Genomic DNA, 541,959 nt, shown 5'->3' with positions numbered 1-541,959 from the left:
CATAAAGCTTACCCTGCAGACAGAGGGTGACACTGAAGGGCTGTAAGCAGTGGAGACCTTTTGTTTGGTCGGTTGGTTTGGTTGTTTTTGTTTAAGAAGAGTTCTCTGGGTCCAGTGCGGAAGACAGACTGGTGAGTCTGACCAAAGTTTGGAAGACCAGTCATGTAAAAGTTGTTATGATCATCTGGCTGAGTCTTAGTCCCACACAAAGTTTGACAGTAGCAGAAACGATGGGTTGGAGAGAAAGGAATCTGTGAGGGGGATAGTGAGAGCTCTACGAGTCTATGATGCAAAGAATGTCGTGATTACTGGGATTGTACGGGAGCAAGGGACAGCAGGGGTCAAGGATGACTTTCAGGCTTCTGACTGAGCAACTGAGCTCAAGGAAGAAAAGCCTGTTGACAGGGAAATGAGGTGTTTGGGACAAGTGGCATTTGAGCTATCTGATCAGAGATATTCAGGAAGCAGTTGAATGGGAGGGTTTAAAACTCAGAGACACTTCCCTCTGGAGATGCAGATTTAGAAGCCATGAAGAAACTGATGATCATCACAGCAAGGGAATGGATGATACCCTGTAAAGCCTACTCAGCGTGAGAAGAGGGTTGAAGTCAGAAGCCTGAGGGACCTGGCACTTGTGGGGTTAAAGGAGGTAGTCAGGGACTAAGCTGAGCAAACATGGTCACTGGGGTGGGCAGGAAGCAGAACAGTAGCCAAGGTCGGACTTCTCAGCCAAGCCTACTTCCTGCTGCTATGCACCTAACAGAACTAATGTCCCCCGCACCTTCTACAGGGCACTTATTAGTCTCAAGGGTGTGTCTGTGTGTATGCATGCGTCTATGTGAGCATGCACCTCCTCCCCCAAAACCCTGCCACCTCCTGAGGGCATCACGGATCACTTCCTTCTCTACTTCTCTTGGATCCCTCATAGATAGGTTACCTGGAAAGAGTTTTGCTCAAAACAAGTGCATGTTGCTACAAATGTAAACAAACGTAAATCAATAAACCCCCATTAAACCCGTATCTAGTGCTTATCGTGGATAAGACTATCTAACAGCAGCCTAATACAGGGCCCCAAATCAAACAAGGCCTCACTAAATGTTGATGGAAGAAAAGCAGAAAGAGGTGGGGAGGGGAGGCAACCAGCTAGCAGTCAGCAATACTGAAAATAACAATAGTAAGAGGCTCCATTGGAGCCATGTGGTGGAGACCATGGGAAGACCCGGGCTCTGGGAGTAAGGACACCTAGATCCTAATTCCCCTCTCTCCGGAACTCAGTTTTCTGGGCACAGTGTGCTAGACTATCAAGTTGGGAATTTAGGCTAAAATTTTTTATAAGGTCATCGGTCTCTGTGAAACTAGATTCCAAATTAAACATCATCAAAGTCAGAGACGATATAGAGAGGAAAGATAAGCTCTATTTGATTGCTACAAGTACACCCAGCAATATCTATATTTTCTCATGTAATCATGATCTCTGTCTCACAGAGGAGGAAACTGAGGCCCAGAGCAGTATGATTTGCCCATCGGCTGTAAGGGGGCAGGAGCTGGAGCAGAGGGAGTCCCAGAGAGCACCCTGGAGGTGGCGGAGAGGCAGCCACGCCACTTAATTAGAAACATGGCCTCTGGAGCCAGGGCGCCAGGGGTGAATCCTGATTCAGGCAAAAACATGTCCCACGCAGTTTTGAATTATTTGGGGCTTGGAGGTGTTCCAACAGCAGCTAAAGGCATTGGCTCAGGAAGGAAGGCCTTTTCTGCAGCTTCTCAAAAAGTAGTCTCAGATGTCTGGGTTAGTGGGGAAATGACAGCATCATAACCGTAGCGGGCAGGGCTCAGAGGGCACATTCTCCCTGGCATCAGCCTCTTTATCCTTAAGTGCTTTGTCAGTGAGCGGTAAGGTCCCTTTCCACTCTGACACGCTGTAAAACCTCTGGTTCTGAGTTCCGGGAGCCCAGGGGTGATCCACGCGGCACCGTTACACACTTCATGCTTGTGTGTGGCTACAGCAGTGCTCTGGAAGACTCTAATTAAAACAGCGGCTTCCAGATGCAGGTCCCTGCAGCAAGCTGCATCAAAATTACCTGTGGGGCTTTTTAGTAACGTGTATGCCTGGGCCCTCACCAAATGCATGGTATTCAAGATCTCAGGTCAGGGCCTGGGCATCTGTTGTCAGAAATCTCCCAGGTGATTCCGGAGCCACCAGCAGAACCTGTTGTGCATGCAGCTGCCTCACCTACATTTCAGATGCAGCACCTGCCACCTGGTGCACGCAGAAGGTACTGCAAGGACCACACATGCCCACAAAGCTCATGCAGAGGGTCAAATGGGACTCTAGGATTTCTCATCTGGGTAATAAGCCCTCAGACAGAGCTGGGCTTCACTACTCACTCTGATACCCTCCAGCAGTGTAACCAGAGGTATACTTAGAAAATCTTGGCAGAAATCCAGTGTCAAATATGGGTTCTTTCCAGGAATAACAAAAAAAGTTCCCCTTCTTTTTCTTGTGAGTGGAGAAAGTGGTTTTGCTACATAATGTTTCTTGGGGTGGTAATAAAGATAGGGTAAAGTGAGAGGAGACAGAGAAGAGATGGAGGAAAAAAGCAATGCATATGTTTGGGCTTGTTCAGACTTTCGCTTTCACTAGTAGAAGGGAGCTTACCAGTAATAGAGGGCAGATGATAATAATACTGGCTAACACTTAGGTAGAACAAGCCCCATGACAGATACTTACTGGTCAAGGGCTTTATCTATACTAACACTTTGTTCTTCACAATTATAAAATAGGTACTACAGCGTGTCCATAAAGTCATGGTGCACTTTTGACCGGTCACAGGAAAGCAACAAAAGACGATAGAAATGTGAAATCTGCACCAAGTAAAATGAAAACTCTCCCAGTTTCTGTAGGATGGTGTGGCAGCATGTGCGCATGCGCAGATGAGCATGTGCGCATGCGCAGATGATGACGTAACACCGTGTATACAGCGGAGCAGCCCACGGCCATGCCAGTTGAGATGTGGACGGTACAGAGGAAAGTTTAGTGTGTTCTGTGACTCGCTAAATTCGAATCTGTGACCAAAGTGCAACGTGAATATCGGCGCATTTATAATAAAGCACCACCACATAGGAATAACATTACTCTGTGGGATAAGCAGTTGAAGGAAACCAGCAGTTTGGTGGAGAAACTCTGTTCTGGTAGGCCATTAGTCAGTGACGAGTCTGTAGAGGCTATGCGGGATAGCTACCTAAGGAGCCCTAAATAATCTGTGCGTGAGCCCACATTGAACTGCACTGAATAGGTATGAAACTGGGAGAGTTTTCCTTTTATTTGGTACAGATTTCACATTTCTATCATCCTTTGTTGCTTTCCTGTGACCAGTCAAAAGTGCACCATGACTTTACGGACCCACTGTATTACTGTTACGGTCTACATGTTTGTGTCCCCCCAAATTCATATGCTGAAATTTTAACCCCTAAAGATGATTGTTTGGGGAAGTGATCAGGTCATGAGGATGGAGTCTTCATAAATGGGGTCAGTGCTCTTATAATAGAGGCTGGAACGGTCCCTACCCCTTCTACCACGCAAATGGATACAACAAGAAGTCTGGTCTAGAGGACAGTACTTGCCCAAATACTTTGGCACCCTGGTTTCCATTGTTTATAAGCTTTGCAGTGTGTGGTATTTTGTTATAGCAGCCTGAATGGACTAAGACAATTATTATCTCCATTTTTACGTATAAGGAAACTAAAGCACAAAAAGTGGCTGGTCCAAGACGACACACCTATTTGATGCTCTTCACTCATAGATGGTTCCATGCATGCTGATCTAACATTTCACCTGCTTAAAATTAATTTTCCTATAATGTCCCTTTTCCTCATGGACAGTTAAGCTGTCCTGGTCTCACCAGGAGATGAATTGACAGGAAATAGCCTAGAGAAATGGAATAAACTCTGAAGATAGGCAACATGTTTGTGGAAAATGTTACCAGTAAGAGAGCAATAAAGTTAATTGAAATGAGTTTATCCTGGACCAAACTGATACATGTAAAATTACTAGAAGCAGTATTTCAGATCTCAAATTTCTACATTCCACATTTAGGAAAGACAACTGTGCCTCGGTTTATCTCATCTGTGAAAAAGAGGAAATAAAATGGTAACTATCAGAGCAAATGAGGTAACTTATATACAGCACTCAGCACATTGCTTGTCTCAATATTTGGTAGCTATTATTAGCACATCAGATGTAAGCATTTGATTGAGAAACCTCAATTCATTGGAGGTATTAATAAAGATCAATGTATTTTCCCCATGCACTGCTGTTAACCATGCTGTGAGCGGGCTAACTGTCCTGGGCAAATTCCATCGATTTCCTATCAAGTCAGTTGCTCCAAGTCCAGTGTAGTCCAGTTCACAACTTCAATGTCATATCTGATTTTTCATATCCAATTCTTCTTCCTTCAATGTTTGTGAGGTTTATCGCTCAAGTTGCAAGAGTGCGGAGGGGACTTTATCTTGTCTTTCACTACTCTCTTATCTTTCTGGGGTCTAGTGCCTCTCATGTAGAGGGAAGGAGTGAGACTAGGAGGAATAGCAGAAATCACATTAAATAAGTGGCTATGTGCCACTGGTGGAAAGAAGTCCCTGTTCTCACATTGGCTTGATCCATCTCCCTCTGTTGCTGGTGGCCTCTGCCACTATGCTGATCTATTAGATAATGTGGGACATGGAGTTACATGTTTTGGGAGGGAGATGTTCATCTTTCTGCCAGTTTGTTCCATCACTGAGAACAGCACAGAGAGGGGTAGCCAGGTCTGTATTGGATATCTGCTTTTAACCGACAAGCAATCTTTACCCCCAATTCCTCCCAGTTTGGATGTCATCTTACTTGGTTCATGGCCATCAGAGCTCCTACCTTCTCCTTCACTTTCCATTTTTTTCTGGAGCCCTGAGAAATGTGGAGGTCTTCTTTCTGTGCCCCCCCCCCAAGAGATGAATGGAAGCTGGTAAGGTGGGCACAGAGCAAAGCATTTTCTTGTTCCCAGAAAAATGTCAGTCACTAGAGTACTTATTCTCCCCTCAGGATTAAGGTAATCTGCCAAGCTTTTGGATATCAAAAATCTGTAGTGAAAATCTGTTATGAGATTTCTACTTTTGCCCAAGATAAAGATATAGGGATTGAATTTACCCTCTTGTCTAAAAAAAGAAAAGAAAAGAAACAGATGAAGTATAAGAAACAACAGTTTTCAAGACACTTGGCAACAAAGGATGGTGATGCCTGAGAGACAAGTGAGGTAAGCCTTATGATGGCTCCAGCAAGCTGTCTTGAGAGCGTTTCCAGGCTGTGGTGCAGGGAAAGAAATCTCAGGGAAGGAGATGAAGCTGAGAGTCGGGGACCAAGTGGGCTGGAGTTCACAGGACCCCGTAACAGAGAGGAAGAGCCTTGCAGAGAGAGCAGCCCAAAGACCTGCAGGGGAATCCTCCCTCTCTAACATTCAGGAAAGTGCCAGTGGATGAATTTGTGTAAAGAAACCCTGGAGTCCAGGGGGAAAAATAATATGAAAAGATTAGAGAACAATGTCCAGCACTCACCCGGGGCTGATAATATTGCATTTTTCCCCCAGCCAGACTGAATGAAATAATAATTTTTAGGTCTTATCTAGAGTGATCAAAGAGATTTTGTTCAGTAGTGGGAAATAACTAGCCATAGACTGCTACAGATATGCCAAACAATCTTAAAACAAGACCCAAAAAAGATCAAATTGTTTTCAAGTAACAACATCTCAGAACGAAGTACAAGAAGATTTACTATAGGAACATAAACTATCCACCACTCAACAAAGTAAAAGTCACAATTTCTGGCACCTAATCAAAGATTACCACACAAGCAAAGAAGCAGGAAAATATAGTCTCTAATGAGGAAAATAATCTATCAAAACAGTCAAAGAATTGAGACTAATATTAAAATAAGCTGACTAGGATATCAAAATAATTGTTATAACTGTAGTCTATATATGCAAGTTAAGTAGAAACATGAAAATATCAAAAAGACTCAAATAGAACTTCTAAAGATGAAACTACAATGTTTTTGATAAAAAAAATACTCTGACTAGGATTAAGGGTAGATTAAATATAGGAAAAGAAAAGAATAGTTAACTTGATGATACAATAGTGAAAAAAAATGAATAAGAGCAACTCAAACATAAAATTAAAAAAAAGTATCATGTGGAAATCAATAAAATAGAAAACAACAAAACAATATTAAAAAATCAGTGAAGCCAAGATCTGATTCTTTGAGATTAATAAAATTAATTATTCTCTTGGACAGCTTGATAAAGAAAAAAGAAAGACACAAAGCATAAAATTAGGAATGAGAGAAGTGACATCACCACAGATTTCATAGACATTTAAAAAATAAGAAAATATTATGAGTAACTGTACACCTATAAATTTGACAACTCAAGTGAAATGGACCAGTTCCTTAAATGATACAAAATACCAAAGCTTAGTCAAGAAGAAATAGATTACCCTAATAGTTCTCTGTCTATTTTAAAAATCGAATTTGTAGTCTAAAAACTTTCCACAAGAAAAACTATGGGCCAGATGGTTTCATTAGTGACTTCTTCCAAGCATTTTGAAAAGAAACAATATTAATTCTCCACAAATCTTCCCAGAAAATCAAAGAGAAGAAAGTGCTCTGCAACTCATTATTTGATGCTGGCACTACCACGATACTGACACCAGATAATGACATTACCAGAAAAGAAAAGTACAAACCATCATTTTTCAAAAACACAGCTGCAAAATTCCAAACAAAATTTTAGCACATCAAATCTAACAATATATAAGAAAAGATAATACATCATGGTTAAGTGGAATTTCTCCAAGGAATTCAGAGTGTATGTGTCTAACATTAAAAAATCAGTGCAAATCAATCTGTTGCACAGCAATGTTGAATACACTTAACACCTTAAAATGGTAAATTTCATGGTTATTTTGGGGGTTTTCTTTCCATAATATTAAAAATAAAATTTTTAATCAACACAATTCACTATATAAACAAAGCAAAAGATAAAGACCACTCAATTATCTTAATAGATTCTAAAAAGCATTTAACAAAATCCAACAGCCTTATAAAATGCAATCAATCTAGATAAAGACTCTCAACAAACTAGAAATAGAAGGGAACTCCTTCCTTAATCTGAAAAGGAGTATCTACAAAAAAAAAAAAAAAAAAGTCCTATAGCTAACAGTTTATTTACTTATAAGAATATTTTTCTCTCTTTCTTTTATTATTTTTCATTTTAATGGGGTGACATTGATAAATCAGGGTACATATGTTCAGTGACAACATCTCCAGGTTATTTTGACATTTGATTATGCTGCATACCCGTCACCCAAAGTCCAATTGTCTTCTATCACTTTCTATCTGGTTTTCTTTGTGCTCCTCCCCTTCCCCCCTAACCACCACCCTCTTGTCCATGTCTCTGAGTCTCATTTTTATGTCCCATCTCTGTATGGAATCATATAATTCTTAGTTTTTTGTGATTTACTTATTTCACTCAGTATAATGTTATCAAGGTCCATCCATGTTGTTGTAAATGATCCAATGTCATCATTTCTTATGGCTGACTAGTATTTCATAGTATTATGAAAGCTTTTTAATCCACTCGTCCACTGACGGACACTTGGGCTGTTTCCAGATCTTCGCTATTGTGAACAATGCTGCCATAAACATGGGGGTGCATTTCTCCTTATGGAACAGTTCTATGGTGTTCTTAGGGTATATTCCTAAAAGTAGGATAGCTGGGTCAAAAGGCAGTTCAATTTTTAATTTTTTGAGGAATCTCTATACTGTTTTCCAAGTGCTGCACCAGTCTACATTCCCACCAGCAGTGCAGGAGGGTTCCTTTTTCTCCACGTCCTTGCCAGCACTTATTCTGTGTTGTTTTGTTGATGAGCTCCATTCTGACTGGTGTGAGGTGGTATCTCATTGTGGTTTTAATTTGCATTTCTCTAATGATTAGTGATGTTGAGCATTTTTTCATATGCCTATTGGCCATCTGTATGTCCTTTTTGGAGAAGTGTCTATTCATTTCTTTGGCCCATTTTTTTCTATTGGATTTTTTGTCTTCCTGGTGTTGAGTTTTACAAGTTCTTTATAAATTTTGGTTATTAACCCCTTATCAGATGTATTATCAAATATGTTCTCCCATTGTGTAGTTTGTCTTTTTATTCTGTTCTTATTGTCTTTAGCTGTGCAAAAGCTTTTTAGTTTGATAAAGTCCCATTTGTTTATCCTGTCTTTTATTTCACTTGCCCATGGAGATAAATCAGCAAATATATTGCTGCAAGAGATGTCAGAAAGCTTACTGCCTATGTTTTCTTCTGAGATGTTTAGGGTTTCACGGCTTACATTTAAGTCTTTTACCCATTTTGAGTTTATTTTTGTGAATTGTGTTAAGTTGGTGGCATCAGGAAGTATGATGCCTTCCACTTTATTCTTCCTTTTGAAGATTGCTGAGGCTATTCGTGTTCTTTTTTGGTTCCATATAAATTTTTGGGATATGAGTTCTATATCTTTGAAGTATGTCATTGGTATTTTAATTGGTATTGCATTAAATTTATAAATTGCTTTGGGTAATATAGACATTTTAGTGATTTTTATTCTTCCTAACCATGAGCATGGTATATGCTTCCACTTGTTTATATCTTCCTTGATTTCATTTATCAATGTTTTATAATTTTCCAAGTACAAGTCTTTAATCTCCTTGGTTAAATTTACTTCTAGGTACTTTATTTTTTGGTTGCAATAGTGAAGGGGATTGTTTCCTTAATGTCTCTTTCTGAGAGAAATTAAATTTTTCATTGTTGCTGTATAAAAATGTCTCTGATTTCTGAGTATTAATTTTATATCCTGCGACCTTGCTAAAGTTATTTATCAGGTCCAGTAGTTTTTTGATTAAGACTTTAGTGTTTTCTATATACAATGTCATATCATCTGAAAATAATGATAGTTTTACTTCTTCTTTTCCAATTTGGATGCCTTTTATTTCTTTTTCTTGTCTGATTGCTGTGGCTAGGACTTCCAGAACTATGTTAAATAAGAGTGGTGAAAGGGGGCACCCCTGCCTTGTTCCTGATCTTAAGGGGATGCTTTTAATTTTGCCCATTGAGTATGATGTTAGCTGCAGGTTTGTCATAGATGGCCTTTATCATGTTGAGGTATGTTCCCTGTATTCCCACTTTTCTGAGAGTTTTGATCATGAATGGGTGCTGGATTTTATCAAATGCTTTTTCTGCATCTATTGAAATTATCATGTGGTTTTCCTCCTTCCTTTTGTTTATGTGATGAATCACATTGATTGATTTGCGAATATTGTACCAGTCTTGCCTCCCCAGAATAAATCCCACTTGATCATGATGTATGATTTTTTTCATATATTGCTGGATCTGGTTTGCTAATATTTTGTTGAGGATTTTAGCATCTAAATTCATCAAGGATATTGGCCTATAATGTTCTTTCTTTGTATTGTCTTGGCCTGGTTTTGGAATCAGAATTATGCTCGTCTCATAAAAGGAGCTTGGAAGTCTTCCTTACTCTTGAATTTTTTGAAATAGCTTCAGAAGGATAGGAGTTAGTTCTTCTTTGAATATTTGGTAGAATTCACTTGTGAAGCCATTAGGCCCAGGACTCTTCTTTGTTAGGAGTTTTGATAACTGTTTTGATCTCATTTGATGTAATCAGTCTGCTTAGGTTTTCTGATTCTTCCAGATTAATTTTTGGAACATAATTATATGTTTCAAAGAATTTGTCCATTTCATCTAGATGGTCTAATTTTTTGGCAAACAGTTCTTTGTAAATAGTATTTGCTTACAATATTTTGTATTTCTGTTGTGTCAGTTATTTCTCCACTCTTATTTTTAATTTTATTTATTTGAGTCCTCTCTCTTTTTTTCTTGGTGAGTCTCATTAAAGGTTCATCGATCTTGTTTACCTTTTCAAAGAACCAGCTCCTTGTTTCATTGATCCTCTATATTGTTTCTTTAGCCTCTATGTCATTTATTTCTGCTCTGATCTTTATTATTTCCTTCCTTCTACAATCCCTGGGCTTTACTTGTTGTTATTTATCTAGTTCTTTTATTTTATTTTATTTTATTTTAATTTTTTTATTCATTTTTTTAGAGAGGAGAAAGAGAGGGAGAGAGAGAGACAGAGAGAGAGAAGGGGGAGGAACTGGAAGCATCAACTCCCATATGTGCCTTGACCAGGCAAGCCCAGGGTTTTGAACCGGCGACCTCAGCATTTCCAGGTCAACGCTTTATCCACTGCTCCACCACAGGTCTTCTAGTTCTTTTAGATGCAGAGTCAAGTTGTTTATTTGCGCTTTTTCTAGCTTCTTAAGATATGCCTGTAATGCTATAAACTTCCCTCTCAAGACTGCTTTTGCTGTGTCCCATAAATTTTGAATTGATGTATGCTCATTATCATTCGTTTCTAGGAATTTTTTTATTTCTTATTTGATCTCATTGTTATCCCATTTGTTATATAATAACATGCTATTTTAGTTTCCAAATGTTTGAATATTTTTTAGTTTTTCTGTTTTGGTTCATTTCTAGTTTCATGCCATTGTGATCAGAGAAAGTGCTTGATATGATTTCAATCTTCTTAAATTTGTTGAGACTGCTTTTGTGCCCTAACCTGTGGTCTATCCTAGAGAATATACCATAAGCACTTGAAAAGAATGTACATTCTGCTGCTTTAGAGTGAAAGGTTCTGAAGATATCTATTAAATCAAGTTGATCTAGTGTGTCCTTTAAGTCTGCTGTTTCTTTGTTAATTTTCTTTCTTGAGGATCTATCTAGTGATGTTAGTGGGGTATTGAAATCCCCTACTATTATAGTATTGCTGTTGATCTTTCCCTTTATATTCATCAAAGTCTGCTTTATATATTTAGGTGCTACTATATTAGGTGCATAGATATTTATAATGGTTATATCTTGCTGTTGGATTGCTCCCTTTATCATTATGTAGTGACTTTCTTTATCTCTTACTATAGCCTTTGTTTTGAAGTCCATTTTGTCTGATATAAGTATTGCTACCTCAGATTTTTTTCATTTCCATTTGCATGAAATATTTTTTTCCATCCTTTTACCTTCAGTCTATGTGCATATTTTGTTTTAAGGTGTGTCTCTTGTAGACAGCATATGTATGGATCCTGTTTTCTTATTCATGCAGCTACCCTATATCTTTTGATCAGATCATTTAATCCATTTACATTTAAGGTTATTATTGATATATAGTTGTTTATTGCCATTTTACTCTTTAAAGCTGTATTTTTCTTTTGCTATATCTTATTCCCCTTTGATTTGTTTACAACAGACCCCTTAACATTTCTTGTAGCATTGGTTTGGTTGTAGTGAATCCCTTGAGGTTTTTTTTTGTTGTTGTTTTGTTTTGTTTTTTTTGGTCTGGAAAGCTTTTTATTTCTCCTTCAATTTTAAATGATAGCCTTGCTGGATAAAGTAGTCTTGGTTGTAGGTTCTTGTTCTGCATTACTTTATATATGTCTTGCCATTCCCTTCTGGCCTCAAGTGTTTCTGTTGAGAAGTCAAATGTCATCCTTATGGGGGCTCCTTTGTAGGTAATAGCCTTTTTCTTCTCTAGCAGCTTTTAATATTTTCTCTTTATCACTTAGCTTTGGTATTTTAATTATGATGTGTCTTGTTGTAGGTTTCTTTGGGTTTCTCTTTAATGGAGTTCTCTGTGCTTCTTGAACTTGTGAGAGTTTTTCCTGCATTAATTTAGGGAAGTTTTCAGCTAGGATATGATTGAACAATGTTTCTATCCCTTGTTCTTTATCTTCTTCAGGAACTGCTATGATGAGGATGTTATTTCTCTTCATGTTGTCACAGAGCTCTCTTAGAGTTTCCTCAGACTTTTTGAGTCTCTTTTTTTTCTGCTCTGCTTCTGTGCCTTCCTTTATCATGTCCTCTAACTTGCTGTTTCAATCCTCAGCTTCATCTATTCTGCTTTTAATTTCTTTCATTGTGGTCTTTATTTCTGATATTGTATTTGTCATTTCTGACTGATTCTTTTTTATTATTTCAATGTCTTTTTTTTATATTTGCTATTTCTTTATTTAGGTGTTCATAATGACCATCTATTTTTCTAAGATCTTTGAGCATCCTTAACGATTATTATTTTAAACTCTGCACGTGGTAATTTGGTTACTCATTCAGTTCCTTTTCTGGAGATTTCTCTTGATTCATTTGTGTTGCATTTCTCTGCCTTCCCATTTTGTCTGTGTATAAGAAGGTTTTGGCCTCTGGAGTCCAATGGGTGTGGCCTCGGTGTTCCTAGGTGTGGTCTGTCTGCAGGCCCACCACCCCCTCTGCCACTGCTGCCTAGGGCATTCTGGTATGGGTGTTGCCACGGTTTCCACCTCTCCTCTATGGGAGGGGCTGCGATCATGTGCCTGGATCTATAAGCCTCAGTGGCCTCGGCCTTCGCCCGCTACCACAGGTGGGGTTATGCACTGTGCCCAGTCCACAAGCCTCAGCACTGCAAGCAGGGGTGAGCACCTTTGCTCAGCTGTGGGGCTCTGCCTGTTTCTGGGTTTCCGCCCCACCCCTGCAGGAGGAACCCACTTGGGTCAACTGCAAGCCTCGGCTCCACTGGCGGGGCGGGGCTGCGTACCTGTGCTCAGTTGCTGGACTCCACCTGTTCTGGGCTTTCGCCCCACCCCCGTGGGAGGAACCGGCTCATGTGTTGGGCAGCAAGCTTTGGTTCCACAGGCAGGGGAGGCTGCACAGTGCCTGCGCTCTTGCTCAGCAGCAGGTCTCCACCCTTTCCGGGGCTCCTGCCCTTCCCCCACAGGCGGGATTGCAGGTGCCTGGCAACTGGGTCTGACCACTTTTGGGAGTCCCCTCCACCCCTGCTGGGCAAGACTGAGCTCATGCCCAGGCCTCAGTCATGGCCAGCCAGACTGCCCTTGCCAACAGAACCACACTTCCATGTTCCATCACTACCTGCCCTTGTGGGAGCCCTCAGTCGTGTGGGTGGGGGTGCTGCAGCTCAGACTCTAATGCTCCATACTGTAGTCTCAAAAGCTCCTTCCTTCTATGTGACTCTGCTCTGAGTGCCGCAGGAGAGCTTGTTTGGCTGGTGTCCTGCTTCCCTTTGCTGGTATTGCTGTTTCCAGGGGAAATATTCGCTTCAGATTTGGGGAGTGACTCAGCCCAGGGATTAGGGTTGCTGTCCCTCAAAGTGTCTCTCCCTGTGCCTCCTAGATTACACTCTCTTTCTGCTACTCCAGTCCTCTCCTCTCTCCCCATCCTCTGGAACCTCAGGTGGGTGATTTTGAAAGAGGTTTTCTGCACGGTCATTTTAAGAAAAATCCTGGGTCTGAGAAATATGTCTCTTTCTCACAAACAGTATCCTGACTTATTTCACAGCTAAATACTGTCCATACGGCTCTTCTACGCTCTGGGGCTGCAGGCTGGGGCTTTGTTTCTGTGGCTCAGGACCCTCCCCTCTCCACTAAACTCACTTCCCACCAGGTGAGTCTCACCCGGCTGCCGTTTGCTCTGGGGAGCTGGGCAGCCCTTTCCGAGTTTCCGCTTTTCATACCAGTCTCAGTGTGGCATCTCCAGTGTTCCTTGGTTGAAGAGTCCTCTTAGTTTAGTCCAAAGTTGGTTTTTCCAGATGATGGGTCTTAAAATTAAGTTGTAATCCACTTTGGTTCTGGAAGGTGGAAGTTGGTACGTCCACCTACTTCATTGCCATCTTGCCGCTCTGCAACGGCTGCACTCAGGCTTCCACTCAGCTGGCTCCACCGGCAGCTCTCACAGCCCTTCTGCACTGGCACCATCTGCCTCCTCGCCTAGGTCCACCGCCACGGGCGCTGTGCCGCTTTCTCGCTGCCCCCACTCGTTCAGCGTCTGAGACTTCCCATTATAAGAATCTTTAAAAGTGTCCTTCTAATATTAGAAACAAAAAAAAAAGAATGTTCACTCTCACCACTTTTTTCAACATTGCACTAAATGTTTTGATTAATACAATCATTAAAGAAGAAGAATAAGGCTCTGGCCGGTTGGCTCAGTGGTAGAGCGTCGGCCTGGCGTGCGGAAGTCCCGGATTTGTTTCCCGGCCAGGGCACACAGGAGAAGCGCCCATCTGCTTCTCCACCCCTCCCCCTCTCCTTCCTCTCTGTCTCTCTCTTCCCCTCCCACAGCTGAGGCTCCATTGGAGCAAAGATGGCCCGGGCACTGGGGATGGCTCCTTGGCCTCTGCCCCAGGCGCTAGAGTGGCTCTGGTCGCAACAGAGCACTGCCCCAGAGGGGCAGAGCATTGCCTCCTGGTGGGCAGAGCGTCGCCCCCTGGTGGGCGTGCCGGGTGGATCCCGGTTGAGCGCATGCAGGAGTCTGTCTGACTGTCTCTCCCCATTTCCAGCTTCAGAAAAAAAATAATAATAAAATAAAATAAAAGAAGAAGAATAAAAAGAATCATAGACAACAGTGTGGGGATTACAGAAGGGAAAGGTGGTTGGGGAGGTGAAGGAAGGGAAAGAGAAATAGATGGTTGTGGAGGGAGACTTGACTTGGGGTGGTGAATGCACAGTACAATGTACAGATGATATATTATAAAATTGTGCACCTGAAATCTCTATAACTTAGTAACCAATGTCACCCCAATAAATTCAATAAAAAAATTTAGAGAATAAAAGGAATCCAAATCAAAAAATAATAGCCCTGGCTGGTTGGCTCAGTGGTAGAGCATCGGCCTAACTTGCAGGAGTCCCGGGTTTGATTCCTGGCCAGGGCACACGGGAGAAGCGCCCATCTGCTTCTCCACCCTTCCCCCTCTCCTTCCTCTCTGTCTCTCTCTTCCCTTCCCGCAGCCAAGGCTCCATTGGAGCAAGGTTACCCAGGCGCTGAGGATGGCTCCATGGCCTCTGCCTCAGGCGCTAGAATGACCCTGGTTGCAACAGAGCAACGCCCCAGATGGGCAGAGCATCGCCCCCTGGTGGGCATGCCGGGTAGATCCCGGTCAGGAGCATGCGGGAGTCTGTCTAACTGCCTCCTCATTTCCAACTTCAGAAAAATACAAATAATAATAATAATGATAATAATAAATAAAATTGTTCTTATTCTCAGGCAGTATGAGTATCTGTGTAAAAAATCTAATGGAATATACAAAAAATTAACTAGAACTAGTAAGTACATTTTGCAAGATTGCAGGTTTTAGATCAATATATAAAAATCAATTGTATTTCTAGAGGTTACTAACGAATAATCCAAAATAAAAATTTTCAAAAACATTTACAAAAGTATCAGAAATAAATAATTCAGTATAAGCCTGACAAAAGATATAATAAAAGACATTAAAACTGCAATGCTTCACTGAAAGAAAGGTTAGACAACCTAAAAAAAACCCACAGATATACCTTATTCGTGGATCAGAAAACTGAATCATATACTCTCAATCAAACCTCAGGAGACTTTTTTCATAAACTGACAAGTTGATTCTAAAATTCCCATGAAAATGCCAAGGACTTAGATAACCAAAACAACTTTGAGAAAAAAGCATTGGTGAGCTAAGGTTAACAAATGCATTATAGTCCTAAATGTAGATCATAAGATTATATTTTTAGAAAAAAATACAGGAGAAAAATCTTTGTTACCTAAGGATGAACAAAGGTTTTTTAGACTTAATATTATAGTAAAAGACAATTCTGATAAATTAGACTTTTAAAAAATTTAAAACTTCTACACCTCAAAAGACACTCTTAAGGGCATAAAAAGACCAGCTACAGACTAGGTGAAAATATTTATGGAGCATATATATGAAAAGCACTTGTATCTAAAATCTACAAAGAACATTTAAAACTTAATAAAAAGAAAACAAGCAACTCAATAAAAAATGGACAAAATATTTGAAAATATTTGAACAGAAAAGCTCCTAACGGACTGAACTGGGGTTGGGTTGCATTCGCAGGGATTTGGAATGGTGTTGGTGCCAACTTGGACTTGGTGAACATGTTAAGGACACTACTCTTTTATGGATTCTTGTTGTATTGGCCAAGAGTTTGCTTAAAGGATTTAATCACAGTAAAATATATATATATATATATATATATATATATATATGTATATATATATATATATATATACATATATATATGTATATATATGACTATATATATATATATGACTGGATAAAGAAGATGTGACACATATACACTATGGTATACTACTCAGCTATAAGAAATGATGACATCAGCCCTGACCGGTTGGCTCAGCGGTAGAGCGTCGGCCTGGCGTGCAGGGGACCCGGGTTCGATTCCCGGCCAGGGCACATAGGAGAAGCGCCCATTTGCTTCTCCACCCCCCCTCCTTCCTCTCTGTCTCTCTCTTCCCCTCCCGCAGCCAAGGCTCCATTGGAGCAAAGATGGCCCGGGCGCTGGGGATGGCTCCTTGGCCTCTGCCCCAGGCGCTAGAGTGGCTCTGGTCCCGGCAGAGCCATGCCCCAGAAGGGCAGAGCATCGCCCCCTGGTGGGCAGAGCATCGCCCCTGGTAGGTGTGCCGGGTGGATCCTGGTCGGGCGCATGCGGGAGTCTGTCTGACTGTCTCTCCCCGTTTCCAGCTTCAGAAAAATACAAAAAAAAAAAAAAAAAGAAATGATGACATCAGATCATCTACAACAAAATGGTGGGATCTTGATAACATTATACGGAGTGGAATAAGTAAATCAGAAAAAAAACAAGAACTGCATGATTCCATACATTGGTGGGACATAAAAACGAGACTAAGAGATATGGAAAAGAGTGTGGTGGTTATGGGGGGGGGCAGGGAAGGAGGGGGAGGGGCACAAAGAAAACTAGATAGAAGGTGACGGAGGACAATCTGACTTTGGGTGATGGGTATGCAACATAATTGAATGACAAGATAACCTAGACATGTTTTCTTTGACTATATGTACCCTGATTTATTGATGTCACCCCATTAAAATTAATAAAACTTTATGTATAAAAAAAAGAAAAAGAAAAAAAAAGCTATTTGGATGGCAAATAAACACATGAAAAGGTGGTCATCATCATTAGTAATTTTAAAGCCATGAATTTAAATTGTTTTATTTTCCATTTAGGCTAAACAATTGTGTGTTAAAAAGAATACATAGTGGGAAAACATGAGCATAAGAGTTGTCTAATCTCCCTACTCAGCAATCCTGCATGCTGGAAGGAGGAGCGAAAGAAGGAGGATGGATGTGGGGGAAATGCTATAAAAATGGCCATGTTTTAAAGACTGATTATGCCAAGTGTTGGCAAAGATGTGGAGGAACTGGAACTCTCTTACACTGTTGGTGGGAATGTAAATTGGTAGGACCAATTCAGAAAACAGTTTGGTAGTTTCTTAAAATGTACAGCTACCATCGGATTTAACTATTTTACCGAAGATATATGAAAGAATGTGTCTATTAAAGACTTGTACATGAGGGAACCTAGTAGTTTTATTTGTAATAATGAAAAACTGAAAACAATCCAAGGATCCACTGACTGGTGAATGGGAGATAAATTGTCTTATATACATATAATGGAATGCTGTTTGGCAACAAAAAGGAATGAGCCAGTGATATACTCTGTAACATGGATGAATCTCAAAATATTTAGGGTGAGTGGAGGAAGCCAGACAAAAAGAGTAGGTACTGTATGATTCCACTTATACAAAGCCCTAGCAATTATGAACTAATTCTATAGCAACAGAAATCAGATCAATGGTTGCCTGGGGAGACTAGGTGTGGGATGAGATGGGAGTAATTTACAAAGGAGCACACTTTTACAAAGGAAAGCTGGAGATGATGGATCTAGTCACTTCATTGTATCTTCTTCTAAAATCTTCATTGTGGTAATGATTTTATGAATATATTCATATGTCAACCATGAAATTCTACACTTTACATATTTATTCTTAATCTTTTTACATTGATTTATTGGGGTGACTCTGGTTAACATAATTACACAGGTTTCAGGTGCCCAATTTTACAACATATCTCTGTACACCTATTGTGTGTTCGCTACCACCCCCAAGTCAATCACCATTTATCTCCCCACACCTTCCTCTACTTCCCTGTCCCACCTCACCCCCACTAGCATTCACCACGCTGTTATTCGTGTCCATGGGGTATTTTTTTTTGTCCTGAAATTCTATATAGTATTTTAAATATATACAGTAGATCAATTATTCCTCAATAAAGCTATTTTTTAAAGAAGCAAGTATCAATCTCTGGTTCCTGTGTACTCTCAAATTCCAACGGACAGGGGTCAAGCTGTTCCTAGAACTCTCTTGTTCTGCTGTGCTCTAATAGCAGGCCTGGGATGGGCCTGCAGATTCAGCACCTCAGCAAGCATCTCACCAATGAGCGAACCGCCAGCCCCCTCTTCCTATAGACACTCCCAATCTCTAGGGGTCTCTCTCTTGAAAACTCCTCTCTCACTCAGATTAAGTTAGGGGAGAAGTCAAGCAGAGGGAGTATCCTCTGTATGAACATTGCACTTTCCACTATAATTATAACAAATTTCCCTCTCTCTCCTGACCTGTCTTCTTGTGCTGGTGTGGGGGTGGGGTGCTTCGAAGTTGCAGTGAAGATTGGATTTGGCTGGATGTTTATTTACCTGGGAAGGGAGTATCTGATCCCAATTGTTAGCAGCTGCAGGGCAATCTCTTATTCAGATAGAAAAGTCCAGCAGAGAAGCTGGATGGGGAAAGCCCTGTATTCAGCCCAGACCATAGGGAGTGGGCAAGAGGTTTATAAATGGGGAGTGGGTAGATGCAGCCATGGGCCCAGAAAGCTTCAGGCTACATATTGAGCTAAGTCAACAAGTCTTTAATGAAGCCTCTCTTGGGGGGATTAAGACTTGGGTCAGCCAGATCTTGGAGTCAGCAGAGTTTTGTCTCAGGCACTTCCCCCACATCCATCCTCCCTCTTTCACTCCTCCTTCCAGCATGCAGGATTGCTGAGTAGGGAGATTAGACAACTCTTATGCCTCATGTTTTCCCACTATGTATTCTTTTTAACACACAATTGTTTAGCCTAAATGGAAAATAAAACAATTTAAATATTTAAATCACATACCTGTCATGTCAATTCAAGTAGGTTTGAAGGATGCCTGCTGTATGCTAAGTTCGGTTCTGGATGTTCTGAAAGGAGAATGAGGGGGAAATCCTTGTAAGGCTCCCACAGGAAGTTCCAGAAGGTTCTCTCTCTGAGTCGTATCTGGAGTCTGTCTGTCCTTTCCTCTCCATGCTCACAGTCTGACCTCTCACTTCTCACCTGATCTGGAATTCTCTGCCTTTTCTTTGTGATTCTTGAGCAGATCTTGCAAGGATATCTGAGGCCCTGGCTCCCAGGCAGGGTGGGGTTAATGTGAAACATTACAAGCAGATCTGCCAGGGAGCATTCTTCTGAGCTCCCAATTTTGTCCGAATGGGCCACATCAATCACTACTGAAACTTCATTCTGAGGATGTGAGCATAAGGGCCTAAGGTTATTTATGACAACCTCCTGAGGACTTCCCTCTGCCAACTGGGTTCCCCAGGAGGAAAGATGGTCATTAAACTACCCACTTCTCTTTATAAACAAGACTCTTTATGTGGATATGAATACCAAGAATAGGGTGAGCTTAGTGGGGAAGGGGACCTAGAGAGAGAAATACAAGAGGCAGATGAGCTTACATTGAGCCTTAGGGATAAAAGGAAAGTCACCTTGCCCACTGTTTAACAAGAACCATAGGGTCTGGAGGGACGGTGTCCAAGGCTACACAGGTCAAGGGGCAGGACTGAAACTACAAGTCATGTGCCCCATCTCTCAGTCAAGGGTCGTTGTTGGGCAGATAAAATATATTATGCTCACTTTGTTAAAGATGGCGTTGCCCAGGTGAAATTAATGTGTGTCTCTGTGGGCAGGCAGGATCTTTGTAGCCTGGGGCTTGGTTTTGGGCTTAAGCCTTTCCCACCCTTTTTGATGTGGGGTGGTACAATACAATCATGCCTCAGAGAAGTGACTTTGTATTAGAGACTTCCCTATTTTGTATATTGGATTAAAGGTTGTGAAGCTACACTATAAAATAGGGGCAGAATAGGAGCTTGCTCTCTTGGTTCCTGGGATGATTAGCATGAGAGAGCAGAGGGAGCAGAGCAGAGAGCAGAAAGAGGCCATGTGGCCAGGAGAAGCAGCCAAGATGGCGGAGTGCTGAGTGAGATGCCAGTTTGTGCAGTTTGTATCTGGGATAAGGAAGGGGAACTGAGGAGAATAAGGCTGGTGAGCTAGAAACCTTTGATTCTAGGAAATTCAGATAAGTCAGTAGCTTTGTGAGCACTGAATATGAGTGGGTTTTGGAGCCCAGTGTTGTTGGGCAGATAAAATGTATTATGCTCACTTTGTTAAAGATAACACGAGGAGGCCCTCGCCCAGGTGATATTAATGTGTGTTGGGGTCGGCTAAAGGCAGGCAGAATCCTTGTAGCCTGGGGCTTGGTTTTGGGATTAAGCCTTTCCTATCCCTTTTTTTTTTTTTTTTTTTTTTTTTAATTTTTCTGAAGCTGGAAACAGGGAGAGACAGTCAGACAGACTCCCGCATGCGCCCGACCGGGATACACCCGGCATGCCCACCAGGGGGCGATGCTCTGCCCATCCTGGGCATCGCCATGCTGCGACCAGAGCCACTCTAGCGCCTGAGGCAGAGGCCACAGAGCCATCCCCAGCGCCCGGGGCCATCTTTGCTCCAATGGAGCCTTGGCTGCGGGAGGGGAAGAGAGAGACAGAGAGGAAAGCACGGCGGAGGGGTGGAGAAGCAAATGGGCGCTTCTCCTGTGTGCCCTGGCCGGGAATCAACCTATCCTTTTTGATGTGGGGCGGTACAATCCAATCATGCCTCAGAAAGTGACTTTGTATTAGAGACTTCCCTATTTTGTATATTGGATTAAGGGTTTGGATTTCTACACTATAAAATGGGGACGAAGCGGGAGCCTGCGCTCTTGGTTCCTGAGATTATCATTAGAGGAGAGCAGAAGGAGGCCACGTGGAGTAGGCCAGGAGAAGCAGCCAAGATGACGGAGTACTGAGTGAGATGCCAGTTTGTGTAGAGTTTGTATCTGGGATAAGGAAGGAGATCGGGAACTGAGGAGAATAAGGCTGGTGAGCTAGAGACCTTTGATTCTAGGAAACTCGGATAAGTCAGTAGCTTTGTGAGCACTGAATGTGAGTGGGTTTTGGAGCCCAGTGCATGTTTTTTACTTGCCCGCCAGGTGCAAGCTAGAATTAAAGAAAATGGCCTATCAGTTTTTGGCTCCATTGTTTCTTTACCAACTGTCTGAATCCAATGCGAACCTGCCTGGGCCGGGCTGCTTTGATAGTGGTGGTCCTGGCTGTGCCTCCTGGCTTTACAAGTGTGTATTTTTTACTTGCCCGCCAGGTGCAAGCTAGGATTAAAAATGATGGCCCACCAGTTTGTGGCTCCGTTGTTTCTTTACCGACTGTCTGAATCCAATGCAAACCTGCATGGGTCAGGCGGCTGCTGCGATGGTAGCCCTGGCCGTGGCTTCTGACTTTACAGTCATTTTCATTTTCAAAGGAAATTTCTGAATAATTGAGAGAGATCTCAGAATCCTGCCCTGGATATCAAAACTTCTTGCAAACTTCTTTCTCCTCTCTTGTGATCAGGATGAAATTTTATTTTCTGAAAGAGGTTACCTCAGGATTTTCTTCAGAGTGTAAAAAGGAGGGGTCACTTCTCAAAATTTAGGTAAAGATAGAACAAGAGAAACCCTCCCAGCCACCTCTGTGAGGTTATTTTTATTACTTCCATGTTGTAGATTAGCAAAAAAGGGACCAAAGTGTTAGAACAGTGTTCCTTAGTATTTGAATCCATGATTAGTTTGATCTAAATTGTTTAAGAAATAAAAGAGAATAAAGAGGTCAAAATAGTATCTTTATTGGTTAGAGTTAGAGACAAATGTGTCTCATGACAGGTGCTGTTCAGCAAACTTGATTACTCTTCTTTCTGGCCATCATTTGGACTACATTTTCCAGCATTGCTCACTGTTAGATGTGGTCATGTGACTTAGTTCTGGCCAATGGACTGTGGGCAAAAATGTTGTACACCACTTTCAGGCAAGACCCATCAACACCTCCCATGTATAATTCTCTATTCCCCTCTCTTTCTTCATTGGCTGGTAGCATGTCCCAAGAAGTCCCTTGAGCAGGATTTTTCAAGTTCAGCACTATTGGCATTTGGGCCAGATAATTCTTTGTTGTAGGGGCTCTCCTATGCATTGTAAAGTATTTAGAAGCATCTCTGGTCTCTACCCACTAGATGCCAATAGCATCCTTATTTGCCAATGTGACAACTAAAATGTCTAGAGACACATCCAAATGTTCCCTGGTGGTGGTGGTGGCAGTGGTGGTGGTGGTGGTGGTGTGTGGTGTGTGTGTGTGTGTGTGTGTGTGTGTGTGTGGCGGGGGCAGAGGGTTGCAAAATCATCCCCGGTTGAGAAGGACTAATTTTGGAGATGTGAAAGCTACACAGTGGAAGGAACTTGGATCCTGAATGAATACATAAAGCAGTGCACCCTTCCCACACCTATCAATAACATGACCAAAAAAATAAGCTTTACTACACAATGACACTGCAATTTGGGAGCTGTTGATTCAAAAGTTAGCTTCGCCTTACTTATACACTACTGCTAAGTGATCCTTATTTATAGACAGACTTGCCCAACCAAGCAGAATACACTAGACTAGGGAGCATCCCCCCAGCCTACAAGGGCCAAGACCAAAAGCAACCGCAAAGAGTCACTTCCTGTAGGTAAACACCTCTCAAGATAAGAAAAATAGTAGTGCTGAGCTCCACATGCACAGAACTTCTACCCAGATTCACTAATCAGATAAGTCATCTCTCATCCCCAGGGCCAGAGGAATCTGCAGTGTGCGTGGTGGGAGAGCTTTCGTCTTGGAAACCCCCTACTCAGGAAGCCAGGAAGCTCTTTGCTGGGGAACTCCTGAGCCTACTGTCTTGCCCCATCGCTAGAAAGTCTGCTCAGTAGAGAAAATGCCTTGTGTTCCACTCAGTGCAAAACATGACCTGTGTTCTCATGTTCTCATTAAATGTTTTATCTTATTTTGTTAGTGGAGTCAAGGCTCAGGCTTTTGCCAATGTAAAGGGTTGGTCTGTGACCGGACTGGGGCCTTGCTTTAGTACAATGGTCCGGGTTCAGCCTATCAAGAACAGGCGCTGGTCTGTGACCGAAGAAGATGGGCCACAGATGGGTCAAACCCACACACATGCCCTGATTCATTGGTGGATTTTGTTCAGAGCTCCCATCACGCTATCCATTCTTTTCTCTGTTATCTTTTATATTTCCACTTACTAAATAGCCCAGTGATATACTAACTGCTTCCCATAAAGCTGTCAAAGGAATAAAATAAGTGACCTCAGTTCAGGAAAGGCAGACCAGTAGAAGGGAAATAACTGGCTGGAAGTCAAACAACATGGACCCGTGTCCAAATCTGATCTGTCACTAAGTGATTGTTCCAAACTGGACAAATCACTTTCCTTCTCAAGACCCCTGTCTGAGGTTTCCTCAGCACAAAGTGAGAACACTGGGTTGGGCATCTCTTTTCATTTGAATGTTAACTGCACTGGAAGCATGAACCTGAGACTCTGTTTCTACGTCCGTGGCCAATGGTCACCGTGTGATGCTGCTTTGCCCTCCCTCATCTCTCACTATGCCCAGCTCAAGCCTTGCAGGTAGTGACACCCAACTAAAGTTGTCATAGCTTCCAACGGGTCTTTGTTAGACCAGACTCTCCAAAAGGAACAGAATTATATATATCCTCAGGGCCCTTCAAGCTATGATATCCTAGAATCCTAGGATTCTATGATTCTAGTAATCTAATACCCTAGATTCTAGCCTAAATAAATATCTGGGAGCCTAAAATTCTGAAAGTCTAAGAGTATTATATTCTAAAGCCATAAGAGTATAGAATTCTAAGTATAACTTGAATTGCTCCAGGAAATGAATGAGGTTACATAACAATAATAACTCAAATTTGTACTAGTTCCTATCCCATGTGGCCCAGATTTCTAACAGATATCTTACATGTCCTCCTGAACACATTTGTTCAGCTGGAAGGTAGAATCTTCTGTGCTTCTCACTGGGCCATTTAATACATAAAAACATAAAAGGTGGTGAAGAAAGGAAAAGGATTGCCCCTCTCACTTTCCTGCCAGGTCTACCTGTCTAATATGAGCATCACTAGGTCAACTCATCTGACTCCCACACACCGATTAGCAAGATCAACTTTGTCTAAACCTCCATGGTAGAGAGAGGCCTGAACTTAAGCCGAGGTCCTTCCTTCTTAATACTCTTCTCATTGAATGTTTCAGTATTCCATATTTCTAAGTTTCAGAATTCTGAGTGTCTCAAAATTTACAGTCTGAATATTCTCGAATTTTAATAGAGTAGGCTTTAAATTTTTCTAGATTTGGAACACTATGATTCTAAGCTAGTAGAAGGTGCTAGAGCATCCCCTAGCCCCCAGGAAGGAGAAGGCAGGAAGGCCCTGGTCAGTTCTGAGCAAGGCTGCTGGGGGGAGTGACAGGCCTCAGGTGTGAACACAGCCGCACGGGAAGAGTGCCGCAGATCCGAAAGGAAGGGAGAGCCATCAAGCTTCTTCACAGAACGCTCGAAGTGGTCCCCCCCCAGCAGGCTTCCCGGACCCTTGGCAGGAGGCAAGAACCAATGTAACAGCCTCCAATCCAATGTGTTATTTACATATTTTACAAGGAACTATAAATAGCAAAATAAAACAGAGAGTTGATGTCTGTGAGCAGGCCCCAGAGTGGTTAAAGCTGCTTGCGGCCGCGCATTTGGAAAGTTCTCTACCAGGAGGTGAGGAGCCCTGGGCTCCTGCAGGCCTGGTCCAAGCCCCACATCTTCCAGGGCTGGAGTTCGGAGGCTGGGTCCTTCCTCACTTGGTTGCAGACCCCTCTGGCTGTGGTGAGTGGTGGGAAGATGAGGTAGGCTTCGGAGCAGTGGAAGTGACTTAGTGTCAGGAAACTTGGGTTCGGCCTGAATCTCAGATTTCATAAGAAGCCCAGGGGCTGGCAGACACTCTTGGCCCAACACATCCCAGAGCCAGGGGCACGATCTGCAGCCAGAGCAGTGAGGTCCCAGCTTGACGGAAACTGAGGACAGAACGAAAATGTTCTCTGTTGTGGAAGGACTGGGCCTCCAACAGAAACAGCCCCCATATTTTATCTGGTGCTATGGAGAAGGTTTGACAAATACTTTTATCAATCAATCAGCTAGTTTTACTAAGCACCCTCTAGGTGCTAGTTGACATGAGAACAGTAAGTTTTTTATTCTTGAAGGCTGATGCCTCCAAGATAAAGCCCCAGTCCATTGCCTGGCCTTCCAGTCTTTTATGACCTGACCCCAGTCCCTTTCCAGTCTCACATCTGTTCCTCTTCATGGTGAACCCCACTGGTTCCCCTATATCCCAGATGGCGCCAGCACATCATTCTGCAGGCCCTGTTCCCCAGTGGGAAGGTCCTCACCCCCTTCTGGTGTTCACTTAACTTCAGGACCGGCTCAAACATCTCCGCCTCCTCCGCAGACCTGCTCTGACTCCTCACACACTCACGTTGCATTTCTCTCAATGTCTTAAAGCACATTCTCCTAATGTTTCATTTCAATATCAGTCTGCTGATTAGACTGTACCTTTCCCCCTATCTGTATCTCCAGCTCTGAGTACAGAGTCTAGAGCAATATTTTTGCTTAAAGTATTGCAGACACAGAAAAGTGGGGAATGTGGTCAAAGCATGTCTGAATAAAATGGAAGAACCTGGCGTGTTCAATGAAAACTAAGTGGCATCTAAATGGACAGCAGGAGCAAGGCAACAGTGAGACATGAGGACAGATGGGGTCTGGTGTCAACCCCAAAGAGATGTCTGGGCATTTATAGCTGGTTTCTCCCTGTACTAAGAAGATGGTCATGAGCAGATCATTTAACCTTACTGACGTCCTTTATAAAATGGGGGTGGTTATGCCTGACTGGGCAGTGGCTTAGTGGATAAAGTGTCACCTTGGGACATAGAGGACCCAGATTCAAAACCCCAAGGTCACCAGCTTGAGCACAGGCTCACCAGCTTGAGCACAGGGTAACTGGCTTGAGCGTGGGATCAGATACATGACCCCACGGTCACTGGCTTGAAGCCCAAGGTTGCTGGCTTGAGCAAGGGATCACTGTTACTGGCTCAGTTGTAGCCACCTGGTCAAGGCACATATGAAAAAGTAATCAATGAACAACAAAGGTATTGCAACAAAAAAATTGATGCTTCTCATCTCTCTACCTTCCTGTCTGTCTGTCCCTATCTGTCCCTCTCTCTGCTCTCTCTTGGTCTCTCTCTCACTACAAAAAAAAAGAAAAGAAAAGAAATGGGGTGGTTATGAGGATTGACTGAGTTAATACATGTAAACTACTTAGGACAGTGCCTGGCATATCATAAGCATTCAAAAAATATTAAACCTTTGTAGTAGTAGCAGCAGCGTTAGGGAGCACAGTGGTGGTAACAGTAGCACCACTGTGTAGGTTCTAAGGAAAACACAGTTCTTGCTAGCCAGGCTGAAGTAGGCAATGTGGGTTGGTTTCTGATGGAAGGTGAATCTTTCTTACCCCCACCAGTGTGACTCTATCCTGTGACCCCATGGACAAAGGACAAGTGCACAACAGAGCCCCAGAGCCAGGGGAGGGCTCACAGCATGCGGAAGAAGCACTCAGGTTGTCGGTCATGTGACACAGTCTGTTTGGGATTTATTTCCTTGTCAGTCCCAGTCTCTCTCTCTCTCTCTCTCTCTCTCTCTCTCTCTCTCTTAACTTGAGCAGAAACATTTTCTTTTTCTTAGCTCTTTTCTTAGTTTTGTCTTTTACTTGGTTTTCTGCCTCTTGCTTCTGCCTTAAAAAGACGACTAACAGCTTAATGTACTCCAAAGAACCCCAGAAGGGAAATCAGAGGCCAGGGTTCCAGCCCCAGCTCTCCCTTTAACTTCTGGCAGATCCTGGGCAGCTCTCTACTCCTCTCTGAAACTAAGGGCTTCTTCTCAACAGTGCAAACTTCGAGATGCGTATTGTTCTAAAGTCCTTTCACTCTGCACATCTGTACATCCCTGCAGCAATGTTCTTTTGTGTTGTTTTTTTTTTGTTTGTTTGTTTGTTTTTTGTTTTTGTTGTTGTTGTTGTATTTTTCTGAAGCTGGAAACGGGGAGAGACAGTCAGACAGACTCCCGCATGCGCCCGACCAGGATCCACCCGGCACGCCCACCAGGGGCGATGCTCTGCCCCTCCGGGGCATCGCTCTGCCGCGACCAGAGCCACTCTAGCGCCTGGGGCAGAGGCCAAGGAGCCATCCCCAGCACCCGGGCCATCTTTGCTCCAATGGAGCCTTGGCTGCGGGAGGGAAGAGAGAGACAGAGAGGAAGGAGGGGGGGTGGAGAAGCAAATAGGCGCTTCTCCTATGTGCCCTGGCCGGGAAGCGAACCCAGGTCCCCTGCACACCAGGCCGACACTCTACCACTGAGCCAACCAGCCAGGGCCGCAATGTTCTTTTGTAATAAAACTCCTCCCTGCCCACAGGAATCATACAAACAACTTGGTTTCATTCATCATTCAGCCAATGTTTATTGAGCACAGATAATATGCCAGGCACTATACCAGATGCTGGGGTGACCGAGACAGACAAACTACCTACCCTCAAGGAGCTCACATTTGAGAGGGTCTAGAGCAGGCATGGCCAACATACAGCCCACCGCCGGATCTGGCCCGTGTAATGAGTTTATGCTGCCCATGATTAAATTCTCCGCTTTTAATATTCTCCGCTACTGTAAAATCTCAGCTACTCAGAAGCAGAAGCATCTTTGATTATTGGAAATCAACATATTTAAAGAAGATAGTGATACGTGGAAAAGAATTCCACGTGTGACTAATCTAGGGTTAACTTCCAATAATTGGTCGAATGGATTCACGATACTTCTTTATCTTTTAAAAAATTCCATTATAAAGATTTATAGCTTTTGTACTCGTCTATACTCAATATGAACTGTTTGACGTTTAACGGCGATGTGAAACCCACATTCTTTTAGGCGGAGTTTGCCAGTGCGCACCCAAGGTCAAACAATTCGTTATCTTTGTGGTCAAGTGTGCTGAATCAAGTGGCATTGTAGCATAGACAATAGCTGCAGCTGATAACTGAACACGTGTCCAGGCTGTTCGTAAAATGAAATAATTGTTTTATTTGCAATATAACCCCTTCAAGCTCATTCTATTAATTAAATATTGTTTCGATTGATTGCAATACAGTGGATACTTATACAGTATGTAATTGTATTTTTATTAAAATATATTTTTATTAAAATAATATTGTATATTAAAATTTTTTTCACTCACATTTATTCATAAACAAATTACATAATAAAATTTTGTTTACTTAAACAAATCATTTTTGTATATAACATTTTTTAATTTTAATATTTCATCTGGCCAGTGAAAAAAGTTTTCTTTCTAATCTGGCCCGGGGGCAAAAACTATTGGCCACGCCTGGTCTAGAGGAAGATCAGATGAACCCATTACTTCACAACCGTGGACCTCTAAAAGGAGGAGAGAACTGATGTGTAGTGAATGTCTCGTGCTAGCCAGGCAGTACGCCAGACAGCTTGGCATAGGTCTTTTTGGTGGGTCCTCACAATCCCTTTGGGAAGTAGTTATTGTCATTTTCATTTTAAAAGAGAGTGACACAGGCTAAGAGACCTTCAATAGCTTGGTCCACGTCACCCAGCGAGATGTGATGGAGATGAGTCCAGCACCATGCCGGGTGTCCTCTCCAGGCGAGTGCCACTTGGTCCATTTTGCTACCGAACTGTGAGGTATGGGCACAGCAAGAGAGTGAAGCCCGATCCCACTCTCCAGGAAGGGCACCAGGCAACCCCTCTGGCCTGGCTGAAGCTTCTTGGGGCATCTATGCTTTGGACCACAGCAGCTCACTCCCTGTGTCCCACTGTCTCAGCAGAGAGAGCGGGGAGATTTGTAGCTACATTCTGCCCTCCTGGCCTGTAACCCTATAAAATACCAAGCAGCCTCTATGGTAGAAAAAAAAAGGGGGGGGGGGCCACAACTGAAAAAATAAACACTGACGAAGATTAAAAATGACTAGTGGGTCTTGGGAATTTACGTCTCATAAAATAAGATGGCCAAGGAGGCCAGACAGGGAGCAGACAGCCCCGACGCCTCTGCCTTGTGGATAATTTATCCCAGAAAGTAGAGGCCTCTGTTTGAGACTCACAAAGGCCACAGTGGTTCTCTGGGTCCTCCCAGCCCACTGTTTGAGCGGCCTGGCTTGTCAGGCTGAGTCAGAAGCTTTGTTTTCCCAGACCAAACCCATAAATTTGATACTTTTTCATTCCTTTTCACATCTCTGATCTCCTCCGAGGTTCATCTTACACTCCCCATGAGGCCGACAGGACAGGGACCCTTATCCCTGTTGGTCAGATGAGAAAATTAAAGCTGACAGAGGATGACTCATCCAGGATATCCCAGGGTGAGTCAGGACTTAGGGATGAGCCATTGTCGGTTGATGTGCCAGCCCCCATTAGATACACATTTTCCTTCCTTCTCATCCTTTTCCCTTAACTCCTAACCCAATCTCAAATGAAATGTGTTCAGCCAAGGAATTCAACTAGCCTCTACTGAGTAGCAGTATTGGCTAAGCTCTGTTGCACATCAGATGAACAAGAGTAAAAGACTATACTAATGAACAAAGTAACACTTTTTAAATATATAGTGGTGGTGATGATAAAGACCATATTAATGGAGGTCTCTCTCCAATATAATAATTAAAAGAACTAAAAATAAAAAAGAAAGAAAGAAAGAAAAGGAAAAATAAAGAAATAAAAGATTTGGAGAGGATCTAGGAAGAAGTGATCAATGTAGGGGCTAGGTACAAGAGACTCTGTCTAGTTGCTAGTTTCTTCCAATGCGATTCCCTGAGCATCAGGAAAGGTTTTGTAGTGGGTGACTTTTCATCCAAAGAGTTTATGGGTAAGAACATGTTTTAAGATTAATGAGTAGCTGACAATCACCCTGGACTTTTATGCGGATGCCCTAGCTCACAGGCTTGCTGACTGTACGGTGGGCTCTCAAACGTTATGCTGTCCCCCAACTGCTGCAAAGGAAAAAGCTTCATTCTCCAAGTGTAGAAATCTGATTAACCTGGTTTTTGATCCCAACTATTTGCATGCCTTTGAGCCAGTTTTTCAGCCTTTCTGAACTTGTTTTATCATCTCTTAAATGGAGATAGCAATATCTACCTCAAAGTTTTGACTTGAAAAAAATTTTTTTTAATGGAAAGAGAATCTTAGAGTTTAACTATGTTAGTTTGGACTTCATGGGAGGCCCCAAGATAATGGATAACACGTCGCCAAGTAAAATGCAAGACCACCATGCAAGGGCTGCAACAGTTAGTTGGTGTTGAAAAACCGCTTTTGTAGTTCTTTGCTGACCACCCACCTCTGGCATATGAGAGAGGGGAGAGGCCAAGCACCGGGCCAGAATTACATAGGGGATTTCTGGAAAGAGCTGTAAGTACATTGCACATCTTCGTCCACTCCCTACTTCACTCAAACCCAGGAAAAGTGATCTTAATGGGATAGTTGGAGAGGTTGGTGTTTTCCCACATTTTGGGGCCACACTAGACTGATATTTGATTCCCACTGTTAAATCTAAAGGGCAAGAGGCGGGCTGACCAGCTATCCTAACAGCAGAGTAAAGGGAGGTGACTGTACTGAGGTATCCACATTCTCAGGGCTTAGCACATGGAAGTTACAGAAGAGTTTTCCCTGAACCAGACCTGGACCACACGATAGGATAGGTCATCCTAGACTTTGTCAGACGGCCACATAAGAAGAGGAAAGAGCTCAGGAGAAAGAGGCTGGTGGTGCTGGCAGAGGCCTAAGGACTGGGGAGGAGTCAGAAGCAGCCAGTTGGAGTAGAAATGCATTTATATATTTATCCACATCAAGGGGTCACCTGTATGGGGAGGAGAATAGATTTTTTCCAAAGAACCCACAAAAACACCCCCGAGAAAAAAGCAAGGTTACATTTCTACCAAGCTCAGAGAACCCTGACCTTGGATCTTCAAATCTATACTAGTCAGGTAAGGACTCTCCTGTCTTCCTCTCCTTCTCTCCCTCCTATTTCTGGCAATGGAGAGATCAGGAATCCACAAGGCTTAGCAAGAGGAAGAAGGTGAGTTGATGCTCTAGATAGAAAAAGAAAGGAGAAACTGAGCTTTATTCTCACTACAGGAGACTGGTCAGCAGCAGTCCCAGTTTCAAGTAGGTAGTAAGAAAAAAGTTACTTTTAAATGAAGTTTATTACTACTATTATTGTTAACAGTAGTAAGAGTACTACACTGGACAAGACATGTTAATTATTGAGCAGAGACAATGTTTTCTGAGTTCAAATAAATGGGTAACTTCTTACTACTTAAGAGAAAACAGAAGAGTCATTGAATAAGTTCAAGTTTTGTCGAATAGGATAGCAGAGATTCTGCCCTGTGGAGCAATTGGTGAAAATTTTTTCTTGATTATACTCCCATGTGTCTCTCTTATTCAATGCAACAGATACATGATATGACACATGTCATCCTTTGCACACTGCTAGACTTGAGTATATCTGAGTTTGCTTCCACCATTTCTCTGGGACTGGTTGAACAGGGTCAACAAGGTCAATCAGTTGAGGTATCTTTGAATAGCTATGTGTATCTGACCTATGCTCCATTCCAGAGGTAGAGATAAGAGAAGATCCAGTCTTTACTGTTAATGAACACAGAGTTCACAAGGCTGGGAACCTCTAGATATATCCAGATGGGGTGACAGAAACCCAGAAGGGGCTAGAATTTCCCAACTCCATTATAGAGCTAGCAATGGAACCTGGCACTCCTCTTTCCCTCTTCCACACCTGTCCCATCGCTTCATATAACTTCCTCCTAGAAATCTAAGACAGAGTGGAGTCAAGTGCCAGGTTGGCTAATTTGATGATATCTACTCATTTCTTGAGTACCTGGTTGTGTGTCAGGTCCCTTATGTATGTTGGTCTTGATTCTCACAACCACCTGCCAACTCAGGAATATTCAATATCCTTTGCACAGATCAGAAAACTGAGACCCATGAGGTTAAGTGACTTGTCCAAAGTCATATGGACCATAAGGGACAGAGTTGGTATTCAAACTGGTCATTCTGACTCCAAAATTAGTGGTCTTGTGATACAACCTTATCACTAAGAATGGCTGGGTTCAGGAAAGAGAGGTGCCAGCAAGACTACAGCTGGGCCGGGGTCCCCAGACCCCACATGGAGTCCCTAGCTATCCTACAGTGAGAAAGAACCAGTCCAGGCTGACCCGTGGACTCACCAGTCATCCCCAAGCCAAGACAACTGGAGTGTGCACTTTATCAGTTTCTTCCAAGGGACAAAAGGAACAAAAAATGAGGCAAATTTCTTAAAATCATAAAACAGTATGAATAATTTTTAAATTAGTTAGCAAATTACGTGGCCAGGGGCCTTACTCTGTTCTCTGAAGTAGAAACCTACTTTATTAACTTTTTGTTTCCTTTTGCACTTGGTTCTTTGTGAAGGTGGGTTCATGCAGACGTGGTAAGTTCTCATTACACGTGGCAGAAATCTTGGCTGGGGTTTACAGGAAAGGACTTTTAGATTTTATTCCTGACAGTGAACTTGGCCTCTATCACCCTGTTGAAACCCAACTCTTTGCAGGCGGAAACAGGGAATAAAAAAAATAAAGATAAAGAAAGAAATAAATTAGAGGGGGGAAAAGAACTAAAGAATAAATAATCCTCTTAAAACAGTCACTGAGAGAGTCAATAGCAAGAGTCTTGGACGGGGGTAGTGAGGGTTCTGGTGGGTGATTCACTTACTGGCTGGTTTTCTGACCTTGGCAAATGTCTCCTTTCTCCAGGCCTCTGTCTCCTCTGCTGAGAGAATTGACTGGGATATCATCTGATAAAGTGATTTGACTTCTACAAAGCACTCTCCACATAGAAAGCTATGAAGTATCCCCGGCTTCTGGACCGTGGTCCTTAAGTGTCTTTGGAGCCAAACCTTCAGGGTGACATGTAAGAAAAGGATCCCTTGTAGCTGAGGAAGGGGCCCAGCAGCTCTACAGTGTGGGCATGTGGGTGGGAGTGAGTATGCTGGGCAGGTCAGCATGTACCCTGTCCCTGAATGTGCACATCTGATTGCTTGGGGGGGGGGGTGTAAATCCCTGCATCAGTACTGGAGGGTTGCGGGTATGTTTATTTGTTCATTAATTCCCTGGATGAGCTGTGAAGATTTGCTAGGTGCTCTGCGCTAAGTGCTGGTGAGTCAGTGGTGAACAAGACAGACTAGATTCTGCATGTATGAGAGTGTGTTTAAGCAAGTATGAGTCCTAAGGCGCATGAGAGAGTATTTAAATGTATGGGTGAGGATGTGTGTGTGTATAAAAACACATGTCTGTGCATATGAGGGAGTGTGCGCTTGTATGAGAGTCTGAATGCAAACAGTTAGAAATCTGTGACTTTGTGTGTTATGTCTGTGTGGTGAGAGAGGAAAAGTGAAAAAGAATTCTTGGCAACCCTAGAGACCATCATATTTTGTAAAAATGCCTTATGTCCTAAAAGGCCCTGAGATAGCTTATCCAGTACTGATGTTTCAGACAGAAGACCAGGGGCCTGGAGAAAGGAAGCCATGTGTAGAAGCCAGCCAGCAGCACGACAAAGCTCAGGATCCACATCTGTTGATTCAGAGCCCAAGGGTCTTTGCCTAAAGAAGATGTGTGAACATGCAGATGTAAATTAATTGAGGGGCTGTAGCTAACAAGCAGGGTGGCAGAGTAGAAACATAGGCCAGGCCCAGGTACAGGGGGTCCTGTATGCTGGGACAAAGAAGAGAAACCCATTGTGAGGAGCACATGGTGGATTGGAGCAGGAGCATAGAGTGGAGAACATCAACGGAAGAAAGGGAGAGACCCATAAAGAGGCAGGTGTGACCATCCAGGTGAGAGGGAATGAGGCCTGAATTTGGGACTAGTGAGGAAAGGAGGGAACAGACTGAAGGATGTCTCTAACCTAGAATCAGAGGCCATTGCATCCTTGAGAAGCTGTAGGGCAAGCTCCCATTTTTCTAATCATTTACATGATGAGGCGTTTTCCCCTAAACCTGGGAACTAGTTGGAACTTGGGAGTTTATACAAGCATTTCATTAAACCCTTACGAAAGCCCTGTGAGGTAGGCATTATTTTTCTCCATGTCACTGATAAGACAACTATCCTTCCAGGTGGAGATGTAGCTGCCCAAGGACACCCAGGCTGACTTAGCAAATCCAAAACCAGAACTCAGGTCTCCATTGCTTCAAAGTAAACAATAAGCCAATAATCACTTATTGGACAGCTACCTAGTTCCAGGAACTGGACTTGCCAGTTTATGCACATTGCTTCATTTCAGCCTTCCAATGACCAATTCTTTCTCTCTCAGATGAGGAAAATGAGACCCAGAGATGTTAAGTAATTAGTCCAAGATATATAGTTGGCTCAACCTGAACCCAAGTCATCTGATTCCAATGCCCATAGTCCTTCAACCATCCTGCATTTCCTTTCAAAATCAGAACAAATGCATTTGCACCATAGCTTAGGAAGAACTGATTTTAAGAATTCCCATCTCTGGAGAGCATACAAGCTCAGAATGTAGGCCAGTTCAAGAGTTTTAACCCCTAGGTGATAGGTCCGTGCTTGGGACTGAAGAGTCCAGCTTCAAAAACCACATAAAAGAATTCAGCCTGGGCCTCCAAAGTCCTATTTTTGCCTTCTTAGAGACAGAACACTTGTGATCTCCACTGGGTTCCCAAGGACGACGCCCTGGGCTGTGGGCAGGAAGTCAGTACACGTGGGACACATGGCCCCAATGGCCTCACTGTGAAGGTCAGAGAAGACCTTCCATGGGTTCTTTCTACACCCCAACACCCATCAGAGACACAGTGTGCTTTACCTTAAGTGACAGAGATGCTGGACCTTTGTATCAGTGTCAGCCTGGCTTCCTCACCCCAGGCAAGCAAGGCGCTCAGATCCACAACATTGCTGAGACCATTCTGTCCCATGCAGACAGGATAATGAAACCTCCTAACAAAGGGTGAAATCTAGAATTTGCCTAGTTGCCTAAGCCTGATATCAGGTTTATCTTCCCTGAGACTCTCTGACCCTGCCACCATTTCTAGATATTTCCTGCCCTTACTGCCATTCCCATTTCCTCAAATAGCTGACTAAAGTCCTACTATAAACTAGGAAAGACATCCACAGTCTGACCTTCAGGACCACCAAATACTTCCTTGAGATTCCCACTGTTTGGCATCATTGCAATGGGGCCAGATACCTCACCCCTCCTGAACATTGAGTTCCAACATGGGTCATTTTGCTGACCTGAGGCCATGCCAGCTCCAACACTGTCCTTACCTCCAACACTTTTTTACCTCCAACACTATCCTTACCTCCAATACTTCCTTACCTCCAACACTTCCTTACCTCCAACACTATCCTTACCTCCAATACTTCCTTACCTCCAACACTTCCTTACCTCCAACACTATCCTTACCTCCAACACTATCCTTACCTACACTTTCTTACCTCCAACACTTCCTCACCTCCAACACTATCCTTACCTACAACACTTCCTCACCTCCAACACTATCCTTACCTTCAATACTTCCTTACCTACAACACTGTCCTTACCTACAATACTTTCTTACTTCCAACACTATCCTTATCTCCAACACTGTCCTTACCTCCATCCAACACTTTTTTACCTTCAACACTATTCTTTTTTTTTTTTTAACTTTTTTTTAAATTTTTTTTTAAATTTTTTACTTTATTTATTCATTTTTTAGAGAGGAGAGAGACAGAGGAGAGAGAGACAGAGAGAGAGAATGGGGGAGGAGCTGGAAGCATCAACTCCCATATGTGCCTTGACCAGGCAAGCCCAGGGTTTCAAACCGGCGACCTCAGCATTTCCAGGTCGACGCTTTATCCACTGCGCCACCACAGGTCAGGCTTCAACACTATTCTTACCTCCAACACTTCCTTACCTTCAATACTATCCTTACCTCCAACATTTCCTCACCTCCAACACTATCCTTACCTCCAACACTTCCAAACCTTCAATTCTATCCTTACCTACAACACTTCCTTACCTCCAACACTGTCTTTACCTCCAACACTTCCTTACCTTCAATACTATCCTTACCTCCAACACTTCCTTACCTCCAACACTGTCTTTACCTCCAACACTTCCTTACCTTCAATATATCCTTACCTCCAACACTTCCTTACCTTCAACACTTTTTTACCTTCAACACTATCCTTACCTCCAACATTCTCTTACCTCCAACACTTCCTTACCTCCAACACTTTCTTACCTCAAACACTTCCTTACCTCCAACACTATTCTTACCTTCAATGCTTCCTTACCTCCAACACCATCCTTATCTCTAACACTTCCTTACCTCCAACACTTCCTTACTTCCAACACTTTCTTACCTCCAACACTATCCTTACCTCCAACACTGTCTTTACCTCCAACACTATCCTTACCTCCAACACTGTCCTTACCTCCAACACTTCCTTACTTCCAACACTTTCTTACCTCCAACACTATCCTTACCTCCAACACTGTCTTTACCTCCAACACTATCCTTACCTCCAACACTTCCTTACCTCCAACACTATCCTTACCTCCAACACTATCCTTACCTCCAACACTATCCTTACCTCCAACACTGTCCTTACCTCCAACACTATCCTTACCTTCGCTACCAGCTTAGCTGCCAAGACTGCACTGTGCCTTTGGCCAAGCTTACCCGATTTATCACACTTGAGCTGATTTCTTCTGACTTTTTAGTTCCCAGAGTTTCTAACCTCACTCACTTCTAATCCCTGAAATGAATTCTTGGCCCCACTTGAAAGGCCTTTCAAACTGAGTGAAAATAATCTTCTGCCCCAAGTGTGTTGACATCAAGACACCATGGGTACTTCCTTCCTGACCAGAAATGCCATCAGAGAGTCCAGTAAGAGCTTGGCTCCCTGCCCTGGCCAAGGTCTCCCCAACATCCGCTCCAGAAAAACATAGTCGTCAGAAAACACACCCAAGAAAGTGTCAGGAAGCAACTAGTTATCTGAATTACTTACTGTCCCCTGAAACATAGCCAAATTAGATGCTGGCCATACAGATGCTGGGAAAATAGTTATGTGGGTCCTGATGTATGCTTGGCCAGAAAAGATCGCACACTGTCATCTTTTCTTCCCACTGATAAGGCAAAGCTACACATGTCAGACTGCTCTGAGAAGGGCCTGGCGGCGGCGGCCTCACATCTGATTGGAGCGAGGTCAATGGCTGCAGCTCTTGGTTCTATTCCTGTCTCTGCCACCAGCTAATTCTGCCCCTCCCACCACCTCAGAATCTCTATCTGTAGCATCGTGGAGTATACCAGATGACCTCAATGTCTCTGTGATCCTGTGCGATTGTGGCTCAGACAGAATCAGATCTATTTTCCAGATCTGCCATCGTGATGCCATTGGATCATCCTAGAGCTATTTTTCTTGGCATCTTGGAAACATTCCTGAAATTCCAACATCCCAGAGTTGCTCTTTCCACTGCTCCAGTTTCTGTTACCAGATGGGAGAACTCCATCTGGAGGAGAAAGATCTGAGCACAGAATAAAAAAGAGTAAAACAGAAGAGGGAAATTGAGGATAAGCAGTGTTTATCATGCATCCAATATTTGCAAAGCTCGATGCTGACCTCATAGGGGTGCCCCCCTGTCCTGTCCTTTAGGCCACACTGAGCCAAGCCCTATCTTCTAAGAACTCACAATAAGTGGGGAGAGTGTCTCAGAAGACTCATCCTATCCCTGAATGGACCCTTGTCCTTGTGTTTCTTCCTACCCATAATCCCCAGGACCTCTGCCTGCCACCCTCTCCAGTTCTGCAATTCTGTCCCTGTCGTGGTCGTCTTGGGCTCCTCGCTGCAAGGAGTTTCAGCCTCCTCAGCTCCCCACTCCTTGTGAATGATTTGATCTCATGAGTCTTTCTCCATTTCAGAGTTTACAGCTGCTCCTTTCAAAGACTCACCCAGAGTAACAAAGATACAGACACAGGACGAAGGTTCAGTTTTTTCACTGCTTCTGCTCAGAGGGTGCTACTTTCTTCTCCGAGAAGCTCATTGATGTCTCAGCATCTCCTGCCTATCTCAGTTTCCCCCAGCCTTCCTTTCCTTCAGATCCACCCTTCTCTCTAGGAAGGTTCCATATGCCGGTCTGAAGGTGCGATCTGGAGGCTGCAGCGGCCAATGAGAATTTGGGATGTGGAAACCTTCCAGGTTGGGTGAGCGCAATCGGATGCCTCTGTAAGAGAGTAATGGGACAGGTAGCAGTGTTTGGGCCCAGCATCACTTCAGTTACCTGGTCTGAGGGACCATTCACTGTGGGCTCTTCTTTTCTCAATTCCACAGACTCACTTCACTCCTGTTGGGTGCTGGACACTGTGCAGGCATGAGTGCGAGGATGTGCAAAAGGCAGACAGAGCCCAGCTCTCTCCACCAGCCTGTCGGATTTTCAAACCAGGGTCATGACCAGGCCAGCCTCAGAGCCTCTTCTACCTCACTCCCTCGCCACGACTCTTCCCCTGTGACCTGCCTCACTCCCAGCCTCACACACGGTCAGAGCCAGAAGCACCACTTGAAACCAAGCTAAGATCTATGAAATCAATAAGAAAGGACTGTGTGGTAAAGAATGGCCCCCACCCAGGAGGCCACGCCCTGTATGATACGGCCATATGACCAAGGATCATAGCTTGCAAAATTCTAATGGAATCACATTCTACTACAGACAGGGAAACAGAGAGCCGGGGAGAGGCCAAGCTGGACCTAGGTAGTAACAGTCCTGAGTCGGGGCACGATGCTCTCCTACTCAGTGCAGACATTTCTCATCATCCTCACAAGAACCCTAAGAGGTGGGCTTTGTTAAACGCCCCCGTTGTTCAAACAAAGAAACAGACTGAGAAAGACAGAAGAGCATCCCAGGTGATGAAGCTTTGAAGTGGTTGAGAATAGATTCAGATCCATGCCTCTTCGATTCTAGAGTCATTTTCTCTAGAAGCCGGGTCCTCAGCTGTTAAAAACACATTATGCTGAGGAACCAATGACCAATATTGTGGCAGTTGGCTAGGAAAAGGCCAGTCCTCCTGGGAAGATGCATCTTAATATTCTTTCCTCATTCAAGAAGAAAAACAACTAAAACTCAAACAATCTACCAAGGCTCCATGGCAGTGAGAGTACAACATGAAACTCGGGAGACTGGCAGCCAGTGTCACCAGAGGTTTGTCTTAGGGACTTAGGAAGGTTTCTCAGCAGATGAGACAGTTAAGCAGGGCCTTCAAAGAGGAGTAGAGCCCTGACTGGATAGCTTGGTTGGTTAGAGCATCGCCAGGAAGTGCAAAGGTTGCTGGTTCAATCCCCGGTCAGGGCACAAACAGGAACAGAACTATGTTCCTATCTCTCTCTCTTTCTTTCTCTCTTTAAAATAAATAATAAAAACAACTTAATAAAAAGAAAAATGAGTGGAAATTCACCAAGAGAAAAGGAATGAGGTGCTCAGATGTGTCAAGCTCAGCAGGTATCAAAGGTCAACTTTGTGCACTTGGGAGGCAGTTGCTAGGTGGGGAGAGGCGGGAGCTGCTGCCGAGGAGGAAGGCATCAGCTACTGGCTGAAGGGTCTTGCGTGTGAGGCAGGGGCGTCCTGATTCCCTGTTAAAGGCCCCAGGGATCTATAAGTTTTCCAGCAGAGAAGGAACCCCATGTCCGTGGAAGAAGACTCTGGGGATAAAGAATCAATACCTCTCTGGGATAGGAGCTCATGTTGTTAGCAAAGATTATGACAGCTCACATGTGAATATTATTCACAAATCCCAAAATAAAACATTCCAGCCAACTCATTTATTCCTAACATCCGCCCTGAGAGTAGGGTAACCTTATCCCATTTTTATAGAAAGGAAAAGCAAGGCTCAAAGTCACACAGAACAGATCCGTCCTGTCCCCTCTAAGTCCGGGCCTGTCATCAAGACGTGCCTCCCCAGATAATCTGTCAGAGGGGAGCGTGCAAACTGAGCCTGGGTCCCTGCCCCCGCTGACAGCCTGGACTAGCTGCCCTCCGAGTCTCAGCTAACTCTGAGACTGTAGAACGCTGAGATGCAGCGGCAGGCAGGCTGGCTGCCTCATGGGGCTGCCGGTCTGAGCAGTGGGTGGTCAGGAATGTTTCAGGACTTCCTGGGCCCAGTGTTCCAGGTCGGAGTGTCTGGATTAATGATCCATCTCCAGACAGAGGGAGCCGAGGTCCTGACGCCAGGCGCAGGGCATCGATTAGACTTTACACTCAGAGCTTGCTTTCATCTGAAGCTCTCCGGGTGGGCTGGGGCCTAATAATTAACATTCTCTGAGCCCCACAACATGAGTGAGCTCAAGGAGGAGAGAATCTCTGAGCAGGTCCCCGTCAGCAGTGGAAGTGCCCTGCTTCCCCCCTCACCCCCAAAAAGGAAAAAAGCCTGGGTCTGGCAACCTGGCAGACAACCACATTTTCCCAGCTGACATTTCAATCCTGCTTGGAGTCTATGCAGTAAGTGGCTGGGGGCTCCTCTTTGAGCTTCACAACATTTGTATGGAAAAGTATCTTCGCTGGACACATGGGGAAACTGGGCCCCAAAGAAGGAGAGGGGATCGCCCCAGAGCATAGGGACCAGAATTAGACCCCAGGTCTTCTGCTTCCCAGCCTGGCATCTTTCTAATGAAGAAGGCTGACTCTAGCAGGGATGTATAGATCCTCCTGGATCCTCAAGGGGAAGGAAGGTAAAAGCGTGGTGTGATTTTTCATTTTATAACAGAAAACATGACAGAGGTGCCCTGTTATTTATTTATTGGTTAAGCAAATAATTACTGAATACCTAGTATGTTCCAACCTCTGTGCCAGGTGCAAAGTATAGCAGAAAGCGGTCCCTGACATTGAGGAGCTTATAGCCAGGCGAGAGTGGGCAGTGGGATGTGGGGCACAACAGAGGTAGAGATACAAATACTAAGTTCAGTGAGGTGCCATGAAGCGTTACTAGTAAATCTTTCTAATAGTACAGAGCACATTGGGCACAAGGTCCCAGGGAGGGCATGACCAAGTTCACTCAGGGGAGCGAAGGACAGGTGGGAGTGGAGATGTGATCAGAAAGGCTTCAGAGGGAAGATAACACAGAAATTAAACCTTAAAAGGAGGGCTCGGTGTTAATCAGGCAAATGGGAGGTAGAGGGAGGGTGGGGGAGTGGGATTGTCCCCAGGCAAGGGAAGAGGTAATCAGGCAAGGAGAGAGAGAGAGAAGCATGAAGCAGTTCAGTTAACTGAGCGCAATGGAATTGGCTGCAGAGTAGGGTTTGAGTAAGAGATCCTGGGAGATGAGATTGGGGAAATCAACAAGGAACAGATCAAAAATTCCTCCTAAGCCAGTGTGAGGGACTGACTGCTGCTGTGAAGGATCCGAGCAAAGGGGCAGCGTGGTCAGAACTGCATTGTGGAAGGCTCCCTCCCTCTGTGGTGTTGATGCACTGAAGGGAAGAGATGGAAGTAGACACACCTGGGGGATGAGGACCACTTTGTTTGGCCGGTGGCCACAGAGGACACCTAAGTCTGACCTATAAAAGCCTATGTCCTAGGAACTTTGTTGTACTAAAAAGGACTCCCCATGGTTGTGAACTTCCACCCAAGTCCACTGGTCTGGACCCATTCCATGCTGAGAAGGATGGTCTGCGAAAAAACCGTAGCATTTCTTTCTCTCTGCGTATGGATTCTCCGTACCCTTTACCCACTTCTGCACGCACACATTTTCCCACAGTGGCTTCCCCACTCCCCAGTCACTGCCACCAATGCATGGCAGTAAAGCACCACACCTTCACAACCCCCTGCTTCAGCTCTTAGCCGACTCCACATTATCTGACCATCCTCATTTACTTGATATCAGGTATAGATTAAGTGAGCACCTAATATGTGCCAGGCACTGCTAGGGTCTGTGCATGTGTCCTCTGCTCTTGCCTCGATGGACCCCTATGGATAAAATCTAAACTCCATAGCCCAGCGTTTCAGGATCTTCCTAGACTGACCTCGGCTGACCTCACCAGCCTCATATTCCCCTTCTCTTGCTCCAACACTCTGCACAGGAGCCACCTGAGGTCCCTTCAATACTCTATGCAATTGTTTTTCCAAATAGCAATATCTTTTTAAATTCAAATTCAAATAGATCCACACTCTAATTCAAATAACACCAAAGGTGGGAAGTAGATAGTAAAAATTAGTCCCTGTTCCCTTCTCACTCACTACCCTGCAAATCCCATTCCCCAGAGATAAACTGTTAACATTTGGGTAAATATCCTTCCAGATTCTTTGAAGGATTCCTTTTGCTCTCACATATCATCACCTTTTGCAAACTTTTTCCTGCCCTACAAGACTCACTACAATGTCTTATTCTTTTCTCTGAAAAAGTTCTCTATGGCCCCACAGGCAGAATTAGGGGTCCAATGCTTATTATAACAAACAGCACTTGCCATCCTGTTACTGAAATCACCTGCTCACCTGGTGTGCCTCCATCAGGCTGAATGCGAGAATGCAATTAGAGATGACAATCTCTATGAGGACAGGACAGTGGCAGTCTTGGTTCCTCCTGTATTCACAGTGCCTTCCTTACATGTAGTAGGTGCTCAGTAAGTATCTGTAGAGTATATGGTGGATGGATGGATTGATAGCAGGTGGGAGAACCTATGACATGTTCTGCAGGATACAGGTAAGGGTATCAAATGGGCACTGAGTAGTGGGAATGACCCCAGGTACGGGTTACGGATCCAGATTCCTCTTCTCATCCTGCCTTCTACCAGCTACGTAGCCTTATATAAGTTCCTTGCCTCCTCTAAGCTTTAATATCCCTACCTGGAACTGAATAGTGGGGCTGGGTAGTTCCCCAGCATCCTCCCCAACGGATGCTCCAGAATGCTCAGCTGGCTGTGGCCCAGCACCCCTATTTTACACCTCTGTAATTACCCACCTGCATGCCTTTTATTATAGAGATTGGAGTGGGGGCAGGAGCTCATTAAATAAAGGGCAAAAGGAAATTGCTGGCTTGCTGAAATGACATTGTTGGCACTAACTAGATTAACTTCTGAAATGAAAAGCCCACAAAAGCAAAACCAAAACAGAAAAGGAGCCACGGCTTCCGCTGGGGGCTTCATGGTTCCCTGCTTCAGCCTGCCTGACTCCCAACCCAGCCTCCCAATCCATCCTTCCTGGGGAGGTCATAGGAACCACTTTCCTGCCTTTCCACAGGGATCTCAGTGATCCCAGGAATGTGGCAGTGGGTACTGAGCCCCACAGCAAGACTTGGGAGGGAGCTTCTCCTGAGCTCAGTGCTGGTGCCAGCTGGTGCTGAGACGCAACACAGAGGCGAGGGGCCGTGAGGGACACAGACCAAGGCGCTTTCTCAGCTCACAGTGTTCGCCATCTCAGAAGAGGTAGGCAGATCCTGAGGGAGGCAGACCAAGCCCTGCTGGGTTCCAGTGCCTTGAGAAGAAGGGAATGACGGAGCCCTGATGCCTGGCCAGCTCTCTGGTCTCACGGAGAGCCAGTCCTTGTAAGCATCTCCGGGCATGTGAGAAAAGTCCTCCTTCTCAGATGAACCTGGAATCTTCTCTACCTCTCTGTGGAGGGTCAGCTAAGGTGAGAGAGTCAGAGAAGGGAGAACACTCAGGAAAAAAACATCATCTATTCTGAGCCTCCTCTAGACCAGAGGCTTCACGTGCACTGTCTCTCTTATCTTCAAAAGAGTCTGGAGGTATCCTGTTCTTCACTTGGGAGACAACAAACCGAGGCTGAAAGAGGCTTACCCATGTTCTCACTGCTGGGGACTATTGGAGGTAGACTTTGCCCTTTGGTTTGGCCAGCTCCAAATCTCACAGTTCTCTGCCCCATGTCTCTGCTTTCCAGACCCTGTCCTTGCCCATAAGAAGTTTACGCTCTGGCTGTGCCATGGATCCAGTGATAAATGCCACACTAGATTGTTAACCTTGGACTAAAAATTACAAATCCTATCATTTCTCTGAGCTGTTGGATCCCAGAAATATCAAATTAATAGTCCAATGAGGATTTTAAACATCACTTATATTCTTAGCTCCCTTGACCAAGTGTTTTGTGATGTCCTACTTTTGAGGAGTGATATCTAACAACAGAATTCCAGGCACTGGACAGAAAAGATTCTTTTATGTAGGAGAATATTCCAGCACCCCTCAAACGTCATCTAGTGGCGTATGAGCCCATACCCGGGCCTGGAGACCACTCTCATGGGTCAGCCTGGTCAGGATCACCAGGTGCCAGACTAGGTCACTGGGTATTAATCATTGCCAGGGGGTAGGTTAAACTGAAAGCCAGTTCATTAAAGATTAAGCTCCATCTCCGTAGCCCTCAGGGAAAGGGAGCTTTGGGTGGAGAGCAAGGTCCTGTTCCAGGAGGTCACCTACTGTGAAAGTCTCCCAGGGAGCCTATGGTGAGAAGGCAGGGGGCCTGGGTTCTAGTCCTGACTTGTCTCTTCTTGTCTCTTAAACTGCTGGGGACTTGAAAGGGAGCTTCCCATTCTGAGCTCCCATTTCCTTCTCTGATAGTAGAGAACATTCTTTTGGGTCCCTGTGATACTCTGGCATATGTTCCCCAGATAATAGTCCATACATGCTTGCTTTTCTCAGTCCTGTGTTAGCTCTGTACATGCAGGTTGTGCAGTGCAAGTTCACATACTGTTCTTCTTCAGGTTCACAACTGTCAACCAATCAGAGCTGCACTATGAGACTCGGAGCTCAGGGGCTCACATCTCGTCTCCTTGCTTTCTACACTAGCCAGATGCATCTCTGACCCCAGAATATGCCTTCTTTGCAATCTGGACACTGGCTCACGTTGTATCTGGAAAAAGCTCCTCTCAGCCCACTGATCCACAGAAACAAAAATTCCCCATTTGACTAACTCCTGGTACCTCCCTTTGAATCATTCTATCTGAGCGGCATCTGCTACGCTGAAGCTTTGCCCAGGACCCTTTCAAATTTTGATCCAATACCAAAGCAACCCCAAATTATAGAATGACCAATTAATGAACAGATACCTAATCATTTTGTACCCTTATACAAGGCAGTGTGATGGTGTTGAGGCCCCTATCGTGGTTCCAAATGGAAATGGCACCATTTGCATCCTGCCATACAGCCAGAAGTTTATATTAAGGTGGGACATCTGAAGACCACAGTGGTGAACAATGGTAGGTTTTAAATATCATGGTAATAAGATGATGGAAGCAGCTGGAGTTGCCAACTAATTCTCTCCTCTCTTTTTCAGCAACTCTTAAACAGACTCTTCCATAAATAAACTGAATCACTTTTCTGTCTGTAGGTGGCAGCACTGATTACTTTCACTCCCCAAGGGGAACCACGATTTTCACTTGAGAACAAGTGTCCCGAGAACAGGGTAGTGCACGGATAAAATAAGAGAAACTGGCTTGAGAACACATATTCTCACACATTGCAGATGTGAGCACATCTGGTGGATTTACAAAATATCCAAAGCCTCATTCCACTTGTAAAGAGCCTTTTCAGGATTCTAGCGAGATATCACAGATCACCAATAACTTTCTAAGGAACCGTTGCAAAGAGTCCATAAAACTCAAGGAAGATTCCCCAGAAGTCCACTAGGGTTCACAGAACCCTGGTGGAAAACTCTGTGACTGGGAGGAACAACAGACAGACAGCCAGCAGACAACACACTGCACCCTCAGCCTGTTCTGGATCAGCCTGGAGAGTCTCCCCCGGCGGCGGCTGTCTTCAGGCATTGCCCCGAACTCCTATTTGTTGAGTGCACACTGTCTGCTGGGCAGGTTGCTAAGCTGGTTACATGCATCGTGCCATTTACTCCTTCATAGGAGTGACAGGCACCGCTAACCACCCCACTTTACAAAGAGGAAACAGTGAATGCAAGAGGTTAACTTCCCAGAATATCCAACCACCACCTTGCACCAATGGAGACACTAAAGTGAGGGGAAGATTCATGTTCAATGTCAAATGGCAGAGCCCTGACAGAACAGGACGAGGACCCTATGCACACTTTCGAATGAAGAGCTGACCGAAGCAGTATGATGGCGCAGGACTGATATGGGGGTGGGGGGACAGAATTGGGGACCCTGGGACACAGCCCACACTTTCTCGAAAGTCAGGAACCCTCTCAGACCTAGTGCCAGCTCTGCTCTGAACCATGTGTGGCCTCGGGCAAGCTCCTTCAGCTTTCTGAGCACTTACCCTCCCCCAAACGGGTGGCAAGTCTCTAAGGAGATAGTGGCAAGAAAAAAATTTTAAAAAAGCTTTTAAAAAGTATAAAAGCTCTCTTGGAGGTATTGTTATTAATTATTATTATTACTATCATCATTATCTTTCATGGTTATTAATGACCTGTTACCTGCAAGGGATCTGTCATCTGGGAATTTCTGTAAGCCCTTCTTGAACCTGTTTATACTTCCAGTCAGCAGCACCTCCCTTGCTTTTGATCCTCTGCTCCCAGCCCAGGGAGTTGCAGGCAAACTCCTCTGCCTAAGGGGCTTGGGTTTGAAGGCCTTTTTCAGCTTCCTTTGAGGGTTCCATCATGGCCAGTTGAGTGGAGGGCAGTATAGCCTCACTTCCTCCTCCAGACCCCATTTGTAATCCCAGGTCTGTGTTAGGGATCTCAGGAGAAAGGAGAGGAAGATACAGGCTTCTGGACCCTGGATAGAGTGGGGATATTGGAACCCCCTCTTAAATGGCTATATCATTGCTGAGAACAAGGTCCACACCTCACAGTCCCAGAGACTCTCCAAGGACCAAGGGCACCACCTTCTCTTCAAGTCCATTTTCCTCTTCACAGCAGAGGCAAAGGGCTGGGAGCCCTTTCTCAAAGATTGCATAAGCCGAAAACAAAGCAAGCTCAATTATCTTTGCTACCGACTCTTGGATGAGGAGCAGATTTCAGCTTGAATCAGACATGGTATGGACCAGCCTTCAAGAAGTTCACAGTCTGATAATAGATGAGACCAAGGCATAAACAGTCATCTTGGAAGGGAAGATTAGCTGAAAGTCTGAATAGAGGATTCAAGAAAAGCGGTTTAGAGGAGGGCCTAATGAGCCCCTCCTGGGGCAATCAGGAAAGGCTTAACAAAGAAGGAACATTTGAATTGGGTGCTAAAGGATGCATAGGAGTTTGCCAGGTAAGTGAAGAGCAGAAGAGAGGACTTTCTAGAGCAAAGAGAGCATGAACACATAGTTTTTAGCAAACAGAGATGAACTGCTGGGAGGACATCAGGGTCCACTGGGTGAGAAATACTAGGTGTATACCTCTGCCTGTCACTGAGACTGACAAATGACCTCATTTTCTGACCTTCAGAGGAGAGCCCATTGACAACTGAACTTTGTCTTCCTTTAGGTAAGGCCTTTGAATTTGTGTGTGTGTGTGTGTGTGTGTGTGTGTGTGTGTGTGTGTGTGTGTGTGTGTGTGTGTGTCTTTTTTCTGAAGTGAGAAGCAGGAGGCAAAGAGAAAGACACCCGCATGTGACCAACAGGGGTCCACCCAGCATGCCCACCAGGGGGCGATGCTCTGCCCATCTGGGGTGTTGCTCTGTTACAACTGAAGCCATACTAGCAACTGAGGTGGAGGCCATGGAGCCATCTTCAGCACCTGGGCCAACTTTGCTCCAATGGAGCCTTGGCTGTTGGAGAGGAAGAGAGAGGTAGAGAGAAAGGAGAGGGGGAAGGGTGGAGAAGCAGATGGGCACTTCTCCTGTGTGCCCTGGCCGGGAATCAAACATGGGACTTTCACACACTGAGCCGACGCTTTACCAATGAGCCAACAGGCCAAGGCTTCTTTGAATTTCTTGAATTGTGAAGAATGCAGAAGAAGCTGGGCATCAGTATATCCCCAACCTCATGCCAGGGTTAAGTTTTGCCAACATTCTGAGTCACAGAATGTCCAGAGGATAAGGGTTTCTCAAACACATCCCACCCCTCTCCCTGAGCCAAATGACCTCATTTCCTGACCTTCAGAGGAGAGAACTTTGTCTTCCCTTCTTTGCAGGTAAGGAAAGTGGAGAAACCCCTCCCTTACCAGTCAGGAATGGGGGGGTAAGCAGAACCCAGGCCCTCTGCCTCCCCTGTCCCTTCTGCTCATGAAATGGGGTAAAGCTCACTCAATCCAGCTGGAGGAAAGCTCCAGGCACATTTGAGGTGATTATAACAGTAGCAAATTATACTCCATGAGCTAATTAGGAAGGGATTGGGGCCCTCAGTCTTAATTAATATCTAGTCCCTAACAACTTAATCCTGGGTGAGATCATAGCAGGGATCTCCCTCGAACGCTGAAATTCTTTCCTCCAACAAATCACCTATATAAATACATATATTTAATAGCAACAATTATAAAGCTCTCTGCCAACTTATGGGGCTGTTTAACATTCCTGGGTTGAGGCCACAGCCCCCCCCCCACCTCCTCCCTCCCCACAAGCAAAACCTAATGAATAGTAACTCTTTTGTGGCTCTGCGTTCTATTTAACCAATATCTCCTACCCAATGGGTCTTCGCAGGGAGTTAATAAGCAGTCTGGGAGGACTGCCTGAGGAGGTCCACAAACCTGATCATTAACTGTAAGGCCTAATCAGCATCTGCTTCCCACCCAGAGGCCCCCACAGCTACACAGCCCTGGTCCCCCCAGTAACAGATGGAAAATCGACGATTTCCTGACAGTTAGCAACCAATTTTCTACCACTTAGAAGAAAGATGGTGGTCCCTGGAGGAAGCTGGATGGCCCCACTGCACAGTGCTGGGAGGAAGACAGATGATCCTAGATGCACCAGGGGCTCAAAACCTAGGGAATTGAGGGGGCGGGGACTGGGCTCCCCCTTTCCCCTTGCTCCACAGCCTTAGCTTGTATCAGTGGAAGACAACTTCTGGGGACAGAGGCTGCACTGCTACCTCCATCGGAACCCTTCTCCCTCAGTGGCCCTGGATCACAATAAACCTGCCCCCTCCTCTCCTCCAGGACCAGCCAACATGGGCCGCTCCTCCTGGCTCTCTGTGCCCAGGACAGCTGAGAAATTCCTCCAAGGCGCTTGGTGTGGAGGCTTAATGAGAGCATCAGCTCTGGAGTTGGACCCTTGTGCCTTGAAATCCTCAGTTCAATTCTTGTCAGTTGTGTGTGACCTTGGGCCAAACGTCTAAATGCTCTGTGCCTCAGTTTTCTCATTTGTGAAATGGGGCTAGTTCATAGCACCTTCCTGATGGGAGAGTTACGAGGATTCAATGAGAGAAGGTGGGCAAAGCACTTGACGTTACATACTGTACTGTTCAATAAATATATAGGTGCTCTTCTTATTCTTACCATTATCGCTTTCATAATGAATGATACTATTGTTAATCAATGTTAATCACAATGTGTGTCAGGCATTTGCTGAGCACTGTGAGAACCACGACCTTAGACATCTTTGGGCGTTTGAACCTAGAGTTGGCTGGCCGTGCCCCTCATTACTAGCCCCCTGGATTAATTACAGCCACAGCCATCTCCCATCAGGCCTCACTCCACGGATCATCCCCCATACCAGCGCCAAAGCGAGCTTTCTAAACTACAGATTTGACTCTGCCCATACCCCTGACTGGATGAAGACTCTGCAGTGGCTTTGACAGCACAAACGCCCAACCTCGTAAATCCTGAGCCGTCTCCTCCCTGCAGTCCCCTCATCTTCACCTCTCACCTGTCCCAGTCCTGTTCTCGTCGCCCTAAACAGGGCTGCTCAGGGTGGCCACCGTCCTTTAGCATCAGACCCACCTCTCAGGATGAATGTGAGGATTCAGTCAATTACATCTCAATACAACTAGAAAAAGAAAAAGCTTTGCCCCTAGTAGGTACACAGGAAATGTGGCTCTCCCTGCTCCCAGGCCAAAGGACAGGGCCAAGAGGAAGTGTCGTGATGTTGCTGACCGGCTTGTGAGTCATAAAGAAAGACAGTCACCCTCAACCTTACTTTAGCATTTACTGGACTGGATTGTCCTCCAAATTCTCAGATAATTGGTCATTATCTGGTAATTGTGACTGAATCAGACACTATGTCTCCTTTCTCAGGGAGCTCAGTCTGTGGTGAACAACATAACGAGCGGATATTTAATGAGTACTTGCTCTACGCCAGGCACTCTGCTGAGAAACTTCATGTGGATTAGCTCATGGGATTTTCTAATTTGATCTTCATAAGAGCTTCAGGAGTAAGGTGAACATATAATTTATCACACAAACCAACACACTTCAGGGAGTGTAAGGGGACACTGTTAATAATTACATGGGGACAATAGGCATAATAAACCCGGCTGTCCCTGGCACACCAGGACAGGTGGATGCCCTGTCTCAAAGGCACAGACTCTTTATTTTGGAAACAAGGAAAGGAGGCATTGGGAGGTTAAGAACCATGCCTACAGTTACATCCCTCCTAAGAGCAGGGGTTCAAACCAGGACCTCTGACTCCACTCACATGCCCACAAATAGTTAAGATACGGGTGGAACAGAAGGTTTCCCAGGAGAAGAAGGGAGAGATATGACTCCAGGCTGGAAGGTGAAGCAGGAAGAGGGGTCAGCAAAGCGGAAGGGCTGCCAGCCTGAGGCACTTGAGCGGAAGGCAGTGGGCATTGCAAGGCAGACTGGAAAGGTGCAGGGGAGGGGGCACAGCGCGCTAATAGGTGGAGGCGGAGAGGGAGGGAAGTGCTTGAAGAAGAGTGAAGAGCTGGAGTCTAGGTAGCCATGGGGGTGAGAGGGAGCTAAGTGAGACATGGCCATGGATGTAAGCCAGGATGATCCCAGAGGGATGTGAATGCCAGGCTATAGGAAGTCAGAAAGACAGAATGGCTGCCTGGCCTCAGCCCCTGCCTTCTTCACACACTCGGTGCCCCATCCTCACCCACAGGACACATTACCCTGCAGCCCCCTGGGAGCTTCAGATTCTCTCCTTTTCCAAACATACCTTCCATCCACTTGCCTCTTCCAAAGCAGGAGAGAAAGCCCTGGGCCTCAAGTCCCCAGTAGGGAAGTGAACTTCCTCCTTCCTTGGACTGATGTTCCGTGAACTGTCTGGATTTGAGCAGGATGGGTGGTGACCTGGCCACAGTGGCTTAGCTTGGCTTCTTTCTTAGACCGACAGAGCCCCTGCTCTCCACCACTGTTAGTGTTACCCTGCTGAGCTGCCACCTCCTCTTGCACGGATCCCAGCAGTCATGACGTTGCTTTCACAGAAGTTTCCAAGGGAAGAGGCAAGAGGTGGGGTCCAGAGCTGCTCATTTGGCAACTCAGATGGTCCCTGGATTCCAAGTTCTGGAACTGAGAGGAAGGTTGCCTCATGTCCACCCTGGGAGAGACTCCAGGTGCTAATTCTGACCTACAGACTCAGGTCTAGGGAGGGGACACTTGCTGGAACAAAAGGAGCCCCACACTCACAAGGGCCAGGCTGGAGGAGCACCTGGGTATGCCTCTGCCTCCCATCCCTCTTCCAGCTGCACAGGCCACTCCGTGTCCAGGCAGCTCTGCCTTCCTCACCCCGGGAGGTCCCTGTACCAGTCTGCCTGGCCCCACTCACTCAGCCCAAGCTCAGGGCTCACTGCAGAGCAATGACAGCACATGTGGCTGATAGCAGCCCTGCTCTAGTCTTGCCCTTCTGAGTCACCTCCACAGTTTTGCCAGAGGGATGATTCTAACAAGTCTAACCATGCCATTCAATAGTTCTCCATCACCCACAAGAGAATGTTTGAGCACCTTCACATGTAGCTTAAGGGGGCCCTCCAGATCCAGGCCCTGCCCACTTCCCCAGCTTTGCCTCCCTCCAGTCCCCCCATGATCACCCATGCGCCTTCATTCCATCACTTATTCATTCCTCTTCACTTTCAGCCCTTTGCTGGGTGCTGAGAATCATTCCTAAAATGATTCTATCACCCAATTCCAATGCGTGTGCGCAGTGGGAGAAGGGAGGATCCCAGAGCACCAAGCAGTGCTCCGACCCCAGCTGGGGGCCTAGAATTCAACTCCGTTCTGATACTGTCTACCTGGAGACGGCATCAGATTCCACAGGTTAAGGGCTCAGTCCCACAAGACTGCCTCCTGACCCCAACTTCAGCCGCTCATCCCAAGCTCAGGTAGTTCCTGTGCTTCTGACCCACTGGCTGTACATCAGAGGTTCCCATAACCCCCTCCTTGGGCTCAATTAATTTGCAAAAGTGGCTCACAAAACTCAGGAAACCTGATCACTCACTCGATTACCCGTATGTTACAAAGAGTGTTTAAGGATATGGATCAAGAGGCCAGCTGAAGGGATACACAGGGTGAGGTCTGGGGGAAAGGAAGCGGAGCTTCCACGCCCTCTGCAGGTGCATGACCCTGCCAGCACCTCCACGTGTTCACCAACCCGAAGGCTCTCAAAACATCATCCTTTCGGGTTTTTATGGAGGGTTCATAACCTAGGCATGAGTGACTAAATCATTGGCTCTTGGTGATGATTCAACCTGCAGCCCCTGGCTCTTCCAGGGAAATCAGGGGGTGGGACTAAAAGTACCCACCCCCCTTTCTTGGTTCATTCCCCAGTCAACCAGACCCCTCCTTCCAGGCTTTCTACAAGGCGCCTCATTAACATTAATAGTTGTGGTGGAAAGGAGCTTGTTACGAATAACCAGACTTCCACTTCACCTTAACGTCTCTGAAATGGTTTCAGGAACTGAGGACAAGTGACCAAAACACTATAAGGACAGCTGCTCCCATTGCTCTTACTGCCCGGGAAATCCCAGGTGTTTGGGGAGCTCTGCGCCAGCCCCCGTGATTGCCAAATGCGTATTTCTTATAAATCACGGTACTGTATTCCCATTCTCCAGCATCGCCAGGCTGAGTGGGCCTCCTCTTCCAGCCCCTCCTACCTGGTGTACTCCTGCTCAGCCTCCTGGACCCAGAGCTGGAGGCCACATCCCCACCTCCCTCCAGGCTCCCATGGCCTCTCCATTGCCTGGCTGTCCTGAATTAGACGAGAGTTCCTCAGGAAAAGAGGTTGGTTTGAGTCAGTTCTGTGCCTCTCTCTGCAAAATAAATTTGTCACTTTTCCCAGTTTCCATATCCCTGGGCCTACACTTTCATTATCTCGTCACCCACTCCACCACCCCCTTGCCTGCTGCTAGACCTTAGGACACTCACTGCTTGTGCATTAGAAAACGGTGCTTCCTCCTCTGGTTGGAAGCAGCGCCATATGCTGGAGTGTTTTTCTTACGAGCAGAGCACTGGCTGGATCTCAGCCCTAACTTGCCCCTTGGCCGGGCACTCTTGTGCAGGACACACCCAGACATCATTCCCAAACCTCCACCAAGATGCTCAGCCAGTGATATTTGGGAAAATACCTTCAACTCTCAGTCACATTAGCATCAGGGGCTAATAGGCCTCCTACCTGCAAACTGTTTGCTTCTTCTAAAAGGAAATGGGTGGTGTGGGAGAATTATGAAACCATCACAGGCATGTTGGATATTCTGCACGCCAGTTTGAAGGTACAGAAGACAGGGGGGCTTTCCAGCCTGCTGTGGGGGCATCATTTCAGTGGATGCCACTCACAGCGAGGGCCAGGTCAGTCTCCCATTGGAAGGACTTTCAGTCATCTTGCTGCCTTTCTTTTTCCTCTTTGCTTTTTGTGTCCTTAACTTCTGAGATCCAGCCTCAATCTCCCTTCCCAACCTTCTACACATTTTCACACACACGCACGTGCACACATATGCACACACACCATCAATCCCATAATTATTCGCTGAAATGGACTCTGGGAATTAAGCTCACCAGAAGTTGACCTGCCAGAGAAAGTATCGTTCTGGACTAAGTTAAAAAGACAAGGGAGGATGACAGAAGTCCCTCGGAGCCCTGTGTGGTTGGTCAGACTAACCTGGTATTTACTCTGGGACATGAGGTGGGGGGGCATAGTTAGACCAAGGTAGCCCACCAGTGATACCATGGGAAGCCTTGTTCTATAAGAAAGTAGCTTAAAGAGCAGGTGCAGGGCAGACCAGATATCCACATCACTCCCAGTCTATCAGGGCTCTCATGGGAGGAGGAAGCAGACACACCCTGGGGGCCCAGAGAGAAGAGCTAGGACCAAAGGGGGCTGACTAAAGGGGGCAGGTCTGTACTCAGTGTTAGCGTCCCAGGTGGGAGCAGACGCTGGACAGCCAGCGTCAGGTGGGCTTTGAAGATCATGTGAATATCATTTTGTTTCATAGTCTAGGTGTTCTGTGAGTCTAAGACTCCACATGCTAATTATTACTTTACTTCATTAGTACATGATCTTAAGATTGCTTAAACGTAGTGACTAAAATGGCTAAGGTTTTATTCCCTGACTCTGAAACTGGAGAAACTTAGAATTATGAGATTACCTGTGAGACACGGTCATTTGTGTGGATTTCTTTTAAAGATGTGTTGAGCAAATGCTTTGCACCAGCTACTCTTTTAGGCACTTTACATATATTATTTTCTTCAACAGTACATAATTTACAGGTACATTATGTAATGTACTGTTATTATCTCTATTTTTCAGAAGAGAAACTGAGGCTAGGGAGGTTAAATGATTTCCCTAAGATCGCATAAGTAGTATGTAGTGGTCCCATGGAAACTTAAAGTCCATACTGTAACTGTATCCTAGGCTTACTCCCTCTGTTATAAAAGGAATATATCCATTAGGATGGAGAAGCTCAGCCCAATTCCACCAGCCCATCTGAGGCCTAGCCCTTGAGCTGGGGGAGCTGCCTCTCCCTCCCCCTTCCCACCTTTCCAGGGAGTGTTCCCTCCACAATCTCAGGTCCTGAATTCCCCAGGCAAAGCCAGCCACGTTCTACAGGCTGGGGTCCAAGTTTACTTAAGAAGAGGAAAATGTTATTATGGAAATTATAACAGCATTAAGAAACAGAGCGTCGCTGTATCAATCCAGGACCACAAGAATGCTCATCAACTTAATAGCTTCCTGTTGGGAACCTTTTAAGCTACGCCTGAAGCTGGCAGGCATCAGGGCATGGGAGTGAGGCCAAACAACTGGGTGACACTGTCCCCCCATCCCCTGCCCTCGGGATGAGTAGTGGAGCCCGCAGAGGGGATCACAGAGAACCCCTCCCTGCTTCTTCATGCCCTGCAACCCTGAACAAGACAGCAGCTCAGGTTTCCTGTTCTCCAAAGTGGAGCTGTGGTGGCGGCGGCGGTGGCGGTGGCGGTGGTGTTGTGTGTGGGAGTGCGCGCGTGCACGTCTTTGTCGGCGCGCTGGCAGGGGAGGGCTGGGGCTCCTCCTCCCGCCTACCCGTTCCACACCTTCAGCCTGACTCAAGTACAAACACGGCTGCTGATCCTTAGACCTTCTCCCCAGACCCAATGCGGAGGGTCTAACTCTAAGTCCCTGATAAGCAGAGGGCTTTAAGAAAGTAACTGCTTTCTTTACCTCCTACGGCTAAGGAGAGAGAAAGCCAGGCTTTAACTCTCTCTCTCTCTCTCTCTCTCTCTCTCTCTTTCTCTTTCTCTCTCTCTCTAAAGTAAGAAGTAAAAAAAACCATTAAAGTAAAAATTCCTAGAGCTGGGAGCAGCCAGGAGTCTGGCGCGTGTCTCCTCCTGGGTAATTATCTGGCATTTAGCACCCCTCTTCCCAGCACTTGTAATTAGCAGGGAAATTAGGATGCTGTCATCCTGCCTCCCAGCCTCTCTCTGCTATGCCCAGAGACCTGGAGAGAGGGCCACAGGGGGTGGGGGAGGGGATCGTTGCATCAAGAATTTGAAACTGGACACAGCAAGGGCATTCAGCAGAGAAAGGGCATTTGACAGGAGAGCAATGGAGGGTCCTCCGGGGAGCACTTGTTGCCTCCAGCCTCAGTCATCTCTCCTCTCTCTGAATTCCTGGAGTATGTGCAGGCTGGATCACACCTTGTCCCATGGAGTGATGTCCTGGCTTTGAGGAAACAGCCGTGTTCCAGCGGAGTCTCACTGCAGTCACCAAATTAGCCACAGAGACCTCTTGGGTGCCTGCTCTGTGCTGGATCCTGAAGACAGAGATGAGTTAAAGCCACTCCACTCTCCAAGAAGAAAAGCATTTGGGGGTACAATTACAATTCAAGGTTAAATGTGACAAGAGTTGAGGGGGGGCAGGGCCAGCTACATGATGCCAAGGGAAAAATAAAAATTATCAAAATTATGAATAATTTCAAGACAGTAGCAACAGAAGATTAAACCCACTGTGGTGTCCTGTATGACTATACAGGCTGCACACACCCATGGAGGGAGGGCAGATAGGTTTTGACAATTAAGGAGGAAGCAGCATTTGAATTGGGCTGGTTCAAGACATCAGTATTATTTAACAGGTAAAGTCTCCATTGCCTCTCTGGCCAGCTTTCTAATCTGTCAGGACCCTGCTCAATGCCCATTTTCCCAGGAAGCCTTCTCTACTTAGCGCAAGCTGTATTAGGACCCTATGGATTCTCACAGCCTTACTCCTCCACCCCCTTTACCATGTGCTTCTCTAGAACACCCATTTCACTGAATTACAGATGCTCTGCTTATGAAGCTGCCTTTCCCACTAGCCCACGTGCTCCCTAAGGACAAAGTCTGTGTCTTCTTCCCGCCGGCATTCTGAGTGTCCCGTGGAAGCCCCGCACAAGGGAGGTATTCAACAGTGGCTGACGGAGGAATGGACACCTCCAGAAAGAGCAGCTTGGGCAAAGGCCTTCTTTGGTTGAGTTTAGGGAACACACGGGTGAATCTTTGCCTGTGAGGCGAAAAGGCTAAAAAGTTAAACGGGGATTGGACCAGGAAGACCCTGAATGGCAAGCCAAGGTCAGGGTACTCTCTGGGAAGGTTTTACAGATTGATCTGGCTGCTCTGTGATTGGATGGGTTGGGTTGATGATGGGGGTGGTGCGGAAGAAGCAGTTAGCCTAGCAGGTAGAACTGTGATGAAACAAAGGTTAGGGTGTCCTGGGCCAGACAACACTCATGGGAATGGAGAGAGAGAAAGAGCTGGATGTGAGCTTTGAAGCCTCAACCACCCTGGTGGCAGCAACACCAGGTCACCAGCCAGCTATTCCAATTATTCATAGAAATCAATCTCATTCATGGAGGCTCAGATAAAACTCGTGCGCAGTAATGGATGGGGAGCTTAGAGCGAGGAGATAAAAGGAGGCCCAGAGTGCAGGGTGATCTGGTGGGGGCTTTGCAGGAGGGGGAGGCAAGGTAAGAGGTTATCAAAACATCCCTCAAATAGCAAAGGCTCAAAGCTGGTCTGTCCAGCTGTGACTGTGAAGGGATATGCAGGCTCATCCCCAAGCCTGGGGAGACCCAGAACAAGGGGTCCTTGGGCATTATTCTGAGCAGCGGGGTAAACTGGGTCACTCTTGCTGCCCTGAGACTTACATTGGGGGTCTAGTAGGTTCTATTAGGGCGGGGGGAGCAAGGGGCAAGGGCAAGGGACAGAGGGACACCCTCTGAGGTCCCTTTCCTCCCTGGCTTTCTGGGATCCTGAGTCCATGAATCACCACAGTGGCATTTTGTCCATAAGACCAGGAAAACGCTGGTCTGTTCTCCAGCACCGGGCAGGTGATGTGGGAGCCCGAAGGGTGTTGCCTAGTCATTCTAGGCTGAGCCAGAAAAGCTGTGTCCTTACCAGCCTTGCTGGGAAGGGACCCACTGAGCATCCCTCCTCCCAAGATGTAAGAGAGAAGGTGGGTGTGAGAGGTTTGCCCAGGGGCAGAGAAAGAGTGTTAGAGACACCGGGGCTTCCCAGAATCAAAAGGACTAGGAAGGGGAGACTGGGATCCCCAGCTTGGTGATTGGAGGGTAAATTAGAAAGTGGCATTAATAATAAACAACTAATTCTTCCACAGCACCTGCCACTGTCCAGGCACTGTCCTGGGTGCTTTATCTGAATGATCTATCCTCATTTTATGCAAGAGAAAACCAATACACTGAGTTGAAGTAAACCTTTTCAAAGCCATACAGCTGGAGGAGGAGGAGGAGGAGGAGGAGGAGGAGGAGGAAGAACTGGCATCTGAACCCATGCGATCTGGCTCCATTTTATCACTACAATGAAAATCTTGTTTATATGCCAAGGGCTTGCTGTGTGCTGATTTCACTTAACCCCTAGGAGGGGTTGTCACTCCCATTTTACAGATGAAAAAGCTGAGGCTCAAAGAAGAGGCAAAGCTAGGATGTGAACGTGTACTTGTCCCAGCCTTGCACACACACACTCTACTGGACAGGGGCTGTGCTGAACGGACTTGTAGAAAGCAAGTGATGGCGTGTCTCCAGAGGAAGGCAAAACCTGGAGGCCCTTCCCTCCCCCCCACCCCTTCAGCCAGCTTCTCCTTACAGCTGCCGGTGGAGGCAGCCGGAGGTTGGCCGGAGAGGCCCCATCTGCCGACACTCAGGGCTGGGAGGAGATAGCACCTTTTATCTCTGCAGAGAGTTCAAGAGTTTATTCCCACCCAGGGCAGTGGGGAGCCTGGTGCCCATTCTTGGAGGGTGTTCAGTGACATGACAGATGGGGGGACACTTCCTCCCCTTCCTCTCCATCACACTCTCCTCCACGCCCCACCATCACCAGAGGACAGCAGGAAACATCTTGGCCGGAGTCCTCTGACCGGGCACTGGCTCTGGTAGAAAGAACGGGCTCAGAGCTCAGGGCCGGGTGCCAAGCACTCAGGGGTATCAGTGGAGAGCACAGCTCTGGAGTCAGTCCCAGCGACCAGGATGTGGGTTTGGTCACCACCTTTGGGCTCTGTGACCTCAGACATGGCCCTTCCCATCTCTGAGCCTCAGTTTCCTCCTGTGAACAGCTGAATGATCATTCTTATCATGGACAGTTGTTGTCACGTTGTCAGGGTTACAACAGGACACTGTGTTGCAGTGACCTGGCTCACAGCCTGGCCTATAGCTGGGACTCTAAATGAACCCCTCCTTTCCCATAGGCACCATATAAATTTGGCTCTAGTCAATGGAGCAAAGTTCACTCCAGTGTCCCAGAGACAGAGTGAAGGAGCTCACCCTCTCCTCAAGACTCCTCTGCCCTCCCCAGGCCTCCCGCCTGGCATTCAGGGCCTCCGAGGTTTGGGTGGCTACTTGTCTCCGGACCCATTTCCTGCCTCCAGCGCCCCAGGTGACTCATTCTCCCTGAACAAAGCAGGCCCTATCTTCATCCCCCAGAGAACCCTTCAAGGCCCAGATCGTAGGCTGCCTCCTCTCTGAAGCCGCCCCCAGGCCCCTGAGGGAGAATGAATCACTTGCCTTACTGTGCTCCCACAGCTCTGAGCTCCTTCTGCTGTGTCCTGTGGATAGATTCGTGCATCTGCCTCCTCAGCAGACTGTGAACTCCTGCAGGGCGGCAGCGGGGGCTCCATCTTCGGACAGAACGCCTGGCACAAAATCTGTGCTCAGTAGACAGTGTGTAATCGATTAACCAATCAAACAGAATGTACTAGAATTGAAGCATCTCAAAGCCAGTAGAGCCATAAAGATCACCCTAGTCCACATGCCTCATTAGAAGAAGAGGCCTCCAAGTGGGGGAGAGTTGGGGTAGGGGCAGAAAGGACATGCCCAAGGTCTCACAATGAGATAGCAGCAGAGGACATACTAGAATGCAGTCCTCTGTGGCAGGATGCAGTCAAGGGGTCTTAGTTTCAATTCACAGTTGGGTAGATAAGGACCGATCAGTGGCTCTCCACTGCCCTTCAGATAAAGTTGAAATCTGTTACCCTGGCTCCCTATGTCCCTCTGTGATGTGGTCCCAGATGACCTGCCCACCCCACCTCTGGATAGTCCACACACTCAGGCTACACAGCACTACTCTAGCACCTGGGGCGGGTCCTTCTCTTAGCTTCCAGGTCTCACTTGCTGTTCTTCCTGCCTGGAACACCCACCCCTTTGCACAGGTCACTTGCCGCTCTTTTGTCTGACCAAATCCTATAATCCTGCAGATGTAAGCTTCGATGTTACTCAAGGCTGCAACTGCCTGTTTACAGATCTTTAAGTCAGAGACTGTTCATTTTGCACCCAGAGTGCCCAGCCCAAGAAAAATTAATATGAATGAATGAATAAAAGAAAAAAATATAAATGAGTAAAGTGTAAAAACTGGAACCCCAGACCACAGGCCCACAGGTAGAGATGCTATTGATCCCAAATTAACTTTAGGACCTATGCAAGGGGACAAGCACTGAGCTGAGAAAAAACAATAACTAGTTGAATGGCCTGAGCCTCCCTCCTTCCCTTCCTACCTTCCTTCCTTCCTTCCTTCCTTCCTTCCTTCCTTCCTTCCTTCCTTCCTTCCTTCCTTCCTTCCTTCCTCTTTCTTTCTTTCTTTTTTTCTCTTTCTTTCTCTTTCTTTCTTTCTTTCTTTCCCTTTCTTTCTTTCATTCTTTTTTTTTTTTTTTTTACTTTTTTTGCCAGTGACCTTTGTTATTTCTGGCAAACTTTTGAATCACTGAGGAAGCATCTAGGAGGAAGAAAAACGTTGGAAAAAATCAGTCAGCCCCACAGCCGAGTGCCTTCGGCCCCAGCTTCCTGTCCCTCAGCCAGCCTGGTGGAGCCTGCTCTGTAAGGCAGAAGGAAGCATGTGGGCAAAGGCTTGGTGGCCAGACAAAGTGTGGCTGTTCAGGTAACAGTGAAGAGTCTTGCATGAGCCCAGAAATGAGCAGGAGTTTGTGGGAAAAGACCCTGGACTCCACCACAAGTTCAGCCCCTTTGCCCCATGCCATGGCACTCCTCCCTCCCAGCCCCCGCCTCAGAGAGTGTACAGTCTGCTAGGTGAGAGGAGAAAGGAAGAGACACTCAGAATCCAGGGTGGACAGCGGTCATACCAGGGGACACACAGGGGCCTCTAATCCAGCCTGTCTGAAAAGGACTTGGTTACTAGGCAGACATTTGAATAACAAATGGGACTTTTTTCCTTCTTCCTTTCTTGCTTGTCTTCTTTCAGTACTTCTTCTTTTATCCTTCCTTTCCTCCCTTCTTCCTCCCTCCCTTCTTCCTTCCTCCCTTCTTCCTTCCTCCCTTCCTTCCTCCCTTCCTCCCTTCCTTCCTTCTTTCCTTCCTTCCTTTCTTATCCTGTCTGCTTTTCTTTCTTTTTCCCCCTTTGTCTGCTCATTCTTTCTCTTAATTATTAAATAAAGGATCACTGGAGAACTGCTAAATGTCTACCACTGTGCTAGGCAGAGCTGTATGAGGTGAATCAGCAAGCGGTGGCTCCTGCCTGCGTGTACAGACGCCTGGGAAACAGACATAAAACATGAAACATGACTACATCATATACACAGGCAAACACAAAACCCCCACAAACAAGTCAAGATCTCCAAAATAAGAAATACCTCGTGTCTTGAGAAAAAACATAACGGACCTGTGATCTGCAGGGCGAGCGAGAGCTGGTCAGACAGAGAGTGTGAAGTGTAGCATCCAGGAAGAAGGCACCCTGCACGTCAAGGCTCAGGAGCGGGAAGGGGTGTCACAGGGACAAGAGAACAGCAAACATGTGGACAAAAGGCCAGGCAGCGGGCATGTAGTGAGGACAGGGGCGATAAGCACAAGGGAATCAGGGCAGACCATTGGTCAGGGTTCAGTCAGAGAGACAGAATGGTGAGGAGTGAGAATATGGGGTTCATTACAGGGAGCTGAACTGCAGTTGTGGGCATTGGTTTAACAGTTTATCTGAGCCGATTGTACTTAAAAGACTGATGCTGGGGCCTGAAGTCACCAGGGCTGAGAGTTGAAGAGGAAAGATGTGAATATGGAATCCTGAAGGTCTAACTCTTCCGGAGCTCCTCCTTGTGAGTTGCACTGCTGGCTGCAGGAGAAATGGGCCATTCACCATGGAGCTCAACATGGCCTGCCCTGGCCCGGCAGAAGAAGAAACCAAAGGACCGCATAGCAGATGGAGGTACTGCAGACTGGCCCTGCCCCATGCCGACACGGTGACTGCCCCAGTGCCTGGGGTCCCACACTGCCCTTCTGGGTGTTTCACTTCCTCCTCCCAAACCTGCAAGCCCTGTCTGGGCCCCTTGCGCACCTAGAATATTCAGCAAAGAGAATTCTGGCAACTGGTTTCAGCATAACTAACTTGGCATACTACAAATCCACAGTCGGTAAGCAGGGGCCAGATCATTCCAGTCCTTGTTAAGTTTGGATGATATTTTAAGAGCAGTGGGAAGCGCTGCTGGATTTTCAGCAGGAAGGTGTGGGGGGGAAATGACATGATCCATTTTATATTTTAAAAGGTGCCCCTTGCTGCTGTAAGGAGAATGGCTTAGAGAGAAGGAAGATGGAAACAAGGATTCCAGATAGGAGGTTCCTGAAAGGATCCCAGCAAACAAGCACGGGGTCTAGATTAGGGGGAGGCATGCACGGCAGAATTGGGAAGAGCAGGTAAATCAGAACAACATGGTAACGGGTTGAATGTGAGGGAAAGAGAGAAGGACGAGAATTACCAAGGATGAGCACCACATGGCTGGGGAAAGCGTTTACTAAGCTGGGAGGAATGAGAAGAGGCGGTGATTGGGAGATGGGAGGTCCTCAGCCAACAGTTCCATTTTGGACAGCTTGAGTTTGTAGCATCAGCCAGGCATCCAGGTTGGGGTTAGCAGGTAAGATTTGAGGTCTGAAGATCAGGAGAGCATTCCAACTGTGAGGTATTTTTGAGCCTAAGTAGCATACGGGTGGTATCCGTGGGTGTGGCTGAAGTTCACTGAGGGTCCTGAGAGAGAAGAGAGAGAAACCCTGGAGCTACCAAGGAATTTTAAAGCATGATCCAATTTTCATTTTAGAGAGACCTCTCTGACTGTAGGGTGGGCAGCTCTTTGTAGGGTGAAGCCAGAGGCAGAGAGATCAGGTCCTGGTGACCGTCTATATTCTTTAGGTAACTAAAACATCAAGTATTGCAGCTATAGGCTAGGACTACATTGACTAAGCAAGACAAAATTATTTAGCTCCTGACAACCCAAAGTTCTGATCGCTTATTATGACATGGTAGGTGTTGGGTGGATAAGCTACATGAGTGAAGCCCACCCAGTTTTATACTATTTCCTTTATTATTACTATTTTAATGGATGTAATAAATGGGGTTGCTTAAAAGTTGCAGTGAATTTGGGGAAAAAAATCATTCAGAATTCACGGTTCATAGAAAACCAAGGTCCTGTGGATTCCACCTCCTCAAAATCTTCCATATCCACCCATTTACCTCCATTCCTGTTTCTACTACGTACTCTCCCTCACCTGGTTCTCTGAGCCAGCCTCCCGGCTTGTCTCCAGGCTGCCCCCTTCAGTCCACCTTTCACATGGCGTCGCTGGCAGCCTCGATAAGCACAAATCCGACCACGTCACTCCAGCTACAACCCCTCACTGGCTTCCATTGCTTTCATAACAGTATTCGGTTTTTCCACATGGTTCCATGTCCTGCCTGATCCTGGCCTGATGCTGTCTCTGGCATTTGTTCCATTGCCTGCCCCACACTCCCCTCCCCAACTCCTCCTGCCCCTCGCTCTTCATCAGCCATTCATACACACCCAGGAAACAGCCGTTGCGGGTTTCAGAATGAGTCTTGCCCTTTTCCCAGTTCTGCAGGCATTGCACCTTGTCCCTAGAACATGCAAGTTTTCTCTCTACATTCCCTTGGTCTAACAAATTCCTACTGAGACTTCAGAATCCTTGTCTGGTGCCTCATATCTGAGTACCAGTCCCCTCACCCCCACCATGTTCCCGTAGCCCTTGTGAATTCCTGTCAGAGAATGTACCACCCTATCCCATAATGCCGTCTCTTTCTCCTTCAATAACACAGTCCTTTCTCCCTTCCTTCCTTTTTTTTTCCTTCCTTCCTTCCTTCCTTCCTTCCTTCCTTCCTTCCTTCCTTCCTTCCTTCTTCCTTCCTTCCTCCCTTCCTTCCTTCCTTCCTTCCTTCCTTCCTTCCTTCCTTCCTTCCTTCCTTCCTTCCTTCCTTCCTTTTTTCCTTTTCCCAGTTTCCAAAGGTTTTATTGGTAAATATGCTTTAGGAAAGAAAGCATGATTCTATTGCTTCTAAGTCCGTGCAATGAAGCCCTGTGTCCAGGGACACATCAAATGCTGCTGAAGAGGATTGCTGCTTTGTTCCCCTGTCATTCATAGATCCAGTTAAAGGCACAAGACTTGTAGTCAACAATTCTTTGGGCTTAAATCATAGGCTGTTTCTTTCTTAGGACATTTTACTGAATCACTGCCATGAATGATGTTCCTGACAACCTGAATGCAGAAGCCCCCTCCAATGGTGCCCAGCTGAGATGGGATTGGTCTCCCCAAGCGTCATTGGTTCCATCTTCACCACATGGAGCAGCTCCCAGACATGGAGCCTTGGGTTCACGTATTTCTCCAGATGGGGAAAGAATAACCAGTCTTTCACATCAACATAGTGCTGCCTCAGGTGTCCCTCAACGGCCCAAAGGAACTTCAAGACTACAAGGCATAATCCCGTCTGCTCGAAGCTGTTGATGACCATCCGCCAGGCCACCCTGCATGCTCTCTGGCTCGATGGCCATGAAGGTACGCTGAAAGTTGGCCATGGTCCCGGAAGCTGGCGGGAAAGGAGCAGTGGGTGTGCTACGGGGCTGCAGCTGCCCATTTCTTTCTTATTCTGCTATATCTCAGTGCCCAGCACAAAACCTGGCATGCGGCAGTTGATAGAAAAAAAAAATGTTTACTGATAATTAAAAGGATCTTTGGAGACTTTAGATGGGAAAGATTTTGGAATATTTGGACCAATCTCAGTGAGAACCAGAGAGCCATGCTTTCCCATATCCTCCCGTGGAGCCTGCATTGCGAGAGGAGGACAGACAGGAGTGGGCTCCATACCCCCGTCCCGTCACAAGAGCAGAGCTTTCCTTTCCCACCCTGAGCAGCACAGGGATGAAGAGATGCCCCCTACCCCCACTCCCACCCTGAGCAGCACAGGGATGAAGAGATGCCCCCTACCCCCACTCCCACCCTGAGCAGCACAGGGATGAAGAGATGCCTCCTACCCCCACTCCCACCCCGCTCCGGGCCGCTGACATCCTCTGTCTCCACAGGCTGCCTGGCTGGGCCCGCTCCATACAGGATGCCCAGCGTCTGCTTCACTTTCTCCAGACCAGAGCAGGGTCCTGGACACCCGCCCCCCTCCGCTGTAGCCAGATGAAGTTCCACTGGGCCTGAAACCAGACAGATAAGAAGGTCTAGTCACTCTCAATTACCCACCAACTTGACATTCAGTTCCGGTTGCAGAAAAAGCAAATCACCTTCCACTTTTGAGATAGCAGGAAATCACGGTATCTCAGAGCTGCTGGGACTCAAAGAGAGCAGCCAGTCTGCCCTTCCTATCCTCTGCTCCACACCATCGTTCAAAAGGGGAGGCTGGGCTACAGAGACAGGTGGGGACTTGACCAGGCTCACTCTCAGAGTCAGTAAGGTTATTGGGGCCATATACCTAGGTCTCCTGCTCCCTGGCTTCACATCCTTTCCAACCCCAAAATTGAATAATTACCTGAGACCTCCAATCTGCACCTCCAGGGGATCATCTGCAACCTCCCTCTGCTGGCACACCTCCGATGACGGGGAGCTCAGCGCCTGCAAGCAGTCCAGATAGCTCTCAGTGTTAGCAAGGCCTTCTCTGCCCCGAGTCTCAGCCTAACTCACTACCCTCGGGGAACTTGTCTGGGAACTCACAGAACCTAGGGAGGTTTTTGTGGAAAGAAAAACAAAAAAGCAGAAGATATTGTATTCCTTAGAATTCTCCAGGACAGAAGGAGGCAGGTTGCCAACCTGCCTCCCTGTGAGTAAAGCCGTGAATTGGGGCAGAAAAAGAATTGCGGGCAGCCGTGAATTGCGGAGATACTCCCTGGACCACATTTCCCAGACAGCCAGGGAGGAGCCACGGTTCAAAAACTTGGAGTCTGGAGTGTTGGGAGTTCTATGGAGCACTTGTAAAGTTGGAAAAACCTGTGATTTCTCCCCTGTGACACCCTCAAATCTTCAGTAAAGTGACAGAGCATGGCAAAATTCCCAGGGCGATTAGATCGTTGTAGAAAAAGGAGAGGGCACCGTTTTGTGTGGGGGCTCTGATGACTTGACATGTAGGGAGGAGGCTGGACTCTCATGAGCCGGGAAAGAGAAGTATGAGAAATAACTGTGGAACAGCCTGAGCTTCAGTCCCAGTTTCCCCCAAATCTCCAAGAGCATGGAAGTCCCATGGGGCACACCAATAACATACAAAGATAGTCTGTGCATTCATTCATCTCTTTATTTCTTCATTTGATAGGTATTTACCGAGTGCTGACAATGTGCATTAGGCATTGGGGATACTATTATGAACAGATCAGACTTGGTGTCTTGGATGCTCTATCTTATATTTTTACCTAAGAGCTCTTCAATGGGTGTCCCACCTCCCCAAAGAGTTTGCAAGTTTCTCAATGGCTGGAGCTAGTGTCTGCTTCCTTCCCTTCACACTGAGTCTTTAGTGATTAGTTTAGAGATTCATGGGTAGGTTCAGTTTCATCAGCCACATTTGTTGGTCAGTCATTTAATCAGTTAAACACAGCGGTGGCCCAGTTCCTATGTGCTCTCAATCCCTGATACTGTACAGGCTCAACCCAAGCTCATCAAGTCTAACTACCTCCAGAACAGGGGAAAACCGAGGCTGGGCCAATGGGAGGGGCTAGCACAGAGTAAGAACGAGAGCCCTGGAGGCAGGAGACCAGGGTTTGAGCTGCATTCTCCCGCTAGCCCACTGTGTGCTTAGCAAGAATGGTGATGTCCACTGGCAGCAAGTTAGAAACACTTTCATTTGATCTTCTCCGCAAATTGAGAGTTAGTCAAGGTAGACTCTGTGATCCCCACTTTATAGAGGAGGACACTGAGGCTTGAGGAAGTTGAGTAGTTTACCCAAGGTCACAAAACTGGTGAGTGGTGGCGCCAGGATTCAAGGCCAGGTCTGTCTGGTCCTGGTGGCCTCCTTCTCTCCGTAACACCACGCCCCTGGGGCACATACTCCAAGTGCCGCTGTGTTGTCTCCAACTGACAGGAGCGCCAGAGCTGAGCTGATTCATGAACTGATGGCTCGAGCCTCCCTGCATCCCCGCCTAATGAATCTGCTGGCTCTCCCAGTTCAGCACCACTGGCCACTGACCAAGGAGAGGACAAGAAGGCAGCATGAGAGCTGGGAGGGAGTTGGGCAGGGGAGACAGAGCAGAGGCAGACGGGAAGGTCTCAGAGCATCCATCACCAAGGCCAGTTCCCCCTGGGATCTGAGTTGCTGTCTGATCTGCCCATGATCCAAGTTCCCATCCAAAAGTCGGCCTGTCTGACAACCTGTCAGTCACTCCCCCGGGTGAGTTCCTTCCCAGGCTCTCACGGCCTCAGGCCTGCTGGGACCCAAGCAAATGGGCCAAGCATAGCTGGGCTCTGACAGGGGAGAGAAGCAGCCATCCAGACGCCAACAACAGATGGACCCACGGCTGAGGAATCAGCCAGACTTGCCTCCTGCTTTTTGGGTTGATGCTCTGAGCCCTTTGTCCCAAAACTAAATTCCTTAAGCTCCTTTGCAAAAGCCTTACTGGGTTTTCCTGGGTTTATGAGGTGTGACTTCTTGTTGAACATGTCTCCCTCCCCTGGCCTTCATCCTCACCTCAGCGTGAGTCAGGAGCTCAGGCCCGCGCTGTAGGATCAGGTTTAATTCTGCAGGCCGGACATGTGGTCACCTTATTTCCTTCCCTGTCACACCCTGTTGGCCCCAGAGCACCTGGGAACAAGAAGAAAGGAGGGTGGGAGGGACCTGGGCCAACCAGGCAGGGTCACACTGCAGAAGTGGGATCCAGCGAGAAGGGTGACCATTCCAATTATAGACTTTGCTCAGTTGAAGTGGGGGGTGGGGGTTGGTCAGGGCAACTGTTGTGATAAACTTTTAAACTGGTTTCATCTCAGCTAACATTCATTGAGACCTATTTTGTGTGGGTCTCATCCTGGGCCCCCAGTCATAGGGAGGGTTCAGATCCAGTCCCCCCAGATGCTGAAAGCTTCCTGGATGGGTGGACAACAGCTTAGTAAACAAATAATTAAAAACCAGGTAATAATTGCTCTGAGAGGGACTGAGTGGGCTCAAGGTTGAAGAAAGGACTCAGGAAGAGGCAAATGAGCTTTGTTGAAAGAGCTCAGACCCTGAACTCAGAGCTGAATTTAGATGACATCCTGCCATTGTTCACTGACTTCTCTAAGTCCTGGTGAGTTATCTGTAAACCAAGGTAATAATATCACCCACATCACAGAATTGGTCCAAGGATTGGACTGTAAAGTGTTTAGTATAATGCTTTGTGGGAGATTGGGTGGAAGCCTGGATGGCTTCCTGGAGGAGGCAGTGCTTAAAGGATGAATGGAAACTGCCCAACTACTCAGGCAACAGGAGGGCATCTGACTATTAAGGAAATGTTAGCTGAGGATACTTTAGAATCAGTCCAGGCAACACCTTTTCCGAGAAGCCTGATTTGTTCCCAGGTTCTGTGTAGCATTACCCTTGTCTATCTGTCTCTGCCACTAGGCTGTAAGTTGTCCGAGGGCTAGGACCCACCTCATTCACCATGGAATCCACGGGGCTACTGCCAATGGCATTCAGCGAATAAGAGTGGTTTCTCAGAGTGAAATATAGGAGAAAGTGAATATAAAGAGAAGAAACAGGAGGGAATTGACATTTTAGGCTTCATTGTGTATGTATGTGCTCAGGGTCAGTTCTCCTGAAAGATTGCTCAGTCTTTTCTTCTCTCCCTTTTGCAGATAAGGCAATGAAAAGCTCACAGAGTCCCTGAGACTTGCTGAAGATCAGGCAGCTGGAAGTAGCAGCCCCAGGACTCTGCGCCCCATTCATGGATCTGCAGGGCCCTTTCATCATTCTGGGCTAACGCCAGTTGGCCTAAGGATATCTGGCCTGAGCCTCAGCAGCCAGAGGGCAGCCCCACCCCACCCACCCTCTACCCCCGCCCCAGCTGTGCAAACAGACTGCAGCTGGCAGGTTCTAAGGAGGGAGGGTCTGGCAGGTCTGACAGGTCAGGGTGAGCTGAGCTTTCCTGAGAGCAGCTCCCACCCCAAGGTCGCCTAGACCAGTGGTCCCCAACCCCCCGGGACGCGGACCGGTACCAGTCCGTGGGCCATTTGGTACTAGTCCGCAGAGAAAGAATAAATAACTTACATTATTTCCGTTTTATTTACATTTAAGTCGGAACAATGTTTTATTTTTTTAAAATGACCAGATTCCCTCTGTTACATCCGTCTAAGACTCACTCTTGACGCTTGTCTCGGTCACGTGATACATTTATCCGTCCCACCCTAAAGGCCGTTCCGTGAAAATATTTTCTGACATTAAACCGGTCCGTGGCCCCAAAAAGGTTGGGGACCACTGGCCTAGAGTACATCCTTCTGCAGGCTTGGGAAAAGGGCTGAGAGCCTGCCTGGCTGACTCCAGGTGCTCTGAGCTCAGCCAACAGGCCGACTCTAAAAATAACTCCACCCCACCTGCCTGCTCCAAGTGCAACAGGGCCCCTCCCTGGTCAGCTCTGCACTTACTGGACTCGGTGCAGACCTCTGCGTCTGGCAGCAGGACCCCGGTGTGGGTGACATCAGAGGCCCTGTGCCTCCAACCGCACCATCATGCCCCTGGGTGCCATGGGAGGGACAGATGCTGGGGAGCCCCACTGGCTCTCTTCCTCTACCCGACTGTGCCTTTTCTTCCTATCCTCTTTCTGCCTTGAGTCTTACTTTTCACAGAATTAGCTTCCTCTCCCACTTTCCTCCCTCCAGGTGTTATTCTAAGGGTCCTGTCGCCGATTCTGCAGCCATCCTAGGCAGGCCGTGAGAACTAGAGCGAAGATCCCCATACAAAGAGCACTGTGCAAGGTACCTATGTCTGACACCCACATCAGAACTTCCTCCCACCTGACGCTGCACAATGTGAGTTCCCTTAGTGAGTGGTTTTGTTTCTGAAAGATCAAACCATCCACTTTGTGGAGGAAACTGGCACAAAGATGGATTTGTTCACACGAAGGCAAATCCAGACCGCTCCGGACACTCAGCAGTGGGAGGCACGTCACTTCCCCCCACCTTGGCTCAGTCTTACACCTACCCTCCAGAGGGTCAGGAACCGCCCTGCCCACGGTCTGACCCCTGCATAAAGGGGAGCACGACCTTGTTTGGGGATCCCTCCCACCACGTCCCCGAGGCTGCCTGTAAACTCTAGATTTTGAGATCAGGCCCCCTTGAGTCAGAGAATCAGAGTCCACAGCGGGAACCGTCCCAGCTCAAGAAAACACACCTATTCCTCTGATGAGTGGAGTCTGGGGAGGGAGCCAGTCCAAGGCACAGCCTGGGATTCACAAAGATTTCGTCAATTACTTAATAGATATTTAAGGCTCACCTTCTATGTGCCAGACCTTTGGGATGGGGGATGGGGCGGTGGATGAACCAGAGTCTGGAGTCAGAAAGCACTGGCTCTCGTGTCAGACCAAGAGTCACAAACGTTTTTTGCACACCAGCTGTGCTAGGCACAGGAGTGATTTTATTTAGCTCAATTCCCTATAGGATAGATGTGAAAAATGAGACCCCAAAAGTGTATCATTTGTTCGAGGTGACAACTACTGCCTCCATTTGCTCCCAGGTAAAATGGGTTCATAGCAGTGCTCGCCACATTGGGTTGTTGAGAGGATAAATGAATGAACTTATGTAAAGTTCTTAGAACAGTGCCTGGAGCAAAGGAAGTGGTCAACAACTGTGACTCAGAGTTGAAGTACTTGTCCTATATTCTGTCCATAGGAAAGCAGAAATTGAACTCTAACCTCATTTTTTTACTCCTACCATATCAGGCTTCTTTTGCATTTTGTTTCTTTATAAATATCTCCAAGAAGAAGCTGGGGGTGCGAGCTCTCTACTAGGGGCATTGGGAAGTGGAAGCAGCTCGGGCCTGGTGTCCACAGCCTCCCGTAAACTGGACGTTGGGCCCTTGCTCACCTCCTCTCCCTCTTCTCCCTTCAGCAAAGGTTTTGCTTGGACCAGTAACTACTTCTCCACTGAGCTGATTCCAGTTCTCCTGCTAGCAGGTTTTGTCCAAATTTAAGATTTTGAATCTCTGTTTCTGTGAGCTCTGAACTCCTAGGACTTGCACCTAGGGGCCTTTCAGCTGAGATAAATCTTAAGATCCGTGTGATAGAAGAGAGATCAGTTGGCTTTCAAGTCAAATCTCTAGCACCAGATTCTAACCTGTCCCTTTGGCTGTGTGACCTTGAATGAGTTTCTTGACCTTTCTGAACCCAAGTGTTCTTATCTGAAAAGTGTGTGTAGATTGTATTAAATGAAAGCCTGTAGAGAGAGTACTCTTCTTCTTCCAGTTCTCAATTCACACACACAAACTACATTAAGGGATACTGTTTTCTCAATTTTACTTCTCTTGTATAAGCGTTTTATGAACCTTTATGACCACAATATATTAACCAGACTGAAATTGAGTTTAAGAAGGCATAAAGTTAACAACATCAAGACATTTGGTCATTCTGAATTTCATCTCAAAGTGGTTGATGACATGTTTAGAGAGTCTCAAATCCCAGGGAAATGACCCCTGAGCCTTACTGGAAATTCTGCTCAAGCTTGTCTTCAGCATGTAGCCCACAACCCTCTCTATCTCTCCAAGCCCGTCTTCAAGTTGTCTCACAACTGTGCTGTCATCCTGCGTGCATATTGTGAGTTCCTTGGAGACAGAGGCTGGGTCTGGTTTATCAGAGTCTAAAGGAAGCATCCCGTTAAATCCTTGAATGACTGCACCACCATGCATTTCGGCCATCCATCTTTCCAGCCATCCAACGGTCCACTCATCAAGTGTGAGTTAAGGACACTGTCTTACATAGGGAATTCCCCCTTTAAAGAAGAAAGACTCCACCTTCTTTGTTCTCTAGCATTTTTTTGTCTCTTGGGGCCCTTCTAGCCATGTCCATCACTCTCACTGAGATCCCTGCCTTCCCCATTTGATTTCTAGTATACCCTCTCCTATTCCTATCCAAGCAGGGACTCATACCTTCATGCAGGTGGAAGTGGGGGCTGGCACCTCAGAAGGAACAATGTCCTGTGGTCCACAGCTGGAGGCCTTTAAGGACATCTGGATGAAACATCAGTTGCTCTCTCAGCCTTTCAAGCCCCAGGATGCCGAATCTGAGCCCAGGCAGATAAGGAAGCTAGATTTTCATGTGCACATTTGGTATGGGGGGAGGGGAAGCTGGGGAAGGGACCGAATCTCACTTAGCCCAGAAGCCCTTTCTTATCTACGAGTTCTTTGAAGTTAGGGAACTCTCTGAGACTGGCAGCCGGAGGGGAGCCTCTTCTCTACACCCAGGTTCCCATCAGTTCTCAGCTGGAGAAGCTGTGCCCAGTCCTGGAGTCATTCTGCGTTTCAGACGCTCACAAGTCTTTCAATCTGCAGCGCTTCTGAACCTAGCAAGTGCTGGGCTCTCTGCTAAAAGCCAAGGAGGCTCAGCTGAATCAGACCCACATGCTTATTTGCAACCACAAAAGCTCTCAAATTGCTCTCTGCCCCAAAAGGGGTGCAGAAACAGAAACAGAGACAGTGCATTGAGTGCTTACAATCTTAGGTTTGCTCTGGAATTTGCTGCCTGTATTTGATGCCTAAGCAAGCAACGAGGTCTCAAACCCCTGCTTATACACTTCCCAAGCTGAGGGAAACCATTTCCTGTCCCTCTTTCCTTCCTCCACCCCAGCAGCCTGTCACAGCACTGGACTGTTTGGCTGGCAGACTGCTATTCCCCCAAAGTTGAAACAACCTGTCCCATGTGCTCCTCTTACTTGTCCTAACCTTGCCTCCGGGGCTGCTGGAACCACTGTGGCTGCACCTGTCCCGTGATAGACCTGAAGAGAATTGGAGGCAATGTCAGGTTCCCACAAAGCTCAGTTCCTAAAGACTGTTTGGGTGTAGAAAGGCCACTCTAGCAGCAGTGAGCAGGGGCCATGAGATGACTGTGGGCTGGACCTGGAGCCCAGGAACCTGCCACATAAGCAATGATCCACCCAAGCCAGGCAGGAGCCAGGCTGGAACAAACCAGAGGCTGCTGGCAAGAAGACTCAATGGGCAGTTGTGCTGGGTGCTGGGTGAAGGAAGTCTGACTTAGGGATTTAGGGAGTTCCCCAGCCAATGAGAAACCTCAATTCCTCTCTTGGGTCAACAGGGGAGATGACACCAGTGAAAAGAAGAAAGGAGAAAACAGGAGTAGCTTTCCAGCTCCCAGCACCCAGCCTGATTCCCACTCCAGCCAGATGTGCTCCTCTCCCCCAGCTCCTCCTTCCAGAGCATCTATTATTCCCAGGCTGCTAAAGTCCCTGCCCTAACAGCTGGAGGACAAGGGTGGTACCTGGTTCATCTCTGTCCCATCCCAGCTTCGCCAACTCCAGTGCCTTGCTCAGGACCAGCATATGGCAAAGTCTTGGTACATGTGCCCTGAACAAAACATCACACCGCTTTATACTGGGTGTAGCTGGTGCGAAAGCTGTGTGTCTAAGGAGTAGGGGTCAGCCAACTTTAGGGTCTTAGCCCTGGCTCTGCCATTGACTTAGTTTGCTCAAGAATGACCTTGAGCAGGTATTTTCTGTCATGAAACTTCATTCCTCTGTCTAGAAAGACTATACAGCGCTAAGGCTTATGCAGCCATCACATACCCCGCGATGATCTGGGAGGGCCTCCCCATTTATTTGGCACATCATATCGGGGACACCTGAGAAGACCACCGACTCCTTTCTCCCAGGGCACCTCCATCCCCCACCAGACTATTTCTGAGCCCTGGGAACCAAAGGAGGAATGTGTCCAACTGTAAGCTCAGCCAAATCCAGCCAAGTCACCTTTGCTATTTAAAATCTTTCTCTCCGCAGCAGTCTGTTGAAGCTGGGAGGAGAAGCAAATCCTACTCGTTTAAGAGTCCACTTTGTGGTGGCTTTAAATTCCCCAGGATTAAGAGACCTCAACACCAGCCTCCCACTGCCCTTTTCTCTAAATTCTTCCCTGAGGCCACATGGCTGATTGGAATGTTCAGCCATGTTCAGCCCACCCCCCTCGGTGACTAGGCAGGATAAGCACCCTCTCCGGGGACATTGCTAGCTGTTGTTTCCCAGAACTAATCCACATTGACAATCCCTGGCCCAGGTGTTTCCAAGGGGCCCGAGTTCTGCAGCCCAGAAGGCCTGGATCCTCCAGGGGTCAGGGTAGCCGGGATAAAGTCAGTCAAGACTGGAGCCAGCTGAGGATGCAGGGTGTGTCTAGTGTTGCAAGTTCTTGAGTCCTCTCATGTTTAAGCTAGAGGAGACCTCCAGGAGGGTGTGCCATGCACCCCTGTTGTACAAATGGAGAAGTGAGGCACAGAGAGAGCATGGCACTCGTCCAAAGTCACATGATCCGAGGCTGACCATGGTATACTGAGATATATTTGGATTTGTTTAGCAAACATATAGTTTCAAACTGACTATGTGACAGCCATTGTTCTAAGCACTTTGTAAAGAATATTTTAGTTAATTCTCTTAAGAACCCTGAAAGTAAGTCTTATTCTCTCCAATTTACAAGCGACAAGGCTGAAACTCCAAGAGATGAAATAACTTTCCCAGGGTCACACAGCTGATGTGACTCGTTCAGATCTGAAGCCAGGCGTGTCCCATATGCTCCTCTACTCCACAGTGTTTGTTCAGTTGGAGGACAGAGGAGTTAAGTTCCGCGGCTGTGCGATGGTGGCGGCGGGGCATCCAGGCCAGAGAGCGTACGGGCCAGCGGGCCACCTTTCAGGGCACAGGCTCTCACACAGCTGGGAGATGGCCCGGCCACAGGCCCGCCCTCCAGACTCACCCCTGCCCCAGCATGGCCACGATGCACAGCTCCAGAGAACACCATTCACTTCGCATTTAATGTGAACTGTGTCCCTGAGCAGCAGCCCAGGCCTCACCTACACAGGTGGCCGTCAGCCAGGTATGAGCCTCAGCCATTCAGCCAGGGCTGCTGTCTCAGGGTGAGGACTTCTCAGCTCAGAAGGGAGGCCCTGCCAGCCTCAGAGGTAACATGCGCCAGCTGCTGCTACAGCCCTCACCAGTTCTGCAAGACCACGTGGAGGGCGGCCTCGGTCATATGTCTAGACAGTCTGAGAATGGGGCTCGGCATCATGGGAGAAGTTTCCTGAATTCCTTCCACCTTTGGGAATGGAAACTGAGCTAACAGGGAATTTGTTTTAATTATAGGGAAATAAGGAGAATTGAACAAGAGCTCCTCAAGGTTGAAGTCTTCTGGGGGGGTTCCTACAACACTCTCCCATTATTCATCTCTCCCATGAGAAAGCCCAGAGCGCTGACTCTGTGCCTGCTTCTGGCTGGGCTTTGGGCACGGAGAGGGTTAGACTGGGGCCACACCCTGTCCACAGGAGGGCCTATCTAGTGGAGCAGTGAACAGGGAACCCACGAGCTCAGCCCACAATAGTACAGGGGCCATCAGCAAGGAAGCGTGGGGATGGAGGGTGGCCACAGAGCACGAGTGTCCCCAAGCTCAGCCTGGAGGTCAGGGGAACCTTCCAGACAAAGTGCCAGTTAAGGGCTTCTTCCCTCTCTTCTCCCCCCACTGCAGGGCCTAGCTGAAATGGCACCTCCTTCAGGAAATTTGATTTCTTCAGGACCCTCTGATGGTCACCCAACACTTATCCATTCAACAAATTCTGATTGAGGATAGAATTGTGAGCAAGAGCAATGAGCCACACACTTGTGGAGGTTATGGCTGCTCCCTTCTGTGAGAAGTTGTTGCACATATTTCACCCAGTAAACCATCTCATAGGGGGTGTACCTGCGTGTGCACACATGTGCAGGTGCGTGCTCTTAAGGTTTCTTTCAAAAAGTAGTCAAGCGTTAATGATTAAGAACCTAGCCTCTGCAGGTATGACATGCACATTTGAATCCTGAATGGTCCCTATGTAATCTTGAACAAACTACTCAGCCTCTTTGAGTCTTCGTCTGTTGTCAAATTAATACAATGAATAGCAACTCGAGAAGGCTCTGTGGATTAAATAAAGTAATCCGTGTTAATTGCTTAGGCTAGCACTTGGCTCTTAGTATCCTTATGAACAAGGAAAGTCTCTACTGCCAGTCCCACAGCATGTGACAGTCTCTGCACTTAGTAGGCTCTTGACAAATGCCTGGTGCTCAACTACTTTTTGGCAGAAAATGGAAAGTAGTTACATATGATCTTCCAAAAAAATTTTTTTATTGTGGTAAAACATAGGTAATAAAATTTGCCATTTTAGCCATTTTTTAAGTTAAAAGCAACGTTGTATTCACAACTATCACCACTATTCATCTTTAGAACTTCTACATCATTCCAAACAGAAACACATGAACCAATAACTCCCCTTTTATCCCTCTTCCCAGTCCCTGGTAACTTTTATTCTACTTTCTGTCTCCATGCCTAATCTAGGCACCTCATATAAGTGGAATCATATGATATTTGTTCTTTTCATCTGACTTATTTCACTTAGCATACTGTTTTCACGGGTTATCATGTTGTAGCATGCGTCAGAATTTTGTTACTTTTTAAGACTGAATAATATCCCATTGTATGTGCACATCACGTTTTGTTTATCCATTCATCTGTTGATGGATATTTGAGTTGCTTCCACCTTTTGGTTATTATAAATAGTGCTGCAATGAGCATAGGTATACAAGTGTTTGCTCAAGTCCTTGCGTTCAGTGCTTTTGGGTATATTCTGACAAGTGAAATTGCTGGATCATATAGTAATTCTACATTTAACGTTTTGAGGAACCGCCAAACTATTTCCCACAGCAACCGCACCATTTTACATTCCCACCAGCAACGCCATATGGTGTTAAAGTAGAAGTTAAAAGGGTATAAGATGGGCTTGCAGGGTACCTGGCACCCTTTTGTAGAGATCTTTTTCCAAAGCAATGGAAGCAGAGTGGTGACAAACCAGGGCAAGCTCAAAGGAGGTGCTTAGTGTGGGGAGAGGACAGAAGCTACACTGAGGAGAGGGTGGAAGGGCCCAGAGTGTGGGGTCTGGCAGTGTGATGGCTGCTCTGTGTGTCCACCATGTACCTGAGGGCAGCACGGGCAGCCCCAGAGTCACACAGTGAATCCCAGAGTGATCCAGGGAGACTAGATTATCACAATATGAGGAAGACTGCCAGAGATCAGAGCTTTCCAGCAACGTGAGTGGGGAACGCTCTGTCAATGGAGGAGTGCAAGGAGTGACGAATGTTCTTTTGATGGGACTCTAAAGGCCACTGAAGTTTGGACTTGATAGCCTCTGTGAGTACGTTCTGAAAGTTTGTGATTTAAAAATTTTGTGGCCAGATTTCATCTGAGCCCATTTGAAAACTGTAACTTGCTACCCTGCTCATCCAGGTGAATTCTACTCCGACTGCTCTAGTATTGGTACAGACACTGTTCAACCCAACCAGTGGTGAGCTTCGCTTCTACCTGCCAATGAGGATATTATGTGATCCCTTAAGTTCCTGTGGCTCCTGGCTACCTTTCCTATTAGAAATAATACCATGTGCATGCAAAGAAAGGTAGCAAGGAATGGCCTTGGAAATAGTGCGCAGAGTGAAGGAAAAGGACTCTCCTGACTGGCCCGTAGGGCCTCCAGTCTGCCCCCCTCCCATCTCGTGATGTCTCCTCTCAGCCTCCTGCTGAGGCACAGAGCTGACCTCGTCCCCTTCTCTGCTCAGCACTCAGCCTCCCTGCTCCAGCCATTCTCTCCCTTTCCAACCACTCAGTGTGCGCTCTTGGCTGCACCTGCTTCCTGGGACACCCTCTCTGATTCACTCCACCTATGCACACACCCTGCCACCGTTTTATGGCTCATCCGGGTTTCCCTTTCTATAGAAAGTCCACAAAGACCCCCTTCCATAAGGCTTTGTGCGCTGGGGCACCATTTAAGGCAGTCATTCACAGAGGTGTATGTATTTATTGAGTACTGACTTGACCTCTGGACCGTGTTATACCCTGGGGATATACATCAATAAAGAAAGGCGACATCTCTGCTATTAGTGAACTCATTTTGCAACAGGAGACATGAAAAACCAACATGGAAACAAATAAATACAATCACTTGTAGAGGCATGATTGCTGCAAAGATAATAAAAATGGAAGTAAAATGGGTGCTACTTTAGGAAGCCCTCTCCACGAAGTGATATTTGAGCAGAGACCTGAATTGTGAAAAGCGCCAACCATGACAGGATCTAGGAAGGTAGGGTAGGGGGAGATGTCCAGGGACATCTGAAGGTAACAGTCCCGGAATAAGTTTGGTTTGTTCAAGAAACAAGAAGGTGGTCCCTGTGGCTGGAACACAGAAAACAAGGCAGAGAATGGACGATGTGACACTAGATACAGGCAGGGGGAGGTGATACACAGCATGAGGAGGCTTGCAATGCAAAGCTTCTGAAGGTTTTAAGCCCGGGAGTGATAGGATCTGATTTATGATGTACAAAACATCACCATGGCTGCTGCGTAGAGAATGGCTTGTAACAGGAAAAGTTGGAAAGCAGGGGGACTGATTTGGAGCTGACTGGAGTAGGTCAGGCAAGAGAAGACAGAGGCAGACAGTGAAAAGGTCACATTTGAGATATTCTTCGGAGGTCATACTACCTAAGGATTAAGAGAAGGAAGACCTGTGCAAGAAGGTGACACTTCTCTGGGTTGTTGGGTTGTAGGGAAAGATGAGGAGTCCTCCAGACAGAAAAAGAGAAAAGAACATTCAAGGCAGTTGTTTTTTTTTAAAGTTCCAGAGGCAAAAACATGGATGGCGTTTTCAGCAGGAATGGCGTGTAGCAATGGGTTTTCAGAGGTGACAAGAGAGAGGTTGGACAGGTAAGTACATAAAGGTGTTAAGCATCACGGGAAGGGTTTGGTCTCTATTTCTTGTAAGGAACGGGAGACATTAAAGGTGCTAGCACATACGAGCTGTATCTCAACATATTTATATAAGGGACCACCCATAGGAGCCCGAAAATGCTTTCACATGCATTTCACGGGACCCTGTTGAAACAGCCTGATGTTTAGCAACTGTAGATGGTCCTCACCCCATGCCAAAGGCAACTTGGTGCCCACGTTGAGCTCTGTTCTAAGATGTAGTCTATGAGCTCTCTGGGCATCTAGATACTTGAGAAGACAGCCAGGTGGCCACGGGCTGGTAGACAAGCATACGGCTAAGGACCCCAACCACCCTTCATCGACCACCGTGGCAGCTGATACCCAGCCTTATCCACAGACAGGATGAGCCGAATCCCATATACCTTTTGTATTTTTACCAGCTAGTACAGACAGAAGCTTCCGGGCACAATTCCTCATGGCATTTTATCACTAGCTTTTCCAAGATTTTAGAGAGAGAGTGATGTGTCCACTCTAGCCATGGCTCAGTCTCCATGGAGCTGTTTGTGCGCAAACACCTTGCTCTGGGGCTCAGTTTCCATGTCTGGGAAGCGAAAAGATCAACGTTAAAGATGAAAAGTGTTTTCTAGCTCTGGAAACCTCCAACCTGTTCACTTTGCTCTCTTTCTGCTCAAAACCCATTTGCCTTTCTGTTCTTCACATAGGGGAACAAAGCCATAGTGTCTGGATGGAGCCTGTTCCATGACAGGCCTCAGTCGCCCAGGGCTCAGAGGCCCCGTCCGATTCCACTGACGGGAAAAGCAGAGTGCGACGAGGGTCTGCTCTGCCCTGTGCGTTCTGGAAAGCTCTTGCAAAGCCTGAACTCCCAGCCCACACACTACAGCAAGCCGTCCTCCCTTTGAAACCTAAGAAAGTTGCAGGAACAGCCATTTACCTGTCACATGTTTTTCATAATTTCCCTGGCACCTTCGCTAATCACTGAAGCGGGTTTTGGCGGGCGGCGGGCGAGCTCCAGGTCTGGCGCAGACGTGCTGGACCGCAGCTCGTGGGGAGGAAGAGAATTGGAGCCGAGATCAGGCAGGGCCCCTCCTGAGGGTGTCCAGCCACAGGGGTCTGCTCATAAATATCTGGGGGTCCTGCTGAAATCTAGGATAGAACAGATGTCATATTGGAAAGTTGAGTCAGTGAGGACCTGTGAAGCCAGCCAGCCCTGTGTGGTATAAGGAAGAGTGAAAAATTACATAGGGGTTAGGACAGGGGTCCCCAAACTACGGCCCACGGGCCGCATGCGGCCCCCTGAGGCCATTTATCCGGCCCCCGTGGCACTTCTGGAAGGGTACCTCTTTCATTGGTGGTCAGTGAGAGGAGCATAGTTCCCATTGAAATACTGGTCAGTTTGTTGATTTAAATTTACTTGTTCTTTATTTTAAATATTGTATTTGTTCCCGTTTTGTTTTTTTACTTTAAAATAAGATATGTGCAGTGTGCATAGGGATTTGTTCATAGTTTTTTTTATAGTCCGGCCCTCCAACGGTCTGAGAGACAGTGAACTGGCCCCGTGTGTAAAAAGTTTGGGGACCCCTGGGTTAGGAGATACTAAGCAACTCGGGACTGGCGGGGGATGCAAAGCACCTTATATGATATGTCTCTGCAGTCATGAAAATCATACATTATCTCTTCTCCCAACAGAGATGAATGTGTGTGTTGTGACAGGCACAAGGGGTACAGAGGAAGATGTCGACCCAGTCCTTTCCTTCCCGGAAATACAGACTAAGGGGACCTGTGCATTGTGGTTCCAATTGTACATGCTCAGGAGAAAAGATAAGCATGGCCTCAGATGACGACTCGGAAGGCTCTCTGGAGGTGGTGACATACCAGCAAACCAGGAAAGACACATAGGGGGATAAATGGCTCTACAGTGCAAAGAGCTTGGTCTTTGAACCAAATGGGCGTGGGTTTCAAGCTGCTTTGTTTCTCGTCAGTGAAATGAGAAATGAGCTAATGAGGAAACATACCCGTTTCAAAGTGGGGTCTCCTGAAACAGCTGGTTGGGAGGGTAGGGCGTAGGGATAAGGAAGAGTCCAGGGGAAGGAATCTACAGTACGGCTTTCTCCCCAGCCGCCTTGGAGCCGGCCGCCACCATGGCCAAGGCTGGAGCAGGTGGGGTCTGGGCCAGCACCCCAGGTGCTGGTGGCTTGTTTGCCCTGAGCTTCTTGAGGCATCAGGACATACAGCAGGCTTCTGTGGGTCGAGAAAATTTCCACAAGCCAGGAGGGCCCCACCCGAAGGCTCACACCTCTGGAACTTGAGATGTTGGCCAAGTTCAGGCCGTGGGAGGGGAAGGCAGTGCTGCGTCGGCTGGATTCGATGGGGAAATGGGCCTCCAGGGTGGAAAAGGAAAATAAAGAGAAGGATTCCTGCTGTAGCTTGCTCACAGAGAGCTGCAGGTCTCCAAGCTTCCTCCACCCATCTCCCTGCCCCAGGTTTCTGCTGGAGAACTAGCTTCAGGAGCTGACCTAGCAAAGACATCTTTCCTCCAGAAAGCCTGCTTGTTTGGCCTGGGACCTTATGAGCTCTCCCCCCTCCAATCCTGTGTGTCTGAGTGTGTCTTCACCTTCATATGCCAAGTGCAGTAAGCCCTCACTTAACACTATTTAATAGGTTCTTAAACAATGCGACTTGAAGCAAAGCAGTGTGTAACAAATCCAATTTTACCATAGGCTACTAATTGATATAAACAAGAGTTAAGTTCCTATATCCTGTTTCTTGTCACAAAGACATCATCAAATTCTAAATAAATGAAGTCCCAAAACAGTTCTAATATTAAAATCGAAATAAATGTGAGCTATCCATACATTTAAGAAAGATGAATAAAAATAAGTAAGATGATTCTTCCCTAGTCCACTCACTCCAGTTCAGGATTGAGGGTTGCTGGAGCCCATTCTGGCTGGTCAGGGCACAAGGCAGGAGCCCACCCTGGATAGGACCCCCTTCCAGCAAAGGAACACTCACACACCCAACCACACCCACACAGTCCAGTACAGTTTAGACACACAATTCACCCAAAGTGCACATTTTTAGGATGTAGGAGGAAACCAGGAGTATCAGGAGAAAACTCACAGAGACATGGGGAGAAGGTGTCAGCTCCACACACACAGTGTCCCTGGCTAGGAATCCTTTCTTTCTTTCTTTCTTTCTTCTTTCTTTCTTTCTTTCTTTCTTTCTTTCTTTCTTTCTTTCTTTCTTTCTTTCTTTCTTTCTTTCTTTATTGCACACGTGAGAAAGGTAGACAGACAGACAGGAAGGGAGAGAAATGAGAAGCACCAACTCATAGTTGTGGCACTTTGGTAGTTCATTGATTACTTCTCATACATGCCTTGACTGGGGGGGGGGGGGGGCTCCAGCTGAGCCAGTGACACCTTGCATTCAAGCCAGGGACCTCGGGCTCAAACCAGTGACTTTGAGCTTCATGCCAGTGACCTTGGGCTTCAAACCAACGACCATGGGGTCATGTCTATGATCCCACTCTCAAGCCAGCCACCCCGTGCTCAAGCTGGTGAGCCTGTGTTCAAGCTAGATGAGCCAGTGCTCAAGATGGCGATGCTGGGGTTTTGAACCTGAATCCTCAGCATCCTTGGTTATGTTCTGTTGGTTGTACTACCACCAGTCAGGCAGGAAGTAATTTTTTCCAATCAATATAACAATAATAAGATTTTGAGAGAAAAGATGTTATTTGAGGACCTGCTATATTTGCAGCACTCTCTGTTTGGTACGTTGTATTTTTTACTCATATTGTAAGCTTTTACCAGAAAAGGCAAAAGGAAAAGGAGGAAATACATGCTTATTGAGCCTTGTATACCTTGTTGTGGGCTAAGCCCCTCTCACTGAAACCCTGCAGTCGCCCTCCAAGGTAAGAACCACTATCTCCATTTTACAGATGAAGAGACTGAGGCTTAAAGAAATGCAAGTTCCAGGATTGGAACCTTAATCTGCTGGACTCTGGAGCTAATTTGGCTCCTATATATGAAAGCAAGATCCTCTGTGGAAAAAATGTATATGTTCTGTGGTGAAATAAGTTTGGAAAATGCTTCATGTCAAGCATTCCCCTTAAGTCCCCCAACCCACAGTAGTATATTCGAGACTCTAAGAGGTCCTGTCAAGGAGATTCCTGACCTACTTTACTTAGTCCAGCACTCCCCAAAGGACAGCTCAGTCACACTGTAGCTGCTGACATCCCCAGGGCCCCCGGGCACGCACTTTGGAATATGCTGTCTGTAATGTGGAGACCGTGGAGATCACCAAAGCAAGAGTGCTCAGGATCCGGCTCTCTGAGGAACTTCAGGTGCACAGTGGGGGCTAAATTAGCTGTGAATGAGGTGGGGTAGGAAGAAGGACAGATGTGGTGGGGGTGAACGTGATGAGGGGTCTGGACAGGGAGGCAACAGCCCCAGCAGAAACCCAGCATCCTAAGTACCTGAACTGTAAACATCTCTGACTGCAAAAGGCTGCCTTTAAAGCCAGAAGCAGAGTGATTCTGGTTATGCTATCAGGCATTGCAAGCAGGAGGCAGTAGTGGAAATGAATGCCTGTCTTTGTTGCCTAAGGAAACAGGCAAAATGCATCATCAGGGATTTTAGTTAGACTGTAGTTAGGCCATCAGTAGAGAAGCAACAGCCCTTCACAAACCACATGCATTATCCTACCATCATCACCACCCCTTTGCTCATGCCCCCCACCATGAAATGACCTCCTTTCTGCACTTCTCCACCTTGCCAGCCTCCACCATGCAGTACATCCGTCAAGAAGACTGAGGACTCCATGCTCCCTGCCGTCTATGAATTTGGGAAGTGCTGAGCCACTTCCCTCCCAAAGGAAATGTTGGAGACTTATGATATCAACATCAGGACCTGGAATAATCATCGTATCAGGATGAGGCAAAGACATGGTTCTGCCAAATTCTGCCCAGGACTGTGCACACCTGGCGTGGTATACACTGGTATGCCCCTACACAGTGACAAACACTGCGGTGTCCAAGTAGCCAACATGGAAGGCTCCTGGAAGCTGTCAGATGAGTCACAGGTAAAGGAAAGACTGGGGGGGGAGGCATTTATAGATGAGAGTGCAATCAAAATCTTCAAGTTATACTTCACACTTATCTATAGGGGTGTGTCTCAAAAATGTGGTCCCCTGAAGTAGCATCAGCATCACCTGGGAACAAATTAGAAATGTAAAATTTGCATGCTGCTCCCTTTTCCCCCACCAACAACCCGGGCCCAGACCAACTAAGTCAGAAACTTCAGTGGAGCCCAGTCAAGCATTTTAATAAAGCCACCTGGTGATTCTGAAGCATGCTGGAGTTTGAGAACCACTGACCTGGAATCATTCTTGTTATGATAATTGCTCCTCAGGAGAAATAGCATTCAGCTCCCCTGCTGTGGACAGTGGCTCGGAGAGAACATTTGTTCCAGGCTCCGACTCACAGCGGATAAGCTGCAGAGCGGGGGCTCCCAGCCCGTCCTTCTCAAGCTTCCCGGCAGGCAGTCGGGCAAAGCAGGGTGCCCGACGTACTAAGAGAGCTGCTTGCCTCGGCCCCAGAGAAAGCATTAATTGGCTCATTAATAGCCATGATTAGAGAGAATGGAGAAGCCTTTATCTTTGAAGTGTCGGGCTGCGGTAGAAGCTCATGCAGGGAGCTTGCTGTGGCTAATTAAAGCTGAGCTGTGTTTCCTGTCAAGAGCCCAGAGTGTTAAGGTCTTCAAGCGAGAGAAATTAAACTTCCATTTTCATTCAGGGTTAATGGATAGAACCAGTAGAACAGAGATGAGAAGAAGGGGCCTTTTCAAGGGGCAGGGCCCCTGGGCTGCAGGCAGAGCACTGGGTCTCTTCTGAAGTATGTGACCAAAGAGAGGCTGCTGGCTTTGGGGTGATAGGTGACGCTCACATTCCCACAGTGGTAACCCTCAGTCCAACATTGTCTTCATTTTCACTTTTTGTGATTTTTTTAGCATTTCAGTGTCCAGTCTCTGATTGCACCTGCTCAGTTCAGGTGTGTGAATCGGAAATGGTAAGGGTTGCCTGGATGATATTCTTGATGGTACCAAGATTTCAGGGGCTGTAAAATTCTAGTCCCCAAAGTCATAATCACAGCCGGCTCTCAGTACTATGACTACTGCTTTAGCAGCCGCCTTTCCTAGCATCCTTACCGAGTGCCAGAGATGGGACTGAGTGTTTCACATTATCTCCTATGATGCCGCCAGCAGTCCTCGAGAAAATGCACAAGGTACAGCTGTTAGTTAATTGACTTGTCCAGAGACATGTGTATCTGAGCGAAGGCTCAGACCCAGGTATAACTGAATCAAAGTCTTTTGTTCTTAACACCTGATATTACCAGACTTGCCTGATCCTTGAACTTTCTTTCTTGGGGCCTAGGTCATTTCAAGTTGAGAACACTAATGCCACCCCACCCTTCCACCTGGTTAGGGGACCTGGGACCTCTCATCTTTTCTTATCCTTCCCCCATCATCACACCATTCCACTTCAGGGGGGTGACTGAGGACAGAACCTGTTTTGAAGACACACTGTGTTTGGGTTAAAGGGTCAAACCATACCCCAGCTATATGGTTAGAAGTAGAGATATTTCTGAACCAAGATATTTTTTGATTCAGAAATCGAGACATGTGGTCTAAAAAAAAAGACTTATTCTTATTTGATTAATTCATTTCTCTGAAAAGTTTGATCAAATCAACCAAACATAGAAAGTTTTTGAGGACATATAACCTTGAATAGAAAGGAGATTACATAAAAGTAAGTATAAAAATTAGCTCAAAATTGATATTTCAGTTCAAATAAGACCCAGATAGTTTAAATGACCACTATCCCAGGACACCCTGGGCACGTCTTTGTGTCTCTGAGTAGTCAAAGGCTTTCCCTTCTTCAAGGACTTGGTGAAATGTCCCCTCCTCCAGGCGGGTGCCTGCTGCCCCCACCCCCTCAATTCCCTGCCCCTTTCTCCTTAATGGCCTCTGTCAGAGGTGAATGTGGGCCTGCCCATCCCCACCCCCAGCCAGTTCTGAGATTCTCAGAAACAGTCCCAGTTGTCCCGCCCTCCCCAGGGCCCAGGCTGAGTGAACACGTGAATGAATGACCTTTCTGGCCGAGAGAAGATATTTTGTTTCTTGGGCTAGAATTCATCTCGTGCTCCCTGCACCTCTCGGGGCTCTGCGTCTTTCCTCAGGCCCTTAGCACAGCCGTGATTATGGGGCTCCGCTACTGCTCTCCAACCCAGAGGCAATGAGCGTGTCCAGGGCAGGGACTAGGTCTGACTTGCCCATTCATCCCCAGCGCTTTGGGTGCAGAACTGGGGAACGGGGAACGGTGCCCATGAGGAGAGAAGGGCTTGTGGAAAGAATGAATGATCAAAAGAGCAATAACTTGCTTCTAACCAAATTGCCTCAGAAAGCCTCATTCCTTGGCAGGCAAAGGGTTCAGCTGTATGTGTGAGCCCGCCCCTCCACCGCCCTGCCCCCTCCCCAGCAACCTAAGTCAAGTTAGAATGGGTCTAGGCTCTGCTGAGCCTACAAGGGACAGCCGGGCCAGGGTCAGGCTGGGAGCTCTGGCAGGGCAGAGGGTGCAGGGCCAAATGGCTACTATCACCACGGATGCCGTCACATGGCAGCGGGGGAAACAGCCCAGCTCCCTAACCTGCTCAGCAGCTCACAGCTCACCTTGGCATGCTGGCTTCCTCAGGGGTCTGCGTGTCCTCGTCCTAGCATGGCAGCGAGGATAAAACAGAGGATCCCTGACTCCACTGAGACTGCTGCCCCTTCCACATGCCCCACCCCATGAAAAGTGGTCATAAGAATGATACCACCTGCACAGTGCAGTTGAGATCTAGAACAGTGGTCCCCAACCTTTATTGGGCCACGGACTGATTTAATGTCAGAAAATATTTTCATGGACTGGCCTTTAGGGTGGGATGGATAAATGTATCATGTGACCAAGACAAGCGTCAAGAGTGAGTCTTAGATGGATGTAACAGAGGGAATCTGGTCATTTTTAAAAAATAAAACATCGTTCAAGCTTAAATATAAATAAAACAGAAATAATGTAAGTTATTTATTCTTTCTCTGCGGACCGGTACCAAATGGCCCACGGACCGGTACTGGTCTGTGGCCCGGGGGTTGGGGACCACTTATCTAGAGCACAATAGTCAACGGGATGGGCAGTGAAGATCGTTATGGCAGAGCTTTGGATGGCACCTCGCCCATAATGGCTTCCATTAAGTGGTGTATATGGAGAGGAAAACAGACCAAGTCTTGCTTGCATGCCCTTACCACCTGGCTTTCTTCCTTTTCCTGGAGTTGATGGAAGCAGCCTGGTGCTGGAGAGGGTCTACCCATCAGCAGGGGCGACACGGGACTCACGTCCTGTGCACATAGTCCACACCAAACCCTGGGCTGCTAGACACACCCACACACATTACTTTATTAATTTTCACAGCCAGTATTCAGAAGGATTAAGCCCCTGGAAAAGATGGGAAAAATGAGACCAGAGAGACTCAAAGAGGTAAAGCCAAGTGCCTTTTGTTGGTCTCAAATTTCAAGGCCTAGCCAGACTCGAAACCCAGGCCTTGCCGACCCCACACTCTCATGCTGCCTCTCCCAAAGGTCAGACAGATATCCATTCAGCCTCATCTCAGCCATGCACTTGCTCTGTTTCACCAGGCAAGTGCTTCCTGCTGTGCCTGCTGAAGTCTGACCCACCCTTCAAGGGGCGACTCAGCGATAGTCTGCTCAGTCATGGGCCCACCGCTTGCCACGACCCCCTCAAATGGTGCTTGTGATTCCTGTTTTAGATGGAATCAAGGTAGTAGCATGGATTGCAGCCTGCCTTCCATTGGAAAGGACTGCATGAGCCCAGGCCTCTCTTTCCACATTGGGACCCTTGGGGAAACAGAGCCTATAGTCTCTTCATCTCTGTGCTCCTCTACACCACCCAGCAACAGAGCCTTATTCAGAACCCTGTGAAAAAGAGGAACACAGAGCAGACATATCTACTAAAGTGTCCTTTCTCTAGACCTGTTTCCTCAGTGGATGGTGGGTGAGTTGGAATAAATCAATGATTCAAAAAGGCCAGAGTATAAACCCTACATAACCCACAGCCCCATTGCCTCCCTGACTTCATCTCTTATGTTCCAGCAGCACTGGTTTCCTTGTTCTTCTTTTAAGACCTCAGTGAGCCCTGCTTCAGGGCCTTTGCACCTACTGTCTTCTCTACCAAGAATGGTCTTTCTCTCCAGATTTCCCTATGACTCCCTCCTTCCCTCCTTTAGGTCTTCTCGTTCCTGACCACACTATTTAAAACCATGCCACTTCCTCCCTCAGCATTCTTTGCCTCCTTCTGTGTTATCTGTCTCCATTGCATTTATCAGCATCTCACATTTTAAAGAAATACTAGGCTGCCAGCTCGCTACCTCGGACTTACCTAGGGAGCTGATTAAAAAACATGCAGATAGGCCCTGGCCGGTTGGCTCAGTGGTAGAGCGTCGGCCTGGCGTGCGGGGACCCGGGTTCGATTCCTGGCCAGGGCACATAGGAGAAGCGCCCATTTGCTTCTCCACCCCCCCCCCCTCCTTCCTCTCTGTCTCTCTCTTCCCCTCCCGCAACCAAGGCTCCATTGGAGCAAAGATAGCCCGGGCACTGGGGATGGCTCCTTGACCTCTGCTCCAGGCGCTAGAGTGGCTCTGGTCATGGTAGAGCGACGCCCCGGAGGGGCAGAGCATCGCCCCCTGGTGGGCAGAGCGTAGCCCCTGGTGGGCGTACCAGGTGGATCCCGGTCTGGCGCATGCGGGAGTCTGTCTGACTGTCTCTCCCCGTTTCCAGCTTCAGAAAAATATAAAAAAAACACACAAAAAAACCATGCAGATACCTGGCTCCCAGGAGGCCAGCTAAGTCAGGATCTCAGGAGTGGAAACTCTTTGTATTTTATAAAATCTCTCCAGGTGTTTGTGATGCATAGGCAGGGTTGGGAACTGCTGTGAAAAACCACTGGAACAAACTAAAACTAAAGCCCCCCCCCCCAAGCCCCAGCTTCAACTCAGGCCTTCACTCCCCCCCCCCCACACACACACCTTGTCCCTCAAACTACACAGAACTCTGCTGCTCTCAGACCACAGCATCCATTTCATACTTCTGCTCAGCCTTTGCTCATATTCCCTTCTCCACTCTAACTGACCTGTCCAGGACTTTCAGCTTCTTCTCTAAGGCGCTGGCAGATGCCATCTTCTCTGAGAAACCAGTCTGTCCCCTCAACCCCCCATCCCTCACCCAAGTCAGAGCCGCTAACTTCCCCCTCTGTCCTCAGAGGGGGGTCTTGCACATATCTTTGGTAAAGGACTTATTACCGTATCTTATCATCAACTTTTCCAATGTATGTCCTTTTCTGTAGATCATGATTTTGAATAAGCCAATGATGGAGTCAGACTCATTGATACTCCTAGTGCCTAGTACAGAACCCCACACCGCCAGTGCTCCATAAATGCTGTGTCTGAGTGAATGTCCCAGGGAGTGCATGGGTGGCTAGGCACATGCATGCTTGGTGGTTAGAAGTTGTGAGGTTGGTATAATTTGTCTTCAAACTGAGCCAGTGTTTTCCAAGTTCATCTTAGCACAGATGACCATGGATTATAGCTCAAGTCTGTTCTGAGGACAGACCCTGATGAGCAGCCTCCTACCCCATCAGTGAGTGACCCCATTTAGTTGGACAGCACTCCTCTCTTGGAAGGCCTTGCTTTCTCCCAAGCAGACCTAGGAATCCAATCCTGCTATAAAGGTTCTAGACATCAAAGCAGCCCTTGAGAGATCATTTTTTCATCGGGCGGACTTCTCTTATCTCCCCATGTCTGGTGACAGATACTCAGCCCACTGCATCATAGGATATAAAGATATGTATCCCTGATGGTGTTCAAAGCAGAAAGGAAAAACATCACACACATATGCGCGCACACGCGTGCACGCAACAGGAAGCTCTACAGTTTGGCGTGAAATATCAGAGATCATTGGATTCAGCCTCTTTACTCTTCAGATGGATGGAGAGGGCCAGAGAGATCAGACACTTGCTGAGGTCACTGGGCCCTTGCAGGACTCAACCCCTTTTAGTGGGAGTTCTCTCCCCTGCCATCCTTCCCCAACTCTCACCCCTCGCCTGCCAGAGAACGGCTGGACTTCCTCTTAACGAGAGCCATGATTTATGTCGGCTGGGCCCAATTAACGCCGAGCCCTCTCTGGCCGCCAAGTGCCCCGCCGGCCAGCAGCTGAGGCCTGTCTGGCAGGACATATTTGGATGATGAAGCTATGCTGCGTGCTAAGCTCGGCACAGGAAAGAGCAGCTCGACTTGGATGCCCACCAAAGGCTGCCAGGCTTGGCTCCTTCCCACGAGTTGGGCAACACGGCTTTTCTGGCAGCAGATAAGGGGAGTGCTTCCTGGGCCAGAGGGGCGAGGCTGGCCTGGGAAAGCACCACTCCAGGGCACAATGCCCTTTCCAGGGCTTGGCGGGACCCAGCCAGTGTAGGCGGTAAGAGAACCCTGAGCTGGGCGCCAGAAGACCTGGACTCAGACCCAGCTCCTCCACCAACTCCTTATTGGGTGACCCTACGCACACTGTTTATCTTCCTTTCTACACCTCAACATCTCCCCGATGAGTGGGAAGGATTTCCTTGCCGGCCGCAGGAATCATATGAAGAACATCTGAGATCTCAACGAAAAGTGCCCACTCAGTTTCCTCATCCATGAAATGGAACAAGCATGGCACCTCCCTCCCAGAGCTGGTCTGAAGATTACCACACAGCGCCTGGCATGCGGTGAGGGCCCAACCCACCATGCCCTACCCTCATGTGATCGGCATCACAGCGAGGCGGTCATGCTTCCTCTTTTATTCTTCATTTTTTAAAGACGCCTTCTTCACATGGCTTGGTGAGAAATTCAAATTCAGAAACTGAGGCTCAGAGAGTAGCTTGTGTGAGCTGGTACAACTGAGAGTGGACAGAACTGGGTTCTCAGTTTAGCTCTGATTCTGCAGTCCGCGTTCCACTCACAGCACCAGGAGCCGCTCACCGCCCGCTGGCTTTCAGATCCTGCTGTTAGTGATGGGCATGCAGCTTGGCCGGCCTGCGGAGCTCAGATACAGCAACGGACACAGCCCCCCGCTGCTACTCCAGCTCAACCCTCTTCTGTGGATGGTTGTACTTCTGAAAGCCCAACCTTCTCGGAGAAGAGACGAAGTCAGAAAGCAAGGAAGAACGGGCATGAATGCCCCGTGAGTGATGTGCAGGTCCCGAAAGGATGACCACAGGCGCCAGGCTCTGTCCTGGCCTGCCCAGGCGCATGCCCGGCCATGACGGGCTCCTCGTCCTTCTCCATAGGCTGTCCTAAGAGGCTCGGGCTAGGAAAAAGAACACGTGGCTGTTCACCCCAATCCTATCACTGACTTTCTACAAGACTTGGGCAAGTGCTTTCAAACTTGGGGGCCTGGATGTGCCATCTGGAAAACGGAAGTGCTGTACAAACTGATCAGTGCAGGTTCCTTTCTCACAACAGGACATTTTGCTCCTATAAACTTTTGGGCAGTAGGACGACTGACTCCTCTTGGCTTTGTGCTTCATTCTGTTTCTTCAATATCTCTTAAAAAAACAAACAAATAAACAAATAAAAAAAAACAAAACAAGCCATTCCCCTTGCATCTATTAATGTCTCTGGGTAGATAAAGAAGGCAGGGAAGATGGCTATGGGGCCCAGATCAATCTGCAGCTCCTCGTCTCCACTTGGAGGAGGACAGACCCAGGCCCCGGCCAGGCCCTGTGAACATGAGAGCCTGCAACTCCCTGAGAAATAAACACTCTTCAGAGCGAGATGGGAGCCAGCGGAAGTCAATAAGCTCGCAGGGACTCGAGACGTTTTTGGATCTTCAGGCAGAGAATTAATTCATTTGGGGGAAGTTGTGAGTTGCTAGATGATAATCTGATCTAGATAAATAATGAGCTGCCCGTGAAATGCCTTAAGTTTCTATCCCAAACCTGTCATCATCCCCTGCTGTCCTCTTTCCTTCTGAGGAGGGAGGACCCAGGTCTCTCAATTTATTCTAATCTACCACACCTCCCACCCCCACCTAGTACTGAGCATGCAGAAGGTGCTCAGTAGAAGCTCCATTCATGATCCTCGCCCCTCGTTGAACAGGGCCCCAAGTGGACTTTCTGAAGACGTGATCACCAGAAGCCAGTCCTGTTCTGAGTTGGTGGCAGGTGTCCACTTTGGCTAAACTCACATATGTTGCAGCCCATGAATTCCAGGAAAAAATGGTCAGCTCAGATGTGATTCATCCCAGCCACAGAGCCTCTGTGTGTGACCTTAGATAAGCAAGTATGTGGTGGAATGTATGAACACACAGAGCAGGGACATCAAGAGACACCCTGATCCAATCAAACTTACAAATGAATACGTGTCTGTTTATTAATCAGCAGATGGTGTCTTTCTGATCTCCCAACTGCTGGATGTGGGGAACCCAAAGGAGTTGAGACAGAAGGAAGAGATATGTGAGAATGGAATGAACACTAGTTTACAAAAAAAAAAGTTAGTCACTGAATGGGAAACAAAATGGTCAAAAACGGAAAAAAAATTTAACCCTTGATATTATTATAAAAAATGATAACAGTAAGATTTCCTTATACTATAGAAATGTCTTACTTGCCTAGAACTGAATTTCACATTCAGCATAGCCTCATCAAATAAGCTTTATTATGTCTGTTTTATAGTTGATGAAACTGAGGCAATGAGCAATAAAGTAACTTGCTCCAATATCTTGTTAATAAAAATCATTAATAATCTGTGTTATACTTCTGAAATCATAGGTCATCAATTCAACCAGTTTTATTCCAGAATGAGGGTGATGTGAAAAGGATTCTAAAAGATTAATTATAAGTCAGTAAACTTCCTCCAAAAGTGCCTTCCCAGGAGATGAAAGACTTTTGCCTTATAAAAGTAACCTATGGCAGATTTCCTCTGAAATACCTTTTTCTCTCTCTAAATTTACTTTGAATGGCTTGGTCCTTGGGTTCTATTCTTAATCCTCTTCTTATTTTATACACTTTTTTTTAAAGTGGTCTCATTCACATCTGTGACTTTAGGTGTATCTCTCAGCTAGTCCTAGCTCTAGTATGGAGTCTGCCTCAGGGTCGCACCTGCGTGTCCCACTGTGGGCATCTGGCACGACTGTCCCCACAGTACTGTCACCTACACAGACCAGTTTCCCTTCCTCAGGAAGCACTGTTCTTCCTTTCACACAGTCATGGAACAAAGAAAGAAAGACAGAAAGAAGAAAAGAAGGAAAAGAAAGAGGAAAGAAGGAAGGGAAGGAAGGAGGGAAGAAAGGAGAGAAGGATAGAGGGAGGGAGGGAGGGAGGGAGGGAGGGAGGGAGGGAGGGAGGGAGGGGAGAAGAAGGAAAGAGAGAGAAGTAAAGGAAGGAAGGAAGGAAGGAAGGAAGGAAGGAAGGAAGGAAGGAAGGAAGGAAGGAAGGAAGGAAGGAAGGAAGGAAGAAACCAAAGAAAGATGTGTGATGCTGGGAGAGTCCTAAAACATTGTCTAGTCAACCCTTCATTCTTCAGATGAACAAACTGGCCAGACAAAATCACATCTAGGACTGGAAATCTGTTTGCTGACATCTGGTCAGGATCTTCATAAGAGCAGTGACACTGAGCACTGAGGAATGACGTAGGGAAGGCAGAGGGCCAGGGGGAAAGCTGGGCCTTCGCTTCAGCACACTCTTCACAATGTGTGGTCATATGTTTGTCTGTTTACATGTCTGTCTTTGCAGTGTCAGCTCTGTGAGAACAGGGACCAGGCTATGTTCACTACTGTATTTCTAGCACCAAACACAAGGCCTGCACCATTCATAGTGGCAGCAACAAAGAAAGTATCTAAAAATTAATTAACCAAAGAATACAACAGACCTCTGTGTAAAAGAATATAACACTATATAGGACATAGAAGATGATCTGAATAAGTAGAGAGCCATTCCTGCTCATGAATGGGCTGACTTAATATTAAAAACATGCCCTTTCTCTGAAATCAATATAAATATTTAATAACAGGCCAATCAAAATTCCAGTTGATTTTTTGAGAACTCAATTCCTTTACTCTAAAATATACATGGAGGAAGGAATACAAATGCATTTGAACTAAAGACTTTAAACATTAAAAAAGAAAGATGAAGAGATGAGAACTCACCTTTCCAGATACTGACATGCTACAAAACCATGGTAATAAACACATTGTAGTACTGGCACGAGAACAGATAGACCAATACGCCATTGGTATAGAACAGAGAGCCCGGAGACACAGACAGTCACATTCACACATGTGTTGCACTGGATATTCTCTGTTTGCCCTTCCAGATCCTTTCTCCACCCTTCTCTACTCTACTCTTGTTCCAAGAGGCTGGCCTCCCACATTGCATTAACCATACTCCCCTGCCCTGTGAGTTCCAGCTGAGCTTGGCTATTCAGAGGCACTGAAGGGAGATTGCAGGGGCAAAAAAAAAAAAAAAAAAAGACAGCAAATAGTTATGCCCTAGCTCTCTCCCTGCCAGGCTGCAGGTAGGTCCAGGTGGCATTCCTTTTTCAAAGACCAGAATACCAGGTACAGTTTTCTCTGGGTTTGGATAATCACTCCCTTCCATTGCCCCTTTATGACTGAGGGGTGGAGGCTAGGGAGTGAAGGATAAGAGCTTCCCCATTTTTGCTATCTGAGTGTCCCCTACCTTACCCTTATTGGTCTCCTTAACCTGCTGGTCTTTCACTGAACTCTCCTCAGTTACTCCATTGGGGCTTCATAAATAGACAGACAGAAAGACCAACAGACAGACAGATTATATGTGTATAACCTTAACATACAATAGAAGTAACTTGATCTATCAGTTCAATGCAGATTGTTAAGTAAGTTATGTTTAGAAAACTAGCTCCTCACATGTGGAAGAGGAAAACTGAATTCATTCTTAAAACCACACAGAGAAGTGATATTGTGTAGATTAAAATGACTCATGTGAAAGATAAAAATATAAAGGTAATAGAAAGTGTAGAAGAATATGACTTAGAAATGGGAAGACTTTCTCAACAGAATTTAAAAAATACAAGCAATAGGAGCAAAAAATAAATGTGATTCCATTATCACAAATTAAAGTTCAGTTCAATGAAGGGCGCTACAGAAAAAAAATAAATAAGAGGCAGGAGAGAAGATATTTACAGTATCTAAACTGACAAAAGACAGACATCCAGGAGATACAAGGCACTCCTGCAAATCAACAAGAAAAAGAGAAAACTCAAGAGAAAGGTGAACAAAGGATACACATAGGCAATTTCAGAAGAGGAAATCCAAAGAAGACAAAAAGCACAGAGAGAGTTGCTCAAAATCATTCGTAATCAGAGATCAAATTCAAGTTAAACCCCAGGGAGATGTCACCTTATATCATTTACACCAATAACAATGAGAAAACTGGATAGTGGCAATACATTGTGGAGATATAGGATTGCCTACACCCGTTAGGCTGGAAGATTGAGAAGTGGCAGAGCCAGTCTGGAGAACAGTCCCATCACTTAGCCATATTATGTACATGCATATTTTATAATTCAGCTGTTGAGCTCCTGGGTGTGTTGTCCCCCAAAAGCAAAACTAGGTTTAAAGACAATATGTACAAGGATGTTCATTGTAGCATTATTTGTTAAGTCAGGGAGCTAGAGGCATCTTGGAAGATTACCACTCAGAAAGTGAACAGATAAAACGAATGGTATACCACCATTGCACATTACGCAGGAGTCATAAGAAATATGAATTGATTATAAGAGCATACTCTTTGGTGTTAAAACAAGAACAGAATCAGACTAATAATACGACAATACTTGTATAAATTAAAGATGCGTGTATACAACAGAACAACATATATTTGTATGAGCATATACAAACAAAAAAATACACTAAATTGCTAATAAGAATAAAAATGGGGATATCATTACATATCTGTATGGTCATCTCAATAGATATAAAAAATGCATGGTTGTGGGAAACAAGAATGATGTACAAAATTTAACTGTATACACTTGCCAAATATAGTCATAAATTGAAAAAATTTTAATGTTATTTATAAATGCATCAAAAATGACAAAGTACTTTATGGGATAAATTTTACAAAAGATGTACCAATTACATACACTGAAAACCTCAAAATATTGCTGGGGGAAGTTAAGGAAAATGTAAAGAGAGATAAGCAATAACTATGGATCATGAGTCAATATTATTAAGATGTAAATTTTCCCCTGATTGATTTAGAGATTCATTGCAATTTCAATAAAAGTTTCAGCAGGATTTGTGAAAAGATTAACAAATTTATTCTAAAATTTGTATGAAAATACAAATGATTTAAGGGAGCTCAACAAATTTGGAATAATGACCAAAGTTGGAAGACTTATATGGATAATTTCATGACTAAATGATAAGGCTATAACAATAAAGACAGTGTGGTGTTGATGTAAATATAGATATATATTTATATATATCAATACAACAGAATATAGAGTCTAAATATAGGCCCATACATAAAACACATAAAAAAATGATTTTTTATAATGATGCAAAGACAATCCAATACAAAAGTGATAATTTTTTCAACAAATGGTACTGGCACAATAGATGTCCATCTCCAAAAAAGAGGAAGGGAGGAAGAAGGGAGGAAGGGAGGAAGGGAGGAAGGGAGGAAGGAAGGAAGGAAGGAAGGAAGGAAGGAAGGAAGGAAGGAAGGAAGGAAGGAAGGAAGGAAGGAAGGAAGGAAGGAAGGAAGGTCTTGATTTTTACTTCACACCTTATATAAAATTCAACTAAAAGTAGATTACTGACTTAAGTGTTAAATCTAATATTATAAAACTTCTAGGAGAAAACAAAAAAGAGAAAATCTAAGTGACATGTAGTAGGCCAACACTTTTTTTTTTTTTAATTCTGAAACTGAAAACGGGGAGAGACAGCCAGACAGACTCCCGCATGCGCCCGACCGGGATACACCCGGCACGCCCACCAAGGGCGACGCTCTGCCCACCAGGCTGCCTCGGCTGCGGGAGGGGAAGAGAGAGAGAGACAGAGAGGAAGGAGGGGATGGGGGGGTGGAGAAGCAAATGGGCGCTTTTCCTATGTGCCCTGGCCGGGAATCGAACCCGGGTCCCCGGCACGCCAGGCCGACGCTCTACCGCTGAGCCAACCAGCCAGGGCTGCCAACACTTTTTAAATAAGACTATTAAGACTTCTTGAATAAGCCAAAATTATATTTAAAAAATAGTAGTAAGTTGGATTTCTTCAAAATGAAAACATTTGCTCTTCAAAAGACACTAATAAGAAAATGAAGACTTAAGCTATGTACCTGGAGAAAATATCTGCAATATTTGACGAAAGAGCTGTAAACAGAATATTGAAAAATTATCACTCAATAAAAAGCCAATTAGCCTAGTAAAAACGAGCAAAAGATTTAAACAAAGGCTTCACTAAAGAAAATTTATGAATGTCAAATAAGCACATGAAAAGATACTCAACATCATTAGTCATTAGAGAACTGCAAATCAAACCCACAATGAGATATTACTTCACATCCACAAAGAGGACTGAAGTCAGCTCTTACGCAAGGGTTTCACATCCGCAGATTCAACAATTACTGATAGAAAATACTTGAGAGAGAAAGTGACATGTTTGCTGACATGTACCATGTGGTTAGCCCTACATTGGTTGCATCTGTATGAACATGTACAGACATTTTTTCTTGTCATTATTCCATAAACAATATGGTACAGCAACTATTTTCTTAGTATTTACATTATATTAGTTCTTTTTTTTTTTTGTATTTTTCTGAAGCTGAAAATGGGGAGAGACAGTCAGACAGACTCCCGCATGCGCCCGACCGGGATCCACCCGGCTCGCCCACCAGGGGGCGACGCTCTGCCCACCACGGGGCGATGCTCTGCCCCTCTGGGGCATCGCTCTGTCGCGACCAGAGCCATTCCAGCGCCTGGGGCAGAGGCCAAGGAGCCATCCCCAGTGCCCGGGCCATCTTTGCTTCAGTGGAGCCTCGCTGCGGGAGGGGAAGAGAGAGACAGAGAGGAAGGAGAGGGGGAGGGGTGGAGAAGCAGATGGACGCTTCTCCTGTGTGCCCTGGCCGGGAATCGAACCCAGGACTTCCGCACGCCAGGCCGACGCTCTACCACTGAGCCAACCGGCCAGGGCTGTATTAGTTCTTATAAGTAATCTAGAGGTGATAGTAAGTATATGAGAGGATGTGCTTTGGTTATAGGCAATCACTGTGCTATTTCATATAAGGGACTTGAGCATTCGCAGATTTTGACGTTTACATGAGTCTTGGAACCAACATCCTGTGGGTACTGAGGGATGACTATAATTACAAAAATAGGTAAAACCAAGTGTTGATAAAGCCATAACTGAAACTCTCCTAACCCTCACACATTGCTAAATGCCTGACACATGAGTGTTCCAATGGTATCAATTAGCCATAGCAACTATTTTAATTATGATCAAACCAGTCTTTCCCTGTATCTGTGACAATCCTTTGAATTTACTCTCTTAGGAGCTCCTTCCCTAGTCCTGAGCTAATGCTTTATGTGATAGCTAGAAATGATGATCACCCCACCTGTAGCAGAGTCTCGAGGAGAAAGGTTCTAGAACGGAGGAAGCAGTGGACACGGCAGTGGCTAGACTGCAGGCATGATCGGATGATGAGAGAGGAAGACAGAGATGGGGCTGCTCACCGCTCTGGACAGGTTAAGAAAAAGTTTAGCGGCAAAAATTCAACCAGAGGCGGGGGAAGCCTCTGCCACTTTAGAGGCTGACTGGGCTCCAAGGCCACTGCTTCTGTAGTGAGGCAGCGGTGGTGTTGTGAAAGAACATGACCTAGAGTCAAAAGAAAGCTGAGCAGCTGTAAGATCCTGGGCAAATCATTTCATCTGTCCTAGCCGCCAATTCCTCACCTCGACGACTGCCCTAGTGCCCTTACTGGACCCCCCTGAATGCTTCACTGCCATCTCACCAGCCTCGACACCAAAGTCTGAACCATGTTTTAAAAATGTAAATCAGATCATGTTCATCTTCTTTAAAAACTTCCTATAGCTTCTCAGTAAAGCTGGAATTCAGACTCCTTACTTTGAGCTATGAAGTCTTACTTATCCCCTCCATCTCCCTAATTTAATCTCTTAGATTTTTCTTCCTGGTATTCTTTGTGTCTGGCTTTGCTGGACGTCTGTTTCCTGAACGCACCAGGGTGGCTCGCTCTCTTGGCTTTGCCCAGGCTGGTGCCTCTGCTGGGAGGACGCATCCCCCTACCTTCTCCTGGTAGACTCCTTCTCATCGTCTGCCAGACACCCTCTATCACTTTCGGAAGCTCCACTGGCATTGGTTACTTCTTTATTATTTTTCTTCATTAACTGGAAAGTAAGGTCTGTGTGAGCAAAGACCCTACCTATCTTGTTCACCAATTCTTCAGCACCAGGCATTGATCAAACTCTCAATACATACACGTCTTGCAATCATGAATGGCTAAATGGATGAATGAATCCTCTGCCTCTCTTTACAGAAGTCACCATCACTACCACGTGCCACACACTGAAGAGGCCTTGCTAAGCATGAACTTGTCTGCTATGTGGAAGGCTCTGGAGCCATACTACCTGTGTTCAGACCCTGGCTCCACCACTAATGGCTGTGTGACTTCGGGGAAGGTTTGGGGCCTCAGTTTCCTCATCTTTAAAATAAGGAAAAGAATAGTACCTCCCTCATCCAGGGAGCTAAGAATTAACACATCTAACTGAAGTGATCAAACAGTGCTGGGCACATAGTAAATGTTCAATAAAAGTTAGTACTGATTATATCCTTGAAACAAACTACTTTATAGGACAGGATTTCCCAACCTCAGTACACTTGGTATTTTGGGTTGGACAATTCTTTGTTGTGGGAACTATTCTATGCATGTAGAATGTGTGACAGCATCCCAGCCTCTACCCGCGACAGGCCGGTAGCACCTTTCTAGTTATGATAATCAAAAATGTCTTTAGATATTGCCAAATATCCCTGCAGGGGACCAGAATGTCCCTTCCTGCTATAAGGCATTAATTTTTACTCCTGTAGACCGATATGAATTTGGAAGTTCACAGAGTTTAAATAACTTGCCCAAGGTCAGAGGGGTACAAAGTGGGGAGCAAAGATTCAAACCCCTGTCTTCCTGGCCCCACAGCCCATGCTCCTTTCTCTAGGGCTCGCTGGGCCTGAGGCCCAAGGCCCCCTTTGCTCACCCTGATCGGCTCGCACACTCACAGATGCGTGCTAATTACACAGCAATGTAAAACGTTATATGTGGTTTGTTATTCTATATCCAGGAACACGGTCCACAGCCTTCATTACATAAAGCAGCTGTGTGTATACTTGGGGTCTAAGTGCTATTTAGTGGTCAGCTCGACGGGGTATTTTGTTTCAAGCATCACATTTCTTTTTCCCCCTTTCCATACATCTATTGAATCCTACATAGAGGATTGGAGCCTCGCACAGCTTGGGCTGAAGTAAAAGGCAAAAGTCCCTTTAATGACAATCGTCCCACTGTCCTAATTAGATTGGGAGAAACAGTCAAGTATGTGCCATATGCGATATAAATGTGCCCCCCAGGAATTGTGTGCATACGTGCTTGTGTATGTGCATGCGCATGCGAGCGCGCCTGTGTTCACCAGCCACACCCAGAGAGACTCATACAAACTGTACTACATTGCCATTGGTGTCTTAAAAGAAGCAAGTGGTTGAGTAGAAAGAGCCAGACAGTCCAAACCTTCTAATTATCAGCTGCATGGCTTAACTATGTCATGTATCCCCTCTGCAACTTAGTTTCCTTATTTTTAAAATGGAGGTAAAAATATCAGTCTCATTGTGTTGCTGCGATCATTTAGATAGAGGGTCTGGCACAGAACTGGTCTACAGTGACTCCCAGCTCCTTCTAGCTTCTTCACTTGCCAATATCCCAGCCATGTCACCCCAGCCTCCACTCTAGCCCATTCTCAATACCACCCCCTCCTCTCTAGCCAGAATGTTCTATTCCATGCCACACCTCCGTTCCTTGGCTTTCATCATTCCCCTTATCTGGGATGCACCCCAGGCTCTTTCCCTGTATTTAAGTCCTTCATGGTCTAATTCAAATCCCACTCCTCCCAGATGTCTTTGACACTCCAGCTCTCACTGACTTCTCCTGGGTTACTCACCTGGCACTAAAATGAATTTTACCTGGTCACCGAATATTTTTCTGTCTTGTAAAAAAGTTGCAAGTAGCCAGAGGTCAGGACTGTTTTCCTTCCTGCCTAACACACTACAGTTCATACACATGGGGACCCAATAAGTGTTTGTGAGTGAACGGAGTCGGTGCATGTCGCTGTTGTCCTACCACTGAGGGCTGCACACAGGATCTGAACGCATCTTATCTGGATCCTGATGTGCAGCCACTCTCAAGCAGCCCCTGCAATTCATACAGAGCAAGCTAGGATCATATCCTCTGAATGGCAAGGGAGCGCTCTTTCCAAGACCATGCAAGGCCCTTCCTGGCGTCGTCTTATATCTGACCCTCCCCAATTGTTCTCGAATTCTATGCTTCATCATCCTTTACAGTTCCCCAAATATGCCAAACATACCTCCATGCCCTTTACATGTTGTTTTCTTCTTTTCCTCATTCTCCCCGTCTAAACCTTGCTCATCCTTAGAGATCAACCCAAAGATCACCTTCTTGGCAAAGACGTTCTCTCCTAAGGTTGCTTCGCCCCCTCCTCCTCAATTTGTTTTTCAAAACACCATATATGTTTGCATCGCTGTTACCCTCCTTTGGTTGCAAGATCCCTGAGGACAAAACCTAGGGTGGATTCTTCTGCGCTCTCCACTCCCTCACTGGGCTGGACCACAGTAGGGCTTGCTGTTTTTAATGATGCCATCTTGTATAGCAACCCTAATATTTACTGTGCTTCTATGATCCTGGATCTATTTCCCCACTCCCGTGAGGGAATGCCTTTTTCTGAATCATCTCAGTGTCTACCTTTCTCCTGGTTCTTTCTATCACTCTAGACTGTCTTAAGCACGGCTGACTTCTGCATGGTCCTGGACTCTACTTCCCTTCTTCCTCTACTCCCCGAGACAATCCTGTCTTTCAATCTAGGGTTTATTTCCAACCAACTAAAGCTGTGGTGGAGAGGACAGAGCCTGGGGGTGGGTGGAGTTGGGCACAGCTGGGACAGGAGTTGGAGCTGGACGGCAGGCCAGGCCAGGTCCATCTGAAAGCACTAGTGTGGTCAGAGAGCCAGGCAATGGCTAGCCCAGAGGCCGGTCCTCAGGCCCAGAGCAAAGCCTCTCCTTTGAGTCGGCGGAGCAGGAAAAAAGCCTCATTGCTCACCCTGAGAGGCCCTTCGGCAGGACCCAGGGCTCCTGGATCTGCTCAGGTGGCAGACTTTGTTGGTTTAGTTCCACTACAAGGCTTCTGTTCCTGCCGGAGCTGTTACAGCCTGCAGGTTCCTGGTACCCATCTGATTGAACAACTTAATTAAAATGCAATAAAAGGAAAGTGGGCCAGCTGTGCCCGGGGAAGAGGAGGCAGACATCTTGAGTCCACTGCCTGCCTTCTGAGCCCTGGGCCTTTCCCATTCTGCCGAAAGGTTCCTGGGCAGGCAGACCAGGGAACTCTGAACTCCAATCAGGTAAGAAAACTCGAAAGGTTATCTACTCTGTGAGCTTGTTCATACTAATGATAGGGAAACTGAGGTCCAGCCAGGATAACTGAGCCACCCAAAGCTGCTCAATGAGACCTTAGTAGAAGCACGATAAATCTCTAGGACTTTAGGACCATCCTGGGCTTCTCTTACAAACCAGGCGGGAGAAAAAAAATCGTTTAAAAACACTAGACCCTTGTTCTCGTAGAGCACTCTCTCCTGAGCCCCCAATTTTTTTTTAGTAACAAAGCTCGATGGAAATATAATTCATATACCATACAATTCACCCTTTTAAGAAGTACAATTCAATGGTTTTAATATATTCACAGAGTCGTGCAACCATCACAACAATTTTAGAATATTTCATTACTCCCCAAAGAAATTCAATACCCTTTAGCTATGGTCTTCTAATCTCCCCTTTCCTCCTACCCCCAAGGAACCATTAATCTACTCTCTAGTTCTATATGTTTGCCGATTTTGGACACTGCATATAAATGGAATAATATTATATATGTCCTTTTGTGACCAGCTTCTTATGTTTAGCGTAGTGCTTTTGAGATCAATCCATATTGTATCAGTACTTCATCCCTTTTTATGGCCAAATAATACTCCACCACATCCATCAGTTGATGGACATATGGGTTGTTTCTCCCTCTTGAGCTATTTTGAATAATGCTACTAACAATATTTGTGCAGTTTTTGCATGGACAGCTGTTTTTAATTGTCTTGAATATGTCCCTAGGAGTAGAAAAACCTGTTTGTTCTCGCATCTCATTAACAATTTCAGCAACAATACCAGTGGAAATCCTCAAGCATTGTTGCACACATTGACGCAGAAAACTAGTTAGGACAGGAAGCTGAGTGGAGAGAGACACAGAGAGGTTAATTATTTTGGCTCTGATCACAGCCAGAAGATAGGACCAAAGAGGAGATATCATAGCTTTAACTCATGACAACTCTCCAACAAAACTTTTATTATTGTGGGGAATAAAAGACCTGGTACATTTTAAAAATCACACACATATTCACATCGGACCATCACTCTAATTCTATAGATCAGTTTTTAACTTGGTCAGGTCCTTTTCTGTCTATCCGCCTTGCGTGTCGTAGTCACCCACAGAGACCATCACTCTCCCTCTCAGTGGAATTGAATTCTCCTACCACTTTCCAACTGTTTCACCTTATCCTCGCCAAGCAGGGTGCTGGTATTGCAGGGAGTTTTGGAGCATGGGTGAGTGAAAGGTCTTTAAAGGACTCTCTTTTGTCACAGCTGCAGTTCTCAGAGCTCTGTGTGTGGGAAACGGGGCCACGCTGTTCTCCCACCCTGTCTGGGCACGGGGGCCTGCTCTCCATCTGTCACCAGGCGTGTGCATGGCTACGAGACTGACGTTGCTCTGGACACGTAGCCAGTTGAACTATATAAAATTGTCAACATTTATTACTATCTGATGGACAGAAATGGCGATCTCACGCCGTTCAAACTGCCAGTGTCTGGTGTCCCCCTGTGTTCCTCTCGAAGGCCCAGCTCTTATGCCCTGGATGTCATTTTGCCCCTCCATCCCAGCTGGTGTTCCTTTCCCAAACTTTAGAATAGCCATTCTTCAGCTTCTCAATCTTGTGCCCAAAGGCGTGAGTGGGAGTACTGGGAGAGCAGCGGGCTGGGAGTCAGGAGATGTCTCCATTCCCTGCCTGTCTCCCCACAAGTCACCCTTCCGCGAGTTTCTCCTCTAATCCATGCCACTTAAAAGTGCAGATCTGCTCCAGCCACACTTTACTTCAAATCTTGCAATGACTCCCCATCACCTGGTATATATATAAAGCACTAACTCTGCAGTCTGGCCAGGAGACACAACCTCAGCTCCTACCACGGTTTTTTGTTTTAGCCATGCCTAACTGCTTGCAGACCCCTGAAGGTACCTGTGCTCTCCCACCTCTGTGCCTTTCACCAAGAGGAACTTGTGCACCTCCTTCACTCAGCTTCCTGTGACTTATTCTTCAAGACCACATCCAGGAGTCTTCCCTGAGCCTCCGGGCTGTTAGGAGCCCTTCCTCTCTGTTTCCATTTCCCTGTGCGTACATCTCTTCTGGCACTCATCATCTGTATTTTAATTATTTTTGTGTGTGTATCTGTTCTTGCCTATCTCCCTCTCAAGCCTGTGGGCTCCTGACAATTCTTCCTAATTCATACTTCAGTCTCCGTTGTCGGGATAGGGGAGTCAGCCAACTCTTATTTAAGCAGTGGGGACCGTGACTCGGTTTTCCCATTTGCTGGAAATGTCCACAGGCTTGGGAGCCCGTTGGCCTTATCTAAGCTTCATTTGCTTCTCAGGAGCAGAAGGGGTCTTTCAATTCTTGTGGTCAAAGTAACTGCAATACGAATCCTTAATTCCCAAGCCCATCACAGGATCCCGCGTGGGTCCAAAGCAACTGACGGGACAGGATTGTTTACATGGAAAAGTTCGAAGGCATTTTGAGGAAGATTATTTCATTGTTCTAATTCAGCTCGTTTTTGCAGAGCACTCACCAGGCGCATGCCAGTTAGTCAGAAAAGTGGCAGGATACAAAGTTGTACCTACCAGCTTCCCTGGATTCTTTTGAGTGCTGCCTTCCCAGCCAGTCTAGGATAGCCTGCCCACTTCTGACCCTTTCGCTGTTCACTCCCGCCAGGATCTGCGCATCAGATGCATTAGGATAAGCTGGTCCAGTCCCCAAATCTGTCGCTGCCCGCCCTCTCCGCGTACACACGGAACCCACGGAGGTTGGCGAAGCGGCGCCTCGGCCCGGGCGCCCTCTGGTGGCCGTGTGCGGAAGCTACGGCTCGGCGGGGAACAGGCGAAGGGAAAGGGGAGGGATGGGGGAGGAGGAGGCGCAGGCAGGGGAGGAGAGGAAAAAGTTGCGCTGGGAAGTTTGGAAAGTTGGGAAGTGGCTGCTGCGGGCTTCGCCTCCCTCCGCGCGTGTGTGAGGGAGCGACCGAGGGAGCAAGAGAGGAGCAAGCGAGCGCCTGCCATGCCCATCAGACCCCGCCTCGCTGCGCCCGGGCGCGGAGCTCGCCCGGACTCCCTGCGGCCCGGCCCGGCCCGGCGCGGCCCCCCGCCCCCCGCGTCCCGCGCCGGGTCCTCCCCTCCCCCCGCCCCGGCGGCCCCAGCCCCCCGCCCGGCCCGGCTCCGCGCCGCTCTCCCGCCCTCTTCTCTCCCTCCCTCCCGGCCGCGGAGCAGCATGGCGGAGCCCGGGCAGCGGCCGCGCGGCCGTCCGCCGCCCCTCTGAGCCGGGCTCAGGGGCAGCCGGGCACACAGATCCGACCCCCGCCCCCACCACGCCCGCCGCCGCACTTGTCCCACTGCACGCCCCCTGAAGCGCGGCGCACCCCTGGGACCTTGCGTGCCCGGGTCCCCAGCATAACCCCGGGACCCCGCGCGCCGCGAAATCCCCGTACTGCCCCAGGAGACCCGCGCGCCCCTGCACCGCGACGGAGCTCCGGGACCTCCGCGCGCCCCGGGACCCCCGCGCGCTCTCAAAACCCCGGGGCTCGGCCGACGGGGCTGCACGTCCTGGTGAGGGGCCCCTCCCGAAAGGGTACCCCTTTTCCAACTGACGGAGCCCCGCCCCCGAGGGACCCCCAGGTTCCGCAGGGACATCCAGCCACGCCCCAGAGGGCTCCCAGCATCCCGCAGCTGGAGCCCCGCGCTCCAGAGGAACCTCGGTGCCCAGCTGGGGGCTCCCCGCCCCGCTGAGGGGGCGCCGCCCAAGAGGGTCCCCCGCGCCCCGCGGGCCCCGGCAGGATGCACGCCGCCCTGGCGGGGCCGCTGCTCGCCGCCCTACTTGCCACCGCTCGCGCCCGCCCGCAGCCCCTGGACGGAGGACAGTGCCGGCCGCCCGGATCGGTGAGCGAGCGCCTGCCCGGCCACTTTCCCGGCCGCCCGAGCACTGCAGCCCCGTGCGAACCATAGTTTGGGGTCCTGCCTTTCGCACCCACCTCAGCCCACCCGCCCCACCTCCGCCCGCTGGATGCTGCCCCGGGCGCTCTTCTCTAGCTTCTGCCGCCCCGGCGCCAGCTCCGTGCCGGGAGCCGAGATGGGCGCTCCCTCGGCCGCTGCTTCAGCACACGCTGACGCTCTGGACTCTCTTCAACTTTCGGTCCTGCTCGGACGGTTTCTCTCTGTGCCCCTTTGACTCACTTCTTTCTTGCTTACTTTTATCTTGTCATTACGCTCCTGCTTTCTCTCTGCCCACTCTGACTCTGTTTCTGCCATTCCTTGCCCTCTTTTCTCTGATTTCCATCACACCCTTCTCTCTCATTCACACACTGCCCCCTCCCAGGCTTCCCCGTCTCCCCTGCCCTGCCTCTTTGACCTAAGGAAAAACTTTCTTCCTAGTGCAGTGTTTCACTTCTCTCTCCCTCTCCAACCTTGGCCCCGGCACCCACTCTTCCAAATACCCCTATTTCACAAAAAGGGGGATGACTGCAGAGGAGAGGAAAAGCAGTGCCAGGGAATACGGGCTGCCCTGATATTTCTTCGGGGTCGAGTAATTACTGGCTTCTTAATTTTCCTTCCAAACCAAGGAATCTCTTGATCTCCCTCAGAACCCCCCCCCCCTCAAAGTGTAAATTAATACACTGAAAATAACGCTGGAGACCAGGGGACCAGGAGATAACTTGGCAAGGTCCTCACTTGCTGCCCTGTTAGCAGAGAGGTAGTTGACCTTGGGCAAGGTGCACCTCTGGCGTCCTGACTCCTGCTGAAACCGGCAGCTATGTGACCGGCAAGAAGCTCGGAACCAGACTGTATCTCCAGTATGCTGGCATTTACAATTGCTGGTTGTTAGTGAAGTAAGGTACCAGTCCCTCCACCCACACCCAAACATACTTTTCATTGTGCTAAAATCAGGTAGAAAAATGTTATGGGTTGACCTAAAACTTACAGGTCCTACGTACAGAGAACAGTCGAGGGGTTCTTCTGAATGGAAAATGACTTGGCCTTGTGAGAAATGACAGTTGCTTTCTCATGCTCCTTAACCCCTGACCCTAAACTGGAGCTGGAAAAACGACCCTTGTTTTTATGCCCCTCTGTGTTTATCCCCCACATACACCCTTGTCAGAGCTTAGGTCCTAGATGACAAGAATTGGGGTTGGAAACCAGGAGCACTTATTTAGGGGAGCAGCTTGGGAAGCGCCCAGAGTATGTACATTTTGGGGGACTGATTCTATGGCATCCTCCTCCTCTCTGTTGCCAGGACGTGAGACTTCACTTAGCCTGCAGCTTTTAGAGCACTTTCTCATCTGTGGTTTCAGCTGGTCGAGCAGGGTAGCTGATACCCAGATCTGCCCTCCAAAAAGAAAACTGTATCCACCCTGATGAATGGGAAGTCACTGTTTAAATAGGTGTGCTATTTTTAATAGGTGTTCTGCTTTCAAAGTGCTCTTGGCAAGTATCTTCTAATGGTTGGATTTAAGTTATATGACTTCCTCCCTTCTTACCAGAGCAGGACTCTTGCTCGCCCTCTCCCCACCCTCCCCATGAAACACCACTGGTAAAGGTTTGGCTTGGCCAAGCATGAATAGTCTCAGGTGGTGTGGCAGGCCTTGGCACAAAAAGCTAATCATAACGAGAGCTTCCTTCATTGCCCCTTCCTCTGTGCCTGGCACTGCTCTGAGGGCTTATTTAGATATACTGTGTGTTTTTATTCTCCCATTAACCCTTGAGGTAGCTGCTTTCACCCCACCCCCATTTTAAAAATGGGAAAACTGAGTCTGTGGGAAGTGAAACAGTGTGCTCAAGACTATAGAGCTAAGACAAGGCAAAACCAAGATTTGCCTGTGGATCGTTCAGCTTTCAAAGCCCTTGCTCTTGCCCATGGCCCCGTGCAGGTGTCTGCCTTCCATCGGTCCTCACCTCTCCCTGCCCCCTCTGTGTTAACCTTGGTTTGTGCTGCTGCCATTAGCCTCACTGCCTTCCTTGTCCTCTCTCCCTGCAGCAAAGGGACCTCAACTCCTTCCTGTGGACTATTCGGCGCAACCCCCCGGCCTATCTGTTTGGCACCATCCACGTCCCTTACACCCGTGTCTGGGACTTCATCCCAGACAACTCAAAGGCAGCCTTCCAGGCCAGCACCCGCGTCTACTTTGAGCTGGACCTGACAGACCCTTACACCATCTCAGCGCTGGCCAGCTGCCAGCTGCTGCCCCACGGGGAGAACCTGCAGGACGTGCTGCCCCGTGAGCTCTACTGGCGCCTGAAGCGCCACCTGGACTACGTGAAGCTGATGATGCCCTCCTGGATGACGCCTGCGCAGCGGGGCAAAGGGCTGTACGCCGACTACCTGTTCAACGCCATCGCCGGCAACTGGGAGCGCAAGAGGCCCGTGTGGGTGATGTTGATGGTGAACTCACTCACGGAGACCGACGTGCGTTCCCGGGGCGTGCCCGTGCTCGACCTTTACCTGGCCCAGCAGGCCGAGAAGATGAAGAAGAGCACGGGGGCCGTGGAGCGGGTGGAGGAGCAGTGCCATCCGCTCAATGGGCTCAACTTTTCCCAGGTAGGCACGTGGCCCCTGGCCACCTGAGCTGGGCAGCCCTTCTGCTCCCTGGTGCTCTTCTCTGCTTGTCTTCCTTCTCTGGTACCTGGAGCCCAATCCTTCTCTCAAAGGGGTAGGGGTCTTTGGGGCTGTGCAGCAGCTCTCCGGCTGCTTTTGCGGTGGTATGAGGGCAAACTCGTATGTGCTGGATTAGGGGTAAGAGTTTGGGTGTTTGCTTCCCTCTCAGTGGTGTACCTGTTGGGGATATACAGCTCCCCCCCCACACATCAACTCCCCCGCCGTGCTTGCCTGAGCAGAAAGAATTTCCCTGGGAGCATCAGAGTGATGAAAAACAAAAAGAGGGAGCTGAAAGTTTGCATTCGAGGCCCTGGATCTCAAGATTGGGAGGCTGTCCTGAGGCTGTTGTGTGGGCACATCCAGGCAGCAGTGTGTAAACAGAGGACACAGAGACAGAGGATACGGTGGCTGGGCCTGGGGGCAGGGCAGGTGTAGAGAGTGGACCTGGTGTCTGTGGCTTGCTGTTTGAAAGTTTAGCACCGTAGAATTTCCCATACTTTTTGCAAAGCTCCAGGCGACCCTCGGACTGCCTCCCTAAGCTGGGAGAGAGCCAGCCAGGATAGTGTTGGGGTTAATAATTTCAGAGAAATGTGTTCACTTAAAGGTTGACAGTTCTGATTTCTGAACCCTAAGAGTGGGGGCAGGGAGAAGGAAGAAGTTTGGGGAGGTTTAAAGTCTCTGGCTGCCAGAGACCTGATCCAGCCCCTGTCATTAAAAGCCCCGTCTCCATGGGCAGAGGTCACTCACCACTCACTGGCCCCAAACTCAACTCTGAGGCCCTGGGAACAATGAGCTCACATCTGTGCCTTGAGAATAAGCTGTCTATCGGGGGCGGGGGTTCACATCAGTGCTGGTGGGTTCTGCTAAGAGGCCCCAAGATGGGGTTTGGGCCAATGCCCCAGTGAAGAGTGAGGCGTGGCCCCCAAGCTATGTTCCTCTGTTACGGAGACAGCCCCCTTCTATTGGCCAGACTAGAAACTACCACTGGGACCAGAACGGCTCGCTGCTCCCGAGATGTTGCGGACTCTTCACCAGGGAAATAGCAGCAGAAACTGATCCCCCTTCAGAGATCTCTGGCCTTTGTTTTTCCAGGGGAAATGCAATATTGTCCCCAGGGAGGTAAGAAGCCAGATTGATTTGCCGGCCAAATGAAAGGCGGGTTTGTCGGTTCTCCTGCTGGCTCTCCCATAATTGTGGAGTCCTTACCCAGAGGGCCCTGATGGCAGGAATATTGGGGCAGTTAGTCACGCCCCGCAGGGTTCTGACTACGCCTGACTCCTTCTCCACGGGGGAAAATCCTGTGCATTCTCTGGCCCGGCACTGATTCCTCTGAACCCACCGGCTTCCTTCCTCTGAAGTGACTTTTTCCTTGCCAGTCTCCAGAACTGACATTATCTGTGCTGGGCTCCCCTGTGCTCACCGCCCATGTCATTTTGGAGGCAGGCTTGTGGGAGGCCTCTCTGCTCTGAGGTTTCACGTCTGGCCTCTAGATCTTTTTCAGGCTGAGGAGGTGGGGGATCCACCATCACTCTCAACACCCTCTTTGTACCAACCACAGAGGAATCCACGAGAGCCGAAGAGAGCACACAAACCCTCTGGTTAAACAGCCTCTGGCTTTAATCTGTCTCTCTTAAAACAACAAAACTATCTTTCTTCGGGGTCTGGAAACACTGCTGTTCAACCAAATGACGGCTTCAGTAGGTTGAAAACATTTGCCGGAAAGCGTGTGAGGTTATGTTTTAGGAAAAGTTCCTGAGAGCCATTCATCGGCTAGCGAGGAGCCCGCTGACAGTCTCCAAAGTCCATGTTGAAGATCAAACGGACTCGAATCTCTGGTTTCAAAAACGCACCCACCACATCACCAGCCCGGGCCCACGCTTAAAACTGTTCCTGGGTCCAGCTCATCAAGGGAGCTGCAGGAAGCAAGTCCCAAACAAAAGAAAACGGGGCTCCTCTCGGTTCCCTAATCTCCACACCCTTCACCACCTGCCAGAGGGTCCGACCCCACCAATTTGTCCTGTTATCATTTCGGAGCGAGGTGATGAAATCTCTCATTCATCCCCATGGGCAGCCCGTGGGCTAACTGGGAAGGGAGGGATTCCAGAGTGGGGTGGATGGGACTGTTAGGGATCCCCCCCACCCCAAAGTCAGAAATGCAACAGCCTTCTCAGTAAAATTGTATGTGCGCGTGCACGGTTTGATATGAACATCTGTGATGCATTATTGTACCAAAATATCTGTTAAGTGCATCAGATTTTTATTTTTTCTTTCCTCTCAGCATTACTGTTATTGCAAAATATTTGGGGGGGGGGTAAGTAATGAGAGAGGAAGGTGGGAAATAGAAGCCTTAAAGGAGAGTGCCTTTTTGTTAAGACCTGGGATTTTAGTTTTAATTTGAGTATTTCTCAAATTTTTATATATTCTCCTGGACAGAAACACCACATTTTTCTCTTGTTAAGTGTAGAAAAGGAAGCTTATATTTTGGCACTCCATAGATTGGGGAGCCACTGGAAAAGTTTCTTCCATCTTTGCACAGCTTGGAAGATTGGGCTCATTGGCCTCAGTCTGATTTTAATATAAACTGAATGTGCTAAACCCAACATGAACATGAGTTTACTGTGTGACCTTGGGCAAGTCAGTTCCCCTCTCTGGGTCTTGTTCTTCTCATCTGTGAAATGAGACACCAGGATTAGGTCATCACCCAAGTCCCTTCCAGCCCTGACATTCCATGGGACGGTTATAATCAATTCCACGTGCCTGGTACTCTTCAGGAAGCTCTGTATGCTTTTCCATTTTTGCTGAATTTCTCACAACCCTGTGGTTTTCTAAGGTGGGCAGTCAGAAAGGTTGGGTGACTTGCCCAAGGTCATATGGCTAATAAGGAACAGAGCCAGTCTGGCTGACTCTAAATGAAGGCTGCACTCTTCCTGCCGCCCCATAGGACTAGGTAATTCATGTCCTCTTGCAGTTTTTCCTCTAATCCTTTCTTGTTTCTTTCTGCCCTTTTGGACGTGAGGGCTTAGAAGTTTACTTCTTGGAAAATTGATACCTGTAGCAAAATTACTTCCTTTGGCCATGGGGTTGAAGCGGGGATGGTAAAAGCAGGTCCTCTGAAGAGTTCCCTGCTGTGTTAGGGACTGCTTAGCTTGGCAGGCTGAGAGATGGGAGATTTGCCTCTAGATGTCAGTCCCAGCTCCGGCTCTAAAACCAATGATTTGTGTGTAACTTTGGTGTTCCTAGCTATCAAGCGGGGCAGTAGTGACCAGCCTTTCGCATTGATCTGGGTTTGGGAGACAAACATTGATCTGAGAAAACATTGTTTGACCTGAGAAGACATTGCATGTAGAACGTCATGGAGAAGGTAAAATGACTACCTAGATGTAGTTCCGGTGCTTGAAAAAGAGTCTGGGCTGGCTCTAAGACGGAGACAGAGAGAGGAGGGTGCCTCACCTCTGCCCTGTTAGCCCCTTCTCCTAGCAGCCGTGTCTACTGCCCATCTTTGGTTGAACAGAGTAAAGCTGGAGTAATAAGGATGATGGTGGCCCCTTTTCTTCAGGGGCCTGTGGGTACCTGAGCCTTGAGTCCAGATCTTGTGAGAGTCTTGGGACCTGCAGATATCAATCAGCTTTGTCAGCTGCCTCCAGGGACTGGTACCAACTGCCACTAACTTGCTAGGCTGATTAGGAGACCTCCTTCTCCCTCTAGGGGGCCTCAGTCCTCCCCCACCCATAGGTGGAGGAGCTGCACGAGAGGACCTCTAAGCTCTGTGGTTCTCTGAGGCATAGTGAGAAAACGAGGACCCTGCCATTCTGCAGTTGGCTTGTTTTAACAAGCATGTGATGTCACCCACCCAATGTGTGCAGAGGCTAAACACTGGCCCCAAACTTGGGCATGGGACCCAAGGCTATCCAAAATGCTTGTGAAGTTCTACAGCCCCCTCACCAAGGAGTTAGAAGGGTGCTACATTAGACCTTGTAAGTACATCATCGCTAAACCGCACCAGAGCTGTGACAAGACATACCGTCATCTGTCCTTCACAGACAATAAATTGAAGTGTAAAAAGGTTAAGTCATTTGGCTGTGATTACACAGCCAGGCCAGGCGGACTCAGGGTTCAAACTCTGTTGTGTCTGATGCTTAGAGTTCATGCTTTTTAGGCATGTGAGAGCTGACATGATTTTTTTTGTCAGAAGACGTTATCTGGTGATGTTAAGTGTGTGTGTGTTTGAGTAGTGGGAGATCATCATATCTTGCTTCATATATATATATATATATAAAGAGATAATTAAAAAGTGTTCACACTGATTTTCTCCTGGCTTACAAATTGGATCTAAAGGTGATTCTAAGATTAGAATTCCCAGACATCCCCAGCTTTTCAAGGGACTGTTGTGAAGATGGCACCCCTAACACAGGCTAAGCAGGCACAGTTAAATAAAGGAGAGTCTTTGGTGTAGTCAGAGTTTCTGTATCTACACCCTGCAGAAACATATTATTAGGTGCTTCATAAGTATTTAGAGATTGAATGAATGACTGTCTCTGCTTCCCTTCTTCTACCTTCCAGCACTATTGAATGAATGAATGAATGAATGAAGACTACATAAGTGAGGAGCTCCCTCTTTGAACTTTAATAGCTCTATGCCTTCCTATGAGGGTGCAAAATGTGAAAAACCATTAAGTGGACTATTCAAATGCAAAGCAGGCTCCAGCCCTGACCCTATATCTGCTTTACCTGTAACTCTGGGCTAGTCCTTTTCCCTTTTGGGGCTTAGGTTACCCCCTTTGTCCCACGAGAGTGTTGGCTAGATGACTTCCAGGGCTATCCCAGTTGTGACTTCTGCAGTCTTTGGCCTCCGTATCTTGTAGACCCTGAGCCACCCTGAGATATTGAGCCTGAGTTCTCCGCAGCTGGGAGAGGCTGGAAGTCTTTGGCGGACTGCTGCCGACACCTGTTTGTCTGGAAACCTGTGGTTTCCAGTGGGTGATCCTGCTGCCTCTCCTTGCAGTCTGCAGAGCAAGGAGAGCCCCAGCCTATCGTAGGACAGTCTGCTGGACACCAGCCCTGCCTTGGAACCCTTTCCTCCATTAGGACTCCTCTCCCTCCCTTTCTCACTCATTCAGCATGAGCACCTTAGTGTCAGGCCAGTGCCACGTTGGGAGCAGAGACCTGGGAACAGCCTAGTTTTTCCTGCAGAGAGTTCACTGACTGGCTCGAGAGAGTGGGTATCATTAATCCTTTTATACAGTTGTGGAAAGCAAAGCACGGAGCGCCTGTGCCCCAGGCTCTCCTGTGTCCCGGTTCTCCACACTTCACATGGAGACCCCTTTTCCCTTTCTCTTCCTGTCATCTGTCTCTCATTTCTCAGGTTCTGAAAGAACCTGTCTCTCATTTCCTGTTCTCCAAGAATGGCCATTCCTGAGTCCTCTGTCCTGTCTGAGCCTCCATGGCAGTCACAGCAGCGCAGACCAGTGGCCCCTCAAGTCCATAGCGCTAGTCCCCGTCAGCTCTGTGTGCCCTCCCAAGTGATGGATCAAACCCGTCCCAAGGCAGCTGGGCACTCCTACAGACGTCAGACCATGCTGAAGCCTCTTCTCTCCTATGGAGTGAGAGCCCCTCAGTCAGCCTCGGATCAAAACACTGGCTGGCCTAGGATGTGCTGAAAAACTCCAGCCCTGGGACTGGGAACCGGGCTTCTTCCGGCCCCACCTCCACCCCCCCATCCCCACCCCCCACGCTGTAACCTGCCACACCAGCTGTGTCCCCCACTCCGAGCCCTGAGCCCTATAGTTGGGAGCTGTTCAGCAACTGTCTGTCATTGCCATACCTGCCTGCACCGACTCCTAGGCATGTGTAACCTCAGGTTTTTTTTGTGCCCAAAGAGCTGTTTGCAAGGCGCCCCCGCTGGCATGGCTGGCTCTACCTGCTCTCTCTAACCTGGTTAACTCAGACTTGAACATTTAATAGATTAACACAATGAGGAGAAAAAAAAACGAACTCGGAAAAAGGAGATGCACAAGATGGCTTAGGTGCCTCTGTTGAAGGAGACTGAGAAAGCGAGAGGTGACCAAGATGTCACGAAATAGTCTAGTCTCAAATTTAGAAGGTTTACAGGATGAAACCTTCCAGAATTATAGATTCTCAGCATCCCAAGCCGGGACTCAGAGGCTCAGGGAATCTAAGAATGGTGAAATTTAAGAACTTTAGCCTCAGAGGCATTTTTGGACTCGAAGAATCTTCATGTTGTGAAACCCTGGCGTCTCAGCTTTGAAGAATTTTCAGCTCATAGCCACAGACAGACTTCTAACATTTTAGAGTGGGAAGGGACCCATTCTCAAGAATTCCAAGAAGCCCCATCCGAAAAAGCCCGTTGGTCTCCTTCCCGCAGCACACCCGCCAACCAATCCCAAACCCAAGACGAAAAGCCTGCGCGGTGAAGCATTTTGTGACGGAGATAAAAATGGGAGCGTGCCTTTGTTAATAGTTCCCATTTGGACATCTCTGAGAGCCAGGAAGAGGTCGCCTGGTAATGCAGCTTTTCCGAGGGAGGAAACAAGAATGCGACCAGCGCTGCAGCCTGCCAGCCAAGCTGCCGACGTCCTTTCCCCCTCGAGTTTACTTCTAAATATTATCCACTTCACTCCCTTTTATCTCCCATCACTGGCTCTCTGTCCGCCCACTTAATCCACAGGCAGCCGGTGGCCCAGCCTTCAGCCCTGCTCGGCGGCTGCCAAGCCGTCTCGCCGAGCAGCTCCTCCAGGATCCTCAGGCTTTTAAATCCGCGCCATGTAGCTGCTGGAACACAGGACTGCTGCCCCAAGCTTGGAAGCGCCGTTGCTTATGCTGGGCCCCCTCCCTCTCCAGGAATTTCCTCCTTTTCTCTTCCGCTTCTGAATCCTGTGAGATTTTCAAGGCTCAGCTCAAAGCTGTACCTTCTCCAGGAAGCCTTCCCAGAATGCTCTTATATCCAATCGGCTTGGGAAGACTTGATCCAAAGCTTTGTTTGATGCCCCAACCACATAGAGTCTTCCCCTCTGTGGAATATTTTATGACATTTTACGATATTCTTTCAGCACTTATATATTTTACTTTATATTGTAATGATTACTGAAGCAGTCTTTTTTTTTTCCCCCCCGAATAGACCAGATTTGAAACCTAGTTTAAAATATGCTTACAATTGACTACAAAATTAGATTGAAGGTGCTCCAGGTCTGAAGTTGGGGCTTTGTGGTGCATTCTGTGGTTGGGGTGTTGGCAGCTTCGGACGCTAAAAACGGACTGCATCTTGGCCTCCATATGCATAGAGAGCCTCTAACTTCCCACCTGAGCCCTGCAGATGAGTTCTGTACTGAAGCTGGCCCGTTTTATCGGGACTCTGTAGCATCTATGGGTCCCTGTTGGATTGATCTCTCTCTAGTTTGGAGCACTTTGTTGTTTTCTCTTCCTCCTCTCTTAACTTGCAAACAAAGGCTTCTTTTTTCCCCCTCTTCACTCCCCAGAGCACACATGAGCCTCTCCAGGCTCACCCCACCCTCCCACTTTGTTTTCATTTTTAAGTGTTTAATTTGACCCACTATTCACAGCTCTGGTTTGGGGCTCTTATGATGCTGGCCTATTCTGGTTCTCCCTCCCTCCGTGCCCCTCATACACAAACCTTGGTCATGCCTCCGTATATTTGCTTATACTGTTCCCTCTACCTTCCCAGTTTTTATTGTCTGGCTAATTCTTACTCCTCTGAAGTGGCAAGGGTTCCTGAGGGAAGTCCACTTTAAAAGTCTACATTCTTCAAACAAATGCCTTTTATAGCCACACTTTTATTCATAGTCATAAGATTGTACTGTCCCCATGGGCTGATGCCACCTGATCATAACCCAACAGTTTGAGTTTAGGTGCAATGATGGGATTGATTTTTAGCATTGTGGTTTTTTTTTCTTTTTTGTTCTTAATTTTTATAGATCTATAATTGACATAACATTAGTTTCAGATGTACAGTGTAATGACTGTATATTTATATATGTTGCAAGCTAGCATTGTTTTTAAGAGGATTGGTGGGTGTCTTAGTCTGCATGACTGCCGTAACAAAAGACCGTAGACGAGTGGCTTAAACACCAGAACTGCCCTTTCTCACAATTCTGGAGGCTAGAAGTCTGCAATAGGGGGCCAGCATGGTAGGGTTCTGTGAGAGCTCTGTTTGTGGCTTGCGAACAACTGCTTTCTCACTGTGTTCTCACATGGTAGGGATGGAGAGATAGAGACAGAGACAGAAACAGAGGAATAGAGTATGAATTGAGATTGAGAGAGTAAGCTCACTGGTGTCTCTTCTTATAAAGGCTCTAATCCCATCACAAGGGCCCCACCTTTATGACCTCCTCTAAACCTATTTACCTCACAAAGTCTCCATCTCCAAATAGCATTGTATTGGTGGCTAGGGCTTTGACATATGAATGGGAGAGCACAGACATTCAGTCCTCAACAGTAGGTGAGTTGTACTTGGGTCACCCTGAATGCCTGTTTACCTTTGAAAAGAACCAGAGAGTCACCAGTGACAGTCTATACTAGTCAGAGCCTTGAGGCCATCTCTGGATGACAGCCTGGGGTCTTAGGACATGTGCAGTCTCTGCAGGGGCACCTGGTGCTGGGGACTGATCCTCCCCTGACCAGGAAAGATGGCTTCCTCGAGGGACTCTACAGGCTCTCAGACTATCATTCTTTTCCCTTGTAGGCACTGAAAATATTCCCTGCTGACACCCTTTTCTTCCCATTGGATCAAGAAGGGCAGGGGGAAATGTTAAAATTTGCTACTCATTTGCTCTTACCTTCTAAGCCTGTGTTCTCTGCATAAAGCTCCCACCCCAAGTCCCTCATTCAGAAGAACATCCTGGTCTGATCCTACCATTGAACCATGATCTAGTCTTAAGTAAATTTACACAGCCTAGTGCCAACTCAGCTGGGGGATAGGGCCCTTCCACAGCCCAGTGCTCCTTCAGTGTCCAGAATCATGCCACTTATTAGAAACATAAGTAACCTTGAGCTAGTTACATAACCTTTCCCTGCCTCAGTTTCCCCATTAGTCAACCTCATCTGATCGCTGTGAGGACTGGTTAGTATCAAGCGCTGTGATCAGTGCCAGATATACAAGGAGCACTCAGTAAACACTAGCTCATAGTTATTAGTGTATTTTTAAATTAGCATGCTTGTACTGCAATTTAAAGAATGCTTTTTTAGTTCTGACTGTGTGTCAGACATTGGGATATAGGCTGGAGAAAGAAAAGTGAACAGGGATGGTGATGCTTTTCCCCAGGTGCACTCCTTCTAGGTGGGGAGAGGACCAGGCCAGGGTGCCTTACACTGTAGCATGTTGAGGGTGGCCATGACGGGGGGTGGGGGTATAAAGTGATGTGTTGTGGGAGCACAGAAGATGGCACACCTCTCAGTCCTGGAGAGATCTGGGAGGGCTTCCTGGAGGAAACTCAGGTGAAGCCAAGAACTAAAGAAGGATTAAAACTCAGTAAAATGCTGAGGGGTTCTAGGCCCAGGGAGACTGGAGGTGCTCCACCAGAGCCAGGAGCAGAGTGGTGCAGACTGTCCGAAGTTCAGCTTGGCCCGTCTGCATGGGCCAAGGCTGAATGAAACCACCTGCCCAACAGCCCTCTGGGCAGAGCGTTGAGACATGCCAGGCCTGTCTGCCAGCCCCCGCTGCTTTGCTCAGGCCGCATGGCTGCTGTCCGGCTCCCTGGATTGATCTGGGTTCTGTGAGTACAAGCACTCTTCTCCTGAAGGAGCAGCATGCCTCCCTGGCCACCTTTCCTCTCCACCAGGCTGGCGGCCTCCCTGGGGACCTCACCGGGGGGCCCCGGAGTGGCACCTGGTGTCCTGCCAAGCCTGCGTCTACAGCCAGCCCTGCCCCAGGAAGGTACAGTCCAAAGATAAAAGGCAAGGCCTTTTTTCCCTTGTCTGTTTAAAGGGCTTACCTGTTTCCTTCCTATTGAGGCTATTTAAAAATTTCCAGCCAGTTTTATCTCCTGGGGACTTAATGCGCCTTCTAGGCAGTTTGCAAATTAAGCCTCAAGTCCCAACTGAAAGCTCTTTATAGAAAGGAAGATTCCGGTGGAAAAAGCCTTTTGGAAATCTCTCTGGCTCATCCTTTAGCCTTAGTTCACAAGGCTTCCCTTTCTTGAGCTGCTCAGCCCTGAGTGAGAGAGGACGAAAGCCTAACTGACAATGATAATCCCAACCATTTGCATCTCAGTTTCCAATGTGCAGTTTTTCAAACGCACTGCTGCACTGCCGCCCTGTGGCTCCTCCTCCCCACCCCTTGGGGACACATAGAAAGGGCAAGGCCGGTTCCTTTCCCTGCAACACCCTTTCTCCCCCTGTGTTAGGACTCCTGGTGGTCTCTGTGGATTTCTCCAGCTGAGTGGCTATAGCATCTATTGGTTTATGGGACATTTTTGAGCACCAGACCCTCTGTGGGACTGAGGTGCAGGTCATGGACTGAGGATGCGTAAATGAGACCGTTTGGGCCATCAGTGATCATAATACTTGGTCACTGTGCTTGACCTTGACTAGGATGATTAGTCGACCCAGGACTATATAACCCTCATGCCACAGCCTGCTGGTGGCCCAACAGGTGATTTTATATTATTATCTTTCCATCATTGTAGTTTAGTGTAGAGCAGGGGTCCCCAAACTACGGGCCCGCGGGCCCCATGCGGCCCCCTGAGGCCATTTATCCGGCCCCCGCCGCACTTCCGGAAGGGTCACCTCTTTCATTGGTGGTCAGCGAGAGGAGCATAGTTCCCATTAAAATACTGGTCAGTTTGTTGATTTAAATTTACTTGTTCTTTATTTTAAATATTGTATTTGTTCCCGTTTTGTTTTTTTACTTTAAAATAAGATATGTGCAGTGTGCATAGGGATTTGTTCATAGTTTTTTTTATAGTCTGGTTTTCCAATGGTCTGAGGGACAGTGAACTGGCCCCCTGTGAAAAAAGTTTGGGGACCCCTGGTGTAGAGGGTGGTGAGAAAAAAAGCAGGATTCTTGGTGGAGACCTTGCGGTTGAAGAGGATCAGGGCTCCTGTAGATGGGCTGGGAAGGTCATGCTGGGGGGAACGGAGACTGTTCAGCAGAAGCACCAGGATGGGAAATTGCAGAGAGCATGCAAAAAAAAAAAAATGTTTCTACTCCTCCCTCTATTGGGTTTATTCTTTCCTTTCCCAAGAGAGCCATTGCTAGTTAGTGCCTGTTATGTGCTATGGGTTTATCATAGTAAATTCCTAAAACAATCCTGAAAGGTAAGTATTATTTTCCCCATTTTGAGGAAATTGAGGCTAAGTATCTTGTGCAAAATGATGGAGCCAGGATTTCTACTTGGCTCTGTTGATGCCTGAAGAGAGAGACTGGGCTAGAGTTGGAATTCCGGCTTCACCACTTTGGCTGGATGACAGAAGGTCTGTTTCCACATCTGAGTAAATGGGGCTCACAATAGTCTTTGCCCCCTGGTGTGTTGTGAGGAGTGAGTGAGGTAATGCCTATAAACCACATAGCTGGGTGCCTGGCACGTGGTAAGAGGTAATGAATGGTAATTGTGGTGGTTTAAGTCACGGTTATTTTAATTATTGTTATCGGCCCATTTTTCACACTGTGATTTGAGGTGAAGCTCCTCCCGTAGAGAAGACAGTTCTAGATCCTTTTGTGTCTCGCACACTGAGCCTCGTCCAGAGTGGGGATGGTGGTTGGTTAACCTGATGGGAACCGTGTAGTCTGATAATTGAAAGTGTGGTCAGTTTTTTCTCACCATCTGCAGCATGTATTGCTGGATCCTGTGACTTCTGGTTCAGCTCCTCTGTGGTCTCCTACTGCTACCTGGAGTGAGGACACTTCAAAAGGAGGGATCAAAGAGTTCAGGTTGGAGGCCTGGTTTGAGCCCTGTGACCTGGGGGGAGTCCCTCTCTGAGGGTCCTTTTCCTCTTCTGCACAGTTGGACCAGATGTCAACAGCAGTGACTCAGTTATGGGGAGAATCAAGGGACGAAACCTGGGAAGGACTTTATTAGCTCTCGAGTGCGGTGCTCTGGGCGCTTGGTGTGAAGGAGTTCTTCCTTCTCTGTTTTTCCCAAAGAGAAATGCCGACCCAGTAAATACTTAGGGAATTGGATTTGTTATGAAGACACTGTTCATCCACCCATTTGTTTTAACAAGCAGTGCTGAGAGCTATACCGTGCCAGGCTTAGTTCCAAGTTGTGAATATGGGGCTGGCGAGGAGGGAGGAGTTGAAGAGACCCCAAAGTTAGGTGCTTCACAGCAGAGTGCCAAGAATAGGGCTGAGTCCTTTACACCCACTGGCCCACCTAATCCTCACCCCAGTCTCTCAGGTACATGCTACTATTCATATTCAGCCTCATTTTACAGGTGAAGAAACTGAGGCACAGATAGGTTAATTCACCTACCTGAGGTCACACAGACAATGAGTGGAGGATCTAGATTCTAGAATTCGAACCCAGAAAGTCTGGCAGCAGAGCCTGTGCCCTCACCCTCTCTGTAGCTAAAGAAAAGGGACTGGGAGCGGGTGGTTGGGGAAGCCGCACCGCTCCTTCCCCGAGACCGGGAGTGTGAAAGCTTGGGAGGGCAGGGAGTCCATAGACCTCTGATGTTCCCTCCTGAGGAGGGCGGCCGCTTTGAGAAGGAGAGAGCGAGGTGGTCTCTTTGCCAGGACCTCAGGTGAGGGAGGTTGTGAGGAGAGAGGCTGCGGTGGGGACTGAGCACAGAAGCTGACCTTGGAGGTGAGGGGACGCTGGGCAGACGGAGGGCCCAGCGGAAGTGGAGGCTGCCTGTGTGTGTAACAGCACCAGCCTGGGTGGCTGGGGTGCTTCTCCACAGAGCTCGCTAGCGTGGGTGCCAGAGTGGAGGAAGGTGACAGAGAGCCACTCCCAGACCTCCAGGCTTGAGGAGTCTCTGTTAAATTTGCCACAGTAGCTAGATAGCCTATCAGTTCACATCTGTGTGTCATTGTTGAGCCCTGACCCTGAGACCCCACCCCCATGGTGGCTGGGGCTTTATAGGGACTCAGTCGGTCCTCTGGAGGCCATATGGAAGCTACCATGATGGATGAGACTAAATTCTTGATGTCCAGTTTTCTTTGCTGGTGAAGATGCTCAATTTCTATACAGTAGGCAGACCTTTCCTTATAAATAGCTGGTGTGGCTAGGTGCTCATACCTATACTCACGCTATGCTTGGCAGTTTGATGCCACCTGAGCTCAGTATTGAGGGACAAAGAGGTGCTCCCTGGGTTCAAAAGGAGTACCATATTTGGGGGCAGAGGTTCATGTTGGTATTGATCCAGGTGGAGGGACTATCCTTACAGTGGAGAATGCTTGCGGGAGGCACAGGAGATTACAGAATCGGGCCATATGGAGGAAGCCTCATAAGCCATGGTAAGAAGTTTGGGCTTGATCCTGGGTGCACTGGGGGACCCGCTCCTGTGTTCTGTAATACAGTCATTCATCGGACTAGAGCATCTCACCAGGCTTGCGTGGAGATCTCAAGCCCCTGGGCTGGAGGAAGGAGCTACTGTATAAGGGTATTTATTTACTGTCACCAGATCCAGGATACTCTCACTGCTGGGCAAGAAGAGATGAACTCTCCTCTGCCTGAGCAGGATCTTGATGTCCAGGGTGAGGGAGTGGGGTTCTCTTGAATTAAAACTAGATCATAAAAGTGGCCTGGTGGTTGAATGAGACCATCTGTAGTTATATATATTACAGGGCCTCTTGTGAGGGAGCCTGAGAACCCGATCGCCATTTCTAAAATAGCTACCGAAGGATAACATGTCCCTGCGTTTCACGTGACCCCTTTGAGGGCAGATTTGGGGGATTCCACCTGTTCAAAGTGGGAGCAGGGTGAGGCAGGTTGTTTCTGAATGTTCTCCAAGTGGAAGTGGAAGGTGGGAGGATCTGTGGTCTGTAAACGGTCTGTAAATTATGTGAGCACTGAATTGGAGTCAGCAGCGTGAGCCCGGCAAGTTCCTCCCAGCTCTGAGCCCCCTTAGCGGGTGTGAGAGTGCTCGGTAAACCAGAAACCACACCCCACTGCTGCAAAACCACTTTCTCAGCTGGCTCTGACCTTACTGGAAAAGGGCATTTTTAAAATTTTATTTTATTGTCTTTTATATGTTTACATGTCTGTCTTCTCCATAGTCTGAAGTTCTTTGAGGGCAGGAACCTCATCTAATGACTCTGAGTTTGCCTCGGGCCTGGCTCCAAGTGCACACTCAGGGACGCTGTGGGTAGCTGTAAAATTACCGGCTATATCTACACATCATCGCCTGAGTATCTGGGTGGGAAATAGTCCCCAACCGCACCTCTGCATTGTTCCCAGATTTCCAGATGTTTTGCTTTGATGGCTCTGACCACTGAGGCACCCAGGTGTTTGGTTTTGGTGGCTGTGACCATTGGGCACCTTCTCTCCATCATGCTTGGACCGTCTCCTGGTGGAACTGTGTTTTCCTGCTCATCCTTCATTTCTACAGGGGCCCTCAGGGCCTCCACTGGGCCCCCTCCTGTGGGTGAAAAGACGACTCCTAGGACTGAAAGCATCTTCCCAACCCTCCTCCTTGACCCTCTTCCTCACGCTTCTGTATTTTTTTCAGGGCACAGATCAGAGCTTCTGTTTGCTGGTCATTCCGTGATCCACAGACAATGTAAATGAAAGCTGCTAAAACCAATAAATTCAAACCATGTGTGGGCACTGGGGATGAGCAGGGACGTCAGAAGGCCTGGTTGTGAGGTGGCGTCAGTGCTGACGGCCCAGGAGCTGATTTGTATATGAGAAGAGTAAATACCCAAAGTGGTAAACAGCCTTGGGTCTCTCATCATCGCAGGGATTCAAAGGCATTTAATAGGAACACCCACTCTCTGTCTTTTGTAAACAAAGAGAGATTCTGTGTGTGAGCTGACCTACATTCTACATTTTCATCTTTGGGAAAGCCAGCCAGTCATTTTATCCAGGAGACCACAGGCAGTCTGGGCCGCCGGGTTGGGTTGCCTTCTTTCTGGTTTTGGCACTTCGGCCGTGCGAAAGGCTACCTTTACATCACTCTTTGGCCTTAGAGCAAATGGGATGGCTGGCCAGTCTCACTCCTGTCTCGAGGGGGAACGTAGATCCCAAGATGGATATCAATTTGCCAGAAATCACACATGAGATCTGGGCTGAGCTCTTGTCTTCTCCTTTAGAATCTCCAGTTTTCTCTTCCTTTCAGTGAATGATACTTCTGTCCTCCCTGACTTAGCACCCCAGAGATAGCCTGATCCCCTCCTCTCTCACTTCCTCTCCCTTCCAATGTCTCCTGCAGTCTGGCCTTCCTGTGGGTCCCTGCTTCCTCTTCGTTTTATTTTATTATTTTATTTTATTTTGGTCATTCTTTTATATATATATATTTTGTATTTTTCTGAAGCTGGAAACGGGAAGAGACAGTCAGACAGACTCCCGCATGTGCCCGACCGGGATCCACCCGGCACGCCCACCAGGGGGCAGGCGATGCTCTGCCCACCAGGGGGCGATGCTCTGCCCCTCCGGGGCGTCGCTCTGCCGCGACCAGAGCCACTCTAGCGCCTGGGACAGAGGCCAAGGAGCCATCCCCAGCGCCTGGGCCATCTTTGCTCCAATGGAGCCTCGCTGCGGGAGGGGAAGAGAGAGACAGAGAGGAAGGGAGGGTGGAGAAGCAGATGGGCGCTTCTCCCATGTGCCCTGGCTGGGAATCGAACACTGGTCCCCTGCACGCCAGGCCGACGCTCTACCACTGAGCCAACCGGCCAGGGCCTTGGTCATTCTTGTGTTCAGGAAAGAGTCCCATGGAAGGAACCAGACAGTCCTGGGTTTGGGTTCTGGTTTCTCTGCCCTTCAACTGTGTGGTTTCCAACAAATTTCTTCTGTGAGCCCCGCAGTTTTCACACATGGAAAATGGGGATAAGGTGCCTACTTTCTTGGGAGAGTTGTGAGGATTAATGGAGCTCACCTATGTGAAAATGTGAACTGTGTTTTCCTGCTCATCCTCCTTCAGCCTGCTCAAGGACTTTTCAGGTGGCCTCCTACTTAAAAATGGATTAACCCTTTAAATGGCATAAAAGTAAATACACTATGCGCGCACACACACATGAGTACAGGTACAACTGGTGAAGTCTGAATCGCATCAGTGATTGTGTTGCTGTCAAGTTCCTGGTGTTGATACGATTTTACCGTAGTTATGGAAGGTGTTACTGATCTGGGAGGGGGGGGAAGCTGGGTGAAGGGTGTTATTTCTGACAACTGTATTTAAATCTACAGTTATCTCAAAATAAAAAGTTGAATTAAAAAAATGAATAAGCCTTCCCAATACACTCATTCTGCTGTGCCAGCTGCATGCCAGGTGCTGTTCTATCTGAGTACTAGGCATGTATCCATGAACACAAAAGAAAAAATTTCTTGCCCCAACCTTCTTTCAGGTCTTTGCTCAAAGGTGGTTTCCCCCACTCCATCATGATTATCCTATTTAAAATCACAAATCACTCCCTTCTCTCTTTCCTCCATATACCTGTCACCAATTCATATTCCATATACTTTTTTTTTTTTTTTTGTATTTTTCTGAAGCTGGAAACGGGGAGAGACAGTCAGACAGACTTCCGCATGCGCCCAACTGGGATCCACCCAGCACGCCTACAAGGGGCGAAGCTCTGCCCACCAGGGGGCGATGCTCTGCCCATCCGGGGCATCGCTCTGTTGAGACCAGAGCCACTCTAGCACCTGGGGCAGAGGCCAATGAGCCATCCCCAGCGCCCGGGTCATCTTTGCTCCAATGGAGCCTCAGCTGCGGGAGGGGAAGAGAGAGACAGAGAGGAAGGAGAGGGGGAGGGGTGGAGAAGCAGATGGGCGCTTCTCCTGTGTGCTCTGGCCGGGAATCAAACCCGGGACTTCTGCACGCCAGGTGGACGCTCTACCACTGAGCCAACCGGCCAGGGCCCATATTCCATATACTTTATTTATCATGTTTATTGAACTTCACCGCATCACTAGAATGTCACCTCCAAGACAGTATATAGATTTTTGTCTGTCACCTTTATCCTTAGCACCTTGAACATGCCTGGCACATAGCAGGCATTCAGGTAGCATTCGTTGAATGACTGAGAGGTGACAGACAAGAAATAAAGCAGAGGAAGGGGTTGGTGAGGTGATGGAGGAAATATCATCATACTGACCAATCCTAGATTTTTCTGCAAGCCTTGCAGGCCTCCCGTGGTGTGAAAGGTAGAGCCATGGTTTCTTGGTTTATAATGCACTCAACTACCTCCTCCCTGTGTTCATTCACGAGATTTTTCTTTGGGCCATTACTAGAGCAGGCTGGGATGAGATGGGGAAAGGATCTTGCCCCCAGGAGGCTTATGTGTGGGTGGGAGAGATGGGACAGGAATGCAAGCAGCATACAACAAGGAAGAGGGGAGCCAGAAGTGAGCGAAGCCGGAGTGCTGGCGAGGGACCCAGAGTAGGGAGGGCTCCCTGTGGCCAAGGCATCTGGGGAAGCCTCCATGGAGGAGGTGTTGGTTCTTTGCCTCAGAATCCTGGGAGGATCTTAAAGCCACTTCTGGTTTGGCCCCAGCTCAACCTACCGAATTCCTCTTCCCCGGCTGCCCTAAGGCATGCTGTAGCTCTAATTAGGCTGCGCCCCACAGGCAGCCCTGGACGCACTGGCTCTGCTCATGCTGTGATCTTTGCCTCCAGTCCCTTCTCTTATTCCTCTTCTTTCTCTAAACCCTGTTCCAGTTTCAAATCCAGCCTGGCCCTTCCTGCAGGAAGGATTCCTCGATTGTCCCATCTCCTTTGATCAGTCTTTTCTGTCCATCTGTGCCATATGTCGTCTGTACTGCTGCATTTGACCCCTCGGAAGAGAATCTGAGGTTGGACCAGCTTCACCGTAAGCGGGACTTGAGCCCCCATCTAGGACAGGAGCTGCCTGCTAAACCAAACTTAGGCTTGAGTGTGCAGGAGGTCCTCAGCAGAGCTGGTGACTGGCTGGACGTGGGAGCAGGGAGAAAATGGGATTCTTCCTCAAAGAGGGCAGGATTTGTTATTTTTGTCTTTGACCCAAATGGCTCTCTTCATTTCAGACCACTGGCAGCTCACTTAGGGGAGGGCTGCCTTTACAGTGCTTCAGAATGTGCTGTTAACAAAATAAAGCTGCAGACAGAGTGGCCCAAACATGCTAAATGGTAGAAATTGGTCTCAGGGATTTGTTGGTGTTGTAGCCTCGTGCTGGAGTCTGTGCTCACTCAGTACATCTTACAGAAAACCCGAGGCTCTCTCTGCAGCATTTACAGCAGTATATTCACTCACTTAACCAGTGTGTTTTTAAAATAGATTTTTAAATTTTAGAATAGACAGAATCATTGAGAAGATGGCTAAAGAGGTCCCCATACTCCATTTCCCCTATTTGGGCACTTACAGTAATATAATACATTTGTCACAATGAATGAACCGATATTGATCCACTATTATAAGCTAAAATCCTTACCTGGTTCAGATGTCCTCATGTTTCCCCTAATGTCCTTTCTATGTTCCAGGATACCGTATTATATGTGCTTGTCATCCCTCCTTTGACTCCTCTTGGCTGTGACAGTTTTTCTGACTTTCCTTGGATTTGATCATCTTGACATGGAGTCCTGATCAGATAATTGGTCCTCATTTGGGATTTGTCAGTGTTTTTCTTATGATTAGACTGGGATTATGTGTTTGGGAGACGAAAATGATAAATGATGTGCCTTTCTCCTCATATTATGTCACCGGCACATACTATCAACATGACTTAGCACTGTTGATATTAATTTTGATCACCAGCTGAGGCACTGTTGTCAGGTTTCTCCACAGCAAAGTTACCCTTTTTCTCATCTTTCCCTGCGGAGCACTTTGGAAAGATGTCACTGTGAGCAGCTCACACCTGAGGAACGGGGAGTTCTGTTCCCTCTCGGACAGTGTACTTTGAATGCTCGCTGTGTACTGGGTGCTGTTACAGATACTGAACATACAGTGGTGAACGAGACAGCAAAGATCCTTTTCCTGCGTGGAACTTTCATTTGAGTAAGGGTTTATTTAACAGTGAATAAATAGATCAATAATTTTAAAGTGTGATAGGAGTATAAAGGAAAAAAGGCAATAGACTAGAGATGGACAAGGTGCTGTGGGGTAGAGTGGGGGAGGGGCAGCTTTCAGGCGGAGATGCCTTTCCAGCTCAATCCAGAGGGCGAGGAGGAGCCAGCCGGGAGCACCCGCGGAAAGCGCATCCTGGGCAGAGGAACGGCAGGTGCCAAGGCCCTGAGGTCCACTTAAGGAACAGAAAGGATATTGTGACTGGAGCTCGTGTGCATGGGACTGTGTCAGGAGATGGAGCAGAGAGGAGGTGGGGTGAAATCTTGGTAGTCCAGCAGATAACAGAAGGCGTTTGGATTTTATTCTAACAGTGGAAGCCATTGGTTTAAAGTGGGGGAAGATCTAATTTACTTTTATGTATAAAAGATGGCTTTGGCTGTGGTGCACAGAATGTGCTCCCCCAGGGACAAGAGCAGAGGAAACCAGGAGACCAGCATGGCTGCAGTTGGATTAGTCCAGGTGAAGAGCAATGGTGGCTTGGGCCTGGAGGAGCAGGGCCAGGTGGGCTTTGGAGGCAGAGCTGACAACTCTGATGAGTTGCTTGCAGAGAGATCAGAAAACTACTGCGACACTTGCATGTGGTGGTCCCTTCAATGAAATCAGGGGATCTGAGGTAAGAGCAAGTTTGAAAGGGAAAAATAGAGATGCTGGGGGTTCATGAGGAGAGCTCCACCCACATCCTGCTGTTGGCACCATCCTTAGCAGCCCCTGTGGGATGCATCACTTACTGGGAAGGACCGGAATAGGGTTCTGTTTGTTGATTCCAATGCCCCTTTTCTCCTTATATATAGTGCACACTGTTGAAGTATGAGATGCAGAGGCAGATGTCCATGGCAGGCGGCAGGGTCGTGATGAGAGGGCCAGTATTGAGGGGCTCCCTCAGAGCATTCTCCAGGCACTGAGTGGGACACCTTCCTGTCCAGCGCCCAGCTTATAAGAATTATTATTTTTTCTGTCCCAGCTGCCATTAAGTAAGCACATACTGGTTTGTGTTGCATTATGTCTACAAGAAAGTCGGTCAACAGGTGTTTATTGAACACCAGCTACTGTGTAATGCTATCTTAGGCATGAACGTGATCCCCAGCTAGGCAGGTAGGTGACAAGCAGCCTGTTCATACATGTGCAGTTGGCCACAAGGGGGAGAACTCATGTCCCCAGGGGTGCCTAAAAACATCAGCGAGGGCTCCCTGGAGGAGGTGGAAACAGCTGTAAATGGAAAGGGCATCGAAGGCACTGGGCCATGTGGCCAGGATATCCATGAGGGAATTAGAGGGAGAAAGGGTTGGAGAAGTAAAACTATGGGCCACAGATCAGCATAGGGTCAGAACAGGTGCTCACAAACTATTTGCTTGGTGAGTGAGTGATTGGAAAGTAAGTTGATAATCGCTGTCAAGAGGACCTCTGACACAAGGTCGGCGTCTCCTGTGGGCCGTGAAGAACTACCGCTGAACAGAGCTCGTGTCTAAGAAAACTGGAAGGGATCAGATCGTGAAGAAAGACTTTTGAATTCCTAGCCAGTATTTAATTTATTGTAATAATAATGATACTACTAATAATAACAATAATTTTTTATATCTAGTTAATGAGCATTCTTTTTGCTGGGAAGGCACTGTGACATGCACGGCCCCGTCTGTGTGTGATTAGAGGTCCCTGACTGAGACGAAGAGGGCCTTTTTTATTTGAGGATTTGGTTGTTTTCCTTCCTGGTTGGTCTCCGTTGTGAGTCCATCTCACTGTTGGCTCTTCAGTCTATCTGTGTTCCAGGAGATACCGCAAAAGCACAGTCTTTGACAAGGTAAATATGCCAAATCCTTATTATAACATTTAATCACTTAGGGAGGTTTCGCTCTGGGGTAGGGTTGGAGGGGTGGTGGGAATGGCAAGAGAAGTCCAGATTGCTTTGATTAACTGCATTTTTCTTTCTGGGTGAATGGGAAGGCTTCGGTGGAAATCTCAGTCGCCGAGGCTGTTTCCAGGAAAGAGTGAGAAACACAATTGAGGAGGCACTGGAGTCCGGGTTGGCGGCGGGTGGGTGCACCTCCTGTGGGCGTGGCGTGGGGCTGGGTGTGACAGAATACGCTGGAGGAGGCACCATCTTCCCTGTTAGAAGGTGTGGCTGGGAGGCAGGGAATTGGGGCTGCCTGACACAAGGTGGATCTCAGTTCTTCATGATTCATAATTCGCTAGCCTGGTCGTCATGGAAAAAACGGTGTGTGATAGTGGCCTTTCTCCCACTTCGCCCTGCATGCAGGTAAGCCAGCCTCCTGTGCTTGTCTCCTGAATTGTGAGGTTGTTTCTCCGCACTTTGTGGGTGAGAGAGCTGGCCCTTAAGAGGTTCCTCTGCACCACCAGGAAATCAAGGCCACCCCTGATTTATTCGCCAGCCTGGCTCAGGGTCTGCCATGGTGTTCCTACACAGAGTAGGTTCTCAGTGCATATGTTCTCAATGAGTGAAGCATTTTAGGAGCATACTGTGTTGGAGGCCCTGAGCCATGGTACAAACCCAAGCCTCCCATTTCTGACACCTGATTTCTTTTCCTGTACTGTCCAATTTCATTATGGCAGAGATGGGATTTTTGATTAGGTCATTGTATTCGCTCCCTGCTTTCCACTTCCCCAAGTCTGCAGGAGAGAAGGCTTGGCCACATGACTTGCTTTGGCTTTATGTTGGGCAAAGTATACTTCTGGCTCCTGGACTTTGGGCTTTGTCACGTGACATACTTTGGCCAATGAGACATGAGGGGATCAGAACCTTAATGTGTTGCTCAATTGGCCTTGCACTTTTGATAGGAAGATGCCCTCATGTAGCGGCTGCTCTTCCAAATGAACGCAGGAGACCAGAGCCCAACCCACAATGAAGGGCCAGGCTGAGATGGACACACAGCTTAAACCCAGCCAATCCAGATCAACTGATCCTCAGATGGCCTACAGTAAAAATAAGTGAATTACTGCTTTCAGCCACCAAGCCTTGGGGTGGTTTGTCACCCAACAGTAGCTGACTGGTACAGATGAAAAGGGCATTTCAGGCAGGGGCTTGCCCATAACTTATATAATGGAGGAAAAGAGAGATGAGGGACAGGAGATGAGGCTGGGACTGTAGGTTTCAGCTCAGTCTCAGAAGGTCTTGAATGTCAGTGTAAGGAACTTGATCATTTTCCAATAGGTAGTAGGAGGCATTGAAAGTTGGTGAGAACAAAAGGATGAGACCCAAACTAGCTATCAAAGGGCAGATTCAAAAACAAGTGCAGAATGCCTGACCAGTGGTAATACAGTGGATAGAGCACCGACCGGGGTGCTGAGGTCTCAGGTTTGAAACTCGAGGTCACTGGCTTGAGTGTGGGCTCATCCAGCTTGAGTGCGAGGTTGCCAGCTTGAGCGTGGGATCATAGACATGACCCCATGATCGCTGGCGTGAGCCCAAAGGTCACTGGCTTGAAGCCCAGAGTCACTGGCTTGAGCAAGGGGTCACTGGCTCAGCTGGAGCCTCCTGGTTAAGGCACATATGAAAACCAATCGGTGAACAACAAAATGACGCAACTGTGAATCAACGCTTCCCATCTCTGACTCAAAAAAAATAAAAGTGCAGAAGGTTAACATGAGAGGAGACTAAGGCGAAAGGCCCTACTGAAAAGCAGCTATTATTTTGCTCCCTACTGCACCCCAGAGCCTAGCACCATGCCCTTCAGCATTAGGTACTTAAAGATATGTTCAATAAATAAACGTATCACAAACTTATCCATGGGGTTGATTATGAGGACTTCAAGGACAGAAGTCTCTGATAATTCAACTATTTTCCCATTCGTTCATTCACCAATGTTTGCTGAGGTCTTAAAATTCATAATTACTTGAAGCTGGACAGATACTCAGGAGAGGTCAGTGTGCGCCTTCCCCACAGGAAGGGCTGGAATGTGAGAGAGGGACAGTGGGAGAGGGGGAAGGTGGGCAGTGGAAGGGGCCACCTTCAGGGAGGCCAGGCTCCCTGTCTTGGCCATGAGGACACAGTGTGGGTGAGTGTCCGCTCTGCCGGCCTCACCTGGGACCTGGACAGCATTGCTCGTTCTGCAGCTGAAACCCACAGCTGGTTCTGTGGGAGCTCAGATTTGAGAATTCCAGTTATGTTTGAACTTTCCTTTACGCTAGGCTGTCCAGCTTTTTAGGCTTTGTGTTCATACCTTCATTCATTCTGCTTTGGGCCAGGCTCTAGACTGGGTGACAAGGAGACACTGATGTCCAAGAAGCAGTCCCTTGCTTAAAGGAGTACCTAGTCCAGGAATTCGTAAATCCCTAAAGTGTGACTTTTGGCAAATCTTGGACCTCTCCCAGCCTACTTCCTCATCAGTGAAATGGCCACTGAGAGGCCTTGTTTCAAATACTAAGTCTGCCCCTTGCTGGCTGTATGATCTTGAGCAAGTTTCTACTGAGTTCCTGAAAGGTGGCCATGCCCTGTCTGGTATGGGCTGCATTCTGGAGACTACCTGGGTGAGCAGACCCACATGGGGAGCATTTATCTGAACTTGCTCCAGGTTAGGAGACATCACTGCCCTTTCCCCTAAAATTTCGGTTTGAGAATGATTCTGAAGCTCCAGTGGACTTACAGGGACCCAAGACTGTGATGGATTAGTGACGGACACAGGGTAACCTGCTGGTGGCACGCCTGTGCCAAGCGTTTGCCAGGGCCAGTGATCTTCAGGTGGCAGGATCAGCCACCCATTCATTTACCATTCATTCAACAAACTAGTACTGAGCACTGCTATGTGTAGGGAGTGTCCTGGGTGCCGGAATTGTAGCTCCAAAACAAAAGTGTTCTGGGCCCCAGAGTAGCTTACATTCTAGTGTGGACAGACAGACAGCAAATAATAAACATAGTGAGTCAATCAAATAGCAGGCTGGAAAGTCATGAGTGCTATGAGAATAAGAATAGGACAGGGTAAATGGGCTCTGAAATACCCCTACCCTGCCCCCCAGAGAGAGTCTTGTCTAATGTAGAGCAGGATATGACCCTAACTGTGGCTGATACTTCTGCCCTTGGGGCTCATACATGCTGAGTGGTTGAGGTGATTGATTCCAAGGGCTGTTGTCTTGGTGTGAGTGTGTGTGTGTGTGTACACACCTGAGTGTGATCCTGTGTTCCTGAATGAAGATGAATGACTTCAGATTAACCATTGTTTAGCTTTAGCTGTATTTCCTCCAGCTGCTCTAACAACTACGAGTTATTGTCCCTTCTTGGCCAGTCATGTCCAAGGTCCTGACCTTCTGGCAACTCGCTTGGGAGCTTAGGAACTCCGGTGGTAGAGGGAGTAAAACCACAATTATTGTTATTGGAAAGAGCGGATTGCAGTTTACCTTCCTAGGCTCTGTAGGTACAGGATTTACTGAGCAAATTAGAATTGGAAATAAATATTCATGAGAAAATGTGCATCTGGGTCATGAATGCCTAGTTATCATAAAGCTGGGATGTTATTTGTTTTGAACAAATATTAGTATGCTAATTTCAGCAGTTCTTATCGCTACGAAAGCAGGTAATGTAAGTATCTCTTCTAGGCAATACTTTCGTGCCTTGTTCTGGTAACCATGGGAATCAGTCAACCAGGGCGGTGCCCACCACATGCCCATCACTGCATCAGTCATTGTAATCGTTGGTATTATTTGTTCTTGAAAACCACATTGTACACTGTGAGATAACACACAGTAACATTTAATTTAAGCAACATAAGTTTAGAGTGAGCACTTCTACCAAAAATGAATTAACTAGATAATAAAGTTATACCCTCAGGTATCATGATGTAAGCTAACATACGACTTTTGATGGGAAGTTTTTAAAAGTATGTTTGTCACACAACAGCCAACTTCAGTCGGTCTACCTTTTTCTTGGAGACTTGGGGTCATTCCCAGTGAAACTGGAAACACACACAGGTGTGCACTTGGGGTTGCCCTTTCTCGGATGACCCTAGGCTGCTATCATTTTCTAGTTTCTGGGAGTCTGGGTGACTGTTTCTCCACCTCCCCCATCAGTCAGGCTGAAGATCTGGACTGCTTACTGGAGCCAGTATCCTTTGCATTGTATTGTCTGCTTTTAATCTTTTGTGAACTCAGAAGCCAGAGAATCAGATTTATTAAAAGTAAGTCCAAAGCTAAACTAAATAAACTCGTATGAAGATGCAGAGGCATTCTTCTAGGAGTTAAGCGAGGAACGTGTTGTAGTGTCAATTTTGTTGTTTGAACATGTGTTCTAGACATGGGAAGTTACTAGATAGGGGACTTCTGGATACATGAAGTGTTACTCTGTGTGTCTGTGTGTGTGTGCGCGCGCGCACGCGTTTGTGTGTTCACTTTTATTCACATATACTCATGAGTCTGGAGGGGGGCTTGGTAATTCAGTTAATTCCATTTCTGAGTGGCTCTCTCTCTTGGCACCAGGATCCAACATGTTCTTTTTGGCCCACATTAGTAGATAAAAGCTTCTAGGAGGCCAGTTTCAACTCAGTAGGGAAAGCATCAGCTCCTAGTTGGAGAGGTCCAGTGGGGGAATGGCTGCCTTGGGGTCCATGACTCCCCATCCCAGGGGCTCTTCTAACGGAGGCCAGGCAAATATCTGCTCAGCTACGCTCATGGCTGAGGGGATTTAAACATTTGTCAAATGATTGACCTGGGTTTTACATTTTTGAAATTGTGTTAACTTTATTAAAGTATAATTGATGTATACTAAACCATATATATATTTGGAGTATTGACCTGATTGACTTTTAAAGTCTGTTCCTAAGATTAGGCAAAGCCACGTTGTTGAAATATAAATCTGTATACTCCCTGCAACCAGCAGTTCCAGTGAGCAACTGTCGTGGACTGGACGTTTGTGTCCCCGCAACATTCACATGTTGAAAATTCTGAATCCTCATTGTGAAGGTGTTTAGAGAGAGAGCCTGTGGGAAGTAATTAGGGTTAGATGAGGCCATGAAGGTGGAGTCCTCATGATGGGATTAGTTTCCTTATATGAAGAGACACCATGCCATGTGAGGACAGAGCCAGAGGTGGCCATCTGCAAGCCGGGAAGAGGGGCCTCGCCAGAACCCAACCTTGCAGGCTCCCTGGTCTTGGCCTTCCAGCCTCCAGAACTGCGAGACAGCACGCTTCTGTTGTTCACTGTGAGACAGCACGCTTCTGTTGTTCAAACTCCCAGTCTGTGATGCTGTGTTTTGGCAGCCCGGGCTGAGACTCCCCTTCCCAGGTAGGTCTCAGTTCCCAAGGTAGCTGTCACGTTCATCAGACAGTCTAGGAAGCACCAACTTTTGTCATTCACATTGAAAACTCAGTGCTGTGTCCCTCCCTGGCTCCTGAGGTGAGACTTTCATTTTATGCAACTAGAAGTGGGTGACATTTCCTTTGGTGTCAGATGACAGCCAGGCAAGTGAAGAGCCCAGCTGTAAGCCAGCATGGGCCATTGCCTTTCAGAAGGGATGTGGAAGGGGCGGGACTGCAGGCGTCCACATTGGGAGCGGCCTCCTGGGTTCCCATGGCCTGGCTGGTGCTGCCAGATGTCAAAGTGTGCAGGCCTGCCACCTCCCTGCTGTTTAATAGGCCTCTTTGGAAACCGCACCCAACTGTTGTTCAAGTAACACGTGTCACTCTGTGTGGCTGTGAGGCTGAGGACGGCTTAGGCTTTTTATTTGTTTGGGTTTGTTTCCCTCTTTGTAAACAGTGAGGAGTGTCTGCTTGGGAAACTGTCTTCTTGGCTGGACAGGGAGGGTAGAGAGAGGGGAGGTCTTCCTTCCTTGCTCTGTTCTTCATGGCTCAGGGACTGCCACAAGTTTCCAGAACCGGTTTTGAGTCCCTCAGCTTTCTCTGACCGGGAATACCCAGCGGTTCCAGAGGGAGGGACTCACGCTGACTCAAGCCAGCCCCAGAGCATAACACATCAAGAGGGAAGGAGGGACCTCATTTTTCTGTGAACTGAAGTGGAAAGAGGATATGAAGTCACGTTTAGAAAATGGGTTCCTTGTCACAGGCCCAGTGGAAACAGACATCCTGACAGGTTAGTTTCTTTCCTAGGTTGGGGAGGAGGCAGGGCTCAGGTCAGCTAGGTAGCCATCCTCCGGACGTGGGAGGGAGAGAGAGTCAGACGGCAGACGCTCCCAGGCAAGCCAGGGGGCATCTGGCTGGTTCTCCCTCTGCCCCGACATCCTCCACAGGAGTTCACTAGACTCTCTGGCCCCAAAGGGGATTTTTTTTTTTTTACAAGGAAAGGGATGTTTAATTGCAAGTCCAGATCTATAACCTGGTCCTGGACCCTACCAGATATCCCGATCACTTTGTAATGCAGAGGGGGCAGCCCCACGTTTCCGGGACAGTCAGGCTGTGCCTCTGTGGGAAATCCTTTCATCCTTCCACTTAACAGGGGCATCCCCCTCTGCCCAGAGACTTTGGGTTGTAATGACAAGCTGGCCTTGATGCTGGAGTTGAACCCGCTTGATCAAGTCCTGGAAGAAAAATCAAAGACTATCAAGGAAGAATCATGTGCAGTGCTTAAAAACCCTGACTACATCTCGGAACAAAAAAGGTTTATTCTTTGAAGATCCAGTCAGATGGCTCGGTGCCATGAGTGGAGGGAAGAGGCTCTAAAGTGTTAGGTAGAACCTGGGGTGAGGAGAGATGGCGTCCGGCCGTGCTGGGGGAGGGGCCAGCGCCCTTCCCGGCCTGCGCGTAGCTGACTGGTGTGTTGTCTTCCTCCCCTTCGCGTCCATCTCATGCAACCTGAGAGAAGCCGGGCGAAGTGACCAATCCCAGCCTGGGCCCCCAGTTCCCCGGCCAAGTAGAAAGCACTTGTTGAAATCCCAAGGCTGTTCAACATTAAACATACAAGGAACTAAAGGACTATTATATTTATTGGAAGCAAAATTGCAAAGATAACGCAAATGGCAAGTTTTTAGCCCCTGAACACATCAATATCCGCGGCTCCAACTCTTTTATCTCCTTCCTGGTCAGAAGCCTGGACTGGCATTGTGACAGAATCATTTGGGACAGAGTTGCAGTGTATAAGGGAAAATATTTCAAAACATGACTCTCAACAGGCCCTGGGTGGGAAGGTCTTTGCTCAGTAAAAGTTCAGAAACCATGTTTTCAGCATTTCAGAATTCTTTTTTTTTTTTTTTTTTAGATTCTATTTATTCATTTTAGAGAGAGGAGACAGACAGAGAAAGAAAGAGAGAGAGAAACAGAAAGACAAAGAGAGAGAAAGGGGGGAGGAGCAGAAAGCATCAACTCCCATATGTGCCTTGACCAGGCAAGCCCAGGGTTTTGAACTGGTGACCTCAGCATTCCAGGTTGACACTTTACCCACTGTGCCACCACAGGTCAGGCCATTTCAGAATTCTTAATGAAGGTTATGTCCTTCCCTCAACAAGACTATGAGTGATCTTTGCCACTTTTCCAACCCTAAAATTGCAGCATGACCAAGCTTTGGTTCTGGAAAGTGGTAAGCCTGCTCACGGGGAGCTCCAAGATATCCCCACCCCCATCCCACGCTCACTCAGGTAGTGATTCTGTGTGTAATGTACCCAGAACGTTCCCTTTTCATCTCCGTTAATTTCCAAATTGGCTCGTTAAATCCATACATTCCAGAGACTCAGTCCAACATTCCAGGGAACCTTTCCATGGACAATCAGAGCAGGAGTTCTTTTTGGCAGAGTTTGTTTAAGCAGAGGGAATGTGAAAAAAGAAATCACCAGAACAAATTATCTTCATTTTGCAGAGGGGAGGTCAGACGGCAGCCTCAGGGTTACAAAGTCTCTCTCTGATGCTCCGTCTTCCATTTTTTGCTCACAAGGCATCTCGGTGAGTCCAGCCTTGGGCCTGGCCCAAGTCCACTTCCTCCCGTGCTGTTGCACCCCCACTGCAGACAGGACGTTAACTAGCAGTCCCGCCGGAGAGAGTCAGCACAGTAAACTCTGGGTGTTCTTTCCCATGGTAGTGCTGTTGGGAGGCAAACACGTAAGTGTGTTTGAAACTTCAGAGCACGGTTGCCAGGGGAGGTGTCTGTCTGCTGCCAGATGGGTACAGAATGTGCCGCACATGTGAGCAGGGCAGAGTTGAGCTGGAATTAGCAACCGCACAAGAACTGGATGCAAATAAATAAATAACCCAAGTGTTCAAAGGCCAGTTATCAGCTCAGTTCATCTCCACTACAAAATGCCAACTTTTTTTTCCTGACTTACCTTTTCCATTCCTCTGACCTTCAGAATTTTTTCCACATTCAGGCAACTGAAGTTGCTCTCATGGTTCTTTGAGCCCTTCTCTAAAGAGATGGCCTGCTCTTTTCTCTGAAGGGCTTTGGTGGGGAGATGACTTTCCTTTTCCCCAAAGGGCAGCTCCAGGAAGTGGAGAGTCAAGAGGGATGGGTTCTGGTCCCTATCTTTCTGGTATGTTTGCCACCTGTCACCTGAGGGCGGAGGTAGTAAAGGACAGCCAAGCTTCGCCCAAATGTCACCTGCTGTTTGTCACTATCTTCAACAAGCATGTTTTGAACACCCAGTGAATGCATGTTGCCGGTCACCTGTTTGTAGGTGGTCCCTGTTCTCAGAAACCTGCTAATTCCTGTTTGGGAGCGGGTCCATCAGATAAATGCAAATGACTGTTTAAGTCACTTTATGCTCATTGCCGAGGGACAGACAGTACCTAGCAGTGGCAGGCATATAATCAATATTTATCGAATATGAAGGAAGAGATTCCAGAATTATAGAAATTTAGACTGAACTCATAGGGGAACCAGCAGCCAGGCCACTTTGTTTCGCATCTGGGCAGCAGGCTCACCTGCAGGGGCCTTTCTGTGATATAGAAGCAGACACCTGTGAGCATGTGCAGGCCTGCGCTGGGTGCACGGCTTGTCCTCAGCAGGGGTCAGACTGCACCTCAAATCAAGGATTTCATGAAACCCTGCCTCAAGTCATTAGTGTCTAATGTCTCCTAGCATTTGGGTCAGTGTGAACGGGGGCCCTGTGTGTGGGATAGGGTCTGGGGGGAATCAGCGGGGTGAAGAGCACACATTCTCCGAAGGTAGAGTGCTTAGGCTCATGCTGGTGTCTCCATTTAGTGTAATGCTTCAGTCTCCTCACCTATAAAGTGCAGGTATAACAGACCCTACTGCAAAGGTTGCTGTCAAGCCTCCGTGACTCACTATATTAAAGTGCTTAGAATAGTGCCTGGCATGTACTAAGTACTAATTAAGTATCAGATCCTCACATTGTTATTATTATTATGAGGAAAGGCCAGGTGTCAGGATCTGAGGGTTCAGGGAACTCTTTCTAGAGGGTTGAAGAGCTGGGAGGAGAGGAAGCTGAAGTAGACTGATCAGTGGGCTGTGGTCAGTATGAGTTGAGTTCTTAGTCTCTGTAGCTCTCAGGTCTTATCTGGTGGGAAGGTGTCTACAGCGGTAGAGGCAGGAGGTCATAGCTGAAATCAGGTGGCCAACAGCTTTCTCCTGATTCTGGTTCTGGTTCTGAGCAACAAACACCTACACATACTCTCTCTCTCTCTCTCTCTTTTACTAAATGGCAGGGAGTTTGACAAACAGCATCCAGGAAATGGACAAGATCAGGTAGGGTGGTCCAGAGCCAACGTGGTAAGCCAGGGACTTACCTGTTTGCCTAGGAGGGAAACTGAGGCAGAAGCCTGATGGATAGAAGTTGACCAGTGTTCTTCACAGGCATAACTGAAATCAGGTCTATAATTGGCAGACCATTAATCTCTGCTACTGGCGTTGCTGATCAGTGGACTCCTGTCCTGGTGGGGCTTAGCCTAGGGCCCACAAGAGCAGAGTGAAGAATGACCCTCATCTTGAACAGGAGGGAGGTAGAGAGAGGGCTAGGAGACATTAGACACTAATGGCTTGAGGCAGGAAGGGTTTCATGAAATCCTGATTTGAGATGGAAGGGTGGTCAAGACTTGCAGGGAGAGAATCGAGTGAAGATTCAGGTGGGATTGTATACGATGAGATCCAGAGATATGAACAGATAGATGTACCTGAAACGGAGTGATGATGGCCCACGTGTGTAGGGGAGAAGCCTAGGATTGGACTGGGAAGAGAAGACCAGGGCAAGGGACCCTTGAAAGCCAGTTAAGGATGCAAAGCCACTGGCCACTCTTTGAGGAGTATGTTTATAAAGAATCAGAGGTAACATAGAGTCTGCTATTCTACATGTCTGTGTTGCAGACAGATGAATCATAAAGGAGAGGCAGGACTAAGGTGGAAGGAGCAAGAGATGGAGGGATGAGATGACTACAAGCAGTCGGAGCAGGTTCTTAATTGTTGTAATCAACAGCTTGGAAGGTGCAAAGGCCTGGGTGGAGGCAATAGAAACGGTGAGGACAGGAGATCCTGGCTGGGAGAATTATCATGAAGGAAGAAACCCTAGAGCCTAGTGGCTGATGAGACACAGGAGACATGTATGGGGGTGGGGCCCTGTTTAGGAGGGGAGATGAATTCGAAGGGTCCCTGTGGACAGACTGTCAGGCAGTGGGGCTCCAGATAGTGGAGGCTGCGCTAAAGATGAGGATTCAAGAGGCCTTGGGATGGGACTGAAGCCATGGGTAGGGAAGGGATGGAGCACAGAGAGAAAGAGAGGAGACCAGCGATGAGCATCCGGGACAACTTGGGGCCAGGAGGAAGGAGAGGAGATTTAGCCGCCTCAGGAGGAGGGGCCGTAGTGGCCAGAGACGAGGGAAGCAGACCCGAGAGCACAGCTCCCCCCTGTGCCCCGCCTCCAGGAACTTCTCCAGGAACGTTATTGCCCAGGCTGAAATTCATGCCGCCCTGGCAGGCATGTGGGTCTACACGCAACACACACACACATGCTTGCAAGCACCACAGCTCAACCCCATGATCTTCGGCAAGTGTCAGCTCAAGTCTTACCTCCTCGGGGAAACTCTGGGCAGCTCCATTTTAGTTATTCCCTTCTGTCACCCCCAGAGCCCCTCTCTCACCTTCTCCACAGCACTTATGAGATGATACTGCAGTTACCTTCTCCCACCACCAGACTGTGAGCTTTGCAAGGCTGCTCCCTCGATGGGGCTGCAGCCCTGGGCCATGCTCTGTGGACAGGTGTCAGCTAACTGAGGAGAATTTCTGTGGAAAGGGAGGTGCGGCAAATAGAGGCCTGCAGAAGCACTTGGGTGTTCAGCCCGGCCTTGGAGGCTGCAGCCTGTGTGGAAGGTAGTAGGGGAGACAGTGTGATGGAGAGAACACACCCCATGGTTCCACCTGCCGGGAGTCCCTCATCTCCGTGGTGCCCATCACGTCCTCTCCTCCTGTGCTCCAGTTTGACCTGGCTGTGACCCTCACTCGCCTTTCTTTGTAACTTGGCATCTCTTGTTTCTGCAACCCTTTGAAGCTGTGACCTGAACCTCTCCTATAACTGGGCACGTAGTAGGCCCTGGGGAATTGTTTGTTTGTATGAATTGTAGCTATCTGTAAAATGAGAACTGATGAAAGACGAGAAACTGACCACCACTCGGGGAGAATGGAGTTCAGAGTGTTGCCAAAGTCGTTGGAACACCTACGGGGAGGCAGAGGCAGCTACTGGAAAGAGCACCGGAGTGGGAGGTGGACGCCCCCACTCAGCCCCTGACCCCACGCTGGGGAAGCGGGAGAGAGGCCGCGTTCTCTCAGCGCCTCCTGAAGCCAGGCAGGTAGCCGCACATGTTCACTGTCAGCATTTTATCTATAAACCCACAGAGCATCCTTGGGATACCGGTTCATATACTGATTCGTTGTCTTCATTTTATTTAAGAACATCGGGCAGCTCAAAGAGGTGAAGAGGCGCCTCAAGGACACAGAGCTGGTAGGTGACGGTGGCCCGGTTGCACGATCCTTGTGTGTCACTAACACGGGTTCTTTCCTCAGTACAGAGCTGTGCTAGGTCTCTGATGCCCGGTGGTCCCACAGCCCTGGGGTCTCTGGATGTAGCAGAGGTTTCCTTTTGTCCGAGAAGGGACAGGAAGGCAGAGCAGGAGGGGATGCCCTGTGGCCTGTAGAGCCCTGGCATTCTAAGAGCAAAAAAAAAAAAAAACCCTGTGACTTGAATACAGTGTTTAGGGCCAAACTTTGTCTCAGATGCCTGGAAACAGTTGACATGATGTCATGAAAAGCTATGAAAGTGTCTCTGCAAAGCTCCAAGGGAGGAATTAAGCCTTTGCACGTACGTATGTGTTTAATTTTCGGCTGTCCTGATTTCTCTCAGAAATCCGTTGGTTCTTCCAGAGCTGGTCCCGGCCCCTGAGCTTCGTCGGCACTGGGACGGTCCTGCATGCCCAGCTGGCTGCTCTTGGCCCATTTTTCTGGGGCATTTGAGCTGTCCCCCTGTGGCATTTTTCAATCACGTGCTGCCAGGAGCTCAGAAAATTAAAACAAAGAAAGCATTCCCCTCAACCCGAGCAGCCAGTGGGTTGAGCTGGAACCTGGGGTTGGGGGTGCAGGCTGGGCAGAGTCCCTCTTCTGTCACAGCACAATAAGTCTGTGAGAGGGGACCCAGGCGTCCCCCATGGGAGCTGACAGGAGGAAAGGCCCAAAAGAGAAAGACTGGACCTGCCCTTGGGAAGGTCACGGTGTCCCCAGGCAGGAGACAGGTCATGTGGGAGAGCAGTTATGTAAGAGCAGGGTAACTCCTCCGACTCATTCGGAGCCCAGCACGTACTGAATGAATGGAGGTCGGTCCAGGCTGAAGGAGCCGTGGAAATGGCTCCTCTGCTTTCTGTACTGGGTGCCCCTCTCTGGAGGGGCACAGCATGCATGCGGTAGGGGTGACAGGTGTGCACATGCTAGCTTCATAGTGGGCGACAGGTGTTGAGATAGAAGGGCATGCTCAAAGACTGAGGAGGAGTTTGAGTTAAAAGGAAGTTGGGTCTTGGATACGGGAAACGACAGCTACTGGGTAGGTCAGAGGCCTAGGTTAGTGGAGGCAGGAGTGAGTTGGGGAGACTTCCTGGAGGAGGAGGTATACCTGCAGCCTCGATAAGGGAGAGAGTTAGAATAAGTAGGAAGGAAAGCAGGGTAGGAGCCCTATAAGTGCATAGAACCAGGGGCTACATGGGAGCATGACATGGTGGGGACCCCAGACTGAGGGGTACCTTGCAGGGGCACACGACACAAAGTCTGGCACCTTCAGACGAGGCTGAAACTCACTTTTTTGAGAGGCAGTGAATGCCAAGGAGGAATCCTGGTGGCAGGGGAAGGCTCCTGCAGTAGGAATGGCCACTCCCTGGTCCGGCCAGTGAGGATGCTGAGTGTTTGAGTCAGGGTGTCAGATGACCTGGTTCGTTTGGCATCAGGTCATGTCCTCGACCACTTCATGCCTTAGTTTGACTACCTGGAAAACAAGGGCATTGGAGGAGTCCTCTGGCATCTTGTGATCAATCACCTTGCCTGGTAACCTTGAGCAAAGCATGTCACTTCTGAGACTCGCTGCCCAGTTTGTAAAGGGAAGAGAAGGAAACCCCACTGCTCTGCCACCTCACTGAGGCAGAGGCACCTCACTGGGAGGACGAGGCAGAAGATGCCAGGGCAATCATCCCCGAGTCCACTGCCAGTCAAACGTGCAGGGTCAGAACGCAGTGGGACCGTTTCTGACTGGGCGCCTGCAGGGCTGCAGCCTGCTTCCAGCAGCCAGGTCCCCTCTCTGCTGTGCTTCCCCAGCCTCCGCCGTTCGGTCTCTTGGGGTTGAAGACAGTACAGTCTGAGCAGTCCCGCCCTACATCTGGAAGGACTTCCTCAGGCCACATGGCCTGTAGCCGTCACCCCCCCACACACACACACACACACACCCACACACCTGGCAGCAGGCGTGCAGGCAGGCCCACCTGGCACTGGAGCCTACTAGCCCGGGGTGGATGCGTCCAGTCTGCTCTGGGCCCAGGGTCCTGGCTCCGGCACTCTCAGCTCACCAAGGTTTATTTATTTATCATTTGTTTGGGGTGAAATAGGAGAGAATCAGATCCAGTGGGCTGTTTTAGCAGCAGTTGGAAAGAAAGGCATGTCTGTTTTTCCCGAAAGAATCCCCTGCATTGTGGCCCTGGCCCCTTGGTTGGGTTTTGACAGACAATGCCCTTCTTTCTCCCTGTGCCCGCCGGCTCGCCCCCGCCTGCCCGCCCGCCTGTCTGCCCTGGGTCCGTGGGCCTGCCGCTGCCCGCTTGACTTGGCTGCTGGGAAGGAAGAGAAGGAGACGCCTGAGGCCTTGGCTGTTTGTCCAGCCTGGCCGACCAGGCCCTGCAGGACTTCTGGGGCTGCCACACCCCTGCGGCCCCCAGATCTCTGTGTCTGGAGCCTGACTCTGTAGAAATGTGCTGAGGGCCTGCCCTGTGCAGGCGTTGTGCCCACAGAAGTGAAGCTCTCCCCCCTCCTGGAGTGAGGCCCAGGGTTCAGGTCTCAGGTGAGCCCTTGTGTCCCTCCCACTACTGCCAGCTGAATTTTCATTGCCATCTTACAGATAGACAGATGGAGACTCTCAGGGGGTCAGCGACGTGTCAAGCTCACACAGTAAAGTATTGATGGCTGAATTTGGGAACCCATCTTTCAACCACCCTGGGCAGAGGCGAAGGTCAGTAGGTCAGCAGAGGCTGAGGGTGACCAAGGCAGCCTCTGCAGGTGACCGCTGTGTTCCCAGCCTGTTTGTCTGCAGCCCTTTGCCTCACCCTTTCTGTAACCTGGCCGAAGCCTTTTGTTATGTGCAGAATAGAGTCAGAGTCGTAGCCTGGCCCCTGGCAGTCTCCCTGTTTGCCTCTCCAGCTCCACCAAACGTGTCTCCTTTTCCTTTTCTTTCTCCAGTCTCTTTCTGTTGTTGCTCTTTCTTGAGCACGCCAAACTCAATTCTGTCTCAGAGTCTTCACATTTGCAGCTTAGCTGCTTGCCGCTCTTTTCTCCTGAGGTTGGCATGGCTGGCCCTTGCCCAATAAGGGGGCCATTTGATTTAAATGGTCTCCTCCCTACTCACACTGTTTGACTCCTTACCTTTCTCTCCTTTTGTTTGTATCTTGTGTCACTTCCTGAAATCATAATGCTTACATGCTTACGCATTATATTTCTATCTCCCCCACTAAGATGTAAGGTCCTTGCCTGGCCCATTCTAGGGGCTTGGTAAATTTGTGAATGAATGAATTGAATTAATGAATGAATGAATGAAATGTTATGTCTTGATTTTCAGGGACTTTTTCTCAGAATAGTTATTGTTTCCTCCAGGAAGTTTCTGGGCCCTGAGGACACAGAGCTGAAGAACCATGGCCTAAAAAGTTATAGTCACAGGACAGATGATGGGAAGACACCAGCAGAATTAGGCAGAGAAGTTAGGTGGCCAGCTTCAGAGTCAAGCATATTGTGGGACCTGGGGCAATTTTCTTAGCTCTTTGTGCCTTGGTTTCTTCATCTGTAAAATAGGAATAATAATAGTACTTCCTCCAAGGAAGGTTTTGAGGAGTGAGTTAATAGATAAAAAGCACTTAGAATAATGCCTGGCCTATAGTAAGCGCTGTCTTAGTGTTATCTACGATTACTGCTATTATAATATATTTATTAGCTGTTTTTACAATTAGTACTGCTAGTAGTACTGTTATTATTTCAACTCAGTACTGACATTTACAACCCATGTATCCATATGTTGGTCATGTAAGCTTCCTGTGCCTCAGTTTTCTTACCTATGGTTATTGGTGGTAGACTAGTCTCATAGATTTGTCATGGGATGTATTGAAAAAATAAACATCAAATACTTAGCAAAGTCATGGGAGCGGACGACCTGTGGACAGAGGAGAGAGACTCGGGGTAAGAGAGAAGGGGGTGAGGGGGCTGGGTTGGAAGTGGGGTGCGGCCAGTGAGAGGGGGTGATTCAGGGGCAGAGAAATGAGGAATGTAAAGAACTAAGAGAAGGGAAACATCTTGGAATTTCGAGGGATAAAAAAGAAGGGGAGGTAGAAAGGCCATCTTGTTCTGTCACTTGGGAGGGTCCTGGGACCTTGTGGAGGAGGAAAGATTGTGCATTCCTCTCCCCAACTAGCCAAGTTCCAGGAAAAGGATTTGGGGTGAGATCTTTGAGCTGGGTTTCTTCTCCATCACCCTCCTAAAAATACAAATATTGTCCTCTTCGAAACATCTGAAGAGTGGAGAGAAGCACATTTGGGGTTCACATCTGAAGGCTGTCCTTTCTGCCCCACTCTCATCTCCTTGGCCTGGGGTCAGGGGCATCAGGAGGTGAAATGTTAGTAGCCTGAGATGTGTATTTACCACCAGGAACTCCAGGGACCACAGGTTGGCTGGGGTGACAGATTTGAAAGTTTGACGTTGGATTTGACCCCTTTTATCTTTTATGATTCCATTTTGCTCATGAGCCTTTATCTGGTCTGTCTGTTACCCCCAAGCAATGCCCTTAGGATGACAGGACCTTCCTTTCCACTATCCCAAAGCCCAACTCACTATCATAGTCTTTGGCCCCAGGATTGTAAAGCCTGTGCCATCAGGATTTCAGAACTTGCAACCTCAGGATCACAAAGCCAATGGCCCGCAAATTCCAGAATTATCACTGCCTTGATTTTTAGAGCCACGTCCACAAAGTCCCGGAGCCCTTTCAGGTGTTTATCTGACTTCAGATCCGTGCTATCTGGTCTGCTCTGTCCCTGCCTTTCTGCCCCTGGCAGAATCGTGGACCCAGGAATCAGGTCTGGTCCTGGGGCTTCTGGCAGGCGGCGCTGAATCACCAACAAGCCGTGCACCTGGCTGAGCCTTGGTTTCCTCACCGCTAAGATTCAGGTAACAAACAACCCAGACGGTGCTTGTGAGGATCGAGAAGAGAATGTGGTGGAAAGTGCTGCACAGATGTGAGCCGTTCCCGTTTTAGTGCCTGTCAGCCCTGCTCAGCGTCAGCATCGTGACACTGGAAAATCCAGCTACGTGCCCTGCTTGTCTTGGCTTTCATTTGCTCCATGGGCCGTGTCCACCCTTTGCTATTTGCCCAGATTTTTAACTCAATCCACTTTCCGGCTCCTCCAGCCCTCTCGTCTGGTTTCACTGTTTCCCAGCTTCCCTGTGCATTTTCCAGGGGTGTCCAAGTCCCAGTGGATTCCTCTCCTCCCCTCACCCCCTCCCTCCGTTTATGCTTCAGCTGTAGCCCTCTACACAGCTGCTTTGGATATAGGTGATATGTCAATGTGTTAATTATGTTATGCTCATTACCTCCTGTGCCCTGTCCCTCTGAGTCTTTGGTGTCTAAAACCATTGCCTGACCCTGAGTGAGGCCCTGCCTTTCTGAATCTTAATTAACCCGGGGAAAGTAACACATACCTCGGGAAATTGCAGGGATCCACAATGCGCAGAACACTAGCCTTAAAGCATTCAGAGTAGCTTGCACTTAGTAGGTGCTCATAAATAGTAAGAGAAATGACAAAACAAGGTTAGGAAGAGCATAGGCTCTGAACTCAGGTTCACACCACACCTCTGCTCCGTGAGAACTCTGTGATTTTAGGCAGTCTACTCAACTCTCCTAAGCCTTAACTTTCTCATCCTCAAAATCCTTTGAAATGGCAAAGCAGGATTGCAGTAAGGTTTGGTGCTAATATCAAGGAAAATGCATGGAAAAGAGCAGGTGTCTATTATTATTGTTTATCTTTCCCTTTGTGGAAGAAACCTAGTCTTAGCTACCTTTTTGCACCCCCTTGGGCTGTTGTATGTAGCACAACTTAGTCTCTGAAGTCAGGTGACATAGCAAACAGGTAATGCTAAGGGAAGAGACTGCAAAGCAGTGACGGGGGAATAGAAATCTCTGAGCAGATTCAGGGGAACACTTCCCAGCCCACTTCCCAGCTGGTGAGGTCAGCGTCACCTTGAGACCAAAACCAGAAAAGACATCGCAAGAAAGAAAACTATAGGCAAATCATAGTCTTAGGTCATGAACATGGGTCGATGCAAAAATCCTCAACAAAATATTAGCCAGTCAGATTCAGGAATATATAAAAAGGATAATACATCATGACCAAGGGGGGTTATCCTGGGACAACAAGCCTGGCTTAATGTCCAAAAATCAATCAGTGTTTAACTTATATTGACGGAACTCATATGATCATCTCATTAAATACAGAAAATCCTTTGGCAGGATTCAGCACTGTTCATGATAAAAAAAACTCTCAGTAAGCTGGGATCAGAAGGAAACTTTTTTGATCGGATAAAGGACATCTACGGAATACCTACAACTAACATCAAACATAATGATGAAAATTAAATACCTTTTCCCTAGGCTCAGGAACAAGATAAATCACCTATATAAAAAATGACTCCTGTACAGAATAAAAAGCCCTCAAAACTCAAGAATAAGAAAAGAAATGCAGTTTTAAAATGAGGAATAGATTTGAACATTTCTCAGAGGAAGATATATAAATGGCCAATAAACACATTAAAAATGCTTAGTATCTTTTGTCTTTAGGAAAATGCAAAATAAAACTGCAACGAGAATTACTAGAATTGCCATGATATTAGCATTGCTACAATCAAAACTGACAATGCCAAATGTTGACGAGATCGTGGAGCAGCTACTGCTCTCAGCAGTGCAGCTGGAAATGCAACATGGAACAAACACTCTGTAAAAACAGTTTTGTAGTTTATTATAAAGTTAAACATACAGCTAGCATACCTGGAAATCCCACTCCTAGGTATTTACCCACATGAAATAAAAGCCTATGTTCACACAGAAACTGTACACAAATATTTATGATGGCTTTATTTGTAATCACCCAACACTGGAAACAACCCAAATGGCCCTAAACTGGGAACTTGATAAATTGTGATATGTTCCTACAATGGGATACTGTTAAAGAAAAGGAAAGAACTACTGATATAGATGACACAGATGAATTTCAAATTCATTTTGGTAAGTGAAAGAAGTCAGACTCAAAAGCCCACATAATGTGTGATTGATTTATATGACATTCTTGAAAAGGCAAAACTAGAGACTAGTCTCTCTGACTAGTTTTAGAGCTATTGCTACATTGCTGTCCAATCAAAAACTTATTCTGGAGGCTTATTATCTCCTGGGAATATGACAACAACCTCCTCCTTGCTCTCTTTGCCTACCTGCCTTCTGCCCCCTGCACATGCTGTCCCACAGAGCTCGTGTACACAGCCCCTTCTTTCAAAGGCTTCCATTGCTTCTGCTGTGAATTCTGAATCCATCCCATAGCCCACCACAACTTCCCCAGCCCCTCCTAAGTTCCAGGAATACTGAACTACTTTGTATTTGCTGTCAACGTCAAACTCAGTCCTGCCTTGGTGCCTTTGTGGCACGCTTCCTTATTCCAAGAATTCCAGCACCTTTTATTTTTTTCTGTCTTCTCAAACTCCAAAGCTGCCTTGAGATACTTCCTCCTGGAGAGTCCCCGAAGGACAGAGCTGCATACTTCCTCTTCATTGTTCCTGAATCAGTCTGCTTGTTGCATCTCTGACTGTGGAGGCCATATCCGTCATCACAGTCCGACAACTACCCCTGCTCTGCTCCCCATCCCCCTGATCTTTTGCAAGCATTACCCCCACCAAGTATCTTGCACATCTATCTCTTGAATTCTGCTTCCAGAAGGATGTCTCGTCTGTTTATTCCTTTTTCCCGCATTGGTCTTTACTTCTTCTTCCACTGGCTCTTAATTATGTATTTATCAATTTGTTCAACAGACCCACCATTCACAGTGCCTACAGCTCAGTGTCAAGGTTGCTGTCTTCCCACTGCACCCAGCTGGATCTAACTTATCTGTCTTTGCCTAACACACATAAGAATTCCCTGGCCGGTGGTCCCTTCTTTCCTGGGCTTATACATTCCTGGGTTTTGCAATGCCATCTCTTATTCCCTCGTTAGCTTCCTCCTTTAAGACCCTCTATAAGTCTCAGGTGATGGCACCTGGCTTGATGACTGCTCAACACAGTGCTTAGCATGTATCAGGATGCAGAAACTACAAATTGACTGACTGAATGACCTTCACATGACTGTTGTCAGGGTTGATTAGAAGAGATAATGTGGATAATGTGACAAACATGCAGCCTGGCAGGCAGTAGGTGCACAGTAAATGCACATGGTTTATTTCCAGTAAATTCCATTGGATGGCCTATCTCACATATTAGAGCTGACGTTCTCTTCTATTGTAGTGTTGTGTTTTGTTTTGTTGGTTTTTGTTTTTTTTTATATACTTCTCATGTACAGTTGGGAAAGAGACAATGAAACCTTCTACATTGTGTTATATTTCTGTCCTGAGATACAGGACACAAATGTGCACGCCTTGTGGGGTGGCGCCTCACCAGGATGGAGTCAGGAGGCCTCCGTGCCAGCCTGGGTGGCTGTGCCAATAGCTTGTTTTATGATCCTGCCCTCCTTTGGGTCCCACTTTCACCAACTACAATAGAGAATCAGGCTCTGAATTCCACAATCCTTGCAGAACTAAGACTCTGCACAATGACCCAGAACCAAAAGAAAGGAACGTGGATATGTTTCTTGTGTTAGAGATTGTGCTTTTTCCTCTCTCCACCGCCTTTCTCCATGAAGGCCGAGAGTTCATCATAGTGACTTGCAATAACAGAAAGTTATAAAGATGCTCAGTAAACACTTTAGAACTTGATATTAATGATGCTTTACAGTTTATCTGTGGGGAAAATAGGTATCTTTCACCTACATTTAAAATTTCTTGCCAGAAGTGAGGGAAGAAAATGATCATTTTTCATGTTAGCTGTGTGCTAGTGTCCTAGAGTAGAGGTTCAGTGTGCGTGTCCTCATTGAACATTCAAAACCCCACACTGGGGTAGCCACTGTTACTCTTATGGTTTTGAATGGGAAACCAAGACTCAGAGAGAAGAAGAAATTTCCCTAAAGACTTGGGACCACCAAGTGATTGGGTTTTGAATCACTGCTCCCTGATTCCAAAATTTGGGCTCTTCTGTTGAGGTTAAGTGCTTTTTGCATTTAGGCATTCAAAAAAGAAAAATAAAAAACAAATAGGTCCTAGCCAGGTGGCTCAGCAGTTGAGTGTTGGCCTGGTGTGTGGAAGTCCCTGGTTTGATTCCTGGTCAGGGCACACAGGAGAAGCGCCCATCTGCTTCTCCAGCCCTCCCCCTCTCCTTTCTCTCTGTCTCTCTCTTCCCCTCCTGCAGCCGAGGTTCCATTGGAGCAAAGTTTGCCCGGGCGCTGAGGATGGCTCTGTGGCCTCCACCTCAGGCGCTAGAATGGCTCTGGTTGGAACAGAGCAACGCCCCTGATGGGCAGAGCATCGCCCCCTGGTGGGCATGCCTGGTGGATCCTGGTCAGGCAAGTGCGGGAGTCTGTCTCTCTGCCCCCTCTTCTCACTTTAGAAAAATACAAAACAAACAAACAAACAAAAATACCTTTAAACTATTTAGAAATGACAGGTCAGTGGATGCATGGGCATAGAATATAAGAAGCTTGTGCTCTTAAGTAGCCAGCCTTATTTAAATCTCAACTCTGTTCCCTACAGGCCTTGGGTCTTGGACAAGTTCCTCTACTTCCTCTGCTTCCCTTTCTTCATCTGTACACTAGTAGAATAATAGTATCTACCTTTTAAGTTGTTACATGCATTAAATCAGTTAATATGCACTTAGTAAATATGCATTAAGTGTTAAGAATTATCTTTAACATTATTATTATTGTGGTCATAGTCATTGTTATTTTGATCCAAGCCTGGGGTCTGGCGAATTTCTGCAGGCTCTTCTGTTCTGGAGCACGCTACGTGGGTGGCAAAGGGAGTCAGTTCTTCTGGGGAATGTCGTTGCAGCTGTTAAGCTGCAGTCCAGCCCATTTACTTACTCATGGAGGGGAACCACACAGCGCCTGAGCCCCACTTGGCCTGGGAAACGATAGCTTCCTGGAGTCTTGCTTACTGGTTCCTGGAGCAGGACCCTGAACATGTGTAAACACCCCAGTTATGGAGATGCTGCCTCTCCCTGCTCTGGGCCCTTCTCCCAACCCACCTGCTCCCAGCCCTGGGCCTGCTCTGTCTTAAGGGCTTAAAGTGCTCTGGGCTGATGAGCCCAGGAGCTGCTCTGCTTATACTCCAGGGGAGCAAGAGGGTTTGTTCCCCTGTAGGTAGAGAACTCCATAACAGCAAGAGCATACTAAGAGCTCTTGGCATCCCTGGTGAGTCAGGGGATCTAAGAACAAAAGGGGCTTGAGGAAGTCATTTCAGAGCAGTTCTCCAACACCAGGTGGGAGTAAATCTGACCGCATCACTCCCTCCCCTAATTATGTTCATTCATTCATTGGACAGACATTTCTTGAGCTCCCATGTTGCAGAACAAAGTTGACAAGCTTTAATTCGCCAATGGTGTATGTACTATTGAGTAACATTTATTGAACCCATAAAATTCCAGGCATTGTTCTAAGAACTTCACAACTATGGATTCACTTAATGCTCACATTAAAACCCAGTGGGCAAGTTCTATGATCATCCCTATTTTGTAAATGAGGAAACTGAGATACAGAAAGGTGAGTGACTTGCCCAGGGTCACATAGCTGGTGCAGGCAGAGAAGGGACTCAAATCTAAGTAGCTGGGCTTCAGCCTCTCAAGAGATGAAGGCAGGTCACACAGTTCATCAGCACCTTCTCATGCCTTCTTTCAGCCTCACGATGATCCTGCGAGGTGGGCAAGGATTGTTAGCCTGATTTATAAATGAGAGGACCAGAGCTGTGAAATGACATGGCCAGGTTCACACAGCAAGTCAGTGGCCAGATTAAATTGAAACTGGTGGCGCAGTGGATAAAGTGTTGAACTGGAATGCTGAGGTTGCTGGTTCGAAACCCTGGGCTTGCCTGGTCAAGGCACATATGGGAGTTGATGCTTCCTGCTCCTCCTCCTCTTATTCTCTCTCTCTCTCTCTTTCTCTCTCTCCTCTTTCTAAAATGAATAAATAAAAATATATATTTTTTAAACAAAAAAGGCCTGACCTGTGGTAGTGCAGTGGGTAAAGCATCAACCTGGAATGCTGAGGTTACTGGTTCGAAACCCTGGGCTTGCCTGGTCAAGGCACATATGGGAGTTGATGCTTCCTGCTCCTCCTCCTCTTATTCTCTCTCTCTCTCTCTTTCTCTCTCTCCTCTTTCTAAAATGAATAAATAAAAATATATATTTTTTAAACAAAAAAGGCCTGACCTGTGGTAGTGCAGTGGGTAAAGCATCAACCTGGAATGCTGAGGTTACTGGTTCCAAACCCTGGGCTTGCCTGGTCATGGCACATGTGAGAAGCAACTACCTATGAGCTGATGCTTCCTTTTCCTCCCCACACCGCCTTTCTCTCTCTCTCTCTCTTTCTCTCTCTCTAAAATTAATAAATAAAAAAAATCTTAAAAACTTAGGTTTCCTGACTCTTAATGTAGTAATTCAGTGTTTTTTACACTGGGCTTCGTGTGTGTGTGTAAGTGTGTACTGTGTTTGTGTATGTGTGCACAGATATTTGCATGTGTATTTGTGTGTGCTCACAGGCACGCACCTCTATGTGTGACATGTATATGCGTGTGTGTTCACAGGCTTGCTGCATGCATTGTGTGCGCGTGTTTGGAGGGGCGGGTGAGTTGGGGACGGCACTGAGACACAGTGTGGACGGTCTGAGGGATTCTAGCCTAAAGAGGTCAGTATGCATCTGTGCCCCGAGGTCCTGGGTCTCCACTGGGTCTCTTCCTTCTCCTGAGTCTCTGTGATAGGGTGAGAGGAGGACAAGGAGGGTCTCAGCGGTCCCGTTCATCTCTGTCCTCCGCTGCTGCTGAGGGGCTGCAGTGAGCAGAGAGGAGGTGTGCGGAGAGCAAGATGTTTGGGACTGAGACAGAGAGCTGGGAGTGGGTAAGTGTGGGCAGAGAGTGTCATTCATACGCCCCTTCTGCTCTTCTGGGCTGGCGTCCAGGAATAGCTGTGGTGAGAACTACATTTTTAAAGTGGGTCTTAATGTTTTTCACTGCTGGAAAATATGCCATTATGGGCATTTTCCCCCTCCAAATTCCTGGACTGCCATGCCCCCCCCCCCAACAAGCTCCTGCCCACACTGCTCACTTTATTTTCTCTCTGACTGAAGCTTGTCTATCTTTCTTCCCACATGCCGCCTCTGTCCCTTGCTTGCACACAGAAGAGCAGGCTCACGTCTTGTTGCTGTCCGTGTCTGTGTGCCAGGAACACGTGACCGGGGAGATGTGACTAGGTTCACGGCTGGGCAGCAAGGTCCTGCCCAGGAAGCCAGCCTGGCGGATGGGGGCAGAGCACGGAGGCAGGGCGTGGGAGACTTCCACTGCTCTTCAGTTCACTAGAGGAAATGTGTAGTGGTCTTCGCTCCGGGAGACAGTGGTGACACAGTGGTTGGCGTGCGGCCTCTGTATCCGATAGCCACAGTCATTCCCGTTCAGTCCTTTCCAGGGAATGGGAACCGAGATAATAATAGTCGTGAGATCATAAGTGGGGTGATAATAGTACCTGTCTGTAATAACCCCCAGCACAGTCCATCATCCCCTTGATTGCCTTTGAGATGGTCACCGTCTGATGGTGGAGACTGCTGCTGACATGAGGAGAGTGAGATTCTGCTGCAACAGGGTCTGCTAGTGCCCGTGAGCACCTGCGAGCCGAGAGAGGCTTTCCAAGGTTGTTCCTTGAAAAGAGGTCTATGAGAGTGTGAGCAGAGTTACCCAGGGAGAGTGCATGGCACTTGGGACCAGGGGGGAGCTGGGGATGAAGAGGGTATCAATGGTGATGTGAGACCACAGGCTGGAAGGTCAGGTTGAGGCCAGACTGTGATGGACCTTCAGTAGCAGAGTTTTTACTGGGGCATTGAAGCCCTGCACGGTTTTTAACCTTGCTTGGATTTCAGAAGACCACTCTGGGTGCAGTGTGGCAGACAGACCAGAGAGGAGGGGCTGGAAGCAGGCCGGCCAGGGAGGAGGCTCAGGGATGGTCCAGAAGAGGGGCCCTGAAGGCCTGGGCTCGGGCAGGCTCTGACACAGGGGGAGTTCTGCATAGATGTCGGAATGAATAACTAGGAAAGAGGAGGCAGACTTGCTGTGTCACCTTGAGTTATTTACTTGTCCTCTGGGGGCTTCAGATTGTTCACAGGTGACAATGACACGGAAATAGTCCCGTGATTAATACCAGTTACACGCCTGGCCCGGTACCTCATGACTTGGGTGACTCTGGGTGAGTTAACCTGTCAAAGCCACTGTGATTTTTATCCCCAAAAGGGGGTTAACCATAGTTCCTTCTTTAAAGGGTTTTTGAGAGGATTAACAGAGAGATCCGTACAGAACACGCAACACAGTGCCTGGTAGACAACCCGCATAACTGTTATCTCTCATCATTGTTATTTATTGCTACCTTATTTATTATTACTGCTATCATTCACAATCGTTTCTCAACTACTTCGTGATAGCAAAATATCTAAATAGTGAATTGCAGCGTCCACCCTTGCATACTGTCTACAGTGCCGGACTACTCACTGAGCGTCTTTTTTTTTCATGGTCATATTGGCTTTTATTGGACTTCAACTTGCAAAACTTTAAAACTCTGCCTCCTCTTTCAATCCCACCGGTTCACACCAAACCCCTGTCCGAAGTGGAGCTGACTAAGGAACAGGGATTACAGAATCCTGGTAGGCATTAGGAATTCAAGGCTCACACAGTGTGATTTCAGGGGTCTTGGTCTCCGTTCTCTTCCTCAGCACTGTTACCCCAGGCACTGAGGCTGGGAAGCTCTCCCCTGCCTCCAGATCTTTCTCTAAGCTGGTTCTTCCTCCTGACCCCCTGTGTCCATCCGCCTGACTCTCTCCTCTCTCTCGCACCCATGCACAAATGCATATACTCTTACTTTTCTGTGGGATTCTGAACCCATCAAAGTCAACCTCTCATCCCACTTCTTCCAGGAAGCCTTCTCAGATCTCTGCTTCCAGGAGTGGATCTCGTCCCCAGCACTCTCACTGAGCCCTGTGTGTCTGTTATAAGTACTCTGCAGAGTAGCCAGGCCTTCTCTCTGACTGTGCACGTCGCCTCCACCCCACAGGTCCCAAGTGCTGTGTGCGTCGTGCTGAAGTCGAACTGAATCCAGCCTAGCTCCATTGTTTTATAGAGAGCCGCATGAGATTCCACCAGAAAGCTCCCTCTGCCCTCTTCCTAGCCACACTCCCAGAATAGAATTCCTCTGGATCCTGCAGTTATCAGTAAGCTAAGTTCACAGAAAACACATTATTCCTCAGCTAAAGTCACAGAAAACACACTGCTCCTGGAGTCAGGAGAGAAAAATGCCTTTTCCCAGAGGTTCCAGGAAGAAGACAGACGGAAGCACATGTCTTCTGGCACCCCTCCCCCCCCCCACCCCGCAAGCCCACCATTCACATTTAGCTAAGGACTTGAGACAGATAAACAGACAGGAAAGTGAAAAGGTTTATGGAAGGCCATATTGCAGAGACGGAGTGGGCTGAGACTAGAAAGAACAGTTTCAGAGGCTTTGTGAGACTGTGGTCCTGAGTTCCCCCTTCCTTGTCCCCCTGTTCTCTCCTCCTGCCCCGCCCTCTGCACACCTGTAGCCTGAACCCCACTCACCCCAAAGAGAGGTCCTGTGAGTGGACCGTACAGCCTTCCTGTGTGGCTTCTGGTCTCTTCCACGCCCGAGTTCCCTTGGTCTTACCTAATTTCCCTCAAGCCCTGCTCTGTGGGCCTGTGCCCGAGGTTTGGTAGCTGTGATATGTAATTTAGGCCCCGTTTGTGGCTGGCAAAATATGTAATGAGGACTAGAGCTGGAGAATGATAATGTTGTTGGAGACCACTGTGGGAATGGTGTGGGAGCTGAGCCGGGGGGGGGGGGGGGGGCGTTTCCTCTTGGGACAAGGAAGTCATGACAGATGTGTGCCCCACCCCTCCTCCTACCCTGCACTAAGTCTGGGGCCTTTGCTTCCTCTCCCTGGTGTCTGGGTGTGGGATGTTGAGGCTCAGCGAACAGAGTAACTTGTCTGAGAGGGCATCGCTAATGAGCGACGAAGTGGATCTGCGCGTGGGTCTGCCCGCCTGTAAAGTTGGCGTTCTGTCCTTCTGTGGCTTTGTTTCCCAAACTGAACATCATAAGCCATGGTGGGCCCTTTGGGATACCTCTTCTGGGCAAGAGAAAGAATTTAGGTGATTCAGTTTAGATACCTAACTATCGGTATTTTTAGGCCGTTCTGATGACATCAGTGGCTCGTGGGATGTGGCATTTGAAATTAGGACTAACCTAGAACACTCAGGTCTTTCAGTCCCTGTTGAGATGTGGCACTTGTCTCTGCAATTATGTCTTGCTTGCTCACTAAGCATTCATTCGCTGCTAGTAATAATGGACGACCTTGATTCTGTCACCTACTTTGTGCCGTGGTGCTGTCTCGCGGCGGCCCAGTTCTGAGCTCCCGTCTTGTGTGGGGTCTGACCGGCCCGCGGCCTGGAGCTCCATGCTGGTGAAGTGAGAGGTCACTGCAGCACAGTGACGACAGGTGTGCACAGCGCTTGCTGCGAGGGGAAGCTTTGAGTTAGAATCTCCTGAATTCAAATCCGGCTCCACTGTTGGGTAGCTCTTTAACCGTAGGCAAGTCACTCACCCTCTCTGAGCTTTTGTTCCCTCATCTGTAAACTGAGGATAAGGTTAGTGCCTCCCCAACAGGGTTGGGATGAGGAGTAGATGAGGTAAATTGCATCCTGGACTCAGCACAGCGCCTGCTGAAGAGGAGAGCCTCGATACATAGATAACGTTATATACTGTTAGAAGTGGTTGACAGAGAGCAGAGACTGACTGCCTGGAGTGAGGATGGGGCGTCCAAGGAGGCCTCTTGCAGGAGGTGGCACCAAAGCTACTCCGGAGGAATGAGTACGAATTTGGCAGGTGGAGAAGGAGAAGGGCGTTCGCAGGTTTGAGCTGCGTTGTTCAGAGGCCCCTTTCACTGTGAGCTGTATTGTCTGCAGCTTCTGACTTAGCCTCTGCCTTCTGTTTGGAGAGGAGAGGAGCAAACTCACTCCAGTGCCATCACAAAGGTTCTTTAGGATGCAGGAGGTTCTCGCTGCAACGCTTATTGGAATTCCAGGCCACCAAATTCGTCCTCTTACAGCCCCTCCCAGAGCCCTGTGTCAGACCCTGCTCTCCCTCCACCCCTACCTCCCATGGAAATGTGGCCCATGATGAACAGGAGGCATGGGTCCTGTTTGTAGCTCCATCAACTTTGGAAGCAGATCATGAGAATTTTCTGAATCTGGGCCCCCAGCCAGAAGGTATTTATAATCAGACATGGAGCAATCATTAGAGCAGAAACAATAAATTACAACAGCACAAGAGAACTCCCCAAGCCGCTCACGCAAGTGGGAATCCAGTGCTAGCAGGCTCGGGGAGGGCCCTCCTGCCCCGCCCACCCTCCCCCAGGCACCCTAGGGCCCTCATGCCCCGCCCACCCTCCCCCAGACACCCTGGGGCCCTCCTGCCCCGGCCACCCTCCCCCAGACACCCTGGGCCCTCCTGCCCCGCCCACCCTCCCCCAGGCACCCTGGGGCCTCCTGCCCCGCCCACCATCCCCCAGGCACCCTGGGCCCTCCTGCCCCGCCCACCCTCCCCCAGGCACCCTGGGCCCTCCTGCCCCGCCCACCCTCCCCCAGGCACCCTGGGCCCTCCTGCCCTGCTACACTCAGGCCCTGTCCCCGGACATCTCCCAGCAGCTACAGCTGTGCTGCCGGACCCATGTGCACTCTGGGGACTGAGGGAGGTGGGCCTCAGAGTGGGAATGGATGTGCCACTAAAGCACCTTCAGGGTCAGACCCTGGAAAGGTGTGGGGTCAGCCTAGTGTGGTGGAAGGAACCAAAGATCTGGGAATCAGAAGACCTGTGTGCAGGATTCAAGCTGAAGGACCACAGCACCGCTTTTCTCCAAGACTCAGCTTCCTTGTTCTTGAAATGGGAATCAGAGTATCTCCCATTTCACAGGATCACTGTGAAGATGGACCCGCTAAACAGAATGAATGCTTGGCGCATACTAAGTGCTTCGTAACATCAGCCCTCCCCCGCTTTCCTTCTACCCTTTGTCTGTGCTGTCCAATAGATCAATCATGAGCCATCTGTAACTATTGAAATTTAATTTAAACTCAATCACATTAAAATGTCATTGTCTCAATTTCACCAGCACATTTCAAGTGCTCCATAACCCCACGTGTCGAGTGGTCGCTGTTCTGGGCAGCACAGGTCCAGAACATGCCCTTTATTGCAGAAAGTTCTGTTGGACAGCACCCTTCCTCCTCCGATTCTTCTGCTACCAGGGAGAAGTTTGGTCCAGCAGCACTGGGCCAGGCCATAGGATTACAAAGATGATTGAAACTTGGTTCTGTCCGCCAAGGAGCACACAGTCTACCAGCAGTGATGGGCAAATGATGTGAGAAATGCTGGGATGGTAGCACAGAGGAAGGGACCTAACAGGGCCGAACCGGTTTCAACAGGCTTGAAAAAGGCCCTCTGGAAGGAGAATGTCTGAGCTAATGTGTAAAGGATGTAAGGTAGAGAATGACATTCTGGGTAGAGCAACAGAGGAGATGGCACTTCTAAAGATATGAAACTGAAAAAACAGAGCTTGTGTCTGTGCATGTAAGACCTCCAGTAGGTTGTTACTACCAGCGTATGAAGTATGAAGTGGACAATGACAGGGACAGGCGCCCCATCAAGGAGGACCCTGCATGCCCAGGAGGGTTCGACACTCCTGGTCTGCTAATTGCCCCACCTCCACCCATACTGGTGCTGAACCACAAATCTTCGACCCAGAGAAGTTTGCTGTATGACCCAGGCCTGAACTGTTAGAGCCACTGTCTTTTGAACTAGTCACTTGACAGCTGATAGCTTATGTAATTCTCCCAGCATCCCTGTGAGATAAGAGTTATTAATCCTCCTGTGAAGATGAGGAAACAATGACTTGTCCAGAGTCAGCCATGCAGTGGTGAGGCTGGAACTGGCCAGCTGGGCTCTTTCCAATCTGAGCATCATAGGCTCTGCCATGTTATAACCACTGTGGTGGTTAAACTGTATCTCCCTGGTCACATGGTTCCTTGTGCAGATTCCTTCACCTGCCGCGTGGGTTTTTGCTCCCGTGCTCATCCCTTTCCTTCCTGCATTGACTCCCCCTCCCTGCTGGGCATTTGGCTCACAGAGAAGCTGCAGTGTCTCCCGTCTAGAAACACTTGCCTTGTCTCAACCTCCCCATCCAGCTCCTGACGCATTTCTCAGCTTCCCATTATACCCGTGCTTCTCTGGTGACTTGTGTGTCCTCACTGTCCCCTTCCTTGTTTCCCGTTCTCTTCCCTGCTCAGCTGTATCACTAGTCATCCTCACTGTTGCTCTGACACTGCTTTTGTTCAGGTCACTACACGACTTTCGTTTTATCGCATCCAGTTGTCCGTCATTTTTGTCATCTCCTGGATGGACCTTGCTGTCTGAGCTCCAGGTAATCCCACTCAACTCCGTGCCTTGTGTTGGCACTCTACTTACACTATCCGTTTATATTATGGACACATGTAAGAGTGTTAGAACTGGGACCAGGATTTATAAGGACTCAATAAGTAGGAGTCAGCTAACAACATGATGATTACTCCTAAGCTTCTATTTATGGAGCTGAGCTCTGGACATGTATCTCCAGCTGTCTCCTCAGCGGCTCTTCTGGGATGCCTGTCAGGACTCTCAGGACTCTTCACGTCAGGAGCCCCTCGTGCACTTCCCCAAGCTGCTCCTCCCCAAGGCTTCCTCCTGGCGAATGGCTCAGATCCAAAACCCAGGGGCCCTCTTTGACTCCTCTCTTTTTCTCTCCACCCCCAGATCCAAGCCATCAGAAAGTCCCGGCTGTGCCCCTTCACTCTAAATTCCGAACCCTGCCTCTTGTCACTTTCCCCATTGCCACCATCCTCATCCATGCCACCTGTGTGAGTTGCAGCACCCTGTCTATGGGTGCCCCTATTACAGTGCTGTTCCCTTCCCACAAAAGCCAGAGGAATCCGTATTTGACTAGAGCATACTGCTCCCCTGCTTAACCCTGCCCTGCCGTCTCCCCTTTGCACTTAGAAGAAGTATCACGTTCCCAAAGAGGCACAATCTCAGATAGTAACATCCCTGTTACTCTACACCCCATTATTCTACTTTATTTTCTTCATGATACTCATCACTACTTGACCTTTGGTTTATCTGTCGCCACGTAACACACCGTCCCAGACTTGCTAACTTGACAGTCCCTTTATTATGCCCATAACCTGCGGGTCAGGGATCGGGGCAGGGAGCAGCTGGGCCGCTGTGCTCCTGACAGCACCCTGTGAGAGCACACGGGGTATTCCGCTGGCAGCTGCGCTGGGGTGGGGGTTCAGGAGGGCTCCCCTCTGAGAGGCAGGTACAGCAGAAGGCTGGGCCCTGCCGGGCGCTCACCCTCTCCATGTCGGCTCAGGGCTCTCCATGTGGCATCTCCAGAAACATAGCTGCACCTCTCACATGGCAACTCCAGACTCCAAGAGCTGGTATCTCAAGAGGCCCAAGTGGAAACTGCCAGTGTCCTTGAGTCCTGGGCCAGAAGGCTGGCCCCGCGTCACTTCCACCCTGTGGCTTGGTCAGAGTCGTCACAGTGCCCACCAGGACTCACGCAGCGGGGACACAGACCTCACTTCTTGCGCAGGGGCCATGCTAATCTTCTCTGTATCGTTCCAATTTTAGTATATGTGCTGCCGAAGCGAGCACACAGACCTCACTTCTTGATGGGAATGATGTCAAAGACTTTGTGGCCTCTTTCAATGTGCTACATTGACGTTCTAGCCTGTACACTGAAATTCACCTGTGCAGTCCACCTGTGCAGCTTCATATATCCTGTATCGTCCACCAGAATGCAGACTGTGAGCACCGAGGCCTTTTCTGTCTTACTCACTGCTTTATCTCCTGCAACTACAATAGTGCTGGAACCTAGGAGGGATCACAACAACTGATGGATGGATGGATGGATGGTTATGTGTAGAACAAGCTACTTCTCTTGTGCAGGTTTTGATTTCTTATCTGTTAAGTGGAGATGATCATTCTTGCCTTGCCTTCTTTTTGTGGCATCCTTGAGAGTTCTAGAATGGGAGGAACTTTTGGGAGCATCCACCTCAGCCCCTGAAGGTTTGGCCAGACCTCTCTCTTCCCCCACTGGCAGCCACAGCCACCTGTGTTTCCTCCACCTGGGCAGGTGTGCTGAGAAGACCCTTGGGGTGTGGTTTCTGGGGACACCTCAGTCAACAGATGTAAAGTCTTATGCCCGCTCTGCTCACAAGCTGCTGTGGGACCCTGGGTTGCCTTTTTCCACTCTAGGCCTCAGGTTTCTTATCTGTAAAGTGAGGAGCTCGAGCCTAGCTCACATTGTAGCCACCCAGGGCCCTGGAGATGAGGGCTGCTTGGTGAGAGAGAGGACTTGTATGACTTGAAGCCTCAAGATTTTTTTTTTCTGAGAATAAAGGATGCTGGGAGGGGAGACCATTAGTTTCCGTGGACACTAGTTTCTATCTGTGTTCTGTCAGCTCACAAGGAAAGATGTCTGTGTCCCCTGTCACGCAACTGGTTTAGGGTCTCCTCTGTCCACCAGAAGCCTCTGAGGAGCAGGGTGTGTGTGTGGGAGGGAGGGGAATGGGACACACAGGCCTGGTTTAACAGTCTCTGATACTATGGCTCCTTTTCTTCACGACCTCCCAAACTGCCAGTGGCTTTGTTCTGTCTAGAATGCAGACCCAGGGACTTGCTGGAATCAGCCAGGAGCTCAGCAATGATCCAGAAGGATCAAGGTGAAGATACCCAGAGAAACCCCCCGCCCCTCAGGAACGCGCCGCGCACTTTGCCCCCGCCCGCCCTAATCTCGAGGGCTCAGGCTTTGTCGGAGCCCCACTTCCCTCATCAATCACCTGGCCTCCTGGTCTTTCTCTTCCTTAGCATCTTTTGTCAGACACTAAAGCCGTTCAGGAAATCAAACCCTAAAGCTCTGTTGACTGTGGCTCAGGGTCCACCTTCTGGGAGGAGGGACGGGAATGTCACAGTGTGATTTCCAGGGAGCTGGGAGGGTATGCAGTGCAACCTGCCTCCACTCCGCACCTGAGCACTCACCTGGGCGGGGTGCTAGGGAACCGGAGACACGGGAGAGCTGGCTGCACTGAGCGCTGCAGTGCGATAGTCAGTGAACAGGAGGAGAGATGAGGCGGGGGTGATGAGGTCTGTGCCACAACTAGCTGCTTTCGTACTGGAGTCAGTGCAGTGGAATCCTGGGAGAGGGCTTTTGACTCAGAGAAACTGAAGGATGAGGCAGGTTTGAAAAGCAGCAGGAAGAGTGTACAAGCAGAGGGAACAGCAGATGCAAAAGCCCAGAGATAAAAGAGGAGTGTGCCAGGGACGACTCCCTGGAAGCAGGTGCCCACTGGGAGTCTGAAAGGGAGACCTAGGGAGAGGGCATTCCAGCCAGAAGGGTTAAAGTGGGCAAGGGCACTCGTGTATGCAATGTCACAGGTGTGTGGGGAGGGGGAAGGGAGTGGAGGGGCAAGGAGCAGAAAGGGGCGAGCAGTTAGGGGTTGGCCAGCCAGTGGTGAAGGCACCCCGACAGGAAGGGGCAGAGGGTGTGAAGAAGGCCTCATGGAGGGCCTGGGAGGCCTTGTTTGAGGAGTTTGGACTCAGAGAACTGGAAGTTGATTACAAAATTTGAAGCATCGGGGAGCTACAGACAGGTAAGTATTCCAAGGGACTCTCTTGCTGGAGGAGAGCTAGACAGGGAGAGACTGAGGTGAGGACACAGGTGAGCACACTGTGGCAGTTGTCCAGACTGGGTCCAGCCCCAGCTGCTCACAGTGTCCAGAATGCCCCTACTCAAGCATCACTGAAGTAACATAACCCGTCCAGGCAATGGGTGTGAGCACCCCTTGATAGCGGGCCCTGGGCTGGGTCCTGGGCACACAGAGGTGAAGACCAGCCCCCAAGGAGTGCTGTCCAATGGTTCCAGTGTCTTTATGGAGCAGAAGGCAGAGGGTGCTGCCTGCGGTGACACTGGTGCCTTCAGGGAGATGTGAGAGGACAGAAGGGAGACCAAGCTCCCCTGTCTATTCGGCAAACGTTGGCTCAGCACCTGCTGTGTGCCAGGCTTTAGGAATAAAGTGGTGAGCAAGCTGGAAGTGGTCCTGGCTGTGGAGCTTCCAGTCCAGGGGGACTGATAGACACCCAAGGCCGGGACAGGACTCTGCAGGAAAGCTTGCGATGAGGGTAAAGTGCAGAATGGAAGCTTGGAAATAGTTGGAGGTTGGTGGAAACAGCGAGGGTACTAGGATGAGGTGCCGGAGGCACCTAAGACTCGGAATTTAAGGGGATTCATTTTCTCAGAGTCATGCAAGTGCACAGGCAGCTCTGAGAGCCAAGGCTTCCATCACCTTTTTGCTCTAAGGACCTTGCTTACCTCACCCTAGTCGTGGCTTTACAGGAAAAAAATGTGTCTATACTAACACACGGGCTAAGACATAAAGGTTGAGTAAGAGTTAGATGGGGGGGGGGGGGATTTGTGGGAAGAGGTTTCCTGACAAAGGGAACAACATATGCAAAGGACTTGAGGCCACAGTTACCTGTATCCAGGGACCTGTAAGGCATCTGGTTTAGCCAAGAGGGTCAAAAGGTGAGGCTGAGAGGTGGACAGTCTTGTACATTATGTTAAAGCAGTCAGGGTTTTGCTGTGGAGGGATCATTTCACAGCATCTTCCAAGGCTCTTTGAGGGGACTCCCCCACCCCCACCTTCATCTCTCCATTCTGTGAACTTGTCCTGTGTCATTCAATCCCCACTGGTGTGTCCTGTATGTACCCCCATGCAGTGAACATGGGGCTTTGTGTACCAATATTTTCAAGTTTTGGGGTCGATACCCAATAGAGAAATTGCTGGGTCATATAGGAGTTCTATTCTTAATTATTATTATTATTAAATGAGAAGTGGGGAGGCAGGGAGGCAGAGAGACAGACTTTCAGTATGGACTTTCTGGAGCAGATGATGTTTGAGTTGAGCCCTGAAAGATGAGTGGAGTCCAGGCACATGGAAGCGGGGGACGTGGGAATGCCCAAGCTCAGTGTGAGGGCCTGGAGACCCGTCAGTCGCTCTCTTGGGTCCTAGTCCTCTATTAATGATGGGGCACCTTTCTGCTAGAGGATTCAATTGGAACCCTTTCAGAATTTAAAGGCTAAGGTGATCTAAACTTTAAGGGCCTTGCTGCCCCTCTTAGTTCAGCAGCTGTGCCCTGCATTGTTGGAGGTAGAAATGCAGTCCTTTCAGACTCCGGGGACCAGTAGTCAAGGGGTGTGGAATTCAGAGGCAGTGCGGTGTAGGGAAGGCAAAACTTGTGAACACCAGGGATAAGGCCTACTCTGTGTAGGGGACCAGATATGTCATCTCATGTGAATCCTCACCACAATCATAGGAGGTAGCTGTTATTATACCCACTTTACAAATGGTGAAACTCAGAGACATTAGCTAGCTTCTCCCCAGATCACAGAGCATGTTATGGCAGAGGCAGACCTGAACCCAGGTCGCTCTGCTTTTGGAGACTGTAATCCTTCCTCTGTGCCACCTTGCTACTGGGGCTCGGGTATCCCACTTATTAACTCTCTGGCCTCCTGCAAGTAACTTATTCCCATTTAGCCTCAGCTTCTTCAATGGTAAAGCGAAGGGATTGGTCTGACTTGATGGACTAGATACAGTGGTCAGCAAACCGCGGCTCGCAAGCCACATGCGGCTCTTTGGTCCCTTGAGTGAGGACGCAAAGGCCAGCTTAGGAGTACCCTAATTAAGTTAATAACATTGTACCTACCTATATAGTTTAAGTTTAAAAAATCTGGCTCTCAAAAGAAATTTCAGTCATTTCAGTCAGGAAAACCCTTTGACGCAGGCACCATGGTCATTCCCACTTTACAACGAAAACATCAAGCTCTCATACCCAAGGAGAGAAGAGTAGCAGGCCAGTGTCTCAGAGGTGTTTGAGCTTCCCGGGAGAGAACTGCTCAGGAAGCCGAAGCCTGTCTGTTTGTTCCCAGGTGCCTTTGCACCCATTCATCTCCTGTTATCTAAGGAAGAATTTTTCCTCCAGGTTCTTCACCCCACCCAGAAGCCTCCTCAGCACCTCTTTACCTATTTAAATCCTCCTATTCTTCCTGGTCCAGCACCAGTAAGCCCTCCTCCAGGAAGCCCTTTGTGATATCTCCCCTTCCTGAGCTTCCCCAGTTCTTGAGAGTCATTTGCACACGGTGACACATGCTGTCACTCACATGCTGCACTGGAAGGACTGATGACATGAGCTGACTGAGGAGTGACCCAGCTCTGGCACTGGGGCTGACTCGGAGATGTGAGCTCTGTTGATATTTGGCTCTGTTGACTAATGAGTTTGCCGACCACTGGACTAGAACAATGCTTCTCAAACTTTATTGTGCCCATGCATCATCTGGGGATCTTGTTAAAATGCAGATTCTAATTCAGAAGGTCTTTCTGACAAGCTCTCAGGTGCTGCTGCTGCTTCCGGTCCGCAGGTCGCCCTTTACCTTGCAATGGCTGGGCCACCTCCACTCGCCCATCTGTCCGAGAAGATGGACTCTTGCTGGTCGCCCTTTGCGTTGCAAGGGCTGGGCCACCTCCACTCGCCCACCTGTCCATGAAGATGGACTCTTGCTGGGGAGAGGAGCAGAGACACTACTCAGACCAAGGTCTCTCTTCCCATTCCTTTTTATTCCATTCAGTGCCTGGGCAGAGGTGAGGGCAAGGAGGATGTCTCCCCATTCTGAAAGAAAAGCCAGAGGCTCAGAGAAGGCCTGGGGCTTGCCCACTCCTGGCGATGCCTGGCCGGTGTTCTTTGGGAGCCTCTTTGCCCTTCCGCAGCTACTTCTTCTAGGCACCCTGGGCCAGCATCTTCAGTAGGCACCTCTCATCATCAATGAATAGTCCTACATTTTTCCTAATGGGGAGGCTCCTCGTGATAAAAGAGAGGCACCCTTTGTAGCAACTGGAGCATTGGCCTACTCCTTCCCTGAAGCCTGCTTGGCCTGGGGGGGCATGGCTGTAGGGAGGGAGGAGCTCAGGAGCAGGAGAGCCTGCTCCTCACACCCACCGTGACTCCACAGTGCTTGGCACTGCCCTGCTCACACTCTCTGGGATGGATTTGGGCTTGTTAACTTGGAAGGGAGAAGGTGCCTGAACAGTAGATGTTTGCGGATGGATTTAGAGGCCTCATATTTACCCATATTGTTAGGGAAACAGGACTACAGGTCTGAGTCACTCAGGGTGGGAAGCTGCACCTGGCACCTCTGGTGGTCTGAACCCACCCAGCCCTCGGGGCCCCCGTCCCATGCACGGGCCTCTGCCCTCACCTTAGCTCATGCTGACCCCCCTTCCAAGCATGCCCTTCCAACTTGCCATTCTCAATCTCACCCCTCCCCGAACTTCCAAGGCCCTTTGAGGGGACTCCTCCCCCCCCCCCCGCTTCATCTCTCCATTCTGTGAACTTGGCCTGTGTCATTCAGTCCCCACTGCTGTGCCCTGTGTGTACCGGGGCTGCATGGACTTGTCTGCAAGTAGCTCTTGGTTTCCATCCCCTTCTTGAACTTGGAACTAGGATTTATCCTGGATCTGCGTCTCTCAGGCGAATCCAGTCAGCACTAGAAAAGGCTGTTAGGGTGGGTGCCCTGAGGCACGGAGGCTGGAGGGGGAGGGTGGGCTGCTGAGGTGGGCACCAGCCCGCGATGCTGCGTGCCCCAGGGAGGTCTCCTCGGCCTCCTTCCTTGTTGAACATGTTTGGAAGATTTGTCTACCTTCTATCCCCTCATCTTCTTCAACCCCTCTGTACACATGGCCACTGGGTAGCAATGGCTGTGCCTCTCAACAGGAAAGGGACCTGCCAGCCTCCTTGTAGCACAGGCAGCAGCCTCATATCAGAATCATGAGGTGATCTGGGTGGTGTGCTGGGAGGGTTATAGGAGGACAGGGTGGCCCAGGGCTGCTGGGACCAGCAGTTCTGCACAGCAAGAGAGCCCTGATAGATCAGGTAGGGCCAAGGCCAAGCACCCTTTATTGGGAGCAAGAGCCACCAATCCCACCTACACACACACAAGCCTGTGCTCCTCTCTAGCGGCAGAACACCTCTTCATGGCTCCAGCAGCCCTGAGGCACCGTGACGGGCCCGGTAGGAATTGCAGCAAGGGAGAGCAAATGCACTCTCGGTGCCGTGATGCTATGTGGCATGAAATGTTACCTCCCCAGTGTCATCCTGGGCCTGCGTTCCTCTCCCCTGTAACACGGTGATCTGAAAGGACAGAGACCCAGCCTCCTTGTTAGTCCCTTTTCTGTGCATCATGGCAAGCTTAGATTTTTTTTGGGGGGAGGGCATTTGCTTCTCCTCTCTATAAGAAAGAATAATAATACTTTTCATAGAACTTGATCCAAGGGTAGAGAAATTAGTGCATGCAGACAGCATAGCATGTGTTTGCCATATAGTCAACACTCAAAGAAGTATTAACTCCATCTCTTACACCACCAGAAAAGGCCTCACTCCACGGAACAGAGTGAATGGCTCTGAGATTTTCTATGCCCTCTGAGATGGAATCTAAACTAAACCTGACCATGAAGCTCTAGCTTCCTTTGCACTGGGTACGGTGGAGATAATATTGGTCACTACCTCTCTGAGCTGTGTTCAGTGAGGATTAAATGAAAGAACTCATATAAATAGAACTTGATAAGTTATAGGTTCTCAGTAAATGTGAGTTGGTGCTGCCACTTAGAGTACAGATATTTTTCCCATTTATTCGAAGATCGGTTCTTAAATCTCATGAAGTGAAGTAGTAACCAGAATTAGTCTCAACATAAAATATAAAACTTTTCTTGCAAATCTCTGTTACTTCTCTCTTCTTTTTTTCTAGTTTAATATCCTGGTGCTTTTTTAATTCTTCATCATTTAAAAGGGAGGGGGGGAGCCTCTGTGAAGTGCTAATATGTCTTTAAAGTCTATTTTCAATACCATCCTCATGAAATGTGTAAGGAAACCAGGGAATAGGATAAGGATATTTTGAAGGAAAGGGACAAGAAGGGAACCAGAAGTAGGACTAATCAAAACTAGAAGCATGAGAGGTTTCTGTCCCATATTTTGATGTAAAGAGCTGAAATTTCTGGACTGGGTTCCAAAAAGACTAGATCAGTTGGCTGGAAATGTCAGGGGAATGATTCAGTTACTTTCTGGGCTGGATGACCTCTCAGGAATCAGCGCCGGCTGGTGTTCCACCCTGACGCTCGTCTCTGGCCCAAATGGAACCCGAGCCCCGTCTCTGGCCCAAACGGAACCTAAGCCCTCTCTGTGGTCACAGACTGAGCCTTGCCCTTTTCACACCTACAGGCTCTTAGTCACTAGAGGACCATGACTCACAGCGGGTGGGATGGCTCCTTGCACCCTCCCACCACCGGCAGTGGAGCACTGGTCCTCCGCCGTGACCCAGAAGAACCTTCTGTCATCAAAGGAAGCAGCTGTGAAAGCTGAACGGTGGGCTGAGGTTTTGAGTTGATGTATTCTGTGCTTGGTCTCTTCCGTTCCTCTTTCTGGCTGAGGGCAAAATGACCGCTTTGAAAATACCCCACCATGTGTCCGGCAGCCCATCTAGGGTTCCAATAGGACCTACTCCGGCTGGGGTCAAGCAGGATAAGGTGGGTGTTAAAGGGAGGATGGAAGGGTTAAGGACATCAGTCCAGGTGGACAGGATTATCTTTTCTCATTGGATGCCACCCAGGCACTCCTCCTCCTGTTCTGAGAGAGGGCTGGCTTGGCTAGAGTTTCTTAGCGGACTGTGGTCCGGGGCAGGAGTCCACATTCTGAACGGCGGGTGTCGGCTGTTACTCTCAGCTCACAAAGCACTGCTGTGTCATATTCTGCTTTGATCCTGTGTCACAGTCACTGTGGAGCGAGTAAGCAGGGTGGGTGTCACTGGGACCCCTTTCACCTGGTGCAGGGGAGACCACCTACTGGGATTATGCCCTGGTCCCAACCAAGTACTGATTCCCACCTGGCCCTCGACCAGGCCCCGACCCTGATCACTCACTCAGTTCTGTTCCTGGCCCCTGGTGGAGTCCCACTCAAGGCCCCTTGATTCTCTTACCCTTCATACAAATAGCAAGCAGCTGCTTTGTGCCTGGCACTGAGCTAGACACAGACCGCCTACAGCCCAGGCCCCAGCCCTCTGGACAGCTCATCCAGCTGCCTATTTAGGGAACAAGAAGGAGTGTAGATGCTAATCATCCCACAGGTTAAATGGAGACCTGAGGGGCTGCAGCAGCAGAGTTAGTGGAAAACATGAGGCTTTACGGAGGAACAGGCCGTGTCTAAACCCCAGCTCAGCCACTGATTAGCTGTGTGGCCACGGGCTGCTAACCTAACCTCTCTGAACATGTTTTCTTACTGTCACCTGGGGATCAGTTGAGGTTTGTACAGAATCTAGCACATAGTAGGTACTCAGTAAATATAAGCTCTTTTAACCTTCTTCACAGTCATTTATTGAAGTAAATGGATGTGAGGTCTTTTGTTAGATGCTGGGGATACCGAGGTGACAGGCAGGGTCTCAGAATTTTTAGCACACATTTGCTTTGCAAATAAAAAAATCATGGGACCAACGAGCAATTCAGTGGCTTTGCTGAGTCTCACACTGTCAGACTATCCAAGCATCTTTGCAACATACAACAAAAACTCAATCAGTTTTTAAATGGAGCAGAGATACCTCCATGTAGGTGGTCAGGGGAGAGGAGCCCCCAGCACTGAGATGTCAGTCTGGGCCTCCTGGAGGGAGACAGTGACTGTGTGTTTTCTCCCCTGTGATGAAGGCTGTGTGTGTGAGACTGAAGAGTGCTGGGAGGAATCCAAGAAGGGCTTAGGCAGCTTCTGCTCGGCCTGCCAGCCCCACCACGGGCTTGTTTTCCTAGACTGCTTCCCTGGCATCAGAGGGAACGTGCGTTTTTGCATATTCAGAGTTCATCATCTACAGCCCAGAAATATGGAAATTCACTGGTCAGCCCAACCCAGCCATCGGACCACCCTGACCTGTCATACCTGGGGGATCTAAAGACAGGGAGAGACACCACCAAGGGAGAGGTTTCGCAAGCTCCAAGCACAGAGGAAATGCTGAGGTCTAGTTTGACGAGCACTGAGTGAGCATGTGGCTGGCCAAGTGTGGTGCAGTATGCTGAGGATGCAAACCTCAAAGGCATTGCTCGACCCTGTGCTAAAAGGAGTAGTCTTCGTAGTCAGGGTGGCCTTTGCAGTGGAAGGAGCACTATACTCGGAGTCTGAGAGGATGAATTATGGTTCTGCGTACCCCGCTGACTCTGAGTGACCTTGCAAAGCCTCGTTTCTTTGCTAAACCATCATAAAAGAGAACAGAGAACTGAGAGGTCCTCCAGACCACCCACAGTGTCGTTCGTTCGTTCATTCATTCATTCTGAAGCACCTGTTAGTCAGCACTGAAGAAAAGCCCAGGACAGGGGAGGCACTCCCAGGAAACTGCACAGGGAACCGTGTGACTAAATTCTATTTCACTCTGAACTTTGACTACAGGAGTCTTGGATGCTTCTAGAAGACTCGGAAAATCAAACTTTACCCTCTCCAGAGCAACCCTGAGGAATGTTTGAAGCTTTCAAATTGGCTTCCAAAGGGGCAGCACCCACCTCAGAGCAGGGCAGGGGAGTAGCTCCCAGGGGAGTCAGCCCACTTCGTCAGGGGCCACCTTGAACAGACAGCACTCTTCTTGGGTAAAAATGCTCAGTCACGTGGTCTAGGTCATGCATCATTCTGAAGACAGAGGAGTCTAGTATCTCAAACCTCTGATTTTCTGGGGATTATTTTTCCTAGGGGTGGAAAGTCCAGAGCCCTAGGCCTGCCTTGCTGTGTGACCATGGATACCTTCCCCTCTCTGAGTCTAACTGCCCTCACTGTACAGCAGTATAAACACACCTGCCTCGCCCTGCCTCCTGGAGAGGCTCAGCTCTTCCTGTGGGCCTGGTACTGGGCAGGCCTTCCCTCATCTTGTTCTCAGGAAAACCCTTTGACGCAGGCACCATGGTCATCCCCACTTTACAACGAAAACATCAAGCTCTCCTACCCAAGGAGAGAAGAGTAGCAGGCCAGTGTCCCAGAGATGTTTGAGCTTCCCGGGAAAGGACTGCTCAGGAAGCCGAAACCTGTCTGTTTGTTCCCAGGTGCCTTTGCACCCATTCATCTCCTGTTATCTAAGGAAGAATTCTTCCTCCAGGTTCTTCACCCCACCCAGAAGCCTCCTCAGCATCTCTTTTTTTTAATTTATTTTATTTTATTTATTCATTTTTAGAGAGGACAGAGAGAGGGAGAGAGACAGAGAGAGAGAAGGGGGAGGAGCTGGAAGCATCATCTCCCATATGTGCCTTGACCAGGCAAGCCCAGGGTTTCGAACCGGCGACCTCAGCATTTCCAGGTTGACGCTTTATCCACTGCACCACCACAGGTCAGGCCTTAGCACCTCTTTACCTATTTAAATCCTCCTATTCTTCCTGGCCCAGCACCAGTAACCCCTCCTCCAGGAAGCCCTTTGTGATATCTCCCCTTCCTGAGCTTCCCCAGTTCTTTTTTTTTTTTTTTTTTTTTTACAGAGACAGAGTCAGAGAGAGGGATAGACAGGAACAGACAGACAGGAATGGAGAGATGAGAAGCATCAATCATTAGTTTTTCGTTGCGCATTGCGACGAACAATTGAACCTTAGTTGTTCATTGATTGCTTTTCTCATATGTGCCTTGACTGCTGGCCTTCAGCAGACCGAGTAACTCCTCGCTTGAGCCAGGGACCTTCTTGCTTGAGCCAGGGACCTTGGGTCCAAGCTAGTGAGCTTTTTGCTCAAACCAGATGAGCCCACACTCAAGCTGGTGACCTCGGGGTCTCGAACCTGGGTCCTCGGCATCCCAGTCCGACGCTCTATCCACTGTGCCACCGCCTAGTCAGGCAACTTCCCCAGTTCCTGAGAGTCATTTGCACATGGTGACCCATGCTGTCACTCACATGCTGCACTAGAAGGACTGATGACATGAGCTGACTAAGGAGTGACCCAGCTCTGGCACAGGGGCTGACTCGGAGATGTGAGCTCTGTTCCGTTGGGTGGCATCCTCTCTAGAAGTCTTTCCCTGTGCGTTGTCCCACAGACGGGCTGTAGGAACTGTCTAGTCCAGTCCAGTGCCCTTAGTTTACCGTTGAGGAGCCTCAGGCCCATACAGAGGCACTGGTTTCCCGAGGTCACCTGGCAGGTGAGGGCAGAGTGTACCAGCAGCCCAGCTGCTCTCCCCAGCTCTCCTGGGAGGGGTTTAAGGAAGCTCCTCTCTGCCTGTTGCTGCCTCCCAGGACAGGACGGCAGCCTCAGGCTCCCTCAGGGGCCTCTGCTGTTAGGCTCACCATAGATCTTGAGCTCCCTGTGGCTGGAGAGACTTTTCTTTCTCCAGGACAGCTTGTTAGGGAGAAGGCCGAGGGCATGTCATCCATTACTCACCCAACCTGCCGGCTGTGCACTCCTCATTCTCTTATTCGTCTACTTATTGATTTACTTCATTTTTTCACTTATTTATTTAATCATTTATTTACTCACTTATTCACCGACCCACTTATTTGTTTATTGCCCCATTCATTTAACAAGCAAACACAGAGCATCAGGCGGAGGCTTACTGGAGAGACTGATCAAGCAGTGGGCTCCAGGGAGACACCCCAGCAGAGGTGGTATCCAAACAGGCCTCCAAGGAGAAGAAGGAGTTCTCCAGTGAGAGAGAACAGAATGTCCCTTACGTCCTCATGAGGTTCTCTGAAGCCACTTAGACCTGAGCTACCGAACTCACTGGGCAGAAGGACTTGAGCTCCTGGATCTGTTCACTTCTTGGCCTGACTCAGTGGCTGTGGTCACTGGTTTCTCCCAGGCTGTTGGGGGGATGCGGGAGGCAGGGAGTCTGGTGGGGCACAAAGAGCTTGATCTTCTCTTTACAGCCCCATCTTGGCTTACGGCCAGTTTTCCAGATGATTACTGGGGTGCATGCTTCCACATGGCCCCCTCTACCACTGCTTGTCTGCCTCAGGGGAAAGGAAGAAAGGGAAGGTGGGAGGATTAGTAAAGTCAACAAAAATGTCTTTATCCAGTAGAATAGCAGTTAAAGCCACTGTGTTTGGAATCAGACAGACCTGGATTCAAATTCTACTCTGCTACTCACTAGCTAGGTGACCTTGGCCATGTCTCTCTGGGCCATTTTGCTTTTCTGCATAATGCAATAGCATTGAACTGACAAGACCCACTCTGACACACCATAGATTCTCAAAATGTGGCGGCTGATGTTTTATTATGCATCCACTTGCTACGTGATTGTCAAGCTCTTCCTGCGTGTTATACTGCCCTAAAGGAGCTGGGGATCCAGATACATAAAACATTCACAGCCCAGCCACAAAGACAGACAGGTGCACCTGTGCTTACCCTGTGGGTGCCTGGGTCTGAGGTCCACCTGGGACACTCTGAAATGCCCCAAAAGGCTCAAGAGAAGGTAACACTCTAACTGAGCCTTGAAAGTTGAGTAAGTGGAGGCTTTTTCTGAGTTCAAGGTGCACCTCTGATTGTGTTCTCTTAGCACATTTTGACTCTCAGTTCTTTCAACTGCAAAACGGGAATAATGATAACAGTTATGAGAACAAGGCAGAACAATGCATGTTAATGAGCTGTGTAATGGGAAAAAACTACTCTTCACAAAACAAATCAAGCCTTTCCCAGGCATCCTGACTCTGAAGCGCTTCCCCACTGCCTACAGTCACACGTGCCAGCCTGTAAGTCACAGATCATCCCAGGTATCCAGGAGGATTTGCCTGGGAAAGACCAGGAGGGAAGCAGTCGCACTGGTTTCTAACCCATTAGTGCTTGGATAGAATGCTCCGTGAGTAGTGGAGGCAGCAGCTTGTCCTGCTGCATCCCAGCCTCCCCCAGACACGAGAGAGTGCATCTTCAGTGTGGCCGGAAAGAGAGGCTGGAACCTCAGAGGAACATCCTAGACAACACATCTAGCATCTCAGACTCACCACCTAGTGGTTTCTGGAATTCCTGTCCTATCTGGACTGCCAGCCCCAGTGTCCCTACCTCCTGGAAGCCCTCCCTGACCTTCCCCAACCCCTTCTCAGAGCTCCTTAATGGAAGCTTATGCTCTAGCAATCTCACCTGGGCCATGCGCTATTTTAGGACCCCCTTTTTCCTTTGCAGGGTATGGGCATGCTTGGGGAGCATTGTCGCTGGGTCTTCTCCTGTGTGGCCCCACATGGGCTCCTCTCAGGAGCAGGCTCAGGGCCCATGGAACTCTCTTGTCCCCTCTGTGGCCCACAGTCTTCAAGGGCAGTCTTTGGGACTGGTCTGCTGCATGCTGGAGTCAGTCTGTGACACCTGAGCTTGTGGCTTCTGGATGCAACCCCCTGGCTTTACTCTGCAGGAGCTGTGAAGTGATCTGGTCAAATTACTTAACCTCGTGGAGCTTGTTTCATCATCTGTAAAACAGGAAAATAGTATGCACTTCATAAAACCGGTTTAAGTGCAATCATTAAACCGTGTAAAGTGCTTCAGCCAGTGCCTGAGGCATAGTAGGGGCTTTCAAGGTGTGACTCTTATTGTCACAGCTGGGATAGGTAAGAAAGAGGATTGAAAAGTAAGAATGGAGAGATGAATGAAAGGGAAGTGGGTTTGTCTAGGGGAGCAGGACAGGTGGGAGGGCACTAAAGGAGGGGCTAAAGGCCCTGGCCCAGCCCCCTCCTGATTCCAGCCCCAGGTCCTGCTGCTTCCCTAGAACTCTCTTCTCCAGCCATATGGAATTTCTTGCCATATGTTTTTCACTTGCGTTCCCTCAGCCATTATTCTTCACACTGTGTGAGATGTCATTTTCTCCTTTTCCACCTTGAAAGCTCTGTAAAGTACACCCTCCTCCTGAAAGCCTTCCTTGACTGACCCTGTACGTAGTAGTTAGGGCCTCCATGCTGCATGACCCTCCCAGCCTCTTCTGCTGTTACCCTCCGTCACAGCACTCATCACGAGGCTGGTCAGTCTGTATAGTCTCCCCCACACCAGATTGTGAGCCACTTGAGGCTGGGGAGGGGAGGGGAATGTTTGATTCCTCTTTGTGGCTCCAGCACTCAGTGACTGTTAGAATGATGCATGCATGCATGAATGAATGAACGAACAAACAAACGACTTTGAGGGGAGACAGTGAAGCAGGGAGGGTTATTTAAGGGCCTGTCCTCAGGGGTTTGGTCTCCTTCTGTTGCTCACTGTGTTCCTCCCGCCCCCCCCCCCCTCCAGGCTCGGCCTCTCCTCTGTGAGTGAGAGAGCGGGAGGGGCAGCAGTGCCAAGCCAGCGTCTCCGCACCAGGGATCCCTTCGCCACACTCGTTTCCTCCAGGGCTGTCTGTGGCCTCCTCAGGAACCCCAGGTCCTTGCAGACCGACAGAAACAGCTTCCCTCTCCCACCCTGCACACCCCCTCCCCCCGCCTCAAACACAAACACAGCCCCTGCCAGAGAGCCACAGAGGCTCGCAATGAAAAACAGGTGTCTCCCAGAGACCTGTCAGCCCGGGCTGCAAGGCAGCTGGGGGTCACCACCTCAGGGGCAGGGGAGGGGTGGGGGCACAGCAGGGCTCACCCCCATGTCCAGCTCCCAGGGCCGCACTGGCTGCAGCAGCCACCTCATGCCCTGTTACGGGAGATGGTGACTGACAGGACACCCCATCCCCCGGCCAGGAGAGCCAGAGTGCTTTGGGTCTGGCTGGACCCTCCCTGGGGCCAGTCCTCAGAGAGCAGCTGGGCATGCAGAAAGACCTGGCCCTCGTTCCTGCCCCACTGTCTCAGGCTTCCGCTTCACTCTGGAGAGGGAAAGAGCCTGGGTGTTCTGATCGCCTGCCTTTCTTTCCTACTTAGCCCCTCCAAGCTGTGTGAGCTCAGGGACCTTGTTGTTCCTCTTGGAGTCTTAGTTTACTCATCTGTAAAATGGGTTCGTGAAGATGCTTTCCGTGGATCATGGGATGGGACTGGGTGAGGCAGCTTGTACATGCACATGTGTAAATGACTCAGCATAGGGCCTGGGGTGTAATCTACATTTATTAAATGTGAACCCCCATGCCTGTGGCTCTGGAATCCATTACTGAAGGACTGTGTGTGTGACCTCGAATTGATATTTTCAAATGTCAAGCGTCTTTAAGAAGGGTCTGTGGCCTCCACCTGCTCCCCAACCTCCTGAGGCCCAGTTTTAGGGAGCTGCTTCCAGTCTCCTACAGGGGTCACTTTCTCTTGTTCCTCTCAACTTTTATGTGTGAAGTCCCTCTGCCTGCTGCCTTTGCCCAGTTGTCTCGCTCCTTCCGGTCACAGACACCCTCACTGAGCACCTGCTATATGTCAGGTACTATTGTAAGTGCTTGGAAGACCTGGGTGAGCAAGCCCTGCCCGCCCTCCGGCTCCGGCTCCAGCTCCGGCTCCCAGGCGCCCCTAGGGAAATCTACCTCATTGTCCTGGAGTGGGCTGTTTTTGTGTCTGTCCCCTACGACTGAGCTCTGGGAGGGCAGGCACCATGTCTAACCAGGACAGTACCCACAGCATTGGGCACAGAGGGCCACGTCTATCTGACTTACTGTGGGCTCCCAGCATTCGTCTTGTTGGCTGAATAAGTGAAGGGTCCCAGCAAGCTGGGCTTCCGCAGGACCCACTAGAAGCGTAATGCTATCTCCATGGCCAATTTCAGACTCTGCTGACTGGGCCTCCTCAACACTGCCAATGCACGGGCTCTTTCTCTCCATGGGGGGCTGGGCCCAGACACCCTGGAAGGTGTGGTGATGGAGGGAGAGAGAGGCCCAGGGGGTGCCGGAGTCATCTTTTATATTTGTATTGGAAGCCAGCTCCTTGCATACCAGCACTCAGCCCTGACTTCAATTATCCAATTGCAGACTGCTGCTGAAATTGCCGAGGGCAAACGAGCTGGCGCGGGCCCCTTTCTTCATTAATTCCAACAGTCCATCACGCTGCGCCCAGCCCCGTGGCCTTCCCCGGGGGGTCCTGCTCTCCCCTCCACGGGTTCAACAGAATCTGGCCAGGTCACCGAGATGGGAACCTGAGAGAAAGAGCTGAGGGGAGGAAGTTCCCTAAGGAAAACATAGGCGTGTGTGAGAGGTTTTAGGTCAGATCCCACCCTCTTCCTGATGCCCTGGGGTCTGCCTCATGCTCGCACTCTGGGGACTGGCTCTGGGCTTCCAGGGCTGGGCCAGGAGAGTCATTTTGCCAAGGTGACTGAGAAGGAAGGTGTCTATGGTCATTGGCCTGCCCTTCAGGGACACCGGCAGGGTTCAGGCCTCCCAGCCTCATCTCTTAGGTGCCGGGAGGTTTTTCAAAGGTGAATGGTTGCCCTTGTTTCCCGTTATCCAGGCTCTGCCGTGGTTGTATCTGGAAACACGGAAAGTCTACAGGGAATCTACCAGCCTGAAACAGTCAAGAGCTGGAGCTAGATTCCCTGTAGACTTTCCAAAGGGGGCGGCCACGTAGGGCTGTGGACGTGACACAGGGAATGGAGATAGGCTGGCCTGTGTTCTCCGTCTGGGGGGGTCTCAGTCGCTGAGCTTGAGCAAATCGATCAACCATGCCTAGTTTCTTCGCATCTAAAATGGCAGCAGTGATACCCCTCATGAGAGTTGATGTGATGACTGAAAGAGATATTTGCCTGTATGCGACACGGTAAGTAGGTTCTTTCCCCTCCTCTCCGTACGTTCCTGTATTGCTTATTGCCGTTCCGATATTTTCAAGAAGACATGTCTGCTCTTCTCCTGAAGCCGAGTGATTGGACGGTGTGGCAGGCAGGAGATGCAAGAAGGGAAGTGAGGACTCTACACTACACTTTGATAGGTGTTCACATTCATGGGGTGCTGGTCACCCCACGAGTTCCCACCCAGGGTCTGTGCTGGGGCCTCAAAGGACAAAAAAGCAGCCGCCTCGAGTGTCATCTATTAAAGTCTGGTGGGGGGAGGGTGGGCATCTGATTTAAGGATGAAGGGTTAATAGGTACCAGATAAGCCACCAGAACCAAAGGGGTCATTCAGGTCACTCCCAGGTGTCCCTCTTCTGCAGGTTAACCACTCGGAACCGGGCCTACTCCAGCCAAACCCTGCTCCCAGCCCACACAGAGCGGTTGGACCACAGGCTGCTCCTTCCGCGCAGGACTCGTGGATGCTGGCGACGGAGTGGCTCTGTGTCTGGAGGAGGGGGTGGGAGTGAGGCAGGAGGCCTCCGAGGACCTAAAAGAACCGGGGGTCAGTGTGAAGCAGCGGCGCTTGGGGAGGAGGAAGTCACTCTCCCCAGATATCCGAGGGAGAAGACCATTTCCCAGAGAGCAAGCTGGGCCTGCTGGGGAAACAGTTGGTGAAGGGAAAAGTACTTTCTCAGAGTCCAGCTGCCCAGCCACGCGGGAAATTAGTCAGCAACCTGCTGCGGAGGGGTGTGTCCGTGGGACTGGGCACGCTGCCTGCTCAGCCTGGGCTCTTCCCAGCTTTGAGGCCACAGACGGGTCATTTCCTCCCAGAGACCCCCAGGTCTTCTTCCCTGCCCCGTGGGGCAAGTAATGGCTAAGATGTGTGAAATTCATCCTTGCCAGCCCCCAGGACACGGCGCACCCGGGAGGAGGGAGTTCTGTGGTACACGGCTGGGCACACAAGGAGCCACCTTGGAAAGCCCCCGCGCAGCCTGAAGTGGCCAGATGGGGCCCAGTGTCCATCTCCCCAGGTGTGAGCTGCCCTGTCGGCCCTCCCAGCAGATCTAAATACCCTCCGAATGAGCTGGAACCTGACTGCTCCAGGAAATGTTGTTACAAATTGCTTTTCCACCAGAGCACATACTGGATTTTCCATGCCACCTCCAGCACATTTTCGGGAAATCCCAGGTGGTGATGATGGGGGCTGAGACCCTCCAGAAAGGCCAAGGCCCCGGCAAACCAAAATACGGCTGGGTTTTATTTAATCATAAGTGCACATACGTCTCAACCTTTGAATACTGGAAAGGAAAAAAAAAAAAAAAACAGCCCAGCAAACCAAAAAAACACACACATCGCTTTGCTTTGGAGGGTAATTACTCTGAATTCAGTTAAACCAACTTGCTCTAGCTAACTAGATTAGTTTACATCTTGTGGTAGAAAAAGAAATACAAATTACTTAGATTGCAATAAACCATGTTTTTCTAACTAAATAGATTAGTTTATGTCTTGTGGCAAGAAACAAGAAGGCGAACGGCTCAGAAGCGCCTGTTGCTCGCTGCTGCCCACTCACTCATTCAGGGCAATGTGTTTTCTGTGTGGCCTCTAGCCCCTGACCTTCTGCCTCCTTCTGCCTCCTCCTCCAAGAGATGCAAAGAATTGAGACTGGGAAAAAGAAAAACAAAACCACCTCCAGCCCCACGGCTTTGATGAGGAGGCCGGAAGGCTGAGGGTTGCATGATCCACACAGATTCTGTCTACTTTCACAAACACGTGCCTGCAGACTACCTGCCGACTGTGTGGAGGGCACAGGACTGGGCACTGAAAGGGCAGGCCCGCTCCATCAGTGAGAGACCCATGTGGTCCCACAGGGTCCCATGTTTGATTGAATGAATGCTCTGCTGTCACCATTGTGAAATTCCTCATAATTTCATTTTGTACTGGGCCCTGCAAGTTATGCAGCTGGTCCTAGAAAAAAAACAAGGGATAGAGGAGGTAAGGGCTTTCCCTCTGGAAACACGTGGTGTCCTAGGGGACCCATGGCTCTCACAAGAACTCCTGATCTCTTCCTGAGGCAGGGACCATGTTGGACCCACGGCCTCACCCACATGTGGCTGTGACTGATTCCAGAAGTTTCAGTGACTCGGGGATTCTTTGTCTTTTTTTCCCCCTGAGAATAAAAGACATTTGCTTTCCAATGTCTGCGTCTTTCTATCCTAACATGGCCCCAGGAAGAAAAAGGTAACTGTGATCGGCAGTTTCTGAAGAAATTCAGCTAGGTAGACATCCCAGCCCAGCCTCTCCAGAGGGGATCTGCAAGGTCACTGCAGTGGAGAAAACCATCACCCTGACCCAGGATGGGGAGTCAGGAAGGCCTTCTGTGCTTTCAGGAAGTTAGTCTTGGAGGATGAATTACTTATTTCCTAGCCCTGTTCCTCCTAACCTCAGTTTCCTCATCTGTAAAATGGGACTAGTAAGAGTACCCACCTCACACAGTTAAAATGACAATTATAACATGTAGCCATAAGTATTTAATAGGCATCAGTTATTATTATTTTTTTCAGTGAGAGAGACAGAGACAGAGAGAGGGACAGATAGGGACAGACAGACAGGAAGGGAAAGAGATGAGAAGCATCAATTTTTCGCTGTTGCATCTCAGTCTTTCATTGATTGCTTTCTCATGTGTGCCTTGACCAGGGGGCTGCAGACGAGCCAGTGATCGCAAGCTCAAGCTGATGAGCCCACACTCAAGCCAGCAACCTCAGGATTTCGAACCTGGGTCCTTTGAGTCCCAGGCTGACACTCTGTCCACTGTATCACCACCTGGTCAGGCAGACATCAGTTATTACTGAGAGCAGACCAAGCAGAAGGAATGGCAAGAGCAAAGACAAAGGTTGACCAATGCACAGTCCACTCAGAAGGCTAGAGTGGGAGGTAGGGAGTGGGGGCAGCTGGAGATGAGGCAAGGGGTCAGGAGGTCCTTCCTTACATGCAGCCCCTCTCTTCCAGCCTCGATTTGTACCCCAAAGCTCCATAAAGTGGGTCTGCTCCTCCTGTCGGGAAGCTGCAGTCACAGAGCCACCCGAGGGCTGGCTGAGGGTTGGCCTTTTTGCAGAGCAGACACAGCAAAGGGCAGTGAGAGGCAGGTGTTCCAGAATGCTGGGACTGCTGTTTCCAAAACCGTCTGGGTAAGTAAAGAGAGGTTTGTGGTGACTATGCCGGGCCTGCTGCAGCCCAACTGAGAAATCGGTGGCTTTTGTGCAGCTGACTAGGCTCTCAGCCAACACGGATGGAGCAAAGGCCAGAGAGGCTTGGAGGAGTGGACGTTGCAGACACGATGGAGGGGGGAAGAAGGACAGAGGACAAAGCAATAGACTGGAAACGGAAGACAGGGAGAATCCAGGAGCCCCACAGTAGGAGGCAGGACAGACTGAGCACCCATTAACTTATCTACAGGACAGCAAGAACCCTGGAGATAGTGGGTGTGAGCCCCATTTACAGATGAGGAAGCTGAGGCTCAGAAAACTTTGCAACTTACCTGAGTTCACCCAATTAATGATCTGATTCCAAATTTTTCTTTTTCTCTTCCTCAAATCATAGTAGTATGTATTATAGGATGCACAATCTTTATGAAGGACATAAATAAAGAATTGTAAAATTCTACCCTCTGGGGAATAACACTGTTAACATTCTCTGTGGATGCACCCAGCATTTCCCCAGGCAAATCCACGTCTACATATGTGGACGTAGATGAATGCATATTTATTAAAATGGGTTCATCACTGTACATATTGTCCTTGATTCAATCCGCAATAGATTGTGCACATCTCTCCACTACAGTGTAAATGTGTCCGCTGTGTCATTTCTAGTCATCACAGAGCATACTTACATCATTCCCAAGTTTCCATAGCCACACAGCAGAGAACACTTAGCAAGGTGACTTTCCAAGGAGAAAGGAAAAGAAATCCAAATGATTTGTAGAGAAAGAGGGGGCGGAAACCCTAACCTAAACAGCATCAGGCCCTAAAGTCAAGTTCAAATCCTGGTGTCCCCCTCCCATATTTATGGGCCAACCTCAGGCCCTGATTCATGTCTAGGCCTTGGTTGCCTCATCTATTAAGTAGAAGTGATACAGGGAAAGTGAAGAGTGGTTGTGGGGATACGACACCAAATAGGATAGTGCTCAATAAATGATTTTTGAAATTAAATTAGTTTCTATTCTCGTAATTTTCTTTAAAAGGTGGGTGTGCCCATTCTTGGTTAAATATCCTCTTTCCGGGGACCACAGACTCCCTTGTAAAAAGCCATGTGAGTGGCCCAGCCAATGAATGAACAAATCCCTTATCATGAAAGAAAGTGTTTCCAGTAAGTATGAGTGTGTTTGCCAAGGCAGCCCGGGCCCTGCAGCCCCAGCTGCTGGAGGTTATGGCATCCCTGCCTGAATAGCCACATTTTTTGTGCCTGGAACATGTGTGTTATTAGAGTCCGACTCCCCTCCCTTCACCCCCCCCCCCCGCCCGTCCCAATCAGCGCAGCCCGTGTTCACATGAGCTGCCTGTCATGTGCAGGCAGGAGACTGCCAAGCCTATTCCAGGGACAGGCCCTAATTGCCCGTGGAAGGGGCTGAACCTGGGTAGGCTGTGTGTGTTTCTAGGGCATATCGCGCCTGTCACCAGATGAGGACAGACAGCACACGGGATTGGCACTGGCAGGACCCCCTGCCAAGCTTCTGGCTGCCCTAGAGAGCCAGGCCGAGGGACGGGCATTTCTTTTTCTACATTATTAAGCTGTCTTTTGCTTTTAAGGTTGCTGGACCTGTCATTATATAAGCCATCCTCGCTAAGATTCTAGGCCCCTGTTCCTTTGAAGTGCAGGGGTAGCTGTGAAGAAATCCTGCTTGCCCTGCAGGGTGATTGACAGCCTCCAGCCAGGCTGCCACTAAGCGGGTTTGCTGCCCAGCAGGCCCAGACTTGGAGTCCGTGGGAAGTTTTGGTGGAGCCCTGCCATGCTCATACCCTATCATGGGAGACTAGAGCTGAGAGCAGGGGAAGAAGGACACCTCGAGACTGCCATCAGAAAACCTGAGCTCTCAGAAAGGCAGTATTGGTGCGCCTCGGCAAGGGGCATGGAGCTTGGCGCTAGGTGGCCTGGGCCCAACCCAGCTCCACCACTGCTGACCTTTAGCAAGTTCCTTCACCCCTCTGAGCCTAAGGTCCCTCATCTGTAAGTGGGGGAAATAAAAGTAACCGCCTCATAAGCTTGTTTTCAAGATGACATGAATTATGAGTTTCTTTGATGAGTCACGCAGCCACTGAGCCCAAGGCCTGGTGCATGGCAACACCACAGACGGAGCTGTTCTTTCTCTTTTGTGGGGCCTCGGTGCTGCAGGTGGAGTGTTTGGGTGGGGAGCGCTCCGAGCTGGGGGGTCAGGAAACCTGGCTTCTGATCCCAGCTCCGCCATGGGCCTGTGGTATGACCTCGGTCAAGTCTGTGCCGCTCTCTGAGCCATCTTTAACTCGTGTCTGGGCACAGAAAATTGAGAGGCAGCAGGAGAGCAGTGCAGGCTTCTAATTCAGTGATTGACTGCGAGCTCCTTAGAGGGCCAGCTCTGTCTCTGTCCTCTCAGCCCTCGGCCCCAGCTTCAGAATGTTGGCTGGTTTCTGTTGAATTATGTTGAATTAAATCTAATTCATCTGAAGGGATGTTTAATGAGATTTAATTTATGTTATTTACAGCATTAGGAGTCAGTTATATTGAAAGAGAGGAGGGAGGAATTCATATTTTGAAAACAGAGTATATAGTATCTTCAGAGTATATATAATACTATCTCTGGCCCGGAGGCAGGTTTATGATGGGAGGACGTTCCAGGGCATTCTGGCTGAGGGAAGGGTAGTGGTGAGTGTTGGAAGAGAGTCCTCCACGGGGTGGTGGGTTGACAAGACTTTTTGGGAGCCTTGTCCCTCCTGCGTTGGGTTGTCTGGGAGGAGACAGAGGTGGTGACATATCCTAGGCACTTGGTTAGAGGAGTTTGGAGGCAGCGGGACTTTCCTGTTCCATCGCTGTAACTACAGGGACATGGTTTCCTAGAGGGGCTGGGCATTACTCCCATAAGAATTTGCTCAGAATGGGAAAGGCTTTGTTATATCCGTGTCTCCACCTACAGAATCTAGTCTAAACTCCCCCGCCATGTGCCCCCCATGGGGGCCCTGCTGACTACACAACCCTTATTTCCTCCCCCCTTTCCCTCCCCCCCATGCTTCGTACACTCCTCGTTGCTTCTTCCACACCCTGCACTTCCCCCACCCCAGCCTTTGGTCACCCTGTCTCATCTCTTGTAATAGCCTCCCTGATCCTGACCCATTAGCACATCCTGCCTCCCTATTCTTCAAGGTCAGGCTCAGAATCCACCTCCTCCAGGAAGCCTTCCCTCCTTTCCCCAGTGCAAGCATCCATCTCCCTTCAGTGCCTCGTTGCAGCTTGTTCTGCATGCTTCATGCTATTTTATGCTCAAATTAGGTTTGGAGGAGTATTCCCATCTCTCTCCTTCCCCACTGTAGGCTCCTGAGGGAGCTCTGAATCATGGGGTCTGGCCCAGAGATTGTGTTCAATGTGTATAGGCAAGGGAGAACAACCCGAGGAGGCAGGCAGGTCCTGTATCCTGGTCTGTTGGAACTTCTGGGGCAGTGGGGGTTAACTAGAGGTACATGTGATTAATAATATTTACTGGGTGTTAAGTTTTCAGCCTAATGGGGGATTTAGCAGCCATCTCATTTATGGTAACGGGAGGCATGTGCAACCCTGGGGGATTTGGGGAGGGAACTCCCTCCACCTGCCTTCAGACTAGTTTCAGAGCCCTGCCCCCCACCAAACTCTAACTGCCTTGGCCAGGAAGCCCCAGGAGACCCTGTCAAGGTAGACCTTTGCTTGCTCTGATTTTCTTGGGCTCTCAAGTCCTAACTCCACTGCAGGTCCCTCCCTCCCTCTGTCATTCCTCACAGAATCTTCATCCCGTCATTGTGCTTGGCTCTGTGCTGGGCACTGGGGACACAGACATGAAGCAGACGCGGCTCCTTCACCCTGAGGAGCCCCTCATTACACACTGCTGCCCTGAGAAATGATCCCCAGCACATCAATGCTGGGCCACGGCCACCGAGGGCTTGAGGCTCAGCTGGGGGAGAGGAGAGGCACAGACATATCTCAAGGAAGAGCAGGGCACGGGAAGTGTGTAGAAAAGCCTTCGGAGTAAGGATGCAAACGTCCCAGGAGTAGGGGTGTACAGAAGCCCTGAGTATAGGAAGTATGCAGAAGCGCCAGGTAGGGAGTGTGCAGAAGCGCCAGGGAGAGGTGTGCAGAAACCCCAGGTATAGGGTGAACAAAACACCCAAGTGTAGGGATGTATAGAAGCCGCAAGACTGTGTGCATGGTGGGAGGGGGGAGGGTGCAAAACACCCAGGCGTAGGGATATGCAGGATAAACACCCAGAAGATATGACAGACGCCCCTGAGGGTACTCTCCTGAAGGTGTCACTGGGCTAGACGCTGAGATGGACAAACAAACAGGCAACATTACACACAGTGGGTGCTGTGACCACAGAAAGCTCATCGGGGGGCTGTGGGCACTAGAAAGGGCATCTCACTCAGCCTGGGAAGCTTTTTCCAAGAATGTGATCTCGGGTTGCATTGTGAAACTACACCGAAGAGAGGGAAAATGACATTTTTATATAGCAGAGGGAACAATATACACCAAGGCCCAGAAGCATAGAAAAAAAAATTTGGCATGTTTGAGAGACCATGGTTAATTTGTGACCACTAGCACCATGTGGCTATTTAAATTTAAATTCATTAAAATTAGGCAAAATTGAAATTCAATTTTTTAGTTACACTAAGCACATTTCAAGTACTCAACAGCCAGTCTGGTTAGTGGTGCAGAGGTATTACCAAATGCCCACCATCAGAGGAAGCTGGGTCGTCCAGCACTGTACATAGAGGAGAGAGTGGCAGGGGACCCGCAGCGAAGAGCCTGCAGACAGACTGCTGAGCGCCTGGCGTGACCTGTGAGGGACTCTAGGCTCCTTCCTAGGGGAGGCAGCATGTCTGCTCTTCCCTGGACCTCTGTTTGCTGGAACACAGAGGCTGCTCATTCGTTCCACAACCACTTCATGAACTCTTATTCTATGCCTCACATCCCTAGTCTACAAGAGAAGCACATACCTGAGAACCTGGCCTCTGGAGAAGGGTCAGAAGCCTCCTCAGGAATGTCCAGGCGAGGAGATCACAAGCGTCCTTTGAGAATGCAGCAAGCACAATGTCTGTCCATCACATCCCCCCCCCACCCCCATAAACATTTGGTAAAGCCTGGCCGGGCCAACACGGGACGATGCAACTTGTGGGAGGCTTGGTCTAAGTCATCCGGCAGTTCATGAACAACAAATACCAGGGTCAATGTGCGGAGCTGGTGAAGAGCAGGGCAGGTTGGGGAGTGGGAGTGTTTGGAGGTGGTCAGGGGGGAGGAGGCTTAGTGTAGGAGAGCGGCTGCCTGTTCCTGGGTGCCCGTGCCTCCTTGCTCCACAAATCAGTTTCTCCTTCTTCCATGCTCAGCTCCAGGGTCACCTCCTCTATGAAGCCTGCTCTGATTGGTCAAGGAGCCCCAACCACCCCTCCTCCTGGATTTTCACATGGCACTGTCCCACAGACTGCAGACATGCCCATTTTCCTAACTCAGCTCTGGGTGCTTTGAGGGCCCAAATCTGCCTTCATTGCACTCCTCCCCTGGCCGGAACCACGTTCCCCTCTCTTCTCCGTGAGTCTTCCCACACGCATATCATATCCCTCTGCATCGGAATTACCAGGTTGTACCTCTGTCTCCACCTATAGACTATGAACTCCTGGGGTGCAGGGGCTGTTTCGTTCAGCCCCTGAATGAGTGAAGGCAGGCAGAATGGAGGTTGCTCTCTGGCAGAGGACTTGCGGGCAGACAGAACCAGGAAGGGGCCTGGGAGTGCTGGGGGAGCAGAGAGAGGAGGCTGGCCAAGTGGCCTGGGTCCTGCTCCCTGCGGCCGAGCAGTGCTGGGTCTCTCTAGTCAGACCCGGGCAGACTCCTGGAGGAGAGACACCCTGTCTGCTTCGCGTGGGCTCCAGATTTTCTCTGTGCGATGGCCCCTCTCCTCCCCCGCTGATTGACTGCTGCAGAGAAGATAATGGCAGATCCCTTTATTTCTTAGGCCGGCCTCTAGGCAGAAGGGCTTGTTCAAAGTGCCACTTGGTGACTCGTGCAAATTGTTCCTGACAGCCCCGCAGAAGGCCAGGCCATCTGCCTTGCCCTTTCTCTGGGTGGAAGGGGCTGGGAGGAGAGATATTAGGTTTCCACTTCAGTCAATACTTTGATGTTCAAAGCTGTTTAATATTCATTAAAGCAGTCCTTCAGTTGTAATTGCGGTCATTACCCTCCCTTTTATGATTGTCTGTAAATGTTATAGGACAGACGGCCCAGCGATCCTAATGACGGAGGAGGGTTTTGATGATGGATAAAAGGTTGAATAGGACCCCTTCAAATCTGTCTCCTTACTCTTTGGTGCCCATTCCCACTCCTGTCTGCTTTCTTTCTCTTTTAAAAGATGGTGTTCGGTTGAGAGAGCAGGATGGCTCCAGTAGGGTCACGGTTAGTTAATTTTACAGAGACAAAAACACCGTCAGGTTGTCTGTTACTGAACCCAAACGCCCCCAGACACCTGACCCCAGCCGCAGCCGCAGCCTTGACCCTGGCCATCGTTGAGATTTTAGCACGAAGAGAAGAAAACTAGGTTTTCACTTGCGCCAGTTCGAGAACACGGCCTGTTAGGCCAGGTTTGAGTCTGAGAGACCACCATGCTTTTGCTCTACGGAGGGGCGGAGGCCACCTTTGGGGAAATTTACCGACTTTGAAATCAGACGTGCATTCATTTCCAGCCTCTACCACTTTTATTATTATTATTATTTTTACAAAGACAGAGAGAGAGTTAGAGAGAGGGATAGATAGGGACAGACAGACAGGAACAGAGAGAGATGAGAAGCATCAATCATCAGTTTTTCGTTGCGACACCTTAGTAGTTCATTGATGGCTTTCTCATATGTGCCTTGACCGTGGGCCTTCAGCAGACCAAGTAACCCTTTGCTTGAGCCAGCAACCTTGGGTCCAAGCTGGTGAGCTTTGCTTAAACCAGATGAGCTCGCACTCAAGCTGGTGACCTTGGGGTCTCGAACCTGGGTCCTCCGCATCCCAGTCCGTCGCTCCATCCGCTGCGCCACGGCGTGGTCAGGCCAGGCTCTACCACTTTTAAGTGGCATGGTTTGGGCAGTTGCTGAACCTCTCCAGTGTTCAGGTTTTTTATTTGTTTGTTTATCTATTAGGAATAAGGAGTTAGCATACCCACTAGCGGTGCTGTTATGAAGACCCCATTAAATAACAGGTATACATTGCCTGGCAAATATCATATGCTTGGCTGATGCCATTTCGCAGCTTTACACTGGCCCCTGAGCCCTTGTGAGAGCAGGCAGGCCCTGTGCTGAGAATCCCGAGTCTGCTGGGAGAAGGAAGCATTAACAGATTGCAGGGCAGGGTGCCTTATGCCTGCCTTTTCAGCTTTGTGTTTCAACAGTCCCCTCATATTCCCTCTTTTGAAATTCCCAATGTTACAGGTTGAGGTCTCTGGGAAGCAGATTCTGAGACAGTTTTGTGTGCCTAGGGTTTATTAGGCAAGCCCTTGGTATCAACACATTTGCTTGAGAAAGGGGTTGGGGAGGAAGCACATAGGGCCGGAGAGATGCAGGTGTGAGCGCCTTTCCATGGGGAAGTGTGGGACTTTGTATACTTGTCCCCATCCATCACTGGATGTGGGGTGCTCCTGGAAGGGCAGGACCCTGACCTATGGCTGAGGCAGGCCCCGAGTGGCTGGCAATTGAAGGCTGCGTTCTGAGAGCAGCACTTCCGGCAGCTGGGCAACAAGTCCTTCATTGAAGCAGGATCTGAGGGCTGCATCACCCTGTCTTCCACTACCAGGATTCGCCATTGTTCCCAAGTATCTCTCTTGGAATATTATATTTACCCAACATACACACACACACACACACACACACACACACACACACACACTACATAGAGACATACACAACACACACACAGGACCACAGGACCACTGCACACACAGGGCTTATCAAAATTACCTTCTTTCTCAAAATTCTGTAATGCCACCTCCCCCAGGAAGCCTTCTTGGATTTCTCTCTCATAAGAACAAAGTGCATCTCTCACTGCTCCTGAGATTCATGAGTAGAATGCCAGGAAAGAGGATTTCCTCTTACCAGATAACAGAGTATTTTGTAACTGGCCTGGTGTGTAATGGAGTGGGTCTTAGTGGTATCCAAGTGACCTTGGCACAGTCTCGACTAAGGAGACCAAAGCATTGGAAGGGACTGTACCAGAACTGTTGGCAGGCCCTTTCTGCCCTACTGGTCGATAATGCCTCCAAGGCCCCATTCTGGGTGACCTGCTCCTCCAGGTATGCATGAGTACCTTAGTGAGCAGGGTCTGGGCCTTCTCCATATCTGTAAGATGGCCTCTGGGCACGTGATTTGCTGAGATCCATGTGCATGCCATGGGCAGAGCGGAAGAAGATTCAGCCCTGCACGCATGGGACCCCTGGCCTGGAATGGAAGTCAGATGGAAACAGCGGACCGGAGCTCAGTGAAACAAGTTCCCTAACAGAGAGCTGTGTAAGATGAGTCCCTCTAGGCCCAGCTCAGGGTCTCACATCCAGCAGAGTTCAGTGGGTGCTTGCTAGTGAATAAGTGCATGTTCAGGACCTTCTTCTCTAACAGCAAAAGGATAAAAGTACATGGTGAAGGCAGTGAAGACTTCCTGAATGAATGAATGAATGAATGAGTAAGCAGTTACTCTACAACCGAGATATGGCGGTCCCCCTTGCCTAAAAAGAGAAGAGCTATTTCTTCCTCAGATGCCATTTCCCCTTAAGCAAAATGTACACAGGAGCTGGACGCAGACGAGACACAGGAGGCTGGAGCACCCCAGCCTCCCTCAGGAACTTCCCCTTGTGAAGAGTCTGTTCTCTAGGCGTCCTGCTGCCTGGTTCGGGGTACTCCTCCTCACCCTTCAAGGGCCATTCTGCAGGCGACTCCTCCATGGTGACCTGAGAAATAGCTGTACAGTGGCCTGCAACAAAATGCTCAGCTGGGCCCTGGCCGGTTGGCTCATTGGTAGAGTGTCGGCCTGGCGTGCAGGAGTCCTGGGTTCGATTCCCGGCCAGGGCACACAGGAGAAGCGCCCATCTGCTTCTCCACCCTTCCCCTCTCCTTCCTCTCTGTCTCTCTCTTCCTCTCCCGCAGCCAAGGCTCCATTGGAGCAAAGTTGTCCAGGCGCTGAGGATGGCTCTGGTTGCAACAGATGGGCAGAGCATCGCCCCCTGGTGGGCATGCTGGGTGGATCCTGGTCGGGCACATGCAGGAGTCTGCCTGACTGCCTCCCCATTTCCAACTTCAGAAAAATACAAAAAAAAAAAAAAAATGCTCAGCTGCCCCAGCTCTCTTTCTCTCCGGTCCTCTCCCACGTCTCGCCCTCCGGCTCCACCTCACCCAAGCTGGCCTCCCCACTGCTTCTTGTTCATTCTGGTCCTCGAGCTTGCCTTCGGGCCTCTGCTCTGCCTGTCCCCCTGGCTTCGAGTGCACTTGAATCTGGGGTGCTCTCGAATGCCCTCAGGAAGGGGCATCTCCTGCAGGTCTTTGTTCAAGTGTTACTTTCTCAAAGACCACTCTCTTTAAAACTGCAGCTCCCCCTGCTCGGGTCCCCCCATTCCTGCGCCCTTTCCTGTTTCCATAGTACTTCCCCCTGTCTAACATGATATATAATTTACTCATCATGTCTTTTGTTTATGGTTGGTCTCACCCCCTGACACAGAGATAGACTGTGAGGTCCATGAGAGCAAGGATTTTGTTCTATTGTGTGCCAAAGACCCAGAACAGTTCTTGGCATGTGGAAGGGACTAGTGTGTATTTGTTAAATTAATGTGTAATACCTCTCCTGACACCTCAAAACTTAGTGCCTTCCTCTCCTCTGTGGCTTACAGTGAAATATATATATATACACATATCTTTTACATTTTCTTTTCAACCTTGCTAACTAGTTTGTTAAGTAGCTTACTCACTAGCTCCAGGCTGGGAGCTCTGGACACCGAGTTCAGTATTTCAGCTTATTTAAAATCCTGATGCGCAGTAGAACATGAGGAAAGAGCAGCGCGGAGAGCACTGCCTGTACTGGCCCGCTCTTGTTTAACCTGCACGATAAAGCTGTTGAATTAATTGTCGTGGTCCTCACATTTCAGATGAGGAAACTGGTGCCAGGGAAGATGGAATCTCTTGCCCAAGAAGAGACCGTCCCAGAATCGGAACCCAGGTCACTCTGAGCCTAGAGTTGCATTTCCGCACTTGAGGGGTGGAGGGGCCTCAGAGAGAGTGAACTCAGCCCACAGGCAGGACACAGACAGGCCGGCCAGCCCAGGCTGCCCAATCCCGCCTGATTTCTGTGGACCCACAGACTGATCTTCTATGCCCACTCTTCTACAGGTTCTAGGGGAAGCAGGTTCTAGCATCTGCGATGTCTTCCACCCCCACCTCCCTGCCGGGATCCTTGATTGCATTCCAGGAGAGACGTTTAGGCATGCAGACCATGGCATGAAGGACCAGGCTGGAAACAGCCATGCCCAGGGTTGCACTCAGAGGGGGCCCTGGCCGCCCCATCAGCTGGGAGTGGCCTGTACCGCCTGGTTGAACCCAGAGTTTCTTTGTTAGCCTTGAGCCTCCACAGCTCCCATCCCTGCCTCCCCTCGCCCTCCTGTCTGTAACCCCAGAGCCCCAAGCTCCCCATCCTCTCTTCCCTCTGGGCCCTGGGCCAAGCCTCCACCAGCTTCCCTCTACCAGCCTGTGAATGTCCCTTTGTGCGGCAACCCTGACGTGAGGTCCTTCCTGGGGAGGTGTTATTTTAATATATGAAGGGTAGTCATTTCATTTCATAAAGATAGCTTGTTTGGAGGGGCCGGCAGGGGACCAGGAGGGATCACACTTGACACATGCAGGGACGGCCTGTGGTTTGGGACTGGAGATCACAGTGCGCCCCTCTGCAGCCCAGAGCTGGGCGCTGTGCCCCTGGCGGCGTGGCTGGGACGAGGCCTGCCACCTGGGGCTGGAGCACCAGGTAGCTTTTCTCCTTCTGCTCATGGGAAAAGTCCCAGCAATGGGGATGTGGGGAGGCCTGGGAGAAAGGTAAACACTGTTAGCAGCAGGTAGGGGGAGCATAGGTTCTTCTCCAGCTCCATCCCTGCCAGGGAGGTCCCCTCCCTGGCAGTGGCACCTGAGGCAGTGGGACCAGAGCAGGGATGTCCCCTCCCTGGCAGTGGCACCTGAGGCAGTGGGACCTGAGCAGGGATGTCCCCTCCCTGGCAGTGGCACCTGAGGCAGTGGGACCGGAGCAGGGAGGTCCCCTCCCTGGCAGTGGCACCTGAGGCAGTGGGACCTGAGCAGGGATGTCCCCTCCCTGGCAGTGGCACCTGAGGCAGTGGGACCTGAGCAGGGAGGTCCCCTCCCTGGCAGTGGGACCTGAGGCAGTGGCACCTGAGGCAGTGGGACCTGAGCAGGGATGTCCCCTCCCTGGCAGTAGGACCTGAGGCAGTGGCACCTGAGGCAGTCTTTGCCCTCTAGGTCCCCATCAACAGAGAAGATCAGCCGAGGGCTTTCTGGCACTGTCATTCCAGGAGACTCTTACTCCAGCCTGCCCAGAGGGGAGTGCTGAAAATAGATGAGGAGTGAGCTCCGTCTCCTGGCACCTTGGGCCCTGCAGCCAAGCCAGGGTGATGGACGGGGTGACGGCATCTGAACAAGGTTGGCTCCAGGACAGCTCTGGTTTGCTGTGGAACAGCACACCTGGTCTGGGGGGAGCGAGACATGGAGACTGCCTTACCAGGTCCTCTCCTCAACAAGGAGCCTTTCTTTAACTGTGGTGGGAGGGGGCGGCACGGTCCAGGGCTGGGCGGTCCCAGGGCGCCCACTACCAGGCTGCAAGGTTATCGAACTTGGAAATGTGTGTGCTTCCTTCTGCTCAACTGAGCAACCCGTAGCCCACTGCAGCACTCACACAGAGTGACCAGATACAGGCTGTGCTTTGTGGTAAACAGTGAGAAGTGGGCGTTGGGCTGGGGGGGGGGGCGGTGAGAGGAGTGGATGGTGTGAGACCATCTGCTCTCCGTGGGCTCATCCTCTGACGAGCTGTGATGAGGATTGTGCGTTGAAACTCAAGTCTCCCTCTCCCGGGAATTCCCTGGAGAGTGTCCATTCTACATCCTTGGGATGGGATGAGGGCTGTAGTATTTGATTTTGTCCTGAGAGTTCTTTGAGTATCTGCCAGCCTCTTCGATGCACGTTTAGAAACCTTATAAAACAAGACAAACCTGAACTAGAACAGGGTGGTGAGTAACAAGGCAGGAGGTCAGGGGCCTTGTTCCAGCCCTTTCATTGACTCAGCTCTTTCCCCTGACGCCTTCCTGCCTGGTTTTCTGGTTCTTTGTGCTCATGCCTGACCATTGCCCTGAGCTCAAGTCCCATCTGAACCCTGTTTGTGCAGTTAGCACACAACACAGAGCAGGCATCCAGGCAGTGCCCCAAATTCTTTGCAGAACAAGTGACACGTCATGCTCACTTCTACATTCAGATATTTTGACCCTGTTTTGTTCTTTCTCTAACTAGAACTGTCCTCCCTCACACCCGGAGCCTTTCCCTACTGTGGTTAGGTGCACACTGATGGAGCCACTTTGTCAGGATCTGCTGAAACCGAGCATAAGTGTGCTTCCCAACCTGGGGTCTCCCCAGGTTGAAAAAAGACACATATATTTACCGAAAATAATGCAAGAATATTCTTAACACCACTGTGCATAACAGCTAATAACGGAAACTACCCAATGCCTATCAATAACAGAATGGATAAATAAGGGATATAGTGTATGTTCACAATGGATATGATACTCCAATGAGAACAAATGAACCACAGTTACATACAATAATATAAATAAATCACAAACATAATATCGAGTTGTTTTTTTTCAAGACAACCCTAATACAAAAGAATATCTACTGCATAATTCCATTCATAGACAGTTTAAAGACAGGAACAACTCATCGGTGGCTTTAGAAGTCAGGGTAGTGGTCATGCTTACGGAAACCTGTGACTGATAACATTCTGTGTCTTGATCTGGGAACTGGTTTAATGTCATTGTCCAGCCGTCTCCTACGGCATCTGCGTATTTCTTATGTATTGTTTAGGTCAATAAAAGGTTCTAAAATGTGGCAGGTTTAAGAGAGAAACCACAAATAATAAACAAATGGAGTCTGAGCTTGCCCTTACCCTGAAACTAAGCTGGGTTACTGAAGGACAGTATAGCAGCCCTACCCACCCCCCCTTTTGTTTAAATTCACCACATTCTACCTTCCTTTCCTGCAGAAGCGTCTTGTCTGAGAAGGCAGCCAGTGTGCCTCAGTGCTCCTTCTGCCTGCCCAGGTGCTCCTGTCTGCGGGCAAAATTGATCACATGTCCCGTGCAAAACCAGCTTGACACTGAACTTCAAATAGCCCCCAGAGCCTAATTCTTGACAAGGAACTTCCCCACATCCCACGGGCACTGTGCTGTGTTGGTAAGCCTCAGGTCTCAGCACTCCACAACAAACGGTGCAGCCCCTGTCATCCCTGGTGGCCAGTTACATCACATGGTCTACTACTACAGGAAGAAGAGCGCTAACCTGCCTGGCTTTACCCACACATTTCTCAGTTAATCTTTACGGCAGCCCCAAGCGCCCATGTTACTGCTGCTAAAATTCAGACCCAGATAGAATGTGACCTACCCAAGAACACACAGCTAGCAGATGATAGGGCTGGATCCAGAACTGAAATCTCTGACCTCAGAGTCATGTTATGCAAAAATACTCATTTGGTCCAAGTGGCTTTTGAAGTTCACACAGAGCTGTCACATTTGCGGCACATGTAAACAATATCGCTCCTATAATTGCTCAGCCCTCCATTCCTTGAGGGAGAATGAGCAGGAATTATCGTTGCTTTAATTTTTCAGATGGGAACAGTGAGGCCCACGGCGGGGGGGGGGGTGTCACTACCAGATGCTCACACTGAGTAAGTGGTGGAGCTGGGATTCAAACTCATGACCATGAAGTCCTGCCTTCCCATCTGGAGACATGACAGAAACCCCCTTTTCTCCTGGTCCTCTGAGACCCCACCAGCCCTGGCACTCTTAGACACGTTAGGTGCTGAACAAAAACTTATAAAAACCAGCCAGCTTGTCCCCAAGCTCCCTGACTGTGAGGCTCTCCATGATGTAGTTTGTGCCCAGAGCCTTTCTCCTCCGTGTGAAGTTTGCCAGGTGATATGGCCAGTGATGGGGCTTAGAAGCCCTCTCCCATTGTTTCCTCCTGTCCCAGGCGCTGTATGGAAGGACAGCGCAAGTGATGTGCCCTTCATGGAATTCACTCACTGTGCTTAAGGTTCATTGCGTGCCCGCTTCCCAGACCAACCTGGAGATCACAGAACCATAAGTCCTCTCCCCTTACAGGTGGGATAAATAGGCCTAGCAGAGGCCCAAGGGTCTGCCGTGCCCAACCGGGATGAGACCTCCTGGGGCTTGGGGGGAGGATGAGGTTGGGGAGGAAGCCGGAGAAGAGAGCCGTGAGAGGATAGGGGAGCTGAAATAGCAGGTATTTCTGAACTCCCACCCGCCACCCCAGAGCTCCACAGAGCTGGACAAAGTGAGTGTAGAGGAAATAAACAGAAAAGCATGTTCCTTCCTGTGGACAGGCTCACGGGGTGGGGAGGGTGGGGGGCTGGGTACCTGCCCCTGCACTTCCCGTTCCCTCTGCCTAGAAGAAGCCTCATTGCCCTGACAGCCTTCATGACCACTGTGTCTCCAACAGCACATGCTGGTCACATTCTGTTCCCTTATCCTGCCCTGTTGGTCTTTGTTGCTATCAGGTATTAGGTAGCTCTGTATTATGTGCCTGTTCCCCTTAGAATGTAAGCTCTGTGAGGACAGGGACTTTGTCGTGTTCACTGCTGTGAGAACGGCCAGTACTTGCTGAGCACATGCTATGTGTCAGGCTCTGTTCAAAGCACTGTCTATGTCTGACTCATTTATTCCTCCCGAACCCAATAAGGGCATTACTACTATATCTCCATTATACAGATCTGGAAATGTGGGCACAGAGAAGTTAAGTAACTTGCTTGAGGTCATATTCCTAAATGTTAGAACCAGGATGTCCACATGGACCCAGCAGTTTGACTTTCAAATATAGTCTCAAGTATTCTTTCTATGTTTCCACAACACCCCCACCCCATACTGCTTGTCACTGTACTTCCAGCACACAGAGCAGTGCACCACTGTACTAATACACTGAGTAAGAGTATTTGAATTATTGAAGAAAAGAAAGAATATGAATGAATGAATGAGTGAATGAATACAGGCTGAGAATATAAGCAAGTTCAAGGAGGAAGCACTCTTAACTCTTAGGGGGTGAATCTACAGCAGGTTCTTTGAGAGGGTTTAGGTATGAGGGACCTGTCCTCAACTATGAAGATAGTGCCAGGCCTGGAAGACCACTGTCTCCCCAAAGTCACTTTCAGAGACGCCATCACTAAAGACAGGATCAAGGGACAGCCAGAGCAGCTGAACCCTCAGAGAACCCAACAGTTCCTCCTTCTGATCAATCCAGGAGTTCATGAACGTTGCTGAGCCCCAGCTCTGCTGCATCAAGGACAGGGACTTTCTCAGACCTTCCCTCCATCAGTCCCTGGAGCAACCCTCTGAAGGTCACAGCTGTCCATTTCTTCAGCAACTGTGTATTTAGTGACTCCTTTGCACAGTGTACACAGTGACAGATCAAACACAGGTGCTCACCTCAAGAAGCTTACAGTCAAGCTATCAGGCAAGTAAAAAGCAAAGCAGCCTGACCTGTGGTGGAGCAGTGGGTAAAGCATTGGCCTGGAATGCCGAGGTTGCTGGTTCAAAGTCCCAGGCTTGCACATATGAGAAGCAATGAGTTGATACTTCTCGCGCCTCCTCCCCACGCTCCACCCAGCCTTTCTCTCTCTCTCTTTTCCCTCTGTAAAATCAATGAATAACAATAACATCTTTAAAAAAGCAGGGCCAGATGTGATAGGAGCAAGGTAGTAACGGGAATGTGCACCAGGCTGGGGAAGGGTGGGCATAAACTGAGCTTTGCTGAGAAGGTGACGCCTAGGAAACCCCAGTTCCGGGAGGCTGGCCCTTGCCCACCACCACCCGGCCAGCAAGTGACGGGGCAGGAATGCACCCCCAACTCTGACTTTTGCATGCTGGCCACTCCCTCTGGCTGGCCCTCTAGGAAGTCCCTGGGAAAGCAGTCTGTCCTGTGTACAGCCAGGTGTTGGAATGAGGAGAATTCCTAGAAAACAAATTTTTTTTTTTTAGATACTTGAAAATTGTATATATGATCAACTGAATTGAATTGTGAAACCAAACATGATGAAGAAGTCAGTCACTGTAGCCACTCCTCTTGGTGGCCCTGAAGAAGCGACAAGTGTCCACAGGCTGAGGAGCCATCTGGCCAGACAGGGTTCCATGTGGACTGTGTGGAATGAGTTCCATCGCTGACCTCACAGTGGCTTTTGCAAGGTGCCCGGAACCCCTGGCATCTTTTATGTAGTTCCATGGTGAGCATAAATCAGTCCCCACCAGCTTACCTTTTTTCCCCTTCCTATTCCTCTGGATGCCCTCATAAAATTTTAAAAGCTTTGCATGTCAGACTGCATTTCCCAGGGCCCTAAAGCTGGAGACTTGGTTCCTACCCGCTGTTTCACTGCGCTGGCCTCCAGGAGTCCCTGAGATGGCCTGCGTTCCCATTGTGGCTTCTGTTTGCTCCAGACAGGCCATCCCTCTTCCGCTGTTATCACCTCTTTGCCAGGCACTCCCACTGATAAATCTGGTGGCCACTTTTCAGCCCTGTCTTACTCAACCTATTGACACACCTTTCTTCCCGAAACACTTCCTTTCTCTCGGCTCTCCTACCTCACAGGGTGCTCTTTTCTCAGTCTTCTTGGCTGGTTTCTCCTCCTCCTGACCTGACTTTGGAGGGTCTCAGCGCCCAGTTCTTAGTGCTCCTCTCTGCTTTAGCTGCACATTTCCATTCTTATTTCTACACCGAGGTCTACAATTTATAGCTTCAGCTCGAATTGTCCATTCATACAACTTCCCAGAATTCATCTATCCAGCCAGCTGATAAAATCTCCACTTGGATGGCAAACACACATCTCAGACTTCACAGCGTTAGGACCAAACAGTTGATTTCTCCCTGTCAGTGTGTCCCAGTCCTGCTTCTCATCCAGGCTTCTCAACTCAATAGATGGCAGCTCCGTTCTGCCAGTTGTTCAGGCTGAAAGCTTTAGAGTCATCTTGAATGCTTCCCTTCTTTCACATCCTACAGCCAGTCAGCCAACTTCTTTACATTCTGAATATACCTGGGATCCCCTGCTTCTCACCACCTCTCCCACTTAGTACCACGGCCCAAGCCACCATCCGTGGTTGCATGTAGTAAGTGTTCTCCTAACTGGTCCCCTACTGTTGCCCTTCTATCACCCCAGAGTCTACACGCCACACAGCAGCAGGCGTGATTCTTTGAAACATTAAGTCTGATTGATTCATACTTCTTTGTTCAACACTCTACTGGCTCCCAATTTTACTCCTAGGAAAAGCCAACTCTTACTGTGACCTGAAAACTTCTGCATTGTCTGACCCCCAACTACCTCATTGGCTTCATTGCTACCGCCCTCGCTTACTCACTTCCAGTTCTTCCTAAAACACACAAAGCATATTTCTGCCTCAGGACCTTTGCACTTGCCATTCCCTGTGCCTGAAACCCTTTTCCCTCAGGGAGTCACAAGGTTCACACCTCATTTTATCCAAGCCTTTGTTTAAAAGTCACATTCTCAGAGAAACTCTCCCTACCTACATAGCAGTTCTGCGACTTTTTCTGTAGTGTCGCTATGGCACCTCACACCCTTTTTACCCGAAATAAATATTTATGTGTTTGTAATCTGTTCCCTTACTAAAACATAAAAACTCTGTGAGAGCTGGAACATTGTTTTACTCACTGTTTTGTGGCCAAAGCCTTGCATGATAATACCTGGAACATTAAAAAAAAATTTTTTAAATTTTTATTTATTGATTTTAGCGAGAGAAGGGAAAAAAAGAGAGGGGAACATAGATCTGTTCCTGTATGTGCTCTGACCAGGGATCAAACTGGCAACCTTTGCACTTCAAGACAATGCTCTAACCAACTGAGCTATTCGGCCTGGCACATTTTTATAGCTAACCCTTCTATAGAATTACTATGTGCACTAAGCGTTATTCTAAATACTTATAAAATACCTAATTTAGTCCTCATAATAATCCTGCAAAATAGACACTCCAGTACCCCCATTTTGTAGTTGAAGAAACTGGGGCAGAGAGTAAGAAAGTTACCCACAGTCACAGAGAAGATTGAGACCAGGCAGTGGCTCTTAACAACCACTCCCTCTGCCTCTCCGTGGTAGTTGTTCCAAAATACCTTGGAGGGAAGAAATCCAGCAACTGAGTGCTGCTCTGTACCCGACTCGAGGAATGCTGAGGACAGCTGTGCAAACATCCCCAAAACAGCAGCCCACTTCCCAGGCAGATGCACGTGAGAGCCCGCCTTAGGCTATACCCTTCCTGAAACTGGCTGCAACCAGTTTGTTCTTCTCTAGGGCCATGGCAGGTCCCCAGGGAATATTTATGGAGTGGACCCACGAGTGCTAAGGGACAGTGAAGAAAGAACACCTAAGTTTGCTTGGGGATTTTCAGAGGCTCGTAGAAGAGGTATCTTTTGGATGAACATCTCAGGAAGCCTTAGGCACATCGGGGGCCCGAGTGCCAGGCCTGTGGATCTATGGCCCACCCCTCAGTGCCCAGTCACCTGTGGACACCTGGGCTCCCCCAGCAGCAGGAGCCTGAAGGAAATGCTCTCACCGCCTGGTCACACTGTAGATGGTTGACCCTTAGGAAGGGCCACAGTGACACAGGCATTTCTCAGGAAAACGGGCTGCGAGGGGCCTGGCAACAGAAAGAGGCAAATACAGTGACCACCTCTGTCAACTCTTCTGCCACTAACCCGTTACTGCCACCACGCCTACTGTAACCACCGCCATTCCCCCGTGACACAATGGCCGCACTGCCACCCACTTCCGGGGCTCCACAACTCAGCCCCTCTCTGTCCCCCTCGCTGTGGTTCAGCATCACAGCCACTGCTGTGGGTGCTCCTGTGACCCAGCTCTGTTGCAGTTCTTTACACCGCTTCCAGCCGCAGCTGCTGATATTATTGTTACCACTAACTATGATTGTTGTTAACCGCTAATGTAGGTTGCCTGCAGAGTGACACCATCATGCTTGGGGGGCAGGGGCTGTCACAGTGGGTCGGTGAGGCCAACAGGGTGTTCTGTACAGATGAGGTAAAGGAAGCTCAGGCAGAGACATTCAGCACCTTAGACAATGCCTTCCAGGAAATAAAAGGCTCAGAGACCAGAGAGAGCTAGTAAGTGAATTTACAGAGGATTTTCTGGTCAGAGACTGCACCAGGCACATTCACAAATTTTAGCCCACCTAATCTACACAACAACTTTAAGATGTAAATAGCATCGCCCCCCCATTTCTAGCACAGGGAAGCTGAAACTCAGAGAGGGTAAAGGTCATGCCTGCGGTGGCCCAGCTGGTCAGTGGCAGAGTGCTACCTGACTCCAGAGCCCAGGCCTCAAGGGTCAAGGAAGGTGAGTGGAGGTGGAAGCTCCCTGGTCCAGGATTCCCAAGACCTCCAGAGCAATTCTCCCACTAAATCTATGCTCACTAGTTCTCAGCAACTGCAGATCTTTGACCTGGAGCTAGAGGCTTCTCTGGGTCTTACTTTGATTGTCTGCTGATAACATCTGCCTTACATTCTGCATAGTTTATAATAGACTGGGTCACCTCCACCCTGGCATTCTAAGATTGCCAGGTACCGGCCACTGATGTGATTTGAGCCACACATTGTGCTTGGCAGTTCCACACACTCTCCATCCTTTATTCTGTCCCACTTGTACCCAGTTAACAGATAAGGAAAACTGAGGCTTAGAGAAGTGATGTGAGATGACCAGACTCTCAGCTCCTGCATGGCAGGGCTCCTGGCTTCACGCTCTGGGAAGCTTCCACCAATACTTCCACTCCAAAACCAAGGAGCATTGTGGGTCTTGGGAAGATTCCCATCTCCCAGTCAGTTAGCCCATCTTACAGCTGTTCACGGGTTCTTGCAATATGCCAGGTGCTGTGTTGAGCCCACATCTTCAATGATGCAGGAGAGACAGTTTCCACTCTCACTGTCTAGTGGGAGATGTAGACATTGCATGAATTCTCTAGAGAATAAAATACCAAGGTGTTGAGCAAAATCAAGAAGCACAGGGGACTTGGGGGAGGGGGGGTTGTAATGCCTCAGGGACCAAACCTAGAGCAACACTAACAGTTGTGACAACAAAGCTCAACTTTCAGTGGCTTCACAGCCCCAGTGTGAGTATTCATGTGGGTCAAGGGAAAACTTGAGGACCCAGGTGGACACAGGCTCTGCACTGAAAAGGACACCCAGGCAGCATTTGTAGGAAGGGACAACAGGGGTCACACAGGGGAGGGTTTTAGGGCCAGGCCAGCAAGTGGCCCTGTGTTCCATTGGCTAGAATCAGCTGCACGACCTTGCCCACCAGTAAGGTAGGCTGGAGACGCAGTCTAGCCCGATGCCAGGAGGAAAAGGGCCTGGGTCTGGTGAGCAGGTGGCCCAGGGTGGAAGTAGTCAGGAGCAATTTTCCTAAAGAAGTGCCGCTTCAGAGGAGACCCCGGGACCAGGCTCAGCCTGTGTCCAGGCAGCACCCAGCTCAGGAGGTGGGGGGAGTAGCCCAACCCCCACTCTCTTGGGGTCCCAGGGACTGAGGCCTACAGGTGAGAATGGCGCCTTCAGGCCCCAGGTGGGGCTTGTCCCGGGCAGAATGACCCCTTGCTCTATTTTCAGCCTGTCCGAGGGGGTCCTGCGGGGCTTTCTCTGGAGAGAGCCCAAATGATTCTCTCCGAGGGCATGAAGGCTCCTTTGCTGCTAGAAGTTGCCTTTCAGACCCGTCAGGCTAAAGATTTTAACCCGAGATTTAAAAGGACCAGAGATCAAAAGCAGATGCTCCTGGAAGACACTTCAGCCTGCCCAGTCGTCTGGGGACACGGCTACGGAGAAGACAATTCATCACGGAACCATGCGAGCCCCCGTTCAATAATAAACAGATGTATTATGGGGGGAAAAGAAAGGGATGGGTGTCAGCCCCTTGATTCATTTGTCTCCCTCTCAAAATCACCGCCATGCTGGGCTCCGGAGGGCAGGCGCGGGCACTTTGAAGCGGAGACATCATGTCAGGGAAATGGAAACATTTCACGTTGTAAATCCTTGGGGTTGTCAGAGAAATCCTAATGAGAGAGGAAGCTGCTGGGGGTGGTGGGGAGCACCCAGGACTGAAAGGAAATTCTGGGAGATAAGAACCTGGCCGCATCCCCACCACCACCCCACCCCGACTGACCATCTCTGCGCCTTTCCTCAGCCTTGAAATGAAGCAGACCCGCTTCCCCAGGGTACTCCTGTCTGCAGTGGCACCACCATTTGGCACTTTTTGCCTTTAGCAAGATCCACCTGCTTTGCTTAGGTTAAGTCTGTTTTATTGGCTTTATCTTCTAATCATCCCCTGGGGTTTTCACAACTTTCACTTATGGTGAGGCATCTGAAAGCACTTTGACAGGCCATCGATCCAAGTGTGATTGCCTCCTAAGCCAGGGTGTCTCTTGGTCCCTATTTAGGGGAAACTTAGTCATGACTTACAAACCCCACCCTGCTAGAAGCGCAGATAAAGCCCTTAGCCATAGTAAGGATACCCTCACAGACTGAGCGAGCTAGGAAAACCTCAAAGTTAAGACCTGGGCCTCTGGGGTAATCAGTGCCGGGTACGGAATTCTAGTGTTACCACTTTGAGCTATGTGACCTGGGCCAAGCCATTTAACCTCTCTGAGCCTCAATTTCCATGTTGCCAAATGCGAATAGTCGTGATAGGAGCTGCTGCCCACCTCTCATTGTCAGGAGGATTGAGTTCATTCGTGTAATGTGCTTGACCTATTCAGTAAATTGCTCCTGTTATTTCTTCCAGAGCTGCCTCAAAGGTAAACCCGCACGAAGGTATGGATTATGAACCCCCTTCACATTTGTAAACTGAAGCTTCAAGAGGGAAGGGCTTAGCTAGGTTGGCACAGGGAGCCGGGAGCCAGCCCCCACAAGCCCTCCCTCAGTGCCTTCTCTTCCCCACCCCACTCCTCCTTCCATGCTCTCGAAACTGTTGACCAGGTGTGATGATGAAGGTGTGGAGGCACAAAGACTGCAAGCAAGGGACTGGTTAGAAGCTGATTAGAGATGAAGAGGTCCAGATCAAGGCAGTGGCCTTGGGAATGTAGAGGAGGAAAACCATCTGAACAAATAGAAGGTTAAAATCCCACTAGACCATCTCTGGCTAACTCACCACAGTCTGTCCCTTGCTCCTAATATATGCTTGGCAGTTAGTAAGCACATAATACCTCTTTTTGTTGCTGTTGAAGGAATGAAAGAATGAATGAATGAATGAACGAATGAATGAATGAATGAATGAACGAACTAACGAATGGTTAAAAGAAGCAGAGGGAGGACTCACAAATGACTTCTAGGTGTCTAGCTTGACATATTCACTGAAATAGGGAGCACAGAGAAAAGAGCAAAATTCAAGGAGTGATTTATAATAGAATTAGATAACTTTAAACCTGCCTTGTGTGCAAGATCCAAAGACTATAAATTCAATCCTGTCCAATCAAATAGACTCTCACTAACACCGGTAGGTGTCCAACAATAAGATGAGGTGAAGAGGGACAATAAGCAAACCATAGCAAGGTGGGGTGGCCAGGAATTCCAAGGGTAAAGTTCAGCCATCACGGCACATGCATGTGTGGTGGGCAGGGAGCAAGCTGAGCTTAGAGAACAAGATCTCCATGGGGACTAGGTTGGTCATGGAAGGCTCTCTGGAGGAGGTGGGTCTTCCCTGATGGGTCAGATGATGAATTGGGTTTGGGAGAGGATAGGATTACCAGAGGGCTAAGGTTTGGACCTGAGGATGGGTCCTTGGCATGAACAAACTAGTTTGTATCCATCCTGGCACCTCTGGCAACAGTGAACTTCAAAGTTTCTTTATCTCATTTCCTATTTCTTGACCAGTAGCTACAAAACAATGATTCTCTTCGGCCATATGCCTGAAGATTGAAGGCATTCCAGACCCATAAATATTATTTCCAAAACCAACTGATGCATGAAACTAGACTTTGATTAAATATTACAACCAGCACTTGGTAATGGAGCATGAGACTGTCATTTATCAGCAAGAAATGTGGACATAATAATTCATTAAGCCCTTTTGAGCTCTCTCTGAGCTGAGCGCTCAGGACAGAGGGGCCTGGGGAGGTTATGTTTTGTTTTGGCTGGTTGTGTGACTTGTTTCCAAACTGCTCCTGAAAACCATTAACTCCCCAGGAGGCCCCAGGCTGCTGCCCTCCAAGTGTCCCGGCCACTGAGTCACTTGGAAGGTCTCCATTTATCATCACAGACTCCCTGCCTTCTCCCTTCAAGCCAGAGATTTGAGATTTGGGGGGAGGTGTATATGGAAGCTTCCCCTGCTTCATTAAACCGATGACCACTTCCACAGTTAGAGGACCTGTGTGTGGAGGGACTCATCGTCCATTCATTTAACAGTGCTTGATAGTTACCAAGTGGCCGACAGTATCACAGGCACTGGGGATAACATAAACAACAGAACACAGCCCTTGCCTTCAATGAATTCACAGTGCAAAGGGGGTCTGCAAGGAAGTAGACAGTACTCAGTGATACCCACGATCAGAGTGGAAGCACCTAGCCCGGCCTGGGAGTCCAAGAGGCCTTCCTTGAGGAGATGAGAGCTAAATGGAGGCCCTATGTATGTGTAGGAGTTAACTGCGGGGACAAAGAAGAGTACTTAAGTGTAAGGAACAGCATGCACAAAGCCCTGGGGTTGAGAGAAAGTGTGACATCTTTGAAAGAGCAGAACAGTTTTGGACTGAATAGGGCTTTGAGTATGAAGCAAGAGATGACGAGAGCTGTGACTGGAGAGCTGAGCTAAGCCAGGTCCATGAAGTCCTTGAACTTGATCCTGTTTGGGGGGTTTAGAGTGGTCTGGAGAGTGGGGGTGCCCTGCTGCGATCAGCTTTGTGGCTCTAAAAGATGATTCTGGCTGCCATGTGGAAACCGGACAGCAGGGGTGGAGAGTGGACACCATCAGAGGGATTGGGATGAACCAGATGTCTTTCACCCCGAGCCTCTGTGGATGAGTAGGTGTGTAGGTTGTGGGAGGATAGAGTCAGGACAGGTAGGGTTTGCTACAGAAACGAGCAACCATAAAACTCTGAGTAGCTTCACCGATGCTACATGACTATCACAAATTAGCTGGGGACTTCCAGACAGCCGCTACCTGGGACATGGAGCTAGAACAAGGACAGTGGCAGGTCTCACGTGGGCTTTAACGCTTCCACCCAGAGGAGACGAACACCATTTCCATTCACTTTTTGTTGGCCAAAGCAGTGGCCACGGCTGTTTCAAAGAGGGCAAGAAAGTGCCGCTCCACTCTGGGAAGACCCGAGAAGCAGACCTATTTATGGACATGAAGCTGGGGGCTCTGCGGCTTTCCCATTGCGTAACTACCACAAACTTGTGTCTGCTGCTTTTAGAATTTATTTTCATGCACCTGGTCACATTTCATCCTCCCACCAGCCCTGGGAGGAAGGCACAGTCACCTCTCCCAATCCACTAGGCTCAGCTTCCTAAAATCCCCGCAGAGACAGAAGTAAGGGTTCAGGAACTACCAAGCTTCTGGGAAAGTTGGGGTAGGCATAGACCTCCCAGATACTTTTCACATATTTTTTCTTTTACTTTCACTAAAATAAGAAATAAAAGCAACTTGCTAAAAAAAAAAAAAAAAAAAAAAAGGAGGGAGAGGGAGAGAAAGCTGGTGGCATTTACACGTCTAAGGGAGACATGGTGGAGACTGAGCGATGGCTTTGCACTCGCCATCCCTCTGTCAGAGACTCTGAGCAGCTGCCGCCTGGTAGTTGGAACAAAATGATTGTAAATGTGTTTTGCTTTGGTGCAGACATTACATATGCCCTGGAGCCTTTTATTTATTCTGGATCTGGTTCACCAACCAGATATCCTGATTTTGTGACACAGCCGAGGGCTTTAGTCTTCTGGTTCCTCCAGAATCTCAGAGCAGCAGCCCCAAGACATGGCCACCTCTCTCTCGCTTAGGCTCCCGGATTGGGGACCATGCTTGCTCCATCACTGAGTCTCCTCCGCTCTGTCTTCTCTCAGCCTGCCTCTTCTACTCCCCACCACTAGTTCTAGCTCTGTCCTGTTGCCAATAAGTCTGAGTTTCCGTGGAACTAAACATCAGGCTTGAAATATGAGCATTTTGACCTAGAGAATTTAGGCAGTGTGAAAGCAAGGGCTCTGGGAGAGCCCGACTTGGGATTGAATTCTAACTCTGCTGCCTCACTGGGGTGTGGCCTTGGACTAGCGAGTTGACATCCTGGACCTCCATGCCCTCCCTTACAGCCTGGGCTGGGGCATGGAGGCAGAGAGCGGGAGGATGCTGCGAAGAGCGAGTGAGCGGAGACGTGGAAAGCGCAAGCACTGCGTCTTAGGAAGTGAAAGCTCCCGGAATACGAATGACCATCTGTCAGTGTGTAACAGCACGCTCACGCTTGGGAAAAGATGCCGAGGTCAGACTGTTAGCACCAGTGGAGCAGGACCCGCGGGGTGTCCCGGGAGGGAGCAGCTTCTTCTCCGAGACTATCTGCTCTATCCCTGGGTCTCTGACTCCCGTTGGGACCCTCGCCTGCCTCCTCCCTGATAGCCACCTCTACTTTGGCCCCCAGGGGCCTCTTTCCTCACTCCCACCTTCCTCAAAAGAAAATCCACCTCACTACCCACTGCGGCTGTCTCCACGTGACCTGGTTTGGAGGTCTGCACAGCTCCCCACATTCCTTACGTTTATTGCACAGTAGTGCTGACAGAGCTCATCCCTGCGGGAGCCAGCACTGGGACGCAGGCCCTCTGTCTGCTTCTCCTCACGGTCGCGCTCTGTGACACACTGGATGACTGTCACACAGGCAGACTCTCCTTTGCCTGTCAAAATCAACAGACTGCCAAACATCAGACATGTCAGCCTTTTAAAAGCTTGGTCCCTCCTCCTTCGTCCCTATAAGGAGGTTCAACTACTGGAGGGTATTGAGAACAGAGAGCCTCTTCCGCACTTCCTGAGACTTTTGCAGGAGTGCCTCAGAGAGCTGGTGACACCTGAGCCGGGGAGATGCCCGGGCCTAGGGTGAAGCAGGGAGTGAGGAGATTGTCTTGGCAGCAAATTCTGCGAGACATGGTGGCAGAATGGAGGAGGACATTCCAGTGGGCACGCAGACACACATGTGCGGTCACCACAGTGACGTCCCTGCACGTGGTAGCAACCACAGGGTGTGCAAGATGGGCATGTTTCTGCCTTTGGAGCCCTGTGTTTGCTGGTGTTTACAAAGGGAGTGGAATTAATTAAATGCCGCAGGGCCTCCTCAGTTGCTAACAATAAACCCAGCCACGCCCCCAGCAGCATGCCCACCTGCTCGCCTCGCTGTGCGGAGCAGGCGTCTGTCGGATCCTTCCAGGCCGCACAGGGCAGGAGGCGCACACGGCTCACATGACCGGGGTTATGTGGCCGCCACTCTCTCCCCACGGCACCGTGTCAGGGTCAGATGTGGTTCTGAGCCCTGCCTGACTCCCACGGGTGTGCAAACGCACAAGCACACACAGACCGCCAGAGGCACATGGAAACATGCGGATTCATTCAAATAAGCACAGGACCACTGGGACACACACCTATACACAGACGCACATGGGCACAAAGACAGATGCCAGGAGCATACGTGGACACCTGGGTGCTTAAGGGGACACAGAGAAACAAGCATAGTCTCTGGTCACATATTCAGATAAACCTGGCATATGTGCCATTTAGGACCATGGCTCATGGTCACACACCCACAGACTCATTGGGACCCGCTTGGACATGGCTGCAGTTTCAGAAAACCTCTGTCTGCTCCTGGATGTACCTTTTGCTAGAAGCGTGACCTTGGGTTTGTTTCTTAACCTCTTTGTGCCTCTGTTTTCCTCTACTGTCAAGTGGATGATAACAGTACCAATCTCACGGTGTCATTATGAGGATCAAACTGAGACGTGAACATAAAGCTCTCAGCAGAGCTCCTGGTGCTTACCGAGCACTCTAGGCACATTAGCTGACCTCACTCTCTCTCAACAGCCTCACCAGTCATGGGTTCACGTGGAAACATGGGTCACAAATATATTCAGACACGCAAAGGCACCTCTGGACCAAATGACGCGGGGGTGGGGGGGACAGAGAGGGATCTCAGATCCTTACACATCAGGGCTTACAAACAAACCTGCCTAGACCTGCCCCCATGTAGCCCCGTGCTCACACGCGCTCCCTTTTTCCACCAGCACCCCCGAGAGCCATGCTGGTTGTAGGCGTATGACCGAACCACACAGAGCAGAGGCAAACCGAAGGCCTTCTTGGCCAAGAAGGCACATGCTGTGTGAGGTATGGCTTCTAGCCGCTAAAACGCACACACTTTTCTGTGGCCCCCCCACGACCTACAAGCCAAGATCCAGTCTCCTGAGCCCGACCTTCATGGACTTCTGTGCTCTGCCTCTGCCTCCCCCTCTCCTCCATTGCATCCCCCTTTGCTCTGACTCTCCCAGTAAACAGGGCCTCTCAACTTCTAAACAACTGAGAAATGAAAGGAAGCGATGGCAAATGGGGGCCAAATATAATCTTTATTGCTGAGAAGGTGCAGGTTGGGGCTCCTAGCTTATTGTGAGAGGTACAGAGGCCTTCTCATGGGGTCCCAGCATGGGGCAGACTTCCCCACACAGTGCCGGAGGGGGACAGGCGCCTCCTGGAGGGGTAGAGAGCTTGTGTGTGTGTGCTGTGCCTCCATGTCCTTTCCCCGGGCACTGCCCGGCTCTGCACTCTGTGGCTCCAGCTCTGACCTCCGTCAGCGCCCCGTGCTGTGTAACAGGAGAGCCACAGCATAGCGGCTGAACGCTACACAGATTAACCACAGTGTCTGTGCACTTATTGTTCACCTACTGAAAAATAAAAACCTTCACTTACAAGGAATTTTTTGATTGGTCGATGGGTTGATAGGTCTATTTATTTCTTTATTCCCAACTTTAAGGAGGCTTCTCTTCTAGATGCTGAGAGGAGGGGAAGGAGTGATACAGCCAGACATGGAATTAGGCACTGATGCTTGAAACAGAAGAGAAAGCGTGCGAAAACGGGGTGCCTCTCATGGTTCTCTAGCCACATCTCAGTTCCAATCTCCACTCCTCATCAACCTCTGCACCTTGGGTTGGTCTCCCACCCCCATGCTTGCTTTTTGGGGCTCCCTGAGAAATAATAGCTAGTATCTGAATTAGCCATCTCTCTTTAAAACTAGTTACAAAATACAGGGTGGGGCAAAGGTAGGTTTACCATTGTGAGTGCACAAAATTCAGAGTTTATTCCTGTACTCTTATTTATTAATTATTGTATTATTTTACAAACTGGGAAAACTATAAACCTACCTTTGCCCCACCCTGTATAAATTTATTGTAGAAATAGAAAAGTACAGGTACTGTTAAAGTCACTCTGAAATAATTATTACCATTTTGATGTATTTACTTTCCATCCATTTCCAGTAGGTATACATTTAACCTTTGAAAGACACGGGCTTGAACTGCGCGGGTCCACTTATATGCAGGTTTTTTTTTTTTCAACTGACCTGTGCAGTTCGAATCCATGTTGTTCAGGGGTTAACCTCGCAGTTGAGAATCCTCATAGGTGGAGGCCTGACTAGTTCTATTGGGATTTAAGACTGCACAGTCTTAATATATATATTAACCTCCGCGTGGTTCGAGAGTCAACTATATATCTATGTCTATGTGCATTTTAATTGATTTTTATTCTAATGCTTGCTATACAGCACACTACCACCGCTGACCTAAACAATGGTCTTGTTTTGTTTCTCTTTTTTTTTATCATTTATAAATAATGTAATAAACAACTATGAACTTACCACTCAGCCCCCAAACTAAAATCATGACTAGTAACTCACATCAGCCTATGTGCTCCTTCTTTCCTGGCCTGTATCCCCAAAGATAACTCACACCTAAATTTTTTATTTCTCATTTCTTTCATTTTAAAAATATATCTGTATTATATATATATCCTATTTATTGTTTGATTTTTTTTTTCCCCTTAAAAAAAAACTCATTAAAAAGGGAAAGGTCGCCCTGGCCAGTTGGCTCAGTGGTAGAGCATCGGCCTGGCGTGCAGGAGTCCCGGGTTCGATTTCCGGCCAGGGCACACAGGAGAAGGGCCCATCTGCTTCTCCACCCCTCCCCCTCTCCTTCCTCTCTGTCTCTCTCTTCCCCTCCCGCAGCCAAGGCTCCATTGGAGCAAAGTTGGCCCGGGCACTGAGGATGGCTCTATGGCCTCTGCCTCAGGCGCTAGAGTGGCTCTGGTTGCAACAGAGCGACGCCCCAGATGGGCAGAGCATTGCCCCCTGGTGGGCATGCTGGGTGGATCCCTGTCGGGCGCATGCGGGAGTCTGACTGCCTCCCCGTTTCCAACTTCAAAAAAATACAAAAAAATACAAAAAATACAAAAAAATTTAAAAAATAAAAAGGGAAAGGTGCTATGCATAGGCTTCTAAGCCTTGCTCCTTCACTCCCTGTCGCCAGCTGTCGCCTCTGTCAGCAGCTCAACCATCTGGGGCTATGTGTCTGTGTTACTGCCACGTGGCACTGCATGGTGTGGACTCACCACAGTTTAATCTCTGCTCCTATTTGTGCACATTTAATTATTTCATTATAACCTACTCACATAAAGCATTTCAAAAGGTGTTCTTAATAAGCTGCACACTGCTTTATTTATGGAAGTTTTTTTTTATCACTTCTCTGTTACTGACTCTTAGATCATGCATCCTTTTATAAATGATACAACCGCAGACTTCCCTGCGCATGCCTCCTGAGTGTTTTTCTCAGGGAGAGTGCCGAGCTGTGAAGCTGCTGGTTCAGAAAGCATGCAGACTTTTGATAGGGTTGACAATACTCTCCAGGAAGTTTCTAATCGTCCTGATCGCTGCTGCACCTGCCAACCCAAAATACCATCGCTTATTAGAAATAGGGGAGCAGGAAAGGAGGGAGGGCCACAAATGTGTCTGTGTCTTTTGAAGCCTTTGTCATCTGAAGCTGGGCGAATGGAGCGTCCACCCGGAGCCCGCCTGCCCTCACTCGGCCATTTTCCCCTTCTCTCTGTATCAGGGCGCTGCTCTCTCCAGCTCCTGCAGCACGCCACGCTCTCTCCTCCCACTGGCCTTCACCATGTGTTTCCTCTGCTTCAAACTCTTCCGGCCCCACCCACCCCCTGTCACCGCTATTGCTACAACATGTACACAGCTGAGTTCTGCCAGACCTATGGGCCTTTGCTCACAGTTCACCATCTCAAAAGAGTCCTTTTCAGGTGTCCAAGCCAGTGCCTCTTGCCTGTCACCCACATTACACGACCCCAGTTTGGTCCCTTTGTGATATGTGCCACAATTGTAACATCTGCTACTAGTCTTCGCTCCCCTGCTCAACTGTGATCATAATGTGAGCAGAGGCCACGTGTGATTCAGCCACTACTAGATACACAGTGCCTAGCTTCATGCCTGGCACACAGAACTCAACCGACACTCGTTATTGAAGGGATGGTAGATGAAGGAGTGAATGACCGAACATGGAGTCCTGTGATGCACATAGTTGGTGCTTTGTGTGTGCATATTCAATGAGCAAGCAGAAAAATGACACCAGTGCCACCATCAGTGGTCTCTGGATAGGGGGAGCACCACCGACCCCCAGGACCCTCCCAGCCTTGGTGGGTGCCATGGGCCAGTAGCTGGGCCGGGGGTGGGGGGAGTCTGGCATGTGCGTACGTAGCTTTCTGGGAAACACGACTACGGGTTCTTGCTGCGTGAACCTGTGGCTCGTTCTCCAGAGATCTGTGAATCCTGGAGACCCAGGCATCCCCACCTCCATTGCCCCACCACACACATGGCTGCCATGAAGTTAGCCCGTCTCCCACACAGGGACCTCTTGACCCTCTGACATAATGATTGAGTGCTCTAGAGATAGGAGTGTCTGTGCGGTGGGTAAGGAGTCAGGAATAGTTATGGTGCCAAGGTCACCCGGGCTGGGGTCGCCCTCCCTGGCCCTCTCTGCTTTGTACTCTCACACATGGCAATAGTGACATTGCATTGTTCTGTGTTAGGGTTCGCAAGGCTCCCTGAGAGTCATTCTGTCTGAGTTTTTTTTTTTTTTTTCAGCAGCCTTCAGCTCTCAGGGCTGTCCTTCCCAGCTGAGGCTTAGGGAGGGCAGCTGGCTTGTTCAAGGTATACAGCTACTAAGTGCCAAAACCAGGCTTGTCTGGCTGCAGACTCTTCCTTCCATTACTGAGACTGCAGGAGCCGTGAAGCGGGTGACCTCGGTTCCTGCTGACCTCTGGGAGGCAGGGCAACCTGCTCCTCCGGAAGGAGCCTCGTTTCCTTTGGGTGTCCGTCAGTTGTAGGGAAGACCTCTCTGCCTTGGATCTGATCTGTGCCGTTATTCTCTCACACGTTCATCGCATGGCTATATCCTGAGTGTCTGTGCGGAGCACGGCACGGTGGACGGTTCAGAGGGAAACAGACACGAGCAGAACTGAGTGTGTGGAGGCCGAGACTGGTCGGAGTCACCACTAGTCTGTGACTGGGTGCACATCTCAGCTAGAGACGCTGAGGAAGTATAGTGACCTCTCCAGGGATGGAATCAGTCAGACTGGCCTTCCTTAGCTGAAGAGAAAACTTGGTGGTATTCAAACTGTAAACTGTAGGTTTAATAGGTAAACATTAAACATTTAATAGGTTTAATGTATTTTGGAGCCATGTTTGTGTGCACGAGAGGGGGAGAGAGAGAGAGAGAGAGAGAGAGAGAGAGAGAGAGAGAGAGAGAATACAACAGAGCACTCCCCATCATCATAATAGGAAAATGTCAGGCTTTCATGGACTCAGGAGGAGGTCTCAGTGGAGTGCTAACATGCTTTAACACCTTGCAGCGAGGCTGTTTCCACAGGGTGGGAGGGGGGCTGATCTCCGTTTAACACCTCAGCCTCAGCCCACCCTAGAGACATATTTTAAACCGCTTAGTCTGAACCCGTGAGCCACACAACACGGCTTCCCTCAGTGTGCAGAGCTCTGGTGACAGCACTGAATGTGTCACCACAATCCCTTGAGGACCTGCAGGTCAGTGTGAGCAGATGTGTAAGGGGACACTGGACTGAGGAGCTCTTGGGTTCAGAAGCAGTGAGTGGGGAGATGAGGGTAACCACTTCTCATTTTGGGACCTCAGCCTTCTCATCTCTGAATGGAAAAGTGCAGAGGACTGAACTTACTCTGTCTCCCTCATCCCTGCCGGCTCTGGTTTTCAATTACTCCATGTCTCACTGGACTCCAGATAGCCGGGCAAGCAGAAGGATTGCCATGACCTCCGTTAGCCCTTGATGTTTCTGTCTCCTCTTATTTTTTCTGCAAAAGGCCCTTAGGAGCTGTATTTACTGTGTAGGGGTGACAAGGACTACAGGACAGAACTTTTATTCTGATTTATGGTTGGGAAAACTGAGGCTCTGCCCGGGACCCCGCAGCACCTCGGACAGGCCTCTGGACCATTCCCGCACTCTATGCTCTGACAGGCTACGTGGGCACCGTTGGAAGCATCCAGAAGGCAGGTGCCTGCGGAGAGGATTTGTGGTTTTGTCTCCGTCCAGCCAAGCGTGAAGCCTATGAGCTTCTCAGTTAGGTGCATGCTGATTTGCAAACAGTCTAGTCCCCTCCATCTCGTTATCTGCTGGTAAATACCTTTTGTCTTTTAAAGTCCAGTTCACTAGTCCACTTCCTCTGACCTTCTTTGACTGAATGAGTGGTGGAATGGATCACTCATTACCCACATTGCCCGGTGGGAATTCACCGCGGGAGCCACCCTCCAGCACCAGACAGGGCTCTCCGGGCAAGTTTCCAGTTGTCCAAGTTGTGCACTCTCTCCTGACCCCTGTCAGGCAGGCAGCCTCCTTTCTCTCAGACAAGGTCGCAGCCTGCTCTGGGACAAATGGCAGCAAGTTCTCCCGTCACACTTCTGCCCCTTTGGATCAGCATCTTCTTATAGCCCATATTCTTATGCAGAAAGCCAGGTTTTTTCTTTAAAAGGAAAAAATAAAAGGCAAAGACCAACTTTATTTAACATCAGAATGTCTCCCAAGCACACTTCCGAAGTTCTGCCCTTTGTCTGTATTCCTGGCAGAGTAAAATAACATTATTTTACCAGGCTCCCGGGGCCTGGCACACAGTAGGGGTTTGGTGTGGCGTTCTCTCCTGCTTCCCGGGCCACGGAGGCCCTGTGTTGTTCCAAACGCACTCAGACCTTCTCCATAGTTCTCCACTGGGAGTGGGAAGTCAGTCGCAGAGTCTAGACAGGAAAATCTGGTGGTGTAGACACATCTGGAAGGCTATGCTATGTTTCGAATCACAGCCGACGCTGCTTCCTTCATTGTTCTGGCCCTGTGGGCTTGCTCCTGGAGCACAGTCCCCTCGCCCCAGCCACACGCTGACTGCTGCCCCAGCTCCTCTTGGTTGTAAAGAGTGTGTGTTTGCAGCTTTTTAGACAGTGAGCTAGAAATGGATGTGTCTACCAATAAATCTGGTGAAAAGTAGCAAATAAAGACTGAGCCTGGCAACGGCATCACAGACACTTCAGGAAAGCTCCCTTTGTGACATTCGGGCAAGCCACACACAGCCCTCTTCCCCTTCCCGGGACCTGGGCTCACACATGGGAGACATACATCCTGGTCCGGCAGGGACAGGAGCCCTGAGCCGCCCCACTGGGGGCAGCCACGCCCAGCCTGGCCACCTCAGACCCCAGCCCTCCACTCCCCTCCTGTGACCTTCCTTGCTCTAGTCGTCAGGCTCCTCAAGGGGTTCTCTACCCCCCAAGGGAACCAGATTCTCCCCAACTCTTCTTTTGATATGAAAAGAACTTCTAAGGGTCAGTCTGCATGGGACCTCTTCTGTGATGCTTTCCTGGGCCCTTCAAAACCGCACTGAAGAACTACTCCCCTCTACCGGGCCTTTAGGGCTCTGCTGCCCTCGAACAAGCTGTGTGAGCTCTCAGAGCCTCATTTTCTTCTTGTGTAAAATGACATGTCCTACCCATCTCGTGGAGTTGTTGAGAAGCAAGTGAGTTCTGCGCGTGCCCGTGGTGTTACGTGTATGCCGGAGTCGACAGGTGTGCGCAGCCTCGGCATCCACCAGACCAGTTGGTCGCAAACGCTGCCAGGGCTCCCAGATGCATGCCAGGAATGGTGCACAAAGCCAGCGTGGTTCCTCCGGAGAGCAGTCCATAGGGCAGGCTCCGGGGAAAGACAAGGCTGGGGTGGTGGGTAGCACCTGGCCAGCACAGAGAAATACCAGCTGTGGGCTGAGGTCTTATGTATTCACCCCCTTCGTGCCTCTCAAGCATGCCATTTGATGCTCAGCTTTTTGTAATTAATGGGAGTGAATGTCTGTATGTCACAGTGTGCCAATCTCCATCTCAAGTACGTCAGTACGTCAGTATTTTTAAATATATCTACAGATTTAACCTCATCAAACCTCCGTCAGGGAGATGGAGATGTTACTCCCAATTTACAAGTGAATGGAGGCACCCAGAGTCAGATAACTTGGTGATCAGCAACCAGTAAGTGGATCTGGGCAGTCTGGCTACTTAGTCAGCCAGTAATGCTACAACAGTGGCTTTACCAAGAACATACAGTCCTTCTCTGACACTCTCGTTTTGCTTGACCCTTTGTATTACCCCTCCCTCACCTCATTTTCCGTTCTCTCACCCCACCTACCTCTGCCCAGCTGCCTCCTGGAGCATGTGGAAGTGGAAGCAAGTGCCTGGTCTGGGAGTTGGGACCCTTGGGTTCTAGCTCTGTCTTCTGTGCTCTTAGTGAGACCTTGGACCTGTCATTTATCTCTCCATTCATTCATCCATCCATCCATCCATCCATACATACATACATTATTTTTACCAAATCTTCCTGCGGTGGCAAGGAGTGTGGCAGCTGGTAGCTACGAGGCCAAGGGACGGAGCAGCTGGCCCAGCTCACCTGGAACTGCAGCAGCCTGAGTCATGTCCCTCCTGGAAAGGAAGTAGTAAGCCATCTCAGGATACCAGACGTAGGTCCAGCTGAACTAAACTAGCCAGGGAGTATGTGGTAAAGTCGACATGAGCAGATGGAGATAGGGTGTCCCAGAGAGGATGGAAACAGCAATGGTGACTCTGTGTTCAGGGTGCATCGGGTGACACACCTGGTGTGTCACAGGTGTGACCTGCCCCTGAACACAGGGCTGCCTTCTCTTCTAGGAGTCCACAGTCAGTGGGTCATGAGTAGCACTTATTCCCATGGGGACAAGTATAGAATGACTCATGTCCCAGATGGCCCTGGGAGCAGAGCCGTGCACAGAGGCAGAGGTGCCCGTTGGCCCTCTGGACCCCTCCCCTCCCCAGAGAAGCCCCTGCAGAGGACATTTGCCTTTGTTTGTACTAAGACCCAGGACTTGTTGCTGACAAGAGCTAATGACTTCCAGGGAGCTGGGAGGGAATGGATGAATGAGGTAAAGAAAGAGCATGAAGTGGAGGTCAAGAGCCTTGCGCAGGCTCTGCCACCAACCTGCTCGGGCCCCCAGGGAGCCCCTACCTTCTCTGGGCCTCCCTGTCCCCATCTGTGAAGCAGTGAGCAAGGGGCAGGACCAGCCCCTCCGACACATTTTCCCACCTGTCCTGACCTTCTCCCCTCCAAGTGTGTGAGCAGCACACGTGAACCCTGCAGGACCAGGCCACCAGCGGTGAGAGGTCCTCATTGTGGGAGGCCAACAGGTCCACTCAGGGCCCCAGCTACTCAATGAGGTGGAAGGAGTTTTCCTTTTCTTTTCTCTTTCTTTTTAAACAACAATGTGATTTTCTTGGAAGTGAATGTATTTTCTTGCTGACTCCAAGCCATCTTGACTCTTATCAGATTTCAAGCCGGATCCAGGTCTGGTCCTGGTTAGAGCAGGGAGAGCGGGCAGGGGGGCTGGGAGGAGCCCGTCTGATCAGCAGGTGTGCCTGGGTTTCCCAGGTCCTGCTGCTGTCACCCCCAGCCCACCCCCAATCCTGCCTACCTCTCCAGCTTCAGCCCCAGTGACTCTCAGCTTCTGACCCTTGGTGCGTCCTTGGGCAAGCAACTGTGCCTCAGTTTCCTTAACTGTAAAAGGGAAATAACAGTACCACCTTATAGACTTGCCTGTGAGAATGAAAAGAGTGAGGCACTTAGAACCTCGTCTGGCATATCAAAAACAATAATGAAAACTGATGAGCGTAGCTGTCATTATGATTATGCATATGCTGTGTGCTCTAACCCTAAGAAACACTATCTTGCTGTTCTGATACTTCCTGAAATTCAGTGTCTCCACCTCTTTCCCAGGCTGCCTGCTCTGCCTAGCAAACCTATATTCATCCTCCACGATCCAGTCCGGGCTGACCCGTCCTCCCTGACCCGCTGAGTGGACCAGTTGATCACACCTTGATTGTGCTTCCTGCTGCACTTGGATCACACTTAGTGCCATATCGTGCTGTTGCTACTTTATCCCCTCACATTTTGTCTCCACTACTGGGCTCTGAGCTACTTGAGTGCAGGGACCATAAGCGACTCCTCACTCTCTGTGTCCCTAATATAAGCACAAGGCCTAGGGCAGCGGATGAAAGTGCTGGTCATTTCTCTCCTAAGTGTGTGCTGCAAGACAGAAGGAGACATGGACACAAGAGGTTCCCATGCATGGTGACGATGACCACACTGGAGGGACAGGCGGGGGTGGAGACTCATGGGAGGGATTCCTTCTGACTGAGGCTGGGGAGGGCAGAGGTAGGAATGTGGGGAAGACGAGGTGAGGCTGTGGGATTTCAGTTATCTATGAAAGTGCTTTAAAGGTATGGATTGCTCCACAAATACCGGTACAGAATTCCCATCACTGTGCCGCTTATCACCAGCTCAGATTACCACGTGGCTTGTGTCGTAGGCAGTTTGGGATGCTATGACAAACTACTACAGCCTAGGTGGCTCGTAAACAACAAACATTTATTTCTCACAGTTCTGGAAGTCCAAGATCAAGGCGTTAGCAGGTTTGGTGTCTGATGAGGGCCTGCTTCCTGAGTCATACACGGTAGTCATCTCCCTGTGTCCTCAAGTGGTGGAAGGGATGAGGGAGCTCTCTGGGGTCTCCTCCGTAAGGGTACTAACCCCATTCATGTGGGTTCTGTCCTCATGACCTAGTCACCTGCAAACAGCCCCACCTCCAAATATCATCAGTTCAGCGATTAAGTTTCAACATATGAACACAGACGTTCAATCCTTACAGTTTCTGACTACTGAGCGGACCCTGGCTAATACACTTGGGCCCCCAGTTTCTCGGTAGTACGGTAGAGTAAGTGTGAAAGGAATCTCCCCCCTACCCCTGCCCTCCTTCCCTAGAACAGCCGCTGAGACCCAGGCCTGGTTGCCTCCGTGCCTCCAAGTGCTCGCTGTTTGCCTTATTATTTTAAACCGTGTGTGACTGAGAGGGAATGTGTGCCATGTGCTTCTGATTCAGCTCCCCCGTGCTCAAGGGCAGTCTGATTCTGAGTAATATCTGATGGCCTTTGAGCCTCAGAAATATGTTCTTCAAGCCTCCTTTTCCTGCCCTCTGCCTGCCTTCTCCCTTGATAAAGAAGAAGCAGTTGTGCCAAGAATTGGTCAACTTGACAGCCCCAAGACCTGGCAAAAACGTTTCCTGCCACCCCTTGCTGGATATCTGAGCCTAGCAGGCTGGGGACATCCAGAATGGAGACCGGGTTGCACACCATCACAGTGTCACTTCCTTTTGGAGACCAAGATGGGACACATCTGCCTACACAGAGGAGCACATCTGCCTTGGTGGTTATGAGTGCACTCTCCGATGCATAATGGGTCTGTGGCCCAACATTAGAATATGTTTTAATGTGGTTTTTTTTCTTTCTTCTGCCTATCATAGCAGTATCTGCCCACTCACTTAGAAAACTTTTATTGAAAACCAATTAATTTCTAAGCAATGGAAATATGAATATGTATGAAACAGCTCCTGTCCTCAAGGTAGGGGAAATGGACCCCGGCTTAAGAGATGATTCCATGATGTGGGGTTCTTTGGGGGAAGCAGAAAGAGGATGAACCTACATCATTTGGGGGAAGGAGAGGAGGGAAGAGGAAGAGGGGCCAACTGGAGGCTCTTCAGAGAAGCACGGAATCTTTCCCTGACTGTTGCGTGAGGCCCGTGGGCAGGGTTCAGAGCAAAGCCTCGGGGAGAAGGGAGGCTTGGGACTAAGAGTCTCCCGTTTACCAACAAATGAGAACAGACATCTCTAGTTTTGCAGAAATGACTGGGGACACCCTCCAAGCTGGGGAAAGTGAAGAGGCCTCGCAGTTCAAGATCCCCATCTGTTTCTAGGCTGATTGCAGCTGAGCAGAGTAATGTCCCCAAGTTGGACCACGCTTTTGAGTTTAAAAAGCAGAGTCCCACCGATGATCTCATTCAGTGCTCCTTCTCTCTATCCTTCCTTCCCTCATTCAAACTGTTCACTGAGCACCAGCTGTGTGTCAGGTGCTGTTAGACTCTGGGAATAGTCACGTGCAAGGTCAACAGGCCTTGGCTTCAGAAAACAGCTAGTTCAGGAATGTATGTTATTTTAGAACTAAAGAATGATACAGTCTTTCTCTAGATAGTAAATATCAATGAGTTTGGGCACTGCTGAGTTTCCTCACATTGGTGTTTTCTGGAAAATAACTTCCCTTCCGTATTTCACATTAGGAAGGAATTCGAGAGAAAAGAACAAGAAGATGGTGTTTTTGGGTAAGCCTCCTACCCCCATCCGATAAAAGCATTTCCTTTTCCTGCCCTTGAGGTACTGAAGGAAGTCCAGACTCCACTTAAGGCCTCCAGAATTGGAGCTTCCCAAGCATTTGCCCCTGATAAAGCATCACTTGCGATGGTTCAGCTCCAAAAACTTTGTTATTGATTCCAGCCACATTTCGCTACAGTCTCGTTGGTTGCTCCTATTTAAAAACGAAATAGTTCATGTTAACTGTTGTTTTTTGTGTGTGTTTTTTTTAGCCCACTTCTCATTGTTTCCCACATATTTCCAATGAATGAAGAGATTAGTGAATGCATCATTTTTTTCATGAAGGATGAAAGTTAAACATCCTGTTCTGACTGCAGAGAAAATTTTAAGGTTTCTGGAATCCATTAAAACCCAAAATGTCACAGGAAAGTTATTCTGGAGCCTGCAAAAACACAATTTTACACTTCTGATGTCCGCTGGGCATGTCTGCCTGTCCTTGGAAGAGATCACCATTTTCTTTCTTCACTCCCTCTGTCCTTTTCTCCTTCTTTCCAGAAAAATGGAAAGAAGCCAACGTATGTAATGCTAAGTACTTTACAAACATTGTATTATTTAATCCTTGTCACAGACCCCTCCGAGGCTCAGACAAGTCGATGAACTTGACCCAGGTCGACCAGCTAGGAAGCACCGTATGCTGCCTTCCTCTGCTTGTATCATCCCTTTGCTCTTTCCCCACCGCCAGCCACTCCTCGCTTTACACCCTGATGCCACACCATCCTGCCTCCCTCTGCTTTGTAGAAAAAGATGTAAGTACAGAAGCCTGGGCGTGGGTGCCAGCCAGGGAAGCACTGACAGCTTCCCCTTCCCGCTAAAGACCATGTTTTCTCATTTGTAAGCGGATGTGCCACTGCGCACACTACAGCCAAGAATGATTTCAGAGCATCTGGGTCCACAATCCAAGGCAGCGCTGCAAACGCAGTTGTCATTACACATTTTACCTCCTTGCGGAGACAGGCAGGTGGCTCTGATGTCTGACTGTAGAGCTGAGGGTAGGGAAATCTCTTTACCAGCTAGTGAGGGGCAGATTGGCTATGACAGGGCCTGAGAATGAGGGTCTAGCTGGCTGCAGCTTTGCAGTCAAATCTGGGCCTTTGAAATCCACTAATAGGCCATTCCTGGACGTAGAGGCCCCTGGGGCCTTTCAGCCTGCCTTCATTTGGGCGCTTGTTAGGAAGTCAGGGAATAACAGGCTTGGACGGGAAGGGTGAGGTAGAGAGGGGTCCGTTGAATTGCATCACAGGCACAGCCAAGTTCTAAAGCATAGAAGGAACACAGCCAAGGGGCCTCCTGCCTTATCCTTCACCTTCCTCACAGCATATGCCTTGGGAATTTTCCAAGACTCTCCTGGACTAGGACAGGTTTTAGGAAGGTCTGCGCTGGTGATAATGGGGTTGGCAAACGGGGAGTGCTGTCCTGGTGAGGCCATTCACTGGTTCAGAAGCCTCAAGGAGACCGAGCCAACATCTTTCCCCCAGAGTGTGAGCCTTTGTCTTCATGACGTAGGCAGGGTGAACCCCCTTTTGCTCCCAGGGCCCCGGAAGGAAGTGGGGCGTAGAGAAACAGTCAGGACTTCCAAAGTCAAATTACAGCTCTTGAGAATTCCTCATCTCCTAGGAATCAGAAGTCTCCTTTTGGGACTTACACGGAAATGTGTTCTCTTTGCTCTTGCTGATATCAGCCCTGAGCTGAGAAGGCTGGCCCGCGTCGGCCACCCTCTGATTGTGACCTCCTGAGGAACAGAGCGCCTCAGATGTCGCTGTTAGAACTTGGACCTGCACGGTCTTGCCTGTTCCCTGGTGTTTTATATGTCAGGGCTGATCTATAGGACTGGGAGCTCCCTAGCACACAGACAGGGTTCACCGTCCTGCTTGCACAGAGGGCCAAGCACCAAGTGAATGCAAGGAAGTTCCCTGACCTGTGATGATTAACAGTCATCATAGTGATAACAACTTGTACACTGTGTTAAGGCCCTTTATATTCAGACCTCAATTAACTTTTAGTCCTTACAGAACTCCTTAGTTTTTCCCTTACAAATGAGACCAAAGCACAGAGGAATGAAGAAAACTGTCTAAATAATAGTAAGTGGAAAGTCGAGGTTTGAGCCCAAGGGCCGACTAATTCCCAATCTGCTGTGTGCACAATAATGTCCTTCCACCTCCCAGAAGCCTCTGCCTCTCTCACTGATTTGCATGTTTAACTCAAAGCTTTGGTCTGGCCAGAATTAGGACCACCATTCCCGGGAAGTGACAGGAGCCCAGGATGCAAGCTTGGAGAGTCATTAGAAATGAACTGGTCCAAATCGTTACTTTGCAAAAGAGAAAGTGAGGCTCAGAATGAGGATGGGAACCAGAGCTGGGCAGAGAACCAGTGTCTTGACTTCTCTTCTGAATGTCACGATCATATTTCTTGGACTTTCGGGGACAATGCCCATACCATGAAATTTTATTCTTCTCCATAAGGTGAACCATCAAATGTCTAACAAAATTCCATTTAGTTGTTTAACCTTGGGTGAGATTTTGCATAAGCATTGGTCAGGGAGGTATATAGAGCCTTCCAGCCCTTCCTGAATGCCATGTTTGGATAGATGTTCAGTCCCTATAAACCTGTACTTCAGGGAGGATCAGTTTATAGAAGGAGAGAGTGAGCAAAGACAGGCCTGGCAGTGGTGGGAAGGCCACTGGTGAGGAGGAAGCCGAGCCTCATTGCCCACTTCTGGTTTCCTGGTCCCTGTTGCAGGCCTGGGATGACCACCTGGAGAGGAGGCCTGGGATGGAGCGTGATGCCGAGGGCAGGCTGTCACCTCACAGAAGGAGAGTGCTTCCCAGAAAGGGAGCGGATTGCTAGGTGTCGTGCCCAGGACCCGCTTCTCCCCTCTCCCACCAGCAGTGAAACCTTCCTGCTGGCCCACCTGCCCCACCATGGTCTGAGAACAGCAGAGGCTCAGGCCAGATGTTCAGCCTGAGGTGGGATACATGGAGCAGAGGGCAGTCAGGGACATGTACATCTGGGGATGGGGTCTAGGCGTGGCTGTCTGATGGGAAAGGGGAGGCCTGGCCGCTGCTGAGAGAACTGAGCCTCACTTACCCATCCAGCCCACGCAGAAGGAGAAGGGCCGGGGCCCCAGGCAGACAGCATACACACATTTCCCCAGAGCAACATGCCTCACTCTGGCGAAGGCCACCTTGGAACAAGTCTGTGACATCCTTTGCCTGGAGCTGGCCAAGCAGCGAGGTGGAAAGGGCAGTTTGCCTTGACCCCAGCCCCAGTTCCACCTGCTGTGCCATGCCGGGCATGTCTCGTTCCCCCTCTGGTGTGTAAAATGGAGACAGCAATCCCCATCTTCCAGGATCATCGTGTGGATGGACGAGATGGTGCAGGAGTCTGGCTCAGAGGAAGGGGCTCCCGCTGGCTCTGCGGCTGTCACTAGCGAGCTGACGCCAGGCCTTAGTGCCACGCTGCCTCCTGGGCGGTTGCGTTTCAGGGCCCTTGTGATATGAAAGCCTGCACCGCTCCTGATAGCTGGGAATGGCTCCAGCTGCCCCCTCCCCACCCGGTGCAGTTTCTGTAAGAGAAGCTCCTCATGGGACTCTCATGAGGGTTCAAAGAGAACGGACAGAGGTGACTTTCTCTGCCGGACAGCCTGTACCTCGTGGGCTCACTTCCTCACTCACACCACTCACTGGCATTTATTTATTCAGCCTGCTCTGTACTGTGTTCCGGATGGTTCCCAAACATGTCCACGACACAGCCCCTGCCCTCGAGAAGCTCGCAGTCCAGGCCCATCGGGACACTGAGTGGTCACTGTGAGGAATGTGTCTCCTGGTGGGCCTGGCGGGGTCGGGGGGCTGACAGCAACCATGACCCTGGCACCGGACTGTGGGGGTGGACGCAGTAGGCAGGGGTGCCTGTTCACACTGCTGGGGAGACTGCTGGCTGCAGTCACGTGCGTCTGAGGGCAGGGCCGATGCGAGCAAAATGAGAAGGGCAGGGTCTCCGTTCCAGGCGGAGCACTCGGACTTGGCCCTGTGGGCACTGAGACCAGCCAGCAAAGGCTCTCGACAGAGCAGGGTGGGAGCTCAGTTTGGGAAAGATGAATCTGCCGTCAGGGTGTGGCCTGATTACACGGGGGTGGGGAGGACGACCTGCCAATCAAATCAGGAGGGAGAGTGTGATGGCCAGGGGCAGGCCAGGCGGCTGACAGGACAGTGGTGGTGGGACATGAGAGGGGAGACTGACCGCACAGAGCCTTTCTGGGGCGGGGGGAACAAGTCCTCAGAACTGGCAGAGATGGAGAAGGAGAAGAGACAGATAAAGATGATCTTCCGTTCCCACCTTTTGTACATTCTCTACTCAGGCCCTAGATGGCAGTGGGCAGTGTACAGGCGTGGGAAGTGATAAGTGGGGGCGGCATCAGGAGAGGGGAGGTCCGAGATCGACACCTTTCACGGGAGTCTGCTGTGTGCCAGGCCTGGCCACATGCTCCACACCACTCCACCCCCGTTTCTCACTTGACCTTACCACTAACCCCACGTGTCAGGCATTAGCATCCCCAACTTGCAGACAAGGAAGCCAAGGCTCAGAGAGAGTGAGGGTTTACTCAAGGACACACAGCCAAGAGTGAGAAAGCTAGGATTTCAATATAGGTCCAGGGCTCCTCACTGCCTTTGTGAGGTGCCTTCCGCCCCCACAGGGCTAGTTCCACCAGTCCTGGGCCCTCCTTGGAGGGAGCAGAAGCCTGGGGCCGCACTTCCAGACAGCATGTCCCCAGGAGACCCTACCTCGGAGACAATGCCGTATGGATTTTAGATGAGGCTCCTGGGAAGCCTGATACAAGGGATGGAAGTCAACCAAGAGGAAAACTCAGAGAGACGTCCTCTGCCCCTAAGAAGGTAATGGGCAAAAGCAACACAAACAAGAAGGAGGACATTTTTGAGAAAATCATGCAATTTTCCTTAGCGTAGCTGAGGGCTTCTCCGCTTTGGCCCTACTGACATTTTAGGCTGGATCCTTCTTTGTTGTGGGACCTGCCCTGTGCTCTGTGGGGTATTTCACAGCATCTCTGGCCTCTGCCCAGGGACTCCATGCAAGCAAAACTCGTTCTCCATTGTTGCAACCAGAAACTCCCTGGTCATTGTTGAATGTCTCCCGAGGAGGCACAAAACTTCCCTCAGGTTGAGGACTGCTGCTGTAGATAATTAACCCTGGAAGGGGTGGTTGAGGTCACTTAGGCCAGACCGGGTATAGTCCTGGTTCTTCCAGGAGCCAACGAGCATCTCTGGAACTTGTCCCCTTCGCTGCAGCACTTGCGGCTGAACAGGATGCTCACCAGGACTTAGATTCCCTTGGACTATGAGACCATCGTTTCACTAATAAGACACTGGGATCCAGGGGAGAAAAGGAAGGTGCCTGCTGTCTCTTAGGAACCCAGGGCTCATTAGTGCTCTGTGTCATTTGTAACAAAGATTTCAGCTGCTGGGGTCATTTCCCACAGACTTGAGCCCCAGGCTAGTCTGTAAGGCATTCTTTTTGGGTTCCCAGCCCTGTGACACATGCCAGAGGAGCTGGTTAAGAAGCAAGGAAGGAGGAGTCGGGGCTGGTGCGGGAGGTTCAGCTCAGTGGATCTCAAGGCTGGCTGCATGCAACAGGGAGAGCCTGTGTAGCTTAGCTGACCCGCAGTGGAACATGGGTCTCTGCGAAAAGACTTCTTGGAGAAAGGAGACTTAAGCTGAGCCTTTGGGAGTTTGAAGGAGAATTTAAGGAGAAGGGAAAGAGCAAGAACTTAAGGGTTGGAAGCAATGATGTGAGTCTGTCTACATCACCCAGCACTGAGCTCTCCTGGACAATGAGAGGCACAGGCTGTCAAGGACTAGGGCCTGTCTTATTCACCGTCAGGGCCCCAGCACTGAGCCGGCACATGGCAGGCGCTCAGGGAGATGCCCTCTGACCGGGAGGATTCACATCTTCGTTCCACTCTGTCCCCAGCTGGGCCTCACCTTCCTGAGCTGCGTTTCCACATCTGTCAACAGGCCGGGGTTGTGGTGAGGGCTGAGTGAGCTCATGAGCGCCTGAGGGTTTGGTGAACAGTGGAGAGTTGCCTGGTGAGAGGAATGATCATTATCATACCAAGTGGGATGAGGTCAGCACTGAAATAGAGGGTGCTGAGGACTTCACCCTTGAGGGGGCAGCTGGGCAGAGCTTTGTCCCATTTGGTCAGGTGGAAAGGTGGGGAATGGACCGTTTTTGTGCAGTGGTGAGACACTTGCGTCTCTCACCAATATGGGCAGTGGCTAAGGCAGGCCCCCACCTGGGCTCTGCCCAAGGGCCTGCGGGTGCATGCGCAAGCCTCCCCGGACTCCAGGGCCAGGCCAGAAAGGGGCTGCTGCAAGAAGACTTCTGAATTCCATGGCCAGAGCTTTGCCAGTCAAAACCAAGGCAGGTAATGCCCAGGGGTTCATGCGCCTACTCTCAGACGCGGTTGTTGAAATGGAAGGTAGGGGTGGAAGGGGGAAAGGGCTGGAAGTAGAGGCTGGGGTCCAGCTGGAGCTCACAGGGGCCAGCTGGGCCGGGTGGGCTCCTGGTTAGCCACATCCATGTCTCAGTCATGGCTCTGGGTAACCACTGGACCACAGCATTGGCAGAGGACAGCCAGAGGTGGGCGGGACAGGCCAGATGGAGAAGAGAGGGCAGGAGGAGAAAAAAGAAAGGAGAGATGAGGAACAAAAGAGTCAGGCCCGCTAAGCCAGGCTATGCTGGAATGAAGCACAGTGCCAGCAATAGGACGGGCAGCCCCATGTCTTGAAAAAAAGGGCGAACTTCCAGCGGAAGCCCCTCTGCTCCTCTCCAAGCTGAGCAAGGCTTAGCTGCATTTGCTTTAGGGCAGTGGTCCCCAACCCCCGGGGCCGTGGACCGGTACCGGTCCGTGGGCCATTTGGTACTGGTCCACAGAGAAAGAATAAATAACTTACATTATTTTCATTTTATTCATATTTAAGTCTGAATGATGTTTTATTTTTTAAAAAATGACCAGATTCCCTCTGTTACATTCGTCTAAGACTCACTCTTGATGCTTGTCTCGGTCACGTGATACATTTATCCGTCCCACCCTAAAGGCTGGTCCGTGAAAATATTTTCTGACATTAAACCGGTCCGTGGCCCAAGAAAGGTTGGGGACCACTGCTTTAGGGAGCACACAGGGCCACAACCCTGACCAAGCCAACACAGTCCCCATGCCGAAACAGGAGCTCTCCATGACACCCGGACCACACCCCCTTCTAGCCACCGTCAGGCCCTTCTCGGGGGCTGTGCAGGCTCAGCCACTCAGGAGGGCAGAAGCAAGCCCCTTATGCCTGGCAGCCTGTCACAAGAGGCAGCAGCCCTGCTGTTCACCAGGTCTGATGAAGCAGAATGGAAACGCCAGGTTTCAGGGGCAAGGCCGTCATGTTCGGATCTGACTCTGCACTTACAAGCTGTGTGAACCAGAGCTCGCTTTCCCCTGCTCAGGCTTACCTTCCTTGTCTGACACCAGGGATAATAAGGCTTACTGCACAGACCATTAAGTGTATGAAATAAGATACAAAGTGCGTGGCACGGCGCCTAGCACTGAGACGCTATTAGCAGTACTCACCATATATTGACCATTTACTACGCAACCAGAACAACGCTAAGAGAAGTAAAGGACCGTCCCCATATCCAGGGAGCTGACCTCTGAGGTAGGGCAGAGTCCCAGGGAGAGTTCTCCCTCTCCCTCAATGCCTTTATTCATTATCGGAAGCCTTCTCTGTGCAAGTGCCGTGCAGGGCCCTGGAACACTGATGTGGATCAGACCCAAGACCCAGGGGGTTACCAGGAGAGATGGGCAGGTGAGCAGTCAGGCCTCAGGCAGAGTCTTCAGGGGGAATTTGAGGGCTACCCAGAAGTAGGTACTGAGAAGGGGACCCTAAATTTCCCCAAGGACAGGGGTTTGGGCCTGTGGAAGGTTAGGTAGGAGGGTGCCAGGTAGGTGCACACAGTAGGGCAGGGCCAACGCTGAAATTGTGGTGGGGCCACGGGCGGAAAGGGCCTGAGCCGGGCAGGGCACCCACGCAGCGTGCTGGCTAAGAGATGAGCACTCCAGCAGCAACCGCTGGGAGTGGCTTCAGGGAGGAGACAGGCTCAGGACACAGAGAGGTCCTTGATTAGGGAGCACCTACCGAAGACCCAGGGCTGAGAGGAGGAGAGGCCACTTCAGAAAAATCCTCGCCTTGCCCCAAAACTGACGAGTTGGATGGAGAAGGTGCCTGCATGGCAGTTGAGTCCAGAGCAGCAAAGGGTGCGGATGAAGACAGCAGTCTCACTGTGGTCACCCAGCAAGTTGTTGGAGCTTTGCCCAAATGATCCAGAAACCTCTGTAGGTGCCATCTCCAGCCCTGGAGGAACCCTGAGTGACAGCTCCCCCTGCGCATCAGTGGCCTCTGGTATTTTTTCCTTTTCCTTCTCCTTTCCAGGCTCACAGCTCCCCGCCCACCTCTCTCTCTGCCCGCGGGGCCCAGGCCTCATCATTTATCAAGATAAAATCCATCCAAGTCTTTGGGAAGGAAGAGGATAAAAAGAGTTCGTGGGGTAATAAATCTCCTTTACCATAGGTGGTGAGCAAGGAATTCATCCCAGACTGTGCTCTTGAAAAATGAGAGGCCATGTGTGGACAGTGTGCAACCCGGGCATGGGGGCGGGTGTGTGGGAGCAGGGAGGCGGCCCTCCCATTGCTCAGAACCTCAAGCATCACTGCTGGGAAGACTCCGGAGCTTTTGAGCATGTGCTGCGCTGGGGGAGCCTGGGCTGTCAGCGGCAGAGCAGAGCAGAGCTGAGAATTGAAGATGGGAATCCCAGCCTGCTCCAAGCTGCTTCCCAAAGTCAAGGGAGATGGCTCTCTAAGCCCAAAATTACATTCTCCAGCTGATTGCATTGATCCACTAAGTCCTTTCATCATTCATGCACTCATTCATTTTTGCTTCACTCTCTTGTGCACCCATCACTAATATTTACGGAGCACCTACGGAGCCTGGGTCCATGGCAAACACGGGAGGCAGATAGTCCCGCTAAGCAGGGGTGGCAGGCACTGCAGAGAGTGTGTAGAGGGGGTGTGCGTGGAAGTGGACAGGGATCCTGCCTCGTCTCTCTCCCCCAGCAGAGAACACAGCAGCCTCTGCTCACAAGGGAGGAGAAACTGGGCTGTCGGCACCGCGCACCCAGGCTGATGGGCATTTCAGCAGCATCTCTTTGTTTGAGTCCAGCCTCGTGAGAAGTGGCTTGTCCAAGCTGCAGGGAAAGTGGCTTTTCTTCCCCCACCTCTCTTCTTTCTGATTGTTTAGTGAAAACAGCATGAGCACAGCACGGCTAGGGAGTTGTCCATTAAATGACTAAACAAAACATAGTGTATTCGTGCAATGGGAACAATAGACGGCAGTTAGCATGAATGACCTACATGTGTCATCACGGGAAATCTCATAATATCGGGTTAAAAAGGCAAATCATAGAACAATATGCGCAGCCTTCAACCACGTATGCAAATTTAAAAAATAGAATAATATTCCATATTGTTTATGTGCACATAGCATATAATAAAGAATAGAAATGCAGATGAAAAGGGCACGCCCCAACCTCAGAAGTAATTACCTCCAGAAGGGAAGAGAAATGGGTGAGTGGGATCGAAGAGAGGGCAAGGGGACTTCTGACTCTATAATTTTATTTCTTTTACAAAATATGTAAGCAAACGTCATAAAGGTCAATGTTAAATCTCATTGGTAAATACATAAGTATTTATTAGATTTCTCTGTACTTTTCTGTTTGTTTGAAATATTTCATTTTAAGTAAAAAAAAAAAATGTATAAACAAAACCCAGCCAGTCTGACTTGAAAACCTACATGAACCCCAAGTCTGAGGGACTTAAAGTCCCAGCCCTGGGCAAGGTTTTTACTGAAACTTTTTACATTTAATCTTCCCACCATTCCAAGAAAGAGGCTTATTACCCTTGTTTCACAAAGGAGGAAACAGGCTCAGAGGTGACAAGCAACTTGCCTAAAGTCACACAGCTAATTAGGTGAAAGATCTGAGCTTCAGACTCTGGGGAACGGAGGAAGCCACACTCTCTCCACCTCTCAGCACCTACATAAGGGGCCTTTCTTCATAAATTTTTATAAACTCAAACAAAATGAAAACCAGCTCGGATGAGAGGTCAGAGCCCAACCTCGAATTTTGCCTCTTGCTGTGACCTTTGGTGAATTACTTTCCCTCTCTGAACTTCACTTGCCCTCACTGCAAAATGCAAATTGTGATATGGCTACCCTCGCATGGCCTAAGGCACTCTTCCTGAGTGGTTAATACCAGCTATTTGTTTTGTTTGTTTGTTTGTTTGATTTTTTATTTATTCATTATAGAGAGGGGAGAGAGAGAGAGAGAAGGGGGGAGGAGCAGAAAGCATCAACTCCCATATGTGCCTTGACCAGGCAAGCCCAGGGTTTTGAACTGGCAACCTCAGCATTTCCAGTTTGACACTTTATCCACTGCGTCACCACAGGTCAGGCATTAAAATGCGGCTCCTTACACTCAGAGCTGAGACTCTCACCACCAAATCATAGAGGGCTATGGCTTATTCTAGGCAAGGAGCTCAGTGACTCGATTTCACTGGCTGGATGAAACATTTCTGCTTTGGTTGCATCTTGGTCATACGACCTCAAAAGGAAGAAATCTTAGTTCAGACCCCAATGCATCATCCCCAGTACTTTCCTTCCCTGATCAAAACCGAACAAGAATCTCTGGAGTGGAGAGATCAGAGGAGGGAAGAGAACCAAGCCGTGAAGTCCCCTGAGAAGCTGAGAGAATGTGCGGCATTCACTCACCTCCATGAGGCCCCTTCCAGTTCTGTAGGTCATAGCATAACGCATCTTGCGAATGCTGCAGGTGGCAGGCATTGTGCTAAGGATTTGAAATACATTTCCTTAGTTTTAAACCCGAGAGCCCACCTCCATTTTACAGAGGTTCAGAAATTTAAGTGACTTGCCAGAAAGGACATAGCTTGTAAGTGGCAGAGTTGAAAGCCTTGACTTTCTGAGTCCAAAGCCCTGCACACAACTATTACATCATAATACTGATGGGGGAGGCCAGAGGCAGAAGGAAACAGTGATGAAATCATTAAAGTCTCTGCAGACATTTGAGGAGCTGGGTTCGGTTCTACAGGTATGAGAGCCATCACAGGGTTTAGGCAGGGAGAGACATGATCATCTTTGTGGTTTAGAAAAGTCCTCTGGCTGCAGCCTGTAGAACAAGTTGTAGGCTTTTGTTACAGGAGGCTGTTACAGTTATTTAGGCAAGAGAGGCCTGGGCTCGGCAGGGCCAGTGTCAGTTGAGACGAAACAAACTTTCAAAGCTACTGAGAGCCTAACAAATATTGGAAGGATGGATAGATGGATGGATGGACAGACAAGTGGGTGGACAGAGAGTGGGATTTGGAAGGAGAGAAGAAGAATCAAGGATGACTGCCAGAATAGCCTATATGAACTAAATTGGTCTGCAAGCAGGCCCTCTGCTGGGCTGGCCCGGACCCTTCCTTGCCAGTTCTGAAACGACTTCCCTGGTTCTGAAATATGTGACAGGTTAGAGGTCAGACACAATGGGAAATCCCACCAAAGCCATCCCCAACCCTGGGGCTCCAAGTCGAAAGAGATGCTGGGGAGTGGGAGGCAGGGTTGTCCAAACACAGATGCTGCTGGAGGTGGGACCCAATATGTACCAGCAAATATTGATCCTGCCCCTCTGCCCGAATTGGGCCACCACCAGACAATGCCAGGGCACATTGGTAGGTCCGGGCCCTAGGCTGCAGACCAAGGAATGTGGACTCCACAGGGATTTGTTTGCTCATCTCTTGGAGCTTGACATTTCCCGCCCTGACCACTCCCCAGTGAGTGGCCCTGGGGCTCAGCACCAACCAAGCCCCGTTCAGGGTGTTTGCACAGGGGTTGCTTTGCTTAGCTAACATTCATTAGAAAAGGCTTTTTCCTCCTAGGCCTGTTTCCAGGGTGTATGGAGGGTTTTCCCACCCTCCTCTCTTTACCTGCCCCTCCAGGTTATGGCTGCTTTTGAGAAACCATGGAAGTGAAACTCTTAAACATCAAAAGAGAGTATGAGAACTCAGCCTGGCCTTCGGGGAGGTGTTAGTCCCCATCACCCCCGTTTTAGAGATGGCCAAGAAAAACACACTTTGAGTCACTCAAGCTTTGGGCCAGATTTTATGGCTGTTAAGAGCTTTTGAGTCAAAGACTTGGAAAAGTGAAGTTGGACAAATTACCCAGCCCATCTCCTCATCCCCGGAGTGGAGATAATAATAGTACCACCTCCTCCTCCAAGATTAAGTGAGATAATGTTCAAGTGCTGGAACATAGTTGGTGCAGGATTAGCAGAAATGGATCGACTCAGCAGGAACTGAGGGCAATCACAGCATGCTTAGAGACTTGACTGGTTCCCGGAGAGTTCTGGCCAGACCTGCCCAGCAGTGGTGGCCCTGGTGGGCTGCAGGGAGGCTCAGATTCTTGGCGTTGTGTGGCCACACGGGGCCTGTTTTTGGCTCTCTCCATCTTGCACCATTCAAAGGCGAACGTGAAAATGAATCCTGTATTGGGTCGGGAGGTGGGAGGGGGGTTGGAGAAGAAAACTCAATTCTGTTCATGGTTGGTTAGATGACTTTGGCCTGGAATTCCTAGTCTCCAACAGCAACAAAGACAGCCTTAGAGTCCTCAGGAGAGGGGCTCCTTGGGACAGGGAGCCCCGCAGGCCTCCCCAGCAGCTCTGCCCCGAGTCTCTCTCTTCCTTGTCTGTCTCAGCGTTTCTTGGAAGCCCAGGGGCCACGTTGTGGCTTGTGGTGTTTGGGTTGGAGGTATATTTTGGACAGTTTCTGTCTTTCTGTTTTACTTTCCCCGCTTAGCCCTCAGTGCAGAGCTCTGAAACGGCTCTTGACAGCTTCCCCTGCTTTGGCTCGAGCTGCCTTCTGGCTGCTCCTTCATCATTCCAAGGACCTACTGCGTTAAAACCGTGTTGATGAAGAGCACAGATCTTGAGGACACATGGCCTGGGCTCAAATCCCACCTCCATCACATATTAGCTTAGTTATCTTGGGGTCTAGACTCAACTTCTCTGAGCCTCAGCTTCTTTACCAATAAAATGGTAATTCTGAGAGTTCCTGCCCTGTAGGGTCAAAATGGGAAGGTTCGGGAAAGTGATGCGGGGGGGACGATTTGCTCTTGTCGAGTACGTAGGAAGTCAGCACCTCTCTCTTTCTCTCTCACTCATCTTATTTAATTCTGGCCATGGCCCCGTGAAGTCGGGATCATCACTCTCATTGTAGTTGGGGAGACTGAGTACCATTTGCCAAAAAGTCACTCACCTGGCAAGTGACAGAAGGAATTGAACAGAAGCCTCCGACTCTAGAAAACTATCTGACATTTCTTCAGCTTCAGTTTAACTCAAAAGAAAACCTAGATTTCTTGTTGAACATAATGGTCAAAAGTAAACCTCTCTCTCTCTCTCATCTCTCATTTCTCTCTCTCTCATATCTCTCTCATCTCTCTGCCGCCCCCCCCCTTCTCTCCTACCCCACGCCCTACTCTGTAACTGCAAACTCTGCACACATTCTGCAGGTGTAGGATTGGCTCAGGCTGAAGGACAAGGTTATCACCCCAAAAGGCCTCAATATTTAAGAGGCCAGGATCCTACTTCAAGGGTTCATTATCCATTATTTTTTAGGTGCTGACAAGCTACTTCAGGTCTTGAGGACTGGGGCGGGCTCTGGAGTGTGATGTCGGAAGAGGGAGAGTAAGTAAGGAACACAGGGCAGCCTGAGACACAGACAATGGGATCTGTCAACCAGTGGGTCCTCAGAGGGCAGGCCCCTCTGTCATGCTCCGATAGACCGTGCACACAGAGGACATGGAATGAGCCAGGGGAGACTGAGAAGGATCAGGGTCAACCTGCAGCACTTCTTCATCCCCCCCCCCCCAACCCTGCTGCAGTTCCTCAGTCAGCCAGCCAGCACTCACTCACCACCCGGTCTGAGGCAGTTCTCACCGCAGGCACTGGCGCACGGAAATGGCAGGAAGCAGCTCGTCCTGGGGAGTCTGATAGGAGCTGGGGTGGCATCCCAGCCCTTCTGCATCCACACAGTGAGCCCGCAGGGCAGAGGGGGACACGCAGAAGAGGGACAAAGTGAGAGTGTGGGATGAGAAAGTGGCCAAGGGAGACTTCCCCGAAGGAGGGGGAAGAAAAGCTGGGCTGAGATGTGGGTAGAGGAGGGCCAGGAGTGGATACCAAAGGCAGAGAGAGGGAAGAGGGCCCTGGGTGGTGAGGGGTGGGCCTCGGGGTGCTGCGCAGCCTTCTCTAGACTGGTTGAGCAGGAGGCCGCACTGGCCCAACCTCGCCTCCCCTCCTGCCTTCTGCACTGTCTGTGCTGTTCCTGTCTTCCACACACTGTCGTCTGTGCCGTTGCCCTTGTCTACCCGGACAGCTCCCTTCTTTTCTGGGAAGAGCTCAAGGATCTGTTCTGGGGGTGTACCCTGGACACAACCCCCCACCTACTTTATGTGGGATCAGGATAGCCTCCATTTGCCTTAGATCAGGGGTCCCCAAACTTTTTACACAGGGGGGTCAGTTCACTGTCCCTCAGACCACTGGAGGGCCAGACTATAAAAAAAAACTATGAACAAATCCCTATGCACACTGCACATATCTTATTTTAAAGTAAAAAAACAAAATGAGAGCAAATACAATATTTAAAATAAAGAACAAGTAAATTTAAATCAACAAACTGACCAGTATTTCAATGGGAACTATGGGCCTGGCTTTTGGCTAATGAGATGGTCAATGTGCTCCTCTCACTGACCACCAATGTAAGAGGTGCCCCTTCCGGAAGTGTGGCGGGGGCTGGATAAATGGCCTCAGGGGGCCGCATGCAGCCCACGGGCCGTAGTTTGGGGACCCCTGCCTTAGATTGTGTTTCCCCAGAAGCGGACCATGAGCAAAGGATTTGAGTACAAGTAGTGTATGGAGACTTGAACCCAGAGGGTGGTAGGAGTGAGCTGGCAGAGGGAGCTCCATTTGCTGGGATACCTGGAAACGGTGTAAACACACACCTCAGAATCACCGCCTCCCTTCCCCTGTGGCTGGGGGCTGAGACTGGGACACCCCAGTTCCTGCCTCTTGTTGGTCCAGGAGGGAACATTCATTCCATGGTACTGGCTTGCTCAGGCAGAATGGGACCTGGTGGTCCGAGAAGGCCTCAGGCAAAGAAATGCAGGTGCTGATGGTTGAAAATTGGCCATGAGTGTTGAAGGGGGTGTGGGGCAGGGGCAGTGTCTGCCACAGACACATCCTAGACATCCATCTGTCACAGCATATGTGATTCTGAACTGGAATTATCCATTTCTCTCTCTCCCCACCAGCTGCTTTGGGCAGAGTCTCATTCGTCACAACACAGGGATCATAAGTACTCCATAAATGTTAAATGAGTAGATGAATCTAGATTCTAAACTCCTACTTTCCAAGGCGGGAAGCGGCCTTTGGGGTCATTTTGGCCAAACTTTCATATAATGTTTAGGTTCTTTCCTGACCTTCCATACCATAGTGGCTTGCATACCAGCCCTGCCAGCGAGCCCAGCACTGCTAGGGACAGCCCACTCCATCAGCTCCGACTGTGAGAAGGGCCTTCATCACTGTCATCTGCATCCCTGAGTCTATGTCCCGGCCTTTGTCCCTGCCCTGGCTGAGGGTGCCTGGGCTGGCTCCTGGGAGAAGTCTCCGCATCCTCTGGAGACTTATGGCTGATAGAAGCGTCCCTTGCAAGCCACACTTTCCATGCCGTGCCCCAATGACACAGTTGTCTGTGTCCAGCCTCCTCCCCGCCGGGGGGTGGGAAATAGATTCTCTTCTGTATAAACAAGTAGCTCAAAGACCCACGGCGGGGGAATTTGATCCGGGGTGAACGCCTTGGTTTTGCAATTCTCCTGTGAGTTTGTGGGCCAGCGCTGGCCGGATCTGCAGCTTCTTCTGGAAGGAACAGGCCTGTGAAATCCCAGGTTGTGCCAAATATCCCATCAGGGGATTCCGCTTTCGGCTGCAGGGGGTGGGGACAGAGCAGGAAGGCAGTTGTGTAACCCCGGGTGCTGACCTCAGCTGTCAGAAAGGCAAAAGCACCCAGTGGGGGCCAAGTGTGCCTTATCCTCCCTCCCCTCCTCATCCCTCCCCTCACCCAGCAAACCAACCTCATAAGCTCACACGTGGTTCAACAAAACAGCGAAGACGCACAAGCCTGCTGCCTGCCAAGCCTTGCATTGGTAATGCAACTTCTGTCATCTCTGAATGTACAGTCCAGCTATCTGGGGCCTTGAGAGATGCCCACTTGTCAGTGGGAGAAGACTCGGGACTGGCAGTCAAGTCTCATTTTGGTTATAATCTTGGATAAACTAACATCTTAGTCAGCCCAAGTGGCCATAACAAATTTCACAGACTGAGGGCTTTAACAACGGACATCTGTGCATGGTTCTGGAGGCTGGGAGTTTGAGATCAGGGTGCCAGCAGGGTTGGCTTCCTCTGAGGCCTCTCTCTCTGGCTTGCAGACAGCCACCTTCTCGCTGCCTCTGTAGGTGGCTGTCTGTCCCTGTGCGCATGCGTGGTGCCTCTCTGTGACCCCCTAACCTCCTCTGCTTATGGACACAACAGTCATGTTGGGTTAGTGCCCACCATAAAGGCCTCATTTTAACTTAACTACTCCTTTAAGGGTCCTACCACCAAATACAGTCACATGTGAGGAACTAGGGTCAGTTTTAACATATGAAGTTGGGGAAGACACAGTTCAGCCCATAACAGCCACCCAACTACTCTACCCATCAAATTTGTCATCTATAACCAGGCTGGGGGGGCTGCTGTGCACCTCAGATGAGGCCCCATGCACAAAACCTGTAAAGGCCACACACAGGTGAGAAGGGTTGCTAATTGTGGACCCAAAGGGACAAAGACAGTTGAGGCATTTCAAGAAGTTGAGGCCACAGGGGAGATGTTTTGGGGCATGCGCTCATCTGGGAAGAGAGACAAGCTCTCCCTTTTCCTTTTAGATGCAGGAGCTGGGACCATGACCCAGCTGTGACTGGTAATTTCCCATCAATCTTTGCGGCAGAAGTGTGGGCATCCGAGAATTCACCCATGGTGGGGGGGATGGCTGGGCTCACTGTCCCCACCCCTCCAGGTCACTATGCTGGCATTCAGGGAATATTTGTGGGCCCTCAGCCTTCTTATTTGTATCATGAGTAAAGAGAGGATCTAACCTAAAAGACCTCTAAGTTGTGTAACTCTGGGTGCTGACTGCAGCTGTAACAAAGGCGAACTACAGGCAAGGAGCCAAGTTGGTTTGCCTAACTGTTCTCTGACGTTCTGACTGTCACTCTGTGTTCTTGGATCCTCTATGGGCCTGTGACAGGGCCCAGTCCTTCCCACTTGGAATAGCTGGAATCCTGATCCTGGTCACAGACGGACTCTGAGGCGTGTGGGTGGCAGAGCGCATACCACTCCCATTATAGGAATTACACCTAAACTCTGGAATATGCAATTCCCCCATCCTCAGCACTCTCTCTCCCATTAAGGGGTTGGTTTATTAAACATTTCAGGTGGAGCCCTCATCAGACCTCTATCCCCCGTCCCAAATTGTGTTTTTGTGGTGTGAAGGCTGAGGGGCTTGGGTAGGGGTTGGTTGTCTTCCCTTGTCTTGCTTCCTTTGGGTGCAGTTGGTGGGGGTGTAGGGGTTGAGGGACAGTGTAGCCTTGAGAGATATGTCACTCAAAAGTATTTATCCCAAGCTCCGGGGCCCTCAGGTAGCTGGAATTTATGGTATCAGCCCCGCCCCATGTCATTAATAAAGGAAAATTAGCCCTCTCGGGTGAGGACATTTTTCACTGGAGTCTAAGAGCTATAATGAGGCGCTATCAAAGCCCCAACGTGCTGTATGAATTTTATATGCCCTGTTTCCTACAAGTTCTGAACAGCTCGGCCGATTTATAAGGTAATGATTTTTCCATCCATAATTTCTTTCGTATGATTTTTGTAATGTGGCTATTTCCCCCTCCTGGCTGGGGTGTGCACAGCCTAGTCGGCCGATTAAGGCAGGGCGGGGAGGGAGAACTTTCTCCTGAAGCCCACATCAGCATGCAAGAGCCGCCCTGCACTGCAGTGGGCGTGAGGGAATCCTGAGCTCTGTCTGGCATGGGCTGCTGACTCCTGGCAGCCACCTCGGGCAATCCTGGACCTTCATCTCCCCATCTTCCTGGTGAGAAGGCACTGTTTAGACCCATCTCCATAATGATGTCAAGAATGAGTTCCCTCATGGCAACACCATGCTCATTTCAGGCACTGTGCTAGGCATTGCGGGTGCGTTACATACGGGCCCTCCTTCCTGGAGGAGATCTATGCAAGGTGTTTTGCACATTTTGAGAACACAGAGAGACCTGCTCTTTCTGAGGGGACCAGGGAAGACTTTATGGGGAAGGGGCTTTCAAAGAGCACCATGAAGGAGCAGTCATTTTGTCTGGCCAGGATGGACCCTATTCAGACTGTCAGTCGGGGTGATGCTCCCCTTGGGCCCAGCTTACCTGAGTGCAGGGATGCCTCAGGGTACCAGTGATACTCCAGAGAAGGCACTGGCTTCAGGAAAGGCCCTTTTCTTTCTGCCTTTCCAAGGCCAATGCCTCCTCTCCAGATGCTGCGCACGGGGGGGGGGGAGGACAGAAACACCTGGGAGGAGCCCCTGCACACCCATAAATCTGCTTCTTCTTTGTTCTTTGATGTGGACACTCCTATCTCCTAGGATCGCTGCCCGGGAGGTAGCTATTGAACCGGGGTCAGAGGGCAGGCGGCCCTCATTTCTGTGTGAGTGCGTCTACTTTAACCCAACCTGGCCTGCATTATGTTAAGTCAGAATGTCTTACAGGATGTGAATCACTCTCGGGCTAGGCAGGCAGTGCAGCTCATATGGTCACCCATTGCCCGTGTACCAGCTCATCACAGTTCGAGCTACAGAAAACCCAGTGAGCCCACAGATGATTGGTCTGTAGTACCTAATGAGCCCCTACAGGGAGGTGGGTTTTGTTTTTGTTTTTTGTTTTTGTTTTATTCCCTGAACTGACCAGATGCACTGGTGTTCCTGAGACCCAGCCTCCATATCTCACGGGCCTCACTGTCTCACCCAACTTCCCAGGCGCCTCAGAGACAGGGGTAGTTATCACTCCTTTCAGCAGGTGAGGACACCAAGCCCAGGACAGTTGCATCTCCTGCTGTGTTCATGCAGCAATTTGGAGCAATGGGATCAGAAACCCAGGCCATCTGATTTCAAGATAGGCACGCATCATTTCCACCAGGTCAGCGTCTCCTCGCAGCTCAAGTGCAAGCCGAGCCGTTTCATAGATGAGCTCGACGGGACGGGCAGTTGGGCAGGCGACAACAGACCCAGAGAGAGTGGGGTGGAAATGATGGAGCAGCTCTTGGCATCCCTTGTTCCCACTTCTCAGAAGTTGGTACGTTTCCCTTGGAAAGAAAAGCCACTTTGACTTTCCTGTAATAAAGTTTTCTAATTAACTGGAGGGGGAAGCATGCTGAATGTATTAACCACATCTTAGCTATATATTGGCTCTTTTTTTTTTTAAGCTTCTGCATGGAAAGGCTTTAGGAATCTTTGCACAGCAGATGTTAAAGTATTGCCATAAAGCCAGACACGGGATGTTCGCATGCCTGGCCGTTCCCCCAGACCCCCTTTGCAAATGCCTCCACTCACTGACATGCCCAGCTCACAGGGCAGCCTAGGAGAAAAGAGGCCCACTATGTGAGTCTGGGAGGAAGCTCAGTTTATTTGGCAAGCATCCACTAAGTACCTACTGTGTGCCAGGCATTATTCTGGGGATTTCAAGTTGAATAAAACATATACATTTCCTGGTAGAAGCCCACAGTTTTTAATGAGGACCAAACACATTAGGAGGAAATTGCTCAGATTATAAAAACGTATTTCTTACTAAAAAAAAAAAAATAATATATATATATATATATATATATATATATATATGACAATTTCTCAGCAGCCACACTGCCTCAGGCCATATACTCATATACTTGATATCTAGAGCTCCTAAAGACAGACTTTAAACATCCCCTGATAAAGTAAAATTGCTGCATATACTCCTAGAAAAAGATAGTTTGTTGTTATCATCATCATCATCATCAACATTGTCATTAAGAGCAGGCTCTGGAGTAAGATTTCTTGTTCCATATTCCAGCTCCATCATTTACTAGCTGGTTGACTATGAGCAAATCAATTTACCTCTCTGTACCTTGTTTTCCCAACATGAAAGAGAAGAATAATAGTGTCTGCATCATAGATTGCTTAGCAGAGAGCATGCCTGTGAAGCTCTTAACTCAGTGCTAGACCCTTAGTAAGAGCAAGATAATTGCTCACTATTGTTGTTTTTATCCTAACATTAAGAGGAAACTGGGGCTTAGGTGAAATATATTAGGGTAGGATTAGGCCAGAGTCTAAGCTCCAAGCAAGATCCTTTGCTGTTATCAATCACAAGCACAATAATGGATCCAGCCCTGGTCTCTGACCTGCAGCAGAAACACCAGCCCTGCCGGGAAAGGAAGTGTCTGTCTTGGGAGGAAGGGACGGACAGAAGCGTCAGAACACAGGGGAACAAAGCCGGTCGCGGTGCGCACCTGGTCAGTGTCTGAAGATTGATGGATGAAGACAAAAGATGCTGAGCGGATGCCCGTGTGGGATGGAATCCTCGGCGGGTCTCCACCCCTCTTGGAATGTGTCACCTGTTGGTGACTGGTAGCAGGATCTTCTGCCCTGGGGGGAGAGATATGACCAGGTGCACCTCTATATTGCTCAGTGGGCTGAAATTCTTGTGTTCTAGGGTCCCGCAACCTGAGAGTCTGATTCTAAGAGTCTGAGTCAAGGAGTCTAAATTTCTGCAAGCACCCAGCTGTGGACTGCAGCGAGTCCCTGGGCCTTTGCTCATGCTGCTTTCACTGCCTGGAATTTCTTTATCCCTGAATCCTGTCTGTTGAAATATTATCCTTGTAGGCCTTGTAGGAACAGATGTTCCAGAATCTATCATCCTTCCCCAGTGCTCACATCACTTTATGCTCTTGCTTTTTGTGAATCACTTAGTTCATCTTACCTTCCTCCAGGAGCAGAGTTTCTGTCCATCCCTTATATCTGCCTGAAGGGCAGAACTTTGGCAGATATAGGTTCTAAGCTCTCAGCACCCGGCCAGGCGCGGTAGGTGAACTGATACGGTTATGAGCTGGGCAGTGTCTGGGTGGTGAGAGTAGCACGTCACAATGACGTGAGCAGAAGATACAAAAGATGGACTTCTCCCACCTCCTGGCTGGGCTGCCAGCCAGCCCTGGACTGTTCCCAAGTCATATGGACCTTGTCTAAGAAGGTGACCCCCATGAGCCACCCTCCCGGCCCACCGCTGAGTGGGCGTGGGCACACACGACTCCTGTGGGCTCTGGGAGAAAGAGGCTCATTCAAAGGGTGGCCTATAAAACCTCTTAGCCTGCACTCAGAGGCTTATATCACCCTTAACAGTGTGGTCAGCTTGGTGTTATTGCACTGCGGCTACAGGGGACGGTGACATGATTTACTTGAGTAATTAACTGGTTGCTGCACCCAAACTCTAAGCAAACACAGTGCACTTGGCTGGAATTACCTGCTTCCGAGCTCCCACTTTTCCTTGTGGGGTTCAAAGACATTCCAGGAGTTAGGGCTAACATCTGCCTCCCTCTATCGGGGCTTTCTTCCACAGGTTATGGCCCTAGGGCTGGGAGCCCATCTAGAGGAATTTGACAGCCCTGGCCATTCAGTTTCCAGAAAGACCAGTTCTGAGGTGACGTCTCTGGAGAGGGTGGTCAATGACCTTGTGTTTGGTTCCCTCCCCTTTTTAGTTCCACACACCTCTCATCTGTTGTCTCCTGCAAGGGTGTCTAATTGTCAGCAACCTTGACTCAGCTAGTAATTTCCTTTCCTTAAAACCATTTGTACTTGCACTTCAGGCTACTCCGCTCCCTTCACCCCTTGCCTGACTGGCTGCTGCTTTGCAGTGTCCTGGCTGGCTCTTCTTCATGTCCTTGACTTCTAAACGTGGAGTGTTCCAAGTTTCCATCGACAAAGCTCTGGTCCATCAGAACTCCGTTTAAAAGCCATTTCCCAAATTTCTGTTTCCGTCCTGGGTTTCTGTCCTCAATCCCAAAATTCTCTGTCTGGTTGTCTCCTGACGTCTCTCCGATTGTCCAGCAGGTGCACTCCCCAAAGCAGACTCTGAGCCTCCTGATAAGCCCCAAACCTGCTCTTCGTCTCAGGCAATGGAGCATCCATCCCAACAGGTGCTCAGACCCAAACGACTGGCCTTATTCTCGACGCCTCCTTTTCCGTTTTATCTATGTCTGAGTCATGACCACAGCCTATGGGCTCTACGTCATGCTGGACCCAGGGCATCAGTGGCTCACCATCTCTCCTCTCTCTCCCTGGCCCACAGCTCACCCCAGCCCCCCATTACCCAGGTAGCCTCTCTCCTGGCCTCCCTGCGTCCTCCCTTGTCCCCTTTCATTCCACTTTCCACACAGCAGTCAGGGGTAGTTTCTAAAATACATATCACTGTCCATGGCTTAAAGCCCTCCAGTGGCTCCCCCAACACTGAGGAAAAGCCTAAGGACCTTCATGATGATCATCCCACCCCACCCCCATTCTGTTACCACAGTAACCTCATCTAACAATGCTCCCTCCTCCCCCCCCCCCCCACACACACACACTGTGCTTCAGCCCACTGGTCTCCTTCTGTTCCTCAGATATGCCAGCCACGCTCCTTCCTTCTGTTGGAGACGTCCTCTGTCTAGAATGGTCTTTGATATTCCCCATGGCTGCTCTCACATCCCCTTTAGGGGATGTGCTCAAATGTCCCCTTTTCTGAGAAGCCTTCCCTGACCCCACTAAATAAAATAGCACCTCCACCCGCACCCTCTGATCCTCCTTACCCAGCCTTATGTCTTTTCTAGTGGTTATCGCCACCTAGGACACAGTATATTCACTCAATTATCAACTCCTGTCTCTTGCACTAGAACATAATCCCAACATGTTGGAGAGTTTGTTTTGTTTGCTGCCTTATCCCCGAAATCTATAACAATTTCTGAATGGAGTAGACTCGTTCATATCAATGAAAAACTCAGTGAACCATTTGTGTTGAGTAGGAGGATGAAGCTCAGAGATGTAAAGCACTTGCCCAGGGTCCACAGCAAGCACCCGGCCACGCTGGCTGCCTATGGCACCTGCCTTTTCCTTCCTGGAGTTCGGTTTTCCAAACTGTATCACCTGACAGCTCTCCACAGGGACTGGAGCTGAGTGAGAGGAAGTAGGACAATCCCCTTCCTCTGGACAGTCACAGCCCCAATGGGGGACCAGACAGAGTCGGGAAAACACGACAGGAGGTTGAGAGATCTCCTGGGGAGGCAGCCTGGGTGTGAGTACAGTGCCCTGAGCCAGACTCAGACCCCTGAGCACTAGGGGTGCTTGTGCAAGGTCAGGGGTGACCGGAGCCCCTGTCTTGCATCCCAATGTGCCCTGCTAATATTGTGATTTTCCACATGAGTCTAGAAGGAAAAAATCTTGGAAAGAGAACCTAATATCAAAGAGCTGCATTGTACCAAGCACATTCTACAGGCTTTTCTGTATAATTTTCCCAACAAGTCGCTGTGTTATTAAGGCAGAGGAGAGTTGGGGGGGGGGGGGGGAGTCCTGCAGGATCTTTCTAGGAAGACTGGCTCAGCTCAGGCCTGTGGCTGTGGAGAACCCCCTTTCCCTCTGCCTTGCCCCCCCCCCCAATCTGAACTGATTGCCCCTAGCCTGTGCCTCCTGTGGCCGCTCTGTCCACACTTTCCCTCTCGGCTCTGAGCTCCGTGAGCCAGCTACAGCTCCCCTCCATCCCCGCAGCCAGACCCTCTCAGAGAGCCAGCCAAGGACCAGCCTTCAGTGGTGCTGAGCAAATGAGGGCCTGAATGAGTGGGAGACGGGTTGCGTGACATGTGCAAAGTATTAACTAAGGAGGTGACGGTTCCAGGATTCAGACGCTAGCCTGGGCACCCCTGCAGTGTCCAGGCAAGCAGGGTGTCTTGTCTTGTTGCTGCGGCATCTGGTTTGTGTGTATCGGACCGGGGAGGGACTGGGCCTACCTGGGGAGAGGAGATGGGTGAGAGTCAGGGTGCTGGGGGGATCAGCAGAGAGCTCCAAAAGCTCACCTGTCAAACCCAGTACGGCTGTTTTACTGTCACGTGGTGCAGCAGCCAGGAAAGTCTCTCTGGGCTGGGGGAGATGGGCTGGAGAAGTGATTCACAGCCACAGCACTAGAGGAAGAGCCCCATCCTTTCAGTGGAGCAGCGGTTTATTCCCCCTGCTTTGCAGTCCTGGAGAAATGTCATCGAGCCCCAAGTTGATTCCTCCTCCCTGGGCCCCGATTCAGGCAGAAGCTCGGGACTGCCAACAGGGAGTTTGGAGCTCGTAACTCAACTGTGGGCAGGGCGTAGGGGGCCTGATTCCAATTAAAGATGTCAAATGTATTTATGGATTATGCAATCAACAGGTATGCAGCCGCCGCGATAGCCGACGGGGCCACCCTGAAGATAGGCCTGTAATTAATTAATCCCAGTGGGTCTGCCAAATTCTGCTTCCAACATGAGTGGTCTGGGCGATGCTGGGGACCAAGTCTGAGGCCTGCTTTAGGCTTTGCCTTGCTTCAGGGAGGGCCAAGGTGCTGGGCATATGGGCTCTGTCTGAGAGGAGAAAAGAAGGTTAGACTCAGGACCTGGGTTTGAATGATGGCTCTACCACTTACAAGCTTGACTGGTGTGACCTCGAGCGTGTCACTGATACTCAGAATCTCAGTCTCCACTTCTGAAAATGGAGAGGATGTGTTGAGGACTAATTGAGACCATACACGTGAAAGGGCTCAGCACATGGTGGGTGCCATTCAAGTGCTGACTAAGTGAAAGGACACCCCTGGAGGGGGCATGCCTAGCTTCCTCATCCTCGGTGTTACAGCACCCACATACAGAAAAACAAGCAGGCTCTCCCTACCCGGGTACAGTGCTGTGGAAAGCGCACCCTGGACCTAGGGTGTATCCGAGCCTCAGTTTGATAGTCTGTGAAATGGACTTGCCAATCCTGCGCTCTGGTCCCTTTCTGCCCCGTTAAGATCTTATGAGCTGACAGAGACTCAGACAAGATGATCAAATCATTCACCAGCCAGCTCGGACTATGATCAGGTCCAGAACTGAATGTGAGGAGGCAAACCCCTCCAGGAGCTCTCAGTTTACAGGAGGTGCCCACACCGACCCGATTCGCAGCAAGGGTTGATGACAGTGATGGCCACAAGCTCAGCCGCGGTGGGAGTGCCAGATGCTGGGCTCCTCAGTGCCCACAAGTGGCTCATCGTCCTTCCTTTATTCTGCTCGGTGGGCAGGGGCTCTCTTCAGCTGGGCAGAGCCTTGGCGAGATGCAGCAGTGCAGCAGATGTGAAGCACACGACCCTGCTCGGCAAGGTGTCCTGTCGCTGGCAGCTGCGGTAACGGGCCGGGCGGGAGGGCAGGGGGAACACCGTCAGCATTGCCCAGAGTCTCCTCGCACTTCACTCAGGAGGAGCCTGTTCTAGAGCTGTCGGGTCTGAACACCCATCCTCACTTCACTCTCTCTTTCCTTCCCCTCAGAGATGAGACTTGTGTTTCATAAAACTCCCTCTAGGGCCAGGCTGGAGCATGGGTTGAAGGAATCCAGTGAGGCTAGTCCAGGTGGGGGACATTGCGGTCTGGAGTCAGGTGGTGTCGCTGAGGAAAGGAAAAGTTGTGGTGTCTGGAGACTTTTAAGCGTCAGGTTCAGCCCGACTGGGAGACTGGTTAGGTGTAAGTGAGTGTGCGTGCACATGTGTATGTGTGTATGTGTGAGTGCATGAAGTGTGAGTGTGTGTGTGATTGCATATGAATATGAGCGTGCTAGCATATACTCTATATGAACACGTGTGGGGGCGCATGCATGCATGCATGCGTGTGAGCATGTGTGCGTCTGCATGTGGTGGGGACCAAGGGATGAGATTAGAGGAGATGCCAGGCTTCTGGCACTTAAAGTGGGGAATGTCCCAAGTAAAGCTGATCCTATGTGTCCCCTGCCAGCTGGGACATGGCCGTGTCAGTCTTCTTCTTTATGCAGTGGGCTTTTCATTTAGAATAGATTCTGGTGGCGTTGTGACCTCTCAGGTAACACCTGTTACATTGTGTAGCATATCCTGTCAGCAGAGCACTGCGCATCTGTGATCTCAGGCCCCACACCAGCCTGTGAGCGGACATTCCCAGACTGTTCTATGCGGCCTGAAGCCCTGGGTGGCCTCTGCCAGCAGAGGGTGAGGCAGGACTGCCAGCCTCCATGCCCTGCCAGCATCTCCCCCACCCGGTATCAGAGGATCAGGGCTGACGGGCCTGCTCGGGCAGCGGGTTATTGTGCACTTCTAGCTATACCCCTGGTTTGAAACCCCCCTACGCTGTTTCCTTTGGGGCATCATTGAAGGTCAGTCTTGACACTCTAGCTGAGCCACTCATTCCCCCACATCCTTGCCCACACTTGCTCAGGGTCCCAACAGGCTGAATCTGCCGCACGGCCCTCAGTTAGTCCCTTGTCCCCTGGGCCTGTGTCAGTCTGCTGGCTGTGGGGTGCAACAGTGCCAAGGGTCTGTGGTTTACACTGTGTCTCTTTAAAAGTACCATCAAATGGGCACTTAGTCTTCCCCAGAGGGTAACTTGGGGTGAACACCTGAGCCTGCCTGGTCTAACTGACCCTAGAAAGCATCATTCAGCACCCCTGTGTTACCGAACAGGAAGCATGAGATTCAGAGAGGTGAGTGAATTGCCCAAGGACACTAAGCGAGCAAGCTACAGGACAGCCGGGAGACTCAGAGAGCCAGCAGGAACCCCGGAAGCAGTCTGCAGCCTTGTGACTCCACCAACTCCCTCCAGAGACAGGGTGCTCCCCCCCTCCTTGGTGAGGCCCGCAGAGGCCTCAGCCTTCCCTGTACTTGCCCATCACCCAAGCAGAACAATTTACATTCTTTCTTGCTAGGACATCTCCAGGTCCCTGGGAGAATGACTTCTAGGAAGATTAGTCTGGCTCAGAACCCTGCCATGGATGTCTGACAAGGGAAGCCTGCCTCCCTGGGGTGGCGGCAGGGTGGGAAGGGAGGTCTGTGGCCAAGTCTGATTGCAAACAAATTGCACCCTCTCCTCTTCTCTCACTCTGCTTTCTCCTGGTGTTGCTTTCATTTGAAGCTGATTGTTTTCCTGAAACCCAACTCCAGGTTCTGAAATTAGCCCTAATTTAAGCAAAGACCGGGGCTCCGCTGCCCTCCCTGGCCTGCCCGGGTGGGCCTCGAGAGGCTAAGTGCATTCTGGTGCCGAGCGTGACCTTGCTCTTAGACTGCTTGAATGCCAGTGACAGACCCTCTCCCCATCCCACCCCCCCCACACACACACACTCTGTGACTGGAACACTCTAAGCACCCTATGCCTCAGTTTTCTCATGAGGTAAAGTGGGGATCATAATCGTATCTGCCTCCACAGGCAGCCGTGAGGACTAAATGGGGAAACCCATGCACAGGGCCTAAAAAAGGCATTACTCACAGTGGGCAGCTCAATTCCTGCTTCCTGCTCGTTTGCCCACAAAGCAAGCCTTGGGCGGTAATTGCCCTCTGGGGTTATTTTTAATTCATCACTCTTAGAGCTTGCAGCCGGACCTAGGCCAGGGAAGCTGCATGCCCAGAAACCCAACTGGCCTCTCCTGGCCCTGCAAGGCCTAATGGTACAGGCCATACAGTCAGCCAAGCACTGGGCTTAGCAGGTTCATTCAGGAGGAGGATCTTGGAGACCTCAGCCAGAGCCCTAAGGGGAAGAAGGCAGAGTGGCGGGGGCGGGGGAGGGGAGGTGGCAGGTGAGGACTATCAGGAAGGTAGGCTGTGAAGGAGAGCAGGGTTGTGCAGGCCCAAGGGTGGATGTATGGTCTCTTTAAGAGATTTGAAAAAGGCCTAGTCACCCTTGAACCCCAAATCTCTTTCAGGGCCAAGAACCCATTCTTAGCAAGATGTCCTAATGTGGGAAACACGCAAACCCGCCCCCTCTTGGTGCTGAGGTTATGACATTTGCTTCTACGGAGTTCACCCACTGTACTTCTGGGCCTAGCTGGGGACTTCCAGGCCCAGCAGGGGACAGAGATAGATCCTACCAATGACTTTTCTCTCCTAATTCCAGCCCTGGCCTCCTGAGTCCCCAGTCCTCTCCCCTGTGGTGTGAACTTCACAGGATTTTAGACTTCATCTAAAATGACAAAAGGCATAGCAAATTGCAGTTCAGTTTAACAAACACTCCATCTACTGGGCAGCTGCTCTATGCCAGCCTCTGGGAACCCAGAGATGATTAAGAGGGCATCCCTGCCCTTGGGTTGCTCACAGTTAAGAATAATCAGGCACGTATTGGATACCTACTATATGTACACTCTGCCAAATGAAGACAAGCACATGCCCCATTTAATTGCACGTGGGCTGTTGTTTTGCCATTGTGCAGAAGAAGAAAATGAGGCTCTGAGAAACTGAATAAGTTAGTTGCCCAGTGTCGAACAATTAAGATGGCAAGATTCACAACCAGGGCCTGCCACCGTCCAGTGGAAGGGGTCAGTTTCCTCCCATCAACATGCCCAGCACATTCATTCTCTTATTGGAGGATGAATCACCCTGTGGATTAATTATAGCCATTTGTCCGATGAGGAAACTAAGACTCAAAAATTGGAAGGAGCTTGCCCAAGGTCCTCTGACAGTGAAATATCAGCCCTGTCATATGAATCCAGGTCTATGACTGCTTACATTTTTAGTTCTTTTCTTACTGGTTTCCCCGAGGACCATAATTAACATCTTAATTTATAACGGTCTAGTACAGGTTAATACCAATGTAATTATAATAGTTTATAAAACTTTGTTCCTACAAAGTTTCTCTTCCTCCTCCCCCTTTTTTGTGTGGTTGTCTTGCAAATTACATCCTTAGGTATCATAAATCCCATCAACAGAGATTTTTAGTTATTGCTTTATACAGTTGCCTTTTAAATCAGTAGAAAAAAATGAGTTACAAGCCAAAATAAATATTTTTATTGTCTTTTATAGTCACCTATAAAGTTACCTTTATAATTGTTCTTAATTTCATTGTGTGGATTCAAATTACTGTCTAACACATTTTCACTTCAGCCTGAAGGATTCCATTTAGAATTTCTTATAGAGCAGGTCTGCTGGCAACAGATTTTTAGTTTTTCTGTTTGTTTGCTTTTTGTTATTGTTGTTTTAATCTGAGAATATCTTAATTTCTCCTTCGTTTTTAAAGGATAGTTTTACTGGATATAGAAAATCTTCATTGACATTCTTTTCCTTTCAGAACTTTAAATATGTCATCCAACTGCCTCTGGTGTCTATGATTTCTGATAAGAAGTCAGTTATTAATCTTATTCTGAAGTGTACTGAGTCATTTCTTTCTTGCTGCTTTCATGGTTCTCTCTTTATCTTTGGCTTTGAATAATTTGATTCTGGCATGTTTAAGTTTGAATCTTCTTAAATTTATCCCACTTGGAGTTCATTGAACATCTTGGATGTGTAAATTAATGGTTTCCATCAAATTTAGGGAAATTTAGCTATTATTTCTTCAGTATTTTCTCTGCTCACTTCTCTCTGCTTCTGGGACTCTCACAATGAATATGTCAGTATGCTTAATGGTGTCCCACAGAACTCTGTTCCTTTTTTTAAAAAAAATTTGTTTTTTTCTGTTTTTAAGACCGAAGAATCTCAACTGACCTTTCTTCAAGTTTGCAGATTCTTTTTTCTGCCTGCTCAGATATAACATTGAGGCACTCCAGTGACTTTATTTCATTTATTGTACTTTTCATCTATACAATATATGAATATCAATTTGGTTCTTTAAAAAATACTTTCTATGTACTTTTGAGAGTCTATATTAGGTGAGACGCTATTCTTACACTTTCCTTTAGTTCTTCAGACATAATTTCCTTAAGTCTTTGAACAGACTTGAAATAGATGATTTCAAGTCTTTGTCTACTTGTAAGTACAACTTCTGGACTTCCACAGGGACACTTCCTATTGATTGCTTTGCTTTTCCTGTTTATGGGCCATACTTTCTTGTTTCTGTGCATGTCATATAATTTTTTTATTGAAAACTGGACATTTAAAATCATACAATGTGACAGCTCTAGAAATCAGATTCATCCTCCTCTTCAGGTCAGGATATGTTGTTTCTATTTGTTGAAATCACTGCTTGCTAAGTGACTTTCCTGCAACAATTCTGTATACTGTGTATGTTCTTTGTCATGTGTGGCCACTAAAGTCTCTGCTCAGCTCATTTAATGGTCAGCTAATCCATTGTTTCTCTCAACTGTTGTCCACTGCCTTGGGCTGCTTAAACAATTGCTTCTGATTGTTTTCCAACAAACAACCCTGAGGAAAAGGCTGTTAGTACCGAGGAGCTCCAAGATCGGTCAAATGCAGATCGCCTTGAGAGTAAGGTCTTCCAGGGGCTCATCGGACAAGTCACAGAGTGAGAGCTGTCTAGGAATGAGGCTCTGAAGGGGCTTCCACACTGCTCGGTACCCTCTAGTGGCTGCCAGGTTCCTGATTTCCACTGTGATTGCAGGTGTTAGTTTTCAAGGCTACTGCCAAGGGAGGGATGGGAATAGGGAAAGTTAAAATGCCACAACATTTGCTATTCTTACTGAAATTAAGCTGTTTTTCTTGAATAAATGTTCCCTGGATTGCTGCAACTCTTTGTTTAATTTCCAGAGTTCTGAGAAAAGTTGATTCTGACGTGTGTGTGTGTGTGTGTGTGTGTGTGTGTGTGTGTGTGTGTATTCTTATTGCTTTTAAGGGAGGGAGAATCTTTGGAAGTCCTTTCTCCACCAAGTGGCTCATTGATGTCCAACTTCTTGCACTTTTGACTGGAGGCAGAATACATGGCATGAAGGAGGGAATTGGGTTTAGGATAATCCATAAAGCAGTATTCTAAAAGCCTGTTAGGTCCCAAAAGGCATGGTTATTATAATAAGGGTCATATGAGTCCTCAGAAGGGTATGATCAAGGAAGACTGAAGTACAGGTGAATGTTACTGGGGGAGGGGAGATCCTGGTTTGCTATGACTGCCAAGGGGAAAGCTTCCTTCACCCATCCCAGCATCTCTGTCACCTGACAGCCTTTTCTGCCAGTGCTCATTCACTGGCAGACCTTTGAGCAGGACCTTGGTTACCTGAACTCAACTAAATGCCACCGCTCCATCTGCAGAAATCATTTTAGTTTTTAAATTTTTACTTCTCTTCTAGGCTGTACCTTTTGACCTGCTCAGTTAGGTAGGGCCTGAGACTTTATATCAATATTAAAACCTACCACCATGTTTCCTCGACTGTGGTGTGTGCTTTTTCCTGCTGATCCATTCTCAGGAAGAGTTAAATCTGGATTCAGATTAGGATTCCAGTCTTGGAGCCTCTCTGCCACCATCTCCCATGGCCTCTGGAATTCCGCCATCATCACTAAAGCATTGTCTTGTCCAAACATTTGTATTTAAATAAATTCAGATTTCCTGAAATACAAGTTTCAAGGGGTTAATAGCCTAAAAGTCATACTTGATAGATTCTACCACTTATGTTACCATGTGTATGTCCTAAGAACACAACATATATGGTCCTAATTTCTAAACATGTTAAACAAGGGGGAGGGTCCTTAAGAATGCTTGAGACTAGGAGCCTATGACTGTGACAATTGGGTAGGGTTTATTTTTTCAAGAAGTCGCCAAGTCTTCCTAGATACTCAAAGCAGGGCTAGATGCCTCTCTGGGATCCCATGAGCTCCAATGCTTCCCTCTGTCCCACACACCCCAAATAGTTTGAGATTGTTTTCAGCTGTGTATCTCCAATTACACAATATAACAAGTGTCAGGAATCTCCCAGATTCATCTCCCTGGCCCCAGCACCCAGCACCAGGTCAATATATACCAGGTACTCAATCCCCACTCTAAAGTTCTTGGGAGTTGCTAGGGTTTTTTGACAGTCTCACTACAACTCATACACATGAAATCTTAATATATGTGCAGAAGACTATGAAAGGAAGAGAGGGAAGGATTACAGTCCTTTAGAGTTTACAAATGTTTTTACTCTTATTAATCATTCACTAACAACTATTTATTAAGCCCTTGCTAATGTTGTGCATTTAACCATTCCAGAAAAGAAAAAAAAAAGGATTACTATTATTAACCCATTTTGTAGATTGGTAAACCAAGGTTCAGAGAGATAATGTGCCTCCTTCCTGGTCACAGTAAATGTCAGTCTGACTGGACTCGAGATTTGGGGCTCCCAGTCTCTGCTCCCACCTCCAGCCTCTTCATTTAGCATCTGACTCACCTGACCCCCGGACAGGCAGATGCCGATAATCATAAAATGTGTGCTCCGGGAGTCAGGAGTTTTTGACTGTATTTGAGCCTAGAACAGCATGTGGCACATAGTAGGTATGAAGTAAATATTGGTCGAATCGAATGACTGAATCTTCTAAAATGCAGGCAAAGGATGAGTGGTGAGTCTCTGAAAGAAACAGCTGGGCATGAGGAGACAGAACCACCTGTCCTGAGCCCCTCAGTGTGCCAGGCCCCACAGCAGCCCTGGAAGGTGAGAGCTACACCCCAAGGCCAAGGGGAAGGAACCAAGTTGCCCAAAGTTGCCTAACCAGTCCCAGAACCAGCTGAGGACTGAAAACTGGCACCCAGGTTGCTGCAGTGCCGGCGCCAGGGCCTTCCTATCCTCCACAGCTTTGCAGACGCCCTCAGGACCAGCTAACTCACTTGCCTCACTTTACAGAGAGAGGGGAGTGATTGTTCTGGCACACAGCAGCTCAGCCACTGAGCTGCCACACTTGGCACTCAAAAGTTGCCCAGAGCACACACCCCGTGAGGCTGAAATCTCCAGCAAAGCTCCCTGGGAGCTGACAAAAGTCTTGAGAACCCAGAGGTGTGCACACATGCCCGCAGACACACAAAGATGCTCATGCTGTGCCCACCACAGCAAAGGAGCCCCAGGCTCCTCTGAGTGTATTTTAAATCCATTCTGACTCCCCAGAAAGTCTGTTTTTGTTATTCACGCTGACCTTTTAAACTCCATGCAGTCCTGCATTTTTCCCGAGGCCTCAGTAGGACCTATTAATAATTCCGCTCTCCCACCGAGGCTCTGGACTGCAGCCGGCTCTCTTACGTGCTATAAAAGCCAGTCCCCCCACTGCTGGCGAGTTCGCCCTCCTCTCCAGACAATTAGAGGGGAAAGCAGAGGCGCCCCCCCCCAGCCTTGGGGAGAGGAGGCCATGCACACGCCTATGCTCTTCAAAGGTGAGGACAGGTGGTCCAGTGTGACCAAGGACAGGATCGGGGCACTCGATGGCCCGGGGAATGTGGCTGAGTCAGGCTCCCTGCCTCCAGCCGCTTTCTCTTTTCTCTGAGCAAACATCTCTGCAAATAAATCTCCTCTTTCTTCCTTTCTCTCTCTCTGCTGGGTAACTGCTTCAGTTTCATTAAAGACTCTGGAAACATTCTTCAGACTCAGCCGAGATATATAATACGGAGAACAGAGATTTGCTTCATAACCCACAAACTATTAAAAATATTAGTGTCCCCCAGAGAGTCTCTCTTAAAGATTCCTTCTCCCTCTCTGCCTCCCTCAGCCCCTGGCGCACAGTGCCAACAATAATGCAGGCGGGCTGGGCTGAGCCATTGCCTTGAAAGAAAATAAAGAAGAGATAACAGGCCCTGGAGAAACCTCTCTTTGTGCCTGAATAATATCTGTCATCCTATACGTCTAGCTAGAGCTTTGTACTGCTCAAAGCCCCTTTCACCACCGTTATCTTGTCTGATCCTCAAAGACGTGTAAAGTGGGGTCATGTCTCCTTTTTTAGGAGAGGAAACTGAGGCCCTGGAAAAGGGTGGTGATATGGCTTGGAGGCAGAGCCGGGACTGGAAGCTAGCTCTTTCTGTTTGCCAGTCTGGGGATTTTCTCATTCAAGTGGTTGTGGTAAGTCGCTTCCTTTCTCAGCAGCAGATGCCTGGTGTCTATGAAACCCCGGAACTCCTTTTGTCCCGACTGTCTCCCAAGGGACTAGTATTAGATGTCACTGCGGGTGATCTGCCTTTCATTTGTTCATCTGAGATGTGTTGAGGACGTCCTCTGAGCCAGGCTCATCTTTAGGTCTGGGAAGAAGGCCAGAGTGAATGAGGGTGGCGTTCTGCCGCTCCTAGGCAGGTGCTGTCCAGCGAGAGCGCCATCCCAGGGCAGGGCAGTGAGGCCCCGGAAAAACCTGTCTGAGTGCCGGGAACACTCCTGACCAGGCAGGAAAGAGCCTCAGGAGTGATGGACAGAAATGAAGCAGAGAGTGTGTGCAAGAGAAAAGCAACTTCAAGGCCCAGAGCCAGAGAAAGCCTGCCATTTGGGAAAAGCAGCCAGGGTATAACCATGGATGAGCTGTGACGAGTGGGAGGGAGGGGCCAGAGGCCCTGACACTGGGTGACAACCTGACGGTGTCCTAGGAACAACTGGGTGCACCAAAGGCCTTTTTCTCATTAATGGCTTCCAGGGGTTTCTTAAATGTCACGAGTGAATTTATCCCGGGAATATTCACTGAATGTGCCATGAGTGCTTGTGTTTTGATTTGGATCTTAGAACTAATGGAGAATGAAGTGAAGGACAGAGCTGTGGGAGGGAGGACCAGAGCGGTGGCCTGACCAGGAGAGTGGGAGCAGAGAGGAGTGGTGAGTTGAAAAGTCGGGAGGTGGCCTTGAGGACCAGGAGGGGGTGGTGACTGTGAGGGTGGAGTCCAGGCTGACCCCCTGACCAGGACATCCACTACTGCAGGTTGATTAGAATTACTGTATCTCCCCATGTAAAAGACACACACTTTTTAAAAAAAAAATTTGGGGTCTGAAAACTAGGTGCATCTTATACAGTGGTTGTGGCATTTCAAATGCCATAGATGGAACTGAGGACGAGGCAATATATGAAGACAGTGATTTATCATCAGACACAGAAGACAAGCTAATGGATGAGAGTTTTGACAGTGATAAGGAATTGTATGATTTATTTGATGAATACAACTTGAGTTCAACAACTTTATATAATACTGGTTTTTTCAAATTTCGAGCGGCCAAATTAGGTCCTCCTTGGGAGCATCTTATACATGGGGAAATATGGAATACGCTTTATGTGACAGCTGAGGAAGCTGAGGCACAGAGCACTGACATGCCAGCATCCGCCAAGGAGTCTGAATCTGTACAGGAGTTGAGTTTCAGCCCCCAGTCCCTTGAGCTCTGAGTTTGTCTCACGCCTCCGCCCCCCCCCCCCCATTCTGCCCAACCTAGGCCCCTCTCCCTGGGCGGTTGAGCACGCCTGGGGCTCCTGCAGGAATTGCCAGGAGCCTTCTCCTCAAGGCCAAATAGGGCTCTGTGGGCAGCCTCCCAGGTCTGAGCAGCCAGCACATTTTTTGTGTCTTGCCCCTGGGATATTTAAAATTAGCTTCTTAGAAGAATTTGAAAATCCAAGACCAGGCCAGTCCTGATGTGCAAGCATAGGACAGGCTGCCACAGGCCCTCTCTGGGTCACCGCGGGCCGGTCGTTCTCCTCTCAGGCCTTCATTCCCTTGGCTGTAATTACCCTCCCTGTCCTAGGTGGGTGTCGGATGAGAGCTTAGTCTTCCAACCATAGTGATGGTAACAGCATGTCACCAACAAGACACGCAGTAGGCATGCATAAGACAAAGGCAGCCCGTTGTAGCGGAAGAGCCAGCCGTGAAGGGGAGTGGGCTTTGGCCCTGCCTCACCACCTGTGTGCTGTGAAACCAGACTAGGCCACACCTCTCCTGGGAGGTAGCAAACTCCCTGATCTTGCAAGGTCCTCCTTTCTAGGACACAAGGTCTGGATGTGGAAACTCACTTTGTAAGTGGGTTAAATTGAGCCTATCTGGAATAGGAAAGGCCGCGGGCAGCTCCTGGGAGAGGCCTGAAGGCAGGAGTTCCTCTGGAGCCACATCCTAGCAAGGGCCACCTAGAAAGAGGCCCCGAGGCAGGGGGCTTGCATCTCTGACCTCTGGGAGCTTGTCCACAAAAGGGAACCATTCTACGAGTGTTCTTTATTACTGGTTCTGTGAACTTAGGCCCTATGTCCCCTCAAAGGCTGCAGCAGCTTCTGGCCTGGCCTGGTGGCCTTCCATTCACAGACACCGTCTCACACAGGGGTGAGAGGGCAGGAGGGACAGCGACTTGGCCCACCCACCCTGCCTACAGTGCCCCTCCCTTGCTGTGGGAACCAAATTATAGATTGAGACCCCCACCACCACCACCACCACCACCAGCAGCCTTGGTGGGGGAATTTTCAGTTCAGGGTCCCGTTTGTGAGGAAGGAGGGGAATCTGGAAGACTTCAGAATTGCTGGGGACCAGCCAGCAAGGTGGAAAGTGCCGCCTCCTTGGGGTGGGGACCCGGGTAAAAGCTGAGCCTTGGAGAAAGGAGGGAGAGGCATCTACCATTTGCGCTGCCTACTGTGTGGGGTCTTGAGCTGCAAGCCTGTGGGGAAATCGAGGCTCCCAGCCTAGGGTCCCTGGCCTGAGGTCCCTACACCAGTCTGACCCAGCTGGGTCTCCCACTTCCCAGCCCCCAGCATTCCAGCTCTCTTGACCAGCCTTGAAGTGGCACCTTTGAAGTGGCTGTCCCGAGGTGGTAACAGCCTCAGCTTGAGTCAATCACTTGTTTAAATGCCTCCTATTAAAATAGGAGGGGTCTCACTGTGAGCCAAAGTGTTGGTGACCGTTCCCCTGCTGGGGCCTCAGCGCCCATTCTGAGCAGTGCTAAGTAGCTCTGGGGGTGAGTTTCCCTAATAGGCCCCTTCTCAATTTGCCCTTTGTTTTCTCCTGCTATGAGGCCTTGACCTCACTACCACAGGGCAAGTCAGGTACCCTTGGAGCCTGAGGAGAGCGTCTTCCAGGCTCCAAACCCTCTGGGGACTCCTGATCATTCTCCACTCCATGCTTCCCAGCAACTTAAGGGCCACACATGCAGAGCAGAGTCCAAGGGATTTGCCACTGGCCACACAGACAGAGGAGGTGACAAGGCATTTTAACCCAGGTGGCCTGGCTACAGAGCACATGCAGATGCTCTAAACCAGGCGTCGGGAACCTTTTTGGCTGAGAGAGCCATGAACGCCACACATTTTAAAATGTAATTCCGTGAGAGCCACACAACAACCTGTGTACGTTACACATTATCCAATAAAAATTTGATGTTGTCCTGGGGGACAGCTGTGATTGGCTCCAGCAACCCGCAACCATGAACATGAGCAGTAGGAAATGAATAAATTGTAATACATGAGAATGTTTTATATTTTTAACGTTATTATTTTTTTATTAAAGATTTGTCTGCGAGCCAGATGCAGCCATCAAATGAGCCACATCTGGCTCGCGAGCCATAGGTTCCCCACCCCTGCTCCAAACGCACCTGTTGATATGAGAAGTTAAGCAACCTGCTTGCAGATTTTCTTTATCGTTCATGTTTCCGAGTCCTGAGCTAGTGGGCTGAGCACTTCCCTGGCTGCCTCCTGTACCACACGCCTCCCAGTTCTCGGGGTCTGGAGGACTCTGGGGAGCTGGCTGCGGTGGATGGCGTTCAGGGGTCAAGGAAGTCTGAGCAGCACCTGCACAGCCCCAGCATGGGCCCTGGAGCACCCTCCCTGTCATTACCCCATAGTCACACACTGATCCCCCCAATCCTGTGTGGAGCCTGGACCATGAGTGAGCAGGACAGTTAAGCCCCAAGATTTTTTCATGTTTGCCCACGACCTTGCAGCATACAATGAGCCATTACCAAAACAGAACTCAGGGACCCTGGTTCTTCCTTAACACCATCGTCACTAGAAAGTCTTCCTCAAAGCACCCCTTCACCCAGCACTATGTCTCTCCCCTCTTTGTATTTTGAACCCCATGGCTTCTTCTAACCCCACATGAACATCTCAGACCTTCTTTTATTTACTTAACATAAATATATACTTTGAAATAAGTTGCATATGTAAAACACATTAGTTAACAAGAGTTAAATATATTTTATATTAAATAAAATTATATATCACGAGTTAAACCACAACCAAAAGCTATGGCAAAATTAGAAATGTCCTTTCATCTAGATGGATAGGTATTTCTCCTTCAACCACAGTCAAGTCTGTGGGCTCAACTCCAAGCCGCCCTTCTGCGCTGGCCCATGTGTGATGGAGGGAGCCCACCACTGGCCTCTTCAAGCCAGGTGGCATGCTTTATTTTCAGAATACAGGTAACCTTCCAAACAACCCTCGGCAAGAGCCTGACACCCCACCCTCCCCACTGATAATCCGTGCTGGTGGGCTAACAGGTGCTTCCTGAGCGTCTGCCATCTGCCAGGCCCCGAGCATGTGCTGATGAGCATGCAGAACTGGTCTCTATCCTGTTGGAGCCTCCAACCTCTGCCTGTTGAACAGATGAGGAAGCCAAGACCCAGTAAGGGCTGGGCACTTGCCCAGTACCATACAGCAAGTCAGTGGTATAGGCAGAACAAGAAACAGGCTCCTGACCCCCAGCCAAGTCCCACCAACACACACACATACCATTACAGCCTCAGAGAGAGGTCTTCCTTGAGGGTTGGAGCTACCTTCTGGGGACTCAGCAGTTTCCTCCCACTTAGTGGCCCACAGAGGGCTCCCTGAGCCTCTAGGAATTCCTGTCATGGGGGTGATAAGGGGGTCCCTCCTGTGAGGACGGACCGTGCTCACGGAAATGAGTTTTCTGTGCACCTGCTCTGCACCAGGCTGGGTGCTGGGTGCAGTGTGACCAGAGCCCCTGTGTGCATGCCCTTGCAGAGTTTAGCACCCAATCCCAGAGAGACAAGAGTTCTTCAGCGCAAACCCATAAAGGATGGTTGCCCAGTCCGGGTGGAGGAGAAGCAGGAGAATCTTCCAGTGAAAAAGCAGAGCTTAAGCAAAAGCATGGAGATGTGAAAAAGAATAGTGTCCCGGGGGATTCCTGAGTAGTTCATTGATTTTTGGAACTCGAATGTGGGAAAGTAAGAGGGGACTCTAGAAACAGTGGCATCAGGGAGGAATTTAAGGGGGCAGTGGGAGCCACAATGGCCTTCGGAGCAAGACAGGGTGGACAGATTTTTGCTGTGGGAAGGTCATTTCAGCACTGGGACTGGTGATGGACTACGGCTTTCTCTCCTCTGAGCCTCACTTTCTGCATTTCCAAGACAGCCTTTGTATGGAGTTATGAGAACTCAGCTTTGGAAGTGCTTTAGGAATACTGTAAGGTCAGCCTTTATTCTTGCTCATCTTGTTCTTTGAAGTCAAAACGTTGGGTCCCTATTTCACCCATAGCCTGCCCTGTGGCCTTGGAAAAGTCACCCCATTTCTCTGAGCCTGAGATCCTCCAAGGGAAAATGCGGGCTGGCTGTCCTTCTCCCTCCCAGGGGCTTGTGACTGGGGTGGAGACGCAGCAAGCTTGGGCTGTGCTGGCCAGGCCGCCCTCTTCCTTTGGACAGCTGTGAGTGCATGTGTGTGTGCAAGTGTGTGAATGTGTATAAACACATTTATGTGAATGTGTATGCACGTGTGTACAGTGCACCGTGTGTTCATGTGTGTGCACGTGCACATATAGATATATGCATGTATGTGGGCGGGGTACTGTCTCGCTCTGTGCAGTACACGCTGAGCTCCCGGGCCTTTTACAGACTGTTTATGATGTGCCGCTGCGGTAACTGCCCGTGATTAGCTGCTCCACAGGCTCCAGGGCCTGGGAACAATGGAGCGAAGTAGAAGGAAAGAAACTATGAAAAGGCCCAGGAGCCTCCAGTGTCACCCTCGGTAATTCATCCTGTCACTTGCACCTGTGCTGTCCCTCTTAGTCTCAGGGATGTCTCTCCCACACAGCCTTTCTTTGCCATGCGCCCACTGCTTTCAGCAAGTGTGAGGAGCCCACTGAACAGGCAAGGACGTGGCCAGCAGACTTGAGTTAAGCGCCACTTTCTCTACCTGTTGGGTGAGCTCTACGCCTGGGCAACTGGCTGTGCTTCTATGGGCCTCAGCTTCCTCATCTGTGAAATGGGGAGGCCACCCTCATCCACCCACAGGGTCGTGCAGTGACCAGTGAGATCACGGGGTGGAGAGCACATGCCGCACGAGGTGAGTGTCGGGAGGTGGTCGCCAGAGTCCAGCACTGCATACGCGGAACAGTGAGGGGAGCTGATCGCTCCCGTGGCTGAAGGCTGTCCCATCGCTGGCCTTGCCTCTGCAGGGCTGACAGGAATGGGCACCTCATCTGTTCCCTAAAGAGGCTAGCTTGCCAGACAGGTGAAAAAAGAAGAGTGAGGGAAGAAGACAAGGAATGACACGTGGCCATGAGCTCACGGGGCCCCAGAGTCCCTCCTCCATTGACAGCAGACTTTGTGGGGCTGCCCCTCCCTCCCTCGCGGTCTTTGATCCCACACCCAGCAGGGCAAGTTCAACCTGAGTCCTGTGCCTGTCAGTCCCTGTCTGTGCCCGGTGATTTCCATATGTGTCACTGACCCTTACAGTGACCCTATGAGGTGGAGGTTAACAAGCTCTACTTTACAGACCAGGAAATTTAGGCACAAGAAGGATGAGAGAGTTGCCAACCTCCCTTCCAGGGAGAGCGCCAAGGACTAGGCCCACAGGACAGATGGTACGGAGCCCAGGGAGCTGCCCAAATTAGCAGACACTTGCAATCCTCAGAGAGGGAGCACTGTGCCACTCAGTCAGACTCCAGGGGAGCCCTCCTGCCCGGGGCGGGGGTAATTTCTGGAGCCCCTCAAATTGCACCCCTTACATAGTTTCTCAGCACAAGGCGCTCTGACAGGACCTCCCAGGCTTCGGTCCTCAGCCTGGCGCCCCCCTGTGGAAGCCCAGGGGGTCACATCAGAGGAAGACCTTGGTGGGCCCCTGCTGCCTTGACAGTGACCTTCCATGACAAAGCCCCTGCTTTCCTGCCCAGCCCAGCGGACGGCCTGTCTCCCACCCTGGTCTCGGGCTGCAGTGGGGCCTCCTGCACTCCTCCCGGACAAGCAGCACCCCTGCCCCCTGCTCTTGCTGCATCTGCAGACTTTCATTCCCAAGAACCAGGCATGCCTGCTCCAGAGCTATCTTCCCTGAAGCCCCAGCTCTTAGTGAGCTTCCATCATGGGGAATGCCAGCAGAGGCTGGTGTTCCGGGTCAGAGAGGTGAGGAGGGGCATCCGAGGGCTCCCTCCTGCCCCCAGAGCCTCCAGCTCCGGGCAGTGATCTGGCCACCACCCTACTGGGACAGCAAGACCCTCATTCCCACTTGGAAGTGAAGTCAGAGGACGAGATTTTCAGAGCATTTGCTCCAAAAATGTGCTGACATTGCCCCAATGGTGCAAGCTTTCTGCCACCTGCCGTGTGTGTGCATTGTTCTTGCCCTCTGGCTGGCACAGGGTCTCCAGATGGCAGTCCCCAGGGACAACCCCAGCAGCGCAGGGAGGGAGGGGCAGCCCCACAAGGTCTGCTGTGGGTGTGTGGGGGGCTCCAGGGCCCCGTGAGCTCATGGCACGTGTCATTCCTTGTCTTCTTCCCTCACTCTTCTTTTTTTACCTGTCTGGCAAGCTAGCCTCTTTAGGGAACAGATAAGATGCCCATTCCTGTCAGCCCTGCAGAGGCAAGGCCAGCGGTGGGACAGCCTTCAGCCACGGGAGCAGCTCGTCACCGTTGCTTGTCCACCACCAGCCCAGCCCTGATTGCCGTCTCACGGCCCTGGTACCAGCATAGGACAGTGAAGCGGCACCCACACCAGGGTCACCAGGAGCCACGTGACTCCAGGACCTATGACTATGGCCCAGGGTGGTGCTCTCTCTGTATGACATGCTCAAGGGGGCCACAGCCTACTCCTACAAGGCCACCTGGATCAGGAGTATATAGCGCTTGTAAGAATGTCTTATCATTGGTCTGCTGACCTTGGGGTGCTAAAACAAAACTCTGCAGGCCTTTGGGAAGGGGTAACGCTAAGATAATGATCTCAGCCATGTTTGCTGTTCAACCCCAACATGCCTCAGTGTCCTTATCTTCAAAATGGTGATACTAGCACCCCTCTTGTAAGGTTGTTAAAGGCCTTAAAAGAGTTAAGAATGAAAAGGATAGCATGGACATTCTTTCTAACCTTCTCAGCAACCCTGCAAGAAAAATGTTCCCATTTTACAGATGAGGAAATACCCTGGAGAGATCTGGGGACCAGCCCAAGGTTATTGAGTAGAATAGGATTCCACAGCCAGCGCTTGTCTGGGCCCTGCCCCCCGCTGCCTGTGATGGGAAAGCTCTGTGGGGGTGCACCGAAAGGGGCCCATTTGAACCCGAGATAGCTGAGGTGGGTCTGCACTTCACACCGGAACGGAAAGACCTAAGCAGTGGCCTCGTCTCTGGGATTCATGCACACCCAGAGTAGAAGGCTGGGAAGCTCTCTCCATAGAGTGAGCCCACAGTGTGAAAGGGAGGGAGGGAGCAGCCCACAGCAACACGTAGTAGACGGGTCAGGCATAGGGATGAGCAGGATCTCCACTAGAGGAGTGTGTGTGTGTGTGTGTGTGTGTGTGTGTGTGTGTGTGTGTGTGTGTGTGTGTGTGACTCTGTGAGTGTGATTATGTGTGTGTGTCTGCATGGGTCTCTGTGCCCATCTAGTCTGCAGGAGACTGTGCAGGATCTCAGTGGTGTGCAAGTGAGTGTGCACATGCACGTGTTTGTGCGTGTCTGTGTGGGAAAGTTTGAGAGAGAGTATTAGCCAGTGCTTGGGGTTGGGCAGTGAGGTAAATTACATTCTCTGGTTGGCTGAGAGTTCATCAGTAGCACCGCATCGCTCCAACCCCTGTAGAATGTTTTCTACCTCCAGTGTCTGCATCTGTCTTGAAGAGGGATGATGACAGCCTGAAGGGTACACAAAGAGAGTGACCAGGGCTGGGGGCCTGGAGTCCATGCCGGTGCAGAGAGAACTGACTCTCAAGGTGAGGCGTCCACCTGGAGAAGGGCTGACCCACACAGGGACAGTTCCTGCCCCAAACCTCCATAGCCCCTCTGGGCTCACAGCACAGACGAGTTCTGGGGGGCCGGTAGGCTGACCTGAGATGGGCCACAGAGGTCAGTTCTATGTGAAAACACTTTCTAGAAGCTGGAGTGGTGGTGGGGCCACTCAAGAGCTTGGCACAACCCCAAGGCCGGCCAGGTGAGGACATTGCCAGGATACCTCTGGGCCTGGGGCCACAGGCACATTCCTTCCAGTCCTGAGACCTGGAGCTGTGATTCCTGCTCCCAAAGCCAAGTCCTGGAGCCGAGTCAGGTTCTTCCAGTCCCCGTGGCTCCTGCAACAGCACTGGCATTCTTAGATCCATTTCTCAAATGACTGGCTTGCTGCCTCCAATAAGCACCCGTGTGTGAAAGTGACACGCTGGAGATTCTCACACACCGAGGGCCCTGTCAGCTCAGGGTGACAACCTGTGCTCATCAAGGGGGCGCAATGGCAGAGGGGAAGGAATGCCAAGCAGGGAACCACCACACACAGCACAACATACCATAGCACAGAAACCGACGTGAGGGGGCACAAACACCCTGGAGGAAGCAGAGGACACGCTGAGACCAGAACTTTCCCCACCACCTCGTGACTTTAGCAAGTCGTGTGACTTCCCTGAGCTTTAGTTTTGTCATTGTTTTCAAATGGAAATATAATTACCGTAGGATTTGGGGGAAGACTAAATGAGACTTGGTACATGTGTGCTTGTACAAAGTTCTTAGCATGTAATAAGGGACATCTGTTGAGTTATTGTTGATTAGTCCCACATGGGAAAGGAGGGTAGGAAGTGAGACTGGCAGGGTAGGATGGGGTGGGCAAGATGGCCCAGCAGCCAGGGCCCCAGCCTGGCCCGCCACTGCTGGCCTCACTGACAGTTCCTGGTCCCCCTTGCATACAGGACTTCTTCCCTGGCTCCCCAGCGAGCTTGAAATGCTCCTCTGGAAGCAGACAGATCCACAGGCACATGCTTAAGGTCTGTCCAACCATGTGCTCCTGTGCTGTGTGACCTTGGACGGGCCCCTGGCCCTCTCTGAATTCTGCCTGTCAAGTGAGCAGTTGACCTGGTGGTATGTAAGTACCACCATCTCCTTTCCCTGAGTACCAGCTCCCTGCTGCTAAAAGAACAGACTCTCAGGGAACCCAGCAATAGGAATTGGTTCATTCATTCATTCGTGTGGCAAATATTTACTGAGTACATTTTATGTGCTGAGGCTGGAGAGAGATTAGTGAACCAAATACCACTGCTTTTAGGGAGTGTCTTACCTTCGGGCAGGAGATGAGATAAACAAGTCACTAACATGGTGTGTTAGAACGTGGTACGGGGAGAAGAGTCCGACAGAGTAAATGGGGATGGGAGTGGCCAGGGTGAATGGTCACCATTTTAAGTCAGGGGGTCAGAGTGGACCTCACTGAGAAAGTGAGGATTCGTGGGGAAGGCGTCAGCCTCAGTTGCTCCCTCCTGTGTGCTCCTGGGGCCCTGGCTCCCTCCTGTTAAGAAATTTACCACAGTCTCTGGTCTGCTTCCTAGAGGAGAGCAACTATGTCCTATTCCACCTCTGCTTCTCCAGATCCCGGCTGGGGTTCACCCCATATGGATGATAGCAGTCCTGTATCCAAAGGTCTGGAGCAGCAGCCTTGATCACGGAGAGCAGGGGCCCTGTCACCCTAGTTCCTTTTAGCTGGAAATTCTTCCTGGCACCACCTACCCTCAGAGGAGTATCAGCCCGTTCAGCCCCAGCCCGTGCGCGGACATACCCAGGGGCGACAGACCCTGCTGTGTTCATCGCCCAGCGCCGCGTCCACACCAGGCCCAGAATTCCATCTGCTGCCAAATTCCAGGGCTGGAAATAATGAGGCAAATTGTCCCTCACCGCTGATTGACTTTCAAGTTGCTCTGCTAAACTGGGTGCAGTTGAAGTTTTAGCAAGTCTCCCGGGGACCCCAGGCGGCTTCAGTTTCAGCCTTGTAAAGAACTGTTAAGATCCAATCAAAATAAATAAAATCAGATCCAGGAAAGCGATGTGTTTGTGACTGCAGACGAAACACTCAGGATATTCATGCTGAAGCCCAGCACCCCGTTTTCTGGGGGATTCCTTACACCAGCCTGGCACAGACCCGTGATCTCACCAGCATCTGCTCTCAGAGGCTGGGGCCGCCGTGCACCTCCTGCCCCTGTGCGACTGGAGAGGAAAGTACAAGCCAGCCTGGAGCAGCGACCCTGCGACTCTGCGGATGGTCCCGTACCAGGGCTACCGGCGAGAACCCCGCCCTGCAGGTTCACGGGGCCTTCCTGGCCTCAGGCATGCCTCGCTCTGGGGAACTACAGGCTCCAGAAACACAGTGTCTAACCATGAAATCAGAAATTCCAAACCATGAGATGCCAAAGCCATCGTATGCAAGGGATGGGCTTTTTGACCGCCAAGGTCATAGGTCAAGTCAGAGGACGTTCTATCCCAGCTCTGAAAATCACTGGGCTGGATAACCAAGAGAATGTCTTTCGCGAGGCTCTGAGCCCAGCATTTGCTCTTCTGGGCAGAGTGCTGACGCCAATAAAAGCCAGGACAAGGCTGAGGAGAGAAGTGCCCGCCTGTCTCCCTGCTGAGCAGACCGCTCCTTGTCCAGCCAGCCAGCCACCACTGGTGCCTCATGTGCTCCTCCCCTTGGCCGTAATGACATCCTGCGCTTGATGCTTTCGCTGGAATATTGTATCAAACCCTGGAAGAAAAATCAAAGGTTTTGAGGGAGAAACCCTGTGCAATGCCAAGAGCCACCTCCCTCCTCCTAAGGTTCAGCAACACCAGCAGGGACGCCACGAAGGCCTTCCTGCGTCAGAGAAACGCTCGAGGAGCCCTGAGAGACCGTCGTGAGCAACGTCTTCCTGTTAGAGATGGGAAAGCAGGTCCCCAGAAGAAGAAGTGATTCAGGGTCACTCTGGGGAACTGGTCAGAGGCAGGTTTGGAGGCCGGGCCTCCAGTCCCCACACCCACTCCCCAACCACCTGCCCCTTCCAAGAGCTGTATTCATCACTGGCTGGGTGGTGCCATGTCCCCCCCCCCTCACTGAGCTGCACCCGGTCTGAGCCAGGGGGTCAGACGGGGCCTCCCTGCGTCCTGCCGTCCTGCCGGTGCCAGGCCATGCTCGCAGGCGGGCGGACCTGGGGCACAGCCTGTCCTTCCCGGGCTTGGCTGCCCCCCACGCTCGGCGTGCTGAAAGGCCCCCTTGTACGGTGGCCCTGCCTCCCGGCCGCAGCGCACGGCCCTGTTCTCTTACCTCATAAACGGCTAATTTGTTACATATTTTCTGACGCTGTAAATGGGAGAACAAAGACCTTTTCTCTCTCATATTTTTGTTCAATTATGTTTGTGGGGGAACTTGATCCCCTTCAAAGGGGGGCTGAGGAGCTGAGGGGGAGCCTCCCAGGCTTGCTGACCTCCCAAGACCAGTCTCTGGCTGCCTGGGCCTTGGGTGCGACCAAGAGGGAAGGTGGCGAGGGGCCCCTTCATTTCCCATGAAGGCACCAGGCCCTCGTGTCCCGAGGAGCAGACGCCCGTCTCAGAAACAGGTCGGCTCTTCCAGGGGGCGATGAGGTTTCCAGGAGGCGGTTATCGGAACAGAATAATGAAGGTCCTTCCCACGGTCCACATCTGTGCCCCACCCTGGCGTGGGCCTGCCTGTCTCCCTGTCACTGTGGCGCGTCCCCCAAGGAGATGTGGCAGAAACCCGGAATAGAGTGACTTTGAAAAGAAATGCCTAGGCCGAGAGCCCCTGGACTGCACAGTGTCTGCGGCCCCTCCTGAGACCGAGGCTGTGCCCACATCTGGGCTTTTGCCCAGCTCTGGCCCCACGTCTGGATTTCCAGAGCGCTCCTTCCATCCACTGTGGAAAAGCACACTTAACTGGCTTTGAACATTGGCTCTCCCAATTGCAGAAGCTCACAGAAGGAGACAAACACAGACTGGAGCTAAAGGGAGGCCCTCTTAGAGGAGGTGAGCTTCCAGGCAGGGCAGGATGGATGCGTGGGTGTGGACAAGTGCAGGTTAGCAAGGACCCCTGCCTCAGTCTGGCAGGGCCCTGGTGGCTAGTCCAGGCAGGGTAGCAGAATGCCAGCGTGGGCCTGAGGCCCCATGAGAAGCTTGCACGTAGACAGTGGGCTAGAACAGCTCTTCCTCTGGCCATGATGGATCCTAGAAGCAAACTGGCCCTTTAGCCAGCACTTTTGGAGATCCTTCTGTGTTCCCGTCGGCTCATACTCTTAGCCAGCCCTCCCGGGTCAGACCCTGCACAACAAGGGGCATTAGATAGCCCTGGGTATTTCCTATCTGCAGTGTAAGCAGATCTTTGCTCATCCCGAATGTGTCTGACCTCTCTGTGTTCTTCTCCAAGACCCAGGGCTCAGATTTCAATTCTACATTCTTTTGCCTCGGGTCCAAAACCATTTTCCCTTTCTGTGGCGGGGGAAAGGAAGGGATAAGAGGGCACAGGAGACCCGAGGAATGAGACGCCTCATTCCTGTGTTAGTCTGCATCCCCCAGCTTGCTCTGTGGCTGCAGGCACCTTCCTGCCCTCTCTGAGCCTCAGTGTCCTCTAAGGACGCTCCCTCACCTGAGTTCCCTTGGCAGTCAATATCTCCAACTCTCCCATCCTGCTGCCAGAAAGTGTCTCCTGGGACTTTGAGCAGGCAAAAAGCTGGAGAAGTCAGGACTGTATTTCAGTGTTGTCTGTGAGGTCAAGATCTATGCAGCTGTCTCCTTTGATGTATTCTAGCAAAAGCATCCGTCCCCTGGCTACTAAGGCCATGGGTCCCATGTCAGACCCACACAGTTTTCTTTCCTTCCTGCTGTCCTGGCCCTGCTCCTCCTCTATCCAGCTGCTCCTCTGAGTGAGGGTCAAGCCTTCCCGAAGTGGAGGCAAAGAGGGTGAGGAGTCCAGTCCTGAAATTCGAGGCAGGGGGAGGGGACAGTGTATGCAAGGAGAGAGACTCGGAACCCTGAGAGGGTTCTGGAACATCCAAGCCAGGAAGGACTCGGAAGTCTAGCCTGCTTTTACTTCCCCTATGCATCCCAGAAGCCCTCAGGCCCAGGGCGGGGGGCCTCCTCCCCTTTCCCGGCCTGGAGAGGGCAACACTGTCTCCTGCCAGCAATCTCTGCACCTCTAATCCTTTGTCCACGCAGTAGCCAGAGGGCAGCTTCTAAACCGAAAGCCTGACTGATCAATCCCTGCTTCCTAACTCCCGTGGCTCCCCGTGGTCCCTCAGATAAGTCTGAGCTCTGGGTCCCACTTCTGCTCCCTGCTGCAGTCCCATCAGATGCCCTCCACCAGCCGCACACTGCCCTCCAGCCCACGGGAGTCATGGCATCTTCCAGAACTTGTCAGCTTCTCCCAGCCTTTGCATGGACGTTGACACTCCCTGGAATTCCTTTCCATGCCCCTCTGCGTGATGAGTGCGTGCTCCTACCAGGCGTCCCTGCGGCATCGCCTCCTCCAGGAATCCAGTATGTGGTCCTCCCCCGGCAGCATGAGCCTGTCCTTCTGCTGTGTCCATCCCTGAGCCCAGATTTCACATCTGAGTGACGAGTGACGTGAGTGATGTTAGTATCTTGTTGCAGTTCTTGCTTGGGTACCTCCTCCCTTGCTCTACTCCACCCCTGACCTTGAATTCCTTGAGGATAGAAATGGTGCTGATTTGGTTCCATGGCCCTGGCACTCAACACAGGCAGGGCCTGAAACTGATACATATGGAACACTGAGGCATGAATGAGAATCCAGTGCACACATGCTGACTCCTCAGAGCCGCCCCACTGCTGCTTAGGGAACAGATGTTTCTTAATACCCTAAGCAAGGAGAGTAATGCCTTACAAGCTTTTTGAATGCAAGCTCACTAGGCGGGGACGGCAATTATTATTCTCCCCACTTGGCAGATGGGTGAACTGAGGCCCAGAGAGCAGAAGGACCTGTCCCGTGTTCTCATAGCAGCATATCATCCAAAGATCCGGAACAGGAGCTTCTCACAGACTGCATGTAGCAGGACCCAGGTTGGAACCTGGGTCAGAGCCCTGCCCTTTCTGTTGCTATGCACCATTTAACTCTGAAGCATTGGTAGCCCTGTGGCATAGCAGACAAGTGATTTCACTCACTAGCCTGGAGTGCTCGTGCTCACAGAGCCAGCCACTCGCTTCCCACCCCAGGCCACCTGGACGTGCATGCTCCAATCCCATCCTCCCTGGCTGCTGCCCAGGACCAAGGCAAAGCAGAGGTCTCCACATTACTGGAAGGCCTGTGAGACACACACACACACACCCTCCACCCTGCAAATTGGTAATTGCTGTGTGGTCAGACCAGAAGGAATTAGACAAGCCCTCTAGGAATTTCATACTGATTTTGCAAATGAAAATGGAGACTTGTCTTTTGAAGTCGAGGCAGCTGTGTCAGCAGGCAAGTCTAAGACAGCCGGGAAAATAAAACTACACACCTTCAGTTAGTGGATGCAGCCGCTTAATAATAACGATGACAATGGTAACTAGCACCACTGCAGACAGATCGCCTACCATATAGACCAGTGGTAGTCAACCTGGTCCCTACCACCCACTAGTAGGCGTTCCAGCTTTCATTGTGGGTGGTAGTAGAGCAACCAAAGTATAAATAAAAAGATAGATTTAACTATAGTAAGTTGTTTTATAAAGATTTTTCTGCCAAACAGCAAAAATCCGACATAAAGTACTTGATAAGTAATTTATTATTACATGTTTTAACTTGCTGTAACTCTGCTTTATAAATTTTATAAAGTTACTTCCCTACTTTATAAATCACCATTACTGTGGAACTGGTGGGTGGTTAGAAAATTTTACTACTAACAGAGATACAAAAGTGGGCGGTAGATATAAAAAGGTTGACTGTCCCTGGTGTAGACCATTATCCCTCCATATGTCTTTTAGTTCCATCTGTGGGTCCGCATCTATTTCAGCCTCCACAGGTGACTAGCCCACTGTCTGGAGGTCACATAGAAGGGCCAAGTACGCCTGCTGGGTAGAATGCAGAGCCTGTGGCCTGAAATCCAAGGCCCTTCACCCTGGATCTACCCCTGGCCTGACTCCTCTTTAAACACACCACCCATTTCCGTGTCCCTCTACCTTGGGTATGCATCCCTCTCCAACCCACTCATCTTGCCTAGCTCAGCTTAAAGCCTGATTTTGTCAGCCCTGGCTGGTTTGCTCAGTGAATAGAGCATTGGCCTGGCATAAGGACATCCTGGGTTCGATCCGTGGTCAGGAAGCAACCATTTGCTTCTCTTCCCCTCTTTCTCCCGCTTCTCTCTCTCTCTCTCTTGCCCTCTTACAGCCAGTGGCTCAGTTGGTCCAAGCATTGGCCTCAGGTGCTGAGGATAGCTCAGTTGATTCAAGCATCGGCCCTAGACAGGGGTTGCCAGGTGGATCCCAGTCAGGGCACATGCGGGGACTGCCTCACTACCTCCCCTCCTGTCCCTTAAAAAAAATGCCTGACTTTGTCACCAACTCTCAGACTGCATCAGAAGCCCCCTCTGAGGCCCCAAAGCTGCTGACTTTTTTATTTTATCAGTAATTTATCGCTTGGTTTTATACTCCCCGGTTTCTCTGTTCATCTACTCTAGCACCTTGAAGTACCTCAAAGTTTTATAACTGAAAATAGCTCAGCCTAGATCAGGGGTCTCAAACTCGTGGCCCGCGGGCCGCATGCGGCCTGCCGAACAATTTTGTGCGGCCCGCAGACTAATCCACGAAGTTCAAAATATTTTGGATAAAATTAAGTAAGCCTAGGGACCTACTTGTATTTTTCATTTCTCTAGCATCCTAGCTAGATACTAGCTTAGTTAACAGCAGTTGTGATGCGAACTACAGTTTTTGGTCGTTTTGTGACACTGAAAAGTGTCGCGTAACAGTTGCCTTTTGTAGACCTAGTGCGGCCTGCCAAACGGCTGTGATCTTGCTCTGCCGCCCACATGCTGAGTTGAGTTTGAGACCCCTGGCCTAGATGATTCTTTGGAACTTTCTGATGCATTTTGTCCTTTTACCTTCATGCCCAGCATGTATTCAGTTTAGAAGATCAGAGGTGGTTATTGGGGAGCAAAAAAGATTCATGGAAGTGTCAGCTATTTAACACCAGGGGCAGAGGAGGCTTGGTGCATTCAGCCTGGGCAGGGCTAACACCCTGGGCCACAGAGCCCCAACAATGGGAGAGAATCGGATGTCACTTCCTTCTCTGAGCCTCGGTTTCCCTGTCTGTAAAATGGGGTCTGGAAGGTTGACCACACCGGGCTGTTATAAAAAATAAATGAGCTTCCCTATGCAAAGTGCCTGGAACCACTAACTGTTTAAATCGTGAGATGTTGGGATGCCACTGGCAAATGTTGGGTTCATAAAACATGACTCCCATAGCTGAGAGGCTTCTCACATCCTCCTGTTTCAGAGGGGATCCTGTGGCCTGGAGAGCGGCTCTCACAGCTGGACTGGGTCCGAGTCTGCAGCACCGGAATCTGGGTCTCCGGCCTCCCTCGGGCTTTTCTGCACATAACACTGAAAACCAATGCCCTCCAACGGGACGGATTGCACACAGTCTCCTTTCCTGGAGACCCCAAGCTTCTGGGCCTGCCATTCCCACCCAGACCCAGCCTGGCTATCAGCCTCCCGACCCAGCAGAATGCTAATCTCCTCATGTGGGTGGCTGTGGATTTATGACCGTTTCCTGGCATGACTTGAAGGACAGAAGAGGAAAGCTGGGATCTGTAAGGGTGGTCTTTGGGTGGAGAAACTAGGCGTTCAGAGAAAAGGAGGAAAGAAAGCTTGGGTGAGTCACACTTACTGCCCGCCCAGGAAAGCACAGAGGGCTCAGCCAGCCCGCACGGCAGGGCAGAGGGAGGATGTGGCCAGCACCGCCGGGTCCAGCGGGTGGGCGTCCACCGGGCAGGGAACATCTGCGCTAGAGGCCAAGTCATTGGCTCTTTGGGTTGTGGCTGAAGGTTTGGGATAGAGTCTGGTGAGGGAAAGGAGGAGGGTGCTCAGTTCCGCCCCCTGTAGGAGGAAGACAGAGCTTCCTTCATCCTCCATCTGAACCCCGTGCTTCACTCTCACCTCCCTGGGTTCCACATCAACACAGCTACCACAGCAGTCCTCTGCTCACCCTTCCAGACTCCCCATCTCACTTGGGCAAAGCCAGAGGCCTCCAAGCCCACTGGTCTTGGGGTATGCCCCCACTTCCCACCCTGCCATGCCTCTCTGTGCCCCAGAACTCTCACTGCCTCTCCAGATAGAACCTCTGTTCTCCCTGCTGTAAGCCCTGAACTGATGTGACATCACTTGGACTCCCTTATCCTGGTTGCAGTGGGAGGCACTGGCAGAAGTGGAAGGAAGTTAGGACATTTCTTGCCCCCACCCTCCCTCGCCCTCCTTGCAGGTCCCACCGTGGTCCGGGCCAGGGAGCAATAGCTGTGCTGCCCTCCCAAGGCTGTGGTTCTAGTTGGGTTCAGGTCCCTGACCACCTGCCCCTTTCTCTTTAAAGTTAGGGACAGGAAAGCTTCCTGCTGCTGCTACTCTTCGTGCTCCACTGTCCCCAGTCTACACCTCTTGTGAATATTCCCATCATTCAACACGCTTCGATTTCTTTCAGCTAAAGTTACTTCGTTGGCACTCACATCACTGGCAATGCACCATCTGTTTTCCTTGGGTTCCAGCCTGAGACAGACCTCCTCTACTAGTTCCCCTAGCTCACTTCTCAAGCCACACAGGCCTCCTTCCTGCTCGTCACACCCATCAGGCTTGCTCTGCCTCAGGGCCTTTGCACTTGATTTTCCCTCTGCCCAGAACACTCTTCTCTCAGACATCCACATGACCACCTCCTTCATCTCCACCAGATCTCTTCTCAAATGTTACTTCTCACGATGCCTTTCCTGGATCTCATACCTCCCCCCCCCCCCACACACACACACACTTATACTTTTTGCCTTATTTCCTCCTTAGCAATGATCACCCTCTAACATCGATGTTTTACTAGTGGTTTTTGTTTACTGCCAGCTCCCTCCAACTGTACCGAAAGTTCCATTAGAGCAGGGATCTTTATCTGTTGTGTTTACTGCTGTACCTCCAGGGCCTGGAACAGGGTCTGGTACCTAAGTGCTCAATAATCGTTTGTTCACTGGATATGTGAAGCGATCCTCTTCATGGGTGGGCCACACAAGACCTGGGGAAGAAAAGGGACTTGCCCAGGGCTTCCCAGTGGAGATTCCGAGGGTGACTAGATCCTGGTCCTGTCTCCCGGCCCAGGGCCAGTCCGAGCTCCAGGAAACCTGTGTTTACTTGGATGTGTGCTGCTTAGTAGCCCAGGGTCTGGAGACAGGATTCTGTGCCACAGGCTCAGGGGACTCAGGATACTGAGCAGGAAGCAGGGAAGTTGTCGGCAGGGCTTTGGTGCTGCCGATGGGGCAAGGAGAATAAATAAATAAAGCTCAGCCGGAGCCCCGGAGCCTGGTGGGCTCTAACCTTTGAGGAAATGTTCCCCCGGCTAGGGCAGGCTTCCCGCCAGGCAGAGGAGCCCTCCTCTCCAACCCAGAGAGCTGACACACTGATGTGGCCCAGGGTCCAAGGGACTCGAGTCTACCAGCTTTGTGCCCTAGGGGCACTGGGTCCCGGCAGGGAGCCGCTTGGGATAGGATCTGGGAAGGATGACTTTCATTCATTCATTCGAAATATTTTTGAAGCCTTTACTACGTAGGTCAGTCACTGTGCTCTCTGCTGGAGAAACAGCACAAAGACAAATGGTTATTTGCCTGCCTTTTGAGTGTCACCTCCGAGCAAGAAGTATGAGCATGGACAGCAATGGATGCAGTAGTCCGGGAAGTGTCAGGTGCTCTGGCGTCATTAAGCAGAGGACCTGCCCAGTCCATGGTCCGGGGCAGTCCTCTTGAGGAGGGCACCTCTGCAGCCAGCTGAAATGGGAATGTGAACCAGTGGGTAGAAAGTGGGTTCCAGGCAGAGTGGGAGCAAGGGAAAGTGGGGCTGGAAAGAAGAGCTCGGCGCCGATGAGGATCTGAACGAGGTTCCGTCAGAATGAGGCAAAGAGTGAGAACAGCACAGGAAGGAGGCCATGTTCCAGCGGGGGTGGGGGTGGGGGTGTGGCTACCTTGGCAAAGATGACCTCTTTCCTCTCCTCAGATGTCAGCTCTGACCAGGACCCAGAGCTAAGGTTTTAGTACCCCCTCTCCTTCCCAGCTGACTGCTCAGAATTTGGGCCTTGCACACTGGCTCCTACTTTCTATTTATGTGTCTTGCCTACCAGTGATTGGGTGGAGGTGGCTTAGAGGGTCGTGCGTAGGGGGATCAGAAAGAGCCCAGGGCTTGTCAGTGGGACCTATGTTTGAATCCCTGCTCCAGTTCTTCAATGTGAGACCTTGTGCAAATGACTTGACCATCTCGAGGCCTCAGTTCCCGCATTCGCCCCATGGTAATAACAACCCCTTCTTCAGAAGGATTACAGGATGCGCTGGTTTCTCGACATCCTTACAGTGGCTCATGGAACCTGGCGTGCTAATCAGCTGACCTTATCTCCCATTACTCACCTCCTTACGTACAGAGCCCAGCCGTCCTGGCCTCTCCTCCTCACACAGGCCCAGGGCCTTGACCTGCTGTCCTTCCTTCCCTCATCACTCCCTACCCTTTTCTGCCTCGTTTTCTCTATGTCAGGGGTCCCCAAACTACGGCCCGCGGGCCACATGCGGCCCCTTGAGGCCATTTATTCGGCCCCCGCCACACTTCTAGAAGGGGCACCTCTTTTATTGGTGGTCAGTGAGAGGAGCATAGTTCCCATTGAAATACTGGTCAGTTTGTTGATTTAAATTTACTTGATCTTTATTTTAAATATTGTATTTGTTCCCGTTTTGTTTTTTTACTTTAAAATAAGATATGTGCAGTGTGCATAGAGATTTGTTCATAGTTTTTTTATAGTCCGGCCCTCCAACGGTCTGAGGGACAGTGAACTGGCCCCCTGTGTAAAAAGTTTGGGGACCCCTGCTCTATGTAATTCATATACTGTATCTGTCAGGATTCCCTAGAGAAACAAAACCAATAGGATGGATGGATACATAAATAGATGATAAATACTTAAATACATATTTATTCTAAGGAATTGACTCACACATTGTGGAAGTTGGCAAGTTTAAGATCTGCAGGGCAGGCTGGAAACCTAGAGAAAAGGAGTTAATACTGCAGTTCAAGTCCAAAGACAGTCGACAGGCAGAATTCCCTTCCTTAAGGGAAGTTGGTCTTTTTCTATTAAGACCTTCAATTTATTAGTTGAGGCCCACCCTCGTCCAATTTTAATGGAGCATAATCAGCTTAACCCAAGGTCTACTGATTTAAGTGCTAATCTCACCTAGTAAGTATCTTCACAGAAACAGCTAGAACAATGCTTCATCAAATATCTGGATACCATCGCCTGGCCAAGTTGACAAATAAAATTAACATCACAGGTTTACCCCTTGTCCACTTGGCACCCGTATGTATCTCCTTGCCACATTTAATCTCTAAATGAAGAAAATGGCAAGGTCATAATTCCACCCCACATAATATAATAACCATCCCACATGCAACCGAAACGTGCCAATGCCTTCCCCGGAACATTCTTGTGTGATGTTTTACTCTTCTTCTTGCTATCCTGTAACTTCACTATATATGCAAAGTTAACAATACTTAAATACTATGACATAAAGTCAATATATCTTATGTTACACCATGGGGGAGGAGAGCGGAAAGAGAAGAAAACCAAAATTTTAAATACACCACACAACACATATACATGCTTGACAAAATAAAGAAGAAATAGAAGAAATAGTCCTGATAACAAAAGTCCTTGCTTCTGTCTTAACAGGTCACAGGGTCAGAGCTGGTATTTATAACCACCTTCTTCCATTCCCGCTGCCATATTTCCTTTGCCTTCTGCAAGAAGCGTGGCTAGTTTCGGTTCTTTGCCTGGCAAGGTGACCCAAAGCTTCAGTCCTGAAGGTTCTGAGCCCTTAGTGGTTCTGCCTGGATTGGATTGTAGTTTTCCGTTGATGTGAGTTAAACACAGGTGTGGTTAACTCACTGAGACGTCCTAAGGGGTCTGCTGCACGACACTTATGCTCCTCCTCACCTCCATTGTGGAGTAGTGGTCCTGTTCCCTGGGTAGTCGAGACCAGTCACCCAGCCAGCACAGTAGCTCCTCTCTTTGCCTTTTGATGCAGAAGCATGAGGAACTCAGTGTGGCCAGGGGCAGACTTAGCTCCAGTTCAAAGAAATCATTGCTGTGTCTCTAACATTCAAAATATTAATATTTTACTAATTATGTATTCTCTATTCCTTCTGCCCTCCCTCCGGCAGGTAAGCTAAATGAGAGCAAGGTTTGGGTCTATTTCGTCCCTAACTTCTCAGCACCTAGAATGGGGTCTGGCACCTGGCAGGTGCTCAGTAAGCATCGCTGAGTGGGTTGGGGCCTTTGCTGTGACTTCCCGGTGAGAAGTACTTATCGTCCACCGCGGCACCCCAGCCCGAGAGCCCAGCCTGTCTAAAGGGGCCCTGCGTCCTAGCCTCTGTCCTGACAAAGGGGCCCTGCGTCCCAGCATCCGTCCTGACAAAGGGGCCCTGCTGTCTTCCTCTCATAATGATGTTACTGAGCCGTCAAGTGAACACAAGGCCTCAGTGTTCACCATTCCAGCCCATTTAGGACTGTTTACTAGACTAATCTGGAACAATAAACCCGTCCGCACCCTCCTGGCGCCTGTCTCACTCCATCCTAGGCCCGTGTTTGAAGATGTGTTTAAATTCCAGGCCTACATTCAGCAGACGCCGCAGGCCAGCTCCTGGCCGGCAAGCGCTCGTGAGGGGGGCCGCCGGGATGTTCAGGGGCTCTTGGTGGCAGGACTTTAGCGCACAGACATCCAGGGAGACCGAGGCGGCTCTAGCCTTCACCTGGTGTTTGTTATTCCATGTCAAAGCCTTATCATAAACATTATCCTAGAGTGGGCCACCGAAGCTACGGGCGAGGAGGGTCTGTTATTCAAAAGCAGCCGGGAGCAGAAGGCATCAGGCCCCGGAGTCCGTGAGCAGTGCCGGCTTGGGAATTCAGGGTGGACGGGAGGGGCAGGGGCAGGGCAAGGCACTTCTCCCGCGCAGGACCCAAAGGCCCCACCTAACCACCGTCTGCTATCATGGCCAGTTGGCAAATCTGCCTTTAAAATGAGGTCCAGGTGGGTGAAAACCAAGCCCAATTAATCCACCAATCCCAGATCCCTACAGAGAATCAACAGAGGGTAAATGTTTGTCGAATGAATAATGAGTGTAGCTTCCTTATGTCTATTGGAAGCACCAAAAATGCTCACGACAGAGCACATTTTACTTTGAAGTCCTCGGCGTGGGTGGGGACCTATTCTGGAACCAGGCAGACATGACTTCAAATCCTGGCTCTGTCCTTACAAGCTATCCGTCCTTCCCCTCTGCTTCTTTGGTTTCCTGTCTGTCGTAGGGACACTATCCCTGTTGGCCATCTCCCAGGGAGAGCAGAGGGAGGCTCTGGTGAACAGTGGTGGGCCAAGGGGATGGTTCCACGGCTGGACTGCCCACGGTCAAGTGCACATCCCACTCACCTCTAGTTTTGTCACCTTCAATGAGTTAATGTCTCTTTGTTGTTCATTTGGTTTTTAAAAATCTGTTAAATAAGGCTAATACTAGACCTACCTCAGTTGTAAAGATTAACTAAATTAATGAGCTTAAAGGGTTCCTGACACATAGTAAGTGTTCAATAAACACAGTGATCCCAGTATTGACTGAGTGAAGACTGCTTTGTGTTCCAAAAGATGCTACGAGGTGGGAGGTGCAGGGGAAAGGGCCCATGATTCAGGCCCAGCTTTCTTCTTTCTGAAGCAGTTTTTTAATGTCTGTGCCGCAACAGTGAACAGAGAGGCAGGCTTCCTGCCCTTGTTGAGCTCTCAGTGTAGACAGGCAGAGCATAGGGAATTACCGGAAATGGACACTTCCGTGGAACAAGTGCCAAGACCAAGGGACCCACCAGGGTCTGTGGGAGGCACCAAACCCCACCCAGAGGTCAGGGACATCCCAGATGACAGGCTTGGGTTTCAGCCCCAGCCCGCCACGCTCTGCTGTGCCACAGTGGATATGCTTCTTCAGTGGTCTAGCCTCAGTTTTCTATCTGTAACAAGCTCATAATAAATACTCCCTGGCTATTTCTGGATATTTCACAATGTTCCAGAAAGAAAATGGGCATGGCTATGTGTGGGATGGATGTGGACCGTGCCAGTGGAGAGCCAGAAACCCATCCCAAGAGGTCCAGGGCACTACAAAGCATCCTGGGCTGGGTGTCAGAAGACTTGGGTGTGAGCCCACTCTACCCCCAGCTCACAGTCTGGCTGTGGGTGGACCCCATCCTGCCCATTCTGGGCCCCTATCTCCTTTTCTGTGTCTTAAAGGCACAGGATGAGATCGGCGGTTCTCAGATGGCTCCAGGGCACCCGTGGGTACCACGAGAAGCTTTGGGAGTCTCTGCTGCAGGGACAGTGAACTAGCAGGACTTCAGGCTGCAGCTTGCATCCCTTCTGTCAGTCAAAGAAGTTTCCATTTTTATAGGCTCCACGGTTTGAATTCCAAATAAGATTCCTCTGGAAAACAATGACAAAAAAGAAAGGATTCCATGGTTTTAAAAGGTTTGAAAAACCACTCGACCTGATGACCTCCAGGGGCCCTTCCAACTCCAAATGAGAAAAGTTCATGTCTAACCATTTTCTTCCAAGTGTCATATAGCAGACACGTATCCAGCACTTTCTGCATGCCAGAATTGTTCTTAGCACCCTACAGATTGTAACGTGTTTAATTCATCAGAACACCTCCCAGCTCTGTGAGGGCCACATGACTGAGGAAATGACTTTGTGTGACTAAGAAGGTCCAAGGGAGCCATTTCTTTTCCAGGCTTGTCTTCTGGGTGCCTGGGCAGATGACCTCATCACAGGCCAGGTGGTGCTTGGCCAGGCTTACTCTGAGAAGCATCAGGGCAGGTGTGCCCTGCGGCAGGGTGTGGTCACAGGAGGCCTGTGTGTCTCAGCCCCAGAGGAGGGAAGCAGAGTGTTCCAGCTTGACACGGATGCTTTCATCCAAGGCATGTACCATGGGGGAGGAAGTGCCTGTTGCCTTAGCAATGTCTCCAGCAACAGAGGTCCACTGCCTCCTGTGATCCGTCCTCAGCCACCATGCTGCCATCAACACCCTGCACCAGGTGGCTGCAGATTGGATTTCAGGAGTAGTGGCCAGAGCCGGGAGAAGGCCCAGAGGTGGGCTGGTGGGGTCTGACCTCATCTCCAGCCAGCTCGTTAGGACGAGCGGCCTGGGTTGCTGCATCCAAGCTCAGTCCAGCTCTCCGGACCGCCAGAAACAAAAGGAGGAGGCGATGGGCGGAGGTGCTCTAACAAACACAGCTTGTCCCTGGCGTCCGTAACTATATGTTGGGTCAGATTTTGTTACCTATTGGGTGAGTTTTTCTGTTCATGTTATGTGTTCTGGAACCAGGTAGTTGATGCCACTTGGTGGGAACTTTTGCCATGTGGTGGTGGTATGCGCGAAATGCAGAGTACCAAAATTTTAGGGGCTAGTCTGAGGGATCACTGAGCAGCCTTGAACTATGAGGTGACCATAGCAGGTGTCAAAGTGCTAAGGAAAAGATAGGGTAACACGCTGTTTTTACCAGGTCCCCAGCTGAGTACTGCAGATACAGAATGAGTAAGGGGCACCTCCTCTTGTCTTTATGAAGCTCATAGCCTAATGGGAGAGACAGTTAGCTAACAGCAGTTACAAACTAATGTTCACATGATGGTGAAGGGAAACATGGCGGAGAGTGTTGCTACAGTTGTGCTGTGTGGGGCTGTGAGTGTTTGTTCATCTGTCTGGGCTCAGTTGCAAGTGGGCTTTTCTGGGCTTGCTTGCATCCTGGAAGCTGGCTGGCTACTGGCTGGACCAGGATGGCCTTGGTGGGACAGCAGATGCAATATGGCTCAGCCTACTTATCCCCCAGCCTGGCTGATTTCAGGGCAATGGTGGAGGTGCAAGAGGCAGCAGCAGCACAGCCGAGCCTTTCAGGCCGCTATCTGAAGTGTTGACTAACATCCCATTGGCTATTAAGCAAGTCTAGAATCAGAATGAGAGGGAGCTACCAAGTTCCACGGCCAAAGGCACGAATACAGGGAGACCTGGGGAGTCCCAGGAGTCAGAGAAGTTTAGAGAGAGAATCATCCAAGCTGAGCCTCAGCGGCCAAGTCTAAATCTGCAAGTGGAGGATGGAGATGGGATGCACACGGAACAGCAGGTACGAGGCGCAGAGACTGCTGAGTAGTTGAAAATTTAGGGACACAAGAACTTGATAGGAAACAGGGCCATTGACCACAGCAGGGTCCAGGTCACAGCCTTGCAGACTGTCTTGAAGAATTAGACCTTTATCCTTGAGGACAGGAGGCACCCATGGCAGTTTTGAGCAAAAAGGGAAAGAAACCATCAGATTTGTGCTTTTAAAAGATGACTGTGGCAGAATATAAGCCAGGGGTCCCCAAACTTTTTACACAGGGGGCCAGTTCACTGTCCCTCAGACCGTTGGAGGGCCGGACTATAAAAAAAAACTATGAACAAATCCCTATGCACACTGCACATATCTTATTTTAAAGTAAAAAAACAAAATGGGAACAAATACAATATTGAAAATAAAGAATAAGTAAATTTAAATCAACAATCTGACCAGTATTTCAACGGGAACTATGCTCCTCTCACTGACCACCAATGAAACAGGTGCCTCTTCTGGAAGTGCTGCGGGGGGTGGATAAACGGCCTCAGGGGGCCGCATGCGGCCCACGGGCCGGGCCGTAGTTTGGGGACCCCTGATATAAGCTATGTGGGAGGGGAGGGAGTTTGTAGGGACGGCATGGGAGGGTCTAATGCAGCAGACCCGGTGAAAACTGCTTGGGCTTGAATTGGTGTGGATCAAAGGACTGGGGACTGTCATCCAAGACAGTGTGCAAACAATAAACGGGGCTGAGGCCTGATGGGACAGGTGGCCTGAGGCCAACGCCTGATGTTTTGCACAGGAATTGCAATAAGTTTTTCCCTTTACCTGTGCTTACTAACTCAAACAACGCCAGGCTCTTCATTTTGTTGGCCAAGGGAGTCTGGGATATAATCACTGTGTGAAATTGAGCAAGTCCCTTTCTCCCATGGGCCTCAGTTTCCCATCTAAAATGGGGCATTTGAGATTATCTCTAAGAGCCCTCGTACCTTGGGCAGGCTGTGTTCCATTAGACCAAACAGCAGGGGCAGTCGGGCTATAGAGAAGTTCCCAGGGAGCCTGTTAAATACACATCCTGAGCTGCACCTCAGAGATTCCAGTTCCAGGGTGGGACCTGGGCGTCTGATACTCCATGTAGCGCTCCAAGTGATCTTGATGCCTGGCAGGTCTGCCCGGGACACAGCTGTGTCCCTAGGGCACAGCACCGTGGCCCAGAGCAGGGAGGCCTTTCAGGAGATGTGTGCTGAAAATGAGCATGGGTCTGACGCGGGGGTCCCCAGGTCTCAGGCCTGGTGTGAGGACGGCTTCTGGAGCAGGTGGCATTTGGGTTGAGCCTTGACATCTAAGCTTGTTTTGGTCATTTGTTTGTTTGCTTTGTTTAGGGGTGTTCTTGATTACAAAAATGAGTCTGTGCTTATACTAGAACTCTCCTAAACACAGGGAAAGAAAGGAGTCCAAAGAAAAACTTACCCATCGTTCCAACACCCAGACACAGCTAAGGTTCTCACTGTGTCACACCATTAGATCAGATGTTAATACTCAGAGCAGGAGCGGGGCCCCGGGGGCAGAGGGCTGCACGTGTTCGGAGGCTGGTGAGTTAGGAGAGGGAAGTACGGAAATGTTCCGACTGCACCAGCCGCTGCCAGCCCCACACACACCTCCTCTGTTTCAGGGCCTGTAGCCCCGACGGCCAGAGGGAGGAGAGCCAGTCCTGGAGGTGTCAGGGACCTCAGCCAGGTCCCCTCGCACAGCCTGATTTCTCTTTTTCTTCCCTCTGCCCAGGTGCTGTTCGCCCTGAACCAGACCCTGCTGCAGCACGAGAGCGTGCGGGCGGGGAGCCTGCAGGCCCCCTACACCACGGAGGACCTCATCAAGCACTACAACTGTGGGGACCTCAACGCCGTCATCTTCAACCACGACACGTCCCAGGTGAGGCTCCCCTCCTCCACCCGGACAGCCTCGGGGTCGCACGTTCCCAAAGCCAGCCCCAACCATGACACGTCCCAGGTGAGGCTCCCCTCTTCCAGCCAGACAGCCTCGAGGTCACGCGTTCCCAAAGCCGGCCCCAACCATGACACGTCCCAGGTGAGGCTCCCCTCCTCCACCCGGACAGCCTCGGGGTCGCGTGTTCCCAAAGCCAGCCCCAACCATGACACATCCCAGGTGAGGCTCCCCTCCTCCAGCCGGACAGCCTCGAGGTCACGCGTTCCCAAAGCCGGCCCCAACCATGACACATCCCGGGTGAGGCTCCCCTCCTCCGCCCCGGACAGCCTCAGGGTCACGCGTTCCCAAAGCCGGCCCCAACCATGACACGTCCCGGGTGAGGCTCCCCTCCTCCGCCCCGGACAGCCTCGGGGTCACGTGTTCCCAAAGCCGGCCCCATCAGAACCCACCTGTTATTCACTAGATATTTACTGTGTGCCCAGCATGGGCAATCTTCTCTCCAGCCATGGTAAGGAGGAGCTATTGGAATCCTCACTTTAAAGATGGGGAAAGTGAGGCTCAGAGAAGGAAAGAGACTTCCCCAAGGCCACATCACTCTTTAGTTGTTGGCTTATCAAGTTATCAAGAGCACTACTTGAGTCTGATCTGTGTAAACCCTAGGCGCTTTACTGAGAAGAACAGGGAGTCCTCCAGGAGGCTCAGTTCAGCATCTGAGGAAATTAAAGCCCAGGGAAAGAAAAGCCCACAGTTACTCAGAGCAGAGACTGGAGTCTACCCCAGCACGTTCAGCCCTGATTCAAGGCCTAGAGGAAAAGATGCCCACAAACTGGACCGACAGTGAGTGGAGCTCCGAGAAGCTAAGCATAGCTCCACCAGCCCAACCCATTGCCCTTGGGATAAACTCCAAGATACTTCATCCAGTATCCGAGGCCCTCCGTGTCCTGCCCTCTGCTGACCTTGTCGCAGCCTAGCTGCCCCACTGCACAGAGCTTGTTCTGCTGACCTGTGCCACATGCAGCTCTTCCCCTGTGCAGTTTGCCCTTTCAGACTGCTCTGCCTGTCTGTGTTCAGCTCCTCTGTCCTGGTCAAATGTCACCTCCTCTGAGAAGCCCTCCCAGACTCCCAGGATAGAGTTAGATATTCTCCTAGGGAACTCTAGGCCTGCTGTGCTTTCTGTACTGTGGTACTTGAATCTCCATTCATTGGAGAAGCAGTTACATTTGTTAGAATAGGCTACTTGCCTGCTCAGGACCTAGCCGCCTCCTCAGGGGAAATGCCAGTCTCTGCAATGGCCTGTGTAACCCTGTGCCCACCCCCAACCCCCGTCCTTTTGCCTCCCTTCACACCCACCACTCCAGCTGCACGGGCTTTCCTTGCTGATCCGTGAGACCACCTGGCATGCTTCACCTGGGGACTGGCTGTTCCTTCTGCCAGGAATGCCCTTGCCCGGGTGTCATAATGGCTCAGCCTCGCTCTGCCTTCAAGACTGAATGCAAACATCTTCTTCTCAGTGAGGCGGACCCCAGCCCCACAACCTGGAATGCAGCCTGACCCTCCCTCCCAGGCTCTCACCCCCTTGCTCTGCTTTCCCCCATGCCCTTATCGTTCTCTTGTACACTTATACATCCTGATTCGCTGATTAGTGATTATTTAGTGTCTCTGCTTCCACACTAGGGCAGAAGCTCCCTGAGGGCAGCTTGGGTCGGCTCTATTCATCGATATATCTCAGCTGGCTAGCGCATGCCTGGCACAGAGCAGGACAGGCACAGTGTTATGAGAAGGGGGATGGGGAAGCCCAGAAGAGCTGCCCTCATGGGCAGGCTCAGAGGAGAGATGGGGAGATTCGACCAGCAATCGCACCGAACTACGGTCCTGGCTGGGAGGGCAAGTAGAGGACGAGTTGGAGCCTGTGGCAGAGCAGGAATTTAGCTGGGCTTGGGGGTATGGGCTGGGGCTGTGGAAAAGAGGAAAGATTCCTGCAAGATGAGAGGTCAGAGAAGAACGTGAACTGGCCACAGACAGGAAGAGAAAGAGCATTCCAGCAGAGGAAACTGCATGCGCACAAGCTAGAGGCAAGAGAGAGCAGGAACAGGGTGAGAGTTTGGGTTGGAGGCACGGCCGGGGCCCAGGTCATGTCATTCTGTCCGTGAGCTGCCCCACTGGACCTGGAGCTCCTTGAGGGCAAGGGTGTGGTGCCCATCCCTGGGCCCCAGTGCCAGCACAAAGCATGGCAGAGAGCGTGTGGGCGACCATGGCATGAATGAGTGAGGGTAGTAAGGTACATGTGCATGGCTCCATGCAGAGAGTGAAAGAAGAAGGATCCAGAGGCCCGGCCGCAGGAGGCCCAGGATTCTGAGAGCTCTGGCTCTCGGCGGTGGAGGAGGGAGGAAAGAACTCTGACTCCATGAGGCTCGTAGGCGATTCACCAGCCAATTGCTGTGTAATAGAGCCCTGCCCTGTGTCATCTGTTGGGGAGAAGCTGGTGAGCCCTGAGCAGACAGAGAGCTGTGCTGCAGAAGGGACCTAGGGACCACTGCGTATGTCCAGGCCATGGTGTGGCCAGGCTGGAGGGAAGGGTGTACAGGACAGGGCCCTGCTAGACTCTGGGGGACACTAAAGCTGAGGAAGGGGGGAATGGCTGAGCTCAGGGGATGACAAGCTCAGATTTTCTTTGAGCCTGTGTCCAGAACCACTGGTTTGCATCTGGCACATGTCTCTGGCACTGAATATGTTGTTGTAGGGATTAAGCAAGATCAGTTTTGGACAGTGCCTAGCATAGTACATGGCACAAAAGAAGTCTTAACTGACCATCAGCTTTGTACAACTGGCCTTGGGGATGGAGCTGGCTTCATCACTCTTCCCCTGTAACGGCAGGAGGCTGCCTTAAAGAGTGGCTTTGGGCAAGGGACAGAGACGGAAATGACAAAGACATGGCCTTCAGAGCCATCAGAGCCATGCAGGCAGCGTTCTGCTCCTGTTCCCTCTCGAGGGTGCAGGCGGAGGCCTCCCCATCGGCTTCCTCACGAAGAGGGTGCATTTGTGGAAAGGTGACTCCCCATTCATTCCTTAGGGAGCTAAACAATTTTAACAAGGACAAGAACCATAAAGTTTAACATCAAAGCTACAAAGGAGTTGGGTTAGACACTCGGGTTCCTGGGCAGCCCAGTGACTGGCTGACATTCTCTACCGTTTCATGCTGATGGGCCTTTGCTCCATGCCAATCATGGGGCCTGAACTTGGGCCTGGCCGGTTATAGGAGCAAATTAATGATGCCATTCGACTTGTTGGCAGCCTTAAGTCTTATGTGACGAGTTTAAGTGTGGGACGCATGATAAGATTTTGATTTCAAGAGGACGCATCAAGTCCCCAGGGCCCTAGAGTGATGGGTCTGAGATGAGAAGACAGGCAGAGCTGGCATGAGGCTGTGGGTATGACTTCAAAGGCGTTTCCTGCCAGTCAGGACTGGTCTGGCAATGAACTTGTCAGTCTGTACGCATCACCGACTTCAATGGCCTCATCCCTTTTCATTACCGTCTTCATCCAACAGACACCCTCTGAGAACTTCTACTGGCCCAGCCCTGTATCGAGCTAGGGGACCACAGAGCACCCTCAAATTGAGTTTGCGGCCATGAATGGAACTCACAGCCCAGTGGGGAGTCAGATCTGCACATGAGAACACTGTGGGGTCTGTGCTCGGAGAGGGCGCCAGGGAGTTGGGGAGGCAGCGGAGGTACCCAACAAGGTGAACGTGTGTCTTGGCTTGTCAAGGACATTCCACGTTCATGGTTAGAGGAGACTGCCCCATGCCTAGTAATTATTTTGACTCAATTTCCTGTGAGCTTTCACTCTCAATAGTGTCTGAGTATGGACAGTAAACCTATTACCCCCATATTACCAATTTCTAAACTGATTCCCAAAGAGGCCAAGTCACTTGCTAGTGAAGGAGACCACCCAGTGGGTACGCAGGGAAAGAAGGTATCCAGCCCTGCTTGTCCTGGCTGTCGGACTGCAGGACCCGTATTCATGCCACCATAACTCTACTGCCTCTCGGCTCATTCATTCATTCATTCATTCATTCATCCACTCACTCGCTGGCTGAACAAATATTTATTTGTTGGTACAACATCATCTCACATTCTTTCCCATGTTCAAAGAACAGAGGGAAGCCTGTTGGGCCATGCTTCGAGAAATAACCCTTCTGAGTCCCAGCTTTCTGCGTTCCCCCTCCGCTCAGAAGCCTGCAGGGTTGCTTTTCTTAGAGCTGCCTCAAATCTAAGTGTGGCCTGTGTTGTCAGGGCTGCCGATCATCCCTTCCACAGTTGGGGGGGGAAAGGAACAACTCCATTTATTTATCCATTTGCCAAAAAAACCCCTGGGCACCAGCTTTGTGCCAGCCCCATTGGGCACTGGCATGGCTGCTGCATACAACTATACAAGTTGTGCAACGCACAAATTTAAGACCATCAGTCATTGTCCTGCTCAACCTAGAACAACAAGTCAGGCCTTTCTGGCAGAAAAACTCCTCCTCCCCCTTCACTCCGGGGAACGCACTGGTCCTTGGCCAGCAGATATCAGAGACAGATGTCCTGGCCTTCTCCAAGTCCCTCAGGGCTCAACCTCCATTGACGCCTTCATTTTCCTCAGAAAGAGTGTTGACAACTCGTCAGTGGCTCTAGAAGCCATATGGCTGGGCCCCATGACTCTTTTGGGGGCTAAAACCTGTAGGAAATTAGTCTCTTCATGCCAGACTCTCCATCTAGCTGGACCATTAGTCAGCTAGGCTTCATGTTCTGTGCTTTATGCCTGGGTTGGTGAAGACAAAGGAATGGAAGAGGGACACCAAGAGGAAGACATCTTGTGAGCAAGAGCTTGGAGGTTGCAGTGACATTGACAGGTATGGGAAAGAGAAGGTAGGTTCTCTTTCCTCAGTGGCCCATGGCTTCCTCCAAAGCCACACCAACAAGTCATAGGCCACAGAGCAGGACACCTGGACCCACCACCCAAGTTGGAAAGACAATATTTTGGAAATAGAAGAACACAGGAGGAGCTAATGTAGTGAGGAAGAACAGTGCAACTTCAGGTCAAAGTTCCAGGAACCTTTATTGGATATCTGTTCTTTTCCAGGCATTGATAAAGGCTCTGTCCCTGAACTCAAGTTGCTCTCTGCCTAGTTCAAGAACATGTTAGTGATGCTGAACCCCGGTCACATGGTATTGACAATGGGCCCAGAACTGAGAAATCTGGACAATTCCAGGCCAGGTTACTGAACAAGCCATCAATATAGGAGAAAACCATTGTCCATCTTGGAACTGAAGTTTCTAAGAAAGATGGAGGAATTAGGTTATATCCCAGGAAGTAGAGGACCTGGGGATGAAGAAATAGTGGTGGCAACTGATGGTGGCCAGCCAGGTCTCAGGCACTGGAAAAACCAAAGGTTAGGGCCCTTGCTCTCATCTTTGTTGGATGGAGTGGACTGAATACATACAGCTCATAACAGCACCCATTATCTCATGTAATCCCCCCAAATATTGTCAGCCCCATCTTACAAATGAGAAAGCTGAGGTTCAGAAAAGTTAAGTAACTTGGCCAAAGTCACACAGGGTCAGAACAGAGTCTGAAGCCCAGGTCAGCCTGAGCCTGTATCCCACGGCCATTTTGCTACACCAGGCAGCTCAGCTGACCATTCGCACCTGCTTGCTGAACAGAATCCGGTACGCACCAATGCCCGGCTACTGAAGTGAAAGCAGGGAAGCAGCTGAGCTCTGTTCCAGCTCCCAGGACCTGAGCATCTAGAAGCTGAGGTTCGACAAGGCAGAGACTCAGGAGTGAAGGATTTTGGAATCGATGAACCTGACCTGGGTGGTACAGTGAATAAAGCATCAACCTGGAACACTGAGGTTATCGGTTCAAAATCCCGGGCTTGCCTGGTCAAGGCACATATGGGAGTTGATGCTTCCTGCTCCTCCCCCTCTTCTCTCTTTCCTTCTCTTTCTGTCTCCCCCTTCACTCTCTAAAATAAATAAATAAATAAATAAATAAATAAATAAATAAATAAATAAATAAATATCTTAAAAGAAGGAATGGATGAAAAACATATACAAGACATATAGCCCAGTGTAGGGACATATGAAAGGTAAGTTGGTCGCCCACCTGGGCTGTAAGTTTTTATTTGTTGCCCACCTTGCTCCAGAAAGAACTGAAGGCAGACTCTGTCTTACCTTTACAGCTGCCCAACTTTATCAACACCACCCTCCCGCCGCATGAGCAAGTGACTGCCCAGGAAATTGACAGCTACTTCCGCCAGGAGCTCATCTACAAGAGGAATGAGCGGATGGGGAAGAGGGTCATGGCACTTCTTCAGGAGAATGAAGACAAGATCTGTTTCTTTGCCTTCGGAGCAGGTTTGGACCCGAGTGGGGAAGGGATTACTTGCAGAATTCTTAAGGTTGGGAGATTTGCTAAATTTTTTCCGAACCTCTTCTTCATAAAGGGAAAAGTTAAGGCCCCAAATGAGGCAGGAGAAGCTACAAAGTGCTCAGCAAGGCTGGGACCCAAAGGGGTTCTCTTGCTTCTAGTCAAGAGTTCTTTCATAATAGTCCCTATGGGCAAAGGGAGTAACCCCTGTCAAGGACAAATTCTGTGACCCCTTTGTGTCCCAGGAGGCTATAATGAGAGCCCAGAACGGAACCAGCTCCCACTACTCAGCCAAGCCTTGCCTCCTGCCCCTAGCAGAGCCAGTGCCGTGAGACCCAGTGACGGGAAGGTGGGCTCTGACACCCACAGTCCTGCCTGCAGATCTCAGCCCCAGCCCCGTCCAGGCTGCATGGCCTCGATGTCGTACCTTCTCAAAGGCTCGAGTCCCTCTGAGTTACAGCAATAACTTTGATGAATCTAAAATATCTACCTTGGAGAACAGTTGTAGAAATTATGACAACATTTAAATACCCTATCAGAGTAAGAACTCACAATGGCGGCTACCATTATCATGGTCATCATGACAGTTAATATAGGTTGTATTATCTCAGTGTAGACCATGAACTTGAGGCTTCTCCTGGGGGCTCTGCCTCTTCATGTGAAGGGAAGTCCAGATGTCCAGGTGCAGGGCTTGCTCAGCATCCCTCATTGTTCCTTCCCTTTCTCTCGCCCTCTTCTTCTCCAAAATTTTTTCTTTCTTTCTCTATGGCTGGCATTGCTAATGACAGCAACGTCCATGCTGAGACCAGGACATAGCATTTGCCTTCTTCATTAGTCAACTTTTGCTCCAGAGCCACAGCACAAACGTGTTACCGTAATTTGTGTAGACTGTTACCGCAATTTGTATAGACTGAATTTACCTCTTGTTTTCTGAGAATTAAGCAAGACGAACGTGCTCAGTTCAGGCCTGGTGGGCACTCACAGCCACTGCCCTCTCACCCCTCCCTTCCCTGGACCAGGCCCCACACATGGTCTGCCCCGTCAGGCTGAGTTAGATCAAGTTGAATAGTCAATCTAACCTGGCAGGGTCCTGATTTCGTTATGGGACACATCCATTGTTTGAGAAGTCTGCCTACCCCCGCCCCCGCTCCCTGCCATTCAACCCAATATACTTCAAGGGCAAGAAGCAGAGTTTCTCTGTCTGTGCCTGTCTTTCCTCTTCTGGAGCCCTCAGCGCAAGAGAGGCGCATGGGATGGCCTCAGAATCACAGGCCCTCTGGGGAAGCCTCTTTAAGGCCACACTTGAAGCTGAACAGTAAGAGCTCTGGGCTCATGGTGGAGCTGGGCTACAGCCTCTTGTGGCCTCTGGCAAGTCCCTTCCCCTCTCACAGCCTCGGTTTGCTCATCTGAACAGTAGCCATTACTTGGGCCATCGAAGATTCCAAGAGCTACTCAAACAGTTTTCAGAAAGGAAGGCACTCCTGCAGTGGGGCCTGCAGCAGTCAGCAAGAGAGGCACCTTGACTAACACATAGAGAGGGCAAGGCTACTCTCCTGCTGCAGAACACCTGCTGGGGACCTGGCCTGAGTCAGGACAGCTTTGGGGACTGCAGGGAAAGAAGTGCTCCCCAACACACCCTTTCACACCATCCGGCTGCCTCCCGGATCCTCCCGCCATGAGCATGCGGTTAGGGTGTCTGCTCTGGGATGGCCTCCAGCCGACCACAACGGGAGAGCCACTCTAATCTCAACCAGCTCCCAGGCTCCTAGTGACCGTGGCCATTGAAGGAGGCCAGTCAATGATCCAGCATTCTACATGCTCCACTTGAGTGGTAGGACCTTCTATCCTACCTGCCCAGGTCCCAGGACCAGAGTAGCCCAGGGGGGCTGGTGGTAGCTAACACCGGTTCTTTCCTATGCGCAAGGAACCAGGAGAGCCTAGAAGTTAAAATCACAATAGTACGTGTAGCCTTGGACACTGATTTCTTTTCCTGCAATCCAGGTTCATACGTGGGATACACATGTCCATTCAGGAGCCAGGCCAGCATGCAGGCACCGTGTCCAACTCCAGTTTCTTCCCCATCTCTGACATGCAGCTGGTTCCTCGTGGGTCCTGTTGGCTCTATGGCTCTAACGCACTTGGGAGGGACCATGCCAGCTAAGGCAGGAGAGAGAGAGGGCGCTCATGCTTCCACCTGCCTGCCCCCCACCCCCCGTGCCTATCCAGACCCTTCCCAACCACCCCTACTCCAGAATGCTGCCCTGAAAGCCCACAGCACACACTGGGATTTCCAGTGCTGATGGCAGACTGGCCCTACCTCTGTTCGGCTCCACAGCGGCGTTCGGGGCAAAGGATCAGAGCTTTGGAGTCAGGATGCTTGGGGGTAAAGTGTGGCTCTACTACTGTGAGCTAAATGAGCCTGGGAAAGCCATCCCACCTCCAAGGGCCTCAGCCTTTCCTCTATAAAATGGGGATAATATGCCTGCCTCATCAGGTAGTGCTAGAGATACTCATTTAGATCACAGGGTTAAAACTCTCCACCAGGATGGAGGGATCCTTATAATAAAACTCCTAAGTGTGCCAGCCACTGGTCCAGCCTCTTGGCTTACATCACCTCTGATCTTTACAGTAACATCACGAGATGGGGTTTTTTTTTGTTTTGTTTTGTTTTTGTATTTTTCTGAAGCTGGAAATGGGGAGAGACAGTCAGACAGACTCCCGCATGCGCCCGACCGGGATCCACCCGGCATGCCCACCAGGGGCGACGCTCTGCCCACCAGGGGGCAATGCTCTGCCCCTCCAGGGGGTCACTCTGCCGTGACCAGAGCCACTCTAGCGCCTGGGACAGAGGCCAAGGAGCCATCCTTAGCGCCCGGGCCATCTTTGCTCCAATGGAGCCTTGGCTGCGGGAGGGGAAGAGAGAGACAGAGAGGAAGGAGGGGGTGGTGGAGAAGCAAATGGGCGCTTCTCCTATGTGCCCTGGCAGGGAATCGAACCCGGGTCCCCCGCACTCCAGGCCAACGCTCTACCGCTGAGCCAACCGGCCAGGGCCGAGATGGGTTTTAATACACATATTTTTTCTAGATGGAAGCCAAGGCCTGGCGAGGGTGAATGGCCTCCACAAAACCACGCGGGCAGGCCTTTGAATCCCGGACTCTTGGGTACGGGTACGGGTACGGGCCACTTCTCCTGTGTGTGGCACCATTGCTGTGTAATTCTGGAAATGTTAATGATTCCGTGGGGAGGCTGTCTTTTCAGCTGGACCATCTCACAAAAGAACACTTAGCTAGCGTCTTGATGTTTCCGCAGCGAGGTGCCGTGTGGCCTTGTCTAAAGGCCAGCGGAAGAGCCTCTGCAGCGGGTTCAGGGACGGTTGGGGTGCAGATGTGTGAAAACTCTGAGCAGGCCTGGGGAACGTCGGGGTCTTGGACGGAAGCACTGCCTCTCCTGGAGGTGGCTGTGACCAGTGTGCAAAACAAGATTCCAGAAGGAACCAGGCCACTGCCAGGAGGAGCGAGCCAGCCCGGGGGGAGGGGAGGTCTGATTCCCGACGGCCAGGATAGTGCAGATGGACAAGCTGACCTTGAAGGGCCCCCAGAGATTTTATGTGGGTTTTTGAATTTCCTCTGGTCTACAAATAAATGAGAAAAATAACTACAAGGTGAGGAATTTTTATTAGCTAATTTTATGTACTTTGCTGGCTTATCTTTTAGTCTGAAATTATCTTTTTTTTTTCTACTGTGTTTGAAGTTAAGTATCCTTTTTTAAAAAAATAATGATGATATAAGACAAATGGGGCTTTTAAAACCCTTACTTGGTAAAATAAAAAATTAGTAACTGGACTATTTCCACCCACTTTTTCTAAAGATAGGAGAGACTTGAGCATGCTTAACGCATGATGTAGATACTAGAGGAGGGTGATAGGAAAGGGAGAATGGGAAAGAAAGTCTAACCCAGGGTTTGAGAAGGCAGGGAGGGGAGTGTCCAGAGCTCAGGAAGAGGATTTAGCCTTGGGTACAGGAGGACACCTTCACACCTGTAGTAAAAGGGAAGGAGGGAGGAGGCCAGCAGGCAGGCAGTTTGGTGGTGGGAAGTCAAGAGAGTTCTCAACTGATGGCTTCTAATAAAAGCTCCACTCTGTAAAATAAAATGGAGGTCACTGGCAGAGAAAGAAGAGAAAGGTGGGAGGGCTCTTAGTTTGAAGAGAAGAGAACATTTGAGGTAATTTTGAGAGAGATTGGCCACAAGAACTGACATGGAGAGGAAGTTAAATAGATTTCATATCATGAGCCAACTACGATTGATTGGTAGTGGCTTCCTGGAGTGGGCTGGTATAAAGGGTGATAATGCCACAGGAGAGCTCAGCAAAGAGGTCCTGATTGATTAGTGATGTCTGCTGTGGATCAGGATTAGGGCACATGTTTGCCATGTATCTGCTGTGTCTTCTAGAAACACAAACAATGCTAACTGGCAGTGAGGGCCCTTGAACACACGTTAATCTCAAGGCACAGATTGAAAGATTTCCTACAGCAACAATGAACAACTAGGGTGCAAATGTGGGTGTTGCCCTCCAGGAGTTTCCTGATTCTATCCTAGTGACCCTTGCTCAGTGAGCATCCCGCTGTGTGGAACTACACCAAGGCAGACACAAACCTCCTCAAAATCGTCAACACATAGGAATGTTCTATAAAGATATACTGGACCAAATCACCCAAGTTTTTCTATTATTTCTATTATTCTATTCAGTCACATGGCATCTTCTGGACCCCAGGCTTCAGGGAGGTCTCAGTCCCAGGCACCAGAAGAAAATGAAAATTTTGTCCCTAGCTCCAGGGAACTGGGGCTTTTTCAGGGTATGTTTACTTGTTCAACCACCCTGCAGCCTGGAATAGAATGAGCAATGTAGGAACTGGCAGAGCTGGGTTGGAAACATAGCCAGACTTAAGGGAGACCTCTAGGGCCCATTCATTTCAAAATCTGAGAGCCAGAAGTCATCACAATCACAGGTTATCACACATTCTATAACCCTTGTGTGCTATAATCTGAAAAGAATTCTAACTTCTGACATTGCAAAGTCCTTTGACCCTAACATCCTATTTTAGGGCTGTGTGGTTCTAATATCTCAACAGCTATCATCATAGCATTCTAACATTTTGGCATTCTAATAGTTTGCCTCAATCCCTCTTGGATTTCTTGGGAAGAGTGCGGAGCTAAGAACTTTCCAGGACCTGGAACTTCCTCTGTGTCTGGCTACTGCCACCTGCCTCCACCAGAAGCAGGGGTCCAGGCAGGAAGCAGGATTTCAAGGGTTAAAAGGCAGGCTGTGTAAGCATGAGAGACAGAGGGCTGTAGCTGTTCCCCTGAGCATGCGCACAGTCAGCACACCCAGCCTCCAGGCCAGTGCCAGCCTCTGTCTTACCCCAGCTGCAGTGGAGTGCAGCAGACCCACAATCAGAGACAGGCTTGTGGGCCTGGGACACAGAGGCCTCTTGATAGTGAAGTGTTAGGTTTAAGAGACGGGAAAGATCGAGGCCACCATACCAAACACCTTTAACATCTTTTTTTTTTTTTTAAGTTTAAGCTAACAACCACGTTATTTGTTCATGAATCTGTAACTGGGTCAGGGCTCAAAGGGGTGCTTCTGGCATCACCTGGGACATGTGACCGGACTGGAAGATCCATTTCCAGGAGCACATCTTTTTTATTAATAACAGCAGCCAGTTGCTCTCTGAGAATGGACACCATCTTGCTTAATACCCAGACCCATCAGCACATGTGACCTCTAGGTCCTCAAGTCCCCTTGGAGGAAGACAGGATGGTATTTATTATCCCATTTGGCAGATGGGTAAAATAAAGTGCAGATGGGAAAGAGAATATCTTTGAGTTGGAGAGGAATGATGGTCAGGACTGACTAGGTGGCTCCCCCTGATGGCCAGTCTTCCTAAAAAACTCATCCAGCTGCTGTTTGGGCCCTCCATTTTGCTGAGAATGCCCTTCCTGTCCTTGGCTGGGTCACCATGACCTCCTCTCTGGCTGCCACAGCCCCACAGGATTGCCTTACCACAGCCTGGCTCATGCTGAGCACGTTTTCCATTTATCAATTTAGGCTGTCCACTCCCTAAGTACTGAGGAGGCTGTATGAATGAATGAGTGAATGAATGAATGAACAAACAAATGAATGAGTGAATGAATGACAGAACCTATCCACACTGAGGCCTATGAGTAGAAGTGCCACCTGCCCTATGTTACCCAGTAAAAGCTGGACTAGAACCCACATCTGTTGCCTCCACGGTGTTAAGCCCAGGGGTTCAGCAATTTCATACCTGCTCTTTGGAAGGTGAAACTAGGTTGACAAGTGAAAATCCTTTAAAACCAACTATAAATAGAGTCCCAGGTACTGTTGTTGGTCCAGTCATGCAGTCAGAGGCTGGCGGAGGAGGGTATTTAGTGCTGAGCAAGGGGAGAAGGTTGGGAAGGGAAGGCAGCAGGACGGTTAGGAGGGAATCAGAGAGAAGGGAAAGAAAGGGCAAGGTGAGGGCACAGTCAAGGACATGAGGGTGGGCAGCAGAAGCAGGCTGGTGTTGTGGACACTTGTTGCTTTCTGTGACCTTCCATATTGCCTTTTCAGAAACTTTCCTCTCTCAGCTGCATAGACAGGGGTGTAGACAGAGCCAACGTCCCTCTAGCCCCAGCAATTCTATGTGTACCTGGCAAGAGTTTGAGTGATGGCACTGAATGGAGGCAGAGAGAATGAGAGAAGGCTTCCTGGAGGAGGTGAGGCCAGTTGAAATTTCCAGTGCAGGTCCAGCTGCTTCTGATTTCTCACATCATCCCGTAGTCAGTCCTCAGGGCAAGACTCACACCCACTTCCCTGCCCTGCCTTGTACTCCACTCGGTGGCCTCAGGACCAGAAGGAAGCCCCTCAGAGCTCATGACTGGGCACAGAAGAGTGGCCATGGCCCCTGTAGAGCTTTTTCAACCTAAGAAACAAGAAGCCCAACAAACAGGCAGCACACGCCCAGCTGCTCTCTCCCCTCCCGGGCAAACGCCCACGGCAGCCACACTCCCCATGCCGCAGCACAAGGCCGCAGTGTCCGGAAGTGTTTCAGAATTTCCGACCGTGCTTCAAAGGACCCTGCTACCCCACCATGTACACATCTGGCAGCTGGCAGGCCTGCTCTGGGCTGCAATCCTTGGCCAGTGTCCCTGTTCCTGTTTCAGCGCCTCCAGCCAGCCAGAGGAGCATCCCATCCGCTAGTCTGTCCCTAACGGGAGCCAACCCTGCCCTCTGGAGCAGGGAAGAGTCCAGCAGAATGGAGGGCCCTTAACCCAGGCCGGAGCACCAAGGCTGCTCCGTCAGTGAGCAAGGACTTGTGGTGTGTCAGCTATGGCTCCAGTGCTCCATCTGGCCAGTGTGGGGAAGGCAGGAGGAGAAAGTGTCCTCGACTTAGAGCCTGGGCTTCAGCACTGGGCTGCCTGGGTTGGAAATCCAGCACTTATAGGAAGTAACCTGGATGGTCCAGCTTTTATCGGCTGCAGATTTCTGCTCTGCAAAATGAACCTGAGAGCTATGGGCTGGCATTGTACAGCTCAGGGCCTGGTTATAGCGCCACCACTCAGTAAATGTGAGCCCTTGAGTTGTTGTTATTGTTTCAGGGTCCTGGCCCCTCAGAGCCCATGTTCCTCCAAGAACAAGACCCACACTGGAGAAAGTAGGCCATCCCAGGGAGGAGCAGGAGTGCTCTGTGATCTCTGAGGACTCATCTGGGACACTTGCAGGGAAACCTCAAGAGCCGGGTCTCGGTTCCAAGTGACAGTGAGACTCAGGAGCGGGTAGGCCCCATTCCTGTCTACATGGTTGGTCAACAGGGAGCTCCCCTGGAGACCTGGGTGCTGTAATTCTAGAAAAGAAGCTTCTGGATGTTATAGAGTATTACCATGGCCATAGTGAGCCCTGGGCTGGGCACTGCCCCCTGCAGGTCACAAAACCCATCACAAGCTCTGTCTCTTTGCTGACCTTGAACCACATTGCACAGTCATGCCTGGGTCTAGCAACATCTTAGACACCATGCCTGACCCATGTTGGGGTTTGCAGGACCTGGCATATGCCTGACGTGGGAGAGGTCCAGTGAAGGCTTGTGGAGAAGGGAGAAAGCACTGTTGGCTCCAGGCCTTGGGGGAGCAGGTTGGTCAAATCCCCAGGGTTTATGTCCTAATCTCAAAACCAAATACTGATTGCGGGAGGATCTGGTCCAAAAGAAATGAAAGGCTCAAACCCTGGGGGTTTTCACCAAGCGTGTTGGCTTGAAGGGTGGGCTCAAGGTGGAGGGCATACTTTTTAGAGGAAGTACACAGTTAGGAGAGGTCCTGAAAGGAACCCCCGAGCTGGGCAACTGTCAAGCAGGTGTCAGAGGCCCAGAAGCAGCTCCAGCCCGAGAGGGAGCCTGCCCTCTGCCCAGGAGCCCTGGCTTGAGCAGCTGCCTGCAAGAAATACCCTTTAAGTGGACACACTCTGCGTGTGCGTGGGCTTAGGCTAACCCGGCTCCGCCCTTTCTGCCTCCATGACAGTGGGCCAGTTCTGCTGGCCTCAGCGGAACTGTTGTTAGATCAAGTGAGAAAATGATTCAAAGTTGTTTGGTACAGTGTAAAGTGCTGGGAAAATGGTAGGTGGGGTTGTTTTTCTCAGTATTTGTATCCATCTTTGCCTCAGGGCTCTTTAGTTTCTGACGCCCTGAGTTCTAGCAGCCTCCAGAGAGGAGCAGACAGTAAAGTGGGCAGAATGGGGCTCCACCCAGCAAGGCCCAGCTCCCTGCGGCGTGTCCGAAGCCTCTCTGCACAGACCTGACAAGCACTCGCTGACCCCCTGTTTGCACACCTCCAGAGAGGGGGCACCCACTCCCCTACAGGGCTGCATAGTGGCCTGGGAGAGTGTTCTTTGGGTCCAGCCAAAAACCGCCCCCTTTACTTAACCTTATCCTGCCTCATTCAGAATGCCACCACTCAGACCTCCTGCCCCAACCCTTCACCCAGAACCACTGTGGGTGGCCAACACACGCCACACTCTTTTTCCCTTTTGTGCCCGTGTACGTGCAACACCCTTGGTCAAGAAGGCCTTTCTTTCTTCCCTTCCTCCGACTCACCTGGGGCCCCTCCTCGCTGACCCCTAGTCTGGGCCCCACCCCTTCCCCTTCAGCTGTGCAGCTCCTGTAGTCCCTCCCTTGCTGCACGGCTCATGCTGCCTGTCTCCTCGCCATCCTGTGATCTCTTGGGAGGTGGGGACATGCGTCTCAGGTCCTGGCATAAGACTGGGTCCAGGAGGCGTCCTCTCGGCCCAGGCCCCCAGCCCGCCCTGGGCTGGCCCACAGAAAAGGAGCAAAGAGGCTCAGCTGACTGAGAAGCCCCGTCGGAACCCCCAACTGCCAGTCCTTCCCCTGGTCCCTCCGTCCAGCCCTCCTGCCACACTTCCCCACGAAAACAAACACCGCTGTCGCTTGATATCCGGCTGCTGCTCCTGGCAGCTAGATTAGCATTTGAAAGTTTTCCCTTGCATTAATTTCAGACGGAACATAAATATGGGCTTGGGATCCCTCTTCCAGGAGGAGAAAACTGGAAACCCAGCGGACTCACGGGAGAGAAAACATGTGTGCTGGCCGAGGGGAGCCCGTGTTACTTTGGAGCTTTTGTGGGAACATCTGGTCCTCCCCCTCCTCCCCTCTGCCTGGCCCCCCAACACTGTCTTGAAATTACCCTGTTAATTGGCGGTTGTTCTTGCTGAGTACTCACACACTTTCCCTCCGATCTGGTGAACCTTGGAAGGTACACATGTTTCTGACAATTTCCTGCCCCCAAAACATGAACTCAGGATCTCCTGCAGCCGCCAGGACTGCAGAGTGGGTGTGCAAGGACGTGCAGTGAGTGAGGACATCTCTTCGCCTTTTACCAGCTGTGTGACCTGGGCGAGTCCTCTCCCTCACTGAGCTCCATTTCCCTCATAAACTGGGGGACGTCGAAAGCTGCTGTGAGGATGAAGTGCAACAATGTTAGGGAAGCATGTGTACCTGGGAGGCTCCCTAAGTAGGAGTGTATGTTCAGGTCATCAGGTGATGAAATCATAGAAGTGGGAGGACCTCTGGGGAAACTGAGGCACAGAGCAGGCAAGGAAACTGCCCAGGGTCACACAGCCAGGTGGGTATGAGGCAGAATTTCTGTCTTAACCCCAGCATAGAACTCTCCTTCTGTCCCACCCTGCCTTTCCGTGTCAGAGGGTAAATTGGGGCTGTCCGGCTGTGCCCAGCCTGTCTGTGCTCTGTTCATTGAGCCATGTGCCTTGCATGACACAGGTCTGTGTAGGTCCGGAGAACAGGAGCCTTTTCTCTGCACTAAAACATGGTGGCGCTGTGCTCACTCAGAGCAGGACACCTTCCCTGTCTGTATCTGAATGCCGTCTGGAAGTGGCACTCTGGCTTGCAGAGTCAAATGAGATGACACCATACCAGCCCCACCATTCTCAAGACATAGAATCTTCCCCCAGGCCCTTGTTCTTTGCATCTCCCTCTGAACCCACCACACCCTGGGAGTCTGGCTGCCTGGGTCCCTCTTCTAGGAAGCCATCCCTGATGTTCTCAGTGGGTTAGTCTATCCTCCACCCTTGTTTCCATTTTGGGGTCCTCTTTCTCCTCTCTCTTTTAACCTCTTTCTCTTTTCCTCTCTGTCTCTTTGTATCTCGTTGCACCATCCTTGTCTCTCTCTCTCTCTCTCTCTTTTTATTTTAGAGAGAAAGAGAGAGAGAAACATTGATTTGTTGTTCCATTTATTTATACATTTATTAGTTGATTCTTGTATGTGCCCTGATCAGGACTCGAACCTGCAACCTTGGCATGTCAGGATGATGCTTTAAGCAACTAAGCTACCTGGTCAGGGCCTCATCTTTGTCTCTTTCAGTCTCTTTCTCTCTTTGTCTAGATGTGTCTTTCTTTCCTTCTCTCCTTACCATTGTCTCTGTGTCTCTGTATGTTTCTAGTGCCTGACTCTGGGCCCCCTTCTTCTCCTCTCCACTGTTTCCTCGTGGCCTGGAACTCCGTGTCTTCCTGTTAGTACCCGCCTTCTCCCTGCTCCCTGTGAGTCTCTACCACTCTGTCTGCGACTCTGAGTGCCCCATCCCCCACTGTCCTCCCTCTCTTTCCTCTTTTCCTCATCCACGTGGCCTCAGCAGATGAAATGGAACGTGCCTTTTTTCAGAGAGCTGGCCAGAGCACAGCTGTCAGTGCTGGAAGGAGCTGCTGAGCGGTGGCCAGGAGACCCCGGGAGCCTGGGCAATCCACGCAGGCTCAACCCCAGCACCGGGGCCCCTTTGGAAACTTTCCACACCTTCCCGCAGGTTCCAGGATGGGTGTGGTGCCGGTTTCAGGATTCCTGATCTTGGAGGGAAGCCTAGGCCCTGTCCGCCAGCCCCCGGGGACAGTGTGCACTGGGCCCTGACTCAGAGGCGGGTCCAAGAGCCAAGCTCTTGGGATTGGTGGAATCTGCGTGAGCAACAACACCAAAGGGCCGGCCAGGGCTACGAGGGGAGGGGATCATGAGCTCAGGGCTCCTGGGGATTGGATGAGATCATAGAAAGGATATGAAGTAGCAAGTTTTGTCATTCATTCATTCAACAATCATGGAGCCACCACTATAGGCCAGGGTTGGGCTCAGCCCTGGGTCAAAGATGAATCAGACATGTCCGCTGTATTTGAAAAGCTTACAGTGTCCCATCAAGCAGCTTGTTGGGAACATGCTCTGACAGAGGCAGCTCCAGGGTGTGGGAGGATCATCCTAGCTGCAGCGAGGAGGGTGACCTGGAGGAGACAAAGGAAGATGGTGTTGGCAGTGATTTCAGCAGAAGGTGATGGTAACCCGGGCTGGAGTCAAGCATGGTTAGGAAGTAAAACCAGGGGCATCCTGATGCCTGAATGGATGAGAATGATGAGGGGAAATAGAAGAGTCAAGACAGGGTTCATCTGACTTGGAGAGCTCAGCTGAGAGACATCCTAGGAGGAGAGGCTCCATTGGATTTTGTAGGCTCTGGGGGACGTTAGATGCAGATGTCCAATAGGCCGTTGGTCAGACAGGTCTGAGCTAGGGCTGCAGTTCCAGAGTGGTCAGTGCTGTATGCTAATTGGAACCATATGGAGGATGATTTGTCCACAGACTGAGTAGAGTGAGAAAAAAATGAGGACCATGGACAGGTTCTCAGGGGTCCTCACATTTCTTGGGAGCAAGAGAAAGAGGATCTCACCAAGAGGACAGACAGAGCAGTGAGAGGAGGGTGGACTGGGACAGAGCAGTGTTGTGTGGCCCCTTGAAACCAAGCCCCCACGTGGGTGAGGTGCTGGGCTTGAGGGCGATGGGAACACGGACTCAGGAGTGAGCAGATTGCCTGGTACAGTCCCGGGGCACGACCTGACGGGAAGGCCGCCTCCTGGAGTCGGCCAGGGAGCAGCAGGAGGGCCCCGTTCTCCCTGTCCTGTAAGGAGGGAGGTGAGGGTGAGTGTGGCTTAGAGAAAAAAGTCTTTTCTGATTGCTGTTAGAATTCATGGGATAACAATTGCTTCCAACTTCTCACAGTGTCTCGGGTATTCTCTTCAGGGTCTTAAGCAGCACAGTAAGAGCCCGAAATTGCTCAGGTGGAGGGTGTGGACGGGATGCTAACCAGACCCTGAAACATTGCCGGGAAATGCTCAGAATCTGGTGGCGTCCTGTAAGGCCTGGCTCCTCCAAGTGCCCCCTCTGCCAGCCCCAGGAAGGCTGCTGCAGCACTCACAGGCCTTCAGAAAATACTCACTGCTGCTCCTGTGCAGCCTGAGGCGGGCTCTTTTCCCTGGCGGCTCCTGGAATCCTCTAGGCGGACCACTGTTGGGCCTAGAAGCCCTCATCTTTAAATGGGTCTCCATGGAGGCAGGGAAGGAATTGGCTTTGCTGCCAGGAGTGGATTCCAAGAGCTGCTGGCAAGGAGCTCCTGCAGCCTGTGCCCCGGAGGCTGCCACACCCGGTCCCTCTTCCAGCCCAGTCACGCTCGGGGACAAGCAAGAGTGGGGATGCCTGTGGATTCAGCCAGGGGCCGGCTTAGCCCTCAGTCAGGAGTGCATGCTGGGCTCTTGCAAACAACATTAATTCCTCTTGCTTCATTAGGGCTTTGCAGCTGCCCAAACTGTGGGCCAAAGGGAGGCACGCCTGTGACACACAGGAAAGCAGGCTGGGGGCAGAGAAGCCACTTGCTCAGGATTACATAGCAGAGACTCACAGCCTTGGCGAGAACCTGGGTCTGCTGTCCTCAGCAGCACTGGGTGAGGGCCAGAGCCTGGGAGCACCTGTCATACCTGCGCTGTCCGTGTGTCTGCTGCAGCTGGTTGCCCAGAAGTGCCTCACTTATCTCCAAGCCTGTACACATGCTGTTCCCCCTACCTGCAGCACCCTCCTTTGGTACCTCTCTGTCTCATCCTTGCCAAGCTCTTGTCCCATCCTTCAGCTAGCAACACCTCCTCCAGGAAGTCTGCCCTAATTCCATGTTGGATTACGTACCTCCTGTGCTCTTCCTTTAGCTTAGTATTAGTGCCTAGATCAAAAGAGCCTGATTCTTGAGACTGTGGGTGCCTGAAACAGTCCCCCACCTGTGCCCACTGTCCAGCACTAGATATGCTCTCACTCCTTGCTTGTCAGATGGACAGATGGAGAAAGGGAGGGAGAGAGGGAAAGAAGGTAAAGAGGGAGAACACACTTTGATAAAGGTCTCTGGAGTCAAACAAAGCCTTCCCACAGAACCTGAGAGCTCAGGGAGCCCGTAGGTATTATTATGCAGCCCACTGTGTTGTACGCAGACAGAAACAGGGCATTCTGGAGCCATGGGTTTGCCCACGGTCTCAGAGTGAGTACGGGAGGGAGGGGTCCAGGACTAGATCCCATCTCCCGTTCCCAGGCCAGAGGTGGATCTCAGGAACGGTGGCAGGCTGGTGAGAGAGACTGCTGGGTGGGGGACTTGCTGGGAAGTGGAGAAGCTAGGCAGGAGGTGGGGGTAGGGCTGGCCAGTAAAGGGCTGCAGGCTTCACCCCTGCTCCAGCCGCCACGCTGCCCCAGCCCGGCTTCCTCTGTGCCGGGGCTTCTCCGTTCCCTTACAGCCTGTCCACTCTCTGTGCTCAGAACCTCCCTGGGGCTGTCAACATGCTGACCTTCCGGCTTCCACCTGTCACCACCCATCACAGGCAATCAGAGTAGCAGTACAGGGATTTCCCCCAGGTTCCCGGATGAATGGTGAGCAGGAGGAGCTGCCCATGGGGGTGAGCCGTAGGGTAGGCACGTCTTCATGTCGGAGGGTGCCAGCGGCCACTGCCTCTCTGCCCCGCTGACCAGGTGGGGAGGCTGAGGACCAGGGAGCAGCAGAGGCTCCACAGGTTGCTGACTCCCCGTAGCTACTGACTCCCCATAGCTACTGTCTCCGCAGTTGCTTGGCCTCCCGAGGATTCTTTCTAACCTCGCTAACTGGGAACCTTCACCATGTTCTCTGACCTTGGGCCGGCACCCTGCCGAAGGAGGTTGACTCCTGCTCTCATCTGCGACTGTGGGTTATACGAGTTAGAGTTACATTCTCAGTGTCTAGCACAAGGCTGACCACAGAGCCAGTGCGTCATAAATGTACCCCCCACCGAAAGAGTGCTGAAGGCTGTCTCTACGTGGACAGCCCAGGCCTGGGTCACCTGCAGGGAATGAGGCACAGTGGGGCCTCTCTACGTGGACAGCCCAGGCCTGGGTCACCTGCAGGGAATGAGGCACAGTGGGGCCTCTCTACGTGGACAGCCCAGGCCTGGGTCACCTGCAGGGAATGAGGCACAGTGGGGCCTCTCTACGTGGACAGCCCAGGCCTGGGTCACCTGCAGGGAATGAGGCACAGTGGGGCCTCTCTACGTGGACAGCCCAGGCCTGGGTCACCTGCAGGGAATGAGGCACAGTGGGGCCACGGGAAACCTGGCAGCCTTCACTACGTGCCAGCCACTGCCCCTGTGGTCCTCGCAGCCACTGTGGAGGTGGCTGTGACAATCGTTCCTCCCTTACAGAGCGGGAGCTGAGGCCTAGGAAGGTACACTCAGTGAGCAGCAGAGCCAGGGTTTGGAGCCCGGCAGGGTGGCCGCAGAACGTTCTCCCGACATGCCGTACTGCCTCGCAGGGAGCCTGGGGCCTCAGTTTTGGTGTCGGTCACTGGCCTAAGGCTGTCCCCCAGTTGCTGGTGTCTTGGCATCTGGCTGAGCCCACTTTGTGTCTTGTGTTCCAGGTCACTTTCTGGGGAACAATACAGTCATTGACGTTCTGCGGCAGGCAGGGCTGGAGGTGGAACACACGCCCGCAGGGCAGACCATCCACAGGTAAGAAGCCGAGATGTCTGCGGGCGTGGGACTTGCTGGCTGCTACCGCCCATCCGTGGGCCATGCCTGACCACGGGCTTCGTGTCTGGCTACACCCTGCCTTCCCGCTCAGGCCTTGGGTGAGCGTTGTCGAGAAGCCTCTGGTGAAATGGGACCTTGCAGGGGCTGGCTTTGCCCACGCACCCGGAGTGGAAAAGCTGGGCTCGAGGTGGGAGACTGGGAAGGAGGCTGGAGCACAGCCTCGGCAGGAGGGGAGGTGGGGGCCTGGGCAGTGCTGGTGGGAACGGGAGGAGAATCAAGTCTTGAGAGATGGTCAAGGTTTAGACACCTGGTGATCGGGTGGGGTAGAAGGACCCAGTAGGATTCTTGGGTGCCTGCCGAGAGGACTTGGCGGAGCTGGAGCCCTGAACTGAGATGGGGCATGGCTGGAATGAGCAGTGGCTTCGTTTCTTTCCTGTGTCCCAGCCCCATCCACGCCTGGTCCTCACCTTCCTCTGAACTCACTTTCCTCGCTGCTGCCCATTGGCTGTGCCCATCCACCTCAACTCTCCTGCTAGAGCACACCCACTCCACTCATGTAATGGTCACCTCCTCTTCCTGTGGGAGTCTCCTTCCAGGATCCGAACACAGGGGTCATCTGGGTCCATGAGTGGCCACATTGCCAGCACCAGGCCAGGAACAGCGGAGGTGTCCTCAAGATTGGCAGCTCCGTGAATCAGTCACAGGGTCCTCAGGCTCAGCTGTCCCATGTGCCCGTGGTCTGTCCAACTTTTATGGATGGGCTTTCCTCAGCCACCCTCAAAGGTGACCATAGTCTGTTTCAGGCCCCTGTCCCTGATGTTACAAGACCCAGAGTCCAAAAGAAACCTGACTAATTATAGTTAACATTTGTTAATAGCTCACGGTGTACCAGGCTCTAAGTGCTTTTAGCTCATTGAGTTCTCATGACAATTGTGCAGCAGGAACTATGAGTACCCTCATCTTAAAATTGAGGAACCTGAGGCCCAGAGGGGTGAAGTCACCTGCAGAAGGATACACAGCTCATATAAATGGCAGTCAGGGCCTCCCTACGCTCCTAACCACTCCCTGGGCCCAGTCTGGGGGTCTGGGTGGGCTCTGAGGGGGAGTGCTCAGAGGTGGCCGAGGCCTGCTCTGCACCGTGCTCAGAAGTGGCCGAGGCCTGCTCTGCACCGTGCAGAGAAGTGGCCGAGGCCCGCTCTGCACCGTGCGGAGAAGTGGCTGAGGCCCGCTCTGCACCGTGCGGAGAAGTGGCCGAGGCCTGCTCTGCACCGTGCTCAGAAGTGGCTGAGGCCTGCTCTGCACCGTGCGGAGAAGTGGCTGAGGCCCGCTCTGCACCGTGCGGAGAAGTGGCTGAGGCCCGCTCTGCACCGTGCGGAGAAGTGGCCGAGGCCTGCTCTGCACCGTGCTCAGAAGTGGCTGAGGCCTGCTCTGCACCGTGCTCAGAAGTGGCTGAGGCCTGCTCTGCACCGTGCTCAGAAGTGGCCGAGGCCTGCTCTGCACCGTGCTCAGAAGTGGCTGAGGCCTGCTCTGCACTGTGCAGAGACAAGCCTGGGCTGCCTGCTGTCCTCGTGTGGGGCCGCTGTTTCCCCGTCTCCATGGCACTTCAAGAGGACCTTCGGGATTTTCTCAGGCTGGACTCTTACCTCTTCTCGTCTTCTGAGCCAACCTGACAAGCCTGCTCTTTCTGAATATTTGAGCACAATACAAATCAGATGATACTAAGCCTAGGCAGGCATGTTTGAGGGGTATGGGACAAGGTAGCCTTGGGGACAAACCATTCGTCAAGCTCCCCCACACAGCCCCAAGGACCTTTGCCTTGAAGCCCATTGTACCTGCCCAGGCCAGGGTAGGGGTGGGAGTGGGGGGGGGCGGCTGCAGGGGCTGCAGAGGCTCCTATTCGTCTAGAGCCCGGGCATTAAAGGAGGGCCCCCCACCCCAGACCCTGCTCCGAGGGCTCTCAGCCGGAGTCTCCTAGCACACGCTGAAATCCTGCGGGTGGGGTGAAGAAGCAGAGATGCTGAGGAAGCCCCGACAATAAAAGCCATCATCGGCCACAGGTGCTTCCTGGATCCATCTTTTTGTCTGCCTGTTTTGAATGATCTCCCCAGCATCTGCGGCATCTCCCAGACCCTGGGAATCTGGAGTTGCCATGGGGGCTGGGGGTGGATAGGCTGACATGACAGCCTTCTCTCCTTCAAGAAGAGAGAAGCCCCTCACCCATCGTGCCTGTGGGAGTGGAGGGCCCCCTGACCTTTGCAGTTCCCAGAACTGTGGCTCACCTTCTCCCAGGGATGCGTGGTCGGAAAAGGAATTCCACTTGGGCCACAGAAGGAATGAAAGGGAGAGGGGCAGAGGATGTTCCTAGACTAAGGAGTCTCTGTGTACACCTGTATGGAATGTGAATCACACACACACACACACACCCTCTGATGGACGCTTTAGCGCCTACTGCAGCCAGGCCCATTAGCTTGCTGGCCAACATTACAGACAGGCTTGTCATGTGCCCAGGCATCTCATCCATCCTCATGAAGTAAGTAGCTTTCGTACGCCCATTCTACAGCTGCTCCTTGAGACCATTGCCTCGCCTGTCCTTGGTCACACAGCCTGTGAGGTGCAGGCAGGATGTTCACCTGTGTCTACCCACCTCCAGCTCGAGCTCGAGTCTGCCTCACTCTGTCCTGCCTCCCTGAAAAGGTGCTCAGTAAATGTGCATGACATACATGAACAGGTAGTTGGCTGAGTGACACAAACAACCATGTTAATATTTCATTAATAATATTAATTACTAAAATGTTTCGGTTGTTTACTATTTGCCAAGCACTGTTCTAAGGGCTTTGCCCATATTAACGTACATAATGCTGATAATTCTCCTATGAGGTACAGGCTGGAATTTTACAGAGCAGGAGACTGAGGCCCAGCAAAGTTAGGTAACTCACCCAAAGTCCCTCAGCTAGAGCTTGTCGAATGAATGAGACCCAGAGCCAGAGACCTGCGGGTGGCTCAGCCCCTCACCTCCTCGTAGTCAGGGCTCAGATGTCACCCAGCAGCACCCGGCAGTAACCAGACCACTCTCCCTGCCCAGCGCCCCGCCCCCACTCTCTCTCCTGTCTCTGCTTTGCCTCTCCGGCAGCCATCACCGTCTGACATCCTGCATGTCTTACTCTCCATTTTCTGCTTCAGAATGTGAACTCGAAGAGGGCAGGACTTTGTTTTGGTTACTGCTTCTGCTCAATTTCTAGAGAAGTGCCTGGTGCAAGGTAGACACTCAGTATTTATTGAATCAGTAAATGAAAGAAAGAGTCAAATCTCTTTCTTTCAGCACCAGATCGTGGTTTCCCTGGGTTATCCATCCCGGGCCCAGCGGGGGCACCCTGGCATCTTCTCCTACCATGACAACCTCCCCACTGAGGCACACCCTCGTCACACGTGAATGACACGCTGCAACACGTGTGCCTCACGAGCTGTCGCCCTTTCCAGCCCTTCCGCCAGGAGCCCTGCTCCCCCACCTGAGGGGACCTCGGCGAGCCCAGCCCCCATGACCCCAGCTGCTGCCGTCCCCGCAGTGCCCTCGGTGACCCCCACTGCCCCGCCCGAGGAGGAGGACCCAGCCCTGTCCCCACATCTCCTGCTCCCGGACAGCCTCAGCCAGCTGGAGGAGTTCGGGCGGCAGAAGAAGTGGCACAAGAGGCAGAATAAACACCAGCGGCCGCGGCAGTTCAATGACCTCTGGGTCCGCATCGAGGACAGGTGAGCTGGGGAGAGGCAGGTGTGCGTGCGGGAGCTGGGCTGCTCTCCCAGACGGCCTCCCTCGGGCCCCCGGGGCCGGGCACACTCTGTCATCTGCTCTGAGGAAGCTCGGCAGGGGAGTGCCCCCGCACAAACCTCGGGGCTGGCTTGTACCCATTCACGAGGGTCCTCCTGTTTGTTCATCTGCCAGGGCTTATAGAGCACACTTGCACCCGATATCTCATTATTATTCTCAAAATGAGACAAGTCTAGTTTTCTCAGTTATAAAGGTGAAGGGATGGAAGCTTTCTTCAAGTGCAGTGGACAAAAGTCTGCTTTGCCCTCCATTTCCTGGGACAGTCCTGGTGGGCAAAGCAGGCTGCATTTGAGCCGGGAGGAAATGGAGCAGGCCAGAAGGTCTGCGTGATTGACACCCCAGCAGGGAGGCTGCAGAGGGGTCCTGCCGTACGCTGTACAGAGAGATGCAGAGGACCTCCGAAGCCCTAATGCTGTGGGCTCAGTCTCAGCGGGGGATGGGGAATTCCGGATAAACCTCTTTGAAAAATGGGCAGCTGCAGCTACTGTATTTATACCTCCCTGCCCTCTGCCCATGTGACCTTCCTGCCACCCTGCACCATCCCCTGGGCCTTCTGTCCCCAAAGCTCCTGCTGTCCACCCAGATGCCGTCTTCCAACCTCTGCATGCAGGCTCAGGACAGAGCAGTCTCCCTAGATTCCATTTTTGGGGCAAGAATCTTGATATTTGGTGAATAGCCTCACCAGAGCATGCAGGATGTCCCAGGGAGTGACCATCAGTGAAACACGGAGCCCTTGCTGCTTGTGCTCGCTTCGTGCCCCAGCAGTAGGCCCTGGGGCACTTGCCATCTCCATCTGTACCCTGCAGGTCGCCATCCGAGATTCCCTGGGCATCCCCGGAAAGAATCGCCCTTGTGAAACAAATCCCCCACTGCAGACGGTCTGAAAGCCAGCACCTGCAGGGGCCTGGGAGGCTGTGTGTTGAATGCGCACTGGATGTTCTTCTGAGCAGCTTTGGAAAGCGCAGACTCAGCTCTGCACTTCCAGATGTTGAACCAAGGCCCAGGGCGGGGGTTGTGTCGGGGGTCACAGGAGCTGCCTCCTGCGCTATTCAGACATGATCCTCCTGCAGCCAGGTCTCTGAGTCCTCGACAAAAAGTTAACATAGTCCAGTCCACTCTCTTAAAAGTGCAGGGTGTTCACGATCTTAAAGAGACTTCCAGCGAATAAGAGTCAAGTCCATTGCTCCTTTGGCTGTGTGTGACTGCAAGTTCCTGGACTTGGGTTCCTGGGAAACATACTTCTGCAGAGCCCTCACCAGCCGGGCCTGCCTGAGGCAGAGGCGCTACTGCGATTGTATTGACTGCAACACCTTCGGCTCAAGTGCCCAGCATGGGCCGCGCCCTCTGAACCTGGAACAAGGGCACGGGGTTACTGAGCTGCTTCCTGCAGCCCTGGGGAAGGCCATGGCCACCCCGGAGGTGCTGACACCCTTTACCTGCTTCCGCGCTTCCATCAAGCAGGTCACTCAGCCCCAGTCAGCCCTTCGGGTGACCAGGAGACCTGACCAGTGGCAGGTCCGGCCCCCAGGGTGGACGGAGGCTGGGCTGTCAGCTCCAGCAATGAACCCCCCATGCCCTAACTATGTCTGAAAGGTAAATTTGGGCAAATGACTCCAAAAACAGTTTCCTATTCACAACATGTAGCCCCGAAATACAGAGCCTGGTTTCAGGAGAAGAAAACAGCTTTTCTTTGGCAAGAGAGAGTCCTTCTTGGTCCCAACACGTAAATTATGATTGGATAACTTTCTCCCATCTGGTTGGGTTGGAGAAGGAAGTTTCCACCACCAGGCAGCCTGACTGTTAAAAGTTTCCCCTCCGCTTCTCAGGGAAGTAGCTCTGGGCTCTGGGAGAGGCCAGGGTGCAGACACAGCTCTGTCACTCCCGGGTCTCAGTCTGTCCTTCCTCTGTAGCCCTGTTAACCAAACCATTCTCCTTAGAGTTTGCATTTCATTCAGAGTTTTCTTATTTTCTTCCTCCTAAATCCTCCTGGAGCCATCCCCTGCTCTCCATCCCTCCTCTCCGTCCCTCCTCTCCATCCCTCCTCTCCATCCCTCCTCTCCGTCCCTCCTCTCCGTCCCCTCCCCTCCGTCCCTCCTCTCCGTCCCCTCCTCTCCGTCCCCTCCTCTCCATCCCTCCTCTCCGTCCCTCCTCTCCGTCCCTCCTCTCTATCCCTCCATCCCCTCCTCTCCGTCCCTCCTCTCCATCCCTCCTCTCCATCCCTCCTCTCCGTCCCTCCTCTCCGTCCCTCCTCTCCATCCCCTCCTCTCCGTCCCTCCTCTCCGTCCCCTCCTCTCCATCCCTCCTCTCCGTCCCTCCTCTCCGTCCCTCCTCTCCATCCCTCCTCTCCATCCCCTCCTCTCCGTCCCTCCTCTCCGTCCCTTCTCTCTGTCCCTCCTCTCCGTCCCTCCTCTCCATCCCCTCCTCTCCATCCCTCCTCTCCATCCCCTCCTCTCCATCCCCTCCTCTCCATCCCTCCTCTCCATCCCCTCCTCTCCGTCCCTCCTCTCCGTCCCTCCTCTCCGTCCCTCCTCTCCATCCCCTCCTCTCCGTCCCTCCTCTCCGTCCCTCCTCTCCGTCCCTCCTCTCTGTCCCTCCTCTCCGTCCCTCCTCTCCATCCCTCCTCTCCATCCCGCCTCCCCAGCTCATCTTCTTCCTGGGATCACACAGCAGGGTCCTAACGGGTCTCCTGATCCCAGTACATTGCTTCTCCTCAGCTTCAGAGTCTTTGCAGCTCCCACCACCACCAGGCTAACTTCCACAGCTCTGCCCAGACTCAGAGCCTGCCACCTCCTTTCCTGCTGAGGGATACTGAGGGCCCTGTCCTTGCCAGGCTTTGGGCTGCCTCTCAGCAGGCTGTGCCCTCCCCCCTCCATGCCTTCATTCTTATATCTCTCTCTTCTGGAGTGGGTGCCATCTTTTGAGCTCCAGCTCTGTGCCAGGCACTTACTTCCACCATGTCCCATCAGGAGTCCAAGAAAGGCTCAGCCAGGTCAAGTAACTTGCCCAAGACCACACAGCAAGGCAGGTGTGGAGTCAGAATTCGCACATTGGTTTTTCTAATGCTAAGGGTCACGGTCATTCATCCACCATGCCTACGTCCCTCCATCCTCACCTGGCAGGTGTGTCCCCGTGCTAGTCTGGATGAAGTTTCCTTTCCTGCCACAGCTGTCCCTGCTCCTCGCTCCCTGAGTTCCCGCAGCCGCCCATGGGTGCCCTGTCCTGGCACAGTCACACAGACTGTAACTCCTCACTGGTGTTTCTGGTCCGGGAGCCTCTGGGGGCAGAGCTGGGTGGACTTCCGTGGGTCACTAGAGAGCTCACGGAGGGCGTGTTGAATGAGCAGAGGGAGAGAGTCGGGTGGGGGCTGCTAGCGCCTGGGCAGGACAGCACCTGGAGCAGGCTGGGCTCCCCTCGCCCCTCATTACCCGAGATGTAAACACACGGGAGGAAGTTTAGAGAAGCAGCAGCCCGTGGCAGGATGATTTATGCGGACCCGTGGAAAGGGCTGAGCTGTGTCCGCTGATGGCTGCACAGCGGCGGCGGAGGGCTCCGCAGCTGAGAGCCCAGAGGGCCGAACCAGGGACCCCTCCCCCGGGGCTGTGTGCAGGGTGCCGCCCCCACGAAGGAGGACCTGTGAGGATCCTCAGGGTCTCCTTCTGTGCAGTTACGGCTTTGACTGGTCTGGGAAGGTCAGGCCAGCTCTGTTGTTCTCTGAGTCCATGGGGTGTGTGTGCATGCAGGGTGCTGGGTCACCAGCATTGGAAGGACAATCAGGATGAGGCAGGTGCAGGAAAGAGCCGGGCGTGGCCTGAGGCAAGTCACAGGCACAGAGGGGACAGCAGTATAGAAAGACACAGTCTTGTGGGTACCGCGATCGAGGGCAGTGCGTGTTGGCTGCATGTGTACAAGGGGGTCAGTGCCTTCTGGGCCCCATTTTCCTCTGAAGTCTGAACTGAAGAGTTCTGAGGCCCGTGGGCTCCAGGGCAGGCGGTGCACCGTCCTGCTGGCCGGCCCGTTCTGCCTTGGAGTTCTCCAGCTTCGCTTCTCCCAGCACATCCCTCTCCCCGGTCCAGGGCGGTGAGCATCTCCGTGGGAGGCCAGGACCGCATCTGATTAGAGGTAGAAGATGCCCTCATGAGAAATGGGAAACAAGACCCCTCAGTAAATAAAAGCACAGGCTAATTCAGGCAGAACAGGATTCCAACCCCTGCCCCACATACTTGCTTTGAAGCGTAGCGGAAAAATGAGATGATGCTTGTAAAGGGGTGAGCTGGCATCACAGCACCAGCGACACTCAGTGACAGCTGTCTGCAGTGTTGGTGGCGAGGCGGTGAGCCTTTGACAGGAGCTGCTTGTGGGCCTTTAGCACATTGTAGGCTCACAGCCTGAAATGAGCCACTGGGCAGGTGCTGCAAGATATCCCCCACTCCACCCCACTGAACAAGAACGTGGTGGCCACGTGCCGGATCCACAGCCCTGTGTTCCGTGCTGGTGGGGACCAGAGTAGGAAGAGTCTCAAGTCATGGCTGGGCAGGGACAACTCCCCACTCTCTTGCAGCTAAAAGAGCCCTGAAGCCACAGCCCATCTGCCCTTGCCTGCACAGGAATTCAGTCAGTGAGGGCGGAGGGTCGTGGCCCAGAGGGCAGGAAGTGATCCTGGAGGCGGAGGGGCGGGAGAAGGAGCCTCCAACAGAGAAAGCCACATGGCCGAGGGGTGGAGGCCGGCGTGGATCTGAGATAGCAGGATGCTCAGCTGCTGGCAAACCCAGCACTTTATTTATTTTTTAATATTTCAGTTATAGTTGACATTCAACATTAGTTTATATTAGTTTTAGGTGTACAGCATAGTGCTGACAGTTATATAATTTATGAAGTAATCCCTCAATAATTCTAGTACCCATCTGGCACTATACAATTATTACAGTATGGCTGACTATGTCCCCTATGCTGTACTTGGCATCCCCGTGACTATTCTGTAACTGCCAGTTTGTATTTTTAATCCCTTCCCCTTTTTCACCCAGACCCCCTCAGTTTGTTCTCTGTGTCTATGAGTCAGTTTCTGGTTTGTTTGTTTGTTTATTTTTTCTTTAGATTCCACATATAACTGAAGTCCTATGGTTTTTGTCTCTCTTTGTCTGACTTATTTCACTTAGCATAATACCCTCTAGGTCCACCCATGTTGTTGTAAGTGGTAAGATTTCATTCTCTTTTTATGGCTGAGTAATATTCCACTGTAGATATGTACCACCTCTTCTTTATCCATTGGGTTGCTTCCATGTCTTGGCTATTGTAAATAATGCTGCAGTGAACATAAAGGCACTTGTATCTTTTAGAAATAGTGTTCTGGGTTTCTTTGGATAGCTATCTTCAGATAGAACTGGAATTGCTGGATTATACGGCAGTTCTATTTTCAAATTTTTCAGGAATCTCCATACTGTTTCCAATAGTGGCTGCACCAGTCTGCGTTCCCAACAGTGCATGAGGGTTCCCTTTTCTCCACACCCTTGCCAACACTTGTTGTTTGCTGATCTATCGATGACAGCCATTCTGACAAGTGTGAGGTGATATCTCACTGTGGTTTTACTTTGCATTTTTCTGATAATTAGTGATGTTGAGCCTCTTTCCATATGTCTATTGGCCATCTGCATGGCCCCTTTGCAGAAGTGTCTATTCAGGTCCTCTGTTTGTTTTTTATTGGATTGTTTGGGGTTCTGTTTGGTGTCAAGTTGTATGAGTTCTTTATAAATTTTAGATATTAACCCTTTATTAGATGTATCATTAGTGAATATGTTCTCCCATTCAGTGGGTTGTCTTTTCATTTTGTTGATGGTTTCCTTTGCTGTGCAAAAACTTTTTAGTTTGGCGCAGTCCCATTTGTTTATTTTTTCTTTTGTTTCCCTTGCCGGAGGAGATAGATCAGAAAAAAATATATATATTACTAAGAGAAAAATGTCAGAGAGTTTGCTGCTCATGTTTTCTTCTAGGAGTTTTATAGTCACTTAGATCTCTGCTTGTGTCTGGTGTGCTTGGCCCAGGGACGCCAGAACCAAAGTCCCCTCTGGCAGGAGCATGCTGGGAACTCCACCCCCCAGGCGGCAGGGCCCCCCATCCCCCAGGCCCTGCTGTCCCGGCTCCATCTCCCCTGTGTCTCCTCGGAGCCTGCTCAGAGGCCCCCCCGGGCACTGCCCAGCAGCCCCTTGCCTCGGCAAGCAAGCCACAGCCCCGAGACTCCCGGAACCCAGCCCTGGATGAGCCGCAGGCCCGAGACTCCCAGAACCCAGCCCTGGATAAGCCGCAGCCCCGAGACTCCCAGAACCCAGCCCTGGATGAGCCGCAGGCCCGAGACTCCCAGAACCCAGCCCTGGATGAGCCACAGCCCCGAGACTCCCAGAACCCAGCCCTGGATGGCTCTGGGAGACTCTCTCGTGCCAAGATTGGCCCCTGCTCCAGGAAGCCCTCCGGAGGGGCCTCAGGAGACAGGAACTGACACTGTCTCAAGGGCCAGCCTGCTTTTCTGTGCTTTATACTTTGGGCTTCTACCTAAGATCTCACTTCAGGCTTCTACTGCTAGAAAACATTTTAAATCCATAGGTTGCTCCTGCTCTCATGTACACATGGGGAAACTGAGGCCAAGAGGACCAGACTTGCCCAAAGTCACACAGCAAGCAGGAACATAGGGCAAGCTAAAATGAGGCATCTTCCTTCCCCTCAGGAGGAAGGGTTCTCTTCCCCACTCGGGAGGCCCTGTCGGCTCAGAGCAGACTGGGCCCCTCGGTGCCCGCCGTCTGCGGAGCCTGGGAACACACAGAGTATTTGGTTTGGCTTCGAGGCCACTTTGCCATGAGACACTTTTCCCAGCATGGGTGGGGGGGGGCATGGGGGAATCTGGATGGGGGTCCAAGCTTTGTGAGCAGAGGAGGTGGGACCTTTCTGTCCCTGCCTGCCACCTCCCCCCATTTCCCTGGGACTCCTTCCAAGCAATAAACCCCACTCAGGCTCCAAGCATTGGGGCGGGTTTTCAAAGTGTAAAAAACAAATGCCTTCAGGCGCCTTGTAAGACATAGTTTTCATAGCTCCTGCTTGGTCTTCTTTCTGACAGCCTGAGGGGCTGGCTGCGGCCAGTTTAGGCCGCCTGCTCTGGGCGCCCCAAGCGGCACCCCCAGCACCTCTCCTAAGGCAGCCCTTCTAGCCTTCCTGCCACTCAGGCGGAAAGCACAGGGCAGCAGCTGGGAGGAACTTCCATGGACTTTTGTGTTGTGTGCAGGGATAGGGGTCTTTTTATTAGAAAAGGAAGGGAGGGAAGGGGCTGAGGTAGTGACCCCGCTGGGCATGGGTTTTCAAGGTCTCAGCAGGAAGCAGCACACCTCACCCTCACCCTCCCATCCCCAAGCCTCCACCGCCCACCCCCCAAGCCCCCCATCATGCACTTGCTCATCCAAGCACCCAGGCCCAGTCAAACTGCAGAGCCAGACTCCCCGGGGCACATCTGTATCCTAACCTCCTTCGGGCTCAGTGTCCTGGTCTTGGAAATGAGAGTAATAACAGATGGCACACACCTAGCATCAAGCACCGTGTCTGCCAGCCCGTAGAAAGGGCTCTGTAATGGAGGATGTTATTAGTGGGGAAGACACATGCAAACCTACTAGTAACGATGATAAAAACATCTAACACCGTGTAGTACCGTGTGCCTGGCATCAATCAAAGTACTTTACAGAAACCCATTCAAACCTCGTGTGCCCAAATGGGTGCCCGTGACGTAATGTGATCAGTGAGAATCGTAGAAGGATTTGTGGGAACCTGAACTCTCCCAGCTGGCATTGGGAGATGTAGGACAAAGAGGCCTCTAGGGGAGGAGACACTGAGTCAGCGTTCAAAGGTGAGAAGGTAACTGACCACAGGACATTAGATGTGACCAGAGAAGGTTCTGTGTACTAAGAGAGCCAGGAAAAGTGAGGTCAGCTGACACCAGACAGACCATGACAGCTTTCCAGTGGCCTGAACCGTGGGATGGAGGGCGTAACAAGCCAGATTTTGTGGGTTATAAGGGGCATCCAAAGCCACCAGGTCTGCCTCCTCCCCTCCCATTCCAAACTCACATTCTACTCAAGAATTTGTTCCCTCTGTCCCCTGTGCATGACAAGAGTTTGCTCCCTCCTCTCCTGATCGGTCCTCTGAGAATTTCTGAAGACAGCAGAGCACAGACCCCCAGGTTGAGAAGAACCTCAGGCAAGGACTCAGGGGGTGCTAGTGGTCAAACATGGCCAGTGGCAGAGCAGAGCGGGAAGGACCAGTCAGGGAATGAGCACTTTGCTTTGACCAAGTGGCTGGACCTCAGTCCCAAAGGAGAGGTCCCAGCCCATGTGGAGACAGGGCTGTGCCTGGTGACCCCAGGCTGCTCTGCCCACCGACCCCTGGACACAGGCTGGACCAGGCTGTGTAAAAGGCACCCAGCCACGTGGTTGCGCTGGGCTGTGGCAGAGGTGACAGGCCTTATCCAGGTGATTAGGGCTAATTGCTGGGCCCTTGTACCCAGCACATGGAACTCCCAGAAGACCCAAGGAGTGAGCAGCCTGTCTGGGAGGGAGGGCAAGCCCTAGAAAACCAAACAGTGTCTCATATGGAAGCAGCTTCCCACAGTACAGACATCAGAGAGGGGTGAGCTTCCTCCCTACCCAGCGAATGCAGCAAACACCTATGGTGTGCCCCCTGCCCTGTGTGCTGGAGCAAGTTACTTAACCCATTTATGCCCCAGTTTCTTCATAAGTAAAATGGGGATAATAGTTGTACCTGCCTCGTGGTGTTGTCACGAGGAGTAGAGGTCACTGCATGTTCAGTTGTCCGCACGAGCCAGCTCTGCCCATCTCTGTAAGCCCTCCATCCCGCTGGGGGCGCCCTCCGTCATGTGCAAGCTAGACTTGCTGCCTTCACGGAGAGACTCACCTCTTCAGGGCCCCACACTGGACCAGGGCCCCCGGGCTGACCCATCTATCCTTGCTCCTCTGGTGTCGCTGGGGCATGTTGGCTCCTCTGTCTGTATGTCTATCTGCCACCCTCTGCCTGAGGCTCCACAGGGTGAGTTTGCCCAGAGCTTCTAGAGCCCCGCCCTTTCCTTAATCCCAGTCTTCTCCCCCTGGGGCCTTTGTTAAGTCTCTGTCAGTGTCCCCCTCCCTTCCCAGTCCCTGTCCCTCTCTTCATAATTTCTTACCTCTCTTGCCGGGGCCTGAGCTGGTGATGTGGTCTGCACGTGCCTGCTGCCTCGCCCTCCACTTCCTGCTGCCGCAGCGCTGGCCTTGGCCTGCCCGCTCCTCTGCTCTCAGTCTCCTCCCCTTTCTGTCTCTCTCTGTCTCTCTGTCTCTTTCTTCCTTCTTCTCTTTCACTCATGCTGTCTTGAGCAAGATCCTTAACCATTCATTACCTCCAAGACTGGATTCTCTTTTTATAAGTTCATGAAGGGCTGTACCTTTGGAGAAACTCCCTGTGGCTGTGCTGACCCCAGGCTTCCTGCCCCGTAGCGGGGTTGCCTCTACTTTATTTGTGACCTGGTCACCACGTAGCCTCTCTAAGTCTCAGTTTTCTCATCTGGGGAATGGGGTGAAGGTTTGTTTAGAGGACCAGAGATCCTCTCAGTAAATGATAGCTGGGATAATGAAATGGGAGAAGGGCTATTTGTGTGTTTTGTTTCCTGTTTATCTCAGAGAGGGGAGCAGAGGGCAGTAGGAGGGCTTGGGCATTTGTGCACATAGGTGTGGAGGCTGATGGCACCACTGTGACCCCAAAAGGCTCCCTCCATCACACTTTAATTCTTTCTTCCTGGGACCCAGTTCTTTGAGTGGCCCCACTTGAGCCCGGTGCCCCCAGTGCCTCGCCTGGCCCCCGGGAGCCTGGCATAGCAGGGCGTGTGCCGCTCAGCCGGCCTGCTGTGTGACTCTGGGCTGCTCACTTTCCCTGTCTTGAGCCCTTTCTTTTCTTTTCCATTTTATAAGAAGAAAAAAAAAACAGTAAATCTAACAAAGTCAGACCTGAATCCTAAGCCACAGTCTCTCAGAGGTCCGCGTGTTCTCTCCTTCCAGCACCACGGCCTCGCCACCCCCGCTGCCCCTGCAGCCCACGCACAGCTCCGGCACCGCCGGGCCCCCCTTCCAGCTCTCCGACCAGCTCCAGCAGCGGGAGGAGCTGGGGTCCGCCAGCAGCGCAGCACCTGCCTGCCCACAGCCGGCCCGGGGCCTCCTCCACGCCGCCGTTGCTGCCAGCATTGCAGCGCCCTTCCTGCTGCACACCCTCCGGCCCTCCTGACCTCGCCTGCCCCGTGTGGAGAAGCCAGAGGAACCAGAGGAGGGTCTGTGACCACACCCCACTGCCCCTGCCGCCACCTCCAGAGGTGCCCGACACCTCATGGGCAGTCCAGACGGGATCCGTTAGAACACTAGAGCTTTATTGTACCCAAGTTACATCTTCTTTTTTGTAGAAGGATCTTAATTTCCCATAGTGCTATGGGGTTCTTTTGTAAAATATGTGTCCATATTAAAAAAGAAAAAATGTATTTATTCCACTGATAAAACTATTTTTATGTGGCCTATGTTGATAACCCCTTAATTAACCCCACCGCCAACCCAGGAGGTGAAACCCAGGTTGTCAGGACATCTGTGACCTCATGCAGACCATGGCTTTGAACCGGCTTGTCCCTGGATCAGTGGCAGCCTCCAGTGCCTGGGTTTGGCTTCTCCCACCATGGGGACCTCAGAGGGAGGGGCAGGCAGACAGGCTTAGCTTTTGTGAAGCTGGATTTGGGAGCCAGAGATGTGAACGCTGACGGTCTTTCCCTTCCCTGGATGCATCCTAGGGCTGGGAAGATACTTTCGGAAAGAGAATGCTGCTATTTTGTAAACCCTGGGTGTCTATGAATGGGCCTCCAGAGCTCTTGGTAAGTGTTTTGACCGAAGCACTGGGGTGGAAGAGGGATGTTGGTGCTGAGGGAAGTGGTTTCCCAGCCTCATGTGACTGATGGTTAAACTGAGATGCGAAGAGAGGAAGGTGGTTGCCCAAGGTCACACAGTAAATGGGAGACCCAGGATATGAGTCCAGACCTGTTCTGATAGCGTTAATCCAGCTTGGGTTTCAGGAGATGTTACTAAAGTCATGGCCAAATAGAATGAGCTGGGCTGAAGGACAGGTGTGGGCACAGAAGGACGATTTTAGGAACAGGGGCTCTAAGAGTTACATGGTAATAATAATTGGAATGAGAGCCACCATTTGTCCAAAACCTACCATGTGGCCGGCATTTTGCACACCCACTTTAATCACTAATCCTCACACCAGTTCTATGAGGTGTAATTATCCCCATTTCACACATGAGGAAACTGAACCACCTTAAGAGGAAAGAGGACTTGCTCAAGGTCACCCAGCCAGGACACGGCTCCAGATCAATGTGTCTCAAAAGCTATATTTATCTTAGGTCCTATCCTGCCACGTTCTGTCTGCACAGGGAAGTTCCAAGGGAGGCAGGTCTCACCCCAAGGGGCCAGCACGAGCTTCTGACCCCTGCCAGAGCTGTGTGGCCACAGCTCCTCATGTTGGTCACTCTTGCCAAAGGGCTCTTTGTGTGTGCCCCATGACCCATGCCCCAACTTGTCTTATCTTGAAGCTAATGAGAGGCTTTTCTGCCAAATCAGAGGCTGGGGAGTGGGGGCGGGCTGTGAGGAGCTGGAGGCAGCAGGCAGGCAGCCAGATGGGGGCAGCCGGACCATTATGATTCAGAAAGACTGACCTACCGTAGTTCCTCTGCCCCCAAGTTGGTGGTCGAGATGACAGAGGACTCAGTTCGGCTTCCTTCCAGCCTTGAACTCTCATTGGGCTGATGGCTTGTCAGTTATAGGATCTTGGAACCCAACAACGGAAAGAAGCCTCCATATGACAGATAATAATAACTGTAAGAGTAATAATAAAGCCCGGAGAGGAGGCCGAGGGTATTTCCCCAAAGCCGCACAGCTGAATGTCTGCTGACCCCAGACCGGAGCTCTCCGGCAACACTGCCCCTGAGTTTCCCTGGCAGGTCTGGTAGAGACTGGTCAACCCCAGCACCACGGTACTCAGCCAGGCAGCCCACTCCCTTCTGAGGTAGTAGAGTTCAGGACAGCTCATTGGATGGTCAGAGGTCCCACTGGCATATTGGCAGGCTGCTAGGTTCTTTTCAGCTCAGCCCCAGATGAATGTGTTTGAGCTTGAGACCTGGCTTCAGCCCCTGAGCTCTACTTCGGAGGGTCCAGCCAGCCCCAAGGGCACCATGCTGTAAACTGAACTTGACCTCAGCCAGGCTTTATCCTTGGCAGAAATGTGACTTCCTATTTCTGAGCGGGAAGGGGCTTAGCTGACTTAGAAGGCAGGCTCAGAAAGCCTGGGGGACATCAAACACATCGTGCAGTGCACTGTTTGGATGAGATAAGTGTAAAGGAATTAGAAACATACAGGCCAGATTTCCCTCTGTTCAGGGCAGAGTGTGGCATGCGATGTATTGAGATGGGACTTGAGGTTAATTAAAGATGAAGCATTTGGGTAAACAGTCCAGGCACCTGACTGCGTGCCCAGATCTGTGCCAGGCACGGGGCCAAAGAGGTAAATTAACGCAGCGTGTGATTATCAAATACACGCAGTGCCAGTCTCCGTGTCGGGCCTGAATCTAGCCACCTTTCCCGACCTAGAGGAACTCAGCCTCGAGATGGACAAAGGGTGTGTGGTCCTAGGTTCCCAGAAGGAACTTAGAGGTTATCCTGTCCAGTTCCCTGACCGAGCAGATTCAGCCCTAGTCTTCACCAGAGCCCGCCTCTGGTCATACTGGGGGATTCCAAAGTCTCCCTCCAATAAGCACTCAAGCATGTAGAGAAAGATACACGGGCTAACTGATTAGGTGAACACGTGCCAGCGGGACGGGTCAGACATCTGCAGCTGCTTCCATCCCAGAGGACCTGAGGCACGGCGACAGAAATCTGAATGGCTGGAGCACGTGAATCTGTCATCCTGGGCCAGAGAGCCTCCATTCCATATGCAGCCACTCACACACTTGGAAATGATCTATCCAACATTGCTGATGGGTTTTTTTTTTCCGGCATGTTCATGCGCTTAGCTTCATCAGATGCCCCTGCTGTTCTGAGAGCACCATGTACACTCCTTCGGACTTTCGCATTGGACCTTGAGGCAGGCAGAGAAGACGGATGGACTGAGACCCACTAGGTTAAGTGACCTGCCTAAGGTTCGGCAGCAGGTTAGTGGTGGCCCTAGATCCTCTGTCTCTCAGGAGACCTGCCTGAATGGCCAAGGAGCTTTCTAGGGCTGGTCAGCATAGTCACATCTTCTAGTCTTCCTCTGTCTAGGCTGTTCGGACACACCAGGTGAAGGGAGAACCGTGAAGTTGTGTGAGTCAAGCCGGAAGGAGCTGCAGAGGGCCATTGAGGGTCCCTTCCATCTCTGAGATTCAGAGATCTGGAGTCTAGGAAGCGTGGAAACTTGGACTGACCAGCAAGTTTGCATTTGCTCTGAAAGGCCATTGGTGAATTTTGCTCATGCTTGAATTCTCTGTCGTCTGCTTTCTGGCCTCAACCAGACTTGGGAAAACCTAGAGGCTCAGGACCCTTGTCCCACCTGCCCCATCTCTAGTCTGGTGCCATTGCCACACAAATCCCAAGAAAAGGTCTTCCACTGAAAGGAAAGCTTTTGAAAAACACCACGAAGGACAGGAGAAGTCCCACCTGGGAACTGCAGCTTTGGTGATATCCTAAGTGGCAGAAACAGAAGAGGAGCTGGCGGCAGTGTTTCCCTGGCTAGGGGATAAGACCGAAGTCCTCAGCCTAGCACTCTAAACTCTCCATGGTTGGGCCCTGCCGACCTTCCAGCCATACCTCTCATCTTTCCCACTCTGTGCCTGACCAGACAGAACCATATTTGCCACTTTTAGAATAGAGAAGATGTATCACACATGCTGTTTCCTAAGCCTGGAAACTCCCTTCTCTTAACCCTAACTGCTCATGTTTTGAAGATCAACTCAGATGGCATTTCCTTCAGGAAGCCCCCATGATTCCTTTGTGTTTTCTTAGCATCTATCATAACATCTATCATAACAATCTCCTATGGGACTGTGAGCTCCTCGCTGGCAAGAGTCATATAAACTCATCTTTGTATTTTCAGCTGACACGAAGGTGGCACTCAATAGCTGTGTAGAGTGGGAAGAAGAGAGAAAAGATTGAGGGAAAGAAAGAGGAGAGGCAGACATTAGCTTCGTTCGTGGAATAGATTCTACAAAGCCAAAGTTGTCTGAGGACAGACAGGTGCCCCTACAGGTGGTGAGTTTCCTGTCAGGAGAGGTGTATGAGCAGGGACATAGGCTCTGGCTGGAGATATGGCAGAGAGTTGAAGTCCTGGCAAGGGACTGGGGTAGATGACATCGAGAGTTCTTCCTGGCTCTGTAATGCTCAGGTTCTTTGAACATTGTTATTTTTCCAAAAATTCATCTTAAGCAGCCAAAAAAAAAAAAAAGAAATCCCCCGGTTGGCTGTCTAAACCAATATGGTTCAGGAACCAGTCCAGCCTCACACCATAATTCTTCAACAGCCCAGCGGCCTGACGTTGAATGGGCAGGCTTGCCAGTGGCCCTGGGGCAGGGGCACTTCTGGGCTGTGGGAGCGGGCTGGACTGGCACCCAGCTCATTGCCTCCCTGCCCTCAACCCGGGGGAGGGAATGAGGGGTCATGAGAGCCGATTGAGCCTTACCTGGCCCCACCCTGGGAGCATCAGCACCCCCTCAACCTCCCCCACCTTGAGGGGTCATGAGAGCCGATTGAGCCTTACCTGGCCCCGTCCCGGGAGCATCAGCACCCCCTCAGCCTCCCCCACCTTTTCTCTGACTGTGGCTTTTCCTTTCCAGAGATACTCTGAGAGTCCTTCACTTTGCTGGGTGACCTTGGGCAAGCTCCTGCCCCTCTCTAAGCCTCCATTTCCTCATCCATCAAATGGAGACCTTGTTTCCTTCCTGGGATGTTCTGCAGGGTTGGACAAATGCCATGTGCAATCGTGGGGCTCCATGAAGATGAGGGCCACCCTTCCCCGGAACCAGTGCTCAGCTTTCCTCCAAGAACTCACAGGCCACCCTGGCATTGAGAGACTGTGGCGGGCAGGAGAGGTGACAGAGTAGCACGCTTCAAAGCCCCCTTCCACCGCACAGCCCACTAGGGAGAAAGTGGGCTTTGAATGAGGCCTGAGTCTAAGAAGTTTCCTTGTGGGACTTTCAGACATCTTGGACCCCCTAGCTGGGATAGCAGAGCCTAACTGTTGGCCAAGGAAGGTTCTAGCCCAGAACAGATGAAGCCAGGGCCCCTGTCCCATTTTGGGGCCTCAAAGAGATTGCAGAAGTTTCCCACCTGACTCTCACTGTATGACACATGCTTCATATCTTAATGTATAATATATTTGAAAGTATTCATGATGCTGTTTTTTCAATCACCTCTTCCCCTCACCTCTGTGAATTATCATGAAGAGTTCTTTAAGAATATAATAGAAGACAAAGAAAGATGCTATTAATGTTATTTTGCCAAAAATATTTTTGTAGCATAATATATTAATAAAAGACATCATGAGTTCAACAGTACGGCGTCTCTGTGTGCTGATGGCTTCCTCCTCCTGCCAGAGAATATTTGGGGAAATTGCCTTTGTTGGGAGGGCCAAGACCTGAGGCAGTGGCGTGGAGGAACTGGGATGGGCCCATTTTCTGTGCAAAAACTCGGGCAGGTTCTGGGAGGGTGGTTTGGGCAGGGGTCCAGTGGCTCCAGAGGCCTCGTACCAACTGGGGTCCAGGTAGCCCTCTCCAGCCAGAATGAGCTGCCCACAGCCCTAGGTAGGAGTGAAGCCCCTGAGACGCATACCTCATTCTGGGTTCCCCCTCAGGGCCTTCCTTTCTCTCAAGCCTTTATTCTCCAAAACCAGCTGATTCTTTTTTAATTTTTTTTTTTTTATAATTTTTTTGTATTTTTCTGAAGCTGGAAACGGGGAGAGACAGTCAGACAGACTCCCGCATGCGCCAGACCGGGATCCACCCGGCACACCCACCAGGGGCGACGCTCTGCCCACCAGGGGGCGATGCTCTGCCCCTCCAGGGTATCGCTCTGTTGCGACCAGAGCCACTCTAGCGCCTAGGGCAGAGGCCAAGGAGCCATCCCCAGCGCCCGGGCCATCTTTGCTCCAATGGAGCCTTGGCTGCAGGAGGGGAAGAGAGAGACATAGAGGAAGGAGGGGGGGGTGGAGAAGCAAATGGGCGCTTCTCCTATGTGCCCTGGCCGGGAATCGAACCCGGGTCCCCCGCACGCCAGGCCGATGCTCTACTGCTGAGCCAACTGGCCAGGGCCTGATTCTTTATTCATCCTTCCTCCTGTCTCCCTTCTCCATTGCTCCAGCCCAGCTCAGATGTCCTCACCTTCCTCTGAATCACTGCCACCTGCAGCGATGTCCCCTCTGGTCCAGTCTCCCCTCTGTGGCCAAAGTGAGCTCTATAAACTGCAAAAATGACCACATACCTCTATTGCTTTTGAAATATTCATGAGAGGGCCCCAGCATCTCTGAGGAGCCCCGTGACGGTTGCCCTCCCTGGGGCTTGTGGAGAGGGGAAAGGCCACCGAGGAGTTTAGAGTGGGAGATGTCTCCGTGTTCGGAGACCCCACAGCCTTCACCAGAGGTAAGTCTTTGGCCTTGGTTAGTGAGTCCCTGCTGGTTTCTGCTAAGAATAGAGTGGACTGCGCATTTGTGGAGGGCCCACCGCACAGATAAAGGTAATAATGCAACTGAAGCTAAAATTTATTGAGCATTTATTTATTATGTACCAGTGTTCTAAGCATTTATAAGTCTTAAATCATCTCACTCTCACACCTACTCTTGCTATCTCTGTTCTACAGATAAAGTAAGACACAGAGAGGTCAAGTAATATGACCATATCACACTCATACCTTGTAAATGCTGTAGCCAGGATTGGGATCTAAGTAGTCAAGCTCCAAACCAATTCTCATGATTTCACCACAGCTGTGCTGTGCTGTGCTGCCCTGTGTGGCATCTGGCCTCTGAGGTGGGTCGGGAGGCAGCCACATCCCCATGTCATGGACTAAGTAGGTGAGATCAGGACCCTCCCAAGACCCAAAGCAGCAAGCCTCCCTAAGGTCCTGAAGACATCCCAGACCTTTGCCTCACCAACTCCTGATAGAGGGAGTTGCAGGGAGCCCAGCCATAATGTTCTTTAAGTATGAAAACTCCTGCTGTAGCCTGTGACCACTGAGTTCTCTGCCCCTCACACACCGGCTACTCTCAGGAAAGGAGGCTTCTGTCATCCACCCACCTGTGCCTGACCAAGCGGTGGTGCAGTGGATAGAGTGTCGGACTGGGATGAGGAAAGATCCAGGTTCGAGACCCCGAGGTCGCCAGTTTGAGCGCGGGCTCATCTGGTTTGAGCAAAAGCTCACCAGCATGGACCCAAGGTCACTGGCTTGAGCAAGGGGTTACTCGGTCTGCTGAAGGCCCGCGGTCAAGGCACATATGAGAAAGCAATCAATGAACAATTAAGGTGTCACAACAAAAAACTGATGATTGATGCTTCTCATCTCTCTCTGTTCCTGTCTGTCTGACTCTCTCTGTCTCTGTAAAAAAAAAAAAAAAAAAAAAAAAAAAAAAGATATCATCCACCCACCTGCAAGCTCAATGGGAGAGTGAGACTTGGTCCTTCTTTGGAAGAGTGAGACTTGGTCCTTCTTTGGGGTAAAAAGTCCTCGGCTCAAGTGCCCCTTGGAACTTGACCTGTGGTGGCTCAGTGGATAAAGCATCGACCCGGAATACTAATGTCACGGTTGGAAGCCACAAGCACGCTGGATATGAGCACAGGCTCGTCAGCACGGGGTCGCTGGCTTGAGCAGGGGATCATCCACACAATCTCAAAGCTTGCCAGCTTGAGCCCAAAGGTCGCTGGCATGAAAAGCCCAAGGTCGCTGGCTTGAGTAAGGAGACACTGGCTGGGTCCACCCTCTCTCTCCTTCTTGTTTCTCTCTCTCTCTCTCTCAAAATAAAATAAAATAAAATAAAACTTAAATTAAAATTAAATTGAAAAGAAAAGACTATAATTGTATTTTTTTAAAAGTGCCCTCTGGAGAAGCGATGGCCCAGGAATGGCGTCTCAGACAGGATGGAATGGTTGTTTGAGGGGACCAGGGATCCTCAGAGCCCCTGACACACTACTCTGCATATGGCACTGGGTAGCAAGAGGGAGACTCAAGTGTCCATACCTCTGCACCTAGTACCCTCGAGTGTCTGCACCGCCTCACCTGGGATCTCGGCCCACCCCTCTGACCCTGAACTCTGAGCTGGCTCCCTCTGAAGTGCTCTTCTGGGGACAAACCAGATGCCCCATCTGACATCACTAGATCATTAGACTCAGGGGGACCCCATCTTAGCCCCAAATCTCTGTGGGGCTGCCCCTGATGGGACACTTCTCAATATAGCTACAAAGCTCCAAGCTAGGCCCATGCAGGAAGCTTCAGGGAGGTTGGGAAGAGCTTCTCAGAACCAGCACATGCTGCTGAGGAAGTAGTGAGCTCTCCATTCTGGGAGTTGTGTAACGGAGGAACTCTCGATGGGGAGGGATACCCTCCCCAGGGCAGAGGCTGGCTGGCCTGCCCTCTCTGTCTCCCTCTGTCTTCGTCTCTCTCACCTCCGGGACCTCTGTTCTTCTCTAGACCTCAGTCTCCCCATTTGCATGAAAGGAGATGAGAAAAATTGTATTCATTACAATTCCTTTGAAAAAGAGCAACACCTCTGTGTGGAAGGATTACCTCCACTGGGGGCTTGAAGCAGGAAGAAAAACCACCTTCTCCTTCCTCAGAGGAGGTAGAGGGCAGATAACTCTCTGACTAGGGACAGGAATTTTGTCATTTTGCTTCTGAAAAGAAGAGTAAGAGACAAAGAATCAAGAGAAGGAAAAAAGAGAAGTGAGGAGGTAGGAGACGGCGAGAAACTGAAGGAGGTGTGGACACTACCTGCCCCACGAGGAGAAAACCTGCAGTCAGTAGTCATGTTCCCGGCGCCCTGACAGACCTCACCCCACCTGCTCTCCCGGTTGCCGGTAAGTCTCCGTTGCTCGAGATAATTTGGAACAAGGGATGCCCATGAGAGGGGCTGATTTTCATGGCCAAGTGCACAGGGGGTGAAGCAGAGGGGTCAAGTTCAATGACAGGACAGGAAGATCACAAGAGTGTTAAGGCCCGGGGGATCACGAGCTCTGGAAGGGCTTGGACTCCAGCCACAGAGCTGGGTGTCTAAGATGATCTTAATGAGGTACTGGAGCAGGAATGTCCTGGACATCTGAGCTGTAGATGGACAGAGATAACAAGCAAATACCTCCAGCCTTGGGTTTCTGTGAGCTAAGGGATACAGGAGCTCCAGAGCTCACTGGGTCTGCAGGAAGTCCTCCCACCTTGCCATGACATTCCAGGGCTGTGACAGCAGAGGAAACGTCCTGGCCTGGCTGAGTGGCAGGACCCATGCTGGGGCAGGCGGGGTGGGGCAAGGGTGGGGGCCTCCAGCTGCTGCTCGTGGCAGCCAGCAAGCCACCCAGACTAAGCTGGACATGGTTACAGCACCATAAAAAGAAATTATTTTCAGAAAATATTCGTAACTCCCTGTTTTATGTCAGTTCTGGGCTTGCAAAAACAATTCCTATGTTTTCTTTTTTTGTACTTTCCATTTCTTCCTCCCTGATCAGTCACTAAAGAGGAAAGATAAAAATTTCCAACCTGAAGACACAAGTCCCCAGGCAAGGACTGGAGACTCCCAGGCTTCCCAGAAGCTCCCTTCCTGGCTCTCACCACTTCCTCTTCCCTGAGACTCCGGGAGGGAGGGCGGGGCTGCGCAGGAAGGTAACACGGGTTGGGGAGAAGGGCGCAGGAGGAGATTGATGGAATAGAATAGAAAAACACACAGAAGGATGGAGTAGGAATCCAGGCAAGGATTCCTACTGAGTGATCACCAGAGAGAAAGAAACAAAGACAGACGGAGAGACAGACAGACAGACAGTTCTAGAGAGAGGTGAAGAGAAGAACGAAAGAGAATAGTTGGAAGAGGCCTCAGTGGAGAGAAAGAAAAACACAGACGGACGGTCAAGGTGGAGGGTCAGGCCCACAGGGAGCCGGAACACAGCAGAGTCTGTGGAGAGTAAGAAGGACCCAGCATGGCTTCACCAAGCAGGCGTGGCCGGGGATCAGGGCCAAGATAGATGGGCTTTCAGGGACAGGTGGGGGAGCAGACAGTGTCCTCCTCCCAGGAAATCTTAAAAACATGAGTTGCTTCCAAGGCCTGTCTGGTTCCCCAAGTTCAGTTTGCCAGCCCCCCTGCCCTCCCCCCCACCCCATCACACACACAACGGTTCTCCAGGCTCAGCCAGGTCATAGGCTGGTGGCCACCGGGCCTGGGGCCTCAGCCTTATTTTCCTCATCTCCTTAAGAGGGATAATAAAAATATGTCTGACAGCTTGCAATGAGGTTTTAATGAGATAGTGAATGTAAAACTCCATGGAAACCAAGGCCCAGCACATGTGTTGGTGGTTATTGCCCAGGCGAAGAGGTGTGAGACAGCCCGGTGGCTGGAGGCTGCAAGTGTCTGAGCATGGCGGAGCGCAGCCCTCACAGCCAGGGCAAGGCGGCTGGCATGGTGGGCAGGGGCAGGCCTGGACCCCTCTGCTGTGCACATGCGCAAGTTGGTACTTTATTAGGAAGGCAGTGGGAACCCCTGAGTGGTTGGAACCAACTGGGTGTCCCTGAGCACATCATTCATGTTCTCCGTTCCTCAGTCACCCTAGGATTACATGAAGGTCACCGTGCACGATGCTGAGAGCGATGTCCTCAGCATAGAAGTCAGACCCTGCGGGCATTGTGGTATCTGATGGATCTGTCACTGTGCAAATCCCACTGGCTGCCTTGTGGAGGTGCGTTAGGTGTGGGTACACCCTGGACTAGGGCAGGAAAGGAGGAGATGCCGAGGAGGGGCAAAGCTGGCTCGGGGTGGGAGCTTGTTTGCTCACTTTGGAGTTTGTGCAAAGAGGTGGGGGTAGGGAAGATGTGCCCACGCTCACAGGGCACAGGGTGTCCCTGGGGACCTAACTGAGGAAAGCTAAACTGATTTTGACCTGGAGGATGGGATGCAGGGGAGGTTGCAGCAGGGTCTGGGCTCTGACCGTGGGCGAGAGTCGGGTGTGAGGACTGCAACCTGCCTGCCGAGGCACTGGGATTTTGCTCTGCAGGCATGATGAAGTGGAAAAGCCTGATGTGAGAGCCCAGCCTCTTCCTCCCAGCGCGTCTCAGTGTTTCCATCAGCAAAATGGGAGAGGTTAGCCCAACCTCCACAAAGTACTGTACCATGAGGTCCTGGAATAAAGAGGAGGCGTCTGCGCTTTGCTCTGAGTCCTTCGCAGTGGCAATGTTGACAACGAAGATAATGAGGGAGTACAACTTCCCCCCATGTCGTGCCTGGTTCCAGCGACACAACACATGAAGTCACACGGTCCCAGGACTTTCCCCGCAGGGATGGTTGGGGCGGGGGGCAGGCATGAGCAGCACCCCTGGGAGTGCCCTGACCACAAGCGACTGCAATGTTCTCCTTTATCATCATCTCTGAGGTGCCCATCTGAGCCGACCCCAGGGCACACAGGCACCAGAACCTCCTCCCCCATCCTCCACCTAGGCAGGAATTTGGACTTGGAGGGTGTCATCTGGCAGCTGCCACCAGGGGGTACTGCTGCTCAGGCTGTGACCTCAGGCTCCAAACAGATGACTTGAAGGAGGGAGGAGTGATGTGGAAGTTGAAGAGGAGAGGACCTGGCTGGCCTTTGGGCTCCGCCCCTCATGGAACAGGTAGGGGACCACCAAAGGGAAACTGTCCCAAGGCATCTTGGCAGGTGTGAGGCGGAGGCAGAGCCCTGACTTCCTGACTCACAGGTGCCTTCTCCGGCCTCTGCTCACTGAGGCTCACCTGGATACAGGGCGTTGGACCGGAGGGCTCAGTTCACCTCAGCTTTCAAAACCTTCCCCTCCCCAAGCCTCAGAAGGCAGGAGACCAAGCCCTGCGCTCAGAACTGGGCATATGTAGATTTGTTCCCCTCCCCCCAAAAAATTCATTCATTCAACAAAAATTTCCTGTGCCCTGCATTGAGCTCCCAACTGGAAACTGAGTTTTCCCTTTATGTCCAAGCCTGCTGCTACGTAGGGGAGGCAGGCCCCAAGCAGCAGCAATACAGTGTGTGATGGTTCTCGCGAGGGTCTGGACCTTCCTCAAGGGGTCAGTGTTGACACAGGACGCACCTCTGGCTCCTTCTTCTATTTCTTCCCCTTAGTCCAGCTTCCCAGGTCCTCTGTAGTTCTCCCGGGGGGGATCTTTCCAGCCTCCTGTCCCCTTCAGTCCCCCAAACTCATGCTCCAGCCACAAAGAACTATTCAGGGCTCCCCAAATAGACCCCTCATTTACTGACTCCAGCTATCAGCCCCACTATCCCCTCCAGAGCTAATTGCTCATTCTCCTTATGTTTAGCTGAAAATTGTCTTTCTCTTCTTCGAGGCCTAGTTTAATTCTACCTCCTCATGGAAGTCGCCCTGGTCCCCCAGCCTGACACTTGACGTCTCCTCTGAAGCCCAGGCTACGCCGCATACACGTGCAGCCTTAGATGATGGTTTCCTTACATCTGTTTGTGTGACACGCTGCTCTCTTGGTTCCGATTCCTGGCAAGCCTGTGGATGAGCGAGGTTCACAGTGTCCTGTCCTCAACAGCCCCGCTCAGCTCCTGGAAACGCGTGCCTACGGCCTCTTTTGCGGAGTCCATTCGTCTCGTACTTGGCCTCTTTCCTTGCTCCCCTCTGTTTTTCCTGGCATTATTGTCTTTTCCGGAGAACCCTGCCTTCTTGTTCTGTGCTCGAATTCAGACACTTCCAGCCATGCTTCAGGCTTAATTTGCTCTAGGAGCCACTCATTCATCTTTCTGGGGGCCCAGGGTAAGCATAGAGCTTTCTTCTAACTCTGTATTTCAAATAAATCAATGTGTTTTTTTTTTCCTACCAGCCTTCTTCACTGTCCAACTTTTGCATCCATACATAGTAACTGGAAATATGACGGTGTGATGTGTCTTATCACCCTTAAAAAAATAAACTAAGAAACAGGTGGAGCCTGCATGGGCAGAGACCAGGCCTTGACTCACCTTTGCATCCCCCGGGCGAGCAGTCTTTAAAACAGAGAACGTGTGACTAACATTTAGTTTATTAACTTCATGTCTAAAGACTGAGCATTGCCCAAGATTAGTATTAAATTTTGTTCTGGGTACAACATAGGTCTGAGTCTTCCCTTTTATATGCGTAATTTCTCAGAGAAAACCTCCAAATCCACGATTTTCAACAGGGGCAGGACCACGCCCCACAGGGTGTTTTGGAAATCAAGAGTGGCGGTTAATTTCCATACATTTGTTAGGAGGGGGGCACAATCATCTTTAAGGGTGTAAAGAGCCCCACACAAAGAATTAGCTCTCATTCCGCACAGTTTTTGTATGTCTTGCCGGACATTTATTAGGGGGGAAAGCATTTGTAATTATTTAGCCTAAAACCATTTTATGTAAACACAAAGGTTTTTATGTTTTGTTTTGTTTTGCAAAGTTTCAGTAGTACACTGCATCTTACAGGAAGGATGAACTTTTGTTTTGCATCAAACTTTACCAAGAGCTGTCCGCTCCTTCTGAAAGCCACTTTACAGGCAATGCTGCCTGTATCCGTAAGGCATCAAGACAGCGAACCTGTACCCCCTCTGTGTTCTCGCTGTTATATTCGGGGTGATTTGACAGCTTGGTGCCTTTTTCACTACAGCATCATCCCTGCTATCATTGTCATAGAGCACTGTCATACAAAAAATGGATATTGTTTTATCACCAACTATTGCCCTTTTATTTCCTTTTCCTTATAGTTAGGACATTAAATAATTTTTAAAGTATTTAAGTAGATATATTATAGTCTTCATAAATTCCATTTTAGCACAGAACGGGGCATTATACAATATTAGTGATAAAATGGGACTATGGACTTGAAAGGGTGGAGAGCCCCTACTCCATGTGTTTTTTTTCAGTTATAAAAAATGAAGATGTTGTACCAATTCCGATGGTCTTGAGTGAAAATTCTTTTATCCTGTTTTCTATCCTAGCCTTTTCTGCATGATTTTCCAAAAGAGTGCAGCATCTTCCGGGGGATAGGGAGGTCATGTGATATATTGTGAAGACCAACAGGCCTAGGCCCAAGACTCTGTTTGGTTCTCTTTCCTTGGGCATGTCACTTAACCTCAGTCTTGTCTGCCTCATCTGGGCAATGGGGATAGAGATAACTTCCTTCTATGGGTTGTAATGATGACTAACTGAGACAACTGATCAAATGTGCTTCATATCTGTGAAGCCAACATCAATGCCCGTTATTGTCATTTTTGAAAGAGTAAAGGAGCATGTGCCTTGAATTTTCACAATCCCCGAACCTTCATCAGGTACCCCAAACAGTGGAAGTGGAAGATTAGGGCTAATTCAAGCCCCAAACTGGGTTCCAGTCTTGCTTTTCTACTGACTACATGGATAACACTCAGCCCATGACATCTCCTTTCTGTGATTTCAGTTTCCCATTTGGGAAAAAAAAAATGTGGGAATTAGAACAAGTGATCGATCTTTAAAGAATTTTGACAGGCTGGAATATCAAGGTCTCTCTCTACCCTCCAACCTCTTAAGTCAGCTTCCAAGCTTTAAAACCACCCCCTCTAAAAAGTTAGTTTGCATCAAATTCACAGCTCACCAACTTGCTGCTGCCTTGAGCCCAGCAGCTTGGCTGTCTTTGAAAGGGGTCACTTGTTGTCTCCAGCACATAATGAGAAGCTCCCGCTCCATAACAGAAGTGCTCCAAACACATTCAAGCAGAGCTCGTCTTTAAACAAAGATCCAAAGGCACACCCAGAGGACCTGGTTGTGGCATGAGAACAGGCTAAGGGAGTGTTTGGAATGGGAGGCAGGAGAAGCAGCCATGGGAATGGGGGATGTGGACCAGATGGGTAAGAGGGAGCCACCAGGAGGACTTACCCGAAGAGGTGGGTACGTACTTCCAGAGGCTTTGTACATGTCAGGCAAGGGCACTCAGAGACACATGTTAGAGGAGGCATCTGGGACCAGGCAAAGGACATTAACTAAGAGGTGGTCTTAGGGAACAAAGGACTGAAGGGAAGTAAGTGACCGCAGCAGGACTTGGAAATCCAAGATTGTGGATTTTAGATTTGATCGATGACTGTCACTAAAGTCTTTAATTCACAAAGATGGAAAAAATCTTGTCTCTCTGGGATACTGAGGCTCCTAAGGAATGCAGGGGATGGTAGCTGGGCCAGGGAATTCAGGAGGCACGGAGGGCTGAGCCAACTCTCACAGCGGGCTGGGGCGCGGCTGCCAGAGCAGGAAAGAGCAACAAACACAGGCAGGATGGATCCGGATCAGGGCATGAAGCCCTGGCTGAAGGACCCCGAGTCTCCATGCTGGACCTCGGCACCCTCGCAGGCCGCCTGCTAGTGGACACACAGGTTACCAGCTCAGACCCTTGTTAGAAATTCCTCCAGGGAACTAATCACCCACCATCACCCCTTCAAGCACTCTGGGTCCCATGCTTCACAGGGACGCTGGCCAATGAGAGAGGTGCTTGCCTGCTGTGGTTTATGCTCCGTGAGGCCGCTCCCTCCTTCTCCGCTCCCTCTTTCTCTGAGACAGCTGCCCAGCCTGCTGCTCTGGCTCCAATATAGCATTTCCCTTTCAGCTTTTGAATTTCAAAGCAAACCTGAGGCTGACTGCAAACAGATGGATGGGGTCATAAAAATCCCCCAAGCAGGGAGCAAAGAGGCTCATGGTTTTAAAAGAGAGGCTCCTTTGGAAGAACACATTCCTGCACCCATGCTGGGCTTCTGCCTCTCTGGGCACCTCCTCGTTCCTTGCCGCAAACATACCAAACATGTCTCCTTCACCTCCACCTCTCTGAATTCTACCCGGTCTTCAAGGCTCAGCATCAGCCCCAGATTTTCCAGGCAGCCTTCTGTGACTTCCTCTCCCAGGCCTTACCCTCCTGACCCACTCAGCCACCAGACTGCTCTCACTTTGGGGCTCCTGGAGTACTAATTCCCTGCCCCCTTTCAGGGATGTCTACCATATATATCTTGGCATTGCTGGCAATTTTTCTAATTATCTTATCATTCAATATATATATATATATATATATATATATATAGATTCTAGGTTTAAGTTGAGAAAACACCCTCCCCTTCATGACTAACATGATGTTGGACACCAGGTAGATGCTGAATCAAGACTAACTGGATGGATGTTTTTCATAAAAATGCAACTTTATATAACCTAAATAATAGTGGACAGAAAGTGGATGAAGTCCATATTACTTCTTAGCAGCTGCCATGGGGATTGGTTATTACGCAACACAGGAAGTGTCATTCTGCAGAGCACTAGGGGATCCATTTCCAGGGTCCACTCCGAACAGGAAGTGACTTCACTCAAAGAGTTGCTCTGTTACATCCACAGAATGCAGGGGAGCTCTTGTCAGAGGGAACAAAGAGACAGGACAAAATAGAGGTTAGGGGAGTAAAATGAGTGGTAGAACAGGTGCAAGCTTTGGAATCAGATAGATGGGGTCGAATCTCAGTTCTGCAGTTTACAGGTTATTTGACACTGTGAAAGAGACTCAGTTATCTATAAATGGCAATGACAATAATATCTATTTTTCAGGATCGCTGTGAGTTGTAAATGAGGTAATGATGCTCAAGATATGCTAAGTGTTATTAAAAAGAAAAAAATCACCGTAGGCCTGGCAAATGGCAGGAGAGAGCCACTCCTGGATTAGCAAGAGCAGGACACCAGTCTGGGTTGGAGCAAGTGAGGACCCCTCAGTAATGCACAGATAATTGCTTCCATTTACTGAGGGCTTGCTGTGTGCCCCCAGATATATCTTTATATTTTTACAACATCCTTGAGACTAAAGATTATTGTCCTTGCTTTTCATTGAGGAAACTGAGATTCCGAGACATTAGATGAGTTGCCCATGGTCACCAGCCAATGCCAAACTCCAGAATTTGCACATTTAATCACTTTTCTATACTTCAGGTAAAAGTTGAACTTTTGAGACAGAGGAACTAAAGTGTAACACAATATTGTTACTTGGAACTTTTCCTAGTGTCTTCAAGTCACAGCTGAGGCCCCAAAGCTAAAGAAAATGTAGCCTAAAATTCAGAAGAAGGAAACTAGACCATCCCTGCAAGACTTGCTGAGGGATAGCATAGCTGGCTCAATACCCCATATACTCCCCAACTTGTAGGGAGGACTGAGGCCAGAGGACCCTCAGGCAGGAGACACAACTGGGGACGGACTATCAGAGCAGGCGCTGTGGGGAAGTTGGAAGATGGCGGCCGCAGAGGGTTTTGCCATGTCAGGGAGAAGCTTAGTGGCTCAAAAACAAACACCAAAAACCACGTAAGTTCTCAACCAGAGAAGAGAAAGTGCCAGCACTTGGACAGCTGCCACACGGGGAGCACTGGTGTCCTCTTTCCATCCATCTCACCTACCCCCCCCCCTGCCGTGCAGGGGTCATTAGCAGCCTCTAGTGAGGGGAAGAGGTGGGAGGGAAAACCAACAGTTTGAATTTGATGAGAAATTTTTTATTGATTTTGATCAGATGAAAGGTTTTAATGTAAACCAAAAAAAAACTGAGACTCTTTTAATTCCTGATAGTGACAGGGAAAGCCATTAGATCTACACAAGAGGTCATCCAGGCATGGTGAGGGGCCATATATTCATTTGGCAGGAGTGGTTGGGAATAAAATTAAACTTGTGTCGTCTTAGTACCCCACTGAATCCAACCAGATCAATCAAGTTACATTTGGAAACCAGGCCAGCGGAACCAGCCACACAAGCCGCATCAGGCAGGACAAGGTGAAAAAATTCAAACTGGACTGCCATAAGGATTCTGCCCTTGCTGCCCTGGTAATCCTCGCCAGTCGTTTGTAAAGGGTATGCGGAACCCGTTTCAGATGTCACTGATCTGCACCTTCAGAACCATTCAATCAATTTATGGTGTGTTAAGAACGTAGTCAGCTGTGCAAGATTTTCATTCTGGGGTTTGGTTCAAACATTTCCAAAATGAAAGTCCAAGACTTTATTGTGTGGATATTCCTGAACTGGGTAGATCACTAGTGTCCAGATTCTGAAGTCCAGAGAGAACTGAGTCATCACATGGAAAAGGCCAGTATTGACCATCCATTGTTGCCCACTTTCTTAGGACTCTCATTTTCCTGGCATTTCTGTGCAGGGTGTTGGGTGTAATTCTCTCACACACTCCCACCAATGGTGCTGAGAAGTCAGTGCTACTGGCCCTGTTTTATAGACACAGACACTGAGGTTTGGAAAGATGAGGGACCTTCCCTGGGACCTCAAGATAGTGGGGAAGTAGGTGCAAAAATGAGAATTAAGATCCATAAGACTTTAAGACCCATAAGACAACCAAAAAGAATAACAGTCAAAAAGTTGATTTTATGACTACTCTAAGCCAGAGGCTGCCCCAACCCCTGCCTTTTTTTTTTTTCCAGGGAGGCAGACAGACTCCCGCATGTACCCGACCAGGATCCACCCAGCATGTCCACTAGGGGGTGATGCTCTGCCCATCTGGAGCATTGCTTCTTTGCAACCAGAGCCATTCTAGCACCTGAGGCGAAGGCCATGGAGCCATCCTCAGTGCCCAGGGCCAACTTTGCTCCAATGGAGCCTTGGCTGTGAGAAGGGAAGAGAGAGATAGAGAAAGGAGAGGGGGAGGGGTGGAGAAGCAGATGGGCTCTTCTATGTGCCCTGGCCGAAAATCAAACCCAAGACTTCCACACGCCGGGCTGATGCTCTACTGCTGAACCAACCAGCCAGGGCCAACCCCTGCCTTTTAAAGCCTACAGCTCTGCCTTGTCTGGATCTACTCATTCCCCGCCCCCAGCTTGACTCCAGGAAGCTAGACCACCCCTGTTTCAGTGAAGCTTCTGGGATTGCCAGGCAGAGTCCTCCTCCCCCTGAAACCTCTCCATGATACTGCACTACCTGCCCACTTACAGCTCACGTCAGTCTGACTTATGTTATCACATTTATAAGCACCCAGATTTTTCTTTTCTTAATGGCTCTCTTAGTCCGGGGTCTCTTCTCTATCCACACACACTCCCGTGGTTACCTTGGCCAGTTGCATGGCTTTCAGTAATCTGTGATGAGTCCCAAAGCTACATACCAGCCCACCTTCTACCCCAACATCCAGCTGCAACCAGGATCTCTGCCCTTGGAAGTCAGAAAGCATCTCCAGGGACCATATTCAAAACCTAATCCCTCAGAGCAGACACCATGGAGTCAATCTTGATTATTCTCCCCTCATCTCCTATAGCCTTTCCATCCCTTTCCTTCCACCACCGAGATATCCACAGGAATGGACCACTCTCTCTGCGCCCCACCCCAGCTGCTACTACCTGGGCATACCACCCTCATCTCTCCAGCCTCCCTGTTGCTACAAACCCCAGTCTACACTTCATAAGATCACGTGATCGTTTTAAATATAAATTAGATCAGGGCAGTCGCCTGCTCAGAACCCCCAGTGCTTTCCCATCTGACTTAGAATGAAGTCCCCATTGCTGGCTGCAGCCTTCCCCTGTCCCAGTGTCCTTCTGATGTCAGCCCCTACCCTCTTCTGCATGCTTAGTCTGTGACAACCAGGTTGGTCTCCTTATCATCCCTGAGCATACCTACTATCTTAAGTGTTAGGACTTCGCATTTTTTGTTTCTTCCACCCAGAATGATCATCCCCTAGATTTTACTGACTTTCTCTCACCCTCTTCAACTCCCTCCTCAGACGTCACCTTCTCAGAGGTATCCCCTGGTCCTCCTGTATAAAAAGACTGCCGCAGAACTTTCTGGATCCCTTACCCTATATTCCTTTTGTTCATATCACTATTGACAACCCAACATTATCATGCAGATTTCTTCATGTGCCTGATGTCTCTACTCGCCAACTCCACCCACACGGGGACGCCAGCGCCGCCTAGCTCACGCCTTCCCTGCACACTGACTGCTCCGGCTCCACTGACTGGCTCCGAGCCCACTCTCGAAAAATATTTGTGGTGTGAATGTTGAAAAGTTCTGTTTGTGGTGAAATTAGGGTTACATATTTTAACAAGATGTGCATAATTACAGGCAATTTGGAATCCTGGCCCCCAGGCCCCAAATCAGGGATTGACCCATTGGCCAGATCTCAGAGGCATGTTGTGTCTGCCCCTGTTGGGACCCTGAGGACTCAAAGATAAATAATACATGCTCCTTAGAATATAACTGGGATCTGAAGAAAAGCATTTTCTGGCCCTGTGTGAAGCTCTCAGATGAAAGTTTCCTCAACTTCCAGCTTCCAAACTCACATTCTCACCTACCATCCTGCCCCTATTCCCCGTTGCTCCATTTGAGGCTCTGCCTCACCCCCCCCCACGCAAGCCATTCCTGCACCTTGACCTCAGACCCTCTCCCCTCCCACCTTTGCAGAAATTCACTTTTCTTTTTTTTTCAATAGCTCTCTCTCAGCGGGATGATGACCATCAATGTTCAAGCGTGTTTAAATCGTTTACATCTTAAAAATAAAATCCTTTCCTTGACACAACATCCCCTTCCAGCTAATTCCCTTTCTCCCCTTCTGTTGTAGTCAGATTTCTTTGCTAGCGAGAGAAACCAGCTTTTGCTGGTTTAAAAAAAAAAAGGAATTGATTAAACAGATATTGATACATATGTCCACAAAAAGACCTGTACACAAATGTTCACAGTGGCCTTACTTATAGTAGCCTTATTCATCATAGCCAAACACAGACACAACTTGAACATTCATCAAGAGGTGAGTGGATGAACACATTGCAGTATATTAAGTAAAGTAGAACACTACTCAGCGGGGAAGAAGAATGAACTACTGCTAAATATTCATCAACATGGATAAGTATGAAAAAGATTCAGCTGAAGGAAAGAAGCCAGACACAGAAATATTGATTGAATTCATATAGAGTTCTGGAACAGGTATAGACATAGGAACAGATCAGGGGCTCCTTGGGTCAGAGGGGGTGGAGCACCAAGGGGCGCAGGAGACCTTTCGGGTGATTATGGCGTCCTATAGCTTGATTGGACCAGTGGTTACAGAGGCATGTACGTTTTCAAAACTCATTGAATGGTACCACAAGTTCATTCTGAGTACCTAGACTGTGCCCAAAGTTAATTTTCAAAGTTACATATATGTAGATAGATAGATAAAAAGATAGAGATAGCGATAGATAGATAGATAGATAGATGATAGATAGATAGATAGATAGATAGATAGATAGATAGATAGATAGATAGATTACATAGATAGATGGATGAATAAATGATAACTAGTTAGCCAGCTAGGTAGATAGGTAGCTATTTGGTTGGCTTACAGAATTACCAGGAAGACAAAGAGATCAGTTTGAGTATGCTTTCATAACATCACCATAGCCACGGGCCTTTCTTTTGGGGCCATGGTGAGCCCCACTCACAGCACCATCACAGCCCTGCTGGCCCTGCCGGCCCAGGAACTCTTCCTTTTACAACCAACATGCTCTCAGAAAACATCCCTCCGTGTCCTTTTTCTTGTGCTTCACTAACTCCTCATTTCAGGTGATACTTGTGATTGGCAGGCGCTATCCTGTGCTCATCCCAGCTCAAGGCTAGCTGGGAAGATAAGTGTCTGGTACCTTCCCATATGTAATGGGAGGTAGGCTCTGCCTTTTGGCAAGATGCCTAGGTAGGGAATTCCCCAAACATAGGGAGCTAGGCAATTCCTGGGCAACCAAAAAGAATGACAGGTGTCTATGCCTATACTGCCCACAAACTTATCAAAAGAGTTGTCTACACCAGCTACCTCTGTTCCACTTCACATGGTAATCTAGCTTATACAGCCCCTATCACCCTCCCAAACATGGCTTGTCACTAAAGTCACCAACAGCCTCCCTGCCACTAAAAGTAACAGACGCATGCCCCTATTGGCCACTCCCTCGTTCTTGAAGCACACTTTTTCATAGGCTTCCATGTCACTCTTCCCCTGACTCCTTCTATCTTCTCATGTTGTCTGCTTTGCAAGATCATCCTCCTTTTCAGTCTTTAAATGCCGGTGTTCTTCAATACTCAGACTCGAGGCCTTTCTTTCCTCCATTCTGATCGCTTGGCTGATGACTTATATTTATCTCTCCAGCCCAGACCTCTTTCTCCAAGCTTCAGATACATTAAATGTCTCTAAAGCAACAAGTCAACCCCCTTTCTTCCATTCTGAACCAACTGAAAGAAAGGCATGTGTATAAAATAGATGCAGATAAAAATAGCAGCTTGAGTACTGGTGACTCTGGATTAAAAATTCTGCTGGAACATGTAGCCACAATCCTTCCTGAAACATACCCCAACTCAAGTCCTTGGGGTGATCCACCCAGCTGAGCAAACACAATTCTGCAGAATCATATCTTTACAGCCACTGAGCCATAAAGTAGGGACAAAAGAGAATCCAACCTCCAGATGGCCTCTAGAAACAGGCAGACCCCTCCCCATGTGCTTCCCACATGAAGGAACAGTGTAGAACTTTCCATTCCTGTAGATAGGCAGAGTCCACCAAGAAAGAGAAGGTGGCAGAGTCACGCCTGATCCTTCTTTATGAGAAAGGAGGCAAAAAAAGAGGAAGTGTCTCATCCTGACTCTTCTGAAAGGGTGGGGGTGCTGATTTCATGAGTGGAGGCAGGAACATCAAGGAGAGAGAACGACTATCCGTACAAATGTGTCCAAAGTCAAAATAAAAATCCCCCCCCCCCATACTGGGTCATCTTCCAAGATTCACAGTCTCAACGATGGCATCAATATCCCTCCAGGTGCCAACGTCAGAAGTCTAACAGTAAGGGTCATTTTTCTCACTGACCATGTGTTTTCAACTTTATCCCTCAACATTTGAACATGTGTATTCCTCTCTATTTTTATGGTCACTACCTAGCTGAAGCAACTCAATTCATTATTGAATGGTCTCTCAATAGGTTTTTCTGTATCTACTTAACCCTTCAAACCGTTTCCACACTTGAACTACAGTAATGCCTAAAATGCATGCCCCCTACCTTGCATTACACCCTTCAGCCCCCTTCCCAGCTCTTAGGATGAAGACCAAAATCTCCAGTGTGAATAAGGTACTGTTTGGACAGGACCTGTCTTCTAGCTTCCTCTCCGACCCTGGTTCTTCTTCGACCCTGTCTCCCTCTCTCTGGTTTGGCCTTGGTTCTTCTTTCAGTTCCTCAAATATGCCCCATCTCTCCTCACCACAGCCTTGTGCACATATTCTTTCTGCCCAGAATGACCCTCTTTCTTCTGTCTCCCTTCGCTACCTTCAAATCTCACCTGCAGTAGCTTCCACTGAGCAATCACCTCTGACAATTCTCCCCTCCCTTCAAAACCAGGTTGCCTCCTAACTGACGGACATCATAGGTCCTCATTACTTTCTTCAGGGCCCATCTCAAGTGTGCCAGTATTTCCTCATGTGTGGTTATTTAATGCTGGTCACTTTCATTTTTTATATGTAACATGACCTTGGGAATGAAGCTGCTCAGCCCACCATTTTATCTCCATTATCTACCACAATAACAGGCTTAGGATGAATTTTGGCAAATGCTTGTTGAATGAATGAATGAGCCCTCAACTAATTTTCTCTCTTCTGGACCAAGCACACACTGGGGCACCTCTCTTTCACCTTTTTCTCTGTTATTCTCTCTCTCTCTCTCTCTCATTCTCTCCCCATTGCTTTCCTTCTCTCCAGTCAACTATTCCTGTTTTGTTTTTCCTTCTCTCCTCTCCTTTCAACCTCTCACAGTCCTGACAGCTTTGCCAAAATTCTTCAGCCCAAAACTTTTGCAGCCACAGCGCCACCTAGAGTTCATCTGTGAGATGAGCCAACCCTACAGCAGTGGACCGCTGTCCAGCGCAGCCCCTATCTGCCTTGGCCAACGCTACCCAGTGTTCCCGGCACATGTTTGAGTCCTCACATCTCGTTTTCATGGCTTTGAGACATCAGCATTTTCCCAACATTTATGTGCCTAGTGGAGGCTTTAAGATAGAAAACTACAGCATACAGGAGAGCTATGGATGTGATTCAAAGTGGTATCTTTCCCTAACATTTGATCTCACTGTCTTTCCTTTCCCTTCTCTGGCTCTGTTCCGCTCTACTCAACGTTGGCTCCCCTATGACATTACAACACTGCGGGGAGTTATTGAGCAACAACAATATTTAAAGCCCATGCTGGGTTCTTCTACCAGAGGAGCTTGAAGCACCATTGAGGAACCAATGGGAATGAAAGCAAGTCTTTTACTTATTCTCAGCTGCCGTGTCTCCTTCTCTAGAAACACAAGCCTCAGTCTGGAAGTTTGGACCAGGTTTCTTAAAATCTGTCTCAATAATTTAATCATGTATACAGAGCTTTGTACACGGGCTTCTCAGAGCATCATTGTATATGATAACAAAATGTAGAAACAACCTATCTGCCCAACAATAGAAGGCAGCTTACATAAATAACAGCACATCCTCCTATCTGAATAGTCTACAGCCCTAAAAACAATGTGTATCAATGCTTTATTATAGTGTGAGCACATACTTGTAAGCTACTTGGAGATAGAAAAATAGGTTGCAGCTGGTGTAGGTAGTATTTCAACCATGTAAAATAAAAATGCATGTGGGTGCAGCCCATGTTTATTGCAGCATTGTTCACAGTGGCCAGGACATGGAAACAACCAAAAAACCCGTCAATAGATGACTGGATAAAGAAGATGTGGCACATATACACTATGGAATACTACTCAGCCATAAGAAATGATGACATCGGATCATTTACAGCAAAATGGTGGGATCTTGATAACATTATACGAAGTGAATTAAGTAAATCAGAAAAAAAACAGGAACTGCATTATTCCATACATAGGTGGGACATAAAAGTGAGACTAAGAGACATTGATAAGAGTGTGGTGGTTACGGGGGGAGGGGGGAGAGGGAAAGGGGAAGGGGAGGGGGAGGGGTACAAAGAAAACTAGATAGAAGGTGACAGAGGACAATTTGACTTTGGGTGATGGGTATGCAACATAATTGAATGACAAGATAACCTGGACATGTTATCTTTGAATATATGTATCCTGATTCATTGATGTCGCCCCATTAAAAAAATAAAATTATTAAAAAAAATGCATGTGGGGAAGGATTATGAGAGAAGACTCAGCCTGACCACGTGGTGGTGCAGTGGATAGAGCGTAGGACTGGGATGCGGAAGACCCAGGTTCGAGACCCTGAGGTTCCCAGCTTGAGCGCGGGCTCATCTGGTTTGAGCAAAACTCACCAGCTTGGACCCAAGGTCACTGGCTCGAGCAAAGGGGTTACTCAGTCTGCTGTAGCCCCACGTCAAGGCACATATGAGAAAGCAATCAATGAACAACTAAGGTGTCTCAACGAGAGAAGACTCAGATATTCTCAGTGGTCGTTATTGGGGATTTCTACCTCTTTTTAAAAAAATACTTTCTCTATTTCTTAGAACCTTTGCAAAAAGCTTGGTTTTTTATTTATAATAAACCTGAGTATTACTAGAACAATCTGAGAGAAAAGAAAAATGAAAAATAAAAAAGAGTAAACCTAAAAAAAATAGTTGTCTGAATGGTCTATAAAACTCCGCATCAAGACTGTGGTGTCTTCTGGACTATTTCTTCTCCATAGACAGAGGGTCCTGAGGTTCTCTGAGACCCACCAGGTTTAAGGGTGAGAAACACGATCCAGTCTGCCTATTGCCCAAGGGCTCAGCCAGTAGCCCCTGAGCGCTTAGTGGCAGGAAACAACACATCTCAGCCCTGTGCCTGCTGCAGAGCACCATAGTCTACTAGGGAGCAAGGTAGACATAGGAGAAAATAGGGTGGGAGCTGTTATCCCAAATAAGTTTCAAATGGCTCAAAGATTTGAATGCAACAACTAAAAGTATTATAAGAAGCATAGAGAGGAATGATTTTATTTTCTTGTAATTTATTGGATTTATTGGAGTGATAAAATTATATAGGTTTCAAGTGTACAAGTCTATACTACATCCTCTGTATATTGCATTGTGTGTTCACCACTCAAAGTCAAGTCTCCTTCCATGACCGTCTATCCCTCTTTTACCCTCTCCTACTGCCCTCACCCCCTCACCCTCCGGTAATCACTATGCTGTTGTCTGTGTCTATGAGGTTCTTTTTCTTTTATTTAATCCCCTCACCTTTTTCACCCAGCCCTCAACACCCCTCCTCTCTGACAGCTGTCAGTCTGTTCTCTGTATCTATGAGTCTGTTTCTATTTTATTTGTTAGTTTATTTTGTTCATTAGGTTCCATATATAAGTGAAACATATGATATTTGTCTTTCTCTGACTGGCTTATTTCATAGAAGGGGAATGATTTTATAATCTCAGAACAAGGATGGTCAAATGTAATAAAACTGAGAAGGCATAAATGAAGGAAATTGACAAATGTGGCTCTACAGAAATATATATTTTATGCATGGTAAAAATACTCAATGGATGTATCAATAAGATCTTTTCTGAAACTATACAAACTCAAGTTCATATGGAAAAGTAAACATGCAAAAATAGTAATAATATTGTAGATCAAATAATGAACTGAAAAAAGTACTTTCAAGTCAACTCATATCATAGGCAAAAGTAAATTTCCTTTAAAATATAATATAAGTTCATCAAATCAATTATAGAGATCAGCATGCCACCACCCTCTAAAGTGAGCAAAGATATAAAACAAATAATTTCTGAAAAGGAAATACATAGATAGCTCTGAAACCTATGAAAAATACTCGATTATAATTAAAGAAATTCAAATTAAGATTTTCCTAAGATCTTTTTTCCACCTATCAGACTGGTCTTGATCAAAAAGTCTAATAACACACCCTGCTGACAAAGATGTATGGAAGCCAGACACCCACATTGCTGGGGGAGGTGTGGATGTAAATTGACCCAGCTCCACTGAGGACAGCTTGGCAACATCAGAGTCTTGCACATACTCTGTATCCCTGCAACTCCACCTCTGGGAGTTTATTCTGAAGATGAAATTATACACATGTATTACGGAAATTAATTGTAACTGTTGTTTGTAATAGTAAAGACCTAGAAACAAACTAAATGTTAATCAATAGGGGATGGTTAAACAGTTAAACATACTGAGGTGTACTCATCAATGTTATCCTCTGGGATGGAAAAGAATAAGAAAGTTTTTGTAAGATATTATGAAATGATCTGCAAGATATATTGTTAGTTTAAAAAGATGAGGTGCAGCCCTGGCCGGGTAGTTCAGTTGGTTAGAGTGTCATCTTGAGACACCGGGGTTGCAGGTTCAATCCCCAGTCAGGGCACATACAAGAATCAACCAATGAATGCATAAATAAGTAGAACAACAAATCAATTTCTCTCTTTCTCTCCCTCTTCTTCTCTCTCTCTCTTTCTCAAATCAATTTTAATTTTTAAAAAAGAAGTGAGGTGTAGAACAATGTAGTGTTTTTTAAAGGAGTGGGGGATGACCAGGTATGCACACTCATTTGAAAATACATAAACTATCTCTGTGAAGGGACATAAGAAAGTGATGACATTGGATCTTCTGGGCAGAGGTGGTCGGGTGGCTGGAGACAAGGGTAGAAAGGAAACTTTTCATTGTATTTGCTTTTGTAACTTCTAAAGTTGGTATCGTGAGAATACATTACATATTTTAAATCTACATATGATTCTGCCTTTGGAAACCATAAGAACTGGCCACTTAGTGACATCTTATAATGCAAGCACCCCCCAATTCTTTTTTGGAAAACATCTAAGTAGCTTGAAGTAGATATTTGCTCACGTAAATTGTCACATGTGGTTGTGGTGAATGCTGTGTTTCTGTAGATTTTCTTTTTCTTTTTTTTAAACAAAAAGTAGAAAAAATGATAAATATTTCCTTGATTTGTGTGAGTTAGACTTTATCATGCTTGTGTATGTGTGCATTGTTATGTAATAACAGTTCCCCGGGTAGTTTAAGCTGAGAATTTAGAAAGGTGCAGCCATGATACTTGCAGGACCAGTGTTACCATTAACTGAACTGGGTTGGATGTAGCTCACACTAAGCTCAACTGTGGATGTCCTGCTAGGCTATGATGCTAAATGACCCAGACTGTGGGGAATGTGCTAATTGTCATTGAAGCACTTAGGACTAAGCCTTGTCCTTCTGAGGAAGGATAGGGAAGTGGACATACCTGCTGTCCACCATCCAGGCAGCCATCCATCCTCATACTGACAAGAGTGGACTTTACACTGGGAATGAGAGAAAACTCCTTCTCATCAGGCCTTCTGGTGGCTGGTCTAAAATTCTACTGTCGACATCCTCAGAGGAGTCCTGGCTAGGGGCAGGGATGGGTGGGTGTGAACTAACTTCTCCCTAGCAGAGATGGACTGGGAGGTAGTCAGGAAATGCTTTGAAAGTAATTAAAATGTATGTAGGCTCATGCTCTAAGGCAGGGGTAGTCAACCTTTTTATACCTACTGCCCACTTTTGTATCTCTGTTAGTAGTAAAATTTTCTAACGACCCACCAGTTCCACAGTAATGGTGATTTATAAAGTAGGGAAGTAACTTTATAAAATTTATAAAGCAGAGTTACAGCAAGTTAAAGCATATAATAATAATTATTTACCAAGTACTTTATGTCGGATTTTCACTAAGTTTGGCAGAATAAATCTTTATAAAACAACTTACTATAGTTAAATCTATCTTTTATTTATACTTTGGTTGCTCCGCTACCGCCCACCATGAAAACTGGAACGCCCTCTAGTGGGCGGTAGGGACCAGGTTGACTACCACTGGCTTAGAGGATATCAGTGTGTGTTAAGGACAAAAGGCAGCTTATGGCGCCTTACAGTGGCAAAGTTGTGATCAAAAGAAGGAAGACAATGAGGGAGAGAAGAAGAAATACGGTTTATTAAAACAAGCTAAGTTAATGAATGGCTGTGAATTAATGACACTAAAAAAGGTCAATATAAAATATACAAAGAAGAAGTTGTAATTAAGAGGTGAATGTAATAAGATTTATTCACTTTTATTTCAGTAAGTTGAAGAATGCTTAGGTGTCAATAGTTCGTTTTTTTCTAGTAAATGTATGTCGTTATAAAGCATTGTCATGTATCTGTTTCTGGCTACATAAATTGGAAAGAAATCACAGGGAACCATGAGTAAGCCAAGAAATAATAGAAAAGAAAAAATCTCTGTTGAGAACCCAAATGGCCGGTCTTACTAACAAACAGGTAGAAGACAAGCCCTATGATGAGCCAACCCCTAAGGCACGGTGGACCCAATAACAAAGCAGATGAATTAGCTGACTACCTTAGGGAAGAGAAAAAGCGCACAGACCCAATCATTCATCTCCTATTAAATCTCTAGATGGCCTCACTAATTATAAGATAATAAAAGTTATCTAGAAGTCCTAAATAATGCTCAGAGACTATATCCATATGTCATAGTGACAGGACCGTGCGTTAAGAAACAATGACCAAGTAAGACTTGCAGTGTACAAAATTTGGGGTAGAAACACCAGGTTGCAATAAAACTGAATATTATGTGAAAGAAAGGCCCAGACTTGCACACGTTACTGATGTAACAAGTGAAGATTAAGCCAAAAAGAGGCAGCCCAGTCTGTTGACCAGCACCTCTTGATCAAAGCGCTTGGGGCATGCAACCACATCCATGCACAATCAAGAATCAAATGACTGCCCTGGCCGGTTGGCTCAGCGGTAGAGCGTCGGCCTGGCGTGCGGGATACCCAGGTTCGATTCCCAGCCAGGGCACATAGGAGAAGCTCCCATTTGCTTCTCCACCCCCACCTCCTTCCTCTCTGTCTCTCTCTTCCCCTCCCGCAGCCGAGGCTCCATTGGAGCAAAGATGGTCCGGGCGCTGGGGATGGCTCCTTGGCCTCTGCCCTAGGCGCTAGAGTGGCTCTGGTTGCGGCAGAGCGTCGCCCCTGGTGGACGTGCCGGGTGGATCCCGGTTGGGCGCATGCGGGAGTCTGTCTGACTGTCTCTCCCCATTTCCAGCTTCCGAAAAATACAAAAACAAACAAACAAACAAACAAACAAAAAAGAATCAAATGACTGACCACTCATCTACTGACTGTTTCCAGATCTTGCTATTGTAAATAACTCTGCAATAAACACAGAGGTGCATATATTCTTTCAAATTAGTGTTTTGGGATTCTTGGGGTATATTCCTAGAAGTAGGATGGCTGGATCAAAAGGCAGTTCTATTTTTAATTTTTTCAGATAACTACATACTGCTTTGGTAACTCGGATCCTGATCTGTCTGAGTTAGTATTACTTTTCTTTTCAATTTGGGACGTTATTGCAACCCTGGCTAGGTATCAAAACAAATACATCTAAGAAAATAAGGAGGTTATAAAATTATGTATAGTAATAATAAAGAAATAAATTAACCTATGGAACTGATGCTTTTAAAGTGTTTATTTTATTGATTTTAGAGAGAGAAAGGGAGAGAGCAGGAGAGAGACAGAACATCTGCTGCTGTGTGTGCCCTGACCGGGGATCAAACCAGCAACCTCTGTGCTTCCGGATGATGTTCTAACCAACCGAGCTATCCAACCAGGGCTGGAACTGATGTTTTTAGGATAAATTTAAATGTGAACATAGTCATAAGTTTGAATGACTGTTTTTTTGAAACATATTATCTGTTTGTTTCATGAGTTTAGAAGATTCAAAAATGTATTATTAAGGTTGTAATTGCAGCTTAAACAATACAAAGCAGTACTCAACCTTATAATGTTTAAATATTTAAGACATTTAATAATATATTTAAAAATATTTTTAAATACTGATAGTAGCCAGTCTTTCTCCGCAGCCCACATGCCCCCGGTCACTGTTTCAGTTATCTAACGTTATGTACAAACTATTCCCAAATGTGGTGGCTTAACCCAGCAATCATTTTATTACGCTCTTGATCTTGTAGTCAGGAATTGTGCGCAGGGCTGGGCGGGCAGTTCTTTTGCTCTGCAGAAGGTTGACTAGGACCACTCAGTAGTTTTCAGCTAGCGATGGGGCTGGGACGGAGGGGCCAGGACACACTCACTCTGATGCGTAGTGTCTGAGGAGACGGCTGCAGAGTGCACTGCGCTGGGCCTCGTCCATGAGCTCTCAGGGTCCCCCTGGGTGATCTCTGCGGTAGGCTTGTCAGAGTTACTACATGGTGGGTCAAGGCTCCCAGAGACCAGGCAGAAGCTGCCCGTTCTTTTAAAGGCAGTGCTGGCACTGGCAATGCTAGTGTCACGTATGCTACTGGTCTGAGCTGTCACAGGTCACATTACATTTAAGGAGAAGGGACACAGACCCTATCTCTTTAAAGAAGCAGGATGAAAGAATGTAGAGCCGTTCTGAATCTGCTTCAGTTATTAAATAACCTTTCCCGGGAGACTGTGAGACAGCTGCATGAGTTAGAAGAACAGCATGTGGTGTGATACAGGAGAACTGTAGTGTAAGTGGATGATGACAGTTAATCCTGATTGTCTTGCTGAGCCTTATTACACGATAGGCAATGTGATAAGTAGGCAATGTGATAAGTACTTTATTTTTTTTAATTGGGGGGGGGGTTGGTCATCAGATCTTTGTGGCAACCTTATGCAGAAGGTTCTATTATTATCTCTGGTTTACAGATTTACAGGTTGAGTCACTTGACCAAGATCATACTGCTCATAGTAGTGAAGCTGAAGCTCTAATCCAGGTGACACCCTATATTCGAAAGAATCAAAAGAGAGAGAAATCTAAAGAGGTCAGTAGATGTAGAGAAGGAGGCAACTTTAACCGTAGAAGGGCCCTGAAGGGCTCTCGGTTGGACATTGCTCACATGTGCATGCAGAAGATAAAGGAGGGGAGAGTGAGGGCCTGGAGCCCAGTGAGGGCACTTGTGCCCTAACCTGGATATTAAATAGTGAGGCCTGAGTGAAGGCGGAGCTTTAGGGAAATGAAGGGAGGAGGATTAGGGAATAATTAAGGAGGAAGGTAGGCAGGATCTGGGGACCTTTGGTGTGACAGAGTGGAGACAGAAAGAGTTTCAGGACAGAAGTTCCCACAATCTCAGGCAGAGCCTGTAATAGACACTGTCAGGGAGATTGAGACAGAACCCTGCCCGCGCACATGGCCCTGTTGGAGGGGCAGCGGGGCCCTTTCCCGGCCTCTCACACACCTTGTAGAACTCGGGTTGAGTGAGGATGGTTGGGAGAGAGGCGTAGGCAGCAGGGGAGCCTCCTCATGGGGTATTCCCCTCAGAAATGGTTCACGGGACCCTGGGCTGCCCAGGACTGACAAAGACCGCCTAAGGTTGGAGGTGATGCTGAGTTGCCAGGCGTAAGAGAAGCCCTGTATCTTTGATCAACTTGGGGCATTGAAACTAGGAGTGAGACTGGAGTAAGCAGGAGGAGTGGTTTGTTAGCACAGCCAACCTTCCTCCTGCCTCCCAGCCTCCAAACCCACAGATCCCATGTGGCCTTCATTCTTAAGTAGTCACTGTGGTCATTTAAGGCCCAACTCCAACGTAATGTGACACTGATTAAAAGCAAAACCTTTGAAGTCAGATAGACCTAGGTTTAACTCATGGCTCCAGAATTTACTAGCTAGGACTTTGGGTAAACCACTTAACCTCTCTGAGCCTTAGTTCATCTATATATCAACCTCACGATTATTGTGAGGTTTCTTTATGATAATGTCCATCACATATTTAGTACAGTGTCTAGTACGTAGTAATTACTTAATAACTAGTCGGGGGGGAAAGTCCCACCTCTGTTTTTACTCTTTCACAGCCCATACTGGCCTTTCCCATATTCCCCACCCCATTTTGCATCTAACAATGGAGTGACATTCCCTGTGACATTTATATTTCTTGGACTGACTTAACATCTCTGCACTCCTCGCCAGAGGAGAGTTAAGCAGCTCCCAGCCCGGGACTGAGTTTTCTGCTCCCCCATCCTCTCCATGGGGCACAGGCTTATACTGGTTGGGTGCCTGTAGGAGCGCAATAAAGACTGATTGGGCTAAATGGCCAATTTATGACTTCTCTTTGAACAGGCCTTAGATGATTACCTTTTATGAGGCTTACACATCAGACTTAAGATGTAAAACAGAAGCTCAGGTTAAGAGGCAAATAATGGGATATTTTTATGTGCTATTCTAGAGCAAAAGTCCACAGCTTTATTGCGGTGGCTATAAAAGAACACTATTGGAAAAGTGTTGGTTGAGAAACCCACAATGGAAAGAAGGTTGGGCCGGGAGATGAGAAGCCGAGATTTCCCACCCTGCCCTTCACTGCCCAGCCAGGTGCCTGCCTGTCTGACCTCATGTGCAAAAGGAGAGACCCCCAAGGACCCTCCCAGTCCTAACCATCCACATCTCCTGAGCCCAAAAGATTAGATGTCCTCTTCTCGGTAGTTCATGATTCCAAAATCTTGAGATTCTCCAACTCAGAGATTCTAATCTCCTACAATTCTATACTACTAAAACTTTGAACTTTTAGCTTATACTATCTTAAGGTTCTATAGTAAAGTAGGCTGGTTAACAGCACAGGTTCTGTAGTCTGAGACCTGGGGTTCACATTTCAACCCATTGCTTATCATAGCATGATTGTGGACAAACTGCTTCCCAAGATTCCGTTTTCTTACCTATACAATGGGATGAAACAGTAGCCATGTGCTGATATTGCAGAAAGGATTAAAGAAGCAGCTCTCAAATAGCATTACTATAGTTTCCCCACACAGAGAAAGCTCTCAAGGAATGTTAGTTATTGTTGTTCTAAAGTCCATACACACAATATCTCAAGAATCTAAAATTATCTGATTCTAAGAGCATACTATCTTGTGATTCTAAGAGTCTGTGACTCTTCAAGTGTCAAAAATGACTCTAAATTCCCAGGGACTAGGACTCCTCCTCCTCATCATCCCGTTTTAGGAGTAGAGCAGTCAGCATGGCCATGGCCACCAGATGGCGGGCTCGAATTACTGGTCCCTCAGTAACCAGTAACCAGCTGGGCCAGAACTCAGTCATGGGACCAGCCTCCAAGCCTTTCTGGGGCTCTCATTTAAAAGTTCCTTTCTCTGATGGGAACAGAATGAAGGAGGAGGGAGAGGAAATTGCAATTACTATGTTTTCCTTATCAATCCAAAGATCAACAATGCAAGAATGAAAGGGAACCCGAGCAGGGAGGTGGTTTTATTGTCCAAAGAGCTTGATATGATGCCATATAAGCACTGGATAGCTGCAGCCTGAGAAGGCCTAACTGGAGCCAGGAAGCCACACCCCAGGGCGTCACCACATTCCCCACTCCTTGGGAAGGTTACCTACTACCTGCAGTGCCATCTGAGAGCCCTGTGACCCTCAGTGCCCCCAGCTCAGACACTCACTTGTCTGGGAGAGCAGGAATTACATTGCCACGTTTACAGAAGAGGAAGCACAGGATCTAAGGGGTCAAGGATGTATCTTGGGTTCTTCTGTGGTGAGGCCAGGATTCAGATGGAGAACCTTCCAGAATCTGTGTTGTATCCATGACAAGTTGATGCTGGCAGCAGCAGGCATAACAGTGTCCTGATGAAGAAAAACAGGCAGTAGACAGGCACTATATGAGGGACGTAGGTGGGGCCAACTCCTTCCTACCTCATTCACGGTACAGAAGCTGCTCTCTAAAATGCCCTGTGCGTTTGTGCTGGGCACCTGCCCCACACTATTTCTACTGTGATCCTTTCAAAAACCCTTCCAAGACCGTGTTAAAAAATGCTGTCCTGCCTGACCAGGTGATGGCGCAGTGAATAGAGCGTCAGACTGGGATGTGGAGGACCCAGGTTCGAGATCCCAGCTTGAACGCGGGCTCATCTGGTTTGAGCAAGACTCACCAGCTTGAGCCCAAGGTCACTGGCTCGAGCAAGGGGTCACTCGGTCTACTGTAGCGCCCCCCTACCTCGCCCCCGTCAAGGCACATATGACAAATCAATGAACAACTAAGGAACCGCAACGAAGAATTGATGTTTCTCATCTCTCTCCCTTCCTGTCTGTCTGTCCCTCTCTCTGACTCTCTCTGTCTCTGCCACAAAAAAAAGAAAAAAGAAAAATGCTGTCCTCAGGTCTCAGATGAGTGAAGGGACCTGTCCACATCCGGTTCTCTCTTCCCACCGCAGACTCTGCTCGGAGCCCGGGGCGACTTTGGGTGCCCCGCTTGGGTCTGCAGGCTCGTTCCTTCACAGGGCATGGGGCAGTCGGGACACCAAGGGTAAGGCCTTGGCAGCCCTGGTGCGGCCCTAGCAGAGGAGGCCAGTGGGGGCTCTCGGTGCCCCCGGCGGCTGCCGCCGCCAATATTGACTTTGGTAAACACCATTTTGCACTGATCGTGGGGCGAGGGCGGGGGCGCCCTGACCCGGGGGGCGGAGGCAGCGGCTCCGCATTTAGACGAGGCCATTAGCGGCGATCGATGGCTGCGCCGCGCTCTCCGGCCGCTGGGCGCTCCCAAATGAAGGTTAAGTTTGCTCTGCGCCCCGGCGCGGCCGGCCATGCGGCCGCATAATGGCCCCGGCCCCCGCGCTCCGCGCGCCCAGGTTAGCGAAGCCGAGTGCCGCCCTGGCGACGGGGGAGGAGTGCGGCTGGGAGGACGGACTGGGTGCTGGCGGCTGTGCGTTGTGTTTGGGCCCCGTGCATGGCAGACTCCGTGTCCCCCGGAGGGCTCCTGTGCACTTCTGGCTGGTTATGTATTTTGTTCTGTGCCTGGTCCTTTGCCTTCCGCCTCCCGGCTCCACTTGAAAGCATGGTCCACTCGAGGGGATGCGAGAGTGCTAGCTGTGCACCCTCACCCTTTGTACAGCTGAGTGGGCCACAGCAGGCAGCCTGGCAGGCTGGAGCCAGCTAGTCTCAGAAGCAGGAGCTCATTTCAGCTCGGGTTCTGCCATTGCCCTCTCTCCTGCTGCCCTGCCGCAAGCCCTTTCCCCTGTCAGCCTCAGCCTCATCCCTGGAACTGACAGAGGAGCTGGTCCTGGAAAAGGCAGGGACGTGTTCACACTGTGTTTGTGGGTAGCTAGACAGTGTGAGGAAGCACGTGGACTGGGTGCATGGACGCAGGTGTGGCTGTGGCCAAGGGGTGACTACGCCATGTACTCTGGCCCTGGCAGCAGCAGGTCTGAGTAGTTCCTTGCTGGGAATCGCCTGGGTCCTGTGGAGAGCTCTGCAGCCCAGGCAGCCCCGCCCCTCAGGCCACCCCCAACGGGATGCATGGCTGTTTTCATCCATCAGCTCCACCCTCACAAGGACAGTTGTCCCAGTGAATGTTTAATGAATGTCAGGAAATGCCCAGCACTGCAATGTTATCACATTCATCATCACACCTGTTCTTTTCTCTGCTTGTTACAAATGAGGAAACTGAGGCTCAGAAAGGTGTTGCATCCGGCTAAAAACCATAAATCTCAGCAAGTGGAGGAACTGGTTTTCAATCCGCGCTGTCCCTGATGCACCCCACTGCCGCTACTGCTGCTAGCAGTAAGTCTGGGGACAGGTGGTATAAAATGCCACATCCTCGGCAGAGAGAGGGAAATGTGTGCGCTCATAGTTGGTTAGATAATATATTCTGGACTCCTTCAAGATCCTGCTTATCTCTCATGTCGCAGCTGAGTAAACTGAGGCTCAGAGAGGGAAAGGCAGTTCCTCAACTCATTCATCAAGTTAGCCATCAGAGCAGGGACTAAACCCCTGATGGGCTGGGTTTCAGCAGTATTCTGCTTGCCTGTCCTGGCTGCCTCTGGTGTGTGTGCTACTGGAGGGGACTCTGGTTCTGGATGGCAGCTGTCAGCATGAGTGAGACGGTCACAGGGGTGGGAGCATTGAGAGGTGGAGGGGAAAGATACCCAGTGAGTCCCTGGCTGGGAAATGCACGCCTTGCTCTCCCTTGAACAAACTCTCCTCATGTACTGACATGATCTGTTCCTGCCTGTTTCTTCTGTCCAACCCTGGCAGGGTTCCACTTCAGCATCACAGTGCCAGGCACAGAATTTGGCATCTAATAAGTGCGCACTGAAATGAGAGTGAAGAGAGTGAAAAGCTTGGGAGGAGGGGCAGGAGTGTTCAGGGGAGGCTTCCTGCAGGAGAAGGAGCTGGAGCCAAACCCATTGGGTTCGTTTCCCCTTCTTCAGCAGTGTGGTGGGAGGGACCAGGGAAGGGGAAGGGGGACAGAGGACAGCCTGTCAGGAGGGGGGAACAGCTTGAACACATTTTTTCCAGCCATGGGGGCTGGGAACAACTTCCCAGCTGAACTGCGACCTCTGAGCCACATATCCTCTTTGAACTTCAGGCAGCCCCCAGCCCTGTCACTCCTCATCTGAGCCGGGTAAGAAGTGAAACTCAAGCCCTACCCTTGAGCCTTACCCAGTGAGCCCCAGGCCCGGCCCCTTGCCTGGGTTTATTTGTGTGGGACTAGCTGAATCTCACAGCTAGGCCTGCCCTCCCTGCTCTGCGCCGGCCTGGGCGGTGCAGAGCCGGTGGTCTTCAACCTGAGGGCCCTAGTGGCCTCCCCTCCAGCCTGGGCAGGGCCCCCCATCGTGGACAGAGCTCAGACTCCAGAGCTGGGCTGGAATCCTGCTCCCATACCACATGCAGTGGGGACGTTTGGAGAACTTGAGAAGTTTCTTCACCTCTCTGGGCCTCAGTTTACCTGCAAAATGGGGAAATCTACCAGGCTGATCACTGTAAGAATTCAGTTCTCATTAATTAAAGTTCATCATTCACAGAAGGGGCTTAATGGATGTTAGCCTCCTTTTCTTACCTCTGAATGTGGCCCAGAGAGGAAATGTGGAAATGTTTACACTGGTTGCACTCCCAGGTGTGGGATGCCATCACACCCTCTCCCCTCACACTCAACCCTGGCCCAGCAGACAGTCTACCCGAGGTTTTTTGTGAGAAAACTAGGGATGAGCAGGAAGCTGTTTAAGAACAAGTGATGTAGCTCATGAGCAGCAGAGCCAAGGTTCAAACGAAGGGCCATCTGGCCTTCAGGCCCACAGCAGCACTTTGCAGCGGGCACAGCACAGTTCTAGGAGCTGGTTATCCCAGCTTTTTACCTAGTGCCACCCACTCTGCCAGCAAGGACAAAGCTTGCTGGCCTCTGGCAGGTTACTGCCCCTCGAGCCTCCTCAGTAAGCTTTCTTGTTGGGCCTCCAGAGCATTCGTGAGGCATGAGCTAAAACCCAGAGACCATTGCTGAGCATCTAGTGGGGGGCTGGTGCCAGGAGGTTTGTTGAGTGATTAAATAAATGAATTCCCAACACTTTCTAGAACATCTGTGAGGCTGATAGATAGTGAGATAAGTAGGAGTAAACAGGGAAGACTGAGGTTAAGTAAATGTGACAGATTCGTTTAGTTACTAATATATTTTACTCCATCATCTTTAACGTATCATTTTCCCTTCTTTTCGTATATAAACATTTATTGGGCGCCTACCATGGACCAGGCTTGTGAGGGCTCTACAGATACAAGGGTGATAATACTTAATATTCATTTAGCGCTATTATGTGACTAGCAGCATCCTGAGCATTTTACATGGATTTTCTCACTGAATACAACAACCCTAAGAAGTACAAACTATTGTTTTTATTCCCATTTTACAGATCAGGAAACAGAGACAGATAAAATAAGTACCTTAGTCAAAGTAACTTAGAAAGTGATAGAACTCAGATTTATACCAATTTTTATGCTTATACCCATGTATATCAAATTTCAGGGACAAGGGGAAAATGTTTTCTGCCCCAGGTAGTTCACTGGCTGATTGAATAAGGTGTGCTCATGGTTTAAATAAGATAGGGGACTGAGATGAAGTCTGTAGCATGGCGCTTGCACAGAGAACATTCTTTCTAAATGTGATTATTATAAGCACTAATTTTATTGTTTAAGCATTACTAGGAAAACAGTAATTTTGTTATCAGCACTTCTTCTCTTTCCTTTGGTGTCTAATGAGATTTAAAAAAAAAAAAAAAGGAAAAGAAAAAGGCTTTTAGATGGTAGATAAGGCAGCCCGAATTTGACTAAGAAGGAAACTGAGGCGCAGAAAGAGGTAGGAATCCCTTCCCCGCAGTCCACCAAAGCTAAAGCATCGGTTGGTGTGTTGGTAAATGTTTCACACCAACTCTCTGGATCGGATGAAGCCTGATTCATAGCTTTTGTCAATTTCTATCGTGTAAAGGCTGTCACCGTGGCTGCCAATTTCAAGCTAACAAAGTGAGATCGTTGGGTAGTGGAGCTGGACAGAAATACTTACTCAGCTCCCCGGAGCTGAGACTGCTGGGTGGAGCCCGGTCCGTCTGACAAGCCTGGAGATCTTTACATGTTACATGCCCCAGGGGCCACAGAGATGGAGGCAGAGGTAATGGGCATAGGCAGAAAGGAGGATGGACACAACCTGGAACCCTGGAGACCCCCTGAAGAGTTCTTTTTTCTCCACATGTTCAGGCAATCACAGTCCTTTACCAGCAAGCACGGTGGGGCTTTGGCGTTGTTGGCCTATATATATATATCTTTCTCTGGAGCAAAGACTGTTCATTCTGTGCACTATCTGATGAATTCTGAAGTTCAGACTTGGTGAGGCGGGGAGGGAAACAGTTTGATTCCTAATAACCTCCTTGATCATTAGCGAGACACTGCAGTGTTAGTCCAGCTCCGCTTGCTTTGCAGTTCCCGAGGGAAGAAGGTTGTGGCTGGGTTCCACTGTTCCTTCCATCCAGACAGGGAGCCTAGGTTCCTGCATGTATTTACTTATTGAACATTGGGTCCTTTTCACATCTTGTTTTCCTCTGCCTGTGGCCTGGTCCCCCAGCACTTCCAGTTGACTAAGCCGAGATCCAGACTCCAACACAGGCAGAGCTGGCCTTCCCTGCAGAGCAGCCTCCATATCGTGGTGCTCTCACTTCCATGATTAACTCTTCCTCTGGGTCACGTCGGCGTCTTCTACTCAAATTATCCCACTGTTACTGAGTGTAGTTAAAAAAAAAAAAATGACAGCTTCACTGAGTCTAATACCTATCACCTGGTTACCTTATATTAGCTCATTGCTATTCCAAACAAATAAAAGAAATACTATCAGGCATGTAATAAGTATTATATTTAATCTTCCAAGGAACTGAACAGGCAAATTATTATCTTCATATTTTATTGATGAATAAAGTTCTACTTAGAAGGGTTACATAACTGAGTGAAAGTCATGTGGCTAGGAGGTGTCTGAGCCAGAATTGGAACCCAGGTGTAACTGTGCCCAATATGCTAATATTCCCATTCAACAATAATTAATTCTTTGGATCACTTGGGAAAAACAATCAAGGTAATTGTGAGAGAGGGGGGATAGAATAGGCATATCAGTTTTCCATTGCAATGTAACCAATTACCACAAATTTAGCAACTGAAAGCAACGCCTATTCATTATGGCACAGTCTGTAGACCAGAAATCCTGGTGGGTGCATCTGGGCCCTCTGCTGAGGGCCTCACAAGGCTGAAATTGAGGCTTGGATTTTATGGGGAGTCTCTGAAAGAATGCACTTCCAGATTCATTCAGGTTGCTGGCTAAATCCAGTTTCTTGCAGCTATGAGGTCCCTGTCTCCCTGCTGATGGTCAGCTACTGAAGGTCATACACATTCCTTTTCACGTGATCTGCCCCATTCTCTGAGCCAGCAACTGCAAGGCAAGTCCTTCTCATGCTTCCAATACCTTTAACTTCCCTCCACTGCATTTCTCGGACTCCCCTTTCTGCCCGCAGCTAAAGAAAGCTCGCTGCCTTTAAAGGCTCATGTAATTACAGCACAGCCACCCAGCTAATCCAGAATAACCTCCCTGTCTTAATGAATGTCAACTGGGCTACACAACATAGTGTAGTCACAATGATATCTCATCATATTCACAGGTTCCAGGCCAGGACATCTTTGGAAAGCCATTTTAGAAAGTCTGCCTACTGGCCCTGGCCGGTTGGCTCAGTGGTAGAGCGTTGGCCTGGCGTGCAGGGGTCCCGGGTTCGATTCCCGGCCAGGGCACACAGGAGAGGCACCCATCTGCTTCTCCACCCCTCCCCATCTCCTTCCTCTCTGTCTCTCTCTTCCCCTCCCGCAGCGAGGCTCCATTGGGGCAAGGATGTCCCGGGCGCTGGGGATGGCTCCTTGGCCTCTGCCCCAAGCGCTGGAGTGGCTCTGGTCGCAAGGGAGCGACGCCCCGGAGGGGCAGAGCATCGCCCCCTGGTGGGCAGAGCATCGCCTCCTGGTGGGCGTGCCGGGTGGATCCCGGTCGGGCGCATGCGGGAGTCTGTCTGACTGTCTCTCCCCGTTTCCAGCTTCAGAAAAAAAAAAAAAAGTCTGCCTACTACAATGGGGAGGCTTTACAGAAGCGGATGTTCTAGAAGCGTCCTCTAGGAAGCAGAGGCTGGAATAGAGCAGGCCTCCTCTGAAGGCCTTGAGCAGCCAGAAGGCACTGCAGGGGCAATGGGGGTGGGGGCAAGGGGAATGGATGTGGATAAGGACGTGGACAAGCAGGGGAAGGGCAGGGAGAAACAGGAGAGAGGCAGGCAGAAAAATGCTAACAAAAGAAAACAGCTTGACATGTCAAGAAATTTAAGTTCACTTTGCTCCCTTATAGTAGCTCGCAGAAGACACTCAGTACATATGTGTGGAATTGAATGGGCTGTGCTGCTCGGTTTACATAAAACAGGTTGAACTGAGAGTCACTGGGTGGGATCATACAGGTTGAGTTGGCATGTTTAGATTGAGAGAGTTGGCATAGGCTGGTTAAGATGGGTTGCATGGAGTTTAGATGGCTGAGGTGGGGAGAGGCTGGTTGGGGCTGAGTTTAGCCGGACTACATCGGTTAGGGTCAGCCTAGATGGCACAGACTTGGATGGGGCAGAATGGTTTGGAGAGAGATTGGTTTGGGGCAGGTTAGACTGAGTTGAGGATAGGATATTTTGGCAATTGGCCAGCATTTAGTTGTAGAGACAGAATCCACTCTGGATCGTTTTAAGCAGAAATAAATGTATGAATGGGTATTTAATGGCTTACAGAAATATTTGGAGAGCTGAAGAAACAGATTGTAGGCTGCATCTTCAGGACCAACTCCCCAAGCTGTGCTGCAGAACTGGACCACCAAGGCGGCTGCTCCGTCTGCAACCATCAGGAAGCCAGCTGCTGAATCAGGAAGCCACCAGCCGAGCTTCCAGCTCCAGAAACATGTTGCTCTGTCCACACCAGCTCAATGCACACCTCAGTATGAGAGCACAGACAGGTTCTGGCTGCAGAAAAAATAAATGTGATGAAGAGATTCTCTGCATAGATAACACAGGAGTGGGAAAACGTTAATACTTGTTGAAGCTGGGTGACGGAGACAGAAAGGTAGGTACACCATGCCGTTCTCTCTAGTTTTGCTTGTTTATATTTGCAAGTATTGTTTTGAATGGGTATCTCATTCCCAGCCTTTCAGTCCATTTAATTCACTTCTGAATGAATTGCTTTGCTCGAGTGTATGGTATGTAGTGAAACCAACATCACATCAAAACTCTAACTGTAGGGCAGTCTGGAAAATGATTTTTAGCTTTTCAGCCTCTGTAGGATAAAAAAGCACAACAGAAGGAGAGAGGAATAGAGACTGCATGAGCCAGTCCCCAGTCTCTCCCACCACTGAGCTAAGTGCGGAGGGTTGGAATGAGGTGAGATGGAGGAGGTGGGTCTGGGTTGGGTAAAGAGGGGTTGGGATGGGTTGGGTTGGGTTGCGTTGGAAGGTCTGAGATGTGTGTGGTTGGGCTGGACTGAGCCAGGCTGGGTGGTGTTGGAAAAGATTGGATAGGATGGATGACTTGTCCTGGGAACCACTGTAGAGTTGCTACCTGGACACTGGGGTCAAGCTCTTTGATTGCACGGAGTGTGAGGGTTTCACTCAGCCAGAATCAGAAAAGGATGACTTGGAGGGTGACAATAATGCTGAAAGTGGCAGCTTTGCCATTGCTCCATTATTGGGCTTCCTCTCCACTGCCTGGGACTGGACTTATGTCCCCTCAGCCAAGCCAGCTTTGTCTCCAGTTTAGGGAAGTTCAGTGTTCAGCTCAACCTTCTCTGCTCTCCTTAAAATGGAACCTATTAGAGCAAGAGGCTTTGGAAATAAGTTCTAAGCAGAGTAACTTGCAAGATGTGTTGTCTCGGGGCAAAACCAAACCCAAAGTCAGGATATCAGAGCCATATGGTTTCCTCCCTACATTTCTAATGGGAGGAGTTGTGGATTTTATGGAATTTGCGACCAGTTCCGGAGTCCCACAGGTGCTATGTTCACTGAGCCAAGGAAAACGGGCGCTGGCAAGCACACGTGTTTACACACACCAGAGCAATGCACACGAGCACGAGGGTTTCCAGTTTGCAATATATTTTCAGTTTATATACATTCTCAGAATTGCACTGTGAAGCAGGAGTCATTATGTAATATCCCAAATGGAGACGCCCATGCTCAGAGAGGCTAAATGGCTTGCCCGCAGACACAGCACAGCTAGAATTCATTGTTTTTATTTTGTTGTTGTTTTGTTCGGTGTTATTTGTTACATAAACATTTTTTTTTATCTCCTTGACTCAGCTTGGAAAATCCAGCTTCCATGAGGTTTGCCATTTTGTCCATCTGTTCACAGTTGTAGTCCCAGCATCTAGAACAGTTCAACCCCATAGAAGTGTTCAATATACATTTACACAATATACATATACATTTACTAAATAAATGAGGAAAGAAACCCAAGCCTCAGAAACCCCTGTTCTTACCACAGTGATAGGCGTGCCCCTTGTTGCAAGTCTTTGAAGTCTTATCCCATCTCCGCTCCCTAGGGTTGCCTGGATCTGGTCATAGATTCATACACTTCTTGCCTCACCGGCTCAGTGTCAAGAGGAGAGAAGCCTCTGAACTTAGACTTCCGAACATGTCTGGCACAGTGCTGGCGCAGACAACAACTGTCCAACCCCTTCATAATCTGCCTACACTTGGACTCTCTTTGGGGATACACACCAGAGAAGGTATCAGGTAATTCCATTTTCCATTTGGCAGTCAGCCTGCCCTTCCAAGAGAGGACACAGTGGGGTCCCAGACTGTGCTCAGCTCAAGTGGACCAGCCTGATACTCTGTGTTCAGAAGAAGGTCCCCTTCAGTTTGCACACACAACCCTTCCAAGGAGGGATCACTCTCCCCATTTTGCACACAAGGAAACTGAGGCTCTTAGATAGAAACTAACTAAACCCCCCAAGGTCACTTAGCTAGTGAGTGAAAAACCTAGATCAGAATCTAAGTCTTGTGACTCTATGGTCCATGATCATCAGGGACAGTAACCCCCAGGCCACCTCTGGGTGGGTGAATCTCTTCCTCACCCCTGGGCTCTGTGAAGGGCAGGCCCATGTCCCCTCTTCCCTGCTTCCTACCTCTGCACTCAGCCTGGGTCAGCATGGGTGGGGGTTGCAGGTGGGGATACACATTTCTCGCTGCCTCCGATGGATATTGATGGACAGAGTGACTATTGTAAATGCTACGGTGTTGTGTAATCAGTAGGAAAATGTGACTCTGTCCCCAGAGATGCCAATGGCATTTTGGAGAAAATCCTATCCCTGATTTTCTGGGCCTATTCAGTTGAAATGTCTAGGTGATAGGAACAGGCTGGGGGTTCTGATGCACAGAGCCTGAGCAGGTGTCTTGCTGCTCCAGCCCCTGCCTAGGAGAGTAAGGGCTGGGAGAGTGCACATAGTGGATAGGCAGAGCACTGGGTGTGAATCTGGGTGTGAGTCTGTGTGGAAGCAGGATAGCGCAGGTGCCAGAGCTCTGGGCTCAGGTCTCAACTCTGTCACATAGCCTCTCTGCTCTCATTTCTATATATACTATAAAATGGGGATGGATAAAGTGCCCAGCTCATGTCTGTCGTGAGTATTAGGTGAGAAGTTGGAGTAAAGCTGCTAGCATCTTGCAGAGTCTGGCCCATGGTGGATGCACAATAAAATTTATTGGGTGAATGAATGGATGAATAAATGAACAAATGAATGTGCATGAGTGCATGGAAGAAGGAGCATAGAACAACAGAAAGAGAACAGCATTTGGAACCAAAAGACCCAACTCAGAGCCATGCCTATCATTTACTAGCTGAGTGACCTTGGGCAAGTCACTTAACCTCTCTGAGCCTCAGTTAATAATAGCAATAATCCTTGCCTCTCAGGTTGTTGTGAGGATAAAACGAAAGTTCAGAATGGAACTACTCTGTCGATGACAGGTCACTGTGCAAATGTTAGTTCTAATTATTCCCCACAATTATGACTGCTCTGCGGGAGGCATGTGTGTGAGTGAGAATAGGGGAAGGGCTGTGCGTGAGGGTGGGCCTGTGACCAGGTTGTGTGTGCATGTGTACTGTGTGTGGATGTGTTTGGAGAACAGGGGCCATTAGAAAAACCATCATCCCTCTAAGTTGTTCTTTCTTTTGCTAAACTCAACCTGCCAGGCTGACATCGGAAGCAGGAATTAGTGGGAAGTCTGGGGGGACAGGATTAGTGGTTGAACTTTCTGTTCCTGGAGACCCTCTTTTCTCAGGAGGTCAAAGCAATTTCCATATATTATCCTGCTGGCAGCTTGGGAAGGTCAGGGAAACAGCAGACACATGACACGCATTCCTCAGATGGAGAAACCAAGGCAGGAGGGGTGGCCACTGAGGCCGCCCCTGCCCTGCCCCTGTCGGAACCAGCTGAATGACTCTGCAGCCACCAGGGCCAGCTCCAGTCACAGCAGCTTGCAACAGTTCATTTGTTTGTGTGCTTTTTGCAGTCTCCCTTTCCCCTGTTCCCAGCCTTGGGCTGTGTGTGTTTCAGGGGGAGCATTAGAGCCGAGTCCCATGTCCCTGCCACATCACACACAACCATCAGAAATTCTTACTCTGTCTCAATCTCTACCTTTCAGCCTCTAGCCAGCTGTTCCCCTAACACCCCTCTAACAGTGCTTCAAGTTTAGTCCACTTCTTCGAGAAAGCCTACCTGACTGCCCTGTCTGGCAGGTGGAGAAGATATTCTTCATCAGGCCGTTGGAGAAAGGACCAGGTGGAAGAAGGTTGGAGGCCCAGTCACATTCACCGCAGATGTTGAGGACAAGGACAGGAAAGGAAGCTGATCAGAATAAGAAAGGTGTGCTATGAATGTGGGGCTGGAAAGCCTTGGAGCCCCAGGGCTCCAACCAAGTTCTCTGAAGGGCCAGAGCAGTGAATCTCCAAGTGTGGACCAGCAGCATCAGCAGCACCTGGGAACTTATTAGAAATGCCAACTAACACCAACCCAGAATCAGAAACCCCAGGGGGCTGGGCAACAATATGTGTTTTAGCAAGCCTTCCCTCCAAATGATTCTGTGCTTCAGAAGTTTGAGAACCACTGTATTCGAACTGCTCTACCCCCTGCACCAGCACCCAGGCACCTGTCTTCCCAGCCAGATCTCAGGAAGTCCCACCTTCCCCACACTGGTTTTGATTCATCCTGAGGAGGGCTCCTAACCCAGACCCCAAGTCTTGCAGAGAGGGAGGGGTTAGAGCTCCACAGTCCTTTCCATTCTTATTACCCGGCTCCAAAGATGTCTCCTGCTCTCAGCCCTTCTATTGTGTCACCACTAGGTTCCCATGAGACCCCGCTATACAAAGCGCATCCCTGTGTCATTTCATGTGACCCGTTCCCCAATCAACCCTCTCCTACAAAATTGAAAATTGAAGTAGAGGAATGAGGCAAGACCGAAAGGGCGGGCCAGACAAGGAGCAGGGTGCGACTCTGGCCACGAGCGCAAGGGGGCGCCATGGGCCCACAACGAGCCAGTGCAGAGGGACCCACAAACAGCGACAGCCCTTAGCAATGTGCACTCCTGCTCGCAGCTCCCAGGCTTCACAGAGCTGGGAGGTGCCTGGGGTTCCAGGGGCGTCCCGGAGGGGTGGAGTAGAGTTGAGCAGAATCTGAAATTTAAATCTGAAGTACGGAAAACCAGCTGCCTCTCTCCGCTGTGTGACCTCTAATGACACGTTTGACCTCTCTGAGCTTCACCTACAAATATAGAAATAGGAAAACCTTACTCCGCCATCACCCCAACCCAACACGACAAGGGCTCCCGAAACGACAAAATTAGATCGCTGATTCAGGCTAGCAGAGCAAAGTGTATACGTAAGGAATCCGCGCCTTTCTCCTTCCCCTTGGACTCCGCATCTCAAAGGAGGCATGCACTAACCCTGCGTTCCCATTTTATGGGCGTGCAAACGAACGCTCAGGAAAGTCACGCTTTCGGGGATTGTGTGGCTCATCCAGGCGGAGATGAACTGATCACCCGAAACCAGCACCAGCCTCTGTCCCTTCCTCGTCCGGTGGCCTCAGCTCCAGGCAGGCATTCCTTGGGATCGCCGACCTCGGACGACAGGAGAGCCGCCGCGAATCTTCGGTAGAGACGGGGAGACTCAGGCCGAGGTTATAGGCGCCTACAGAACTCAGTGTTCGAGCCCACGCCTCCTGGGCACGCTCAGCACAAGGCCAAGGGGTGTTCGAACCAAGTTCTGGTCCTAGTTCCTAACCCAACAGCGACCAGCCATCCCGGGGCTGTCGGACCACAGCTAGTGTTGTCATCGCGGGGGACGCTCTGGAGATGGCGGGCTCACCCCAATCCGTGGGTCTCGAAGGCTCTCTGCTTGCCCGCCCCCCGCGCTCGGCCCCAGCTGCTCCAACAAAACCCCTTTGCTAGGGCGGGATGGCGGGGTCAGGCGGGGGGAGGGGCGGCCCGCCCGCGCCCTCCGCGGCGACTGTTTGCACACATGTAATTAGCTCTAATTATCCTGGGCTTTCAGTTCTCCGACTCCGGGCCTGAGAGCCGCGCCCGTGGAGCCGCTGCTGCTCTGCGAGAGCCCTCTCCGCCGGGGCGGGGACCGCTCTACCCGCCTCCACCAGACCTCGCAGCGTGTGTTTGTGTTTGCCCGCATGTCTACACGACCACCACGTGCTGACACGGGGACATCTTGGTGTGTCAGCGGCTGTGTGTCTACACTCGCCACTGGGGCAGGTTCGTGAGAACCTAGCACAGATAAGGAGAGGCGGGGTCGCGGGGCGGGGGGAGGACGGCATGGTTCTCAGCTGCGGAGGAAGACGCGCTAGCACCCGGCTCTGCGCTCCGCTCGAGTCCTGCCCTGACGGGAGCCGGGGACAGCGGTCCGAGCCGAAAAGCCCCGGGATTTCTGCTGTAACTGCCAAGCCGAGGTGTCTTCGAGCGAGCTCGGTCTCCACGGCCCCCAGCCGTTTGGCCCCTGCGTCACCGCATGTTTGCGCTCCTCCGCTTCTCTAGCTGGCAGAGCCAGGGCTCAGAGAGGTTAGGGCGCTCTCCCCAGGCGGCGCAGGAGGCCGGGGGCGCCACTCTCCAGAGCCACGGCGCGGGCTTAGGGCTCCGCTCAGAAATGGGAGGTGTGCGGGGACCGGGGAAGGAATCTGACTCCCAGTTCCTCCTTTCTTGTCTGATCTCAGATCCCTAGTCCTGGGTACTCCGTCCTTGGCACGCGGCGTCCTTCCAGCCCTCTCCCTGAGGCCAGTTCAGCCTCGTCTACGCTGGAGGGAACCAAAGAACAGAGGAAAGCCAGTTCAGCCCCAGGGACTTAGTCAGAGTGTGTGTGTGGGGGGGGGGGGGGATCCACTGGGATCCCCTGGAGCAGGATTTCTTAGCACACTCTCCCTGCCCCTAGGGCCGTGAGTCCCTCCCTTAGCCTCCCAGGGTTCTCTGTGTCTGTCTTCTCTCCTGTGCATCTCTCTTCCTGTCTGTTTCTTGCTCTCTGATCCTGTTCACTTATTCCCGAGTGTCTCGCTGTGTCTTTGTCTCTGTCTCTCGTCGGATCTCTGCCGGTGAAGAACACCCCCCGCCGCCCCCGCGGAGGAACACACACCAGCAGAATCCGCCTTTTCAATATAAAACGACAACTGGGAAACAGAGTGAATTAAAAAGCATTAACTTAAAAACAATCCATGTGTCTGCAAATGCTTTCCAAATGGCAGCCCTTCGGCAGGGGTGGGAGGGAGCGGGGGCGTGTCGGCCACATGTTCTGGAGCCTCAGACACCAAGTGTAGGGGGTTCAGTGCCTGGCTATGGACCCCTCCCACTAGCCACCTGGGATGGCAGGGTATGGGGAGGGGACTCAGTCTATGCCCTCACCTTCGTGGACTCCCATCTGGTTCCCTGGACCCTTTAGGGGTCTGGCATCTGCTGGTACCTCTTACGCCCCCAGTGCCTCCAAACTTTCCCCAACTCCTCTTCTGCACCCGTCCTCCCCTCTCCAGACACAGATTTCACCCTGGCCAGTCTTCTACCCCTTACTTCTTCCGGCCCTGCCCCGCCTCGCCCCCATTCTGCCCTCCTGCCCCTAGACCACCCAGCAGCCCTGGTTCAGGGAGAAATGGTTAGAACAAAGCTTTCCTTGGCCTGAAGAGACTATCCAGGGAACTGCATGCAGAAAAGGTGCTCCCAGTCGGGTACCTGCAACTGCTCTGTCCTGACAGATGTCAGTCAGAAATTGTGTCTCTGAAAGGGCCTGTCCCAGGTAGTAGAATTAGGCGGCTGTCCTTTGAAGCCTCGCACGGAGACGAAGCTCCCCCCCCCCCCCCGAAAAAGTTCATCCTGCTGCCTTCCTTACCACTCCCTGCAAACCTCCTTCGCCTTTTTCCCTGGAAGTGGAAGGACTGGATACATCAGGTCATAATTAGAGAAGACGGGACTGAGCTGGTGCCCAGATTGCTACTGCCCCACAGTGTCTTCTCACCTGGGAAGGAAATCCTGAGTCCATAAACCAGATGCGAGGAAGATCTGGGGTCTTAGCCTTCTCTGCTAATGATAATGACTTATGATTAGAAGAACAACAGTAACAATAATCATAATACAGCAGCTAACACTTATTGAGCTCCTACTGTGTGCTCTCCACACATAACTCACAGAAATTATTAATAGCTATGTGACTTTGAGCAATGGCTTGCCCTGTGTGGGCCTCAGTTTCCCTATCTGCAGCAGGAAGAAGTGGGACCTTCCAGTTTAGACAGGGCTCTGAAACATCTGGGTTTGAATCACAATCTGGAAAAGTTGTATTTATTGTCACTGTTCTTCTCTGCTTAACGAAGACTTAAAGAAGCCAACTAGTAAAAAGTTGGCTCTGAGTTCATTTATGTTCCTGAAACAATAAAACAAAAAAGCCACCATTTAAAGAAATCCTAATGGTTCTAACCCAATCAAATTGTTCTTTCTCCTGTTAGCAGTGAGCCATTTAATTTTATTTTTAATGACAAAAGTGTTCTGTGTTCATTATACAAGGCAATTCTTCCCAAATTCACCTGGCTACCACTATCTCACAAGCTCACCTCATGGCTTATCCAATTCTGAGGAGCCCAATAGGAGTACTTGGTGATTCTGATAAGAGAATTCTGATCTGCATATGATATCAGATACCTGATATCTTCTCATATGACTTATATCTGGTTTTAATATCTGATTCTGACCTGAGAGTTTGGTTGAGAATCACCCAAGGTTGTGTTCTGAGAAGTTTTGTCTATAGATTTCTTTAAGCAGCTTCTCTGTCTTGCGTGTGCTCTCACACCTGTTCCAGGGAGCCTGTGAAGGTGTATCTACTTGTATCTGTCTAAGTCTAGATATATGTCTGTGCACACACACGGCATGTATGTGTTTCCTTGTGTATGTGAGGGAGGAATGTAGGTCTCAGGCTGTGTATTTGTGTGAGTGGCTGTGCTGGTTGAGGTCCTGCATCTCTCTCTGCATTTGTTTGTCAACAGCAGTGGGTGCCTGTGCCTCTGGGCAAATGCATGGCTGTGCCTTTGTGTCACATTTATCTAAGTGGGGATATATTTGTGCCTCTGAGTGGATAGGTCCTGTGTACCTGCACTGATGAGCCTGCCATTTTCTGAGGCCTCCAACAAGGCAGAAGTTTTTACAAAGAGGTAGCTCCATTCAGGCCCCTGAAATGCCAGGTGAACCATCTCCAGGCTCCAGAGCCAGCAGTCGGAACTCCCCTCCTGGCTGGGGATGAGGGAGGTCAGATTTTGAGCATAAAGACAGATCTCTGTGCTGAGCATTCTAATTCTGCAAGTCAAGTAGACAGCCGGGGCAGCTGCCTGCTAATTAGCCACCCTGGGGAAAAAATTGCCTGTGTTGGAGTGGATAATGTGTTTGCCTGTTTCTGTGGGATCCTTGACCAACTGAATGCCCCCCACCTCTCTCCTATCCTCTCCCATGGGCCTGTCTCCCTGCACCTCCAGCTCAGAAAAATGGTACAGCATTTGCATGCCTTGGTTCAAATACATCAGCTTTTCCAAACAGGCCAACTGCTAAGCAAATGTCATTTGGGCTGAAGCTTGGAAGGCTTTAAATGAGGTAAAATGATCCATTTGAATAGATGAAGATGGGTCCCATGTTGGATGACAATGGGCTAATAAAGTTCCCCACAAGGTCGAGGACCGGCTTTATGTCTCCTCCCCACACAAATTGTGCTCTCAGAGACGGGGGTTCTTCCACAGCACAGAACAAATCCTCAGGTACCTGCAGCTGAGGATCTTGGGCTTGACAGATCCCCAGTCCCAGAGAGGTTCTTTCAGCAGCTGCTATTGGCTGGTGGGAGCAGGAGCCCAGCCAGTTTGGGTTGAGGGGCAGCTGCCCACTGTGGTCTGGGTCATGCCTTTCTCATGCTTGCATACACACACGTGTATACATGCTGCAATTGATACACTCTCACTTGCAGCCTGAGCCCAGGACTTAAACCTATGCTAAGCTTTCAGGTGCACAAAAATCTAGACGTAGGCATTCATAAAAACACATAAACCCCATACCATCATTGTACTTTTTAACTTATAACACGTAAATAGACATTAACACACCACATAGGTTCATAAGAAGATACAGATATAAACTATACAAATATCACAAACAGATTTTGTTATGGATTGAATATTTGTATCCCCTCCCCCAAAATTCATATGTTGGAACCCTATCCCTCAAAGTGATGGTATTAAGAGATGGGGACTTTGGAAGGTGAGGTCATGAGGGTGGAGACCCCATGATGGGATTAATGTCCTTATAAGAAGAAGGGAGACCAGAGTCTCTTCCTCTGCCATGTGAGGACACAGTGGGAGGGTAGCCATGTACAAGTGGCACACCCACCCAGAGAAAATAAATGTCTATTGTTTAGGCCACCTAGTCTATGAATTTTGTTATAGCAGCCCAAGCAGACTAATACAGATCTGAACTAGGAGTTATATACTTGCACACATTTGCAAACAGCGATTTACATATTAATAAGAAATTACTGACAAACTCCTAAAGAGAATACCGTTGTGTGCATCACTCCTACCATTACTGCTGGTTATCGTTTGTGAATTTCTGTGCTAAGTATTTCTGACTTTACCTTACTTTATTCTCAAGACAGCCCCAAGAGGGAGACATTTATTAGCTCCATTTTATCAAAGAAATTAAATCTTGAATAAAGTTCTCAGGGTTGGTTGCACAGTTGTTAAGTGGTGCAGCAGGATTTGAACCCAGGTCTTCCGACTCCCAGGCACACACTCTGTAAGGATTTTAAGTGATCTAGCATTGTAGTTGAGGGGAGGACCTCACCAAGTTCAGAAAAGAACAATCTGCCACACCCACAAGGCCAAAGGCTCCATTCCCTAGGGCTACCTGACTTGTTCAACCTCACACCTTATAATTCAATTACCATAATTGGGGACAGCTGTCTCCCAAGGCTCAGCCAGAGAGCGTGGCAGGTCTTCCCCGGCTACAGATCCACAGGTATCCCTGAAATCATTAAAGAATCAACTTGCAACTTTTGTTCAAAATAATGACCATGATATGAGTAATGATATAAACTGATTTTAATATATGTATAGCTTACCTGATAGGCTCAATTTTATTCTCAGTACAAAGTCACTTCTCAGATTAAAACAGCTATGTGTTTTTAATTAATAATGATATTACTTAGTGGTGTGTTTGGATTCTGTCTCTAACTGTAGCCCTCACACCCCCACGTGAATTCTCTCATTTACAGTTTAACAGGGTCTGAGGCATGTTCTGGTTGCACAGGCCCCGCCCACCTCTCTGGGATCCTCGTCCATCCCTCCTGAAGCCCCTCACGCCCTTCCAGAGCTGTCCTGGGGATATTCTGGAGTCTCCATCAACACTGGACTAAAGAAAGGCCTGGAGCAGCCTCACAGACATGTCACACTCCGTCAGCCCTGGCCCCGGACCCTGGCTGGCTCCCCCCAGAAGAAAAATGAAGGTCCTCCTGTCAGGCAAGCATAAATATTTTCTTTCCCAGCCTGGTTCAGATGGGGATATTTGCTGTTAATAAAGTGGCAGCTGGCTATCTGGGAGTGTCGGAACGTGGCCTTCCCTGGCAGGGAGCGCGTCATCCATCTCTGTCCTCGTGCCATCAGATGACAAGACTTTGATGGCCTGCTTCTTTTTCAAATGTGCTTCAGAGGGCAGAAGGCAGGCAGCGAGCATTTGGGTCACAGCAGTTTCATCTTTTATCTCTTGAGGGGCTGGGAGGGGTGGCCTCAGTTTGCTGTTCTTGGCAAGCAGGCCTATGGGGAGTGTGGCCATCAGGTGCCCAGCAAGGCTATTTGTTTAAGCCCCACATCAGGCGGTGGAACTTTGTTTATGGGGGCAGTAGGAGGAGTGTTGGAGCAGGCCGGGTCTTCCCACTTTGAAAGGTGCTCAGACCAGAAAGGCCAACACGACGTAATGGGAAATCGTGCTTTTCTTTGCGGCATGTGGCCTGGAAATGGAGCTGCAAGGCCCGGAAAGGTTTTGAAATAACATTTGGGGCTGGAGCCCTCCCTGCCCCCACCTGGAAATAGGTGTTGGGATGGAAAACAGGGCACCTCTCCTCACCACTCGTCACCAGCCAGGGTTGTTTGAAATGAAAACAAAATATTCTTCCTTAGAAGAAAACGTGTTTTCCAAAGTACTATGAATTCACTTCTTTACTTCCAAGTCCATGAACCGCTGTGTGAGGACTTGATTCACAGCCTGAGCTGTGGAGGCTGCCCTAGGAACCAGGGAGGGGCTGCAGCTGGGGTTGAATATCACCAGCCTCCAGACTGTTGGGGTTGCTCTCTGGCAAATCTTGCATTCGATCAACAAACACTTGATGAGTGCTAGGCCTCTGGGTAAGAAAAAGATACAAAGATTTCAGGTCTCCTAGGACTGGTTCAAAGTTCTGGAAAACTTATTCAACCTGAGATTCTACACATTAAAGCCTTCAATCCTTTCTAAGCCTGACTATTAGTTCTAATGGCAATGGTGCTGACCTTGGGACGCAGAGGGCCCAGCTCCCTGACCTTGGGACCCGTTTCTGCCTAGCCTGACACCCTGTCCCCAGGGAAGCAGGAGTGGGGATGGCTGTGGGCAGCTCCGGCTTCTAGGCCTTGTGTCTATGAAAGCACAGGAAGCACAGGTTCTTTCCCTTGTAACTGATTAATCTTCATCCATCATTCCTTCATACCTTCATTTATTCTCCGTAATTTTCACTTATATATTCCTTCCCTCCCTCATTTTATTTGCTTGTTCCTGTCTTCACTCACTCCTCGCTTATTCACTTCTTTACTGACTCATTTTCCTCTCTTGTAGCATTTGTCACAAGAGTAACTAAAGTGGTAATGGCTTGTTCAGTTCTGTGTAAGCCTGACTTCTCAGCTTAAACATGAGGGCATGAGAACAGAAAGCACGTCTTACAGCTGCAGCACCAGCATCTGGCCCTTGGCTGGCCCGTAGGATGTGTTCTGTAATAAATTCTGTATCCATTCACTCACTGCACCCTCATTCATTCCTTCGGGTGTTGGTCAAACCTCTGCATGTGCCTGAATCTGAGCCTGGTACATTTTAGAAGAGGGATAGAAAAGAAGAAAATATAGAGATAACTTATCTGAGCCCATGTCATTCATCCAGTTCCATTCATCCATTCATTTATTCATTCTTCAATGAACATTCGCTCGTGTCACTTGGAACTAAATCCTGAGCTGGAAATTCCTTCACTCAGGATAATCAGAGGAAGGCTGAGGGTGAGGCTGGAGCTGGGTCTTAAATAAGGGGTAAAATTTCAGGAACAATGGGGATGAAATGTGATCAGGGAGAGGGAAGAGCATGAACAGAGTCTGCAAGAACATCACAGCCAGGGGGTTCTGACTCTACAAATAGCCTTACCTGGTAGGATGCTAGGGGAAGCCTGCAATCAAGATAGCTTGGGACAGGGGGTAAAAAATTTGCGGTCCATTTATACAATGAAATATTGCTCAGCCATAAAAAGAATGAAATCTTACCATTTGCAACAGCATGGATGGACCTAGAGGGTATTAAGCTCAGTGAAATAAGTCAGTCAGAGAAAGACAAATACCACATGATTTCACTTGTATGTGGAATCTAAAGAACAAAATAAATGAACAAACAAAATAGAAACACTCATAGAAACAGAGAGCAGACTGATGGTGACCAGAGGGGTGGGGGGCGAGGGGACTGGGTGAAAAAGTGAAGGGATTAAGAAGTTCAAGTTGGTAGTTACAAAATAGTCACGGGATGTAAAGTACAATGTATAGAATATAGTCAATAATATTGTAATAAGTATGAAGGGTGCCAGGTGGGTACCAGAAATATCCAAGGGACCACTTTGTAAAATATATCATTGTCTAACCACTGTGCTGTACACCTGAAATTAATACCAAATAATATTGAATGTAACCTGTAATTGAAAAATAAAATTTTAATTTAAAAAGAAAAAGATAGCTTGGGGCAAATTAGGGAGGATTTTAATAGCCAGACATAAATGTTTGGTGAGCTCCGAGGAGGACTGACTGGGACCACTCATCTCCAATTGTGAGGAGGCTGGCGGGGGCGAGCCACGGGGCGGGTGTCAGGTTGGTGCTCCTGGGGCTGTGTGACTTCCTGTCTTCCCTGAGAGGAGGAAAAGGCCTGAGGTGGCTAAGGTTCCCCGTGGGGCACAAGCCCACATGGCTCTCACAGAGCTGTGTGATTGATGGCTTTCCTGCAAGTGAGTTAATAGTGTGTAGATTACATTGCCCTTTTCAAACCCATGAGCTGGGGGACACCAAAGGAGAGCATTTAAGGGTAGGCACCTGAGTGTCCAGGACCCACTAGAGCAGGGGTCCCCAAACTTTTTACACAGGGGGCCAGTTCACTGTCCCTCAGACAGTTGGAGGGCCGGACTATAACAAAAACTAAGAAACAAATCCCTATGCACACTGCACATATCTTATTTTAAAGTAAAAAAACAAAAGGGGAACAAATACAATATTAAAATAAAGAACAAGTAAATTTAAATCAAGAAACTGACCAGTATTTCAATGGGAACTATGCTCCTCTCACTGACCACCAACGAAAGAGGTGCCCCTTCCGGAAGTGCGGCGGGGGCCGGATAAATGGCCTCAGGGGGCCGCATGCCTGTGGGCTGTAGTTTGGGGACCCCTGCACTAGAGTCTCTGGGGCCTCTCAGACAGACAGTAGGGGTTTCTTTGGGACCATGGGGAAGCAGGACCCAAGCCTGGGCACCCCGGTCCCTTGAGCTTATTTGTGAGCCTGTCTGAGCACCAAATGATGCACAAAGAGATGGCAGCCGTGTGGGTGCCACAGTTTCAGCCCACAGGCTTGGTCCTAAACAAGGATAAAGGTGTTCTCATTCTGGGGCTCTGACGCCTCCTGGGCCCTGCGGGAGCCCTGCCACAGCTCCCGGCCTCTTCTTGGCCCCTTTGACTGGCAGAATTCGCTCCTAGGCCTAGGTCTCTGAAGGACATCAGATCCTCTGATTAGTTAGGAAGAAGAGTAAACATCAAATAATGACAAAAACAATAGGAGTAATTTCAATGATTATTCTCTTCTATGTAAACACATTCCACTATCAAAGCAGCTTCCTAATTAGTATCTCATTTAACCCTCATCAGAAGCCAAAGGGGATAGGCTGTGGAGGAATATATTGTAGTTCCTGTTTTGCAGGTGAGGAAACTGATGCCTAGAAACGTCAAGTGACTTTTCCCAAAGTCACTCCTCTGCTCCAGTATTCTGAAGGGCTCCTTGCATCAAGCTTCCTAACCAGTAAGAACACAGCGTCCTGGTTCCATGAAAATGGTGTCCTGGATGTAAATAGTAGTTAGTGTTCCTGCAGTTGAGAAGGGCCATAGGAGGCTGTGATCTTTCCCCCACATTCATGACCTGTGGGTTAAGGATAAGGCAACAGTCTGCAGTGCAGGGGAGGAGGAGTTCAGAACTGAGTGGTGAGGGGGATCAGTGCTCAGTGTGTGACCAGGTCTGGGCTCAGCCAAGACAAGAGCCAGAGTCCAGGCCTCCTGAACCCAGCCCAGTGTTACTGCCACTACACCTGCCCGATGGGGCCAAGGCCCTCCCCATTATTGCAGTCTCCCTACCTGCCAAGAGAGGGTGTGAGAGAGAAGGCCTCTGAGCCCCCTTCAGACTCCGGGCTGTTGGGCTGTTGATGTGATCAGACCTGAGCTCAGGATGTGCAGGTGGAGAGTGAGAAAGCCGGAAGTCCTGGGGCTCCCAGGGGTGGGGCAGGCCAGCCTCGGGGAAGGCAGAGGGCACTAAAGCCATCCTGGACCTACCCACCCTCATGCCTCCCACCACCACCCCCTCTCCAGCCTGGGGTCTCCCTCACTTCCACATCTTATTGACTTTCGAATTTACAAGGTGTGCTGATTGCCAAGGTCCTGGGACAAGGACACACCTGGACCCACCTTAGGAAAGCATCCTCCTTATCCCAGCGCCCCCAGCAGACTGGAGGGAGGGGGTGGAGCACAGGATGGATCTCTCTGGTGTGAAAAATTTAAAGAGGAAAATAAAAGAATCAAAGGCAAGTCTCACTCTAGAAAGGAAAGGGGGAGGATTCATGTTCAACTTCAGGGCCGCGTTCTGCAACCCTTGCCTCTGTACTCCGGGTCTGACTCCAACCATCAAGGCTCAGTCTGGGGTCAGGAGCTTTATGGTATTTGCTTGGTTTATTGGCTCCCCCGAAGAGGATATGAGGGCCCAAGCAGTTCTCTGGAGACAGGACCCCTCAAGAAAAAGCCAAGATTTATGGTTTCTGGAAACCCTCAAGGTTACTAGGTTGGGCAGAGCTGGCTTTCCTCGGCGCCCAGTTTAAAAGAAGGAGGGCCTAGAAGTCAAGAAACCCTGGAAGTGTGGTGGGGACTATTCCGCAGAAAGCTTTCTCTTCTGTCGTTTCCCATGATTCTCAGTAACAACCCATGATGCCGGCACTCCCTCCATCGCTGTGATGATGGGAACTGGGGCTCGGAGAGCTGGTGGGCAGCCATGTCAAGCAGAGTCAGTGTCAGAGGGGAACTCAAGCCCAGCCCCCTGCTGGTGGCTCTCCCTCTCAGAGCCATTACCATTGGAGTGACCTTTGAGGCCCAGTCATGAAATACCTGAGTAAAAGGAAAACAATATTGAGATGGCGAGGGTCTCAGGTCACTTCTGTGTCACCCCATGCAGACTGAGACAACAACAGTCTCTGAGACAATAGCCACCCACCAGGGCTCTGTGGGGTGGCTTAGACTCAGGACTCCTCCTACACCAAATGTGACCACACTGAGTGCACTTGACCTTGAATGCCCACCCCCACCACTCCTGTGGATACTGGCCCTGGCCAAGTGGCTCTGGATACAAATGTTTTGTTGACAACCCTACTCCACAGGCACAAGAGGCTAGTTCCTGTCATTGCCTTGCAGTCTTCCGTGGCCCCTGTGTTCAGGGTAAATTTTATTTCTGGGCTTAATTAGGGGACATGCCATAAATATTCATGCAGCAAAATGAGCCCTGGCTCACAAGTGCAGCTGCTTCCCGCTTGGGGGAAATTAACATTGTTTTTCAGCCGGTGAGTAATGAGGCTCTGCTGCTGGAGAGAGGAGCCTTTTCAACAGGCTCTCTAGGACAGAATGAGAGAGTCACACTCAGAGGCACCCACACCCAGGAAGCCACCTCAGCCATCCCAGGGCCCTCTGCCTCTCCAAAGTGGGGCAGAGCTGGGTCTCCTTAAGGCTCAGCTCTGAAGAGAGCCTCCAGCAAGTGTACAGCAGAGCAAAAGATGCCTGAGCTATGTGGCAAGAACACTGGTCAAAACTATAGCCTTCGGGCCAAGTTCACCTGCTACCTATCTTTGTGAATAAAGTTTTATTGGCACACAGCCATGTCCATTCAATTAGCTATTGGCTATAATAGCAGAATTGGGTAGTTGTGACAGAGACCTTATGGCCTGCAAAGTCTACACTATTTACTACATATTTGGCCCTTCACTGAAAAAAATTTGCCAACTTCTAGAACAGGGGTCCCCAAACTACGGCCCACAGGCATGCGGCCCCCTGAGGCCATTTATCCGGCCCCCGCCGCACTTCCGGAAGGGGCACCTCTTTCGTTGGTGGTCAGTGAGAGGAGCATAGTTCCCATTGAAATACTGGTCAGTTTCTTGATTTAAATTTACTTGTTCTTTATTTTAATATTGTATTTGTTCCCGTTTTGTTTTTTTACTTTAAAATAAGATATGTGCAGTGTGCATAGGAATTTGTTCATAGTTTTTTTTATAGTCCGGTCCTCCAACGGTCTGAGGGACAGTGAACTGGCCCCCTGTATAAAAAGTTTGGGGACCCCTGTTCTAGAACATTCTCATCCTTTAATAAAAGTTTCATACAATTAAATTCTCTGGATTCTTAGAAAGATGTTGCAGTTTTAGAATCTTCTGGTCTTCGCATCTTAGGCCACAGGGTCCAATCTCCAGCTCCACCACTTCTTTAGCTGTGTGACTGTGGGCAGGTTCCACCACTTTCTCTGTGCCTCGGTTTCTTCATCTGGATGAGACCAAAATTGCCCTAGTAAGAGACTTGTTAAAATAACCCTAGGGCTCTCTAACCCTTGTATTCTTCCTGCTTGATTTCAAAGCCTTTTGTGATCTAGCCTCTCCCACAGGGCTGTGGCATTGCCGTGCTCATCAAGTGCTTGTGGCATTGCATTTATCCTCATACCGTTCTCCACCTGGAGGGTCATTCCCATTCCCATTTGTAACATGATGCTCCTGAGAACCGGGTGTGTGGGGTGGGGTGGAGGCTGAATGGGAAGAAAGAAGAAAGAAGAAAACTACTACTGGAGAATCTTCTGTGTGCCTGGCATGTGCTGATCCCTTCTCTCATTTAATCCCCACGATGTAGGCAGTAACCCCACTTCACAAAGGAGGAAACTGAGGCTCCGAGAGGAGCTTAGACTTGCTCTAGGTTATGTAGGTAGTAAAGAAAGAAGGCAATTAATTAAGCATCTACTATATGCTAATTGCTTTCACACGTATGCCTTATTGCACCATCAAGAACACACAAAAGAAAATTCTAAGGGAGGTAGGGAGGTATTTTTATTACTATTTTCCAGGTATGTAAACCAGGGCTCAGAGAGCCAGGTTTCTTGTCCCGGGGGGGGGGGGGGGGGGGGGCGGAACCAGGCCTCGCTGGCCGTCCGTAAGGCACTCTCACCCAACGCCGGCCGTCCTCACGAGGCTCAGCAAGCATCCTTTCGAGGAGTGGAAAAGGAAACACTGGGCCCTTTTACAGAGTTTCTGCGTGCATGATGGGGAGCCCCTGAGGATGGTCAGCCTGCCACGGATGGGAGAAACGGTTTATTTTTTCTGTAGGTCACTCTGGAGCCTTTCAAAGGTGTGAGGTTCCGTGGCCTGCAAAGGCTGATTCTACTGGCTGTCCAGAGCAGGCCTGCCTGGGCCCCAGACCCCTCGGCCCAGCCTCTTCATGTGCCGCCTGCGGGAACTCCCTCCTGCCCACCTGGCCTCTCACTCGCTGAAAGGCTGCAGAGTGACAAGCCAGAAACTTGACTCCAATGTTTATTCACCAAACACAGAGACAGCCCTCTGGGCTCTCCTCCACCATCCAGACCCTCTGCCACCTCAGGGAAGAGGGGCTTCCAGCCCACTCCCAGTCTCCACATACTCACCTCCAGAGACTGGCCACAAGGAGGAGGAGCATCCAGCCTGGCCGAGCAGCAAGAGAGAGTGTGGTTAGACACAAAGAAGAACTTTCTGCCACTGAGGGACACTCAGCTCAGAGAAAGGAAAATCTTCGGAAGCACTGTGCTTTCTTGGTAAGGACTCTGGGCTCTTCTGTCCAAGCTTCCTCTCCTCACCCCGATGATAAGTCTACATGATTCCCAGGCCTCACTCCCATCAGGTCTAACAATGTTGTACCTGTGAGATTGACCGGTGTTACAAGCATCGGGAGACCCAGGCCGTATCCCAGCTCCACCATCAACTTGACTGTAGGAACATGAGCAAAGTTACTTTGCTGCTCTGGACCTTGGTTTCCCCGTCTCTAAGATGAGCATAATTATCAAAGGGCAGGATTCGAAATGCACTGTACGGCACGTTCTGACTGTAATGCGCTCCGCGTGCACTAAATGAATTTATTATTGCCACTATTCCTTCCCAATTTCTTCCTCCTTTCTTCTCCCCCTGCTTCTTTTGATCCTCCCTTTCTTTCCTTACTTCCCCTACGAGGGAAAGTTAGCATGTCCCCTTTTCTACCTAGCTGACTATTCTTTATAGATTTGAGAAATGTTGTTTATAGATTGAGAGGCTTTTGTTTTGTTTGAATTCTTTTTTTTATTAATGCAGTAAATTCAGGAAGGTAGTGGGGCCACAGGAAAATGCCCATGAAGGCTTTACGTCCCCCAGACAGCTCTCCAGAAGAATCAGGACTAGTCCCTTGCTGGGGAACAGTCTGGCTGGGTCTCTGGGAGGGTAGGGCAGTGGGAAGTCCATGGCCAAAACCTTGCTGGACTGAACAGCAGGACCGTTTCTCAGTGTTTCCACTTTCAGACCTGTCAAGTCATCGAGCATCTGGACAACACTGAGCAGTTGTGTCAGTGAAACAATTGGTTGTTTCCTTACATAATAGCCAAGAGGTCGCATGATTATTTTTTACAACTAAACTGATATTGTTGTTGTTTATCTGTTGTTCCCCACCCCCACCTCGAGCATTTTTAGAACTGAACTGAACTGTTTGTTTGGACTGACCTGTTGTTTGTCTAAACTGACCCATTCTTGGAGAAACTGACTGGCCGTTTGTCTACAGTGACCAGCTGTGGGACCACGGTGGTGGGCTGGGGGCTGTCCTGATAGGGTATTCTGGCCAAATGGATTGGTCTGGGGCCTGCAGTCAAACCGCTGATATCAACCCCACCCTCTACCTTAGCCTCAACACTGGCCTTTCCAGAGAGATGCAGTCTCAAATGTCCCCACCGCCAATCCCACCCCAATTCATCATCAGAGGATGTACAGTATTGTCACGTGTTAAAAACCGGGCTTCACATCAAGAAAGAAGAAAGCTTGCCTGAGAACCACCTAGCTGCCTGACCCCTTAGCCTGGCTGGGCAGCCCTGCCCACCCAGCTGTCCAGATGGCCTGAGCCCTCTAGTCACGTCTGGTGTCTATTAGGGGACTGTCAAGCCCCCAGCACAGCCCTCTCACTTGCCTGTTTAACTCACTTCCTTTCATTGCTGACCAGCCTGTGGACTTTCAATGGGGCCACAGCAAGAAGGACCCACCCCCTCGGCCCCATTCACCCTCCCTACCCTCTCCCTGGCCTTTCAGGCTCCCAGTGAAAGGGACTTAGCCACCAATTGGGGATTTGCCATTGTCCCCTTTATAAAGGCCCTTCATTTCCCTCAGCCCCACCCCTTCCATCACTGTGATCAGTCGGGGTGGTCTCAGGGGGGCTGCAATGGAACAGGGCACCCTGTCCCCGACAGCCTTGCTTAAAATCAGAGCTGGGGCCTCAGAAACTCGGACGTGGCTCCAGAGCAGGAAGGTTTTTCTCCCTGCCTCCATCCCCTCCCCATTTTACAGGTGGGGAAACTGAGTCACACCATGAGAACCATTGACACCCAATTTGCCATCCCATTAGCTCATTTCCACTGTTTCTTTCAGAATTGGAAAGGCCACTGCATTAGTCATTTGTTTTAACCCAATATGCCAGTCCACTGAAAATAATGTACCATAGCCACAGTCCATAGTCGAGCGAGTCTGGGTTGGGGTTTCATTGTTTAGCATCTGAAATCCAAAGCTAGAGCCATAAAAACAGCAATTCTTCGTCACACTGCCTCAGAAATAAATAGAAACACTGGCCTGACTAATTTGAAATTCAACTCGCAGAAAGGAAGCAAAACCAAATTGTTCTTTTCCTGTTTCTAATATTTCTGCTCCCTCATTTACATTATTTAATCCTATTTGTAGGTGGGCCTGCTGGGGCCCAGAGAGGAGGTCTACTTGCCTAACGGCACACAGCATCACAGACAGGGCTTGGCTGTGTGGCAGAAGCCCACATGTTCTCTTCTCAGGCAGACAGTTCAGTTTGGGAAAAATCTCAGCTCCATCAAAATGGTGTTGCCAGAACCCACTGGGCACTGCAGTTTGGTTTGGGTGCTTTTCAGTTTCTAAAATGAATGGCTTTTACTAAAAGATTTGAAATTGGTGAAAGGGGTTGTCTACAAAGTTTCACCTATGGGAAGAATCTCACTGATCTCTCAGCATTTCTAACCCGAACGGCTCCTTCCCTAAGGAGGCTTGGGGTGCTTTAGGTAGACATGGGACTGGGAGATTCCGTGTCTGAGCTGAGCCAAGAGAAAAGATCTCTGGAGGACAGCTGCCTATTTAAGTGGCCGCTGCATAGACCCTGTCTTTATGGTGCTGAATAAAAAGCAGCAGAGTCCATATTTAAATTGTTTATCTCTGGCTAGTCCTTTTGCAGAGTTCAGGATGAATTCACTAGGAAGTGAACATTTTCCAAAGGAAGAGGGTGACTCTGAAGTGGGCTGTTTTGTTTTTGGTTTATTCCTAAACATTGCAATAGAATCAAAGTGTTACCATCCAATCACACGCATATGTATACTGTTCCCCTAGGGGATTTATGGCGGGTGATGAACCCCCACATCTCTCTGAACCCCAAAGAGAATATACTAACATCGTCAACTCATCACTAACCCATCCTCATCAATCCTGCTTCTATCACCCCAAGATTGATAACTACCAGAGACTGTTAATTCCTAGCAAATTATCTAATCCACATGTTGTCCAACTTGTGTAAACCCCAGCCCATGAGGATAATATAAATAAGCATAAAATGGCTCATAGTTTCCAATCTCCTCTCGCCTACACAGGCCAGGCTGCTTGGTCTCGGTCTCGGCCTCAGCCGTTGCTCCCACGTCCTTCAGAAGGAATGGGCAGCATAGGTTCATTTCTGGACCTGTTTGCTGCTGTTTCTGAGGCAGAAATCATAGATACACTCACACACAGAGATGCACAAGTCTGCCGTCTCTCCTGCTCCCCCTCCCATGCTTCAAAGGGGCCAACGCTTCATTCCACTTATATGTCAATCTTGTCCTGCAAGGCACAGGCCTGGGGAATTAAGATGCTGGGTAACTTGCAGAAAGAAAAGCAAATTGTCCCTTCAAATAACAGAGGGTGGTAGGAATTTGTGATGAGAGGGGAGCAGAAAAGGAGGTCAGCAGCTCCAGGAGATATAGGGAATGATCAAATTAAACCCTCCTACTTAGACATAAGGACAGGTTTGCCAAAGCAGTGTGTGTGTGTGTGTGTGTGTGTGTGTGTGTGTGTGTGTGTGTGTAAAGGTTTAGGCGAAGATTCTGGTTGGGCCAGAAGTGGGGCCTAACAACCACCAAATCCCTTTTTGCCTCTGAAATTCTTGAAGGTTGTGTCCAAAAGCCTATAATTCCAAAATTCTGTGATTTGTAGATCCTATAACTTCTCTAACAAAACAGACACTCTCTGATTCTAATGTTCCGTGATTCTAAGCATTTGTAATCCAGTGCGTCTGTAATTATAAACTGCTATGATTGTAAAAGTCTATGGTTCTCTAATTCTACCATTCCATGATCCTATGAGTCTAAGATTATATCATTCAACATTTCCTTAATTTAATATTCTAACATTCCACCATTCTTGCATTCTATGATGCTGAGAGACCACAATTCTGGATTTCTATACATTTATTTTTCTAGATTTCTAATGCTCTACAATTCTATTGTCTGAGAATTCTGATTCCATAATCCTAAAATTCTATCATTATCTTACATGCTATTAAGAATCAAAAGCCTCAGTGGTAGAGCATCAGCTCAGCGTGTGGAAGTCCTGGGTTTGATTTCTGGCCAGGGCACACAAGGAGAAGCACCCATCTGCTCTGTACCCTTCCCTCTCTCCTTTCTCTCTATCTCTCTCTTCCCCTCCCGCAGCCAAGGCTCCACTGGAGCAAAACTTGGTGCAGGCACTGAGGATGGCTTCATGGCCTTTGCCTCAGGCACTAGAATGGCTCCAGTTGCAGAGGAGCAACACCCCAGATGGGCAGAGCATCGCCCCCTGGTGGGTGTGCCAGGTGGATCCCAGTCGGGCGCATGCGGGAGTCTGTCTGACTGCCTCCCCGTTTCTCACTTCAGAAAAAATACAACAACAAAAAAGAATCGAAAGCATTTCTGGGATTCTCTAAATCATTTTTTGGAGAATTCTAACAGTCTATGGTTCTAATAATCTGAGTTTCTAACATCCTACAATGCAAAGGTAATTTTTTTATTCTAAGTTCTATATTTTGAAGCATCTGTATTTCTAAGCTTCTCCATTTTGTGATTTTAACATCATATGCTCTTATAATTCCAACATTTCTGATATTCTATGATTTTGTTATGATAGACTGTTGCTCCATCTACAAAGTACAGGAGTTTAGCTTTAACTGGCGAAGAAACAAGTAACGACCACAGCTGTCCTCCGAACCAAGTTGTAGCGCGTCCCAGGGCCACTGATCTTTCCTCCTGGGCTCCAGGAGCTGCCGTGAGACAAAGGGCGGGGGCCTGGTCAGGGTCAGGCGGGGAAGCTGGCCCCCACACCTCCGGGAGGCCCTTCCTCAAACAGCCAGGTTTCCAAACATCTGCCAGCATTTGGGTCCCGATTGCTGTCCTTTAAAAGTATCCCTCTCCCTTTCTTGTTCTCCATCAAGAGCTCCCATGACAATCATTTCAAGCAGCTAATGAGTTTCAGATGGCCTTCAGGAGCCCGGGATGGCTGGAAGCGGGGGGATGAGGGTTCTTAGGCAGAGATTCGTGGGCAGGGGGAGGAGTGGGGAGGGGGGTCAGAAAGAAAAATCTTTTGTAGTTGAAGTCTGACAGCTACCCCCCTTCTTCCCAGGCCTGGAGAGGGACCCTGGATGGAGCCCCGTGGTCACTCTGCCGCCCGCGCTTCTCCCTCAACACGCAGACCAGCGCCGGCTCTCTAACTCCTCACGCACTGCTTTGAACTTGGACAAAGTAAAGACCCAGAAGCATTATAGGAGAGCACCAAGGTCGGCTCAAGGCCCAGATGTCATTACTCACCTGCTAATAGAAGCGTCTTTGCAAAAGACCATTTTCTGTGACTGTCACCATGAACGGGAGTCAAGTCCAGAGGCTTGCTCCGGTGCCATCTGGCTCTGATATGGGCCACACTGCCTGGCCCAGAGGGGGGTTGCCTGTGAGGTCCTGGGGACACTGTCCCTGGGCCCCCAGGCACTGTGCAGGGACAGCTCTGCAAGCCTGCCACTTCCTCGCGGTGGCTGCTCACTCCGGTGGAGAATTCCTTCTGCCCCTCAATTGGCCTGGGACCCCTGCAAGGGGCTCCTAGTGACCTTTTTCTTCCAGCAGAAGGGGACACAGGGAGACCAGAGGCTCAGGAGAAGGCGTCTCAGCCTTCATTTCCATGGCATTGGAGAGCCAGAAAGCAGCCGTGCCCAGACCTGGCCGGGATCACACAGTGGGTTCTGCGGCGTTCTCCCTCCCTGCTGCCTGGGAACTTCCGCTGCTTTCAAGGTCTAATTTAGGGATGACTTAAGCGAGCAGCACATTGGGAAAGGCACACCAGTGCCTTTCAGAGGGGCTCAGGCATCCCCGGCCCACTGAGGCCACTCCTGTCCAGGATAGGTGGGGACAGTCCGGCAACAGGATGTGTACAGTTTCGGATTTGGAAGGGGGTCCCTTCTGGCAAGGGAGTTCCAACCTTATAATTAAGTAACTCGCCGTTTCCTTTAAGATATCAACAACAATAACCACGCTCTCTCCGTTGCCTAAACAGGACAAACCCTGGGTTAAGCAGTTCCTGGTGGTCCGCTCTCACACATGTGCAGAGAGAGAGAAAAAAAAAAAAACGCCTGGAAGCCGGCCTCCCTGCTTCCCAGCAGCCGCCGCCTCCCTCGCCCTGCACGGCTCCCTTCCCCCCTCGCAATTAGGGGTAATCTTTTGTTGCCTGGAAAGTGTAAAAATCGCCGCTTTTCTTTTTGCATGCATAATATCCATTTCCCCTCCAAGTGCGTTATTTGGTTTGGGAATTACATCTATTTACAAGAGTAGATGTTGCACAAAGGTTGTGTTTATGTGGAAAATTATATCGGTGACACGGGCTGATTGGCGTGTGGAGGCTGGGAGAGGCAGGCCGAAGAGGCCTTCTCATCAGCTTGGAATAACAAAATGATTGTATTTTCAGCAAAGCTAATTGATCACATACCTCACTGGGCTATCTGTTTACACAAAGGCCATCCAGGCCCTGGGAAGGTGGAGAGGAGAGGGCCCGGGGGCTGTGGTCACTGACAGACCAAGCCAGCTCTCCAAGGCACTGGGGGTGCAGGCGGAGACAAGGGGACAGGAAGGGTCATCAGGTCGTGCGGTGGCACAGAGATGAGCTGACTCTCCCCGGAGACCAGGCCCGGACCCGACGCTGGTGGATTGTGCCCTATCTCCACAACCCTGGAGGTCAGTAAAGGACACAGAAGGTGTGAGAAAGGCAAATTAGAGTAGGATCAGGGGCCACAGTAAGGAAAAAAAATGAGCTAATTCATTTCCTCTCTTTCATTTGAAAAGCCAACCCAAGAACGAGCTTTTAAGCCAGCGCTGGGCTGGCTACACTGGGCCTGCAGGAGCACAAGTGCTGGGAGTCTGGCTCCTTGTTCCTGTCTCGACAGAGTGGCCCTGTGGGTTTCGGGCTGGCTCGACCCTTCTCTGGGAGCTCTCCATCAGAGGTCTGGTCTGAGAGGTTGGATGGGAGAGAGGACCGTGAGGGGTTTGGGGATGTGGATGAGGACTGCATTCAGCTTTGAAATCTGCCAAGGAGGAAACCTTAGCCCAACCCTCTCTGACACCCTCCTGAAGCAAAGGCCCTGCCCCTTGCCCCTGGGGAAATAAGGGTTTTCTCTTTAGCTTTATGATCACCGTTCTGGGTCCCTAAGGTACATGAGAAATCACGTAAGGAGATGTGGACTCCCCCAAACTGAGACACAGGGGCCAATCCTTGGTAGGTTGAGGGGACAACTTCCCAAGTCACCTAAAAAGCATCATATTAGAATTGTATTTTTTTACCAGCGTTAAAACCTCCATTTGTGTGGGGGCAAAAATAAAACAGCTGGATATAGTTCAGTGCTTAAATGGAAAATAACCAGTTATTCTAAAAGCAACTTGTCAGAAATTAGTCAAGGAACTGATTAATAGTCACTTTGCAAAATGAAGTTTCTTTGAAAACCATCCATTAAAAATGATGTGACGTCCCCGTTCCCTGTGTTATGAAGATGACGAGCTATTTTGCAAACTTCCCGTTGCAGTCAAACTACTAGTTACTCTTTACAAAACAACTAGGCACAAGCAACAGCCCCTGGTTTGACAGGTCCCAAATGTGGTTTGGTCTCCTCATGGCTAATCAATTTCAGATTTAGTTCACATTTCCTAACAAAAGAATTAAGAAAACTTTGGGGATAATTAATAAGGGTTCCCCTGGAGAAATGCTGAAGTCCTCAGAGACCACTAAACCCAACAGCCTTATTTTACAAATGGAGAAACTGAGGCCTAGCATACTTCAGTCTTTGGTGATCCCTGCTGATGACATGCAAGCCAGGTTCATGTATTATTTTGGGGTCCTTGGATCAGGTGATACTGAATACACTTCAGGTGCTTTCTCTAAGCCCAGTCATGAAGCTTTTCACCTCTCTCCAGGTCTGAGCTATACAAGCCCCAGTTTGGAATATGTCAGATGTTGTAATAACCTCCTGGTAGCACTGTGTATGTATGCGTGTGTACTTGTCCACCATTACGTTTCAAAATCTCTGGCCCTTCCGAAAGACAAGCAGTTTATTAATGTGGCGGCTCACTGAATTGTTTTTTAATTGGAAACATTTTGCAATGAAAGAACGTTAATAAAACCTGAATCCAAATCAAACTTCTCTGTGTATGTTATTTTTACTCTACAGTCAAATGCTTTTATTAGATTTAAAACTTTCACTGTGCTTTTTATCTCTGGCTATATAATGTTCTACAATAAAAAATAAAAAAAGTCCAATGACTCCAAAGTCTGGCAAAATAATATACTTTCTTGGATGTCTCTGTGTGTTGCCAATTAGCTTTGCCGTGAACGCAGGCCCCCATCCATCACCCGCCTCTGGGTGGCTGTAACAGAGACCTAATTTGTTTCATATGCCCCGTGCTCTCTGAGCCATTCACCAGCACCTCCAACCTGCTGAGGAGCAGCCGGGCCAAAGAAGAGATGAATGACAAGAAAAACCCCAGGCAAGCCAAAGGGACCCCTTATCAGAACTAGGCTCAGCTCTGCTTGCCCAGTGGGAAAATCTCAGCAGTCTTGCCTCCAATTCCTTCCTCCCAAGTCCCCTCACCCACCCTCCCCTGTCTCCTCCACCTCCTCTCCCCTTTCATGACCCCAAAGACCCGGAGCTCACAGACAGCAAGGCCGGGCTGGAGCATGGAAGACGTCTCCTCTTTCTCCAGTTTCCCAGAGCTGGCTGCTGTCTTCTGGACTCTCTGCCCAGTTCCCACCCCCTCCCACCAACTCTTTTTACTAGCCCGACTTTTAAACCTCCAGTTCCCTAGGAATTTTATGAATGCTCAGCATAAGCCAAAATAAACTAGGAAAGAAAAAGTTTCTAAAGGAGGTCATAGACCCGAACAGCAAGTGTTAAACGGTAAATACAAAAGTTCTTCAGGTCACTGGGAGCTAAGGTCTGGGTGGTGGAGGGTGGGGGTCATTGGAAGCGAAGGGGGGCGAAGGAGGGATAAGGAGTGAAATCTCCTCTTTCTCTCCTGAAAGGAGATTTCCAAATCCCAGACCCAACAAGTCTTTTTTATTTTTCCATTTTTCCATTGATTTGAGAGGAGGGGGCAGAGAGAGGAACATCAACTCATTGTTCCACTTAGTTGTTCTATTCTTAGTTGTGCACTCATTGGTTGCTTCTCATATATTCCCTGACCAGGGGTTGAACCCATGACTTTGGTGCATTAGGATGACACTCTACCCACTTAGCAACCCAGCCAGGGCCACACTGAGGTATTTTATTTTAAGCCCTATTATGTAGTTTGACTTCCCATGTTATTGAAGCTGTAGCCCAAAGAGGTGAAGGATTTATCCAAAATCACAGGGCAAGCTGGCCCGCCCAGTGCTGAAGCTAGGTGCTCTGATTCCCAGTCTGGAGCCTTCCCTTTCTGTGTTGCTGACACATTGAGGGGAGGGAAGGAAGGGTCCTCAGGTAGAGGCATCTTCTGGGCTTCGGGGTCATGGAGATGCCTATTGTAACTCTCTGGAGGAGTGCCATCCAGGAGAATTTTCTGCAATGATGTGCATGTTCCGTATCTGTGGTGGCCAGTACAGTAGGCACTCACCACATATGGCCATCAAAATTAAAGAATAATTTCAGTCTCCTAGTCACGTTTCAAAGGCTACCATGGTGGATAGCCCAAGTATAAAATGTTTTCATCATCATAGAGAACTGCGCTTGAGGTCAACATCCTTGGCCTTTGAAGACATAACTGTGGTCATGGTACAACGTGTTTCCTTCCTCTGGGCTGTCACAGCCCCTAGGACCTCTACTACCTCCCATAATGACACATGCCCTCGGCAGCTGAGGCCCTGTCTCTCTTCTCACCCTTATAATATCTGGTACAAGATAGTTTCTGAATGAAGATTTAGTCTCAGAAGCAAAGGGTTGTATTGAAAAGGGCCTTACAGGGAGTTTAACTGAACCACTCCCCGGGCAAGAATCTGCCCCACAGCCTCCCAGAGGGTGGCCTATCTACCCACTGTGTGTATACCTTTAGGCACAGAGACCTCACTATCTCACTAGGCAGCCTAGTTCATTTCTGAAGAGTTGGGATTATTAGAGTGTACTCTCTAAATTCTAGCTGAAATCTCCCCACTCTCATCCCCCACCCTGGCTCTTCCCTCTAGGGTCTCACAATATTAACTTCATTTTTTTTAGACTTTATTCATTTTAGAGGGAGAGAGAAAGATAGAGAAAAGGGAAAAGGAGCAGGAAGCATCAACTCCCATATGTGCTTTGGCCAGGCAAGCTGAGGGATTTAAGCATTCCAGATCGACGCTTTATCCACTGCGCCACCACAGGTCAGGCTCACAATATTAATTTTGCTTCCCCCTCCCCCATGTAATGACTAAATAGCTAAACATAGTCCAATTCCTCCTGTTCTTCTTCAAACACGGAGCCCCTCTCTGGACACCTAATTCTAGATGTAGACCTCCCTTCATCTAGAAACCATCTTTTTTTTTTCTTTGAGAGAGAGAAAGAGAAAGAGAAGAAGGAGAGAGAGGGAAGGTGAGAGTGGGAAACATCAACTTGTAGTTGCTTCCTCTTTAGTTGTACATTGATTGCTTCTCATACATGCCTTGACTGGGGATCAGACCTTGGGCTTAAGCCGAGCCAGCAGCCCCTTGCTCAACCTAGCAAACATTGGGCTCAAGCCAGTGATCTTGGGCTTTTCATGCCAGTGACTTTTGGGATCATGGACACAATCCGTTGCTCAAGCCAGTGACCACACACTCAAGCCCCCACACCCTGGCCAGCAACCCCGGTGTTTCAAACCAGCGACCTCAGAGTTCTAGGTAAACGCTCTATCCACTGCGCCACCACCAGTCAGGCTAGAGACCATTCTTCTGTTAATGCCACTCAACTCTACCTAGGCTCATACTGGATTTGGGTTGTGTAAACCACCCAGGTTATCTGAATGGTCCCACGGCTAAGTTATCCCACTGGTGAATAAGATGGAGTAGTCTCTAATAGTCCTGCTTTTTGATCTGAGCAAACGGCGCTCCTGCTCCTGCCCCCCTTGCACCTAGGTCACCCTACACGATGGAGTGCCTTCTACAAAATTTTCCAAGTCCCTCTCCATTGTCCGGGACTACCTAGGGCTGGCAGTGTCATTTAGGTGGAACGCTCCAAGACCAGACTGAGACCTGCCATAGGCTCTGGTCCATTTCTTCCCTTCCAGGTTCTTTCTACCTCTACTGCATGTGAGAGGTTGACCAGATGCCCTGAAGAGCTCCAGAATTCATTCCTATGGATTTGTCCTGGGGCTCCATGGCCAGGCTCTGGTCCCGGGAGAGCAGTGTAACAAATGGATCACTCCCGCTAGCTGATGTAACATTTCTATTGTGAATGCCCATAAAATTGCATCTCCAGAATGGTGCTAACATACTAAATTTTTGGATGATGTACTAGTTTTGGATAACCCCAAACACCCTAGAGGTAGCCCGATCTTTATGTTCACAATCCAAAGGTGAGAAACAGTCTACTCTACAGTTCTGTGAGAGAAGCAGCACTGGGCAAGCCCAGAAGAAAGAGACTGGAGGGCTTCCTATAGGCAGTGTTATAAAAAAATGAGCCAGGAAAGAGAGTTGAAGGAAGAGACTTCCAGACAGAGAACACTGTGTGTAGAAAGGGCTCTGAACGTGGCTTATGTAAGCTTAGGCAGATAAATTGTTTAGCTTTTTTGAACTCCAGTTTACTTGTCTGTAAAACTAAGAGAATAGTCTCTACCTCACAAACCTGTGTTCAGTGACTCAAAGAATGTCCCAAGAACGTATTAAGCCAGACGCTGCCAGTGCCAGGGACATCTAAAAGAGCAAGGCAAACTCCTGCTCTCAAGCTGCTCAAGAGAGCAGTGCAGCAGAGTGGGCCTGACTCCCCAAGAGCCACAGTCGGGGGTTAGTTGATCCAGCTCAGGCAAGGCTTCCTGATCCTTGAGTTTAATCTCAGGGAAGGTTAGTGAGAATTGTCAGGGTAGAGAAGATGGAAAGGCCTTCCAAGTAGAGAATGGGAGAGTATACAGAAAGGCCCAGAAGTCTGAGCAAGGCTGAGAGATTTGGGCTCTGGGAAGTAGTCTCGTGTACCAGTGGGGTCTGGTACATGTTGACTGTGGCTGGAATTTGAGGCAAGAGCCAAAACGCTTTGAATGCCCTTTATCATGTGGGTGGGACTGAGCTCTGGAGGATTTTAAGCCTGAAAGTCATATGATCAGATTTGCAGTTTAGAGAGTTTCTCTGGGGGCCAGTAAGGAGGCTGGACTGGTAAGTGAGAGACTGGAGGCTGGGAAGTTAAGGCGGAAGCTGGTGGGATGTCCAGGTGAGAGATGGTGAGGCTGTTGCCACGGGGAGAGAGAAGGCTCATAAGGAGAAGGCAGAATCCACAAAAACTTAGCGGTTGGTGAATGCGTGTGGTAAGGGAGAGGTGGAGCCAAGAATGACTCAGGAACCTGGCATGTTTGTCTTCCAGAAGGAATACTAGCAATCGTGGCAATATTAGCTAGCATCTATTAGACACCGATTATGGGTTAGGCTATATGCTAACCATTTTACACGCTTGATCTCATTTAATCCTCACAGAAATTCTGTGAGGTAGCTGCCATTTAATTCCATATTTTATAGGTGAGGAAACTGGCTCAGCAAGGCTAGGTAACTTGCCCAAAGTCACACAGCAGACCCAGGGCTGCAATGCAAGGCAGCACTCGGCATCTCTTTCCTTTCTTCCCTCCTGCTTTTCTTTCAGGCTGCGGCTCTGGGTTCCTGCTAGGCCATCCACTCCCTGTTTGACCACCCATGCACTCAAGCACGGGATGTTTTCTTGCCTGCCTCTCCTTCAGTGCTTTCCAACACAAGAGCCAAGTCTTTTCAACTGAGGGAGCACCAAGCTCATTCATACACTCACCCATCTGTCCACCCCAACATACTTGCTGAGCCACATACCAGGCCAGGCCCAGTGTGGGGCCTGGAATACAGAGGTGAACGGACTTGGCCCACCGAGTGCACTCAGCCCAAGGGAGAGCAGACTCCTCCCCAGCCGGCCTCTTCCCTATCCTCTCCCTCAATCTCTCTCTCTGTTAGTTTATAGTCCTTATCAGATTTGAGTCATTTTATACTTCTGTTGATTGGGTCTGTCTTCACCATTAGAGGTAAGCTTTCTATTATAAGCTAAATTGTATCCCCCTTGAAATTCCTATGTTGAAATCCTAACCCCCAGTGACTATTTGGAGATGGGGGTCTCTTTAAGGAAATAAATAAGTTAAAATGAGGTTGTATGAGTGGAGCTTAATTCAGTATGACTAGTGTCCTTATGATAAGAGGCAATAACGACACAGACACACACAAAGGGAAGACCATGTGAAGACACAGGGAGAAAAGGCATCTACAAGCCACAGTGAGAGGACTCAGAGGAAACCAGCCCTGCCAACCTCTTGATTTTGGACTCCCTGCCTCCAGAATTGTGAGCTAATAAATTTCTGTTGTTTAGCCTCTTGGTTTGTGGTGCTTTGTTATGGCAGCCCGAGCAGACTAATACTCTCCCTGAAAAACACTCCCTGCCTCGTTCCCCAGGGCCTAGCATCATCCCTCGCCTATGCATATGCTCTCAGTTAACAGATATCGATTCTGTGTGAGTATGTGTGTACATGACACATATATGTCTCTAAAGGCAAGGATCTGTGGATACCCATGTTTGTGCATGGTTGAACTCAAGTGTGTGTGTCTACATGTGTGCACTTTGACTTTTGTATCTGTGATTCAGTGTGCATATGTGTTTATGAGTATGTTTGTATGTAAGAGAGCAGGTTGTGAATGGACACATGTTCGAATGTTGGTAAACAGAGCTGTGGGGGGGCAAGGGAGTATATGTGTAGAGGGTGCTATGGTTGTGTCTGTGAGTTTTCCACCCAAGTGTGCATCTGGGCATATCCACAGGCACACATAAGTATGAGAGTGTGCCTGTCCTTGTGTGTCTGAGTCTGGCTCTCTGTGACCTGAGTGTGCACTCGCAGTCACATGTCAGTCCTACTCTTCAGGGAATGACAGGGACTCTGCCACAGCTGAGTGCTGAGGGGAGGTCTTAGCTGCTAGTTATCCATGAAGCAGACTGACTTACCAGAACGGCTTCCTGCCAAGGGTTGGGTGAGGTGGGCACTCCCAGCTCAGCTAGCATAAGCCAAGCCATGATGGGCGGTGAAGGGGGATAACGGAGCCAGCAGCAGCTCCCCTTGGCTCCAGCCACAACCTGTCCTCCCCACCCAGAATGAGTTGCTTCCCACCCCCACCTCTGCCCCTATACAGACTGCTCAGTTCCATGGACCGTTAGACCTGTGCTTATGTAACATGCCCCTTCCTCCTGTGTGCTTGTTAACCTGCTCCTTGCTTTGTTCCCCTCATTGAAATTGAGATGATAATGATATTGAACAGTATGTCAAAATAATAGTAATGTTTTGCTCCTCTGTTGTTAGGTTCTTCCTGCCTTTGCCCTTACTATTGCAAGGAATGTCCCTGTCCTTGTTGCCCCAGGGATGGTATGTGGTATGGCAGAAAAAATGTGGCCAGAAAGTGTGACTGGCTTTTCTTTCCAAAAGAGAAATAGGGCTGTGCAGAGAAACAAGATAGACTGGCTTGAAGATGCAGAAAAGGGGCAAGATTTTCCTCAGACCAGGGCAGTACAGAGGAGCGGGCCGAGCTAGACCTGCAAATTTCCCAGGCAGAGAACGCTCAGCACTGCTCAGGAGAGGACACACCTGGGGGGGGGGGGCGGGGGACGGCGCCCGGGGGGGGCGTGTCCAGGAAGCCACACCCAATATGTACAAAAGCTTCCCACAGCTGCCCGGCCAGAAGGGACCAGGTGTCACAGCAAGGGACGGCTCTGACATATCTGACTGACAACACAGCAGCACCCCCCACCTTAGCACAGGGCAAGATCCTGGAATTGGACAGACTTGAACCCAAGAGTGACTAAGGCCACATTTCCTACCAGCTCCTTGAGAAGGGGACTCAAATACTAAATTCCTGCTTGGGCAACACTGGGACTCGCTCAGTGGCGTACAGCGGAATCGTGGACTAAGACACACACCCACTACAATCTTATAACCACTGTTGGCCTTTGTGTGATTTCATCTAATCTCAGGGTAGCTCTCAGAAGGCAGACACTTGGCCTGATTGCTGGCTGCTGGATAGGAATTTCACTTGTACCCAGGCCTCCTGACCTCCCCTCTCCAGGCACCAAGTCTGGCTGTGCCAACCCAGCTCGGCCCAGCAGGAAAACCTCAACTTGGGGACTGCGGGGCCCTGCGAGGGAGGTCAGGCTGGCAATTTATGGTGTGTGGAACCAGCTCCCTCCCAACACATGATCTATCAAGGCGATGTTTTCCTTGGAAAGCTGCTCCCACATGGAACCCTCTTCCCGGCAGGCAAGCAGCTCTCCCTCAGGTGCCCACAGAGTTCATAGGCAGGCGAGGGGGAGCAGAGTGGGGGCAGGGACCTCCTGGGAAGGGGCCCTTTCCATCAGAAATGACAAATGGATTTCCTCAGCTCCAGGCCTCAGCCCCAGCACATTCCGGTGTGCAGAGGCCTTGCAGGTTCCGAAGGGCAATGGAGCTCTTGTGTGCTGGGGAGGGTGGGGGTGCGGGGTGGGGCTGGGAGTTGGCCTTGTTCCCCTCCGATCCCACCTAAACCCTCTCAGTCTCAGGAGCTGTAGTGGGGCTGAGGAAGGCACAGAGACAGAGACACAGAGATGCAGAAACCGATGGAGAGAGGCAGGGATGTGGACCCAGAGACAGAGGCAGACCAAGAGTCAGACAGGAAGGCTGAGAAAGACATGCAGGCAGAGATAGAGAAAGAACGGGGGGGACAGAGAAAGCACTTGAGGGCAAAAACACAGGGGAGCGTTGAGAGCCTCAGAGACAGGGTGAGACAGAGAGGGAGACAGAGCGAGGAAAAGTGGAGGCCAGCGGTAATGGAGGCCATGGTGTGGGGTCAGGACAGTGCAGAGGCAGAAAGTCAGGGAGAGTGGACAAGAGACAGCTTAAGACAGACAGGAGCAGGAAGATAATCAGAGAGAGGCTGGGCGGAAGGAAGAAGTGAAGAAGAGAGATCCTGAGAGAAGAGGAGCAGAGCAGTGAGAAGGGAGGGTATAAGGTGGGACTGTGGAGTCCAGGCAGGAACACTGTATGAGAAAAACAAATGGCCATGACCCCCAACTGAATGGCGTGGGTTGATTTAGAACAAATGTGTCAACTGTTCAAATCCCAGGATCTTTCACACAAACCGGTCAGTTTACCCCCTCCTGGATAGCAGTGGGTCCTGAGACCTGTAGCTGGAGAAAAGGGGCACCAGTCATGGTGGTGGGGAGGGGCTTTCATAAGACAGGTGCCATGTGGAAGGGGGGTGGCATGAGGTGGGTACCAGGTAGGTCAAGGAAAGACCTTTGGGAGTTAAGAGGCTGCAGTGGTGGTGGCAATGGAGGGACAGTGAGAAGAGAGAAAGGCATCAGGAAGTTTGGCTGGGCCACACAGGAGGAAGAGAAGAAATGGATTCCCACTTTCTCTAGGGCCAAAGGCCACTATATCTTTCACAGGTGAGACTGGAGTTTGAAAGCCAGGTGATGCAGTCTCCATCTAAGAAGGAATAGGTAAATTATCCGTATATAGTTGTTATAATTAAATGAGGTAATGCGTGAATAGAATTTGGCATGGTGCCTGACACAGAGGAAGAATAGTTATTGGTGATTGAAAAGTATGTTAGAATCGGCATATATCATTTTGTAAGCTGTTGGTTAAATTTTCAAGGATTACATAAACTGTTGTTAAGAATAGCTACTATTAAAAATTAAAATACAAGCTCTGGCCAATTGGCCCAGTGGTAGAGCATTGGCTCAGCATGTGGAAGTCCTGGGTTCAATTCCCGGTCAGGGCACAAAGGAGAAGTGCCCTTCCCCTTCTCCTTCCCCTCTGTCTCTCTCTTCTCCTCCTGCAGCCAAAGGCTCCACTGGAGCAAAGTTGGCCCAGGAGCAGAGGCCTCTGCCTCAGGCGCTAGAATGGCTTCAGCTGCAATGGAGCAATGCCACAGATGGGCAGAGCATCGCCCCCTAGTGGGCATGCCGGGTGGATCCTGGTAGGGCACATGCGGGACTGCCTCCCTGCTTCTAAATACAACAAAAAAATAAAAAAAAAATTTTTTTAAATTAAAATATATAAACTTACAACTAAACACATATTTTAAAACCCCATAATACTAAAAACCCAGCATTTCCTAATTATTTACATTTTACACTTACCTGAGCTCTTGAGGTTACTTATATCTATTGTTTCTGTATGCTGGAAATGATGATGTGCTACTGAGCATCCCCGCCCAATTCTGAGTGCAGTAACACCATGTTGGTAGCTTAGAATCACCCATGGTGAGAGTAGTTACACCTCAGAAATTGGCAAAACTACCAATCAGTACTGACTTACTGCTGTCATGATTATGTGATTATCTAAATTAAAGAAAGTGAGTGAGAAAATGTCCACAATGCAAATTAAACTTAAATGTATGTCATGTCTGTAAAACAAAAAAGTTGAAATACTCTTCCAGTATTCAAAAACTATTTTGAGATTCAGCAAAAAAATTTGCTCACATCAATGATGAATGCTCTACATCAAAAACTATAAAATATTGTTGAAAGAAATTAAAGAGATTTCAAGATGGCCACAGAGTAGGTGAATGCTAACTCTCCAGGTCCTGGCACCAAACTGGATTTATAGCTAAATTATAGCAATCAACCTGAATAACCAGCTGAAGGCTAGCTGAAGCAGCAATACAGAGATGGGTAAGAAGGGCAGAGATGCGAAGTGGGCTAGCATCCCCTCTGAGAAGCTGGAGGGATAGCTTAGCTGCAAAACTCCCTCCCCCAAGAAGCATGGGGTCTCAACTCCACACAGGGATTCCCAACCCAGAGCAACAGAGCTGGGAAAAGGAGCCCGCATAGCATCTGGTGGTGAAAATCAGTGGAGATTCAGTCCTCTTGGGAGAGAAGAGAGTCTGCTTGAGACCTAGATGCCACCTTCCCAGGGTCAAGCACTCTTATTGTACCAGCTTGGGTAGCGCACTGCCTGGTCTTCCAACTACCAGCAATACCACTTTACCGAGCTGTGTTCCAGTCCTGCAGAGGGACCAGCAGGAACCTTTAGGAAGTGCTTTTTCTGGGAAAGCTCTTCATAGAGACTCAGACAGTGATTGAACTGTGTAGCTTTGGAAAAGGAACCATTCTTCCCCACCTCACTTGCACAGCCAGTGTCCCCCACCCCCCACCTGTCAAATCACTAGGCCTCCCCTTCCACTCCCTGTGGCCCCACTCTGCTGAGTTCAGTACTGCAGGGGGATCAGAGTGCCATGCAAAGCTGAGAGCTGAGACTTGCAGACTGCATCTCCCAGGGAGGCTTTTGTCTAGAAATCAGACAGGCAGGAAGCTGGGTTGTGTGGCTACATCATGGGGGGGGGCACTCTTATCTCCCCTGCAAGCTCAGCCGGTGCTATCCCCCCAACAGGGAACCCACATGACCTGCTTTTCTTACAGGGTGGGTACCCAGCCCTGCTGAGCTCAGCTCTGTGAGAGCGAAAGGAGAGCTGCTCAGAGATGGGACACTTGAAATGTGTCTCCCTTGGAGGCTATTGTCTGGAACCAGGCCAGAGTGCTAATTCATCCTGAGCTCTTGGGGGCTCGCACAGCCCCACTCCCAAAAGGAGACTCTTTTGATTGGTCCTCCCGAATCCTAGTGGCTGCGCCTTGGTGAGCTTTCTTCTTCAGAGGGGACAAGCTGCACCCAAACTGAACTTGCACTGTGTTCCTCCTGGAGGAGCTAGAATTGGGACTCTGGCAAAGACTGAGTGGTATGGCTCTCAGTGGTATGGGGGGTAGGGGCCACTCTCTCCTCACTAAGTGCTTGACCACCCATTAAGACATAGAGTCTAGATAACATGTTACTAAACAATGAATGGGTTAACAACGAGATCAAGGAACAAATCAAAAGATGAAGCAAATGAAAATTAGAACACAATAACACACTCTATGGGACACAGAGAAAGCAGTCTTGGGAAGAAAATTTGTAGCAATACAGGCTTACTGTGAGAAACAGGAAATATCTCAAATGAAAAAAATCTAACCTTACACTTAAAGAAACGTGATAAAGAAAAACAAGCAAAACCCAAAGTGAGGAGAATGAAGGAAATAATAAAGATAAGAGAAGAAATAAACAAAATAGAGACTAAAAATATACAAAAGATCGATGAAACCAAGAGCTGGTTCTTTGAAAAGATAAATAAGATAGACAAACCTTTAACCAGACTCATCAAGAAAAAAAAAGAGAGAGAGAGAGGACCCAAATAAATTAAACCAGAGATGAAAAAGAAGAACAAGCCTTGGCCGGTTGGCTCAGCGGTAGAGTGTCGGCCTGGCGTGCGGGGGACCCGGGTTCGATTCCCGGCCAGGGCACATAGGAGAAGCGCCCATTTGCTTCTCCACCCCCGCCCCTCCCTCCTTCCTCTCTGTCTCTCTCTTCCCCTCCCGCAGCCAAGGCTCCATTGGAGCAAAGATGGCCCGGGTGCTGGGGATGGCTCCTTGGCCTCTGCCCCAGGCGCTGGAGTGGCTCTGGTCAAGGCAGAGCGACGCCCCGGAGGGGCAGAGCATCGCCCCCTGGTGGGCAGAGCGTCGCCCCTGGTGGGCGTGCCGGGTGGATCCCGGTCGGGCGCATGCGGGAGTCTGACTGTCTCTCCCTGTTTCCAGCTTCAGAAAAATACAAAAAAAAAAAAAAGAAAAAAGAAAAAAGAAGAAGAACAAAAGACACCAGAGAAATACAAAACATTATAAAAAAAAAAATTACAAACTGGTGGAGATGGATATATTTCTAGAAACATACAATCTTCCAAAACTGAATAAGGAAGAATCATAGAATCTGAATAGACAGATTACAGCCAGTGAAATTGAAGCAGTAATCAAAAACTCCCAATAAGCAAAAGTCCTGGATCAGATAATTCACAGGTGAATTTTACCAAACATCCAAAGAAGAATTAACACCTATCTTTATCAAACTATTCCAAAAAATTCAAGAGAAGGGAAGACTCTCAATTTTATTTTGTGAGGTGATTGTTATCCTAATTCTAAAACTAGATAAAGACATTACAAAAAAATAAAATTATAGACCAATATCTCTTATCAATATAGATGATAAAATTCTCAACAAAATATTAACAAACCATATCCAGTAATACATTAAGAAGGTAATACACCATCATCAAGTGGGATTTATTTCAGAGATGCAAAGTTGATACAATATTTGCAAATCAATCAATAAATAAATGTGATATAACAAATAAACAAAATAAAGGGTAAAAATCACATAATCATATCAATAGATGCAGAAAAATTATTTGATAAAATCCAGCACCCATTTATGTTAAAGACTCTCAGTAAAGTGAGAATAGAAGGATCATAACTCAACATAATAAAGGTCATATATGACAAACCCATAGCCAACATTATACTCAATGGGCAAAAACTAAAGACGTTATCATTGAGATCAGGAACAAGACAGGGATGTCCATTTTCACCACTATTACTCAACATAATACTGGAAGTCCCAGCCATAGCAATCAGAAAAGAAGGAGAAATAAAAGGCAACCAAACTGGAAAGAAGGAAGTAAAACTGTCATTATTTCCTGATGACATGATCTTGTATACAGAAAACCCTGAAGACTCCACCAAAAACCTACTAAATCTAATAAATGATTTCAGCAAAGTAGTAAAATACAAAAATTAGTTTTAGAAATCAATGACATTTTATATTACCAATAATGAACTATCAGAAAAAAAATTAAGAATACCATGCCATTTACTATTGCAGCAGCAAAAAAATATATATCTAGGAATAAATTTAACTAAGGGTGTATAAAACCTGTACTTGCAAAATTATAAGATACTAAAAAAAGAAATTTAGGTAAAAGTTGAAGAAAGTGGAAGCATATACCATGTTCATGGATAGAAAAAAAATTAACATCATTAAAATGTTCATACTACTCAAAGCAATCTACAGATTCAACACAATTTCTATTAAAATACCAATGGTATATCTCACAGATCTAGAAGAAATATTCTAAAAATTTATATGGAACCACAAAAAAACCTGAATTGTCTCAGGAATCTTGAGAACGAAGAACAAAGTTAGTGGTATCACACTGCCTGATGTCAAATTATGCTACAAGGCCATTTTAGTCAAAACAGCATGGTACTGGCACAAGAATAGATATATAGATCAATGGAATAGAATAGAGAACACAGAAATAAACCCACACCTTTATGGTTAATTAATATCTAACAAAGGAGGCAAGAACATACAATGAGGTAAAGATAGTCACTTTAATAAATGGTGTTGGGAAAATTAGACAGATACACACACACAAAGAAAAATGAAGGAAAGAAAGAAAGAAAAGAAACTAAACCACCTCCTTTATGCCATACACAAGAATAAACTCAAAATGGATTAAAGACTTAAATATAAGTCGTGAAACCATAAAAATCCTAAAAGAAAACATAGGCAGTAAAAGTTCAGACATTTCTCATAGCAATACTTTTGCCAATATATTTCCTCAGACAAAGGAAAATGTAAACAAATGGGACTAATTAGACTACATCCCTATACATTTCCTCATTGGATATTCTCAGGTCAGATGTCTATTTACTTCATGTGGCAGATGGTTCAGGCTCCATGGAAGGACAGCAGCACACGCAAGGTCCTATTGACAGACCAGGAACAAGCCTAGAGTCCAGGCCTTCTGGTGACAAGCCAGGGCCCCTTCAATGATACCCTGACAGAGTAGAAGGCCAGAGTGGTCACCTATTAGGTTGCACTGGTGTGGGTTTTATTTGCATTGAAATTAACTGGCTTAAACTGTGCTGGTTTAGTTTTCTTTGTTTGGATTTCATTGGGTTGAACTTCCTTGGTTGATTTCCTCCCAACCTGACCCTGGGCACTCTCAGTTGTAATGACAGTAACCTTACTTTAAACTGGTTAACTCAAAAAGAGCATTTATTGACTCACTTTACTAGAAAGTCCAGGAGTTGCACTAGCATCAGAAACTCTTAAGGATCCAGAAGATGATGTTAGATCACTCATGTACATTTACGTGCTTTCACTCTTGCTCCCATTTGTTCTTTCTCTGTATCTTGTTATGTCTTGCTCTACATGGTCTTCCTGTCTCTATAGGGGTCCTTAATACTTGGAGTAAGAGGGTGGAGGGATGGGGAGGGAATGACCTCACACAGCTCTACTCTTACATTTTCCCAGTTTAGTGACTCCAGATTTTTGCTTCCCTAGTGTCCACATATTAAATCCCAAGAAAAGATTTAATTGGTCCAGCTTTGGTCATGTGTCCCTCCCTGTGCCAATCACTGTGCTCAAAGAGATGAGGTATTATAAAGGATTCCATGCACAGAGAGAACAAAATATTCTGACTGATAAGACCTCTTTCATGGAATGGAAGAGGACCAATTTTTCCATAAGAATAAGGAGTACCCTTTTAAAGATGGAGGGAAGGATGTCAGGCAGGCCCAGTAGAGCTGTGCTGTATTTCTTGTGACTGATGCCCCTAGAGCTGGCTTGGCTGGCTGTATTCTGGCGGGGATCATTTCCTCTGAGTGCCTCTCTTCCCCTGACCTGTGGTAGGAGCAATGGGTCAGGCAGGTGGATCAGGGTGACGATGCTCACTTCAGAACAGCCCCAAAATGTCATCATGTATAGGGGTTAATCATAGTGAAGTAACCGTATGACCTTAGAGAAGCCCTGTCCCTCACCGGGCCTCAGTTTCCTACCCTATAGAATAGGGATGGACACCACCACCTGAAAGAAGGCAGTGAGTCAAATAGGATCCTGCCTCAGAGCTTAGTTAAATATGTGGATGTAGACCTCGGGCCATAGGAATGAGCTGGATGTGTGGATGGGGCAGTTAATATCACAAAGGTTTGTTAATTCATTCATCACATTTGCACTATTTACAGATGTACCAGGCATTGTTCTAGGCGCTGAAGTATCAACGAAACAAAGATCACCACCTAATGGCACTTGTATTCTAAGAAAGGGAGACACACATTAAACAACAAACAATACATAAGTGAATTATATGATAGAGTAAAAAATTACAAGTTCAATACAAAAAAAGAAAAAGTCGACCGGGGTGCGAGGAATGATATGAAGGGGAGTGGTTACAGTTTTAAACAGGATAGATGATAGTATAGGACTCACTGAGGTGGTGATATTTGAGGAAAGACTTGAAGAAGGTGAGTAACTGAAGTCATGGGAGCAAATAAGAAGCTGGAAAGGAAATGGAGATTTAACTGGGGTCTGTGAGTAGCCTGGGGCTGGATGAATATGTACAAGTGCATGTGTACAAGCTCTTCAAATTTCAGCACTGGAAGGGCACTTAGGGAGCACTGCACTCCCCTGTCCCCTCCCATTTTATTGCAGGAATCTGAAATCAAAGGGACAGCAAGGTAGTGGCTGGGCTGAAATGAGAACTCACTGGCCTGGGGCTCAGTAGCCGGCAGCCTCAAAATCAGGAATCCAAGTCATTCTGTACAACCAGGGCTGAGCAACTCGGTCATCATACAACCTCTGTCTCCAGCTCTGCCTTGAAGATGGCTGTGGTCTCAGCGGTGGGCCATGGGCCATGCCAGAGGCAGGGGAAGAACTGTATAGCAAGTACAATCCCATTAGCAAAAGGACTCTCCCACCACCTCCCACCCAGCTCTCACCAAATCTGGGGTCATCTTTAGATGATCTTCTTACCAACATTGCAAAATCACAGGGGACCATTCCAATAAACCAGCGTTTTAGCTGTGGCTTTACTGGCATTTGCTCAGGGCAGCCACAGATCCAAAGCCTTCTTGCTCCAGACACTTCAGCCTGGAATGGTGCCTTAACCCAAAGCGTGCCCTAACCAGGACCTTTGCCTTTGGGTTCCCGAGAGGTCCTAGCCTCCTTGCCTGTCCTCAGCACAGGAGGAGGGGAGGATCTTCGAGGACGCAGGTAAGCTAATGAAAGCCGAGAAGAGTCTGTTGAGAAGAGATTTCAAAGCCAGAAGTAAATAGGTTCATTTGCATTCATTTCCATTTAATTAAAAAAACGTTTACTGATTATCCTCCCACAGGTCAAGCCCTGCGTTTTCTTGCCATGAGTGATAGACAAGTAAGAGAAGGTCTCTTCCTGTGGTGGATTGCAGAAGTGACCACAGATTCTCATCTCTGCCTACCTGAGTCTTTGCAATGTCACTCTGCAGCTCCTTCATTCAGAGTGTGGAGTCCATTTCTCTCCCCCTTCACTCTGCCCCTGTGACTTGCTTTGGTGAGTGGAACATTATTCCACGTGGCATGAAAGCCCCTGTCATGAAAAGCACTCGGACCATGAGATCTGTCCTCTTTCTGCTCTTGGGAACCCTGCCACCACACCAAGCTTGCCTGCCGGGTGATAAGAATAAGAATCATGTCCTAATTGCCACTGACAACAGCCAGCCAGCCACAGACTGCTGACTCCAGCACAGGAAACACTCAGATGAGCTGGACTAAATTGCTGACTCACAAAACCATGAGATAGTAAATGGATAGTAGGATGTGGGTGGTGTTACACAGCAGAAACTAACTGAGGTACTGCTCATAAAGAGTCTGCCTTAGGAGTCGGGCCAGCAAGAAAAGAAGTAGCTGGTGTAGGACAATAGGGAGTAGTGGGGATGATGGCAAACTGTCCTCTCCTAAAGGAAACAGCCTCTATCAGCTCCTTCTAATGGCTGCCATGCAGAAATGTGTACCCAGTGTTGCCAGACAGAGTTTTAAAGAGAAGCTAAAAATCAGCCTGACCTGTGGTGGTGCAGTGGATAAAGCATCGACCTGGAAATGCTGAGGTCGCCTCTTCGAAACCCTGGGCTTGCCTGGTCAAGGCACATATGGGAGTTGATGCTTCCTGCTCCTCCCCCTTCTCTCTCTCTCTGTTTCTCTCTCTCCCTCTCTCTCTCCTCTCTAAAAATGAATAAATAAAATTTAAAAAAAGAGAGAGAGAGAGAGAAGCCAAAAATCAGGATATCTCTGCAAGATCTCCCAATGTTTAAATGTTGACAGTTTAGTTCTCTTTTCACACTATGCCATGCTGTGTAATATGAGTATCTGCAGGACTAATCCAGTCCACAGGCTTTCCCCTCACAACTTCTAGTTTAATGGAAGACAGGGAGTACTTTAAACAAAACAGTAACACTGATGATGATGATGATGATGATGATGATGATGATAATGATGATATTTCAAAATGAAGTTAAGTGCAGGGGAAGTTAAACACAGGGATCTAGGAACCAGGAGAAGCCCAAGTTGGTTCTGGAGGGCTCCTCACAGTAGGTGACATCAGGTTTGGGTTTTGAAGAATGGAGATATTTAAGCCAGGGAACAAGGTGAGAACGACCTTTCCCGAGAGCTAGTGGCAGTCAGTGCTGGCCATCTTGGGGCCCGGCATTCCTGTGATGTAAGGGCAAGGGGCAGTACAAGTGGCCAGAGTGATCCTGGAATGGTGGGCGGCATCAGGTAAAGAATGGACTTGACTGATTAAGAAGGCGGCCACATGGTGAGGGCATTCAGAGAGGAGCCTTGGTAACCAAGGTCCTTTGTGCCTCAGCTTCCTCGTGTTCAGTCAGGGTTAGCAATGACACAACGCAAGTTTGCTGTGAGAGTTAAAGCGCCAATACTATTTATCCATGAAAAGCCATGGAAGGATACTATTTGTTTCATGTTTTCTCTTTGAAATATTCCTTCTCCCCTACCCCCTTTTTTTGGAAAAGCTATGCAACTTGTAGAAAATTCATAAAATAGAGAAGTATAAGAAGAAGAACATTTTTAAATCACCCACTATCCCACCACCCAGAACAAACTATGACCAACCTTCATAGATACTTTCCCAGTCTCTCCGTCCCGTGCAGATGTGGTCTGCTAGCCTGTGGTTTGTTTTCACAAATCTGAAATCATAACCAATATGCAATTTTGGATTTTTTTCTCTTAATGTCATTCCATAAGAATTTCCCCATGTCATTAAAAATTCTTCAAAAACATAATTTAAAAAATAAGATCAGGCCCTTGCTGGTTGGCTCAGAGGTAGAGAGTCAGCCCAGTGTGTAGAAGTCCCAAGTTCAATTCCCAATCAGGGCACACAGGAGAAGTGACCATCTGCTTCTTCACCCCTCACCTTCCTCCTTTTCTCTCTCTCTCTCTCTCTCTCTCTCTCTCTCTCTCTCTTCTCTCCCACAGCTGTGGCTCAAATTGTTCAGGCAGGTTGGCCCCAGGTGCTGAGGATGGCTCCATGGCCTCACCTCAGGTGCTAAAATATCTCGGTTGCCGAGCAACAGCAATGGCCCCAGGCAGGGATTGCAGGAGTCTGTCTCTCTGACTCCCTGCTTCTTCTCACTTAATAAAACATAATAATAAAAATAAGATCTATTTTATTCTTTAGTTGTCTCTTGACTTGCACTTAATTTTTTTAATTATTATTATTTTTTTGCTATTATAAACAATGCCACAATAAACCTTGTGCATATAGCTATGTATGTATGTGTGGGCCTTTCTGCAGATTGGATTGCTGGAGGTTCAATTTATAGTTCAAATGTATGTGCATTTCTTTAATTTGCACAACATTTTTTAGATTTTGCTTTTGCAAAATTGTCATTGATGACTATCCCAACAGTATATTAAAATGCCAGCTTTTCTGGGTTGCATGTTATCAGATTTTTTATTCTTTTTATTTTTGTAGTTAAAAATAGTCTCTTATTTTAATTTTCATTGTGAGAAAGGAGTTGATATCTTTTTTCAAATAAAAACCTCATCTTATTGGCCCAGTACTCCCCTCATGCCATAATTTACTTAGCCCATCTTTCAAAATCCATTATTAAAAATAACAAGTGAAGAACACCTTTGTACATAACTCTTTGTCTGTATCTCTTCGTATTACCTGGGAAAGATTTCTAAAAGTGGAATTACTGAGTGCAGAGGGTATGGGCTTTTTCAATACTTGCTGTTACTGCAAATTGTCATAAAGAGCATTCCACTAACCCTCCCATCAGCAACATTGGCGGGAGTCCCCTCACCTACCTCCCTAGCACTTTTATAGTTTTTAAATGTGTGCCTTTAATAAGGAAAATTCTATCTCGATTTTATTTACATTCTTTGATTTCTAATAAGCCAGATTCAACTTTTTTTTTCTCTCTAGGCCATTTACATTTCTGTTTCTGTGAATTCTGCCTTTTATCTATATTTCTGGTCTTAGTGGTTCTCATATGACAGGTAAAACGCCAGATGTTTTTAGGCAGGTCAAATCAGCATATCACCGATTAAATTCTTACTGTGTAGAAAGTACAGAGCGAGGTGTTTTGAGAGATATAAATGAGATGCAATCATTATTCTTACAGATCTTGTGATTTAGCCGGCAGACAAGCCCATACACAGAGAAAGTAATTAGAGAGCAAACCAGACAGTCTGTAATCAAGTGCTAAATGGGCAGCCCAGATGCTACGTGCCGTGAGAGCTCAAAGAGGAGAGAGAACAGCCCAGCTGGCTGGTCAGGGAAAGCTTCTTGGAGGAGGAGCCCCACACAGGGGCCGTGACACTTAAAATGACTATTACACAGAAACATACATTTTTTTTTCTCCAACAAAGAGGACATCACCTCAGTGGCTCTCTAGACTCTTAGCACTTCTGGAGGAAGTCAGTCTTAAAGAGATAAACCAGTTGATTGGTGCCATGGGTCAATTCTGCCAGTATGAGCTGACCACTGTCAACATTGCTATAGACATGACAGTGACAACTGATATTTATTGGGCTGACCACATGCCAGAAACTGTGTGCTAAGTGCTTTGCCTTTATTATCTCATTTAAGTTCCTGACATGCCTGTGAAGTAGATACTATTGCTGTTCCTTTTACACATGTGAAAACCGAGATTCATTTCATTATGTTGCAAGCATCAACAAAGGAGTTCATGAGCTTGGTCTCTGACCTTGTTTGTCTACTTCCAAGGAACGTGCTCCATGGCCAGGCTTGCTACACCAGCCATGACCAAAAAGTCTTTCCCCACAAAGCCAGAAGTCACACCATTTTGCAGGTTCTTCTGGCACGACCACCACAAAGGCAAACCTTCTTTTGGGGGGGAACAAATTAGAGTCATAGAAGTTCAGCAAAGATTCCCTGAGTGTGTGAGGTATTCAAGTTCCCACCATGAAGGGATCGACCTGGAAACAGACGCAAAAAAGGCCGTGATGAAGGTTCTGCTGGCGAAGATGAGTAAATGAGCACAGAGAGCAGAAGAGGGTGCTCAACCCCAAGAGGGGCAGTGAGTCAGGGAGGACAGTGAGTCTTGGAGGCCATGGTAACTAATTCAGCCCCAAGTGATGGAGGGAGAGGGGCAGATGGGTACCCTGGAAAGAAGAAACAGCCTCGGCCAGAACTGAGGACATGAGGATGGGCCTGACACGGTCACAGTGTGTTCCTTTGTCACAGCGCTGACCGCACTGCATCGTCACCATCTGCTGACCCACCTGTTCTTCCCAAGGAGCTGTGTGCTCCCCAGGGCAATGACTACATTTTACTCTCCCCTCTGAACCCAGCCATGACAGAAGGCCTGGCTCATATTGGGCAGGCAACACACATCTGTGGATGAAGGAGGCTGTAACCAAACGTGTCCGTCATGGATTCCTTGGCACTCGGGACCTCATCAGACAGTGCAGTCCCTGAGGACAGTGGCCAATCTCTTTCTCTTTCCTGCCTCCCAATTCAGTTGCCAAGCACAAGCCTCTGAATAATGTAACAAGAATCACTACTGTTATTGTCGCAAACACTTACATATGACTGTGTGCAAGGCACCACTGTAAGTGTATTACACCTACCTTCTCATCGTATCCTCAAAATATTCCATCATTTCCATTTTACAGATTAGAAAAATTAGACACAAACAGGTTAAATAACTTATAATACAGCACTTCAGAATAAAAGCATGGGAATCATACTAGACTTCAGTTCAAATCTCAGCTCTACTATTTACTTGGTGTGGGATTGTAGTTATATTTTTCAGCCTCAATTTCCCCATTTGTGAGATGGCAATAATACTAACAACTTCACAGGTTTGTGGCGAGGAGCAAGTGATATAAGTAGAAAGTACCTCACTCAGTGCTTGGCATACAGCAGGTACTCAGGAACTGGCAGCCCTGGAATCTAGAAAGTTCTCTTTCTAGAGAGATGGACAGGATGTCACTGCACCATCCTCCTGGTCCCTTTTCTCCTCAGACCAGACCTCCTGCTGCCACATGAGCCAGTCACAGGAAGACGAATGAGTCAGGCCCCCATTCTTCTTGGGCCTGCTCTCCCCGACCAGCAGACCTCTTCCATACACAGCCATCTTTCCCACCGCTCGGGCTGCCAGCAGAGGCTGGCATTAGAGAACGTCTTGGCTCCCATTGGAAGAAAAACAAACTTTGCAGAAAAATAAACACTTTTTTTAAAAAAAGTGCTGTGGTTTTACATTTAAGTCCTAATAGTTTTCCTTTCCATTTTTTCTCCAGATACCACAAATCTCTTGCTGGAAGGAGAAAAAAAAAGAAGAAGAAGAAGAAGATACCAAGGAGAGTCTTCTAGATTGTTCTTCCATGCAAACATACACCAAGATGGCTGCATTCAAAGGCCAGGCCCCGTGCTGGGCTGCCGACAGCCCTGTGGAGACTGGAGTGCACTCCCTCCTGCTCTCAGACAGGCCCTTCTCCTCACTTCCATGGTTCCTGGCTCCCGGCTCCCTCCAGAGGCCAGTCCTAGCAGCTTCCCCCACCCACTCCTGCTGCTCCAGCGCTGTAAGGAGCAGACACAGGCATAAATGTCAGAGAGACCCAGACAGAGGCTCTCCTGCGATAAGCCTGTGACATTTTAACTCCCAAATATAGTCACCTCCCCACACTGAGGCTGGCCAGCCAGAGGCCATCCTATTCCAGTGACAAGCCCTAAAATAGGAAGCTGTTTCTTTGAAAAACACAAAACCATTGCCTTTGAGAACAGCCTTCACTCCTCTGCCCCATCCCTCAGCAGGGCAGAGAAGAGAAGCCCTGAGTGTGCCAATCAGCAGCACAGAGCTCTGGGGAGAGAGCCATGCCCCTCAGACAGCCACCTGCTTGCTCATCGCGAGCCCTGGTTGTGCCATCCTGTGATAGGCAGCGGGGAGGCTGGTGAGTGCTGTGATTGAGGGATGGTACAGGCGAAGTCCTTTCTGTACAAACTGGCACATAGTAAGTGCTCTGGTCATCTCTATTCCCTTAGGTCCAGGGGCCCCGAACCTGCCCCATGGCTTCAGAATGTCTGAAAACACTCTGTGTGTTAGACGATATTTTGTGTATACACTCTCACTGGTGAGAGAAAGCATTTACTCTAAGGAGTCAAAGACCCCAAAAGACTAAAAATCACTGTTTTTTTTTTCATTTAGCTTTTTAATGAGAGTTGAACTCTTTGGAGGCAAGGACCTGCCTTATTTGTCTTGATGTTATCACAGCATAGGAAAAGACCTGGCATTTTGGACATTCAGTGGAATGAATGAATGAATGAATGAATGAATGACAAGTGGCTTCTTCCTTCAAGGAATTCAGAACTTTGTAGAAGAGATACACAATCAAAAGTATAATACAGGGCAGAAAAATGATGAAAGTCGAAAGAAATGGAAAAATATAGAGCTGCAGAAACTCCGAGTAGACATAAATTCCTCTGGCAGGGCCGAGGAGGCAGAATGGCCGGCTGAGTGGAGCTGGGACACCGGTGGGAACGAGGGCGGAGGTGCAGCAGATAGAATGGGAGACAGCTGGGAAGTCACTTCAGGAAACATGGTGAGAAAAAGAATCACAAACTTTAGAGAGACATGAACTTTTTTTTTAACTGTGGTTTTGCATTCAGGGCCTAATGGTTTTTCCTTTCTTTTCCCATACAAGCTGTCCATTTTGGCAAGAGGAAAGAGTATGTTCAAGGCAGGGGTGGGAAAGAGGTTTGGAAAGAGAGATTGAAGTCAAATCCTGGGAGACCTCAAATGCCAGTCTCCACGAACCCAGCTCTGCAGCAGCAGAGAGGTTCAGCGTGGGGAGTGGAGGGTGAACGGCCGACTTGCCCACACGCGTGCCCGGGGAGGAGAGCTGCTGCAGGGCTCCAGCTGAGGGACGCTCAGGTAGACAAAGCCAGAGAAGCGTGGATGGAGACAGATGTGATGAAGGGAAGAAGGATCAAGAAGCTAGCCAGTGATTTCATGAGGTGGATGATAAAGAAGCTATTCTCAGAGAATTCTCTAATGTTCCCCAAATTGAGTTATTGGCCATTTTATATATTCAAATAACAGTACATTTTAAAAGATCGCATTAAACTTAGCTACAAGAATATAGAAAGCAAGATAAAAAAAAAAATGATGACCAAGACAAATAAGTACAGAGAACAGTTACAAACAGATGCCTTTTTCATAGTTTCATCCATGTTCAGTGATTGCTTTTAAAACCTATGGTTTTCTCCCAGAACTATATCCCCATTTACCTGACTCAAGGCCTCTGTTTACAAGGATTTCACTTTGAAACCCTGTCCCTTCATTCTTACTTAATAGCCGCTGTCAACATGAAGCAGCCTCCCCATGTAACAACAGAAATGTTAACATGAGGCTGAAGTTCCCTAAGGGTCTCCAGCCCAACGTTATCATTATCACAGATACATGTTACAGACCCGAACCTTCCAACCATTCTCTCCCCACACTTATATAAATATATGCAGCTTGATTCAATGCAGCAATAATGAGAGCAGTTACACACTGCTAGTATTATGTGACAGGCACTGCTCTGAACACTTTACATATGTCAACTCATTTAATGCTCATGAAAATCCCCCTGGGATGGGTACCACCATAATTGTCACAGCTAGTGTAACTGAGGCAGAAGCCTTGGCTAGGAAATGGAGAAGCCAAGATATAAGCCCAGGATCTCTGTCTTTGGAGTCCATGTCCCTAACCCCTCCTCTTGACTGCCTGTCATCTGAGACCCAGCTCTTTTCTTCCCATACTCTCACTGAGGTGCTGCGTCAGTGAAGTTAATTACTCGCAAGACTTTCCTGAGAAAGAAGTTAGTAAGTGATTTTTCTATGCCTGCCATAGTCCCATAAATACATGCTTTAAAAAAAAAAGGCTGGAGGAATTGTTGAATGTGTGGCACTTTGGGGGAGCAGGTAACAGCTTGCTATATCCTGCTCCTTGTACATTCTAGTGGCCTGACGGGACCAGACACGGAAGCGCTCTCTGCTCTCACATGCCAATCTGTAAAGTAGGCTTCAGAGTGGAAATTAACATAGGCTCACAGACGCACAATAAGAACAGAAATTAAACAAGTCTCAGAGAGAAGCATCATTGATTTGCCTATTTGAGACAAGTAAGATCTTCTCTAAAAAGGAGCCACAGGTCTTTCAGAGGCCACAGAGGGAACTCAATTTTTAGTGCCAAAGAAACATAATAATGGAGAAAGTCTGACTAGAAATGGAGAGATTAGGGTTTTCATGCTGGGTCTTCCACTTCCTAACCGTGTGACTACAAAATAAAGTCTATCTTCCAAGGTTGGTGTGGCTCATCAGGTCAATGTGAATAGTTCTTACTTTGTGCCCATGATTGTGCTTTTTTGTTGCCTCCGCCCAAGTGTTCCATTATTTGAACTTCTACTTATTCCTCAAAGCCCCATGAAAATGCCCTCCCTAAAGGTGGAATTAGTCTTTCTTCCATTTGATGCATGGAAAACTAATTTACCTCACTCACTAGGGCTTACATATGTTGCTACCTTGTATTTTATATGTTTGTTTAAGGAAGTGTTAATTTATTTGATATAATCTCCTACACACCTACAGCATGCTATGGGTTGCACTAGATGCATGGGCTGAATAGTATCCTCAGAAAGATTAGCTGAAGTCCTAACCACAAGCACCTCAGAACATGGCCTATGTGGAAATAGTCATTGTAGATATAGTTAGTTAAGATGAAGTCATGGTAGAGTGGGGTGGCCCCTAATCCAATATGACCAGTATCCTCATAAGAAGAGGAGACACAGACACTCGGAAGAATGTCATGTGACAACAGAGGCAGACACTGGAGTTATGCTGCCATGAGCCCAAGGAACGCCTGGATCTCCTGGAAGCTGAAAGAAGCAAAGAAGTATCTTTTCCCAGAAGTTTCAGAGACAGAATGGCCCTGCCAACACCCCTACTTCAGACTTCTCAGCCTCTAGAACTGTTGACAGAATAAATCTCTGTTGTTTCAAGTCACCCAGTTTGTGGTACTTTGTTATGGAATCCCTAACAAACTAATAGAGAAATGTTCTCCACTTTCAAGGAACAATACTTAAATAAATAATTACAAAACAGCATGGGACAGCCATAATAATAACAAGTCCCCTGTGACTTGTTATGATGACATGACATGTAACTCAGTCTTAGAGGTGGATCAGGAAAGGCTTCTGAGAACATGCACAATTGGAGCTGGGTTTTGAAGGATGAATAGGAGTTCTCTGGAAGAAAGAACACTGTAAGTGGAAGGAAGAGCAGCATCACATGTGTGCCCTCTCCATCTCTCCTGTTAGACTGTGCTCCCTGGTTGCCATGACCGATGCTCAGCACATATCTCTAGAACTTACATAAAAACTGACTCTCTAGACAAGAAGGAGAGAGGAACAGAGGACAGAGTGTGGGTGGCTGCCACCTAGAGACAGGAAAAACTAAAATTGCCAGACTCCCCAAATCGAGAGCAGATGGAGGGCAGCAGCAGAGGCCAGAGAAGTGAGGCAACGCAAGCTGGGCCGACTTAAAAAAAAAAAAAAAAAGATTGGGTTGTTCTCTAGGGCTCCAGCTCAGCTGGGAAGGAAAGCAATTTATGGCCAAAGGAAGTAGGCTGACAGTAAACAAAAATACAGTGACCCCTGAGTTCCCACTGGACAGAAGATAGATGGTGCCGTCGTAAAAATGAGATTAATTTTAATAAGGGCTTTCACCAAGCAGCAGACCCTGGCGGCCAGAGGCCTGTCAGAGGGCTGATGACAGGCAGCGTTGCTGATGGATGAGGCTGACCCCGCGAGCTGAAGACATGGGGAACAATCGGAAGCGTGGGACTGGCCCCTGGCTGTGGATTGGGCAGCTGTTGTTTGTGTAGATTTTTTGTCATAATGGTTGGTGTCCTGAAGCTGGATGCCCACAGTCTAAACGTCTAAAATGTGGCTTGTACTCTGCTGAGGCAAGAATCTCCTGTTTCCTCAGCTCTATGTGGGACTGTGCTTGCACACCTCCCAGAATGATAAGCTCATTACCTATAAAGACTGTGGAGAAGCACTCTATAGGTGATCAGTCAGAAAATGCCTTTTGCCCGTTTTTTTTTTTTTTTTTTTGCCACAGGTCATCTTGCAAAAACTGATCATTCTGGATTAAAATCAGCAGAGTTCAATTTAATAAATACTGTCTGAGAACTCCCTGTGCAACAAGATTAGGAGAAGAGAGATGGTGAAGAACTACTTCTTCCCTCCAAGAACTTTCAAAAGGGAGAGCAGGCTAGGCCCTAACCCTGGCACAAGAATGAGGCCTGAGCCTGGCTCTGACCGTGACACTGACCACAGTCCGAGCCCTGACCATCCTGTAGACTCAACCTTGAATTTGGATGGCAAACTGGACCCTGAACCCAGTTATAAATTAAGCCCTAGACCCAACTCAGACTGAACCTAGTTGCAGCCCAAATCTTAATCCCTTTATACACTGAGTCTTGATCCTGGGCCCCAACTCGGACCCGTGGCCTCACACATAGGGCCTATCGTGGGCTGGGGGAGATGGACAATGACAATGTGTAAATGGCTCAGTGTGGCTGGAACGATGTCCAAATCCTTGATGCTAGAAACAGACATACTGAAGTCACAGCACTGTGTGAGGCACAGCCTCTGCCTTTGGGAGCGCAGGTTGACAGTCCCTCCTCAGGCTGCCACAGTTCGTGCTCGTCCAATCACAGCACTGCGCTGCCACGTCACTGTTCATGTGCACGCCCATCCCACTGGCCTCCGCTCTCCTCCAGAACAGACACTGTGCTCGTTTGTGGGCTGGGCTGCCGTCATCGGGCCTTCCCTTTTGCCCTGCTCTGAACACCTACTATGTGCTGGGTCCTGGTCTAGTCAAAATGACACAGGGATGGACAGCATACAGCCTGGCCCAGACACTGGCAAGGGCCCTATTAGACCTTTAATCATTTACTTAATTAACAAACCAACAAGAGGGATCACCTTGCAGAGAAATGATGCCCCCCGGGGTTTATGAGCTGAACACCTGGCAGACAAATAAAACCAGCCCTTATGATTGTCCAGCATTCAACCCCCCACCCCCGCCATCAAACAGCCCAAATTCTTGTCAGCCATTTCCCCGATTATGTATCAATAGATGTCACACGATCAAGTCCTAGCTCCCAAGAGAGTGTTTGAAAAGTCAAAGATGTTTGTCTAATGCAAACCAATGTCATGTCAGGAATTAGTTTGACTAATAGGCCTTTAATTAGATCCTTGTGAGGTCTGGGACCCAAGTAGAGGCTTCCCAAAGTTTTCCTTTAGAAGATAAACTATCCCTTCCCCCAGATTGCCACCATAAATCTCCTTCCCAATGTGCACACAGAATGGCAGAGCGAGGCATAGGTTTGTTCCTCCCTCCTGCCAACCTTCCTCCTGGTTTTTCAGGCTAAGCCCCCTAACCCAAAGAACTGGGGGAGGTGCAGGCCCATGCCATCTGCTCTGGATGGGGACCACAGCTTGTCACCAGGGCCAAGGAGGCATTTGCCCAAACAGCAACAGGAAATGTTCATTTTGTCAACCCGAATAACCCTGGCAAGGTCAACTCCAGAGCAGAGCAGAGAATAGGATGTGATTGTCATCCAGGGCATTTCCCTCAGGGGAAGGAACCTGGAAACCGAGAAGAGCCTACAGAATGAGGTCATCATGCCACCCTGGCATGAAGGAGGGATTTCATACAAAATAATGTATGTAGCCCACCAGGCACTGGACAGGTGCCTAACATGATAATGTTGTGATTCATGCTAATTCATTCCTCCACCTTGAACTTACTCAAGACACAGAGCCGAGATCAGCTCCCCTCCAAGTACACTCCAAGACCTGGTACCAGCAGGTCTCTGATTGGTTACCAGTTTGCGACGAGTTTGCAGAAATTAAAAGAAAGCAATTAGAAATGTTTATAGATAGTTGGCATTGCCGTGACAAGATTTATGGTATTTCACAAAAATATTAACTGGTCAGCAAAAGATTGAAAATAAAAAGTAGTGTTTCACCACAAATAGTTTGAGAAGTGAGGACATGGAAACTTCTGAGGTGGGTCTTGTTATTACCACATTATACAAAAGAAACTGAGGTTTGGGGTGATTAACTTGCCCAAATTCAATTATCTAAGTGGTCTAGCTGGTCCTCAAACCCCGGTCCTCCTCAGTCTACATGTTTGTTACTTATAGCCACTCTATTCCAGGGTCAAGAAAGTTCATCTCTGACCTGATGTGTAGCTAATAATTAGAAAAAAAAAAAAAAGGCAAAATCATGGGTATCTTGTCTCAGTTCTTCAATCAACTCACACAGTGAGACATTTCCTTTCTGGGGCCCCAGTTTTTCCTTATGTACAATGAGGAAGGTGGCCTTCAATTATCTTGAAGACCCCTTCTTACTCTGACATCCTGAATTCGATCATAGACTCCTTCAACAGAAAGAAACCTTTGAGATCACGTGGCCAACCTCCCATTCAAAGCAACCTGGACTCCTGCAGTCCTTGAATATTCCCTGCGTTTGACCATGATTAAATAGGTCTGATTATCGAGCTAGCATCTTCCTCCCAAGGGCTCCTTCCATGAGTATTGGGCAGGGTTCCTCTGTTGACCTCAGGATTCTAGCCCCTGGGGGATTAGTCCCCAGAGATGGACCTTGCTTTCATTCTCAGTTGCTCAGCCTCAAGCCAATCCAGATGCACCTTTCACCTTTAAAGGAAATTCTATCCATTCAACCAGGGGAGAGCTCACCTCTAGTGCATGAGAATGAAAGGACAACTTATAAGCCACTTGTGTTGTTTCCTGGGGAAAGCAGTGAACCGCCCTTCTGTCTTCAAACACTTAAATATTCCATCCCCTGAGAGGCTAAAGACCTCCAAGTCTCCTACCTCCTTTTATGAGAGTCCCAAGGGGTGCAGGGAGTACCTAGCAGCTCTCCCAGGGCCTGTGCTAGCAGGCCACTCACTAGAGCTGCACCCTGCCTGAGACACAGGCCGCACACAGTGGTGCATATGTGATACTGGCCATAAATGCTGACTCTGCCACACCCGATCATGTACACAGCCCGCCCCGGTGAAAGCTGACCCCAGAGACTGCATTCAACCACCCACATCTAAATAGAGGAAATGAGCTAGAAAGGAAGCTGGCCCATCTATGTGGTATTCACCCCCCACCATCATGACCTCCCACCTCCAAAACAATGACTCATCAAAACCTCTTCTAAGCTGTCTCTGTGACAATTGATTAGAATGTTCAGTGTCTGTCAATGATGAATGAAATGATCAATTATAGACTCAGGGAGTCCTGGACATTTGGAAATACATAGAATTTCAGAATCAGAGAATCATACAGCGACATTTATTGAACACGTATGAGATGCCAGGCCCTGGCTTGAGCCCTGGAGACCAAGCACAGGGTGGTCTGAGTCAGAGAATACCACAAACTTAGTGTCATGGATTCTTAGGGTGCTGGAATCCTTAAAAGTATCAAACAATAGAATCACAAGACATTAGACAAATAAAATCTGGAATCACAGGACCTTGGGAAGCCAGAAACTTAGGGTCCCACAGAACCAACAGGGATTGTTGGAGGTCTCCATAGTTCATGCTCTGCTTCAACCAGGTCAGCCCAGCCCCACGGCAGGCCACCAAGTTCAGAGAAGAGACAAAGTTTTCACTACAATGTTAGGGGCAGGATGGCAGCCAACACACATACCAGGGAGAGGAAACTGACCTAAAGAATGAGAATGGGGAGCATGGCAGGAGCTCTGAAGAGGCATGAAGCTGCCTCTGAAATGAAGACAGAGGACAGAAGGACTCCCAATAGGACAGAAAATGCCACCACCAGAGGCAGACCTGCACTGGCCCCATTTTTTTGCTAATGGAGGGTGTCCCAGGCCAGTGAAGTTAAGACAGGTCAGCCCGTTGCTGGGCATCCAAAAGTTTTCTTGGTGGAGCTGGAATCATCCTTTCTATGCTGTCCGGGTTCTGCCCTCTGTGAAAGCCAGACTAATGGAAAAGGATTTATGGTTCTCCATCCCACATAGACAAGGGCATTTCTGACAGAGACAGGTATATAAGCAAAGGCAGGAGGCATAAGGCATGTTCATAGGAGGTGAACATCTCAAGTGTCAAGGGCATGGAGGGGCATTAAGAGAGAGATGATGATAGAATGGGACATCGGGACCAAATGGCAGTCCCAGAGGCTCGGGGCTGGCCCCTGCACGTGTCTTCTACATCTCTGCATGGCACGGCCCCCAGCACAGGCAGAGGCCAGCAGTGATGGCTGACTGCCTGGTTGCCCCCCCCCAGGGTGCTGGCAGGGACCCCCTTATTCTCCCTGTGGCAGGTCTATGGAATGCCCTTTCCCTGCCCCTGGACAGCTCAGTGAGGCCCTGGAGAAGCCATGTGGTGGGCTCAAGGTGTAACGTGCAAGCTTAAGTGTCTCTAAAACAACTAGTAAAAACCCTGACCAAATCCAAACCAGATGCCCCTGGGCGTGCAGGGTTGAGAGCTGTCAGCACCTCAGCATTTTCACCTGCTCATGTGGGTTGCACCTGTAGGCGGCAGGAACACAGGAGAGCTTCGGGCTGCCCACCAAGTTCAACCCCACTGGTCTGCCAGTGCGGAGGCACTGAAGGGCCAGAGGGGCAAAGCAGCAGACCTGTCTTGGACCGATCTGATTACTCTCCCTTCTCTCCCAGTTCCCAGTACAGGCTATCAGAATTTATTAAGGACCAAACTATACTCCCTAGCTATGAGAAGTTGGGCAAGTTGCCTCTCTTCTTCGAGTCTGTTTTCCTATAAGCAACACGGACACATTTATCATGACCTCCAAGTTTACTGGACAGTTCATTCATTCATTCAGTTGGACAAATATTTATTGGGCATTTATTGTGGGTGAAGCATTGGACGAGGTACCGGGAATACAGTAGTGAACAAAACAGCCATTATACTTGACTTCATAGAGTTGAAAGTCTATAGAGGTAAAAAGGCAACACAAACCTCCACACAAATAAATAATTTATGAATTGGGTTAATGCTTTGTAAAGGATTTGCTAGGTGCAAAGAGAGCATTGGCAGGGCAGGGGCTGAGGGTAGCCGCTCTGAAGAAATAATATTTAAGCTGAGACCTAACTGCTACAGAAGAATAAGCTTCATTTCTGGCCTGCAAAAACTCCCAGGACCTGAGGCTCCAGAAGAAAGGATTGGCATAGCCAGTAAGTGCCAGGGACCAGGAACTATGTAGTCTTTCCTGCCCTAGGCTGCCTCTAACAACTAGAATGTGCTCATCACCATCCTTGAACTCATTTGGTCCTTCCAACCCTTAGGGAGGTACGCAGATAGGACAGGGATCCTCAGTTCCCTGACCCTGTTCTGGAAACCAAGTTCCAGAGAGGTGAGTGGGTTTCCCATGAGTTAGGCAGCAAGTTAGTGACTTACCCAGGAATTAGATCATTCCCAAGCATGAGCACTTGACTGAGTTCCCCGTCCCACAGGGACGGGCAGCCTCAAAGGGGGGATAAAGTGTGGAGTAGGGAAGGGAGATCTTAGAAGCTGAAGTCCCACCAGATGAGGACAGGTCTGAGGCCTGAGGTGCTAAACAGAACGGCCCAGGCAGAAGGTCTGTGAGTGATGTGGATTAAGTGGGAGAGCAAATCCGAGTCACCACGCCAACAACGCATCACCACGTAAACAACAAGGGGCACCATGCGGATCACCCCAGGCCTTCCCTGGGAACCACATCCCACAGCACATCTGCTCCCTCTGCCCAGAACACACCTGATGAGATTGAAAAGTAGTAGCTCTCCCCTGAGACTGAGGAATTCCTGATGCAACTGCCAGCTCCTACAACTATCACTGCCAGGACAGAGCTCCAAGCCCTTCCTCCCCTCCTCTGGAGAGTCCCCCACCCCAACAATGGCCACAGAACCCTCCTCAGTGTAGTCTGGCAGCTTGGAGTTCATGGGGCTGGCAACCTGTGTTTCTCTAATGATATCTTTGTCGCAGCCCAGTGTCAGCTCTTTCAACAGCCCTGTCACGCTGGGGGCTGCTCTCCCCATCTCTGGGATCCGTGGCAACCCTGCTCCTTAACAGCACCATCCTCCTGGAGTGCCCCCCCCCAGCCCCTGCCTTGGTGCACATCCACCTTGAAGGCTCAGCTCAGCCATCTCCTATTCATCCTCCAAAGCTCAAAGGTTGGAGTCCTCCTCCAGGAAGCCGCCTCTGATTGCAAGATGAGTGAACTGCCTCTCCTCTGGGCTCCTGCAGCCCCTGCCCTTCTCTTGCTTCTTCAGGAGCCTCTTGAGGGTGGGGTCTGTGACTTTCTTGTTTCCATTTCCCAAAGCCCCGCACGCAGTAGGTCAGTAAATGTCTATATCTCTTCCTCCAAAGCAAAAGGCCTTGGAGCATGAAAGAATTAATTTAGAATTTGAGGAGCAGTTGTTTAAATCTCCCAGTATCAAACAGAATACAGTCGTTTGACTGGCTGGCATTTGAGGCCCTGTCCAGGGTCACTGCTGTCCTATAAGGCAGCCCAGACCACAGACCAGGCCCGCACGCCCTGCCCTCAGCCTCCCTCTCTGCTCTTCCTTCTCTCCCTCTTGGCCAGTGTTGTTAGGGATGCAAGTTGAACCTTATCTCATTCACCAGTTACCTCGGGGTATGACATAACCACTCTAAACCTCACCTATAAAACAGCCAGCTACAGAATAAACCCTCGGAAAATGTCAGTTTCCCTTTTCCTGCCTTCTCTCCCTGTATAAATTGTTTTGTCCTCCATAGCCTGGAGCTCATCTCTCCCGCCCAGGAAGCCTTCCTGACTTCGCCCCTCCTGCCTTTGCTGAGCTTGGAGACGAGGTGGCCTCCAGCTCCCTCTCAAGCGCCCTCGCAAGCTTCGGGGCAGGATGGAGCCACCCCTAAGCCTGGATAAAGGTGAAATCCAACAGTTGGGAGAGGTTATTTTTGGAACTGACACAAATGCTAAATGAAGAGCTCTCAGCCTTCCAAGCAATCTTTGCTTTGTGCTCCAAGGCCCAAAACTAACATTTTCATAATAATTTTCCAGTATCAAAGTGATAGTTTTGATTCAAGACAGCTGAAGCCTGCAAAACTGTGTGGCGGCCTCTCCCGCCCTCCAGCCAAACATGTGCCTCTGTCTCTATTTTAACACCTTTGATAATCATCGAAAAATGCGCAGCTCAAGCAGTTTTCTCAGCTTTCTGACCATAACAGCCGCCTCTGGAAGGAGGCCGGTTGAAGTCTGTTTTCCTTCTGCCCGAGTCTGAGCCCTGGGCTTAGCGCTCCCAGCCTGCCTGCTTTTCGACCTCCCTCTCTACATTCCATTAGTAATGTCTGACGAAGGAATTGGCCTTTCTAGTGCTATTAAAGAAGGGGGGAGCCCAAGAAATACAGTAACACAATCTCATGGAAAACTGATATAATCTTCTCAAAACTATAAAGATCGTTCACCCGGAGGAACATCTGCATGGAAAAAGAAAAAGGTTTTAAACAAACTGGAAAGGGGTCGAGTAACTTGTAAAGGCTGGAGTGTCAGGAGACTGCTGGCTCGTCCACGGCCTGCTGTCACTCTGCAGGAGGAAGGCCATCCTCGGAGGAGCCAGTTCCCTCACCGAAAGCTCCCACCATCTGGAATTCATTGCAGGAGGGAACACTGGTGTTTGTAAAAAGAAACTCGGCCTTACAATAATTGTTTCTTAAATCAATAAGGCCTGAGCCCCAAATGGAGAGTTGAAGGACAGTAGGTCCAGGACCAGGGTCCAGGCCCACCCCATTGCCCTCATCCTTGGATACCCTGGCCACCTCTTCCCAGGAAACAGGTTCAGATCAAATTCTAGGCTTTTCTCCTAGCCAGGCTTTCGATGCCCTGAAGAGGAAGCTACTGCGAAATAGTTATTTGCGAAGATTTCTTTTGGTTTTCGGTGACTTTCAACTTCAGGGTCTCAGAAAAGGCTGAAGCTAATGCAGCAAAGTCCCTTCTGGGGGCCTGACTCTCCAAGCACACATGTTTCCCCAGAGGACTAGCAGCACCTTTGGTGGTGACAGTCAGCAAAGGTGGCATCTGCCATACCTGGGAAACCTGACAAGAGGTGAGCTCACACACGTGGGCTGCATCAGCTCAAGACAGAGCCAACAAAGCTCAAACTGGATGACTCAGTCTCTTTGAGCACCGGAGTTCTGCAATGGAGGAGGTTAGCACGAGCCCTGGTCACAGGGTCTTAGAATAACAGGATCTGAAGATTTGAGTATCTGGCTTTCCAAGTGGTCTGGAATCTTAGATCCTTAGCAGCAGAGAACTCTGGAAACTTTAAACTTTTCCTGCCTCCCTCCTTCAAGCAGAGGGTTCTGAACGCTGAACTTGCCGTGGCCTTGTGGCCTTGGATGTATTGATTTGCTGAAAAAGAGTCAGAGATGCTGCAGGTCCCTGAGCCTCCAGAGATGGCTGTGAGAGCCGTGTGACAGCAGGGAGCCAGCCCCTCTGTCACGGACAAGAAGTGTCTCTGGGCAAGAGCCCCGCACCAAAGTGCTGAGCTCAACACCAGGTGCGATGTGCTTCCCCTTGGGGTACTCAGTGCCTTTCTGCCCCCTTTTTTCTCTGCCCCCAGAGTGTTCCCAGGGCCCCTGCCTGCTCTGCACTCTCCCTTGGAGAACAAGCATCCTGTGCTTCTGACCTTAGATCTCTCCCTTGAGCCTGTCTCTCCCTCTCCTGAGTTGAGACCCATATATCCAATTGCTAAACAGATAACCCCTCCTTGAGCTCTCACTACCTCTAAGACCTAAAACACCTCCCAAACATCCCCCAAAGATCCCAACCAGAACTCCCCCTTCTCTAAAGCGATCCCTCTCAGTGTCCCCACCTCAGAGGAGGCATTGCCATCCACCAGGTGCCCCACCCGGGAAGCAGGAAGCCGTCCCTGACCTCTCTTTCACCCTCTCCTCCCAGTTCTTGAGACCCGAAGACCCGTCAGTTCCTCCTCCCATGAAGCTCTCAAATCTATCCATATCTTTCACCCCCACTATGAAGCCCCAGTTCAGGCCTCACCTGGGTTGCTGCAGCCTGCTTCAGACTAATGGCCAGATCCCTCACCCAATAGCCAGGGCCATCTTTCTAAAACATGTCTTAGTTGGTTTCTCTCTGCTTAAAATGTTTAATTATCTATAGGAAATACTCCCCACTCTGTCACTGTATTAGTCCAAGTGGGTTAAATTATGCCAAAGTTAACTAATAATATACCAGAAATTTCAGAAGCTTAAAATATCAATATTTCTCACTCACACTATATATGACCATTCAAAGTTGACAGGGTATCTGGTCATCGTAGTCACTCAGAGTCCTGGGCTGTTGGAGCAGCTGCCATCTTGAAAGTGGACAGTCACCATGTTGGAAGAGAGATATCTCTGGAAGGCTTCACACTGGCAATTGAATGCTTGAGCCCAGAAGTGGCACATGTCACTTCCTTGCACAACTCATTGGCCATAATTTGTCATATGAAACCATCCAACCACAAGGAGGCCAGGAAGGACAGCTCTCTCATATGCTTAGAAGAGGAAAGCCAGAAATAGTCCCAGTCACGCACTTCCCTCAATACCTGGATGCCCATGCTGTCTCTGTACTCTGCCTTTCCAAAGGCTGTTCCTTCTGCTTGGCATCCTCATCCTCACACTTCACTTCAGTAACTGCTACCCATCCAAGAGTCTCGGCTTAGACGTCATTTGCCCTGAGAAACTGACTCTGAACTCCTCACTCTGGTACAAGCCCCTCCTCTGGGTCTCAAAGCTTTGTTCACGCTCTTTTATAATTATCTATTGACTGCTCTTTCTTGAACTGTGAATTTTATGAAAACGGGGACTTGAATGCTTTCTTACTGTATCCTCAGTGCCTACTCAAGTGCCCGTATGTGAAGATAATCAGAATTGTTGAATGAATGAATGAATGAATATATGAATGTGAGAAACAGCTCGAGATCCCAGTGGCAGGGCTATCAGGAGTGAGAGGGAGACTGAATGCTTCAGAAATAAAACCAACAGTCCATGCTGAGTGAGTTCCAGAAGGTAGACATCCGAGGGCTGGTGGAACAGAGGGGAAGAGGATCTCTGATATAGTGCCCAAGTGACAAGGATATGACCCATGGAGAATGACAACTTATGGCTGACCCTCCAGCAGTCAGAAATTTATCACGGAGTCTGTGAGAATCCCTACCCCTAGCAGTCGAGGGCGAGGAGAGGGCAGAGGACAGGCCAGTACCCAGCTGCTAGAAGAAGAGCACCCCTGCAAAGCCAAAGCCAAGGCTGCCACCCCCCAACTTTCCCGAGCCCTCTCTCCCTCCTGCAGCCTCCTTCACCTGCTCCAGGACTGCTAAAAGGCAGAGAACCCTTCAATACACTTTATTTCTTGAGTCTAGGTACTCTTCAAGGGCAGACATGTGTGTCCCTCTGATTCCTCAGCCATTAGGACTGTGTTTGGCACATATAAGTTCAATTAATGTTTGCCACATCTGACTGATCCACTTCCAGTTCTCCCAGCCCTCAGGAGAGGTCAGCCTGCCTGGTATCTGTAGTCCTTCTAGTTGCCAAGACGTTGGCCTCTGTTGCCTCCCACATTCCATCCCACCCCACCCTGATGTCCTTAGGGGCAGATAAGAATGTGTACACCGGGTGCCCAGACCTCACCGCTCAAGGTCCAAGAATCTCAGTCAAGTCACTCTGGCATATAAAGCCACTGAGCCAGCCTCCAGGACATCCCTTCTGAGGTCTCCATGGCCAGACAGGAAACAGGCTCTGTTCAGTCCAACCGATGTCAGGGACTCTCAACTGAGAGTCCTAGGAACAGTATTCAGACACTTAAGGGGACCCACTATGGACGGTGGTCAGAGCCCAAAGGTCTGGGATTTCCACAGTGATGATTTTTATTCTCTCCCCTCCCTCTCACCATCCCCCAATCCAATCAATCACCAAGATTTGCCAGACCCACCTCCCAAATGTTTCTGGAATTCATCCCCTCTGCTGAATTACCACAGCAGCCCCTCACCCGCCTCCTTGCCCCAGCCTACTCTCCACACTGCAGCTAGACTCATCTTTCCAAAGCCCAAAAGAGCTGAGGTCACACACCCCCTTAAAACCTTCCCTCTGGAATCAAGGTTAAGGCCTACAACATTCACCATGTTCTGTCCCTGGCTCCACCCCACCCCCCAGTCTCATCTCTGGCCACCTCTGCCCTCACACTCTACACTTCAGTCATATGGACTTAGAAATGTACAATATTTCTGGCACTTCCAGCTTTGCACATGCTATTCCTTCTGCTTGGAACTCTTCTCCCCTAGAAAACATCTATCCCTTTTGAAATTTGGCTCAGTCTTTACTCCTTTAGGAAGCCTTGCCTGAACCCCTGCCCCATAAGGGTCATATGCTCCCTTCTGTCCCCACAGCCTCCCAGCCTTCCTTCTATTCTAGCACTTATCATCATACCATATTTTCATTCATTTGTTCACCCGCATCAACTATCTAGCCAGAAAAATCTGTTGAAGAGGATGAGAGGGAGGAAGGGATAAGTAACTGAATCCATCCATTGAGGATGGAATTGAGTAGGACAGATACAAAGGCTGGAGGAAGTGGGAGAAATCTCTGACGACTCTGTGATCTGAGAAGGCTTCCTGGATGAGGACTGGCTGGAGTGGAGCCTAGAAGGACAAGAATTGCTTAGTTAAGTGGAGAATAAGGTAAGAGAAAGGTACAGCCAGGTTGTTAATACAAGGCCTCAAATGCTGAGCTAATGAGTTTGGACTTTATCTTGAGGTCAACAGGGAACTATTAAAGGATTTCAAGCAGATTATAAGGTGATGCTTACAATGAAACCATGATGAAATCTCCAAGTCGGAAAGGTCTCCATGGCTGTGGTGTAGTGTGTGGGAACCTGTTAACAGGGTACCCCAGACACTGTAGGAGAATGATGACAGCCAGCACTGAGGAGGAGCAGATGGAATGAGACTGAGGGAAAGACTTGAGACTTACTTAGGAGGAAGAATTGACAGGATTTAGTGACTAATTGGATGTGAAAGGGGAGCATGAGCCAAGAATGTCTCTGAATTTTCCCACCTAAGTGGCTAGTACACACTAACAAAAATTTGCTCCCCCCCCATATTGCTCTTTTTTTAATTAATTTTAATTTATTGTGTTAACATAAATTCAAGTGTCCTACTCAATATAACTCCCTCACCCCCAGCCTTTTGTCCCCCATAGCCCCCCCCTCCCTTCCCTTTGGGATTTGCAGTGCTATTATCTTTATTTACGTGTTATGTGTATATAATTTCACTAATCTCTTCACCTTCTCTGATCCCATCCTATCATTCCCCTTCCCTCTGACAGCTGTCCCTCTGCTCCCTGTGACCCCGTCTCTGCCTCTGTTTTGTTCCTTGGTTAACTTTGTTTATTAGATTCCACATATAAGTGAGATCATATGATATTTGCCTTTCTCTGCCTAGCTTATTTTGTTTACCATAATAATCTCCAGGTCCATCCATGCCATCGCAAAAGGTAAGATTTCCTTCTTTTTCATGGCTGTTCCATTGTGTATATGTACCACAGCTTTTTAATCCACTTGTCCACTGACAAACACTTCGGCTGTTTCCAGATCTTGGCTATTGTAAACAATGCTTCAATAAACATGGAGGTGCATATCTTCTTTTGAATCAGTGATTTGGTATTCTTAGGATATATTCCTAAAAGTGGAATAGCTGGGTCAAAAGGTAGTTTCATTTTTAATTTTTTGAGGAAACTCCATACTGTTCTCCACGGTGGCTGCACCAGTCTGCATTACCACCAACAGTGCAGGAGGGTGCCCTTTTCTCCACACCCTCGTCAGCACTTATTGTGTGTTGATTTGTTAATGAGCGCCATTCTGACAGGTGTTAGGTGGTATCTTATTGTGGTTTTAATTTGCATTTCTCTGATGATTAAAGATGTTGAAAATTTTTTCATATGCCGATTGGCCATCTGAATGGCCTCTTTGAAGAAGTGTCTATTCAGTTCTTTTGCCCATTTTTAATTGAATTGTTTACATTCCTGGTGTTGAGTTTTAGAAGTTCTTTATAAATTTTGGTTATTAACCCCTTATCAGACACATTGGCAAATATGTTCTCTTATTGTATGGGTTGTCTTTTAATTTTGTTTATGGTGTCTTTTGCTGTGCAAAATCTTTTTTTAAACATTCTTTTCTTTCTTTTTTTTAAATTCATTTTAGAGAGGAGAGGGAGAGACAGAAAGAGAGAGAGAGGAGAGACAGAGAGAGAGAAGAGGGGGAGGAGCTGGAAGCATCAACTCCCATATGTGCCTTGACCAGGCAAGCCCAGGGTTTCAAATCAGAGACCTCAGCATTCCAGGTCAACGCTTTATCCACTGCGCCACCACAGGTCAGGCTGCAAAATCTTTTTAGTTTGATATAGTCCCATTTGTTTATTTTGTTCTTTATTTTACTAGCCCCTGGAAATAAATCAGCAAAGATATTGCTATGAGAGATATCGGAGAGTTTACTGCCTATGTTTTCTTCCAAGATGTTTATAGTTTCATGACTTACATTTAAGTCTTTTATCCATTTTGAGTTTATTTTTGTAAATGGTGTAAGTTGGGGGTCTCATTTCATTTTTTTTGCAGGTACCTGTCCAATTTTCCCAACACCATTTATTAAAGAGATTGTCTTTACTCCACTGTATGCTCTTACCTCCTTTGTCAAATATCAATTGACCATAAAGGCGTGGGTTTATTTCTGGGTTTTCTGTTCTGTTCCATTGATCTGTATGCCTGTTCTTATGCCAGTACCAAATTGTTTTGTTTACTACAGTCTTGTAGTATAACTTGATATTAGGAAGTGTGATACCTCCCACTTAATTCTTCATTTTAAAGATTGCTGAGGCTATTCATGTTCTTTTTTGGTTGCATATAAATTTTTGGAATATTTGTTCTATATCTTTGAAGTATGCCATTGGTATTTTAATAGGAATTGCATTGAATCTATAGATTGCTTTGGGTAACATAGACATTTTAATTATGTTTATTCTTACTATCCATGAATATGGTATATGCTTCCACTTGTTTATATCTTCCTTGATTTCTTTTATCAATGTCTTATAATTTTCTGAGTACAAGTCTTTTACCTTCTTGGTTAAATTTACTCCTAGGTACTTTATTTATTTTTGTTGCGATAGTGAAGAGAATTGTTTTCTTAATTTCTCTTTCGGCTTATTGTTGGTGTATAAAAATGCCACTGATTTCTAGGCCCTGGCCGGTTGGCTCAGTGGTAGAACATCGGCCCAGTCTGTGGAAGTCCCTGGTTCGATTCTTGGCCAGGGCACACAGGAGAAGCACCCATCTGCTTCTCCACCCCTCCCCCTCTTCTTTCTCTCTATCTCTCTCTTCCCCTGCCACAGCCAAGGCTCCACTGGAGCAAAGTTGGCCTGGGCACTGAGGATGGCTCCATGGCCTCTGCCTCAGGTGCTAGAATGGCTCCAGTTGCAATGGAGCAATGCCCCAGATGGGCAGAGCATCTCCCCCTAGTGAGCATGCCAGGTGGATCCTGGTTGGGCACATGCAGAAGTCTGTCTGTCTGCCTATCCACTTGTCACTTCAGAAAAATACCAAAAAAAAAAATGCCACTGATTTCTGAATATTAATTTTATATTCTGCCACCTTTCCAAATTCATTTATCAGGTCTAGTAGTTTTTTGACTGAGACTTTAGGGTTTTCCGTGTACAGTATCATGTCATCAGCAAATAATGATAATTTTACTTCTTCTTTTCCAATTTTGATGCCTTTTATTTCCTTTTCTTGTCTGATTGCTGTAGCTAGGACTTCCAGAACAATGTTGAATAAGAGTGGTGAAAGGGAGCACCCTGCCTTGTTCCTGATCTCGAAGGGGTTGCTTTTAGTTTTTGTCCATTAAGTATGATGTTGGCTGTTGGTTTGTCACAGATAAGCCTTTATTATGTTGAAGTATGCTCACCTGTATTCTCACCTTGCTGAGAGTTTTGATCATAAATTTGTGCTGGATTTTATCAAATGCTTTTTCTGTATCTATTGATATAATCATGTGATTTTTATCCTTCCTTTTGTTTATGTGATGAATCACATTGATTTGTGAATATTGTACCAGCCTTGACTTCCCAGAATAAATCCCAGTTGATCATGATATATGACTTTTTTATGTATTGCTGGATCCGGTTTGCTAGCATTTTGTTGAAAATTTTAGCATCTATGTCATCAGGAATATTGATCTATAGTTTTCTTTCTTTGTAGTGTCTTTACCTGGTTTTGGAATGAGGATAATGCTTGCCTCATAAAAGGAGTTTGGAAGTCTTCTCATCTCTTGAAGTTTTTGGAATAGCTTGAGAAGGATAGGTGTTAGATCTTCTTTGAATGTTTGGTAAAGTTCACCTGTGAAGCCATCCGGTCTAGGACTTTTGTTTGTTGGGAGTTTTTGATAAATGTTTCCATTTTATTTGTTGTAATCAGTCTGTTTAGGTTTTCTGATTCTTCCAGGTTGAGTTTTAGAAGATTGTATGTTTCTAGGAATTTATCCATTTTGCCTAGACTGTACAATTTTTTGGCATATAGATCTTCATAGTATTTTCTTACAATCCTCTGTAATTCTGTGGTGTCAGTTGTTACTTCTCCTTTTTCATTTCTACTTTTATTTATATGAGTCCTCTCTCTTTTTTTCTTGATGAGTCTGGTTAAAGCTTTGTTAATCTTGCTTACCTTTTCAAAGAACCATCTGTTGGTTTCATTGATCTTTTGTATTGTTTTTGTTTGTTTGTTTTTAGCCTCTATGTCCTTTATTTCTGCTCTGATCTTTATTATTTCCTTCCTTCCACTTTGGGTTTTACTTGTTGTTCTTTTACTAGTTCTTTTAGATGCAGGGCTAAGTTGTTTATTTGAAGTTTTTCTTGCTTGTTAAGGCATGCCTGTAATGGTATGACCTTCCCTCTCAGGACTGATTTTGCTGTGTCCCATAAATTTTGTGTTGTATGTTCTTTTTCATTTGTTTCAAGAAAAATTTTTATTTTTTTCTTGATCTCATTGTTAATCCATTCATTATTTAATAACATGCTATTTAGCCTCCAAGTGTTTGAATGTTTTTCAGTTTTCTTAGTGTAGTTGATTTCTAGTTTTATGCCATTGTGATCAGAGATGCTTGATATGATTTTAATCTTCTTAAATATATTGAGACTTGTTTTGTGTCCTAACATGAGCACTTGAAAAGAATGTATATTCTGTTGCTTTGAGGTGAAATGTTCTGAAGATATCTATTAAATCCATTTGATCTAGTGTGTCATTTAAGGTGGCTGTTTTTTTTTTGTTGTTTGTTTGTTAATTTTCTGTCTGGAGGCTCTATCCGCTGATGTTAGTGGGGTATTAAAATCCCTTACTATTATTGTATTGCTGTTGATCTCACCTTTATGTCCATCAAAATCTGCTTTATATATTTAGGTGCTCCTTTATTAGGTGCATAAATATTTACAATAGTTATATCCTTCTGTTGGATTGTACCCTTTACCATTATATAGTGACCTTCTTTATCCCTTTCTATATCCTTTGTTTTAAAGTCTATTCTGTCAGATATAAGTATTGCTGTCCCAGCTTTTTTTTTTTTTAATTTGCATTTGCATGTAATACTTTTTTCCATCCCTTTACTTTCAGTCTGTGTGTATCTTTTGTTCTGAGGTGGATCTCTTGTAGACAACATATGTACAGGTACTATTTTCTTATCCATTCAGCTACCCTATGTCTTTTGATTGAAACATTTAATCTATTTACATTTAAGGTATTATTGACATGTACTTATTTATTGCCATTTTATTCTTTAAATCTACAATCCTCTTTTTCTAGATTTTTTTTCCCTTTGCTCTTTTTACTTCAGGCCCCTTAACATTTCCTGCAGTACTGGTTTGGTTGTAATGAATTCCTTGAGGTGGTTTGTTTCTTTGTTTTTTTGTTTTTGGTCTGTAAAGCTTTTTATTTCTCCTTCAATTTTAAATGATAGCCTGGCGGGATAAAGAAGTCTTGGTTGTAGGTTCTTGTTTTGCATCACTTTGAATATTTCTTGCCAATCCCTTCTGGCCTCAAGTGTTTCTGTTGAGAAGCCAGATGTCATCCTTATGGAGGCTCCTTTGTAGGTAATTAACTGTTTTTCTCTTACAGCATTTAGTATTCTTTCTTTATCTCTTAACTTTGGCACTTTAATTATGATTGTCTTGGTGTAGGCCTCCTTGGGTTCCTCTTTAATGGGATTCTCTCTGTGCATCTTGAATTTGTATGACTTTTTTCTTCATCAATTTAGGGAAGTTTTCAGCTATAATTTCTTTAAACATGTTCTCTATCCCTTTTTTGTTCTCTTCTTCAGGAACCCCTATGATGCGGATGTTGTTTCTCTTTATGTTGTCACAGAGTTCTCTTAGAGTTTCCTCAGTCTTTTTGAGCTTCTTTTCTTTTTGCTGCTCTGCATCCATGCTTTCGTTTATCTTGTCCTCTAAATCATTGATTCAATCCTCTGCTTCATCCAGCCTGGTGTTGACTCCTTCTAGTGCAGTCTTCATTTCTGATATTGTATTTGTAATTTCTGACTGATTCTTTTTTATAATTTCAATGTCCTTTTTGATGCTTGCCATCTCTTTATCTAGGTGCTCATTATTTCCATTCATTGTTGCTCCAAGATCCTTGCACATCCTAAAAATCATTATTTTAAACTCTGCATCTGGTAGTTTGATTACTTCTATCTCATTCAGTTCTTTTTCTGGGGATTTCTCTTGTTGATTTATTTGGGTCGCATTTCTCTGTCTTCCTATTTTGTCTGTGCATTAGTTAGCACTGTCTGACTTTGAAATTTTGTGGTGTCTTTATGAAGATGATGGGCTTGGTGGTACTGATCTCCAGCCCACCTGTTTTCCTTGTTCTAGGAATGCTTCTTGAGGTTACTATTTTCATGCTTATTGTATGTAAGTCTTACATGCAGTTGGTCCTTTCATGGGTACGGTTATCCCTTCAGGCTGCCTGGTTCTAAATGTCAACCTTGATCATGTGTATTACACACTGAGCAATGTCTGTCCTCTTGGTCATATTTATTCTCCACAGCATCTGGTGCCTGCTAGACTCCTCCTTTAGGCGTGCTGCTTGTGTAGCTAGCTGACTCCAGGGTTGGTGCTATCTGCCACCCACTACCAGTTGTGTTGGCTCTAGATCTTCTTGGGTTGGTATCAGCTGTTGTTTGTAACTTTCTGTGGGCTACCTATCTGTAGCTACTGCACTTTTCACGGTTTGTGTCTGCATTTTCTGTGCCTGGCTAGTGTGGGATGGGCCAACCTTTGTATAAAGATCAGCTTCCTCCTGCTTAGAGATGACAGCAGCTCCATAAAAGCCCAAGCTCTGTATGATTTGTCTCCGATTTTCAGCTGCTCCTCCTCCTCTTGCAGCTGTCTGGTCTTCCCACAGTCGTCTGTGGAAAGGTTGCACACTTGGTGGGTTAGGGAAGCTGAGGTTGTGAATACAATGTTAGTGGGACCCCCTATGTCAGGGGTCTCTTGGTCAGGAGCTTAATATGGGGAATGTGGCCCCTACTCCAGAGCTTAATCCTTCAGCCACTGCTGGATACTCAAATTTTATTTCTCCCCAACAAGGTGAGCAGCAGGTTTAGACCTAGTATGGCCAACAGTCCCCTCTGGAGAAGTTCTTTCAGCTTGTGAGACCCTGGTCTCAGGGAGGAAGACTAAGAGAGTCCTCTCCTGGGACTGACTGTGCCCCTCCCAAAGGTGGCTAAGCCCCTCAACCAAATCCAACAATAGAATCACAGGGACCCACACTTTGAATGTCCATGCTCCAAGCCTCTCTCCTTTCCCCTTTTGGAATCTATCCCAGCAGGGTAGGATATCCAGCACCTGGGCCAGCTGACTGTGAAGCTCGATCCTATCCAATGAGCCAATGCACATGATCTGCAGTGCCAGTGCTGATCATAGAAAGCAGAACTTGCCTCAGCTGGGCCAGGTGTGAGGAACCCTACCTTAGGATACCCCACCAGCAAGGGTATTAGGTCCTGAACCAATGCTGTCCACTGGATGTGCTATCACTGGGCCTCCCTGGCAGGAACCTGGTGCAGACCAGTGGGAGACACTGCCTGTGACTGGCCCTCAGCAACCTTCTTGGAGTTACAAGCAATCCAGAGTTTATGGTTGCCTCTGCTGGGCCCAGGTATACATGGAAATACCAAGCTACACTCCTGGACTGGCTTTTACCCACATTGGGCCTGGGGCAAGGTCCACTTAAAAGGCCAAGTTTCACCTGACCAGGCGGTGGCGCAGTAGATAGAGTGTCGGACTGGGATGCAGAGGACTCAGGTTCGAGACCCCGAGGTCGCCAGCTTGAGCGCGGGCTCATCTGGTTTGAGCAAAAGCCTACCAGCTTGAACCCAAGGTCACTGGGTCCAACAAGTGGTTACTCGGTCTGCTGAAGGCCCGCGGTCAAGGCACATATGAGAAAGCAATCAATGAACAACTAAGGTGTTGCAACGCGCAATGAAAAACTAATAATTGATGCTTCTCATCTCTCTCCGTTCCTGTCTGTCTGTCCCTGTCTATCCCTCTCTCTGACTCACTCTGTCTCTGTAAAAAATAAATAAAGTAAAATTTAAAAAAAGAAAAAAGAAAAAAAAAAGGCCAAATTTCTCTGAGTCCCATCTCCTGCATCCTCTGTCTGCTGGCTGCTTGTTGGGTTCAGCCATTGAAAAAACCTCTGCTAGAGTCTAGCACCTGCAGCAATTCAGGGATTAGAATGGGTAGTGGGTGTGGCTCTGCCCGTCAGCCCCAGGTGTCAGTCCAGACTTTTCTCACAGACCTCAGTAAGGTGTGGCCCCAGGAGTCTCATGGGTGTAGCCTCTGAGACCCAGAGGTGTGTTCTGCCCACTCTCAGGACAGTTTCTACTGAGTCTCCCCCGCCCCCTCCATGGTGGAAGTACTAGTCCTAGAGTGGGGAGCATGTGGGGAAATGCTCTGGTCTCAACACCAGAAAACTGAGCCACTGACACACCCCCTGCTTCCTGGTCTCTCAGAATGACCCATCACCATGACGGGATACGAGAGACTTCCAACAGCAGAGCAGTTGCTCTTCGCCAGGCTGATGCTGCATGAAGAGGATGCTCCACCCAAGAAAGACAGCGGCTGCAGTACAGCTAGTGCTCGACTTACAACCACGATTGGTTCCGACAGACTGGTCATAACATGATTTGGTCGTAAGTTGAGTAGGCTATATGTACAGTACTGTGAAATGATGTTATAAAAATCTTTAAGTCATATTTTATCATAATTTTCTTTCATTATTGTTATATATCATAATTTTCTTTGTTCATTTTATGCCATTTGTATCATCTCTACACCATTTTGTTTCTTATTTTTACATTCGTCAGGTTTAAGTAAAACACTGCATTACCAGTACATCTGGTTTAATATTTGCAAAGACAATTTCCTCTTGGTAGACATCTTGGGAGGGGTTTGATGAAAAATATCCAAGACACAAAACAAAAATTGCTGTACTGAGTCTGGGTTAACAGTTAGTAGTGCTGCCGGAAGCTCGTCCGCACTGTCGTACACCCAGCAGGGCAATGCTTGCGCTGCCAGACGCAGAGCAGTCGAGGCTAGTGATTGTAGTCGTAAAGTCGAATGGTCATAAGTTGCATAGGTCGTAAGTCGATCAATATTTGTATTAGAGAATGACTCAGCACAGGGATTCTGGTGGCCAACTCCTATAGTGTCTCTCCCTGGGCCTCCAACTTTACACTCTCCTTATGCAACTCTAGTCCTCTCAGCTCTCCCGCACCAGAGTCCCAGGTAAGTAGCTGTGAATGAGATTTTCTGTGCGAGTCCTTTAAGATGGAGCCTGCATCTCAGAAAGCTCAGTCTCTTTTTCACAGACAGAAACCCTGCTCTTTTCACTGCCTAATCCGGTCTGGGTGCCCATTCTAGGCTCTGAGGCTCTAAGCTGGGGCTCCAGGCCTGGGACAGAGGACCCACACCTCTCAGGGCGACCCTCCAGACCCTCAGCTGCCACTCGCTCTTGGGAGCAGGACAGCCCTTTCTGCGTCTCCGCCCTTCCTACCAGTCTTGGTGTGGCTTCTTCGGTGATCCTTGGTTATAGACTCCTCTTTGTTTAGTCCAAAGTTGGTTTTTCAAGATGATTGTTCTTAAATTAAGTTGTAATTCAATTTGGTCCTGGGAAGTGGCAGTTGGAACATCTACCTACTCCATCGCTATCTTCACACTCCAAAAAAATTTTGCTTTTCTCTGGACACATTACACATGAAACTTCAGGTGGGACAGAGGGATAAAGATCGTCATTAAGCAAATTGCTTCCCCTAATGATTAGCCAGGGCCAGAGAACATAGTAGGTGTACAGTTGAGATAAATTGACATAAAATGAGGTGATTGTTTCTTTATCATAATAAGGCAGCTCACCCGAGGGTCAGGATGGAACTGGAGGCCATGCTGGGGAGACTTGCGGCGTGTGCACAGGCCTGGAGGCGGGCGCGCCCACAGTATGTAGGATCAGTAGCTCAGTCTGAGGACACGGAGTGGACAAGCTGCCTTCTTGAGGACCAAGGCTTCATTCTCTGATGGAGCACTGGGGTTTTTGCCAGTTTACCTGCCAAGAAAAAGGATCTGGTGGCCCTTGCAGACATAGGACACAAAAGGTAAAGATGGCATTCCTTGGTGCTCTGAAGTCAGACTGCAGAGTCCAGACTGACTCCCAGACCCACATGGCAGCAACTGCACAAAGAAACCAGATAAGAATAGAGCAGAATGGCAGCAGGAGAGCCCACCTCAGTTAGCTCAAAAGGTCAGGAACTGTACTCAGAAGATAAGGGCTGGGAGAGCTCCAAGTCCAAGGCCAGCACACAGTAGGTTCTCAGTGTCTCAGATCAGACACTCCTTCCTCTGTCCCAAGAGCCCAAACTCCCGGCATCCAGGATGAAGAGAAGCCAAGATGCCCCCTCTCCTGCGGGTCTCTTCCTGCTCCCGTGTGCCTCCCCTCCCACCATGCAGCTAGAGCCCACCGCACTTCACTGGGCCCTCCAGGCCCCTCCTCCTTTCTGGTCTTTGTTCAAGCCGTTCCTTCTTCCTGGAACATGGTCATGATCCCCTACCCCTTTCTCCAGCTTAGATGCCACTTTCTCCAGCAAGCCCGTCCTGATGCCCCAGCCTGGAGCCACCTTTATGCTCTCACAGTCCCTCAACTCCAGCTGCTCTAAGTCGCTGGGATGATGGCACCCTATTCAGTGTGTGCTAGCACTTCGCCTGCAGAGCTCTGGCTTCAGGGCCCTTCCATGTGCCATGCTCCCTCCCTCCCTCCCTGGGCATCATAGTCACTCCTCCCCCAGCCTACAGGGCCCACTCTTCTCACCTCACCCAGGCAACACATGTTCATTCCTCATGACTCATGACAAAGGTCACTTCTGTTGAGGCCATCTTCGACCACCATCCCGTACTGGACTGGGGCCCCCTGTGATAAACTCCCTACACCCTTCACCTTCTCCTTGACCACTGCAATTATATTTCTCGATCTCTCCTCTTCTCATGTATAGCAATGAAGCACATCAGGTAAGAGCATGAACCTGGAGCCAGACTGTTGGTTTACATCCCAGCTCTATCACTTATCAGCTCTGTGTCCTTAGGATGGTGCCTTTTGACTTCTCTGCCTCTCAGCTTTCTTATCTGTAAAGTGAGGATAATAAAAGTACCTATTCCACTGGGCTGAGGTGATGTTTAAATTCTTAATGGACATACGGTCATGTGGCAATCACTGGGGCTCTTCACAGGTACCCCGGTTCTCTCTGCCTTTGGCAGCACTGAACTTCCTATCGCCTTGAAGTCCAGCATGGCTATGTAACTTGCTTTGGCCAATGAAATGTGAGCCAAGGTATGTGCACCATTTTCAGGAGGAAGCTTTAAGAGACACTGCAATTTGCCATGCCCCTTTGTCCTGTCTCCCCCTCAACTTGGGTCCCTGGGTGAGGAGGATGTGCTGTGTACTTCTGCTGACTCATATGGATATGTGATATGAATGAGAAATAAGCCTGTGCTGTTTCAAGCTATCAAGATTGGAGGGTTACTTGTTACTGCAACATACCTCTTCTATCCTGACTGATGGAAGCATTTACAATAGGGCCTAATAGAGCAGTGGTCCCCAACCTTTTTTGGGCCACGGACTGGTTTAATGTCAGAAAATATTTTCACGGACCGGCCTTTAGGGTGGGACGGATAAATGTATCACGTGACCGAGACAAGCGTCAAGAGTGAGTCTTAGACGGATCTAACAGAGGGAATCTGGTCATTTTTTAAAAATAAAACATTGTTCAGACTTAAATATAAATAAAACGGAAATAATGTAAGTTATTTATTCTTTCTCTGTGGACCGGTACCAAATGGCCCACGACCCAGTACCGGTCCGCGGCCCGGGGACTGGGGACCATTGTGATAGAACATAAGCTCTATGTTAGAGTTACCTATTATTACTGTGTTTATACATCTGCTTGCTATACCTGGAAGGGCAAGGCCCAGGTTTCTCTCATTCACTATTATTGTGCAGATAAAATATATTATGCTCACTTTAAAGATGGCGCTGCCCACATGGAAGCCCATCGCCCAGCTGATAATATTAATTGCCCTTCTTGCTTGGGATGGGCGTGATTATATTAATGTGTGTTGGGAGTGGCCTATGGACAGGCAGGATCCTTGTAGCCTGGGGCTTGGTTTTAGAACTAAGCTTTTCCCACCCTTTTTGATGTGGGGTGGTACAATCTCATCATGCCCCAGATAAGTGACTTTGTATTAGAGACTTCCCTATTTGTATATTGGATTAAAGGTTTTGATTTCTGCACTATAAAGTGGGGCAGACCGAGAGCTTGCTCTCTCTTGGTTCCTGAGATTAGCATTAGAGAGCAGAGAGCAGAGAAAGGCCACATGGAGGAGGCCAGGAGAAGCAGCCAAGATGGTGGAGTACTGAAAGAAAAGCCAGTTTGTGCAGAGTTTGTGCAGATAGAAGGAGATGGAGAACAGAGGTGAATAAGGCTAGTGAGCTAGAAACCTTTGATTCTAGAAAACTCGATAAGTCAGTAGCTTTGTGGGCACTGAATAAGTGAGTTTTGGAGCCTAGTGTATGTTTTTATTTGCCTGCCGGGTGCAAGCTGGGATTAAAGGTAATGGCCCACCAGTTTTTGGCTCCGTTGTTTCATTACCATATGTCCGAATCTAATGCAAACCTGCATGTGAATGGCCACGATGGTGGCTACTGGCTTTACAACTATGTAGCCTAGCTCCTGGCACAGTGCCCAACACATAACAGTTGCTCAATAAAATCTTTGCTGACCTACCTACTGGCTATTGGTCAGGCAGGAGCCCTGCTGAACACACACACACATCCAGAACTGGCCAGGTCGCCATCAGTGGGTGATAGGGATCTAACTATGCCCAGAACCACCCCTGTGCACTGCCATAAATCCCAATGGCCCAGTTTCTTTTGAACAGCTCCCAGAGTTCTTCCATCCTAGCAACGCCTGTCAGTTGTGATGGAATAATCCGGTCTTGCCAAAGCTGTGGTCTGGTCCATCTGCTGAGGCTCTCTTGTGGATATTCCTCCTGGCCTGGCTCAGTGGGCGGCCTTATCCCTGGAAGTTATTTGCCAAGAATTTCCAGGTGGTTTCATTTCACTCAGAAAACCAAAACCACCCTCTGTCTGAGAAAATTCTATATTTTGATAAAAGGAATATGGAGGCATCTTGTCTAATCACCATGCAGTAAATATTATCCCAGGAGGCACCAATCCCTGCTTGCACACCACTGCTGATGGGGACCTCACTACCTGAAGAGTTTTAGCTCCACCATGGTGTAGTTCTGATTGCTAAGCTCTTCCTAATGAATGGCTGGAATCTATGTGTCTGTAATCTCATCCTAGCCCCCAGGGGACATACCCCACATGGACTGTGACCCTTTTCTGGACTGTGACAACTCTACAAGACAGGGAGATCACACTTTTCAGTCACTTTCACCCCCTCAATTTCTTCTCCAAAACATTCTCAACTTTCTCTTTAATCTGAATTTTTTTTTCTTTATCTTTGAGATTTAATGAGGAAACTCCCTGAATTTCTTATATGTGGAATTTTTGTTCGTGTGTATTTTGGTCTCAAAATAAAGGCTGGCCCTCTGTGTGGCCACTGCCCAGCAGGCAGGGGGACTAGAAAACAAAGCCTCAATATGTCTCCCATAGCTTCTGTACCAAAAATATTTATCATCAACTCAAATCCAACAACAGAGAACTCTTGAAACAAGATATTTATAGCTGTTCTTTTAAGAAAGATGGAGAGGTCCCGAAAAATATCTGCAGGTGGACGGCATCTCATGGGAACCTTGGACGACATTCAAGCTACAGCCCTGATACTAATATTGTGTGATTCTAGGTTAAGCACTTAGGCCATTACCTTTAATCCCAGCTTGCACCTCACTTCTTAGGACTTTAGTTTCCCTATCTCCTCATGATAAGAAAGTTGTGCTTAGTAAACTCTAAATCAGGGGTCAGGAACTTATGGCTCGCAAGCCAAATGTAGCTCTTTTGATGGCTGCATCTGGCTCGCAGACAAATCTTTAATAAAAAAGTAATAACGTTAAAAATATAAAACATTCTCATGTATTACAATCCATTCATTTCCTACCACTCATGTTCATGGTTGCGGGTGGCTGGAGCCAATCATAGCTGTCCTCCGGGACAACACCAAATTTTTATTGGATAATGCATAATGTACATGGGTTGTTGTGAGGTCAGGAAGTAAACTTCCCTCCTTTTAATCAAGTAGTCAGCTAGCTAATTGCAGAAACCCTTTTGACAAAGAAGATGGCTAAAAGAAAAAAAGATTAGGAGTATTGTACTTTTCAACAGGAATGGACAGAGGAATTCGCCTTTGTGGAGAGAGCAGGTTCTGCAGTGTGTCTAATATGCAATGATAAAATTGCATCAATGAAACAGTCAAATATAAAGCGGCACTTCGACACACGCCATACTACATTTGCATCGAAATATCCAGTGGGGGACAGCAGGAAGAAAGCATGTCAAGAGCTACTGTGCAGAGTGCAAGCTAGTCAGTAGCAACTCTGTGTTTGGACCCAACAAGGTGACTGGAATTCGGCTAGCTTTGCTGGTGCTTTAGCAATTGTGAGAAACGGAAAGCCATTCACAGATGGGGAGTATGCCAAAACATTCATGCTTGATGTTGCCAATGAACTTTTTGACTTTTCGGATAAAGACAAGATAATCAAATGAATTAAAGACATGCCTCTGTCAGCAAGAACTGTTCATGATCGTACCATCATGATGGCAAATCAAATTGAGGACATAAATGCAGCACCATTCTTTTCTCTCACTTTGGATGAGTCAACAGACGTAAGCCACTCATCCCAGTTCAGCGTGATTGCAAGGTATGCTGTCGGTGACACAATACATTAGGAAAGTTTGCTGTTTTGCCTATGAAAGAGACAACAAGAGGGGAGGATTTATTCAAGTCTTTCACTGAGTTCACTGAAGAAAAACATCCACTGATGGATAAACTTATTTTGGTGTGTACTGATGGTGCTCTGTGCATGGTGAGGGAAAACAGAGGATTCGTAGCACTTCTTCGTGAACATGAAAAGAGACCCATCCTAAGTTTTCACTGCATCCTACATCAGGAGGCGCTTTGTGCTCAGATATGTGGCAAGTAGCTTGGTGAGATGATGTCGCTGGTCATTCGGGTAGTCAACTTTATTGTTGCCCAAGCTTTAAATGATCGCCAGTTTAAAACACTGCTGAATGAAGTTGGAATAATTATCCTGGTCTGCTTCTGCACAACAATGTGCATTGGTTGTCAAGAGGGAAGGTGCCCAGACATTTCGCAGTTTGTCTGAGCGAAATCCGGACTTTTCTTGAAATGAAATACGTCGAGCATCCTGAGTTAGCTAACACTGAGTGGCTCCTGAAGTTCTATCTCGTGGACATGGCTGAACATCTGAACCAGCTCAATGTGAAAATGCAAGGCATTGGAAATACAGTCTTATCCCATCAACAAGCAGTGCTTGCATTTGAAAACAAGCTGGAACTCTTCATCACCGACATTGAAACAGGTCGTTTACTACACTTTGAAAAACTGGGAGAGTTTAAAGATGCATGCACAGCAAGTGACCCTGCTCAACATCTTGATCTCCAGCAGCTAGCAGGCTTCACATCTAATCTCCTGCAGTCATTCAAAGCGTGCTTTGGAGAATTTTGTGAGCACGCTCGTCTTTTTAAGTTCATCACCATCCACATGAGTGTGCAGTGGACAGTGCCAACCTGAGTTACATCCCCGGTGTCTCCATCAGAGATTCTGAGCTACAAGCTGCTGACCTGAAGGTCTCAGACATGTGGGTGAATAAGTTCAAGTCACTGAATGAAGATTTGGAAAGACTTGCATGACAGTAAGCAGAGTTGGCGAGCAAACACAAGTGGGGAGAAATGAAAAAACTTTAACCCGCAGACCAGCTGATTGTCAAAATTTGGAACGTGCTTTCTGTCACATACCACACACTGCAGCGTGTGAGTATTGCTGTACTGACAATGATTGGCTCTATGTATGCATGGGAGCAGTCTTTCTCACATCTAAAGAATGTTAAGACCAACCTATGATCACGTTTAATGGATGGAAGTCTCAACGCCTTCATGAAGCTTAACCTCACCACATATCAACCAGACTACAAAGCCATCAGCAAAACCATGCAGCACCAGAAGTCGCATTAATGGTAAGAAATACTTTATTCATCATTGGTTAGCAACAGCATAACAATGTTATTAAAAAGAATTCAGAGACTTATTGTACTTTAAAGGTGTTTGTCTTACATAAAATGCACACATTTACTTGTATTTAGTGTTAAACATATTGTATGGCTCTCACGAAATTATATTTTAAAATATGTGGCATTCATGGCTCTCTCAGCCAAAAAGGTTCCCGACCCCCGCTCTAGATGTTCTCCTGGTTATATCAACCACCCACTCCTTAGTATAAATTAGTACCTCAGCCTAGCTGTAGCAACTACTGTTAACTGTTTTCTCATTCCTGAAATTCTCTCTTCTTTTGTTTCTGGGACACTGGTCATTCCAGTTCTCCTGCTGTCCTCTTCAAAGGCCACTTCCTTTTCTGATTTCTAAACATATTCAATTTCTCCAGGTTCTGTCCTCAAGCTGGTGGCCAAGATGGGGTTCATAGCCAGAACTAATGTCCCCAAAGCCACTGTCCTCTCCGCTGGGCCCTGCTGACTTTTGGTGCCTGATCGTGTGTGTGTGTGTGTGTGTGTGTGTGTGTGTGTGTGTGTGTGTGTGTGTGACAGAGACAGAGAGAGAAGAGAGAGACAGAGAGAGGGACAGACACACAGGAAGGAGGGAGATGAGAAGCACCAATTCTTTGTTGTGGCACCTTAGTTGTTCATTGATTGCTTTCTCATATGTGCCTTGACTAGGGGGCTCCAATCAAGCCAGTGACCCCTTGCTCAAGCCAGCGACCTGGGGTTCAAGCTGGTGAGCCTTGTTCAAACCAGAGGAGCCCGCACTCAAACTGGCGACTTGGGGTTTTGAACCTGGGTCCTCAGCATCCCAGTCCAATGCTCTATCCACTGCGCCACCTCCTGGTCAGGCTGAGTGCCTAATCTTGGGCAAGCTGTTTCAGCTTTCTGAGCTCAGACTCTTCACTGAAAAGCTAGAGCAGTGATCCATCCTCACTGGCGGCCAGTGAGATTTGGGGAGTGCTGGTACAGAGGTGCTCAGGACACCAGACTTGCCACAAGTTTTATACTCCTTTTTGAGGTAGAATAGGAGTGGAGCAGCCCCCTCTTCCCACCTCTTCTCTCTACTAGGGCCATTTATTTTACAGCTAGGATGCCAAGCTGACTTCCTGGACCACCCTGGCCTTTAAGCCTTGTGTTTAAAGATGACCACCACTGAGTGGGTGGGTGTGGGGAGGGCAGGGGGGACTCTCACATTCTCTTCCTCTTTGCATTTTAGCTAAGAACACTTCATCATGGGAGCTGTGGGTGGGGTGAGACACCCCCAGTCTTAACTACATTCTCCTCCTCCACCTGTGGTCCCCAAGTCTCCACTACCCTTCATGAAGGCCACTTGTGCCATCATCAAGCTAAATGTACATTTTCCTGGCAGGGGAGAAGGGCAAAGGAGCAGGGCCTTTAGGGTGAGTTTCAAAGAGCTTCTGGCTTTATTACTGCCCATCCCCTCCTCTTCCCCTTATCATCCTGAAGGGCCCACCCCCCGCCCCTAGCTGGGGGAAATTATACCAGGTTTTAATGGAGAATTGAGGGAAAGCGTCTATTCCATTCATCCCAATAGCTAAACGGACCTCTTGAACATCCATTGTGCCTATCCTGCGGCCTCGACCTCAATTGCAATCAGGTGGTCTGGTGTGACCCCCCTCCCCCTGGCCCTGGACAGGACTGAGCTCAGGCAATGTGAGCCGGCCCACAGAGTTCTCCATCCATCCTCTCAAGGGGCTTTTGTTGAATAAAAATAGCACCCGCCACTAGGCCACTTTAAATCAAGGCCAGGCACTCGAATGTGAAAATGGGGCCCGGAGCGGGAATGCAGGGACAATGGCCATCCTCAATTAGCTCACTGAGGTCCCCCAAATGGACTCAGAGAGGGGCCTTGACCACAGCCCATTCATGCATATTTATCATGCCACACATTGGCTGCGTGGGTCTTACGGCAGCACAGGGGAAGGGCAGAGGTGAGAGGGGCCACGGCTCCCCAGGGCCCTGCAGGGGTGTTGGTTCAGGAATTCTCAGGGCCTTACCCCAGTGGATTGGAAACTATTCTCTACCCATGTCCCCTGCTTTCACGAGACCTTGAAACTCATGACCCAGCACAACCCGGAAGCCCCAGAATGTCAGAGAAAAGAGGCCTTGAGGAGTGACAAGTCCCTCCCAGTCTGTTCCATCTTACTGCCTTCTGTCCCAGTGTGCTGACCTAGCTTATTGTGTACCTGTCCCCAGTGTCCCCATGTGCAAGCACTGTGGCTTCCACATACTTGCTCAGGCTCTTCCTCTTACTAGGAATTCGAGGTGAGATACAATGAGTTCAGGTGGGTTGACTAGAGTTTGATTCATTGGTTTGGATTGGGTTGGGTTGCATCAGGTTGAGTTTGATTTGTGGCATGTTGAGGTAAGATGAGTTGAATTTCATGACATTGAGTTAAGCGAGGTTGAGCTAAAGTGAGTTGAGCTGACTGGAATAAAAATGAATCAAAGAAGTGAGATGAGCAAGCCTCAAGTTAGTAACTTCCAAGGAACCCTCCAACTCTAAAAAACTAGGAGCCTGAGAATCAAGAGTTCCTAAAAGCAGAGAGAATGCCCTCTTCATTCTGTCCCTTCCTGGCTGTTAGACACGACTCCTCCTTGTATCGGAAAGTAGACATGGGCCTCTGGGACACTTTCCTCATTTTTGTCATCAGCTCCCTTCTAGGGTGGAGGAGCTGATGATGGTGCTATCTGGTGGAAGTTAACGTAAAATTTTAAACTCCTTGACTTTCAAGAGTATAGATTCACAGGAGTCTGAGATGCTTCCAACAATAGAACAACAGACTCACAAGTAATCCAGTCTGATTTCCTCCCACATTCCTCATTGTCCTCAAAGCCAGGGCCCCTGTGCAGCTCCCCTGATGCAGCCGCCAGCCTCTCAGGTACCAGAGGCAGGGTACTCACTACCTCAAGAGATCAGTGTCATCTTGTGGCGAAGAAGTTGGAGTCCAAGTGTACACTGGCTCCTTGGCTTACTACCACTGTAACTTGAGGCACATCCCTTGCTCTTTCTAGGATTTTTCTGAGGATAGGGCTTTGTGGGGATGAATAAGACAAAACATGTCAAACACTGAGCACAGCCCCCGGTATTCAGTGAGGCCTTCATTGAAGGTAGTTTCTATTACCGTCACCAATCCTATTATCCCTGACTATGCCAGCGATTGAGGTAAGCAGCCTAATAGTCACAAAATGCTCCTTTGCTTCTGAGCCCAAGACCCTCAGCCCACAGTGAGGTCCTAACCTCATTCTCTCACCTCTTCCATTCCTTACAGTCTCGTTCCTGCTGTAGACGCCAGCTCTAGGTTGGCCAACTCCCTCTGATCAGAGTGGTCCTAGTCCTAACACGAACGCTGCTTTGTGGATTCACCCTGGACACATCCTTTCTCCTTTCTGGGCCCCAGTTTGCACAGCTACACAGTGGGGGATCAGGCTAAATCGTCATGGAGATGGACTCAGCTTGGACACCCCCGGTCACACATCTGAACTCTGTTTTTCTCCCTCGATCTGCTCAGAAGAAATCTCTGCATTGGCTCCTGCCCTTTCTGGTCAGTCCTAAGGACAAAAATTTTCATCAATATTCTGAACCCTCCACATGTTTGGTTCCCAAGATAAAGGTCCCAGCCCTAGTATGACCTCTACACCCATGGAGGCTCACACTCACGACTGACTCAACATCACTGCTAACTCCGTATGGGAGCCAGGGGTCCCAAGGCAGGTAAAGAGTTCCACCAGGGCCACCAAGCAGATCAAAAGCAAAAATCAGGTCTCAAATCTAGGTCTCCTGACTTGTAGTCCCATCTCCTCTCTGTGTCAGTTGTCCTTCCACCCAATGAACAGTAATTGACCGCTGACTGTTCACTGAACACTACTAGGCACTGGGAATATTAAGGTGAGTGGAACTTGGCTTATACTATTAGGGAACTTTAGAAAGTTCCTGGAAGGAGATTCATTCATTCATTTACTAAACACTTAAGAGCCTACTTTGGCCAGGTCAAAGACCAGCTTAGACAAAAAGGCCAGCCCCAACCTCTCCCGTGTCCTGGCCCCTGTGGTGGGGATGAGGCCTGGTGGTTCGGCAGGCCACCCACTGCCTCCCGAAGGGACCAGCAGGCATGAGCTCATGTCTACAGAACCCTGCGGCTCTGAGAGCAAGCTCCGAACACAAGGCCTCCTTGTGATTCCGGGAGATGCGGCGGGGGCTGCTGGCCCACGAAGCCCTGGGCACGGTGAGGCTGTCAGCAGACACTCCCGCAGCCCAGGGTGCTGGGCTTTGATATGGCATTAATGCGCTAATATCTTAATCCGGCCACCACCCACCAGCTGCCTGGCCACACAGCAGGGCCCTGGGGAGGGGGTTTCCAAATTACATTATTGAATGTTTACCTAGTGAGCTGTCCAAAGAGTGTTTAACACCAGCTGAAGGGAGCGCATGTGCACAGGACAGCCCCACACCCACACCCTCACACATACCACACACACTCACAGGCCAGCCTGCCGGGACTCCCAGACACGGGAGACAGGCACACAGCAAGCCCCTCAGAAACACACGTGCCTGCACATATGCACACACACACCCCACACCTCACAGCGGATGCATACTCCACAAACAGACCCACCCCATGGACACACGCACACACACCACGTACAGCCCTCACGTGCTGCCGTACCAGGTCCCCGCTTCTCCTCATCTCACAGTCACCTCTGCTGAGATTCCTGTAGTTGATCCTGGGAGGGGTCGGTGGCAGGATGCTGTACCCATGTGTGCCTCAGGAAGTCACAGCAGCCAGGCCTCACCAGGATCCCTGGCCTTAATTTCCAAGTTTGGGCACACCCCAGCCCTTGTTAGTGATGCTATTAACATGGCCATGGCCATAAACCTGGTCAGGGAAAGTACGGTAGACTTCACACCTGGCCCTGCCCTCCTGCTCGGATCTTCTTCCAAATGCCCCCCTCATACCCTAGTCACTTGTTGCCCCTGCCAAGCAGATCTCCTTCCAAGCCTTTCTAAATGCTGTTCCCTCTGCCTGGATGTCCTCATCTTCTATCCTACAGTTCAGATGATGCACTTCAAGGCGAGTTCACAGCCCCTCTCCGGGGAGCTCTCCCTGCTCCAACTGTGGTACCCACGTTGGACCCTGCAAGGCTCAGAGCAGGCATTGCCTTGTCATGAGGACAGTAGCAAAGCCTAGCTTGTGAAATAACTCTGGGTCATGACAAGTTATATGAAGGAAACCAACAAGAAGGTGACCAGTGAAGACCACTCTGAGGAGGTGGCATTTATGAGAAGTTAACCTCTGAAAGAATGAGCAACAACTGTTCTAGGCAGAGGAAACAGCATGTGCAAATGCCCTGAGGAGGAATATCACTTGGTGTGCTACAGGAACTGAAGAAGTGTGGGCAAGGATAAAATGGTAAAACGGTCGTGAGTGAGAGGGTAATAGGCTCTGGGTCATGCAGGACCTTCTAGGCCGTGACCAAAAACCAACATTTCATTTAAGTGCAATGAAGAGTTTTTAAGCTGAAGAGTGATGTGATTTAATTTATATTTTAAGAAAATCCCTACTGAGTAAAATAAGGAAATCAGAAAAAACTAAGAACTATATGAACCCATACATAGATGAGACATAAAAATGAGACTCAGAGACATGGACAAGAGTGTGGGGGTTACGGGGTGGGGGGGGGAGGAGAGGGAGGGGGTTGGGGGAGGGGAGGGGCACAAAGACAACCAGTTAGAAGGTGACGGAAGACAATGGACTTTGGGTGATGGGAATGCATCATAATCAAATGTCAAAATAACCTAGAGATGTTTTCTCTGAACATATGTACCCTGATTTATCAATGTCACTGCATTAAAATTAATTTTAAAAAATTTAAAAAAAAAAAAAAAAGAAAAAATAAGAAAATCCCTGCAACAGCTATGTGGAGAATGGATTGTAGGTGGGGTGAGGGGGGAAACCAGGAGACCTCCTGGAAGCTTATTAATCCAGTAGGGTGACAGCAGGGAGGCAGAGAGGTGGGCATATTCAACAGGTATCCTGGAGAAGCACTGCCTGGACTCACAGACGGACTGGCTGTGGAGGTGACGGAGGAGTCAAGGATCATGCCTAGACCTCTGGCTCTCAAAACTGGTGGCTGGTGGTGCCACTTAGAGAGCCGAGGGGCCCTGGGGAGGCTAGGGATGCCCTGCTCTTGTCAGCTGCACAGACACATGAGATCCTGCAGGACGGAGAGACTTAAACAAGCCTGGGGCTCAAGCTCAGATGTGCTGCCTCCACCACCTACCCCACCCCAGGCCTGGGGCCTCCAGCCTCCCTACCAAGAGCTGATCTCAGAAAAGAATAAGATGCTCATTGCAGCCACTTTCTTCCAGGAAATTCCCCTACGTCATTTCCCCCTGTGAATTTGCTTGCATACATTCACTATTTAAAAACATGGAGTCTGGGGCCAGATTGCCTGAGTTCAAATCCCAACTGTGCTACTTCCTGGCTGTGTGGTCTCAGGCAAGTTACTTTCCTTCTCTGTGCTTCCATTTCCTCATAAAACATGGGATGAGGAAAGCACCTACTTCATAGGCTCAGCAAGAGGACTAAACAAGAGTAACACTTTGCTCCTACAGTGCTTAGAAGAGCACCTGGCACAGAGTAGGTGCTGGAAAATGTTAACAAGTACTATTAAATGGCTGCAGGCTACCTCCACTTGTTAGAAAACCCAGGGTCCCAACGGCCAGCATGCTGGCCTTTGCAAGACAGGGCTCTTCTGCTAAGTAACTGCATGGCTTCGGGCAAGTTGCCCTGTGACAGTAAAATGCTCTCTGCCCCACCTGCTTCCTGGGCTCAGGGAAAAGACTCAGTGAGATGGTGGATGGTTGGAGACTTGATGTGGAGAAGTAGCATGCCTGTAGGTTTCCCCCATGGGAGGGTAGGTCAGTAAATGTCCTAGATGGCAAATCCCCAGGACAGGACCGTGGGAGAAGGTGCCCACGCAGAGTTCTGGGCAGGCTCAGGCCGGGCTCTCTGTCTGCTGAGGTTCTCCCAGGGCCCAGGACCCAGCCTCACTGTCTGTGGGAAATAGTGATGATGACGTTCAGAATGCTCCCCTTCCCTCATGAGACGTTCACAGGATGCTGCCACACCCCATAATCTCCTTTGACTCTCACAGCCACGGGCAGGTCAGGGAGCAGCCTCTGAGTTTGAGGGTGAGGACACTGAGCGGGGAGATGCCGACCGTCCTAAGGAGCTTGGGGCAGAAGCGTCTCTCCCCAGGGCTGCCCTCGCCCCCACCTCCTGTCCCGGTGGTGCTCTCTCTTTCCCAAACTCCGGTTTGGGTTTGAATCTCCCCAGACGTCAGTCCTGAAGCTGCCCATCTCTGGATGTCATTTCGTCCTTCTATAGAATGGGGGTTTGGACTAGATCATCTTTAAGGACCTGTCTTACCCTAGAGAACCTGGTATTGAAGGGTTAAGACAAGGACCTGACTTTCTCTTGAGTTCTTCCATATCTTCTCCTCTTTCTTCTTAAGTAACTCCTCAAAGGGCAGACCTGGAATTCCAGGGTCCGGATTCCTGGCCTCCTGCTCCCTGGGTGCCACACTGGCCCAGCCTGTTCTGTAAGTGCCCAGGGGGTGCCCACTCTACAGTTTTCCACTGCTGGCCCTTGCTGGCCTTCATCTGGCAGGAGTTTACCAGGCTCCAGACAATTCCAGTTTAGCCCTTGGAAGAGAAAGTCAAAGAGAAATGGAAAAAGCAAAACAATCTTCCTGCCCCCAGCCATACATTTTTATCACCCACTCCAAACTCCTCTGCTATAAATGACTTAATTTTGACTGTTTTACAAGCAACTTGCCCTTAAAATGGATGGGAGGAGATGGGATATAAAGGGGGTCTCTCAAGAGACTGACTAAATCTCAAGAATAATACAGCCTGCACAGATCTCCAGGCACAGCCCCCTCCCACGATGACCAGAATGTTCCAGATTCCGAGAGGCAAGGCATGGAGTGGGAAGAGTCCTGGGCTGGCAGTCAGGAGACCCAGACTCAGCCCTGAATCTGCTCTTCTCTGGGTCTAATGTTGTCCATCTACAGGATGGGGATTTGGACTAGATAATCTTTAAGAACTTGTCCTACCCTAGACCAGTGGTCCCCAACCTTTTTTGGGCCACGGATGGATTTAATGTCAGAAAATATTTTCACAGACCGGCCTTTAGGGTGGGACGGATAAGTGTATCACGTGACCGAGACAAGCGTCAAGAGTGAGTCTTAGACGGATGTTAACAGAGAGAATCTGGTCATTTTTTTTAAAGTAAAACATTGTTCAGACTTAAATATAAATAAAGTGGAAATAATGTAAGTTATTTATTCTTTCTCTGCGGACCGGTACCAAATGGCCCACTCATGGACCGGTACCGGTCTGCAGCCCGGGGGTTGGGGACCACTGCCCTAGAGGACATGATATCGGAGGGTTAAGACAAGGACCCTGAGGCCATATGCATATGGAAATGAACAAGTCCATGCTGTGAAACACCAGAGAAATATTGCACGTGGCCCTTGGTCAGGTTAGGGATGGCAGGGAAGGAAGATGGTCAATTTGCTGTCATGCCCCTCCTTAGAAACCTTCAATGGCTCCCCCCATTGCTCTCAGGCAGAAACAGTACAAACTCATTATCGCTAAAGTACCTCCCCAGAGCCCTCCATCCATACCTCACGCTGCACTTTATGGGCCTGAAACACCAAAGTGCCCAGTTCCATTCGTGCACGTGCTCCACTCTGCACGCTGGCTCACACCGGCCCCTTGGCCTGGAATGCCTGCTCCCGGTTTCCCCTTCTGTGAGCCCCTGTTCCCTTCTCAGGATCCCCTCAGGCACTACCCCTGTGGGGAGCATTCAGGGTTTCCAGGATGAGATACAGGGCCCAGAGCTTATCTTTCAGTACATGACCTGGGAGATAGTGGGCAGGTGCCCAGTGAACATGTGTGGAATGGCCGAGGGGCTGTGGACACTGGAGGGAAGGGGAGAAAATCCCGCACGGTCATCACACAGAGACCAGGACATTTGCAGAGACTGGGCAACGGGATTGGAAAGGTAGATTATGATGAGGCTGGAGACAGCTCTCCACCTCCACCACATCCCCCTTTTATAGATGTCTGAGCTGAATAACCTGGCCCAACATCACTCAGCTAGGAAGGTTTGAGAACTGGGATGCTAGCTTTAAAGCCTGTATTCTTTCTCCTCCTGATGCAGGACAAAAAAAAGTGAAGAAAAGACTCAAAATTGCAAAGTGCCAGAATATTCCAGCAAAAGCACTCTTTCTTCACCCCCAGGTTCATTGATAAGGAGGGAGAGAGATAACCCCATTTCACAGATGGAGAGCTGGAGACCCAGGGAAGTCAGGCAATGTGCCCCTGACCACAATGCATGCCAGGGCAAAGGGCAGCATTTAAAGGAGGAGGAATGTTTTAAAATAATACTGGCATCTAAAAATAGTCGCTGGCTTGGCCTGGCTAACTCACAGTGGTCAGGTTTATGGGTGCCCCCATCTGCTTTTCTGGGATGACGCAGCGCAGCCTGCGCTGGTTACAGTTTTTCCATGAGCTCGGCTCAGATTTCCCTGTCCCAGTGGTGAGCCTGTGGGTCAGTGCCTGCTTTTCCAATGCCTATCTTTCCCATTTACCATTTCTCCATGTAATGACCAACTCCTCCGATCTCCTGTGTTTCTGACTCCAGTCCTAGAATTAGGGGTGACCAGGCACACAAAGCTCCCACATTTCTCAATAAGTCCTAGCGTCAGTGGTGAAGGCTGCACCATCAGAACCGGGCCCAACAGTCGCTACTCCCCTGTGTCCCACTGGGACCCACAAGCCCGGCTGGTTGGTTCCCATCTCCCCCACCACCCCTACAGCTCCGGGGTCTGCTGCCTTGGTTCCCTTGTTCACTTACTTCCCCGCAGGCCTACTCCAATTGGCGCTTTATACTCCATGCTCAGGACACAAATGTGAATATGGCCCCCTCCCTGCCCTCACAGCTCCCACAGTCTGGAATGAGACAGAGAAGAGTGGCCACTCTCTCCTCACACAGCGAGCACAGGGCGTGTGGGGAAGATGGCGGGCTCGGCTGGGCCCGGTTAGCCGAGAGCCTCGGTGGAAACATCTTCTCTGCAACTTGGATGTGAGGGTCTAGGCCCAGGGTAGAGATTGGGGTGGTGTACCCCTGGCTGCCTCGGTCCACTATTTACCCAAACCCTGACCCAGGAGGGGTCCTAGTGGTATGCTCCAGGTCTGGGTTTCATGCTTCTTAGATCTGTTCCCAGAGGTATCCTGTGTGAATTTTTTTTTATCTCCCTAGACCCCCACGTGAACTTAAGTTGAGCAGAAGCCCTAGCTACATCTCTAGCCAACTCCCTGTCATCTTCAGGGAGGAAGGCAAAGGAATGGAGAGAAAGTAGAGCCCCACAGGGTGCAGGTTTGGCTCTTCCATATAAAGCAGTGGTAGTCAACCTGGTCCCTACCGCCCACTAGTGGGCGTTCCAGCTTTCATGGTGGGCAGTAGCGCAGCAACCAAAGTATAAATAAAAAGATAGATTTAACTATAGTAAGTTGTTTTATAAAGATTTATTCTGCCAAACAGCGAAAATCCGACATAAAATACTTGGTAAGTAATTATTATTATATGCTTTAACTTGCTGTAACTCTGCTTTATAAATTTTATAAAGTAGTGACTTCCCTACTTTATAAATCACCATTACTGTGGAACCGGTGGGTAGTTAGAAAATTTTACTACTAACAGAGATACAAAAGTGGGCGGTAGGTATAAAAAGGTTGACTACCCCTGGTATAAAGGATGAGTGTGGACCTGGTGGATAAAAGGGTGGGTCCTCAGGACAACTGTCCTACAAACAGGTCGACCCTTAAGAGAGGGACGAAGTTAATTCACTCAAGCCTACTTCCTTCTCTCAAACTTGGCAATCAGGTAAGTCCTTCCCCGCCTCCTCCCAACTCCCCAGGGGACAGCCAGGAGAGGGAGCAGGTGTGAGAGATTAGAGAAAGTATCAAAAGGAAGGCACCTAAGGATGCATTTGAAGTTGGTTGGGATCTGCAGTTAGCATGGTCTATCGAAATCTTGAAAGAAACCAGTTCTGAACATCAAAGTATCTGAAGCACCCTGCTTCCTTCTCAGGACTCCCCAAAGCAACAGGAGAGTCCCTTGTGTTTGTATTGTTTCCCAATCTGTTAACTCAACCCCTTCCCTGGTGAGCATTATTGTTTCATCATACAGATAAATAAACTGAGACACAGTGAACAGCAGCCACTGAAGTTAGGAAATAATAGAAATGACAGAGCTCTGATCAAAACACTGATCTTCCCGGAAGCCCCATTGCTTCCCTCATGGTTGTCTTGAAAGGTTCACAAGAGGCTGGCTTTGGACTTGCTGGTTTGAAAGAGGCCCATGGCTGACTCATGAATACGTATCTGCTTTCTCTTGGCTCATCTGAATTTTGTCCTCCACATTCCCTTAGGTGACCTCAGACAGTCTCTTGGCTTTAAATGTCTCTACATGCTGATGACACCCCATTCAAAAGCCATAGCCATGAACTCCAGATGCTTTATTTTGGGCATCTAACCACCATCTCCCATTTCCCCATGCAATTCTCAATTGACCCCCAAATCTGCTCCTTATTGGTCTCCCCATGTCTCCAGCAAAGGCCCCACCATTCTCCCAGATGCCCCCTACAGATCATCTTTGATTGCTCCGGTCTTCACATCCCTTATCCAATAGATCAGAAAGTTCTTTTCACAGAAACATAGCCCCCGTCTGCCCACTTCTCACCTTGCGGCAGACATCTCAGTCAAGGCACTGCTGTCTTTCCCCTGAACTCTGTCTTGATAGAGCTCTTTGCTGCCACACCGCCCAGCCTCCTCCCCCAGCATTCTTCACAGCATAGCCAGAGTAATCCTCATAGTCGTGGATCAGCTCAAGCCACAGCCTTGCTTAAAACTCTCCATTGGCTCCCACTGCTATTAAAACATAACCCAAGCTCCATGTGCTGGTCTACCAGGCACTATTTGATCCAGGTACCTGCCTTGACCTTGGCTCCTTATTACCCTAACCCCCTTTTTTTTTTGGTCCCCAAACACACTAAGCCTGTTCCAGCCTCAGGACCTTGGCAGTGACCGTCTTTTCTCTACTTGGAATGCTCCTCCCCAAATGCTTTTATCTTCATAAATGTGTCTCCTCCCAAACTGACCTACCAAAATAGCCACTTCCCAACCAACTGAAGCCCTCCTGGTATCTTACTTCAGGAGCTTGGGTCTGACTCTGCGCACAGTTCCTAGAGAGTAGAGATCTTGATTGTCTTGATCTCTGTTCTGACTTCCTGTGATTAGATGTCCCTAGCACCTGCAAAAGGGTCAGTCCCAGGACAGGCGCTGAATAACCAAGTGGATAAATGAATGAAGCAGCTCACCCCTCATAGTGGGAGGACTACATAGAATATTGAGAAAAAGCAGTCACAAGTCACCCCTGCCTGCCATACATTCATATGTGTACTTACTATCCAGAGAGAAACAAGGGCTTGGGAGTCAGAAACATTAGTGATAAGATTTTGGAGGTTTACTTTAATCCTTATGAACCTCAATTTCTTTATCTGAAAACTGAGAATAATAAAACTTAACTCACAGAAATAATGTCAGGATCTAATATCTATAAATCGCCAATGATAGTACGCAGTAGGTAGGTTCAACAGATGGCATCTATAGTTGCTGTTTTTGTTGTTATCACACATCTCTCAGGTCCCTTGCATCATCAAAACAAGCCCAGTGACTCTCTCTCCCCTTCTGGTCTCACTGCTCTCATAGTCCCTCACTGTGTGTTGCTTTGAAGTTAGAACCAAGGTCAAGCCCTGACTCTACCATTTACTGCTCTATGATCTTGGGCATGTGCTGTGACCTCTCTGAGCTCCAGTCTCTTTACTTTAAAGTGGTACTAATGATAGCGCTCGCCTCCTAGTGGTGGTATGAAGACTAAATGAAATCAAGTAGGAAATACACCTAGCACCGTGACAGGTGCACTGTCAGTGTTTGGAAAGTGACCACTGTTGTCATCTGTCCGTACATACCTGGGTGTGAATACACACACACACAAGCACATGTACACATGTGCACACACATGCACACACACACACACACACAACTCCTCTCTTGGAGGGTCCGAGAGCTACTGATTTGAACTCTAGGGATGGAATCAATTATAATTATTTTTAAAACCTCATCTGTTTTGATTTAACAGGAAGCTTCCGTTCAATGAAATGCAGCATTAGTCAATGAAAAATCAAAGGCCCTGGATTTCAGGGCTCCCAGGCTCGAAGGACCTCCCAGGTCCAGCTCTTATTCATACAGGTGCCTCTCCTTGGAGCTGCCTCATCCTCAGTGAGCTCCAAGAAGAGAGGGGCTTGTCTGCTAACCCGAGCCACACTCCTCTGAGCACTGGGCACCCCTCCCTGGGGATGTAATTACCAGTATCTGTGTTTGTCTCCCCTCATCCCTGCCCATATTGAGAACAAGAGCTCTCTGACTTACATCTGTGACTCCAGGACCTAACCCAATGCCTAGCACAGAAAAGCACTAGATGAAATGTTTTATGGGGGAGAATAATTAGCGATGATTGAATAAATGAACAAATGATTTGGTAGCAATAATAATAATTACAACTAATATTTATTATACCACTCATTACATCTTCATAACAACCCCATGAGTCAGGCACTCCTATTTAGCCCCATTTTACAGATGAGAAACTGTGACACGGGAAGATCAGTGACTTGCCCACAGTCATACACAGTAAGTACAATAATTAGGATTCCAATCCAGATAGCAGGTACCCAGGTCAACTCTCATAACACGGACACTATTGTTCATTCATTCATTCATTCATTCATTCATCAAACTCTCACTGGACATCCACACTGTGCCTGGCCCTGGGTGGGACTCTAGAAATGCACTGATGGATTAGGAGGTCACAGTCTAGTGGAAGAATAACCAATACAGAAATGGATAATTACAGTGGGGCATGGGCATGGGTGAGTGTGGGAAAGTTCCATGGCAAAGATGCATAGAGTGAACCCACCCCCTGGTCAAGTCAAGGAAGACTTCTTGGAAGAAATGGCCCTTGACCATGTTGGTTAGACAAAGGAAGGGAAAAGGGCATTCCAAGCAGAGAGACTGTATGTGCAAAAGCATAGAGGTAAGTAAGCCTGGGGCATCTGAGAATGGCAAGCACCTGGGAAAGAATGGGAAGGGATCATGAGTAAGAATGGCAAGAGAAGAGGCTAAGAGGCCATTAGGGCCAGGGCCAAGAGAGTCAGTATAATCCATGGAGATACTGGGACATTCATTTTCCCAGAAGTATGGGGGTCTGTGAAAGGGCCTGTAGTTCTCCCTATAAGATTGAAAGATTTGATAAATTAATACAGAAGAATGAGGAGGAATAAAGTCACTGCACACAGCAAATATTACATAGCACACCCGCCATGAACACACGCATACACAACCGGGAAGCACTGGAGTCAGGAACATGGATGTGGAAACCGCGGTCTAAAGATGATGAATTTTCATTTACTCCTGCTTCTGCTTCCCTGAGTACCATTTCTTCCAACTGAGAGTTGTCCCCTGAGCCTAGAGGCATGTCCCCTTGCCACCATGCTGCTAAAATATGTATTTTCATTCCCTTTACTAAAGAAATTGGTCCCTGCCTCACAAGAGAAGTTTCATGCGGGGACCACAGATGTTCATGCCTGAGGTTAGGGCCAGCAGTTATGCCAGGGGCCAACATCCACACCCATGATGGTGATGATCAGAGGCGGATGAAGGTCGGTTAAGGCCTCAGGCGCTGAAGAAAATATTGGATCCCTTAAAAAAGAGAGAGAGGCCCTGGCCAGTTGGCTCAGTGGTAGAGCGTCGGCCTGGCGTGCAGAAGTCCCGGGTTTGATTCCCAGCCAGGGCACACAGGAGAAGGGCCCATCTGCTTCTCCACCCCTCCCCCTCTCCTTCCTCTCTGTCTCTCTCTTCCCCTCCCGCAGCCAAGGCTCCATTGGAGCAAAGATGGCCCGGGCGCTGGGGATGGCTCCTCGGCCTCTGTCCCAGGCGCTAGAGTGGCTCTGGTCACAACAGAGCGACGCCCCGGAGGGGCAGAGCATTGCCCCCTGGTGGGAGTGCCGGGTGGATCCCGGTCGGGGGCATGCGGGAGTCTGACTGTCTCTCCCCGTTTCCGGCTTCAGAAAAATACAGGAAAAAAAATAATAATAAATAAATAAATAAATAAAAGAGAGAGAGACAGGGAAAATAAAAATACATGTTAACCATATTTTTAAATAAATAAAAATATTATGTACTATTAATGTTAAAATTGCACATATGAAACCAAACTTGGTGTCATTAGAAAAAGTGTAAAGTTGGGGTTTTGCGGGGCCCCTCAGAAGTCAGGGCTCAGGCCGGATGCCCAGTGCGCCTGCTGTTAAATCCACCCCTGGTGATGATGGTTGGAATATAGGAGACAGGGGCGTTAAATCCACCCCTGGTGATGATGACTGGAATATAGGAGACAGGGGCTTAGATGTGAGAAGTGATTTTTCAAAGAGCTCATGGGGTTGAGCATTCATAACCTAGAAGAAGAACTTGAATACAAGACCGATGAGCCATGTCCTAAGATAGCCTGACTGAGACCTGGACCAGATCACTCCCCGAGAGTCCTTCCAGTGCAATCTCTGGGGTCCTGCTCCAGGATTTCATCACTGTCTTTGTGGCTCTAGCCTTCTCCCCTGAATTCTGCACCCCCCCCTTTTTCAGACAATAATTCTAATATTATTCCATTCCATGTGATTGCAGCATAGGGCATCGAGAAATATTAGCAGAAAGAGCTAATTTTGAAATCAGCTGTCTCTAGGTTTGAGACTTGACTCTGTCAACATTTGCTCTAAACCAGTGATCCCCAACCGGGCCGTGGACCAGTACTGGTCCGTGGGCCATTTGGTACCGGTCCTCAGAGAAAGAATAAATAACTTACATTGTTTTCTGTTTTATTTATATTTAAGTCTGAATGATGTTTTATTTTTTAAAAATGACCAGATTCCCTCTGTTACATCCGTCTAAGACTCACTCTTGACGCTTGTCTCGGTCACGTGATACATTTATTCGTCCCACCCTAAAGGCCGGTCCATGAAAATATTTTCTGACATTAAACCGATCTGTGGCCCAGAAAAGGTTGGGGACCACTGCTCTAAACACTATGTTTCTTCGTTAAGTTACTTTACCTCTTGGAGCATCACTTTCCTCTTCTATGAACTGAAATTGGCAATATCCACTAGCGTTAAGATTGTGCAATACAGAATGCAGAGCTCTGGAGGGAACCAATGCCCTTCCCCACCTTCTGGTCCCTCCTCCTGCCTCACCACAGTGAGAGGCTGTCCAGAGCATCATGTAAGGTAATGAATGTGTCTATTCTCCAACTATGATGCTCTGCCCTCAACAGGGATGTGATTTTTCCATCAAGAGGTCTCCAACCTTATCCCAAAGAGCTGCCCCTCACCTCCTGTGAGTGCAGATGTGGCTGCAGCTGACTGATGTGGCAGGTGAAATGGGGTGGGGATGCTGACCTGGCAAGTTGGAGAGCCCCTCCCATGGAGTTTAAGATCCTTAGTGGTCTGTCTCCAGATCGGGGACCCACTCCATCCCACTGATGATCCTGTTCTGCTGAGACTCAGTGTCTCACCCGGGACTGACTTCATCTCTCACCAAACTCCAGTGCTTTTCTTGATTGAAACTCCCAGCTGCTGACTAGTATTTGAGACAGTTAAGAACCTGTGGTTTTAACTGTCTGTGAGGATGCAGAGAAATATGACCAGAGTTGAAAGTGCCCCACTGGCCAAAGGATGCCACTGCACTGAGAAAAGAAAACAGTACCTGAAGACTAACGAGCGAATTCCCTCAGAAGAGGCGGTTGAGGTGTCCTCAATGTGAGTGAGAAGAAACAGATGCTCTGTTTCCATCAAGGGCGGGCCAGCGAACAGGCACAAATGGAGACTTACCTCCTCAGGCCTCCCTATTCCTTCCCTTTGGTATCTCCCCTTCCCTTCCTATCTCTTCCTCACCAGTTCCTGTCATGACCTTCCTCCTCCTTCTTCTCAGCTCAATCCCAGGTTCTAGTCTTGACTCAGCCACTACCCTGCAGTGTAACACGGGTCAGACACTCTCCTGCTCTAGGGCCCTTCTCTTCTTTCATATATTGAAAATAACACACACGTACACACACCACACCCTTGGCAAATAAGTGGTTTATTTTTTATTCTGTTAACATTCACAGTATCCCGACCTTTTAGAAATCCCCAACAAAGTCAAAGTCTGAGAGGCCACCTCACGAGGTGGTGGATTAAACTGTCATAACTGATCCTGTTTAATCTGCCTTTGCTGTGTGCGAGACCTGTGCCCTGTGCCTCACAGGGGTTAGCAGGTAAAACTGAGAAACCATCAATTGTCCTCATCAAAGGGTAGGGTGAAAAGGGAATTTTGTTTGGCACTACATTGAATTTGGTATTTTATAATAAGTTCATTTCTAGCTACTTAACAATAGTTTCTGTAGCTATCATAGAAAACAAAAGATGTCTTATTCCTTATTTTATTTTCTACTGTAGTAGTTATTTCTGTTGTTAAGGAACAGTTCATATTTTGCGATTTTAAAATAGTCTGACTTCAGAAGGCATAGAGAGTAAGAAAACAAACACCCACATACCCATCATCCTATTGATAATAAAACAATGCTCATACTATGAAGACGTGTAAGGACCTCTCCCAGCCCCGTGCCCCCCACCTCGCCCCAGAGGTCATCCCACACTCTGAGATGATGTCCCCTTTCCATTTATATAAAGTTCACGTGAGCATAAACACTATATAGTGTTTTTTCTGCCTGCCTTTAAACTTTATACAAATGTTACTAAACTATATGTCCTTTTGCAATTTGCTTTTTTTTTTTTAATTTTACTAAGTGGTTTTTTTTAATTTTACTAAGTTTATTAGGATGACATTGGTTAATAAAATTATATAGGTTTCAAGTGTACAATTTGATTTGAGAATACACCATCTGTATACTGCATCATGCGTGTTTTGTTTTGTTTCTGTTCAATACTGTGTTTGTGAGGTTCACCCACATTGATTTATGCAGCTCCAGTTCTTTTATTGTCAACGCTATATACTGCCTTTCAATGTAACCACAACTTATCCATTCATTCTGCTCTTGAACATTTAAGTTGCATTAAATTTTTTTTACACTTTCAAACAATGTCACAGAGAGTATTCCTGTGCATGCCTCCCTGTGTGAGATTTTATATATACATGAAATGCATGTGTGTGCCTTTATCAGATATACCAACTTGCTCTTCAGAGCAGTTTTACAAATTTACACCCTCATCTGCAGTGTATGAGCGCTTCCATTGTTCCACCAAAGTCTCTTCTGCACTTGAAATTGTCAGGCTTTCCCATTTTTGCAGATCTGATGTGTGCCTCATGTAATCACAGTGTGATTTTATTTTGCTTTTCACCAATCAGGGGTACATTTGAGCACTGTTTCAAATATGTATTAACCATGCAGGTTTTCTCTTCTGTGAACTGATTCTTCGTCTATTTTGTCTATTTTTCTGTGCAGTCCTTTTCAATATCTAAATGATATGTAGGTCTTTTTATATATTCTGGCTAGAAATCACTTTTTTTTGTTGTTGTTGTTAGATGTGTTGCAAATTCCCTCTCCTGGTCTGTGACTTCTCTTTTTACTTTGTTTATAGTGTCTTTTGATGCACGTAAATGTTTAAATTTTAATGTAGTCAAATCTATCCATCTTTTTCCACCCTTGTTTGTGTTCTTGGTGAATTGTTTAAGAAATCCTTTCATACCCTGAGGCCATAGAGATATTCCTCTGTTTTCTTCTAAAAGTGTTAAATTTTTGTTTCCCATATTTTTCCATATTGATTCTAAAGTTAACATGTGCAGAATGAGAGTTGGCAGTCCAGTTTTACTTCTTCCATATAAAGAACAACTTTTCTAACACAGTTAGTTGGATTGTCCATCATGTTCCCACTGATTTAGGATGTCTCCTCTATTGCATTAAAAGTTTCTACATAAGTAGTCTGTTTCTAATCTCTCTATTCTGATCCATTACCCTACTATCCTATGCCAACTACTAAATTTTTTTGCTTATGAGATTTTTATAAATTGCACTAAAGTATTTGAATAGGTAACACAATGATACAGGACAAAATAAGGCATAAAATGAAAAGCTTCCCTCCCACATTCATCCTCATCTCATTTGTAAATAGAGAAACACAAACTTATTATGTATATACAGCAAATATAAATATATTTTTTTCCTCCACCTTTTTACAAAAATGGTACTGCAGTCTATACAATAGAGTTTTCACCTAACACTGGATCCTGGGAATCTTTCCATATCAGTACATTGAGAACTTCTTTATTGTTTTGTATAGTTTTATGATTGTCCTATGTTTGGAAATAATATGTATACTGTACTTTCTTTTTTAACTACTCTTCTATTGATGAGCATTTAGGTTGCTTCCAATCTTAGCCATTACAGAGAACTCTGTATATGTCATTTCCCATGTACAAACCTATTTTTAAAGTTGATTCTTAGAAATGGAACTTCTAGTCCAGAGAATGTAATAGTTAATTTTATGTGTCTACTTGACCGGACTAATGCCCAGGTAACAATGTATCTGGGTGTGTTTGTGAAGGAGTTTCTGGGAGAGATTAGCATTTGATTCAGCCCTCAGGTGATCATCAATTGATTGGTTGGCATCATCCAATCCACTGAGGGCCCAAATAGGACAAAACGATGTAGGAAGGGCAAATTTCCTTTCTTCTTGAACTGGGACATCCATTTTTTCCTGCCCTTGGGGCATCCTGGTTCCTGGGCCTTCAGGCTCAGACTGAATTATACCACTGGCTTTCCTGGTTCTCCAGCTTGCAGACAGCAGACTGTGGGACCTCTCAGACTCTATGATCACATGAGCCAATTCCTATAATAAGTCTCCTCTTGTATCTATATCTATATCTATATCTATATCTATATCTAGATATAGATATATTGGTGCTGTTTCTCTGGAGAGCCCTGATTAACAGAGTATATATCCATTTGTAATTTGAATAGGTTTTTGCCAGATTGTCCTTCTTGAGGACTGTGTTAATTTATACCCTACCAGCATTGTTTCCTTAACCTTGAAAACAAAGCATGTTTTCAAACTCTAGGGTACCTTTTGTCATGCTGACAGTTAAAGATGTAATATCTCAGTGTAGTTTTAATCTGTATTTCTGTTAGTATGAGTGAGGCAGAACCTTCTTCTGTGACCCACTTGTTTATATCCTTTGCCTATTTTCTATCGAGTATTTGGTTCTTTATCTCATTGATTTCTAGGACCACTTTAGAAGTTAGGGTAATTCACCTTTTGATGAAATATGACTGTTACATACTACTTTCCATTTAGTTATCTTTTGACTTTGTTTTGCACTTTGCCATAAAGGATTCCTTAATGCCATTAAATTTTTCTATTTTTTTCTCTGTCTTCTCCATTTTGATCCATAATTTAAACAATCTTTTCTATTCAGATTATAAAAGGCTTTTTTTCATGTTTTTAGATTAAGCCTGTTTGTGGCACTATTTTCACTCTTAAATCTTTGATTCATTTGAAATTTATCTTAGTGCGTGTTATGAGGTATAAACCTAAGTTTATCTTTTTTCCACATGGCCAACCGGTGACCCTTACTACATTTATTGACTAGTGAATCATGTCCCCCACTGATTTTACAGGCCAGTTTTTTCATATACTAAACTCCCATGTGTGTATTCACTTCTATTTCTGGACTTTCTATTATGGTTGATTGTTCCGTCTTGCTATTCATGCATCAGTTCCTCACTATTTCAATTATGGAGACTTTTAATATGTTTTGATGTCTGGTGGAGCTAGTCCCCTGGTATTACTCTTCTTTTCAGAGTCTTCCTGAATGCATTAGTTCTTTTTTCTTTTTCTTCATACAAACTTTAGCTTGTCTGTTTTTTTTTAATTGAGATTTTATTGGGATTGCATTAAATTTAGAAATGAAATTAAGGACAGTTGACATTTTTATAATGTTGTGTCTTTCTAGCCAAAAAACATGGCCTTTTCATTTATTTAAGTTTACTTTGTGTCCTTAGAAGTATTTCAACATTTTCTGTGTATAGGTCTGCTCCTGCATGGTAACTTGACAGCGAAGTAGTTTGTTTTATTGTTGTTGTTGTCATTGCACTTGTAAACGAGATATTTTCTTTCATTATATCTTCCAACTGGTTATATTTATACATGAAAGTAATTGAATCTTGTTTATTAACTTTATATATGCACCTTACAAAATCCTCTTACTGTAGGTAATAGTTTTTCAGTAGGTTCATTAGGTTTTCCAAGAATACAATCATCTGTAAATACTGATAACCATATGACTCTTTTTTTAGCTTTTATACTTCTAATTTTTTTTTCTTTTGTCCCATTGCATCAGTCAGTAGAGATCTTGGGGAAGCCCAACAAATAACGCTTCTCTTTGCCCAAATTCTGAATCAATTGAGAATTACATAGATGAAGGCCAAAATATCATTCTCTTGCGATAAAGCTTGGCTATACCGTGGCTTCTATCTGACCCACTCACTCATTCATAAGCAGCACCAGGCTGGGGGCACCCCTAGCTGTATGCTGTGGGTTCAGACATGTAGTGTTTTCAACAGAATTAATTTTCTAAGTATCCTGCAATTTGAGGGTTTTATTTCCTCTTTGACCCAAGACTTTTGTTGGTATAGTTGTTTGTTTTTGCTTCCAGGTAGAGGGACCTTTTGTTTTCTGATTTTAAGATTAAATTTCTAGGCCTGACCTGTGGTGGCGCAGTGGATAAAGCGTCGACCTAGAAGTGCTGAGGTCGCCGGTTCGAAACCCTGGGCTTGCCTGGTCAAGGCACATATGGGAGTTGATGCTTCCAGCTCCTCCCCCCGTCTCTCTCTCTTCTCTCTCTCCCTCTCTCTCTCCTCTCTAAAATGAATAAATTAAAAAAAGATTAAATTTCTAATTTAGACTTGTAAACAGAAAATATAACCTAAACTATTTTCACTTTTTGTGGTTTATCAAGGTTTTCTTTGTGGCCTAATGCTAACTTTCATGAATATTTTATGGGCAATTGAATTTAAAAAGTGGATTACTTTTTTAGAATACAGATTTTTTAAAAATTAATTTTAATGGGGTGACATTGATAAATCAGGGTACATATGTTCAGAGAAAACATCTCTAGGTTATTTTGACATTTGATTATGCTGCATTCCCATCACCCAAAGTCCAATTGTCTTCCATCACCTTCTAACTGGTTTTCTTTGTGTCCCTCCCCTCCCCCAATCCTCCCCTCTCCTCCCCCCCCACCCTGTAACCCCCACACTCTTGTCCATGTCTCTGAGTCTCATTTTTATGTCCCACCTATGTATGGAATCATATAGTTCTTAGTTTTTTCTGATTTACTTATTTCACTCAGTATAATGTTATCAAGGTCATACAGATTTTAAAGTGTTATTTAGTCTTCTCTATCCTTAATTATTTATCTACTTTCCTATCATGTACTAAGATTGATAAATTAAGACTCCCACTATGAGTGTATTTATGCTTTATTTCTTCTCATATATCCTGTAGCTTCAGTTTTATGAATGTTGATGCAACATTATTTTGTGCATAAATCAATATACATAACTGTATGGACAAGTCTTCCTGGTATTCACATGACCAACACAATATGGCTGAAGTCATGACATGTATCACTTCCAAAAATAGGTTATGCCTGACCAGGTGGTGGCGCAGTGGATAGAGCGTTGGACTGGGATGCCGAGGACCCAGGTTCGAGGCCCCAAGGTCGCCAGCTTGAGCGAGAGCTCATCTGGTTTGAGCAAAAAGCTCACCAGCTTGGACCCAAGGTCGCTGGCTCAAGCAGGGGGTTACTCGGTCTGCTGTAGCCCCATGGTCAGGGCACATATGGGAAAGCAATCAATGAACAACTAACGTGTAGCAACACTTAACGAAAAACTAATGATTGATGCTTCTCATCTCTCCATTCCTATCTGTCTGTCCCTGTCTGTCCCTCTCTCTGACTCTCTCTTTGTCTCTGTAATAAAAAAATAAAAATAAAAAACAAAAAACAAAAATAGGTTATAAAAGATACCATGACTTTCATCTCAGGCTTTCTCTCTCTCTCTCAATCTTCCCTCTCTTTGCCTCCTTATTCTTCTACCACCCTACTCACATCCCACCCTATCCTTTGCTATGGGGGAAGGCAGCAGCACTGTTTTGTGCAGGCCCACCAGTTTCCTGCCAATAGCCAGCTGAGTGACCTTGGAAGCAAATCTGCTGGGCGCAGGGAAGCCTTCAGTTGCCTGCAGCCTTGGGCCAGCAGCTTGACTGCGACTTCATTAGAGACCCTGAGCCGCAGCCACCTGCCTGAGACACTCCAGATTTCTTCATCCATGTGCTAATAAACGTTCATTGTTTTAAACTGCTAAACTTTAGGGTAATTTAATATACAGCCATAAATAACTAATAACTATGCTAATCGTAAACTGCAAACTTTACATGAGAGTGTGTCTGTCTTTGACCCATTTAAGGTTTTTTAGATTTAGGTCTTTCTTTGTGCTTGCATTTAATGCTGGTATCTTTGTGAAAACTTTATTTTTAGCCTATCTAAAAAGGCAAACAGCTCTTTGTCCATGGTTCTCTTTTATGTGGCATAAATTTTTTTACTTTGAGACCCAATCTGAAAGATTTTTTTTTTATTTTAATAAGCAATTTTAACTTGTTCACATTAATGGATATCACTGATATGTTTGGTCTTGGTTTCCTCACATGTTTCAATATGCTAGTCATTCTCAAGTTCTTTACTGTGTAATCTATTTTTTAGTGTAAAATTTATAGTTAGAATTGTTTTATTTTTGTTTTAGTAATTACATTCATAATTATAACTGAATCCTTTAGTTCTCTATTTCTTTAGACAACATCTACTAGTTTCCTCCTTTCCCTTTTCCCTCCTTCCTCTCCACCTTAATTTCTGTCAATTACATTACTTTTTAAGTGTATAGCTATGTACAGTTAAATATGCATACATTTCAATTACTTGATTTGTCAACTTCAAATTATATATTTTCATTCTTGGTTATAATATTAATAGTTGAGGCAAACAGCCAATGTTCTACCTCCAACCTTCCTACTTTTATTTCCCTCTCAGTTTGTATTAGTTGTGTCATTTCTATAAATATATTTTGAAGAGTGTGATTTATTTCCTGATCTTCAACCTAATCTTCACAGCTTTTAGCTCTATAGTCCTTTTACTATAATTTGCCTAATTCATTGTTAATTTATCATCCTGAAATCATGCATGTTCAATATTGCTTGTCTATAGCCTTTGAAATTGAAAGACTGTTAGTTGAAGAGCAGTTGGGCTGGATATAAAAATCCTTAGGTCTCATTTTCTTTTCTTGAGGCTCTTGTAGATTTATTCCACTGTCTCTTAACATCAAAAATTAATCTGAATAGCCAGATCAGGAGGTGGTGCAGTGGATAGCACACCAGCCTGGAATGTGGAGGACCCAGGTTCAAAACCCAGAGGTCCCCAGCTTCAGCATGGGCTCATCTAGCTTGAGTGTGGGCTCACCGGCTTAAGCGTGGGGTCACTGGCTTGTGCATGGCATCATAACTATGACCCCATGGTCACTGGTTTGAGCAAGGGGTCAATGGCTCAGCTGGAACCCCCAGTCAAGGCACATGTAAGAAAGCAATCAATGGACAACTAAGGTGCCACAATGAAGAATTGATGTTTCTCATCTCTCTCTCTTCCTGTCTGTCTGTCTATCTGACTCTCTTTCTCTCCCTCCCTAATAATAATAATAATAATAATCTGAATAAATCTAAGTCTGTTCTGATCTTTTATTCCTCTTATACATGATCAAAACTTAACTGGGTAACCAAAAGATTCTTCCTTATTTTTGAAGTTGAATAAACCTACTAGGTTATGTCGTGGTATTATTGTTCCAGATAAATATATAGAGTCAAATATACTTGATCTCATAAAAATCTTTTCAAATAACCTTTGACTATTTTTCAGTGCTATTATTTAGGTTACCTGTTTTGCAAACACCACAGTATATAAATTAGATTTTGTTGTCTAATTTCTATATTAATAATTTTCTCTCAAATTCTTTTTTTAAAATCTTTATTTCTGTTTCATCATGTTTGTTTTTCTCATATTTATTTTCTGAGTCACTTAATGTGTTTTTTCAATGTCTGTTCTTCTTTATGCTCTTGTTGAGCTTTCTTCATTCCTGGATGAATTTTTTTCTTCTACTTCTTTCTTGAATTTGTTAGCTTATGTATTCTTTCTTCCTATGATCTTGACTTTTCTTTTCTGGGTTCTTTCATCTTTATTTTTTGTTTTGTTTTTTTTTTTTTTCATATTACTTTATAGAGACAATTGCTTCATTAAGATTTTTTTTAATTCATAAAATCTTTACTCCGAATTTTTATCTGTTCTCTGGCAACTTTTCTTTGGGAAGAGTCTTTGCCCTTTAATAAATTTTTCTCCTTTTACTTTATAGTATATTCATATTGTGCTTTGTTAGATCCTTGTTATTCCTCCTTTTCTTAGCACTAAATATCCTCATTAGCACTAACTAAATTAGGTTTAGTTTTCTTAGACTTTCCATTGACCAAAGGATGCTATGGTCAGGGAAGGAAAAGGAAGTAGAAAGATAGACTCTCAGGTGGCGGGTTTGCACAAGAAAGATCTCTTCTCTGCTGCTATAGGAAAAAGTTGCTCCCACAAAAGGATCGCCCTTACAGTTTTTTATGCAGCCATGACTCTTTAGCCTTTTTAACTAAATCAGTTCTAAGAAGATATTTCCCTTTAGCCCATTTTACTTTAGTCATTACACTTGTTTTTGAAAACAGACACTATAGTTTTTTTTTTGTTTGTTTGTTTGTTTTTTTATATATATAATTTTATTTTTTTAATGGGGTGACATCAATAAATCAGGATACATATATTCAAAGATAACAAGTCCAGGTTATCTTGTCGTTCAATTATGTTGCATACCCACCACCCAAAGTCAGATTGTCCTCTGTCACCTTCTATCTTGTTTTCTTTGTGCCCCTCCCCACCCCCTATCCCTCTCCCATTCCCCCCTCCCCCCCGTAACCACCACACTCTTATAAATGTCTCTTAGTTTCACTTTTATGTCCCACCTACGTATGGAATAATACAGTTCCTGTTTTTTTCTGATTTACTTATTTCGCTTCGTATCATGTTATCAAGATCCCACCATTTTGCTGTAAATGTTTCGATGTCATCATTTCTTATGGCTGAGTAGTATTCCATAGTGTATATGTGCCACATCTTCTTTATCCAGTCATCTATTGATGGGCTTTTTGGTTGTTTCCATGTCCTGGCCACTGTGAACAATGCTGCAATAAACATGGGGCTGCATGTGTCTTTACGTATCAATGTTTCTGAGTTTTTGGGATATATACCCAGTAGAGGGATTGCTGGGTCATAAGGTAGTTCTATTTTCAGTTTTTTGAGGAACCACCATACTTTCTTCCATAATGGTTGTACTACTTTACATTCCCACCAACAGTGTATGAGGGTTCCTTTTTCTCCACAGCCTCTCCAACATTTGCTGTTACCTGACTTGCTAATAACAGCTAATCGAACAGGTGTGAGGTGGTATCTCATTGCCGTTTTGATTTGCATTTCTCTAATAGCTAAAGAAGATGAGCATCTTTTCATATATCTGTTGGCCATTTGTATTTCTTCCTGGGAGAAGTAAACAGACACTATAGTTTTTACATCTCTGGACATACCACTTACTTTTAGGAAGAATATTTTTCCTGTCTCATCTAAAATATCTTTCTTCTAGCTTCTTTCTCTTAATTTCCTCCTATTTGTTTTCTTTCTAACCTTAGCTTCTTTGGACTGTTCTTACACATATTTGAGAGTCTTGGATAATACCTGTCCTCAAGTTTTGCCAAAAATAGAGTTCACTTTTTTATTCTTTTTGTTGCATTTGGATGATTTCTAGGAGAAGGAGAAATATGTTGATTTACGTAGCTATATCTATTCCAGATGTATACCATGTCTTAATTATCAATACTAAGGTTTTAAAATGTCTTGCTTTCTGCTAGAGCAAATTTAGCCACCTTGTTCTTTTTCTTTGATTGTTTCTTAACTATTACTGAATCTTAACACTCCCATATAAATTTGAAATTGAGCTTTTAAAATTATACACACACACAGACACAAGCTGTTGAGAATTTTATTTTAATTCCAATAAATGTTCTAAAGAAAAAGGATGTTGTTCTGGCATTGAATCTTCCTACCCATTAATATGGGTCTCTCTTTTTGTTTGGATCTTCTTTAATACCTTAAAATAAAGTTTTATAATTTTCTCCCCACAGGTTTCTTATATGTTTTGTTAAATTTATTCCAAAGTCCCTTATGTTATCTGTTCATATTATAAGTGCTACTTTTTAAAAATTTTATTTTTAACACTTTGTGGTATACAAGCACACAATTGATTTTTATATATTGATCTTATTTATATCCAGCAAATTTTCTGAGGTCCAATTCATTTTAATAGTTTGTCTGTAGGTGTGCTTAGATTTCTACATAGATCATGATATCCTACCATAATCACTCACAATTTGGTTTTTATTTCTTTGTCTTATCTTACTAGTTTAGCTAGGAATACCAGTACAATGTTGAATAGAAGCAGTGATAGCAGACATCCTTGACTAATTCCTGGTTTTAAAGGGAATACATAAAATTTTCTCCTATCACATGTTATGTTTGCTGTGATTTTGCTTAAGAAATCATTTTTCAAGTTCTGGAACATTCTTTAGAATACTAGTTTACTAAAAGTCTTATAAATAGGCATGGAATTTTAGCAACTGTTTTTCCTAAATCTATTGAGATAATTGTTTTTTCTTTAAATTTATAAATATTTGAGTTTGAACTAATAGATATCAAAATGTTACACCATCTTTGCATTAATAGAAAAGCACAACAGGTCACAATGTGTTATTAAGAAACATCGCTGGACTTGGTAATTCAAGACTCATCCATCAACCTTATTTACTCTTTCTGAGTCCTTATTTTTTAAGTGTATCTTGGATAACCAACATATAGCCAGAATAAAGGCAGAGAGTCTTTTGGTTCATTTTTACCCAATATGACAATCCTTATATTTTGACTGGAGATTTTAGTCCATTTACATTTACTGGAATTTCTCATCTATTTGGATTTATGTCAACCATCTTATTTTCTGCTTTCAGTTTACCCTATTTCTCCTTTATTTCTTTTTTATTTTCTTTTTCTGTCCCCTTTTGAATTAACCAAGGCTTTTAAAAAAAATTTTCTTTACTGGTTTAAAATTTACACATTTTATTTCTACATTTTACTAGTTACTTTTAAATTTTTAACATGCATATTTAACCAAATCTAAAAATATATAATATTTTCCCTCCGTCTCAACAACACAAAGATTTTAAATGACTCAACTTATATAACTCTTCCTCTGATATTAGATGATACTATTATCTAGTATTTTATTATTACCTTGACTTTGACCCCCAGATTCATTATAATTCTTTTTTTTAACTGAGACTCATGGACATAGATAAGAGTGCAGTGGTTAGCGGGGGGACAGGGACATGGGGGAGGGGATGGAAAAGGGGATTAGGGAAAGGATGTAAAGAGACACAGATATAAAGTGACAGAAAAGGATTTGACTTTGTGTCACAGGCATACAACATAATACATTGTTCAAATGATTTTGAAATGTTTACCTGAAATCTATGTACTCTTGTTGATCAATGTCACCCTGTTAAATTTAATTTTCTAAATAAAAAAAAATTATATTATGCTTGTCCTGTGGTGGCGTAGTAGATAAAGTATTGACCTGGAACACTGAGGTCGCCGGTTCTAATCCCAGGGCTTGTCTGGTCAAGGCACATATAGGAGTTGATACTTTCTGCCCCTTCTCTCTCTCTCTCTCTCTCTCTCTCTCTCTCTCTCTCCTCTCTAAAATGAATAAATTTTTAATTATATTATTATTATTATTTGATTCAGTCAGTGTTTGTTTAAATTTATCTTCATGTTTACTTTTCTTTCCCCAACATTGCTTTTTGCATCACACTCCTTCCTGAGTTCAATATCCTTCTTTCTAACTATACCTTTTAGAGGTTGTATTTTTTTTTTTCAGAAAATCTTTGGTAATAAACTCTTATCCAGAATATCCCCTTCTACAACTACATGGATCTACTTCATATTCTCAATATTTCACTTTATCTGTTTGCACACATTTATGCTTATTTTAATTACTTATTCCTCCTGGTATACTAGCTGTTTTCCATAGGTGCAGTCATCTACATGTCAGAGTGAAGACTGGTAGGGACTAGGGAAATGGAGTGCTCAGAGGCTGACCCATCCCTTGAACATGTTATTATCATAGTCACTGGTGTTTTCTACCCTGCAGTGGCACTGATATTGTCAGTGATCCATCACGGGCAATGTGGGAAACATTCAAGGATGGCACATAATCCTTTCCGCTGCCAGCCCCCATCCATAGCTCCTGTACTCCTCTCTGCAGGCTTCCATCCACCCCTCACACCCCCAGGACTCTACCACCTTCTGCACCCCCCTCAAAGTTTTATCCACATCTCTCTGAATCTGTGGCATCTCTAGGGCTCAGTTTTGGGGTGGGACCCAACAACCACCATTACTTTGTCATCTTGTCAGATAACAGGCTGTACATTTGAATTTGTGTGACCTTGATATATCTGTTCACACACGTCTCTCCCACTCACTCATGAGCTCCTTGAGAGCAGAGACCATGTCTGATAAGCCCCTGAACCCTCAGCATCTGACACAGACCTTGACACATCATAGGGAAACAGGTGAGCAAAATGTTTAAGAAAACCCTCCTCAGCCACTAATTCTAAGACTTTGGTAAGGTTGTTTAACTTCTCTGTACTTTAGTTTCCTCATCTGTAAAATGAGAATTAGATGAGAACATGTATATAAAGTAGTTAATTTAGTGTTTGACACATAGGAGGTTCTCAAGAAATGATAGCTATTGTTTTAAGAACTTAGAAATATCTGTTAAATAAATAAAACATGTATTGAGTACCTTGAGGATGTTTAGAATATATGTCAAGATTTTTGCCCTAAATAATTCACAACATTGTCAAATACTAGACTCATGACACAAGTAAGCAATAGTACACACAGGTTTCTATTGAAATACTAAAGCCATTATTGATGGGTCCATGGGGTTGAAGAGATAAGAGCCCTAAGTTCTCATCCATCTGGTCACTCTCTTAATCTATGATATGGCTTTGTCCTGTTCCACTTTGGGCCTCTTTTTCTCTCATTGGTAAAATGAGCAGCTAGATCACTATCACAAATATGAGCTCAAACAAATCCATTGAATTCATCTCTATCTCTTCCATAGCTCTCTACAGGGATAAAGTACTAGATCAAATCAGGATGAATAATGAGTAATTGTGCCCACAAGTTTCCCTATAGGAAACAGATGGCTCAACCAAGAGGGTTCATTGGAGAGAATTCAATGAAGGGCTATTTACAGAGGCGTTGGCAGGCATAGGGAAACCAACATTGGATAGTGAAGTGTCCAGAGACTGGCCATTACCACCCCTGTTCGCTCAAGGGATTTACTAGTGAGAGTGATAGCTACTGTTGGGATAGGGCCTGCCTAACAGGAGCTGTGGCCGTAACTAAAAGACACAGCCACTACCAAAGCCAGCGCCCAGCAGGGAGGGCATAGAGGAGGAAGCAATGAACACCTGGCTTTCTCCTCAGCCTTCCATTTCTTTCTGGAGTCTTCCATTGGCTGAATATAACAGAAAGCCAAAAGACAGGTAACTCAGGTGACACAGTTTATAGAGTCCAACTCTTAAGGGACAGAAGAAGGCAGAGAATGAGTGGAGGAGTGTCACAGAGTAGGTGGGGAAAAGAAAGAGAATAACCAGCTCAGTGAGTAAGCACCTGATTATTAAGTGTCTATGTCCCAGAAACTGTTTGGAACTGCACATACATTGTGTCCCTCATTGCCTTAATAACCCTGTAAGATAATGTCCCTGCCCAGCCTACATACAGGAAACTAAAAAGGAGAAGGAGTTTATCTGCTCATAGTATATACCTAGTGAACAACAGAGCTGGAATTAAAACCCAGATCTCTATTCTGCAAAGACCCTTGCTCTTCCCAGTGCATCAGAGCATCACTCCAAAGCTTGGCTGTGCTGCTGCTGGGCTGAGAGACAGGAGGGCTGCCTAACTCCACAGCCGGATTTGTGCCCTTGGCTTAAAACCAGAACTTTTGCATCAATTGCACTGTCATTTAGGGCTGGTTTCTTTTAAAAGCAAAAGTAGATCAGAAATGGTCTCCTTTGATGGTCTGTTTTCCAATTGTTGCCTTTGTGTCAAACTAAAACCTCAGCTCCTGGGTCATAAGAAGATCATATGTTTCTTGTATTTGTTAGAACCAAATCTAACCAGTCAGCTTTACTACCCAGTCTCCCCTTCTCCCAGAACCTGGGGTTGAGGTATGTCCCCAGTCCACTGTCCTGGAGCATAGATCCTGTGGCCTTCTCCCAGAAGGCATGAGTCCCCACTCCAGTTCAACAAGCATTTCCTGAGGCCCCACTGTGTGCCGGTTCTGCACTAAATCCTACTCAGCGGCTGCTCTGGGAGCTTCAAGAGATAATTTTGCTCAACTGGGTCACAAGGCTTTGCCTCCAAAACTTGGGGATGAGTTGGGTCTCACTGCTCTGAATTTAAGATGTGAGGCCCTGGCTGGTTTGCTCAGTGCTAGATAGAGCATCAGCCCAGGGTTTAATTCCCAGTCAGGGCACACAGAAGTGACTGTCTGCTTCTCTACCCCTCCCTCTCACCCTTCTCTCTCTCTTCTGCTCCCACAACCAATGGCTCAATTGGTTTGAGCATTGGTCCCGGGTGCTGAGGATAGCTCAGTTGATTCAAGAGAATCAGCCCCAGACAAGGTTGCTGGGTGGATCCCAGTCAGGGTGCATGCGGGAGTCTTACTATCTCCCTTCTTCTCACTTAAAAATAAAATAAATTTAAAATGTTAAAAATGTGTGAAAGCCTCCATACTAATCCATCCATCATCCTGAGAGGGCGAGGAGCTTACTTGAGGTCACATGGCAGGTCTGTGACAGAGCTGGGCCTCCAGCCCATGTTTCCTGCCCTCCAGACAAGCTTTGGTTTTGTTTTGAACACTGGGCTGTCTCCGCCACTGAAAGAGCTACATTGGAATTTAAGTCTCTGTCTCTGCCAACAGCCAGGGCTTCTGCCAGGTCCAAAAGTTGCTCACGTGGCAAAGCTATCCTGAGCGCTTTACCTCAGCCCTGGACCCAGCGTCACAGGTGGAGCAGCTGGCTTAGGGGCACAGACACAGCGGGCAGAGCCCTGTTGACTGGCAGCATCTGCCATCACCTGGGAGGAGGTTAGAAACACAGATTCTTTACCCAGACCTACTGGATCTGAATTTCCAGGGCTGGGGCACAAATGTCTCTTTTAAAAAGCCCTCCAGGGGATGCACATTAAAGTGCAACAACCGCCTGACCAGGCGGTGGCGCAGTGGATCGAGCATCAGACTGGGACTCTGAGGACCCAGGTTTGAAACCCCAAGGTCGCCGGATTGAGCACAGGCTCATCTGGTTTGAGCAATGCTCACCAGCTTGAGCCCAAGGTCACCAGATTGAGCACAGGCTCATATGGTTTGAGCAATGCTCACCAGCTTGAGCCCAAGGTTGCCGGCTTGAGCAAGGGGTCATTCGGTCTGCTGTAGCCCCACAGTCAAGGCACATATGAGAAAGCAATCAATGAACAACTAAGGTGTCGCAACCAAGAGTTATGCTTCTAATCTCTCTCCCTTCCTGTCTGTCTGTCCCTATCTATCCCTCTCTCTGTCTAAATAAATAAAGTGCAACAACCATTGTTCTCTATTATCTTCTTTATCCCAATTTTCCAAAAGAAGAAACTCAGGCTTAAAGGGGTTAAAATTTTTGTGCATGGTTTTAAACTAGGAAGTATCAGAAGCAACACTCCAATGTGGAGCTAACTGACACTTCCCTCTCCCACTGGTTATCTTGAGCTCCTTGACCTAAAGGTGGGCAGGTGGGAGCTGGCAAGCCCTGCTTATGGAAGTGATGAGAGGTAGGAGGGGAGGCCTGCTGGGGGGAGAAAAGAAGTGTGTCCCCTGCAGCTCCCGCCAGCTGCCCTCGGGCATGCCTTCCCTCATTCTCTTCTCCCTGGCACCCCTCAGGCTCCTCTCCAGATGTCCAGGTGAAGCTCGTCCCCCTGCCCACGAGACAGAGCCACTCGAGTACATTAGGTGGTCTGGCTCTTTCTCTGTTCCCAGGTCCTAGCTCAGGACCTGACACTGATGTTGGTTTTTCATGATGCTGCATGGTCAAGTGAAGCAACAGATAAATGACCTGGCTGAATGGCTAGAGGAGACACCAGGGAAAGCCTGCAGGCCTTAAGTAGCATGAATACGTGGACATGTGGGAGGCTGTGGGGCAGGTGCTCCCGGAGAAGGCCAAGCCTGAGGAAGGCAGGGCAGTGGGAGAATGCAGAATGAGTTGTCCCAGCTGCTCTCAAGTGCTACAGAATATGAACTTGAAGGGCAGATTTGACAGCCATATGGAAGGCCTGGACTGCCAAATGGGGACGGGGAGATTGGGTATTAATGTACAGGTGCTGAGGAGCCATGGAAGGCATCAGAACAGGAGAGTGCTGGGGTCATACGAAGTCTTGGGCTGGACAGATGGAGCAATAGCCTTGTGTCCTGGAGCCTGTTCTGCACCAAGCACTGTGCCTGCCGCTTGCCCAAGGACCACTGCCTTTCACAGCTGAGGCTCAGGGTGAGCTGCTCAAAGGAGCACAGCTAGGAAGCAGCCAAGCAGAGTTTGCACCCAGATCTGCCTGCTTCAGAGCCCAGACTCTCAGTCCTCCACTATTATCCCATCCCTATCTAAGCTGTCTTCATGGGTCAGCTCCCGGGAGCTGGACTTTGAGATCAGAGGTTTCGTTCTGCCTGGAGATGAAGTCAGAGCCAAACCAGCCCCTCATGGAGACTCCCTATGTGACTTGGGGGCTGGGAGGTGAGAGTAAGTGAGGACATGCCCAGGAAAGGAAGGTCCAGAGCATAGCGGGGCAGAGCCTGGCCAAGGGGTGAAGGACGTCCCCAAAGCCCTTGGCACGGCTTCTGGCGCTGGCACTTTACTGTACTGATGCTGAGCTCTGAGCCCTGAGCTTCGCTGTCACTCTTCCTGGGGGCATAGCCACCTCCCTGCACCCGGGAGAATAGGTGTGTCCAATGAAGGCTAACAGAAAGCTTGGGGTAAGGGGGAACTGGTATCCCCCTTTCAGAAGGACCAGAGATCGTGACACGATTTCCTTGATGCCATGAGATTAAAAATGACAACAACAGCAAAAACAACAAAGAAATCAAGGCAGAAAAGAGGGAGACAGACTGAGAGCCAACAGGGACGCACAGAGGAGGACAGGGAGGTGCGCCCCGCCATCGTCAGCGCGCCCCACGCGGTCCAGCCGGCCACAAACTGGAAACAGCTGCGGAGGTTTTGGGTTTCCGCCTGGCCTCCCCCTGGCCCCTGGCTCTGGCCCACCCGAGCAGTTCCCCTTAATCCCGCTCAGGAAGCTGCGCTGTGGAAATACTCTGTCCTGCCTAGTAAGGTCAGTCCTGGGCTGGTGGCGGAGGGACACCGGCAGGACAGGTGGCCACTGCTCCCTGTCGCCTGCTGTTCCGGCTCTCGCCTCTCTCTAGGAGCCTCCGCTCCCGCATCCCTTAGGTTCGGTTAATAACGCCTTCCAGGGGGCGGGAAGAGATGGGTGTTAGGGCTTAATGGAAAGCTCTCTAGCCTTCCTGACACCTGGCAGATGCTCCCAGAACCTTCACTGGCCCCATCATTGCTATGATGCGTCCACCCACAGGGGACGCTTTTTTCTAGTTCACACACAGATATCCTGAGGACTAATGAAGGCCTTCTCCCCTTCTTTCAGAGCCCGGTGTTGAGGTCTGGCCCCAGCCCAGTCACCTGGAGCATAGGCCCTGTGGCCTTCTCCCACAAGTCATGAGTCCCCACTCCAGCTCATCAAGCACTTCCTGAGGCCCTACTGTGTGCCAGTCCTGCACTAGATCCTCAGCACCTGGTCTGGAAGCTTCAAGGGATAATTTTGCTCAGCTGGGTCACAGGGCATTGCCTCTAGTCTAGAGCATGGAGAGGAGTTGGGCCTCATTGCTGAATTCATGATGCGAGAGCATCCGTGCTAATTCATCTATCATCCTGAGAGGGCAAGGGGCTTACTCAAGGTCACATGGCAGGTCTCCTGCCCTTCAGATAAGTGTTGGTTTTGCTTTGAGCACTGGGCTGTCTCCGCCACTGAAAGAGACACATTGGGACTTAAGTCATTGCCCCTGCCAACAGCCAGGTTTTCTGCAAGGTCCAAAAATCGCTCACAGGACAAGGCTTTCCTGAACGCTTTTACCCCAGCCCTGGGCCCAGGTTCATAGCAGGAGCAGCCCAGCTTAGGGGCACGGGTGCAGCAGACAGAGCCGTGGCAGGAAGGAGGCCCGCAGGCTCTACTCCACCCCCACAGCACGCCTATGGACTGAGGTGAGCACCGGGCTGGGAAGGAGGCCTCTGACGACTTTGCAGGCTGCCGCAAGAGCCTCACTCCCAGCTCTCAGTCCCACTCCCCGCTACCTGTCTGCTGCCCACTTCAAACGAGTCTACCGAACATGGCCTGCTGGGGAGAACTGGTCACCAGAGAGCAGGTCTGTTCTCTGCACATTGCTCCTGGCTGTGCACACAGAACATATACTCTCATTCTATACCCCACACAGTTGCACACGCATGCTCACAGTCACCTCATGGGCTCACTCACACCTATGCCCATCCCCACACGGCTACTCCCATGCAGCTACATACACAATCGTTGCCGGGCCCTTTCACACTTGTGCAGTGGTGGTCTCAATCTCACTCACCCACATCCAGCCCCATGCACGTCCTCCTGCTCACACACACAGTCTCACACTCTTACACACATCTCTCAGATACCCCCAGTGCATCTTACTCTCACATACACAGACCCTGCACACAAAGCTCCCTGGGTGCCCACAGCCAGCATGGTGAAGGTGACCGTGATGTCTCTTCCTGATAGCCCAGTGGGTTCCCTGCACTGCATGGGACCTGGCCCTGCCTGGCCTTCGCTATCCCCAGTGGGCTGGTGCCTGTGAGGACAGCTCTGGAGGGGATTTTTATCTTTACGGGGCCCAGGAAGCCAGGTTGCAGGTGAGGTCAAAAGAAGCAAATGAGCCACAAGAGCTCAGAACAATCAGTCACAAAATAATGTACACCTCACTTCCTGCATGGGGCCACTCATCTATTTGGCTACACCCCCCCCCCCCCACTTCACCTACAGGCAGTTGAGGACTAGAAACTGAGGTTGTAGCAAATGAACAAGCAGGCACCACCCCTGCCCCAGGCAGCCCACAGTCTAGCCGGGAAGGAAAGAAACTGAGGGAATGAATTAGAAATGCGGAGTATTATAAAAAAGTACAGAAAGCTACTGGAGTTTGTAACTGGTGTGGGGTGTCAGGGAAGCCCCCCGCCACCTCCTCTGGCTCAGGAGAAAGATATGCTTCAGTGATACATGAAAGATAAACAGATGTAGGGGGACAAGTGGGAGGAAGAAAGGCGGGAAATGCAGTGAAGGGCAGTGTGGCTGGAGACAGAGAGGGAGGAGGAACGCGGCCGTGCTGCCACTGGACGCGCAGCTCTGGTGGCGGGAAGCTGAGGGGGATCCCATGTATTGCGTCTCTGTGAATAAGAGGTCAGGGCATCTGCTGGGACTGCTCAAGTTTGAACAGTCCACCAGGACGGCTGCAGCCTGCATTTGGGCATCTGATCCCAATGTTTAATGTAGAAAGCGCCATTAAACCTTTGTGGTCCCTACTTTCTCCCAGGCCTGGCACTGGGCACTGGAGCTCATATGAAAAGTTCTCTGAAGACTCCTCTCTGTTTGCTTGTTTATTTTATTGTATGGGAGCAAGAATAGAGGTCTGACCCCTTCCGAAACACAGTTCAGTAATAACAGTCTAATCTGTGCGGTTGTACAGGTTGCTCACTGTCCAAGTCGCCTTCCTTGCCCAGGGGCCGAGTGGTGCTGAAATTCAGCTCTAGTTCTGCTCTCCAAGCTGGGTGCATTGCAGTCAGACTGCAGCTTCTGAACAAAGGGGCTTTCCTTTTCAGTCTGCAAAAGGACACCGTCTACTCTCCAGCGGCCAATCTGCGAACGCACTGCTCTGTGCCTACTTGGGGCACATTTTTCTCATTTTCACCAGTTGTGTAGGCAGGCACTACAGGCTCTGGGGGTGAGTCAGGAGAGCTAAAGGTGCATCTTCCTTTAAAAGATAGTAAGAAATGAGAAGGTTAGATGTCAAGGCAGTTCAGCATCTTCCCCAGGAGAGAGGCGTAAGCATAAGCAGGAGAGTTTTTGTAGAAAGAAAGCTCTTTGGTTCCCAGGATAAACATCAAGGAAATGTGAGCTCAGAAATGCTCCAGTTTAGTCTTACTGGTATAACTGTGAGGGACTTCTAGGCCATCTTATTCTATCCCCTCATTTTTCATGTGAGACAACAGAGGACCAGAAAAAGCATGTGGTATCTCTGAAGTCACACAACAGTGTTCAGAACAGTGTTGGGGTTCCCACCCCCCAGAGCTGAGTGTCTCTACTGCATTCCCTGCCTGGCCCAACCTAGGGAACCCTCAGTTAAGTCCCTCAGAGAAGAGATGAGGCCTATCCCTTCCAGGGACCCCAACACAGGCATACCCACACATGAACATACGAATATACACACACACAACTACAGATGACTTTGGTGGCCTGGTGGCCTGATGTTCTCCAGCACAAGACAGGGCCAGGCTCCCTGTGTACCAGACTGTAAGCCTTGGTGCCACTGAGTGGGTGCTAGGACCTTTCTCTACCATCCTTTAAGGGATTTCAACTTGATTTTGTTGTTATCTAAACACTTTCCTGTGCCTTATCTCACAGGAAACCAATTATCACCTCTCCTCCAGGCTACAGGCACAGAGGACATGCTGAATTTCCCAGGACAACACTGCCAGGCAGTGGGGGTCCCCTGGGATAGAAAGGTTTAGCCACCTCAGGCTTCTCACAAGCCCCAGTTCCCACCCCCCACCTCCTTCTTCTTTCCCCAACCTGGACCCCCACAAATTCCCACTGAAGGAGGGCTAATTAGGAAGGGACATCAACTTAGCTGGAGACTGCACATTTTGCAAGTGGGCTTCTTTTTCGTTATTGCTGTCGCGATGTTTTCAAGCAATGATTTTTCTCCACTCAGCCACTTTCCTCCGTTCTCTGTATCCCATGTCAGATTGTCTGGGAGGCTAGAAAGGCCATCGCCAGTCAGGGTCACTAACTCAGAGCAGGCTAGGGGCTGCCCACACACTGGCATGCGAGGAGTAATACCAAAACATTGCGTATGTGGCTTACTCTTTTTAACCTTTTTATTGTAAAATAACAGGAAACCACACAAAGCAAACATACAGTTTAATGAATCATTATAAGGTGAACAGCCGTGTAACCATTACCAAGATCAAGAAACAGAGGCGTGCCAGCCACCCCAGGAGCCTCTGAGGTCTCTCCCCAATCATGACCCCTCCCTTCCCTGAAAGTAACCACACTCCTGAATTTTGTAATTATAATTTTCTAGCTTTTCCTCATAAGTTTATCATTTAAATGTGTATCCCTGGACACTATGAGTTAGTCATGCCCATTTTCTATAGTTTACCAAACTGTTAGGTCTCTCACGATCCCCAGCTTACCACCCTGTATTTCTTACTTTTCTCAACACCCTATCTGTTGCAGAACCCTGGCTCTTTGCCCTGGAGAGATTCCACAGTCTGGAGCTTACCGAATGCACATTCATGGTACATTCACCATGTTTATTTGTCCTCCGGTTTTCCCTTCAAATTGGCGGCTGCAATCAGAGGGTAGCTCAAACCCTTTCAGCAAGATGATAGTTGGGCTTGTGCTGCTTTATCAGAAGCACAGAATGCCAGGCGTTGTCTCTTTCTGGGATTGTTGGACCCACTGATGCTCAGTGTCTAGAGACATTTGTTCCTAGGGTATTAGGTATGACAAAATGGCAGGTGATACCAACTCTTTTTGTTGTTGTTGTTTTCATTAGTGGGAACATTTTTATTATGTCTTATTCTTGACACTTTAATTTCCATCATTCACAGTGATGGGTTTGGGTCCTAGAAAAGTAGAGGTGAAGTAGGTATCTCAGGGTTAGGGACAGGCAATGATGTGACATGTTTAATCTTGAAATCTCTTAGCAGCTTTGGATATGAGCCCTGGAAGTGCCTCAAAAGTAAGATCCACTCCAGCCACCCACTCAAACCAAGAAGCCACTCGACAGCCTCTCTAATACAAATATTGATAGACTTACGACCTATGCAACTCATGACCATTCGACTTTACCACCACAATCGCTAGCCATGACTGCTCCACGTCTGGCAGCGCAAGCGTTGCCCAGCTGGGCGTACCACAGTGCGGACCAGCTTCCGGCAGCACTACCATCTCCACGTGCACTGTTTCAACTGTTATCCCAGACTCGATACAGCAATTTGTGTTTTGTGTCTTGGATATTTTTCATCAAACCCCTCCAAAGATGTCTACCAAGAGGAAATTGTCTTTGCAAATATTAAACCAGTTGTACTGGTAATGCAGTGTTTTTACTTAAACCTGACGAATGTAAAAATAAGAAACAAAATGGGGTAGAGATGATACAAATGGCATAAAATGAACAAAGAAAATTATGATATATAATAATAATGAAAGAAAATTATAATAAAATATGACAAAGATTTTTATAATATCATTTCACAGTACTGTGCATATAGCCTACTCAACTTACAACCAAATCGTGTTACGACCAATCTGTCGGAACCAATCGTGGTCGTAAATCGAGCACTAGCTGTAGATGGTGGTTCAGCCCCCGCTTGCACACTTGATGGATCACTCATTTTCAAGTCAACCCAGTCCATCCTTGGAAAGATCTGACTGTGAGGGGGGCCTTCTTCATGCCTCAGAAGTGCGTCCTCGTGTCCTCCCTCGGACGCCCCCACAGGGCAGGTCTGCTCACTCTACCAGGGAATGGCCCTCGAAAGACTCCTCCCCCCAAAAGTCTTTCTAGTTGCTTCTCTCTCTCTCTTTCTTCTCTTCTGGGGGATTTTACGTAATTTCACATAAAATCCATAACTATGAAGCTGTGACTGATGCTTGTTCAAAAGATCCAAATCAGGCTTACCTATAATTTTCAAAAAGCAGACAATCATTTGGAGGCAGTCGGGTCCTAGTGTCAAGCACTAATGCTTCGTCTCCCGAACCAGTCTCACCACAGTCTATGCCGACCACGGCAAAGGAAAGCTCATGGGTGGGTCTTCCGTTGTGTAACCCCCTCCATGTCCCCAGCAAGAAGCCACATTTCACAGACACCTAGATGTAAGACAGCAGAGATGGATGAGGCGGCCAAAACACCCTCTTCTCCTGGCACTTGGCAACATGAATCAGAAATAAAATCAACACAACACAAAAAATGTGGGTCAAATTGTAATGGAAAGTGGCTTTTGAAAGGGAGATCTTGAAACCATCATCTTTCCTTCTCCTGTGAAAGCCCCCAAAGTCCCCCTTGGTTAATGACATCACCTTCCACCCAGACTCTCCAATATATAACCTGAGTCATCCCCAAAGCTTCCTCGCCCTCAGCCCCCACATTCAGTTGCTCACCAATTCAGCCACAGCCCTCAGGAGCATCTGCAAACTCGGTCTACTCTTTTCCACTTGCTTTGCTCTAGCTGTCCCATCAACCTAGAACAGGGGTCGGAACCTATAGCTCGAGAGCCAGATGTAGCTTTTTTGATGGCTGCATCTGGCTCACAGACAAATCTTTAATAAAAAAAAATAATAACGTTAAAAATATTAAACATTCTCATGTATTACAATCCATTCATTTCCTACCGCTCATGTTCATGGTTGCGGGTGGCTGGAGCCAATCACAACTGTCCTCCGGGACAACACCAAATTTGTATTGGATAATGCATAACGTACACGGGTCGTTGTATGGCTCTGATGGAATTACATTTTAAAATATGTGGCGGTATGCTCTGGTTTCTCTTCAGATCGTATAAATCTTTTGCCTTTCAAAATATGTGGCATTCATGGCTTTCTTAACCAAAAAATTTTCCCGACCCCTGACCTAGAATGGTACTACCTACCCATCAACATCTCCGCTAAAGAAGCATCTCCAGCTTCAAAGCTCAGCCCACAGGCCTCCACCCCAAGCCCCTGTCCTGGATCTTGATCCCCCCCCTTCCAGAGCAACTCTCTCTCTAGCAGACATCAGGGATGGATTGATGCAGTAAATGAGTGGGTTCACTAATTTCATAAACATTTCTTAAGCCCTTTACATGCCAGACATTATTCTAGGCACTGATGTTTTAGTAATAAAAGCAGTAGACAAAATCCCTGTTTATTATAGTTGGCAGCGTCAGACAATGAATAAAACAAGTAAATTAGACAATATTTAGAAAGACACTATGGAGAAAAATAAAACAGGGAAAGGGTTTTTACCATGGTGGGGGAGGGAATGGTGTGACGTTTGAGAAAAAGACCTGAAAGAGAGGAGGAAGTGGGTCTATGCAGGTGTTTGACCAATGAATGAGGAAATGAAGGAACAGAGAAATGAACAAACAAATCACACAATACAGTGATGAATGAATGAGGGAATCACTGAATAAATGAATGAACAGATGATAAGGTAAAAATTGTGTCTAGTTTATCTGTTGGAATAATGAATTGAAGTGAACTGACCAAATTACACTAGTTGAAAATAAAGCACTATTTCTGCAACCTCCTGGAGCCCGCTTACTCTTAAAATTGTGTCTAATGAACTTGTGAAATTATTCCAAGTGCCTTCCTTCTCTTTAGAGACCTCTGAGGTTCTGCAGGCCACTATCAAGTCACTTACAACCTCAAGGGTCAGCTAGCCTGGCAACAGGAGAGAAGCGAGTGCCTGATTGGAAGCAGGGCACAGGGCAAGTCTGCAGAGCTGGGTCCAGCTCTGGCTCTGGTCAGTTTCAGTGCCCATCTCCCAACTCACTGCTCCTCAGAATGGGGAGGCAGGCCCCACATGTCCATGCCAAGTGGCCATGCTTTGGATGTGCCAAGTGCCAGGAAAGGGAAGGTGATGCAGTGATTGCTGCTTTAATATCTAGGACCCAAAAGACAAGGCATGTCTGAGGGGCTCCCAATTGACCACACAATCTTGAAGGAGTATTACTTGGATTGGAAAAGGTCCAGAATGAACACTAAGGATTCTGCCTCTCCAAACCCCTGACCTCATTCAGAATTTTGTGGACAGAGAGAGCCGGCTGGAGACAGCGGGGGAAGCCCAGAGTTGCAGAAGGCAGATTGAGGATGTGCAAGGACAGATCAAAGGCACAGAGCAAGGAAGACAGTGTACTATACGCTGGGGACAACACAGCACAGCTCCTACCCCCACCTCCAGGAAGGACCATCACCAGGAGGAAGGATAGTACAGAGCTTACAATCAGGGACTTTGAAGCCAGACAAACATAGGTCCAATCCCAAGCTTTGTGGCTTTGAGTAAGCTGCTTAACCTCTCTGAGCTTCAGCTTTCTCTGAAATGGGTATAGCAATGACTTTCTAACAGCAGATCAAATGAGACAATGTTTATAAACCATTAAGCAAATGCTGGCACATAATAAACACTTAATAGATGTTGTCATCATCATTACTATATTCTAATATGTTATTGATAATATATTGTACCTTTCTAACATATTGTATATTATAATGTCAATGATCTGAGTAAGTCATGTGTTGTGGCTAGTTAAAAAGAGCTAATGTGAGTTCAGGCTAAATTAATGGAGGTCAAAGGTACAAAAGAAGGGAGAGAATAGACCTCTTTTTTCTGAGCTGGTTGGTTAAATGCCAATTTATAGACTGTGTTGAAGCCTGAGCCTGCCTCTTGGCAGAACAAAAACAGCTGAGTGGATGCAGAGAAGGTTGCTGGGATGGAAGGGGATGGAAACCTATCCCATGAGGAGAGAGTGCTGCTCAGCCTGTAGGAGAGCGGCTGCAGGCATCCTCATCTCACAACCTGCAGGGATGATCCAAAGCAGAGGGAGCTTAAATACTGGGCCGCGGGTCCAAAGGGAAGAGCTGGGGCTGAAAGGAGAGGTGGGAGGTTTACAAGCTGCAAGGAGGCAGGTGTCAGTTCTGTGTGAGGAAGAACTTTCCTTTAGGTCAATAAGACCCCCTGCAATGACTAGTTCTGTAGGAAGGAAGCTCCTGGCCACCAAAGGTATGTCAAAAGAAGCTTGAATAAGCTCTGTCATGCCAAGAGGGGTTCCCCCGAGGAGGCACATGGGTCTCCATCAACACCTAGCCTGACTTGACACTCAGAGTCTCTGACTGATGGCACATCTGCCCTCATTGGCATCTCAGGCATATGGACATTACTCATCTATCCATTCATTCTTATGCTGCTGTGGTGTCAAGGGCATAGCAAATAGCAGCTTTGACTTCTTGGGGGTTTACATGCTAGAGCTAGAGCTTGTCAAACTCTACATGCATTACCCAAGAGGGGGAAACTGAGTGGCCACTACAAAGGAACGAACTTCAACCCTTACCTCTCACCATATACAAAAATTAACTCAAAATGAATGAAAGATCTAAAGGTAAATGCCAAAACTATAAAACTCTTAAGAAAAAGTAACATAAATCTTCATGATTCAGGATTTGACAATGGATTCTCAGACATGACACCAAAAACACAAGCAACAAAAGAAAAAATAGATAAATCAGACTTCATCAAAATTAAAAATTTTTGTGGTTCAAAGGACACTATCAAAAAAGTTAAAAACCACCCATAAAATGAGAGGAACTCTTTGTAAATCATATATGATAAGACATTTGTATCTAGAACACACAAGGAACTCTTGAAACTCAATAATAAAAAACACATAACCCTATTTTAAAATAAATGACCTAAAAAAGACATTTTTCCAAATAAGATATACAAATGGCCAAGCACATAAAAAAGATATCAACTTCATTAGTCATCAAAGAAATGCAAATCAAGACCATAATTAGATACCACTTTACACCCAGAGGATGCCTATAATCAAAAACTCAGATATTAACAGATGTTGGCAAGGATATGGACAAATTAGAAACTTTAAACAGTGAATATAAAATAATGCAGTTACTACAGAAAGCAGTTGGCATTTCTCTGAAAAGCTAAATAGAATTACCATTTGACCCAACAGTTCCACTCCTAGTATATACCCCCCAAAAATAAAAACACATGCCCACACAAAAACTTATATATGAATATTCATAGCAGCATTATATCAAATGTCCATCAACAGACAAATAGGCTTTTAAAAATGGTATATCCATTCAATGAAATATTATTCAGGCATAAGTAAATAAATAAAGTCCTGATGCATGCTACAATGTAAATAATCCATAAACACTGCATGCTAAGTGAAAAAAGCCAGTCAGGAAAGATCACATATTATCCCACTTGTATAAAATGTCAGAACATGCCATCCTTAGAGATAGAAAGTAGACTTACGGCTAGGACAAGGAGGACGGGCATGTAGAGGGATGAAAATGAGGAGTAAGGGGCTTCTTTTTGAAGTGATGAAATATTCTGAAACTGATTATTGTGATGGTTACACAATTCTGTGAATATACTAAAAATCATTGGACCATATACTCAAAGTGGGTAAATTATTTGGTTTATTATATCTTGATAAAGCTGTTACCCAAAAAAGCATTACCCCAAAAGGACTTTGGAGCATCACTGACGGAACTGCAGGTCCAGGGGAGCCAGTCCCACCCACTTCCTGAAAGTCTGCAAGCTACCTGTCATTCCTTGTCACTGGCCATCCTTACAACAACCTATTCTGTAGACACTACAGGGGCACCTTCTTTTATTCATAATTCTAAAACTCGTAAAGCTCTGCAAAAGGACATCTCCCCATAAATTTGCAGAAATTCATTTGTTGTCAAAAAAAAAAACAAAAAAAAAAAAACCCAAACCAAATCTGCACGAGGCTATTTATAATCTTTACTTTATACTTAATATGATGATTATATATTTCATTGCAAAATCATCGCGTGTTTGTTTACAGACTCTCCCTTGCTGAGGGTGTTTTAGAAACTATAATATGTACAACATTACCTTCTAAATATCTGAAAAATTCTGACTTTCAAGCTACAGCTGGCCCAAGTATGTCATAAGAGACTGTGGACCTACATTCATTCCCATTTTACAGTTAATGAGAAAACTGAGTCTGAGAGAGGCAAAACAACTTGCCTGAAGTCCAGAGAGAGCAATCTCACATTAGTCCTTCCTCCAGCCAGGAAGACCCTCTGTGCCCTGCCTGCACCCTTCCCTGCTATCCTGGCTGCCCCAGGGGCACCTGGGGGCTTCTGTGTGCCCTCGCGTGGGCGCCTGCTGCTCTAAGTCCAGCTCAGGCCACTCCTGGCAGCACCTCGCCCACCACGCGAGGGGCCTGGGCCACCCCATCAGGAGCTGGAACTGGAGCCTGCTTTGTAATTTGCTCTGCCAGCCCGCCCTCCCGACTGCAAACGGAAAATCCGAGAAGGTGGTCTGCTTTTCTGGCAGATGTCAGCCCCAGCCTGCCGGGGACGGTGCAGCTTGGCCTGGAAAGGCCTGCTGCAGAGTCTGGCACAGGGGCTGCTGCTAGGTTGGAAACACATTCTGGGGGAATTAGCAGAGAAAAAGAATGTTAATTCTGCAACACCAAAACTCCTACCAAATACCTCATTGACAAGAAACAACAGAGAGGATGACAGCCGGAGGGCTGAACTTCTGCCTCTTTCTCCATCGGTGGCATTTGTTAATACGTAATTAATGGCAATAATAGAAGGCATTATGTAATGAGTCCCTGCTCCAGGCCAGGGGTTAGACTCAGCAACTTTCAAACATTGACATACCCTGGGTGTGAAGTACTTTATTACCCCATTTTTCAGAATGAAAACCAAGGCTCCAAGAGATGGGGTGACTTGCCTGAGGCCACACAGCAGGGACACAGCTAAGCAGAACTGGACTCAACTCATTATGACTCTGAAGATCAGCTCTTCCCCACCCTCACACAGAGGATCTTTAGCCAAAAGTCTATAAAGAAGCTGAACTATATTTTCCCTCAAGTCATAGCTCTTCAAGGATAAGTAGTGAGGTACCTTTAATTCAGTTTGCTTCCTGCTCTCCCTTTTTTGTATTGGAATGACCCCAAAACCATATACTGCAACTTTTCCCTCCAAAAGCTTCAGAGATGAGTTACCCACCCATTTCACAGTTGAGGGGACTGAGAAAAGAGAAAATAGTTACATCACGCCACAAAACCAGGTCTTTCTCCTCCCATATGATGCCTCTGTGTGGCTCTCAGCTGGGAGAACCACAGTCCCTTTTCTTTGGTGGACAGTAAGACAGCCTAAAATCGTAAGAGTCACAGGAAGGCAATGCTGCACAGGTATCTACCATTCACTCATTCCAAAACTCTAGACTCACTCCTTCTCTGACCTCCAGCTGGGCACTAGAGACACAGCAAGGGATCAAACAGTCCCTGGGTCTGGGAGCTCAGAATCCAGGCCACCATTCTGCAAACCTGCAATTCCAACCCGATGTGATACAACTTGCAGTGGAGTCCTCTAAGACCCAGAGCTAAGAGCTAGAAATTGAGATGACTTTGGTCAGGTGGGCAAGTTGGAGAAAGGCACCCCAGGTTGCCAAGAGCACAGCATATGCCGGGACCCTGGGTTGGGTGGGACAATGGGACCCCTAGGTAGACTGGGGTCACTAGAGCATAGAGCAAAATTCCATCAAGGTCTGGGGACCATCTCCTCACCCCGGTGGCCATGAAGAGTCATGGCCAAAAGGACCCTACAGAAAGGGGAAATTTTGAGGATGGCCGTTTCTTTTAGGGCACCAACATCCTAAGTAAATGACCCCACCAAGAAGACCCTACCCTGAGCCCTGAAGTCCAGGCAGCCCCTGTGGCTTTGGACCGTCCAGTAGACAACTTTTGGTCATTAACTGCAGCATGTGCTAATGTTTGATAAATTGCCCAACAGTTGCATTAGCTAATAACTCCCCGAACAAAACCCGAGAGTTCATCTGTTTTTATAAGACGCCCAAGAGCATCCTGGGAACAGGCATGGTGGTCGTGAATAAAGGAGAAACATTCATTTATGGTAATTGGTTTCAGCTCCTCACTTGGCTGCTTGTCCTGACCTAAATGTATCCAGTTGTTCCCTTTGCCTCGCTCTGGTTTGGGGGTCACTCCTAATGGTTTAATTCAACAAAAAATGTCTGCCATTTCCTGTAACCTCTGTCTTTTTTCACCCTGCTCCCAAACGGTTTTCTTGCAAGCAGCATCTCTGCAAGTCCCTCCCGGAGCTGTTTCCTTCTCAGGGAACAAAGTCAAGATTGTTGACAGAGAAAAAAGGTCTTAACTGCAGGCCAAGACAAGAAGGTCGGGGAGGGGATAAATGAAGGTAATAATCATTTGTTTGTCTTCCACCCGGACTTCACAAAGCAGGTTTTGTCCGAGGCCGGTGGTCAGGGACTCTGACACAGAACACGGCCCTGGTGACCAGGGGCAATTTATGGGCGGGAATGAACACAAATCCCCATTCATGGAGCGGGCAGGGAGGAAGTGACTGAGGAGGTACATTCGCGCCGGCCCTCCCTGGGTCCCTCCCGCGGTCTGAGGCTGTGGAGGGCTGGGTGCTGTGAGTCTTGGCCAAACTTCAAACCCCGAGTGCGGCCCTACCTTTCCCTGGATGGCTTGTTTTTCCCCCCAGTCATGAGCACAGATTGTCTCCCTGCCGCCCAGAGAGGGGATGGACACGCCGGTCCCTCTGTGCCCAGCTGGGCTCTCCATCCCTCAGGTGGCTTCAGGAGTGTCTGCTGGCGTTTGGGGCCCGATGATGAAAGGCTGCAGCGCGGGGGCGGGGCGGGGCCGGGGAGCGGGTCTGGAATACATTGTCAGCGGGGACAGCTTGTAAACTTTGTTGGGATGCATCTGGTAGAAAGGCGTTGTATAAATATTAGATCGTTATCGGAGGATTGTGTTTCCCCGCTTGGGGGGAGGAGGGGCTGGCGGGCCCCAGATGCCTTTCGTCAAGAGGAGGAAGGCTTCAAGGAGGCCTTGGAAGGTTGCCGCTTGCCCACAGGCAGTCCTCAGGGTCAGGGCTCAGAACCTGGGGAGGGCAGAGGTGACTGCCAGCTAAGCCTGCCCGGGCTCTCCTCCCTGAGGACCCTGTGCACCCCGCTGAAGGGAGAACAGGAGCCTGACTGGGTTGGACAGAACAGAGAAGGCCAGCTAGTGCAGGTGGGTGGGGGGCCACTTTGTCTCTCTGTGAGACTCTGTCCTTCTTGGTGGGTCCTTTCTCCATCTGAGTGGCCATCTCAATCTGATTTGTTGACATTTATGAACAACTGCTAAGCGCCACTGTGTGCTAGGCACAGAGGACAGAGGTGGATACAGCCTACAGCCCCGTGGTGAGCCTGGCAACCTCAGAACCTTTCTTTCAAGGCTGAAGTTGAGGACGGGGCATTCGTCATTGCAGAGCTCCATCCAATTACCTGGCGCAGTGAAGGGCATTACTTCCCAGTGCCTGGACATCCTGACGTGAGAGGTTATTTGCAAGCCAACTGCAAGCAGTACTCTGGGGAACTGGGCCTGAACAGTGGCACCTGAGACACCAAATCACTGTCACAGCGGCTTCATCATAATCATCATCCGAACCTGCCCCTCCTCTAGGGTCCTTCGGCCGTGAATCTCCAGGGACACCTGGGTGAGGAGAGGGTCCAGACATTGGTGGAATGACCCCAATCTGCCTAAGGGTCCCTACTATCCCTCCCACCTCAGGGCCCTGGCATATGCTGTGCACTCAGTGGCCTGGGGTCCCTCTCTCCAACTTGACCATCTGACCAAAGTCATCTCAACTTTCAATTCTCAGCTCAAATGTTTCCTTCTCTAGGAAGTTTTCCTGGCTTCTGCTGGCAGCCTGGGGGCTCCTTCTGTGTTCCCTCTGGGTCTTAGAGGACCCCATGCACCTTGCACAATAGCTGTAGTTCAGAAGAGGGCTGTGTCCTGGGTGTTTGAATGAACAGTGAGTGAATAAATGAATGAATGTCATCATCATCATCATCACAATCGCTACCATTTGTTTTTCATATTCTTCACATCAAGCCAAACACTTTATTTTCACAGTGTATCCATGAGGTTGATTTTGTCAGTGCCCATTTCACAGTTGAGAAAACTAAGGCACAAGGTTGTACAGCTAGTAAAGTGTTTAAACCGAGGGTTGTTTGTCTCCTTACAGTCTTAGAAAGCTTTCCCATCAGCAGGCATCACAAAGTGAAAGGGAGCCTGGGAGAAGAGCCCAGTTCTGCTCACGGCTCAGGGAGGACTTCTGGAGAAGGCCCCTTTGAGCTGAGACTTGCAGGATGAACAAGACTCTAACCAGGAGCCCTGCTGAAGACAGACATCATTCCCTCTGCATTCCAGAGGCTTTGCTGACTTCCCAGCATCCTCTACTTCTTACCCTGAGCACTTAGCATTTCCAGGCTGCCCGCCCCTGTGCTGCCACCCACAGCCTCACGTCTTAGGCTGGCCTCTTCGCCATGTGACCAGATCTAAACCCCGCAGCAACTTTATAAGTCGACACTATAATGCCCTGATAGGAAACCTAAAGCTGTGCAGAATTGGCACAGCCCAAAGGCTGTGTGCCCCAAACCTCACAGCCACTAAGTGGCAGGACTCGAACTCAGGTTCATAATTGTGAGGTCAGACCCCTCCAGTACTTGAGCATGCTCTGAGAATAGGACAGGACTCTGAGAAACCTGGATGCAAGAACTGGCTCTATCACTGCCTCATCCGGGGCCTTCAACTGGTCCCCTCTCCCTAGACTTCAGCCTGTTCTCTCTAGAGTAGGAGAATCACTGAAAGGGAACAGGACTAGGTCTCTGAGGTGCCTGGGAATTGACGTCATCTTCTCTTCACACAGTTCTGCAAAGCTGGAGTGCCAGGCATTTGCATCTCCATTTGAAGGTGAGAAAACTGCAACCCTGGGGATTATAGGACCAGAGCATTGGAGCACGCCCAGGAAAGGAGGCCCAGATGTGGCAAGGACTGGATCCTGAGCAGTGGAGGGGCAGTAAGCATGCCAAGGTGGTTTAATCTAGAGCAGTATGGAGATGCCATGGGTAGAATATCTGCCTCCAATTTGGACAAGGCATTCCCAAAGCAGAGGGAGAGGTGACATCTAATCTAGGTCATAGATGATTTCCCTGGCTCTGTCTTGAATACCTCCTGTAACAAAAGGCTCTGTACTTATCAATGCAGCTCATCCCATGGCTAGACTATTCTGATTTTATCTCATTCAAAGGAACAGTTTCTACCTAGAAGCAACAGGGAACATCTGGGATAAGAGGTGTCATGGGAAGGCACTGGAAGTTGCAAACTTTATCAGAAAGAGTTTAGACTTGTCCCAAACACCCAGAAATGGTCTGTTATGAAATCTGCCCCTCCAGGGTGCAGATTTCCTTTTGTAGTGACAAAAGACATGTATGCAGCATGTGACAATTTACATTTGTCCAAATACTTCCTCCTAACCATCTTGCCAGATGGCCAGAGCGGGAATTCTCAGACAGCCAGAGCAGACAGAACAGTAGGGGTCCAGAGAAGGTAGCTTGCTCTGCCCAGGTCACTCAGCAGGAGGGAAGCTACACCACGACCAAGCCCCCAACCTTCCCTGCCCTGGTGCTGCTACCACATGGTGCCTACCCAGTCACTGAAGAGCCACCCACGTAGGGGGCTGGCAACAAACAACACTCTAGGCCACTTCCAAATTTAGAATGGGGCACCCTTGAACCCCTTGGAATGCCAGGCTGTGCTATTTTTAGGTTGATCAGCTGTTCCACCCTTGCTCCCCTACCCCAGGTTCCCCCAGCGAATTTCCCAAGCAATCAAAGCCATGTGTGGCTAGCTGCAGCCCTGGTGCTCCATGCAGTGAGCCCTGGCTGTGCCAGCACCACCCAAGGCTGAGGGCCCCGTCCAGCCTGGAACAGCTATGCCTTTCCTGAAGGCCCAGACCCCACAACTGCCTGCCTCACTCTACCGGGGGCCAGACTTTAGATACCCCAAAGTCCTTCCACTCCTCCCAGGAACCTACAGAACGGAGAAGCCAGCCGAGAACCAGAGAGAGGGCCAGCCAGGTATGCCCTGAAATCCTGACCTGAGCGCTCCTACCCCACCAAGCCCATCTAATTGCTTCCTGTCTGAGCTGTACTGGGCTGACAAGAACAAGTACTGGCCCCTGCTTCTCCTGCTCCCCCAGGAAGTGGCCGGCAGCAAGAGTAAGACAGTCCCACACAGCCTTGGGATCAAATCCCTGCTCAGCCAGGAGACATTGAATGAGGGCCTCCAGCCGATTGAGTCCATTCCCGCATCTCTGAATGTCCACAGTGTGGTGTGAGGCTTTCATAACAACGTGTGTGTAAAAGGCTTCACACAGCACACAGCAAGGAACTGGCATCCTGGACATTTGTAGTTATTATTACTTCTTAATAAAAGGAATGGAGGCATGATTGGATTATCGCAAAAAGCAGAGGAAGGCAGCAAGTTTGTTCCTGGACTTTTTTTTTTTTTTGTATTTTTCTGAAGCTGGAAACGGGGAGGCAGTTAGACAGACTCCCGCATGCGCCTGACAGGGATCCACCCAGCACACCCACCAGGGGGCGATGCTCTGCCCATCTGGGGCATCGCTCTGCTGCAACCAGAGCCATTCTAGTGCCTGGGGCAGAGGCCAAGGAGCCATCCCCAGCGCCCGGGTCATCTTTGCTCCAATGGAGCCTCGGCTGTGGGAGGGGAAGAGAGAGACAGAGAGGAAGGAGAGGGGGAGGGGTGGAAAGCAGATGGGCGCTTCTCCTGTGTGCCCTGGCCGGGAATCAAACCCGGGACTTCTGCATGCCAGGCCGACACTCTACCACTGAGCTAACCAGCCAGGGCCTGTTCCTGGACTTTTGCTGGAGTAGGACATCTCCTCTACATGATCCCTATTCCCCTCCGCACTGTCCTTGAGATTCTTGTCTGGGGCTTTCCTCCCTGGCAGTGCAGTCCTTGGACTCCAGCTGTGCCTGCTTTTGCAGCCCTGGCTGCCCAACCACTCCCCTCAGAACAGGAGACCCCAGCCTGGCAGCACCGACTGCTCCCTAGACCTCAGCTCCCAGTTCAGTGAGGGCAGGGACTATGGCCCTCACCTACACCCCAGCCCCCCTGGTCAGGTATATAATAGGCACTTGAGACCTGGAGAACACTGGACTTCTGGAATGGCACAGAGACGTTGACAGAGCATGGACTTTGCACTATGACATACCTGGTTTCACACTCAGCTGTGTGACTCCAGCATGTCCCTTACCCTCTCTGAGTCTGTCTCTTCTGTGAAATGGGTGTGAGAATGTCAACTACACAGGACAGCTGTGGAGGGTAAGAAGAGAAGGCCGAGGCAGTTTCTAAATGTGAAGCTCTGTGTCCCTGGTGGTCAACTTAATGGCTTTTGCAGCCCCACAAGGAAATGAAAACCAGAAGAGGAAAGGGCATCTCCAAGGTCACATAGAGAACTGTCAACCCAGGACCCAAGAACCAGATCCCAGGCTAGACCTTTTCCCATTCAGTGAGCAGAATCTATAACAAACACAAAAAGAAAAATACTGGAGGTCTCGCCCTGGTCCAGAAAGGCTAGGAGGCCATTCAGGGAGGAAGGATTTCTGGGCAGGTTCTGCCCTCTGAGCCCCAGGACAGCATCCCAGTCAGGACCCTCTTCCCACAGCCAGTGCACACACGTAGTGCCAATGTGTTTGGACTTATGCACGGTCCCCACCATGGGAACTAGCTGCCTCCCTCTGCCAGCAACCCTTAATTCTTCCAATGTGGCTGGGAGTTAGCGAGACTCTAAGGAAGGGAGTGGGGAGGACCGGGAGGAGTAAGACCACCTCTGCTGACAGCTCGTTTACAGCCCGCCCATCAAGTGCACTTTCCCTGTGGGGACCTGGCCCCTGGGAGCAGAGAAGCTGGGGGGCCAGCTCACAGCTACCAATGACACATTGCAGGCACCAGGGGACGCCTGACCCCTGTCACTCAGAATGGCCCTGGGGACCACCACAGCTGGCCAGAACCAGAAAAGAATGAGCTAGCTCAGCCAGCCAGCACAGGTCTGGTGGCCCTGGAAGAGGCCTGAGGCAGAAAATAAACTCGCCACCCTTCACTTCCCACCCAGCCCGTGTCTGGCCAGGACAGCCAGAGGGCCTTGACACAGCGGGGCTAGCAGCCTGGCTGGGCAGGCGGGGGAGGGCGGAAGGGGCAGGGAGGCCAGTGATGCAGAGCTAATGGCCAATGCAGCAGGTCTCCGTGGGCAGCTCCTGAATGAGTGAGACCCTGTGGACTGTCTACTGGCACAAGAAGGTGACGTTCCTATTTCAAGTCCCCTCTGCCTCCTGAGTAACCAGGAGTTGGACTCTCTGAATTAAGGAGTGAGAATTCCTCTTTATAAGAAGAATAAGACTGAGATTCTAAAGAAAAGAGAATATCAGAGGCAATTGTTTGCCATGCAGACCCCAGGCTCCTTACAAAGTCTGGGTCAAAGTATCCCAGACAAGCTGAAGGTGAATTAGGATTTGGATTGGGATAGGCTCACAGCTGTGAACTCAGGGAACATTCATTGATGCTGAGGGCTGCACAATGCTGAGAAGGCGAAGATGGATCAGCTGTAGTCCTCACCTGTCAGGACCGCCCAGTCTGGTTAAGGACTCATTGTCACAAAAGGCAAACTGGTGAATGTGCTACTGGAGGGACAGACATTGTCCAGGAAGAAACAGGGATGGGCAGTCAGTTCCCACAAGGGAACCCGAGAAATCACCTGGAAGAGACATCAGCTGTGCCAGGCATGAAATGTTATGGTCCTCTTGTGAATGGCAGAGAGCAAAGACACAGGGGAGGGATAGGTGGATGGATGGATGGATGGATGGATGGATGGATGGATGGATGGATGGATGGATGAATGCATAGAGAGATAAATGATGGCTAGATGGTCAGATGGGCAGGCAGACATGAGAACAAAGAAATATTTTATTGAGTAGAGTTTTACAATTCTTCCAAGTAAAAGGATGAAGTGAAAACTCTCTTCCCCAGTTATTAATATTGAGCCAAAAGCCAAATATAACCAAATATATGTATATTTTTTAAATAATATATTTTTGTATACTATCTGACCAAAGTATATTCACATCTGGAGGTAGAGAGAAAATATCTTGTTTAAGGAGACAGAATAGATGATGACAAATCCACAGTCAGAATTCAAGGCTCCTGACCCCCACCCAATACTTTCTCCAGTCTGTAGTGCCCACTATTCTGTTCTCTCTCCTATTCCCCTCCTCCTCCACATAAACATTTGTGGAAAGAAGGGGAAAAAAACACAAAGAGGGGGGGAGGGAGAAAAAAAATGAAGGGAAGAAGGGAATTATCGTGGTTTTTGTTCTAAGTGTCCTGAGTTCTGGTCCTTGATCTTGAACAAGTCATTTCACTTGTCTTGATCTTTTTCTTTAGAAGGACAATAGGCTGCAAACACCTCCATAGCACACAGGCAGAACAGTGCTTTGAAGACAGGGACAGCCCTACAAATGCGGAGGGGGTAGGTATTTCTTTTGCATGAATCCAGGGTCCCAGTCAATTCCATTGACTCAGCATCCAGGCCCCCACAGCAGCATAGAGTTTGGGAGGTTGGGGGCGGGGGAATGGGCACAGGGAGACCGTGGGTGCTGGCAGGGGAGTAAGAACCAGCAGCCTGATGCTGGCTGGTTCCCCCCGCAAGGAGAGAGGGTAGAACTGAGCAGACACTGCTGGTTCTCAGCTGTCCTGTCAGCAGGTGGGGCCGAAGCAGGAAAGTGCCCCCTCCTGTTTCTAGATGACTTCCACACTCCTTCGCTCATGCCCTGAGGGAAAGAAAGGGGGTACCCTGGTAGAAGCACACTCCATGGGCAGGCCTGCTGTTAGAGCTTTAACCAAGGTTTTCCCACCCAACCCTCACCCTGTGGCAGCGCACAGAAAACAGCAGTGCTGGGGATCCCCAGTGCTACCCAGGTGCTCCGTCCTCCGAGCCCAGAACCTCAGCTTCAAGTTGCCATTTTGGACACTGGCCAGTCCTTCACTGTCTCACTGGGTCTCAGTGGCTTCACCTGTGAGGGAAGCAGCAGAATGCCTCCCACAATGCGCAGTTGCCCCCGGGGGCAGTATGAGCCCAGCCGTTGCTGCCCAGACAGGTCCCATTACCCACACGCAGAACAGGAGGTGCCCTAGGGGGGAGGGGCATGCAGAGATGGCCTTCCTAGCCCGGAGGTGGGTGGAGTCAGAGCCACCATTGCTCATGTGTGGACCCAGAAGGCACTGCCCTGTTCATTAGAACACAAAGAGACCAGGGCATTCACCCCACTTTGTTTTATTACATACAATGTTTAGCCCAGGGTGTAAGTGAGCCGTGCTCTTCACTTCGAGTCCCGTCCCTTATAATAAAATGGGGGTTAGAGTGTGGATGCTGGGGGTAGGTGCCTGGGTTAGACTCCGTCTTAGCTGTGTGACCCTAAGCAAGTCACCTAATCTCTCTGTACCTCAATTTCTTAATGTGTAAAATGGGGATAATGACAGTAACTGACTCACAGAGTTACTGCCAGGACTGAATGACTTCACATGTGCAAAGGGTTCGGAATAGCACCACACACACAGTAAGCACAAAGTAAGTGTTAGCTATTAATAATATTATCTGAAGCTCATCCTCAGTATCGAGTCTTCGGGAAGCTTTCCTGACCCCACAAGCTGCTTCCACTCCTCTTCTTAGCCCCTACAGATCACTGTGCCTCCCTCTAAAAAAGCCTTTGTCTTCCTAGGGTTGGGCTTCTCTTTGATCCCACTTTACAGAAAAGAAAATTGAGGCCCATAGAGGTTAAGTGATTTGTCTCTTTGCCTTGATTTTCCATCCTTGGCTCACAGGTCTTCGATAACGGGAAACTCCCTCCCACCCATCCTGGCAGGGGGAGGCAGAGGGGGACAAGGGGCTGCTACCATCTGAGCTGAGTTTTGCAGGGTAAGAGTTAACCAGGACAAAGCTGGAAGTGGAAACAAAGGCACTACTCCAGGCCGAGGCCCAGCATGGTGGTAATTCTAGAGCAGTGAGCAGGGGGCTGGCAGGCGATGAGATGCAGAGGTGGACTCGACCACGTCACAAGGGCCTTGAAACTCAGGCCAGGAGGCGCAGATGTGATGCTACAGCAACCGTGAAGCCATTAGACCACTTTTAGCAGACATGGAAATGGCCGGATTTCCATTTGGGGCCCTCAGTGAGCTATAAACACTGTGCAAAGCTAACTATTACAGCTAATAATGGCTTATCACCCCGCACAATAATTGCCGTTTACACATCCATCTCCCGCCAGGTCGTGAAGCCCACTAGGTCACATTCGTGTGTCTTATTCATCCCCATGTCCCTGTGCTTGGCACAGAGCAGACACTCAGAAGCTGTTGTGTCAAATTAATAATTGAAATGAAGCAGAGGATGCCGACTGCTATGAATTGTTTTGCAGAAGACAAACTTTGGAGTCAGGCAGCCCTCAGTCCAAACCCTGATGTCAGCTCTTCCCACAGTGTCTTCCTCCTCAAAATGAGTTTAATGACCCCTTCCTCCCGGGGTCGTGGTGGAGCTCACAGCATAGCGCCTGACTCACTCAGAGGCCTCTATAAAGGGCACCTCAAAGAACAACACGAAGATCATTGGGCACAAAGATACAAAACTGCTGTCTGGCGGAGGAACACTTTTAAATCTGAGGATCTGGATTTGACTCAAGGCCCATCCTTTTCCTGTGTAACCCCGGGGGAAGTAGACAAACCTCTCTGACTCTTCCTCTGTTCAATCTGAGTATTAACAGTGATACCAATCAGAAGGACTGGTCCACGGACTAAAGGAGTTAACAGATGTGTAAGCGCTTAGTGTATACAAATGTGGGTGATGATGATTATTATCATGACAGCTCATAAAACCTGGGTGGAGCTTCCTGTTATAAACAAGTTCTTCCTCACCCCACCGCAGACCAGGGGCAGGCTCGGTGCTTTGTTCCTAGGAAGGGCATAGCTGGAGGGGCCAGCTAGGCTGGGGCAGAGGCCAGGGCGGACTCCTTGCTCCCACCATCTGCACCAAGGGGTCAGCCCATCTGTCCAGCAGTGGGCACACATGTGGCCTCATCTGAGGGCATGGGGTCATTGGGGTCAAGCAGGAGAAAATTGGGGGCAGATGAGGAGAAGCTTCCAGCTTATTTTTAGAAAAGGGGAAAAGAGGAAGACAGGAGGCCCTTGTTCGTCAGCATTTTCACCATGTGGATGGCAGGCGGGCAGTGGGAGGGCAGCCAGGCCGGGCTGGAGACAAAGATGCATCCACTTCTGTGGCTGCCGCCGGGCCACTGCGGAACCTCAGATGACGGCAGAGCCCAGCCTGTCAGCGCAGCAGCATTCTCACTCGCAGCCCTGGCTGCACCCGGGGGATGCCTGTGACATAAAGCCCAGGACCCTGAAGGAGACTACATTGTCCAGACAGCCATATTTGGGCTTTCGGAAGGCCCTTCTAGCTGCAGAGTAGAGGAGAGCATGTGGGGTGAAAGCCAGTGGCAGGGAGGCCAGTGGGCACTCCCAGCACAGGGCCTGGCACACATGATGCGGATTCAAGAGCCAGATTGCTGGGATGTACATCCTGGGTCTTCCACTTCCTGGCTGTGTAACTTAGAGCCAATTGCTTTATCTCTCTGTGCCTCACTTTCTTTGTCTGCAAGAAAGACATAGCCATCGTTTATACCACATAGGCTTTGTTGTAGAATTAAATCAAGATGTATAAAGCACTTAGATCACACAGCTTGCACTTGGTGCTTGGGACTCAGCAAACACACAGTGTCGGCTACTATCGTCATCAACCTACAGTAGGGCATGCACAGGTAGGGTGGCCTGGTCTGGGGAGGAGTGAGCTGAGCGTGCTCAGTGCTCTCCAGCAGGACCCCTCAGTGGAGGTAAGGCGAGCAAAGTGTGGTGGTGAACAGGCCGGGCTGGGCCAGGAAGGGGGGCGGCGGGGACGGGAGGCCTGCTCTGTGGCAGTGGGGCCAGCCTGAGGCTGGACGTCAGCAGGCCTCACTGTAGCTCCCGTGAGTGTCTTTGGAAAGAGCTCAACAATGACAGGAATTTTCCAAATTGCCTGTTTTTCCATTCTCAGGCCCCCTAGCCCCCCATCCTCAGATCTAACTCTGAACAGAACTTTGAAATGTGCCAGGAACAAGAAGGTGAAAGTGTAAAAACCCCAGAGAGGATTGTTAATCCCAAATCTGGGTGGCGGCACGCCTGCCAGAGCTGCAGTGGAAAACTGTGCGTGTAGGGGCTGTGCCTATGCGTGTGCACATGTGAGCGTGTGCGCGTCCCCCGACAAGAGCTCACCTGGACACGGGGGCTGGTGTGCACATCAATGAGCAGCTACCTGTGTGTGTCCGTGCACACATGTGATGGTATGCTCACGTCAGTGTGAGTGTGCCTGCATCTATCACAGACGGGCTCTCCTGGAGAGCCCTTGGAGGCCACCCACAGCAGCCCAGAGGGGAGGGGCCTACTGCAGTTCCACACCAAGTCCAGGGCTGGAGCTGGACCTAGGGGTCGCTGTGAAGAATGTAGACTTTAAAATTTGACAGGCCTGGGTTTCAATCTTGGATCTCCCATGGACTAGAGTTAAGGGACCTTGAGCAAGTCACCTCACCACTCCGAGCCTGTTTCCTCATCTAGAAATGAACATTCTAAAGCTCACAGGGAATGGTGAGGCCCCTCAGTCACTGGTGGACCTGATGACCAGATCTCCTAACTCCAGTGCTCCTTGCTGGGCCCTAAAGAATCCTGACCTCAGGACGGTCAAAGGCTGAGAGACTAGGTCCCAGGAGCCACGCAACGTCTTTCTTTTCCAGATCACCCTAGGAAGGGTGCAGAGCCCGGTCTAATGAGCTGGAGACACAGCTTCTAGCCCCCGTCTGGCAATGACTGCCTGGCCTTTAGCAAGTGTCTGAGTCTCTCTGGACCTCCATTCCACCACCCATTTCAGGAGGGGTAGTAGCTAGAGAACCTCTCAGGTGCCTCCTCACTCCAAAGAGCCCTGGCTCCACCAGGGAAAGTAATTGGGAGCAGCTGCCAATAGAGTAAGCATGGGGGCATGGGACAGGGGGCTCTGGGCTTCCCCAGCCGCCGGACACTGCCCCGTGGTTTATGTCAAATTGTCAGCCCCAATCCTGCTTTCCTCCTGGGCAGAGCCGCCTCCAGCGGGTCTCAGGAGAGGTGGCCTGTCCAGCCACTATGTTTACAGTGCTCAGACGCCGCCGGGAACCTGATCTGGGCAGACCAGGGTGGGCCGCCCCACTGGGCCCAAGCCGTGTCCACACTCATTTCCCGGAGACTGAACACAGCCGGCCTCCCGCCTCGCTGAGTCCAGCTGCCCAGCCACCCACCCATGGGGGGCCCAGCTTCTCCCAGGCAAACACCTTGGACGGCTGCAGAATGCACGGGGGCCCAGGGAGCCAGAGTAGGGCTGGGAGAGAGGATGCAAATGGAAAGAGGAAGGGGCATCCTCCCTCCAGACAGGTTCATGCTGGCCACCCCCTCTGTCCAGCTGCACTTCCCCTACTGACTTGCTGACAGACGGGCTACTCCGCACACTCCGTCATCTGGATCGGAGTCAGCAAACTACCAACTGGCTGCTGCCTGTGAGTGAAGGTTGCCTTTTACATCTTTAAATGGTTGGGAGAAAAAAAATCAAAAGAAGAATATCTTAAGACACATGAAAAGTAGATGAAATTTAAATGTATGCCCATAAATAAAGTTTTATTCAAACATGGCCACACTCATTCATTCATGAATGCCAATGGCTGCTTTTGCCCTACACTGGAGGAATTAAATAGTGTGATGAAGGCCTGCAAAGCTGAAGACTATTGACTATAAGGCCCTTTATGGAAAACATTTGCTAATGATTTAAATCATTCATGAGTGTCATCATAAACCTGGCAGTGCAAGAAATTATTCCTATATATTCCTTTATTCCTATAACTTAATTTCTTACCCTGAATATCTGGGGTCGTTCCACACTTTGGGGACCTTTCATGATATCAAGGTGGGGGCTGAGGCTCACAAGCACGTTGATGGACCCTGTGTTTCTGGTTGCCCACTGCCAGCTCCATGGCAGTGTGTCCTGTACATACCCCACGACCCTTCCTCTTGAGGATCTTATCACCTCCAGTAAAGCTGCTGAAGACACGTGGGCCTGGCCACGCCTCCCCTCTCCTCCCCTTTAAGTTTCTTCAAGACACTGTTTATCCCTCCTCTCTCCTTTACTTCCTCTGTAAACACTCTCAATTCCACAAGCTGAGAGGTGGAGAACAAAGGCTAGGAAGGCTCGCAGGCCTCCCATGCTCTATCCTGTCAAATACCTCTCCTGGGCGATGAGCACAGAGCCAGGGTCCCAGGGGAAGGAGGAGCTGCCGGGAGGAAAAACAGACACAGGCGGATATCAGGTCCAGACAGACATTCATTCATTCACTGCTGTATTCTACTACCCATTCACTCATTCCTCCAGTGACTCATTTAGTCAGTCATTCCCTGTGGAGCAGCCAGTGCCCCCTCCAGACATCCTAGGAAGACAGAGGTGGGCAAAGGACACCCCAGCCCTCATGTTGTCCACACTACAGGGTAGTGGCTGACCTCTAGTTTTTAACAGCTGCCTCTGTGGGAGGTAACTACTCCTTCTTTGTAGCATTTGCTGCTTTTCGTGATGTAAACACACCTACCATGGCCAATTTCAAGTTGCCCATTTGATGCCCTTGAATGAACATGGGGCTGGGAAGAGATGCATGCCATCAACTTGCACACGCAGGAAGGAGCCAGCTCAGGCGTACCACTGCTTTCTGGGGATCCAGACACATAAACAGACATCACACACAGTGCGGTAGATATGAAATGCAAAAAGCAAAAGGCATAGGAGCTTAGTGGAAGAGCACCAAACTTGGCTCAAAGGGTTCAATCCCAGAAAGCTTCTTAGAGGAGGTGACATTTAACATGGGACCCTGAAAGAAGAGTAGGAGTTTGCTGGGCAAAGGACAGAAGTATCTTCCGACCAGCTCATCCCCACCTGCCCCTCCTTTTTCTGCACTTATGTAACTTCCACAGCCTCAGCCACATTTTTATGTCCAATTTGGGGATCTTTTATCTGCGGAGGCACCACAGACTCTTTGTCAACGTAAGGAACGTTCAAACCTATAGAGAATTTTTTATGAGTTTATTTGAGGCAAATTAACAACAATTGCTGGGAAGCAAAATCTCAACGGGTTGAGAAAATGCTCTGGAAAAATGGCGGTTTCACCACTTATTTTATACATTAGAATCAAAGGGGGTTACGTGAAGCTCATTGGTGATAGATTAGGAAGGTGGGAGAAAGCAAAGCAGGGAAATCTCTGGGACTAAGTAAAAACTCAAATGAATAGACACATACTTCTTTACATTTGTGGGTATAGGACAGTTAACAGTCAGCAATTAACATGAGAACGACAGTGAGGGGACTTGTGGCCTCTGCTCTGGTGCGGAGGTAGTGCCCCAAGAGGTCTGGAAACAAAAGAAAATTACCCTGACATCCCAAAGGTGTGTATCCTAGATGCAGAAAGACAATAGACAGGTTCAGTTAAGGTAATGAGTGATCTTTGTCAGGGAAGACACTAGTCTAGGACATGACTACCTACCGTCGCCTGTTTTGAGTTAGAAAGTTTTAAATTCAGACCATCCTGTGTGATTACTTGCAGTCTCTGTGTTTGTAAGGCTGTCGTGAAGGCTTCCCCTGAGCTTGTCAGGTTCAGTATGTGGCCCCTTTTTTTGTCCACGTCTTAAAGTTAGTTAGAAAGCACGTGGCTGGACCGCACAAGGCTAGTGGAGGGAGCTGGTGTGATTCTGTGTCAGTTCTGGCAGGTGATGGGTTGTGTTCTTGCTCTAAACTGTCACTGCCTCTTCCCCATAGAGGTGTCTACATCCCCACCCGCTTCCAGGTGGCTTCCCCCTCCTGTGGGCAGGGTTACAGTAACACAGTCCTCGGTCTTGCTTTGGGCAATGGAATGTGAGTGAAAGCGACTTTAGGAGCTATTCTGTGGTTCGGTCATTTCTCTTTTTGCTCTCTGACCTGAGTATGTCATGTCCCAAATAGGGACAGCTGCTTTGCAAGGATCCTGGAATAAAGAGGACACATGGAACAGAGCCACAGTCAACCCACAGCCACCACAAACAAAATATAATGTGGACGAAATGTAAACTTGTTATTGTAAAGCCCCTATTTAGGGCATGCTATGGTGTGTCTGTTACCACAACGTAATCTAGAAGAAAACTGACTAATGCTCAGCCCATCCTCATCCAAAACTGGCTGTCTAGATGGCACGACATCCCTGCATCAGCCCCCAGAGACACATTGAGCCATTGTCCTTTGCCCAGTTTTGAGCAAAGATTTACCTAACCCAGGCTGATGAGGTAATCATAGGGTCCTTAAAATGTCCAGAATTCTCTACAGTTCGAGGATCATCCATGGTCCTGGGGAAAGCAAATGGAACCACTTGTTAGTGGTGTCTCCAACTCAGCTCTCCCATCTCACAGCAATTTAGAAGTATCGCTTTTGGCACCAAAAACAATAAATACAAAATAATAAATTAAAGCTCTCAATTTCAACCCAAAGTCACTCCAGACAAAGAAAATTCTCTTTAAGGAAGAGGCCAGGCCCTAGCCAGTTGGCTCAGTGGTAGAGCGTCGGCCTGGCATGTGGATGTCCTGGGTTCGATTCCTGGTCAGGGCACACAGAAGAAGCAACCATCTGCTTCCCCACTCTTCCCCCTCCACCCTCTCTCTCTCTCTCCTTTCCCCTCCTGAAGCTATGACTCTATTGATTTGAGTGTCATCAGCCCCAGGCACTGAGAATTACTACATCGAGCCTTCACTTCAGGCATTAAAAATAGCTCTATTGGCCCTGGCCGGTTGGCTCAGCGGTAGAGCGTCGGCCTGGCGTGCGGAGGACCTGGGTTCGATTCCCGGCCAGGACACACAGGAGAAGCGCCCATTTGCTTCTCCACCCCATCCCCCTCCTTCCTCTCTGTCTCTCTCTTCCCCTCCCTCAGCCAAGGCTCCATTGGAGCAAAGATGGCCAGGCGCTGAGGATGGCTCCTTGGCCTCTGCCCCAGGCGCTGGAGTGGCTCTGGTCGAGGCAGAGCGACGCCCCGGAGGGGCAGAGCATCGCACCCTGGTGGGCAGAGCGTCACCCCTGGTGGGCATGCCGGGTGGATCCCGGTCGGGCACATGCGGGAGTCTGTCTGACTGTCTCTCCCCGTTTCCAGCTTCAGAAAAATACAAAAAATATATATAGCTCTGTTGCAAGCATGACTCCATATGGGCAGAGCATGGGCTCCAAACGGGTTGCCCGGTGGATCCCAGTCAGGGCCCATGCAGGAGTCTGTCTCTCTATCTCCCTTCCTCTCACTTAGAAAATAAGGGGGAGAAAAAATAAGGAAGAGGCCAAATTTGAGAAAATTTCTGTGTGAAAGAAGAGTCAGGGTGAGGTGAACAGGAAGCAGACTGTGCTGGGCAATGCCAGGGACAGTCAGACCCACTGCTGCCCTTAGGTTGGTAGACTGACAGATGCATAAACAAATCCACGCAATCATGGGTGTGGTATGCACTGTCTCACAAAGTGCTGTGGGATCACAAAGGAGGCAGTGACTAACTCCACCTAGACAGCCAAAAATTCTTCAGGAACAAGTCAAAAGCTAAAGAGATAGGTGCTAGAGGATGGATAGATGAACAAAAGAAAATAAAATCTACCTGGAAGGGTCAAAGAACTTTTCACGGAGAGCATATGAACCAGACCGGAAAAGGTGAGACTATCACCAGGTACAGGATATGGACAAAAGAGGTGGTATTCGGACAGAGAGACCAGGATGTGAAGATAGGGAGAAATGTGGTTTGCTGCATCTAGGAAAGAAGGGAGACAAAAATGCAAAGGACCACACTGGCACACTCCAAAGAGAGGTGACTGAGTAATCAGACAGACTGAGTTCTGATCCTGAGAGCACTGATTTCTGACTGTGTAACCTTGGGCAAGTTACTTAACCTCTCTGTGCTCCTGCCACTACCATCAAACCCAGCCACAATACAGTATGGGGTAGTAGCTTCCCCTTACAATGTTAGGCACTTTAGTGACAGAATGTAAGCAACAATCCTGGTACATTGTAATCACTCAGTTAATGATGGTTCCCTTTGGCTTCCCTTCTACCAGGACTGGTCCTCCCAGAGTCTGAGCCTGCTTTGGTGAGGGCTGGGGAGGTGGAATCTGCCTTCTGGCTGAGACGTTACCTCCTCCTTGTTCTGGGACTTTCCTTCAGAGAGCTCTTGCCCCAAGGGTCCTCTCTACCTTCCTGGCCCTTCAACCACTCCACTCCGGAGTCTATACCAGCCGGCCCAGGGTGCTCCCCACCCCCTGTACTCCAGAGCAAGGCCCTGGCTCCAAACCCGCAAACACCCTCCCTCAGGAGCAAACACATCCAGACATGGGACCAACCACAGAGACTGGTGAAGAGGGCAGCTCTGGGCGGAGTGAGGCTCCTGGATGCTGTGCCTTACGGAGACACAGGCAGCCCAGGAGAGAGAGCAGAGGCCAGCTGGCCCGGCCATGCCCTTGGCTCCTGCCCTTATTATCTCACCTGTCCTGGACTGTATGTCCCTGATGTTGTTCCCAGTCCTGAGGCCAATTTCCTGTCCCAACCTCCTTTAGTGTAGCTATCCCCATGAGGAGACAGGAAAAGCCAAGCAGTAATTAACTAAATTTAGAAACAAATTCTTATTATAAATATTATGGGCGCACAGGCGAGGGCCCAGGAAAGAAAATAATTCGGGATTTGAGAATCATTCAAGACCTTTCGTAATTTAGGCTGGTGTCCAGGAAATAGTCAATAAATATTTTGGAGTGAATGAATGCTGGGTCCTGCTCACCTTCCCTGCCTCACACATGCGGTGCTGCTCTCCTGTCTGCAGAACTACCTGCAGTTCCCTCACTGTGACTCACTCTGTCTCCTGCAGTCAAGCTTTTGCTTGTGCTGGTCCTTCTGCCTGGAGCACAAACCCCCTCCCTCTGCCTTCCTTGCTGAACTCCGCCTCATCCTTCAGGATTGGGCTCAAAAATCACTTCTTCCAAGAAGACTTACCAGGAAGGTTCCCCAGCACTCCCATGGGACCTCCGTTCCCCCTGGACTGGCTTTTGGACTGGCTTCCAGGCATTTCTTTCATGCATTTCTTCCCCCTCACTGGACTGCAAGCTCTTCCAAGGGCAGAGATGGGGTTCCTAGCACCCAGCGAAAGACCTGGCCCAGAGAAGGGACTCAGAGAATACTTGGTGAGTGAATAAGTGAATACAGTGTTTTCAGATCAGATTATCCCCATCAGATGAATCCTCTGTCAGGACACAGGAAACAAGTCAGGAAGAGCAGTAACCCTCCAGGCCACCAGGGGGGTCAGACAGAAGTTAAGCAGGAATCATGAGGAATGCTCCCTCTCCCCCTGGTGGTCCAAGCGAGTCACTGCAGCTTCCCAGGGTTCCTGACTCACCCCAAAGAGTTGCAGTCTTCCGAGGATCTAGGCTGAAGTCTGGGACACAGATCCTGGAATATTAGAGCCAGAAGGATTTTTTATACCTTTAGGAGCTTGAGCTCCACGCCTGCCCTCATTCAACAGATGGAAAAATTGAGATCCAGAAAGGAGCTGGAACTAGAACCCAGACCTCCAGAGGAATATGGGAACTATTTTAAGAACAGGAATGTCCAAAGTGATGGACTTCTGGCCTGCATTGCTGTTCAATTGGCCCCTAGATTCTGTTTTATCTCTTCATCCAGACGCCACGCAGTCGGAGCTGGGCGTATGTTATTGTTGTCAGTTACCTGATCATTAACCCATCTGCGTCTTCTCTTTTAGCCTCATGTGTGCCCTGGAAGATGTGTTCCAGATCTTACTCGGTCCATGGCTGGTTCTGTGACTTCAAGTAACTTGTCTTTCTCTCTCCCTTTGCTGCAAACTGGAAGGTGACTAAATCAAGAGGAGCAAATAAGCTTTCTTTTCAGTGACAGCATTAATGGGTAAGTAATGGCTGTTTGAGAAGAACTATGAGGGCAAGAGCGCTGTGACTGGCTAGCAATGCTTGTCACGGGTCAGGAGGCAGTCTGGCAGACATCAGAGGTCAGTAAACCCCAACCCAGGTTCCTCAGCCCCTGGCCCATGTCTGGTTCTAACCTTCCCAGACTTGCTGTTCCTGTCAGCACTAGGACCACTGATAACAGCATCAAACTCTGTGCTAGGGACAAAGTATCCAAAGATAATGAAACAAGATCCTTGCCCTTGAGAAGCTCATGATTCTGTAACAAAACATTTGCCTAAATTCATACACAACCAGGTGGAGAAGTGTGAGCTACCATCTTAGGGAGATAGGGGCTTTAGAGGTCAAGGGTCTGAGCCTCAACGGCTGCAGCAGCCCTCTGGACCAGCAGTTCGTCATCCTCCGCTCTCTACCACTCGCGGCCACTCCCATCGCAGAGACGTCGCGTTTTGTGTTGGCAAACGCGTCACTCAATGGTGTGGTGGTGAAAACTGCAGGTGCACATGCAAGCTCTGCCACTTCCCAGTCATGTAAACTTGGACAATTTATTTACCCCTTGCTCTCCGTTTCTGTCTGCACCATGGCCTGCTGGGATGTTTGTGAACAGTGAACAAAAAGTACAGGTAAATCACCTGGCACATAGTAACGCCCAGTAAAAGAGAGCTGGGCAGTGTGACTCGGAATTAAAGTCCACCGCCTTTGCATTCCTCTGACTGCGTTGTGGGGAGACATGGACATGTCTGCTCCCCCTGCCCAAAGACAGCTCTACAAGGAAGTGGAGACACCAACAAGACCCCACCAGGTCTTTCCTTCTTGGGACCACACACTGGCACCTCCACCTGCTGCTCCCATGAGCCTGTACTGGCCACGATGCCCTACTCAGAAGCCAGCACTCTGGGCCATCCCCTCCAGGAGGACCCAGACCCCCAGAAATCAGAGGATGAGACAGTGCTCCCACCCTGTCTGCTCCCCACACTCAGAGAGGTCTGGCCTGGGGACTGTCCTTTCCCTCCAGAGACCCCGCCCTGGTTCAGCTCTGAATGTTTGCTCTCCCCTCCCCCGGAATTATTAAACTTTCTGCAGTGGAAATCCAGCTGGTCACATGGCAAGCATGGCCCGCCAACCTTGGCACTTCTCCTCTGATCCCGTTTGTTTTTCTAATATAAAACTAATATGACATAATGTATAATCTAATTTGGAAATTACCATTTGCTTGGCTGGCCCACACTGCCAGCCAATACCAACAGCAAGAGAAATTATTTAAGAATGTTTCTTTTCCTTCGGAACACTGCTGATAATTTATTTTTCCGTCAGAAGATTACTTTTCTCTTTACGACATTTCCTGCCTGGGTGATTTGCGTTAGCGTTCAATAAAATGGTCTGTGCCTAATGTGGGGCGTGAGTCAATAAGACTTTCCTTGAATGAAGGGAGGGTGTCAATTGTGGCCAGTAGTGGGCTCAGACCTGCTGCCCAGGCACAGGTGGCAGGCACTGAGGGGGCTTTTAAAGGAAGGGTTAGGCGGACCTCAGTAAGTCATCTACCCCCTGTCCTATAAGCCAGACCCCAAGGCTGCCTGTGGTCCCGGTACCCCAGGACCCACTGGCCTCTGGGGGAATGAGTAATGCCCATTTGGAATTCTTGAGCAAGAGGACTTAACACCAGGCTGGACCTAAGTTACGAGTGCGCTTGACTGAAATTCAGACTTCCAACCTGTCTACACCTGCGTCTCCACTGGAATGAAGTGTCTCTTCACTTCCAGCCCCTCCAAATACAGACACGTCATGGGCTTGTCATGCACCACCCATCACGCCTCCAGTGTGTCACACTGTCACATCTGTGTACTGCAATTCAAGCCAATTCACTCCTTCATCCTTTCTTTCAGCAAGTATTCTGAAGGCACAGATGGCTTCTAAAATTTGAGCTGGTTTGAATCCTGGCCCTGCCACTTAATAGCTCTGTGAGCCCCCATAAACCTCATCAGCAAAATGGGAGGTAAAAATAATGTTAACCTCATTAAATTATGCAAAGATAACATGTGATAGGCATAGAAAGGGCTTGTTAGCCCAGTGCCTGGCACACCATAAAAGCTCAATAGTGTCACTGTCTTTATTAAGCTCTGAATGAGTGATGGCCAGAGCTCCTGGACGTGATGAGGAGCATTCTGGTCCCAGTGAGGGGCTCAGGCCCTGGAAACCAGGCTCATGATGTGCTGTGCTGTACGGCAAGTGCCGTGCTCTGAGAATTAACAAGCCCATCCAGGGGATCATGGCTCACTACCAGGTCACTGCAGGCACTGAGCAGCTTCCCCCCTCACAGGTCTGGTCAAGGGGTGGGGGAACTATCCCCATCCCAAATACTTTGCAACAAGAGACACTGGCGGGGGCTCCTTCCCACCCCACTGCAGGCTGGAGAAAGGGACAGAAACAGCTCTCTCAAATCTTCTTCCCCTCTGCCCATGACTGTTCTCTCCAGGAAACCCAATCTTCAAGTTAGAGAGTTTATTTATCCAGTCGAGTGACAGCTCTGATTTCTTTCTGGATATTTTGAGACTGAACTGATGGGAGTTCTGGTTAAGTACAAAAAAAGTGAGCCATTCACTCAACTCTGTCGACCAGTTCCGCCACGTTGCTGACCTGGGAAGGCCGGACAGAGCAGAGGTGCTCCCTAAGTACTTGGCCTTGTCATTAATTCAGCCAACTTAAGTGGTTGTTTTGGTTTCATGGTATCAAGGCAACTGGCTTTTTATAGAACTGACTGAATGTTTAGACACAGTCTCTCCTGCTTGAGAGGTTGTTTGACAGAATGGAGTGGGTGTTTTGTTACTGCTTGGTGACCAGTGTGACCTGTTGCTTTTGCTTCGTTTGATTGGGCTGACTGCTTGTTTGGCTGTGGTGATTGGTGGTTTCACCAAGTTGACCAGTTGTTCTGTCACAGTTAGGCCCATTTGACTGGCTGTTTAAGTTGGGCGGGTGTTTTGGCATTCATTAACTGAGTTGACTGGGTTTGATTGAACTGACTGGATGTTTGAGCGAATTAATCCAAATATTTGGACATTGTTTGAGTCAGTCGATTGGCTGTTTACAACAGATGGGGTGTGTTGCTATCATCTGACCCAGCTGACCCATTGTTCTAGCATTGTCTGACCTAATGGCTAATTGTTGAGTTGATTCCATGTTTTGGCTTTGTTTAACTCTAAAGACAGGTTGTTTGAGAGTTGTTTGATCAAGCTGATTGCTTGTTTGACTAAGTTGAACAATTACTTTGGTATGATTTGACCAAATTGACTCGTTATTCAAACTGAGTCAATGTTTTGTTAGTTTGACCCAGTTATTTTGAAGGTACCCATTGCTTGGGCCACACTGGTGGGTTGTTTTGGCACTGTTTGAACCAGTCAACTGGTAAGTAAAGGAGTTGACCAGGAGTGTGCTCTACTTGCCCATTTCAGCTGTTGTTTGGCCAACCTGACTTAGCATCTGACAGAAATAGCCAGGCACTTCAACAGGGTTTCCCGAGCTGACCAGCTTTTTACTGAGCTGCCCAGCTGTTTGGTCTCAAACTGACAGGAACAGTGGTGGCCAGCACAGTCCTGCATTTACTGGGAAGCCTCACTGGGAGGCTCCCTTGTGTGAAAGAGGGAAGGAATAGGGTTTGGGGGACCCTAAGTCTTGAGCTCATGTTCAGGCAGGTGAAACCAGAAGGGTTAGTAGCAATGCAGCTGCTTCATGCAAGAGCGCTCAGGAGCTATGGTCTCCAGAGCCCCGAGAATGCGTTTGGCAGAACACTTCAAGAATGCAACCTCTAGGTTAAGTGGTTGAAATTAGGCCCAACGGGGCTGTTTTACTGAGAATTTACAGTCGCTTATAGAACTCAGTCCTGATCAAGTAAGAGTCCCTCCTGCCAAGATGGAGATTTGCCCCTGAGCCAAGGGGATTTGCTGACAAAAGCGCACTTCCCTGGCCTTTGATTTGTCCTGATCTGTGCACCTCTGGAGTGGTGACCCTGTAGATGCTAATGTTTGGTCTCCCTGTAGGTGGGTGCCCTCCCTGCAATCCACAAGCGGTAGGGGGAAGTCTTTTCAACCTGTTGACCTCCTGACGGAGGCTTTGGCAGAACCAGGACCGCCGACGCCATGTGTGTTGTGAGTGGCGCCACCAAAACCTCAATCATGCTCGTGGGTCATGGGAGCAGAAATGCCCGTATCACACACTCAGCACATCAGATATCAGGGCTGGAGGGGGGTCTCGAGAGGAACTGGACTGCCATCTCATTTTACACATAGGGAAACTGAGTTCTGGAGAGAGAAAGATTTTCTGAGCTGGGCTATAAGGAACTTCAAGTAATTAACCCTTTTTTAGTATTGGCATATTGAAATTGGAAAGCTCTGATCAGGAAACAAAAAAAAAAAAAAAAAGGCAGAGAGGAAAAGAAAAAATTGTAGATAGAACAGGGCCAAAACCGGAGCCCAGGTCTTAACTCACTGTGTGACTTAATGCAAGTCCCTTGAGGAGAGGATGAATAATAAACCATTGCTGAAGAAACATCCAGGATCACAAGCTCTGGTCACTGAAGCTTAGAGGTTTACAATGGGACTCCCACCTCTGATTGCATCAATAAGTGTATCATTGTCAGAACAAGGGAGGTGACAGTCTCACCAGGCTCCACATGGAGTTCAAGATAAAGGTTAATAGCCCTGGCAGGCTGGCTCACTGGTAGAGCATCGGCCTGGCATATGGGTGTTCCAGGTTCGATTCCCGGCCACACAGGAGAAGCACCTATCTGCCTCTCCACCCTTCTCCCCCCCCCTCCTTCTTCTCCATTTCTCTCTTCCCCTTCCACAGCCAAGGCTCCATTGGAGCAAAGTTGACCCTGACACTTAGGATGGCTCCATGGTCTCCACCTCAGGCACTAGAATGGCTCCAGTTTAAAGGTAGCAATGCCCCAGATGGGCAGAGCATCTTCCTCTAGTGGGCTTGCTGAGTGGATTCTGGTCAGGCGCATGCAGGAGTCTATCTCTCTGCCTCCCCACTACTCACTTCAAAAAAATACAATAAAAAAAAGATGAAGGCTAATGGGCAATGATAAAGTGGGTCACAACCAAGAAGGAAAGGGTCTCAAAGCCATGTCTTGAGAAAAACTGATGAAGAAAAGACGAGGCATAAAAGATGGAGTCACTGTCTGGAAAACACAGAAGACTTTCAGAGATAAAGTAGGTACTTGAAAAATATAGATTTGAATAAAATTACAAAGATACAGAATGTGAGGATGAACTTTCTAATAGACCAAGCCACCTTGAGAGGGAGAGAACTCCTTGTCACATGGAGGTTTGCAGGCAGAATTTCTGCATTGGATAAATAAGGAGTCAGATGAGTAAGAAACAGACTTGTTACCTTCTTGCTTAGGAAATCATACTTCTATTAATGCAGCCCTGGTTGTGCTTCTTTGCTCTGGCATTGTCAGCTTGTACTGAGCTTGGCTACCACTATGACCTCTAGATTCTTTTCATACACAGAACTATAAAACAAAGAAACTATGAAACATACAAAGAACCTCATCACCCTATGCTCAGTCATTTTCAAATCTATGTTTCCAAACACTGTATCTTTATAAATTTCAGTTCTGTCAACAGGCATCTCCACTCTCTCAGTTCCATGAAATTAACAACAGTGTAGCCTAAAGCAGCTCTGGCTGAAGGCAGAGCCTTGAAGCCTTTCACTGGAGACCTTTCTTGGATATAGTCTTGCAGTCATTAAAAGACAGGGAGGCAGAAAGCCACTCTGCAGCAATCTGACCACTGCAAATTGTTGGCTTTAAGATGCTGCTGTCCATTTGGTGCTGAGCAGCCTGGGTCCCTAGGCTGGCTCTCAGAAGGCATTGGAGGCAGGCAGGAAAGGAAGTCAGAAAGACAGCCAGGGCATCGAGCCTTCCACCAGGGACCCCAAGAAAATACTGGTGGGACATGTGATCAGCCTCCATGGTCCTCAGAAGCCCTGGCCAGACAAAGACATATTGTGCCTCTGCACAGTGGGTTCGAAGGCTGCAGGCCACCCAGACCTTCAATCCAGGCAGCCTGGGGAGGCTGCAGTGGAACTCACAGGATACCAGTGGGGCCCTGCTCACTGCTCCCTCCTGCAGGAAGATGCCTTTCCCAACAACCAGGCCTCATCACACACACACACACACACACAGTCACACACACACACACACACACACACACACACACACACACACACACACTGCCTAGGCCACCCAGGGCTGAGAGGAGAGTATCAGAGGAGAAGGCTAGGCTCACTGTGAACTCTGTTAGGAGGCATTGAGGGCAAAGAAGCCATTGCCATGCAAGCAGTGAAGGGAAAATGGTGGCAGTAACTGCCTGAGCATAGGGCGATGAGATTCTTTGTTTGTTTCCCCGAATCCACTCCCTACTAACATGCTGGGCAAGCCAGGTTGGGCCACCTAACCTCGCTGGACCTCTTCCTCACTGCTCCTCAAGTAGGGACAGGCAGGGCTAGAAGTGACCCCAGAAATCTTGGGGTACCACCCCCTTGATTCATAGGCAGGAAGACTGAGCCCAAATCAGCAGCAGATCTGGACTGGAACTTTGTCCTTGTCCCCAGCCCCCAGCCCACTCTTTCTACCACACTGTGCTGCCTCACCAAGCCTGCACATAGTAGGTCATCATCTCTAAAGCTCAGAAGCCTACAGCCCAGAGAGAGTTTACCAGTTTCCTCAAGCTGCCATAACAAAATACCTCTAACTGGGTGGCTTAAACCACAGAAATTTATTGTCTTGCAGTTCTGGAGGCGGGAAGTCCAAAATCAAGGTGTCAGCAGTGTTGCTGCCCTCTGAGGCTGGGAACAAGAATCTGCTGCTGGCCTCCACCCGCTCCTGATGTTTACTGGCAGGCCTCGGCATTCCCAGGCTTATAGAGCACCATCTAGTCTCTGCCTCCATCTTCACATGGCCGCCTCTCTGTGTGAGTCTCTGCCTCCAAATGTCCCCTTTTTATAAAGATGCCTGTCATATTGGATTGGGGCCTACCCTAAGGGCTTCATTTTAACTTCATTACCTCTGTGAAGACCCTATCTACAAATAAGGTCCCATTCTAAGGTACTGGAAGTTAGGACTACAACATACAAATTTGGGAAGAACACAATTCAAACCATAACAGAGAGGTTCTGCAAGTCCTCTTAGGATAACCACACACACGCGTGCGTGTGCGCGTGTCCTCTTAGGATAACACACACACACACACACCAAGGACTCCACTTCGTCTCCTGGGTTTCAAAAGGCTGCTGTTCGTCCAAGGGGACAGAAACAACTGGGTTTCCCATTGAGCCTTTGGTATTTATTCATTTTCGAGAGAAGAGAGAGGGAGGGAGAGAGAGGGAGGGAGAGAGAGAAAGGGGGAAGAATAGGAAGCATCAACTCCCATATGTGCCTTGACCAGGCAGACCCAGGGTTTTGAACCAGCGACCTCAGTGTTTCAGGTCGATGTTTTATCCACTGCGCCACCACAGGCCAGGCTACCCATTGAGCCTTTGAACAAACCCCCTCACTCATTATTGGAGTCATTCATTTACTCCTTCCTTCCCTCACCTGCACAACTACACGTTCACTCATTTGTTACCTATGTGCCTAATTCGTTCATCTTGAAATTCATTCAGATTACTTACGTGCTAACCCATCCATTTATTCATTTATGCTACTCATGGATTTGAACATTAAATCCATCTCATTTACAAATTCAAGAAACATTTACAGTCAATGCTAGGCACTGGCCAAGACTCAGGCGATACAGAAGTAAGCAAGATGGATAAAGCCTCTGCTCTCGGAGAACTTCCAACACAGACCAACACTGCAAACACTGAGAAGTGCAGAGGCTTTACCTCTGGGGTTCCCTTTAGCTCAAGGTGAGGAGTTCTGCTTAGGAAAACTTCTCTGAAGAGGTGCTGGACAGGCTGAGACCTTAAAAGTAGTTGCCCATGTAATGACTTGAGGGAACAGCATACTAGGCAGTGGGAACATCAAGCACAGAGGCCCTGAGGCAGATGCTGCATCAGCCAGCATCCAAACAGGAAATAGGTTAGCACACTTGAAACAGAAGGATTCAAGGCAGCTTTCTTTACAGAGGAGCCATTGTGAAAGGAGAGGTCGATGGAAAACACAAGGAACAGAGTGATGACCAGGGCCGGGAGCAGCAAAGCTGTTCCCACTCTGAAAGGAAGACGGAAGGGGGGGGGGGGGTGGCTGGAACTTAGTGTCAGCTCCCTTGAAAGAACTAATGGCCTCTGGTTAAGGGACACAGCCAATCCGAGCCACCTGTAGAGAGAGAACCATGGGAATAAGTATCCTGACCCTGCTCTGCTCCTTCTGATCTCCTGAGGGGGCCTCCCATTGACCAAACCCAGCTGGAGGCCTGACTACAAGGGAACCCTCTGATGGCCTGCACACAGGTCAGCCTCCTGCACGAGGCAGGGTGGAGAAGGTGGGGAGCGCATCTGGAGGGGCCTGCAGGAGCCCCCCAGTGTGTCTGGAGCGCAGGGGTGAGTGGGAAGGAGAAGCAGGCCTGGAGGGCCAGTAGGGCAGGCCCCAATCATGCAGGATTGAGGTAAGAAATTGGGATTTTCTTCTGCCTGCAATGGGAAGACACTGAAGAGATTTCAGCAGGAAAGTGATACGGGCTGACTACTCTTGAAAAGCTTACCTGGCCACTATGTGGGAAGTTCATGTGTTTGTTCAGGAGACACTCCCATGCATTCACCCACCATTCCTCGCTCACTCTTTCCTTCCTCTCACTCACCTTCTCTCAGCCCTCCACGGTTTGAACAAACCCATCCATGCTCAGTCCTCTGTGCTAGGCCCGTTCCGAGTACTGAGGTAGATGCAGAGATGCACAAACCTGGCTTGAAGCTGGCATAAACCAGCTTCCTCCAGAAGCCGCTCTCTGACCTGGTGACCTCTAAACACAAGGCAGAGATTAGGAAGAGCCTTAAGGGAGTGGGTGGGGGTCAGGCTGAGGTGGCTGGGCTGTTTCCTGCTAGAAGGCACAGGCTCTAGGCTAATACATATGGTCTCTGTCGCTCACTTTCTGTGTGACCTTAGGCAAGGCAGACAGCCAGGCTGAACCTGCAAAATAAGGTTGCTAATACTTCCTGCCCATCCCACAGGCCTGTGAAGGTAAATAAATGGCTCTGGAGGCTATGACAGGGACTGACTAGCTGTTCACATTTCTGCTTCATCCTGAGCACACAGCTGGACTACATTTCCCAGCCTTCTGCGGAGTTAGATGTACCACATCACTAGGTTGCAGTGAATGGAATGTGAGTAGAGTGATATGTGCCACCCCCAAGATCTGGGCCAGAATATCCACCCTACACTCCTCCATCCTCTGCCCCATCTGCCCCCTGAGTGCAGAGGACTCCAGCACCTTAAGGGATGGCTGAGCCATAAATAGAAGGTTCTTGGGTCCCTGAGTCACCACATGGACCAGGAAAATGAGAGCAGAAAATCAACTTCTGACCAAAGTCACAGAAATCTGGGAGTTTTATCAGTTGCTGGGTAGCCTTCACCAATGCAGAAGCTACAAGGGCTGCCTGGGTGTGTGTGTGTGTGTGTGTGTGTGTGTGTGTGTGTGTGTGTGTGTGTGTGTGTGTGTGTTGCGGGTGGGGGGTGCTGAGTGCACTGCAGAGTGGGAGGAAATAAGGTCAGAGGGCCAGCAGGTTCCCAGTCATTTAGGGACCCATTAAGGACTCTGTGATTAGAGGATTTAAAACAAGAGAATATTCTGTCCTTATTTTCAATCCTCCTCTTTACCACCTAGTCTAGTCCACTCATAGCAGCCCAGACATTTATTCAGGTGCCAAACCACGAGCCTCCATGCCTGCCTGTGGGATGCAGGTACAAGGTGAGCCTTAGTCTCTCCAGGCAGGGAGAGTGAGAAGCCCAGCACAGGGATAGGTTTGGAGGCAGGAGGAGAGTCTACCAAAGGGTGAGGTGAGAAGGACAATCCGCACTATTTAGGGCAAAACAAGAGGCAGTCTCTGTGCCTCCACCCTCTGCCATCACCTCAGCCCACTGCAGAGCAGGGCTCGGAGAGTCAGGCAGCTCAGACTGTCCAAATAAAAGGAACTTCAGGGACAAATGGCCTTCGCCATACACATGGGGAGACTGCAACACAAGACCTTAGACATAAGATCTGCTGGAGCCAGCTGGGTCCAAGGACCTAAAACCAAAAGCAGGTCTTTCCTAGTCTACCTGTGCCCTTGGGAATAAGACAAGTCACCTAAAATGGAGGTTGTGAAGGTTCCATGAGTTAAGGTGGGATGTACCTAACAGATGTCAGACATGCGGAGGGCACTCAGTGGAAGACGCTCCATGCGGCCCATCTCCTGGGTGACCTGGCACCCACTGCTGTGCAGCAGCTGGGTGGAGAACACCTGTGAGGCCTATCTCCCCTCTCTTAATGGTTACCTGGGTTCAACCTGACCACAGCACTTCTTTTTGTGTTCCCAGGCCTGCTTTACTAACTTTTACTGACAGGAGGAGGAGAAAAAGAAGAAGAAAAAGAAAGAAAAGGAAGAAAGGCCAGCTGAGGTTGCCAACAGGCAACTGCTGAGGACAGTTTGCCCCTATTTGACAAATCACAGGAGACTTCTCTCTCGGCCCTCAATGCCATAGGGATTTGTGCCTAAGCAAAGGGCCTGCGTTTATCTCAGGGCACAATAAATCGCATACCTGCTTGTGTTCCCTGTGCTGGGAAGCCTGGAAGAAATGAAATAAATGCATGACCCGCCTTTATAAACATGCAGGACCTTAGGGTAAGGAATCACTCCTGAATCTGTCGCCTTCCTACACCTCTGCTTTGATGACTTACTTCTAACTTTATTTTTTCTATGTTAGTATATATTTCCACGTAGACTACTTTCTGTCCTTTCTGGGAAAAGCCCATGAAGGAGGAGGAGAGGGCTCCGCTCCCAGCCCTGCTCAGACCAGCAGGACTTGCCTCCTTCAACCAGACCCCTGCCCCTGTGAACGCAGCTGCCGAGGGGGCCAGCTCTCTGCATGCACAGCCAACTCCCACAGTGGGCTGTGAGATCTGGACTAAGACCCCCAAAGACCCCAGACTAGCAGTTAGGCTCACAGAAGATTACCCTGCAGGAGACCCTCGAGAGGATGGCAGGAAGCAAGGCTGTGAAAGACTCACCAAGAAACTGAAATCCCCCCCATATCCCCACCCACCTCCACAATCTGCAAAGCCAGCCCCATCCCCTCACCCGACACCAGGAGCAGCCCACCCTCTCTACCTCCCATGGATTCAGCTGGACTGCTCTGCTCCCCATTCTTTGGTAGACTCTTAGTTTGGGCTGCTGAAACAAATTGTTGTAGACTGGGAGCTTAAACACCAGAAACGTATTTCTCATGGTCCTGGAGGCTCAGAAGTCCAAGATCAGGATGCCAGTGTGGTTGGGTTCTTTAAGAGCTTGCTGCCTGGTTTGCAGACAGTGGGTTCTCTCTGTGTCTTCACACAGCAGGGGAAGGTTGGGGGTAGGTAGGTAGCTCTCTGATGTCTCTGCTTAAAAGGGTATTAATCCCGTCATAAGAGCTACACCCTCAGGATCTAATCACTTCCTAAAGATCCAACCTCCTACTTTCATCCCTTTGGCGGTTAGAGTTTCAACACATGAATTTTGGGGGGACATAAACATGCAGTCTATGACAGGTGGGGAGGTGGCAGATTGTAGAAAAGGTTCCATTTGACCCTTTCCCAGAAAGCCCAGCCAGGCCTTTTTCCTCCCTATAACTCCACTGGTGCCGATCAGCAAACCTGGGCTGACCCCTTTCCCACTCTGAGCAAAAACTCCCCCCTTTAAATGTAGGGTAGGTGATGGATAACCTCTAACGGCCACCCCAGCTCTGCTCCTCCCCATCCAGCCTCCAGGAATCGTTTCCTGAGCACCTACTCTGTGCCTGGCCTGGATGGCAGATCTGGGGATGCCACAGACTGGAGGGGTGAGAAGTCCCTTAAGAGATGTGAGAATGAGGTGCTGCTGGGGCCAAGCACACCCACTGACAGGTGGCTTTAGGAAGTCAGAGGAGGCTTCCCAGAGGAGAAGCATTTGGGCAGAGCCTGGAGAGATAAGTAGAAGTTTGCCAAAAATTATAGAAAAAAATAAGAATTTTTCTATAGCACTTTATTTGTTCACTTCTGGTGTCTCATTTGGTGTTCCAGATTCAGGATTCAGCAGTCAGGGATTTAGAATATATCCATGTTTAGCTGTGGACGTCTCTTTAGATATTATTCTCATTGTCTGATTGAGACGGTTGGGAACCAGAGCAGGAAAGGGACTTTTCCAAGGTCACACAGCAGGGGGTTACTGAGCAGACTCTGAAATCGGCCTCTCTGGGCTTTCGGCTTTAGGTTCACTATTGTTCCCTTCGCAATAGCTCACTCACCCCCTCTCCCTTTCCCAACCACCATCTGGCCTGACCAACTGCCCGGTCCCTCCCAGCAAGATGCAGGACAGGTTTTATAGAGAGGTAACTGATTGGGGTGAGGAGAAGAAGGGAGAGTTTAACCCCACAATGTTTTCATACTTGAGATCTGAAAACATGATTTCCCCAGCAAAGAAGCTTAGCGTTAAGCGGAAAATCGGCTTGGAAGGATGTGATATCATTTATAACAGTACATTAAATGCAAGCTGAGAACCTGATATATTTTAGGAACATTCAGCACACTCTAGACTAATAAACATTTTACAATATTATTGCACATGTTCATTTCACTTTGTACAAATAATCATTCCCTTCACATCTAATAAGTCTGTTTGACACATAAGTGGTCTTGGGCAAACACCTCAGAGGGCCTTGTTTTTCTGTGCATCGATCATTTATTTGTGTAGCCCGCCGGGACAGTGACTAATGATTTTGAGGGTTTAAACGTCCTCAGACATCGTCCTTGTCTCCCTGCCTGTGATTGTATAAATGTAAAATAATTTCATTTTGGCCCCAGAATGTATTGTTTTTCATGTATGAAAAATGCCTGCCCCTTCCCTGCCTGGCATGGCATCAATCAGTTTAGAACAATATTTGGAGGAGCTCTGGTCTGCAGGTCCTCCAGCAAGCTCTCGAGGTCCCCGGGTGACAGGCCCAAGAATACCACTTACTGGGGAATTTCCAAACAAACCTGCTGCCACTGCTGCATCGACCCAGAAGCCTTCTCTTTCTGACAGGTAAACATGAGTCCCGCCCCTCTGAGGCCCAGAGAACTGAGATTCACTACTGATAGCCTTTTCTTGTCTCCTTTTCCTCCTTCTTTCTTTCCAAGAGCATTCACAGAAGTCTCTGGGGCCTGGTGCTGCTGTGCTAGGAGCTGGAGAACAGGAATGACTCCAGCATGATTCTGGCCTCCAAGAACTGAGAATCAGGGAAGGCTTCCATTAGTTCAAGGGATCCCCTGTGGGTGGGCCCGGCCACTGAAACCCTTTACGTGGAGAGCCAGTGCCTTGGTATGAATTAGGGATAAAAGGACTCTCTCCTCTGGGCAGAGGCGGCCCCATTGGGTCTCATCCCTCAGCTGGGTGTTTTTGTGCAGCGTGCGACCTAAACTACTATGCACACAGGCTGCCCTGGTGGAGTGGGAGTGGGGGACAGTGGGCAACTGATAGACCCAGAAACAATGCCATGAAATATATGTCCCATAGTGAGATGAGCCAATAGGAGTAGAAGCCTAGAGGGAGAGCAGTTGACAAGGCAGGAGGTTTCCTTTCAAGAAAAGACTAGGAAGTGATAGGCAAAGAAGGGGAATAACAGCCCCACCCTACTCACTGAATGAGGGAAGAGCCAAGGCATGAGGCCAAGGAATCTGGCCATTTAAAATGGCTGAGCATAAGGAGAAAGGAAATCAGTAAAGGAGGGTGAGACAAGACATGGGTGTTTGTTGAGTAATAAGTGGCTGGGTGGAGAGATGAGTAAATGATGGGTGGATGGATGGATGGATGGATGGATGACAGAGATTATATTAAGAAGTCTGGGATTTTTGATGCTTCATTAAGAAATGTATGCTTTATTTCATAAGCAATGGGATTGAGGAATTATTCCTAAGGGCTCTTGAGGAGGGGATGGCACATTCAGGACTGTAGCTTAGGCAGTCACTCTGACCCAAATGAACTGGAGAAAGTAAGTCTGGGTACTGAGGGGGGTCACTCAATGAGAGTGACCATTTGGAGTCATCCTGAAAGAAAAAGGGAAAAAGAAAAAAGTAATGTTTATTGAGCACCAGCAGCCTTTAGGGTGATTGATAAATTCCCAATGAGTTATTGGAAAATGAGACTAAAAACATGATTCGTCTGAGGTTACTTGTCTGTGCAGAGTTAAGAGTGGACCCCATTTGCTTGACTCAGTTTGTGCCTCAGGCTGCTCATGCGTGTCTGGCTGGTGGGATGGCTGGAAGCTGATCATCCTCATTCCTCTTGCCCAAGGAACCCCAAACCTTAGTGAGCACTCACATCTGGATCCAGTTGCCAAACACAGGCCACACTGGCTCTGTAGGGCCTCCATCTGCTCCTCCTCCCTGTCTCCTGCCCACCTTTTCCAGAAGAATGTGGAGCAGATTTACAGATCAAGAAATCTGGACTTGCCTGACCAGGCGGTGGCGCAGTGGATAAAGCGTCAGACTGGGATGCCGAGGACCCGGGTTTGAGACCCCGAGGTCGCCAGCTTGAGCATGGGCTCATCTGGCTTGAGCAAAAAGCTCACCAGCTTGGACCCAAGGTCACTGGCTCAAGCAAGGGGTTGCTCGGTCTGCTGAAGGCCCGTAGTCAAGGCACATATGAGAAAGCAATCAATGAACAACTAAGGTGTTGCAAGAAAAAAACTGATGATTGATGCTTCTCATCTCTCTCCCTTCCTGTCTGTCTGTCCCTATCTATCCCTCTCTCTGACAATCTCTCTCTGTCCCTGTAAAAAAAAAAAATCTGGACTAGATTCTAGCTCTGACCTCTCTCCTACCCCATTCCACCACCTCCAGCACACACAATTTACAAAACACTATGAAATGGCACCTCAGGGCCTTTGCACATACTGTTCCCTCTGCATGACTCTTTCACTCCTTTTATCTGGCTTATGCCTTCCTGTTCTTCAAGGCCAGCTCAAGTGTCCCCTCTTCCAGGAAGCCTCCTCTGACTCCCATGACTGGATTAAGGCCACCTTGGTGTGCCCACAGCTCCTGAGTTTTCTCAAGATAGCATTTGTATGTTTACATTCTTATGATCTATTTGCACAATCTCTGTCTAACCTACTATGGGATGCTAGAGAGCAGGGAATATATTTGATTCATCTCTGAGCCCTCAGTTCCCAGCATAAGACCTGGCCCAGAGTAGAATCAGAGAGTATTAGAAGGATGGATAAGTGGTTGTACATGCGGATGTACGGATGTGTGAGTGGGTGGGTGGATGGATGGATGGATCAGTGGATTGATTGATCGACAGATAAACCAGCTTCTCTCCCTTAAGGGAAGTAAATTTAGACTTGAATTCCCCAGCTCCAGTAAGAGTCTCCTAACCTGGAAAAAAAAAGTCAATCATAAAAGCTGATGCTCTTGATGGCACAGAATAACTGACAATAACAACTTATAGGCACATGGACCTGCAAATATGATTCATTTAACTTCACTGAGATGAAGGCCAAATGAGGTGGGACATTATTTGTAGGTTAGAATTCAAGGGTTTTCCTTGACCTTTATCATGAGGCTGATGGGGAGCTGGTCCAGGGTTTCTGACATCCTAAGGAGCCATCAATATCTTTTGAGTCCTCCCCAGGTTCGAGACCCTGAGGTTGCCAACTTGAACGTGGGCTCATCTGGTTTGAGCAAAAGCTCACCAGCTTGAACCCAAGGTCGCTGGCTCCAGCAAGGGGTTACTCGGTCTGCTGAAGGCCCGCGGTCAAGGCACATATGAGAAAGCAATCAATGAACAACTAAAGTGTTGCAATGCGCAATGAAAAACTAATGATTGATGCTTTTCATCTCTCTGTGTTCCTGTCTGTCTGTCCCTGTTTATCCCTCTCTCTGACTCACTCTCGGTCTCTGTAAAAAATAAATAAATAAATAAAATTAAATATCTTTTGAGTCCTCTAAATGTGGATGAGATGAAAGAGTCAGAGGCATTAACCTCACATATTCCCCTGTCCATTCTATAAAGGCTAATTAAAAAAACAGAAGGTTCCCAAGACCTCAGCTCCCTATTCTGGGGCAAAAATGGATATTGTCGGATTGACTTGGACATGAATCCAGGCCACCTCCAAAACTGCCCCACAGCCTTACTGCTCATTCTCCCCCAGCTCCCAATAGTTCTCTGACCCCTCTAACTCCACCTAGACACAGATGGACATGCTACGTCCACAAGGGCTGGGAAATATATGGTCTTAGAAGTTGATCCCTAGTCCTTCTCCCACCTGCTCCAGTCTCCACACAGGTAAAGATAGGTGTCCACGAGCAGGTACCACATACCAGAGGGCCAATCATATAAATCATTTCTTAATTCATTTAATAAGTATTCATTGAATACCTATACATCAACCAGGATTTGACCAGAGAAACAGACCCACCAGACGATACACAGAATAAGAGATTTATTACGAGGACTTGATCTTATCTAATTGGAAGAGCTGGCAAATACTCTGCATGCTTCAGTGTCTGGTCTAGAACTTGAAGTGCCCAGGGCAGACAGTGAGGAAAGGAAGATGATGTTAAATAGAAGGAAGGACAAAGTGGAAGCACAAGAATTCTTACCCCTCAAAGCCTCTTCCATGACTGAATGTCCTCTACGCAAAGCTGGTGCCCTTTGTCATGAAGCTGTACACACACGGGACCCAGGATTCAAGTAAGCAAAGGGAGGAGGTGGGGTCAGAGCTGGTGTAGCTGTGGGGCCCCAAGCACTGCCCCTCACCAACGAGATCAGCCAGCAGAGAAGCAACAAAAAGCGTGAGTGTGGGCCCTGCACAGAAAAGGCTATGGCTGCTGCTTCACTATCCCCTTCCAAATCTCTTTATTTTTTCTTCCTTTCCAAGGGAGAAGAAGGGAGATAGAGAGCCAGATTCCCACATGTGCCCCAACCAGAACCACCTGGCAACCCCCAGGATCCACCTGGCAAGCCCCATCTGAGGCCATGTTTGCAACTGAGCTATTTTTAGCACCTGAGGTGGAAGCTCTACAGAGCCATCCCCAGCACCTGCCTGGGAGAGATGCACTAGCCCAGGGGTCGGGAGCCTATGGCTCGCGAGCCAGATGTGGCTCTTTTGATGGCTGCATCTGGCTTGCAAACAAATCTTTAATAAAAATAATTATAACGTTAAAAATATAAAACATTCTCATGTATTACAATCCATTCATTTCCTACCGCTCATGTTCATGGTTATGGGTGGCTGGAGCCAATCACAGCTGTCCTCTGGGACAACACCAAATTTTTATTGGATAATGCATAATGAACACGGGTCATTGTATGGCTCTCATGGAATTACATTTTAAAATATGTGGTGTTCATGGCTCTCTCAGCCAAAAAGGTTCCCAACCCCTGCACTAGAACCAATGGAGCCATGGCTGCAGGGGGAGGAGAGAGAGAAAGAAAGGAAGAGGGGGAGGAATGGAGAAGCAGATGGTCGCTTCTCCTGTGTGCCCTGACCAGGAATCAAACCCAAGACATCCACATGCCTGGCCAACACTCTACCTACTGAGTCAACCACCCAGGGCCTCAAATCTCAAACAAAATATCTCCTGCAGCCCTTGCCAGCCTAGAACTATGCAGAGATGGGAACTGAGGGCACAGGGTTCCAGTTTAGCTGAGATGACATAGAAAACCATGAAAGCTGCTGGGCACCTGGCAGCGACTTGTCAATAGGGACACAGCAGACAGAAATCAGGGGCCCTGCCATAGATCTCACAACAAACAATTTTTAAAACGCCACAGTACAATTCATATAACTGTAAGACACACTTAATTACTGAAAGTCTACCGTTGAGAAACAGTGCATTAGTTAGGATTGTGTTCATACCGAAAATAACAGTATCTTAAACAGATTCAAGTTTCTCTCTGACTTCAAGAATAGACTGATATGACGGGTCCTGCACTGTCAGGGACGCAGCTTCCTTCTGAATGGTGGCTGCACCACATACGGCTTCATTCTCCTGCAGGCACTTCATGATCCAAATTGTCTACTGGCTGGTGCTACGGCTATTAGATCACAATCTTGACCATCATCAAAGAGGAGGAAGGGGAAGGGATGCACATGCCCACTCCCTTTCAGGATACTTCCTGGTGGTTCCACACCTAACTGCAGCTCACTGGCCAGAACGTGATTACACAGCCACGTGGCTCAACTAGAAACTGGAGGTTCTATTACTCTGAAATAAGGAAAAATGGGTGCTGTGACTCAGCCTGCAGTCTCTACCTCAGGTGCTGTAGAATAGTGGTTAATACCTCCAATTCTGGAGCCAGACAACCATGAATTACATTTCCAGTTCTGCTACTTCCTCGCTGTGTGAGACTGAACAAAGCAATTACCTTCTTCGAGTTTCTGTTTCTTTAGGCATATGAGATCATTATCATCACATGCTGGGCACTCATCCAAGCACTTTTCATGGATTGTTATTTTTAATCCTCACAATAAATGTATGAGTTAAGTAGTATTATTATCCCCATTTTACAGATGAGAAAACTGAGGCTCAGAAAACTGAAATAACTTGCCTGAGGTATGTTCATTCATAAACACATACCGAGTGGGTGCCTGCTCAGTGCCAGGCACAGAGCTCTGTGATGGGGTCTGAAGACATAGGAAGAGGTCAGCATGGTCCCAGTCCTACCAAGGCTCCCAATGGGGGACAGGTGGTGCCTGGCTGCTCTTCCCTCTTTCCCAGACAGCCCCCCCTCCCATGGCATGTGCGCTAGGGTTTGGGGGCTGCCTGTAGGGAAAGGATAGCAAAACATTAGTTCATTTTGCCTCTTCCCAGAGCTCCCAGCCTGTGCCCACATTTGTTACAGAGCATCCTTGTGGCAAAAAATCAGCACAAACTGCTCCCAGAGGGACTGGATGGAGTAAGAAGAAGCCAGTCAATTAACTGTCACTCAGAAGCAGCTCCTGGAACAGCCAGCTGAAAATAGCATTAGTGACAGCAACCCGACATACATCAGCTTGGACTCTTGGTCACAAAGCACTTTCAGATCCGCTATTGCATAAGGTCACTTTGTAGATGAGGAAACTGAAGTCACTTGCCCAAGATGACACAGAAAGAATCCCAGAAGGTAGAACCAAATGTGCGGGAATGCCTAGTCTGTGTAAGAAATGACAGTTTCAGTGGCATTGGCAGGGATAACGAGGTGGGCACGAAGTCCGATGAAGAGTTTTATTTCTTCCACAGGCAGCAGAGAGCCAGCCTCAGGTGTACATAATGCCCAATGGGAACTATGCAGTGGGTCTTTATAGGAGGGGGAACTTGGGGAAAAAAAAACAGCCAAAATGTTTGAGCCCCACTTCTTAGATAGCACCTTAGGGGACTGGCTTGAGCTCTCCTGGTCAGAGGTTTCAATTTGCCCATCTGTGACCAGATGGCCCCTCAGTGACTGTGAGAAGTTGGGTGAGAGGCTGCCATACTCCAGGCCTCAGTTTCCCCTTCTGCAGAGCACTTCCTTCACCTTGGTCCCATTCACAAAGGCAAGCTGCACCATGCTCTGCACACATTCTTCTAAACTATGCCTTCCACCCAGCCTGGTGACAGTGCTTTGCCACACGATACCAGGAGACAGGGAGGAGGGAGCCAGACAGACCTGGCATTCCAATCCTGAGCCTGCATTCCTCACCTGTAGACGCAGTGAATAGTGAGTACCTCCCAGGGTTGTTGTGATGAGTAAATGAAACAGTCTCCATAAGTGCCCAGCATAGTGCCAGCACACGACATGCCCTTCGTAAATGGGGATTCCCCTCCTCTTCCCCTTGCTTTGCCCAGTAGAGAAGTCTAAAATGGGCATTATCCAGCAGCCGAGTCCCAGGGCTGGAGATCAGCACCTCTGTGGTCCCACGATGGTTGAAGCCAGAGAGAGGGGATTTTTCCACGTTCTTAGAGCAAGATGCAGACCCAGCCAAGCCTAGCACTTGGGTCCTCTGACACCCATTGAGGGACCCCCTGCCCTGACCATGATGCTTTGGGGGTTTCTGAGCACTTAATGCTGCAACCTGCGAAGTAGGGGATAGGGTCCCTGATGAACATTCGAGAAAGCCACCCAGCCATGTCCCCATCACATCTTCACCGCCTTTGCTTTGAGAAACAACTATGTTATCTGTGATTTCTGACGTTCACTCCCTCCCCAAGCCCTTACCCCTTTCCTGTTTGGCCTGTGAATTAGAAAGGGCTGTAAACAGGCAGGCAGGCGGGCGGGCTCCTGGCCCCAGGGGCGGGCCTGTCAGCCAGCCAAGGGAAAGGTAGGGCCCAGGGGACCCCCACCCCCTCCCACTCCATGCAGCCCAGCTGAGGAGCTTGTAAAGATAGGATTTGTTTGTTTTTTTGGATCTGGCTCAGAATCTGGCTGAGGCCGGGCCCTTTGGGGAAAAGCAACTTTTAAATAAATGCTTCAAGATTGTGCAAACATTTCAGTAGTATTGGAGGCCTGGCGTTCTGGGTCAGGGAGGGAAAAAAATACCTGTCAATCACTCTAGAGATGAAAACCTGATAGCAGAGCAGTTGGTGAGGACAGGGGTTTGGGTTGCAAATCTCAGCTGTGGCTTGCTGGGACCACTACACTTAAACCCTCTCTCAAAAAATCATTTGCATGTTAATCAATAGGGCAGCCCTCTTTGACAGGCTCAGAGAGCACAAGCAGCTAGAAATAGGATCTGTGTGAGGCATGCAGAAAGGACACAACTGGGAGGCACACAGAACTGGATTTTAGCCCTGGCTCTGCCACTGATTAGCTCTTGTAGTCTTGGGTAAGTTATTCAGCTCTACTCTACCTCAGTTTTCTCATTGGTAAAATGGGGTTGTAACATCAATCTCATAAAGATGTTGTTTGAATTAAATACAGGGTGCCACAAAACCTGGTCCAAAGCAAGAGCCCAGTGATAAATCATGACACTATGAGCGGCCACTTACGGAACATTTTCTATGAGTGGGGACTTGCATACATTTTCAATGGTCCTCAAAGCTTCCCTGCTTGGCCAGCCATGCACAAGCATATCCTATGCTGCTATTCCCATCTCTCTCCTGGCCAAGAGTAGGGCTCGACCCCCTGACCACAGGCGCTCATGGTCTTGAAACAAGGGAGCTAACCCACTATAAGCTGGACCAGAGCACAAGACAGGGAGAGACAGAACGTTCTGAACAGAGATTCCAGCAAGCTCCAGTGAAGGAAGGGGATCGCAGGGGTGGGGGTAAGGGGTGATCTATGTTTTAAAGCATGAGTAAAATGTTCACAGGCTGGCATTGGGGGAAAGCATTCTACGTGGAGACCTGCTTATGCAAAGCCCTGAAGTTAAGCCCTGTATGCAGAAACTTAGGATGTAGGGAAAAGGGGCATTAGGGAACAAAACTGGCAAAATTAGGTCAAAGTGCAAAGAATCCTGTTCTTAAAAGGGTCCAACTTGGTTCGCTGGGCCAGGAGAGTGTCTCCTCCTCCTAATTTGAGTTCTTCTCCTAGCAGCTTGAAGCTAAGGCAGTTTCTCCACCTCTCTCTGTCTGTATACACCTATTATCCTTCCCAACTACCTCAAAGGCCTTCTGAAGGCAACAGAGTTTTAGGAAGGTTAAAGTGCTCCACCAGCATCGGATACCATTATTTTACCCGTGCTCACGCACAAGACACGTATGCACACATGCATACAAACACACACATGCACAAGCTCAAGGATCAGAAAGACTTGGCTTCAATGACAGCTTCTCTATCTACTGCTCTGGGACCCAAGCAATGCCCATATACAATGCAAAAGGAACACCAGTAAAAGAGGACCAGCACATAGTAGGCACTCACAATATAGTTACCATCTGACCCTTCAACAAACTCAAACTATCTGTTTCTACTTTAAAAAGAAACTACTGCCCACAGTCATGAGACCGTGTGGCCTAGAGATCAGACCCCGACCCCCTGATTGGACAAATGGAAAAACTGAGGCTTAGAAAAGGAAGAGAGCATATACAGCTTGGAAGCAAGGGCAAAAGAATGCCTAGAGAGAAGCCTTCCGGGAATGCCCATTGTGCTGAGCCTTGGAAAGCCAGTGGACTCCAAAAGTGGGGCCACGTGGAAAGGGCACTTAAAGCAGAAAGAACAGAGTGAGCAGGTATCCAGAGATATCACTGTAGAACTGGGGGAAAGACAAGTCACCTAGTCTGTCAGAGTCTGTGGTGGAGTGTAACAGAGACAGAGCTGGGGAGGTGGAGTCAGGTCCTTGAGTCTAAGCAGGGGCAGCGGGTGTATTTCAGAGCAACAGGGAGTCCTGCCGGGCAGCACCATTGGGCCAGCACTTGAGGAAGAGCCCTACAGGGTTAGAAGCAAGACTGGGAGCTTGACCCATGGTCACGCCTAAAGAGAGGGTGAGAAGTGGGTGGATTTGGAAGACACTGGGGAGTTTGACTCCTTAACGGGCATTTGTTTTCTGGAAGAGAAAACAGAGATGGAGACACAGTGGAAATGGAAGGTAGACACATTTGATGATCTTAAGTCCGGCTGACTAGAGCACAAACAGCCACCTTTAATTCATCAACTGTGGCTACATATGGGATTTTGAAAAGAGGAGAGTACTCAGAAGAAGGGGCTTCCTGAGGCCCCACCCCTCACAACATGCTGCCCAACGTACATGGCATCTCATCTCCATAAGCCTGCCCCCCTCCATTCCATTCACCCAATCCCAGCGTGGAAGCCAAAGGCCCCAGGCCCAGGTTAGGAAGCCTACAGGACAGGATACAGCAGAAACCAGCTCCCTTGAGGACTGGGCAGGGGTAGGGGGCAGATGGAGACAAATCAGATGGCAGTGGCCCAACTTTCCTCCAACTTTGTCTCCTTCCCCCTTTCTTTCTGTTTCCATCTGGTTCCGTGCCCAGGGCTGCCCTCAGCCTCTTACTATGCTCCTTGGCACTCCCTCACCTCTCTGACCCTCAGTCTCTTCCTTTGTCAAGAGGAGATAATAGTGCTTAGCAAGGAAGACTGCTGACACTGTTGGTAGGTGCCATGCCCAGAGGAGCTGCTTAAAGGACATCAGTTCCTCTCTCACAATAAATGATTCCACACTTCCCCTGGGTGTTGCTGCTCTTGCCTATCTACAAATCTCTTTCATTTGCTTTAGCACACAACAGCCTGTGAGGTGAGTATTATCCAGCTCTCTCAACTGACAGTCTAGTCGGGGGTGAATCAGGATTTGAACCTGGATCCCCATGACTCTAGCCACACTTTCCCAATTCATCCCCTTCTTCTGCATCCCGCTGTGGCCGCCTCCTCCTTCCCTTCTCCACCCAGCTTCCTCCCACCCCCCACTCACACCGCTCCCCCTGCCCCCACCCCTCCTCCCTTTGCCTCCTCCTCCCCCTTCTCCTCCTCCTCCTCCCCCTTCTCCTCCTCCTCCTTCCCCCTCCCCTTCCTCCTCGGCGCCGCCCCCTCCTCCTTGGCGTCCTCGGAGCCCAAATACGCGACACCTGGAGCAATAGCAGCCGCCCCGCGGCCTGGGCCTCATTACGGGCCGGCCCTTATCGCGGCGTGCATCACATTATTTCATTTCAAAGAATCCGCAGAGAAACCCGTCCCCGGCCGACAACAGAAAGTAAAAACACAGCTGACTCCCATTAGGGCCCTCTCACAGGCTCCGCGTGAGGTAATGAAATATGGAAGCGGTGAGATATGTAACGCTTTATTAAGCGGTCTCAGCTACAACGGCGTGCATGCCAATTACGCCTGCAGGCTACCGCCCGCCCCCGGCCGCGGACCACCCAGCGCGCGCCCGGCCCGCGCCCCCGCCAGCTGGGGGAGGGTGGGTATCCAAGAGGAAGGAGAGGAGGGAGGAGCGAGGAAAGAATGGGGAAGAGGAAAGGAAGAAGGGGGGATTGTGGAGCAAGTAGAGGGGTGGTTGCGGAGGAGAGGTTGGTGGGGAGGAGGTAAAGGAAGGAGGAGGAAGAGGAATACAGAGGCAGAGGAATACGGAGGAAGAGGAAACGGGGGGGGGGGGGGGGGGGGGGGGGAGCAGGGACAATGGCCCATACCCATCGCCATCTCTGGGTTATGGAAAGGAGCAAAGGCATCATTAGGGCCCTGGAGAGAGCCAGGGCACTTCTCTCCACCAGACAGGCCACTTCTCTCCACCAGACCAGTGGGGCCCTGCAGAATCTCTGCATGACAGAACAAAATTGAGAGAATTCAGGTTCCTTGAAGAACCAAAAGAGAATGGCAAAAACAAAAGCTCAGAAAGGGAAAGACACTTAATAAGAATCACACAGGTGAATCCTGGACAACATGGGAGGGAAGCCAGGCCTTCTGTTTCTGAAACTAGATAATTTCCATTCTACCAACTACTTCATACTTTCCCTCTAATGATGTCTAAATGGCAAAGTTTCAGCATCACTGTGTGAATGAGAAACATGTTCTTTTCTTTTACATTTGACTCTCTCACATCCCTGAAATCCTCTGTCCCTTCTAACAAGTCTTATGTGTTTTCAACCTTTGCACAATTTTCTGACTCTACCACTCCCTTGGCTCTCTGAGAATGTTTCCTCATCTGTATAATGGGGATAAGATTCCCATCTCCTTAGGTTATGGTACAGAGTAAATGAAATTATGCACAATGTGTTAGCACTCTGCAGTGATAGCTGTGGTTGTTCAGCACTACAGTGAACTTATGACAGTCATTCAACATATGATTCTGCGGTACCCACCTGGTGCCCTGGAATGCACTCGCTAATATCCTTGCAAGGAAAAGGCAAGCAAAGTAATCGGACCCCCTTCTGGAAGCTCTGGTAAGGATTCAGCTGCAGAGAGAGAAGTGAAAAATTACTGGCTAATGGGGAATTGGGGATTATCTGGAGATTTGTATTATCCATTCCAGGAGTTCTCAGCCACTTCTATACCTCAATTCAAACAAGGGATGGTTCACTGCCTTGGGAGGGGTGAAGGAGTGCAACAGAACAGCCAGGCTGCAAGGCCTGTGTGCTTCCTGGTGCACATTCAGGCCCTCAGGCCTGCTCCTGAGAAATAGCAGAAGGCAAGGCAGTTGGAGAGAATTTTTTAGAGAGGTAGCTAGGAGTTCCCCCACGTTTCTTAAAAGAAAAAGAAAATCATTTGCAACTTTGGGTTTGTTTTAGCAGCAATTTCCGTGTGAATCCAGCATGCAGAGATTCCCAAGCTAAGATCTAACTGGAAGGAGTTGCCCGTCAGTGACCTCCCTCTCATTTGGCCTTACCCTCTGTTGAGTGCCCTCCACACATCTTCTCAGATGCCTGGTGCTCTCCTGCTACCTACCTACCTCTACCAGGAAAGAAAGGCTAATACACTGACAAATATTTATGCAATGGTTATCTCATTGCACTATCAAAAGTTTTACATATATAAAAACACAATATATAATATATGTAATGATATAAATTCTATACTGTATTGTCTATATTATATAATATAGTATAGAATATATATTGAAATATTATAAATAAAATGATATATAAATATATTTATATATAGTTATGTATTTTGCTTATTTAATCTTTACAGAAATCCTTTAAGGTCAGTGCTCATCATGTTGCAGATGAGGAAATTAGGCCACAGAGAACTGAACTGACTTGTCCAAGGTCAACAGCTTGTAAGTGGCAGGTAACCCAGACAATGCGGTTCAAAACTCCACACTCTTGATAACCACACAATCTGGAATCCACAGGGAGAAGGCAGGGACAATGAGCAGTTTACAGCACCAATATTTCTACAAAAGCCTCTGAGCTGCTAAGACATTTAGTTAATTCTCCCAAGACATTGAGAGATAGGTTTTGTCATTCATTTTACAGCTGCAGAATCTGAACCTCAGAGGCAAAGCCTTTACCCAAGTGTATTCAGCAAGCGAGTGCAGAGCTGTGACTAGAAGCCAGGTCTGACTGCCAAGCTGGTGTTCTCTCACTCTCCCAGATCATCTCTTAGACTCCCACCACCAGAAAGTAGCATTTTAAGAAGGCCAAAAGAAGGAATAATGATGTCTAGATGGCAAAGTTCAAGCATTATTAAATGGATGAGAAACATGTCCTTTCTTTAGATCTGACTTTCTAGCATCCCTAAATCTACCATCACCCACAGCTGACCCTGCGTGTTTGCCCAAGAACACCTCATTCATTCAATGAATGTGAACAGAGCTCCTACCCCGGCCAGGTGCTAGGGAAACAAAAATGAAACACTCATGCTCCCTGCCCTGGAAGAAATCACAGTCTGGCAGGGGAAAGGGACACCTGAACCAATAATAAGAGGGAATATAAAGCCATGGTGGAGATCCCTGTTATACACAGAGAGCCAGGCAGATTTACCCAGAAGGTCAGGGAAGGTCTGAGCCAACATGATGTTTGTACAGAGTCTTGTGGGGTGAAGTGACCTTAGAGCAAAAAGAAATGAGAAACCTGACTATGAAAAATATGAAGCACTTTTTAGGAAAATTAGACAGCAAAAAAAAACAAACAAAAAAAGAACTAGACTACTTTCTTACACCATACAGGAATAAACTCAAACTGGATTAAAGACTTAAATGCAATACTTGAAACTATAAATGTCCTAGAAGAAAACATAGTAAAATCTATGACATTTCTTAGCAATATTTTTCCTGATATAGTGCCCCAGGCAAGGGAGACAAAAGACAAAATAAACAAATGGGACTACATCAAACTAAAAAGTTTTTGCACAGTAAAGGAAACCATTAACAAAATGAAAAGACAACCTACTGAATGGAAGAAGGTATTTGCCAATGATATATCTGATAAGGGGTTAATATCCAAAGTTTATAAAGAACTCATACAACTCAACTCACACACACACACACACACACACACACACACACACAAGTCCAATTAAAAAATGGGTGAAGGATCTGAATAGACACTTCTCCAAAAAAGACATACAGATGGCAAATAAACATATGAAAAGGTGCTCAATGTCACTGATCATCAGAGAAATGCAAATTGAAGCCACAATGAGATATCACCTCACACCTGCCAGAATGCCTACCATCAATAAATCAACAAATAACAAGTGTTGGTGAGGGTGTGAAGAAAACATTTGTGCACTGTAGGTGGGAATGCAGATTGGTGCATCTACTGTAACAGAATTGAAGTTCCTCAAAAAATTAAAAATGGAACTGTATACTGACCCAGCAATTCCCCTTCTAGATATATATCTGAAGAAACCCAAGACATTAAAGAATATACACACTCATATGTTCATTTCAGCATTATTTATAATAGCCAAGATATGGAAGCAACCCAAATGCCTAAGCAGTGGTACATATATACAATGAAATATTACTCAGCCATTTAAAAATGAACAAAATCATACCATTTGTGACAGCATGGATGGACCTAGAGGGTTTTATACTAAGTTAAGTAAGTCAGCCAGAGAAAGAAAATACTATATGATTTCACTTACATGTGGAATCGAAAGAAAAATATAACCAAAATTAAAACAAACTCACAGATACAGAGAATAGACTGATGGTTGAGAGGGGGGGTGGGAGGGTGGACATGGGGAGGAACTGGGTGAAAAAGGTGAAGGAATTAAGAAGTACAAATTGGTAGTTACAAAATAGTCATGGGGATGTAAAATACAGTAGGGATACAATCAATAATATTGTAGTAACTATGTATGGTGCCAGGTGGATACTAGAAATATCAGGGGGAGCATTTTATAAAGTATATGACTGTCTACTCATTATACTGTATACTTGAAACTAATAAAAATAATACTGAATGTAAATTGTAATTAAAAATAAAATTTTTTAAATAACATTTCTCAAAAAAAGAAAATGAAAGAAAAGTGTGAAACATTGAATATCCACAACTCCTTCCGAGAAGTGCTAATCTTACTAGGGGCCACCAAGCAGGACAAGTGTTAGCCAGAGCTGAATGATAGAAGAGTACCAGAGTCTTAAGCTAAATTATTTAAATCAATGGGAAGGCAGGGTATTTACTCACTCCCTAGTCATTGTTTTTCATTTAAATCTTGCTCCCAATAGAATTTCTCCAACTATTTACACTCTCTTGAACAGAAAGACCTTTGCTTTCATTGTACATGTGACATAACCCCCATTTTATAGATGAGACTCTGAGAAGTCATTTACATCATACAGAAAAAAATATGACTTCCATTTATTGAGCACTAAATATGTGCCAGGTACTGTACTCATCTCATTTGATCCTCAAAAATAATCTATGATAAAGTTTCCTAAAACTTTCTTCTTTCACCTGTGATGTCTTTGGACATGCTATTTCTTCTACCCTGTATGTAGTCCTCTGTTCTTACATAATGTACCATTTAGGCTTCAAACTAAATAATAGGCTTTAGATAAGAGACTCAGTAATACAGTGGCTCAAACAGGATAGAAGTTGATGTTTCTCTCATGTAAAGGTTTAGGAATAAGCATGATCCAAGGTGAGTGGGACAGTTATGCTCTCCAATGTCATCAAGGACCCAGGTCCCTTCTATTTTGTTGCTCTGCCATCCCCTCATGGACAAAACTAGTTCAACCACACTCCCTCCACTATGGGAAGTGGTGGCCAGCAATTTCACCTCCACTCACACTTTATTAGTAAAAACTAAGTCCCATGGCTTCACTAACTACAAGGGAAGGTGGAGATTATCCTCTCTACCTTAGTGGCCATGTATCCTGCTAAAGAGGGGTATTTCTATTCTTAACAGTAAGAAGAGAGTAGAACTGGGAAGATAAGCAACATACCTGCCATCCCTATTTGTCCTTTATTATCCAGTTTTGCAAAGCCTTTGTGGATCCCTCCCTAAGAAGAATATTTGTCCCTTATTCTGGGCTTCTACAGCCTCTTGTACTTCGCTGTTTTATACATCTCAGTGTGTAGAACTGTTTCCCCTCATGTGTGAACTAATAAGCACTATATTATCCACTAAATTATAATGAGCACTTGCTGTGTCCTAAACACTGTGCAAAGCAAGGGTTATGCATTAGCTCGTTTGATCCCATGACCCTGGGATTTCCTCCCCTGTAACATGGACATAACAATAATACTGACGTTATAGGGTTGGTTTGAGAAATAAAATAACCAGGATGGGTAGTGAGATGGGTACTGAGTAAATGCTCAATAAATAATAGCTCATACTATTGTGTAGTAGTTGAATGTTTCAATGTATAGGGTTAGTTCAGTTATAAACTATACTCCCTTCCCTACACAACTCACAGCTGAGCTGTGAACATTAAACACATGCAAGGGTATGTAGGCAACTAGAACAGTCTGAGGTCTGTTGGTAAGGTGGGAAGTATTCTATAAATACAGAATGCCTAAGTACTAAAAGACACTTCTTTATTCCCCTCCCATCAGATGAGAAAGCTAAATTATCAAAGTCCACACAACTAGTAAGTGCCAAAATCATTGCTCAAACTGGGTTTATTGCAGTGGGTGAGAGGGGCTGTAATTGGCTAGATGCAATACCTGAATCTCAGACACTTAGTAGACCACATGGAGAACACTCACTTGTTTTAGGTCATTTAAGACACTAGCACTACCTGGTGGTATCCTGGAGTATTGCAGGAATAGCATCTCATTCATTCAAAAGAGACAAAGGATCCCAAGTATGTTTTATGAATTGTTTTAATACAATATACTGTAGTAGATAAAATCAGAACCTTTTCAAAATATTTGTTTTCCTTTTTCTTATCAATAAGCTACCCCAGCCCACTGTCATTGTTCTTGGCCATTAGCATTTCCTAGATTTGTTCTTCTTTACACTTGAGAATTTCTGAACTCAGAGTGTGTATTAATTATATATACTAATGGTCAGCTTCCATGAGGAGGAGCTAGTTGTTAGGTAGCTGTCATGGATATGCAGTGTTTACTTCAGATGTGTGATTTACAACAATAACAAAACAGAGTTGGTTGTTAACTTAAATTTTGAATCCCTAGCCCTGGCCAATTGGCTCAGTGGTAGATTATCGGCCTGGTGTATGGAAGTCCCAGATTCGATTCCTGGCCAGGGCACACAGGAGAAGTGCCCATCTGCTTCTCCAACCTTCCCCCTCTCCTTTCTCTCTGTCTCTCTCTTCCCCTCCCACAGCCAAGACTCCATTGGAGCAAAGTTGGCCCAGGCGCTGAGGATGGCTCCATGGCCTCCGCCTCAGGCACTAGAATGGCTCCAGTTGCAACAGAGCAACACCCCAGATGGACAGAGTATCACCCTCTAGTGGGCATGCTAGGTGGATCCTGGTGAGGCACATGTGAGAGTCTGTCTTTCTGCCTTCCTGCTTCTTACTTCAGAAAAATGAAAAAAAAAATTTGAATCCCTAATTACTGCTTTAAATATCTTCAAAAAGATTTCATGCAAAAAAAGTTACTGTTTCTGCAGGAAATACCCTGCCACCCACCAGTCAGTGCAGTTGCTGGTGGTAAAAATTGCCCAGTCTTCCCAAATAGATCAGAGAATTTTCTGAGTGGTGTGAGGTGGGTCTAACAAATTGATCCATCAAGTTCCACAATTTAGACACTAAACACCTATCTGTCAAAAGTTTTCAGCTACCTTTCAAGGAAAGCTGTATGCAATGCACTTAATGGAGAGGGAAGAGGACCTATATGTTTTTCTGAAGCAGAAATGCATGTGAAACACCAAAATTCTTCAACATGTCGGCCTGACCCATGGTGGCGCAGTGGATAAAGCGTCGACCTGGAAATGCTGAGGTCGCCGGTTCGAAACCCTGGGCTTGCCTGGTCAAGGCACATATGGGAGTTGATGCTTCTAGCTCCTCCCCCTTCTCTCTCTCTCTCTCTGTCCCCCCCCTCTCTCTGTCTCTCCCTCTCTTCTCTAAAATGAATAAATTAAAAAAAAAAAAGAAAAAATTCTTCAACATGTCTTGAGATGTTTAATCTTAAAAAATAAAGTTTACTGTCCTGACCAGGTGGTGGCACAGTGTGTAGAGCATCAGCCTGGGATGCTGAGGCCCAGGTTCAAAACCCTGAGATCACGGGCTTATCTGGCTTGAGTACAGGAGTCGCTGGCTTGAGCATAGGATCATTAACATGACCCCATGGTTACTGGATTGAGCCCACAGGTCACTGGCTTGAGAAAGGGGTCACTGGCTCAGCTGGAGCTCCCCTGGTCAAGGCACATATGAAAAAGCAATCAGTGAACAACTAAGGTGCTGCAATAAAGAATTGATGCTTCTCATGATGACATCAGATCA

The 541,959-nt window shown here is 48.6% G+C and overlaps 1 protein-coding gene and 2 pseudogenes across 3 annotated transcripts; 1 reads left to right on the top strand and 2 right to left on the bottom strand.

The window, feature by feature from the left end:
* Nucleotides 1–64,404: 64,404 nt before the first annotated feature.
* LOC136397660 (nucleoside diphosphate kinase B pseudogene) lies at nt 64,405–65,178 on the bottom strand (annotated as a pseudogene).
* Nucleotides 65,179–106,235: 41,057 nt separating this feature from the next.
* On the top strand, nt 106,236–324,295 carry TRABD2B (TraB domain containing 2B). Of its 3 annotated transcripts, XM_066376223.1 has the most exons (8): nt 106,236–106,910; nt 109,003–109,563; nt 284,387–284,533; nt 290,775–290,949; nt 306,264–306,354; nt 309,853–310,122; nt 320,269–320,534; nt 321,039–324,295. In XM_066376223.1, exons 1-7 carry the CDS (start codon nt 106,809–106,811, stop codon nt 320,489–320,491), a joined length of 1,569 nt encoding a protein of 522 aa, XP_066232320.1. In that variant the 5' UTR covers nt 106,236–106,808; the 3' UTR covers nt 320,492–320,534; nt 321,039–324,295. The 3 variants fall into 3 exon arrangements, 2 of the variants coding, with proteins under 2 accessions (XP_066232320.1, XP_066232319.1); XR_010750255.1 differs by lacking the exon at nt 321,039–324,295 and having other exon boundaries at nt 309,939–310,122; nt 320,269–320,406; XM_066376222.1 differs by having other exon boundaries at nt 320,269–324,295.
* On the bottom strand, nt 162,446–162,516 carry LOC136401983 (U6 spliceosomal RNA; annotated as a pseudogene).
* Nucleotides 324,296–541,959: the final 217,664 nt, after the last annotated feature.

The sequence above is a fragment of the Saccopteryx leptura genome, chromosome 3 (assembly GCF_036850995.1).
Source record: "Saccopteryx leptura isolate mSacLep1 chromosome 3, mSacLep1_pri_phased_curated, whole genome shotgun sequence".
Taxonomy (NCBI): Eukaryota; Metazoa; Chordata; class Mammalia; order Chiroptera; family Emballonuridae; genus Saccopteryx; species Saccopteryx leptura.
This window is presented reverse-complemented; position numbering and strand designations above follow the sequence as displayed.

Bases quoted from the DNA above. Each gene is read 5' to 3' on its own strand.
- TRABD2B (XM_066376223.1), top strand. From the start codon at position 106,809: ATGCACGCCGCCCTGGCGGGGCCGCTGCTCGCCGCCCTACTTGCCACC. The intron at 109,564-284,386 runs GTAGGCACGTGG...CCCTCTGCCCAG, and splicing joins ATGGGCTCAACTTTTCCCAG to GTGCTGTTCGCCCTGAACCA. The intron at 290,950-306,263 runs GTTTGGACCCGA...CTTGTGTTCCAG, and splicing joins TTTCTTTGCCTTCGGAGCAG to GTCACTTTCTGGGGAACAAT.